Raw genomic sequence first — 423722 nt, 5'->3', positions numbered from 1 at the left:
GGGGGGGGCGCAACCCGATACTCTCCTCCTCGGGGAGGCGGTAAAAGCCAAGAGATACTCATGGCTGTGGGTGGCTAACGAAATCCCATTTGCATCCAGTTATGAGAAAGCAAAGCCAAGATCCGAAAAGCTGGGATTGAAAAAAAATCTGCTTGCAAGCTACTCGGCTCTCTCAACGCCTGGCGCTGCAGCACGAAAAAAGCCAACCCACTCAGCGAGGAGTCGGTGTAGAGCGAGAGCGGCGGGAGGAGGAGGAGAAGAGGAGGAGGAGGAAGCGAGGGGAGTGGGAGAGCGGAGGACTTAGCAGACGCTCCAACGTGGATCAGCTGCAAGCTTTCTAAGACATTCCTGCCTGGCCAGGGCGACACTTCCTGCAAGAGCTCTCCACCGACTTGTTGCAAAACGATCTGTCTTAGAAAGCAGCGAAAAGCAACCCACTGGGTTCCTCGTCTCCTTCCCGCGCCTCCCCCTCCCCAGCCCCGATCGCCTCCCCCTTCCCGGCTCCAGCGACGTCCTCCTAGTAGTAGGTCGGATCCGGACCCTTTTCTGAAGGAGGTCGAGGCAATTTGATGGAGACTTCAAGCAGCCTGGCGTTTGGGGGGCGATCGCGGGGGGATTTTGGAGGGGACTGAAGAAGGGAAAAGGGAGGTGGCAGTGCAGACATGCAGAGAGCCAGCGTGATGGGGATGCCTAGTCCGGAACCCAGTGGATCATATTCCCAGCAATTCAAAGCCATGAGGTTCTCCTATCACATCGAAGGGGGAGCGACTACTTCGCCCCAAATCCGAGCTGGTAAGCGCCAGAGGACTCTGGCGGAAAGGGTGTTTCTTGGGGCGAGGGGCTTACGGGCTTCGGGGTAACAAATAAAAGCAGCACTTGCTCCGAGTGAAGACGGGGACAGCCGTACCGTAAAATAAAGGCTGGGTTTCGATAGTCACCTTTAGCAAAGGGAACTGATGCCTAATGGTTAAAGGCGGCAGCGCCTGCATCCGAGAAGGATCTCGGATTTTCTTCTGCAGTTGGGGGAGCGGTTGCCCCACTTTAGAGCAATGAATTGGGGGGGGGGAAAGGACATTGTTTTATTGGGAAAAAGAGAAATACGTGGAATCTGGCGAAGATTTATTCGGGCGCCTGTAAACGCGAAAGCTAAAGATGGAATTTCATTTTCGTAATTTGTAGCAGCTTCGTTTTAAAATAGATTTTTTTAAAAAAATGATGCGGGGAGGGGAGATTTTTTCCCCCCCCCCCCCACTTTTGCCGGAGAGGGAGCAAAAGCAATGCTGTACTTAATATAATTCTATCGTTGTAATAGGTAGTAGGGTTAAAAAACCGAGACATTCCGTTTTGGGCTCCTGCCCCAAAGTGCTTACAATAGGAGTGTGGCTCCTCTGCTTCTCCTGTGTCCTATTTTCCATCTCCTCTTAGGGGAGTGAGCTTGGTCTTTCATTCTTAAAAGTTTCCCCCTCCTGTTTTTTTTTTAACAATCCTGCCATTTTGCTTTTCAAATCCCTAAAACTACAGGCAGCTTTCGGAACAAAGAGACACGGCAGTTAAATTGAAATGGAGGAGGTTCCGAAAAGATGTTTGCAGGAATATTAGCTTCAAGCACTCTCTAATCCCAGGATATATTTTTTTTTTTACACTGCTGAGGAAAACAGAACTGCTTTGATTTCAAATGCAATGCATTTATCTCCTCTGGTCCACCCTTTCACAGGCAGTTAGCTATCACTTCCATAGCCAGGCAATTGAACTTAGTGCTATTGGATGATCTCGGAGACAACTTGTTGCCAAAGTTTCTATGTCTGAAATATTTATAGCGGGGTTATGTGAATTGCATCAATGGAACTCCTTGCCACTTTGTTCTCTGGCTGTGTTCATATGACATGCTGAAAGGCAGAAAGCCATTTATAGTGTAATGAAAGCATTGTGACAAGACAACTGTATGGCTAATTTGTGGTTTATCCATATGAATGCAGAAAACTTGGTTAAACGATTAAACCATGGATTAGCATCCATGCAAACAGATGCAGAAAAATTCAGAGCTTTTAACCAGCTTACAGAAGGAATTAATCATATGTCCTGTACTGTACCGTATTTAGCCTAATGGGATTTTTAGCCTGTATCTTCTGGGTCAGGTGCCAAACTGCTTCCAATCAAGGTGCAAATGTGCAGGTTGGTGTCTCTTTTCTCCCTACACCTCCATGGAGGTGAAGAATCTCACAGGAGACATTGTCACATTTGAGTCACCCTTGCAAGTCTGGTATTCTTAGAAGCATTTTGCGGCCTGCAAAAAGCTGTGAAGCACACATAGGCATATCTCAGGTACAGAAAATGTGACTTGAGAATAAGGTATCTTCTCTCTCTCTCTCTCTCCACTTCATAATAATTGGGAAAGGGAACCTACACCAGCCTTGTATTAAAGCAATTCTTGATTATGATACCAGGCATCGGGCCTTAACAGTGTTTCCTCCTGGCTGGAACTGAATTGAGGCCTACAGAGTTGGCTTCAGAGCATAACTCTAAGGGTGTGTGTGGGAGATGAAACGGGATACACAGTGGAGCCTTTTGGGCCCTGTTTTTTTTCCTCCTGAGAGGGGGCAAACCTTTTCCATCTCCGGCCCCTTTGTTGATTCAGACCAGAATAAGCTTTGTGTCTTTCTCCCCCCTTCTCCCTCAGCTAACACCTGGCAAGACTGAAAAGACATGGGCTGGGCCCTGCCACTGTGGAGAGAAACCATACAAATCCAACAAGTTTTTTATCTATTAAAGCCAACATGGCTTGGATTAAGGCCTTGGTTTGTTCCTTCCAATGTCTCCAATACTGCAACAACAGCAGCTAGTGTATTCTTTCTTAGTTGCCTCTTTTCTTTTTAATCTTTCCAGATCATGATTTAGCTACTAGGCCCGTGATGGGGAACCTATCGCACGGGTGCCACATGGAGCCATATCTGCTGGCACACAAACCGTTGCCCTAGCTCAGCTCCAATGCGCAGGTGTGTGCCAGCCAGCTGATTTTTGTCTCACGCAGAAGCTCTGGGAGGGCATTTTCAGCTTCCAGAGAGCCTCCAGGGGGATGTGGGAGGGCATTTTTACACTCCCCTGGCTCCAGGGAAGCCTTTGGAGCCTGGGGAGGACAAAACACACGCGGCTACTGGGCCCACCAGAAGTTGGGAAACAGGCCGTTTCTGGCCTCCAGAGGGCCTCTGCAGGGACGGGGAAGGCTTTTTTGCCCTCCCCAGTCATTGCTATAGGTGTGGGCACTCGCACATGCATGATAGCGCACACGCATGGTCTTTTGGCACCCGAGGAAAAAAAGGTTCGCCATCACTATACCAGGTTCTTCTTTGTTTTTTTGGACTGAGGGGGAAAAAAACAACCCAGGAATCTTGGCTTTCTGCATTCTGAACTTTGAAATTGTAGAGCTTTTTTTCCTTCAGCAACCAGAGGGCTGAAGACATAAAGCTGCCTCAAATAATACTGTGGTGTCAGTTGCCCTCAGTGATCTAGGCCCAAATTGATGGGTGGCAGTGTAGTGCCATAAGATCTACATGGTTGCAAAGAGAAGGGTCTTTCAATCTGGGGTCGGCTGGTGTGCTTCTGTCCCTCACTCTCACCCTTCAGGCTGTTGACTCCAGGTATTCTCCACTGTTTTAGGAAGTCTAAATCAGTGTTTCCCAACCTTGGCAACTTGAAAATATTTGGACTTCAACTCCCAGAATTCCCCAGCCAGCAAATGCTGGCTGGGGAATTCTGGGAGTTGAAGTCCAGATATCTTCAAGTTGCCAAGGTTGGGAAACGCGGGTCTAAATGATGATACTGGTTAAAGAGATCTTAAGCAGTTCTGTTTACTTCAGCTGGAACCCAGCTTAAAGATTCTGCCTATGTGTGCATCAGTTCCTTTTTGCAGTCCAGGTTTTCAGCCACAAAGAAAGCCTCGGTTTGTTGCTTCTACAAGGGGGTGGCTGACTGGCATGGCTTGGATGCAGAATGTCTTGCTTAACAGGAAGTGTGTTGAAAATCCTGAACTAGCCCAGATTGTCTCAATTTGGCACCCTCCAGATGTGTTTGCTCTCCCAGACCCGGCGGCTGCATTGATTGGAGTGTGAAGTGCTGTAAATACATGTAGAGCAGCTTGGGAGATGATCAACTCTGCCAAAAAAGAAAGAAAATCAGGAATGTTGTGAGAGAGGCAGGACATTTGTTGTATGGAACTGGCAAATGAAGTTGTAGGGAGACCATTTACAATGGGGAAGGGCCAGCTGCATAAGTAATGATTGCTAATTTTTATTTTTTTATTTTATTTTTTTTGCATTCCTGCAGGAGCAACTGGCATGCTGTTTGATTAGGTGCTAACCATCTTTGTCTCATGATTCCTCCATTCCAGTATCAGTAGCTGCATTTCTGATCTCCTCCCTTATCCTCTTTTCCCTACAAAGCTTTGAGGAACTGCTTGGTTGACATAAAAACAAAGCCACATCCTGGCTCCAAGCAAAGCCGCAGGGGAATTAACTGGGGGCCAGAGCCTGGCTGGAGGATGAGGCCAAAAGGCCCAGGCCTTCTAGCTTCTGCTGTGGAGATGCATGTGGTATGAAGAACTTGACGTTGTCCGGCTCAGAGGAAGGGACATATCCAAGGAGCTTTCTAAGGAGGAAGGCGAGAAAAGATGCTTACCTTATTGCTCACCTCTAACGTTTTCTCTGATCCTCAAGCAGATTAAAACAAAAATCAATGGGAAAAGAAAGTCAGCTCAAAAAAGTCTCATCTTTATTTAAAAATGCATAGTTTGGTGAAGAGAACACGCCAGAGTTCTAAACTTAAATAAGTGTGTTTTAACAGTTCAGGAACTGGGAACTGAGGTGTATCAAGAAATGTGGGATTAAATTTTAATTGAATAACGTTGAGGTAGAAATCTTGTAGTTACCTGTGAAGAGTATAAGTTAAAGAGGGCTTGCTTCTGAAGAGCGAGAAGTAAGTTCGTGATGCAGTGCTATTGTTTTAACCTTGGTTGAGTTCACATAACGTATGAAAACAAAGGTTGACTTAAAGTGTTGTATGAACCTTGCCGGTACTCGTTTATTCAGGGAACAATTTTTAAACGAACAGTGGCTTTGTGTTTTTATGACTTGAATCATATTTATTCTTGTGTGGCATTATAATTATTTGCCTCGCTATAAACAACCAGTACCATTTAGTCCCAGAGATTAACTAAGTGTTTGCTCAATTGTAAACCCATATTAAATATTGCACTCACATTAGGGGACGTGGTGATCCAATAGTTCCTTGGTTTTATTGAAGCATTGAGAATCTAACTGGCGCTTTAATGAAGCTTTATGACCTATTGTGTAGGCTGAACCAAAAAGCCTGCATTCCAGATCTGGAAATAGTACCACTAATGTAGTTTCATCTTTGCTTCATATGCTGTGAGAAACTTGCTACTTCTGGAATGATGAACAACATACCATTAGACAAATCATGATTTGATGTGATATTTAAATCCAGGCTGTAAGATAGGCAAATCCAGTCTGGTTTGGAGATGCCTAGAGGGGTTTGAGGTACAATTGAGTAAGCAGACATAATGGACCACATCTTATTTATAGAGTTTTCTTGATATTAATGGGAGCTTCTGTCATTTTCCGTGGGGAATGTACAAGAGAATTCCTGTTGATCTTTGCTTTGATTGATTGGTGTGATGTGTTGTTTTTTTACCTTAAGAAGCCAAAGCACTTGAGCTCGTCCAGATGGGTGCCGAGGGGCATTAAGGAACTCTCGAGTAGAAAATCGAGGGTACCTCTGAGAACTGCTGCTGTCTTTCTGTGCCTACAGTGTGATCTGGCTGGCCCCACCATTTTTTCCATGCATCTGGGTGAGAAGTGCTATTTTTAGAAAGAGGCCGGGCTGGGGAACTCGGGGCCTGTAGTTCACTGTGTCAACGGCAGCTGCCAGGTTCAGGGGGGGGGGGATTCGCTCCGAGACTTGAGAAAAGTTTCCTAGGCTGAAAGGGGAAGATTGTTGAGGAACAGTACACCTTGTTTGTTAACAACCTAGTCCCAAAGATTGACGGGTCAGCAAATTAAATGTACCAATCCTGATGCCCAGGATGTGTCATTGTGACATCCCACTGGCACTACAGCTATGCTGAAACCGTTATCCCACCTCTTAATGTGGTTGCAAGAATTTGGGAGTAACTCTGCCTGAGCTTTCCAGTTTCAAATTGTATGATGTCAGGAGATTAGGAATTGGCAGAAGAAATACTATTCAGGAGAAGCATTTTTAAATTGTGCCACTGACAAATCATGTTCAGAAGAAGCCACTGTCTCAGACGGTTGTATGGAGAGTCCTTATCAAAGGTTGCTGTCCTCACTTGGAAGACCTTTGGTCAATTCCTGGACAAGACTTTTGTGTTTAATAAGAATTAATAAGCTAACTACAAGCTATACAAAAATACACTGCTCAAAAAAATAAAGGGAACACTTAAACAACACAATATACAGGTAACGCCAAGTAAATTCTGTGAGATCAAACTGTCCACTTAGGAAGCAACACTGATTGACAATCAATTTCAAATGCTGTTTTGCACATTCACATACAAAGTATTCAATGAGAATATTTCATTCATTCAGATCTACGATGTGTTATTTGAGTGTTCCCTTTATTTTTTTGAGCAGTATTATACCGTACAATCTATAGTTCTATATACTGTAAAGGATATAAGATTGTACCTGGATTGTATGTAGATGAGGTGAAAAAAGGGAAGATAATGGTAGGAAATAATAACTGTTGTTTCCATATAATTGTTTCCAGGATCCAACTTGAAAATAATTCCAATATTTTGAGGGAAAGACTAGACGAATGGAAGAAATGCAAGATGTAGAGCTGAAGATAAGGAAGTCAGGGTTTTGGCAAAGGTAAAACTCCCATACAGAATAAAGAAAGTTGTTTAGGACAGGATAGGGTACCAACCATACGTAACAGAATTTGACACAGCATCCTCAGTTGGTTCATGTAAGGATCGCAGACTGCAAATAAACTGTGCCCAAGAGAGGCTAGCGTATACCAATCTGAGTTACCAAATGTTACATTGTGCACACCTATAACCACCCTCAGGAATTATTGGTAGATTTTATCCATCATGCTAAGCCCTATGTGGTTTGTTTGCTTTTGGCTTAATATGCTGGGCAAACATAGCCAACTGTGGTTCAGTTCACTATGGTTAAGCAAATCTTTGTTGAGAGTGATTAGTTTCTCTGACCACTACCCATTATCCGAATTTGACATTCACCTTCCTGAATAATTGCTCATCTACATCAGCCGACTTGGTGTGTGTGAGAAACTTGGGGCTAGAAAAAGAGAGTTCGATGCTACCTATTCTGTCACTCAAATTATGCACTTTATTAGTGTATATCTGGGCTTAATATATGTGAAAGGCAGCAACAGATCCTGTCCTTGGGATGAATAAATGGAGAAGACTTCTTTGTGTACCGCATCACTAGGGTTAGGTGCAGTGATGGGCTACCAAAATTTTTACTACCACACTCTGGGCGTGGCTTATGCATTTTGTTTCAACATCTTTCAGTGCAAATTGGGTGCTCTGAGGTGGAGCTCCTAATTTTGTTACCGGAACTGCGTTCCTAGCCGTTCCCGTAGGAGCCCATCACTGGTTAGGTGGTACGAGAATTAACGGTTAGAGCAGGGGTCCCCAAACTTGGCAAGTTTAAGACTTGTAGACTTCAACTCCCAGAATTCTCTAGCCAGCTATACTGGCTGGAGAATTCTGGGAGTTGAAGTCCACAAGTCTTAAAATTGCCAAGTTTGAACACCTCTGGGTTAGAGTATGGCTCTTTGTTCCACGTTTCACTTTAGTGCCCCACTGTTATTTTAGGGTGGTCATGGCACAGCACAGTGTTTCACCAATGGGGCAGGACTTCTACCAAAGACTACAGCCATTCAGCCACTGGAATTTCAACATACTCTTGTGCTTGACACATACATGTTATCGGCATTAATCTTTTGATAACCTCCTCTCCCCATTGTTTCATTCCCCTCTGTTATTTTATCCTGCCTCGCTTCCCCTCTGCTCTGGTTAGAGTTCAGTAAACTCTACCAATTCACCTTTTTTGGGGCGGGGAGGGGATGCTGATCATTGCAGCACTAAAATAGCATTTCATAGTGTAATCAATAGCTAATGAAATGGGAGTCATTTAGCATCTATTACATTGGTGGCTTTGAAAGAAACAGAATCACAGCCAATCAAACGGGCCAACTGAGATGTCTGCTCTCTAGTGAGCCAGGGAAACCGGAATCCCCGCTGTTTCTAATAATTGCTTATATTTTAAGCCCTGTTTAATTAAACCATTTTTTCCTTCCCTTCTTACTGCATTCCCTGAGCCGCAAAGGGTTAATTCCCCCCTCCAAAAGACACAGAGACACACAAGCAGGGTGAGGGCAGGATACATCCTGCTGCACCACCCACATTTGGCCTCTCCTCCCTCCTTCCAACTTTTTCCCTCCCTCCTTTTGCAGAACTCTTAATGCGTTCCATATGGGCCCATCCTGTGTACAGAAGCTTCCGATATAGGCCCGGGGCTACGGTTGTTGGTGGGATGGTCAGGCAAGGAATCCTGCCTGGCCTCAACCAGCACCCACTCCAGCCTCCTTAAAACTGCTTTCACAGCATTTCTTGCTTTTTTTGCATTGTAACTCCAGCCAGGAAGGGGGAACGGAGGGGGGCAGACTGCAGTGCAAACTGATAATATGGATTGTGACTGTGGCTTGCCCCCATTAAGTAGTGTACTTTACAGGATTATTTTTATATGCTCAGGATTTTAGCTATGTAGCTAATCTGTGAGTGGAACCCCTGGGTCGGCAGGGGTTTTAAATTCTCTTCTTGGATGGGAACCGTCTGCATAGCCGTGAAGAATTAACTGATTTCTGTGCCTTCCGATGCTGGTGACCTATCTGGCTCTTAGCTGAATTGGGGTTGCATGGCTTTCTTCTTTCCAAGATCTAAGAGCTCCCATGTGTTTCCTGGCTAAGTAGAATTTAGAAAGCCAGATTGCCATCTTGTCTCTTGTTCCTGTTTGGAATCGCTGCTCTATAATTTTTGGAAGCAGGCCTTTAATTTTCTGCAAGCTGGACATGGTTGGAGAGAAAATGAGAAAGGGAGGCTTTTAGGGTGGAGTTAGGAGGTAGCCTGCAACCAGTTCAGATTTTTAAGTGAAAGGAGAGATTGCCAAGGACTGATGCCCAGTTCTGAATTGTCTCTCTTGAAAATGAGCTCTCTTGAAGGAGTAAGAAAAGCCTCCAAATCTGTTTTCTTAAATCAGCTCAGTCTTCGGACCCAGATTTGCATCGCCTCCATTTTGGCAGAATGATGCCTTACAACCGCTGTGATTTGTGAATTTTTATTGCCCAAATACATGGAGCGGTCCATTTGCAAAATGTTTTCTGCCCTCATTGTGTGTCTGTTTTGGCTATACACCATCCATTAATATGCAAAACTGTAGGAATTTCTATTGCATCTTTCACTTAAGGAGATGGTCTAACAGTCTTAAAAAGTGTGTTCACAATACAGTAATACCTCGTCTTACGAACCTAATTGGTTCCGGATGTAGGTTCATAAGGCGAAAAGTTCCTAAGACAAAACATTGTTTCCCATAGGAAACAATGTAAAAGTGATTAATCCGTGCAAAAAAAATAATAAATCGCAAAATGGCACGCCGCTGGGCGTGATACGAACCGCTCGTGATACGAACCGCTCGTGATACGAACCCGGGGTTCGGAAATTTTTTGCCTCTTACGAACTTTTTTCGGCTTACGAACCCACCGGAGATTGCAAAATGGCGCTCCGCTGGGCGCTGCCGCCCGGCTGTCACCTTTTAAAACAGCTGGGGGGCTTCTCGGCATTCTCCCAAACCCGAACTTCCGGGTTCGGTGTTTGGGAGAACGCCAAGAAGCCCCCCGGCTGTTTCAGAAGGTGACAGCCAGGCGGCGGCGCTTCTCAGCGGTCTCCCGAACCCAAACCCGAAAAGTTCGGGTTCGGGTTCAGGAGAATGCCGAGAAGCCCCCCGGCTGTTTTAAAAGGTGACAGCCGGGCAGCGGCGCCCAGCGGCGTGCCATTTTGCGATTTATTATTTTTTTTGCACGGATTAATCACTTTTACATTGTTTCCTATGGGAAACAATGTTTTGTCTTAGGAACTTTTCGCCTTATGAACCTACATCCGGAACCAATTAGGTTCGTAAGACGAGGTATTACTGTATTGTGAACACACTTTTTAAGACTGTTAGACCATCTCCTTAAGTGAAAGATGCAATAGAAATTCCTACAGTTTTGCATATTAATGGATGGTGTCTACTCCATCCATGGAGTAGTAATAATCTACTCCATATCCCGCTATATAGAATGCTGGTGAGACCACATTTGGAATACTGTGTTCAGTTCTGGAGACCTCACCTACAAAAAGATATTGACAAAATTGAATGGGTTCAAAGACGGGCTACAAGAATGGTGGAAGGTCTTAAGCATAAAACGTATCAGGAAAGACTTAATGAACTCAATCTGTATAGTCTGGAGGACAGAAGGAAAAGGGGGGACATGATCGAAACATTTAAATATATTAAAGGGTTAAATAAGGTCCAGGAGGGAAGTGTTTTTAATAGGAAAGTGAACACAAGAACAAGGGGACACAATCTGAAGTTAGTTGGGGGAAAGATCAAAAGCAACATGAGAAAATATTATTTTACTGAAAGAGTAGTAGATCCTTGGAACAAACTTCCAGCAGACGTGGTAGATAAATCCACAGTAACTGAATTTAAACATGCCTGGGATAAACATATATCCATCCTAAGATAAAATACAGAAAATAGTATAAGGGCAGACTAGATGGACCATGAGGTCTTTTTCTGCCGTCAGACTTCTATGTTTCTATTTGTGGTAGTGTAGATGAAGCACGAAGGGTTGATTATGTTCCCCATTAACAGAGTGGGGAAGAAGACAGCAACACATCCTTGGCGGTGGGCTTTCCTCCCACCCTGAAGACAGAAAGAAGGCAGGAAATAACTGCCTGACAGTAGTCCTTTTGTTGTGTCTCGAGGATGAGGCCAGCAATATTGTTGTCCTCCCATCGAGCAAGGGACCAGCTTCTGCTGCTGCAGCAGGGGAATAAGCACTGAGAAAGGGGATTCTTCCTTTTCTCAGCTTGCCCGCTCCCTCCCGCTCATGTCCCAAGTGTGGGTCTCTTGCCACCATAACCAATCTCCGCTCTCACTTCATATTGTCTCCCACCAGAGAAGGAGCAATATCTTCTCTTTCATCATATTGCTGCTGTCCATAGGGCCATCAGTGGCATCCTCAAGCAGGCGTGGAGGTAAGAGTAGTTTACAGAGGTAGCCGCAGCAGCTGTTAGGAATGTTGATCTCAAGGGAAGGATTACATCCAATTGATATCCCTATCAGAATCCAGAAACAAGAAAATATTGGCAAACTAGGAAAGATTTTTATTTTCTCCAGCTGCCAAACAAGGTTCAGGGCCCTCCAGCTGGATGCCCTGCAGGTTACCAACCGCCCCGAGGCTCCTCGCGCATCTAGAAAGTTAGCACAGGGCAGGATTTGTTGTGCTTTTTAAAGAGGGAAACACAACGTCTTGCCAAATCACCTTGATTTGGCTTCCTCCTGCTTCATTGTCAGGGTAGTCCTGAGACGGAGGCTCCAATGTCATCCGATGATTCTCTGTGGCGACCCCGGCCCTCTGGAATCAACTCCCGGGACCGTCTTCTGCCGCATGAATCCCAGCGACCGGTTAGGTCCCACAGAGTTGGCCTTCTCCGGGTCCCATCGACTAAACAATGTCATTTGGCAGGACCCAGGGGAAGAGCCTTCTCTGTGGTGGCCCCGACCCTCTGGAACCAACTCCCCCCGGATATCAGGGTTGCCCCCACCCTCCTTGCCTTTCGTAAGCTCCTTAAAACCCACCTCTGTCGTCAGGCATGGGGGAATTGAGATATTCCCTTCCCCCTAGGCTTATAAAATTTATGAATGGTATGTCTGTTTGTATGATTGGTCTCTTAAATTGGGGTTTTAAAAATTACTTTTTATATTAGATTTGTTATATTTGTCTTTTTTACTGCTGTTAGCCGCCCCGAGCCTGCGGAGAGGGGCGGCATACAAATCTAATAAATAAATAAATCCCCCCCCCCCCCCCGGAGATTTGAACTGCCCCTACCCTCATCTTCCATAAAATGTTGAAGACTCACCTTTGCTGCCAGGCATGGGGGGATTAATCTCCCCCCCTTCCTTTTTTCTCTGACCTTTATTATGTTTATGTTCAGTTGGACTGAGTGTGTTTGATTGTGTAGCAGATAAGTTTTTTATAACAATGCATTTTTAAATTAGTTTTTTAAATTTTTTTAACATTAGATTTGTATTTATATTGTATTGCTGTTATGTTGTGAGCCGCCCCGAGTCTTCAGAGAAGGGTGGCATACAAATCTAATAAATTATTATTATTGTTAAGCAAATTCAGGCTCGTATTTGACAATTTAATAATTTATTAATTTATTATTATTATTATTATTATTATTATTATTATTATTATTATCATCATTATATGATGTGCCATTGCCTTGAGGCTCTGGATGGGAGACAACAGGCTCAGATTTAACCCAGACAAGACCCCAAGTAGCTGTGGATATTGCCTCCTAAAGATTATGTCAACTGTCCATCTTTGATTCTTGGAGTGGGGGAGAAATTGTCCCCCTCTGAACGGGGTGGCAATTTGGGTATCCTTTGAGACTCACAGCTGAAATTAGATCAACACTTGACAGCTGTAGCTAGGCGGACGTTTGCACAGATTCGTCTGGTGTACCAACTGCGACCTTACCTGGATCTAGAGGCTCTCCTCACAGTCAATCATGCTCTTGTCACCTCACGGTTAGATTATTGCAGTCTAATTGTGATTATATCCTTGAAGAGTGTTTGGAGACTACAATTGGTCTTAGAATGTTTAAAGCCCTTTGTGGCCCAGGACCGGGTTATCTTCAATACCACCTTCTGCCACATAATTCCCAGCGACCAGTGAGATCCCGTAGAGTTGGTCTCCTCTAGGTCCTACCATCTAAACCAGGGGTAGGCAATTAATTTTATCAGGGGGCCGCATGAGAAATTGGGATGGTTTTAGAGGGCCGGACTAATATAATTAACTCAGTTCTACCCAATACTGTATATTATTGGGTAGAACTGAGTTAATTGTATTATAATTATAAATTATAATTATATTATATTATATATTATATATATATAATTATATATTATAATATATTATATATTTCTCCTTCCTTCCTTCCTCCATTTCTCCTCCCTTCCTCCCTCTATCCTTCCTCCCTTCCTCCCTCCCTCTATTCTTCCTTCCTTCCTTCTTCCCTCCATTTCTCCTTCCTTCTTTCTTTCCTTCCTCTCCACTTCTCTTTCCCTCCCTCCCTTTCCCTTTTCTTTCTTTCTCTTTCTCTCCCCGCCGCGAATGCCCAAAGGTTAAGTCAGCTTACACGAAAGGTGGAGAGGGTGAGGCGAGAGCTCCAGTGCAGGCAGTCAGCCGACATGACTGCCTTTTTCCCCTCGCGGGTGGCGAGGCCGTCCAACTCCACTGTGCGGCGTTTTGAAACGGCGTGCGGTGTATAGATATTGCCTGAATTTTTGCACGTGCACGTGGTGTTTTGGACCGCGCACATTGGACCGGCCTCCGTGGGCCGGTCACAGACAGCAGGCAGGCTGCCACTTGCCCAAGTCTGATCTAAACAGGGCCCATTGGCGGGCCCATGGGGGAGGGCCTTCTCTGTGGCTGCCCCAACTCTCTGGAACCAGTTACCTCCAGAGATCCGGACTGCCCCCACTCTGTTGGCCTTCCGAAAATTAGTAAAGACCTGGTTTTTACGGCAGGCTTGGGACCGCTGATTTTGCAGGTGCAATTGGTGAGCTCCGACTATGAAATGATATGAAGGGGTTTAACCCTGCTGTTCTGTTTCGGGTCTATTTGACCCGAAGCCAAGTTTGAGTCCCTGTAAAAATTTTTCCCTGCATATCTGAAACTTGAAATTTCATGACTATTCATCATTTCAGGGGTTCTCTCTATGAGAATTTTTTGGGGGGGTGGGGGGCTTAGTTTTTGCTGGGCAAAAAAAGTTACAAATCTTCTGTTCCCGGGTCACCCTGACCCGGACCGAAAACTCTTCATTTGCAGTGCTTATGTTTGGTCTTTTTGAAAGCTTTTTTCACTTGGAAAGTAGTCTGAACATTTCTGCACACAATGATATGAAAATTGAAATGAAAAACGTAAATCTTATTGGTTTATTTTGCTGATATAATGCGCCCCCCCCCGTTTTTGTGAAAGTATTTTCAATTTATGGATAGTTTTGCTTGCAAAATGCATTCTATTTTACTGAAGTTGGTATGGGATTGGTAGCTTGAACATTTCTGAATATAAGAAAAATATAAAGGAACTGAAAAAAATGATTCTTACTGGTTTTTTAACATCAGAAATAAGGCCTCCCCCCCCCCTCAGCTGCTTGCAACCATTTTCACTTTTTATTTTTTTATGCTCCAAATCCAAAATATTCTTTAAAATCTTAGGCATTCATTTACTCAATTTAACAATGCTGATCATCAAAAAAATATTTGTGGGAGTGGGGGGAAATTTTTTTTTCTGGGCAAAAAAAAAGTCACGTTTAGTCTGTTCGGGTCATATAGACCCGGACCAAAATGATTTTTTTTAGGTACTTGAATTTGGTCTTTTTGAAAACTTTTTCAACTGGAAAACTAGTTTGAACATTTATGAACATAATGATATGAAAATTGAACTGGAAAAATTGAGACTTATATTTTTATTTTGATCAAAAAGCCCCTCCCCCCCATCCTTTCTGAATTTCGTGTCAATTTCTATTTTTTAAGGCTACAAATCCCCAAGGAATTTCCCCCCAAAAGGTTTGATATACTAAATTGAACATTTATGAATATAAGAAAAATATAAATGAACTGGAAAAAATGGTTCTTATTGGTTTATTTTTGCCACAAAAGGGCCACACACACCCCTCGGCCTTGCTGTGTGCCATTATTGTCACTTTTTATACATATTTGGCTAGAAATATTTGGAATATCCTTTTGAAAATCAACCACATTGTAGCCAGAGAACTAATTTTATGAAACAAATCCATTTTACTAAAAAAAAGTATGTAAGTTTGAAATTAACAGCATAATTTTTATATAAATTGAAATAATTGAACATGGGGGGAGGCATACATTTATGTGCAAAATAAACCAATATGCATCAATTTTTCCAGTTCAATTTTCATATCATTATGTTCAGAAATGTTCAAGCTACCAATCCCACACCAACTTTAGTAAAATAGAATGTATTTTGCTAGCAAAACTATCCATAAAGTGAAGACTATTTAAAAAAAACGGGGGGCCTGCATTTCATCAACAAAATAAACCAATATGCATCAATTTTTTCAGTTCAATTTTCATATCATTATGTTCAGAAATGTTCAAGCTACCAATCCCACACCAACTTTAGTAAAATAGAATGTATTTTGCAGGCATAATTATCAATAAACCCCCAAAAAATTCACAAAAATGGGGGGGGGAGGCATATTTATGTGCAAAATAAACCAATAAGGATTAATTTCTTCAGTTCAATTTTCATATCATTGTGTGCAGAAATGTTCAGACTACTTTCCAAGTGAAAAAAGTATTCAAATTGACCAAACATAAGCACTGCAAATGAAGAGTTTTCGGTCCGGGTCAGGGTGACCCGGGAACAGAAGATTTGTAACTTTTTAAAAACAGAACAGCAGGGTTAAAATTGTTTTTAATGCTTAATGTGATATCTATAAGGTTCAGGATGGTACAATGCGTGTTTTAAGATGTTTTTAATGTTTTTTGTCTGTTAGCTGCCCAGAGTACTTCGGGATCTGGGCGACATATAAATACAATTAATGTGAGAATATGTCTTTGGTGTTTGTTAGGCAGGCATGGGTTTCTGTGGATGACCTGTCAGGGAAGGCTCCAAAGGATGAGTACATTTCAATTACTACAAAGCTCAGAGTAATTCAAGCAGTGGGTCTTTCCAGTATATGTATTGGACTACGGAAGATCAGTGTAATTCAACCAGTGGGTTTGGCAGCTGTGTATTGGAGTGACAGCTGTGCACCGAGGAAGAAGACAAAAGGCAGATACCATCTGGATTTGGAGACCAACCAACTAATATGCCCTGGACCAAATAAAGGTGGACAATTTCCTTGAGGTAATGATCAGCAAGCAGAATCTTGGGTGTTTGATTTATTTGTTACAGACAAGAAAAGGCTCCTGTGTTTGGCAAGACTGAGCAGGAGTAGGACAAAAAGACAGTCAGTGGGCAAGATGGATGAGTGAAATTAAAGCGAGAACTGGACTGTGGCATTAGGAGCTATATGGCGCGACTGGGGACAGGTCAGGATTGTGAACGTTTCTCCATACAATTACCAAGGACAGATCCATTTTCTGTGAACATGGTGATTTTGAAAAAGAATAATCTGGGGACTGTGATGGCAAACCTATGGCGTGTGTGCCACAGATGGCAAGCAGAGCTACATCTGCTGGCATACAAGCTGTTGCCCCAGCTCAGCTCCAGCACCGGCCAGCTGATTTTCGGTTCACGCAGAGGCTCTAAGAGGGCATTTTCAGCCTCTGGGGGTCAGGGGAGCGTGTTTTCGTCCTCCCCAGGCTCCAGGGAACTCTCTGGAGCATGGGGAAGGGGAAAAATGGGTCTACTGGGCCCACTGGAAGTTGGGAAATGAGGGAGCATGGGGGGGGTCATGTGCGCATACACAGAGGGCTGGGGCACATGGGGCATTGAATTATGAATGTGGGCACGCATGCGAGTGCAATAGTGCTCATGCACATGGTTTTGGCATCTAAGGAATAAAAGGTTCATCACTGATCTAGGAGAAAAATTTACAAGGAATTCCTCCCAAGTCAAGAAAATAATTGGTGATTTTAGGCAGTGTGTGGGGGAAGCGCTGAAGCTATTTTTCATTTGATATGGTGGATCAGTGAAAGATTGCTAAGGTGCTCCCTTCCATAGCGATTTTGAAGATGCATGCGCAGCTGTGCGCTCCTGACTCATGTACGTGCGCCCTGGCATGAGATTTCACATTTGCGCATGTGCAGCTATTGAAATCTTGTGTGAAGACGCTTGTGCAAGTATGATTTCAGCGATTTTTGCCTTTTTTTTTTGCTTCTGTGCATAAGCAAAAATATCGGCAAAAATTCCTGAAGTCTCGCACAGAATTTCGCTTGCTGCACATGCGCAGAAGCGAAATCTCGTGCCGATGGGTGTGCGTGCGCCCGCGATGGCATTGGAGGGTACACTGGTAGCACTGAAGACGGCAGGCCTTCCCTGGGGTGGCATGTGCTCAGAAGCGCTTCCAGTCCCACAATTAAATCCTAGGGAGCTAAGTGCCAATCCTCTGGAATTAAATCTCATTTTCCCCTTTCCCTTAACTCTGTTAATTAAATGCATCCAAATGGAGTGGAAGCCTCAGTAGAACTAATGGGGTTTACTAAAGGTATTTGCATGCATTGGTGGAACAAACTAAATAAGCCCCACAAATGTCAGGAGGAGGCCAGAGCTGATAAATGAGATGCCTGCTCTTCAAATATGTCTATTGATGTGGGTCAGGTGTGTGTTTCATTTTAGTTGTGTGCAGGAACTAATTGCTAGAACAATAAAATCTTGGCTTTCATTCATTTTCTGCTCTACCTGGAGCGTCCCCGATATGGATGGCCAGGTGTTTTCCATATCCTTCCCCTCCTCCTATCTTAATAGTTAATAGTTAATAGCCTTAGGTAGGTGACTCCTGCGCAGATTTGACACAAATATCACTAGACAATTGGTGCCTTGATTGTCAGGAGAGTGCCTGCTTGTGAGATCTCTTGCAACCTTATCAGTCCTTGGCAGGCCTTTCTTTTCCTGCCCCCACTGGCAAATACTATTTACCATATTTTTTAGAGTATAAGACACACCTCCCCCCCCCCCTTAAAAGAGGGTGGAATATATCTATGCAACTTATACACCGAATGCAGCCCTTTTTTGCTGTCCCGAAGCCACGCACACCCTGGCCTGCAGAGCTCTTGGGTGCTGGGGGATGGCAAAAATGTCCTGTTTTTGCCAAAAATGGGTTGTTTCTTGCCCATTTTTTTGCAAAAATGGGGTGGGCAAAGAGTCTGGGGAGTCTGTAGAGAGCTCCTGGGGACTCAATTTGTATGCAAAAATGGGTGGAAAATGGCCTGTTTTTCACAAAATGGGAGTATTTCTACCATTCCCCAACACCCAGGAGCTCCCTGCAGGCTTCCCAGACCCTTTGCCCACCCCATTTTGTGGGGGGGGGGGAAATGAGTGAAAAACTCGATTTTTTTGCAAAAATGGGGCTGTTTTTGCCTTCTAATTACCCCATGTAGCATGACTGGAGGAGGAATTCTGGGAGTTGAAGTCCACAAGTCTTAAAGCCGTCAGGTTTGAAGTTTGTAAAAAGTGTACAGGTTGTAAAAAGTATTCTGCTACATTGGTAAATTAAATAATTTATTAGAATACTTTTTTCCTTGTTTTCCACCTCTAAAAATCTGTGTGTGCTTTATACTCGACTGCGTCTTATACTCCGAAAAATACAGCAAGAGTCAGAGCCTAAGTGGACAATGGACTCTGTTCTTCTCTCCCTCCTTTTCTACTGGCAAAGGATACCTGTTAAATATATTATGGAAATGTTTATTTTTCCGTACTTGATTGGTGTGTTGCATAGGGGGATTCCAGAGACCTAGCCTCAGGTTTAGTTAATGTAAAATGGAATTCAGCTGTGTACTAAACATCTTTTCTCTCTCTCTTTCTCTCTCTCTCTCTCTTTCTTTCTCTCTCTCTCTCTCTCTTTCTCATCTGGAAGATTGGGGATGGGAGGCTTGCTAATCAGCAGTGGGGGCTATGCAGTCTTCTTGTAACCCCCCCCCCCTTTCTATGATCCATCTCCTCCTGTCATCTTATTCCTGCTGATGTCTAATCCCAGCTTTGAGACTCATTAATCTGCTTGAGTCAGTATGGCTTGTGTTATGGGAGTGGGCTGCTTACGAATTGGGGGGGAAGAAGAAATTTTTAAAGAGCTCTGCAAGAAAAGGGTAAGGGGGCCTTAGGCTGTGGCAGCAGTGGGGGATGGTGTGCAAAAGGGCCAAGGCCCTGGGGGATAAGGACCCCTCCCCCTACCACCCCCACCATCTGTTCCTTTTGGCCCTTAATGCAAATGGTATCAACTTTCTGGAACAGGTAGCCTGCTGGGGGGTTTTGTCTTTTAAATCAGCCTGCCTAGTAGAATTGTAAGGAGTGCATAGATTGGGCATTGCCATTTGATTCTACCCTCCACCCCCACTTTTACCCAGATATAAGGAGACTCAATCTTTTTCCTTAATTCCCCCATTGGTGTGTTTGTCCTTCTGTCCCATCGCCACGCATGCCACCACTTTACATAGTGAGATAAGGCTCCTTATCTGCCTGCAAGAAGTCTAGTGCCTTTAATTTTCAAAGTGGGGGGAGAAAAGAAAGGGAGGAGGTGGTAGGTGACAAAAGGATTTATCCAACATTTTCAATAATCTTTCCAGACCAGCAGTGAAAGCAAAGAGAGGTGAGGATTAACCCCCAAGCCTGTCTGAATTTCCCTCCCAGAAATGGGGAGTCGGTTGTGGTTAATCATCTATCAAAGGGAAGCAATCACCTTTCCATGTACCAGGATTCAGTGAAGCGGAGGGTTGGCAGGAAGCTCTCTCCAGCTTCGGAAACTCTGGTTCAGTTGTGCCCTGCCCCTCCCAGAGAGAACAAGGAGCAGCCTCCAGGCTCACTCCTGACACCGGGCGCGGCCACGGAAGTGCAGCAGGCGTGCCCTTGCTGGCAGGGCTGTTTCTCCTACAGGTGAGGTCACTGGCAGGGTTAAGGTGGAACCAGGATTCTCAGGAGTGGCGGGGTGGTGGTGGTGGATGGTTCCCTTTTTTTTGCCTCTGTCTTGTATGTTTCTGCTGTCTTGTATGTTTCCACTGGGCCATGCGATATGGAACTCGTTGGTATGAATTGTCAAAAATACGGAAAATACATTTAGGCTCTCTAGCTTTCAGGTCTGCAGAAAAGGGAGGTCCTCTTGGAGAAAGTTGCTTTGGGGAACATCTGGTGTTTGAGAGGGTGGGCCGGTCTTAAAGTAAAGAAAATATTAAAAGGGTATATTAGGACCCCTTTTCATACCAAATTGACAAAGGCGTACATAAGTGCACTAGTGTGCCTTTTGTCCCCTGTCCAATTGTCTCTCCTTATCTCATATATCATATATCTTTTCTCCCTTTCATATATCTTCTCTATTTTTATATCTTTTCTTTATATATAATATTTCATGTCTATTCTCCTCAATATGTATTATGTATTGGACTAAATAAATAAGTAAGTAAGTAAGTAAGTAAATAAATAATAAATGGTTCCATGAAACAGTTTGGATTCACTGGGTAATTTTATTCAACATCATCCCTTTTCTGGAAAGCGCAGAAGAAAGCCTGAAGCCGTTACCAGACCCCATGGCTAGATAACCCAAACTTAGTTGTTAGCAACATCTGTATTTTCAGCCTATAGCTAAAGCTCCAATCTCCTAAGGTCTGTGTTATTCTGGGGGCCTTTTCCCACACTGCATATATCTCATTGTGGTTGGCACAAAGAGAAATAAGAGAAATGTCTGCCAGAGACTGAGTTGACTGTATAAATAGAAATATTCCCCAGTGGGAATGCAATATCTAGCTTTCTTTCTCCTCGCTATTGGACTTACGGCTCCCAGAACTCCCAGATATTGTGGGTACCCGGGTAGGGAATGCTGTTGCTTGAACAAAATATGTGAGATGATTGCAAATGTTATTTCTCCACCTCCAACTAACATCACTGATCGTCATGGAGAAAAGTGCTCCGCATCATTACATTGTCTTCTATATCTGTGTTAAAAACTTTATAAGGTAAGGGTTCGGAGCAGCGCCTTCTCCAACTCCTAAAGGTTAAACTAAAGTCTATATTAGAAAAATAATGTTCCGTCATTTTAAATACATTCCTTTTTTTAAAAAAATGGAATATTTGTGTGGTTTTTGATTGCTTATGAATTTGGGGTTCATAGAAATGAACATGAAGGTAATTTAATAGACAAATCATTTAGACCAATAAAACCTTTATACATTTTAAACTATACTGCTCAAAAAAATAAAGGGAACACTCAAAGAATACAATATAACTCCAAGTAAATCAAACTTCTGTGAAATCAAACTGTCCACTTAGTAAGCAACACTGATTGGCAATCAATTTCACATGTTGTTAGCACATTCAACTTTGTACAGTATTCAATGAGAATATTTCATTCATTCAAATCTAGGATGTGTTCTTCAAGCGTTCCCTTAATTTTTTTGAGCAGTGTATTTATTGCAGTGAAACAAATCTCTGACCAATTTAACGTGAATATGGTCATATAAATATATGGACTGATTGGAAGACCTAGATTACATTACTTGGTTCTTGCACTTGGAAATGATTGTTTCAGTTTTAGGTCATGGCCAGTGTCTTGAAATCAGGAAAAAAAAAACCTATTCAACCAGGTGATTTTACTACCTTAAAGGGGCAAGTAGGTTCCTGTTTGGGCAGCGCTGTTCAAAACTATTTGACCTGGTGGTTGCTAGGATCAGAGCCAAGAGGAGGAATTTTGACTTCTTCCCCATATTTTCCAGGACACAAAGAGGCTTGAGAATGGGGTGGCTGGAGAATAAGGAAGTCCTTGCGTAGTTTTTCTTAGAGGTGAGTGACCAATAGGTTTTGGGGGTCTCAGCAATGGAGGAGAATGAAAATAACTCATGGATAAGAATAATACTTTGGCTGTTATTTAGTATGGTGGTGCTGGATCCAGAAAGATCAGACTCAAAGGGTCAGATCTGCCTGGGGTTTTGACTCCCCTTTTCAACAAATATGGGGATTGCAAAAAATCTTGTTCCTTCAGGGCAAACTCTGCAAGGGATTTAATCATTGCAGGCCTTTTTTTCTGTTCCGTGTCATGCATCATAAATGCCTCGGGCTGTATATTTTTTAAAAGTCACCTATACTAGATCTGTTTCCCCACTCTTGGGGGTGAGCATTTGTAGATAGGGTGCAGGGTGGAGTGGGCCATAATGGGAAACAGTAAGAGTATTATTTCTCACGGTTGTTCTTGAATCTAGCTTTCATTGTTATGTAAGTTATTCATGATTTACTTACTTAGGAACAATAAGTTGTCAAATGGTCTGTCTGTTTATCTAATAATTCTGAACTTTAAGTCTTTTTGCTGCTTGGGAATTAAAATCCATAACCTTTTAAAAAATACGAACAATAATTATTTGAACAAGAGCTCCTTGAAGATTACAACAGTGTGCAACCCCCTGGTGGTAAAAGGAAGTTACTTTATGCACATTTAAAGGATCAAATCTTGAATTCAAGCAGGAAAAAACTTAATTTGAATTCTCATTGAAGTTAATAGGGAAAAAATTAAATCTGATTTATTTTAATATCAGATTTCATTGAAACTTATTGTTCTAAATGTTGCTAATTGATTTTGGATTTACCGGTAGTTTGAATACCCTTCTATATATCTAGTTATGGGGATTAATATCTAATTATGGGTTCTCCGTACTGAAGGAGCGGGTCCAGCAGTCACATGGGTTGCTCATGTCCAATCCGGTGGAACTGAGCCTAGTATTAAAAAAGCTTGCCGGATCCGCCCCTTCCCCAGAATTCGCTCAGTTCGCATATCCTGCGGTTGTATTGTGATAGCTCGTTCAACATTCTAACACCTTCCCTTCGATCCTTTTCTTCAAAAGTAGTAAGATTTGTTTTATCATTATTATTTACTTGCACTAATAGCGCCAGCCGTTTGCGGCTCGGCTTTTTTCCTTTGGAGAAGTTGCGGTTTCGTTTTCCCCCGGCGGTTTTGCCGGTTACGATTCCTGCGGCCGCTTGTGGATTCTTCTAATCCTTTGGCCTGGAGGTCCTGGTGCAAGTATTAATCTATCGAATTATTGATTATTTATTGTATACAATATATTTAAGGGCTTAAGAAATACCTCCTGCGGAGTGAGACGCCTTCTAGTCTCCTGGACTTAGTCGATCGCTTTCCCCTTTAAGAAATTTACGGAGCGATTTTTTCGGCGCGAAGGCCTTCGCGCCCTTTTTAAATCTAGGCCTCTCGTGTTGGCCTCCTGCCAGCCGCGTAGGCCTCAGTCCACCGCGTGGATCCCGGAGCGGGCCTTGGGGGTCCCAGGCTAAATTCTCCACCGGCTAAGCCTCCAACCAGAGTGCCTTGGTTTACTTAATTATAAAGTTTAGGGAGGCTGGCCCCGCTGGATTTGGGGGCACGAACTCTGGGTTTGCCCAGATTGTCCTCAAGTTTCAGCAGCTTCGAGGCCTCGAAGCAGGATCCATTCCTCTTGGGAAGTCCTTGAAATTCTTCTCCTTATTATTCAGTTATTGGCTCAGCCTTGTCTTCTGTTAATTGTCAGACTATGGCTACTTTTCCCAAGAGAGGCACAACTAAAGGTCCCAGAGAGGCCAGGCCTACAGGCGATGAGATTACTAGTATCCCCCAGGCCTCTTCCTCCTCTTCTCCAGGGGCCCGCCCCTCGACCAAGGTCACCAGGGCCGAGAAGAGAAGGGACCTAGCCCTACAAAAAATCCATGACAAATCAGCAAAACGTTTGAAAGTGCAGGCCCAAGTAATCAGTAGTCAAGACCCACCAGAGGCTTCTAGTCTTCCTCCTTCTGGGGTCCCTGTGTTATCTCTGGATGAGCCAAACCTAGACAGACCCCAACCTAACCTATGGGGCATAGGTCCAGAGGAACCAGATATTATTGAAGATTCCCCCCAGCCAGGATCCTCCCAGGCCTTTAGGGATTCTTCTGCCATTTCTGCTGATATTTCCAGCTTACCTCCTGAGTTCCAGTCTATTTTTGCTGTGTTGTCCAAAGCCATTGATGCCAAACTCTCCACCATCAATGAGCTTCCCTTACCTCTTCCTCCTTCTCGCTCCTCCCGCCCCTTGGGTTCTCCCCCAGCGGTCAGAGCTCCTATGCAGGATGATTCAGATTCCTCCCAGGATGAATATGAGGATATAGAGGATGATGAGGATCCTTTTCAAGGCTTATCAGATGATGAGGAATCCCAAATAAAGGTTCCTCCTCCAATTACTATTTTTCCTTCTCAATTATTCAAATCTCTCCTCCTCAAAGCTAGAATTTCTACGGGATTAGCGGCCCAGGAGAAACAAGCCTCCACTTCCACTGATCCCCCGGAGGAGAATTTACCTTACTTCACAGAGGAACAGGAGGATAACGAGGTAATTCCTATGCCTAAGTTGTTTAAAGATGCTTTACTCAAACAGTGGGAATTTCCAGCCTCTGGCCTTAATCCCTCCACCAAGGACAGAAAGTTGTACAAACTTTCCTCTTCCTATGAAGAGCTTCTATCCTTTCCCAAACCGGATGAACCTGTCAAGATTCTTCACTCGGCAGCGGCTGTGCCAGGCGAGGCGGAGGAAGTCCTCCGCCCAGAGGACAAGCGCATTGAGCAAATGCTCAAAAGAGGATTCACCGCTGATTCCTGGGCCACTAAAAGCTCTGCAGCGGCTTCCTTTTTCTCCAGAGCCATGCTGCTGTGGCTTCGCCAACTTCAACAGCATATTCCTCCCGATGACTTGAGAGGTCAACAAGACTTCAACAAGGTCTTCGCAGCTGCCCAGTACGTGGCTGATGCCACCTTGCAATCTACTAGATTTTCTGCTAAGTCTATTGCAGCTTCTACTACGGCAAGAAGACTCCTATGGATTCGCCCTTGGCAAGCGGGAGTTCGCCAAAAGTGGCAGTTATCCCAGGGTCCCTTAAAGCGCGACCTTCTCTTCGGTGATCTTCTGGATCCACTCCTCACGGAAACCACGGACAAGAAGAAAGTTTTGGGTCCAACCACAAAAAAGGCTACCAAAACGCAGTCCTTTCGTCGCCCAGGGCGCCAGCAAGATCAAGCGGCTTCCTACCAGAGATCTCCAGGTCAGTATTCCCCCCGCTTTCGTTCCCAAGGTAGGAACTCCAGGGGTAGAGGGTTTCGCTTCCAAAGGGGAGCTTCCTCTAACAGGGCTTCAAAAAAACCTAGATGGTAATCTTACCTCTATTCCCATAGGGGGTCGCCTAGCTCATTTCGCCTCTAATTGGCGTCTCACCTCCAAGGACCCTTGGGTCATTGACACTGTTCAAACAGGCCTTCTTTTAGAATTTATTTCTCCTCCCCCTAAACGTTTTATTTCCTGCCCTTCTCCCAGGTCATCCTCAGATTGTAACCGTATGGAGGAGGCCATTTCTCATCTATTGTCCATCAGAGCCATTCAACCGGTCCCTTCCGGTCAGAAGGGCCTAGGTTTTTACTCCATCCTATTTATGGTTCCAAAGTCCTCCGGAGGTTGGAGAGCTATTTTGGATTTAAAGAAACTAAATCTATTCATCAAATATAGGAAGTTTAAGATGCACTCCTTGTCTTCTATTTTGGCCGCCATTCACTCGGGAGATTTCATGGTCTCCTTAGACCTCACTGAGGCCTACCTTCACATTCCTATAGCCAAATGCCACAGAAAATTTTTACGTTTTTCCTTTCAAGGCAGGCATTTCCAGTATAGGGCGATGCCATTTGGCCTTTCCTCGGCCCCTCAGGTCTTTACAAAGCTCTTGGGGTCCCTGGCGGCCTATATCCGGGCGTTTCCCATCCACATTTTATGTTATCTTGATGATATTTTGATTCATGGGAACTCCCTAGAGAAAGTGAAAACAGACCTTTCTGTCACCATGTCAGTCCTTCAGGACCATGGATTTTCCATCAACTTTGATAAAAGCCACCTCCAACCTTCCACATCCATTTCTCACCTGGGATCCATTATTGATTCAGAATCCTCCCAGGTTTTTCTCTCTCCCGAGAGAAAACTCAGTATAGTGGAGTTAATTTCTAACATTTTATCTAATTCTTCAGTTTCCATAGTTACTCTATCTTCCCTTTTGGGGAAGATGGTGTCATGCATAGGCATCATTCCCTGGGCTCGCCTTCATGCTAGGGAACTCCAGTGGCTCCTGTTACCTTTTCAGAGATCAGGGCACAGCAACTCAAATCGACGCATTGTCATCCCACTGAGTGTTCGCAGATCCTTCAAGTGGTGGAAGTCTCCGGCCATGGACAGAGGATCCCCGTTCAGGTGCCCGGATCAATTTGTCATCACCACAGATGCCAGTCTATCGGGATGGGGCGCCCACGCCCAGGGGATGATAGCCCAGGGCACGTGGTCCCCGGAGGAAGCTTCCAGGCCAATCAATTGGCTAGAGTTAAGAGCCGTTTCCCTGGCTCTGAAGCATTTCTCTCCTCGCATTCCCAACCGGCACGTTCTCATTCTCACCGACAACATTGCCACGAAAAGCCATATTTGCAGACAGGGGGGCACGAGATCCAAGGCTCTCATGAGGGAGGCCCTCAAGTTGGGCCTTTGGGCGGAAAAACATCTCCAGTCGCTCCTAGCCGATCACATCTCGGGGAGTCTCAACGTCCAGGCGGATTGGCTATCCCGGGCAACGATAGACCCAGGAGAGTGGAACCTCCATCAAGACCTGTTCCATCAAATCACCCTCAGATTCGGCCTACCAATCCTGGATCTCTTCGCGACCAATGCGAACGCCCAACTCCCTCGCTTCTATTCCAGATTTCCATCCCCGGGAGCGGAAGCAATCAATGCCCTCCGGAGTCCATGGCCTCCAGGCCTACTCTACGCATTTCCTCCAATTCCAATCCTCCCGGACGTGATTCACAAGGTCCTCACCGAGAGGGCCCGAGTAATCCTAATCGCCCCTCACTGGCCCCGCCGGCCCTGGTTCGCGGATCTCCAACAGCTGTCCGTCCAGGACCCTTGGCGACTCCCCCGTTTCGGGGGATATGCTGCGGCAGGGGGCCTCTTTCCATCCAGACCCGGAGTGGTTCCACCTCACCGCCTGGCTGTTATCAGGAGAGATTTAGAACTGCGTGGTCATTCAGTGGAGGTCATTTTAAAGGCCAGAAGGGGTTCGACCAATCGAATCTACGACCACACGTGGTCCAAGTTTCACCAGTGGTGTCTACAGGAAGGTCTCTCCCCTCTGTGCATCCCCATACACAGAATATTTTCCTTCCTTATGCAAGGCTTCCATAAAGGACTTTCCACCAGCACCCTCCGGCGTCATCTGGCAGCCATTTCATCTGTCCTAGGGGGTCCCCGCAGACAGCCTCTCCGATCCTTCCCTGAAGTTCAGGAATTCCTCAAGGGCATAGCCAACCTCAGACCTTCCAAGGTCCACAGGTACCCATCCTGGGATTTGCCACGGGTTCTCCATTCCCTCACGCAGGCACCATACGAACCCCTAAAATCGGCGTCCCTCAGGTACCTATCCTTTAAGGTAGCATTCCTGGTGGCTATTACCTCTGCCCGACGCATTTCGGAGCTGGCTGCCCTCTCAATCAGGCAGGACCTTTGTCAATTCCATCAGGACAAGGTAGTCTTGCGACTGGACCCCACCTTCTTACCCAAGGTCAGTTCCATGTTCCACAGATCTCAGGATATTGTCCTACCTTCCTTCTGCCTCCAACGAGACCATCCCTTGGCAATTAGATGGCACACCCTGGATCTCACCAGAGCGCTGAGAATCTATATCCAACGCACAGGACCCTTTCGGAGGTCAGAAGCACTTTTTGTAGCCTATCATCCCAGACTCATGGGGGCCAAAGTGTCTTCAACAGTAATAGGCCGTTGGATCAGAGGGACTATATCTAAGGCCTATGAGTCGGCCTCCCTCTCAGTTCCAAGGAACATCACAGCGCATTCCACCAGGAGCGCAGCCACCTCGGCCGCTTGGGCGACTCAAGCCCCGTTGGAGGAGGTCTGCAAAGCAGCCACTTGGGCCTCGCCAAATTCCTTCATCAGGCACTACAAGATTGATTCTTACGCTTCAGCGGACGCTGCCTTCGGCAGAAGGGTACTCCAATCCGTTATCTCACACGATAGCAAGCTAATCCCACCCTAGGGACCATCTATTGGGTATGTCCCATGTGACTGCTGGACCCGCTCCTTCAGTACGGAGAATAGGCGTTGATTGCTTACCTGAACGCCTCTTCTCGTACGGTGAGCGGGTACAGCAGTCACTTCCCGCCCTTGTATGTGTCTTCTTTACCTTTCTATATCTTTCTTCCTCTAACAATGAGAGTTGAACACTACAGAGCTTCACAACTGAGCCTAGTCTATGGATTCGCGAATTCTGGGGAAGGGGCGGATCCGGCAAGCTTTTTTAATACTAGGCTCAGTTCCACCGGATTGGACATGAGCAACCCATGTGACTGCTGTACCCGCTCACCGTACGAGAAGAGGCGTTCAGGTAAGCAATCAACGCCTATTTGCTTCAGTCCATAGTTAAAGTATTGTTTTGACTCTTACAGTCTTAACAAAGCTTGGGAGTTGGAGTTTGAAAGACTCCATTTGATCCTTGTATTGTTTCTTTGAAACATATCTTTGAAGATGTTTATTGTCAGTGATAAGGTGAAAATAATGAAAATGGTTTTGTCTAGCCTTTTCTATAGTGATGTCATAGCCTTTCAAATACAGTACTTTTCCAGCTTTAGCGGACAGAAAAGCATCCATTGCTGACATTAAGATGTCCCTCAAAACTTTGTGAAGGCCTTTGGTGATCTATATTCCATTTTTATTTTTTCTGGCACTTTTAATTGTAAGATTTGCTTTATTGGCTTGGATTATCTTTTAATAATGCTGTGAACTGTATCCTTTGGCAGAGCAGCCAGATATAAAATAATTGAAGAGGGTTTTTTATTATTAACTCAAATTAGAAGAGTCTGCTTGGACTTGGTCCATGTCCAATTCTCCCTTTCTGGTTGAGGCCGCAGGAGCTGTGCAGTAGCTGAGGTGGCATTATTACTGTGAGTTTTCATCTCTCCTTCTCTTACTTTCTCATATATTCCTGGAAGGACCATTTAGGAATATCTTTTATTTTCCAAACCAGTCCAGTGTGAAACGTGTTCCCTTTCTGCATATTGAAGTGGTTATCTTTCCTTTTACAAAGCAGATGTTTAAGTGGGTTGGTATAACAATCATGGAATAGTGTGTGTGTGTAGAAGTGTGTGTTTTGTGTGTGTATGTGTTGAGTAGTTCCATGTTCAAGGGCTGCTCCAACCGGTGCTAACAGACATCTGTAGTTAGCTCTGCGTGCAGCCTCTCTAACTCCTTAAATCCTTGAAATCCGTGTGCACCAACCAACTTGATGTCCTCCAGATGGGTTTGAACGCTACAGCAATGCAGCAGCATTTTGCAGTTGCTTCAGACTCAGAGCTTACCAATGTGGAAATCGTGCTGAGCACAGATATATAATATGGAATTTGTTGGAGGAAGGAAATAGTGAATTGTCCTTAAAAAAAAAGTTCACTCCAAATTATCAGGTTTCTCTAGGGCTAGAAGCTGGCACGAAAAGACTTCCAAGGACACAAGCTCTGATAAGCAGAGGAATTGTGGAAAAGCTAATGAAGCTATTAGAAGATAAATCCAGCCTGCATGTAAATACCGTCCCTATTTAGAGTGAAATCAAGAACCAGATTCATTGGCTTGATTCTCCCATTTAGGCAGTGTATACAAAGCTCTTGATTTAACAACCACAATTGAGTCCAAAATTTATGTCGTTGAGTGGGACATTTGCTAAGTAAGTTTTGCCCCGTTTTACGACCCTTCTTGCCACCGTTGTTAAAGTGAATCACTGCAATTGATAAGTGAGTAACTGGTTGTCAAGTGAATCCGGCTTCCCCAATTAACTTTGCTTGTCAGGAGGTCAGAAAAAGTGGTCACGTGACCCTGGAATGCCGCAACCATCGTGTGAACCTGTTGCCAAGTACAGTGAACCCTCGAGTTTCGCGTCCTCAAGGATCGCGAAAGGGCTATTTCGCTAGTTTGCAACCCGGAAGTAAACTCCACCATCTGCGCATGCGTGCCCTTCCACGCATGCGTAGATGGTGGAGTTTCCCCGCCGGGCAGAGGCTTCCCTGGGTCTTCCCCCTCTTGCCCCGGTAAGACCCCAGCGGCGGTGGGCTGGAGCGCGAGCTTGGGGCACCCTAGCTCCGCTTCCCAGCTGGGAAGCGGAGCCGGCAACAGCGTGGGCGGGCGGGCGGGCGGCGCGCGCGAGCTTGGGGCAGCCTAGCTCCGCTCCCCAGCTGGGAAGCGGATCTAGGGAGTCCCCACCGCGCGCGCGTTGCTGGGGAAAGCGCACGCGCTTGGGAACATCCCAGCTTCGCTCCCCAGCTGGGAAGCGGATCTAGGGAGTCCCCACCGCGCGCGCGTTGCTGGGGAAAGCGCGCGCGCTTGGGAACATCCCAGCTTCGCTCCCCAGCTGGGAAGCGGATCTAGGGAGTCCCCACCGCGCGCGCGTGAGCTGCGATGTTCCCAAGCGCGCGTGCTTTCCCCAGCAACGCGCGCGCGGTGGGGACTCCCTAGATCCACTTCCCAGCTGGGGAGCGGAGCTGGGATGTTCTCAAGCGACCGGGCACCCAGGGAAGCCGTTGCGCGAGCAACGGGGTGGGCGGGCGAAGGGCGGGCGGCAGTAGAAGCAAAAACACCATCTGCGCACGCGCAGATGGTGTTTTTACTTCCGCACCGCTACTTCGCTAAAAATCGATCATCGCGTGGGGTCCTGGAACGGAACCCTCGCGATGATCGAGGGTTCACTGTATTCTGAATTTTGATCACGTGAGCATGGGGGTGTTTCAGAGGTCGTAACTCTGAAAAGTGGTCATGCGTCCCTTTTTTTCAGGGCTGTTTCAACTTTGAACTGTCACTAAGTGAACTGTTGTAAATTGAGGACTACATGTAATAGGGTTGAAACCATTCTGTTTGGGATGGGAGGGATTGATTCGCATTGTCTTGTTACTTTGGTAATGCACTAGAATTAGAGCCGGGGTGGCGCAGTGGTTAGAGTGCTGCACTGCAGGATACTTCAACTAACTGCTAGCTGTAGTTCAGCAGTTCAGTTCTCACCACCGACTCAAGGTTGACTCAGCCTTCCATCCTTCCGAGGTGGGTAAAATGAGGAGCCAGATTGTTGGGGGCAATAGACTGATTCTGTAAACCGCTTTGAGATGGTTGTAAAAGCACTGTGAAGAGATACAGTGGTACCTCTATCTCCAACACCTCTACTTATGAACTTTTCTAGATAAGAACCAGAAGTCCAAGATTTTTTTGCCTCTTCTCAAGAACCATTTTCCACTTACAAACCCGAGCCTCCGAAACTGTAACTGGGAAAGGCAGGGAGAAGCCTCCATGGGGCCTCTCTAGGAATCTCTTGGGAGGAAACAGGGCAGGAAAAGACAGGGAGAAGCTTCCGTGGGGCCTATCTAGGAATCTCCTGGGAGGAAACAGATCAGGAAAAGACGGGGAGAAGTCTCCGTGGGGCCTCTCTAGGAATCTCCTGGGAGGAAACAGGGCCTCCACCCTCCCTGTGGTTTCCCCAATCGCACACATTACAGTGATCCCCCGATCATTGCGAGGGTTCCGTTCCAGGACCCCCCGCAACGAGCGGGTTTTCGCGAAGTAGCGCTGCGGAAGTAAAAACACCATCTGCACATGCGCAGATGGTGTTTTTACTCCCGCAGCGCTAGCGAGGAGCCGAAGATTGGGGTTCCTGTTTTAAAACGTCGCCGCCGGCATGGGCGGCTTCCTAGCAGCCCCCCAAACCCGGGTTGGGGGACCGGGGGGTGCTGGCAAGCCGCCCATGCCGGCGGCGATGTTGCTGCCGGCTTGGCTTCCCTCGCCAGCGCAGCCAACGCGCGCTACGATCTTCCGGGCGAGCCAGGCTCAGTGACGGAAGGCAGCCGCTTGGCCCGGGATGCTGGGCCGAGAGGAGCCGGGCTTGATCCGCTGAGCCTGGCCGGCTTGGCTTCCCTCACCGGCGCAGGCAACACGCGCTGCCATCTTCCGGGCCAGCCAGGCTCAGCGGATCAAGCCCGGCTCCTCTCGGCCCAGCATCCCGGGCCAAGCGGCTGCCTTCCGTCACTGAGCCTGGCTCGCCCGGAAGATCGTAGCGCGCGTTGGCTGCAGCGGCGGCGACATTGCTGCCGGCTTGGCTTCCCTCGCCACTGCAGCCAACGCGCGCTACGATCTTCCGGGCGAGCCAGGCTCAGTGACGGAAGGCAGCCGCTTGGCCTGGGATGCTGGGCCGAGAGGAGCCGGGCTTGATCCGCTGAGCCTGGCTGGCCCGGAAGATGGCAGCGCGTGTTGCCTGCGCCGGTGAGGGAAGCCAAGCCGGCCAGGCTCAGCGGATCAAGCCCGGCTCCTCTCGGCCCAGCATCCCAGGCCAAGCGGCTGCCTTCCGTCACTGAGCCTGGCTCGCCCGGAAGATCGTAGCGCACGTTGGCTGCGCTGGCGAGGGAAGCCAAGCCGGCAGCAACGTCGCCGGCGCTGCAGCCAACGCGCGCTACGATCTTCCGGGCGAGCCAGGCTCAGTCACGGAAGGCAGCTGCTTGGCCCGGGATGCTGGGCCGAAAGGAGCCGGGCTTGAAGATCGCAGCGCGCGTTGGCTGCGGTGGCGAGGGCTTGTGATGGAGGGTGGAGGAAGCGGCCATGGGAGGGCGAGCTGCCTCAGGGAGGAGGATCGGGCGGGACCAGGTGGGGGCTGGAATTTCTCCGCTGGGAAGAAGCGGCGATGGATCATCCATCTACCTCTGTTGGCTGCTCCGGGCCAGGGCGAAGGGCGGGCGAGCGGCGAAGGGCGGGCGAGCGGGTGCTGGGGAGGGCTTCTCGCCCTCCCGCCAGCAAGAGGGGGAGCGAACGGCGTGGGCGGGCGAAGGGCGGGTGAGCGGCAGCGAGGAGTTTGCGTGGGCGGTGGGGAAACTCCTCGCTGATGCCAGCAAGACAGGGAAGACCCAGGGAAGCCGCCCAGCAGCTGATCTGTCGGGCGCCATCTACGCATGCGTGCCCATAGGAAAAAAAAAAAGGCACGCATGCGCAGATGGTGTTTTGACTTCCGGGTTGAAAAATCGCAAATTACCCTGTTCGCAGTGGTCGGGAACGCAATAACCGGGGATCACTGTATTTGCTTTTACATTGATTCCTATGAGAAAAATGGCTTCTTATAAACTTTTCTACTTAAGAACCTGGTCATGGAACGAATTAAGTTCGTAAGTAGAGGTACAAGTCTAAATGCTAAATGCTATAGAATGGTTCAGGCTATAACAATAAATAAATACATGTCACCATGGCAAAAAAAATGGAGCTATGGTTTCGATCTACCCATCAGCATCTTCTCCTAGCTACCCTATTCTGCTCAGCCTGAGGTTAAAAAAAACCTTCTGGTTGTACCTAAATGACATTTCCTTAAAGGAACCAAAGTTCAGTTTTGGGGCTTTGTTTGACTCAGTGAGATAGGAACAGATTTCAAGATTACATATCTAATAAATATACTGTATAGTTTATATTTGTCAAATTCTGTCTTTGTAGCCTGGTCTGTCTGGGAGTACAGGATGTCCTCAACTTATTTAGTGACCGTTTGAAGTTACAACATCCTTGGAAAAAAAGAGACTGCCCATTTTTCACACTTAACCACCATTGCAGTGTCCCCATAGTCACACGATCAAAATTCAGATGCTTTGCAACTGATTCATTTATGAGGGTTGGAATGCCCCTGGGGTTATGCAATCCCCTTGTGCAATCTTCTGACAAGCAAAGTCAATGGAGAACTCAGATTCACTTAACAACTGGGTTAGTAACTTATCAACTACAGCAATTCGTTTAACAACTGTGGCAAGAAATGTGGCAAAACTCACCTAACAAATTCTAAGAAATTTTGTGCTCGGTTATGGTCATAAATTGAGGACTACTTGTAGTTAATCCAAGGAGAAGAATGTTTAAGAGCTTTGATGAATAATATCTTTGATTGATAATATTTTGGAAGGATTAAAGAGTCTTCAGAGAGGGGCGGCATACAAATCTAATAAATCTAAATATTTCAATTCAGGCCATTGGGACAACCAAACATTTGTTTGTTTGCTTGCTTGCTTGCTTGTTTGCGTGTTTGTTTGTATGCCACCCAGGACTTGGGGCGGCTCACAACATGTCAAAAACAATATACTATATATATATCTAAAAATCCAATTAATATACTAAAGAACTCTAAAGAACTCTAATAAGCTTTAAAATCATTCATTACCATTCACACAGCAAGACATACTACACTTGTCGGCCAGGGGTTAGGGTCTAATGGCCCCAAGCCTGGTGGTATAAATACATCTTTAAGCTTTTACGGAAGGTGAGGAGGGTGGGGGCGGTGCGAATCTCCAGAGGGAGCTGATTCTAGAGGGTCGCCCCCCACACAGAGAAGGCTCTTCCCCTAGGTCCCACGAAATGACATCGTCTAGTTGACAACCTGGAGAAGGCCGACTCTGTGGGACCTGACCAGTCGCTGGGACTCATGCGGCAGAAGGCGGTCCCGGAGGTAATCTGGTTCATCTTCTCTTGATTTTGATGTAACAAGCTGGTTAGCTTGCCTCATTTGTAAAGGTGGATGATATATCATATATCTTCATTTGCAAAGGTGAATCATTTTGAAAACCATCTTTCTTTTGGTCAAATTGAGAAGTAGCTTTCATCACTTTAATAGAATCTTTAAAATTCAAAACTGGAGTTTAAGGGGGCGCAGCAAAATATACAACAATGCAGGGGTGGGCTGCTAGCTAAGCGTTCTGGCTAGCAGCCCACCCCTGCAACGATGGCTGGTATGATGGCATCATTTGCCTACGGTAGAAGGGATAGCCCTGTGTAAATATAGATATTTCTAAATTGTTATATATCATCAAAATTTAGAAAAAAAGGGAGTGCCATTTATTGCTTCCAACAATAGAGGCTTACAGAGTCAAAATATTTCTCCAGCTCTAATCTCCCTGTTTAAATAATCCCTTTAAAGACTATTTCTCTTATACACTACCTCTCCGGGCATATATGTTTTTTGCCAGCCTTCAATTGTAATTTCCTATCCTTACTTTTTAGCTTCTATCCTGTGACACATCATGTGCCTTTGGTATGTATCTAGTCTACAAGTTCCCAAATTCTTTGGCCAAGTGGTAATTCAAGAGAGCTGAAGGGCCTCAATGGAAAAGCTCCCTTCAGTCCAGCCCATGATGTTCTAATAATTAATTAATTAATTAATAATAATAATAATAATAATAATGTTTGTCCTCTTCTTAGAAGTATTTTAGCTTTGCCCAATATGCTTTATTCATGGCCTGTGTCTGCTGAGGCAGTGAAGATTTTTCTCAGTAACTAACTACATCTTTGTTTGGATTTAAAAAGAAATCTAGGCCTACTCCCTTCTCTTCATATTGATGGAAAATGTTTTTGGTTTCCTTGGTTTTTGGTAGAGCCACTTGTGGACTGTTATCGCCATTTATCTCCTGCTTGCCTTCAGTTTGCTTAGCCTTTGCTCGTCCTTATAAGTCTTGTATTTGTACCATTTTATTATCTTTGTTGATGTTGTCTGCTCTTGATTTTTTTTCCAAAGAAAAACCCAATGGTATGACTCAGTTGAGGCCTAATCCATCCAAAATGTATATGTGTTTAGTGCCAATTCCATTTTATTCGCTATAGGAGCTTTGCTGCATAAACAGAAGCTTTGTTTGGTAACCAGTTACCATACATGGCCATGACTGATGTTGTACAATACAGTATAAGCAGCTGTCTGTAGAATTCATGGACAGAAATGGCTTTGTATTATTTTATCTAGGAAGGTTTGTGCGGCTGATCCATTATCTCCGAATGGCATTTTCTATTATCTTCTTTCGATGGTTTGAAATACAGGAATGGTGTCTCTCAGCTACAGATGCGTTTGATTGCCTGAGATATGTTCTTTTTCAAATTGAGTCATTCCTGCAGAATGTCAAGTTCTGTATCCTGGTTTAAATTATCCCCTTCAAGACAGGAAAGATTTCTGAGGGTCCATTTGTACAGTCAATGGAATCAAATTACTGTATACATTCTTCCTTGATTGTGCTTCTGCAGGAAACCGGGAAGAATTACTTCTTTGAATGCCCACCCTTCCCATTAGGAAATACTCTGGCCACAACTAGCAATCAGAGAGAGTTTAAACCTAATGTTTTCCTGAGTTTGGATGGGGGAAGGGTGTTGTATCTACACTGCTCAAAAAAATAAAGGGAACACTCAAAGAACACATCCTAGATCTGAATGAATGAAATATTCTCATTGAATACAGTACTTTGTTCTGTACAAAGCTCAATGTGCTGACAACATGTGAAATTGATTGTCAATCAGTGTTGCTTCCTAAGTGGACAGTTTGGTTTCACATAAGTTTGATCTACTTGGAGTTATATTGTATTGTTTAAGTGTTCCCTTTATTTTCCTGAGCAGTATATTTAATGTTTTACTAGCAGACTGAAGATATCTGCTGAGAATGGGGTTTCTCAAACTCAGGAACTTTTAAGTGTGGCCTTCATTTCCAGAATTCCCTAGCCACCTGGTCTAGAGAAAAGTGTTATTGGTAGTAAAATTACAGTATATCAAACATATTTGTCTTATGTTGGAGGAAGCTTGAGTATTTTTCATTTAACAGCATACCCTACACACCATCTTGGCACATTTGCAATGTTTTAAAAAAGTGAATCTTCAGTAGTTCCTTCCACTGTAAATGTGTATCATATTTGCAGTTTTACAGACTTGCTAGTGAATATTTTGTTTCTTTGAAATCCAATAGTTCCTCTTCATAAAAAAATCCTATTGCATATTTCTTTTTACCTGTTTAGATTCGTCTCCTTCTTCTTCACTATAATGCTTTATTTGGCAGGAACTAGAGGTAGCAAGTTAGAATCAAAAGCAGCTGTACCATTCAAGTACGCTGCAAAATAGGAGACTTTGGTTGAGTGAAAAGGGAGGGGTGAGCATTCAGCAAAAATAGCTTCAAAGGGCTGAGAAAAACAAATGGAGAAAAATGGTCCCGAGTACTGATGGGATTGAGTAACAATGTGGGAAATTCATAGTCTACTAATGGCAAATCTTCAGTAGCAGGAGGGCTGAACTACCCAGTTGAGGTTTATTTAACAGTCTGGGCCATGATTTATCAGAAAGTCTGAAGCCCATCACTGTATTGGGAATCACACAATTTTTTAAAAATTATTTAAATAGAAGAGAGCATATTTTGCCAAGTTTTTCATTTTGGCCTAAACATTCATTCATTCTCCGGCATCTAAAAAAATTGTTCTAGAATCTAGATCAACGCAGACCGAGAACTAGCTTTAAATTTTGTGTGCTGTATAGTTGGGTCAGATTGCCATGTGGCTGCCAGTGCTAGTACCAATTTGAATCCCAAGGTTGTGTCATCAATCTGATAATATAAATACCACTCATTCTACTTAAAAACTGTTAAGTTGCTCTGGAACCATGAACTCCATTCATAACTGTTCTGTAATTTGCAGTTCTCCGTACTGAAGGAGCGGGTCCAGCAGTCACATGGGTTGCTCACGTCCAATCCGATGGAACTGAGCCTAGTATTAAAAAAGCTTGCCGGATCCGCCCCTTCCCCAGAATTCGCTCAGTTCGCATATCCTGCGGTTGTATTGTGATAGCTCGTTCAACATTCTAACACCTTCCCTTCGATCTTTCCTTCAGAAAATAGTAAGATTTATTGTCTTTATTTATTACTTGCACCATTGCGCCAGCCGTTTAAAGGAAAAAAGAAAAAAAAAGCGGCTCGGCTTTGTCCCTTAGGAGAAGTTGCGGTTTCGTTTTCCCCCGGCGGTTTTGCCGGTTACGATTCCTGCGGCCGCTAGTGGATTCTTCTAATCCCTTGGCCCGGAGGTCCTGGTGCAAGTATTTATCGATTACATTATTGATTATTTATCGTATAAATATATTTAAGGGCTTAAAAAATACCTCCTGCGGAGTGAGACGCCTTCCAGTCTCCTGGACTTAGTCGATCGCTTTTCCCTTAAGAAATTCTACGGAGCGATCTTTTCGGCGCGAAGGCCTTCGCGCCCTTTTTTAAATCTAGGCCTCTCGTGTTGGCCTCCTGCCAGCCGCGTAGGCCTCAGTCCACCGCGTGGATCCCGGAGCGGGCCTTGGGGGTCCCAGGCTAAATTCTCCACCGGCTAAGCCTCCAACCAGAGTGCCTTGGTTTACTTAATTATAAAGTTTAGGGAGGCTGGCCCCGCTGGATTTGGGGGCACGAACTCTGGGTTTGCCCAGATTGTCCTCACTCTTCAGCAGCTTCGAGGCCTCGAAGCAGGATCCATTCCTCTTGGGAAGTCCTTGAAATTCTTCTCCTTATTATTTAATTATTGGCTCAGCCTTGTCTTCTGTTAATTGTCAGACTATGGCTTCTTTTCCCAAGAGAGGCACAACTAAAGGTCCCAGAGAGGCCAGGCCTACTGGCGATGAGATTACTAGCATCCCCCAGGCCTCTTCCTCCTCTTCTCCAGGGGCCCGCCCCCCGACCAAGGTCACCAGGGCCGAGAAGAGAAGGGACCTAGCCCTACAAAAAATTCATGACAAATCAGCAAAACGTTTGAAAGTGCAGGCCCAAGTAATCAGTAGTCAAGACCCCCCAGAGGCCTCTAGCCTGCCTCCTTCTGGGGTCCCTGTGTTATCTCTGGATGAGCCAAACCTAGACAGACCCCAACCTAACCTATGGGGCATAGGTCCAGAGGAACCAGATATTATTGAAGATTCCCCCCAGCCAGGATCCTCCCAGGCCTTTAGGGATTCTTCTGCCATTTCTGCTGATATTTCCAATTTACCTCCTGAGTTCCAGTCTATTTTTGCTGTGTTGTCCAAAGCCATTGATGCCAAACTCTCCACCATCAATGCGCTTCCTCTACCTCTTCCTCCTTCTCGTCCCTCCCGCCCCTTGGGTTCTTCCCCAGCGGTCAGAGCTCCTATTCAGGATGATTCAGATTCCTCCCAGGATGAATACGAGGAGATGGAGGATGATGAGGACCCTTTCCAGGGATTATCTGATGATGAGGAATCCCAAATAAAGGTTCCCCCTCCAATTACTATTTTCCCCTCTCAATTATTCAAATCTCTTCTCCTCAAAGCTAGAATTTCTACGGGATTAGCGGCCCAGGAGAAACAAGCCTCCACTTCCACTGATCCCCCGGAGGAGAATTTACCTTACTTCACAGAGGAACAGGAGGATAACGAGGTAATTCCTATGCCTAAATTGTTTAAAGATGCCTTACTCAAACAGTGGGAATTTCCAGCCTCTGGCCTTAATCCCTCCACCAAGGACAGAAAGTTGTACAAACTTTCCTCTTCCTATGAGGAACTTCTATCCTTTCCTAAACCGGATGAACCTGTCAAGATTCTTCACTCGGCAGCGGCTGTGCCAGGAGAGGCGGAGGAAGTCCTCCGCCCAGAGGACAAGCGCATTGAGCAAATGCTCAAAAGGGGATTCACCTCTGATTCCTGGGCCATTAAAAGTTCTGCAGCGGCTTCCTTTTTTTCCAGAGCCATGCTGCTGTGGCTTCGCCAACTGCAACAGCATATTCCTCCCGATGACTTGAGAGGTCAACAAGACTTCAACAAGGTCTTTGCAGCTGCCCAGTACGTGGCTGATGCCACATTGCAATCTACTAGATTTTCTGCTAAGTCTATTGCAGCTTCTACAACGGCAAGAAGACTCCTTTGGATTCGCCCTTGGCAAGCGGGAGTTCGCCAAAAGTGGCAGTTATCCCAGGGCCCCTTGAAGCGCGACCTGCTCTTCGGTGATCTTCTGGATCCACTCCTCACGGAAACCACGGACAAGAAGAAAGTTTTGGGTCCAACCACTAAAAAGGCTACCAAAACGCAGTCCTTTCGTCGCCCAGGGCGCCAGCAAGACCAAGCGGCGTCCTATCAGAGGTCTCCAGGTCAGTATTCCCCCCGCTTTCGTTCCCAAGGTAGGAACTCCAGGGGTAGAGGGTTTCGCTTCCAAAGGGGAGCTTCATCTAACAGGGCTTCAAAGAAACCTAGATGGTAACCTTTCCTCTATTCCCATAGGGGGTCGCCTAGCTCATTTCGCCTCTAATTGGCGTTTCACCTCCAAAGACCCTTGGGTCATTGACACTGTTCAAACAGGTCTTCTTTTAGAATTTGTTTCTCCTCCCCCAAGACGTTTTATTTCCTGCCCTTCTCCCAGGTCATCCTCTGATTGTAACCGTATGGAGGAGGCCATTTCTCATCTATTGTCCATCAGAGCCATTCAACCGGTCCCTTCCGATCAGAGGGGCCTAGGTTTTTACTCCATTTTATTTATGGTTCCAAAGTCCTCCGGAGGTTGGAGAGCTATTTTGGATTTAAAGAAACTAAACCTATTCATCAAATATAGGAAGTTTAAGATGCACTCCTTGCCTTCTATTTTGGCCGCCATCCACTCGGGAGATTTCATGACTTCCTTGGACCTCACTGAGGCCTACCTTCACATTCCTATAGCCAAATGCCACAGAAAATTTTTACGTTTTTCTTTTCAAGGCAGGCACTTCCAGTATAGGGCGATGCCTTTTGGCCTCTCCTCGGCCCCTCGGGTCTTTACAAAACTCTTGGGGTCCCTGGCGGCCTATATCCGGGCGTTTCCCATTCACATTTTATGTTATCTTGATGATATTTTGATTCATGGGAACTCCCTAGAGAAAGTGAAAACAGACCTTTCTGTTACCATGTCAGTCCTTCAGGACCATGGATTTTCCATCAATTTTGATAAAAGTCATCTCCAACCTTCCACATCCATTGCTCACCTGGGATCCATTATTGATTCAGAATCCTCCCAGGTGTTTCTCTCTCCCGAGAGAAAACTCAGTATAGTGGAGTTAATTTCTAACATTTTATCTAATTCTTCAGTATCCATAGTCACTCTATCTTCCCTTTTGGGGAAGATGGTGTCATGCATAGGCATCATTCCCTGGGCTCGCCTTCATGCTAGGGAACTCCAGTGGCTCCTGTTACCTTTTCAGAGATCGGGGCACAGCAACTCAAATCGACGCATTGTCATCCCACTGAGTGTTCGCAGATCCTTCAAGTGGTGGAAGTCTCCGGCCATGGACAAAGGATCCCCGTTCAGGTGCCCGGATCAATTTGTCATCACCACAGATGCCAGTCTATCGGGATGGGGCGCCCACGCCCAGGGGATGATAGCCCAGGGCACGTGGTCCCCGGAGGAAGCTTCCAGGCCAATCAATTGGCTAGAGTTAAGAGCCGTTTCCCTGGCGCTGAAGCATTTCTCTCCTCGCATTCCCAACCGGCACGTTCTCATTCTCACCGACAACATTGCCACAAAAAGCCATATCTGCAGACAGGGGGGCACGAGATCCAAGGCTCTCATGAGGGAGGCCCTCAAGTTGGGCCTTTGGGCGGAAAAACATCTCCAGTCGCTCCTAGCCGATCACATCTCCGGGAGTCTCAACGTCCAGGCGGATTGGCTATCCCGAGCAACGATAGACCCAGGAGAGTGGAACCTCCATCAAGACCTGTTCCATCAAATCACCCTCAGATTCGGCCTACCAGTCCTGGATCTCTTCGCGACCAATGCGAACGCCCAACTCCCTCGCTTCTATGCCAGATTTCCATCCCCGGGAGCGGAAGCAATCAATGCCCTCCGGAGTCCATGGCCTCCAGGCCTACTCTACGCATTTCCTCCAATTCCAATCCTCCCGGACGTGATTCACAAGGTCCTCACCGAGAGGGCCCGAGTAATCTTAATCGCCCCTCATTGGCCCCGCCGGCCCTGGTTCGCGGATCTCCAACAGCTGTCCGTCCAGGACCCTTGGCGACTCCCCGTTTCGGGGGATATGCTGCGGCAGGGGGCCTCTTTCCATCCAGACCCGGAGTGGTTCCACCTCACCGCCTGGCTGTTATCAGGAGAGATTTAGAACTGCGTGGCCATGACCCCGATTCAGTGGAGGTCATCTTAAAGGCCAGAAGGGGCTCGACCAATCGAATCTATGACCACACGTGGTCCAAGTTTCACCAGTGGTGTCTACAGGAAGGTTTCTCCCCTCTGTGCATCCCCATACACAGAATTATTTCCTTCCTTATGCAAGGCTTCCATAAAGGGCTTTCCACCAGCACCCTCCGGCGTCATCTGGCAGCCATCTCATCTGTCCTGGGGGGCCCCCGCAGACAGCCTCTCCGATCCTTCCCTGAAGTTCAGGAATTCCTCAAGGGCATAGCCAACCTCAGACCTTCCAAGGTCCACAGGTATCCATCCTGGGATTTGCCACGGGTTCTCCATTCCCTCACGCAGGCTCCATACGAACCCCTAAAATCGGCATCCCTCAGGTACCTATCCTTTAAGGTAGCTTTCCTGGTGGCTATTACCTCTGCCCGACGCATTTCGGAGCTGGCTGCCCTCTCAATCAGGCAGGACCTTTGTCAATTCCATCAGGACAAGGTAGTTTTGCGACTGGACCCCACCTTCTTACCCAAGGTCAGTTCCATGTTCCACAGATCTCAGGATATTGTCCTACCTTCCTTCTGCCTCCAACGAGACCATCCCTTGGCAATTAGATGGCACACCCTGGATCTCATCAGAGCGCTGAGAATATATATCCAACGCACAGGACCCTTTCGAAGGTCAGAAGCACTTTTTGTAGCCTATCATCCCAGAGTCATGGGGGCCAAAGTGTCTTCAACAGTACTGGGCCGTTGGATCAGAGGGACTATATCTAAGGCCTATGAGTCGGCCTCCCTCTCCGTTCCAAGGAACATCACAGCGCATTCCACCAGGAGCGCAGCCACCTCGGCCGCTTGGGCGACTCAAGCCCCGTTGGAGGAGGTCTGCAAAGCAGCCACTTGGGCCTCGCCCAAATTCCTTCATCAGGCACTACAAGATTGATTCTTACGCTTCAGCGGACGCTGCCTTCGGCAGAAGGGTACTCCAATCCGTTATCTCACACGATAGCAATCTAATCCCACCCTAGGGACCATCTATTGGGTATGTCCCATGTGACTGCTGGACCCGCTCCTTCAGTACGGAGAATAGGCGTTGATTGCTTACCTGAACGCCTCTTCTCGTACGGTGAGCGGGTACAGCAGTCACTTCCCGCCCTTGTATGTGTCTTCTTTACCTTTCTATACTTTTCTTCCTCTAACAATGAGAGTTGAACACTACAGAGCTTCACAACTGAGCCTAGTCTATGGATTCGCGAATTCTGGGGAAGGGGCGGATCCGGCAAGCTTTTTTAATACTAGGCTCAGTTCCATCGGATTGGACGTGAGCAACCCATGTGACTGCTGTACCCGCTCACCGTACGAGAAGAGGCGTTCAGGTAAGCAATCAACGCCTATTTTGAGCCAATAGTACTCTGTATCAGTTCCGTCCTATTTGAATAGGAGAACCTTGTGCAGGATCTTGTCAAAGTCTTAGTGAATTTGAAAAGAGTGAAGAAATAGCATCCCCTTCTTTCCTTCTTTTTAAAAATAATCTTTATTAAATTTCTACATATAAAAACAATCAAAACAAGCAAGACATACAAAGGAAAAAAAGAAAGAGAAATGAAAGAAAATAAACAGACAAATCAGCTCGATATACACATAGTTATTTGCTTATCATCAGTTAATACTTTCTTTCACTATATACATATATTTATTTGTTGCATAAAAGACATAATTTGTCAACCATATTGTTGACTATCACTATCAAGCAACCTAATATTAAGTATTTGTATCTAGTATGTGGAATTGTGTGTTTATTTTCTTCAGTTCTGTATACCATATTGTATTCATTTTGGATATTTCTGAGGAAGGTACAAATTCATTTTTAGGGGTTTTATGTTCCATCGATTTATGGTGCAGTGTTTCTATATTTTCATTTTATTTGGGTACAAAAGGAAGGATTGTCTAGTTTTACTTTTCCTTTAGGTTTTTAATGTATTTTTTTCTGTTTGAGCCATTAGCGTGCCCTTCTTTCCTTATTCACCAAATAGAGTTCATTTCTTCCCTTAATTGTTAAGCCAGCCAATGTTAAAAAAAAATTGGTTGTGGTGGTGGTTATGGAACAGTATTTTAAAATTTAAATGTGTGTCAATATTTTGCTATGATTAATAATGTTAAAGTGCTAGTGCTGTTACTATTTTGCAACCTTCTGACAAGTAAAGTCAACAAAGAAGCCAGTTTCAATTAACAACCAGGTTACTAACTTCTCAATTGCAGTGATTCACTTAATAATTGAAGCAAGAAAGGTCGTAAAATTGGGAAAAACTCACTTAACAAATGTCTTGCTTAACGACAGAAATTTTGGCTCAGTTGTGGTCGTACATCGAAGATTCCCTTTATGTGTCATCTTACGGATTTTGGCACCCTCCCAACACAGCTGTCAGAATATTTATTTTTGGTTCCATTGTGTTAAAAGGAGGAAGTAAGGGTGACAATTTTGTAATACAAAGCCATGATGCACCTAGTGTAATTGCAAACAGATGTTTTCCCAGCAGATACTGGGGGAAATCCATAAAACAACCTAACAAAGTTGCCAGTAAAAATACATATTTGCTAATTGGGATTATAGGATTAGGGTTTGTGTATCATTCACTGTTCTTGATTCTCAGCAGTGGAGCATTTAAGGCAAAAGAGCATAAGAAAGAAATGGTTTAGGCTTGAGCCATTTTGGGTTCAAATGTTTATTGTATTCATTGTGGATATTTCTGAGGAAGGTACAAATTCATTTTTAGGGGTTTTATGTTCCATGAACATTTTGGGTTCAAATGTCAAACTCATATAATGGGTCCTCAGAGAGGGGGAGTATATAAATCCGATAGATAGATAGATAGATAGATAGATAGATAGATAGATAGATAGATAGATAGATAGATAGATAGATAGAGTAGATGATAGACAGACAGATAGATAGATAGATAGATAGATAGATAGATGATAGACAGACAGATAGATAGATAGATAGATAGATAGATAGATAGATAGATGATAGACAGACAGATAGATGATAGATAGATAGATAGATAGATAGATAGTGTAGATGATAGACAGACAGATAGATAGATAGATGATAGATAGATAGATAGATGATAGACAGATAGATAGATAGATAGATGATAGACAGATAGATAGATAGATAGATGATAGACAGACAGACAGATAGATGATAGATAGATAGATGATAGACAGATAGATAGATAGATAGATAGATAGATAGATAGATGATAGACAGACAGACAGACAGACAGATGATAGATAGATAGATAGATAGATAGATAGATAGATAGATAGATAGATAAAAAAGAAATTTCTACATATATTGCCCATTTTACCAAAAGCAACTCTGAATAGCACAACAATGAGATAAAGGCAACAATGTAAAAAACCCACAGGTATAAAATGTAAAAATCAATATTAATAAGTATAATACAACAAAAAAGAAAGAAAATTAGGAACAGCCTGCATGACAAATATAAATAGGCAACAGCATCATTTTAGGCTTTTTCTTAACAATTTCCTCTTGGACTCTTTCAATTCTCTGTCATTTTGACAAAGGGCAGATCCACTGAGCTTCCTTGGCTTGGCATGAAGAAAGCCTACTAGGTGCTTCCTGTGTATTCCATGTCTGTCTGTCTGTTTGTATTTGAGAGAGACTGAGGGTGGCTTCAGGTGCTACACTGTGGAATGGGTGCTTTCCCCCTTATGCCCCCAGGCCATGCTGTGGCAGGATGCCTTTCTGTGCATAGGGGAGTGCTTGAGATCATGGGCTCCGTACTAGCAATCTTAAGGCTCCGAGTCTGAATCTGTTTTTTTCCTGTTGGATTTCAATCTGGTCTCTGACATCTTTACCTTCCCCTCAGTCCTCTTTTTGATGGAAAGGTGACCAAAACCTCCCATACTTATTCCTGTGCTTTTTAAATTGATTGATTGCGTGGTCAATCCAGGGTTGACTGGGACATTTTTGCTTAACTCTCATGAAACTGAAAGTGGAACTGATGGGATTCTGTTGACGCTACAACAGTTGTAATTGTGAGAACCGGTCATGGGTCACTTTTTTCAGTGCTGTTGTAACTTTGAGTGGTCATTAAGTGAACTATTGATGGTTTTTAAAATTATTATTATTTAGGGAATTTGTATTGTTGCCTATTTGCACATGGCGACTCAAGGCAGCTTACAGAATGTAAAACCTCCTACAAAAACAATAAAATGAACAAAAGAAGAGTCATATAATAAATCAATACAATAATCCCCTATCCTCCGCCCCGGCAACAGCACCTCACACAAGCCATTTAAGGGGCTCCATCCCACTTTGGGTTCCCCAGGCCCGCTGGCATAACCAGGTCTTCAGCACCTTCCAGAAGAATATTAGAGCGGGGGCCATTCTAATCTCTGGGGGATGATGTTACAAGGAGAGGGGGCCACCATGGAGAAGGCCCTTCTGGGTCCCTCTAGATGTATCTCCCTAGGACCGTGATGGCAAACCTCTGGCACGCATGCCACAGATGGCATGCAGAGCCGTATCTGACAGCACACAAGCCGTTGCCCTGGCTCAGCTCCAGCACTGATTTCCGGCTTGCATGGAGGCTCTGGGAGGATGTTTCCGGTCTCCAGAGGGCCTCCAGGAGGGACAGAGAAAGCCATTTTCGCCCTCTCCAGGCAAGCCTCTGGAGCCTGGGGAAGGCAAAAAAATGGGCCTATTGGGCCACCAGAAGTTGGGGAACGGGGCATGTGCGCATGTTTGGGGGTGGGACAGCACAGGGGGGTCACTTGTGCATGCACAAGGGGAAGGGCATATAGGGCAGCATTGAATTATGGGTGTGTGCACACACGTGGGCACGATAGCATGTGTGTGTGTGCTTTTGGCACCGGAGGAAAAAAGGTTCACCATCACTGCCCTAGGACTAGGGTAGGGGACGGGACCTGCAACATTCCCTGCCAAATTAACATTAACTCTACAATATATTTTATATGTGGCTGAAGAAAATTCCTCTTCACTCAATGTAGCCCAGGCAAGCCAGAAGTTTGTTTGTTTATTTGTTTAATGGATTTCCATGCCGTCCCTCTCCGAAGACTCGGGGCGGCTTACAACACATAAAAAACAGTAAATTACTATAGCAATTAAATTAAAAATTAAATAGCTACCTAAAATCCCAAATATTAAAATCAGGTTGGACAACTATGTTTTAAAAGCAGTCCGAATTGGCTTTCACTAGTTTATTCTAGATTGAGCAAATGCCCCCAGAGTGAGTTGCAGTTGGTTTGATGAGGAGTTGAGCTGCCGGGGAAGGGAGGCCTGCTCTGATAGTGGAGCCCAATGGACATGCAGAGTTCCGTCCGTCACAGGGAGGGTGGACATAGATGGGCAATCCACCAGAGCACAGATTCAGGCAAAAGAGATGAGACAATAGCAGGGAGGCAAGAATGGCTTACAACAACCCAGGAATCAAGCAGGAGAGAGTTCCCTAAGCCAGCTGACTGGGGAATTCTGGGAGTTGAAGTCCAAATATCTTCAAGTTGCTAAGGTTGGGAAACACTGCCCTAAGCCATTGTGATGATGTAGCCAGAAGACAAAGAGGAGAGCAGGAAACTAAGTTGTAGGAACAAAGATCCAACACTGGAGACTTCTTTCTAATGTCTTTGGTGGCAGCTGTAAAGTAGCCTTAGCTCAATTTATGGAGAAGTTCTGGCTTTTTGAGGAGGCTAGCTGATTGCTTTTACTCTCTTTTCTGAAGCTGTTTACACAATTTCAGGCTAGGCACCCTGCCAGGATCTGAGTCTACTCATATTATGAGTGGTGATAAGTTTACCTTTTACCTGCAGGCCTGGCCACCCTCAGATGATTGATTGCCTATTGGCTCCCAAGCTTCACTTCTCCTGCCTGCACATCCCAGAGAGTTTTTGCTTCTGCGCATGCACATGAGGGGACGCTCGGGTGCACGTGAGTTCAGCGATTTTTTTGCCTCCGTGCATGTGCAGAAGCAAAAAAATGCCCAAAATCTCACACACATGCGCATCCTCTCACAAAATTTTGCTCTCTGCGCATGCACAGAAGCAAAAACATGCAGGAAAGGAGAAGTGAAGCTGTGCGCCGGTAGCAGTGAGAATGTGAATCCGCCCCTGCTCCCAAGGCTGGCAACGTAATGAGGCACTTCACCCTCAGTTCTTGAGAAGTATGAGTAGGCCACATGATTCATCACTTAGTCACATGGCAGAAGAGTCTAAACTGCAGTGCAAAGGACTAAATTGTTTGTCTTGCACCTTCACTATTGGATATTGTATTTTAATCCTATGAAAAAAACCTCCTATTATCACCATCTTCCCACCACCACCACCACATCATGCATATATACTGCTCAAAAAAAATAAAGGGAACACTCAAAGAACACATTCTAAATCTGAATGAATGAAATATACTCATTGAATACTTTGTTCTGTACAAAGTTGGATGTGCTGACAACATGTGAAATTGATTGTCAATCAGTGTTGCTTCCTAAGTGGACAGTTTGATTTCACAGAAGTTTGATTGACTTGAAGTCATATTGTGTTGTTTAAGTGTTCCCTTTATTTTTTGAGTAGTGTATTTAAATACCTCTACCATGTCCTATCCATTTCTCCCTTTCCTTAAGCTAGTAGGCTTTAAATTTTCTTCCCAAGGAAAGACCTGTGGTGTTTGAGCACAGCTTTAAAATTGTGCACAATTTTCCAAGGGTTTGACTGCTCAGTGATTAGTATAAAGGAATCCAATGAAGGTAGTTTGAGCCCAAGTATTTTCTTGTAATCTCTGGCATGGAATTTGCTCCATTTGCAGCTGTTGTACCCTGGTTGAATAGTTTCGTTGAGCTACCCCCATTAATGCAGTATCCCTCCCCTGTTTGTACCAGGTCACTACTTTATCATAATCTTGGAAGTCACAGAGGTGACTTGATTTGCTTTGTCTTTTTGATTAAGCAATACTTGTCGCCCCCTTAGATTTAATCTTTAAAAGTACATATTTGCAAACCTTGTCAAATCTTCTTTGTATCTTCCTTTCTAATAGTAACGTGTACCTAATGGCAATGTTTTGTTTGCTTATTTGATATCTATCTCAGATCCCCAAGATGGTCTACATAAAATAAAACAATACAATGACATGGGGGCTCTTCTGACTTCTTCTGACATGTGGCATTGTTCTCCTTTGCCCTAAAAATGTAAATCTTTTTACTGTCCAAGGGTGTGTGTGTGTGTGTATATGTCTGTACGTATATGTACCTTTGTTCAGCAGCTGCCAAGGAAACTGGGATCTTCTCTTGCTCCAAACAACTTTCTTTTCTAGGGTAAGAAGAAATCTTAATTTAGTCCAGTTTCTATTTCTGGTAGTATTCAGCCCAACATCTGTAGTTATAAAGACCTTTGAAAGGGTAGTGCTATCCCATCTGAAAACCATCACAGCTGTAAGACCCCTTGCAATTTGCCTACCGAGCAAATAAATCGATAGTTGATGCTGTTATTATGACTCTGCACTACATCCTACAATATCTTAAATCTCCAAAGACTTACGCAAGGGTCCTCTTTATAAACTTCATCTCAGCATTCAATACTATCATTCTGGATATTCTTCTAACTGAACTAAATCAGCTAGCTGTATATGATCACACTTGTAAATGGATCATAAGTTTCCTAACAGACAGGAAGCAGTGGGTGAAACTAGGCAAAATCACATCAGATACCTGTACAATTAGCACAGGGCCCCCCCAGGGCTATGTGCTCTCTCCTCTCTATACACCAATGACTGCATCTCAAAAGATCCCTCTGTTAAACTACTGAAGTTTGCAGATGATACAACAGTGATTGGTCTCATTTGAGACAATGATGAATCTGCATATAGACAGGAGGCTGAGCAACTAGCCTTGTGGTGCAGTTAGAAGAATCTTGAACTAAATACAGTGTTCCCTCGGATTTTCGCGGGTTCGAACTTTGCAAATATCCTATACCACGGTTTTTCAAAAAATATTAATTTAAAAATACTTTGCGGTTTTTTTCCTATACCACGGTTTTTCCTGCCCGATGACGTAATTCGTCATCGCCAAACTAATAATTTTTGCAAATAAATTACAAAAAAAATAATTATTGTTAATAAATAATTATGTTTATAAATATCAGGATTACTAAGTGTCTTATTCAATGGTGAATACCAGTAATAATGGTGAGTAAATGGTTGTTAAGGGAATGGGAAATGGTAATTTAGGGGTTCAAAGTGTTAAGGGAAGGCTTGTGATACTGTCCATAGCCAAAAATTGTGTATTTACTTCCGCATCTCTACTTCGTGGAAATTCAACTTTCGCGGGCAGTCTCGGAACGCATCCCCTGCGGAAATCGAGGGAACACTGTACACTCAAAACTGTAGAAATGGCGGTAGATTTCAGGATAAACCCTCCTATAGTACCACCTCTTACAATACTAGACAGTTCTGTACTAATAGTACAGACCTTCAAGTTTCTAGGTTCTATCCTATCTCAAGACCTAAAATGGACACCTAACATCAAAAACATCATCAAAAAACCCACAACAAAGAATATTTTTTCTGCACCAACTCAGAAAACTCAAACTTCCCAAGGAGCTGCTGATTCAGTTCTATAGAGGAATTATTGAGTCTGTCATCTGCATCTCTCAATTGTCTGGTTTAGCTCTGCAGCTAAACAAGACAGACGCAGACTTCAGAGGATAATCAGAACTGCAGAAAAAAACAATTGCTACCAACCTGCCTTCCATTGAGGACCTGTATACTGCATGGGTCAAAAAGAGGGTTGGGAAAATATCTACAGGCCCCTCACATCCTGGACATAAATTGTTTCAACTAATCCCCTCAAAACGACACCATAGGGAACTGCACACCAAGACAACTAGACACAAGAGCAGTTTTTCTACTGAATGTCATTAATCTGCTAAACAACTAATTCCCACAACACTGTCAAATTATTTTCTGTATTACTATCACTCTTCTCATCTTTCCTAGTACCTAACTCTTCTCACTTATGACTATAACCATGTTGCTTTTATCTTTACAGTTTATATTGTTTTATTTGCTTCCTAGTATAATTTGACTGATAATTAGTAACCTACGACTATCACTGTTATATCTGATAATTCTTGATGAATGTATCTTTTTCTTTTATGTACACTGAGAGCATATACAGGTAGTCCCCGACTTACGACGGGGATCTGCTCCCACGGCCCGTCGTAAGCCAAGTTTGGTGTAAGTCGGAATATTCCGATTTACATGAATATTTATTTATTTTATTTATTTATTATTTAGATTTGTATGCCGCCCCTCTCCGAAGACTTACACGGCGGCGACTTATTCCGACTTACACGGCGGCGGCTTCTTCAAGGGACGAACAGCTGCTCCTTCTCGGTGCTGCGTTGCTGCAGCCTCCGAGGCTGCCGCCGCCGCTGTCACCTCTGTTCGGGCGAGGGGATCTCCGTGGTGGGCAGCCATGGAGGCTACAGCAACGTAGCACTGAGAAGAAGCGGCTGTTGGTTCCTTGAAGCCGCCGCCGTTCGGGCGAGGGGATCTCCACAGGGTCTCCGAAGCCGCTGCCCACCGCAGAGATCCCTTTGCGTGAATGGCGGTGGTGGTGGCAGTGGTGGCTTCGAAACTTTCCCCGGGTTGTCATAACAACGAAAAGTGGTATGTCGGGGACGACGTAACCCAGGGACTACCTGTACACCAAAGAAAAATTACTTGTGTGTCCAATCTCACTTGGCCAATAAAGAATTCTATTCTATTCTATTTCTGTATGGATTCCCAATTGCCTGAATGGCTTTTCAATGGTAAAAAACATAAGGAAACCACACGTATACATCATTTTGGACTGTTTGTCTGGTTTCCTCCCTAATTTTGAGTAGCTGGACAGCTGGAGATTGTGCCCAAAAGTTCTATTGCCAAGGAAGATAGTTCTTAATTGAATTTTGCTGCATTTTATGCAGCCATAGTTGCATAGTTGCTTTTTTTTGGCCATAGTTATGTAAACCACTGCAGGAGTTAAGTGAATCTTGTGTCAGAAGGTTGCAAAGGGTGATCACATGCTCTCAGGAAACTGCAACTGTCATAGACGTGAGCCAGTTGCCAAGCATCCAAATTATGATCATATGCCCCCCACCCCCCGGGTTGTGGCAACAATTTTAAGTGAAAAATTGTCAGAAATCACTTTTTTCAGTGGTGTTAACAACTTTGAACAGTCACTAAATGAATAGTTGTAACTCGAGGGCGACCTATACAGCTTTTGAATGGCAATGGTTTTGATTTATAGGTAGCCATAATAAATGAACTGCATATAGTTAATATAATTTCAGGCCTCATTAAAAGTGACAGATCTAGTAGTTATGGGGAAGACTGCAAGGATTTCGTAGAGCAGAATTTGTTATCATTTCTGTGTATCCTGCCTTCAAAAAACTGGAGTAAGCCTGTCTAGTTCCCATTTTATCCGTACACGAATCCTGAGAAGAAGATTAGACTGAGAATTATTTTGGATCCAATATTATTTTGTGGCTTGGGGTGACCCCGTAGGGAATTGGAGTGCCACCTTTGGTAGTCCTGGACCACGTCTATTACTTCGGTACTCCATTACCTCTCCTAAATTGTTTGGCAAATTCCTTATCCCTGTTAAGATCTGCCTCTCCTCCCAGTTATTGTAGCTGGTGGGCTTGATAAAGTTAATATTAGGGATAAGGCAACACTTGGAAAATATATAACCACCATTAAGGGCTTTCTTTTGCCATCCCGGCCTAGAACATACAGTTTTGGCCTATAGAGGAATCATGGGTTTAAGGAGCCATCATGAATCTCCCTTCCTGTTTCATCTCTCTGTTTGCAAACACCACCAAAAAACCCCAGATTAATTTTCCTTGTTCCAGGTTAAAGGCAAATTGGGAATCTTAAAATCTGCAAGTCTTAAAGCATCTCTTTTTTCCCTCAAATTGAAAAGCATGGAGGGTTTTCAAGGAAGAAAATAGATGTCTTAAGACTTCCAGATTTTAAGATTTTTCAATTTGAGGCACTCCAGTTATGATATAACATTGTCGGTCATGTGCCAATCTTTCCACACATGTTCACACATAACAAACAAACATGCACATATATTTAATACATCTATTGCCACAAGAAAATAATTACTCGTGTAAGAGGTAAGGGGAGAAGACATTGTTCTGGACCTTATGCTTAATCATTATTTTCTGAACATTTTTTAAATGGGTTGATGTATTTTTTTAATCCTTAAGAATGGTGGTTTACTTTAATTGTTTTGCAAGATTTGAATGTGATACTTTTCTCCTTTGACTCAGTATTTGTAAGATACAGTACTGCATTAACCTTCATTTTTGTTTTTCATGGTAGTACAGTGGTACCTCTACCTAAGAATGCCTGTACTTAAGAATTTTTCTAGATAAGAACCGGGTGTTCAAGATTTTTTTGCCTCTTAAGAACCATTTTCTACTTACAAACCCGAGCCTCCGAAACTGTAACCGGAAAAGGGGCCTCTCTAGGAATCTCCTGGGAGGAAACAGGGCCAGAAAAGGCAGGGAGAAGCCTCCGTGGGGCCTCTCTAGGAATCTCCTGGGAGGAAACAGGGCTGGAAAAGGTGGGGAGAAGCTTCTGTGGGGCCTCTCTAGGAATCTCTTTGGAGGAAACAAGGCAGGAAAAGACGGGGAGAAGCCTCTGTGGGGCCTCTCTAGGAATCTCCTGGGAGGAAACAGGGCCTCCACCCTCCCTATGTTTTCTCCAATTGCACACAGTATTTGCTTTTACATTGATTCCTGTTCTGTCTGGGTTCCCCCAGACCTCAACACCAACTGGAAAAAACAGCCAGACACTCTGGTAAAAGCAAAAGTACTTTATAGCTGGAAAAAATAAACACAGAGGAAAAACTGTTCTTCCCAACAGACAGGCTATAATACTTTACAACAGAGTCCTGATGTCCAGACAATACAGCAAGCTTCTTGCTGGCACACCCACCCCAAGGTTTCAGTAGTCAAAGGCACAAACCAGGATTCCAAGACGCCAAAGTTCACAGCCAGGTCCCAAGACTCTCAAAGATAAAACTCCACAAGCCAGGAAGGGTGGGTCTGCCTTTTAGCCTTTCCAAAGAGCACCACACCCAAACCCAGCTGTTGCCTCTTTAATGCTGAAAGTACCTAGCCAATTGGTCCCTTCGCTGTGTAGCTCTTCTCTGTCGCAGATCAATTATGGCTTGTGCATTTTCCTCTAAGGAATCCAGGCTGCTTGCTGGGGAGAGCTCCCTCTGGGGGGACTCTGGCTGTCCTCCCTCTTCTTCAGCCTGGGATTCCTCCTCCTCGTCTGCCTGCACCTCCTGTTCCTAATCCTCTCCCTCTGAGCTGGAAACCGACAGAAGATCAGCCATTCCCTGAGGGGCCTCAGACGGAACCACAACAATTCCTATGGGGAAAATTGCTTCTTCTTACAAACTTTTCTACTTAAGAACCTGGTCACGGAACGAATTTAGTTCGCAAGTAGAGGTACCACTGTAAAATCTATGCCGGTGATGGTGAACCTATGGCATGCGGAGCCATATCTGATTTTTGACCTTTTTTTCATCTGTTTTTGCTCTACCCAGGCTTCAGGAAAGCCTTCCCCAGGGTTCAGGGAAGCTTCCTGAACCCTGGGGATGGTGGAAAATGGACCAATGGGGCAACCGGACATTCAGAAACAAACTTCTGGTTGGATCGTTTTTCACCATCCCCAGGCTTCAAGAGGCTTCCCTGAACCCTGGGGACGCCTAAAAACGGGGCAACCAGAAGTTTGGAATCTAACTTCTGGTTGGCCTGTTGGGCTCTTTTTTGCCATCCCCAGGCTTCGGGGGTCCAGAGGCTTCAGTGAGGCCTGTGCATGTGCAAGGGGCAGTGCAAAGGGGGGGGGGAGGTTGTGCGCATGCATATGGAGGCAGAGCGGGGGTTGTGTGCATGCATGGGGGGAGGTCATGGGTGTGTGTGCGCACATGCACACTCTTTTGACACACATAAAAAAAGATTCGGCATCACTGATCTATGCAAATAAAAGAATTCACAGTGTCTGATATGCTAATTTTCAAAGAATATAATAGAGCAGTTGTCTGGGTAGGGTTTGATGTTGTTAAGTTATTTACACATTTATTGAACAGAATAACAAATACCTGTACACATTACATGCCCTTTATATGGATTGCTTCTCTTTAAGAAGAAATGAAGCTTCCATTGTTAAGAAATCAAAGGTTTTTTCAGAAGAAGCTTTTTTTGTACAATTCTGTTTTACATAAATATCTTGGAAAAAAACCCACCAAGTTTGTCTATTTGCAGCCTTCATGTTTTCCCCCCTTTTCTCTTTTTTTTATCTCTCTCTCACACACAGACAAAAATCAGCAAAGAATTTCTTCTATCAGTGACCTTTGATAGAAAGCAGTAGGAACAGATTGTCTGGAAGCATTCAAAGAACTTCCAGCATTCCTCGCTCCAAAGGTGGCTGGCTGGGAAAGGCCGATAAGTGACAGCAGAGGACTGTTTCTCCTTCTCTAGACTGGGAGCTTTCCAAAGTGGACTTAGAGGTCCTCTGAGGCTTGCTTCAGCTAATATAGTAGTTGTGGGTCTTACTGAGTTACAAGGGTGTGGACTAGAATACCTTCCCTTAGTCTCTGGGGCAAAGGTGTCAAACTCATATCATCCATGACATATTGGGGTAGAGGTAGTGATTTCTGACAATCTCAAAATGGGTGAACAGGGCGGTAGGGAAAGCAAGTAGGATGCTTGGCTGCATAGCTAGAGGTATAACAAGCAGGAAGAGGGAGATTGTGATCCCACTATATAGAGCGCTGGTGAGACCACATTTGGAATACTGTGTTTAGTTCTGGAGACGTCACCTACAAAAAGATATTGACAAAATTGAACGGGTCCAAAGACGGGCTACAAGAATGGTGGAAGGTCTTAAGCATAAAACGTATCAGGAAAGACTTCATGAACTCAATCTGTATACTGTAATCTGGAGGACAGAAGGAAAAGGGGGGAAATGATCAAAACATTTAAATATGTTAAAGGGTTAAATAAGGTTCAGGAGGGAAGTGTTTTTAATAGGAAGGTGAACACAAGAACCAAGGGGGCACAATCGGAAGTTAGTTGGGGTAAAGATCAGAAGCAACGTGAGAAAATATTATTTTACTGAAAGAGTAGTAGATCCTTGGAACAAACTTCGAGCAGATGTTGTTGATAAATCCACAGTAACTGAATGTAAACATGCCTGGGATAAACATATATCCATCCTAAGATAAAATACAGGAAATAGTATGAGGTCTTTTTCTGCCGTCAATCTTCTATGTTTCTATCGTGCCTTTTCTTATTTGCTAAAATGTGGGTGGGCGTGGCCAGCATGTGATGCATCTGGCCTGTGGACCGCGAGTTTAACACCCCTGCTCTAAGGTCCTGTAAGAGACAAATATCATTATGAGAAGCCTTTCCTTTGTATATTTCTTTTGAGAGGGGACATTTATTTAAGCATGCTTTCAGTTCCTCGTTCTTTAGGATCCAATCAAGCCTCTGCAATGGCTTGATTGGGACTCTTAAGACTGCACTGATGAAGATTGAATTGTATTGGAAATGTTCTTGCAAGCGAAAATTGGCCAAATTTATAGGACTGACTGCAATGTGGCCTCTAGCTCAAGTAGGCTCAAACTGCAGGTAGGCCCCACAAATTGAATTACTGTAAACTTCAGGATTGGTTCCTTTTGGGGATTATCACATTGTGCGAAGCTCACTATTTGGAGCTGTGTATGTACATTGTACATGGATTAATGTTTGTTTGCTTGCTTGCTTGCTTGCTTGCTTACTTACTCAAACTACTATATCTCTAAGTACCTAAGTCCCAGCCACAATGCTTCATCCCATCTTTGTTTTCTTATTCATTATTCTCCTTTCCTTTAATTTAATTTAATTTAATTTATTAGATTTGCATGCCGCCCCTCTCTGGAGACTCGGAGCAGCTCACAATAACAACAATGTAAACAAATCTAATACATTAAAAAAAAAAACATCTAAAAACCCATTATTAAAACCATACAACACATACCATACATAAATAATATAAACCCAGGAGCTCAATTTCCCCATGCCTGACGACATAGGTGGGTCTTCAATAACTTACGAAAGACAAGGAGGGTGGGGGCGGTTCTGATCTCTGGGGGGAGTTGATTCCAGAGGACCGGGGCCACCACATAGAAGGCTCTTCCCCTGGGGCCCGCCAGACGACATTTTCTTCCCCCCTCTCACCTCTTCTCCTAACTAAAAACCCTTATCCACTAAAAGTTCCATATTCACCTATATTTACTTTAAAACATCAAATTATGATTTTTTTAAAAGATATTTCAAATTAATGTCACTAATAGGGAAGAGAGAGTAAAATTATTCCAATTCAAATTACAAGGTTTCCATGTTCAACAATCTATATTTACATCCAATTTATACTTGCTGACTTTTAGAGGGACCAGGCTGATCTTATGGACTGAGATGGTGTGAGAACCTTAGCAGTCTGTCTTCTCCAACAGGTTTGCTTTTTAATGACTGGGGTTCTTTTATTTATTTCTTTTCTGATGCTTCAAATCCTTTTGCAAGCTCTTCACACACACCCACATTGCTTAGTGAATGGGAGCCCTTAGAAATCACTGTTTACTCATTAAATTAATAGCGGTCGTGGAAAATAAACTACAGCTTAATACACCAGGATGTGCATCTATGTTGAGCGCTGTGTTTTGTTTAAATGGACAAAAGCTGAGCAGAGTGTGCCGTCATGTAAACTTGTTCATCAATGTGCATAGGAGTTGAATGCCATTTTATTTTTATTTATTTTTTACTTTGGGTCGCACCTTAGCCTGGAGACAGAAAACCTACCCAGTCTTTCTCAAACCTAGACAATAGGGTTAGGCATCAACCCAAAGAGTAATGCGGAGCTGGCATGGGTGTGCAAACTCTACACCTCTAGAGAGTGTAGAGTTAAAGAGGGTTTTTTTTCAAGCTTGTAGGAAAATAGGCATTTTGAGTTAAAGAGCTACTGATTGGGTCATCAGCAGGTGTGTTCTGAAAGAGCTTTTCAGCTTTGGATCCAAAGCTATACTCATTTCTAGAAGGTAAGTCTTTTGTTGCTTCTAAGAACCACTGGACAGGAATTATTATTATTTATTAGATTTGTATGCTGCCCCTCTCCGAAGACTCATATCTACCGTATTATATTATATTATATTATATTATATTATATTATACAGTATTATATTATACAGTACTGTATTATATTACAGTATATTATATTATATTATATTATTTATTGGATTTCCATGCCGCCCTTCTCTGTGGACTCAGGGTGGCTTACAAAATGAGAACAATACAAAAAGGACATGTGAGAAACCCAAGGTTAAAACTAATCTAAAATTAATCTAAACCCCCAATTATTAAAAACAATCATTCACATTCATTCCATTACACTCAGATATATATATATAGTTGAACAGAATATCAATGCTCAGCAGCCCCAAGCCTGCTGGCAGAGATGAGTTTTTAAAGCCTTACAAAAGTCTATTACTATAACTCTTTTATATCACTCATACCTGTGAATTTAACAGTTCTTTTTGACTACAACTTCAAGACCTTCCAACCAACCGAGCCTCAATGCAAAACACCCTTAAAATGTGGAAAATACAGTGGTACCTCTACTTAAGAACTTAATTCATTCCGTGACGAGGTTCTTAAGTAGAAAAGTTTGTAAGTACATAGAAGCAATTTTTCCCATAGGAATGAATGTACAGTGATCCCTCGATTTTCGCGATCTCGATCTTCGCGAAACGGCTACACCACGATTTTTCAAAAAATATTAATTAAAAAATACTCCACGGTTTTTTTGCTATACCGCGGTTTTTCCCACCCGATGATGTCACTCTCTTCCTTCCTTTCTCATCTTTCTTTCTCTCTCTCTTTCTCTATCTTGCTTCTTCCTCTCTCACACTCTCTTCCTCCCTCTCTCATCTCTTTCTTTCCTTCTCTCTCTTTCTCTATCTCTCCCCCTTTTGCTCTCAAGCGGCGGGCGGCGGGCGGGCGGGCGAGCGGCGGCGGGCAGCAGCGAGGAGCCGAAGATCGGGGTTTCCCCTTTGCGTGGGCGGCGGGGAAGACCCAGGGAAGGTTTCTTCGGCCGCCCAGCAGCTGATCTGCTCGGCAGCGCGGCAGCAGCGAGGAGCCGAAGATCGGGGTTTCCCCTTTGCGTGGGCGGCGGGGAAGACCCAGGGAAGGTTTCTTCGGCCGCCCAGCAGCTGATCTGCTCGGCAGCGCTGCTGCAGGAGGACCTGTGTCCGAAAGCCGGTGAGAGGGGTGGATCGGGCGGGCCGGCGAGCGGCGGGCGGGCGGTAGCGGCGAGGGCGCCGGACGCGCTGGGGGGGCGGGGGCAGCCGACATTCAAAGCAATCTTTGTCGGCTTCCGCACTTTCATCGCTCCCCGGCTCCACCATCTGCGCATGTGCGGCCATGGAAAAAGGCGCGCATGCGCAGATGGTGTTTTTACTTCCGCACCACTATATCGCGAAAAATCGATTATCGCGAGAGGTCTTGGAACGTAACCCTCGCGATACTCGAGGGATCACTGTAAAAGCAAATAATGCATGCAAACCCTCGAAATTTGGGTGGGAGGAGGAGGAAGAAGAGGGACAGTCGCTGCTGAAGGAAGAAGGTAAGGTGAGGGGAATTTTTAAAAATCCAAAATTTGAAGGCTTAAAAAAAAAAGAGGGACTTTGAGGCGGTGAGGAAGAGTACACGCTTCCATACACCTGGCACGAGGCTGCCTCCCGTACACTGCGCCAGAGAGAGAAACCCAGGGGGAATGGCAGGAAACTGGCTGGGTCTTCGTGCTCCTCTCAAATTTCCTGGGAAATTTTTCTGGGCAAAAAAAATCTTGAACACCCAGTTCTTATCTAGAAAATTTCTTAAGTAGAGGCATTCTTAGGTAGAGGTACCACTGTACTTTGCTTTGCATACTGGAGCTAAATGTAATAAACCATGGTCTTTCCACCCCAAAATCTGCTCTGAATTACCTTAATGTTTCTTAGTGGGAGTATGGAGGTGAGAAATTGTTTGCCATTGTTTTTTGTTAATTACTGTACCTGGGATTTAGAAATCCCTGCGGCACAGAGAGATCCTTTTACAAGTCCCATAAAGCTTAGTTGGCCCAGACATCTTCAGATAGTCTATATATACCCTCCCACTCTTTTCTTTCTCCTGCCAGGTTGAGGGCAGAGGGGTTTTTTCCCTTTTCTTCCTGGAAATACATTCCACCGTGCTTCATATTTTCCTATGTTTATCTTAGGAAAGTATATACTGTTTGCTTTCTTACAAAACATGATAAAACAATGAAAACAGGCAGCCTTCATTTTCAACTCTCTGAACCCCTCCCCCCAGCTTTCATTCTTTTATTAACTAATTACAGAAAATGAAGGGGGGGGGAGATAATAAAAGAAAAGTTTTTTAAAAACCACCAGGCGCATACTTTAAGTGCATATGTAAAGTTGTTCATTACACATTTTGGTGAATAGAAACCCTAATTCTAATGGTTGGTGGATAATCTACATTGATAAGTTATTGACACATAAATTGCTGGTGACATCAATTCTTCAGGCCACTGATTTATTGGAGCCACATGTTTGTATTTTCTGTCCTGAACAGGAAGTCATTTAGCTGTAAGTAAACTACAGAAAATCTACTTTCTTTGTCCAGATGTCAATGTCCATGCAATAGGAATAAACTCCCCCAAAATATGAATATCTGAAAATACTAAATCTTAAAAGTTGACTTAATGCATGTAATTATTTCTACCCTAAATGGAGCCATTATTGGATATCATAGAAATATGTATTTAAACAAAGTATTAATTTCATTTCATTTCCAGCGTCATAAGCATTTACTCTAGGTTTTTTCTTACGGTACACAAAGAACCAAATTGGTATGACGGTTAACACACCAAGATAGAAAGTGATCTTGGACTAGCCACTTTCTCTCAGTCCTTAGGAAAGAGATAATGGCAAACCGGTTTCAAAATCATGTCTAGGCATGAGTTGACAAATCCTCAAAGGCATAAAAAATGTTATAATAATAAAGTCATTTCCGAAATACTATTTCTTGTTGGAAAATATGTAGCCTAAAATATATTGAAATTATTTGGTTGTTCTAGTGTTTAAAAAAATCAGCTGTTGTGTGTTAGGATTACCGAGTGCTGTATAGCATTGTAGAGTAGTATACTGTATAAGTCTTAAGTGGTATCACTACTGCTATTAAACAAGGGGCAGGTTAAAAGGTGGGAATGGATTTAATCTTGCAAGTTTGTTGTGATGGTAATGAAAGTTTGAGAAACCAAACAGGTTCTAAGCATACTGGAAACATCAGGATGGTAGTTTAGACTGGGAAACAAAATAAAATATTAAAAATCCTAGAGGAAGGTAGTGGCAAATAGCTTCCCTACTTTTCCCAAGAAAGCAATAGGGATATGTCTGTGAAGTCAGCAGGAGCTGAGGTTGACTTAAAGCAGCTTTTTATCTGATAGGTAAGGACAATTTTAGGAATTATATACGCTGCTCTAAAGAATAAAGAGAACACTTAAACAACACAGTGTAAATCACATGCTGTTGTGCACATTCAACTTTGTACAGAACCAAGTATTCAATTAGAATATTTATTTCATTCAGATCTAGGATGTATTATTTGAGTGTTCCCTTTATTTTTTTGAGCAGTATATAGAGGGAGTAGGAAGATAATAATAATAATAATAATAATAATAATAATTATTATTATTATTATTATTATTATTATTATTATTATTAGATTTGTATGCTGCCCCTCTCCGAAGACCTAACCCTTGACCTAGACCTAAGATCTAACCCTTTGGCTGCATTCACAGACCAGGTTAAGTCATAACATGATTTGCTTTTCTTTAATGTGTCAATCATATCAAGCTGTTATGGATTATTCTATATTAAATCATGAGTTAACATGATAGAGAAATTAGATCTTTTCTCTGTTAGGCCCAAGAAAAAATATGCCTCATAGAATCTTTCCTCCGAATTCTGTGAGGCACTCCCATTGGCTTTCATTCATTTTTACTTCACAGGGGACAATACTTTCAGAACATCTTTTTCTCTGGAAGAGGGATGGGCAGAGTTCATGCATTCAATCAGGCCATCATCTGTATTCTTTGGGATTAATATTTTATGTGAATGTAGACATTGCAAATTGCAAAGCAGTTGGGGGTCATTGGCAATATGCTCAAACCATGGTGAGTGAGTAACAGCTTAGCATATGGTGCGAAATTAGCTGGAGAGTTAAATTTCTTCTTCCTTCTTCTGTCACCCACAGTGCCCAAATTTCTCCACCTACTCCTACTTACTAAAAAGTGCAAATATAACCAGGACTCATAAGAATGAGCAGTGAAGTGTGTAGCTAAGAAGAAATCAACATCTTGTGAGCTGGAAAATTGTAGCATGCGGTTCAACCCAATTGTCACCCAGTAGCTTCTTCCTGGGCGATAGTCTTGCCTACTTCTGTGTTTGTTTCGCCACCCCAATCAGCTTCTGAACTGGGTGGAGTGAGAAATGTTCTGTGTGACTCATGGCCAGAGGGTTAGTGTGATGGGATATTGCCTGCACTGCCTCTAGTTTGTTGATCTTTAACAGAAGTAGTGCTCTGAAAACCCTGGGATGGAACTCTATTACAGCCCTTCCAAAGCTGGCTGTGTTTAGCAGGGATTTGAAAGGTACTTGTGCTTTGTGTTTAGGGAATGGTACAGAACCATTTCCCTTGAGAGTTTTCCCAGCCTTCACCTTTCTTGGAATTTTTCTGGAAAACAAAGACTTTCTGGCCAAAATAAGGTATCTTTTTTAACTTTACTTAGATGTCGTTCTGATTTGGCTTTGTTAAATTGTTTTGCCCTTTAAGGATCCTACATTTTCTTCATGCATTTGGCTTTAAAACAGATTTTTTTAAAAAAGTCATGCTTTTGTTCTGGTTTGATTCTGGTGCCTTGTGATTTATATTTGGCTCTAAATCATTTGCAGTGTCTCTATGAGAAGTATGGCAATTGCTGGCTAATTCAATGATAGAGTTGAGCTGGGAAACCTCAAGAGGCCCATCATATCAGTCTTTATGATCCACTGATATTTCAGTTGTGCAAGCTAACATTATAAAGTCATTAATGTGCTTTTCAATTTAGAAAGTTAACCATCTAGAGAATTTTATTTCTATACTCCCCCACCCCCTTATTTTGGCTTAATTCCAGGCTTTTCCTCTTTGAATGTATAAGAACAGACTATGCGAGAGTTGGTTTTGATTAAACTGTCTCTGCAATTCTGTTTCCTTTCCAGGTTCCGTTCAGCCCCACCGAGTCTTGGTCAAAAGCCTCTCTTCAGAACCCAGCCCTGAACATCGCTCACCAGAAGCCCCCCAACGGCTCGTCTCGGATCCAGGGCCTGACCACAACGAAGAGGAAATTGCCAAACTCCGACCACTCAAGCGTCCCCCAGGACCAAAACCACAAGGTATAAATGGGGTTTCCCCAATCGGTTCTCAGACGTCTGTTTCCTTTGGCATGCTAGCTTTGAATTATGGGAGCTGAGATCAAATGCATCCAAAACATATTGGGGTTGAGATGGTTTCCCTACTTCCTCCTCGAGCCCAAGATTAAGATGTGTCTTATGGCATTTGCCGTCAATGCTGCTGGAGAAGAAAGCTGGCTGTTGATGATGATGATGATGATGATCATCATCATCATCATTATTATTATTATTATTATTATTATTATTATTATTATTATGTCAGTACAACACAGCAAACGAGATCACAATGCTGGATTTCGTATTTCATCACCAGTCGGGCGCTTCCAAAGCACCTAGGACTGCGTGATGTAGCAGCGAATTATGTTTGCCGATCCCAGTAAAGTGGCCTTTTGCAATTGACAGATGGAGATTTTGTCAATTCCGATGGTTTTCAAATATCCGCTGAGATCCTTTGGTACTGCGCCCAGCGTGCCAAGTACCACTGGGACCACTTTCACTGGCTTATGCCAGAGTCGTTGCAGCTCGATTTTTAGATCTTCGTATTTCACTAATTTCTCTAGCTGCTTCTCCTCAATTCTGTTGTCTCCTGGGATTATTATTATTATTATTAATTAGATTTGTATGCCACCACTCTCAGTAGACTCAGGGCGGCTAACAAAAGTAATAAAAAACAGCATATAACAAATGTAATATTGAAATTACTAAAAGCCCTTATTAAAAACCAAACATACACACAAACATACCATGCATAAATTGTATAGGCCTAGGGGGAAGGTATATGCCTTTCTAGTCGCTGACTTTAGAGCCCAGAGTATAATTCAAGATTCTGAGGCTGTAGGCCAGTGATGGCGAACCTTTTATTCCTCGGGTGCCGAAAGAGTGTGGGCATGCACAAACACAAGTGCCCACACCCATAATTCAATGCCTGGGGAGGGCGAAAACAGCTTCCCCCACCCCTCAGAAGCCCTCTGGAGGCCGGAAACAGCCTGTTTCCAAAATTCCTGGTAGGTGCAGTAGGCTTGTGCTTTGCCCTCCCCAGGCTCCAAACGCTTCCCTAGAGCCGGGGGAGGGTAAAAACGCCCTCTCCCATCCCCCTGGAGTCTCTCTGGAAGCCAAAAACACCCACCCAGAGCCTCTGTGCAAGCCAAAAATCAGCTGGCCGGCATAAACATTGAAGCTGAGCTAGAGCAACGGCTCACGTGTCAGCAGATATGGCTCCGCGTGCCACCTGTGGCACCCGCGCCCTAGGTTCGCCATCACTGCTGTAGTCCATCGCTCTTGCAAGGCTTTGCCCAGGCCTGCAAGATATTATGTTGGTTATTACCTATAAAGCCCTTCATGGCATCGGACCAGAATATCTCCGGGACCGCCTTCTGCCGCACGAATCCCAGCGACCAGTTAGGTCCCACAGAGTTGGCCCTCTCTGGGTCCCGTCAACTAAACAGTGCCGTTTGGTGGGACCCAGGGGAAGAGCCTTCTCTGTGGCGGCCCCGACCCTCTGGAACCAGCTCCCCCCAGAGATCAGCATTGCCCCCACCCTCCTCGCCTTTCATAAGCTCCTTAAAACCCACCTCTGGCATGTCGTCAGGCATGGGGGTATTGAGATATTCCTTCCCCCTAGGCCTATACAATTTATGCATGGTATGTTTGTGTGTATGTTCGGTTTTTTAATAAGGGTTTTTTAATTATTTTAAATATTAGTTTTGTCATATGTTGTTTCATTGTTATTGTTAGCCGCCCCGAGTACGGAGAGGGGCGGCATACAAATCTAATAAATAAACAAACAAACAAATAAATAAATGTCTTAAGAGTTTCTTCTAAAGAGTAACTAACATGATGAGCAAGAGGAAAATTAATTACAAGACTTAGGAGGACAAATTTTCATAGTTGCATTGAACAAATTTATTTTAATCAAAATTATACATAAATTAATTTAGATCATATTGAATGTTTACTCTGATTCCATTCCACCCAGCCTCAGTGGCGCAGTGGTTAGAGTGCAGTACTGCAAGCTACTTCTGCTGATCACAGGCTGCCAGCAGTTTGGCAGATCGAATCTCAGTAAGCTCAAGGTTGACTCAGCCTCCCATCCTTCCAAGGTCGGTAAAATGAGGACCCAGATTGTTGGGGGCAATATGCTTTCTCTCTTAAACCACTTAGAGAGGGCTGTAAAGCACTGTGAAGCGGTATATGAGTCTAAATGCTATTGCTATTTTTTCTCCTGGACTTACTTTCTTTTTGGAATGCAGTCCCTGGTATCCCAATTAAAAGGCACTGGTGGAGCCCTTGACTTGAAAACAGTTGGCATATCCTTGTAGGGAAATGGGCAGTTGTCAAATAAATGCAATGCTTTTCCAACCAGCATTGACATAAAAAACTGCTTAGGCTAAAGCGTAACTTGGAGTACCTGCTGGACCTTTTCAATATAACGGAGTCCGGAGTCCAGGCTCTTTGCTGTGGAACAGGCGAGTTAGGAGTGTCAATGCTGGGGTGGGGGATGGGCAGCGTGGGTCAGATGATAAAAATGCAAACTTATGGAAGCAGTCCTTCTATGGGTGGCATCCGTTAAATAAAATGTATTGAGTCTGTTTTTAAAAGAACAATCCCACTTTCTTTTCCAGTTCCTCCCAAGCCAGCCTACCTGCAGAATAGCCAGCCCCCACGGCCTCCGGAATCCATCCCCCCACCCCCATCACGGCCCCTCCCAGCCGACCCCCGCCTGGGCCGCAGCCCTCTGCCGAAAGATGGAGGGGCCTCCTCGTCTGCCGTCTCCTGCCTCATTGAGAAGTTTGAAAGGTACGAGCTCAACTAGCACGGAAGACCCTCTTTCTGGCTCCTGTAGCTGAGTTGGAGGACACACACACACACACACACGAAGCATGATTTGTACTCTTGAAGTAAAGTAGTACTGCTTGGCATCATTAATTAACGGGAGATTTCTACCGACTTGGGAGATATTGAAATGATAACTAGCACAAAGGCCTTTGTTAAGTGACAAAGAAAACAATGAGGATTAATTCTACTCATGATTGGTTAGATAGAATACCCATATTGAATACACTTGCACATTCATGCAGCCTTGGAGGTTTTACAATTGAATTCTGATATAATTCAGAAAAGGGTTTTAAACTTCTGTGCTCTTTCCCCAGTCTTGAATAGATTTGACATCCATGTATTCAAATGCTTCTTTGTGTGGTTTTCTTTCTTTCTTTCTTTCTTTCTTTCTTTCTTTCTTTCTTTCTTTCTTTCTTTCCTCCCTCCCTCCCTCCCTCTCTCCCTCTTTTCTTTCTTTCTTTCCTCCCTCCCTCCCTCTCTCCCCTCTTTCTTTCTTTCTTTCTTTCTTTCCTTCCTTCCTTCCTTCCTTCCTTCCTCCCTCTCTGCCTCTTTTCTTTCTTTCTTTCTTTCTTTCTTTCTTTCTTTATTTATTTTTCATCTACCAATTATTTTATGGTGGATTGTGTGAGCAGATCCCGCTCTCCTTGGCATTATGCAAAGAACCAGATTCTTGCTGAGATAATTTGGGGTGGATGGGAGGTTGCATTAGCAGCCACCACATTTGAGGTGTTCTGAGTTTATGTAAGAAAGATCTGGAGGAGGATGATCTTACTTTAGGTTGGATTGTTATGGATGATACAATGGTGCCATACATGTTAGGTTTTGGTCTGTGTCGGAAGATTTTTGAAAAAGGTAGATGAATAGTTGGCCTAATCATGTGTGCAAATAAGTACTATATTTTTTGGAGTATAAGATGCACTTTTTGTAGAAACAGGAATGTAAAGGTGAATTTATATTAAGCTTGTTGACCTCGTTGTTTTTATGTTTTCTGTATTTGTGTTTTGTGTTTTCAATAATAATTTTTAAAAAGACGCACCTTTTCCTCTCCCAAGAGACTGAAAATTTGGGTGTGTTTTATACTCTGAATGAAGCTTTTTTCCCAGCCCTAAAAAGGTGCTAATGATCTTCCCAGCTGCTACTCCCTCTGAAAAATGTTTTTTTTCCAGCCCTAATGAGGTGCTAATGATCTCTCCAGCTTGCAGGATTTTTTCATTCCTACTCTCTCAGAAGAAGTTTTTTCCCAGCCCTAAGTCTCTGCAGGCTTGTTTTCATTGCTACTCCCTAAGAAAAAGGTTTTTTCAGCTCTAACCAGGGGATAAAATAATATGCTGAAGCTAACCTGACTAAGGACGCTAGCCTGATGAATACGTGGTAGGTAGATTTTCCCTCTATTTTCCTCCCCCAAAACTAAAGTGCGTCTTATACTACAGTGCATTTTATACTCCGAAAAATATGGTATATTATTTTTTAAACCAAAGCTATTAGTACAGGTAGTCCTCGACTTACAACTGTTCATTTAGTGACTGTTCAAAGTTATAAGGGTTCTGAAAAAAAGTGACTTATGACCCTTTTTCACATTTACAACTGTTGCAACATCCCCATGGTCACATGATCAAAATTCCGCCACTTGGCAAGTGATTCACATTTATGACAATTGCAGAGTTCTGGGGTCACGTCATCCCCTTTTGCGACCTTCTGACAAGCAAAGTCAATGGCGGGAAAACCAGATTCACTTAACAACTGTGTAACTAACTTAACAACTGCAGTTTTTCACTTAACTGTGGCAAGAAAGTTCGTAAAATGGGGGAGAACTCACATTTTGAGTTCAACTATGGTCGGTAGTGGGTTGCATCCGGTATGGTCCAATATGGCATCCCAGTAGCGAAAATAGAACTGCGCATGCAGCTCCAACTTACCAGCGGGTGGGCGCACATATCGGCGCGAGATTTGGCTTCTGTGCACACACTGAAAGCCAAATCTCATGTGAGGACGGGCGTGTGAGATTTTGCCAATTTTCACCAATTTTTTTGCTTCCATGCATGCACGGAAACAAAAATATCGGCAAAAATTGCCAAAATTTCACTCTCGTGTGCGTCCTCACACAAGATTTGGCTTCCAGCGCATGCTCAAAAGCCGAATCACATGCCGAAGTGCCCGCCCACCCACTGGATGTGTGCACGCCTGCGCCGGTCACCGGGAGCACTCTGGTAGTGCCGGTGAAGAGGAATCCCCGCCTGACAATGGTCATAGCTCAAAGACTACGTGTAGCGTTGGGCATGAACCCACTGGAAGATTCTACTTACTTTTCTAGGAGAGGTGGAGCCCTAGCAAACCTTGCCTCCTTAATCCAGGGTCTGCTCTTCATTTCCTCCACCCTAACCTTGGCTTTCCTAACTGGGTTGTTTGTGTTCCTTTCAGGGAACCTATAATCCTGACGTCAGAACACACTCCCTCGCCGTGTCCCAGCCCAGACCTCCAGGCCCTAGAGATAAATTCTATGGAACCCTCCCTAGATCGCCCGGCTTCATTGGAATCGGCAGAACTGTCTCACAAGCTCCTGGACCTCCTGGCCTTGGAAGGCGGGCACGCGTCTGTCGGAAATGCTGTCTGCTTGCCGCCTCATGATGGTGGGAAACTGGCGAACCGGGACAGCGGCATTGACAGCATCAGTTCACCGTCTAACAGTGAGGAGATTTGCTTCGGGCCTGAGGAAGGTTCAGGGGAAGGTGCTGGGCCTCTGGCGCCTCCGGCCCTCATCAAGCGCAGCTCGACTCGTGATTCTGAGGGGGACAGTGACATGGATGATGGCAGTGGGGACGAGGCTGAGCTGCTCTCTGACCTTCCACCTCCACAGAGCGAGAAGCAGGATTCTGATGAGGTAAAGGGCTCAGATTCCTATCCCGGGTTTACTACGATTGCCTTTTCGCCATTGTTCCCTCTCCCCGAGCCTGTATTTTTCTTTCAACAACAACAACAACAACAACAATAACAACAACAACAACAAAACAACAAAATATTATTATTATTATTATTATTATTAGTAGTAGTAGTAGTAGTAGTAGTAGTAGTAGTAGTAGTTAGATTTGTATGCCGCCCCTCTCCGGAGACTATGTTGTTAAACATAAATATGTTGTTATTTATTTTTTATTTTTTATTTATTTGGTCAGATTTCTAGGCCGCCCTTCTCCGGAGACTCAGGGCGGCTTACAATAATGTAGACAAAATACAATACATATAAAAAGTGAAACCTAACCTAACACTAAAACGAATAATTAAAACCCCAATAATGTAAAAAAACCCCTATAATTAAAATCCTTGTAATATAAAACAACAAGAATCACGCAGTCACATCTGCGGCCAGAGCAAGATGTTAAGCTCAATTATGCATTGGTATTAGATCTTAGTAAAGAAAAAAATAATGGAGGCAGAAGGACACCTGTTAACAAAATAATACAACTCTGTTCCATGTTGTAGGCACTTGTGTAACTTTTCGATTATGTAGGCCAAAGGTGGGTTCCAACTTATTTTGCTGCCAGTTCGCTTTCTCACGAGCCGCATGGCTTCGCGTGCATTGTGCTTCACATAGGGGTGCTTTGCTTGGGTGCACATGCACAGTGCCGAAAACTTAGCTTCTGCACATGCGCAGAAGCCAAAAAACAGGAAAAAAACAGCTTCTGCGCATGTGCAGAAGCAAAAGACAAAATGGCGGCAACCACAGACCAGCAACAATGGAACTGCCTCTGTGACATCACCATCAGTTTGCTACCAGTTCTATCGAACTGATCTGAACCGCGAGGAACCCAATCTGATGTAGCCTCAGTTCCTAATAGCAGCCGCTGATGGCCCAAAATATATTTAAAGGCATCAGTAGATGTCAGGCTCCAAGAATGAAAAGAAAAACCCTAATGATTCTTCCAAGCAGATTTTTGTTCTGTTTTACAACTATAGACAGAGTCTTGCCAAACTGAAGCAAACTATTACCTTTTTGAAGCATATACTCTGGGAACTATTAGGGAGGGGATTTTTCCTCCTCTTTATATCCTATAAACTCTCTGAACTGAGTTGTCTCTTGCTCCTCTGGAATATCCCCCTTCCTAGAATCAACTCCTCCCCCGGAGATTAGGACTTCCCCCACCCTCCTCGCCTTTCATAAACTCTTGAAAACCCCCCTATGTCTCCAGGCATGGAAGAATTGATATATCCCTTAGCTGTCTTGGTTTATGTATGGTTTGTTTGGGTTGTATGATTGTTTTTTAATAAGGGTTTTTAAAACTGTTTTAATATTGGATTTGTATATGATGCTTTTACTTGTGAGCCGCTCCGAGTCCTCGGAGAGGGGCGGCATACAAATCTAATAAATTATTATTAAATTATTATTATTATTCCCTCCTGGGATTCTGGCTAATTACATTCCCTCACATTAGGTCCACAGAACATCATCTGTTCCTCATCATGTTTCCTGCCCCATCTCTTAATTCTTTCAAAAATGTTCTCGTAATCAAAAACTAATTAAATGGCATGCTGAAAATTCCTCTAGCATCTTAATGCACAACAACGCTTCAGGCCTCATGTAAACCCCACAGGTATTCTTAGGAAACAGAAATGGAAAAGTGATGGATTGTTACAACTTCATCATTTTTTTAAGTGTCCCCTTTTCCAAATTATTTATTTATTTTATTTATTTACTTATTGGATTTGTATGCCGCCCATCTCCGCAGACTCGGGGCGGCTAACAACAGCAATAAAACAGCATATAATAATAATCCAATACTAAAACAATTAAAAACCCTTGTTATAAAACCAAACATACATACAGACATACCATGCATAAAATTGTAATGGCCTAGTGGGAAAGAGTATCTCAGTTCCCCCATGAAATAAAGGAAACTGGTCATAGTTAAAATTCTGGGAGTGGGGCATAGTGGTAAGAATGAATGGTGAAGTGCAACCTCACCAATTTGTCTTCTGATGTATGAAGCCTTTCTAGGAATAGGCAGGTCCTCCCAGCAGCCATTTTTAGAAGTGTGCCCACAACCTGCTCTCACAATTCCCATGGCATCCTTTGCCTCAAGAGATTGCCTGCTATTGGTTTATATTCACTCACAGAATATAAAAGTGTGTATAATCCATTTTGCTGACAGTGAGAACTGAATAAAAGGATGAGTATAACATATTTTTGTACAAACATTGCTCATTTGTAATCATTGGAATTCTGCTTGAATGCCAGGGGCAGAGAAATGGCTTTTGCTGAGAAAGAGACAAAATCCTGGGGTTGGTTTTCATAGCACATCCTGATATATGGGGAAAGGGGAGAGAATTTGGTGCATTCCAGACAGCCGAGTGGCTTTCAATTGATTTTTTATCTCTCTTTCTCTCTCAACAGATGACGGTTCCACAAAAAGTCTTCCGAATTGCCAATGAGCTTCTCCAAACAGAAAAGGCATACGTGTCTCGCCTGTACCTACTGGACCAGGTAATAAAGAGGGATGCCTAGCAGGCAGAACTACTAGAACACGTGGAGCTTTTAAATGGAAACGTGAGGCAAGCATAGCGTCATTTCTGCAAGTCATGCCAGCTGAAGAAATTAGCAGGACAGTTAGATAGATATTGCCAGAACTCTAGGATGTACCTTTCTGTCTCCATCAGACAATAGATTCCATCTTATAATAGAATAGAATAGAATAGAATAGAATTTTTATTGGCTAAGTGTGATTGGACACACAAGGAATTTGTCTTGGTGCATATGCTCTCAGCATACATAAAATAAAATATACATTTGTCAAGAATCATGTGGTACGACACTTAATGATTGTCATAGGGGTCAAATAAGCAATGAAGAAGCAATATTAATAAAAATCTTAGTATAAAATAAAATAAAATAAAAATAAGTGGATGATAAGGATTATACACTGCTCAAAAAAATAAAGGGAACGCTTAAACAACACAATGTAACTCCAAGTAAATCAAACTTCTGTGAAATGAAACTGTCCACTTAGGAAGCAACACTGACTGACAGTCAATTTCACATGCTGTTGTGCACATTCAACTTTGTACAGAACAAGGCATTCAATGAGAATATTTCATTCATTCAGATCTAGGATTATGTTATTTGAGTGTTCCCTTTATTTTTGGGAGCAGTATATAATAGATATTTAGAAGATAAAGCATGAGATAGGGTTTGGGTAGTTCTCTGCCATTCATTGATTATACAGAAAGACTCCAAGAGAGGCGATGGGAATAAGTGTGCCCTGTTTCACAGGTCTTCTGTGCCCGTCTGATGGAGGAAGCCCGCTGCCGAAACTCTTTCCCAGCTGACGTGGTGATGGGCATTTTTTCCAACATCTGTTCCATCTACTGCTTCCACCAGCAGTTCCTGCTCCCAGAATTAGAGAAACGGATGGAGGAATGGTGAGGAAAATGGATTTGGGCTCTAGCACGGGAAAGGGTACAGCAGTGCCGTTCTGATTTTCTTCATATGTTTATATTGATTTGTTTTTTCATAACATGCACTAGACGTAAAAATGTTACATGCTTTAAAAGAATTCCAGCAGTTTGTCAAGAGAGGTGTTGCATTATATTTGGGGGGGGGGGGGGAGGCATGTCTGTAAGTAGGGGGTGTTTTCTTCAGTTGTTTGAGTGATCTTAGACTGCTAATATGAAATATCCTATACAGTGATGGCAAACCTTTTTTGGTTCGTTGCCAAAAGGGTGTGTGTGCTTGCTAGCACACGCGCATGTGCTCATTCCTTCCCCGCCCCCCCGCCCCCATGCTACAAAAATGGTGGAAGGTCTTAAGCATAAAACCGATCAAGAAAGACTTAATGAACACAATCTGTATGGTCTGGACTGGAGGACAGAAGGAAAAGGGGGGGACATGATCGAAACTTTTAAATAGGTTAAAGGGTTAAATAAGAAGCGTAGACATCAGAGAGTTCTTGTTAATGGCGAGTATTCTGAGCAGGGACAGGTTACAAGCGGTGTGCCACAAGGGTCTGTTTTGGGTCCTATTCTTTTTAATACGTTTGTGAGTGACATAGGGGAAGGTTTGGTAGGGAAGGTTTGCCTGTTTGCCAATGACTCTAAAGTGTGCAATAGGGTTGATATTCCTGGAGGCGTCTGTAATATGGTAAATGATTTAGCTTTACTAGATAAATGGTCAAAGCAATGGAAACTGCAGTTTAATGTTTCCAAATGTAAAATAATGCAGTTGGGGAAAAGGAATCCTCAATCTGAGTATTGTATTGGCAGTTCTGTGTTAGCAAAAACTTCAGAAGAGAAGGATTATGGGGTAGTGATTTCTCAAAATGGGTCGGGCGGTAGGAAAAGCAAGTAGGATTCTTGGCTGCATAGCTAGAGGTATAACAAGCAGGAAGAGGGAGATTGTGATCCTGCTATATAGAGTGCTGGTGAAACCACATTTGGAACACTGTGTTCAGTTCTGGAGACCTCACCTACAAAAAGATATTGACAAAATTGAACAGGTCCAAAGACAGGCTACAAGAATGGTGGAAGGTCTTAAGCATAAAACGTATCAGGAAAGACTAGTAATAGTATAAGGCAAGGATCGACAAACCCAGGCGCCTGGTCGCCAGTGGCGCCTAGAAAATGTTGTCTGGCGCCTAGAACAGTGTTTTTCAACCGGTGGAGACATGGCCAGGTGTGCCGCGAGGTGGCTCCTGCAAGTGGGAGCTCCAGGGCTGAGGCTTCAGCCCTGGAGCTCCCACTTGCAGAAGCCGCCCCCCCCGGCTATTGCCCGTCGCCGCCACCGCCGCTACCCGCGCACCCCAAAATACCCCCCCTGCGTGCCCTTTTCCATGGGCGCGCAGTCCCCATTCCCCTGCCTGCCCGGGGTGGGGGGGTGGGGGCGGGGAGGCGCCGGCAGTAGAAGGCACTGCCCCCGCCCGCCCAATCCGCTCCCTCTCCTCCTCTTCCGCTGAAAGAAACGCGCGGAAGCTGCCTGCTTGAGCCTCGCGTTGCTCCACCCTGCTTCGTCCTGCTTGTCATCCTCCGTTGCCAGGAAAGCCGGGTTTGTTTTCCGTGAAAGCAGCGCGCCTTTTAACACGCTGCTTTCCTGCACCAGCGACGTTTGGCTGCCGGGGGGGGGGGGCGGGGAGGAGAAAATCCTCCCCCCCCCCAGGAGCAGCAAAAGCCTAAGCGGCGGGGTGCGCCGTTTGCTTTTCGCCTCAGTCGCAGAGGCTTTTGCTGCTTGTGGAGGGGGGGTTGGCGGTGCCGATGCCAAATGCTTTCCCTCTGCGGTGGGGGGTGCAGGGCAGGCGCAGTCAGCCCCAGGAGACAAAGATGGAATGAGAGAAAGGAAAGAGAGAGAAAGGGAGGGAGAGAAGGAAAGAGTGAGAGATAGAAAGGATAGAGAGAAAGAGGGAATGAGAGAAAGGAAAGAGATAGAAAGGATAGAGAGAAAGAGGGAATGAGAGAAAGGAAAGAGAGAGAGAAAGGGAGGGAGAGAAGGAAAGAGTGAGAGATAGAAAGGATAGAGAGAAAGAGGGAATGAGAGAAAAGAAAGAGATAGAAAGGATAGAGAGAAAGAGGGAATGAGAGAAAGGAAAGAGAGAGAGAAAGGGAGGGAGAGAAGGAAAGAGTGAGAGATAGAAAGGATAGAGAGAAAGAGGGAATGAGAGAAAAGAAAGAGATAGAAAAGATAGAGAGAAAGAGGGAATGAGAGAAAGGAAAGAGAGAGAGAAAGGGAGGAAGAGAAGGAAAGAGTGAGAGATAGAAAGGATAGAGAGAAAGAGGGAATGAGAGAAAGGAAAGAGATAGAAAGGATAGAGAGAAAGAGGGAATGAGAGAAAAGAAAGAGATAGAAAGGATAGAGAGAAAGAGGGAATGAGAGAAAGGAAAGAGAGAAAGGGAGGGAGAGAAGGAAAGAGTGAGAGATAGAAAGGATAGAGAGAAAGAGGGAATGAGAGAAAGGAAAGAGAGAGAGAGAGAAAATAAGAGAGAGAGCAACAGAGAGAGAAAGAACAAGAGAGAGAAAGCATGAGAGAGAAAGAACGAGAGAGAGAGAGAAAAAATAAGAGAACAAGAGAGAAAAAAAGATAGCAAGAGAGAGAGAAAGCAAGACAGATAGGGAGAGGAAAGGAGAGTGAGAGAAATGAGAACAAAAAGGGGAGAAAAAAGGAGAAATGAGAAAATGATTGAGGCAGAGAATGAGAGGAGAGTGAAACAAAAGAGAGAGAGAGGTGATTCTTGAAGCATATGGTAAAAAGCATCCAAATAATAAGAAAAAAACCCCCAGCCCACACCTGTTTTTGAAAAGAATAAAAGAGAAAAAAACCCCAGCCCTCAACTGGTTTTGGAAATGGTTGGAGTGTGTATACATACACACACATAAGGGGGGGAGAGAGAGAGGGATGGAAAAAGAGAAGTGAGAGGGAGAAGGAATGAGGGAAAAAGGGAGGAAGAGAGAGAAATGAGAAACATGAGAGAGAAAAGGGGGAAAGACAGGAGAAGTACCCAGAAATGAGACAGTGGTATAAATTTCAGGAGGGATGATTGATGATTGACTGTATTTATAAGGGGATGTTACATGGGATTGTATGTATGTATGTATGTATGTATGTATGTATGTATGTATGTATTTATTAATTTATTTATTAGATTTGTGTCATTTTGGTTGGTGGTGTGCCCCAGGATTTTGTAAATGTAAAAAATGTGCCGCGGCTCAAAAAAGGTTGAAAATCACTGGCCTAGAAAATGTTGCCTGCTGTACTGTATGTATACAGTATATTTTTCCCGCCTTGTGTTTACGCCCAGAAATGGTACATCTTGGCTTCCGTAGCTCCGCCCATCAACCTCGGAGCGAGCTGCTTTCCCAGCGTCCCCTGCGCTTGCGTGCGTCTCTCCCTCCCCCCCTTGCCTCCATTCCGCCTCCTACTCGAACCCCTTCACTCCCCCCCACCGCACACAGACGCTCCGATCTTGGCCGCTCACCCGCCTTCAGAGAGAAGCGGAAGCCCCTCCCCTCCCGGCGTGAGGTTTTGTTCATTCCTCCTCCGGCTGCGTGCGCGGTGACTTCCGACCAGTAACCCCTCCTCCCCCCTCCCCCCCTCACCCGCGTCCCCGGCCCGGTCTCCCTTTCCTTCTTCTCTGTTTCGGTTTCTGACTAACGGTCTCCCCTCGGATCCCGACGGGAGTACAGCAGAGCCGGCTCGGCGGAGCCAGGCCTGCGCCGGGGGGGAGGGGGTGAAAGCGATGTCAGGTGGAGACTCGGCAAAAAACCAAGTTTGCTTAAAAAAAATTCTGGCTCCTAAATTTTTTGGCTGGCTCCTAGATTCTGAACAACTTTGTCGACCCCTGGTATAAGGGCAGACTAGATGGACCATGAGGTCTTTTTCTGCTGTCAATCTTCTATGTTTCTATGCACGCATGCACACACACACACACACACACACACAATGTCCCCTGCGCATGCGCACAACCCCCATCCATTTGCATAGGCCTCACTGAAGCCTGAAACAGTGAAAAAAACGTCCAAATGGGCAAACTGGAAGTTCTGAAAAACAGACTTCTGTTGTGCTCGTTGTGCTGGTTTTTTTGCACTCAGGAGGCTTCAGGGAAGCTTCCTGAAGCCCCTGAGGGCGAAACAGCCTTCCTCAAGGCCAAAAATTAGCCAGCCAGCAGGTGCATGCATGTTGGAACTGACATAGGGCAACATCTGACGTGCCCTCCAATATGGCTTCACATGTCACCTGTGCTATAGGTTCACCATCACTGTCCTATATGATTCAATATCTCCTTCTATATGAGGACTGTGTGCCAGCTCCACACTTCTGTGAACCTGCTGTGTCAGCTGTTTTCAAGAACTTGGCCATTTATTTCTGGCTCAAGTGTGGTGGATTCAAAGCCAACGTAAAACTTGTCTTTCTTTGAAATGAGGTAGCTCTGTGAGCAGTCTTGGCTTTCATAACAAACCTCCTCCTGGTTGGCATTATAAATCCAGTTGAGAAGGATAGTCTCTTGATCATCTTCAAACTACTTTTGAGCGGAGATTCTAGAAATGTGTAAGTTCCTGTATATGTAAAAATAAAAACTTCAGAGATAATTTAATCCATCTTCTTGCTCAGTGCAGAATCTGTAATATAAGACCCCTGAAATGACTATTTAGGCACAGCAGAAAAGAGTTCACCATCTCCCAAGACAAGTTGTTCCAGATATTTCAATTTGGATCCTTTGTTTCATTGTTGTATAGTGAGGCTTTCAAGTACCGTATTCCCTTGTCTCCTGCCCCTCAGTTGCCAGATCAGAACTGCATTGTCATTTTCTAAGGTATTAAATTGTTGACTTTGATGCTTCCTGACTTTGTCTTCTTTTTAAATGTTTCTGCTTCACCTCCTTTGCCTTTTGTGACAATTCCTGCTCTGTCTAAGTAGTTTCATCTTTTAGTATCCCCCAACAATTTCCAAAATAACCTGCCGACATATAATCCATGGTCAATCTTTTTGTATCGCAGGGAGGGGTTCTGAACTACTGTATTCCCCCCAAAATAAGACCTATCCCCAAAATAAACCCTGGCTTGATTTTTGCACATGTGTCTTACTCCCCAAAATAAGCCCTACCCCCAAAATAAGCCCTACTTAAGGAACACCCCCCCCCCCTTGAACTCCATTGCACCTGGTTGCATTAGTCTGGAGGACAGAAGGAAAAGGGGGGACATGATCGAAACATTTAAATATGTTAAAGGGTTAAATAAGGTTCAGGAGGGAAGTGTTTTTAATAGGAAAGTGAACACAAGAACAAGGGGGCGCAATCTGAGGTTAGTTGGGGGAAAGATCAGAAGCAACGTGATAAAATGTTATTTTACTGAAAGAGTAGTAGATGATTGAAACAAACTTCCAGCAGACGTGGTTGGTAAATCCACAGTAACTGAATGTAAACATGCCTGGGATAAACATATATCCATCCTAAGATAAAATACAGGAAATAGTATAAGGGCAGACTAGATGGACCATGAGGTCTTTTTCTGCTGTCAGTCATCTATGTTTCTATGAAGTGGGCGAGACAAACGGATAAAATTGAAGCTAGCGTGTGGATGGGGAGTGGAGCTGCCTCATGTGCCCCACACCTACCTACCTCAGGACAGTTGCAGCCAGGCCTCCCATACACCAACTTCTGGCTCTCCTTGCTGTCCCAATTCTTCTGTAGCCATTTGCCACTGCTTCCACGTGTCACCCCTGGCCTACATTTCACCATCAGAGGCCTTTCCAAAGGCTTCTGAAAGCAAAATGGAGACCGGGAGGCAGCACCAACCGCATCAATCTGGAGTTTATTTCAGGCCTTTCCTGAAGGCCTCTGATGGTGAAACAAGCGGGGGCACTGCGCTCAAGTGGCGGCAAGCAGCCACAGAAAAAATGGGCTGGCAGTGGCCACACGGGCTCCTGCTGGGTGAGGTTGTTGAAACTGCCGCTGCGAGATGAGACAGTGGAAGACGTCCCCTGAAAATAAGACCGAATGCGTCTTTTGGAGTTTAAAAAAAAAGTCTTGGTCGTATTTTCGCTGAAACATGGCAAATACAGTAATGTTGTAGGTACTGTGGCAGTATTACAGCAGAGGAAATAAAAGCTGTTTGACAATATACTTGTATGAGGTTTGGAGCAAAGGCACCTGAGGCCATAAAAGGATTTGTCCCCTGATTCATATAAATAAAAGTACGGTATATAAGAAATAACACAATTTGTTATATCTGTCGAATTCTGGGATCTTGATTAGTGACTCCTTTCAGGAAAGGGCTTAACGTTGGGCATTTTTAAGTCTTGGGTTTTTAGGGTGGAATGTACAATTTTATCTGTATTTTGTATTGTTTTTATGTTGTAAGCCGTCCTTTTGAGAAGGGCAGTTTAGAAATTTGATAAATAAATTTGATAAATAAAACAGGATTATAATTTTAACTCAAAATAAAAAGTAAACCAAACGGAAACTGTTTTTTGATCCTGAAGAAATAAGTTGGGGGGGACCAGACAAGGTAATAGATTAAAGGAACCATTTCTGGTTAGCTTTGCTTCCTGTTCTAGTGGGAACAAATGTCTTCCAAATGGCTCTCTTTTTCTTAAATATTTCCCAGGGAGTCCTGGTTTTCTGTAATGTTCATTTTATGCTTCTTATTTTTGTGATGTGTCTGCCGTGGTCCCAATGCTTTGAAGGACTTCCTCCTTCAAGGTACTCACCTGTTTCCCTTTTAGCATTTTGTGGAGCTGTAAAAAGATCTTTATCTCATCATGCTTTTAGCCTCAATTAATTGTGTAAAATTATCTACAGTATAGTTGTTCTCCCTTTTTAAAATAATTTGTTTAACTGTGGGGCAGGTGACAAAATAATTTCAAAAGGCTTTCATCTTTATTTTTGGAGATCAGAAGGTTTGAGAATTATGAAACTCCCTAATGTTAGTGTTCTTGAGTTCTAATGAACAATTATTTACTGTGATTTGCCTTCCAGTTAAAATTTGTAGTGAAATTTTCCCTTTGATGGGAAAATACTGAACAAAGTCATTTGTAGAGTTCTACACAATACACTAAACTGTGCTTTCACAGTGATTTAATTTGTTACACCGCACAATAAAAAATCAGCATATTTTAGCTGGCATTTTATGTGCACGTAACCTGTGAATGAAGAATCTCCTGTTCCCCTGTGCACTTCTTGGAGTGTCCAATGATGGTTTACCTTCTTACTACCGTCTGTTAGTCAGGGACTGAGTAAGAAATATCCGGCTACGCCTCCTTGTCAGCCCCCACTGAGCCAGTTGTTTTACTCTGTGGAACCAAGAGGGACGCAAAATATATTTTACTATTCAGTTTTTGGATGACAGATTAAAAAATTCATTGAACTTCCAATATTTCAAGGTTTTACCATTTGTATTTATCTGGGAATGGGTGTGTGCATGGGAAGCCCCCCTGCTGCCCTGAGGCTTGTGTTACTGCAGAGAGGAAGATAAGTCTTTTATTATATATTTAACTGCCTCCATTTCGTGGGCTTGGTTTGGGATTTTCATTGTGTATAGGAGAACTTGTCCAGGGTCCCGGCAAGGTCCTGTTTCTGTTTAGTGAGATGGCCAATGGTGAGTTGGAGTTCCCACTCCCAGGTCTTGTTGGTGTGGCACTAATTTCAAATTGCTAAGAGGTGTTTGTCCAGAGATTTGGCAAGGCTCTGATGGCTTTGAAGACTGATTTGTTCCGATCAACTGTGCGTCTGTCTCCCAATCACTGGCTATTTGGTCTCAGATTGTATTAATACAGCCTTCTAAGGAGTGCTTGTCTGAAGCCCTGGCAAGCCTCCGGGATTACTGGCAAGAGATGATCATCTATGAGTCGGATCTCACGCTCATGTGGCTTTGGCACACTATTTTACTTTGCTACTTAGGGAGAAGATTACTGGAGTTCTTGTCCGGTCTCTCAGTGAGGGTCCAGAGTAAAGCAGTTGACTGAAGTCTTTGGAAGATTCTGCTGCCAAAGGGAGGAGGGCCTCCCTTTGGCAGCAGAATTCTCAGAGGGCGAAACACTGCAACTCCAAGATGACGGTACATATCACACTCTCTGTCCAGGACGTCCACTCTCTCTCTTGGATGTCCACCCTCTGGAGAAAAGGTTCTATTTTCAGAGCCCCCACCCGCATCATGATCACAACAGATGCCAGCCTCTTCAGATGGGGGGGGGGCCCTCATGCCTAGAAGCTCAAGAGCGTTGGAGCGCGTTGGACTTGGCAAAGAACACTAATTGGTTAGAACTGAAAGTGATTCATCTCGCTCTACGTCACTTCAAACATCTAGTGGTGGATCAGCACATCATAATTCTAACCAACAATATGGCCACCCGGGTTCACATCAATCACCAGGGGGACACTTGGTCCAAGAATCTTATGCAGGAGGCACAACAGCTGACCCTTTGGATGGAACGCCATATCAGATCCATCAAGGCAGTACACATCTCCCGGAGAGCGAATCTTCAGGCGGATTGGCTCAGCAGGACCATGATAGATCACTCAGAGCGGCAATTGCACCTGGATCTGTTCGAAGAGGTTTGGTCAACTGATGGTGGACCTGTTCATCCATCCATCAAACACTCACCTTCCCAGGTTCTTCTCTAGGTTTGCAGTGCCAAGGACCGAAGGGGTCAATGCTATTTGTAGCCTGTGGCCGCAGGGGCTATTGTATCCTGATCATTCGGAGAGTAATAGGGAAGTTGCTGGCAGAGAGGGCAGAGGTTCTCCTCATTCCACATTGTTCCCACTGCCTTGGCCTCGCCTCCCTTGTACCCGGATCTGGTCAGCCTGTCAGTTTCCAATCCCTGGAGGATCTCCGTCCACAGGGTATCATCCAGGGGGCCGTGCTGCATCCAGATCCCCAACTCACTGTATGGCACTTGAAAGGGACATCCTCAGTTTATGGAAGAAGTGATCAGTACCATTCAGGCCTCCAAGAGGGCATCCATCAATCAGCTATATGACGCAATCTGGTCGGCATTTTCTTGTTTCTGCAATGCTGATGATACCATTTCAACTGTGATGTCAATACCACAGATGTTGAGTTTTCTACAGGAGGGGTTGAACAGGGCCTAGCACCCAACACTCTTCATAGGCAGGCAGCTGCATTGTCTACTGTTTTGGTCTTTGAAGGTCTTCAATCCTTGTGTCTTCATCCTTGGCTTCGTAGTTTCCTCAAGGGGGCAGCTAATTTGAAACTGCAAATGGTACACCATTATCCATCCTAGGACCTCACTCTGGTCTTACATTTGAGCCATTACTGACCTTTAAGATAGTCTTTCTAAGGGATATCATTTCTACCAGGAGGATTTCGGAGGTAGTGGCACTATTGATTCATTCTGATTTGTGCATCTTTCATTCTGATAATGCTATTTGAGATTGGATCCGTCCTTTCTCCCGAAAGTTAATCCCTTATTTCATAGGACTCAATAACTTATTCTTCCAGATTTCTGCTCAAATCTGGCCCATCCTAGGGAGAAGCTGTGGTATACCTTAGATGTCAGGAAGGCTCACCGTAGATATATCAAACGGACGTCCACTTTTCTCAGAGGTGAATCCTTATTCGTGACATTTCAGCCAACATCGATGGGCCAGAATGTCTCACCTTCTGCTGTCAGCCGCTGGCTGAAGGGATCTATCGCAAAGGCTTAGAGATCAAAGCTATTCCTTTGCCGGGCCACATTACTGCTCATTCTACACAAATTTATGGCCACTATTTTAGCATGGGCCATGCAAACATCCACTGAGGACATTTGCAGGACAGTGACCTGGACAACTCCATCACCGTTTATTACTCATTATAAACTTGATTCGTTTGCTTTGGCAGAAGCTTTGTTTGGGAGGAGAGTTCTAAAGAGCATTTATTCCACCTCTGGAGCCCTGGACCAGATCCCTTCCCACTTGAGACTTATGTTTGGGTACATCCCATGCTTGGACACTCCAGGCAGTGCACCGAAGAATGAACGTTGTCTTACCTGAACATTCTTTCTATGTGCACTGCAGGAGTGTCCAATCCAGCTGTGGCCGTTTTGGTCCAGGGTAAGGACATTGGATTTCCATTTGGCTACCTACAAGTCTACGTCCTCATAAAACAACTGGTTCAGTGGGGGCTGAGAAGGAGGCATGGCCGGATATTTCTTACTCAGTCCCTAGCTAACAGACAAGAAGTTAACCCATGCTTGGCACACATAGAAGGAAAGTTCAGGTAAACAATGTTCATTAGCCTTGTTTCTGTATTTTTTTCCCCCTTTTATATCTCATTCATTCTATTTTTCCCAGGGACCAACACCCACGAATTGGGGATATCCTGCAAAAGCTGGCTCCCTTTCTCAAGATGTATGGCGAGTATGTGAAGAACTTTGACCGTGCTATGGAACTGGTAAACACCTGGATGGAGCGCTCAACGCAGTTCAAGGGCATTATCCATGAAATACAGGTTGGTCACCTGTGCTTTCGTTTAGTCTATTTAGACTTTGTGGCAACAATGTGCCTCTCCTTCCTCCCCAAACTCCCCCCCCAGCCCCCCCCAAACAAACAGCATAATTTAATAGCTGAAACAATCTAGGGAATGGGCACAATCCTGTTTCCATTTTAACATTTAACCAGCATGTCTCCTCCTGAATAGTGAAAGAATATTATATGCCAAGGAGTAACTTTGGTTGATTTATACACCCCCAAATAAAAGAACCAAAATTGGCAGATGGGTAGATGATTATTTCACTATATCCATCTTCCTGCAAGCATTGTAGAGCGGACTGTTGGAAGATGTGTTGGGAAGCCATTGCTTAGCAATGGGGATTCTGTGGTACACTCCCGGTTTCACTTTGTGGCCCAAGATCCAAACAGAATCTGTGCATTTGGAAGGATTTATTGGAAAAGAGCAAATCCTTACGGATCTCCTGGGATGTTTGACTCACCCTTGTGAATTCTGCCTTAGGTTCCCTGGTCTTAGTTCCCTGCAAGGGCAGGCATTTTGCCCTTGGAGAGCTGCCAGGCAGACAGTTCTCTTGAGATCCCTCTCTGTTGCAGCGGGAAGAGATATGTGGGAACCTGACCCTGCAGCATCATATGCTGGAACCGGTCCAGAGAATCCCTCGCTACGAGCTGCTTCTGAAGGACTATCTCCTGAAACTGCCCCCGGACTCGCCTGACTGCAAGGATGCCCAAAGTGAGTGCAGCTGTCAAGGGATGCTAGTAAGGAGAAGGATAGGGCACTGGGTGAGACAGTATCCTAGTCCACAGCAAGCACGGGAGGGGAAATAGAGTGGGACATAATGTATTACGGGTTTTTTTTTTTAATGAGGGGGTTTCAGATGTTTTTTAATATTAGATTTGTTTACATTGTCACACTGTTTTATTATTGTTGTGAGTTGCCCTGAGTCTTCGGAGAGGGGCGGCATACAAATCTAATACATTATTATTATTATTATTATTATTATTATTATTATTATTATTATTATTATTATTATTATTATTAGCTCCTGGGTCATTAGAAGATATTTCTGCCCCGCCGTAGCTATTTGAATCTCTGAGTCAGTCAGTAACATCTGAAAAATTGAAAGAAGTGGCAGACCAAGGCAGGGTTCCAAATTCATTATACAGTGTTCCCTTGACTTTCGCAGTGGATGCGTTCCAAGACCACCCGCGAAAGTCAAATTTCCGCGAAGTAGAGATGCGGAAGTAATTACACTATTTTTGGCTGTGAACAGTATCGCAGGACATCCCCTAACACTTCAAACCCCTAAATTACAATTTTCCATTCCCTTAACAACCTTTAGATTATTATTCACCATTATTACTGGTACTCACCATTGAAGAAGATACTTAATGATCCTGATATTTATTAACATAATTATTTATTAACAATAATTTGGCGATGACGTATGATGTCACAGGCGGGAAAAACCGTGGTATAGAAAAAAACCGGAAGTATTTTTTAATTAATTTTTTTTTTTTAAAAGCATGGTGTAGACTTTTTGCGAATGTTGGACCCGCGAAAGTCAAGGGAACACTGTACACCCAGTGATCGCTCACAATGTTGGCTAGTCATAATACAGCTCTCCACTCCATTGGGACTCTGCAGTGTGGTGAGCATCAGGCTGCTTTTATAAGAGGCACTCCTTCTTTCTCTTCTTCCAATGAAATTAAAGATCAATCAAGAAATTTTACAACGTTTCCAACGTTTGGGCTTTTTATTTTTAATGGAGATTCTTGGGGCTGGAAAAGATGGCTGAAACCTGTCATATGCATGGGTTGCTTCTGATTCACCCCCTGGGAGTTAGGGATTGCTTCCTAGGAATAGGAGTGGCTTGGCTTCTAGCTACTATCCTATCCATCCATCCTAGCAGTCAGCAGATTTGAAAGGAATCCATCAGGCCTCACTATGCATGAAAATGGTTGTAAACTGGGGTACGCCCTGTGTTTAATTCTCTATGGAGTAAGACCAATAAAATAATATAGATTTTGTTTTTATTATTATTTTTTTTACTCCTCCTCTTACATAGAATCCCTGGAACTTATTGCAACTGCTGCAGAACACTCCAATGCAGCCATCCGCAAAATGGTAAGAGTGGGTAGACTGATAGTTATCAAAGACCAGCTGTCTGGATTTTCTTTTCCTTAGAAGTAGGAGTGTTTGGGACTGGATTCAAACTGATTGAGCTCCTTGTGTCCTTACATGCATTTTTCTCTATTCGTACTCCAGAAAGTGGAATAAAGTTCAGAATCACAGCCACATTTTTAAGCCATGTTATTCTTCCCCAAACTATGTGTCCAAGTTAGTGTCTGTTATAGCTTATAGCTTGAAAGTTTACCATCTCAATTTCAAAACTAATAACACAACCAGAATTGAATATAAATATTCAGCTTGCTACCAAATGTCCCTTACCTTTTGCTCCCAATGGACAATTTTTAAATTGTAAGATCCTTCAGCACAGAAGCTGCTTTTTCTTGCACTTATGAATGTAAAATGTTTTAGGGTTTTTTTGTTTTAATTTTGACTTTTATTGTTTAAAATGTACTTATTCTGCTTAATTGTTTGAATCAGGATGGGTGATCTGGGCCTTCAATTAGACAGGCAGAAAGTATGAAAAGTTTCTTCCGTACAAGTAAAATAAAACTTGACAGCTGCAGGCAGTGTTGAATTACTTTTCTCCTTGGTCAAGATAGTTATTATTTTTAGAAGACTGTGAGGAATAAGATATGATGAACAAAAGAGTGAACCCAGGTTTGTTTAACTAAAAGAAACCCTTATAATTCAGACAAACATCAAGTCAGATGGATACCATGTCAATTATAATTAATAAAAATAATTTAGTTGAAAAACACAAGATGTTTTCTATGGGGTTTTTTATGGGTTCTTACCTATTGGGACTTGTCTTTAATTTGTCAGTTGACAGCTCAGGTTCAAGACCTGAGCATAGCGCAAGTGGAGCGAACTCCTGTTTCCTGTCCATCTTGCAATTTGAAAGCATGTAAATGCGAGCAGATTAAAAGATATCACTTTGATGGCAAGCTAATAGCATTGGGTATGGCTTTGGCATATAGCCATACTGAGCACATCACCAGGGAAATTGTCTTTAGCAATGCTTATTCTCCTGGCCAAGGAAAAGAGTCTATGGAGAGGGGCGGCATACAAATCTAATGAATGAATGAATGAATGAATGAATGAATGACATGAGCACTATGCTATCAATTGGAGCATGGCTGACAGGGAAACCTTTACCTACCTTTAGCTCAACCTGTTGCCTATTACCTCCAGATCACCCATTCGCCACAATGACCAAGTTCTGTTTTGGATTTCCTACCCAAGTTACATAGTACATATTTTTCGGAGTATAAGTCACACCGGTGTATAAGATGGACCTTATTTTTGGGGGAGGAAAATAGGAAAAAAATCTACCTACCATTCACTAATCTGGCTAGCCTCCTTTTTTTTTTAAATCTTTTTTTTTATTAGTTTTCATTACAATATAAGACTCATACAACATAAAACAAGTGTTTTGTGAATTGTGTCCACCACCAGACAAACATTCATACCCCACCACCAATCAGGGGTGTTTCTTTTATAAACCATTTTAACCCAAGAGCAAAATATCTATTTACATATTATAAAGTGATTCCAATTTGTTTCTTGTAGCTTGGTCTCGGATTCTACTCGACATGTATCGTCTTACCTTGTCCCAAGGTCCCATCAGTTGTCACAAATCAGTTTCATTAACCAAATTCATCCTTTTATCCATAATCTCAAATTGAATGTGGTCCACCATGTACTGGTACCAATTTTGCCTTGTCCATTTTGTCGCATACTCCCAACTCTGGCTAGCCTCCTTAGTCTGATGAGTCTCAACACATTATTTTATCCCCTGGTGGTTCTGTCGGGCTCTCTGGTAGAATCGTCCCAAAAATTCACAGGTACAAATTTCAGACACACACACATTTGAAAATTCAAAACAATGTTCTTTATAATGAAAATTCACTTAAACTAAGCCCTCTTTTGGTATAGCAAAGAGCACTGGTCTTCAAACAAACTGGTAATTTATACAAGTCCCTTATCAGTTCTGTGATACTTAGCTTACAGCTGTGAGGCAATTCACAGTCCTTCTTTCACAAAGTGAAACACACTTTGCTCTGGTTTAGTTTCAAAGCGGGGAAAAATCAGCACACAAAAAGTCAAAGTCAGTAAAGCAGTCACGAAACACAACGATCAGATAATCCTCCACAATGGCCAAACCCACAGACTGCTATATATAGCAGCCTCACTAATTACCACAGCCCCACCCAACCACAGGTGGCCTCATTTTCTTTGATAATAATCTCTCAGTTGTTGTTGCCTATGCATCACTCTCCTCATGCGTGGCTGTATCATTAACTCTTTTTCTAAATCCAAGGAGGAGCTAGATAATTGATCTCCTTCTGAGCTGTCTGCCACACTCCTCCTCCCTGTCACTCATGTCTTCTTGGTCAGAGGAGCCTTCATCAGCAGATTCCACCGGGGGCAAAACAGGCCTGCAGCATTTGGATGTCTCCCCCACATCCACAGTCCTTGGGGCAGGAGCAGGGCCAGAGCTAACCACAACACTGGTTAGGGCTGGAAAAACCTTTTTTGGAGGGAGTAGCAATGAAAACAAGCTTGCAAAGACCACGGGCTGGAAAAAAACTTCCGAGGGAGTAGGAATGAAAAAATCCTGCAAGCCTGGAAGATCGTTACATCGCGTTAGGGCTGAAGAACCTTTTTCAGAGGGAGAAGCAATTAAAACAAGCCTGCAAGCCAGGAAGAGCAAGGATGATTGTTAGCACCTCGTCAGGGCCGGGGGAAAAAACCTTTGAAAAAGCTACATTAGAATTATAAGACGCATCCAAATTTTCACCCTTTTTTAGAGGGGAAAAGATACGTCTTATACTCTGAAAAATATGGTATATCACAGGTGGGGAAATGTTGGTCCTCCAGGTGATATCAGAATTATAACACTCAATGGACCACAATTGTTCATTACTGAGGTGAGTCTGGAAGGGAATCCCAAAATATCTGAAACTGTTGTTCATACTATATTATTATATCTTTCAACACGATAGAGTTGTGTAGCAGTTACGAAGACATGTTTTACTCTAACTTTTCTTCTAGGAAAGAATGCACTCCCTGTTGAAAGTGTATGAGCTGCTCGGAGGTGAGGAAGACATAGTCAACCCCACCAATGAACTCATCAAGGAAGGACACATCCTGAAGCTTTCAGCTAAGAATGGCACCACCCAAGACCGCTACCTGATCTTGGTGAGAGACAGACAGGATGGGAATCTCCGCCCACTATCATTTTGGTTTACGTTTTCTAGCTATCAAGACTTGGAGAATTTGTCAGGAAAGATCTGTGCTTCTTACTGTTGTGTCTTTTTTCTTTTTTTGGTCCAGTTCAATGACCGATTGCTTTACTGTGTGCCAAAACTACGACTCATAGGCCAGAAATTTGGAGTCCGTGCTCGCATAGATGTGGAAGGAATGGAGGTAATGCAAGAAGAAGCCGTGGGAGAATTACCGTATTTTTTCGGTATAAGATGCACCAGAGTATAAGATGCACCTTAGTTTGGTGGGAGGAAAATAGGGAAAAAATAACCTGCCTATCAGGTATTCATCTGGCTAGTCATTAGTCTGGTCACATTAGTTTTCTGGTTTTGAGCTCCCATGCTTGGTTTTCATCCCATGGTTGGGGATAAAAAACAGTTTCTAAAACACTTGACTTCTCTTTATCTTCAGAGAGAGAAACAATGAGAAAATCAGGCACAGGGAGGATCGGCTTCACTAGCAAAGCAGGGAAGATTGCTTCACTCGTTAGCACCCCATTAGGTCTGAAAAAAAGCTCAGCTGATTGTTGGAGGGAGCAGCAATGAAAGAAGCAGGCAAAGGGAAGGTCACTTAGCTAGTAAAGCACAGAAGATTGCATCAGCACCTCGTTGGGGCTTAAAAAAAGCTTAATAAAAGCTACATTCGATGTATAAGAAACACCCAAATTTTCAGCCTCTTTTAGGTGGGAAAGGGGTGCATCTTATACTCCAAAAAGTACAGTAGATAAATATTCACAACAAGTAAACTGATTCACATCCGCCCTTTTGGAATAAGATTGGGGAACTATTTTAGCGCATGCAATGCAGAGAGAGAGAGAGACAGAGAGTTGGATTCACTACTACTTTTTAGTTCTACTAGGTGGGATGGAATGGAAAAGAAATACAGCCTCTTAAAAAAAAAGTGTTAACTTACTAGACAGTAATAAAACACAAAATGATATAAAATGGGTCAGAATAACTCGGGTACATTTTTATTTTATTTTCCGATTCAAATCATGAGACTGTATTCTAAATTAGTATTCAAAGGAAATCTGAATGGTTTTTAAAACATTGTGATTTAGTCAGTGCAGCCAGTGATTAAAGGGTTGGGCTGAAACTCAACCTCATGGAGAGCTCCATGGGGAACCTGGTCAGTCTCTATCCTTTAAGTTACTTTTCTGAGACTAAAAGTACCTTACATACAGTAGTCCTCAATTTAACAATGGTTCATATAGTGACCATTCAAAATTACAGCTGAAAAAAGTGACTTACCATCATTTTTTCAACACTTGCAACCGCTGCAACATCATCGTGATCATGTGATCAGACGCTTGGCAACTAATTCATATTTATGACGGTTGTGGCATCCAAGGGTCATGTGATCATCTTTTGCAGCCTTCTGACCACAAAGTCAAATTATTTTCTTTATTATTTATTTGTTTATTCAATTTTTATGCCGCCCTTCTCCTTAGACTCAGGGCGGCTTACAACATGTTAGCAATAGCACTTTTTAACAGAGCCAGCCTATTGCCCCCACAATCTGGGTCCTCATTTTACCCACCTCGGAAGGATGGAAGGCTGAGTCAACCTTGAGCCGGTGGTGAGATTTGAACAGCTGACCTGCAGATCTACAGTCAGCTTCAATGGCCTGCAGTACAGCACTCTACCTGCTGCGCCACCACGGCTCATATTTGAAAGCCAGATTCTCTTAACAACCATGTTAGCAGCTTTAACCATTTCAGTCATTAACTTAATAACCGTGGTGAGAAAAGTCATGCAAAAACTGGGCAAAATTCACTAAGCCACTGTCTGTCTTAGCAACAGAAATTTTGAGCTCCATTGGGGTCGTAAGTTGAGGACTACCTGTACATTTTCCCCAAGTTCTTTAGGGGAAAAGCAGGTTAGGCAGAAGGACAAATAAATGAGTTGAGAGGGAAATATTGGGATTGGGGAAACTGTTTCCCCCCCCCCCAAAGCGGGACCACAAAGTTAGCTATATGGTATGCAAATTTTCATTTTGGAATGGGAGTTGCCCTCGGCAAGGCAGCCTAGGGAAGGTCCACTAGGTCTACTTGCCTGTGTGTGAACCAGCCTTGTGCCTCTTTTCTTCTATGTAGTTAAAAGAGACCAGCAGCCTCAATGTGCCTCGGACCTTCCTTGTATCAGGGAAGCAGCGATCCCTAGAGCTTCAGGCCAGGTACGGATGGGACGCTTTCTCTGTCCTCTTTTCTTTTTCTCAAAGTAAGCTGATTGCCTTCTGTCGTGCAACTCATCTTTGTGACTCAGTGATGCTCATTTTCCTTTGGATCTCATTCGTAGGGAGTCTGTTAGCCTCACGTCTTGGTTGTTCTTGCTCTGCCTTCATCAAATTCCAAACCAGACTAATTGAGCAATCCTCCCATTAACACAGGACAAAATAAACACACACACACACACTCACCACTACCCCCAATGCACTCTTTTTTGGGGGGAGGGATGAGCCCTGTTATACTGCAGCTATCCCAATAAAACAACCATCTTTCTTTTTTTAGGACTGAAGAAGAGAAGCGAGACTGGATCCAGGTAAATCAGTATTGGTGCTCAAGCTATATATTTATTGCCGTGTTTGTTATTTATTAAACGGGTTTTTATAGCTACCCAATTTACACATAGTGACTTATTTGTATGGGCCAGTAAGAAAACAAAGGAAGAGTTCAGGTATTGTTACAACTGTATCCCCTTTCTTGCAATCCATGGTCTTTTAAAAAAAAAAATTAAAAGAAGGGGAGGGAGAGAGATTTCTCTTAATTAGCAAATGACTGGTATCATTCTAGATCAGTGATGATGAACCTGTTTTCCCTTGGGTGCTGAAAGAGCATGTGCCCACACCCATAATTCAATGCCTGGGGAGGGCAAAAACAGCTTTCCCCATCCCCCAAAGGCCCTCTGGAGACTGGAAACGGCCTGTTTCCCAACTTCTGGTGGGCCCAGTAGGCTCGTGTTTCACCCTACCCAGGTTCCAAAGGCTTCCCTGGAGCCGGGGGAGGGTAAAAATGCCCTCCCCCATCCCCCTGGAGGCTCTCCGGAAGCCAAAAACACCCTCCCAGAGGCTCTGTGTGAGCCAAAAATCAGCTGGCAGGCACACACAAGCACGTTGGAGCTGAGCTAGGGCAATGGCTCGCATGCCAGAAGATGTGTCTCCGTGTGCCACCTGTGGCACCCATGGCATAGGTTCGCCATCACTGTTCTAGATAAAGATCTTCTAGAGAAAGTGGATCTAGATTATATTAGAGTGGATGAGTTTCTGACGTCCAGCAGAGGGAGGGATCTTAGATCAAAATGTGTGTTGGGGGGGATAATCCTGTCTCAAATTACCATTTTGAAAGTCTGTGTTGGCACTGTACAGACTACTTTCAAACAATGCAGATCCAGAGCATTGGGCATGTATCCATGAAGATCATGTAGTGTGCACTGTGACAGACCTTACACTTTTGCACCTACCTCTGTTCCCTATCTTACAACAAGAAGGCAGAATTAGAGACAAGACATGTTTGTTGCTTTCACCATAAACCATGATGTGCCAGACAGACTCTGGGTAGAGCACTGTGTACACAGGAACTCATTAAGCCAGGTTTTACCTTTGCTTCACCGAAAAGGCGGGCCTTGTTTCTTTTCTCAGGTCTGGTCTTTCTTCCTGTGTCCATTTTGTAATCAAAGATATATCATTAAATCCATAGGCGATACAGGCTACAATTCAGAAACACGAACAGACGCTGGAAATGTTCAAGCAGCTTGCCAGCGAAGATGAAACACCGCCTAATTCACCCGTGAGTCACAGTTTTGTGTGTGTCAGGGAGAGCTAGAATAAAAGAGAGAATGGGTGAGACCGGCAAAAATGTACTGGTGCAATGTATCAATGTGTATGTCAGTGTGCCTCAGTTGAGAGATGTTTATAGGATTGGCTGTAGCCTGTATTTGAATTAATGAAAAGGCAAAAAAACTGCAGCAGCTCATTACAGTTACGTTAAAATAAAAACGATATTGTGCTGTCTGGGTACCTTTCTGCTGATCAGCACAATTTCTCACAATTTTGCTTAGCTAGTTATAACTTTTCTTGATTATTCATGGCACCGGACCAGGGTATCTACGAGACCGCCTTCTGCCGCACGAATCCCAGCAACCGGTTAGGTCCCACAGAGTTGGTCTCCTTCGGGTCCCGTCAACTAAACAATGTCGTTTGGCGGGACCCAGGGGAAGAGCCTTCTCTGTGGTGGCTCCGACCCTCTGGAATCAGCTCCCTCCAGAGATTAGAACTGCCCCCACCCTCCTTGCCTTTTGTAAACTCCTTAAAACCCATCTCTGCCGTCAAGTGTGGGGGAACTGAAACATCTCCCCCTGCCTATGTAGTTTTTGTGTATGATGACTGTATATATGTTTTTATATATTGGGGTTTCTTGTTTTTTAGACTTTTTAAAATGTATTACTGTTATTTTAGATTCCATCTATTAGATTTGTTGCTATATACAGTATTGTTTTTATCATTGCTGTGAGCCGCCCCGAGTCTACGGAGAGGGGCGGCATACAAATCTAATAAATAATAATAATTCCTCTGGGGATGTTTTCCAACCTTGGCAATTTTCAGGCGTGTGAACTTCAACTCGGTTTTCTTCAATGGGCAGGCTGGCTGTGGAATTCTGGAACTTGAAGGCTAAACAATGGAAATTTCCAAGGTTGGGCAACAGTGCTGTAGAGTTCAGTTCCTCATACTCAGCAATTTTTAAGATGAGTGCACTTCAACTCCCAGAATTCTCCAGGAAAGGGAGTCTACATATCTCAGAATTGCTGAGCATGAGAAACACTGCTATAGAGTATACACTTTTACCAGGTATTACTTCTATAAATTCTTTCAGTCAGATTTATGCCACTGCTAGACATTGCAAGTTTGTTTTTTTTAAACACAGTCTCCAGAGAATTTGGATTAGTCTCTGAGCCACAAATAATTGCTTGTGTTACATCTCCTCCCCCTTTGTGACTTCAAATATATTAGCCGTTTGCCTGAGCACTGAAATATGCATCGAGGTTCTTGATGTGAATAGGTTTGTTTTAATCCTACCCCTCCCTCCCTCTGCTCCATACTGCAGGGCTGTGAGTTGGGCCGGAGGGCACCCACGCCAATCCGGGAAAAAGAGGTGACCTTGTGTATGCAGTGCAAAGAGCCCTTCAACGCTCTCACCAAACGGAGACATCATTGTCGGGCCTGTGGCCATGTGAGTGGTTTCCCCCTCTATATTCTAAATCCCCTCTTCCCAGTTTCCTTGGTGGAGGGGGGCAAGGTACAGCTCTCAGCTTTGCAATTAGGTTGTGCTCATAAGGAGCCACTTTGGTCTTGTCTTCCGCGAAGCCTTTCTGTCTTGATTTGTCTGCTCTGGGATGTGAGCATCAGGGGGCATGCATTTCAGCCGGAGTACAGGAGGCCTAGATCCAGCCACTTTCCCGAAGTTCAAGTTTATTATACAGGATTATTATTCTGGGGTAAAATTGAAGAGAGTGTTGGCACAAATGTTACCTTGAGTTCTTCAGCAACCTGGTAAATTTGGAGTGTTCTGAGCTCTTTAAGAACTTATCCAATTCTGTAATAACATGAAGCATTGCCTTGCTCTTTACCTCATTCCCTGGAGCCTCCAGGTCCTCCCACTTCTCCATGTGTTCACCTGCTTAAACCAGGTGAGCAGAAAAAGGGGGAGCAGAAAGTTTTTATGTTTTGTTTTTTTCCCAGAGAGGACCCTCCAAGATTCATTCATTCATTCATTCATTCATTCATTCATTCATCTATCTGCCACGATCCCTGCAGACTACTAAGATACACACAACAACAAAAAATAAAATAAAAACAACCTAACCAACGTCTAAACTAAAGCACTGGTGTACTGCTGAATGTGTGTCTTATCTGTTTCAATCAGTGTACCACAACAAGGGTGGACACTCTCTTCTATATGGATCAAACCCCTGGTACGTCACTGCCCATGCAATTTAAGACTGTCCAATGGTCTTGAGGAAAGGCCAAATGGACATGTTCAAAAGCATCAAATATTCAGCATAGATCTATAAAAGCACAAGCAGAGATCGCCAAGGGCTACTCATTGCAAGGAAATTAAGTAGAAAAGGTTCAATACAGTAATCAGTACAGATTTAAAGAAAAATAATACATTTAATTCTAAAAGATTAACCAAAGATTAAAACAATATCCTATCAATAAAAAAGTATAATAGATTTGACCTTCATTGTCATTTAGAATATGCTGACATTATACATCAGTGTTTCCCAAGCTTGGCCACTTGAAGATATCTGGACTTCAACTCCCAGAATTCCCCAGCCAGCATTCGCTGGCTGGGGTATTCTGGGAGTTGAAGTCCAGATATCTTCAAGTGGCCAAGCTTGGGAAACACTGTTATACATGATATGAGTTTTCTTATCTGATGAAAGGAAGACAGTGAGAATGTTCTCACTTTGTCCTACAGGAGAAATAGGGATTAGCTGGTAATCAGGGCAAAGAGCAGATGGTCTCAGTAACACCTTCACTGCAAGACCAAGTTCTTTTTAGATTGGGGGACTATGGTAAATCTCTCAGTAATACCTGTAGAGGGCAATCCACCCGGGAGACTGATCCAGCTCCTGGCCTGGTGCATGGTAAGAAGAGAAGAAGCAGCTGGAAATTTGGTGGCCTGCTTCAAGTAGCCGTCTTAACCATTGTCTAGAACAGTGGTTCTCAACCTCTGGGGTCAGGACCCCTTTGGGGATCGAATGACCATTTCACAGGGGTTGCCTAATTTCCCATGGTGTTAGGAACTAAGGTTTTTATTCTGGCGCCTTGGAACATAGTTTTACAATCCGACCAATCAGGCCTTTACAGTGGGGGTGTCCCTCTGACCTTCCCTGCCAATCAGCTTAAAGCTCTGTTGGGAGAATTGGTGCTAGACTTATGGCTGGGGGTCATCACAACATGAGGAGCTGAATTAATGGGTTGCAGCATTAGAAAAGTTGAGACCTGCTTCCCAGCATTGTTCCAAGGTTGGAGAACAGACTGAAATCCTTTCTGGCCAGCCTGCTTGAGTATGGGAGAGAAGAGCAGTTGAAGGGTCCAGTGTGAAAGAGCCCTAAAACTTCCTCTAGATCAGGGGTCTCCAACCGTGTCAACTTTAAGCCTGGCAACTCCCAAAATTCCCCAGCCACTGCCAAGGTTGGAGACCCATGATCTTGGGTGCCTACCACTACTGATGGCCACTTGTCCTCCTGCAGGTTGTCTGTGGAAAATGTTCAGAGTTCCGGGCCCGCTTGGTGTACGACAACAACCGGACAAACCGTGTGTGCACTGACTGTTACACCACGCTTCATGGCTCCCCTGCCAGCCCTGTGCCCCACCCCAACACTCCCCAACGTCGAAAATCCATTCTGGAGGTAAGAGTAGTATTTCTGTCTAAGGCTGCCTTTACTGTATTTGTGCTATGATTGCTTATCTTCCTGTTTTTATTGAGACTTCCTTCTAAGTCTCCTGTCACACATTTAATTTCAAACAGGATTCTTACTCTTCAGCGAACACCCGTTTTCCTTTTAGGCTTGTACAACAAAAATAGTCAAGTTTTGTAACTTGAGTAGAATTCTAATGAAAGTTTGTGGGTGGAAGAGAGAATATATGCAGAGTTTTCTTCGGACCAGCTGCCTGCTGGCTTTCTTTGATAGGACACTTTGGAAGGAGTTTTCATTCTTTAAATCTATTTCTTGCAGCTCTTTATGCATATTTTCTTATGCACTAATGCCAGCTACTGAATAATAATATTGAAGGTTTTTTTTGTCTCTGCTGCCTGAGATGTTTTTGAAGGATTCTAAAAAGTAACCTTGAACTTGGTTTTTTATGGACAGTTCCAGCAGGAGCAAATGGCAACAGAGTAGAGAGAACTTGGGAGAATCTTACAATAGCATTTAGACTTATATACCACTTCATAGTGCTTTTACAGCCCTCTCTAAGCGGTTTACAGAATCAGCCTATTGCCCCCAACAATCTGGGTCCTCATTTTACCCACCTCAGAAGAATGGGAGGCTGAGTCAACCTTGTGCCGGTGGTGAGATTTGAACTGCTGAACTACAGCTAGCAGTTACCTAAAGTAGCCTACAATGCTGCACCCTAACTACAGTGCCACCCCGGCTCTTACAGTGTCTCTTTGAAATGCCTTCGCTTCCCGATCCCTCATTTTCTCTTCCATTTGCCTGTCTCTCATCAGCTTGTCCTGTTTCTTACTCTTTCCAATTAGAACCTTCTACTTGAACTGTGTGTTATTTTATTGTCTTGCCTTTGAATGACCAATTAGAATAGATATAAGCCGCTTCTGCATTTACAAAATGCTATTTGATTACTTGAAGAAGTTTTGAAAGTGCCAGTCTGTCTGTTTCGTCTCTATGTATGGCAGATTAGGTTGGTAAGATCTGTGGTTGAGTGAAATCTGACCCTTGGTTGTCTACCATTCGAGCCAAGTGATGAGGAACCTGTGACTTCCTGGTATTGATGAACTACAACCCCAAGAAGCTCTACAGGCATGGTCAATACTACGGGAGCTGTTAATATAGCAGCAATAGCAGATGAGGAAGAAAAATCAGATTCCCTCATCTGTACACTTAATCCAGGGAAGGGAAGCTACAGTATGATCCCTTTATGAATTGTGAGAGTGGAAGTTCCAGATTATTAATCTAGGTAATTATTAGTTATTATCTAATTAATAAGTCCACAAGTCATAAAGGGGCCGTAGTTCCCCACCCCTGCTCCAATTGCTAGATTTCATGCGTTTGTGGTGTAGCACATGTAGCAGAGATCTTGGTGGATAATATCTAGTAATGTATGTTTGCATGAAACGTGGATGATTGGTTTCGTAAATGAATTGGAGTTTTAGAAAATGATGTTTGCCAGATTTTCTTGCGTGATTTTAGACTGATGTTTTTCAGTATTTTAAATGTTAAGATTTCTTGCCTATTTTTGTATTTGCTATGTTGTAAGCCGCTCTGAGTCTCAGGAGAAGGGTGGCATAGAAATCTAGTAAATAAAATAAAATATTGCAGAAATATATGAATATTTATTTCTGATGAAAGGAATTCTTCATAAGGACTTATGGAACTGTATAATTTCTTATGAATCCAATGACCTGTGAATCAAAAACAATTTCTTATATAACTGTGTAATTATAGTTTTGGCACTTTGTCATGTTTTATTGTTGTTTGTAACATAAAATTTGAAAATAAAAATTATTTTAAAAAATTAAAAAATATCTACTTTCCTGCTCTTCCTACAGAAACAAGCCTCCGTGGTAGCAGAGAATAGTGTGATCTGCAGTTTCTTGCACTACATGGAGAAAGGAGGGAAAGCTTGGCACAAAGGCTGGTTTGTCATCCCTGAAAATGAACCTCTAGTGTTATACATCTATGGAGCTCCTCAGGTAGGGAAGGGCCTCTCTGCCCTTCTGCCATTTACTTTTGGCCCCTTGCTTTAACCTAACCTGGAAGACAGCAAGGTGGCTTCTTTTGTGTAAAGAATGCCAACCCCGTTCCAGGGTGTAGAGTCGGGGGCGGGTAATAACTTACCTTGCTGCTGGTCGCCGCATGGGTGTGCCTCATAGGCTGGCATATGCGTACTGTTGAAAAAATCGTATTATTTTTTTAAATTAAAGCCGAAAACAAGATGATGACACTTGGCTTCTGCGCATTCTTAGAAGATAGACGGATAGACAGATTAGATACAGACAGACAGACAGACAGACAGACAGACAGACAGATATAGATAGATTAGATAGATAGATAGATAGATAGATAGATAGATAGATAGATAGATAGATAGATAGATAGATAGATAAGATAGATATGATAGATAGATAGATAGATAGATAGATAGATTAGATAGATAGATAGATAGATAGATAGATAGATAGATAGATAGATAGATAGATAGATAGATAGATAGATTAGAGAGAGAGAGAGAGATGGTGGTGCCCACCAACTGAACCGGGTTGGTGATGTTGTCATGACATCAGCAGTGGTTCGCTACCAGTTCAAGCAAACCGATCCAAACAGGAAGAACCCACCCCTGGTTTAGAGTAAGAACCCTACTCATACATTTTAAGATGATGGTTGGCAACACTCATAGATTGCACTTTCTTTTTAATAGCACTAAGTGAACAGCAGTGACATGGAGTGTGAGTTTAGTTGGGGATGCATGATAAGCATCAAAAAGGCCCAGTGCACCTATTTTGCTCATAGCTTATTTGAGTGTTGCCTCTTGGAATTATGGGACTGAAAGGCTTTTGGATGAGAATAGGGCTCTGAGGCTTCAGGAAAAAAGGGCTGGATGGCTGCATTCAGACCACCAGTTGTCTTCTGTTGACCTCAAGGGTGCCTCATGTCACCTTCTCCCCAAAAACCAATGGGCTCACCTGATGCAAATGCTCAGTTAGTTTTGAATCCCTTTGGCAAAAGAGAAGTCTAAAGCTTTCACAAAGTCTTAAAAACACACCTGTTCCAACAGGCTTGGGGTCATTGAATTTTAACAGCTACCCTGGCCTATGAGTGAATGGAATGTGGATGATTGGTTTTTAAATGAATTAGAGGGTTTAGAACATAATTTTGTGTTAGATTTTTAATATAATGATGTTTTTAGTATTTAAATGTTAAGATTTCTTATATACTGTATTTCATATTTCCCCTGTTGTAAGCTGCCCTGAGTCTCAGGACAGGGGCAGCATAGAAATATATACAGTGATACCTTGTCTTACAAACTTAATTGGTTCCGGGATGAGGTTCTTAAGGTGAAAAGTTTGTAAGATGAAACAATGTTTCCCATAGGAATCAATGGAAAAGCGATTAATGCGTGCAAGCCCTAAATTCACCCCTTTTGCCATACGAAGCACCCGTTTTTGCACTGCTGGGATTCCCCTGAGGCCCCCCTCCATGGGAAACCCCACCTCTGGACTTCTATGTTTTTGCAATGCTGCAGGGGAATCTCAGCAGGGGAATCCCAGCATCACAAATATGAGCGCTTCGCTGGCAACGGAAGTCCAGAGGTGGGGTTTCCCAGCGAAGGGAGCATCAGAAAAACACCGAAGTCCTCAAAATCCCACCTCTGGACCTCTATGTTTTTGCGATGCTGCGATTTCACTGAGGATCCCCTTGCTGGGAGGGGAAAAACGGGTGCTTCGCTGGCAATGGAAGTCCAGAGACGGGGCATCCCAGCGGTGGCGGTGGGTTTGTAAGGTGAAAATAGTTTGTAAGAAGAGGCAAAAAAATCTTAAACCCCAGGTTTGTATCTCGAAAAGTTTGTATGACGAGGCGTTTGTAACATGAGGCATCACTGTATATGTGTGTGTGTGTGTATGGATAACATATTTTTGCTGATAATGAAAAGGGAGATTACTATAGATCTATTTTGGGCTTATTCACACCCGTACTGGGATTTGGGACTCTGCCTTTTTTTTTAGTATTTGAATGTTTAGTATTTAAAAGTCTAGGCTACAGGCTCATCTCCTGTATCAGCTTGGACCAGGGAAGGGTTATGTGAGATTTTTTGCTGAGTCACCCTGGTATATGGAAGGAGCATCAAAAAGGCAAAAAGGAAGCTGTGATGCCCCAGGGTGACTCGACACAAAATCACTCAGATACACAGATACACACACACACACAGATATATATCACTCAAAAAATAAAGGGAACACTCAAAGAACACATCCTAGATCTGAACGAATGAAATATTCTCATTGAATACTTTGTTCTGTACAAAGTTTGAATGTGCTGACAACATGTGAAATTGATTGTCAATCAGTGTTGCTTCCTAAGTGGACAGTTTGATTTCACAGAAGTTGGATTTACTTGGAGTTATACAGTATTGTGTTGTTTAAGCGTTCCCTTTATTTTTTGAGCAGTGTTTATCACACACACACACAATGAATAAATAAGTGAATGAATTAAAAAACTCAGCTCATAGTCAGTTTAGGGGGGCTGTCTATCACTCATTGTGTCTCTTGCTCTGTCATCCTGCAGGATGTGAAAGCCCTGCGCTCGATGCCTCTGATTGGGTTTGAAGTCAACCTTCCCGAGCCCAGTGAACGGGTGGACCGGCGCCATGCCTTCCGGATCAGCCAGAGCCACCTGTGTTGGTATTTCAGCCCTGAGACTGAGGAGCTGCGGCAGCGGTGGATGGAAGTGTTGAGCAGGGCAGGCCGCGGAGAAGAGGCGAAGACGCCGCCTTCCATTTTGGAGGCCGATGAGGATACAGAAGCAGAGAGGACCTGAGGCGTGGGCCTGAGGAACTGGGGAAAATGGACTCTGCCCACATGGGGACCTTGCTCACTATTCTCTGACCCAGTGTTTCCCAACCTTGACCACTTGAAGATATCTGGACTTCAACTCCCAGAATTCCCCAGCCAGCGAATGCTGGCTGGGGAATTCGGGGAGTTGAAGTCCAGATATCTTCAAGTGGCCAAGGTTGGGAAACACTGCTCTGACCAGTATACTTGAAACTATTTTTCCTCCTCCTTCCTCTTTCTCTCCAGCACTTTCTCGGTTCTTTTTGTCAGCATCCACCATAGCCGTCTGACCTGCCCTCAGCCATGATGTTCTTCTCAGCCATAACCCATAGGGACAAAGCACATACACTGAGATTTGCTCCAGGCCAGTCCTTCCCACCCCATAGCATGCAGTAAACCCACACGCCCCCCCCGAATTTAAGTTTCTTTTCATGTTCTCTTCTATGCATGGAAAAAAACTGATTTGAGAAAGTGACTTCTTCTTCTTCCCCCTTGGACCAAGATCCGTTCTTCCAATTCCCCCACTGCTTATTTAGCACTTACTGAACTCCAGTGATTTGGGAAGACAAAAATGGGGGGCAGTGTCCTTTCTCAAGTTATCTGTTTGCCTCTTTGTTTGATAACTTATTCCTCTATTTCCCCTTGGTGTTTCAGTCCATTGCAGATTTTGATATAGGTAGACAATTTTCCATTGTAACTTGAAGCCATTCTACCAGTCTTGATTTTTTGTGCCAAATGGGAGTAAAACTGGGTTGGGTTAGATTGAGAGAAGAAGGAAAAAAGGTGGTCTTTACAGCTGCACAGGTCTGTACAGCTTCGCTCTTTAGGGTAAGTTCTTCATCGCAAGACCTCATGAGTTGGCTACATCCCCTTATTAATTCTCTGCTACAACTCTGTGGAATCCTAAGAATTATTTCAGTTCCAGGGAATTCAAGATATAAAATCCTCCAGGAGCCATTTGGATAATATCCACTCTTCTAATTTGGCCCTTTTTTTTCCAATTAAATTGAATGACAAAATAGAGCTACTATTAATGGACCATCAGGTGGGTGCTTTTGTGTATTGTTGGACCGGATCTCCTATCATTGTTTCATCACTTGGCCACATTGGCAAGAACTGATGGAAGTTGAGAGTCCTGCAACCTCTGGAGGGTCATATCTCACCCACTACTAAAAATGCATATATAAAATGTCATATTTCTGAGGATCGTGGAGCATAGACAGGCTAAGGGAGAAAGTTTGTACAGTGAACAGTAGGATGCTAGAGACTACATGCATTAAGTGGGAATTCGACTAAGAGTTTACAAGAGTTCAGAGACTTTAAATCTCTTACAAGAGTCCACAGAGATTCATTTCAGTGTCAGCATTTCATTCCAACTTATTTAATAATGGGTCTATGCCGCCAGTGACTTGTGAACTGTCAATAATGGAGCTGGGGAGATTAGACTTCTTGGGTCAAAGCAAAAGATGCCGAATGAAATTCTCAAATTTATCAGCAACTTCCAGTTTAAGTGGCCTATGGGAGAGAAGGAGGAAGAGTTGAGAATATACACTGCTCAAAAAAGTAAAGGGAACACTTAACACAATATAATCCCCAAGTAAATCAAACCTGTGAAATCAAACTCTCCACTTAGGAAGCAAAACTGATTGACAATCAATTTCATTTTGTTGTCTGCATATTCAACTTTGTACAGAACAAAGTGTTCAATGAGAATATTTCATTCATTCAGATCTAGGATGTGTTATTTGAGTGTGTCCCTTTATTTTTTTGAGCAGTATATTTTGCCTTGGGATTCTTTTTAAGAGTTGGTGAAATGCAGACCGGGGTCAAATTGATGAACAGACTGCCAAAGTCTTGGCTCAAGAGCCACAAATATTAGAATATGGTGCTAGTGCAATATTAATTTCTCCATTAACACATACTGTGGTCTTTGCCTTATGACCACAGTTGAGCCAGATTGCCAAGTGAAAGTTAAATGCTTTTGCCCCGTTTTAGGATCTTTCTTGCCACACAGTTGTTAAGTGAATTGTTGCAGTTTTGTAGTTAAGTGAACCTGGTTTCTCTGGTCACAAAATATGACCCCGGGATACTGCAACTATCATAAATATGAGTCAATTGCCAAGCATATGAATTTTGATCACACAACCATGGGGATGCTGCAATGGTTGTTAAGTGTGAGAAACTGTCATATTTCACTTTTTCAGTGCCATTGTAACTTCAAACATCCACTAAATGAACTGTTGTAAGTTGAGAACTACCTATATAAGCAAAAGCAGCCTTTTTCAATGACCAAATTCAGAGCTCACGGAGTTGTTTACAGCCATGGTGGTAGCACAGTGGTGTAGAATGCAGTATTGCAGGCTCTTAACTGCCAACTGCCAGTAGTTCAATCCTGACCGACTCAAAGTTGATCCAGCCTTTTCCGTTCTACCAAGTTCGGTAAAATAAGGTCCCCGATTGTTGGGGAGCAATATGCTGACTCTGTTAGAACAGTGTTTCCCAACCTTGGCAACTTGAAGGTATCTGGACTTCAACTCCCAGAAATCCCCAGCCAGCATTCGCTGGCTGGGGAATTCTGGGAGTTGAAGTCCAATTATCTTCAAGTTGCCAAGGTTGGGAAACACTGTGTTAGAGGACTGTGAAGCAGTATAGAAGTCTAAGTGTTATTTGGTTTTCATAACACTGCTCAAAAAAAAAAAAGGAAAAATATTAGCGAGATGTGTATTGATTTGCAATTTTAGAAACACTTCATGCTGTTTTTTAAGAGCCAGTCTCCAGCACCAAATACCCAGGAAAATACTGTCGCTGACGGAAATGAAGGCATTCCATTGACAAATAATGTGAAGTTCCCAGCTATGTGTGTGTGAGATTCCACACATTGTGATTATTACAAAAATCAATGAAGTCTTTCCTTGAAACTAAATGCAATTGCTTCCTCTCCTTGACACAATGCACTTAAAATGGTTAACATTTTAGAGCTCTCTTTTGAGCCTTACTGGACTGTCTTGGAAGTTCTTAAAATTCCCTGAGGTATCCCTCTCCTCCCTTTTTTGCTGGTACTGTTTCAACACACAAATGAGTGGAGATTGTGTGTGTGTATATGTGGGATTTTAAAAAGAAACAAAAAAAATCCTTGCCTTATTTTATGTAGGTTTGCTGGTGTTGCTGTTGGTACCCATGGTATTCTTTTTATCTTCGCCCTCCTGTGGTGTAGAACTAGTGCATGTAACTTTTATATTAAAAAAAAAAAAGGCCTCAGTATTAAGGGATATACAAAATCTTACCAAAATAATATTTTATTATTGTTCTTATATAAGTGGCTGGCCACTGCAAAGGTTAGGGGAAGGGAAGCTTTGATTGACCAAAACTTCCTGTGTCCTACCATCATGATTTGTGTATTTTCCATTTTACTTTTTGTTTCATTGTTGTATTTTGTTTTTCATTGTTTTTTTTTAAATACAAGATTTTTTTTTCTGTTACACTCTTCTTTTTTCCCCCTTTGAGTAAGAGTGAATGCAGTCCTTTCTTTGCGTAGTAAGGATGGTTAGTTTTTGTCTTCCTGGAACGAGGTTGCCTCCTTTCCAATGACTTGAACAAGGTGATCAAAGAACAAGACATAATAGGAGAATTGTCTCTTTCCAAAGAACCTACACTGTTGTTCAATGCGCCTTTCAAACTCCAGGAAGGTTAGATCCATCTTCTGATTTTGAAGGGGAAGAAACTTTAAAGATTAAAAATATTTTATGCCAAGTGGAATTCCATTCAGCCTCTGTTGAAGTCAGGAGCAATGGTACAGTCAACAATGTGCTTCCAATGTGCTCAGGCTTTAGTGGGAACCTATAGAAAAATTCAAGGCTTGGCAGAGCACAGACCATTCACTACTGCATCTGTCCAGGTCTGCCGTAGTCCCCGTCCCCCCGCCCCCCATCATTTCTTTTTCCTGGTCACCAACATCCATCCATCTTCAGTGGTCCTATCTGACAGTGGAGACGGGTTGCTTTGTATTCCATTCATGCTGGAACCAGCACTGCAGTCCATGGCCTGGAGGAGGGAGAAACAACAAAGATGATAAATCTGTTCCTTTTTCATGGTTTTTTTGAATAAACTAATTGGCTCTTGCCATTTGACGTAGCCGTTTGCTCAAAACAAACATGTAGTGCTTAACATAAGAGCTTAAATTTTTTTAAATTTTCAATACCAAGTGAACTAAACCTTATACCAGCCTCACAGAACCCTAATCCAGGCAAATTTAACATTCTCACAATCCCATAACGCAACTTTGAGAATTAGCTGGCTTCAGAATTAGTTTATAATTATTCCATGTCAAATGCATTCTGCAGAACATATCCCAAAGCCCTTCAGATTTTGTTCAGATTTATAAAGTCCCTTTGTATGCAGCTTGCTCTATAGCAGCGGTTCTCAACCTTTCTAAAGCCGCGACCCCTTGATACAGTTCGTCATGTTGTGGTGACCCCCAACCATAAGTCTAGCGCCAATTCTCCCAACAGAGCTTTAAGCTGATTGGCAGAAAGGTCAGAGGGACACCCCCATAGTAAACACCTGATTGGTTGGATTGTAAAAATATGTTCCAAGGTGCCGGAATAGAAGCTTAACACATGGAAAATTTGTCTTAGGCGACCCCTGTGAAATGGTCTTTCGACACCTCCCCAAAGGGGTCCTGACCCCAGATTGCGAACCACTGCTCTATAGGTTCGATCTTAATTTTCAGAAGAATTTATTCAATACCACCTCTTCCGTTTCTTCTTCTTCTTCACTGCTGCTTTCTGCAGCTGCCTGAGATTTAGCAACTGCTCTCCTAGCTTCTTGTTTCTTCTGTGCCAGGTGGCTAATGGCATCGCGCATTGCTGCTGTATCTCCCTGACGGCTCTGTCTGAAAAACAGGCACAGTTGCTGGCTTACCTATAGGGTGGGAAGAAGGAAAGATTGCTCATTACCTTGGAAGATCCAACAGTTGCTCCAGAAACTGGTCTATCCCACCATCCCTTGCCTCACCCAACTCAGCATTGGTACATGATAGAAAAGACTGCTCAATAAATAAATCAAAGGTTTTGACCAGTGAAGAAAAGTGTGTCCAAAGCAGCTTTCCTCTATGTCTTTTCTCCATCCACCAGAAATGTATGTCTACTGATTCTTTTACCATCAAAGACTGAACATGTACAATTATTGGATACAATTATGGCTAGTTTTAACTATTCTTCCCTAGTAATGGATTTATAAATTTGAGCTAAAATCACACTCTCCGAATGAGCAACATCTAAGAAGAGTGTTAGTTACAAAGGAAACTGCTTCAAACCACTAAAATAAGATGGGTTCACATGTGGTACCAGCCAGGGCTTTCGGACAACAATGGCCTAATTCACTCACTATGCTATGCTAAAACAATGGAATTCTTGGTGTTTACATATATACTCATATATCCAGCTTTGAATCTACAATGTAGCAAATGCTTCTCGGACTATATTTACACAACAGGTTAACCCAAGTGTGTTAAATTTAAATGGCTTTGGTTTTACGTGCCACCTGTACAACTGACTAACTGCATTGGCTGTAATTCATGCAACTCACTGAGCCAAAAACTCACTTAATCACTAGGCAAGCAAACAGTACAATGCTTCGATTAGTTAAAACAACTTTCCAAGTCAAGGCTAATTTTAATCCTTCAGGGCCAGAGGAACATCTGGAATTGTTTTGCTATTTTTGCAATTAATGCATTTTAGCAAGTCTCATCAGCATTAAATATATCTCGAATGATCCAAAAATACCAACACTTAAAATACTGCTATGCTCCCCTTTTCATTCTAGCTCATCTCCCCCTGGTCTCCCAGATAATTGTTAGCTCATAAAGTTAATTCTGGAATAGAGAATGGCCCGGAGCTTGGCTTTTCTCCAAAACAATGCCTTCTAGACAAATGAGAGAGTTAAAATAAATCATCAGTTTACTTGAGTAGGCCAAAATGGAGCAATTTTTCAAATCATGTAAAACCACATTATGGTTTAGAGCAGGGGTGTAAAACTATTTCTTTTCTTTTTTAAAATCTTTATTACGGTAAGTTTCTATATATAAAAACAATTTAAACAAACAGAACATACAAAGAAAAAAAAGAAAGAAAATGGACAGATATAACAACTTATAAACTTAAACAATATATAAGGTGTTCGGTTTCAGTGGTGTTCGATATATGCACATAGATATTTGCTTATCATCAATTAATATTTTCTTTCACTATTTCATTGAGAACTGCATCAGGGTTAGGCTTGACCTCACGGGGGGGGCAAAGTAGGTGTGGCCAGCTCAACTGTCACTCATTGAGGCTCCATTTTAAGCCCACTTGGTGTTCTGTTTTCAGCCATGACAGCCTCCTGCAGCCCTCTTGTCAGTTAAAAGGGAGCTTTGGGAGATGGCATATGGCCCTCCGTAACTCCCTTTTCACTGGCAGATGTACCGTGGGCTAGTCCTTCACTGTTTCTAGGGTGGGCCCACAGGCCAGGTATAAGCTGGATCTGGCCTATGGGCCTTTGAGTTTGACATCCTGGTTTAGAGCAATGCATGACCAGTGCGTGGCTCTGTACACAACATGCTAAGCCGTGTGTTTTTTTATTATTTATTTATTATTAATTATGCTTACATGCTGCCCAACTCCAGAAGGACTCTGGGTTTCTTCCAATAAGTCAAAATTTAGAACAATATAAAAGCATTAATTAGAAACCTCAGTAAAACATATATTCTCACAATCATTGAATAAATGACTAATATGTTGAATAAAATACAATGGCCATACAGAGTTCGTACTGTACATGGTGCCATCGCATGAATGCTATTGTCCTTGTATTCTGCTCTAGCCTCAAGAATTTAGTGGTCTTAGCAATAGTTATTTCCTCCATAATACTTGCAACATAGGAGGTCCTCTTATCCACATTGTTGCTAATACAGTGGTATCTCTACTTACAAACTTAATTCATTCAGTGACCGGGTTCTTAAATAGAACAGTTTGTAAGAAGCAGCAATTTTTCCCATAGGAATCAATGTAAAAGCAAATAATGTGTGCGATTGGGGAAACCACAGGGAGGGTGGAGGTCCTGTTTCAATCCCAGGAGATTCCTAGAGAGGCCCCACGGAGGCTTCTCCCTGCCTTTTCCGGCCCCGTTTCCTCCCAGGAGATTCCTAGAGAGGCCCGACGGAAGCTTTTCCCTACCTTTTCCAGCCCCATTTCCTCCCAGGAGATTCCTAGAGAGGCCCCATGGAGGCTTCTCCCCACCTTTTCCAGCCCCGTTTCCTCCCAGGAGATTCCTAGAGAGGCCCCACGGAGGCTTCTCCCTGCTTTTTCCAGTCACAGTTTCGAAGGCTTGGGTTTATAAGTGGAAAATGGTTCTTGAGAAGAAGCAAAAAAAATCTTGAACACCCGGTTCTTATCTAGAAAAGTTTGTAAGTAGAGGCGTTCTTAGGTAGAGGTACTACTGTATATATGTCCAAGAGCAATAAGAACCAACAAGATCATTCACATGACATATTGTTTTCCTTTCCATTTTTCTTTCATTTCACAGCTCTGATCATCAGTATTTCTCAGGGTAATCAGTAATCTCTCTTTTTTTTAAGGTTTAATGTACACATCAATATCTTCACTTACTGGGCACAGCCTCTTTTGTTTGTAGCTGTTTTTAATTAGGACCTTTTTTTAGTGCCTGAGCTTTTCCTTCACCAGTTCAGTGATAAGCATTTTTAGTGTTATTTGCAGAAGTTCTACAAGGAGGTGGCTATTACTTTAAAGACCTAATTTTAAACCAGAAATTCTCCCTTTGTGATATTACTGGATGAAAACTGTCTTAGTTTTTTTTCTAGCAAACTTCACATCCTTTTAATAATCTGTGTTCAAATTGTAATCTCCAGGGAGTGTGTTTGAAGCTCACACTTATCAGTTGTGGCAATAATCTTCAAGTACAGCTAGGCTGATTTGTGGAGGTAGCTCATTTGCAGAGCTTTCCATTTCATTGATTCTGAGCAACCCAAGATAATTAGCTTTGGAGCAGTAGTTCTCAACCTGGGGGTCGGGACCCCTTTGGGGGTCCAACAACTATTTCACAGGGGTCGCCTAAGATCATGGGAAAAGACAAATTTCCAATGGTGTTCGCAACTAAAGCTTCTATTCTGGCATCTTGGAACATATTTTTACAATCCAACCAATCAGCATTTACAGGGGGGTGTCCCTCTGACCTCTTGCCAATCAGCTTAAAGATCTGTTGGAAGAATTGGCGCTAGACTTATGGTTGGGGTCACCACAAGATGAGGGGTCGTGGCATTAGAAAGGTTGAGAACCACTGCTTTAGAGATTATGGTCCAAAAGAGACTAAATATAATTTAAGACACAGTCATAAGCTCATATAAACTCTATCTTTCTCCCTCCACATCCCCCGAAACCATTACAAAAATAAACCATAAATAGTTCAGAAGCCACAATCGCTGTGTATGCACGTTATGCAAAAAATCTGCTTAGTGGATTCTCTGTGCATCCATAAAATATTTTGCTAAGAATCTTCTCCAGGAGACAGTCATCTAAAGTGCAAAAACTATGACCTAGCATTTTTGCAAGCACTTGGCTCCTCAACTGGCCTTTTCTCCTCCGTAACTGCAATGCTTCCTTATGGAGCAATAGTGCCCCGCTGTGGTCAGCTGGCCAGCTGGAGAAGCAAGCACCATTTTAAATCCTAAGCATTAGTTTGGCTAGGCTAGGATATACCGTATTTTTCAGAGTGTAAGACACACCTTCCCCAACACCCCCAAAAGAGGATGAAAATTTGGTGGTCCTATACTCAGAATGTAGCTTTTTCAAAGCTTTTTTCCCCAGCCCTAACGCCCTAAAAAGATGCTAACAATCTTCCCGGTTTGCAGGCTTGTTTTCATTGCTACTCCCTCCGAAGAAGTTTTTTTTACCAGCTCTAAGTCTTTGCATGCTTGATTTCATTGCTACTCCCTCTAAAAAAGTTTTTTTCAGCCCTAACCAGGGGATAAACTGGTGTGATGAAACTGACTACACTAAGGACACTAGCCAGATGAATACTTGGTAGGTAGATTCCCCCCCCCCCTATTTTCCTCCCACAAAATTAAGATGTGTCTCATGCTCTGGTGCGTTTTAGATTGAAAAATATGGTAGGTAGTCCTGGACTTAGGGCCGTAATGGAGCCTGCTCATTACAATTGTAAGTTGTAAAGTTATAAAGCAGGTCATCATAGAATGGGACCCATTTTTACTATCTTTTTTTGCAGAAGTCACAAAATGAACCCATTGTTTGCTACAGGTGAACAATGTTTTTGCTGAAAACATGGAAGTAAATGCCATTTTTGGTGCAAAAAACCCACTGTAAAACACGTTTATACAACTACAAATTCCTGTATATGACTTAGGTGAACCATTGTAACTTTGGGACCGGGTTCTAAATATCTTTGAGGGGTATGTAAGTGACCAGTTATAAGTCAAGGACTGTGCTGTGTGGGATTTAGCATGATGGAATCGTCCAACTAACTACAGCTCAGTCAGCAACTTGTATCTTAACGCAACGCGTGAATCTAGACACTTCGTTGTAGTGTCTCTGAGCTTGGTTGTAATCTTTGTAGATGTTTCATTACTCAACTAGATATCAATGTTAGTGACTGAATACCAGACAACATCAACAAATATCAGACAACATCAATGTTAGTGATTGAATGCCAGACAACTTTATCAAAATGTGCCTAATCTTTCATCACAGTTTATTGTTTATCCTGTGAAAAGGAGAACACTGCCATCCATCAAAAACCTCTCAGAAAAAAAATCAACATGCTGTTATAGTGTGTTGTGACATCACTAGAGTACACAAACTAAAATCCTCCAAAATATCAAAAGATCCAGCAGCCGAAGAAAATAAAACTTACAGAACTATCTAAGAAAGACAGGCAGAAGACTAGCATAGTGCAGTGATTTTCAACCTTTTTTGAACCGCGGCACATTTTTTACATTTACAAAATCCTGGGCACACCACCAACCAAAATGACACAAAATGACACTCTAAGACACTCTCCTCTCTTTTTCCATCCCTGTCTCCTCCCCCTCTTGTGTGTGTGTGTGTGTGTATACATACTCTTGAACCATTTCCAAAAACAGGTGAGGGCTGGGGGTTTTCTCTCTTATTTTTTGGGTGCTTTTTATCATATGCTTTAAATCAAGAGTCACTTCTCTCTCTCTCTCTTTTGTCTCTCTTTCCTCTCATTCTCTGTCTCAATCGTTTTCTCATTTCTCTTTTTTCCTCCCCTTTTTGCTCATTTCTCTCTCTCTCCCTTCCTCTCCTTTTCTCTCTCTCTCTCTCTTGCTTTCTATCTCTTTCTCTCTCTCTTGCTTGCTTTCTCTTTCTCTCTCTTGCTTTCTCTCTCTCTCTTTCTCTCTCTCTCTCTCACTTGCTTTCTCTCTCTCACTCTTTCTCTCTTTCTCTCACTCTTTCTCTCTCTCTCTCTCTCAGCAAAAAGTTGTGGGACCAGAACCTGAGCTTCCTTCTTCGTGGCACACCTGACCATGTCTCACAACACACTAGTGTGCCACGGCACACTGGTTGAAAAACACTGGCATAGTGTGTCCACGAACATCAAAGACAAGATGAAAACTCAATCTCACCACACATAGACAATTTAAACTGGAAAATTATAAGCAACCCAGGTCAAGCCAAATCTAAAAATACTATGGAATTCCTGGAAGTTTAGCATTTAGACAAATCAGCCATCAACAGACACATCAAAATAAATCATGTTTACAGATAATCCAAGAGAGATAATAAACAGAAGGAAACAAAGACTAGTACACATCCCCTGCACAACATATAGATTAACACCAGACGATCATACAGAAAACAGTACCCTCATCAAGGAACTACCAAGGAGAAAACCACACCATCACCAACATTGGCAGGACAACCTACTGTGTATAAGCAGGGAGCAAACCCCACAGTCAATAGCACCAGTGAAGGGCTACCAAAATTTTGACTACCACACTCTGGGCATGGCATTTTCTTTCAATATCTTTCAGTGCAAATTGGGTGCTCTGGGATGGAGCTCCATTTTCGCTACCCCACTGCGTTCCACCCCCTGTCTGGGCAGCAGCCCACCCCTGAATAGCACCGATATTATGTAGTTGGGTAATGAACTCTCAGTGAGCAAACCAAGGTCAGAGAGCATCAAAGATTTTGCCACAGTTCAACAGAATATATTGTTTAATTGGGATAAAGTTGGCTGCTGCTAGGCAATTGATGTGCACTCAGATGGATTAATTGTTTCACACAGTAATTTCACAGATGTTTATTAGCAGCCTTGTTAGATCGCACAGGCCATAATAAAATAAGCATCTTGTTGCTGAATCCAGGTACGTAAGTGTTTAAAAATAACCAAGGCTGTCATGTTCTGTCACTATCACCTTAACTCCAAATGTACTTTGCTGAAACTGCACAGCTGAGCAAGCGCTGGGAAAAGCACAGCTTCTCTAAGGTGGAACTGACAGGCATAGCTAATCCTCCCCTTCTCCCAAGCACCTTTTCAACAACAAGAAGCACAATCTTACTTAAAACATTTCCCGAAGAAAAAGAGACATGAGAGAAAGGCACCAGTATAACTTTTCTACCATTTTGCAAATAACAATATTCAGTTGCAATAAGGCTGCAGTCTGGGGACACCTCATCCCTGTTGAAGACTTAAAAAAAAATGAATATAAGTCCTCGAGTTACGATCACTACTTAGCCCAAAATGTATGTTGTTAAGTGAGTTCGGCCCATTTTACGACTTGCCGGAGCTGTTAAGTGAATCATAGCATTTGTTAGGTTAGTCACATGGTTGTTAAGAGAATCTGGATTCCCCATTTAATTTTGCTTGCCAGAAGGTTGCAAAAGCTGATCGCATGATCCTGGGACACTGCAGCTGTCAAAAATAAGAACCACTTGTCCAAACATCTGAATTCTGATCATGTGATCATGGGGATGCAGCAATGGTTGTAAGTGTGAAAAACGGCCATAAATCTCATTTTTCAGTGCTGCTGTGTCTTTAAACGGTCACTAAATGAACTGTTGTAAGCCGTGGACTGACTATGTATGTGTGTGTGTGTGTGTGTATGTATGTATGTATGTATGTATGTATGTATGTATGTATGTAGGGATGGGATGGATGGATGTTCCCTGTTTCTCCCAAAATAAGACATGCTGTGAGCCGCCCCGAGTCTACGGAGAGGGGCGGCATACAAATCTAATAAATAATAATAATAATAATCCCCTGATAATAAGCCCAATCGGGATTTGATTGCCTGGCAATAAGGTCAAGCGCTTATTTCCGGGCTCAAAAAAATATACTACTCAAAAAAATAAAGGGAACACTCAAAGAACACATCCTAGATCTGAATGCTAATGAAAAACAGAATACTTTGTTCTGTACAAAGTTGAATGTGCACAACAGCATGTGAAATTGATTGTCAATCAGTGTTGCTTCCTAAGTGGACAGTTTGATTTCACAGAAGTTTGATTTACTTGGAGTTATGTTGTGTTGTTTAAGTGTTCCCTTTATTTTTTTTTTGAGCAGTGTATAAGACTTATATTTGGGAAAACACTGTATGTATATATGTATGTACGTGTGTATGTACGTATGCATGTATGTATGCCAACTTATAAGGAGTTTTATGAAGCATTTCATCAGGTGCATCAATTAATGTTGGAAAAAAGCTCTTGATCTGTCTGAAAACTTTCAGAGACAGAATGAGTGAGAAATGATCTACGTATAGGGCCGTTAAACCCCCATATGACTCCTCTAATTGCACATTACCCATGAAAAGCACAGACCCTTATGTGTGAGGAGAGGAGAGGAAGGGAGGAAAACAGCACTGTTCTTTCCTTTAGAGCAGTGTTTCCCAACCTTGGCAACTTGAAGATATTTGGACTTCAACTCCCAGAATTCCCCAGCCAGCATTCGCTGGCTGGGGAATTCTGGGAGTTGAAGTCCAGATATCTTCAAGTTGCCAAGGTTGGGAAACACTGCTTTAGAGAGTAACAAACAAACCTGAGCCAAGCTACCATCTTCTATTATAGTGTTAAATTCATTGTTCATCAATTCAGCAAGGAAGTCCTCGATCTCCTCTGGTTCAAGTTCAGCTGCAGAGAGATTGGACACAGAGTCAAATAACAGAATTGCACAGGACATTTTCAATGGCTAGGGTTAAACAGGTTCTAGACTACTGGCTATTGTTCCACCCAATGTAACCTTCCAAGTTTCCATGAAGAAAGCATACAAGCCAGTTCCAGGCCTTTTAATTGTACTTACTAATCTTTACTAACTTAATTTAATTTAAATTTAATTTATTTGATTTATATGCTGCCCAATCCTATGGGACTCAGGGCAGTTAAAATAAGTAACCTACGATGGGGTTTCTGATCCTAGAGCAGTAATGGTGAACTACAGGTGGCACGCGAAGCCATATCTGCTGGCACAGAAGCTGTTGCCCTAGCTCAGCTCCAACGTGTATGTGTGTGCTGGCCAGCTGATTTTTTGCTTGCACAGAGCCTCCGGGGGGATGGGGGAGGGCATTTTTACGCTCTCCTGCCTCCGGGGAAGCCTTTGGAGCCTGGGTAGGGCAAAATACAAGCCTACTGGGCTCACCAGAAGTTGGCAGGCCATTTCCTGCCTCCAGAGCATAGTTCCCTCTAAGCTGAGCAGTGAGCAATCGCTCACTTAAAAATCATCATCAACTCAGAGTTTTCCAAACCTGCCCAGAAACCGAGAGGGAAATTTTATTATTATTTCTGTGCCGCCCAGTCCTGAAGGGACTGCCGCTCAGACACTATACTTTTCTGCCCACCCCCCAAAAAAATTAGAGACAACACTGCTCCAGAGGGCCTCAGGAGGCGGGGGAAGCTGTTTTTGCCCTCCCCAGACATTGAATTATAGATGTGGGCACTCACGCAAATGCGATAGCGCACTCCCACGCTCTTTCGGCACCCGTGGGAAGAATGGTTCACCATCACTGTCCTGGAGCCTCTAGCAATGTTGATCCAGGGAGAGTAGGTGGTCGTTATTATATAGCGATAGCCCAGTTCATATAATAAATTTGAAGGGTTATCTTAGTTTTTAAATGTCACGTGGCAGGGAGGATTCTAACTCCCAAGGGCGTCATATAAAATTCAAGATCCACCATTCTGTGCCATGCAAGACAAGTTTCAGGTTCTTCATCTAGCCATGAACACCTAAATGATCAGGATATTCTACCATCGTTATTCTAGGGGCATCACGGGCCATCTATCATTCAGGCAACAGGACAGAATCTCACCATTGCTTTCAAAGTATTGCTCCACAGCCTCCACCATCCATTCAGCTTTCTCTTGGCTATGTGCCCCTCCAAAGCCATTTTCAACTGCTATCTGCAATTGGAAAAAAAGACACGGAAATGTTCATAAACAGCAACTGGCCACAGGCGCAGCAAAGGGTTGCCTAGGGTGATAATTGGCACAATTTAGATCATGAATAAATAATAGTACAGAATTATCAAAGCTAATCTGGCGTCCATGTTGCTTGTTTGGATTCAGGAGTCAAATTAGGGGAAAGCCACATTTATCCTTCAATGTGGGTTTCAATAAAGGTCAATTGGCATTAGGAAAACACACGTATCCTTCTTTTCATAAATATAGGATTAAGTAAATTCATATGAACATGTGTCATTGGCTTTATAGCCAATCTAACAATAAAAGGAAAGGAGCATAATTGATCTTTTATTACATTTATTCAAATTTTTACCTTCTATATAGGCTTTCCTTTTGGTCATGGTCAGTCTGATTTTATTAAATCACTATAGTTTCCAATTCTATTACGTATGAGAGGTGGCTACAGATGATTTCTACATCAGGGTTCCCCAAGCTTTTGGATCTCAGGGACCACCAAATTTATAATTTTAAATCCCATGGACCCTAATCCATAAATCTTAAATCCCGCAGACTAATATGAATATTTAAAAAAAAGATAAATACATTTGTAAGATCAGAGAACTTCCATTTTTTAAATATGAAATGCACCTATTTAACAAAAGAAAATTATAAAAGGCTTATTTCATTATAACAAAATATTTAAAGGTTGTTTAATTGTAACAAAATTATTAAAGGTAGTGTAATTATTACAAAATAATTGAGGCATATTTGATAATGTCTTTTTGATGTTGTTGGGAAAGTCAGTCCCATATTCCAGAGCTGGAGCTGTAGTCCCTTCCCTCTCCTCCCTCCCTCCTTCCTTTCCTCTCTCTCTTTTCTTCCCTTCCCTTCCTTTCCTTTCTTTTTCCTGGACTGGATTAACTGCTCTTGGCCATATCTGGCCCAGAGGCCAAGATTTCTCTACAGACCACCAACATTTTCTCATGGACCACAGGTTAGTGTCCTGTGTTTCTAAATGATTTCTTCAAGTAGACCATGCTAGCTAACTGCCCTTCCTCACTAATTAGCTGTGCACAAGCTGGGTCCTTTACTACAGAGCTTAGCTCCTTTGCTATGGTTTCAGACTAACAGAAAATTACCATATATGGAGCATATTTGTATAGTGTAGTAACACATGTACAGAATTCAGATAGCTAAAAAGTGAAAAGCATCTGAGTATGAGTTGTATCTTGAAGTTGAAAGTTTGCTTTTTGAATAGATTGATGTTATTAGTTTACATAATAATGTAAGATCATTTGTTTACCGAAATGCTTTTATTCTTGACCAGACTGGAGCAAGGTTTACATAACTGCACTGAATCAAAGTTATTAGTGAAGAGTGGTTCAATTTCTTCTAAGTTCATTCCCTGGATAAATAATTTAACATTTTACTGTCATCCCCTCAACAGAATAGGTATTTCTTCTCTCCTAGTTTTTGTCCAGACAACATATTTTATATGTTTTTGTATGGGAGGTGTTTATATTCTATCTCTCGTTTGCTCAGTTGATTGAAATATTTATCATCTTGTTATATGAAGAGATTGGCTAGGTTTGCAAGCCATAATATATTATTAGCTAGCCAACCAACCCATAGTTTAGCCCAGAGGCCTTCAAACATGGCAACTTTAAGACTTGTGGACTTCAACTCCCAGAATTCTCCAGCCAGTTATGCTGGTTTAGCCTATCACAATGTGTTCCTTTCAAGTCCTGCTGTGCTGCCTCAGTGGGGCTTGGTGGGTTGTTGTTCCTGGAAGGAAAGAGGGGAGAACACTAGGGGTGTCTGTCAAGAATACAAAGCTCATCCCAGCTGCCCAGCTAAAATAAGCAGGTACCTATCTACACTGGGCAGCAACAATATATAGCAGTGATGGCAAACGGAAGCATATCTGAGGACATGCAAGGCATTGCCCAATGTCAGCTCCAGCGCATGTCAGCTGTTTTTTGCCCTCAACTGGACATTCACTTGTGTGCTCACCTCCAGCCTCCGTTTCACTGTCAAAGAAGCCTTCAGGAACTTCTTTGCAATAGTACTAATATTAAAGTATTATCCTTTTATATAGTACGTATTATTAGTTTAAGTATTTTATATTCTATAGACAAGAAAATTAATTAAAGTTATATAAACTATAACCTATAAACAACAGAATTAAATTTAATAAGAATATAGTGTGTGAGTGTTATATCTCTGAATTGATCTGACTATAGTTAGGCATTTTTTTAATGTATTAGTTAGACTTCTATGATAAGCGGAGCAATGGTAGCTCCTTGAATGTTTAATGTTGTTTGTCTTTGTATGTCTAATAAAAAACTAATAAAAAAAATTTTTTTTTTTAAAAAGGAACTTCTTTGGACAGTTGCAGCCAGGTCTCCCACACCTCGGCCCATCTCATTTGCAGCTGGCAAGGCTTTTTTGAAGGCCGCTGCAGCCGATAACAGAGCTCCGGATTGATCCAGAACTCTGTTATCGGCTACAGAAGCCTTCAGGAAAGCCTTCCTGGTTGCAGAAGAAGTGGGCCAAGGTGTGCGAGACCTGGTTGCAACTATCTGAGGGTAAGTAGTAGGGCAGCTCCACTTCTGTTTCATTTCTGAATTTCCAATTGGCCCACTGGGCCATTTTTTTGCCGTCCCCAGGCTTCAGGAGGCTTTCCTGAACCCTGAGGAGAATGAAAAATAGCCCAACAGGCCTACTGAAAGTCAGGAGGTTTCAGTGAGGCCTGTACACATGCGTGGGACATTGTATTACGGGTATGGGCACACACGCGCACACTATAGCGTGTTCATGCACCCTTTGGGCACCGGAGCTGGGAAAGGATTGCCATCACTGATATATAGGATCCAATATATAGGATCACTTTAATGACCAGGGCAAAAGCATCATTTTATGCTGCACAGAAAAAGCCAACAGTAAACTACAGGCAGTCCTTGACCTGCAACCATTTGTTTAATTACAAATTTGTTTGAAACAGAACTGAAAAAAGTGGCTAATGTCCGATTTTCGCACCTATGACCATTACAGCATCCCCACAAATTATGTGATCAGAATTCAGATGTTTGGCAACTGGCATTTATTTAGGATTGCACTGTTCTAGGGTCATGTGATCACCATTGCAACCTTCCCCAAGGTTGTGGTCAAAGGTCAAGGACTACCCACCCTTTTGCATTTTACCTAGAAAACCACGGGGCTAGACAAAAACTGATTAACACTCTAGTAGTGCATAGCTGACCCTACAGTACCATGTCAAATGTCACTCAACACACTATTGAGGAAAAGCTGAAGATCCTTTTGGAGTACTTACGGGATTTATAAAGTGGCTAGATTAAAATCTCTAGGATGGTTAATTCTGATATTGCATGCAAGAACAAAAATAATTGAAAGCTGAAAATAAAAATTATGGTGGGAACACGGAAATTAAGAAACATGAACATGGGAAGGCTCAACACAGTAAAACCTGAAATGAATCAATTAGACAGTGATATATTTGGTGTCAATATCTTGCAATGGACTGGAATTGGACACTTTTAGGCCAATGATCAATTTCCTACCCAGGAAACAAAACAAAGGCTTAACAGAGTATACAGCTATCACACAATTTCCTGTATTAGCAAAATAGCTTTTAGGAACATTAATTTAGAACAGACGTATACACAGGACAGGAAATACCAAATGGTTTTAGAAAAGATGCAGAACAGGACTCATTATTGCTGCTGCACACAAAACAAACCAGCAAAAACAGTCAGTATGTGTTCCATAAATTACAGAGAAGCCTTCAATTATGTTGACCATGTCAAGCTGAGAAATGTGCTTAGAAAAATGGAAATCTGGAAACACTACAAAACTATGCAAGATTGGGAAGTCTCAGTGTGAAGCTTAATAAACAAACTGATTCCAGGATGACAAGATGTGAGATAACTCTTCTCTTAACTATTCAACTTATATGCAGATTACTGTATACAGTCAAGGAAGATGGACTGGAAGACATGCATTGCTTTGAAAATGGAGGAAGAAGCATCAAATGCCTAGTGATGCTACTCTGACAGCTGAAAATGCAGAAGATTTGCAAGCTATGGTAATGAACATCAAAAAGCAATGGTTGCCGGATAATGCTCGTCTAGATGGCCCAGGTTTAGGGGCCCTAATATGCTGGCAATGTAAAAAATCACAGATTTACTGGAGTAAAATTGGACTTTGGATACAGGAAATGTTAAATTTGAAAATAGATAAAACCCCGGAATGCTTCCTTTCAGGTACCCTAAGACAAAATCTACCCAAAAACCAAGCACATTTAATTATTCATATAACCACTGCAGCCAGACCCCAAGACGACTTAATTATAGGGAAAATTAAATACTGTGCAGAGATGACCAAGTTAACTATGGCAGTTAGAAACGAAACTGAGTCTTCATTTAATAATTGCTGGCATCCTTTCTACTGTTGGTTAAAAAAAAAGGGAACAACTCGCTTAACAAATGATATGTACAGTATTGTATATATTTGAACAGATACAAATCTGGTATAAAACTTTTCCCTTTCTTTTCAATAGTTGTAAGAGATATTGATATTTATCTTAAAAATGGAATGAACTTTTTGTTTTCAAAACCTCTTTACCGTGATTTATTCAACGCTTGCTTTTACTTATCTATATTACCAAAAATTTGATGTAAGGAAACGAGCTGCTGAAATTAAAACTAGTTCATATTCTTAACACAGTTCTACTGTACACCCGCCCATTCCTTACTTCTTTTCTTTTTTCTTCTTCTTCCCTTTTTTCTCTCTTTTCTTTATAAATTTGTGTGTCCATTGATTGTTTTGTCTTTATATCTTGGCTTATCGTCTAAACACACGATTATTGTTTATGTAATTTGCCATGTTTTAACTGTCAACTGTCATTATATGTTTTTTATGTATTTATTGTATATTTGTAAATAAAAAAATTTTTTTTTAAAAGAGTATTTGTATCCCACCTATGATTTGATACATAACTCAAGTTTGGGAACCTGTAGAACACATCTTCCTCCTACAATGTTCCCTGCAGAAATTGTCAGAAATAAGCAAGGAGGAAAAAGAAAGCCCCTTTATGTAGTGATTAGAGTGCCAAACTAGAAATTGAATTGTGTCCTGCTTTTAGCATGAAGCCAGTTGGCTAACTATGGCCCTAGGAAGAAGGCAATGGCATACCACTTCTGAAAATCTTGCCAAGAAAACTGCAGGGACTTTTCAAAGCAGTCTGAAAGAATCAGGATTTAGAGGCACGCACAATAATAGTGGGAGGATCAATATATGCAAGACTAGTATAACACAATTCCAATGGGCATGTTTATTCAGGATTAAACTAGACCAAACTATGACAGTGTAAAACATAAACTAACTTACACACAATATATTAGGCTAACATTTGTGACGCAGATGCTGTGGGTACATAACACATCTCTTTTGCAGTAAAATTTCTAAAGAAAAATATATATGGATGTTATTTTCAGTTCCATAAATAAACAAAAAAGTAAATTAAGTTAGCAGCAAGGTGGATGGATTCAGTTACAATGCCCATTTGTGCATCACTGGAAGTCCTGAAAAAAACAAGCCATCGTGAGGAAAATAGGAGGTTGCAAGGAGTCTAAGTTGCAAGCAGTCAAAAAATGACTTGGTGCCACATAATCCATTAATAAATTCAGCTTGATTTCTGAAACAGCCTTAAGTTTCCAGCAACCATAGAAAAGATCTGGTTCTCCCTGCACACCAATCTAAAAGCAACCTCATACTGTACAGTATATCATTTCAATATAGACATTAACACCAACCAAATCCAACATCTTCATACTTCAACGTTTAGGGGGCATTGTTTTATGCCACACAGTAATCTAAGATTTTTAAAATATCACCACTGGGGACTACCACTATCTGAGGCTGCAAAAATCCTGACAATCACTAAGCAGCAGTAAAGGCATAAACATATTTCTCTATTTTTCTGCCTCCCTGTGTCCGCGTTTTATAGGCAGACGCAGTAGCCTACCACACCTGACTGCCATTGCTGTAATCCACTAAAAGCAGTGTTTCCCAACCTTGGCAACTTGAAGATATTTGGACTTCAACTCCCAGAATTCCCCAGCCAGCAAATGCACTAAAGCAGGGGTAGGCAAAGTTGGCTCTTCTACCGGTATGGCATTTGGACTTCAACTCCCAGAATTCCTGAGCTAGCATGATTGGCTCAGGAATTCTGGGAGTTAAAGTCCACAAGTCATAGAAGAGCCGACTATGCCTACCCCTGCACTAAAGCAAAAACGTTTTAAAAAATCACATTTGCCTTGTTTTGCTTGCCAAGTTGGGGTGAGGCTGAGGAGTCGTCCCTTCAAACAAGTTCTCTGCCTTTCCCAATACTGTACAATACTCACTGCTGCCGTCATGTACCTGCAAGCTAAAAAAATACAGTTTATTCTGCATTCGACAGCTCTTCCTCCCTCCACCCACCCACCTATCACGCCGTTTCTCGTTACCGGGAAAGACTCCTAACCTGCAACACGGGCCAGCCGTCCAAGACCGCTTGCACGCCCTGCCTGAAGAGGCCACGTGCCTCCTCCTTCGGCGTCGCCATGTCAGGCGGCAGGCGGACGGGAGTCGATTCCAGAATGATCGATCAACTCGTCCGGAAGAGAAAAGCAGACCTAAATAAACGCCTGCAGAGTCAACGGGGTTTCTCCTCTCCTCGAGTGACCACCGATCGAACAGTTCGAATTTTTACTTTTGTACCTACCTGTTTATACATGTAACGTAATATATACACTGCTCAAAAAAATAAATAAAGGAAATACCTAAAACAATAACATATAACTTCAAGTCAATTAAACTTCTGTGAAATCAAACTGTCCAACACTGTTGTGCAAGTGGAATAGTTGTGCAAATGAAATATTCAATCAGAATATTTCATCCATTCAGATCTAGGATGTGTTAGTTGAGCGTTCCCTTTAGAATAGAATAGAATAGAATAGAATTCTTTATTGGCCAAGTGTGATTGGACACACATGGAATTTGTCTTGGTGCATAAGCTCTCAGCTTACATAAAAGAAAAAAAATACGTTTGTCAAGAATATGTGGTACAACACTTAATGATTGTCATAGGAGTCAAATAAGCAATGAAGAAACAACCAATAATAATAAAAATCTTAGGATACAAGTAACAGGTTACAGTCATACAGTCCTAAGTTTATTTTTATGAGCAGTATATTTCATGAGGGATTTCAATGAGCTCAAGTGCCAAAGTCTCTCTACTGAAATACTCATCCAATGTCCAATAGTTGAAATTAAAAGAAGGGTTTTGAACCTTGTTTGAGAATTAATAAAGTTGGAAGCGACCTCTTGGGTCATCTAGTTCCCACCCAAGCAGGAGACCTGCCTACACCATTTATAACAAATGGCAGCCCAGTCTCTTGTAGAAGGCCTCCACTGAGGAAGCTTTCACAACTTCTGGAGGCAACTTCTGTTCCATTAGTTGATTGTTCTCACATATTTGCCTACAGTAGATCGATCAGGGACTGGAGTCTTGTTTCTTAGCCTGAACACTTGTGAGTGAATGGCTTCAGAAATTCACTGGATTAAGGAATCAAAGAGAAGTTATATCCCAAGAGAGAGTAAGAATCATACATTGTTTTTGCACCTAAAATGTGGTTGCCCAGTTTGTGACTATGTTAATGTGGTGTACAGCTATGCAATTACATGGGATGGACACACATAGGCAGCTATGTGAATTTTTTTTTAAACCAGTTCAGTGGCTGGTTCCTCTTACCGGCATACCGGTGCACTGCACATGCATCCTCATGATTCGGGCACCCCACACACATGCATCCATACGTGGCCCCTTGTGTAATTTAGCTTCCGTGCATGCGCAGGAAGCAAATAAGTGCCCAAACTTCACATACACAAGCATCACCTCACAAGATTTTGCTTCTGTGCATGCGCAGGAAGCAAAAAAGGCCATAAATTCTAAAAAAAAAGATGGCACTCTGCAACATACAGCAGGCAGGATGGGGCGAAATGTAGTTCCACCGGCGGAAATGAAGATGTGTGCGCAGCTCCAGCTGATTGGCGGCTATCACTTCCTGGATTACTGGTCTCGGCTTGGCTCTCCTTTTTTCCCATGCTGCTGCGTCTGCACTCCTTGCTTTTTTCCTCTTTCCTCCTTCCTGGCCTCGGAAGAGCTTCCCTCTCTCCTGCCCGGCTCCCCTCCAGCCTCACCTCTCACCTGAGGTGCAAGCAGAAGGTGTTGGTGGAAGCGGCACTGGCAGCATTTATGCTTCTGGCAGCACCCATTCACCTAGCTACCCACCTTGGGACAGGGTTGTGTGTGTGACCCAGGAAGAAGAGCAAATTCTCCCCCCAGCGAGCGACACTGGTAAGGTTGTAACAGTTTACTTGAATGATGATGATCATTCAAGCCACTCCCACCCAGTCACATGACCATTAAGCCACACCCACTATTTGGCAGTAAAAAAATTGGCTGCCCATTACTGTGTGCAACAGACCAGCAAATATGGCATGGGAGCCAATGCACACAAATTGCACAATTGATGGACCACTGCCAGAACAGCACACCCTAGCGCACCGGCAGGAACCCACCACTGGTTCAGTTGTTGTTAACAGTGCTATGCAAACTTAGCCAGACTTCACTTTACTGAAGAATAGTTAAATTGATTCCTGAACAAACATGCATACAAGTTTTGACTTTTTCCCCTTAATGATTGTACTGTATTTACATAGAACAGTGTTTCCCAACCTTGGCAACTTGAAGATATCTGGACTTCAACTCCCAGAATTCCCCAGCCAGCAAATGCTGGCTGGGGAATTCTGGGAGTTGAAGTCCAGATATCTTCAAGTTGCCAAGGTTGGGAAACACTGACATAGAACATCTAACCACATGCTACATTTTAGTCTAAAATGTTGCGCCTAGGTTATGGAATCACTGCAAGCAATTCCATACAGGTATTAAGCATACCCAGACAATTTGGTTTAGTCGGCCAAACACATCATAATATCACAGTAGATAAAACATATAACCTTGAAAGACATAACTTGGAAACTATTTTGTAACAAATTTTACTATGTTGAAAATGAATAAAATTGCATTAAAATTATAATGAGAATGATAATACTTTTACAACTATCAGCACAGCAATCAGTAATAAAAAGTTAAGTCTGCACCAACTAATTAAATTGTAACTATTGCCCTCCAGATATGCTATAACCACATTCCTATCATGCTGGCAGAGGATAATGGGAACTAGACTACAACAAATCAGAAGAGACTGAATATTAAAGATCTGTACTATAGGTAGTCTTCAAAGAAGACACATTGTTGTGCAGTTCATCTGTGGACATGGATGTGGCTATACAATCCAAGTCTGGAAGTGCAGAGTCTAGCACATTGAGGGAACTGGAAGTTCATTGTTATAATAGCTGTGTGTGTTATATTGTGACACTGCTCACAGTTTTCTATCCATTTTTGGTTGGGCCTGTCTTCAAAGCCAGTGAAGACTTCATAGCACGATTTGACCCTAGTTTTTGTCAGCAGCCACAGCTTCTAGTTCCTTTGGCTAGATGTCATGACGATGTTGGTTTTTCTTCATTGTATCTTTGTAGCAGTAGCATTGATGACCTTGAGGGCTCTTCCCAATTTCCAGTAGAGAGCAACTGAATAGGTGGTAGTCATCCATTCTGATGATGTGTCCCATCATCTGGACCTTTATAATCAGGGACTCAATGGTGGGGGACTGCATATGATCCAAGATCTCTGGGTGGGTGATATGGTCTCACCAACAAATGGCAAGGATGGAATGGAATTCAAAAGCACACCATTGTGCCTACCATCCCTGTCTTACTGTCCTATTGTCCTTATTTGTTTGTTTGTTTGTTTGTTTGTTTATTTATTAGATTTGTATGCCGCACCTCTCTGTAGACTCTGTACTTACTTTGCTTATGTTTATGTTTATACCTATGCCTGCTATCTTGTACATGTTTGACAAATAAACAAACAATTAAATAAATTGTTTATTGTTTATTGTTTATTTGTTTATAATTGTTTATAAATATTCACCCCGAGTCTACGGAGAGGGGCGGCATACAAATCTAATAAATAAAATAAAATAAATAAATATATAAAATTAAAATAGTGTGCATGTGAAATTTATCTATTGTTTGGTATGTTGCTGACAGTAGAATCCAGAACTCATATCCACACAGGAGAGAAAGGATAATCCCAGCTTTATAGATTTTCACCTTTGTGGATTTAGGGATGACTGTGTTGGCTGAACACTCTACTGATGCACAGCTAAGTATTTGAAAATGTTTACATTTGTTAGTTGGATGTCATCACGAGTGATTTTTGGTTCTTTGGGGTTATTATATGGCATGGGCTAGTAAAAAACTTCAGTCTTGTTTAGGCATATAATCAGGCTGAAGAGCATAGCAGTGCCTGAGAATTAGTTAAGCGGCAACTGTAGATCTCTTGGTGCCAGGAGTGCACTCATCAGCAAGAGTTTCTTGAATGATTGTATGAAGGCACTTCATCCATGCATTCAAGTGGTGAAGATCAGAGTTGTCCAATCAGTTTCTACTGTAGGGTACATTCCCTCCTTTAAACTCTGGACAGCATATGACAATAGACAAGTGAAGAACAGATTTAACAAGACTGGGGCTAGCACACAGCCCTGCTTAACACCATTAGAAATGGCAAATGCAGCTGACATCAGCATTATAAAGAACTATTCTGTCATTCCCTTGTGGAGTAATTGAATTAACTCCATGAATTAATTTCCATGGTATCCATGTCTCAAGATGATCCAAAGAGCCTCCTGGTTTAAACTGTCAGATATCTTTGTTCATTTAGATTGCTACCTTATTGATGTATTTGATCTCATTACACTGTATTTGGATTCATATAATATGCTGAAACATAGGCTACTGGGCCACAAATCTATTACCTACTTCATGTGTGGTTAGTTTACAGTTCAAAAAGGGGATGAATTGAATAAATTATGATTATTTAAACACTACTATGGGGTGGGGTGGGAAATTAGATATTAACTAAAACTCTGCTTCTAGATTTACACACACACACACAAACAGGTATCATAGTGTAATTTAAATCAACCATCCCACACTTGGGAGGAAGCTCCATTGAATTCTATAGGATTAATTCTAATTAAACATATATATGATTACTTTGCATTTAAGAGGAAAAAGGTTATATAGTACATGAATTCTTCAAGGATAGGAGGATGCCTTCTAGTTGACCTGGACTATAATTATGATTGCATTCCAAATCACTATGGCAACTGGAAATTAGTGGAGTTCTGTCCAATATATAGCCAGGTTATGAAAGGCTGAATAGAGTTTTGCAGGTGTAAGCATATACTTTTCTTCTTAGCTTTTCTTGCAAGTTCAGGGTCTGCTTTTTTCTGCTCGATTAACTGTTGATCCATTTGCTTGTGACAGGAATTGACCAAGCAGTTTGACGACTGAGCCTGACATCCTGGGCTAAGAGAATGACTGTCTCAAAGTCATCTAGCCAGCTTTCATGTCTAAAGTGGGACTAGCACTTTGTATAGCCGCCCCGAGTCTACGGAGAGGGGCGGCATACAAATCTAATAAATAATAATAATAATAATAATAATAATAATAATAATAATAATAATAGCACTCACAATCTCCTAGGTTTATGCCTGATGATTTAACTACTATTCTAGATTGACTCTTAGGTGGAAAGATAACGGTCTGTTTTAAATTTTCTCCTAACATTAATTGGATTGGTCATAAATATGATAACATCATATTCTTAATCATATACATACAGTAATGTGGACATTTTCACACTGCCACTGTGATAATACTGAACACCTATCATTGTTAGAGGTATAGGAACATGGCACTGGCTGGAATATGGTACAGATCATTGTATGAATTATAATAAAGGCACTGTACATTTATTTATTTATTTAACTGGATTTGTATGCCGCCCCTCTCCGAGGACTGGGGGCGGCTCACAACATATCAAAAGAACATAGCAAATACATATAAAAATAAAATTAATGTGATTTAAAAGACTTTAAAAACTCCAATATAGTTTAAAAGCATTCATCCCTAGACATTAGATAAAACTAAGGAAACTAAGGGTGAATTTAACATGAATTTAAAATTCCATCCATTATCTTAAACACATTTATACTAAACAATGAATAGCAACAGGCTTGATACAAAATTAATTTGCTTTTCTGCGTTTTACTTTCTTACATACAAGAATAAAATCCTGGGATTTCAATGCCTAACCATTCCTCCTATATAATTAATATAATGATATGTACCATATTGCCCTGCTTTATCTTTGGTCATATCTGAATTACCCTTTCAAGATCATCTCAAGTCTCAATTAAGTGATCATGAATTATCCAGACTGACTGTTTTTCCTGGTTTAAAAAACTAAAGCCTATTTTATATAATAATGATAATAATAATAATATTTATTAGACTCTGAAGACTCGGGGCAGCATACGAGTTTTTATATTTGTATTCTCTGTGGGAAAAAACCCTGTGGTTTATAATGCATGAACTCAGCAAGGCACAGATTCATCCTGCAATGCCTAGTTAAAAATAATAGAATCCTACAGGGGTCCGGGAGGTGTATGCGGGGGGTGGGGTGGAATCGCACTGAATTCAAAAGGAGGTAGGCCCAGTTCATCCTCGCAACGATTTTAATATGTTGCTTTCGTGCAATATACGTATTACATGTTTTTAATTTGGGCTGCACTCGGGCCATCATATTCAATCCTATATAACACACGCAATTTTCAATTAAGCAAAACCCAACAAAATGGCCGATATTCAGTTCCGACCACCATATGGCTTCTCCGCGCAAATAAAACACACGAGACTACCATTCCCAAGAAACTCTGCGCGAACGAAGCCCAATGGAGTTAGAGCGAAGGCAACCAGCGAAGCAAATCGAATCGACGGTCGCGGGCGGGGGCGAGGAGGGGAGGAGATTTCATACACGCAAGTCACGCACGCGCGCTAGCGTTTCCCTTCGCTCCTTTCTTCTTTTTTTTTGGCACGCGCTGTGCTTGGCCCGACGCGCGCCATTTGTCCTCTCCCCCTCCCTTCCCCTCCCCGCGGGGTGGGAGTTAGTTGGGATTGGAAATAGCATGAGTCTCAAAGTGAGGGGGACTCATTTACCCATAGAGAAGAAAGGTTAGTAAGCTAAAATGGAGACGCCTCTCTATTAAAAGGACGATTTGGAAGAATTGAACATGATTCATATATAAGGGCCAAGGAACTCAAATCGGGACATTTTTGTAAGGAAGGGGAAAAAAAGGTTTTAAACACTGCTTTTCCAGAGAAACTTAAAAACAAAAACAAAAAACGCCGGTGTAATTTTCACTCCATTATTCCTGCAGCCAACCTGTGAGGTAGACCGAATTTGAGAAATGAACACGTCATTCTGAGAACTTCTTTGCGGTCGCTTCAGGCCTTGCCTGACAGAACAGCCAATTTACGGTATTTTATAAGTTGCCTATAAGTTACCGTAGAGAAAATAATTAGGATGAAGCCCAAACGATACAAAACGAACAAGTACTACTAACTACTATGTTAGGATTAGATAGGAGATAGCTCGGTATTTTGTGGTGGATCTGTAGTTACTTGTAGAGGATGTGTCAAACATTTAGGTTTCCAGTTATTTGCCTCAAGAAAATGAAGTAGTTTCTTCACTACTTTTATACTTATTGACATAAAACTGAAAGCTAGGTTTTCTCATGGTTGCATTCATTGCTCTCTAATATGAGAACAAATCATTCTCTGCCTTTTTATCCCTCCCAATAATCAATCTCAACAACTCCCCCCCCCTTCCACACACACACCCTTTGTTTCACCAGATGAAGCAGGAGAAAAAAGAAAGAGAATAGGGACTTCCTCATTTCTTCTCTCTCCCCCCCCCCTCTCCCAAAGGCAGACTGCTAAGCCTCTTTCTCCCTTTGGCATGATGGAACAGCTGTCAAAAAGGCAAATAACTGGTAGTTAAATAGTCGTGGGCTAGGGCATGTACACCTACTAGCCCTGAGTCTGCGGAGAGGGGCGGCATACAAATCCAATAAAATAATAATAATAATAATAATAATAATAATAGTAGTAGTAGTAGTAGTAGTAGTAGTATCAGATAAATAACATAAGGGCAGATCTCTGCCCCTAAACTTACCCTGAAATTATTTGCTATGGACTGACCAGCATGGTTTGGGACAGTAGAAACTGGGAAAAAGAAAAAGATAGCAAAGCTTACCTTCATGGGTACACATCAAGAATATCATGTACTGTATTCAAGTTTGGGGCAGTCTTCAGTTTGAGGCAAGCAGCATGGCTGAAAGACTTAGCTATGGATTTATATGGAACGGCTGTACTGCAGTTTATCAGTTCTGTTCAGTTTTGGTACATAAAACAAAACTTAAATTTTTTGCGGTACTGTATATGCTCCAGTCTTTAGTGGTTGGCTCTAAGGAATAAAACAACAACAATGTTGACCATGAAAGCTGAGGTTTACCTCTTTGGAACTACGGTATGAAATGGTGTGAGTGGGTGAACTGAAAGGATTTAACTTTTACCTTAGAGAGCAATTAAAGAATACCGGTTTATATCTTGGCAGCAGCCGGTTACTCCCTGCTTTCCTTTTTGGAGTGGCTTTTATGTCTAGGTATTTCTACTACATCCATTTATTATTTACAATGTTATGTTTGCTGTTCAATAATGGGATTTATTGCTTTGATATTTTTTTTAAAAAGACTTGCAAGAAGGGTGTTTTGAAAAAAAATCTCAACATGCCTCATTAGCATGTTGTGTGTTTTTAAAAAAAAATAATGTCCCAGCATAACAGAAATAAAAATGTTTGGCATATTCTTTGTAGAATTGCGCATTAAAAGATGTGCGATACAGTATTGCCTTAGATATTCAGACACCGCAAAGGTTTCTCCCCAATGAATAATCACATATTATAAAATATAAAATCAGCAATAATTTGGTTTGCACAACATGTCAACACATGAGAAATTAGTCCATAGTTTATTGACCTAATTGCCTGAGTTATACAGTACATTGAAACTTAATGATGTTTTATTTGGCTCAATTTTCTGGATTAGCGTAACACAAAACCATCAACTAACCATTCAGGCTGGAATTTGTACAGCATATCAGGATAAACTATAGTTGGCTATTTCCATATCACATTCATTTTCATATCCATTTTATTTTCATTTCATGCCTTTAGGAATATGTGGTACTAACCTACTGTTTGCATACATTTCTCATCTTATTTTCTTGTCCTCAATGTTTAAGAATTTTTCATACATGTCGTCAAATGCTTCGAGATAATTCAGACAAAACTATGAGTGCTAATATAATTGTGAGGTTACAGTAATTGGAATTTTGCAAGTCTGAAAGGACATCTCTCCTTGTTGCTTTTATTTTCCACAGAACTAGGGAAGGTCCTTCTGAGATACATACCATGCTCCCATTTTTATTCATGGGCTGAAATGTCTCTTATTTGACTGTTGCCCTGGCTGAAGCTCTTCATCCTCTTGCTTCTCAAGAACATTCCCACAAACCATTACAAGAGAATCTTCCTATAAGCCAATCAATGCACACTGACTACTAAGGTCATCCATAGCAGTGTTTCCAAACACTGGCATGCGTCTCACATAGAGCACATAGGTAACCTGTATGGAAGATAAGTTATCTTCCCAAATTAGGCAAGAGAGAAAGGAAAACACTGTAGAAAAGGAAGAACAAACTCTCTAAATAAAGCAAAAAGGATTTGCAGATTTCTAAAGTCCAGAAATTGAATAGCTTCTTAAAAGCTCTGAATTTAGTGATCAAAATATAACATTCTGCACATTCTCTTTTTAAAAAAATTGGCTTGGAGTGGCTTTTTACAGTGGCAGACATATGTTTAGTCATGTGCTCACTTATTATTTTAGTATTAAAGAAGAAAAATATATTTGTCAGTACTAATATTGTAATTTTTACACCCTAAAACCTATTGGGTTTGATCAATGTAATAACATGTTTGTAATAGTCTTATCAGAAAATGCTAGCTTTTGGTTTCTATCTTGGGTCTGTTAAAGTGTGACCAGTAAGATTTAAAAGATTTATTTATTTAATATATGTAGCCACCCATCTTTCAAAATGTGACTGGGCAGCATACAATTATAACCATAAATCAGGCAAACATAAAAAATGAAGAATGCCAAGGTTTAAGGGCTTTCCAAAGACAAATGGATGGGGCCAAATTCACTGGAAAGATAATAATTAATGCTAATACCAAAATAATGATAATATTACTGCAACTAGCTTTAAAACTGACAATGAAGATATTGAAGTGGTGGTTAGCTTATATCCTTTTGGATCAACAACCAACAATAAAGAAGCCAGCAATCCATCCACAGACTACCACTTGAGTAGCAGCAAAAGTCCTGGAATGGATTTTCAGATGCTTGGATAGATCTATATATTTGTACAATGGGTAGCTATATAAATCTGATAAACTTTTATAGGGAAGCTGTTCTTTTTACTAGTATCTTAAGATGACAACTGTACTTTTTTGTAAGTTCTTGTGCATTTTTATAGTGTTGTGTATTTTTGCATTTTGTTCCTTTTTTCACTATCCAAAATGTTAAAGTGAAAGCACCTAGTGATCAGAGTGCTCTGATACATTTCTATTTTTATCTTACATTATCAGATTAATTCCCCCTTTTAATTACTAGGTTCTGTGCATAACCATATTGACTAATATTCAAACAACTGACCAAGAACTAAAAATTGTTTGTGCATGACCAGCAAGAGAAAATAGTATGGGAGAGAGAAAGAAATTACAAGGAACGAATTCTGGCCCATATATGCTGCTTCAAACATCTTAGCAATAAAAAATAGATGATCTAATAGAATTTTTTTAAAAAGGCATCTGAAAACTAAAATGTAAGTGATGACACCAACATTACTTACAGTCTTGGCAAAGTCAAAACCAGGAATCAAATGCACAAATGATGGAATCCAAGAAGAGGGACAAGAGAAACAGTGAACTTTAATCCAGACTTTCAAGCACAGCCAAATAAAGATAATAGAGCTGAGATTTTGAAAAGTTGTTCATAATGTTTTCTCTCAGGGATTGAGGACACTAAGCCATGCTGAGCTTCCATTGATATGCAGGGCTGAGGCACATTGCTCATTAGAGTCTACTCTCCTGCTGGCTGGTTTACTTGCAGAGCTGACGCCCTCTGCTGCATCTTCAAAGCAAGATTGTACCTAGTTGTCCTCTTTCCTTCTACCTTTTACCAGCATTAGAACCATCTCCAGAGAGTTAGGAGTCAAAAATAACTTGCCCAACCGTGTAATATGTAGTACTCCCAAGTCTGATTCTAAATATCATCTCCCAATTTATTACATAGTAATTTTCCAGTACCAATTACTTTCTTCAATGCTAAAACATGCCAATCTTAAACCATACGAAACCAATATGGCAAGCAATGCTAAATAGATTTCATTTTGTCACAATATGTACTGTGAGAACAAGTTATCGTATTAAAATAGATGGGCTGTTGTACCATAACTCCTTTGTCTGCTCTGTAGATTTTCTATTAAAGACCATTTTAAACTGATTTCCTAATCTGAAGTATTTTAATATTTTATTGACAGAATAAGAGTTTTGAAAAAAATATTAATTATGGTATAAAAGTAAATATATTAATTTTCAGATATAGTTACAATAGGCATAATTTCTAGAATTTTTCCATTTCATTAAAAGGAGGAATCAGTTTTATAAATACTAAATAAATACATACATACATACTATAAAAATAATTTTAAAATAATCTGTTCCACCATTTGTTTAATTGCTCATGAGCGTATTGAACTAGTATAAAATGTAAAATAAAATATAACATAGATATAAATCTATGTGGTTGCTAGGAGTAAAAAATGACTTGATGGCATACAATTCTTAACTAGGAATTTGAACCTTAGAATTCATATAAGAGCATTTACCTTTATTCTTGGAAGTGCTTTGAGCTAGGACTTAAGGAATATGTTGTATGATTTAATAATTTTCACTTCAGTAATATTTTGTTTACCTAGAAAATAAATAGATTTGCAAATCTTAATTTTCTAGACCCCCTTTTGAAAACTGTGATTGAGTTAGCTATATTCCAGTGTACATAATCTAGAAATAATTTATCAAGCAAAGATTGTAAAAAAAAATACTTTGCTGGAAAGATGCTACTACGGATTTAAAAAGCCTCCAGTGAAAACATTTGTTCACTTTCCATCTTTGATTGTTTATTGATGTAATGGCATGGTTTGGAGTGAAAATGGAATATTCCAGACTTTTTTAAAGATGTATTTTGTTCCTGGATAAATTCACATACTGCAATTGCTCCTTTTATATAAAGATGTTAGTATTTAAGATTATGTTTGTACATGCATGCAAATTTTTCCTGAACTTGTGGTAGTCAAATATTTCTACAGTATTAATTAATCTTTAATCACACTACATTAATTAAATATATGTGTACAAATGACCTACTATACTGCCATCATACCCACAGTGATGCATTGTACTGTAATATATTTCTTTGACATCCGGCTAATAATATATCTGTCTTCCTCTCTAACAGATTAGATGGTTTATCCCAGTAGTTTGATTCATTAACACTTTGTTCCTATTTCAAGCTTTCCAAAGGGCTTGCTCTGCTTCCACCCTCTCCTCCCCCATTCTCTGTTTGTGTGTGTGTGTGTGAGAGAGAGAGAGAGAGAGAAAGAGGGAGGGAGGGAGGGAGATGCAATAGTACAGCCCATGGTAGAGGTGGAAGGGAGAGGATTGTTCTTCACCTGCTTATAAGGTTCACCATCACCCGGAAGTTCTTTCTTATAAGGAGGTGGGGGTCTTTTCTCCCTTGAATGCAGTGAGCATCCTCCAGCTCCTCTTTGCCGCGTCCATGGGGTTTATTTGAGAGGAATCCACAGAGATGGAGAGATGCATTCCCCTTGGCATTGACCCAAACCTTAAACATTTTGGTAAGAAGAAATAAGTATAAAGATTTTTTCTCTCTTAAAAAGCGGGTGGGTAGTAATGAGGGAGAGCGGAAGAAGAAGGAGAGGAGGGGTGCTTGGGCGGCTTTTGTGCATGTGATTACAGAATGTCTGGATGGATTGCCATGCTGAACGCTGCTTAGAATGCTGGTTGTTAAAGCAGAAAATGGATTCACCTTGGGATTTATATTATAATCTTAAATACCAGTAATTTATGGATATAGTCCTTCAGAGGTATGTGTAGATTTTGATTTAACAAGGATTTTTTGGAGTGGGGGGGAGTTGGTTAGTTGGGGAGTTGGAACAAAAAGCTCTAGAATTTCAATTATGAATGGTGTTTGCTGTTGGGAAGACAGGTGTGTGTGTAAGTCAGGGTGGATGGAATTTCTTTGTAGAGTGAATCGTGTTCAGAGATGATGAGGTAGGAAGACAGAACGAGCTAGTGTTGTATTTACCATACATGAAGGAAATGTGTATAAAGCTGTGTAGAGATTTGTGTGGGCTAAACAGAAAAGAAGGAAACTTTCCTTTTAAAAAATTATTTGTACTTTTGCTACATATTTACCTTTCCTTTATACCTTTGTATATGATTTATAATATTGATTGCACACATCCTGCCCTGACGTGGTTTTAATCCTATGCTGCAGGTTTTTTTAATTGTTGTTAAATACCTCGTGACTGTATTTCTTTAACCCCTAGAAATTTTGCAGACTAGATTCATCAGTGGGATTCTTTTCCCACGGAGCAGAGCGTTGTATGTTTAAATGATCTTTATTTTTAGAATAACTGTGCCTAAGTTACTAGGAAATAAGCTGTACTGAAGCCAGTGAGTTTTGTGATTAAGAAAATTTAAGAGTATGTTTAGTATATTTAATTTTTATTTTTATTTTTAGCAAATAAAGGATGGTCTCTTTTGCCTGGGGAAACTCTCTCTGGCTGATCTCTAAAATGAAGTATTGAGTTAATTTGACATTTAATTTTTTTATTTAGAACTATTCCATGTAATTCTTTATCAAATTATAATTTTAATTGCACCCCTGGTAGATTGATAAATCCTTTGGGCTGTAGATAAATTCAGTGGGTAATTTAATGTCAAATGATTCAATCAGACAGATCCACATTTCTTAGTTTTGAGGTATGCCTTGAGATTGTACAAAGAGAATTTAAAGAATTGAGGGATATATGCTACATATATCGCGTTCCAAAATGTTTCTTTCGCTGCTGCTGAAATTATTTGTGAACTCAGCTATAGATGTTGGTATCTGGGTCGGGTCACTATGGTAGATAAATCTGGCTACTTGTATTTTTGCTTTAGAAAGGTACAATGCATAAATCAGTAATTCATAAAACTCTGGTACCTTTAGCAGTATAGAAGAATGTCTAGCAGAGTTTGAAATCACCAGTAGGGGTGGCTATGGTGTCCCTTAGAAAAGAAAGGAAAACAATTGTTTCTTCATAGCAGAATTTAACATGATGGGTAAAATGTGATGCAGTGTCACAGATGATGCTAGTATCATTCTATAGAGTTCTAGTTATATTGTATGTTTCAAAATAATGATTTTACGCCAGCCATTCAAAGGAAATTTATCCCCTCTGCCCTGAATAGCTTCTCTGTTACTTTGTAAATAGCAAGGCATATATAATGCAGTACTGTATCGAATAGGAACTAAACAGAATCATTCCAATTATTTTAGGCTGTTGTTGACATATATGGGTTAAATAAAACTCATCAGAGGTCCATGTATCTTTTTAAAGTCAGCTGTTCTATGTGTGCCTCCATTAGCAGTAGACCAGAAAAATTTGACTTGTAGCTGAACCCAAATGCTGCTTTTGGCCAAAGGCCAGGATTTCTTAAGGAGACAGGATCTTTTACTGAATAACATTAAACACCAGAGCTGGGCATGTTTTGGAACTATTAATCCCCATCTCTATTATTTAGTTCTAAGTATCAGTAGCTAATGAGAATATCCACAAAAATTTATCTTTAGTTTTGTAATTAATAAAGATCTTTACCATATGTTTTATCATCTATATTTGGTTGCAGCTTTAATTATTTCTAAACAAGTGCAATGTATTGTTGCTTGAATCCAGTACAGTATTTACAGATTTAAATTTATAGCTCAATTAAATAATAATCTGCCTAGCATGCTGTGTGAATGCAGCTTGTATAGTTAGTTGATGCTTATATGAAACCAGAACATTTAGTAAATGGATTATTTAACCATAGGTAAACATTCCATGTGGAAACATACTATATCTTTCAAAGTGAGAATTGCATACATCTCAGCAAATGTGAACAATTACGGTTATATCAAGGACTATAGAAAGGAATTAAAATTCATTCCTAATGTTTATTTTCAGATAATCAAAATACTTTTAAAAATTTTCTGTAGATGCTTGTCTACATTTAGTGTCTTGCATCTACTCTTTTATTTTGATATAAGTGACTTTGGGCCTTAATAAGTATCAGTAGATATTTATTTAATATCATTATTAAATAAAGAAAATGGTGGCTTTTAGGTTGTATGAATTCTCTACCATTTAAATATGGTTAAATATGTAATAAAATTATAATGGCCAACAACAGTCTACCTTATAATCCTACTCCACTCATTTTGCTGAAAAACATTTATCCAATTTTAAGGTAAGAAAAGGGAGCATAGTATTCTGCTAAGTGGTAGTTATAAATAGAAGCTGTTTTATCCTCTAGGACAGGGGTGTCAAACTTGTGTTATCACAGCATCATCATGTGACATATCGGGACTTTTTTCTCCTTGGCTAAACTGAGCATTGCTAGCATGTGGTACAGCCCTCCTCTAGGAGTATTACATACTTTATTAGTTTGTAAATAGTGATGAGGCATGAGATATTATTTTGATACATCTGAAGTGTAATTTTGCAAGGGATTTTATATTATGGCAGATGGTAAATGTCATAATTTCTGCTTGAACTATTGCACTGTCCAAGAATGAACTCTTGGAAACATTGGACTTTCTTTTTTTATACAGAAAGCATACTGAGTAAAATATTTGCTATTTTACAAAATAAAGTTTTCTCGGAAGTAAATTAAAAAATTAACAATTTCCATATTTTTATCCCACCCTAAAATAATATTTGGCATTTATATTTATTATTTATTTATTTATTTATTAGATTTGTATGCCGCCCCTCTCCAAAGACTCGGAGCGGTTCCTGAATGCTCAGATACATGTGTATCACCATATGTAATTGGTATTACCATATGTAATAAACACAGTGAAAAAATACCAAAACTTTTACTACCACACTATGGGCGTGGCTTATGCATGACACCCTGCATTCTTTTTCAACATATTTCAGCGCAAATTGGGTGCTCTGGGGTGGAGCTCCATTTTCACTACCCCACTGCTTTCCCCCCCATCCGGGCAGTAGCCCACCCCTGAATATACAGTACATCATTCTTATATTAAAGATGACATTGAAAGAATGTGGTTTGTTAATAACTAAGTAGCAAACAAGTAGCACAGACAGAATTTGAACTAGAGATTTCTTGATTTTAAATAGGCAGCTTTAATTCACCACAGCAATTTTGAACTTTTTATTTAAAATTTAGAAGTATTATAAGATCCAGTTACTTTTTGACTAATGAGAAATAATTTTGTTAACTAAATGTGTTCATGGTTTATGATTATTCATGGAATATTATCTAAATGTTTTGAACCAGATATTTTTAGATCAGAAGGGTTTAGGTGCACTATTTGTTAATGGAGTTCTTTGTTTGCCCATAGAGCTACTGCTTCTTCCACCTAAAAATACAAATTGGGAACTAATTTCAACTTCAACAATGGAATATTGAATAATTATTGATAAAGCAGGCTGCTGTTTTCTCATCAGGGACTTCTTTAAGGTATGTTAGAAGGAATCTGTTTTAAAGTACATGTGTGAGTACTACATTGTTTCCAAAAGTTCTGGGAGCAACCAACAATTGTAGTCTTGTCAATATTAATGGAGAATATCATCCAGAATGACAGCGTATCTAGCAATAGACAATACAATATTTAAAGTAAAAGTTATGATTAGAATTTTACTAAATTACTAAAAATAACATTTTTCATATTGTATTAACTGTGCCTTTGGGGTTTAAACTGGTCTAGATCAGTGATGGCGGACCTTTTTTCCCTCAGGTACCAAATGTGCTCAAGCCCACACCCATGGTTCAATACCCCCAAATATCTCCTGTCCCGCCAACTGTGCAGGTGTGCGTGACACTCCCGTACTGCCCCGCCCCCTGTGAATGCATGCACAAACCCCCCACTTCCCCAGGCATGTGCGCAGATCTCCCCTGCGCCCCATTTTGGACCTAGCTGGTCTCCCTGAAGCCTCCAGAGGCTGGAAACTGCCAATTTTCAGACTTCTGGAAGGACCATTTTTGACCTTCCGCAGGCTCAGAGGCTTTCCTGGAGCTTGGGGATGGTGAAAATGGCCTCCCCTGTCCCCTGGAGGCTGGAAATGGCCCATTTCCTGATTTCATGTGGGTCCAGTAGGCCCATTTTTCACCTTCCCCAGGCTCCAGAGACTTTTTTGGTACCTGGGGAAAGCAAAAAGGGCCTATCCCATCCCCTGGAGGCCCTACAGAGGCCAAAAACCCCAACCCAGAGGCTCCCCGTGAACCCTGTTCTTACCTGGCATCCTAAAAAGGCCATGTGAAGACTCCTGGAAGGGGAAGAGGAAGGGGCATGGGCGGGGCCAGCTGAAAATGCGTGCGGCAGAGCTGAGCAAGGGCAAGGGCTCATTTGCCCACAGATATAGCTCCACGTGCCACTTGTGGCACGCATGCCATATGTTTGCCATTACAGGTCTATATAGTCAAGCTTCATATGTTGTTTGAATCCAGCCAGCTGCAATTTTTCAATAAACCATGATTAAATAAGCAAGATATTGTACTGTAGCTCTTCATGTCTTTCTAAAAAAATGAGTTAAGTAATAGAACCAAATAAAATAATCCTGATGTCCAGGCAATCTCAGCGAATGGCTGATAGCTGATCTGATGAATGGAGTGGAAGATTTATGCATGATTTAGGCTACAGTGATCTCATACTGTATTATCATGTAGCTGTCCTTTAAATCTCAAATGAAATTTTCTTGCATAGCAAATGTCTATCCCTTTAAGTATGTCAGTCAAATGTGTGTTAATATTTCTGTTGCATCACTCCCTCTGACATGCTATTTTGGATACAGTATTTCCTCAAGATATCAAAGATAACTTGAAGCAATACTCAGAAATACCTATGTACATTATTTAGATTATAGATCTTAATTTCATATTTAATTCTAATTATTGTGATATTAAAGAAGGAAGATTATATGAGCCTCATAAAGATAGGAGCTGTAGGTGGCAGCGGCTCAAACTCCTGCCCCGCCTCTCCCTTCCCCCGCGGGCTTCTGGCAGGAGGGGGCAGTGGGGGATGGATGGCCGGGGCTCCCAGGGACACATTTTGGCAGCAATATGGGGGTAATCCCTTTTCACCCGCCGCTTCCTTGGCTCGCCGCTTTTTAAAAAAAAAAAGTCTTAAAGTTTTGGATTTTCCTAATGGGTTTGCACTCATTATTTGCTTTTATATTGATTCCTATGGGGAAAATTGCTTCTTCTTACAAACCTTTCTACTTACGAACCTGGTCACGGAACGAATAAAGTTCATAAGTAGAGGTACCATTGTAATTTTATTTTAGATAAATATTTAATATACATATTTAATATATGAGAACCAAGTTGGTGTAGTGGTTAAAGCATGTCTAGAAATCAGAAGACCATGTGATTTAGGTAAAAATCCATAAATAAATAAATAAATAAATAATAAGAAAGTTAAAAAATAATAAGGTAAGCAAAGAATAGAAATACTTATCTTCTTCATTGAGGTTGTCCATAAAATAATTGTTCAACTGATTCAGTAATTCATTCAGGGTTGTACATAATATGACAATAAATAATTGATTTTATATAGGTTAGAGCAGTGTTTCCCAACCTTTTTTGAGCCGCGGCACATTATTCGTATTTTCAAAATCCTGGGGAACACTGAAGGGGGGGGGGGCGGGCTAAAGAAAAGTTTGGACAAAAAAACCCTCTCTCTTCCTCCCTTTCGCTCTATTTCTCCCTCTTTCTCTCTTTTCCTTCCTTCCCTTCATTCTCTCTCTCCATCCCTCTTTCTTTCTTTCTTCCTCTCTTTTTTGCTCTCTTTCTCTCTCCCTCCTTCCCTTCCTCTATGTCTTTCTCTCTCCCTTGCTCTCTCTCTCTGTCTCTCTTGCTATCTCTTTCTTGCTTTTTTCTCTCTCTCTTGCTCTCTCTCTCTCTTTCACTGTCTTGCTATATGTCTCTTTCTTTCTCTTTGCCTCTCTTGCTATCTCTCTTTCTCTCTCTGTCTCTCTTGCTATGTCTCTCTTTCTTTCTCTTTCTCTCTCTCTCTGTGCCTCTCTTGCTAAGTCTCTCCTTTTCTCTTGCTATGTCTCTCTTTCTTTTTCTCTCTCTCTGCCTCTCTTGCTATGTCTCTCTTTCTCTCTCTCTTTCTCTATCTCTCTTTCTCTGCCTCTCTTGCTGTCTCTCTTTCTTGCTCTGTCTCTCTTTCTCTGCCTCTCTTGCTATGTCTCTCTTTCTTTCTCTCTCTCTCTGCCTCTTATATGTCTCTCTTTCTCTCTCTCTCTCAGCTGACTGCAAGCGGGAGCCCTGACGGCGGCAGCTGGACGTGGTGCTGGACACCGTATATGCCAAGCACGCAGCGCCAGCATGTACGACGTCCAGCAGCACGTCCAACCGCCACCGTCAGGGCTCCCACTTGCAGTCAGCTGAGAGAGAGAGAGAGAGCGATCCCTCTCGCCGCCGCCATCTCCCCCGACTGCCTGCGGCCGCTGCGGCCACCCACCCCCCCGCTCCCATCGGACACTTGCCGTCGAGAGAGAGAGAGAGAGAGCGATCCCTCTCGCCTCCGCCATCTCCCCCGACTGCCTGCGGCCGCTGCGGCCACCCCCCCCCGCTCCCATCGGACACTTGCCGTCGAGAGAGAGAGCGATCCCTCTCGCTGCCGCCATCTCCCCCGACTGCCTGCGGCCGCTGCCCCCCCCCGCTCCCATCGGACACTTGCCGTTGAGAGAGAGAGAGAGAGAGCGATCCCTCTCGCTGCCGCCATCTCCCCCGACTGCCTGCGGCCGCTGCGCCCCCCCCCCGCTCCCATCGGACACTTGCCGTCGAGAGAGAGAGAGAGAGAGCGATCCCTCTCGCTGCCGCCATCTCCCCCGACTGCCTGCGGCCGCTGCGCCCCCCCCCGCTCCCATCGGACACTTGCCGTCGAGAGAGAGAGAGAGAGAGCGATCCCTCTCGCCGCCGCCATCTCCCCCGACTGCCTGCGGCCGCTGCGGCCCCCCCCCCCCGCTCCCATCGGACACTTGCCGTTGACGCCAGAGGAGCTCCAGCTGGGCGGGGCGCTGCCGGTACTTCCGTCCTGGGGCTCCCGCTCGCAGCTGTCCCCCGCCTCCTGCTCGATGCCGCGGTTTTCGGCGCTCTCCTGCTGGGCCCCAAAGAAAGAAGGCGGGAAAAAGGTGCGAAGAACGGAGCTCTCCTTCTTCCTGCCTTCCTTCTTTGGGGCCCAGCAGGAGAGCGCCGAAAACCGCGGCATCGAGCAGGAGGCGGGGGACAGCTGCGAGCGGGAGCCCCAGGACGGAAGTACCGGCAGCGCCCCGCCCAGCTGAAGCTTGGCGGCACACCTGGCCATGTCTCGCGGCACACCAGTGTGCCGCGGCACACCGGTTGGGAAACGCTGGGTTAGAGTGTTTTCTGTATCAACTTGCTGGTCTGACTTTTAAAACTTATTTTTAATTTATTTAATTTCTGTAGCCACCCAGCAATTTCAACAAGTGACTCTGGACATGCTAATACATACAATTAAAAAATTAAAATCATTAAAACAGTACAAAATAAATATATGGAACCAAATAAAGCTATTATTACTATGTATGTTAATACAGCCAGGAAATGAGCCTCTTTTTGAAGTACTGTATTAATCATGGGAAGAGGAACAGAATGCCTCTGGGAAGTAAATTACAATACTCCTATGCTTAACATGAGGGCCTGGAAAATCCTACAAATAAGCAGAAATTATGGTACTGAAATTTAGGAGGAAAATACTGTAGCTGATTTCTGTATAATCATGTGATTTTTTAACTCTTTTTTCAGAAATTTCTTTGGGGAAATGTATAACTGAAATGAGACTACAGTATTTGCCACCAAATTTTGGCAGTGTAGTTCAGAATATTGTGGAGGCCACATGTTTTGTGGAATATTGGTTGGCCAGTTTTGGTTTAACATTTGAAATTATATTTTCACACAATAGATCTACCAAAACAGTATTGAGTATTGTTTATTTAATCCAAATGTTTGCTTCAGAAATCATAAATTAAACACATGGGTTGGATTTGCAGAAGCTAAGTGTGTTAGTTCGTGACATATTGTATTAATAACAAAACACAGTTATTGTCTATTATTGATAAACATTTAAATTGCAGTCCATTACAGTATAATTTTTGAACTTTTCAAGCCTAAATATACTAGTACCTCCCAGCGGTAGATTGCTCCTGGTTCTTAGAACTGGTATGCGCCGGTGACGGGAAGCTCCCCCACCCACCTGGAATACTTCTGCTCATGTGCAGGAGTTTTGTGACCGTGTGCGTGAACCGATATTAAAGGATTTTAGAACCCACTACTGGTACTTTGTTTGGTACCTAGTTTCTTTGCCTTTGTTTCTCTTCCCAGATAGTATTTTTTGCCTTTGATTTATTTCTTATAAAAGTGGTAGAGCGGTTTCCTTAGCTTTGTTTATCTGTTACATTATTTCAGTTTGGATAGTTTCCTAAAATAGTGCATTGTGCATTGTTAAATAACTAGAATCTCTAGGATTGGATTTAATAAATACAATAACCCAAAATATGTATATGAATAACTTCTAACATTTTAAAGCTTTAGCGATAATTTTATTGTGCAATATAGTATGCAAATAATTTTTTTTAAAAAAAATATTGCTTATGTATACAAGTGGGAAGTACTTTGATTTTAAAAGTCAGTACTGTATGTCATAGGCTTATTTGGCTTTTGGCCTCAAAGATGAATTGTCGCTAGTTTGTTGCATGTTTGTTCCAGTTAGCATATGCTCTGGATTCCATTTTATGTAGCCTTAGCAAAAGAGCTGCACCTGTGAATTTACATTTTCCCTTTTGGAGCAGTTGGGAGGGGGGACGAATTGCTGGACCAGACTATTAATAATATTTCGTTACAAAGTGGGCGAGTTGTTAAAATTAATTTTATTAGCATGCTTCATTTGCTAATTTATTTTGATTTTACAGTGTAAAGGTGGAAGAACTAGGTAACACAAGCATTGATAGAATTTAATGGAGTTCTTTAATATCATTTTCTTTCATTTTATATCTTAAAAATAGAGAATCATATTCACAGGGAATAAGAATGCATGATTTTAGAACATTTCAAGCTTTAGAACAGTTTAACTATAGCTATGTTGTTATTATATGGATTAATATATTTATATTTATTTTGTTTTATTACTTATGCCTTTGAATGCCTGGCAACTGCCTGGATTGGCTCCTGTAGATTTTTTTGGCAAGGTTTGCCACTTTTGATGAATGATTTCTAAATTTGCTGATTGAAAAATGGTCTGAATACGGAATAGTAGAAATCTTTATAATATAATCTTAAAGAGGGAGGATGAATAATTAGTTTGTAATCACTACTAAAAAGGTCGGAAGTCACTTCTCTAATTATCTTTTCTACTTTTTCCTATTTTTTTCCTTTTTAATTCTTTTTAACTTTATTTTCATGTTTATCTTTTATTTACGTACGAATCTTCAAGAAAATTATATCTTAAAAAAGGAAATGATTTGCCATTGCCTCTTTTCTGGGGCTAAAAGAGAGTGATTGGCCCAAGATCATCAACCCACACTTGTTCCTAAGGCAGGACTAGAACTCAGATGGCAGGTCTATAGTCTGATACTTTAACCATTACTTCCAACTGGCTCTCTTAATATATTCTAAACTAGAATAATTCAGGTGCCTCAGATGGGCTTACAGAATGTGTGCAAAATTCAAGACTCTTGACTCCCAAGGAATAAAATTTTGAAAAGTTCTGACTGCTTCAGTGCTACTGGCTTCTGTTTGCTACTGCGTTGCTGCTACTGTCATGTCATCTTCATTTTCAGTGTTTTGAGACAGATTCTTAGCCAGCCGCACAACCCCTTCCCTCCTCCCTCATCCAGCGGCAACCACTTACCTTCCTGCTGGGGAGGGAAGGGAGATATTTATTTGTATCCTGCCTTTACTGTTTTTAGAAATAACTAAGGTAGTGAATATATCCAACAGACCGTCCTCCTTCCATTTTCCCCACGACAGTCCTGTGAGATGGATTGGACTGAGAGTGTGTGACTGGCCCAGTCACATAGTTGGTTTCATGCCTAAAGCGGGACTAGAACTTACAATCTCCCACTTTCTGGCCTGGTGCCTTAATCACTAGATCAAACTGGCTCTCCGATATTCAGTGTTCCCTGCCAGATTCTCACAAGGAAACTCAATGGGAAAGCAGCAGAAAGTTAGAAGTTGCTCTTGCTTTTTTGCCTGCCTTTCTTTGGTCATTCTGTTTCTGTGTTTTAAGTAGGGAAATGTCCCCATAATTTTGTTCTGCATTTAATGATCCCCATCCTATTATCCAATTCATATTAAAGGATATTTCTACCAAGTCTCCCTTCTATTTGTAATCTCTCCATTGTGTCCTACATATTTTTCTAAAAGGCCTTGACGACATGGCTGTTCCAATTAGATTGGGGCCACAATAGAGGTGAAGTAGGTTGGAGGTGGGTATTGGAGTACAGACAGGGATGGGTTCCAACTTACCTCGCTGCAAGTGCACTCCCTCCCACACCACCTGAGTGCCCCTCATGGGCGTGCATGTACAGTAATGTTTTTCTATTTGTGAATAAAAACTTTATTTTTTTTAAAAAAGAAAAATAACAAACAAACAAAGCCGGAAAAAAGATGGCGATCACATGCACAGTGCCGGAATTCTGCTTCTGCGCATGCTCAGAAGGATTTTATTTTCATTTTTAAAAAAAAAGATGGTGGTGTCCACAGACCAGCACTGACCGATCTGGTTCAGTGACGTCATTGTGATGTCACCAGCGGGTATTATTGAACTGGGAGGAACCCACCCCTGAATAGAGAACACCTCACCTGCTTCTTGTACACATTTTGTTCCCCTCTCTCTCCATCCTGGTTAGTTTTATTTTACTTGAATTTTATTGTTTCAATGTTTCATAGTGCATTTTAATCAAATGTTTATAAGCCACTTAGAGTCATCTCCTGTGAGATGAATGGCATATTATCACAAGACTCCTTGTTGGAGTGTAAAAGACAGAGGATGGAGATGGTAAAGACTAATTCTATCTAATTAATTATACCCTTTCATGTACTGTATAGGAATGGCACCAAAATGGCATTGGCACTTTCTACAGTACAGAGCCAATTCAGAAATTAATGGATTCAATTAGTCAATTGCCTCTAAAGGAAATGCTGAAAGATAGTTGTGTAGCATTTTCTTTGTAGCTGTAGGGCAGTTCCCGGTCTCATTTTGCTTCTTTGTTCATGAGATGTTTCTTTGCTTCCCAGACTATAGATATTATGATGCTTTATTGCTGTTCCCCCATTATATTCAGGCTACTTAGCAGAGGGACTTTGCTGCATTCCAACAGAGTAGCAGCTGGGCTTGGGATGAAGGCTATTTGTTTCTTGCTATAAAACTAAAATGTAGCAAGGGAGGAACAAGGAGGAGGATGGAGTGTTTTGCTATTTTTAGTGTTTCCCCATTGGCTAGTTAGAGGAGTACTGGTTCAAGAATAGGTGGAAACGTTTGCTGAGTGTACCACAAAATGGTGAAAATTCTGCTAATGTTGAGATGGTGAAGCTGAGAATTGTGTGGAGAGGAATCTTCTGTTTCTTTCACAGAAAAAAGGCTGATTGCTTGCCATGAAAATAATACCCTCTCAGTGAATGATATTCTGTTGCTTCATTTCCAAAGAATGTGTCATAAATATTCTCTTTATGGAACAAATTTTAAATGTAGTGATATAGGATATCTTAATTTTTTCCCCAATATCAAGAACAGTATTTACCCGCTTTTATTCTCCTTTACAGCATATATTACACTAGTTTTTTCCCCTTTAATTCACTCAGATTCTGCATACCCCTACTGTATCTTATGAAGTTGTAGAATTCTAAAATGCATTCACAAAGAATGTCTAGTTTAACTGAAGAACTACAGTATGTTGGTTTTCTCATGGATGTTCTTTTTCTTGCTCTTTTTAAAATTGGTGTCTCAGTTCCTGTTAAAATATATTAAAAGCTTGACAAAGTAACATGAATTTGGATTGTTTTATGAAACCATTACAAATGTTAATTGATTTAACTGAAATGCGTAGTACAGTAAAAATTTTGGCTTATGCATTGATGCTGAGTAGTTAAGTCTTTGCTGCAACACATTGCTTTCAGCATTTGTAAATAAACTTGACATGTGAGTATAAATATCTAGAGGGATTTGAATAGATTCCATTAACTCCATTTGCTTGAAGATGTGTTACAGAGGCTGGCTGATTAAATGAACTCCCATTGAGGCATGGATTTTTCTTTTTTTATATTTGAAAGCTTGCTTTTAAAAAACACCTCAGCCTCAAACCAATCTCAAGCACTTTGGACAGTGCTCTATCATAATACAGCATACTAGCAGGAAATACCAGTTTACCTGGATTTAATTATTAAGCATCTACAATACCCATTCAGAACATAAGAATAAAAATGCCTCTTTCATTTAATTTATAAGGAGCAATTGTGATCAGAGCAAAACACAAAAGGAGTAGTTTCTGAAAAAAAAGTTACTAAGTAATTTCTGTTTTTTCAAGCAATATACTGTAGGTAGAAGCATTACTGTATAAGCAGAGTTTTTAGTCATTAGACTATATTATATGTTGATCTCTTATTGTTATGTGACTTTCAAGAATCAGTGCTACATTTGTGTTCATTTTCTTTTTTTTCTGTAATAGGAAGCTTTATATATGGAGAAATAATTCAAATTACAAGGTTCCAAGCTTGGCAGGGTTCTTGAAAACCCAAAAAAGGGAATTTTGTTAAGCATACAGTGTGCAGTGTAACACAGATAATGTAGGAGACAATGAAGTATATAAGTTCCTAAGCATGCATGAACTCTGAGAACTAATTCATCGGATAAATTATCAAACAATTACTGAATTTAAGAAGTTGGAAAGAGGAAATATTTAGGTCAACAAACTCCACTCATATGTCAAACTGCCAAGGGATCTGTTTACAGTAACATCATGTGATGTTAAACTCTTGAAGCCAACAACCTAAAGTGATCTATATAGTACATTGTTCAGCTTACACGGGCTCAGCGGTAAAAATGTCTTTAAACAAAAAACTAGTTTTTTGTTGCTGGGATAAAGAAGGTAGACTAATTAACTGAACACTGCAGTTTTGGTGCCTGCTTCATATTTCACCTTTTAAAATGAACCTTTACCCCCCCCCCCTTCCTTCTTGTTACAGGTTGCTATGGGAATCTTATGATAATCTGAGAGGAAGTAAGTCCTGATAATATTGCAGTTATTCATGATGTGCCTGGAGTGAAGAGGAAGGGAAACACTTCATATATCTAAGTGCCAAGGCTCTGCTGTGTCATGGCTACAGACTCTGGTGAATCAGCCAGCACAGAAGAATCAGAGAAACCTGATGGAGTTTCTTTGGAATGTATGAATCCTCCTGTTGATGCTACTTTGACCATGGAGGCCAGGACCAAAGAGGGGCTTAGCACACCTGCCTCTGGGGCAATTGTAGAAAGGAAAAGGTTTTTTCGAAAAAGTGTGGAGATAATGGAGGATGAAAAGGACTTGGAACTTACTCGACGGAATGAGCAAGAACAATTTATCTTGGGTGATCAGGGGATGATCCATCTTTCTGCCAGTATACTTGTGGTTGAGCAGGAAGCCAGAAATGAGCAAAACTCAAAGGTGATTATGGAAGCCACAAAGGAAAGGATGAAGAAGGAGATAGAAGAGGAGGCAGAGATGAAGGCTGTGGCTACATCCCCTGGTGGAAGATTTCTGAAATTTGACATCGAGTTGGGAAGAGGAGCTTTCAAAACTGTCTTCAAGGGTCTGGACACAGAAACCTGGGTAGAAGTTGCTTGGTGTGAACTGCAGGTGAGTGTGGATGAGCTCCATCAGTCAGTGAGCTAATAATTGTATGCTCTGATATAACCACTGAGATGTAGATGTGCTGAACTTTATGGATGCCTTGATCATATTATACAAGGTATGTCAATGCTCCTAATATAATATATACCAGGTTTTTGTATTGTAATAATTATTAGCAAAGTAGGACTTTTAAAAAAAAGTTGTTATGGTTTTACCTAATTATGGTGGAAATTTCAATAAATGCCTAGAAGGCAGAGAGAAATTGTAATTTGGCGGGTGAAGTCCTGATCTCACAACCAGTTCTGTTAGCTATTTTGTATTTTCATATTTCTTCTTTCATTCACTGGGAAAACCAAAGTGAGCAAATCTTGCTCTTCCTCAATGAGAACAAAATCCTAGCTAAATTGTACAGCAACTGAAATCTCAATTATGTATACTCATGAACGTTTTGAAAAGTTTTATGTGATTTCCAAGATTGCAGTTTATTGTAGTTCGAAGTAATTTTGAACATCAAATGACTGGATTTATTTTCCATTTTAGGAACTCTCCTGAGTTGAAATTCTTTCATATAAACTTTGATAATGTTTTTCTTTTTTCATAAGTTTACAAATCAAATAATTGAATGAAATAATTGAATGTGGGTTGTTGTCGTTTTTAAAATAGACACTGCAAATAAGTTCCAAAATGATGTAAGCATAGATCTACAACATGTAGACAACATTTAGGTTCTTTAACGTGCAAATGTGGATTTCTGATTTGTTAATAGTTTGTGATATAGTGGCTGACTAGAATATGTAACCATGGCTTGTGGGTGGTCTCGTCCTGGCTTCTACCCTACGGAAAAGGTTAGAAGAAATGGCCATTACATGAAAATTAATATCTTGCTGGTGCTTTTATGTGTAACCACAATACAAAGTATTGGGAATTGGGTCAGACCAATATGAGATTGCAATTAAGAAAATTAAAATTAAAAACCAAGAAGCAATTTAAATTTGGAAGTTGGTCCTTCTTGGTTTGGTCAGTCAAATTAAGTATTTGGAAGAACAGCTGCTTACATGTTATAGCTGTATTGGCAGTTTCTATCAAAGGGTTTAGTATCACTCAGGAAAATACACTGCTCAAAAAATAAAGGGAACACTTAAACAACACAATATGACTCCAAGTAAATCAAACTTCCGTGAAATCAAACTGTCCACTTAGGAAGCAACACTGATTGACAATCAATTTCACATGCTGTTGTGCACATTCAACTTTTTACCGAACAAAGTATTCAATGAGAATATTTAATTCATTCAGATCTAGGATGTGTTATTTGAGTGTTCCTTTTGTTTTTTTTGAGCAGTATATAAAGTAGGAAAGTGTTAAACTATACAAGAGGAAAAAACCATGAGGCCTGAGGTTTTTTTGGTCAGGATTAAGGCAGCAGAATATGGTTAAAGATAAATCTGCCCTACATAAGCATGTAACACTTAACCTGAATGAAATATCTTATGGCAGGATCCAATCTGGGTCAGGCAGGCACTGGGAGCAGAGAATTTAGTTTTAGGACTCATACTGGAGCCCATCCTCAGGGAATTGTAGGATGGCCTCCAGCACCAGTCTTAAAGCTTGGAAGACTAAACATCTGGTCCTGGTGACCTATGCAGATTGAATCTTAAAACATTATTCTGGGACAGTATACAGTATTTGCATTCATTCATCAAAGTATCTTGTATATGTTGTAGTCATAAGAGAAAGCAAGGCTAATAATGCTGAACAAGGGATGAGTTTATATGTGAAGTTTTTTTTATCAGTAGAGATTTGGGGATTTTTCTGCCTTTTGTCTTTTCCCCTCTGTCTGTGCTTCTCTTTGTGTATTCTTATTTGTTCCCAAGTTTCCATCCTATTATCTTTAAAATCCTTTTCAAGTCCTCTGTCCCTGTGGCCATCTTGGAAGTAGCCTACTAAATGTTGCATTAATGCAAATTATTATATAACTATTATCTGAAGACTGAAGAAATCTTTGCATAACGAAGAAAGACTCTTTATTTGAAGAAACACCCCCATTTCTTTAGATTTTGTATAATTTCCTGATTTTTATTTTTTCCATTACAAAAGGAAAATTGTTAAAAGGGTCATTTGAAACATTCATTTCAACTTGCCTCTCATTTTCTCTGTTTCTTATAGTATTTCTATGATTTATAGGAGAACCTGTTAGAAGGAAAGAAAATGTTCCTGGGTTTTTAAAATTTTGTCTAGAAAAAACATTGCAAGATGTAGGATGAGAAGAAGTCACAATAGTTGATGATACAAAAATAGTATTTTTCTTTACACCTTGCTACTCTTTCCATCTGTGCTGGCAAAATATTATGGAGGATAAAGAGGGAAACAATTTTTTTTGAATGGTGTAGTATTAAAAAGTGATTAGATATTGTAATGCTTGATAAGTCTGCTGTTAGCTGTAATACTTTAAAGAAACCTACAGGTTTAAAGCCAGTTGCTTGGGTTCACCAGCTTGAGAATTTCCTGGAGGCAAATGACTGGCTGCTTCTTCATTTCTGGGCAATATATATTCATGCTGGCTAGGAATATTGATAGTGTTAGTCCCAGTGCATTTGGAAGACACTACTGTTGAAAATTCTGTTGCTTAATGCAGTGTGATTCTTTTGATCTTATAAACAACAATAATTTTTTATCTTTCTCCAAAGCCGCTATCACTTTTTAATTTTTTTATTATTGTTATTGTTTTGCAATACTAATTAAATTTATGATTAAATTTATATTTCATTCTTCTCTTCAGAGTAGACAATCTTGATAGATTGCCTACTATTCCTATTAAGAATTAGTCTTGAGAAATGACACTGTAAACCTCTTAGAGAGGGCTATAAAACACCATGGGGTGGTATATAAGTCTAAATGCTATTGCTATGCTACTCCAGGTATAATAAAGAGAAGGTGAAAATATGGGATTTGGGAAGGGGAGGGTGGAGGGAATGGATCATTTAAATAAGCTAACTCATTGCTTGCGTTTTATTTCTGTTTTTGTTTTTGTCATAGAAAATTGACTTGAGCAGCTGTGATTAAAAATAAAACAGTATGTACTTGTTTTTCCCTATATACCTATCAGTGGGTAGAGGAATAACTACCGTATGCTTCATAATTGGTTTAATTTCTTCCACAGCTAATTCAGCCTAACCTTGTCAGAATTTTCCATGCAATGTTTCTAAATATCAGAGCTTATATTACAATGCCTCATCACTTAGAATGCTCAGACTTATACTCTTGTCACATTATGAGTTACAGTGCTCATTGATTAAACACCATAATCAATATCCTTAGTTGTACTAAGCCATTTAGCAAGGTTGTTTATTTGAAGGATCTTATATGTGAATTTGGGTTAGAATTTTAGTTACTGAGTTACTAAAACCAAGTTTAAGGCTCCTGACCTCCCGGGGGTCAGGAGGGAACAGGGTTTTATTCAATTCTTTTCCTAGTTTCCAAGAGTTTGAGGGTGTTGGAAGGGCATACTAGACCTCAAGAAGTTCAATTGCCATGTCACATACTGGCGTTTCAAGATGCAATCCCTACAATCCATCTTGTGCAGCATTCTAGAGGGAGACTTTTTGCCATCAGTGGACCTCAAAGAGCCCTACCTCCATGTTCCCATCCTCCCTGATCACAGGAGGTACCTGAGGTTTGCTGGGCGCCATTATCAATATAAGGCCATGCCTTTTGACCTCTCGTTGGACCTGAAGACATTCACCAAATTCCTAGCAGTGATAGCAGTGTCCATCAGAGCATTTCCCGTCAGGATGCAATGCTACTTAGATGATATTTTAATCCAGTTGTCCTCCCCACTCCAGGGGACAGTGATCTGTTGGGTGGGGTGCACCTTCAAGGAGCCTCAATGCACAATGATGATGTCAGATGCCAGCCTGTTGGGCTGGGGTGCCCACCTTTGATATAAGGTAGTCCAGGAAAGATGGTCCCCACTGGACCTATTGAACAGTATAAACTGGCTGGAGTTACGGGCTGTCCAAATGACATTGTACCATTTCTGGGAGAAGGTCAAGGACCCCCATGTACTAATTTTGATGGACAACGTGGCTGCAAAGGCCCACATAAATTGGGAGGGGAGCACTTACTCCAGACCTCTTACGATCAAAGCAGAGAAGCTGGTAAGTTGGGTGAAGAGGAACCCAACAAATTTCTGGAATGTCAAACCTGCAGGCGGACTGGTTGAGCAGAACAACAATCACCCAGTCCAAGTGGTGCCTGTGTCCGGATATCTTCGAAGACATCTGTTAGATATTTGGCTGACTACTCATGGATTTATTTGCTCACCTGTCAAATGCCCAGCTTCCCAGAACTGGGGTCAGAGCAGGTCAATGCTCTTTGCAGCCCTTGGCTTCTGGGGTGCTCACAATGTTTGCAGTTGACCATCTGGCACTTGAGAAGGGGCCTCCTGAGGAAGGACAACTTCTCCAACAAAGTGATCAAAACCATTCAGGCCTCCAGACAGCCTTTGACTACCTGGATTTATGACGCCACTTGATTGTCTTTTTCCCCGATGGTGTGCTGAGAAATGCATTGAGCCTGTGGTGTCATCAATCCTGGTGGTCCTGGATTTTTTGCAGGAGGAGTTGACAAAGGGTTATCACCTAACACCCTTCGCAGCCAGGTGAAGCCTTGTGCTGGCAGCTGATGGTTGGCAACCCCTCAGTCATCCTAGGATTCAAAGTTTCCTTAAAGGGGCGGTGAATCTTAAACCACCTTTTGTGCACTTCTATCCCACCTGGAACTTTACATTGGTTCTTCAGGCCCTCAAAGCCTCCCCCTTTGAGCCTCTGAGGACCATTAGTCTTAGGCTGCTGACTCTTAAGGTTGCTTTTCTTGTGCCTATTACCTCAGCTGGGAGGACTTCTGAATTAGCTGCCCTGTCAATGCGGGAAGACCATTGTATCTTTCATGCAGACAGGGTTGTTCTGTGGCTGGACCCCTCCTTTCTGCCCAAGGTGATTCCATAGGGCCCAGGAGATCATTCTGCCTGATTTCTGCCCGGAGTCTATCCAGCCCCAGGAGAAATTATGTCCAGGAGGACCCCCTGCAAGTACATTAAATGAACAGTGTCATTCGGAAGGTCAGAAGCCTTGTTTTTTTTTTTTCATCCCTCTTTCATGGGTAGAAAAGTGATCCCCTCATCTATTGGATATTGGCTGAAAGCATCTATTGTAACGGCATACTAACTTAAGTGCGCTCTCCTACCAGGGCGTATTAAAGCTCACTGCACTAGGAGTGCGGCCGCATTGGGAACGCACTTTTGGGCCAGCCTGGCTGGCGGGTGGGTGAATAGGAAGCCCACTTTGCACCTGCTTCTCTGCCATTGCCAATGGGCCTGGACCATGCCTTGAGTGCCACCAGCTGATGCAAATGTACCAAGATGAAGGCCCCCCAGAATGGATAGCAAAAAGGCAAGTTGTGCTTCGCTCCTGCACACTTAGGCTTTGGCATTCGCTACCTGCCCGCACCATTCCCACTTGCCACCACAGCACCATTAGGCAATCTGGCTAGGCGATGTGGGAGGCAGCTAGGCCAGGATTCAGGATTTGCTGCTTGCAGGCTCACCTGGGCTAATATGGGTGCTTATCTGAGTCTCACAGAGAGTGCTGCGTGAGCACAGAAGGCAGACAAGCTAGTTGGGCCATGTGGGAGGCAGTTAGGCCAGGATTGGGACCTTACTGCTTGCAGTCACTCACCCAGGCAGATCTAGGCAGCTCAGCTGGGCCAGGTGGAGAGCGCTATGTGGGATTCAGACGAAGGCAGGCAAGCTGGCTGGCCCTCAGAGACCATAGGTTGAGGCAAGTGAGGGAGTCAGACAGAGAGCAGCAGCAGTTATGCCAGGCGTGCGGGCAAGATGAAGAGTGACTAGCTGGGGCGGGGCCAGTCAGAATTTTAACAGCTGGTTCACCCAAACTGGCCCAAACCAGCTGAATCCCACACTGCTTTTAACCTTGGTCAAATAAATCTACTTTGTATTCTTTCTCTTTTCTTTTAACAGTCTTGCTCTTTAATCTCTTTAAATAGTGTCCCACAACTTGATTTGTTTTCATTGTCTCTTTCTGTTTTCTCTTTTGTAAATCCAAAATAAGAAAGTTATCAAAGTCACTTTTCTGGTTTGTTATTTGTATATCTCTTTTAATTACGACAGCCAGTCTCATTTTTAAATCCACTGTCCCATCTTTTTCCGTATCATTCCTGTAATCTGTCATTTTAAATCCCTATTCAAATAGCCTCAGTCTGTTTTGTCGAGTAAAACCTGCTTCTTTTATATAACCTCTTTTAATTCTGTTTTTATAATTGCAGAAAATGTTAAGAATTATTTATGAGTGCATTGTTCCCAAATATTTTTGAATTCTTCCGACATTAAAAATGTTTTTGCTCCATTCTGTATTAGTGAGCCTGTTTTCCTTTAATTATAATATTTATTCTTTTTCTAGTTTCCTCCAGTGTCCAGCCTTTATCTTATCATATTTTATCTAATCAATAGCATTTTCCCTTAGGAAGTTTTTTGGATATTTAATTTCAAATTCTACATTTGAAAAAAAATAACAATTCTAAAAACTTACAGGAAGGATCTTTGTGTAGCCTTCAAGTTAAGAATATCTGATTTAAGGATAATACTTATTGGTACGAATTGGTTGCCTATTACTTAAAATGATAGATAGGATATTCCCCTCCCCCATTTTTTTTTTGAGATAATGAATCACTGAAGCCATGTAACGTTTTCAGGAAACGTTTTAATACACAGCCACTCTTACCACTCAGAGTTGCTCTTTGGGATTGATGGGCACTCTCTAAAATAAATGTGCTTCAACTTTTTAAAATGCTATCCTAGGGTGGATTTCTAGGTCTCTGAGCATTAGATAGTTCATATGCAGTAATTAGCAGCCTAATTAAAGCTTCTGAAAGTTGTTTAAGAACCCATATGAATGACTAGTATGTGTGTTATTGAATTGTTTTTTTAGGTTTTAATTGGGATTTTTGATATTGCTCATCTTTTCCTTGACTTGTTTTTATTGCTGTTGCTATTGTTATTGTAATTTTGTACTGTTGTGAGCCACCCTGAGTCCTTTGGGATTGGACAGCATAGAAGTCAAATTAAATAGATAGATAGATAGATAGATAGATAGATAGATAGATAGATAGATAGATAGATAGAAAGAATCAAATAGGATATAACTGAAGCATGGATAACTTTTGCTAGATTTGTCCTACTCAGAAACAATTGCAGGTGGTATGTTTGATATAACTCTGCAAAAGTAGAGGAGGAGGAGCCAATAATAATAATAATAATAATAATAATAATAATAATAATAATAATAATTTATTAGATTTGTATGCTGCCCCTCTCCAAGGACTCAATGGAGGACAGACAGCACTGGCTCTAAAGAGCTCCTCCAAAAGTAAATAGGCTTTCTTTTTAACTAATTTATATTGTATTTTTAATTTATTTTTAAATTTTAACTCTATTTTTACATTTTAACATTTTAACAAAATATTGTATACTTTAACTCAGGAAATGAGTCTCTTCAAAAAGAGGCTGAAACCCAGTTCCACAGATATTTGATTGTTTCCCAACACCTAGCCTGTCTGGATTTTATCCCAGCCTGTTCACCCCATATAGCCCAATACTGAACTTGGATATCATCAATGGAATCAACTATTTTCTTGGAGTTTAGGGACAGGGACCAGTGCAACTAAATCAACATCTAAATTAAAAGCTCTGGATAAGCTTTCTCAGTACCTTTATGTAGAAATTGACCAACTTAAGGAATAAGATGTAACTCTACAGCACATGATAGGATTGTGGCCTGTGTGCCAAACAGGAGATTTAATTTTAATTTAATTCAAATGCCAAGCATATTTTGAAACCATAAAAGCTTATAAAATGGAATTTCTTCAGAGGATGGCAGACCCTTTTTTTTTTACTGGAGGTGTTTAAACAGATACTGGGAAAAAAAGATATTGGATTATCTGTCAGATAAATAGCAGTAGCAAGTTATGGAATTTGCAAGTCCTTCCATAATCCTTTATAGAGTGATGTGATAAATTTCAGTTTAGTGGCAATTTCATTACTTGCTATCCACATTTCCAAATGAGATAAACATTTTGCCTTGGCACCCCTTAATTCTATAAGTACTGTACTTGTAATTAGGCAAAAGGCTATATGTTTTATTTCTGGGAATTATTTTTATTGCTGAGCAACTTTATTTGAAGCAATAATGAACATAATAAAATGCTCCAAATCAAATATTTATTATGGTCATAGACCAACATAACAAGGCTTAAATGCAATGAATAATTTTAAAACTTGAAAAAAAATCTAAAATACATTGTTAATTTTTTTAAAAAACCTAAAAGTTATATATAAAATTGACAGTCTAAAAATCCCTCTGTAGCAAATAAAGCCATAAAAATCCATCATAATACAAAATATTCTAAGCAAACAAATATATTTATCTTGTATAACAAAAAAGTACACAAATAGACCAACCCAGGCTGCCCCAGTTCCTGAACAATTGCCATCAGCATTAAATGACGGTATATTAAAAACAGTTATTCAGTGTTATATTTCAGCATACCTTTTACTTTTCATCAAAGGGAATAAATTACTAGTTGGTTGCAAAGTAAACCAAAAATTGCACAGGAGCAACATGAATTTATAGTTTCTTGAGGGTTTTGGTTGGTGGCACTAAAGTGCAAAAAAATTAAAGTCATTTGTGGTACAGCTTTGCACATGATCACTTATGCATGTCAAATCATACTAGGCATGTAATTTATCATATCTATTGCTAAATTTACTCTCTGATATTAGGAGGAGATAGGTAGGTCAATGGACAGGTAAAATATTGTTTCAGATTATTCATTTCTGAATGATGGGATGTTTTACATAATATGTTTTCTATTGAAGAAAACATTCCAAAATATAAGGGCAAAAGGTTAGCCACTCTGAGAGAGAGAAATAGAAGGTTATAATGATGAAGAACTGTTTGATGATTGCAGCACTGTTTTGTTTATTACTTTATCTACTCAGTCGTTTTGTCCAAGTGACACACTCTTTTGACACCAAACTTCATTGAAAAGAAGGTCATCTTAGTAGACATATTGTGGGAAGGTAATTTAGTGGAATTGTATGTGTGTGTGTTACTCAGCCATGTTTATATGAGATTGGAGGAAATGTATAATACGTTGATCTATCCCCAATATCGATAGTTTTGTTTTTAGCTATCTTTTGTACCGATTTATTTGTTGACAGAAACGACCCATTTCACAATGAAAAGAATGCAAAACTACAAACAAAGAAAGTTCTAATGTAAATATCATTAATTGTTCAGGTTCTCAGAGAAGGTAGTGGACTCTAATGAAAGGGAAAACTATTTAAATAATTTTGCAAAGCAGAACAAATTGGTTTCATACTTTGGACTATGGATAGGCTTATCTGCAGGCTCTCTCCCAGGAAATTAGACCTACCTTGCTGTAGCAGTTCCTTTTTATCCCAGCCGGATGGAAACGCTTACTAGATGAATAATATATTCCAGCTGCTAACAATTCCCATAGTAGGAATCTCAGAATTTCTAGGAGTGTAGTAGAGTGGGAATGAAGTAGATCAAGTTTTCTACCTCTGAAGATTCTTGCAAACATTTCTGAATTGCTGGGATGCAGAGAATTAGCAGTTTTGCTCAGAATAAGTAAATAGAAGCGGAATTAAGTTCACTTTCCCTCCCAGTGAATTGACCTGGGCTGCTGTGAGATATGGAAGTCTCCTACCTTCTCTTTTTCTTTCACTGACTCAACAATTATAAGTATGGTTCTTAGAAAGATTCTAAATGATTGTGTATAGAAATGGGTAGATTTGTACAGGGCCCGTTTAACCAACCAGAGTCAAAATGGTTTAGTCCCCACTGTCATTAAAAACAAGATCAAATGCAAGGCCCAGTATATCAATTCCCAACAATTCTGCAGCCTAATGGCACAGATCCATTAGACTCTTATATTGAAACTATGCCAAGGAAGGTGATTCATTTTCATTTATTCTCAGCTATGTCAGGAAAGGCAGGAAACACATTTCATTTTTAGTAGGGTTGTCAAAAAATATGTTACATATTTTTTTAATCCAGTGACATGACAGAAAAGAGCACATTAATTCACAATCTATACATATGTCTCAATATTTACCAACTCAAAATTATGAATAAAAATCTGTAGATCGGAATGACACATAAAAATGAATGGGTTTTTTTCTACAAAACATTTATATAATAGCTGAATTAAGTAATTAGTGAACATACATCATGCTCTGATAAAAAAGAAATGGTTTTATAGATTCCCAGCTCAATTTTGTTCCATAGTGTCCCCATTTATTTTCTCACATGTTAGCCTCTGAATGATTAGTGTTAATTTCCGGAGAAAGAAGTGTAAATGCTGCACTTCAGACTAATTCAGGCCTCTCTTCTTAGTGGGGTGGTGCAGCTTCCAGTGGAGGTAATCTTAGGGAATGCAATGCTTCTATTGCCTCTATGAGGCTTTTTTCAGTAAACAAACTGTATACAGTGGAACCCCGACATAAGAGCTGCTCTACTTAAGAGCAACTCGAGATAAGAGCTGGGAGGGGAGAGATATTTTTGTTCTACTTACAAGCCCAAATTCGAGATACAAGCGCCAAGGAGCTGTCTCCTGAAGCCAAACGCTAACTTCCGCGTTCGGCTTCAGGAGACAGCTGCGAAGCGGCGCGCGTGTTTTAAAAGGTTGCAGCCGGCCTGGGGGGCTCGGGGGGGTGCTTGCAGCTTTCTTTCTTGCTCTTTTTCTTTCTCTCTTTTACCTTCCCTTCCTCTATTTCTTCTTTTCTTTCTCCTTCCCACCTTCTTCCCTCCCTCCCTCCCTTCACTCATTCCTCTCTTACTCTCCCCTTTCATAAGTTTCCTTGCTTCCTTCCTCTGTTCCTGTCCCTTCCCCCTTTCTTTCTTTCTTTCTTTCTTTCTTTCTTTCTTTCCTTCTTTCTTTCTTTCTTTCTTTCTTGCTTTCTTTCTTGCTCTTTTTCTTTCTCTTTTACCTTCCCTTCCTCTATTTCTTCTTTTCTTTCTCCTTCCCACCTTCTTCCCTCCCTCCCTCCCTTCACTCATTCCTCTCTTACTCTCCCCTTTCATAAGTTTCCTTGCTTCCTTCCTCTGTTCCTGTCCCTTCCCTCTTTCCTTCCTTCCCACCCTCCATCCATTCATTCACCCATTCCTCTCTTGATCGCTTAAAGCCGGTCCCTGGTGCAAAAAGGGTTGGGGACCTCTGTCCTACAGGATTGGGTGGCAGAGAAGTTGAACATATTTAAAAGTTTAAGAAGTTGAACAAATTTAAAAGTTTAAGAAAGTTTACAAGTTAAGTGAAAGAAACTTCATTATTCATTTATATGTACATGTACATTTCTTCATTAAAAACATGTCTTTCTGCATAATTTAGACTAACTTTGTGAGTTTTTTGAGGGCTGGAACCAATTAAAATTATTTACATTAATTCCTATGGGGAAAAGTCGTTCGAGATAAGAGCTGCTCGACTTAAGAGCCCAGGTCCAGAACGAATTAAACTCGTATCTCGAGGTACCACTGTATATCCATGTAAACAGTCCTGCAGTAACAATGACAGGGAATGAGCTTGAAGATCTATCATTAGATGCTAAATTTGTGAGCTTTTATTTACCATAATCTGGAATACTGCTTTATAATGGTAATATATTCATTTCTTGTGTGCTGATTTGCTGATTATATGTTGTCACTAAGCTTTTGTGAAAACAAATGTTGTAGGCTGACTTACAACATAAAAGTTACTGGGAAGAAAACAGTAAGCATGCTAGAACTTTCCATTACCCATCCAAGCGCTGAAATTTCATTCCGATCCCTCTTTAGGATTCTGCCTCATCTCCACCACTGCCCACCCCAAAAATAATGGGCTTTCACTCAAATAAACTTTTTTATAAATTTTCCTCTCTTATATAATTATTAATGCAATATACCATCCATTTTTTTTACAATAAAAGGAAGTATCAGGTTAGTAATATATAGTCACAAACAATTCTAAATTCATGTTTATTTGATTTGGTACGCATCATTTTCCCTGTTGCCAAGTCTAATTTTGTCATCCAGATAAACCAATTATCTTATATTTTAATTTAATCATTAGTAATCCTTCAAGTAGTTAATACAAACAATGTCTGTAACACTTTAAATGCTAAGCTGTGGTGCTTCCTTCCTCTCTATACATTTTTCTTAAAAACTAAAAACCCTTATATAATCTATCTATTATTAAAATCTAAAGAAACCAATAGTAAAATGAAAAAAAGACCATACAACTATCATTAATACTTATCAGTATATCAATTTCTATCTCCTCAATCTCATTAATAAATTTCAATTCTAATACACATACATATATATATTTAAAAAAATAAAAACTAACCACCAAACTTAATGCCACTGCTAGAACTAAACACAAATTCAAAACTATTTATAATGGAAAGTTATTATTAAAGAAAAACAAAGACCAACTACCCCTTTTCAAACTGCTGATCCCCTTGATTAAAATCAAAAATTTTCTTTATCTTTTTGTACCACCTCTTTATTTGCTTTTTCTTTTTCTTCTTTCTCTTTCTTCTAATTAATTAGCCAATCTTTTCGCTCTCAATTCTAATTTCTTCCCTAATCTGCCAAATTCTGTGCTTCTGCTCACAGCTTCTCCATTTCTTAGTACTAGTGTCAATATACTCATAGTGTACCATGTGACCATCAGCCCATTCATCAACCAGGCCATTTTTCAATTCTTTTATTATTTTACCCCCCTCAATTTTCTCTTCAGTATCACCACTAAGGAATCTGCATAAATCATAGCATGTTCTTTAATCTGTCCATTTTCAATCTTAGCATTGTTTCCCTCTTCGTAGCTTCTTGCATTATTCACTGTCTGTTGATTATATGCTAATGCAACATTTTTTTCTATTCTATGTTTAGCCATTTTGTTGTTATCATCACTGATAATTTCCTTTACATGCACTTCTTCTTGTCCATTAACTCCAGTTGTAAATTCAATAGAATCAATTAAGTTAAAAGTTATATTCTTTAATCTTTCTGCGGATATCATTGCATAAATCCCTTATTTCCTGCATTTTCAATTCTTCACTTCAATATCAACTGCAGCAAGCTTTCCCCCCCAGCTGTCTGAGGAATTTTTTTTAACACCTGAAAAAAAACCATTCAACTGCAAGATCACTTTTTTCTTTCAAAGTTCATTTAGAGTTCAAACTTAAAAGTCATAATATTTTATTCTTGTTTCTTCTTTATCTCATTTTGCTAACTTCTTTATTCAAGGTCATATCAACTTTCCAAGCAAGAGTCAATTCACTTCCGAAAACAAATTCTCCACCAGTAGATGACACCAGCAGATGGCAACCCCAAGTTCATTTTATGTTTATTTTAAACACCCCCCCTCGAAAGTTTTTTTAGCTTCATTTCATTTTATTTTTAATTTCTTTTTATATCCAAATTGTTAATCCAAAATCAATCAATCAATCACTATCCAGCAACCTGGGTTTTAGCTGTAATTTTCTAAGTCAATTTAATAACAATTGAACTCTTCAGTTGTTAATTAGCCCCTCCCCCCTCTTCTCTTTATCTTTACCTCCAAAGTCCAAAGCAACAGTTCTTAAAAAAGTTTTTTCCCTCTGACAAAATAGCTCACCATATCTTAAGTGCTCTCTTTCTCTTCAGCCTCCAGCACAAAACTTACAGTTCTTTTCTTTCCGGATGATTTCCAACTTTCATTTCAACTCTTTTTGATATGTAGCCACTGAGACTAATGTGACTGAAGCCACTTTGTGGCATTGCCGATGGAGGATGCAGGCAGACTCTCCATGGGGTATGCCGACCCCAAAATGGATTGCCCATCAAGTCCCCTTCTTCACCTCCCCTTCTGGGAGGATCTGGCTGATTCAAAAGAATCAGCACCCCCAAAAGACGGGGATTCTGAAGTTCCCCCGCAGGAGCACACTGTTTCATCTCGGAGGTGGACCACGCCCCTCTCCTGTAAGGGGCTTTCACAGGGCAATTTTTTTAGGGAGTGGGGGGAATTTGTATTATTTTACCAGGTTTTTTTTAATGCCTTTTATGCAATGAATATGGGATCTTAAAACATTTGTTGTGATGATATGATCATGACATGAATTGTCAAAATGGAACAACCCCCCCCCATAAATAATGGAATTGGGGAATAAATGAAAACTGTGATTAAGTGTAAAATAGGCATAGTACAATTAAAACAAATTAACCCTCCAAAATTTAAGCCTCAGCAAACACTAATGATAACTAATTGTAAGTCTTTGTAGAATAATTTCTATTTGCTTATGTTATTTTAATTCATCCTGAAGTATTCACAATGGTATTAAGTTTTTGGAATTTCTACAGGTAGTTCTCAACTTATGACAACAATTGAGCCTAAAATTTATGTTGTTAAGTGAGACATTTGTTAAGTGGGGTTTGCCCCATTTTATGACCTTCCTTGACATAGTTGCTAAGTGACAAGGAATCACTGTAGTTGATAAGTTAGTATCCTGGTTGTTAAATGAATCTGGCTTCTCCATTGCGTATCAGATGTTCGCAAGGGTAATCATACAATTTTCCACCAAGTCTGGGACAAGTGGTACAATTGGTTAAGGAAAAGAAATTTTTTGCAAATAATTCAAAAGGAAGACAATCCAACAAATTAACTTCTTAATGAACTTCTTAATAAAATTTAAAATTCTATCTTATTTATCATATTATAAAGGATGTACCTTACATGCAACATTGGACGATCATATTTATCTACTCCCAAACAAATCAAGTATAAACCTCCAAAGTAACAAGATGGGGAATAATACAGCAAGTACATTTTCTAAATTTATGTCGTATTGATCCGTTATACCAGCCAACTTGCTGTTTCCACTCTATTTCTTATCTATACCCTCTCTCTTTACTCTATTTCTTCCCAACACTATTTCCTTTCTCTCTGTTTTTCTCTTTTTATTTCTTCCCTTTTCTCTATTTTTTTCTTATATCTGTAATATTTCTAGTATTATGTGATGTTTATAGGATATGTGCCAAATGTACTGATTTATAACCAAATTACTGTTGACTTATTTCAACTTATCTTTTCTATTTTTATTTCTGTAAAACTAAATAAAAATAATTTTCAAAAAAAAAATAATCATGTGTGATCTTGGAATGTAACAGTGGAGCAGTTGTCAAAAAGCTGAATTTTGATCACATGACCATGGGGATGCTGCAAAGGTCATAAGTCACTTTTTTCCATGCCATTGTAATTTTCAATGGTCACTAAATGAATTGTTGTAAGTCGAGGACTACCTGTATTATGTAGCATCTTGAGATATCTAGATTATATCCAAATAGGCTTCTGTTTTGTATTGTTACGGTGGGAAATGAGTAACTTTGCATTTGGTACTGGGGACCAAAGCAAACAATTGTAGGTTATTTAAGCTAGTATTTTATACACTTCCTGAATTCTCTATGGTTTTCTTATGTGTTTTAGCATTGCACATATTAATCTGAATAATTGAGGACCCATATGTTCCACTGAAAGAGCAGGGACAAGAAACATGCTAGAGTTCTGACTTCTCAACAGAAAAGCAAACCAGACTTCCTAATGCGTATATCATGATTTAAAAAAACATTAGTGGCGTTGTCTGGAGTTTGTTAACTGTGCCATAAGCAGAAGAAACCAACTGAGATTGATTGAATTGTATGCACTGGCATGTTGCTTATAACCAGGCGAACCAGGAATCTTTCTTATTATCATTGCGTGCAAAGAAGGCCAAAATTAGGGTTTCCTAAAATGAGGTGCACAAGATTTTAACCGCAACATGGTTAAAATGGGTAGTTTTATTTATGCGAATAAATATGTGATTAGTCAGAATGTTATTAAAATTGCATTAGTGATGAGATTAATTAAAGGTCTTTTTCTTGTTGTGATTTTAAAACATTATTATTATTATTATTATTATTATTATTATTATTATTATTATTATTATTATTTATTAGATTTGTATGCCGCCCCTCTCCGTAGACATGAATTAGGTTAGACTAGGTTAATAGTAGAATATTTTCAAGAAATCTGTGCAAGAAAAATAATGCTATAGTGTTACATTAAAGTCATAACTATAAAAAATAGGTTTTATACAAATTTTTACTCAAAAGTTGGATTATATGAATAAACTGCATTCTTCAATGTTTCTATTATGTGTTCATTGCCCTTGTATATTTTATTGTTATAAAGGATTTAAGTATTTGCTGTTCTGGCTTATACCAACCTAGCTATCAGGTCATCTGCATGCCATTTAGATGACTGTTTATTTTGGCTTAATAAAGGGTAAGTGATTATATTGGAAATCAGGTGATCTGCAAAGAGGAAACAGAGAAACTAGTCACGGAAATTGGCTTCCTTACTAGATGGAAAGCATTTAAATGAAAACAATTCTTTGTCTTCTAAAACTATTGGGAAATTTTGACTTTAGAGTAGCAGTTTTTTGTACTGTTTTTTTTAATATGCTGTGAGCCAACCTGAGTCTTCAGAGAAGGACGGCATATAAGTCAAACAAACAAACAAACAAACAAACAAATAATAAGCAAGCAAGCAAGCAAGCAAGCAAGCAAGCAAGCAAGCAAGCAAGCACGCACGCACGCACGCACGCACGCACGCAAGCAAGCAATGATTCAAAATTTTCTGTGGTACAAGTCTGATACAATTTTACTCTTGACCTTATAGCAGAATGGTAAAAACCTTGTGTTTATTAAATACAGTATATTTAAAATGTATCATACTCTTCTTTGTTTTGGGGAAGTTGAAAATTGTTAAGAAAATCCAGTACAGATACAGTACTCAGTTGAGAAAAGTGCTTTATGACAATTTTTCACATTTTCAACTATTGCAGCATTCCCATGGACACATGATCAAAATTTGGATGCCTGGAAACTAGCTGATATTTGTGATGGTTGCAAGGTCATGTGATCACCTTTTGTGACCTAGCAAAGTCATTGGGGAAGCCACATTCACTTAACAACCTTGTTACTAATTTAATAATCGCACTGATTCACTTACCGTAATCACTGTGGCAGGAAATGTTGTAAACCAGGGTAAAACTTTCTTAGCTATCTCAGAAAGTTTGGGCTCAATTGTGGTTGTAAGTTAAGGACTATCTGTATTCATTCAAAAACCTTATGGAGGATAAGACTATCAGTGACTAGTAGCCTGAATTATTATATTTACCCCCATTATATGAAGCTCTGTGCCTATTTATATCAATTGTTGCAGGACATGTTTTGTTCTGATTGTGAATTTCTCATGGCTGATTGGCAGCTATGGGAATAGAGTCTGTGGGCTACTTAGCTCTTTGCTTTGATCTATCATGTATTTGCATTTTCTTAATGATGGGAATTTAAAATCTTTTAAATTCTCATAGTATTTCTTAGGCCCATCTTCTAAGAGGTGGTGGCGCAATGATTAAAACTCTGTATATTTTGGGAGCAACTTCAGGGCTGCCACAACCAGGCCGGTTGAAGCTATGGGAATGTGAGAGGGGAAATATAATAATACCGTGTTTCCCCGATAGTAAGACCCCCCCGATTGTAAGACATATGGGGGGTTTCAGGGGGGTCGGCTAATATTAGCCATACCCCGAAAGTAAGACATATGTCTTACTTTCGGGGAAACACGGTATTGCGGGGGGGGGGGAGCCCGATGACCCGCCGAGCAGGTGGGAGAGCTCGGCCGCAAGGCACAAAGGATTTCCCTCGAGAGAGAGAGAGTGGGGGATAGTCGTCGTCGGAGCGCTAAAGACCAGGGCAGAGAAAGCGCGAGCTGCATGCGGGAGAAGCGGAGGAGGAATCAGGCAAGCCGAATGGGAGCCTTTTCTGTGTGAGTCCGGTCCGGGTTTTGCTTACAGCCCCGGGCATTAGCAATAGCAGCGGCGGCAGGAGAGGCAGCCCTTTGCAATGTGGTCCGCCTGTCTCGGCACTTGCAGAGCGAGGATGTAGAGGTGGGTTTGCGGAGGAGTTGCTGGCGGGGAATGGAGCGAGGGAGGGCAGGGGAGGGATTCCCATTCGGCTTGCCTGATTCCTCCTCTGCTTCTCCCGCATGCAGCTCTCGCTTTCTCTGCCCTGGTCTTTAGCGCTCCGACGACAACTATCCCCCACTCTCTCTCTCTCTCTCTCAAAGAAAAGCCTTAATTTCGTAGCCATCGGCCTTCCGAGGCTGGAGTTCATCCTTTTGGGGGATTACGATCGCTTAATCCAAACCACCGCCGCTATCCCCCCCCCCACGCGATTCCTTGCACCTTCTTCCCAACGTTATATCTGCGGTTCAGCCTCCTTCCCCGTCGAGAGAATTCCGATAGCAATACTAAGTTCTTTCCCTTTAAACACAAGCATAAGCACGCGACCCAAAGTAGAGATGCAAAACTTTTTCCAATGTAAGACATACCCCGATAGTAAGACATAGGGGGGCTTTTGGGGGTAAAAAGAAAGTAAGACATGGTCTTACTATCGGGGAAACACGGTATAATAATAACATTATTTCCCTTGGGAGCCAAGGACACTCCACCAGGTGTTGGAGGGGCGTGGACAAGAGCCAACTGGAGCTTAGGCTAAGACTTGATTGGGCCATGTGATGGACTTGTGAGCTGGAGTCAATAACCTGGGGTTTTGATTTGGGTGGGGAAAACTCCATGTCCTTCACAGTCTGTTTTTTTACCAACTGTGTCAATATGGCCTTCCTAATAAATTCATACTTAAAGGAAACTCTAGGCCTCAGAATTTTGATTGCTTTGGGTCTGTTACTTGAAACCCTGACATTCAGTATTGCAGGCTAACTCTGCTCACACACTGGAGTTTGATCCTGATGTGGTTTGAGATTGACTGAGTCTTCCTTCCTTCCAGGGCTGGTAAAATGAGGACCCAGATTAGTGGGATCAATATGCTCACATTGTAAACCTCCCAGAGAGTTCTGAAAAGCAGACACCCCCATGAGCTGTTCAAAGCTGGGCTGCTTAAAGCAGCGGGTGAGTGTGTGAATGCGCATGCTCCATTTGTGTGAGCGGCAGGTGCCCACCCGCCACTTTCACAACATTCCCCCCCCCCCCGTCACCTCTCCACAAAGAAAGGTTGGGGAACTCTGCTTTAAAGCACCATGGGGTGATATAAAAATCTGATTGCTAAGACCCAAATAGGACGACCCATGATCACTTAGATTCTGGTGGTCCACTTTTTTCCAAACCATTGTGGGGTAAATGGAAATACTGGAAAAAATGGATAGGTATCTACCTATTTTAGCAAAACATTTTAAGGGAAAACAATATCAGTTGGTGTCCAGAGGCTGAGGGAAATCCACTGGTCCTCTTGTTTTTCTTAAGGAAGATACTTACAATGGCAACATCATTCAAGGACACAGGGATCAGGACCACACATACACATAAAGCAGTAATATGATCTGGAAGGGAAGGTCTTGGGTTCTCATGCCTTCTAATCATCTTGAGAAATCAGCTCTTGTTTATGTAGATAAAAGATAAAACTACTTGAGGCATGTTTCTCCTTTGTTTTGATGAAAACAGGTTCGACTTAATTTTGCAGCAGGAAGAAAGGGGTGTTGAGTGGAAGAAACAATTCTTGATTGATGTTTGTAGTAATTTTCCCTGCAGGAGAATCTGTGTTTATCAGATTACCATTGTGGGATTGAGACCTAAAATAAAATCATCGGTGAACATTCGGGGTGGGTGAAGCCTCCATGTTAATTTGCATAAATTCTTTTACTATTTGCAAAAATTTTGTTTTTATTAAAATATGTATAAGAACTGAAAAAAAATTCGTATGACTGCTGTAATGCTTTCATTGTCTGAAAGTAGGATTTTTGTATAATGAGAATTTAAAGAGCATGCTATCATTTATTCTGCAGTGGTACCTAAAGATAACTTCAGGTTAACTATTGTAGGTAGTAGTGCAGTTTATATCTCAATGAGTTTGCTTGTGCTTTTTAAAGACCTGTTTATTGTCATTATTTAACTCTAGGAAGTTAAACTTCAGGATAAAATTTAGATTTAAAATCCAGTATAAAATGGCAATTTTGGGAGAAGAGAAATAAATCATAATAACCATTATGTAATTAACAGATAGTCCTTAAAATTGGCACTCTGAAAAGATACGGCAATCAATTTGCTACCTGATTTTAGATGCAAAAACTTTTCCCTATTCAATTATTAATGACTTTTTGCTGAACCAATTAACTATTTTCATTTATTTGGGAGTAGGTGGGTAATATTGCTTGCTTGTAGTGCTGTAGGAAAGTTTTCTTTTAATGTGGCATTTTAGCTGCAATATGATATGTGATCCATCACATTACCTCCATATGAAGTATCTACTGTTACTAAAAATATATATGGGTATTACCTGAGAAAAATTTGCTTTGGCCATCCCTGTCACTATTCTTTGGTATTAAAATGGTTTTTTTCTGATAATGAATAAATTGAACCAGGACATTCAAACTAGGAAGCACTGTTCTAAATTTAAAAATATTTCTATCAGATATCTGTTTTCTAAAAGAAGGAGATTATATTTCAGGAGATAATTATTACTGGAGTTGGGAAACAAATTTTAATGTTCTACTTACATTTAATGATAAGCCAAATTTTCCAGTTATCCGTATTTTCTGTATACAGTGTGCCAGTACATATAGCTCATTAACTCCACTATTATGTGAACAAATGAATCAAACAGAAATAATTGTTAGTTACAAATAAACCAAGGTTCTGTTTCAGGAATAAATAAATTTTGTTTGTTGGTTTACAATCCCAGTTAATTTGTGAATAACTATACAAGATTCTTGGCTTCAGTTTCACACAAATTTTTTCTTTTTTTTTCTTTTTTTTCTTTTTTTTGAAAATATACTTTATTAATAAATATAATGAAAAGGGAAAAGGAAATAAGGGAAGGAAAGGGGAGAAAGGAAATCTGGGGTAGGGCGGAAGAGAGAAAAGGGAGAGGGTACAAAGTCAAACAATTAAAGTGAAAAGTATAGTTATACATTGTGGTACGTATAGATTATAATACTGTACATATATTTCTTAGAAGGAGTACTATATTTCTTAATCGTTGTGTGCATACATTAAGTCAACTTTTTAACAGGAATATTATATTTCCTAAACATTATAAATACACAGTGAATAGCAAGTAAATAAGGAAAATGAAAAGTTTTCTAAAGTTAAATGTTATACTTCTTTTGATATGGATTAACTAATAACAAGTTATTAGAAATATTTCTAGGTCAAAGGGATAAAAAGAGAGATAGGGAAAGAAAGAAAGAAGAAAAGAAAGGAAAAAAAAAAGAAAAAAAAAGGGGGGAGGAAAGGAGAAGAAAAGAAAAATTTGCGTTTAGCAGATGTTTTTAGGGACGACTTTTGTCTGGAAGTAGTATGGGGAGTATATAAGTAGTATGATAAATATGTTATAAGAATTAGTTTTGTTGATGGAAGTTGTTAATGTTATAATGTGTATTGAGTTGGTTGAAAGACAGATAAAAAGAGATATGGTATGAATTTTATTGCAAATTTTATTGGTTTTTGGTGCTCAATTTTTAAATTGGTTTGAAGTTGATTTAACTGTTTGAAGGTACATTTGGTAGTTTGAGAAATAGTAGTTTTACAATAAGTAATTTTGATATTTTTTTTGAGAAACCCATTTACAGTATACCAATTTTCCCATATTTCATAATATTCTGAATCTTTTTTATTTTGTGTTTCCATTGCTGTTTTTGACATTTCAGCGCACTCTATGATTTTTGTGATTATTACAAATAAAGAAGGTATTTGATCACGTTTCCAAAAGAAGGCGTACGATATTCTAGCTGCTGTTATAATTTGTAGAATGACATATTTTTGTGATTTAGTAAGGTTTTGTCTAAATATACCTAAAAGGTAAAGCTCAGGTTTAAGTGGCAATTTAATTGACATGACTTGGTCAATTAGGTTTTGGATTGTTGTCCAATATTTTTGCGCAAGTGGGCATGTCCACCATGTGTGGTAATATGTTCCCGGTTTAATTTTACATTTCCAACAGGTAGGTGAAAGGTTGGGGAACATTTTGGATAGTCTTGCTGGGGGCAAATGCCATCGATAAAACATTTTTATTTGGTTCTCTTTATAAGACATTGCTGTTGTCATTTTGTAGTTTAGTGTCCAGGTTTTCTCCCACTCGATTAAGTTGATCGTATACCCAAAATTCTGAGCCCAGGCTATCATGCAGCCTTTCACTTGTTCTTCAGGATTTTCTTGTGTTAGTAAGTAATTATATAGTTTTGAAATCATTTTAGTGGGGCCCCCGAAAAGAATCGTATCTATCACATTGTCATTTTGGAATCCAAATTGTTTTTTGTGTTGCTTGTATTTTAATTTAATTTGTAAGTATGTTAGCCAATCTATGTTAGTTCCTTGATCGTTCAATTGTTGTTTAGATATAAGAGCATCTGATTTATCAAGTAATTGTTGGTATCTCAGAATTTTGGTGTGGGAGAAAAGGTTAGGAAAAATTAGTAATTCGTTGGGAGATATCCATTTTGGTATTGAAGTATAGTAATTTTTTTTTATAGTAAACCAAATTGTTATTAGAGTTTTACGCAAATAATGATTTTTAAAGTATTTAGGTATTTTGTGGTAATCTGTTGTTAAAAAAGCGTGCCACCCAGCAAGAAGATCGAAACCTTCTAAAGTTAGGAGTCTTGTATTTTTGAGAGTGATCCAATCTTTTATCATTGTTAGAATTGTGGCTTGATAGTAAATGTAGAAATCCGGGAGTCCAAGTCCGCCCTTGGCTCTATGATCTTGAAGATTTTTCAGTTTTATTCTGGCCTTTTTCTTTGTCCAAATGAATTTCTTTATTTGTTTGTGCAGAGTGTTAAAGAAAGATTTCTTCAAATTTATTGGGGCAACTTGAAATAGATAGAGAAACCTTGGAAGAATGTTCGATTTTATAGCAAATATTTTCCCCATAATGGATAGATTTAGTTTCAACCATCTATTGAAATCTTGTTGTATTTCTTTAAGAAGTCGTTCATAATTATCCTTTTTAATCGTAGTATAATTTGAGGTCATCCAAATTCCTAAATATTTAATTTTTTTTGTGGTTTTAATTCTAATTAGTTCTTCCAAGGAAAGTATATCTTTTGGTATCATATTTTTTGTCAAAATTTGAGTTTTATTCTTGTTAATTTGCAGACCGGATATTTCACCAAATTTATGTATTTCATCAAATAGAATGTGTGCTGTTTGTATGGGATCTTGTAAGATAAATACAATGTCGTCCGCAAAGGCCTGTAGTTTGTAATGTTCTTTCTTGATCGTGATACCCTGAATTTGTGGATTGTTTCTTATAGTTTTCAGGAATGTTTCTATAGCCAGAATAAAAATGAGTGGGGCCAAAGGGCATCCTTGGCGCACGCCTTTGGTTATAGAGATTGTGTCTGTAATATCGTTATTGAAAAGGATTTTAACCGATTGAGTAGTATAAATGGTTTTAATTAAATTGAGAAATTTGGAGCCGAAATTCATATATTCAATTTGATTTATAAGGTAGTGCCATTGAAGACTGTCGAAAGCTTTTTTTAGATCCATGAATATTAGTGCAATTGTTTTATCATAGTTTTTATCGTAATATTCCATAGTATTCAGTATGATTCTTGTATTTGTAGAGATGTTTCTTGCTGGTAAGAATCCGTTTTGGTCAGGGTGAATAATTTTGTTTAATATATTTTTTAGCCTGTCCGCAATTATAGATGTGAATATTTTATAGTCGGTATTGAGTAGTGTGATTGGTCTATAATTCTCCAGAAGGTGTCTATTTTCGGTATCCTTGGGGATAAGAGTTATGTAGGCTTCAGACTAGGACATAGGTAATTTTGCATGTAAGAGTGCGTTATTATAAATGTCTAAAAGTATAGGTGCCATTGTATCAATGTGGTATTTGTAAAATTCGGATGGGATTCCGTCTGGTCCTGGCGTTTTATTGTTTTTTGTTTATTTATTGCAGCCTCAATATCTGAGATGGAGATTGACTTGTTTAGGAGTGTTCTTTGATCATCTGTTATCATGTTTTTTTGTTCATTTGTTTGTAAATATTTCAATAGTAAATCGGCATCCAGATTTGAGGCTTTATAAAGTTGTTGGTAAAATTTTTGGATAACTTGTTTTTTGTCAGGGTTAGTCGTTTTTAAGTGTCCGGAGTAGTCAGCTAAGGCATCTATATTTCTATCAGATTTTTGGTGGGCTAGCTTGAGTGATAGCCAGCGGCCTGGTTTATTAGCGAATTTGAAGTATGTTTGTTTTGCGTTCTTAATTTTTTGGGCGATGTGTTGTTGTGTTATTAAATTTATTTCGTGTTTGATCATTTTTGTTTCTAGTAGAATTATATTATTTTTGGGGTCGTTGTGGAGTGCTTTTTCGGCTTCTTGGAGAGATATATTTAATTTGTGAAGTTGAGCATGTTTTTCTTTATTCTTGTTTGCGGTGTAGGAAATGTAAATGCCGCGTATATAGGCTTTAGTGGCATCCCATGCTATTTCGTTAGGTATCTCGCCATTGAAGTTGATTTTAATAAAATGGGGGATATCATTTTGTATTTTGTGTTGGAATTGTTTTTGATTAATAACCGTTGGATACATCGACCATCTATGAGGAGTGTTGTGAGTATTGTCTCTTATTGTCAGTAGTAGGGGATTGTGGTCTGCCCAAGTTGCGTTAAGTATTTGAATGTCAATAATTTGATTTATGGTTTCTATGTTAGACCAAGCCATGTCAATACGTGAACAGGTTCGGTGGGGAGGAGAAAAGAAAGTATACTGTGTGGATTCAGGGTAAAAATATCTCCAGATATCTTTTAAAGCAAATTCATAAATTATTTGTTTGAAGGTTGAAGGAATGATATTACGAGTACGGTGCTTGGAATTGCCTTTGTAGTCTTTGTTTATGTTTACTATTGCATCAAAGTCTCCAATTATTACAAAATTACTTAAATCTAATTCTAATATTTTTTTGTGCAGATTCTTAAAGTAAGTAGATTGCTTAACGGATGGTGCATATATTGTTATTATATTTATTGTTTTCTTGTTTTGTAGGGTTATTTGAACAATTAGTAGTTGGCCGTTGTCGTCAGTGTGTATTAATTTTGGAGAGTAGGTTTTTTTAACGTATAAGACTATGCCTCTCTTTTTTTCAGCAACGGAAGCACAAAAGAATTCAAATTTGGGGATGGCTAATAGAGTAATCTCTTCGTTTTTAATATGGGTTTCTTGCAATGAAATTATGTCATAATTATTTTCAAACAGTTTGTAGAATATTTTTTGTCTCTTTTTATGTGAATTCAGACCATTTATATTGGTTGAGAATAATGTAATTTTAGTTTGTTTATTATTATTGCAGTATTATGCGAGAGAAAGAAGAAAGTAAGATGCAACTAGAAGTTGCTGATTCCCAGAAAATAATTTGGTTTATTGTTATAAGCAAATATTTCCTTATAGTTCATTCTACTCAGTTACATTCCTTTTATTTCATTTCTAAATAGACTGAACAAATTCCTGCTTAGTGACATGCATTTGAAACTTAAATAATCTCCCCCCCCCCCATGTATCTTCAGATTTGTAATTAGCTCTTTGAAAATGTCCTCATGGTTGTGTTTTTTAGATTATTCATTTTTGCAATTAAATGTAATTTTATTCTGGAACAGATTACTGCAGATGAAATTTTGTTAGCATTAGTAGAAATTTTTCCCCGGTATGGGCGGAAAAGTATAGTGTCTGAGCGGCAGTCCCCCTGGGACTGGGCGGCATAGAAATAAATAAATAAATAAATAAGGAAAAAATCCCTTCTTTTTTATTAAAAGAAATTAATAATTTAAAAAAACCCAAAATCCATTACAGTACTATTAAAATTAAAACAACCAGAAAAATCAAAAACATAACTATTAATAAAAACAGGTGAGGGCTGGGGTTTTTTTTTGTCTGTTATTATTTAAGTGCTTTTACCATATGCTTTAAATCAAGAGTCACTTCTCTCTCTATTTCTCTCTCTTTCCTGTCATTCTCTGCCTCAATCATTTTCTCATTTCTCTTTTTTCTCCCAATTTTTCTATCATTTCTCTCTCTCTCTTCCTTCCACTCTTCTCTCTCTCTTGCTTTCTCTGTCTCTCTCTTGCTTTCTTCCTCTCTCTCACTCTCTTTCTTCCTCTCTCATCTCTCTCTCTTTCTTTCTTTCTCTCTCTTCCCCCCCCTCTTGCTCTCTCTCTCTCTTTTCCTCACTTTATCTCTTGTTTTCTTTCTCTCTCTCTCTTGCTTTCTCTCTCTCTCACTCTTTCTCTCTTGTTTTCTTTCTCTCACTCTTTCTCTCTCTTGTTCTCTCTCTCTTGCTATCTCTTTCTCCCCCCCTCTTTCTCTCACTCTCTCTTTCTCACCTTCTCTCTATCTTGCTCTGTCTGTTGCTCTCACTCTCTCTTGTTCTCTCTCCGTTCTTCTCACAGCGGAGGCTGGCGAAGGTGATTTTCAATGTCGGGTGTGCGGGTGCGCACACTCCCCATCTCCCTGCCAGCCCGCCCGGAACATTCAAAATAAGAAAAACCTTTGCCGGCGAAGGTTTTTCTTATTTCGAATGTTCCGAGCAGGCTGGCAGGGGGGGTGGGGAGCGCGCGCACCCACGCACCCGACATTGAAAATCACCTTCACCGGCCTCTGCTGTGAGAACACCTGCCCTGTCTCTCCTGCAGCCCCCTCGCTGACAGCCCAGGACGAAAGCGCTCTCGGCAAAGGGACTGCGAGAAGGGTGGGGCAGGTATTCCCGCTGCGGGAGGAGCCACGCCCCAAGGCGGGAAGCGGAGGAGGAGAAAGAAAGGTGGATCGGGCGGACGGGCGGGGTGCAGCGACGAGAAGCCAGGGGCGTGAGGGGGCCGGAGGCGCAGAGGGGTGGGGGCGGTCGCGGCTCCTTGTGTGCCCTTGAAAAAGGGTATGCGGGGGGTGTTTTGGGGTGCGCGCGCGCAGATGTGCGCAGCTTAGAGGGAACAGAGATCAACTGTGGAAATTTTCTCAGCAGAAACTATACCAATAGTTAGCATATTGTATGTTAAAAGTACTGGAAACATTCAAGCATAAATTAACCTGTGGAGCTTAGGGAATTGTGCATGCTGCCAATTCAAATTATATCAAACAATACATATAAATATTGAATTTACATACAAGAATGATTGATGACATAGTATGGGACAATAGGCTGCTCAAGGTGATTGGCACTTAACATATTACTGTGAAAAAGGTAAAGTAATAATGATGTTTATTATGTAGCTAAATTTAAATCTTCTGATGTCTAATTGCTAATACAGTAATACCTCGTCTTACGAACTTAATTGGTTCTGGGACGAGATTCGTAAGGTGAAAAGTTCGTAAGATGAAACAATGTTTCCCATAGGAATCAATGGAAAAGCAAATAGTGCGTGCAAGCCCATTAGGAAAATCCAAAACATTAAGGCTTTTCTTTTTTTAAAAAAAGCAGCAGGCAGATGAAGCTGAGACGAACGGAGTGGGGGGAGGGACAGCGAGAAATGGCAAGAGGTGGCAGTCCCAACGCAGCAAGGCAAAAAGAGCCTCTCTTGAGCTCCGTGAGTACCTGCCTCCCGTTTTTGTCTCCCCCCACTCTGCTCATCTCCCCCACACCTTTCTCCTCTCTGGAGCTCTGTGAGTCCCTGCCTCCCGTTTTTGTCCTCCCCACTCTGTTCATCTCCCCCACACCTTTCTCCTCTCTGGAGCTCTGTGAGTCTTTGCCTCCCGTTTTGGTCCCCCCCACTCTGTTCATCTCCCCCACACCTTTCTCCTCTCTGGAGCTCTGTGAGTCTTTGCCTCCCGTTTTGGTCCCCCCCACTCTGTTCATCTCCCCCACACCTTTCTCCTCTCTGGAGCTCTGTGAGTCTTTGCCTCCCGTTTTGATCCCCCCCACTCTGCTCATCTGCCCCACAATTTTCTCCTTTCTTGAGCTCCATGAATCTTTGCCTTCCATTTTTGTCCACCCCACTATGCTCATTTCCCCCATGCAGTTTGGAAGGGGGGAGTTTGTTGCTTGGATTCAAACAGCGCTGGGAAAAATGAAAGGAATCCCAGCGAGGGGAGCCTCAGAGAAATCCCAGCAATGTAAGAACAGGCGCTTTGGCTGGCAACGGAATTTCGAAGGCGGGGATTCCCAGGGAAATCCCAGCGCTTTGGGGCATCCCAGTGGTGGCGGCTCGGGTTCATAAGGTGAAAATAGTTCAGAAGAAGAGGCAAAAAAATCTTAGACACGGGGTTTGCATCACGAAAATTTCGTATGAATAGGGGTTCGTAAGACGAGGTATCACTGTACTGCTATACAGGAAACATAAAAATCAAATTGACTATTGTGCTGAATCTGAGAGAGAAACTAGTTTCTCCCTAAGGTTTGACCTATAGATTGGTCTGCCCTAGGTGATTAATGGATCCAGTTGAATTTGTGTATTTGGGGGTTGTTCCTGAGGTGCATAGTCTTAAAAACGTTCTGGTGGCCGCCTGGAATTGATGTCTTTTAAAGGCTCAAGGCTCCTGTTTGAGGAGCAAGTAACAGTCATGACTAATAAATTCTTTGCACAACTACAGATTATGTCAGTTGTGCCCATTTCTAAATTAGAAGGTCCTGTTCAGATTAATTAATGGCCTCCTAGTGGAACTGATGCAGTGTGCCCTTGAAGACCATTTAGAAGCTTCACCTAGCACAGGATGTCCATCTTAAAATCTTACATGGAAAAAGATATACCAGATGTCCAAGCTGGCTTCATGCCAAGAAATATGAGACACTATTGATGATGCATGCTACATAATTGGGAACCCAAACAATTAAATAAAATTAGTATGTGCTTTATTTATTTATTTTATTTTTATGCCGCCCTTCTCCTTGGACTCAGGACGGCTTACAACATGTAAGCAATAGCACTTTTTAACAGAGCAGGTTTTCTTATATATCACAAGCATTTGGTCTTGTCTGTGTTTAAAACAGATTGAAGTCGTTATATGGCCTGCTTCTAAATGCTGCAATAATATTGATAAAATATTAGTAGCTGAAGGGTTACTATAGCTGCAAATAACTTAATGATTATGGTACACCTTTTCACATTTTTAGGATAGGAAGCTGACCAAAGCAGAACAGCAAAGGTTTAAAGAAGAAGCTGAAATGTTGAAGGGGCTACAACACCCCAACATTGTCCGATTTTATGATTCTTGGGAATCAACGGTTAAAGGAAAGAAGTGTATTGTATTGGTAACTGAACTGATGACATCTGGAACACTGAAAACGTATGTATTTCCTGATTTTCTCATTAACAGAATAAATATTTGCAGAATTTTATTTTGAATGTTATTCTCAATTGCTAGTAGTGCTTTGGTCACTAACCATATTGTTGTTGAATTATCAGTTATCCAGCTCAGTATCTACAACATGCAGCAAACAATTAAGTCACTTTATGGTTCTTCTAAAATTTATAAAGTATCCAGCTGACTGAATTGTAGTTGCTTGCTATCTAGTTTATAAAATCTGTTTCATGGAAGTATAGTGAGTTAAAAAGTGTTAAGTTTAAATACAGTATGAGTCAGTCAATAATCATTTCCAATAAATTGTAAATAAAACAATAATGGAGTGTGATAAATTGTGAGCTAACACTACAATTTTATGATTGATTCAGTTAACAAGACTGGAGGGATGGATGAAAGCATTAGAAAAAAAAGCAGAGAAATCACTTGAACAGTATTTCATGGAAGTGTTGAAGATGAAATATATATACAGTGATCCCCCGGGTATTGCGATCCCGATCATTGCGAAATGGCTATATGGCGATTTTGCAACCCGGAAGTAAAAACACCATCTGCGCATGCGGGCCCTTTTTTTCTATGGGCACGCATGCGTAGATGGCGCCGGGCAGATCAGCTGCTGGGCGGCTTCCCTAGGTCTTCCCCCTCTTGCTGGCGGGAGGGCGAGCGGCGGGCATCAGCGAGGAGTTTCCCCACCACCCACGCAAACTCCTCGCTGCCGCCCGCCCGCCCTTCGCCCGCCCACGCCGTTCATTCTCGCCGCTTCCCAGCTGAGTCTTGAAGCGAATTGGCTTCAGGACTCAGCTCGGAAGCGGTGCGAGCGAACGGCTTGTCCGCCGCCTGCCTGCCCGCGCGCCCGCCCGCCCTTCGCCCGCCCACGCCGTTCATTCTCGCCGCTTCCCAGCTGAGTCCTGAAGCGAATTGGCTTCAGGACTCAGCTGGGAAGCGGCGCGAGCGAACGGCGTGGGCGGGCGAAGGGCGGGCGAGCGGCAGCGAGGAGTTTGCGTGGGCGGTGGGGAAACGCCAATCTTCGGCTCCTCGCTGCTGCGGAAGTAAAAACACCATCTGCGCATGCGCAGATGGTGTTTTTACTTCCGCAGCGCTACTTCGCGAAAAACCGGTCATTGCAAGGGGTCCCTGAACGGAACCCTCGCAATACCCGGGGGATCACTGTATATATATTTAAATTCTTTGCTGTTTCTAGAATTACTGTTTTCAAGCTGATTTATGTCTTAACATGTTTTTAATTTGCTGTGTCATGCTTATATTCACCGCATCTAAATGATTCATAAGTGATTTCAATGGATTGGTTATAGTCAAGAAAGGATTAAGATATACAGTATTAGGATGATTATATTGCAAGTGCAGAAGCCTATTAAGTAAGTAATAATTCTTTATAAAAGAATGTTGCAAATTATATGAAATTTATGCCATGAAATTTTGTCTGTTTCTTGATTTTTCTTCCTTTTATCCAAATATTAGTAAAAATGAATTGATAACTTCCTGAATATAAGAATATTCAGTAAGATAAATAAAAAATATCAAAAGGTCAAGTGCTTTCATTCCTGCATTTGGTGTACCTAGATTATCTACTAGCTCTATTGGCTTTCTTTGTGAAGAAGATATATTTATGAGTACTGTAGGAGAATTGTCACGATCAAGCATTAAGTTGTGAATTGGGTAGTTCCTATGAACTGCATAGCTCATGACAAAGTTTTTGTATGAAGCAGATAATTCAGGGGTTGGCAACCTTAAAAACTCAACATTTGGACCCGTTTCCCAGAGAAAACAAAACACGCAGAGCCACGAATTTTGGGTGGGCGTGGCCAACTCACTTGCACTGAGTCACATGATCCCCTAGCTACGCCTACCTAAATTTTGTGGCTCTGTTTTCTTTTCTTTGATAAAAAGGTATCTGTCTCTCTTTTCCCTCACTCTCTTTCACCACCTCCTTCTCCTATCTCCCTGCCTCTCATCTTTCTTTCTCTTTCCCTTTCCCCATTTTTCCCTCCCTCCCTCCCTCCCTTTTCCTCCCTAATCTCTCTCTTTCTCCCTCTCTCTCCCCTTCTGTCTCTCTGTTGAAGAACAATCACCACCTCTTTGGGTGAACCTCCTCCCCCTCTTGTGACTCCCTGGCTGGCTGTGGCACGTACAGGGAGAGCCTCCTCAAGCGATTGCCAAATCACAGCAAAGGTGCATGCGGAGAGTGGGCAGAGGGCGACTACTCGCTTAAGGAGGGTCTTTGGATGCGGCTTCTCTCCTGTCATAAGGATCCGGCCATTGCCTTGCTGTGTCCCATCTTGTTCCCCCCTCCCTGCAACTCTAAGGCCAAGTGGGGAGGGCGTGAGCTCCAGCCTGAAGCAGCAGGAAGTGAAGGCTGCCTTATGTGCAAATGTGGCGTGAAGGCAGCTTGAGCTCTTCTGCCTTAAAGATCTGGCCATCGCCTTGCCGTCCCCCCCCCCCCCCCCCCCCCGGCATGAGAGGAGAAGGATAGGGAGGAAGGTCGCCCAAAGGGAAGCCTTGGCCAGAGGTGTCTTCTCCTTCATTGCCACTTCATTTCCACCATTGCCTTACTTTCTCAGGCCAAGAAAGGGAAGGGGGGGGGCAAGGCCAGCCAGTGATTGGACAGGGAGCCAGAGCAGGGGCCCCAAAGAGCCTCATGCATCTAAAGCTCTGCCAGCTTCTCACAAGGAAAGCCGATAGGGAAGCCAACAGGAAGTCGGAAGTAACTCTGCTTCCCACTGTTTTTTTGCTCACCCATGGTCATTCAGTTTCTCTGTTTAGCTTAGAGAAGCTAAACTAGTGTAATAAACATGATACGTTTGGAATACAACTCAGGACTGTGAAGTTCCTGAGATAAGAACCTCTGAAGGTTTTATGGAACCTCTGAGGGTTGATCATGGTACACGAAATCTTAAAACTATGTCGGTATTGATTTAGCGCATATAGGTTTTTTGGCTTTCTTCAATCATACTCATTTCTTTACAGGTATTTAAAGCGTTTCAAACTCATGAAGCCAAAGGTGTTGAGGAGCTGGTGCCGACAGATTTTAAAAGGGCTACATTTTCTGCACACAAGGACTCCTCCTATCATCCATCGTGATTTGAAATGCGACAACATCTTCATCACAGGACCTACTGGTTCAGTGAAGATAGGGGACTTGGGACTTGCCACCTTAATGCGCACTTCATTTGCCAAGAGTGTTATTGGTGAATATACCGTAAATGTGTTTGGCATTTCTATGGGGCCACTGCTTAGACCCTCTGTGGCGCAGTGGTTAGAGTGCAGTACTGCAAGCTACTTCTGCTGATCACTGGCTGCCAGCAGTTTGGCAGATCAAATCTCACTAGGCTCAAGGTTGACTCAGCCTTCCATCCTTCCAAGGTCGGTAAAATGAGGACCCAGATTGTTGGGGGCAATATGCTTACTCTCTATAAACTGCTTAGAGAGGTCTGTAAAGCACTTTGAAGCAGCATATAAGTCTAAATGTTATTGCTATTGCTGTTGCTTGTGCCATGTCTTTGTCATCTATAAAGACAGGAATCTGCAATGCCATAAGTCAAAGTTGCTTTACACTATATAGTTATTAAAATATTCCACAGTTAAAAAAAAGACATCAAGCAGCGGGAAATATAGTGATAGTTCCTTTAACCTGCAGTCACAACATAAAGTATATAAAGAATTTTTTCAAAGAAAATTTTTTTCTCCTCCCTGTCTAATAGTAGATTAGCAGTGTAACGACTAGGCACACCCAATCTTAATTGGACAGTTCAGATTTTTTCCTCTAAAATTCTTTTCCTTAAAACATAGATAGATGAGAGGAAGGGAGAGGGGGAAGGGAAGAGGAAAGGAGGGAGAGAGAGAGGGAGAGGGAGAGAGAGAGAGAGAGAGAGAGAGAGAGAGAGAGAGAGAGAGAGAGAGAGACTGTTTCAAGAAGTGCTACTTCCTGTTTGCTTTTAGGTAAGAATCCATGCTTGGAAAATGAATTCATTATTAATATATTGAATATTACATCATAGAAATAAGCAGCTCTTGTGAACTATTCATTGAGTGACCACAATCTAAGGTGACTGTAATAATGCATTAGTTTTTCTCATCTTTTATTTCAGGAACTCCTGAATTCATGGCTCCTGAGATGTATGAAGAACATTATGATGAATCGGTGGATGTCTATGCTTTTGGAATGTGCATGTTAGAGATGGCAACTTCTGAATACCCATATTCTGAATGTCAGAATGCAGCACAGATCTACAGAAAAGTAACCAGTGTAGGTGCACAATTAACTTCTTCAAGAGGACAAACGTGTATAAGATGGGTCTAAAGCAGTGGTTCTCAACCTTTCTAATGCCGTGACCCCTTAATACAGTTGTGGTGACCCCCAACCATAAGTATAGTGCCAATTCTCACAACAGAGCTTTGACCTGATTGGCAGGAAGGTCAGAGGGAGACCCCCACTGTAAACACCTGATTGGTTGGATTGTAAAAATATGTTCCAAGGTGCCAGAATAGAAGCTTAAGTTCCTAACACCATGGGAAATTTGTTTTTTTCCCCATAGTCTTAGGCGACCCCTGTGAAAGAGCCATTCGACCCCCAAAGGGGTCCCGACCACTGGTCAAAAGCAAATAAGCTTATTGGGCTAAATCTGTGTTGGTCCTATTGTCATACAAAGCAACTACCAGACTTATTCTAGTATTTTCAAGATTTTTCTAGATTTTGTTAGTTTGTTGTAGTAGATAATCTTTTCCATTGTTTCATTCCCTGAAAAGATACAAATTGCTATTTGATGCTCAAATGGCAGAATGCACAAGTTTGTATTTTTTAAATTTGCTATCTTAAGCCAAAATGGAACAGAAGCAAACCACATTTCTAACCAGCTTTTGCCTGTGCACAAATTGTTGTTGCTTCCTTTTCTGAAAGTTTACCAACAGCCTTCCTAAAGTCACAATTGAATCAGCAACTAACCCATCAGTTCTCTGCTTGTTTTCCTGCCAGCTGGCACCAAATCTTTCATACAGAGATCTTGAGTAATAACCAAGGGCTTTGTTTCAGGCTTCATAGTCTTTTCTTCTCTGACTATTGTGTACATCTTATTTTGCTGGTATAGTAATCAAAATGTACAAAATAGAGTTATGAAACTGTACAAGGCAGTTATTATTAAAACCAGTAGGATTCTGCCTATTTTTGCTGAAGTTGTTCCTCTATGTTGGTTTTATTTATCTTGTTATGATATTTCCCAGCTGGGTTTCTAAAGGAAACACTTTCTGGAAAATTCTATTAACAGACATTGTCTTGTACACTTTGGTGAGACAGTCTCCTATACAGGTTGCATTGTCCTGCAATAATTTATTTCAGTGTGACCTACAAAAAAAAAAAATCAGCTGGTAGATTGTATCCCACAGGTTAGAATACTTATTTCCTAACTGTTAAACACTTTTGAATTCTTTTGAAACAGATGCCTTGCTTTATTTCATGGTAGGGCTACTATTACCTTGTCTTATTGTGCACTTTATGAATATTTAGTTCTGATTATATTTTATGTATGTGAGAAGTACATATGTAATTATTTCAAAAAAGGGATGATCATATTATACCAGGGGTCCCCAATCCCTGAGAGTGGACTGGTACAGTGGTGAGCAAGCAAAGCTTTATCTGTACATGCGCCTGATTTAGGTTGCATGCAAAACCATCCCACCCCAATCCATGGAGGACAATTTTTTTTTCAAACCAGTCCCTGGTGCCAGAAAGGTTGTATTATACCATTACACTGGAATAATTACTCATCAGTACAATGGACTTTTTTTTTTACATTTTCAAGATTTCACAAGCAAAGACAATGTACTCTCAAATCATAATGCATATTTATCTCTTCTGAAAAGGCCATGTGTGTGTGCATACATATCCCCCACTCCCATGCAGAGTTAAATACAGTTTTAGAAACCAAATATATAAGAATTTTTCAGAAGGAATTAGTAAAAGCCATCAACTTAGAAAATAAGGAAAACCATTTCATATTAACAAAGATTCATCTTCAAAAAAATTCAGAGCACTGCATTTATTTGGATGGCTTTTCAATCAGATCTGATTTTAGAAATAGTACCTGACATTTAAAGGAAGGGTTCAAGACAGACTGAAATGTTTTGTTTTAATTTATATACGGTATGTATGTGCGTGTGTGTGTGATAGCTAATGCTATTTCTGCAATATTGGCTGTTTAAAGGGCTTGTATTTGGGAAATTTCCATAATTCTGAACAACAGTAGAAGAGAAATCTCCTGTGTAATTTTGTAAACGACTATGTTCCTTTTCTTCTAGGGCATTAAACCTGCTAGTTTTAATAAGGTGACAGACCCAGAAGTAAAAGAGATCATTGAAGGTTGCATTCAGCAGAACAAGTCTGAAAGGTGAGCAGATCTATTTTGTGTCTCTCCTTCCTTGCTTTGAATTGTGCAAATTAAGAGATAGTATTTGAGTGGTAATAGCAATTTGTTGGTACAGGAAAAAAATCTGATTAAGCAAAACATTTGTGCTTTAAACACCTGCATAAGTCCCTTTGAAGTCAAAAGTAATGAAGCTCATTTAGCCATATAGCGAATGGGATTTGCCTGACTCATTTCCCAAAAGTATGATTGTAAACACATATACAGTGGTACCTCTACCTATGAATGCCTCTACTTACAAACTTTTCTAGATAAGTCTGGGTGTTCAAGATTTTTTTGCCTTTACTCAAGAACCATTTTCCACTTACAAACCTGAGCCTCTGAAACTGTAACCTGAAAAGGCAGGGAGAAGCCTGCGTGGGACGTCTCTCGGAATCTCCTGGGAGGAAACAGGGCTGGAAAAGGTGGAGAAAAGCCTCCGTGGAGCCTCTCTAGGAATCTCCTGGAAGGAAACAGAGCTGGAAAAGGCAGGGAGAAGCCTCCATGGGGCCTCTCTAGGAATCTCCTAGGAGGAAACAGGGCCTCCATCCTCCCTGTGGTTTTCCCAATTGCACGCATTATTTGCTTCTACATTGATTCCTATGGGAAAAACTGCTTCTTCTTTCAAACCTTTCTATTTAAGAACCTGGTCATGAAACAAATTAAGTTTGTAAGTAGAGGTACCACTGTATAAAGAAAGTATTGTAGAAACATGGAATCAAAATGAAGATTCTTGATTTTGTCTAGTTTTTATACAGTGAAAAAATGATGGGTTTCTACATTTCTCAAATTAATGCAAAAAGAAGTAAGGTTAGAAGAGTAGATACTATGTTCTTATCCATTTATCTTTTCCCTGTAGCACAGAAAAATGCAGTGCCTGCTTGAATCACTCCAAAAAGGACTGTAACATTGGAGACCTGTTGCTTTAATTTATAAAGTCTTAATTATAGAGAAGGAGATGCAGGAAACATTAGCCTATCTTTCCTCTCCTCAGTAACTTGATCTCACTTCTCATTCCTCTACCTAGCCTCACTTGTGGTCAGTAGCTCTCTTTCAACTTGATCAGATGATGATACATTTATAGAAAGATTCTGCAGCAGTTTGAAAGCAGTCCCAAATGCCTATGATGTTCCCACAGTATCCACTATCTTTGAAAGCTAAGTCTGTATACTTCTGGCTCAGCTTCAGTGTATCTGAAGCTTCAGTAAATTCTTTACAAAAAAAAGAAAAGAAAAGAAATTCAGTAGAATTATGTTTCTCCCTTTACAGGAATTTCTGCTCAACCATCCATCCTGAGCATCTAAGATGTTAAGGGGGATGATATCTTCATTGTTTTTCCAGGTCCTTTTCAAAAAAAGGGAAAAGAAAGAAAAAAAGAGAGCGCTAATATTTGATCAGAAATTCATACATCATAGAATAAGGGATGGGTGAAGGAGGAGAATGGATGGGTGACTATTTCTTCACTATTATTTGTCCACAGTGTGGTGCTTGGCAGTCCTGTTTAAGGTCACCTGGTCCTGGCCTAAGGAAGAAGTGCTTGGATGAACATTTACAGGGCCATGTAGCAGAGTTTGTTGAGCACCTGATGCATAAAAATCAATTGGTTCTCACTTGGAGCAAGTGTATTAGAGAGGGAACATATCTATCCAGTTATCTGGGAGCAGTTTGACTTTGTTGGATATGAGGAAATGGTCAAAGTCTTTGAGGCTGTTAGTGCCATTACTTGTTTATTAGATCCTTCCCTATCCTGGTTGGTAAAAGCCTTGAGAAGTATGACTTGTAGGTGGATCCAGGCTATAATTAATACATTGCTGCTGCAGGAAATGTTCCTGGTACTATTTAAGGAAACCTTGATCTGTCCCCATCTTGAGAAACCTTCACTGGATCCCACTTGTTTGGACAATTTCCCTCCATTCCCTCTGTTTAGGGAAGCTGGTGGAAAAGGTGATTGCACTAAAGCTTCAAAGGGTCCTGGGTGAAACAGAGTATTATTTGGACCCCTTTCAGTCAAGTTTCAGGCTTGATTATGGGACAGAGATGGCATGGGTTGCAGTTGGGGAGTGGAATGAGTCTACTGCATCCATCCCTGCTTTTTTCGATCGTTCGGCAGCTTTCAGTACCATCAACCGTACTATCCTTTTGGGCCAGCTGCAGGAGCTTGGGCTGAGTGAGCAGTGCAGTATTTTGCTGGTTCAGTTCCTTTCTTCAAGCTGGTTCCAAACAGTGTTGATAGGGAATGAGAGGCCCAGACCATGACTGTTCCTTTGCAGTGTACTATAAGGCTCAGTGCTCTTTCTACATCTTTTTAACATCTACATAATACCACTGGGTGAGATCATCCAATACAATAGGGCAGGGATAGCAAACTTTTTTTCCCTGGGATGCTGAAAGCATGCATGTTAATGCATGTGTGCTCATGCCCACACCCATAATTCAGTGCCCCCACATGCCACCCTGCGCATCTCTGCATGCCCCATTTTGGGCCTAGAAGATATCCCTGAAGCCTGGAAAGAGCAAAAACGGTCTTCCCCGCACTGCTGGAGCCCCTCTGGGAGTCAGAAATGACCCATTTCCCAACTTCCAGTAGGCTCATTTTTCATCCTCCCCAGGTTCCAGAGGCTTTCTTGGAATCTGGGGAGAGTGAAAACACCTCCCCCGGAGGCCCATTGGAGGCCAAAAATGGCCTCCCAGAACCTCCATACAAGCCATGGCATCCAAAACAGGCAGTGATGAGACTCCTGGGAGTGGAGGAGTGGCTGGGAGGGGCCAGCCAAAAACCAACTGGCTGGCTGGTGCACGCATGCATGCTGGTGCTGAACTGGGGTAAAAGGTTGTGTGCCCGCAGATATGGTTCCATGCGCCAACTCTGGCACAAGTGCCATAGGTTCGCCATCACGGCTATAGGGGGAGAGATCATCACTATGCAGATGATATCCAACTTTATATTCCTCATCTCTGGAGACCCAGGTTTTATGTATTGTGGCTGCCCCCTTGCAGTACCTGGAGGGTGTGGGGTTTCGAGCTTCAATTGAAAATGTTAAGACGAAGTAACTGTGGGTTCAAGAGTGCTGAACCAGGGTAATACTGCACTGCTCAGCCCAACCTCCTGGGATCTTGATGGGTTTGCACCACCCCAGGCAGACCAATATGTAATCTGGGATTCTCCCACTAGACTTGTGATTCTTTCTCTATGAATAGATGACAGTTGAGCATAGAAAAGCCTTTTGCAACTTCATGTTGTGTGCTAGTTGCACCCTTTCCTGGATTATGAGGCCCTGTCTGCAGTCATTCATGTCCTGATCATCTCTCAGTTGGATTACTGCAAAACACTCTATATAAGCTATCCTTGAAGAGCATTCAGAAGCTACAAGTGGTACAGAATGCAGCAGCATAAACACATCTGGAGGCACATGTGACACCCCTGTTACATGAGTTGCACAGGCTGCTGTTTGTTTCTGGGTCCAATCCAAAGTCACGATTTTTAAAGCCTTGTATAGCATGGGCCCAGAGTATCTGAGGAGCCGTCTCACTTTAATGGGATTCACTTGTCCTACTCATCCCAGGAGAAAAGGCCTACCTTGCATCCAGTCTGCCAAAGAGAAAAGTATAATTATTTTGAAAAGAAATGCTCAGCAATTACTGTACAGTAATGCACGTTTGGGATACCAAAGGCACAGTCAGTCATCTTTCCTAACTGTCTCACGTTAAATATATTCTATTTCAGGCTCTCCATCAAAGACCTCTTGAACCATGCTTTCTTCGCGGAAGACACGGGACTTAGGGTGGAGCTGGCAGAGGAGGAGGAGGATGGGCTACTTTCCTCTTTGGCTTTGAGGCTTTGGGTCGAAGATCCCAAGAAGCTGAAAGGGAAGCACAAAGACAACGAAGCAATAGAATTCAGTTTCAATATGGAAACAGATAACCCAGAGGAAGTGGCCTGCGAAATGGTGGGTGTTTATGGTCACTGCTTTGCTTCTTCCTCCAGCAGCTTCTTTTGCCTTATGGTATATACATCATTTTTGGGTGGGGGTGAGGGAAGTATCTATAAGTGTTACTCTCAAAATTGAGAAATCTCCATTTTATAAAAGAAAACTGCTCCTAAAAACTGATGTAAAAGAGGGAAATGGAATTTGGATAAAAGTCATGGTGCAGACAGGGAAGGAAACCTACTTATCCTTGCTGCTTCCCTGACTTAATAGCTTTCTTCTTTTTGTCAAGACTATTATTTTAGTTGAGCTGTAATTTTCTGTTTGCACATGGGGGAAGCAGGAAATATCCCATTTTCTCCCCCTTTCTTTTTTTTTGCAGACTGGAAGAATTATAAATAATTAAATTGATCAATTTTTATATTTTTTCTGCTTTTTGCAGTTTTATTATCTTTTAGCTTAGGGTTATAAGCGATCTTGTTAATTATTATGGAAGGTAGGTTATAAATTATGGATAAATGAATAAATTAATTTAGATTCACAAAGATTTTTCATGCTGAGGCTGCTAATTGTATTGTAATTTCTAGAATACAAGTGCTGCACCCAATCTCCTATATACTGATGCTTTGAGCTTTATTTACAAAGCATGATTTTTTTAAGGATACCTCATAGATGAAGAAATGCTATAGGGGCAGGTGGAAACTTCTATTACAACTTTTAAACAAGAAGATAAAAGCTAACTCAAACTTAAAAAGTATAAAAGAAAAAAAATTGAAATAAATAAATACAAGAAAATATAAAATGCAAAAAAATTAAAAATGAAGAAAAATAGAGGGAAAAAGAAAATAAAAGTGGCGTCTGGTATTTGTCATAGCAGTTATAAGTTTAAAATATTTTGATCCCTCTATTTGAAGTTAGGTCATAATGCTCTTCTTTCTATAATAATCAAAACCATTATCATATTCATTTTGCTGATTTTTACACAAAAAGCCTGTAAAGGGGTTCCAGTGAGCAATAAATATAATAATGTCTTTTCTCTAATCAAATAAATTAATTAATCCATCTGTCAACTTCACTAACCATTTATCGATAATAGGCCTTTTAATCACTGCGCAGCCCATCTGTATTGTTCTGTCTGACAGATCAATATGTGATTAGAAAGCAAACCCACACACTGGAAACATGGATCAAAGTAAAGGGATATATTTTATAAAGTTTTTCAAGAAATCATTCAAGTCTAAAGCATTTTCAAGCTGTCAGAGTCCAACTATGGGGCATAGATAAAGCTCTATGCCAAACTAAAGCATAAATCTTCACTAATTAGTAATGTCTGGTTTTCTTTTTACTTCACTCACTGTTCAGAGTTAAAAGATCTGTAAAAACAGGAACAGTGATCCAGGAATTTTGGAGCATTCTCTCGAAGCACCATCTTCAAAAACATTGCTTGCCATGCCTCTTTTCCCAGCAGCCTGTTATAAATATACTGCCAGGGGTTGCCAAATGTCCCATAGAGATATTCAATGTCTAAACCTCTGTCTATAGAGATATTCATGTCTGTCTCTCATTCTACTGACTCTAGCATCTAATATAGGGTTCTCAATGTCCCCCTCATCCTCTGACTAACTGGAGGAGGTTCTACAGTCTCTGGTGATTCCCCAGGCTTCAACTCTCCTTCACTCTCAGATTCAGATGGCAAGAACACTGGTCTACAATGCCAGTATTCCTCTGCCTCCTGGTCCTCGAAATCTGTGACCAGCTGAATCGGATGTGCACCACTCGCAACATGTATTATGTATTTTTTCTGTTTTAATCTTATTATTATTATAGGCCCATTCAAAATTTGTCTGTGATAGTTAATCTGTTAGTACATTTTTTTTGAAACTTTAATATCACTTCCTTTTTATTTTCAGTTTGTGTGCCAACTATGTCCTCAGTTTATGTGGAAATTTAAAATGTATTAGTTTTGCATAGTTCATCTTTATTTCTGTCTCTCTCAACTCTTAACATAGATAATTGTCTCTGCAAAAGCTTAATTTAATTAGTGATAATCCCTGGAGATTGAAAAAAATTCACCCATTTTTGTCTCATCCAGAATAATTTGCATTTTCTTTTGCCTTTCCTTTTTAAGTTGCACTATTTCATTGTAAAATAATTACTTGCATCCCAGTCATCCTTCCTTCTCTACCTTTATTAAGATTATTCTCAAAACTTTATGCAATCTTCCTCCATCATATCTTTTAGCAATAACATTTCATTCATTCTCCACCTAAGAGACTCATCTGATTCTCCTTGGTGAATAAATATTTTCCTCACCATGGCACTGAATCCAAGCTAAGCTTTAGTCAAATCTTGGTTACAATGATTTGAGGCTAAAATAAGCAAGATACTGCATTACTATGAACAGACTGTACTTTCCTCCTTTTATTTTGTTTCTTTTTATCATCCTGTGCTTAAGAAAAGAAAAAAATGTGTTTAGACTGTAGATTCTTCATTTTGCCTCATTGTTGCCTTGGTTTTGTTTTTATAAAACATTTGGCCACAGAGGAATTTGACAAATGACAGCTGATGTTACTGAAAGGAGACATGGCAATGCATCTGTTCATTTTATATAAAATAGATGCAGGCAGAAGGCTACTGCTTAAGCATCACCCACCAGCAGCCAACTGTGAAGTTTTTAAAATGGCCCCATGATCCCTTGTCTTATGGAATGAATCTTTACTGCATTTGTGGATGCCTTTTCTGATTTTCTTTTTCTTTGGGTGGGGGGTAGATTGGGTTTACAGACCTTGTTCAGCAGATGACAGTTAAGACTCTCTCTTCCAGTACTGTAGTTCCATTTAATATAAGAGCAGTGCTTGAATGCTTTATTTGATCAGTGTTTTCATGTTTAAGCCATTGTGCCCTAGTTTGCATGTGAAACAAACCTGTAAATAATGGATTTGCAGTAAGCTAAGAATAAACAAATGAATAACATAAGAAATTGCAAATGGAGCATACTATTATGTAGGATCTCCTGGTCAGTATGTCCCAGAAGTGCCTTAGTAATATTTCAAGTAATGTTTGGCATGATGCAGATTTTTTTGTGATATGTTAGGAGGGTCTATTCATTACGTATACTTTTGTGGTGGTTGTAGAATGTATTGTGTTCTGTTTAATAAGTTTTAAGTAATTACAAATGAATGACTGATCTACCACAGGTGGTCCACAACTTAACAACCACAATTGAGCCCAACATTTCTGTTGCTAGGTGATATGGTTGTTAAGTGAATTTTGCCCCATTTTATGACCTTTCTTGCCACAGTTGTTAAGTGAATCACTGCAGTTGTTAAGTTAGTAACACGATTGTTAAGTGAATTTGCCTTCCCTACTGACTTTGCTTGTCAGAAGGTTGCAGAAGATGATCATGTGATCCCAGAAAACTGCAACCATTATAAATATAAATCAATTGCCAAGCCTCTGAATTTTGATCACTTGACTATGAAGATGCTACAGTAGTTGAAAGTGTGAAAAACAGTCATAAGTTACTTTTTCAGTGTTGTTATAACTTTGAATAGTCACTAAATGAACTTTATAGGTCAAGGATTACCTGTAATTGTTCTAAGAAAACCGAACTTTAAAAAAAGTAAACTTTTATGGAATAAATATTTAGTGATGATGATGGAAAAAAAGAGAGATTATTATAATGTAATAATAACCCATTTCCAGTAGTGAAAACCAGAAAGTAGTTTTTTGCTACCAGATCAGCTCTCAACCTAATTGGCAAAAGCCGGATCTTTGCTAGGAAAACAGGACAAAGAAACAGCTAAATAACAGAGGTGAACAAAACTGGAAAATATTTTTTTACTACAAATCTAGACCACCGGAAATGGGATTTTAAATATATTCTAAATTATCAAACAGAAATTCCCAGAATGAATGATTACATAAGAAGTGTTAATGGATCCGCATGATGTGACTATGAAAAGCAAGATTTTTTTTTATACTGAGTTGAATGGATCGCAAACAATAACTGGGTGTTAACTGTACAAGCTGAAATTACAGATGCTGTGAACTCTGGACAACTAATAGTGAATGAAGTTATGAAAACCACAATAATATAATATAATTCTGATCTTGGGAAATAGAAATGTTACAGCTCACCAATTGGCATATCAATTGGCTAAGAAAATAAAAAGTCAAATGATCCATAAAGAATATTCCTAACATTAAAGCAAATAACTGTTTGCTTTCTTTACACTCTTTGTTTTGCCTGCTTATTTGTCTAAAATTAACTAGTATTTGTTTTACAAAAGTTTAGAAGCTAGTCGAGAAAAAATAAGTACCTTCAAATCCATATAACGAAAAAAATAAATATGTACTAGAAAATGTATGGAAAACAATGTAGTAAAAGAACATTTTTTAAAAGCACAATAGATTAACAGAACTGGAAAAGCATTTGTTAGGTAAACAATATCTTCTATGTTTCTATGTTTCAATAGAAAATGTACTGAGAACAAAATAAATGGTTCAGATACAAATTAGAAAGATTGAAAATTGGAAGGCTCCCCCCAAAAGATGAACTACATGATTTTTGACTCAAAAGTCAAGTTTGACAAGTCTTTACTCCAGGCTAGCACACAGCTGAATGATCTGCAAACAATAAAGAATGAATGACATCTAGAAGAAATTTCTTGCATAGAAAAGCAGGGGGTGGGAACCTATTCCTGACAGCTCCAAGCCTATGTTTTGCCTGCTTATAACACTCAAATTGTTTATTGAAATTATTCCAAGCTATTCCAAGTAAATACGATAATTTGAAAAGACGATAATTTAAAAGAAATTGCAATCGTCTCAGTGGAACACAAGGGGACCTTTTATCATTCACGTGGTCCAAAAATCAGCTAATGATTGACAAAATGAAGGGAAAAAACTTTTTATGGCCTGGTATAGAAAGGTGTTTGACACATTCTTTCATTGCTGGGTTAAATAAATACTTGAATTTCTTTAGAACAAACAGAAATATTAAAAGATTGCCAAAAAGTATCAGTGAGTTCTTGAATGTCTTGGGGAAAAGAAGATCAATTATCACCATTATTCTTTGTTCTGACAATGTTCCTCTCACAAACAATGGCAACAACATCAATTGTGGATACCAAGTTAAAGAACAAAGGCCAAAAATAAACCATTTGCTTTATATAGACGATCCAAAACTATAAGGTAAATCAAAAGTTGAAATCAAATCAACTTTGTCCACATATTCAGTGAAAACATAGGAATAAAATTTGACTTGGACCTGGCAATTAGAAAAGGCAAAATTATTCAAGAAGAAAGGCTACCACAATGAGTGGAACCATTATTAGACAGCTGACACCTAAAGAAAAAGAAAAATACTAGGATTAATGGAACCTTCTGATTTGTTGCATTATTTAAAAAAATTAAATTAACTTTTTAAAAAATCCTCTACACCAGGGGTCTCCAACCCTGGCAACTTTAAGACTTGTGGACTTCATTTCCCAGAATTCCTCAGCCGGCAGAGCTTTGGTTTAGGATTGGCAAAGCTGGCTGAGGAATTCTGACAGTGGAAATCTACAAGTCAAATCCATGCTGTAAACTGAAATTATATCACTGAGCAGGGCAAGAGGCTCAGAAGAGTCTCTGGCTACTTTTTTGGGCTATATAGGAGACATTGTGGTAGAGAATAGTATTTTCTTATTTTAAGATTGAAGTCAGCCTTGCAGGTAAACCAAATAGAAATCACAACCAGATGAGCTAATTCTACTTTATCATAAAACTACATTGACATAATCTTGCAAGTCTGAAAGTATAATTCTTCCCCCCTCCCCCTCCCAATCTCCTATACAGACGGAGATATTGTAGAGAGACTCTTCTGAGCCTCTTGCCCCATCCATTATCCAGCTGTAGGCTATACTATCTCTTATTTAGTAATTCCCTTGACAGTCTCTCTTTAACATATACTTTTACAATAAAACAACTATGGAAGAAAAAGAACAGACTGTGAATGATTATGTCAGAAAATGTAGAGAGTTCTCACAAATAAAGGCAAAGAGTTTTCCTTTCAGAGAATAGGCTCTTGAAAACAACAAAAAACTTTTTTCAATTGCATTGAAAACTAGAAAAGCAAACCACTCCATGGCTAGTGCATGATACTGAAGGAAAAGTTGATCAAAAACTGTTTGTGCCTGAAATCTAGAACATTTAAAAAAGAAACAGAAGGAATAATCATGGCAACTCAAGAACAAGATCTGCATATCAATGCCATCAAAGAAAAAAAAATGGAATATATTACCAAAATGCCAGATGGCAATTATTTAAAATTAAGAATAATACTCTAGATTGGCTAAAACCTGAATCATTGCAATCCCTGCAAAATCAATTGGAAAGATAGATATGAATAATATTTGAATAGCCTCCTGGTTGCTAGCTAGCTAGATAATCCCAAACCAAAAGGAATTTTATATCTACCTGTCTGTACATTACAGTACTTATTATTCATCTGGAACTCTGAGCAATGAGTCCAGGTCCAATTTGGAATGCATTCAGGGTAAGGTCTGTTGCCAAGGGATTCTGATGTGCAAATACATATTCATTTTAATTGCTAAATCTTGAAGGACTAAAATGATAGTTAACAGAACTGACTTTACCTGAATTTTTGTTTTTGTTGATTTCTAGGTGAAGTCGGGATTCTTCCATGAAAGCGATTCCAAAGCTGTGGCTAAATCCATTCGTGATCGTGTCACCCTAATCAAGAAGACTCGGGAGCAAAGGCAAGTGGGCAACCTGGAGGAAAGGAGGGACTCTCAAAGTCAGCTTCCGAGTGGACTGCCATTACTTCAGCCACAAGGCTCATCATTCACCCCACCTTCTCAGCAAAGTAAGACCGAATGTGAGGAAACAGAGGTTGATCAACATGCCAGGCAACACATCCTTCAACAACAAATGCAGCACAGTTTTTCCCTCACTGGTAAGGAGCAATCATAGGCACTTAATACACTCTGAGATGTCTGAGCTTTTGGTTCCTTTTTGTTGGCTTATTGAAAGCCCTTTAGCATATTAACTGGTTGCTTTCTGTAGAATTTAATCTTGGCTGGATTGTTAGCTAATATATTATGGGGAGCTGAAGCTATGTTAATAAAACCATCATAATAATGAATACGTTCATATGTGAGTTTAATGCATGTACATTTTTGAACAGCGATAATAGCTATCCAGAGTAGCTTTTCAACTGCTCATTTAGAAACTTTCTATCCTTTCACAAATTACTTGAAATTTTGTTGAGAGGGAGCTTATTTTCAGAACTTCAAAATGCAACTGTACCTTTCTTTCACAAGAGATAGCCAATTGTGATTGCTGATAATTGCTGCTTCTTTCAGTTGGTCTCTACTTTTTATTTGTCAGATGGCAAAACCTGAACGAGCCATCTTTTCAGACTTTCTGGTCCTTCCTTCTGTTCAATACCAGCAATACAAAGTCATTTTAACTGCTAAGAAGAGTCAGTTGATCTAGTGTTGAAGGCATTAGGTAGAAACCAGGAGACTGTGAGTTCTAGTTGTGCCTTAAGCTTGAAAGCCAGCTGGGTGACCTTGGGCCAGTCACTATCTCTCAGTCCAGCCCATCTCACAGGATTGTTGTGGAGAAAATAAGAAAAGAAAGAGGCATTAGGTAGATTTGCTGATGAATTATTTATAAAAATGATAAATATTGATAAAAATGTATTTAAATAAAATAAACGAGAACTTAGCAGAGAGAACTCCCCCCCAATAGAAGCTTTAGAAGAGAACTCCATAGCAATGAATTGGAGCAGTGAGCTGGTGTCGTTGTTAAAGCTGAATTCACTGAAAAAAACATTTGCTTGTTTTTCATCATGTTCCCCACTGCAAGGGTAAGGACCAGAACATCTTGCTCCCTGGAAGCTGTTGGATCCTGTGGATTTCATGCTGTTCTGAGGAGTGTTTTACTCAAACCTGAAACCCCATTTGTGTTTTGGTTAAGATGTGGAATAATGTACTTTCAGCACTTAATATGAAGGCTCCTAAATTCCCCCTGTCATGCATTAGTGCCTTGAATGTTCCACAGTTCATATAGCAATCTGCATGCTATGAAATGTGCAGGTCCCAAATGAATCCATCAGACAAGCTGCATGCTTATATAGAGAGCCTTTGTCACAGCAATTAGGCTGATAAAAGTAGTAATTTATTTTCAGATTGATTACATCCATCATGGAATTAATAATCCAAGAAAACTCTGATGGTCCAACTATCAATAACTGTGGCCAGTGTTCTCATACAACCTGATAGTCACTATGAAACACTTACACAACAAGTTTCAGATTTGAGTTGGGTTTTCCTTCATGTTAGGCAGTGTCATACCTAGAATTCTTCTGTAACATTGTCCATTTTGTTGCTTGATCCCTTATAAATAACTGAATCCTCAGTTCAATTTGTACTGTTACTTGTTTGATCCCTTCCTAGCTTGGCTTCCAAGGGTTTTGAAGGATTCTGTCCTGCCATGATCTTTTAGATTATTTTAAAAAGGATGATGAAGCAACTACTTGAGAAGTTTTTTTTAGGCATTGCTGATTTTAACAACTATGAGCTAGTATCCAGTATTCCATATCTAGCCAGCCCAGTAGAGAAAGCATTAAAGCCTCTGAAGATTTAGATATAATGGGTCATCTTGAGACTGAATTTAGACCTGTGTGTCATAGAGATGGCTTTGGTCACTCTCAAATAAATAGTTTTTGATACTGTACTTATTTAAACAGATTGGTTGTGTTAGCTAGAATAACTTGTGACAGTGAATCACTTGTGAGAATTGTTGTGGCAATTTTTAAAGGAAAGATTTGACTATTCCTTGATTTCTTTTTCTAGGGAGAAGCTTTTATTTTGTTGTATTCTTTCTGAAGTAAATATTCCATCTATATGTAAAACTGCATTTCCTGACAACCTAAGTGTTTGCCTGATTGAGGCAGAAGAAAGGGAAGTGGTTTTGATTTATTCTGAAATAATGAACATTCTGCCTTTTCTGTCTTTTCACACTGACACAGCTGACAACTTGTCTGAGACAGGAGCAGGAGCAGTTAAACTGTCAGATTCATCTAGCCAACATAATCTGGCATTTTCCACAGAACACATGATGGGCACTCAACAAGTCCCTAATCTCTCACAAGCTGAAAACAGTGTTCAAGGGCACATATATACTTCTCAACAGCTGATGGGGCATTATCAGTCCAATGCAGGGGTAAGAGGCTTATTGTATTCCTTAAAACACAGTAATTATGATTGTTGTATTAAGAAAATATCTTTACCTATAGGAGAAGGTGGCAGAACCTGGGGATGGGGGCAAAAGAGGAATCTCTATGTAGCCACAAACAGACTTAAGTCCCCCCTCCCTGCCAACCCTGATCTAGCGCAAAATCTCTAGTCTAGTAGATTCCTAACATAGGCATGAACAATAAATAGTCTAATTGGAACTTCATATGTCCTCATCTTTCATGGCTTGCATTATCCGATAGAGTCATGTATGGTGTCTCAGTATAACCTTTTTTGGCTCCAGGAAACGAATAAAGGTGGTAGCATTGAGTAGAGGGGGGCTTTTGCTCAGATTCATCTTGTGAACCAATTTCACCCTTTGCTGGACTAGAAGCCCTGTTCATGGTGCCTCATGCCTCAGTCACTTCCCATTTAGATTACTGCAATTTGTTTTACATAGGGTTGCCCTTGAATGTAATGGGATGTGCAGCAATGGGGCCCCTTAGTTTTATTCAGGTTATACCATATTGTGCAAGTATCTGCCAGTGTCCTTCCAGGTGCAATTCAAGGAACTGATTATTACCTATAAAACCCTACTGTATTATGATACAGGACTAGGTTATCCGCAGGTTTGCTCTCCCTAAGGACATCTGTCCATCCTACCACCAGAACAGGGTTGGTGCACTCCTATTCCCCTCCCTTAAATGTTGCCATCTTATGGTATTTAGGAAATGTGCCTTTTCCTCCCAATTCCTGCCATTCCCCCTGAAATTTGTTAGACTCCCACCCAACCCCACCCCATTCTTTTAACTTTCCAGACAGCACTTAAGACCTAGCTTTTCCCCTCAAGTGCTGGCAAGGGTGAGACAGGTGAGATGAATTTGTTGTGGGCTTCTTGTCAAAATGTAACTATGGTGTAAAATTGTTTCTTTTTTAGTATCTATGGTCTTCATTTTTTTTAATTATAAATAGATTTTTTAAAAATCTATTGGCTTCCTGGACTTTGGTACAAATGGGTGGTTATATAAGTGTTCTAAAGGAAGAAAGGCCTAAGAACATATTTTGCTTATTAATTCTGCATCCTAGGAAAATATCCTTTTTTCCCCTAGGGAATGTGTGAGAAAAGGCTACAAATAGGGCAGATGAGACCAGGGGAATTGAAGCACAGACAATTGTTTTGTTTTTCTAAGTGAGATCTGTTGATTATTCTTTATACAGGTGCAGCCGGTGTTGCCAACAAATATGGCCCACCCTGGTGTTTTACCATTAATCCAGACTCAGCCTTCTAGTCTACCTACTCACAATTTGGCACCTCCTGCAACTCTCCAAGCCCAAACCTCTCCTCTTGCAGCTCAACAATTTCCATCAAGGATGGTAAGGTTTTTCACTAATAAACTGCATAACCCAGCAGATTTTTCAAAACATCACTAAATGTGTCCCATAAGTTTATTTGAACCACGTTGTACCTTAAAAAGGGGAAAGCAACCACAATTGAATCCAACATTTCTGTTGCTAAGTGAGACATTTGTTAAGTGAATTTTGACCCATTTTATGACTTTCCCTGTCACAGTTGTTAAGTGATACTGTGGTTGTTAAGGTAGTAACTGGTTGTTGAGTGAATCTGGCTTCCCCAATTGACTTAGCTGGTCAGAAGGTCACAAAAAAGGACCATGTGTTTGAATTTTGATCATGTGGCCATGGGAATACTCATAAGTGTGAAAAATGGTCATAAGTCACTTTTTTCAGTACTGTTGTAACTTTGGTCACTAAATGAACGGTTGTAAATTGAGGACTACCTGCAGTGGATTATTGCTTCTCATTTAAAGCCAAGCCACATAGTCCCATTTAATTGATACGTTTTGCCTGATGGCATTTCTCAATTGATGGCAATTTGTAGTAGCAGGGTGAAGGGGCATATTTAATTCTCGCTTTTTTTCTCTCTGCAAAAACTCCAAGCTGTAGTTACAGAATTAAAGCAGCCTGTTTTCACCCTCTGGAGGGGGTAGGGAAGGCTCATTTTTTTGCTCTCCCCAAGCTTCACAGGGTGAAAATGCCCCCCCCCCCCCGGCCGTCTAGAGACCAGAAATGGCCCGTTTCCCAACTTCTTCAAATTGGGAAACGGGCCATTTCTGGCCTCCAGTGGGCCTCCAGGGGGGGAGGGGGGGTTAGGCCATTTTCACCCTCCTCAGGCTCCTAAAAAGGCTCTGAAGCCAGGGAGAGTAAAAAATTGAACTTCCAGAATATTTCCAGCCTCTAAGGGGGTGGGGAAGGCCGTTTTTGTCTTCCCCAAGCTCCTACAAAGGCTCTGAAGCTTGGGCAGAGCAAAAAAACAGGCCTTCCGGTTCAACCCGAACTTGGCAAATGGCCCATTTTCTGCCTCTGGGGGGATGGGGAAGGCCATTTTCACTCTTCCTAGGCTCCTAGAAAGGCTATGAAGCCTGGGGAGAGCAAAAAACGGGTGTGCCATCGTGTGCCGGGAGCGGGCTGTTTATGTCACACACACATGTGCGGGGGACGCATGAAATTATGGGTGTGGCACGCATGCACGGCCCCACAAACCCCACTTTTGGCACATGAAAAAGTTTGCCATCACTGCCGTATTACACATTACTCATGTTATAGCTACCCAGAATTTGGGGGCCAAAAATTAATTTAAGAAATAATCAGATAATAATGAAACATTAGTCTCAATACAGATATTTAAGAAACCTTTTACAGTTATTTGGGAAACAACCATCTGTTCAGATTATTTATTGTAAATTTATTGTAAATTTATTTACAATTACAAATTTAAATGTATTTATTTAGATAATCTTGAATTTTGAGATTTGTATTTCCCTTCTAAGATTTAAAGCTGGCAAAGAATGATGAGATGTGCATTCAATTCAGAGTTAAGTCTACTTTAGGGAGACTTGTTTATATTGGTCAAGTCATACTTATTTCACTTGTTGTATGCCAAGTAAAAATAGCCTAATTTTCATCCATTAAAACTTCATAAATTTATATAATCCCACATTAAGTACCAAATTATGGATTATATGTAAATAAGTATTTTTTAAAAATAAAAGTATGCTTCCATCCGAAGAACTTAATTATTTCCTTGCCTTTTTTTCTGAACATTTTTGTTCCTAAAAGCTTTTCCACTCTCACTTATAAATCTAAAGACTTGTGAAAAGGCTTGTATTTCTGGATGCTATAGGGACTGCTGTCTCACTACAATGCATATTGCCGGATGGGACTAACATTCACAAATAGCACTTTTTGCTCAGACATCTCAAGTATAAAAATGTGAAAAACCTTCAGCATTTCCATTTACTTTTTTTAGAGCGCAGCCAATTGTCCAGTTCCTATAGTTAAAGTAATTCTTTTAAAACATTGAATAAGTGTTGCCAAGGTGATGGAATTTTACATCTGATATTTTTAACTTGTGCAATACATTCTATATGTTGCTGCTCTTTATATATCCAGTTCTGTCTAAAATGATGTCCAGAAGATTATTTTTATGACAACATTTTATCCTATGTGTTATGTTCTGCATGTTGCTACTTTGCATACACCAAGTTCTCTGTGAAATGATACTTAAAAGATTATTTTTCTGACAACATTTTACAAGGTAAGGTCTTGATACAAAACCCATCACTTTATCAACAACTAAAATACTTTTATTTTTTTACTAGCCTCCAGATTCACAGGTATCTTACAGTACAGAAAGTCAATCTTTGGATGGATCCATCATGGGAGTTCCTCAGCAGATGTTGACAATAACGTCTCCTCAGAATATACCTGCCTCACAGTTGGGGAATCAACATATGTCACCAAGCATGCAGCTAACCTCTGCTGCTAGACTTGGTAGTCAGGTTACAGCTGCGGTGGGATCGGTGGAATTAGAGACTGCTTCTGCCAATTTGGTATCTGCCAGTCAGTCGCCTGTGCTACATGGGCAGGCTTCGGTTCAATTCGTCAACAACATACAAGTTCTCCAGTCAGTTCCACAAGGAGTAAGACTTATTCAACAACCCCAGCAAGTTTCCCAGCAAGTGCCATCAACACAGCAACCACAGCAAGTTCCTCAACAGGTGGCATCTATGCAGCCAAGCCAGCAAATGGTTCCACAAGTGACATCATCTTCACAGCAGGTTTCCCAGCAAATTGCAGCTATGCAGCAGATTCCCCAGAAACTAATGGCTATGCAGCAGCCTCAGCAGGTAGCATCTATGCAGCCACCTCAACAAGGGGCGTCCTTGCAGCAACCACAGCAAATTCACCAGCAAGGGATGCCCGTGCAGCAGTCTCAGCAAGTTCCTCAACAAGTGATATCTATACAGCAAAGCCAAACTGTTCCACATGTAGCTTCACTTCATCAGATTCTAGAGCAGCCTCAGAACGTTTCCCAACAGGCAGCATCCATACACCAGCCTCCTCCGCAGGTTCCCCAGCAAATTCTCCAACAAGTGGCATCATCGCCGCAGCCTCAGCAGAATCCTCAACAAGTGACATCCACACCGCAGCCCCATCTTATTCCTCAGCAGAATCCTCAACAAGTAACATCCACAACGCAGCCCCATCTTATTCCTCAGCAGGTTCCACAACAAATAACATCCACACAGCAGCCACACCTTATCCCTCAGCAAGTCCAACAGCAGGTGACACCTTTGCAGCAATCACAACAAAGTTCTCAACAGGCAGCAGCCATGCAACAACAACCTCAACAGGTTCCACAGCAGGTGGCTCCCATGCAACAGCAGCACATTATACAGCAGGTGACACCCATGCAGCAGCCACAGCAAGGCTCTTCACAGGCAGCATCTATACAGCAGCCACAGAATATTCTTCATCAAGTTCCCCAGCAGATGACATCAGTACAGCAACAGCAGCAGCAACAACAAGGTCCTCAACAGGAGGGATCTCTACAACAGCCACAGCATATTTTTCAGCACGTTTCACAACAGATGACACCCATACAGCAGCCACAACAAGGTCCTCAGCAAGCAGCATCCATACAGCAACTGCAGCATATTCCCCAGCAGGTGGCGCCCATCCAGCAGCCCCAACAAAGTCCTCAACAGCTTCCACAGCAGCTGATTCCTATGCAGCAACCACAACAAGGATCTCAGCAGGCCGTATCCATACAGCAGCCACAGCACATTCCTCAGGAGGCTCAACAGCAGATGGCACCCACACAGCAACCACCAGGATCTCAGCAGGCAGCATCCACACAGCAATTACAGCATATTCCTCAGCATGCCCCTCAGCAGGTGACATCCATGCAGCAGCCACAACATATTCCCCAACAGGTGACACCTATGCAGCAACCACAACATGCCCCTCAGCAGGTGACACCTATGCAGCAACCACAACATATTCCCCAACAGGTGACACCTATGCAGCAACCACAACAAAGCCCTCAGCAGGTGGCCTCCATACAACAGCCACAACATATTCTTCATATTCCGCCGCAGATGACACCCATTCAGCAGCCACAGCAGGTTCTTCATATTCCACAGCAGGTGACATCCACCCAGCAGGTTCCTCAACAGGCAACAGTCATGCAGCAGTCACAGCAAATGGCAACTGTTCAGGCACAACAAGTGTCATCTATACAGCAGCCCCAGCAAGGACACGCACAAGTCCTACAACAGGTGGCACCCATGGCTCAGTCCCAGCCTTCTCCTCAGCAAGTTCTCCAGCAGGGGACATCAATGCAAATGGCACCAGGGCTGCAATCTCAGCAAGTGGCCAATCAGCAGGTTGGATCCCTGCAGATTCCACAGCAGGTAGCTTCCATGCAGCAAATTACACAGCAAGGGGCCTCCTCTCAGCAATCGCAGCTGGTTCCCCAACAGATGGCATATGGGCAGCAAACTTCACAATCTCAACATACTGTACCTGTTCATCAGGTCTCTGCTGTACCACAACAAGTGACACTGATGCAGCAGATCTCACAGTGCCCAGAAATACCCCTAGATACTTTGGGACCTCAACAAGAGCAGCAAATGGCTCAGATGCACCATTCTACAAATCAGCATCCTTGTGTAATGCAACATACATTGTTTCATGTGCCTCCACAGCAGAAAGAAGAGCAGTTTGTTCTCCCTTCTAACCCCAAAGATCAGTTGCCAGCTGTCTCCCAGCAAGACATGGAAAAGCATCAGCAATCTGAATTCTCAGGTTCAACTTCAGAAAAGGTGGCTTATCCGATACAGACCCAATATCAACGGCAAATCCAGGAACAGATGATGTACCCAGCACAATCCCCACACAATCGACCAGTTTCAGAGCAGCTGCAACACCAGCTAGAGTCGACTAATCAGCTGCAGGGTACAGAGCAAGCCACTTGTCAAATGCATGTCACTTATGCAGCACAGGGTTCAAATCAGGCACCTTGCCCAGAGCCATTGGTTTATGCAGCTTCTGGAGTATATTCAGGACATTCTTTGGACCAGTCAGCATATGTTTATCAAGGGCAGGCATATATAACTCAACCAACATATATGGCTCAACCTCCAGAGATTCAACAAGCTCATTTAGCAGTACGGAATACTGATCAGCCAAGTTTTGCTGTGCATTCACCTGACCAGTCATTACAGCTGTCAAAGGATGGAGATGGTGGCAACATGGAATTGCAGATCTGTTCAACCCAATCCACAAAACCCCATGCTTACCCTTCTGAGCCACATCTGCCTGAGCCAGCAATATATCTTATCCAGCAAGATTCTGGCATGGGGCACCAGCAGCTGCACCCACCACATGGGGCACAAAAAATTGCAGAAGGACAACAGTCAGGGCCACAGGCACCTTTTGCCTCATCTCAGCCATCTGTCACACCACAAATGCAACCACAACCTCCTTATCAAGAGTTTAGCCAACAACCTATTACTCAGCCCCACAAAGCCACAATCCCCCAGTCTGCCCTTGATACATTACATACTGTAACATCTGTATCAGAACAGCCAGAACAAGCTTATACAATGCAACAGTCTTTGGATGTGTCGGGATTGTTGAATCATGCTCCTCACCTCCAGCAGTCTCAGACATTTCAACCAATTGACAATAACCAACAGTTTATTCCTCCACTAGTGCAACCAGCATACATTCAACAGCAGCCAGTATGTCAGAACTCAGTTTTATCTGCAGAATTGATTGTCCAGGAGCAGATGCCTTTTAAGAATTCTATGGCAGCTTCTTTGAACCAGCAAACAGCATTTTCTGCTGTGAGTGAACCAAACCAAGAGTATCATCAAGGACAAAACATTCCACAGGTATGCCAGTTGTTATATCTAACACCCCCCCCCCCCAAATATACTTTATTGGCTACCTAATCCCAGAGAAGAAGGGCAAAAGAGAAAATGTTTATTATAAGAGAACCATTTAAGTTTTTAAAAAATCCTAATGTTTCACTTTTAAATTTTATTTCATTAAATAACAGTCATTTGCATTAAGGGGAAAGGATAATGGTGATATTGGAAGTAGACCTTTCCACTTGCTAATTTCTCTAATAGGAAAAATTATCAACCTATATAGAAATAATCTAGATCAGTGGTAGGCAAAGTTGGCTCTTCTATGATATGTGAATTTCAATTCCCAGAATTCCTGATCTAGCATGATGGGCTCAGGAATTCTGGGAATTGAAGTCCACAATCATAGAAGAGCCAACTTTGCCTACTACAGTAGTCCCTCACCTATCGCGGGTGTTATGTTCCAGACCCGGCCGCGATAGGTGAAATCCGCGATGGGGAATTTATCGACTGATAGTACTTTAGGGGGGACGCTACCTTTCTCCTTCCCACCAGCTCCAGATGCCTGGAGGCGAGCAACGGCCGGCTAACCTTTGCCCCCCACTACTACTTACTCTGCGCCTGAGGAAAAGAAGGGGAGGGGGGCAAAAGAATCGTCGCCCCCAAGCATTTCCGACCCACTGCTGTTCTTTGCAGCAGTTCGGCCAAACATTGTCTTTTTTGCCTTGCCCCGGCTGGAAAGTCCCTGGTGAGCTGCCCCGGCTGGTTCTTTTTCTCTCTCTCTCTCTCTTTTCTTTTCTTTTTTCCCCCTCTCCACCCGCCCAGCACTTCCTTTCCCGCCCTCGAGCCCAGTCTGGAAATCCCCGCCGCGTCGCGTTCCTTTCTTTGCTCACGCTCGCTTGTTCGCGTGCTGCCGGGAGCTCTTTCTACAACCCCAAGCACACCGCCGCCGCCGCCAACCACTAAGCGCGCCTCCAAAGACTGCCTTCTCGGCACTGGCGAGGCGGGTTGAACGAGGGAACGGGCCTCCGTCGGAGCTCAGTCCCCGCCCCGCTCATCATTCGCCCAGCCGCAGGCTGGTTGGCTTGTCCTGCCCTTCCAAACTTCTAAGCACCGTATCTGTGCCAACGCTGACTTCAAAACCCACAATGAAGTGAAGCCGTGGTAGGTGAAGCGCGATATAGCGAGGGACTACTGTAGCTGTACAAAGGAAGATAACTATACAGAACTCCCCTATTCCTTGATAGCTGTGCAGGGTTCATCCTATGCTGCTAGGGTAATAGGCTTGTGAGTGTAGACCAGTGTTTCTCAACCTCAGCGGTTTGAAGATGTGTGCACTTTAACTCCCAGAATTCCCCAGCCAGCGTTGCCCTGTGCCAATATAGCAGTAATCTATATAACTTTATCTTGTCAAAAAGATGATGATTTACAGAAGACTATAAAATAATAATAAGAAACTCACTACAATATCACACTTTAAATAGCTAAGAGGAAAAAAAGCCAACACAATACTTGTGCTGGTTTATCTTTGATACCTTAGTAAAGCATGAGTGTGTGCTATATCAAACACATAAGCAATTTGCCCGTTCTGGAGTTAATTCTTTTCTAAAAGATTTACTCTATTCAGTGGAAATTAACAAATGGTACACATCAGTTTATCCCCTCTCTCCTCACAGGTTTCCATCTCAGTATCAGATGAACATGAGCAGCAGCCAGCAGTTCAAAAACAAGAGTCTATTCAAGGGTGAGTTTGCTCTAAGATTAATTCACTTGGCTGTCACAGCAATAAAAGGGATTGGATTTCAGCTCACATTATCCAAGAGTCAATATAGCAAAACTGGAGACTCCTGAGTGGGGGAAAGGTAGCTTAGAATATTATGCTCAAACTTTATTCATAAGTGAAGAACTGAGAGGACTGTGAATGCTCCCAGAAACAGAAGATGAATTGAGAAGGTAAAAATTATCAAAGAATGTGACAAGAAAAGTGAAATGTTTAGGTGGTTCTTTTAATCAAACGAAATGTTAAAAAAACCTGTGGATTAAGCATTTTTAAGAATGTGTGTCTTTAACACACTCTTAAGTTATTACAAATGGTTTTTTGCTGCATCCTTCAGTTTCAACCCTTGGCCACTTCTCTGATTCCTTGTGGCCTACATTGTTTTCTACATACTATTTCATCAGAACATAACAGCAATGGGCAAAACTCAAGCTACAACATCGCATTTGTAAAGATCTGTATAGCTATCCCTTTCCTGTCCTATATAGATATGTGCAACCTACCCTCATGTCCATTTTCCTTTGTTAGAGCACAGCATAGTTGGAATGTAGTGGAAGTGGGAGGATGGGTGGATATGTCCAAATTTGTTTTATATTTGAGTGAAATTGTATGCCTGTGGTTTTAGCCTTGGCATCACTCATATGGCCCTCAGTCCCTCTATCCCAAGATTGTAACCTATACCTCATTTGTTCATTATTACAATGAGGAGTTTGTGACTCAGAGTAATATAGATTAAGGACAATATGTCTCGACCCGATTTTAACCTAAATCACATATTCTTTAAAGTTGTAAGTACAAAATATCCCCAAAAGAATGATTTAGATTAATCTGAGAGCAATTACACTTTTCTGCAGAATAGGATCAGTGCTTCTAACAGATCCACTTTGCTGGATCCAGCTTCTTTTGTACTGGCAAGAACATTCCCTGAGTGTGCTCAGAAAGTTGCCACTGTTGAAGTAAGAGGACAAAATCTGTTTTATAATACAAATAAAGAAGCAATTTGGCAGTTTTTCAAATGCAATAATTTATACTATTTCCTTGTCAAAAGCATTTTAGTCCAGTAGATATACGTGTTTAGCATGAGCAGTGAGGGATATTTTTAATAATTTTTAAGTTATTGAACAAGAAATGCCTGCCATAGTCTATATTTTATCTTTTCTGAGTTTATTGTTTTGGCTTTTATTTAAGCTATTGGTATACAGTGATCCCCCGGTTATTGCGTCCCCGACCATTGCAAACAGGGTAATTTGCGATTTTTGAACCCGGAAGTCAAAACACCATCTACGCATGCGTGCCCTTTTTTCTATGGGCACGCATGCGTAGATGGCGCCGGGCAGATCAGCTGCTGGGCGGCTTCCCTGGGTCTTCCCCCTCTTGCTGGCGGGAGGGCGAAGCCCCCCCCCCCAGCACCCACTCGCCCGCCCTTCGCCCTTCGCCCGGGAAGTTCGCCAGGAGTTAGGCGCGCCGTTCTCCGCTGACTCCTAAAGCGGGGAAGTTCGCCAGGAGTCAGCGGAGAACGGCGCGCCTGTTTTAAAACGATCGGAGCTTTCCAATGAGTCCCGAAGACAAATGTCAAACTTCCGTGTTTGTCTTCGGGACTCATTGGAAAGCTGCGCGGGTGTTTTAAAACGTCGCCGCCGACATGGGGGGCTTGCTAGCACCCCCCCAACCCGGGTTGGGGGTTCGGGGGGGTGCTAGCGAGCCCCCCATGTCGGCGGCGACGTTTTAAAACAGCCGCGCCGCCCCCCAATCTTCGGCTCCTCGCTAGCGCTGCGGAAGTTAAAAACACCATCTGCACATGCGCAGATGGTGTTTTTACTTCCGCAGCGCTACTTCGCAAAAACCCGCTCGTTGCGGGGGGTCCTGGAACGGAACCCTCGCAACGAGCGGGGGATCACTGTATTGGAAATTAGGTTTTATATTTACTAATGTTTAGAAAGTTTAGGACAGTGTTTCTCAATGTTGGCAACTTTAAGCTGTGTGGATTTCAACTCCCAGAATTCCCCAGCCAGCTAAGCTGGCTGAGGAATTCTGGGAGTTGAAGTCCATGCATCTTAAAACTGATGAGGTTGAGAAACCCTGGTTTAGGAGGTAAGGATATGCCTCTCTCCTTTTGTTTAGCTTGGTACAGGACCTTCCAAAGGACAGTGTGACTGGCTGTGACCTTCCATGTGGAAATGGTAAACCAGACAAGAGCAAACAGAGAAGGACCTCCTGTGCCCGACCAGAGAAGGGAACCAAATTTCAACTCACGGTGCTGCAGGTTTGTATATTTTTTTAATTAGAGGCTTTTAAATAGGGGGTATATGACAAAATCGCTGGCCAGGTTTCCTGCCTTTTCTGACTTTATTTATTTATTTTTAAACAAATAATTTACTAAGGTTAGCACATTGTGAAGCAAAACATCATCAAGTAGCATCACTTTCCTTAGGGAAAATGCCACTGGCCTTCACATAGCAGTTACAGGAATACTTAATACATTTAAAAAGCAATAAGCAATTGCACCCCAGTACCTTGCTTGCAATGTGCTTAGAATAGCAGTCAAATGTAACTTTGGAGAAGTAGGAAGTAAGCTTATCTGATAAGTAATTGTTTTATGATTGGCCATTTTATAGGCCCAATTTATATGTGGGCAAAATCCTTCTATAATCACCATTTTCTGACAGTTCTCAAGATATACTTTCAAAATTACAAATAATTCACCAACCCCAAAATACTTGCATAATCCTAGAGAACAGGATGTAGAAGAGGAACAGGATTACATAAGAGCACATCTTCAGATCTTGTAACAACATCAATAAAGAGATTGTTTACCTGAGCTTAAGTTAATGTTTTTACAATTCTGGTTATTGCTTGCAGTTAAAACAGTGATTTAATGTTGCCATGCATTCAATAAAGTGGGTTCTACATATTGACTTGTTTGAAACAGTGACCAATTTTAATGGACTTATAATTGGTGGAGTTTGTACATTACACTTACGTGTAGGTCATATTTTGTAAATTACAGTGCTTGAATTCACCCATAACTAAGCAAAAACAAGACAAACCACATTAATTCTTATTGCAGGTGGAGAATTATTTTCTCTCTTTCTGTTAAGAACTAATACTTTGGCTCAATCTCTAATTCACAGGCAATATTTCAGATACTGTATGTGTGAACATTTATATTGCAGGATGCAGAAAGAACTGGACCAACTAGTTTTGCTCTACTGACACAATGTTTCAATCATTAGAAGATGAAGTAGTGATTCCTAATTCTTTCCTCCTTGTGATGATATAGTATGTGACCTGTAACATTTACATTGAAACAAATAATATTGACAAAGTTGAGCCTTGCCATAGTTAGGACAATCGTAATAGTGCTTTGTTGTTGGTCATGCGATTTTATGGAACTGGTGGCAAAGTATAACTTACCTTAGATGTTAAAGACAGGGGGGGAAAGATGTATTCTGCCTCTGTCTAATAATACAATGTCTTTTTTTGTTGCTGTTCAATCAGGTATCAACATCTGGAGACAATACTGTTGAGTGCCAACTTGAAACGCATAACAACAAGATGGTTACATTTAAATTTGATGTTGATGGAGATGCCCCAGAGGACATAGCTGATTACATGGCAAGTTACATATGCCTTGCTTCAAAGTAGATAATTCCTTACTAATGGCATTTAAACTTTTAAAAAAACATTTAGATGCTATATAGTTCAAATGCAAGTTCCCTAGTTCTTGATGATATTTCACAAGTTATATAGAGCCAGCTCTTAATTTTGCAGTTCATATGCCTACATTTTATTTATTTGAGAATTAATTTTGATACTGGTTTTGGAGCAAGACTATAAAAATGAAGAGGTTTGGGGGCTATTTGAGGAATGTCTGAGAATAAAGGATAAAAATATATGACTGCACTTTACTTTACTTGGAGACATCACATTTGGAATCTCTGAAAGTTATTAGCTTCCTTTAGACTGGTAATATAATTCATATTTTAGTTCTAAATATTTTATTATTTGTTAAATGTATTCATCACTCATCCCGCCATGGGGCCATTCTGGTGTGTGTATATGTGAACTTACAACAGTGAACATGAGATTTTTAAAAATTAAACAGCAATAGCAAAGTAGTGAAATAATAAAATAAATAAGGAAACTAGAATAAAATGATTTTTTAAAAAGGAGGATAAGCAGGAAGCATGTGGGGGATATGAACTCAGTTAATTAGTCTAGCAGCCAACTCTAGTTGAAATACTCCTCCAATGGGTCTCCAAGCCAACTGGCAAGACCAGATCTTCAGGTGCTTGGCGGAAGGAGGGTGAAGGCAAACCTGATCCCGTGGGGGGGGGGGGGATTTGTTCCCCATCAGCACTACAGCACAGAAAGCCTTTCTCCTGGATCCTGCTAATGGAAGTTTTAAGTTCTGCTAATGACCTACTGGCATGAATACATGGGAGTATATTAACTGGGGGTAGGGGACAGGAGGAGAAGAGAAACATTAGAAAAAAATTTCAGAGTGGTCTACGTTCAAATTAGCAGAAGGACATTTTGAAAGCATATACATATTGTCACATCTGAAAGCTAATTTTGCATCATGGACCTTATTCATTTTATTAGAAACTACTTCATCACATGGGATGTACTTTTGTACATAGGATTATATCCTTCACATCACACTATAAAATTATTATACCAAACTTACTCATCTTCTGTGAGGAAATAGTATAGGGGTATTGCTTTAAAGTAAGTATGCTCTATGATCAATCGATTAATGAGCTCATTTAAAATTTTGAAAACACTGTGTGTCTCAAATTTGCTCACAATTCACAAAATTGGCAACATTGGTGGGCAAGGCTAATGACAAACCACGCATTCATCTGGAGACATGTTGCTGCTTACCATAATTCCAATCCCCACCCTCAAAGGTATTTGTAAAAATAAAATGTCAGAGATTAGTACAGTATTGTGCTTTGTAAGAAAAAAGTAAAAACAAGAAGATGGATATGAAGCCAGATAATAATATTTCAAAAACTGAGGCATTTCTACTAGTACAAAATATAATAGAAGAACTGGACACTGGCATCATGTGAGAAGAATTGACATTTCATAAAGAAACACGAATGTGGATTATTTGGAAATAAAGCTTCAGTAAGTTTTTTTAGAATACTTTTTGAAGATTAATGTTCTTTTCAACATGTTTTGTAATAACTCTGAATATTTGGAATATGAATATTTATGAGTGAGATCTAATTTTCTACAGCCTATTGGAATGGGTGATAGCCAGAATTTGAAGAGCAAAATAAGGTTTGTATCCATATCTTCTATCCTGTTTCTCCCACCCCTCTTTCCTTTCCCACTTACTAGGTTGAAGATAATTTTGTATTGGAAAATGAGAAGGATAAATTTGTTGATGAACTGAAAGCTATTGTTTGCCAGGCTCAAGACATCATTTCTAGTCTTCCTATTGAAGAACGAGCCGCTGGCACGGAATCTGCTTCTTCTGATCCAAACAACTGTCAAGTAAGTTTAGTTTCTTTAGTAATGCCAGTTTTCTGGAAAGATGTGTTCTTATATTGGGAAATTCCCTTTTTATATTTATCTATTCATTTTTAATTCAGACAGGATCTTCTGAACAAGTTCAGATAAATCCAGCATCTACTCAAAGTGGCAGTAAGTAACTATTTAAAACATTTAATCCTGCAGGACCAAAGCAACACTCACAAGACTAAAGCCATCCTTATTTAAAAATAAATCTCTGGAACATAGTGGATCTATTTTCAGCTCTTTTCCCTTTTGTCCTTTCAATCCCCTTACCAATAGTTTACCTTTGGTTCTCTGGACTTCTGCAGAGAGTCAATAGTTGACTCTCTGCCATAGTCCTGTTGATTTTAGTGGAATATTCTAAACATTATCATAGACTGAAGAATGGTAAATAATGAGCTCCTAATGAATGTTGCTAAATTTAGCATTATTTCTGGAGTTGGCTTGGTGGACCTTTGAAAAAAAATAGAAATATTAGGAGTCCATTTGGTAAAAGCTATGCCTCATAACGTAAGTTGTATTCACTACCAACTCCTTAAGATTATCCCTGCATTGAAAAAAAGAGACTTATGACTATTTTTCACACTTGCAGCATCCCCATGATCATATGACTAAAATTTGGATGCTTGGCAATTGACTCATATTTATGACGGTTGCAGTGTCCCCGGGGTCATTTGATCTCCTTTTGCAACTTTTTGACAAGCAAAATCAATGGGGAAGTCAGATTCACTTATCTGCGTGTTACTAACTTAAGAACTACAGTGATTCATTTAACAACCATGGCAAGAAAAGTCATAAAATGGGGCAAAACTCAACAAATATCTCACTTAGCAACAGAAATTTCAGGCTCACTTGTGATCGTACGTTTGAGGACTACCTATATTAATTAGTGAAAATGTACACCAAAGCAGCAAAGACATTGAGTGCTACATATGCATTAAGGATAAAAATGGATGGCAGGGCAAGGTTAATCTTGGAAGGCTAGCAGCAGTACTCTGATGAAATCTCTGGTTTCAGATTTCCACACTTGCAAATCCCTGTTGGCTCCTCAAATATAGGCCCGGGCCTACACATGGTTAACACGTGCATTTCAAGAAGTTATCAAACAACATGAATTTTAAGTACGTGACTTATGATGTGCCTGAGGTACTCATAAAATGGGTCATAATGCCAGCATTATACCAATACCAGCAGCTGAGTAAAAATGTGCTGCCAGCCTTTTGACAACTTTCCTGTGAAAGTTTGGCATTATTGCGATTGCTGATAATTCACATCATGGATATCACCATGCAAAACCTGTGCCATAGTTTCTCCTAGGCCTTGCTCCAGGACAATGATGTCCTGATCGCAACTACTACAGGGAGCAGCATCGCAGTACTGTGTCCAACCATGGAATGATCATTTTAGCCTATTTAGTTTGCATTTTAACATCCAGAAGACAGCAAAGAAGGAAGGAAAAAAATTGAATTTGGATTGATTTGACTTCTATGCCGCCAAGTCTCGTAGGACTCAAGAGGGGAGGGAGGGAGGGTTCTAATATTCCTTGCCAGTTCGCCCAAGAAAACTTAATGGAGAAGCCAACAAGAAGTCCAAAGTCAGATGCTTGGCACTGCTTTTTTGTCCACCCCTGCTCATTCTGGTTGTCTCTAATAAAATATCTCTGAAACGAGGACCCAATGGATTATGGGTGGTCTAGAGCAGTGATTTTCAACCTTTTTTCAGCCATGGCGCATTTTTTACATTTACAAAACCCTGGGGCACATTGAGTTGGGGGGGGGGGGGGCTAAAAAAAGTTTGGACAATTTTTCTCTCTCTCTTAATCCCTTTCGCTCTATTTCTCTCTCCCTTCTTTTCTCTCTCTCTCCATCCCTTTCTCTCTCTCTCTCTTCCTTCCTCGTTTTTGCTCTCTTTCTCCCTCCCTCCCTCTGTCTTTCTCTCTCCCACCTTCCCTCCCTTTCTCTCTTTCTTGCTCTCTCTCTTGCTCTCTCTCTTGCTTGCTTTCTCTCTCTTTCTCTCTTGTTTTCTTTTTCTCTCTCTTTCTTTCTCTCTCTTTCTTTCTCTCTCTGAGCTTCGTGGCACACCTGACCATGTCTCACGGCACACTAGTGTGCCACGGCACACTGGTTGAAAAACACTGGTCTAGAGTGAACTATTTATTGTGATCCTTTATATGATACAAAATCAGTCCATTTCAAACATAGCTGATTTCATAATTTGTTTTAATAATTGCATTAATAGAGCAATAACACTTTTATTATTGTTCTCAAACTAGGTACCTGTTTTTTGATTTAGTAATTTTACATAATTCTGTCGTGCGTGTCTTTTAGGTCCCCAGAGGACAGGAATGTTTATGATTCTGGGCATAATCCAAAATTCCATAATTCAAACATTATCATAGTTCGTCCCAACTGTTTTTCTGTTTGGCAACATCTACAGTATTTTTGGGTTGAGTTTGCCAAAAAGCTACTACATAAATATCAGGATACAATTTGCAGAATTTCCAGCTATTGTGCTGATTGGCAGTTTTGGGAATTAGAAGTAGCAGGTTGGGAAAGGCTGAGTTGAGTGATAATTAGTTGTGTTTATAAAGCAGAAATCTTTCTTATAGTATGTAAAGACATTAGTAAAACATATGGAGCTTTCAAAAGCAAATTATAATTGTAACTTGGTTTATTTAAACCTTGGTGGAGCTTGATACAGCTCTTTGGATTATCCACCACACATCTGTGGTGTGAGTAAAAGTTATGGATCTTTTTCGGGGTTAAGTGATTAATCATACAATCAATGTAAATTTTGATAAAATAGAAGTATGTTATGCAAGCCAAATGTGTATCAGAACACCTTCTCTTGAGAAAGAATAAAACTCTAGATTAAAAGGAGATTTGTTGAATTCACCAATAATCTTTTAGATATATTTTTCCTTTGTTGATTTGAGTTTTGTTCCATGGAGATTAAACTCCTGGTTACTGTCTAATATTTCAGTGATGCTATTGATTGATTCAGTTAAAATTAGCTAATAGTACAAATAAATAAAATTAATTAATACAGAATGGTTCTATTGAAGAAGGATCAATATGTCATGTACCAATACATTTAATAAAGACAAGCAAAGGACAGGTGTGTCACATAATGCAAATTTCATAGGTGTGTATGCAATTTATGATAAATATGGTGGAAATATGGCCTGAGAAGCATTGTTTTTACTAATAAACATCTTTGAATTTAGGCTTTGGGATAGGGTGGTATTAAGCATCTGTAGAATTTTATCAGATTGTTCTTCCAGATATTCACAACCTTTGATCTCATTGTTGTATTATTTTCTTGCAGTTAATGTTGTAAATCACCCAGAATGAATTTCTCATGAAGTTAGATAGTCTCTAAATTGAATTAATTAATACATTAACAATGAATAAACAAATGTGTATTTATTGTTAGAAGATGGATAATTTTGAATAATAGATTTATACAGAAAAGAAAGAGGAAAGAAAGGCTTTTATGTTTCATTAGTAGCTTCTAAAGTAACAGTACTTTTATAATCAAAATGCATTTAAATAATGTTTTTAAAAAACCAAGAAGGAAGAAAGTCCACCCTTCACACAGTGTAAGAATTTGTATTTACTCTGATGTACACACTTTAGTGTTCCCTTATGTCTATTAACCCTAATATTAAGGATTATCACAGGCATCCTAATTAGTTAGATTACAGTGATTCAGCCTTGGGGGGATTATTTGTAGTTTACATCAATGTACACATTGGACATTTTAACTCTTTAAATAGAACACAACTTTTCTTAGGCTCTTGGAACATCAATCATGAAAATCCAAGAAAAATAAAACTTTCCATGTGCTGCTATCCACAAGTGTGATATGAGCACCACGCATATTGCAAAATCAGGTTTTCCCCTTCAAATCCAGATATCTGGATAACCCTACGGATTGTCATATCATTTTACTTCTATTTGTTTTGGTTTTTTTGCAACAGCAATGCTGTTTTAGTAATTATCTAAACCATGAAGTAATTTCTTCTATTTGCTTCTCTCTCTCCCTTTTAGGTGATGCTGCTCCTCAGTCATCCCCTGTTGGCCGCTGGAGGTTTTGCATCAACCAAACAATAAAGAACAGAGAAACCCAGGCGCCTTGTACCCCAGTACAGTCAATGAAAACTGTTCAAGAATGTCAGACAAAAGGTGAATACATGGGGGTTGTTTTTTGTTTTTGGGTTTTTTTGGAGGGAGGGAATAGATTTTTCTTTTGGGGTAGTATAATATCTGGATGATTTGGGAATTGGGCTCCGCTTAAATAAGAATGGCAGGTGAAGAACAGAAGACTGTTTGAGAATCTCTTCCTTTTCCAATGCGCTGCTGTGGAGAGTCCAACATGGGTAATACTTCATCCTTATTGGCAGGGATTGAGTTAAAATTAGCATAATAAATAGGTTCTCCACTGCATCTGGAAGGAGAGTCCAACATGGGTAATTTACCAATCTTATTGGTAGAGACTGAGTTAATTTAAATATTTAAATATGAGGTAGTCACCGCCCCTTAGCAGCCCCCAATACCTCAGTTTTAAAAACTCAGTCTTAGTGTAGAGACTGTTGAGTTTTCTTCTGTGTGAAGTACTAATAATAATACTAATAATAATAATGATAATAAAATTATTAATTTTTCTGTTTTTCTCCCCTTTCTATTTTGCAGGTGCTGTGTATCAAGAAAGGGATTTCAAGGGGTCTCTGCCCTCCGCGGGCAGAATCACCCCCACCGTAACTCTCCTCGAGCTTCCCTTCCCTCAGTGGGTACCATGCTTAACGAGGAGCACCTCAGCCTAGGGTCCCCGGCCTCAGTGGTCATACCCGGCTGTCAGCTGAAGGTGAGGGGGTCCGCCCCCCTCACTGGGAAGCTTGAAATGCAGGATTTCGACAAAAAAATGAAGGTGGCTTGATTTGGCGCCGGGCCAGCGCCTCTCAGCTGTTCGGCGGCTATTGATTGAAGCTGCCACGGCTGCTGCCGCAAAGCCGTTCGCTGAGTCGGAAAGCCGCCGGGATCGGCTACATCAAGGAGGCGAATCGTGGGGGGGCATGGCCCTTACAGGGAAGCGCCCCGAGGTGGCGAAGGCAGCAAAAAGATCGGGAATCGCCATTTTGGGGCGACTGATTCCCGCGCCCGCCATGTTTGGGTGGGCGAATGGTTGCTCTCCGCCCAATCACTGGGCGCGATCAACCTGTACGGCGCAGGAGTAGGCTCTGAGGTGCCTAAACGCCATTTTGCAGATATTTGGTCAGTGACAGCAGTGCCTGTCAACGCGTCTATTCACTTTCTGTCAAAATAACAACTGTTAACTGTGAGTAATGGAGGAAAAAACCTTAGAGAAAACATCTCCCACTGTAATGCCTCAGGATAAAGGCAAGGAGAAGTCCAAGGAAAAATCTAAGGCTCCAGCCTCTTCTTCTATCAAGGAGGCAGAGAGGCGCATTAAAGCGTTAGAACAGAGACTGGAGGCAGCCCTCTTAACTCCAAGAACCGTCTCTCCCTTATTGCAGGCCAGGGATCCACCTGCCCAATCTGTTTTGAGACCATCAGAAACTTTATCAGAGAGAGATTGGTCTCCAGAGAGGCAGCACCCTTTTATGCCTCAGGTTGTTCCTCCATCTGGGTCTCAGCAACAGAGACCAGGGTCTGCCAGCCACTCATTGAGGAGTGCCCCATCTGCCACCTTTACGCCCACTGCGGCTGGGCTGCGTGTGCAACCGGATACCTGGCAGCAGATGTCCCCTGCATTACAGGGACTCATCTCTGATGCTTACTCAGAAGGGATGGCTGTGGGGGTGCAACAGAATGTCCAACACCCCCGCCCAACACAGCCCAGGAACCTATGGGCTGCACCGCCCCCCTCGGGTATGGGGTCCTGGATGGAGGAGCCGTCACCTCTAGAGGACACCGAAAAAGAATATGACTTTTCGGATGAGGAGACAGCTCCTGATCCTCCTGTGACAGCTGGGCTCTTTAAGGCTCCCCTTTTCAAGATTCTGCTACATAAAGCTAAGCAGGTGGCAGACTTACCGGGTCCAACCAAGGCTACTGAGGCCTCAGATGACCCTAAGCCATCGGCAGTACTATTCAAGGAGCCCCAGCCCGAGACTGATCATGTGCATCCTCGGAGATATTCAGACAGAGCATCAAGCGCCCATGGCAGCAGCCTGCAGCAGCACAAGGCCCTTCGGTCATTGAAAGGAAGTTTTATACTTTGGATGATGACTTGGAGAAGCTGCTGGAATTTCCGCCCATCGATCAGCCGGTAATGACTTTGATTTCAAAGGCCTTGGTACCATCTGAAACCGGCGATAGCTTGAAACCAGAGGATAGGAAGGCGGAAATTTTACTAAGGAAATCACATCAAATGGCAAGCTGGGTGTTTAGGGCAGCGACCGCAGCTTCATTTTTCAATCGGGCTTCAATAATGTGGCTACAGGAGGTACAAGCTCGCCTAGGTCCAGAAGAAGGTCGCTTACGTCAGGACCTAAGTAAATTGTTGGCCGATGCGGAGTTCTCAGCGGATGCTACCCTCCATGCCGCTAAATTTTCGGCTAGAGGGATGGCGGCGTCACTTGCATCCAGACGCCTCCTTTGGCTGAGGAGCTGGCCAGCGGACCTGAAGTCCAAGTGGAACCTGGCATCATCTCCATACCAAGGGGAAAAGCTCTTTGGAGAAGCTTTGGACCCTGTCCTCATTGAGGATAAGGACAAATGGAAGACCCTTCCCAGAGCCTACCGACGCCAAGAGCGTAGGCCCAATCCCTACGCTCGCCGTCAGCCATTTCGGTGGGACCCCTCTTCCTCGGCTGGACAGAATAATAGGTCATACACTCAAAGTCAGTATGGCCAACCCACCTTTAGAGGAGACCGCGCGGCCTTTCAGGGTAGGCCCAGAGGGTACCAGCAGTCTCGGCGTCCTTTCAGAGGAAACCAAAGGGGCTTCAGGCGCACAAAATGACTTGGCTTCATTACAGCCCATAGGAGGCAAACTCCAACGTTTCAGTGCCTCCTGGAGGAATACCTCCTCCGACAAATGGGCAATAGCCACAATATCGCGAGGACTGCGCCTGGAGTTCCTGCAGCCCCCGCCAAACCGGTTTGTCACTTGTCTGCTAACGCGAGACCTACTCAAAAGACGTCATCTACAACTGGAGATAACTCATCTTCTCAACATACAAGCGATAGAGACGGTGCCCGAGCATGCCAAGGGCACGGGATTCTATTCCATTGTGTTCCTAGTGCCGAAGTCATCGGGGGGGTTCAGGATGATCCTAAACCTGAAACTCCTGAATACCTTCATTCGGTATCGCAGATTTCGCATGCACTCCCTACAATCGATCTTGGCCTCTGTTCGGCACAACAATTTCCTCACCTCTATCAATCTCAAAGAGGCTTACCTGCATGTTCCAGTTTGGCCAGCTCATCGTCGATTCCTCAGGTTTTGTCTCAACGGTGTCCACTACCAGTACCGTGCCATGCCGTTCGGCCTGTCTTCGGCACCCCGTACGTTTACGAAGCTGATGGACATCCTGACAGCACATCTCAGGGCCCCTTCCGTACGGGTCATGGCATACTTGGACGACATCATCGTTCTGTCCAAGTCTATGGCCCAAGCGCAGCACGATCTGGCGCTCACAAGGCAAACTCTGGAATGGCATGGGTATACGGTCAACGAGGAGAAGAGTCATCTTCATCCTACCACAAGGATCCAACATCTGGGTTCCATCATAGACACCGCAAAAGACACTGTTTCCCTGACACCAGAGAGGTTACTCAATATCCGGAGATTGGTATCCAGCCTTCGACTACAACGGCAGATACCGTTGGCAACGTTATCCAAGGTGCTAGGGACTATGGTCTCATCCATAGGGATTGTTCCATGGGCTCGTCATCACATAAGGGGCCTCCAGTGGTTCCTCCTTCCGGCCCAGAGGGACAAGGCGAGTCACTCACACTGGAAGGTGAGACTTCCTGCATCAGTCAAACAGTCGCTGGCATGGTGGTTGTCCCCGGCGTTGCTCCAAGGTTCTCCTCTTCACAGCCACGAGCACGTGATTATCACAACAGACGCGAGCCTGTCTGGCTGGGGCGCTCATATGGGTCCTCATATGGCTCAGGGCCTATGGTCTCAGGAGGACTTAACCCAGGTCAATATCAACGTTCTCGAACTCAGAGCGGTTTTCTTAGCTCTTCAGGCCTTCGTTCCCTGGGTTCAGGACGGACACGTCCTGATTTTAACAGACAATGTGGCCACGAAAGCCCACCTGAACCACCAAGGGGGTACGAGGTCACACCGTCTCATGATTCAAGCCGCGGATCTTTTCGATTGGGCCGAGTCTCATCTGGCCTCTTTAACAGCGGAACATATTGCGGGGACCAGCAATGTGCAAGCGGACTGGCTGAACAGGGCCACTCTGGATCCTTCAGAGTGGCAACTGGACCCGGCGCTCTTCAAGCAGATAGTGCTGCGATTTGGTCTTCCACTGGTGGACCTCTTCGCAACCCCGGCGAACACCCAATTGGAGAGGTTTTACTCCCGGTTCCCAGCGCCAGGGGCGGAGGGGGTCAATGCCCTATGGTCCACGTGGCCCCAAGGTCTACTGTACGCTTTCCCCCCGACGTGTCTCATTCAAAGAATACTAGACAAGACAATTCGGGAGGGGGCAGAGGTGATAATGGTAGCTCCCCATTGGCCGAGATGTCCTTGGTTTGCAGACCTAGTAGCCCTGTCGGTGTCTTCCCCGTGGAGGATTCCGGATCACGAAGTAGGGTTAATTCAGGGGTCAGTTTGTCATCCGAACCCTCAGTGGTTCAAACTGACCGCCTGGCACTTGAAAGGGCGGGTCTGAAACATCAATTTTTGCCAGACGAGGTTATATCCACCATGCAGGCAGCTCGTCGCCCATCGACAGTGAGGATCTACCAGGCCACATGGGCGGCCTTTTGTAGGTTTTGTTCGAACCACCACCTTAATCCGGGGGAGGCTTCGGTAGTTTCAATCTTGCAATTCCTACAGTCCGGGGTCGAGAGAGGGTTAGCCCCAAATACCTTGAAAAGACACTTAGCTGCCCTGGCAACCATCATTCGATTACCTCACGCTCGCTCTCTAGCACAACATCCTTGGATTAGGGATTTTATTAAAGGCGCAATTAACACCCACGCGCCTCCAGTACACAGATTCCCGACATGGGACCTTTCCATAGTACTCCGGGCGCTTACAGCCCCTCCTTTCGAGCCGATGAGGACGATTCCAATACGATTGCTCTCCCTAAAGACAGCCTTTTTAGTGGCAATTACGTCAGCACGCCGATTGTCGGAACTGTCGGCTCTGTCTACGCATGCGGATTTGTGTGTATTCCACCCAGATAGGGTTGTATTGAGGTTAGACCCATCATTTATTCCCAAGGTTAATTCTGGGTTCCACAGGACTCAAGAATTAGTGTTGCCGGACTTTTGCACACATGGGCAGCACCCTCTCGAGTTGAGGTGGCACAAGGTAGATGTTCGGAGGGCCTTGAAGATATACATCAGACGGACTGGACATTTCAGGAAATCTGAAAGATTATTCGTGTCCTTTGGCCAACGATCAATGGGTCTTGCAGTATCATCAAGATCCATCAGTTGCTGGCTAAGGGATTGTATTGAGGAGGCCTACAAAGCTCGGTCTCAATTACCACCGACCGGGGTGACAGCGCATTCCACTAGAAGTGCAGCCACGTCGGCTGCTTGGAGTACTCAGGCGTCCATTGAGGACATTTGCAGGGCGGCTACGTGGGCGTCTCCTACAACCTTCATACGCCATTACAAACTGGACTCAGTAGCTTCGGCGGAAGCTTCATTTGGGAGACGGGTTTTGCAGCAAGTGTGTTCAACTCCTGCGACCGTAGCTCAGCCTTTTCCCTCCCATGGGCCGTAATCTTTGGTATATCCCATGTTGGACTCTCCTTCCAGATGCAGTGGAGAAGAACCGTTGTACATACCTGAACGGTCTTCTCGATGCACTGGAAGGAGAGTCCAAACCCACCCGGCATGGTTGTTTCGCCAGGTCGCCGGAGTCTTGGGGTTACAAGTTGAATAGTTATGAGGTTATATGGTTATTGTTCAATAAACAGGTTATCCTTAAACTGGCTTCGTTTTTAAAACTGAGGTATTGGGGGCTGCTAAGGGGCGGTGACTACCTCATATTTAAATATTTAAATTAACTCAGTCTCTACCAATAAGATTGGTAAATTACCCATGTTGGACTCTCCTTCCAGTGCATTGAGAAGACTGTTCAGGTATGTACAACGGTTCTTCCGCCCAGTGCCTACCCCAGTAGGTCAGTCTTAAAAACTCAGTCGTAGTGAAGGGACTAGAGTTTTGCCTTTACAATGATAATGATAATGATAATTAATGATAATGATAACAATAATAATAATAATAGTGTTAATAATAAGAATAGCAATGTATAATTCTTTTCTCCTTTCCTTGTTTTAGGTGAAGAAATCTAAGGAGGGAGATTCGGGCCTCTGCCCTCCGTGGGCAAGGCTTGCAACATGGCTACCCCTCAGGGCCGCTGCTGTCCGAGAGCATTGTCCAGGGGATAGGGGGTTCCTAGGCTGGGTCCCTGACCTCTGAGGTCATACCCCTCCCCACAACCTACAGACAAGAACACTTGGGGGCAATCTGGAGTCCACCCCCCATCCCCCCCGAGGTCTTCGTAACCGGCTTGCCTGCCTCGCTGCAGCTTTCTGAAGGATCAAATGAGGCCTAATTAGACAGGGGAGAGAGCGGCGAGGAGCGTCCCTGAGGTACGCCTGCCGATTCCCAGCTGATGAGGGGAACCTCGGTTTGAAGAGACGGGCGCTATCTTGGAGGGGGCGCGGCTGTCATTAGGAACCCAAGAACGTGGCGCACGCCATTTTGACGTGTGGGGGGGGGGAGCAGGCTGGCAGTGATGCTGGCAGCTTCATAAGGACATCTCCCTGCCTCCCCTGTTGCTAAGAAGGGCATGGCAGAGGCAAACAGTGATAGCCAATGAACAGAGAGGTTTAGTTGTTAGGGGTGTCCAGATCAAACATACACCTCCATTTTATGGTACATTCCATTTGCCTCAAAGTGGTATACAGATATCCTGGCTATTCACTTGCACTGAACCTAGCGTTTAGGCATTGCTTTATTGTTGATTACATTTTTCTCGTGAACAGACAGAACTGTAAGTAAGAATGTCTGAACACCCCTCAGAGACATCCTCTGGCACTGGCCCAAATGCCCCTGGGGTTCCCAAACCTCAAGACAAGGGAAACTCTTCTAAAACAAAGAATAAGAGCTCTCAATCCTCTACTGCCCTAAAGGATGCAAAGCACCACATTAAGGCCTTGGAGGCTCAATTGGAAGCTGCCAAGAAGCAGGCTTCAGTTCAATTTCCTCAGCCTCAGGCCTCTATAACTTACCCAACTCTGGCTCCTCTGCCTTATACATCCCCAAGGGCACTTTCAGAGTTGGTACCCTCTGTCAACAGCAGAGATTTATCACCAGATCAAGCAGGTATTCCAACTGACACTATGGCCAGACCTGAAATACCCATGCCCGTCATACAACCATGGTCACAGCCGGGCCAAGGGCTTCAAGGTTTTCAGTACCCCCCAGCCACGTTCACACCGTCTACGTGCGCCTCAAGACCCCTGGCAGTCAATGTCCCCAGCATTGCAGGACATGGTGGCAAATGCTTATTCACAAGGGATGGCTGCAGGGGCTCAGCAAACAGTAGGCCATGTCTCTGGCAGATCATCTCGAAGGGACCTTTGGGCCGCTTCAATGCCAACACCATCTGTACAGGATTCCTTTGACAAGGAAGGGGACCCTGACAGTGAACAAGAGATAGAGCTGTCAGAGGATGAGGCTGTTCAATCGGAGCAACCAGCTTCGAGTGCGCTTTTTAAACCGGCCTTATTCGAGACACTTTTGCGAAAGGCCAAGATAATAACTCATTGGAAGTAACAAGGCTTCATAGGCATCAGCCGGGCTGCAACCTGCGGCCCGGTTGTTTTCTGAACCACAAAAGGAGTCAAGCCACATTCCTTCTTCGCAGCTATTTATGGACACTGAAACATCCGTGGCAGCAGCCAGCTGCCGTACAAGGTCCATCATCATTGAAGCAAAAATTTTACACGTTTGATCCAGAAATTGAGGACTTGCTGAATTTTCCATCTGTGGATTCCCCCGTAGCAAGTTTGGTGTCTAATGCCATTGTCCCATCAGAATTAGCTGATGGTTTAAAACCAGAGGACAAGAGGGCAGAAAACCTCATACGTAAAACACACCAAATGGCTCCTTGGGCCTTGAGGTCATCGTCTGCGGCTTCCTTTTTTAATAGGGCCTGTATACTATGGTTACAGGATATGCAGGCCAAACTGGGCCCAGAAGAGGGGAGACTCAGGCAAGATATCAGTAAATTGATTGTGGCTTCCAAGTTCTCAGCGGATGCAACCCTCAATGCTGCAAAGTTTGCTTCCAGAGCCATGGCCACCACATTATCATCCTGTCGGCTTCTATGGCTGCATACCTGGCAAGCTGACATGAAATCCAAGAGGCAATTGGCATCTGCCCCCTTTCAAGGCACTAAACTATTCAGAGAATCTTTAGATTCGGTCCTCATTGAGGACAAGGACAAACGTAAGGTCCTGCCTAGGTCATCCATACATCCGGACAGGCGCCAAGCTCCCTATTTTCGATGCCAGCATTTCAGCACGACTCCTTGGCGGCACCTCCGGCCTCTAGGGCATATATGCAGGGAGGATATGGTGGAGGAGCCTTCCGGTCCTATAGGGATGGATACAAGGATCGTTCCAGACAATTTAACCAGTCTAGGAAACCTTTCCAGGGGTGCAATCAAAAAGGACAAACCTAATTCCCATAGGTGGATGCCTGCAATCTTTTGCCGCCTCTTGGGAATGTACCTCATCAGACACCTGGGCATGCAGCACCGTGTCTCAAAGACTTCACATAAACTTCCTAGGCACACCTCCACACCGTTTCCTCCAGTGTCCTTTGACCCGCTGTCCATAGAAGTGTGCCCTCCTATTTCAGGCGGTCACTAACTTGATGGACATTGGGGCGATCAAGAAGGTCCCCCGACATCAACAGGGCCTGGGGTACTATTCTATAGTCTTAGTACCCAAGGCTTCGGGGGGCCACCGGTTGATACTCAATCTGAAACAGCTGAACATCCATGTAAAGTATCAATGATTCAAAATGCACTCCTTGCAGACCATTTTGGCTTCGATCAGGCACGGGGACTGGCTTACGTTTCTCAACCTCAAAGAGGCTTACCTCCATGTCCCGGTACATCCGGATCATCGGAGGTATCTCAGATTTTGCCTGGAAGAACAACATTTCCAATATCGTGCAATGCCATTCGGCCTGTCATCTGCGCCGAGAATCTTCACGAAGCTGTGGATGTACTGACCGCCAATCTGAGAACTCGTTCAATACGCCTCATGGCATATTTGGATGATGTACTCCTTTCCCAATTGCTGGGGACATTCGTCTCTTGTATAAACATTGTGCCCTGGGCCTGTCTCCACACCAGACCACTGCAGTGGTTCCTTCTGCCATTCTTGAAACAACAGACAAGCCACTCTACTCGGCTCATTACACCGTCGGGGAAGGTCAGACACTCCCTCAAGTGGTGGAGTTTGGCAGTGGTGCTTCAGGGTTCTCCCTTTTTGAGGCAACAGGAGAGCATCATCACCACGGATGTGAGCCTACATGGTTGGAGTGCCCACTCAAATTCACAGGTAGCCCAAGGCCTGTGGACCCCCAAGGACCTCACAGGCGTGAATATCAATTTCCTGGAGCTAAGAGCAGTGTTCCTGGCACTACAAACATTCCGGAACCAGGTGCGGGGAGAACACGTACTCATCCTGATGGACAATATGGCTACACGATCTGACATAAACCATCAGGGTGAGACGAGGTCCGGCAGGTTGATGCAACAAGCAGAAGCCCTGATCACCTGGGCGGAAGCAAACCTACTTTCTCTCCGCACCGAACATATCTCCAGGGTTTCCAATGTCCAAGTGCATTGGTTGAGCAGGTCAACGCTCGATCCATCAGAATGGTGTCTCAATACAGTGATATTCCAGAACATCACTCACAGGTTCGGCACACCATTGATAGACTTGTTCGCGACACATCTGAACACGCAGCTCCCACGCTATTTCTCCTGTTTTCCATCACCGGGAGCAGAGGACACCAATGCTCTCTGAGCTTGCTGGCGGAAGGTCTGTTGTATGCCTTCCTTCCCACATGTCTAATTCTGAAGGTAATAAAAAAAATGATCTCAGAAAGAGTGGAGGTCATCTTGATGACCCCCTATTGGCCTTGGCGCCCATGGTTCGGGGACCTCATGGACTTGATGGTCTCCTCCCTGTGGCGTATCCCGAGCCATCGTGTCTCCCTCAGCCAGGGGTCGGTGTTACACTCGGACCCCCAGTGGTTGAACCTAGCCGTCTGGCATTTGAGGGGGATCACATGAGACAGGCTGCTATTCTGGACATGGCAATCTCCACAATTCAGGCTGCACGTCATCTGGCCACCACCAGAATTTATCAGACCACTTGGACAGCTTATTGTAAATTCTGTAACACCATACAAGCAGATCGACGCGCTCCATCTGTAGTGAATCTTCTGTCTTTCTTGCAAATGGGTCTTGACAAAGGGCTTGCTCCCAACACGTTATGGAGGCATGTAGCAGCTCTTTCCACTGTACTCAAATGGGACCCATGGAGGTCTATGTTACAACATCCGTGGGTCAGAGACTTCCTTAGAGGGGCATCCAACCTTTGCCCACCAGTGCAACACAGATATCCAACGTGGGATCTTCCACTGGTGTTACAGGCGCTAACCGCATCCCCATTTGAGTCATTAAGACACATTCCTCTGAGACTCATTACCTTTAAGATGGTCTTCTTGGTGGCCATTACGTCCACCAGGAGGATGTCCGAGCGGTCGGCATTGTCTGTTCGTCCGGATCTCTGTATCTTTCAACCAGACAGAGTAGTGTTACGTCTGGATCCGGCCTTTCTGCCGAAGGTCAACTCTGTTTTCCATTGATCCCAAGATCCGATCCTTCCGGACTTTTGCGCACATGGTTCCCATCTGCTGGAGCTACGCTGGCATAAACTCGATGTCAGATGAGCTCTAAAGATGTTACATACGCAGGACTGCACATTGACGCAAAACTGAAGCCCTTTTCATTTCCTTTCTACCATCATCCATGGGGGCTAAAGTATCACCTCAAACAATTAGTAGATGGGTGAGGTCCTGCATAACCCTAGTGTATGAGACTCAATCCCTGCCTGTCCCATCTGGAATCACGGCTCACTCCACGAGGAGTGCGGCGACATTTGCAGCATGGGCTACGCAGGCCTCTCTAGAGGACATTTGCGGGCGGCTACCTGGGCTGTCCCAGATACCGTCATCAAACATTACCGATTGGACTTGTTTAGGTCTGCAGAAGCGGCTTTCGGTCAAAGAGTGCTGCAACGGGTGTGAGAAACTCATGCGCCCCTGGTCCAGCCTGTTCCCGCCCTGTCTTCATAGCTTGGGTTTACCCCATGTTGGACTCTCCACAGCAGTGCATTGGAGAAGGACCGCTGAACTTACCTGAGTGGTTTTCTCGATGCACTGCAAGGAGAGTCCAAGCCCACCTGGCCATTTGGCCCAGGGGCACAATTTCTTGGTTGTTAAGTTGTTAAATAAAGAGTTATTTGTATTTTCACTACTCCTTCGTTTTTTTCTTTGACTGACCTACTGGGGTAGGCACTGGGCGGGACCTATTTATTATGTTAATTTTAACTCAGTCCCTGCCAATAAGGATGAAGTATTACCCATGTTGGACTCTCCTTGCAGTGCATCAAGAAGACCGTTCAGGTAAATTCAACCGTCCTTTTCAATATTATTGCATTTACTTGAAAGGAAAGCAATCTGAATTTGAAACCATGCCCACTTCCCTCAGAAGATTAAACAAATTTACAAACTTATTTGCCCTGTGAGTGCATTCCCATTTTGAAAGCAAATTAGCTTGGGGGGTTAGTAATAAAGTATTTCCCTATGAAGATATATTCCTGTGAATCTCCTCATAGGAAAATGCTTCATTACTTTAGAGATAGCCAATCCAGTTAATAGCAGCTTGATCTTTGAGATCTCAGCTTCTTAACACTGTGCTAAAGTGATTACGTTCCTATTTTGTGTGAATGACTTGTTTTCTTTCCCTCCCCATCCCATCCTTTCAGTTTTTACTGCACTGTCTTTTTTATTTCTAATCAAATTGTCTTAATGAGACGTAGCTTAAAAATTGATAAACATTTTAAAAGGAAAAAAAAATAAAGACTATATCACCTCACACCAAGTTTTTTTATTTCAGTGTTTCTCTCTGGGCTCTTTCTGTGATATATTTATGCCCACACTTTCCCAAAGTTGGGACTGCAGTGTCATGAGCCATGCTAACTGAGAATTCTGGGAATGTTGGTTTTCAACATGTTTCCAGGATTCCAATTCTGATGAGGATCTTATGTTTCAGTTTCATAGGACTTAATTTCCCAAGCAAGTCTGAAAATACTGACATCTGAATTTTTTAAACCATCTCCACCTTGGCCATAATAATAATAATAATAACTTTTACTGTAATAAAATAATAACAATAATAACTTTTAGGGCCTGGATTGTTGAGGGCAATTTGCTGACTCTGAGAACCGCTTAGAAAGTGCTGTGAAGCTTTATGAAGCAGTATATAAATCTAAGTGTGACTGCTTCATAAAGAGGCAATAATAGTAACCAAGATGGAGATCGGCTTTTAAAACTTTATTAATAATATTCTTTTTCTCTTTTTTTTGGAGTTTTGTCAGCCACAATTGTTCATCTGTTTTGTTACAGATTGCATAAAAGAAAGTACAAAAGAAGAGACACCAGAAGATTGTTCACAACCCGTGGACGATCTTAGTAGCCAACATAAGCCTAGCCCTTCTTTCAGTTCAGAGGATTTGACAAGTGACAGTGTGATATCTGAATCCCAAATTTTGGAACCTGAACATTCAACCCTTTCTCATGAAGCAGAAGGCAGCACGGATAAACTACCATCTGCCTCTACAGGTGACCATACTGATGTTACTACTTATGATTCAGAGGCTTGGCTGGACCATTTGCCCGCAGAGAGTCAGTCTAATGGAGTTCCTCTATCTCCATATGCACCTCATGCAGCATCTGTTGGGAATGAGTTGAATTTGTCCACAGAAGCCTTTGAATCCACACCAATGTCTTGTCAGACTTCAATCACTGATGAAGCAGAACATGTAACAAATACTGAGCAAGCAGCTGCTTTGGCGCAGACTCCAAGTCAGGAAGGAATTCCCTCCACATCCATTCTGGAATCAGACAGTGAGGGCCCCCCTAAGATAGATTTTGTTGACAACAACATCAAAACTCTGGATGAAAAGCTGCGGACACTTCTGTATCAGGAGCACAGCTTGTCAGGCACTTCTCCTGAGAGCCAAAAAGACACACAGAGTGCAGTGGAGTCTCCATTTTCATCCTCTGCTGAAGATACTTTTCCCTGCCCGGGACCTGAAACACAAGACACTAATTCCCCACAAGAGACCGATCCCCAAGCTGCACTCATTCCATCTGGAAATCATCCTGAAAGCTTGCCGGTGATGAGGCAAGAGGCCAGAGTTATTACCTCTGCTCCCAGGGATTTCTGCAGACATGTGAGTATTGACAGGGTTGGTAGGGGCTAAAGATTGTTTTGCCCACTAAAGTAATTTAGAATACTGCTGAACGCCTGCATAAACTCACCTCCCTCATTGATCCTGGCAAACGAAAGGTACGCATTGACTCCACACAGATGGTCCCAATTTTATTTTCCCCCATCGATTTTGTAACGTGTGGGTTTTGAAATCTGTGTCTGAAATCAGGAAATCATGGGGGAGCACAAATATGCTTCTATGTAAAATTAAACAGGAAATTGATTTAATGAATGTATTAAATGGGTTTTTAATTGGTTTTTAAGCATTCCTCATATTTCCCACTTAACCAAGTAAGATTCTCAGGAATTTGACGTTCAGATTTGGTTAGAGACTTGCTGGTGTAACAGTTACGTAAGGAGGCAATCTTTAATGCACCTGAGGCTCAAGTGGTATGTGAAGTATCCTCATCCTTATTCAGATATTGTTTCTTTTCTACTTGCTTCCCTGTTCTCCTTGTTTTGTTCAGGAGATGTCCTTGGAGGCTTCATTTCCTGAGAACCCTGTGGCTTGTCCTGCTTCAGAATCAAGTGGTGGAGCTGTGCACCTGCATGCAGGAGGTGGATATTTTGGCCTAAGCTTTACTTGCCCTAGTCTCAAAAACCCTATTAGCAAGAAATCCTGGACTCGCAAATTGAAAAGCTGGGCATACAGGCTACGGCAGACCAGCTTTTTCAAGAGATCAAAAGTCCGGCAAGGTAGTGTGCTTACAGTCAGGGATCTAGACTAGGTAACATCTGTTTTGATTTCTTTAAGTATGTTTCTCTTTCCTCCCCCTCTTCCTTCTCTTCTTCCTTTAAAAAAAAATATGGGCATTTCCAGCAAATCCATATATACCTGTGTAACATTTCATCTGTCACCACTTTGTTTTCCAGTTTGATTAACCGGTTTTTTCATTCCACATAGAAGGATAGGTCTTGGGATAATAAAAAAAGCCTATATGTATACTAGAATCTTATTTTATAATGTTTGTTAGTGTTCACATGGTCACAGATTTACCTGACCTGTTTTGTTTTTCCTTTGTGTTTGTCCCCCACCCCCCATCTGCTTTCCCCCCCTTTTTAAAAAACCGCAACAGAGATGACTGCTGATGATGCTTCTGACTGGATTTCCCTTTCTGAGCAAGCAACCAGAGAGAATAAAACATTTAGTCATTCTAAATCTGAAGCTGGATCATTCCAGCGAGGCAGATTTCAGGTAAATATAATTTAATTCATTCATTCCTACCCAAATATGTCCCATCCAACAATAATTTATTGTTGGGAATAAAAAATAATTTTTTATTGATATGTTGAATAAATGTTCCATACCAACATAATTTGTTATGTTTAGTATGTTCTGTAACAATTCTTGTTGGCTTTTTAGCAAGTGCATAACTGTAATAATTACTGGAGGTATTGAGTTAGGTCCACAATTGGTTTATCTCCTAAAGTGTTGACTTCAACTCTCATATTTGACGATTCTGAGAATTGAAAAACATACACTTGGAAATTGCTAAAGTTGGGAAGCGCTGTTCTAGATGGCATATATTTTAAGTCACTATCTTTCACTTGGACAAAAAGTAAAATAACTGAGGCTTAGGTTTTTGGTTGTAGCTTTATTGAACAAATGGGTAACTGGTTTATAGTTTTTTTGATGTATTAATTATGAGAAGCAGATTAGTGTCATTTAATGCATGTTTCCTTGCTAGCTCTTCTGTATTACTACAGAATTTGAGATGCAGTGTTTGAATCAGGTTTACATAGTAACAGACTTGTAGCATTAAGCTACAAGGTTGCATATGGAACATTAATTCAAATTCGGGGGGGCTGTTTCTTGAAATAATTGTTTCAAACTCAAAACAGGGCTCTTCAAATCAGTGTTCCCTCTAATTTTTTTTGGGGGTGGGCGGAAAAGTATAGTGTCTGAGCGGCAGTCCCTTCGGGACTGGGCGGCACAGAAATAATAAATAAATAAATAAACAAACAAACAAACAAACAAAAAACCCACCCTGTTTTGCCTCAGAGAATTTCAAAATAAAATACTGTACTGTGTGTCTATAACAGTGAGCTCATAATAGGGCAACTCTATCAATATCAAAATGCCACTTAAATAGTTGAGCTAGTTTCAAACTAGATTTTGATTTTCTTTCTCTCTTCTTACTCCCATTCTTTTTTCTTTTTCTTTTCCTTCCTCTCTTTTTTCTATCTGTTTCTCTCTCTTCCTCTCTTCCTCTCTCTCTCCTTCCCTCTCACTCTTTCCCTCTCGGCTTCTGGGCAGGTTTGGAAAACTCTGAGTTGATGATGATTTTTAAGTGAGCGATTGCTCACTGCTCAGCTTAGAGGGAACTATGCTTCAAATTCAAATTCAGGATTGTCTGAAAAAATAATATATTGTTACTGTATTACATATCTATTATAAGCCAATTGATTAAAATAAAAACAAAGCGAACTTCCCAAAACATAATCTGATTTGGTTTTAAGTACAACCCAGACAAAGTAATCAAACTTTTCTGATAAACATGGATTCAGCATATGTTTTATTGAAAGTTGATTCTTGCAATTCATTATTCATATTTTCCGGTATTTCTACCTCCCTCCTTGCCTCCTCTCCCCATTTTCTCTATCACCGCTTCTCATTTGCCATTTTGAAGAAAATTTCCTAGCTTGGTAATTAGGCTTAGAAAAAGGTCCCATTGCATCCAAGGGAGACTTCTTCCCCCCTCATAATTGCTGCAGTTAGGAGATGATTCTCATCAGTGTCACAGGATGCAGGAATATTTAAATTACCCCCTCCCCCACCCACATACCATGAATTGCATCTACAATTGGGTTTAGGAAAAGAACAGCAGTTATCTTTGTTTTGTTTTTTTAAAAGAGATCACAGAAGAAGAAAGTAGGTCAAGAAGATGAAGCTATAGTTCATATTTGAATCTACTGCAGAGTGGAACTTTCCTATTTTTGGCATCGCCTATCAGAAAATGGGAAGCCTCAAATAGAAGGAACAAATTTTGAGAATTATACATTTATGCCTTAGGATAGATTAATCCTCAGTTTGTCTTTTTAAATTTAAATAAAAGATGTTTATCCAGTTGTCACCAAGGACAGCGATGCTGGTTCTGGCATGTCTGTCAGTGTAGATATGATTCCATAACAATAGGATGAAAGAACACTGTTATAAGTTAAAGCAGAATCTATATATATAACATCCGTAAAATAATCCTATTACATAGGATCCTATTATATAGGATTTTGTATAGGAATTTATATTATGCCAAGTCAACTATATCACTGTCTTGTATGGTACTTTGTGACCTATTATGGCTCTTTTGCCTCTTTAGCAGAGATTTTTCACAGTGTAAACACATAATACTGCTTATCTTTTATTTGGAGATGATAGATGAAGTTAGATTTTTGGCACATCTACTTCTCAACTATAACTCCTTCCCTATCAGTCTGCGGAGAGGGGCAGCATACAAATCTAATTAATAATAATAATAATAATAATAATAATAATAATAATAATAATCAGTGCCAATACAGTGGTACCTCATGATACGAACCCCTTGTAATACGAACACTTGGAGATACGAACCCGTGGTTCAGAAAATTTTTGCCTCTTCTTACGAACTTTTTTCACCTTACAAACCCACCGCAGATCGCAAAATGGCGCTCTGCTGGGCGCCGCCGCCCGGCTGTCACCTTTTAAAACAGTCGGGGGGCTTCTCGGTGTTCTCCCGAACCCAAACCCGAACTTTTCGGGTTCGGGTTCGGGAGGCCGCCGAGAAGCACCGCTGCCCGCCTGTCACCTTCTTAAACAGCAGGGGGGCTTCTCGGTGTTCTCCCGAACCTGAACCCGGAAGTTCGGGTTCAGGTTCCGGAGGCCGCCGAGAAATGCCTGGCTGTTTCAGAAGGTTACAGCTGGGCGCTGCCGCTCAGCGGAGCGCCGTTTTTGCGATCGGCAGCAGTGTTTTCGGTCAATCTGGAGGCTGGAAAGGAGGTGGGGAATCCCAATAGGGAATTCCATGGGCGGAGCTTTGACGTCACGAAGACGTCCTTCCTGGAGGCCACATTTCGGCCAGCCAGGAAGGACGTCTCCATGATGTCAAAGCTCCGCCCATGGAATTCCCTATTGGGATTCCTCACCTCCGTTTGAGCCTCCTGACCGGCCGACAGCTCCGCGGCTCTTTTGCAAAGCTGACAGCCGGGTGGTGGGGCTTCTCGGTGTCCTCCCGAACGCTGAACCCGAACTTTTGCAGAACTTCCGGGTTCGGCATTTGGGAGAACGCCGAGAAGCCCCCCGGCTGTTTCAAAAGGCAGGGCTTCTCGGCGGCCTCCCGAATGCCGAACCCAGAAGTTCGGCAAAAGTTCAGGTTTGGTGTTTGGGTTTGGGAGGACGCCGAGAAGCCCCCCCGGCTGTTTCAAAAGGCGACAGCCAGGCGGCGGGGCTTCTCGGCGGCCACCCGAACCCAAACTTTTGCCGAACTTCTGGGTTCGGTGTTCAGGCAGCGGGTTTGTAAGGTGGAAAAAGTTCGTAAGAAGAGGCAAAAAATTTCCGAACCCCGGGTTCGTATTTTGGAAAGTTCGTATGACAAGGGGTTCGTATCACGAGGTACTACTGTAGCATAAAGTTGGAGACAAGTAATTCTTTAAATGTGCATAATGAAATGCAAATATTATTTATGCCCTGTGAGTCTCAAATCCTTTTCAATAGTGTAGCAGCTCATTTTAAGCTTCATTTTTGTAGAACTCTACTGAATTAAATGTACCTTTCTTCTCTATCTCCCCCACCCCCCTCAGGTCATCACAGTTCCGCAACAGTTGTCCTCAGGTGTTTCAGAAAGTGAGTTTTCTGAGATGTCTCCTTCCTTGGAGCTTAGAACAGATGAAAGCTGTCCCAGAGGAACAGAAATTGCTGTCTTGCCCAGTGCCATGGGTGAAACAGAGGCATGTTGCTCCACCTCTGAGCAACAGGAAGAGACCTCTGCTACTGCAAGCAGTGTGCAGTCGTGCTCAGAGCCATGGTCTAAAGGTGATGTGATCCAGAAGCAGCCTAGCTCTGACAGTGAACTTTCTGCACCCATGGGTGGTGGCAGCCTCGAAGGCTGGGAGTCAAACCAGCAGTCTCAAGAGGAAAGGGGCGGTACTCACCCAAAGAGGCGTAGTTCTCTTTTTTACTCTGCATCTTCTCCAATGAGTAGTGATGATGAATCTGAAATTGAAGATGAGGACCTGAAATTGGAGCTACAGCGTCTGAGAGAGAAGTAAGGGCACTAAGATTGAGTCTTAAACTATAAAGATTTGCATTGTATCTCATCCCAGTGAACTATCCTACTAGGTTGTGAAAAGAATGGGATAGGGGACAATTATTATTTTTTCTTTATTAAGCTATTACTTGTGGTATCTGTTTTGGGGATAGACTTTGTCAGACAAAACTTCATTTTGTTTGTCTAAAACTATTCTTTCTGTTCTCTATTGTCATTTATTATTAATTACCTGTTAGCATGGAGCTGTCTGCCTTTAATGGTCAATTGTAAGTTATATGTCAATTACTCAACTGAATTTACATACGTTTGCTCATAAATGAATCAGTACGTTTAAAAAGAAAAACACTGTTTTAAAATGGTACCTGTGCAACAAGGCAAGTATGTCTTTAGAAGTATAATTTCCTTCTGTCTCAAAGAAACAACAGTTACTTTTCTATGAGGGAGCAGGTCATCCATAGAGTATTTCTTACAACTAATTTTAATCAAACTGGAAAGGTCTCATCCCATGCTGTCATATGCCATGAAACAGGTCTCCCTTGCATCTTGAGGAAACCCAAGCAGGCTGAGAGTAAAGAGGCCGTTGGCCTGAGCTACATCATTTCAAGCTCCCTGCTTTCCAGTGGGAGGTGACTATTGAAGTGAAAGAGTAATTGAGAACATGCCAAGATTTTCTTCTTTTCCTGTTTCCATGAAGGCACATCCAGGAAGTAGTCAGCCTGCAAGCTCAACAGAACAGGGAGTTGCAGGAGCTATATGATCGTCTTCGCTCCATCAAAGATAGCAGGTCAGAATCCTCTGACCTCTCCCTGCAACTGTCATCCCCACGGCGGCCTAAATCTTTCAAAAGCAAGCTGCGCAGCCGGCCACAATCTCACTCTCATGTCGACAATGGCATTGTTGCTGCTGGTAAGAAAATGCAAGTGGGAACCATACACAAAGCTTAGGGGCCTTTTTGAGGATTGGCCAGGGGTTTCCTAATTCAGAACAAAAAAGTTGAATTCACTAGTCTGTGGATGAATCCCTAGGATTTCATATTGTTTGACAAGGTTATGTCTGCCAACTCAAAACTCTTTAAGACTTTCCTGTTTGCCACCTGGCTTTCTTCCCTTTTCCGCCAGTGAGGTTAGACTGTTTTCAACCTAATTTTTCTAAACAGATTTAGGCATATTGATCCTGAATGCAATCCATGCCGTCATTATCATCCCCACGCCCAGCCTACCGCATATGCTATTTTAGTTGCTTCTGATTGTTTGTTTCTGCCTTCTCTGCCACCCAGAATGCTGTTGTGCAACCACTGCTGCCTCTGTGATTGACTATCAGTTGAGCATTCAAGCCCATTTGCTGCATCAAAGCTGTTCACAAGCAGAAACTAACCAAGGTATTTGCAAATGCGCAAGGGCAATTCAGATGCTGCACTTGCTTTCTTATTGTCATTTCTCTCATCCTCCTCACATAGAAATATAGAATGGAGTGGAGTGAGTGTAGAGTAGAGTAGAGTAGAGTAGAATAGAATAGAATAGAATAGAATAGAATAGAATAGAATTCTTTATTGGCCAAGTGTGATTGGGCACACAAGGAATTGTCTTTGGTGCATATGCTCTCAGTATACATAAAAGAAAACATATATATGTCACAATATTTGCATATTTTAGTAGATACATTGTTCTGCTTCTTCTAGTTTGTAAGTTATTTAAAGTTCCCATTGTGAATGAGGCAGCCTAAGTCATAATGATTAAACAAGAATGGATACATGGATAGGGGAAATCTGCATATAGGTCATCATGCCATATTATGTAGCTGAAATTGATGGGCAAAGTGGCTGATTTTTGCTTTTATCATATTCTCCTTCTTTGGGAGATTTGAAGAATGTTTTAAGGTTGGAAGGTTTTAAGTTTGGAAGTTTTGAGAAGATTAAATGCTCTCATTCCCTCCCTTAAAACCACCCAGTCTTTCACATATCTTTACATATGCCAGGGATGTAAAACTGGCAAAAGGAAAAAATGTGATACATCGCATGATGGCAATGTGACACGGCGAGTTTGACACTCATGACATACAAGGTTTAAAATTTGTGATGTATTAGATTCATCTTTCTCAATCTGGTACCTTCCAGATTTGCTGGGTTTGTAACTTCCCAAATAAAATTTAAAAATGGGCAAATGTTCAGCCCCACCTCTTTGAATTATAGCATGATACAGGGAGATCTTTTAGATAGATAGAAGATAGATAGAATTCTTCATGGACCAAGTGTGATTGGACACACAAGGAAATTGTCTTGGTGCATAGGCTTTCAGTGTACATAAAAGAAAAGATACATTTGTCAAGAATCATATGGTACAACACTTAATGATTGTCATAAGGGTCAAATAAGCAATGAGGAAACAATATTAATAAAAATCTTAAGGATACAAGTAACAATTTACAGTCATACAGTCCTTACTGGGATGAAATGGATGATAGGAATGATGAGAAAAAACTAGTAGTAATAGTAATGCAGACTTAGTGAATAGTTTGACAGTGTTGAGGGAATTATATTTTCCCGACCACAGATAGGGCTAGAAGAGGTTTGCAAGACTCGGAAGTTGCTTGTCACCCAGGTTCAATGTTTTGGTATAACTATTTGAAGAATACCCTCTAAATACCCTTGCTCCTCTTTAGAACAACTCTGCATCGTGAGTAGCACTGCCTCTTGTCAGCAGACAACCGCTAGTAAAAAAGGAATGTTCACAGATGATTTGCATAAACTGGTGGATGATTGGACTAAAGAAAAGGTGGGAAACTCCCTCATCAAGCCAAGCCTCAATCAAATCAAACAGAACAAGCACAGGCTGGATACTGACAGCTGGAGCAAAGTATATGAGGTAAGAGGTCTTTACCATATACCAGGGATGTCAAACTGGCAAAAGGAAAAAATGTGATATGCCACATGATGGCAATGTGACACGGTGAGTTTGACACTTGTGACATACAAAGTTTAAAATTTGTAATGTATTAGATTCATCTTTCTCAATCTGGTACCTTCCAGATTTGCTGGGTTTGTAACTTCCCAAATTCTCAACCGCTACCGTCAAAGGGAAATCCTGAAATCACAATTATCCATCCCTAATTCAAAGGAGCCTGTTGATGGCCTACAGTGTAATTTGATCTTTATCTAATAGTAGATTAACTTCATTTATAACTAGAATTAGGAACTGACAAGTAAAATCTACCACAGAACAATAAATGTTTTAGAGTAGCCAAAACAGTTTGTGAACTTTTGTGGCATGATCTGAAACAAGTTGTTCAGCTTTCAAATATAGTGGTACCTCTACTTAAGAACTATATTTGTTCCATGACCAGGTTCTTCAGTAGAAAAGTTTGTAGGTAGAAGCAATTTTTCCCATAGGAATCAATGTAGAAGCAAATAATGGGTGCAAGCACCCAGAGAAAGGAAAACGCTCCGTTCGCTCTGGGCTGCCCAGAGCAAAGGGAGCGTTTATTTTCTTTGGGCGCTGGCAGAGGTTTATTCTCTCTCCAAGTGCCCAGAGAAAGGAAATGCTTTGTTTGCTCTGGACTGCCAAAGCCTCCTTAAATGCCACCGAAAGGCTCCTTTGGCAGCCCAGGAAAGCCCGAGATGTCCAGGATTAAAGGGGGAATGGCAGGAAACTGGTTGGGCCTTTGTGCCACTCTGAAATTTCCTAGGAAATTTTTCCAGGCTTGGGTTCTTAAGTAGAAAATGGTTCTTAAGAAGAGGCAAAAAAATCTTGAACACTAAGTTTTTATCTAGAAAAGATCTTAAGTAGAGGCGTTAGGTACCACTGTACCTTCAATTAAATGTGCAAAATTGATCAAGATACACAGAAAACATTTGTTTGAAATCAATAATATACAAAGTACCACCAGTTAGTAAATGGAAAACACACATTTTCCCAGGGAAAATGTTGCTTCAAGGTAAAACTTTTAACACTCTTTTTGTATGTGGTCTATTTAACTAGAATAGAATAGAATGCAATACAATACAATAGAATAGAATAGAAATCTTTATGGCCAAGTGTGATTGGACACACAAGGAATTTGTCTTTGGTTCTCTCAGTGTACATAAAAGAAAAAGATACATTTGTCAACCAAAATCTATTAATAGGTAGATGAATCTTGGGTCACATTATTATAAGATTATGTTTAATTCTAACGGGTTCAAAAAAAATTTCCCTGATCATTCTAAGGTAAGCCAAAATCATTGTCCTGATGCGGTATTTTTAGATTGTTCACATATCCCTCTGATTAAACTATTTTCACCATCTGTATTTCCTGAAGTTTTCTCATAAATGGCAGACAATCCATTCTAAGCATTAAGACTAGCTTGCTATTTTTCACCAGTTTACACTGGAGTCTTCAAAGATATTTGATAAGTTCAAACCTATATATCCCCTAGATTGCTAGGCTATATATTCTTCACAATTTCACACCTGATATACTTTGGTGGCAGGGAGACATAAAGGACTTTCAATTTTAAAAAAAACCCTAGTAGATCTTGTGTGGGGAAATGCTGGAATAGCTCTGATTCTGTCATTTGCTGGATAAATCATAACCAGTAAGAGATTATTATGTTTTTTTCTGAGTATATGGTTTCTGTTTAAAGGTCTAGGTGCTCTATATGAATGGTATTGGAAAGGAATGGTGTTGCACACAGCCTTATGTTATGGATAGCTCTGAAAATGGTGAGCTGGGAGTAGGTACTTAGAAAGGAAATAGTGTTTCTATGATATTAAAAGTTGAAAGTGAAAATCTCCACTACGTAGTAATGTTCATTCAAATGTATGCACCTTCCACTGCATCTTTGGCTCTCTTCCATGCTCTCCTGTTACTGTACTATTTAAAACCACAAAGATGCTCCACAGACAGCTGTTGAGTATGTTTTCTTGCATTTAAAATAGTTTCTGTTTTCCCTTGTGTTTAAGACAACGACATCTACTGTGGGCTACACCTCCACATGGATTTCCTCACTTTCCCAGATCCGCGGGACTGTACCAGCTGCTTTGCCCCAAGGACTTCCCCTGTCACCCTTTTCTGGCACACTATCGCCATATGGAATACCACATTTGTGCCAGTATAACACCATCGCAGGAACAACTTACCCAGTGCAATGGATGGGCATTTCTGGGACAACTCAACAATCTGTCGTGGTCCCTGCCCAGACAGTGGGACCCTTTCAACCAGGGATCAGCATGCCAGCATTTCCAGCATCACCCGTGCAAAACCCAACTCCCATCCCCCCAAGTCCCAAGTGAAGATGGATAGCAAAACAATGCTAGATATGGGGACTGTGCCTATCTCTCATGACTCCATTTCTCTGCCTTGCATTCTGCTGCCTGGATTTGGGGGGTGCATTTCCCAGTGCAGTGATATGGGAATGGTAGGAGATTGCCTTTGCATTCTCCTCTTTGAATACTTGATTTCATTTTCTTTAGGGGATTTTTTTAAGTACTTGAGAGAGCTTTGGCCTGTACATCTCTTTGTTCCTGAGATGGACAACACGCCATGTGCTGCTTATTAATAAGCCTTCCTTGTCATTCCTGCCCCATATCTCTTGTTTGCTTTTGTGGCAACTGTTTTTTGAAGTTGGTAGTAACTCTTCTTGGATTATACACTTACTAGCATTTGAATTAATGTACGGAATGGAAGGGATCAGCAGAGAAGAGTGACATTTATATTCACATTATTGTTATTTTTTTTCATTTAGTTTCATCGGCAGCTCAAACTACAGGCTAACTATAGGGTAAAAAAAAATGATTGTAGTTTGTTTAGTTTAATTCTATCGTAAATTTTTCCTTCTTCTGTCCCGGAGATAGGCCTTTTGGAAGTGAAGCACTGCTGAAAGAAGAGGCATACAGTTGCTGCCTTCTCTGATTTGGGAAAGCTGTCCTGGACAATTCAGAACTATTTGTAGAATGCAGCTAGATGTCCTAACACCCACTGTATTCTGTAGATACCTTGGAATGTTGGCCTGGTTTATTGTACTTGTGTTGGGAATCTTGAGGGGTTTTTTTTAAAGCTTATTTTGCAGCTGATACAAATCTTATATTATGGAATGGGTGGGGGGAGGAGGTAGCATTGGAAAGGGTGGGAACTAGGGCTGGGAGACTATTGTGAGCCTTTTTTAAAACTTGTCCCATCTTGGTCATTTTTCACATCATTTGTGGTCCATATTCAACATTTATTTGGTTGTTGGAAAAAGATTATAAATTGAAACAGGGTCTAGTGCACATAGTTTTTGCATTTAATGGATTGCCTTACAGCAGATTAGTGAAATACAGTCTCCTAGTTTAGATGCCTAGTGTTGTTTCTCAAAGCATTAAAGGTTTTAGTATCTACTGAATTAGATTGTCAAGGTGAAAGTCTATCTTTACATTTACAAATTATATTCTACCTGAATATATGGCAGTAAGGGTATGGTGCTGGAATTCCATTTGGCAGGCTTTCTGTTTTTTAATTATAACTAATGCTGCTAGTTTGATGTCCTGTTTAAAAAAAGTCTAAAATTTACCAATTCTAAATCCTTAAAAAATATTAAAAAATGCTAAATAAAGAGGCATCATCCCTTGGAGGTATATATCTCATATAGCCACTAATTTTATCAACTGCATTTCAGCTGCCATGTGAAGATTACTGCTATGATTTCACCTTGATAGAGAATTAGTTTAGTTTAATGGTACATGTTTAACTTCATTGGCTGTGAACTATGAGGGAGGTCATAATTCACTGGAGCTAACATTTCTTGTTTTCTCTAATACATAATCAGTTTATACCTTTCTTGTTGGAAATAGTATTCTTATGTGCACTCAGAAGTTGCTTCCTTTGTTGCAAGTCTTTCAAGCACTTGCTGAAATAACATCAAGCTTACTTTCCTCCTTCATTAAAATCTGGAATGAAAATTGCCACCCTATACTTTAAGTTCAGACTTAAATTATTGTGTTTTGGATTTTTTAAGATAGCTGTCATTTTTCCAGCTGTCTAATATTTTTAGCAAGCCATGGAAGGAGGCTTACGATAATTTCATTAAAGCTTTAATTAGTTGAATTTTATCTAAAAGACCACATTTAAATCTGAAATTAATGTACCATTGGTTTAATAGTACTGTGGCCAGGAATATCTGAGTTGCTGGAGATTATTTTATTTAAATCAGTTTCAGACACCATTTACTTGTTTTTTGTTTTGTTTTATAAAACAGCATCGGTAGTCTTAGTGATATATTATATTTCTCCCCTCTGCATTCTGGGCAAAGATTCTGCTTCCATTTAATGCAGCCTCTTTGTTCTGCCTGCAAAGATTTGCAGTGCCTTGTTGTAATGGATAATCTTAGTATCTTTTCAGATTTTTCCTGGAAAGTTGAAAAAAAATAGCTAGAGCCTTTTGATGCTTGAAAAGTACATTGCTGATTTGCAGCAGTAAAATCATATATACTTTAAAGAAAGTTTCAGTTTGAAGAACTTAGGTAAGAACAGTGTTATTTTTTTTTTAAAGACATACATATGATTTGTGGGGAAATCAGTAGTGCATTTCCATGAGCAGAAACAGTTTCCACTCACAGAGCACTGGATAAATTATTATGCCTCTTCCTACAGCCCCATCCGTGCCTTTATAATCTGCTCCATAAGGAAGAGGGGGGGGGCACAAAGTGAGCAGACAGATGATCACATCATATTTGCTTTCAATGTTTTTCTCTGCTTTAAAGTCTTTAAAATAAACTCTTTGTCAGCAATTCACTTGTTAGGAAAGCATAAAATTCTAGTTTCTGTAACTTAATGTTCATAAAAATGCAAGCTGCTAGGAAGTACCTGTGATGGTCTTAAAAGTTGATTTATCTATATTAAGGATCCCTGGCCCATTCAACTCTCTCAGGCACACAAATATATGAATTGTGTTTCTGATATGGAAATGTGGTGTAACACTGGCGCATTTGTGCAAGCCTGATTATTGAGTAAACTGTAGAGTGTACTTCAGTGTTGGAGGGAAACCAGTATAACTATAGCAGTATCAGGGTTACATTGCTGTTGATTTTCTGTAGAGAACAGGGTCAGTTTGAAGTGCTGTGTATTCATTGAATTTCTACCTTCCCTATTTCATAAAATAGCCTCTCCTTGCGGCTTATCTCTTGATGGGATTTTGAAACCAGGGTATTCCTATTTGCAAAAAGCAATTTTGAAGAAAAAAATTGTATACCTCTTGCCTTGTCCATGCTGTTTCTAATTCAATCCCCAATTTTCATGTTAAACTGGCATGACCCATAATCTGATGTAGTTTGTCTCGGTTGAGAATTACAAAATACAGTACAGTATATTGCTTCTTTATTTAGAAAAATGTAGACATCGCGAGCACAGACATAAGGCTTTGTTTTATTGTGTAAAAAAAAAAAACCCTTCATTTATAACAAAACAGAATACCCCTAAAAATACCTCTTTAGGTCAAATTAAGCTACACAAAAACATTAAAATTCTGCTTATACTATAGTATGGAGCCTGGGACTTCTTAAGATCAGGAAGGCGTACAACTGAACAACAGTAGGCAAGGGAAAAGCAACCTTAATACATGCGGATTAACTGTCAGATTTACATAACCCCTTTCCTTCTTGGGTGGAATTCAGAAATAACTTGGTATTGAAATTAAACAGCAATTTGGCATAACACCCATTTTGCAAACAGTGAGAATAGACCTGATTCCTATTTTCTGTATGTGGGCAGCAAAGGTTGAGTGAAGGTAATGCCTCTTAAGTAAAACTTAGATACAAATTTCTTCTTTTTCCTTTTGCTTTAATTATAACTCCCTCAAAGAATCCACTGTTTTACAGTTGACGGGGAAAAAGGCTCTCTTTGAAGCCTTGAGGAGTTGGGAAATCCTTATGTGGCTTATCTTTCTACTGAAAAGAGAATTAAAGTGATATTCATGAAGTAACTTGTTTGACAGTTTGACACCAGATCTATTCAAACCAGTACCACTTGTACCTGGGATTTCAGTTTAAGCTGGAATTAGATGCTAAGTGGTTGCCGCTGATAAGATCCATATTTTCCCCTGCTTATTATTTTTTTGAAAAGCCTCATCAATATAGAACACATGATCTAACATAATTATGTGCTGAGTTTCTTCATTTCAAATGGAAAAGCATAATGAGATTTTGTCATGCTAGGGAGGTGGGGGGTGTAGAAGAGATGTGAAGTAGCATCCTTTTATAAAGTTTACTTCCTGTCTTCAGTGGCCAGAGTTCAGAGAATGTGACATGGCCAATGTATTAACTGTGGTGTGGATAGTAAATTACTCTGCCCCCAAAAGTTTCAAAATGCTTTGATTTCATAGATTTTTTAAACACTACAAAAATACGTAAACTCAGGCAATATTATTGTTACTATATCTTTAGGTTTGGGGAAAAGATGAGAAACAGATTCTTTCTAGTTGGATTGCCCCCTTTTTTGAAGCTATGTAAAGGCACCAGCAATGGAGGAAACATACATACTTACTTACTATGTTTATGCATTTTTGAGTTTCTGCATTTAATATGAAACATTTACTGTCCAGTTTTTCTTCTCTTAGCTGTTGCTTTTTCATTGTTTTCTCTTTGAAGCATGCACCCTCTTTAAAATAAATCAAACTGTGAATTTGGTGTTGGGGATATTTTGGAAGGCACTTTTCTGCTGTGAAGCTCGAGGCTGAGCTTGTAATTTTGTGAATTTTTAGTAGTGTTCAAACTGAATTGTTTTCTTTGTTGAAATTTCATGTTTCTTACCTACCTCATTTGTTAGTGCTGTTTAAGTCTAGGCTGTGGCATAAACAATGTGTTATACTGTTTCTGTCTGTTTAAATTGGATACAGTGTTTTGACACATGCTTTTTCCTTTCACCCCCCCCCCCCTTTTTTGTTTGTAACTTGGCACAAGAGCTCATTCTATTTACTGTTTTTAAGGAGAATGTTTAATGTTCACAAAGATTTCATAAGTATATCCATCAACCTGAGTATAACATAATGACAGATGAATAAAAAGAACAGCTCCATGCATTTTTTTCCTAGTTATATTCCAACTGGTTACAGCAACTTAGCAAGGAGTGTGACCAACTGCCTCATCCGTCTTCCATTACCCAAGGCACCACCACCTAAGTGGGAAAAACAAGATTTTCTTTAGAAAAGAATTTCTCATGGCAATTGCTTGGAAGGATTGTAGACAAATTTGTTAGCTTAACCCAAGTTGATGGATCAATGGGAAAGAGACAGTACAAGGTTGTAGGTTTAGTCTAAAAAGTTCCACTACTAATTCATTTTATCCTTCCTTTCTGCTAAGCGTATTGTATTTTCTGTTTACATTCATCCTAGATTCAAGTAAGATTTAATGCTAAAAACATATGTTGCTGTTCTACCCTTGATACATGCTGTTACAATTTGTGTTGACATTAATACTCGCATAAGGAGCATGTGTGTAAGAGGGAGAATACCAAACATGGATTTCATGTCTTTGCAAAGTGTAAAGGATCAGATGTGTTTGACTGGCAAAGAGATTTTACACAGTGAATTTAGGAGACAAAACATGAAACCACATTCAGGCAATACTGTAAACTCATATGTTCCTTTTTAATTTTCAGATTCAAAAACATTACTCGTAATATTCTATTCATGTTTCCAGACTACATTTTCAAGATAAACCAGTTGATTTAAGTAGTAGTTTTCAGTTTATTAGTCCAGTTGAACATTTCACTTTCAAAACTGATACAACTAAAGGGTAAAAAGACAAACTTGCTTTAGGAGATCAAACAAATTTTTATTATTTTCCTTAAAAAAAAGAATTGTGCTAATTTTGAACAGCATAATTAACTCTCAGAACCAAATACCATATTGCATTTGTACACTTGTTCCCAATATATACATGTTATTATTCTACTACGGTACTAGTTTCCTTAGAATTAAACTGCAATGAACAAGTGTCTCAGCATACATGTTTTAACCAACTACTTTGTGCACATAAAAAATGTCTCCTTGAAGTTAATGGAACTGAGCCAATTTAAATTAGTAGTGGTTATGGCATTTAGCATGCTGAAAGAATGCGATCACTTAATAGTTTTGTTCCTTCCATTACAATAATTATATGACACATTACCTAAAGTGTTCATGTCATTATTTCCTTGATCGATAGAGTAATAAAGTATTGTTTGGGAAGCCAATTCTCACAGGAATACAGATATAACAAGTACCATATATTTTACAACATGGCAGACAGTTTTTCTATAGTTAAATGATCAACATACCAAATACTGAGCAGCCCTCAGTGATAGCCCCTGGGTGGAAGTCTGAATGTGTTTTAGACCTCCAGCAGATCCCTTGAGGCTATCTGTCCAGCATTTGATTAAGCTATTTTCTCTCTCTCTCATTTCGATTAACAAAAGATGGTAAGTGCAGGAAAACAGCAAGTGGGAAGAAAAATAGTATCTTTGAGAGTTGTAGAAATGTACATCCAGGTACTGTTATAAAGTTACGTATATGAAAAGGGATAGTAGAGCAAACAGCTACGAATCTTACTGTCTCTTGCGCCTAGTTGCTGAAGAGTTAATTTACTTCCAGGTATCAGCTTTTGTTCCACCTTTTAAAGCATCCAAAGCAGGATGATGTTTGTGGCTCATTGTTATGGTTAATTTAGGCCACACAGTATCACTTACTGGTTGGTTTGGTGGTCACATTGGAGGTGCTGTGCTTCTAAAAATTCTAATACAACACAGGACTTCTCTATTTTTTTAAAAAAAGTAACATATTTGAAGAGAGGCCTGTTTGTCACACACACACACACACACACACACACACACACACACACCTTATTCTTAGCTAGAAATAACTGAGGAGCATGTGGGTCTAATGTATGACAATATGATTAGGTATATCCTGTGAATAAATGTCTCCACATTGGCAATGTTTCACTTTCAGAAATAGGAACTTTCTTACCTCTCTGTGAATTATACCTTAATGTAACATCATAGGACTTATTTTCAACCCATCAACTTGGCATTAAAGCTGAGATGTTTCTGATTGAACATAGAATGTGGGTGACCTGTTCATTATAACATGGATGAAGCATCCCATTCAGTGTTTTTTTTTTAAAAACATAGCCCTAAATCTTTATGGCAGAAAATGAATGTCTTTTATCAGCAGTTATTTCATGTGTTTTTTAATTATTTTTGCAAGCTGTGAGTTGACTTCATTTGTACACAACCATTAACAAATATTTTTTTAAATTGTTACAAAGGAAAATAAAGGCTGTGTTGGGAAAAAAATTGCCTAGTCTTTATTGCTAAAATAGGAAAGATTGTTGTTAAGGTGCTGCAAAGCCTTCATTGCTTTTGTAAACTCGATTTTTAAATGGCTATTATTCTAGAATTTATTTACACAACAGTAAAAAAATGCATACTTGCTCCACTCATCACGCTAATCAGTTATGGTTTGCAGTGTGTTTGTGCTACATGCTAAGTCAAAAAAAAAATATGGAGACTCCAGTAACACAGGCTAGATCAGTGATGGCAATCCTTTTTCCCCTCAGGTGCCGAAAATGCACATACACAGCGCAAGTGCCTACACCCATAAGTCAATGCCTGGGAAGGGCGAAAATTGCCTCTCCTGCCCCCCCAGGCTAGAAACAGCCAATTTCCCAACTTCTGGTGGGCACGGTAGGCCCATTTTTTTCACCCTACCTACCAGAAGCTTCCCCATTCCCTCAAGGCCCTCCAGAAGCAAAATATACCTTCCCAGAGGTTCTGTGTGAGCCAAAAATCAGCTGGCCAGTGTGCACATGTGCGCTGCAGCTGAGCTAGGGTAACAGCTCATGTGCCAGCAGATATGACTCTGCATGCCACCTGTGGCACCCATGCCATAGGTTTTCCATCACTGGGCTAGATTCTTGGTGAAGTTAAGGAATCCAGGAGAAAACCAGATAGGAAGTTTTGAATTTACTTCTGATTGGGTGACTTGGGCAAGTTACTCACTCGCAGCCCAACCCACCTTACAGGGTGGTTGTTATGGGGAAGAGGATTGTATTCACCAGGAGTTATTCATTAAAAAATAAACGTGGGATAAAAATCTAATAAATTGAAAGTTGATGTAAAAACTGGAGGAACATGACAACACAGACCGAAGCAGGCATATTTAAAGTAAAATTGAAGTTCGAAAGAATGAGAACAATCTACAATAATCGGCGGGTCTTGGCAATTCTGCCCTGATTTTGAATAAAAAATTCTCATACTGGTGAAGCTTTGGACTCTTGGGCAGCCTTCATAATTAAAAGGTCATGAAAGGTTATGAAAACAGAGTGAAAGAGCTGTATAAGCCTTGAAACATCCGCATTTAGCCAGAGAGCATCCTGCTGCTTCTGATCTCAGCTGTTTTTATTTCGAATAACGCCAGCGCCGCCCCCTGTTTCATTCGCTGGAACAGTTTAAAACGAAATGAGATTCATTCCCAAGGTCGTCTGGTACGGAGGAGCCGGGTGGGGGGCAGGGGAGAACATATACAGCCGAGACGTGGCTGGTTGTGCCGCCGGATCAAATGGCCTTCTGCGACATGGGGGTCGCGACGACTGTCTTGGCTCAGGGGCGCTGCTGGTTATCGGCGGCGGGGGTGTGTGTGCTTGCTCCGCGCGACCAGGTGGCGCCAGCTTCGTTTCCCGCGTTGCCAAAATGTGGCAAACGGCGCGAAGCTGAGGGAAAAAAGCCAGGCCGCTCCGCCGCCTTCTCCTCCTGGGAAGCGGAGGGGTTATTTACATCCGAGTAAATTAGGGTGCGAAAGAGAATAGGTAGGCCCGGCGAGTTTTTAAGAAAAAGAGGAGGGGCTGAAAACCATGTCACTCTTCCTTTCAACATGGCGCCTGGGACCCGTCTGAAACCCGGGGGGGACGACACAGACTACATCTCCCGGCATGCCAAGCACGCTAATATGGCGGAGGCGCAGTTCTATTCAATCTTGCCGTTCTTTTTCCCTTCTTAGGTGTCTGTCTCTCTCATCCCGAGTTGCAGGACTACGCCGTGCTCCCTAGGAGCGGTAGAGGGCACCTACGTGGCAGAGGCCAAAAAAAAAAATGAGGACGGATTTACGTGAATGCGCAGGGATTGCTGGAAGTTGTAGTATTTTCAACGCCATGTTTGCAATCATATTTTTTTTAACTTCTGCACCTACCATGTGGCCCTATAACGTCACGAAAGACGGGTTCTTTAAAAAAACATGGCGGACGTCTGAAGTCCTCGGGAGTTGTAGTTTTGATCTACTTTTTCCACCGCTTATGTCGATATGAACGGAGGGGCTCTTTTCTTTAATGGGACTACAAGCCCCATAAACCTATGCGACGCCAGGCTACCGCGAAGAAAACTTTGTAACATGGCGGGTCTTGCGTTCTTTCGGGATTTGTAGTCCCGCTCTGCACTGACTAATAGGACAGCGGATAAAAAGCAAAACTACAACTCCCGGTGAGCTGCCGTCTACACTGAAGAGAGGGAGGAGGCAAGAGGAGGAGGAGAAGAAGAAAGCTACAACATGGCGGTTGCATCCATTCCTGAGATCTGGGAACTGTAAAAGAAGCCAAGCCCAGCCCGGGGGCTGGAGCAGCTTGGACTGTGTCAGATCCTGGTTTCAGGGTGCCAGCCCCCTCAGCCTTCCCTGCTCGGCCCCAGTGGAAGTGGGCCGAATCCCCACCGCGGTGCACACAGCATGGGGGTGCAAGGCTTCCAAGAGTTCGTGGAAAAGCGATGCCCGGGGGCAGTGGTGCCCGTGGACCTCCTGAAACTGGCACGGGCTGTCGGGGGCCGCGGGGGCCCTGCCTACTGTGCCACCTTCCACCCACCGGCCGGCTATCCCCATCCCGCTGGGGCTGTGCCGGGGCTGGCCCCCATGGTTGGGGGTTACCCACACGCCCAGCATGCAGGAGGGTTTCCCCCCCCGGCGCCCTGCCCAGCTCGGCTTCTGGTGGATGCTGATTCTGCTTTGCAGCGTCTGTATGGGGGCTACCAGACCGACTGGGTGTGCGGGGGCCAGTGGAATGCCATGGTGGGTTACCTGGCTGCCCTCTCACAGGCTTGCCTCTACCAAGGTGGCCTGGAGCTAGCTGTCATCTTCAATGGAGGTCTTGGAAAAGAGAGGCTGCCCGAGTGGGCCAGGAAGGCCCAGGCTGAGAGGCAGACAGCTCAGCTAATTGCAGGGCATGTGGGCAACAAAGGTACCCCGCCACCCCGAGTCTGGTTTCTTCCACCTGCCTGCTTGGGGCATTGTGTCCGTCTGGCCATGATTCGATTCCGGGTGAAGGTAAGGGTTCCAATGGTAATCTTGAACACTTTTTTAGTATCAATATAGGATTCTTGTTTCTTCTGACCATCTGTTTTGGATCTTGCCTTACTATATTGCTCCAATGAGATTTAATTTTATCCATATTTCCAGGGAAGTATTGTTTCTTTGAAACCGCATTAATTTGCAAGCTTTGTTCCATTTCAAATTTATTTTGTTTGCTTTTCCCAACTGGCATTTCTGAAAAGCATTCCTACTAATGTTTAATTTCCTCCCTTGAATAAAATTATTTTTAATTTAAAAAGTTATTGTGTTTAAAATAGAAAAGGAATAAAAACAGGCACAAAAAGACAAAAATATAGTATCAAATACTTTAAATTATTTCAAACAGCAGAAAAAATATAAAGTAGACTTAGAATAACTTTATTGTCACTTTAAATGTAAACTAATTGGCATACATTAAAATGAAATTAAGTATAATGTTGCAATAAAATACAGTTCTGTATACAATCATCTAATGTAAATACAGACACACACAAATTTATATTCATTTATAATACATTTTTATAGATACTGTATGGTGTTTTTTAAACTTACTATAGTTTTGTACAAATGAGTCCCATATTTCGACTAAATTTATCCATACAAATTTTATGTCTATGTGCAATCTGTTCACAGCAGCAAGTGTAATTAAATCTTCATTCCTTATTTATGTTGCTAAAATCTCTGATGTCTGATTTTCAGTTGTCCTTCAGGCTATTTTCCAGTTCTGTTGTGAGAAAAATAGCATCTGAATCAAGGTGCATATAAGAAATAAATATTTCATTTCTCTGAATGTGGTACATTCAGTTTAGCCTTGTAAAGGAATCTGTATAGTTTGATTTTGCTGTCTTGTCCATACAACACATCTTATTTTTTACCATTTCAGCCTTTTGTCGCTCTTAAATAATAATACGCTTTTGAGAGTGAAGGTTCCTTCTCTGTTGATTTCTGAACATTTCATTACCAGGCCTAGATAACATCTTCAGCAGAGTTTAGGGGATGTCAGTGTCAGTTTTCTTCTGTTATAAGGGCTTGAGGTGTGGGTGTGTCAAATGAGGTTCTTGTGATGGGTGTAGTAATATGTTGTCAAGCCACTCGTAAACAGCTGTTTATCAAATTTATATCATTACTTTCTGAGTCATATGTTTAGAATCTATACTTTAGAGGTATAAGCCTGCAATAGTGTATCTCTTCTCCATGACATACTAATAACAAAACTGCCCCTTAATTTTTAAGGTGTAAGATTATTCTTTCCCTCAGAATGAGTGTTAATGTTTTTGAAGCTGCAGTGATTGGTATACATTCATTTGAAAGAAACATGTATTAATTCAAAGCTGTGCAGAGCAGACCTCAGCATAAGAATCTTCTATTGTAGTAATACATACATTTGTCACTTTTTGGCCCAAAATAATGACAAGACTGCATCATATGTTTAAATATATCCTGAACAATTAGGAGCTTAAGAAAAGCAAAATATCTTAGCTTATATCTTTGTGTAATTTTGTAATTTTTTCTTCCAACTGAACTAAAATGGTTCTTTTTGTTTTCTTAGTCAGAATATCTTGAAATATTCATGTTTTGAATAAAAATACTAGTATATAATTATAAGATCCATTAATATTCCATTGTGGGGAAAAATATGTTCTACAGTAACTGGTAATCATGAGGATTAATATCCACACTTTTTGACTTAACACAATTCTGATGTAAAATAATTGTTACATTATACAGCTTCATCAAATATTTTGTTATACAGAATGGGGAATTTATTTCTACCTCTTCTTTAGAAAAGTTATATTCTCCCCACTTCTGAATTATTCTGATCAGCTTACTATACAAATACTTAAAAAAAACCAGGACAAGTTTTTTTTTAACTCTTAGGAGGCTATGTTAAAAGAATAGGTTTTAAATCAACTTCTGTAGTATAATTGGAAGGGATTTAACTTCAACAGGTTTATTCCCCACCATGCAAACATATGTTTTTCCTGTTGTTGTCAGATATATTAATGGTGGGATTTGAAGAAAGATTTGTTTATAAAAGCCTGTCAGTATAAAAAGTACTGTAGCCAATCCTGTCAGAAACATAAACCAATGCCTTATGAGGCTTTGTATGTCAGAAAGCTTTTGGATTATCATAGTTTCCTCTTCTCCCTCCTGCTCTTTTCCTCCAGCATGGGATATAATGGCAACACACTAAAAAAAAAAAAGGAAAGAATGACAGATTGCTTTACATCTTAGTATAATTTTAATATTGTGCATGTACATGCTGACTATACATCTTTAGTAAATTGGGAAGAGTCATTGATATTCTCTGGGATAATCTGTTGTTTCTGGTAAACTGTACAAGAATAAGAGATTTGATTGAAGGGAGAGCTGAGATGCTATTATCCAGGGTGTGCTGTAGGGAAAAAATAGAATAGAAAGTTAGCATCAAGTGTGGCCTAGGGAATTTGGTGGAGCATAAGCACAGTATGAGAGGGAGCAGGCTAATCCTTGCCCCTCAGCCATCACTCAGTTGATGATCACAAGCAGGTGAGGATCCTGCTTCTGCTTTTCAACAATTCAGCAATGTTAGAAGATGACAAAATATATCATTTTGAAGGACAGGTGTATCATAAAAGACAAGAAGTTTCTTAAATCATGAAAATTCCATTTTTTTCTTGCATAATAACACACCTTAAAATTTCAATGCAAAGCAAGTAAAGGCAAGCTTAAAATCAGTGTATATCCAACATTTAGGCATTACATGTTCTTATATGTTATCAGGCCTTTGTAAGGGCTGATCCAGCAAGTTTTTTCACATTTAAAGAATACCGGTGCTGCAGAATCGCATGCCCATGGGGAGTTGGAGTTTCACTGTCTTCACAAATTAAATCCAGACACATTGTAAATCCTATCATTTATGTGATAGGATATTGTTGACTTATACTTTCAGTGACTACATCATCCTAATTAGTTTCTGTCATATAGTTATCTATAACCTACTTGAGACCTAGTGTGAATTTGCAGGCAAAAGCCTGAAAATTAGCTGAGGTTGAAGAAGCATTAGAAACAGCTGACCTGAAATATAAGGAACTTAAATACTTATGATATGATCAGTTGTTTGCATGTCTCTGTTTACAGTGTCACTTTGAGCATCTTTAGAAAAGCATTTTAAAAGATTGGGTATAATCTGGTTAATTGAATCACATTTTACTGAACTGTGTACTTGAATTTTTGAAATCAGGAGGAATTAAATATACTCAACTTGAATATATTCAAGAAGGGAACAAACTGATTTGTTTTAGATTCTGATAATGTTAGCTAGAGCATATTTCATTAAGAGTTTATATTTCGTTTTTTTTCTAGAGTACCAGTTCTACATGTACAAATAATTTCTTGCTTTGTGTTAATAGTAAAGTCCATATGATATAGATTTGGTACAGATAGCCCTTAACTTACAACCACAATAAAGCCCAAATTTTCTGTTGCCAAGCAAGAAGGTTGTTAAGTGAATTTTGCTCCATTTTACGACCTTTCGTACCAGAGTTGTTAAGGGAATGATTGCAGTTGTTAATTTAGTAACACATTTGTTCAATGAAACTTGCTTCCCCATTGACTTTGGTTGTCAGGGGATCGGAAAAGGTGATCACATGACCCTGGGACATAGCAACCATCAGAAATAGATGCCAGTTGCCAAGCATTCAAGTTTTGATCATGGAGAATGCTGCAGTGATCATAACGATGAAAAATGGTCAGTCACTAAACAAAGGTCTGTAAGCTGAGGGCTACTTGTACTAGAAAGAATGGACCTTCAAAGCACATGGTTATACTGTACTATGGTGTCTACTTTTAAGCTGGGGAATGTGGGAAAGGAATTAAGGGAAATCAGAATATCCATTGGATACATTCATGTCTTAAATAACTCTGAAGCAATTCTTTTGACTTGGATTTCTGTATTTAGAGATGTGTAGAAAAATGAAAGGAATTTGAGTTTTTACAAATTTGTCTTTACTTGTGTATTTATTTATTTGAAATTTTGTCTCTAAGAAATCCTGAACCAGGTATTGTGGTTTGGATTCAAAAACTAATTACAAAGTCTTTCATTGGATTTGCATATTACATCTTAATTGTCCTGTATGTAAATACAAAGTGCTAGAAATCGAAATATGCACTATGAAATTTAGACACTTGCTAAACTAGTCACTGAGATGTTATACTATTGAAAACCTTTGGAATAAATGTCTCCTTTGGGTCCTTTAAATCTTTTTTTTAAGTCCTTGAAGAAACAGTTTGTGTTTTTTGAGCTGAGGCATAGACTTATTCTGTAACATTTAGTTTTATTATGGCCTTAAAGACTTTAAGATCCACAGTCTTCTGCTCTCTTGTAATTTCATTTTTAGTATTCTCATGAAATTCTGATGTTCTACCTTTTTTCCAGCTAGGACTATAATTTGACTGTAACAGACCTTACAACCAAGGTTGTGCTATATTTTGAATGGTATTTTCAATGGCTGTATCCCCGCTATCAGCCAAGGAAGAAAATAGTACGGTAATTCTAAAACGTGGTAGAATAAAAATAATATATATCAGTGTTTCAGTTGCTTATTTTTGATGGTTCCACTATTTTTCAACCCCACCAAACATCCATCATACAAATACTGTAGTCTGCTACAAACAAAAAGTTCTAAACACACAAATAGCAGTACTTGTTTAGCATCCAGGACAGCATATTCACAACAAGAAGAATGCAGATTTCTTCAAGCTTACTGGGCTCAGAGACCAATTTACCTCAATCATTTAATCTTCATAGGCTGTATGTTTCTTACATACTTGCTTACTAGGATTCATAACTTTGGAAAAACCTCCCTCCATTAATTTGTTCAGCTTTTTAAAAAAAAACCAATGCTATCTGATCATAAAGAATTGAACAATATCTATATAGGTTTATAGTTGATTGGATTAACAGAGGTATATATTATTCTATTTTGAATAGCCTGATTTGAAACACAATATATAAATAATCAGGGGATGCGGTGGCTCAGTAGCTAAGACATTGAGCTTATCAATCAGCAGGTCAGCAGTTCGAATCCCTAGCACCGTGTAAGAAGATGAGCTCCCGTTACTTGTCCCAGCTTCTCCCAACCTAGCAGTTTGAAAGCACATAAAAATAGAGTAGAAAAATAGGTAATAAAATACCACTTTTGATGGTAAGGTAACAGTGCTCCATGAGCCTTCGGCATTGAGTAATGCCATCCACATGACCACAAAGGTGTCTTCGGATAACACTGGCTCTTCGCTTTAGAAACAGAGATGAACACTGTCCCCTAGAATCAGGAACAACTAGCACGCATGCGCGGGGGAACCTTTACCCTTACCTATATAAATAATCACAATTTCCTATTAATTCCCCTTGAACAGGAACACCTGTTTTGTTTCTGTTTGGCTTTTTTGTATAATTTCTGTCATACAGTACCTAGGTTTCTCCCCCTTATTCCCTCTCTTATCCACAGGGAAAAAACATGCCAAAGAAAATATCTAATTCTATATTTATTTTCTAATATTATCTTGGCTTCTAATATGGAGTGAAATTTGGATATTATTTGAAACTCTGGAATTTCATTTAATGGAGACCTATTGCCCAATATCATAACCTTAAGTAGTCTCACATTCTTTGATTTTTTAACATATCCTGATTCAGAAATTCTGTCTCCTTTTTTATTTATTTGCTTCTTCCAATTATAAGCCGCCCTTTTCCTAACGGACTCAGTATTTCTCCTAGCATTTCAATTCATCTGGTTTTAGTCCTATGTCTGGTCTGAATTAACAAGAGACTCTACAGAATCCCACTTCATCCACAGTTTGCAAAGTAGCACACAACCAAAGTATTTCCATGACCCCCCCCCCAAGTATTTTCCTGTAAAGACCTTTGGGGTGTTCCCATGCCATGCTCCCCATCTTCCATCTTCTGAAGGGTGGTTTGGGAAGCAGGAAAAGAAGATAAAATCAATGAACAAATTATATCAAAGCAAGTACTTGATTACATGTTAAGGCAAAGAAATGTGCCCTTGTAATTTGTCCTCATCTTTGTCCTTTCACTCATTTCAGGTGTTCCAGAGCCTGGAGGACCATCATCAGGAAGTAGTGTCTTTTTTCCGGGAGAATGGCTTTCATGGACTAATTGCCCATGACTCGGAATACGCTCTCTGCAACATCCCCTCTTACTATAGTTCCCATGCCCTGAAGCTGAGCTGGAATGGCAAAAACCTCACCACTAACCAGTTCCTCATGCAGGAGGTGGCCAAGCAGCTGGGTCTCAAGCTGAGCAGTTTTCCTATATTTGCTGCCTTGCTGGGTAAATTGAAACTGGTTAACCTTACATATAGATCGTACTGTGTTTCTCAAAAAATAAGACCAAGTTTTATTTTCTTTTAGACTTGAAAATAAGCACTTGGGCTTATTTTCGAGGTGGTCTTATGGGTTTTTTTTGGAAGTGCAGCAGGGCAGACTCGGTGACCTGGATGCGCTGTGGACAAGCCTTCAAAATGGAGGCTTTTGGGCGAACGGGAGGAAAATGGGGAGGGGGCTTTTTCTGCCTGCCATCCATCCTTCAGTCTGTGCTGAGCTTGAGGAATGGATGACAGGTAGGAAAATCCCCCGCGCGCCCCCCCCCCCAAATTTCCTCCCATTTGCCAAAAGCCTCAGTTTCAACCAAAACAACATAATTCAATTACTTTGCTGTACTTAGGAGTTCAATATTAAGAGTACAGATTTTGTGTTTGCACAGTTTTAGATTTGGGATTCTCACTATACTGTACATTTCAAGATCTTTCTCTTCTTGCGAAACATAATTTGCTAAATCTTTAACTTTAAATTCTATAACACTTTCTGCTTATTTTCATTTTGGGTGAAGTGAGGGGGCTTGAATTCCCTTGTTGCTGATTGTATATTACTGTGCCTTTCCCCCCTCAGGGAACCACATTCTTCCAGATGAGGACTTGGCTGCCTTCCATTGGAGTCTTCTTGGACCGGACCACCCACTTGCTTCACTTAAGGTGACACATGCCCCTCCTTGTCCTCTTTTGAAGGGCAACAAGGCAGGAATTGAAAGAAGAGTTATTTCCCAAAGAACTAGTCAAGTGTTGTCTGGATTCTAAGCTATCTCTGGAGTTCCAATATGACATCCTAATGGGAGGAGAGAGAAAAAGCACCCCTAAACTTTGCAGCCAGTTCTAAAAAACAAATTGCCTTTTTATATTGTGTTTACCTGAAGAAACTATGGGTTTTCCCCAAATAATGTTACTTTGAAATGGAAGGATCACTTTAAATACAACAAAAGATGATAATGGAACAGTGTGTGTGTTTGTGTGTATTGTGTAATTGAAGTGTCACAATTGCCAATTCTGAAAAGAAATGGAAGGCTTCATCTTAATAGGAAGAAATAGAGCTAAAATAGACTTGATTTAAGAAGTAGAATCAATTGGGCATTTTATTTCATAGAGCTTGTCTAACAGGACCGGAAAACCAGAGATTTTTGTTGCCTTTTCTCTGTATTATAGTTATAGTTTTGTGCAGCTCTACAGCTTTTCCTGAGAAACAGCTGTAACCACAGATAGAGCAGGAATAAACAGGTCACATTTCTGGCATGAATTATTGCAGTCTTCTCAACCTGATGCTCTTTCGTGTGACATGTGCTGGAGACTAATAGAGTTATGCAGGTAGTCCTTGATTTACAACAATTCATTTAATGGCCGTCCAAAATTACAACGACACTGTAAAAAGTGACTCATGGCCACTTTTCAGACTTAACAACCATTGCAGCATCCCCTTGGTCACAGGATCAAAATTCAGATGCTTGGCAGTTGGTTCGTATTTATGACAGTTTCTCTGTCCAATGTGTTCAGCTTTGGTGAGCTTCTGACAAGCAAAGCCCATGAGGAAATCCAAATTCACTTAACAACTGTGTGACAAGAGGTCATGAAATGAGGCAAAACGCTCTGAACAAATGTTTTACATTTTTAAAATAAATTTTGGGCTCAGTTCTGGTTGTAAGTCGAGGACTATCTATAGTTATTGCAGGGAAAGTTGCAAAAGATGGAGTCACTGAATTGTTCAGGGTGTCTGACCTCCTCCAGTTTACACAGATAGTCCTTGAGTTACAGGCACAATTGGAACCAGAATTTCCATTGCTTAAATAAAGTGGTTGTTTTTTACCTGGGTTGTTAAATCACCACTGTTGTTAAGCAGATGACATGGTGGCTAAGCAAATCCAGCTGATGTTTACTTGGCTTGTCAGAAGCTTAGCTGGGGAGGTGGCAAATGGCGGTCACATGATCCCAGAATCCTGCGACCTTCGTAAATTATTATTATTTTTTATTATTATTATTTATTGGATTTGTATGCCGCCCCTCTCCGCAGACTCGGGGCGGCTAACAACAGTGGTAAAACAACATGAACAATGCAATTAATAAAAACAACTAAAAATCCCTTATTATAAAAAACCAAACATACACACAAACATACCATGCATAACTTGTAGTAGCCTAGGGGGAAAGGATAACTTAACTCCACCATGCCTGGCGACAACGGTGGGTCTTAAGTAATTTGCGAAAGACAAGGGGGGTAGGGGCCGTTCTAATCTGTGGGGGGGAGTTGGTTCCAGAGGGCCGGGGCCACCACAGAGAAGGCTCTTCTCCTGGGGCCCGCCAAACGACATTGTTTGGTCGACGGGACCCGGAGAAGGCCAACTCTGTGGGACCTTATCGGCTGCTGGGATTCGTGCGGTAGAAGGCGGTTCCGGATGTATTCTGGCCCAATGCCATGTAGGGCTTTAAAGGTCATTACCAACACTTTGAATTGTGACCGGAAACCGATCGGCAGCCAGTGCAGGCTGCGGAGTGTTGCAGAAACGTGGGCGAATCTAGGAAGCTCTCGCGGCCACATTCTGCACGATCTGAAGTTTCCGAACACTTTTCAAAGGTAGCCCCATGTAAATACATGCCGGTTGCAAAGTGCTCGAATTTTGATCACATGACAGAGGGGATGTTTTGACAGTCATAACTGTAAGGTCACTTCCCCCCACCCCAGCTTAATTGTAACTTGAAAGGGTCACAAAATGAATGGTTATAAGTTAAGGGCTACCTACATTGGTCACTGAGAATGAATTTAAAAACCGGCCAATTCATGTCTGATGCTGCTAGCATCCTAATGCATCCCCCGTATGACTATTAACTGCACTGTCTTTCCTCGTTTAAAAATACCGTAGTTAACATCATTTTTTATTGCGAAGATTTGATTATAATGGTTACAGTATAAATATACAGAGGATTTAAAGCAATTTAAAGAATTACAACAATAAAATCAAAATACATGGCTGATGTTTGATTTGAGAGAAAGGCATTAGCCGGATTATTTTGGTTAGAAAAGGAAGGGTTCCTGACAGCTCTTGGTTTGAAAAGAGGAAGCTGTCACTGGGGAGACTCGTTCTGCAACCCTAAAGAAATTAGGCTGGCATTGGGAGAATGCTTTTTGTTATGTTTTTACAGTTTCTAAATCAACATTTTAACATTTCATTAATAAGCAAGATTACTGTATCTCATTGAGAGAGTTCTCTTCTGGAAAATTGCATGTTTACATAAATGCCTTGAAACCCTGAAGTGAAATCCTGACTCCTAATGAGGAGTTAAGCTGAGGTTCCAGTATAAGCCAACAGACATAAGGAATTCATAGAGAGAGTTAGTCTGTGATGCCAATATTTCCTGATCATCCACCAATGAGACAGGGGGATTTTCCTATTCTATTCTTCACACTAATTAGACTAATGGTAGTCGTTCAGGTCATTAGACCATAGAGGTGCTACTGTGTCACCTTTTGTCTTCATTGAAACTTTTGTCTAGGTGTGTGCTTCTTGTTGGTTCTAGGTGCGTGCCCACCAGTTGGTCCTCCCGCCCTGTGATGTGGTCATCAAGGCTGTATCTGAATATGTCGGCGCCATCAAAAGTCCCTCTGGCCTGGATGTAATAGGGAGAGATGTCTTTAAACACTCCCAGGTGAGATGGGGATCATGGAGATGGGCCTGGACTAGTATCAGGCTTAATAATATTTATATAGTATAAAAGTTGCAAAAAGAAAGAAAATAGAAACCGATGTGATGCCAGACAACTTCAGTGTTTTTGCTTTTTATAGAATCTAATGAGTTTCAAGTTTCCTGAGGCTCTTTCCTTCTGCTCTATAATTAATATAAATCTAATTATGTGATTTCATTAGGAATAGAGGCGGTAGTGTACAGTATATATGCTGCTCAAAAAAAATAAAGGGAACACTTAAACAACAGAATATAACTGTAAGTAAATCAAACGTCTGTGAAATCAAACTGTCCACTTAGAAAGCAACACTGATTGACAATCAATTTCATTTTGTTGTCAACACATTCAACTTTGTACAGAACATTAAATGAGAACATTTCATTCATTCAGATCTAGGATGTGTTATTTAAGTGTTCCCTTTATTTTTTTGAGCATTGTAGCTAACTATAGTAGGATTTCCGCGCTGAATCCTAGGCTGTTGTTGCTGCACACTTTTTTTCCTGTCATTTCCATCGTTTCTTTCTCATTCCTCCCCAGTCCAGGACTGAAGATAAAATAGAACGTTTCAAGAAAGCAGTAGAATATTATTCAGTGGCCATGAAAGCACCTCCTACACCAGCCGGCCAGTCCCCCTATGTTCGTGAGTATCCAGGCGACGCTGGTCAACTTCACCTCTCTCTCAAGCGTGTTTTCTCCCGCTGGCCAAGAAGGTGAGGCCCTGCCTGATACCTTACAGCATCCTCTGCTGGGAGAGGTCAGGTCGGGATTTAACTCTGAAATTACCTTCTCTTGGCCCGAAGAGAGCTTTCGTGCCTTTTAATAACTGCAGGGCTGGAAGATGTTTTTTTCTTCAAAACAATGCCATAACGAGTTGGAAGTTCTGTTTGTTCTTTGTCTCATGGTTTACTGAAAGGCACAAAAGCACCTTTCCAAGCCAGATGCTGGTAATCTTACTGGGCCTCTCCTGGATCCTGCATTCAGAGATCATAGTACACTATTCTTAATAGTTGTCCTAACTGTCCTTACTATTATGTGTTTAATTTTACAATGCAAAAAGATTGTACAAAGGACATATTTAAGCAATTAAGATACAATTGGCCCAAATGCCCCGTGATCCAGTATTCTTTATAATGACCCCAGTATCTTAAAGAATTCAGTCATCTATTAAAAATCAGCAAGGAGTTTATGCTCCTTTAGATATAAACTGTTGGAAGTTGCCTTTTTAGTCCATATTGTTGCCCTTTGTCTGGCTTCTGTCCTGTTTCTGACACCGTCCTTTGCTAAGAAACTTGGTCAAGTGTGTTGAAAGCCACTCTCCTAAAACAGTTCCCAAATAATGTTCTAATCCTGCACTTCCAAACTCCTCAAAGGTTTGTTTCAGAGATAAATGGTAATGGTGGACAAAAACACCCTTCACTCTAATTTCAGTTTCATGTAGAACAGCCAGTAGAATTGTGTCCTGCTGTTACTCTCTGTGACTTAAGGTTTTCCTCTACTCTATCCCAAGAATCTGAAGCTCAGACTTTTGGGGATAACGTTGCCCAACGTTGCCCATGGGCACCAACTCTAAAAAACAGAAAATGGAAAAAAGGCAAGACTGATTATGCTTCAGACAATGAAGATATGATTTCCCATGCATAACTTCTGTCTGGAGTGTTTTATTTTTTTAAATCTATACACCAATTTAATTGAATTCTGCATTGTCAGAGGTCTCCACTCAGGGAATCCTGATAGTAATGTTGGGCTATTTTTTTTAAAGTATAACAAGGTTCCAATTCTTTGTTTCAGTCCCAGCATTTGGGCCTAACCACTTTGGAGGGCCACCACCTCTGAATCGCAATCCAATGGTATCACTTCCTTCTGGGAAGGCTATGGTAAGTGCTCGGAATGTTAAATTCAGTGTGAGATTTCCATCCATGTTCATTGGGTTAGAGAAAGCCCTGTTGATCCTTGCAGGCCTAAGCTACAACAGGGAAATTGAATATATGCTACACAAACTGAGATCCTTGAACTTGGCTTGCATCCTACAGACAGCAGGCATGTGGGAAAAATCATTTCTGAATGTTCTTTTTGTTTATAAGGCCCACTGCACAGAAGATATTAATGCATCGAGAAGCTTGGGTTAAACTATTCCCTCTAGCTTGTGTCATATAAGCTACAAATATGAAGAATCATTCAGAAAATTGCATCCCCCTTGCTGTTGAGTCTGAAGAGAGATTTAAAAGGCTACTACATCAATTTGCCTCATTCATGGGACACAAGCCTATATAACTCGGCTAAGGAGAACTGCATTATCTGAATGTAGTGAGCAAATTAGTGAATTGTTGTGCATCTGTACATAACTTCTTTTGCTAACATTTTCCAAACAATCCCCTGTGCCTGTCCAACTACAGTGTTCCCTCGATTTTTGCGGGGGATGTGTTCCAAGACCGCCCGCGAAACTCGAATTTCCGCGAAGTAGAGATGCGGAAGTAAATACACTATTTTGGGCTATGAACAGTATCACAAGCCTTCCCTTAACACTTTAAACCCCGAAACTGCAATTTCTCATTCCCTTAGCAACCATTTAGATTATTACTCACCATGTTTATTTATTAAAGTTTATAAAAAAAAATATTTATTAAAGGTGGACGAAAGTTTGGTGATTACATATGACGTCATCGGGCAGGAAAAACCGTGGTATAGGGAATTAATAATAATAATAATAATAAATAATTAATTTTAATTAATATTTTTGAAAAACCGTGGTATAGCTGTTTTGCGAAGTTCAAACCTGCGAAAATCAAGGGACCACTGTATACCATAGCTGTGCCTGTGGCAGTGGTGTATAATAAACACATGATATTTGAAAAACATGACTTGAACTTTCAGGTTTTTCCTTTCCTTGGGGAGGGGGTACATTTTTCTGTCCGGTTCTGATATGAGGTAAGCATTTGCATATTTGTAAATGTTCTTAGGAGTAAAAACATGTAATAGGATCTCTAGTACAGAATAATTTCAGAATCACAGATAGCATTCAGCTAATGACCACTCATTCAGTGACCGTTCAGAATTATGATGGTGCTGAATGAATGGTGGTTACAGCCAATCTTCCAATGGCTGGTCATTTCAGCTCCCCTCCCCACCCCATTGTCATGTGACTGGGATGTGGATACTTGACAACCAACTTGCACGTGTGATGATTCCAGTGTCGTGCGGTCATGTGATTGCAGTTTGTGATTTTTCTCTGCCAACTTGCTACAAGTAAATGGAAGAGCTGGAAGGGATGTTTGCATAATACTCTAATAAATCCCTCTGCCCCTGGTCTGCATATTCTCCTCTAGAGGTTTTGGATTGTTCTTGATAAATGATATGGTCACATGAGATCACATATTACAATCCCATCACTTAGCAATGGAAATGCTGGTCCCATTTGCCATTGTAACCAAGGCCTATCTGTCAATTGGAGGCTTTTTTGCCTTGGTTTAGTCTGGCACTTAACTGTTGTGGTTCACAGCAGTTATGCAAGGCTTCAGACAGATAATTTGCTCTTGTCTGCTCTTTGTTCCTGTTTTAATTACAAATGCCAGAGGATTAATCCAAAACCTTCTGATTACTAGGGGTCTTTGCTTAGTTTCTCTGCTACTGGGCTCCCTAGATATGAATAAATAGTTTTGGTTGCAGCCATTCCTTTTCCCCTCCTCTTTGCTCCCATCTCCAGTTTGCACCCCAAATGGGGCCAAAGATGCAGTACCAGCCACCTGGTCCACATGGTGGCATTGCCGCCTCCTCATCTTTCCTTCCGGGTCCTGGGTCCAGTTTTCTCTTCTCGCCTCATGGCTTGGCGGACGCAATGCCCTTCCACGAAGATCCTGCCTTGAAGACTGGTCACTACAACAACTGGCCTGTATCCTATGATAACTGTCCTGCCAAGTTTCCTAACCATCATCTGGGTTCCAAACCTTCCCCGTCGTCTGGGCCTGGATCTTCACCCTCTTCCTCTTCCGATGGAGAAGAGCACAATGGAGCCAATTCCAAGTGAGTGGAATAGTTTATGGGGGAAAGTGAGAAGAACTAGCAGGTCTCAGACATGTTTCTTTGTCCTGGGAAAGGAGAGACTCTTGAATAGTTGTGCTGTCATGCAATTGGAAGAAACAAAATTCCTTGATTTTAATCCCATTCAAAGATTGACAGTACAGTGGTACCTCTACCTAAGAACGCCTCTACTTACGAACTTTTCTAGATAAGAACCTGGTGTTCAAGATTTTTTTGCCTCTTCTCAAGAACCATTTTCCACTTACAAACCTGAGCCTCCAAAACTGTGACCGGAAAAGGCAGGGAGAAGCCTTCATGGGGTCTCTAGGAATCTCCTGGAGGAAACAGGGCTGGAAAAGGCGGGGAGAAGCCTCCATGGGGCCTCTCTAGGAATAGCCTGGGAGGAAACAGAGCTGGAAAAGGCAGGGAGAAGCCTCCATGGGGTCTCTAGGAATCTCCTGGAGGAAACAGGGCTGGAAAAGGCGGGGAGAAGCCTCCATGGGGCCTCTCTAGAAATAGCCTGGGAGGAAACAGAGCTGGAAAAGGCAGGGAGAAGCCTCCATGGGGTCTCTCTAGGAATGTCCTAGAGGAAACATGGCTGGAAAAGGCAGGGAGAAGCCTCTGTGGGGCCTCTCTAGGAATCTCCTGGGAGGAAACGGAGCCTCCACCCTCCCTGTGGTTTCCCCAATCACACGGATTATTTGCTTTTACGTTGATTCCTATGGGAAAAATTGCTTCTACTTAAGAACTTTTCTACTTAAGAACCTGGTCACGGAACGAACTAAGTTCATAAGTAGAGGTACCATTGTATTTCCTTTTCTTCCTCCAGCCACGTTTCTGAAACTGTGTCTCGCAAGTCTGGCTGGGAGGAACCTGCGGGTGAAAAGATAATGAATCAAGGCTGGGGACAATCACCTGGGAACGCCAGCAACTCAGAAAGGGCCATGAGTGGACCTGAAGCCCACATCCCTTCATTGCTCTCTATGGCAACCCGCAACCACATGGACATAACCACCCCGCCTTTGCCACCTATTGCTCCAGAAGTACTTCGAGTGGCTGAACATAGGCATCGACGGGGGCTTATGTACCCTTTCATCTACCACGTCCTTACCAAGGTGAGGTGGGCTGTGAGCCTTTGCAGTTCTATTCATTGGTTTGCTCGCAGGGGACCTAGGTAGTTTTGAGAACAGTCGGGTGGTTGAGAATTAGTGATCCAGGAATCTCTTTTCGTTCCAGGGTGAGATCAAAATCCCTGTGTGCATTGAAGATGAATGTAACACTGAACTGCCGCCAGCAGTTGTCCTTTTTCGGGCCTCGAGGCAGTATGTATACGGTGTCCTCTTCAGTGTGGCTGAGACACAACGGCGGATGGAACGCCTGGCCGTGCGCAAGCGCATTCCCGTGGAAAGTAGGTAACTTCTCCAGACTTTTGTACATGTGTATATTTTCAAAGTTCTCATTTAGGGCTAAATCACAGTAATGTCACTTAGACACAGTTTATTTTATTTATTTATTTATTATTTATTAAATTATTATTTATTAATCAGATTTGTATGCCGCCCCTCTCCGCAGGCTCGGGGCGGCTAACAACAATAAAAAGACAATGTAAACAAATCTAATATTAAAAATAATCTAAAAAACCCCGATTTAAAGAACCACTCATACATACAAACATACCATGTATAAACTCTATAAGCCTACGGGGGGGAGGGAAAATTTCAATTCCCCCATGCCTGACGACAGAGATGGGTTTTGAGGAGCTTACGAAAGGCAAGGAGGGTGGGGGCAACTCTGATATCCGGGGGGAGTTGGTTCCAGAGGGTCGGGGCCGCCACAGAGAAGGCTCTTCCCCTGGGTCCCGCCAACCGACATTGTTTGGTCGACGGGACCTGGAGAAGGCCAACTCTGTGGGACCTAATCGGTCGCTGGGATTCATGCGGCAGAAGGCGATCCCGGAGATATTCTGGTCCGATGCCATGAAGGGCTTTATAGGTCATAACCAACACTTTGAATTGTGACCGGAAACTGATCGGCAACCAGTGCAGACTGCTGAGTGTTGGAGTAACATGGGCAAATTTAGGAAAGCCTACTCCTTGGCATACTGGATCAGGATTGATATAATGCAAAGAAAAGCTGTATGTTCTACTACATTGAAATGTACAATTGAATCTTAGCACTGTTTGACATTTTGAGCTTGAAATATATTTTTTGCTGTAAGTATACATTTGTTGAAATATACCTGGCCTAAAATTTTGTTTCTCTTTATACAAATTGGGGAAATGGTTTATTCTAATCATATATCCATCCCTACACAGCTCATCCTGTTATCGTGAAGGAATGGTCAGCATACAAAGGGAAGTCACCCCAGACTCCAGAGTTGGTCTCAGCTCTTGCTTTCCGGGAGTGGACCTGTCCCAACCTCAAGAAGCTCTGGTTGGGCAAAGCGGTGGAAGACAAGAACCGACGTATGAGAGCATTTCTGGCTTGTATGAAATCAGACACCCCTGGCATGCTCAACCCTGCCAATGTACCGACACACCTACTGCTCATGTGTTGTGTATTACGGTGAGTGGAGCATATCTGAAGAGAAAAATCAAAAGAGTGGCAAATAACACTGTGTGCTGGGGTTGGCACCACCGGAATATGGCTATGAAGAAGAGCTGTGAGAGATCTATGCTATTGAAAGATCCAGGAATTGGTTGTGGATTGAAGGTAGTAGGTAAGAATGAGATGACAATATCTGAAAATATAAAGGAGAGTAAGCATTATGCAGAGATCCAGTTGAATTGGCAGTGGAAGAATCCATGTTCCAAGTGTCAGCAACCTGCGGCTCATTGGGCCCTCTGCTGCGGCTCCCTATCCCATCACTGACTGGTCTCTCCCTCCCCTCCCAATCACTTCTCATCCGGCCTGAAAAGGTAAGGGTGGCAGTGGGGGATGGAGAAGCAGCTGGGGCTGATTCTCCGGGGCTTCACTAATGCTGGAGCTTCTTCTGGCCCTTGCTAATGCTGGGCACGCCTCAGTTGCTTGGGGAGATGTGCAATCTGCTCTCTGCCCCGAGACACTGGCCCACACCAGCTGGGATGGGCATGGGATCTGGGAGGAGGGGACGATGGAAAGTGGGATGGGCCTGCAGCGCCCAGCCAGGGCTTTACCAAAGTCAGGGCAGCAGGAACAGGGGGCTTGCCCCGCCAAACCTTGCATACTCACCCCGGGGGTCAGGGTCAGAGAAAGCCGGAGAGCCCTCACCAAAGACACTCATCCTTCAGCTGGTGTCCCTCTGTGTGTGTCTCTCTGTCTGTCTGTATCTCTTGCTCTTTGTCTTTATGTCTCTTCTCACTCTCTTGGAAAGCCCAGTGAGCTCTCCTTTTCTTTCTTCTTTTTGGAAATCCAGGCTGGCTAAGGAACGAGCGCGAACCATGGCAGAGGTTTCCCTCCTCCCCCTCCTTCTCTCATGTGTACCCTCCCAGCCTCGCCACAACCAGCCAGTGGATCGTGAAAGGTGGAGGAGGGAAGCCTCTGCCATGGCTTACACTTTTTCCTCCGCCAGCCTGGATTTCCAAAAAGAAGAAAGAAAAGGAGTAGCAAAAAGCCCCAAGGAGAGTTTGCTGGGCTTTCAGAGGTGGGTGGGGGACAGTTAGAGGGGGAGAGACACAGAGAGAGATATACAGAAAGGGGAAGAGAGACACACACAGAGATATGAGGGGGAAATGGAGAGTGGGAGAGAGACACAAAGAGAGGGGGAGAAAGATACATAGTGGGGAGGAAAGACACAGATATTGGGGGAGAGAGAGAGACAGAGGGAGGAGATGGAGGGAGACAGAGACAGAGAGAAGGAGAGAGACACGGTGTTTTTAAAAAAAGATTCTCTGGGTAGGCGTGGCTGGGGGAGTGTCTTGTGACTGGATGGGAATGAGTGACATTGAGTTGGCCATGCCCATCATATTTCAGGCAGCGGCATGCCGAACTGTGTACCAGCGAATCTGGTAAAACCCCAAGCACCCTCTGAAAGCCCTCTGGGTTCATCAAGTGCCTCGGGCAGAACCATTAATAGGTCCTGCCTCCCTGCCGGGGAGGATTGGAGCCTTAAAATCAAGCCGTAGCAGAAAATGATCTGACCATGACAAAGGCATAGTATCTAAGCCCTTAATTTCAGATCATTGCTCAACTGCCCTGAGAGGAATACCATGTTGGAAGTGTGCCTCCCCCTCGTGAGTCAGACCCTGAATTACTTGGGTCAGGTACTTGGTTGCCATAATGGCCATGAACTCCTGCGCTAACTCAGAGGATTCACCGAGCGACGGTAGATTCAGGTACCCCAAGACAATAAGCCTGGGGAACTCCACTGCCAGCCCGGATACCTCCTCGAGTAGCACAGGCAGGGCTGTTGATACGCACTGGGAGGCTGGTATGTAAGCAACAAGCCCACCTGAACCCTTAGATCAAGCTTCACAAAGAAGGACTCACAACCCGCTATCAGGGGCAGCGAGCCTGCGTAGGCTGATGGTCTTCTTGGCTATAATAGCCACTCCTCACCCCCCCTCCTTTCCCTGGGATTGTGGCTGGTGCCACACCTGAAACCCGGCTGGGCACATTTCAGAGAGAGGAACCCCCCTCTCTGGGCCCAGCCAAGTCTCATTCACACATGCCAGGTCAGCCTCCTCATGCAGGAGTAAATCCTGGATGAGGGGAGCTTTATTTACACCCGACCTGGCATTAAGTAGCAACAGCCTGATCCCAGGGTCCGGATTTCACTTGTCACCAGCAACCCAGGCAGAGCTCATGGGGCTGAAACAAGGGATGGCTTTCAAGCAGTGAGCTCTTGTTCTCCAAGAGCGGCCTGCCCCATGTCTCCTGCCATATCTGCCTCTCCCCACAGAATATTCCAGCCCTCTACCACCCCAGAGATAGGCTCCCCCACACCTCCTGCCTCCAGATATCCCAAATACTGGGATATAGATCTATCAGATAAATTTATTAGGGCAAATGAAACCTTATTGTTATATTTATATTGGCTTAATGATCTCCTGCTGTATGTTAGTTGAAGATAAAACTCAAATCTTACAGGTCAATCTAAAATCATTTCTTGATTTTAAACATGGCGACAAATAATGTCCAGACTATTTACTGAGATACACGTTTGGGATATTTGTTCTGCAAATGGTGATCATTGAAGTATGAAACTTCATTCAGTTCTTTAGCTTTAAAGCTCATTTAAGTGAATCTGTCTACTCACAGTTTATTTTTTGGTCAAACTACAAGTACTAGATTTCAAAATTAAAAAATATATATATATAATTTTCTTCAAGGCCTAGTAATATCCAAAAGTATAAAATATTTTAATTTTGATTCTTGTTTAATATTGTATTTCATACTTTTATTTGAATTATTCTTTTTTCAAGATACATGATACAGTGGCCTGGAGGCCGGATCCTCCACAGACATGAATTGGATGCTTTCTTGGCCCAGGCTGTGTCTGCTCAGCTATATGAACCAGATCAGCTTCAAGAATTGAAGGTTGGTGTTATTTATCACTCCTGTATTAGTTCTCGCAGTGAGAATAAGAAAGAGGAGAGAAGATGAGGTTAGAGCTAGAGGGTCGAGAATAGAAGAGTCCCAGGTTTTGTTCTTGGTAATGAAAGGTAAATTTCACTTACATTTTCACAGGCATAGAATTAGCTGTTTGTTCATGCATCTCTGCTGTCTCTTGCTCATTGTGGCTACCACACTGCTTTGATATCTCAACCCTCCCAGGTTCCTATTCAAACTTCATCTTACTAATCTAGTTGTTCTGATAAAGAGCAGGTAAATTTGCATAAATGGGTGTTGATACGATGAAATGCTTTTCTATAAAGAATAGTTCCTCGCACATAGAGAACCAAGGTGTGGGGGACAAGGGAGAGGTTGTACTAGAATGCAGCTGCGAGAGCAATCATGGCCTTCCCAAGGTATGCCCATGTTACACCAACTCTCCGCAGTCTGCATTGGTTGCCGATCAATTTCCGGTCACAATTCAAAGTGTTGGTTATGACCTATAAAGCCCTTCATGGCATCGGACCAGAATATCTCCGAGACCGTCTTCTGCTGCACGAATCCCAGCGACCAGTTAGGTCCCACTGAGTTGGCCTTCTCCGGGTCCCGTCGACTAAACAACCAGCTCCACCCTGAGATTAGAACTGCCCCCACCCTCCCTGCCTTTTGTAAACTGCTTAAAACCCACCTCTGCCGTGAATAACGTTTTTTTAAAATGTTTTTAAATTATTAGATTTGTCTTGAATTGTTTTATTGTTGTTGTGAGCCGCCCCGAGTCTACGGAGAGGGGCGGCATACAAATCTAATGAATGAATGAATGAATGAATGAATGAATGAATGAATGAATGCACTAGATCTCCTCTATTGCAGGGTACTTTTTTTAAATCAGGGAACTGAATTACAAATCTGCATAAATTATATTGGAATGCTTACATTTGAAGCCTGGACCCAAAGAGCTGTAGCAAGAACAGTATTTTGAGATGTTACAGGACAAATCCTGTAACATTTTTAGTGGAAGTAAAAAACATTCCTCGGCCCTTTCTTTTTTTGACTGTCGCCAGTCCTGCTTTCTTTAAAAGTTCTGTTTGAAGGTCAGTAGTGTGCCATTGGTCCTGGAAGAAAACCTACTCCTTAATTCTAAGATAAAGATTGTAAGGGACTCCTTGAAACTGGAAGATCCCTTGTACATATTTTAAACAGGTGCATTAGATCACTTTCTCTCTCCAAATGGGGCATTGCCTCATTAGAGGTGGGTAGAAAGAGGAGTTAGACGAATTTTAAAGAACAAGGCCAGAAGTACTAAGATGAAAGTATTTCCAAAGTACATGCTGAGCAGAAAGTAACTAAATGGCCCCACGTATTGTCTGGGAGATGCTGAAAGAGTAGGAATATTGAACAGATGTGACCTCTGCCTTAGGAGGCTTTTTCTTGAAGTAAATGCAAGTGAGTAGTGTAACCCAAAGCCACTGTAGTGTATTGTAATTTGTCTTCCTTATGACATGAATACTTAGTGTCTCTAGGAAGGATGTCGGACATTATAGACAAATCTGCTTATGTGAAATAAAAGTTCAATTGGAAGTTTATATACTTTTCTGTTTTAACAATATAGCAGTAGCGTTTAGACTTATGTACTGCTTTACAGCCCACTATAAGTGGTTTAAAGAGTTAGCATATTCCCCCAACAATCTGGGTCCACATTTTGCCCACCTTAGAAGGATGGAAGGCTGAGTCACCCTTAGCCTGATGAGATTCAAACTGCCAAATTGCAGGAAGTAGCCTGCAGTACTGGACTCTAACCACTGCACTACCATGGCTCAATATGATTATAGGGAACAGAGACATGGATTGTGCTGCCCCTAATACTGCTGTCTTTGATACAGAAATAGTAGTACTGTGTATCCTGTCTAAGACAGGACAAGACACTTAAGCCGGATCGTGGTCATGAAGGCCAAAAGACAGAGGAGGAGAAGGAGTAAAGGAATGTTGCTTTCCTTGCAGATTGAGAAACTGGATCCCCGAGGAGTTCAGTTGGCTGCTCTGTTTATGAGTGGAGTGGACACGGCCCTTTTTGCCAATGATGCTTGCGGGCAGCCTGTGCCCTGGGAGCATTGCTGCCCGTGGATCTACTTTGATGGGAAACTCTTTCAAAGCAAACTGATTAAAGCTGTGCGAGAAAAAGCACCTCTGATAGACCTCTGCGATGGCCAGGTAAGCATCCTGTAGCAAGCAGTTGCTTCTGCTCCTGACTTACAAAATTGTGGCAGCATTTGTTTCTGGTTTTCATTCATAAGGTCCCAGTGCTGCCTACATGTTCTTCTCTCTTAGAAATCAACAGCAAAGCCATTTGAGAGGTTGATTTCAAATTCTTTATAAAATGATTTAAAAACAAAAACAAAAACACCCAACCAACAGCTTTACAAAATGCTGATATTCCAGATAATTTTGTCTTTCAGTTTTGTCTCCTTCATCATAGCTGAATGTGCGCTTTGAGTTTATTAGACTGCACACAAAGACAACAGGAGAAGTGCAGTGCTGTCATTCCCCTTGGCTTACAAAATAAGCCTTGGAGTAAATTGATAGCCCAGCTTTGTGACTTACCTTGTGCTTTAGAGAGTGTATTGTATAGGATGATCAAACTAACCCGTGGCTGGCAGAGAGGGCCTGCCGAGGATCCTGTCAGTCAAGGAACTCTGACTCACAAGATCCAGAAGAAGAGCCTTCTAGTGCAGTAGCACTAGCCCTCTGAAATTTCCTCTCCCCTGGGCTGTCCCAGCCTCAAGAACTGGCTCTGCTAGTTTGGGTATGTGTGTGTGTGTCCCAATGGTGGGTGATGTAAATCCCTGGAGGTGGTTACTAGATTAACCCCACCTCCCCTACTGCACTTCCTGCTTTCCCTCCACCCATGTTTTTCATTTCATATTCTCTACTTCCATTATTTTTATTGTTTCATTCCTTTACTTGTTGTTGCTCTTACATTTTTATCACCTTTTTTTCTTTTATTGTTGTAGGCTGCCAAGAGCAGCTCCGTATTTGCCAAGATGGGTGGCAAATCAATTTAATAAATAAATAAAGTGAACCTTGTTCATCTCTTGTTGATTTCAGTGAGAGCCGCAGGGTCTGATATTATCTGGATATATCCTTATTCCAATTAGTGTCAATTTATGGTGTGGTTTTTATTTTGTTTTGCTGTTGGCACTTGGCCCAAGTTGTGCCAAAGGAATATGCCTTAGATTTCTCATCAGTTGCGCTTCCTTGACTTTGGGGGATATTAGATAAGACTGCAAGAATACGGAGATCTTCCCAGAATTCCACTGGATACCTATTCTGTATGTTCTGTTTCTATTTGGTCTTGGTCAGACCGAGCAGGTGTCTAAAGTAGAGAAGATGAGGCAGAGTATTCTGGAAGGCATCAACTTCAACCGCCAGGCTCCTCCACCTCTTCTCCCACCTCCACCCTTTGTGCCCTCTATGGCAGCACCTTTTTATCCAATGCCTCTTTACCCTCGCACTATTGGATCAATGCAACAAGCAGCTCCTGGGAGGACTAGAGGCTTCACAGGTGAGTGACCGAGATCCAGGTGCTTTTACCAGACCTTTCATTCATATTTCTATGATTCTTGTATTTTGAGTGTAGAGTTCTAAACCACAAACTTAATAGTAAGTCTTCATTAGTGCAGTGTCACCTTGGCATGGAATTCTTGGGAATATTAAATGCTACCTTAATTCTCTTGTGACTTCCAGCTCAGTTGTATTTTTAATGTTGAAAGGATGCAATGTAATATAGTTAACCAAAGCAAACACGTGTGCACATGCTTTCCTCCTTCCCTGTCTCTTCCAACAATAAATTTGATTTACGGGCCCTAGATCTGAGGATAAAGCTAATCCCTTGTCCCCCTGTCCTTTCTTACTTTTCCTCTTGCTGACTGTGCCTTTCTTCTCCAGGACTCCATCCAATCCCACCACAAGGAGGCAAATTGGAAATTGCTGGGATGGTGGTGGGGCAGTGGGCTGGGAGCAAACCTTCTCGGGGACAGGGCTCCTTTGGCATGCAGGTGGTGTCAGTTGGAGGCCCAGGGAAAGGGTAAGTAGCACTAGACGATGGCTTTGATTAGTTGCTGCCAGCTTCTCCCTTCGTTCCTTACAACCTGTAGAAATGCCAGGGCACCTTAACTGCAGGCTACAAGTGCTTGCTTGGATACTTTGCTCTGGGATTATTACTATTTCAACAGAGCTAAAAGGAGAAAGATGGGAAAGGAAAACAGCAAATTAAAGCATTATTTCTTAAAGAAACATTTTTCTTATAGTGACCAGATTTGATGGAAACAATTCAAGGTAGGCTAAATGGCAATTTCAACTTTCAGTTGACTCTGTTTCCCATCCGATGGATGATGGAAAGGGGGAAAAGAAATAAATACAGCTGTTCATGTTCAATATTTGTATGTAGTATCAGTCTTCTGAGACTCTGACAAATATACCATGCACATAAAGGACCATGATCTTCACAAACTTTTTATCTATATCTCAATTGTTTCCTGAAAGTTGTTTAATGTGAAAAGCATCTTTATCTGACCATAATTCATATATATCCTGCATGAAAGACACTTTAGACGTCACTGTGTTTTTAGCTCAGAAAATGTATTTATTGTGAAGAGATAAATTATCCTAAATTCTGTGGGATGTTTTAATTATTTTGATCTTGTTCACAAAATGCTAATTGATAAAACAGCATACATCAATCAATCAAACAAACAAAGAATAAATAAATAAATCTCTTCTATTTGTGAACTTAAACTTTCAGCTTTTTCTTTTCCTCTTCTGCAGCCGTGGCCGTGATTGCTCTGGAAAAATCCCCAAAGTAAACAAGAAAGTAAACAAGCAAGTATGTCTCCCTAAGCATTGTGGACATTCATTTTATTGTAAATTTTATTGTAAAGAGTTTTCCTTCTTTTGCTCCTTGTTCTGCTACTGAGTTCGGTCCATCTCATCCACTATGCAGCAGACCCTTAAAAGGAGAAATGACTTTTGAAAACGTACAAATGCATTACAACAAAGGTCAGCTGCACAGCGATTGCCGACACCAGGGCAATCGGGAGTCTCTTCAGAACTACGATGTTAAGGTGTAACAAATACAATCCACCAAAATAATGCAAGATTGCAAATCTCTTGAAATACATACAGTATTGTAAGCTGCCTGAAACTATTTAGAAATGGATGACATACAAAAAAAACCAACAATCTAATGACCTTTGGCGATTTCAGTTCTTCCAGCTGTGTTTTTAGTCTTTTATGGCAGGCTTTGAGTCTTCTGCTCCCTGATCTTTTCCTAAAGCTATCCCTTGTGTTCGACAGAGCTTGACCGACGGAACTGCAAAGATGTCCGAGTTCAGCAGCAACGATGGCAGCAGCTGCAGCCGACCCCAGTCCCAGTTTAATGGGGATGGAGGCCCCCAATCCAGAACCAACGAAGATCCCACTGTTGGAGCATGCCCTTCAGCCGCATCACCTTGTGCCTTAGCAAGAGACACTGACTCATGCAATAACAAAAGCCCCTTTTTCGGGACGCTGGGTGGGGACTCTGAACGATGCCCGGAGAACAAACTTCCCTTCCCAGCTCTGCAGAAAGAGGAGTGAATAGATGCCGCTGAGGATCCAATTGGCTGGCAAATGGGAGGGGGGGGGGGGGTTTGTGGTGGGATGACAAGGTCTTGACCTGCCCAGGATAGGATGGGGAAATTCAGCCCTTCGACACATTGGCTAGAATGTAAATGCAATCAAGTGCTGGAATGGAATTATTAGCTAGGTAGGGCAGGGGCAGGAAGATGGCTGTCTTGATGGCTCACAATACAACATTGGGCTAATTAATCGAATTGTTCCACTACAGCAGAAGATCGAGTATTGTGAGGGGAAGCAGCCTACTGGGACTCTTGCCCCTGCTTTGGAGGAGAACATCCGCTTTTTTGCATTCCGCTCCTCAAATTTGCCACTGTGCCAATCGGATCCATAAAGGCGGCATTTTTTTTAAGTTTATTTGAATTTATTTTTGTTTTTTAATTTTATAGGGGGAAGACTTTTTAGGGGGCAAGAATTATGAATTCTGGATTTTGGGAAGGGGGATATTTTTAAAGGAAGAAAAAGCCAGGAAGGTTTTACTTTAAAAATGGGGCAGATTTTTCCTGCCTGCCTTGTTTAATTCCTTGCCAACTCCCCCACCATCAGGCCAAATTAGCAGTATTGCTTTGAGGGATGGTGATGTTGGTATGAATTAAGGGGTGTGTATGAGAGACAATGATTTTTAAGAGAGAAAGAGTAGTACCACCGCTGCAAATTGTACGCAAGATGCATATAGCAGTTGGTGTGTGCTTTTTATTATATATGAGAGAGAGAGAGAGAGATTATATTTATATATAACATGAATAGAGCTATATATAAATATGAATGCTACAAACCCGGAAGGGGTAAAAATGTTCCCGGGAGACAACTTGCGTTCCAAAGCGCTACATGTTTAAATGAATTAAAGGTCTGCTTTGCCAGTTGCCAGCAATTGGGTCCCATCCTCAGGTTGCGGCAGTAGATGAGGCAGGCCTCCTGATACCAGACAGAACACTTCTTATCCTTAAACAGACAAGCACTTACTGTTACAATTCCAGGACTGTGAGCAAATGGCTGAAGGTAGCTGGGGCTGTTAAGATGTGGATAGCCATCCAACCTGCAGAGATATCAATCCTAACCCAGAAACAGGGTGGGATTCTAGCTGCTCGTCATTAAAAGGGTGACATTGGGGGTATGGGGGGGTGTTGATTGCAGTTGCTCAGCTGGTGATTCTTTATTCATCTTTTCCAAGGGAATCCTACAATTTCAGTACATGATCTGGAATCTAGGATGAATCGGGCCTTTTAGAAATCACCCTGCCCATCCCCTAGGCATCGCACAATCTGCTATCAATTCTTATGCTGCTGATAATGGGGAAAAATTTCCAAGACTTTCTGAAAACAGTTGGTGGAGGTTTTCAGTAGTGTAACTAAACTCCATTATATACCCAAGTTTCTTTCCCATTTCCCTTATCCTTTGGGGTTGCCTAATTTGAATTGCACCTATCCTTTGCAGATGATCTTGTAGAATCCAAAAGCCTTGAATTTTGGAAACTTGGTAAATGCATTACAAATGTTGCATACTGAAGCAGATTTCAAATGCAGAATGTTTATATAGAGCAGGCAGTTCAAAGTTTTTGGTTTTTAAAAAAATCACATAATTTGGGGTAAGAAATAGAGCACTCTTTCAGTTGGGAAGAATTTTTAAATCAGTTTTTCAGCAAACATACGCGCACGTTCTGCAGTGCATGTTTCTGTCTAGTTTTGTACAACTTCTATGGCACGTACCTCAGATGACTTGAGTAATCTAAAATGCGTTTTGATTTTTAATTCTGCTATCAGTATCCCGCACTCTGAATGTTTCCCTTTCTGCTTCCTCCAGCAGAGGGGCACATGATCAAACCACTTCCTGGAACAATGGCTGGTTCCACTTCAAACCAAAATCAGAAAAGTATTCTTATATAGGTCAGAGTAATTATATGAAATTAATTGCCACAAGATAAATGTTGGTAGCTACGACCATAGATCCTTTTAGTGAGTGATTATTGGGCAACAAGTCATGATAACTAAATTGAATTTATATGTTCATATGAAATATTTTCTTAAATGTTAATTACTGCAGAAGTAAAATAGAATTGTGTTAAAAAGTGAGAGTGTATTATCCAGATTTTAAACAAATTTATTTGCCGTACTTTCTGCAAATGTATAAAAGGGTTGTTAAAATGGGTTTAAAACCTGAAACAGGGCAGGGTATCTTATTTCTACTGCAGGCTCCATTCCCCTTGAGTAAGTTATTCACCTACCAGAACCCAAAGTAGGACGCTCTGATCTGCCTCCACCCACTTAAGCTGCCAGATCATTCTCATCAAAAGATTTAAACTGTTTGCTTCACACAATTTTTGGAATCTATCTGTAACCAATTGGCTATTTTTGCTCTGCAGCTGTTGACTCACTCATTAAGATGAGAAATTTCTTATATTGCTCTAAGAGCAAGACCTTTGGAAATGATCCATGGTTGCCAGAAGGGAGGTAGCACCTGAAAACAATTATCCCTTATAGGCAAGAACTTGACAAGAGCCAAAGGAAAGAGTTGCTTTCACCTTTGGGGAAATAGCTAGAGCTGTCTAAAGGATGGGAGAGCATCTTTGTTTGAAAACTCATAGTAGTAGCCGGGGAATATGGGAAGTAGATTCTATTTTAGAAAACAAAGAGCTGCTATTTAAAGTAGTTTGTGATACAGAGTTTGAGTATTAAGAATAACTTGATTTATAAAAAATATTCCTGGTAGGTAAACTTTGGAAATATCAGATTTTTAAGAAATAATCAAAGCAGCACACTCTTCAGCTGCAAAAACTAATAATTCTGATTGGGTTGACACTCTAAACATTGAAAAGAGTTTTTGTTCTGCTGAATAAGTTGTGAAGAACTCGCAATTTGATGTCTTTCCTATTCTGAAGTACTTGTTCGAAAGTTAACAAAGAGAAACCATCTTTTCCTTTAAAAAAAAGTATATATATATATACACACACACACACACACACACACACACATATACAAATATATATATATATGTTTTCATAGATTTTCACGGGTATATGTATGTAGATTGTTCTGAGTTCGGGTTTTGCCCCGTGTAATATTTTGAATGTCTATGCGACGTTGCGGTGAAATCACATTCACCATCATCAGGCTGAAGTTGTAAGCTTCGTGCTGCTGTAAATATAATTAAATATAGTTAAAACTATATTTACAGCAGCACGAAGCTTACAACTAGACATTCAAAATATTACACGGGGCAAAACCCGAACTCAGAACAATCTATATATATTTGCAGAATTAATGGAACTAGCAATCAAGTCTTTTACAATCTTATTTTCTTTCTAATCTTTGCTGATAATTTAAAGCTAGTTGTCCAATGCAAAAATTGCCTTGAAGATTCAAGGCCAACTTTCATTCAGGAACAACTGGCATTCGATCAGTGGATTCCATTGAGTACTAATAATCTAGATTGCCTGGATAATTTTTTTTATATTTGAGGGATTTGTTTTTTTAATCAGTTATCCCTTCTTTTCCATTTCTCTTGGTTTTTTCATATTGTGAATTGTTGCTGTCCCTCAATTACATCTTAAATGTTCTACTTTTTTTTGCAAGAAAGTTCAAAATAAAACTCAGTTCTCTAGTAAGCAAAATGAATAAATAAATAAATCCCAATATACCATTTAGAATACAGTTCTTTTAGCCTAGGTATATAGGTAGCATCCTATATCTAGAGTTATAACAGCACATATTAATCCTAAGGTTATGAACTTACAGCATTGGATAGCATTTGGAGGGGAGATGTACATCTCTACTTCTTCAATGGAAGTTCCATCATAAATTTAGTTGGCAGCTATTATCTTTTGCTAAATGTGAAATCCAGATCTGAATTTTTCTACAATGGCCCTAAGATTCATGCTTTTATGATAGCAGAACAAGGCAGAAGTGTAAATCACACATCAAAGATTGGAGGAATCTGCTTCTTCTGGTGATATCCCAGCCCTGGTCTCAGTTGAAACAACTAAATTTGTAGAGACTGTGCCTCTCCATTGTGAAATGTGCTTTAATCTGGGCCTAACAAGGAAGTACCATTCTATTCCCATGATAAAGGATGGGAAAGATAAATACTTCGATTTAACCATCACATTATTTCATGATGCAGGTTGATTGTTTGATTTGGAATGGAACTCCCAAGTGAACTTTGATGAATAGCTTGACATCTTCCTTTGTGTCAACTTTAGTTTGACAGTATTCACAGAGGCAAGATTCTGTCCTAAAAGCAGCAAATGTCTGTGCAGCCAAATCTTTGCCAGTTCTGATGTCTAATTTCAGAACTACAGATCTACTTGCTTGTTAGTCGATTATGCAGGGAACTCTTGAGAATGGGATCAGTGTTTGATTGACTATATTGCAAAGTTAAAAAAAATAACCATTCTGGTCCAATCCCCATTTCTGAAGCCCTGTAGAATTCATGTGGTTTTATGGTCTGTTTGGGTTGCAGAAATTAATGAGTTTCAGGTGTAAACTAGTTCATTTTACAAGTAATATAAAAATATCACAGAGTTCTGTACTGTACTTCTATAGTGGGATGGAATATACGGTAAGTCATTTTGATTTTAAAAAAAATCCTAATTGTTCATATTAGCAGAGATTCTATAAAATGTAGGGGCCTGGATGAAATTTCAGATCTTGAAAATGATGCCTATATTTAACTTGAGACAGATTTTTTTTTAACATTTTAGAAAATGGTTGTGGAGATATGCATTTGACCATTTTATATCCATAACAAAATTCAATGTTTGAAGATTAAATTTCATTTAGTTTTGATCTGGAGTATGCAGACTTAAGTTAGTAGATAATGAGGTTTGAAATACTGTAATGTTATTCAATTTCCCTTGATAAACATCCTGGATAATTTTAAAGATGTAGATGATTGAAGCATGATTTATTTTGAGTTGCTTACTGTCTGCTGATCTAAAACAATAGACAGTATCACGCAGCTTTAAAATAGTCAGTAAAAAGTGCAAAGTGCTTCTCTAGGGACTGTAAGAGGGATAATGAAAACATGCAGTTCAAAGTCGTGTTGTGTCAGAGCCAAAGAGATGGATAAAAATACTGATTTTATTTCTCCCTTCTGGATCCAAAGAATCACCCCTTTCTCCATTGATATATTTAGATTTCTGAATGTAATTTTATTTTCACCTGTTGGTCAAGGCGTCTTTCACTTGCATAAGTTTATGCTTTCACTTACATGACCATTTATTAAAAAGCGTCTGATTCAATGTCCATTGCTCCACAATATGAGCCAGATGACGCAACCTTTTAAAATCCACAGCAAAAAGCAATAATTTGGTGAATTTTTAAAGCAACAGTGGATTTGAATGTGTTAAATTTTACTGTTTTAATTACTGCAGTTTCCCAAATTGGGTCAACCTAATATGGCTCCTGTCTGCAGACTTAAAATAGGAATCATATTGGAGGATGAAGTCATTCAAACTGGAGAAAGGTTTTGTAATTAAGCCTTTCTTTGAGAGAATTAAACTAATTTTAAGCCTAAATTTTAAGATAGAGCTGATTAATATCATTTGAGGTTCTATTTTTGCAAAATAAGTCTTTCTCCTAGGGACCCTCTTCTCTTTTGATCAGAATAGCCTGCCCCAGTCCACTGGCTAGGAAATTGGGAGATCTCAAGTCCAGCACATATCTTGGGAGGGAACCAGATTGAAAAAGGTTTGATTAGAATTACAGTAGGAGTATCGTGCTTGATTGGGTTGTGCTTTGAAAAACAGGTAAGGTCTTCATATTGTTGTCTTTATTTGGGGGCAAAAGAATGCAACTTCCCCATCTTTCTCTAAACTAATAGATGTATTTACAATAGTTACTAAATTTTTTGACGGATCAGAAATCAAATGTTAATACAGGTTACACTATGCCTTAAATAGTAATGTTAAAATTAATTTGAATTGAAATCCTGAAATGACAAACCGGTGTTTTTAATGAACTTTGAGGTCCGCTTGTGAAATCAGAAATCTGAAGTATTGCTTTGGAGTTGAGGCTTCAGATTTTAAAGATGCTGAACAGGTAGCCCTCAAACCCTTGTATCCAAATTTAAAAATCTCGTAGTGTTTCATTTCAAATGTCACTGCGGGTGAGTGTTTATCACTGCTGATCATTTGGTAAAAAAAAGATATTGTAACTTTAGCTTGTAAGTGAGCCTCCAGAAATCTGAATATACAAAGCATCTATTTTCTCTATACTTGCACTTCTAGAAAGCTGGAAACTTAATGAAATATAACCTGTGAAACTTAAAAGTTTTAAAATAGTCATTATGGATAATATGAAAGTATATGAAAAGGGAGGATTTTTTGTTTGTTTTGCATTTGTAAAAAAAAACTATGGATCACTGGAAACAAAACTTGCAATCAATTGCAAATGTCCAGTTCTTTGCAGTTGATTTCTAGGGAAATGTAACTGACCCAAAGGTTTTCTCAAGTATTTGTGAATCTTGGCCATTCCTTTTCATTTATTTCTGTAACCCTTTTGCCTGGTAGCCCCCATTTTGATGCCTTCCATTTGAGATGGACTTCAACTCCCATAATCCTTAAAGTAGAGATTACGGAAATCGAACTTCATCAGTTTTGGAGTGTTCCTTGCCATGGGATCCTAGTCTAGATTCCCTCTAGAACGGGATCTTTGGTATAGATTATGAAGTATTCTAGTGAATTAAGGCCCATTTACTCCATCTGTGTTGTCATGTGTATTAATTGCTGAGTTAGCATAATGTTGAACATTCATGGAAATAATCCGATTCTTCCCTACCCATCATCCAGTGAATCTTAAATTACCAATGTGACTAAGTGTTTTTCTGAGTTCAGATTGCAGCCTTTAAAATATAGGAAGACATCTCTTAAGCAGAAATATAAAATGAATCTTTTTGTGGCATTCAGTTGTAGTTCTGAACTTCTAAAGCCTATTTCCTGGAGTTCAACAACCTTTGTAAGGATTTGACCCATCAAATCATAGACATGGGGTTTTAGCATGCTTCCTTCATAATTTTGTCACCAGGGAGGGAGGGAAAGTTTAAAACCAACCTGTTGACCAAGATTACTTGCCTTTCTCTTAGGAGTCATTCATCCCATTCTGAGGCAGTACTGAAAACTGTGACTGTGGCTAGCAATTCCTAAGCTTTTGCTACCAGTTAACTTGGCTGGAACTCTTAAGAAAATGGAATATTCCAAATATACTTTCAATATAATATATACTTGAAAAGACTAGGGAGCCTTTTCAGGGAGGGAGAGCTTTTAGCTTTTTCTGGTGGGGTTTAGAATTCCACTTTCTTGGATTCAGAACCAAACGAGTGAACCCTTGGATCCCTGGGGGAAAGTGACAGACAAACATTATTACAACAGGGACATGATTCTTGTGGAGGGGAATGGGGGTATCCCAATCCACAAATTATACATAGATACACTTGAGCCTGTGAAGAGGACACAGTGCCACTAACTAGCCATTTGGGCCAGAGAACCACCATTTTCCCCCCATCACTCAACTTCAAATATAACTTAGTGCAAACCTTAACTGTAGCTACTTGGATGAAAAGCCCATTAAACTATGGTCTCTTCTTCTAAGTAAGCATGGTTAAGATTAGGCCACACAAGTCCTACACAAACTACAATGTGTTCTTTTTTATTTTTAACGTAGTTAGCAGAATTTTACTACCAAGGTTGAATCATTATAGTAGCTAACTTACAACATGTAATTTGCTAAATATGCATGTACTTCTATTTTTTATTCTTCCCATTCTCTCCCCTCCCAAAAACCTCTTCTGCTTTTTGGTTTTACCTGTGCGGATTTCTGTTTTAAGGTCCACCTTTAATGTTTAAAGGAAACCTAATGAACACACCTGTTACGAATCTTACCATTTTTAACTGCTATTTACTGGTCATTGCTTAAAGTCAGGCACTGTTGCTCATTTTCTAGTTATTTTTCAGATTAGATTTTTGTCCTCAATATTGAAAAATCAACCCTTTCTTCCCACAAGCACCATATCTGTCTATAATATTACCCTTTCAGATGGGATGTACACCTTTTCTGATTATAACCATTGCTCTTGTATTTTGGTAGATGCTTTGTTGATAGTAACTAAATGCCTAGTGAGATTTTTAAAAGTAAAAACAAACTCGGTTGTTATTTTAAGCCAGTCTTTTCCCTCATACTTTCCTTGAGTAACTTTGACATTGCATTTTTACCAAATATATATCTCTCCACAATTGCCTTTTCAAAATGTTTAGCCTAAGATTTTAGCTTAAAAAAATACAAATCAATAATTTTGCTGAACAGAGTAAATCTGATTTTTCTTGTTAGTGAGCCCGTCAATTGCAAGTTTCATGCTTTATTTATATGGGAAGTTAATGATCAATACATTATTCCCTTCTACCTTTTAAAAATATTTCTTTTTATGCTAATTAACACCTGTTCTTAGTGGATGGATAAATGTTATCTTTACTGTCCCCACCCCAATCTTGATAATCAAATTCCCATCTCCCCAATCCTTGCACCCCACAACATACTCCATAGGTTGTTGGGTTTTTTAATCAGTGTAAGTTTGGACAGGTTGCTCTAAATCAGGGGAAATTTGCAGTAGGTTTGTGATCAGAAAGCTTGGGTGTCTTTTGGGAATGTTTTTTGCTGGTGGAATCTTGGTGCGTTGTTCATCTGTTGATGATGGAGAAAGACTTACAATGCTTAATAAAGTCTATTCTTTTAGTAAAGAAAAAGTGGTATCTCTTTTGTTTTAGGTTCTGCTTTGAGGCCACCATTTCAAATCACTACTAGGTATGAGCTGCAATTCTGCAGAAGCTGCTGGAGGGGAAATTGTAAAATGCAAAGAAATCCATTTCATAAAAAAATAATAATTAAGAATGCCAGTAGTCAAATTTCAGTAGATATTACTTCTCTCAATCATAGAACATTATAGTTTGTATTCTGTGAACTACATAGAATTATATTAGGAAGAGAACCAGCATAATACAGTGCTGTCCATATCCACCCCTGAAGCCCATCCAGAAAACAATTGTTTTCCCTCAAAGGTATTGAAAGTTGCTAAGAAATAAAAAAAAGAGCAAGGATGGAAAAACTACCTCTTCCCCATCCAAATGTGTGCCCCCAATGCCATTTTGGTCCTGTAACCAGGCCTGAATCCAGACTGAAAAATATCCCCAGTATACTTAATTGAGGATTTCCTGAAGCTGCTTCCCTGAAAAAAAAAAGGTTGGAGACCATAAAATAAAATAAAAAAATTACAAGCATTTTTACTCCCAAATTGCACAAAATCCTACATTTAATTTTTGTGCTGTCCATCAACCCCATTCTGCCTTTTACCCTAAAATAATTATAACACAGAGCCACTTTGGTTTAGGCACCAGGCTCCCAAGAAACTACAGAGACTGGATTTGAGGCCAATGTTTCTCCTCAGCCCTAGAAGAACAAAAGGCCAATGACAAACCATTTTAGGAAATGTTGCCAAGAAAACTGTAGGAACCAGTTTAGGCAGTCATGTGAACATTCAGATGGACCAAAACAAAAAACCCTGCAGCAGATTCCTAAACCTCTTGCACACACCAAGCTCCATCTCATGCTCTATTTCAGTTTCTACAGGTAGTGTTCAACTTACAGTGGAGCAGCAGAACCTTTCTGTTGCTAAGTGAAACATTTATGAAGTGAATTCGCCCCATTTTACCAGCTTTCTTGCCAAGGCCATTAACTGAATCACTGCAGTCTTAAGTCAACATCATGGTCGTGAAGCAAATCTGGCTTCCTTGTTGACTTCTCTCAGAAAAGTCACAAAAGGGGATCAGGTGACACACACACACACACACGGAACCGTCATAACTTATGAATCAGTCACCAAACTTCTGAATTTTGGATCCTATGGGCCTAGGGATGTTGCAACGGGAGCGTGAAAACGGTCCCGAGTCGCTTCCCCCCCCCCCACTGCGGTTGCAATTACAACGAAGCGTTGTAAGTCGAGGACTACCTGTACTGCAGAGGCAGTTTCATACACGCATATTATGTTCAGCACAGTCGTAAACCCCACGAAATAAACTCGCCATTTCTCCACAAACAGAAAAAGGCTGAATTTTGAAAATATAAGGCGGACAGTGCAGACGGCGAGGCGGGGAGTCTCTTATGGCACGAAACGAGCTCCGGGAGGGACAATTTGCCTCAGCGCTACGCTAAAACCCGATCTCCCGTCACTTCCGGCGTCATCCGCCGTGTCAGAGATAACCCCAAATGTTCCGCCTTCTTTCATGGAGACTGAGGGCGCTCCATCACCGCTCCGTTCGTCTCTGTGGTGGAACGCTCTCCCTTGACCCTGCTTCCCTAAATGGCTGCCGCAATCGTCGTTGGACGTTGCCTGCCTGGCGGGCCCCGCGACGCTCCCAAGATGGCTCCCCCGCGCGCCCGTGCCTTGCCTCTCCTAAGATGGCCGCCAGCCCCTCCTCTATTCGCTTCCTCTCCCTTCCCTTGTTTTGAATAAAAACTTTATTGGGAGCCTGTAAAGAAAAGAAAAGCCCGGGACCCTTAGACCTCGCGGGAGGGCCTTTTCAGCGGCCGAAAAGCCTAGAAGGAAGTGCTTGGCTTCGGGGAAGGCCTCGATCCCCGGCCTAGCGTGGTCGCTTCCGCCGGGGAAAAGGGGCCCGGATCTGGCGTGCAGAGCAATCGGCAGAGTCTCGGCTCCGGGGCAAGAAGGAAGGGGGGGAGGGGAAGATTTAAAAGAGGGAAAGCCCCCTCCCCTTACAAGACAAGGTCGTGGGGAGGTACGGGGGAACTCGGATGGGCATCGGGGGAGGGGGATGAGAGGAAGGGAGGGAAACAATGATTTCGCTCTTTCGGAGAGAAGGGAATACGGAGGTCGTCCTTGGAGAGCGAGGAGCCGCAGCGCGCTTTGTTGGGCTTGAAGGAAGAGCTGTGAGGGTCTCTTCACCCCCCCCCCCCCGGGGACCATCGGGAGAAGAAAGGGGGGCAAGCGGGCTCTGCCGATCGCACGGAGAGACTCCTCTTGAATTCAGGAGGAAAATCGGGGACCCTCGGAAGAGAAAAAGGAGCCTGCAAACTTCTGGACGGAGCGAGGAGGAGAGGCGCTGCGAGCTTTTTTTGGGGGGGGGGGGACGTTTCGGAGGATTTTCGGACTCTTGGGGAAAAGCCCCTGAAGAAGAAAAAAAAAACCCGTGAGGTTTGTCCGAAAACGGCTTCGGAAAGGCGATCTGCGGAGGGTTAAAACCAGTCGCTTTCCTTGCTGGTTTTGTTTTGTTTCGGAGAGAAGAAAAAAGCCGGCCGGACTTCAGGCTCACAACTGCATTTTTTTTTCTTTTTGCACAAAAAGTTGGTGCCTGGGATGTGGGTGCGTTGCGCGTGAATGCATTTTTTCCCACCCTCGCTTCTTAACCCCAGCCGGGACAGGACTTTTTCCTTCAGGCCTCGGCATGAGGAGCCTCTCCGGCTTGCCCTAGCGGACGGCTGGATATCATTTGATCTCCTGAGGAGGGGGGGGTCTTCCTTGGCTTGAACTTGGAGCGGCCCCTTCCTCCACCATGGCCTCGGTCCCGGTGTATTGTCTCTGTCGCCTGCCTTACGATGTCACCCGCTTCATGATCGAGTGTGATGCTTGCCAGGACTGGTTCCACGGCAGGGTGAGAAACCAAAACGCGGAGTGGAAATGGCTGGTTTGCAGGTCTCCGTCATGCTGAACTGCCTCAGCCTGTTTTTTTTTCTCTTTTGGGTGCTAATGTAAATGGACGTTTTCCAGGGCCATGGGCCAACAATATAGCAGCACTAAGCGGGTGGTTGCTTTCAGGATTGTTTAGCTGGGTCAGGCTAAGATTTGTGCAGTTGAAATTCACCTTGCAAAGAATTCAGTGAGGCTTTATTTTTTTGAAAAACCACTCTTGTCCCTGGTAAGTAATTGTATCCTATCTGCATGGGATGCTTGTAATAGTCTGAGGCAACAATATTGAGTCCAAGGATTAATCTGTACAAAGGTGTTCATGGCATGCTTCATATAGATGGGGGGGTGGGGGGTGTCATTGGCAAGAGAAGTTGGGTACTAACTAAGATGAGGGAAACCAAAGGTAAGGGGATGAAGTTGGATTCCCAATGGTAAAGAATTTCATTGTAAAGAATCCAGAAATAAGGGAACCATATCCCATCATTCTGAAAGGATGGTGTTTGTTATCCTTGCCTTAAGCCCTGCACTGAAATAAGTTTGCATTGCCCCTTGTCCTCCCGCAATCGAAGTGTTTCAAGTTGGGTGCGCCAAGAAATGGTGAAATAAATAAATTCCCTCAGGTATAAACAGACGGTCATTGTGTTTGAATCACCTGCTCAAGGATAAGCAGGATCTGAACTTAAAGTACACTGTAGCTCTCAGTCTATTTTTGTTGTGTTTTTAACTCCACACCACTTCCTGTTCCTTTTTACTCAGACAAATTTGGGTAACAATTTTACGTGAAGACTTTTTGTTGAAGTTATTACTGAATGGATAGCATTTACTCTGTAGATTTTGAAATAAAGTGGATTTGGATAGTAATTAAGCTTTATAGTCCAAAAATATGGCTATTGAATTATACTGGTTAGAACATGGAAAGTTTCTTGGACTAGATCAGAGATAGATCCCCTATCAAGCAAAGTGTGGATCATTTCCTCCAGTATCTTCCTCAGCTCTTAGGCCTGTAGAATCAACATTTAGAATTCACTTACACCGCCTGTGATTCAGAGATGTGATAGCTTCCTGGATCTTCCAGGCTAGAGAAAGGACATTTGGGTCTTAACTTTTTAAAGTCAGTGTTGAGGCAAAACAAGCCATTTTCTTTCTCTCTTCAAGTTGTGTTGGAGTAGAAGAGGATGCGGCAGCCAACATTGACTTGTATCACTGTCCCAACTGTGAACTGCTTCACGGACCATCTGTCAGTAAGTTATTGTCCCTTTATATTTTACACTTCCAAGAAGATAAATTAATACAATGTAAACACATATATTAATGATTGCATGGTTACTATTTTATCACCAATGCCAAAATATACATATGTATTGTAAACATTCTTGTGAATAATAACTTCAAAAAACCATTTGTAATGGACAAGTTCTGCCAGCTAAAGGAAACTAAAGAGAATATTTTGTCAACTTTGCACAGCTTTTCCTGCATGCCTAGCCCAGTTTCCTTACCTTTATGGGCTGCTGTTCTACTCTTTATTTTATGATGAGTGACAGGTTCAGGACTTTTATAATGAGTAATAGCTATAGAGTTTTACTTATATCTACAGCTATTACAATTCTGTTCAGCCATTTCTATCTCAGATAGGCACATTGAACAAATGTGTGTCATTTGGCTCTAGGTCTAGGTGCATAATTTGTGTGCTTATTATTCTAATTATATAATCAAATAAATAATAAACATACATTGCACAATCTGTTTTTAAAAGCCTTCATTGATCTAGGCAACCTTTTAGTTCAGCCCCAATATGTAAAAATTTTCAACAACCCATTTTTTGTCTTCTAAAATTAGAGATTGATGGCATTTTTCAAGCTTGTGATTTGCACTCATCAAAATCACATTATTTTTAATGAGTTGTTTGTATTTATCTATAAATCATATTTTGGCATTCTGAAATATGATTATTGATATTGGGCAGGCTTACTTCATCATTAGTCTTGTTAGATCCTTCATAAGAGGAAGGAACATTATGTTGGCTGCCTTGAGTTGAGCAAAATAGAGATGGGATATCCTCTTCCTCTGCACTGCTGTTATTAAATTGTCTATATGCTTTTCTGTAATTTTGATTTCTTCCCTTCCTCCCTCAAGTGAAACGGCGCAGAGGAAATCCAAAACAGTCTGAATCTTCTGTGAACAAAGAGGTTGGCAAGACAGTGAAGACCGGCAGCAGTCAATTCATCAAAGAACTTCGCAGCAGGACATTTCCTAGGTGAGATGATGCTTGAGAGATGTTTTAGCCATTACAGAAAAAAAGAAAAAATGCCATTTCAAATAGCCATATTGTGGAATGACGATTGATTTCTATCTAAATCAAAGCCTTTCTTTCAGTTCCTCTGGGCAATTTTATTGTAAAACTTGTTCAAAAAGAATTTCTCTGCTCATGAATGGGCAATATTTAATGAACTACAACTTCCAGGAGCTTTTCCTATTAGCTCTCTTTTAGAAGGATGCTGGGAACTATAGTTCGGCAACTTCCGAAATGCCTTGCCAAGATTTACTGATCTGTGGTCTTTCGGATAGCAGCAGTTGGGCAGGATGGAATTAAGAAACTTGCCCAGCGATAATATCAAGACTGCTTTAACTTTAATGAAGCAATTAAATACTTATATTTCTTCAGCCCATTTTGTTTTTTTTCAAGGTTTAGTGCTGCTTCTTTATATTAAGGTATTTATTTTAAAAAGGTCCAGGAGTAGTGTTTTTTTTAATTTGAGGGGAAAATATTTAAACAATAGTTTTGGATAATAGCCCATTTTGATAGAATCTGGAGAGCAGGTTGCTTTTTGGTAAAATCCCCTTCTTTCCTGTCTGGATTGCACTACTATTTATTTTCACAGTTTCCTTCAGCACCAGAATAGCTGTCTCTATAGGGAGACTCTTTGCAGCTGCCCCACCTTACAAGCAGCTGCACAGAGGTCTCCAAAGACATAGCCAAACAGCTGCTGAAGGAAAAGGAATCAAATAATTATGTTTCTTCCTCCGTGCAAATGGCCAGTTTAAATTTAAATTTAAAAGGAAAGGCAGTTCGTAAAGGATGTTGAATGTTTTGATGTGTTCTGAATGCTGCTCCAAGACCTCAAATAATGGAGCATAGCTTTAAATAATGTTTTAAATAAAGGTATGTATGTAGGTATGTATGTAATGTATGTATGTAATGTATGTGTGTATATATACATAAATAAATGTTTAAATAAATAAATGTTTAGATAAATAAACATTTAAATAAATCTTCAAATAAATAAATACATGTTTAGATAAACTAATGTTTAAATAAATAATACTTTAAATAAAAAATATATAACTGCACTGGAACCTAGAGCCTTAGGAGATTAGATATAAAATAAAAATAAAAATTGAGTCAAACTTTATAACAGTCATGAAGTACAAGGCAGCCAAAGTTTATCAGGTTTATTGTGTTACAAGTGTAACATACAGGGTATGTTTGTATTACACAAAACCATTGCAGAGGACAACTGTCCCAATGCTGTACCTCTGTCCCCCCCATTGCTTTGGATGTTTCTTTCAACTTATACCATTTTGACCAGGGAATTCTGGGAGTTGTAGTTTTAATGTATTTGGAGGCTACCAAATTGGGAAAGTATGCTACAGAAAACAGCTGTGTGTGGCCTTGGTTTGACTGTCCCCCCCTGCTTCCTCAGTGCGGATGATGTGATCCTAAAGCCAAGTGGAACACAACTGACTGTGGAGTTCCTGGAAGAGAACAGCTTCAGCGTGCCTCTCCTGGTCCTGAAGAAGGATGGCCTAGGCATGACTCTTCCTCCACCATCATTCACTGTCCGTGATGTGGAGCATTATGTTGGTGAGTGCTAGGAGAGTGGGTTTGATTGGCAGGCAAACATCCATTGGTGACCTGAGGGAGAACTCTCTTGCAAGGGCCAGCTAAGTTGAGAGAATTGAAATCCAAAATATCTGCCTCCCACTATTTTGCAGGATATAGCTAGTGCCATAGGCTGCCGAGAAAGCAAAAGGCCAATTTTTGCTAAAGGGATGTATTTTTTTTAAAAAATGTATAAATTAGTATTTGTCGTTCACTTCTATCAAATGACCTTTAATCAGAGATTGATGAAACAAAGCCACACTGTTTGTCATCACGGGCTGCTTAGATTAAGGTCATCCCTCAATTTCCAGCATTAATGAGGAATGTATCCACTTGAACTATGGCCAAGGATGTGGTTCTTCTCAGTCACTGCACCTCAATCTGGCAAAGTACTAGCACCTCTCCAAGCAAAGAGCCCATATAGCATTTTCTCTATAGGATTTATTGAGTCCATAATTGTAACTTGGAGTTAGAGTGGAGAACTTACAACTGTCCAGATACTGTAGAAATAAGTACTTCCAGCATTAATGAGGAATGCATTAATGAGGAATTTCCAGCATTAATGAGGAATGTATCCACTTGAACTATGGCCAAGGATGTGGTTCTTCTCAATCACTGCACCTCAGCAAAGATTCTTCAGTTTACAGAAAAACTAAAGCTTAAGGGAAGGGAGACAACTGTATGTTTGATTGAACCACCGTTTGTTGCAATCCTACCATTGGCTTTGCAAGCACATCTGTCCATCATAGATGATAACAGTTGTTAAACTGAATTAAGAACACATTCTTTATAGCTTCCATGCTTCACTTTTGCACAGGAATTTGTGGCTTGTGATGTTTAAAGTGCAAAAAAGACAAAAGACCCAATTAAATAGCTTCTTGTATTTATTTGTTTTGGGCTGCTGTTGACTAACAGTAATCCTCAAAATTCAGGCATTTGATATTTATAACTACTGAGCTGGTTCTCAAGTTTAATTCCCACAGTGCTAATCACTAATAAGGATGCTGGAAGTACTTATTTCTACAGTATCTGGACAGTTGTAAGTTCTCCACTCTAACTCCAAGTTATAATTATGGACTCAATAAATCCTATAGAGAAAATGCTATATGGGCTCTTTGCTTGGAGAGGTGCTAGTACTTTGCCAGATTGGTTACCCATGCTTTGCTCAAAGAAAGCAGATATCCGTTAGCCTTGCTTGACCTGCTAATTCCTAATGCTATTTAATTTTTTTCTCTATCATAAAAGACAAATAAGAGATTTCCAATCAATAGCAGTTATTGTATAGCTGTAGGCTAAGGTCTCCTTGAACCTGGGCAGAATTTTTTTACAATCCCACATTGGCTTAGTTCAGACATTACCCTGAGTCATACTTCGTTCTAATGATAGCTTGTTGGATAAACTATAGTGCTTGGGTTTACACAGCTGCTACTTCAAAACCAGACAAAACACATTACTTCTGAGGTTTCTCCACAAGTTAATTCACTTACTATCTTCTTCTGGAGCATACGTTATCCAAAATTGTTGGGAATATTTCCTGAGCTTCCTTGGTCTGATGCAGAGCATCAAAAAAGTATGCAAGGCATCATTATTTCTCAGTTACTCCTCAAACCTGGTACGATTTATGGTAGATTAAGGCAATTTAGTGACCTCCAGATACTTTGGACTTCAACTTTTATCAAAGGGCAAAGGGCAAGCAAGTGTGAGAGTTATAATTCAGAGAATGATAGATGACATCAGCTTGCCTGCCTTCCCTAAAGGAGATTCAGAGGATAGCATATTCTTAAATGCAAAAGGCAACCCATCTTCCATTGTTGCAAGTTGAAATGCTATTATTCAAAATGAATGTAGCTTCTATTGTTGCTTTTGTGGGTTGGCTAGAATGGATTGCTAATAAGCAATTCACATGCAACACCCTAGGTTCTAATATAGAACTAGGGCATTTGTATGAATGCAGAGTTTGGAAAGGGAAAATCCTTAGCTGGATGTTGAAAGTAAGAGTAGATTTGTATGTGTGTAGTAACTAGCCTAGCAGCCTTTGGCAGAAATGGCATTATGGCCCTTGGGTATAAGTAGCAGTTGCTGATCAAGGTACTGGAGGAAAGGACAACTAGAGGGGAAGATGCTTGCATCACTAAGCTTATGAATTCGCTGCCTGCTCCACAGTGAACTTTAGGGTGTAACTCAGGGAAACATGGCTGCTGCTGCTGCTGCTGCTTCCTCCCAGCTGACATGCTCAACGTAAGGTGCATCTCTTTCTTATCAGGTGCAGACAAGGAGATTGATGTCATTGACGTGGCACGCCAAGCTGACCTCAAGATGCGCCTGGGTGACTTTGTCAGCTACTACTGCAGCAGCCGTCGAGAGAAAGTGCTCAATGTCATCAGTCTGGAATTCTCAGAAACCAGGTAAAAAACTGCAGGGAGGTTGTAAGAAAGGGTGCATGAGACTGCAAAAGCAGTCCAGTTATTTTTGTTCTGTGCTCCAGTTCCCCTCCCCCTCCCATTTTGGGAGAACCTGGATCTACAAGATCTACAATATTATTTCCCTGCCCCCCCAAATGGTTTTATTTAGCCTGAAGGGGCTACAAAGAAGTCCTCCATTTTGTTCCATCCTTCAAATGGGGCTGGGGTGGCGGGACGGCTAATATGGGCTGAATATTCTGAGAAATCAATCACAAATAGTCCCTGGTTTACAAATGGCCACTTAACGACTGTTCAAAGTTATAACTTGCCTGAAAAAAGAGGACTTGTGACCTAAATCCGAAATTCTGATGGTCAGGAACCCCTCCCCCTGAAGGTCACATGACTGCAGTTTGGATGCTCAGTCCAACAGTTCAAACTGTGGCATAGTAAATAATGGGTTTGCTGAACCACTGCAGCATTCACACGGCCAACCACTAGGTTCGCTTAAGCACCACTTCAAAAGAGCATACAATTAGATTAGTTGTGTGACTGACCCATTTTACAAATGTTACAATTTACAAAATAATAAGCAGGCCCTATTACAGTTACAACTCAAATACTACTATTATTATTTGGAAGATAAGTTGTGACTATTCCCTTTCTCACAAAGTAGGATGAAGATGTTTCTTCCTGTCATATTTTCCTAGAGGCAATGGGGCGGGGGACAGGGGGGAACAGACGATGGATTTAAGCATCGGTAGGGAGTCTCTCCACCAGCCATCCAAAAGCATTCTCGGGTCATTTGGAAGGAGAACTAAACATTTAAATATGTTAAAGGGTTAAATAAGGTTCAGGAGAGAAGTGTTTTTAATAGGAAAGTGAACACAAGAACAAGGGGGCACAATCTGAGGTTAGTTAGAGGAAAGATCAGAAGCAATGTGAGAAAATATTATTTTACTGAAAGAGTAGTAGATCCTTGGAACAAACTCCCAGCAGACGTGGTTGGTCAATCCACAGTAACTGAATTGAAACATGCCTGGGATAAACATATATCCATCCTAGGATAAAATACAGGAAATAGTATAAGGGCAGACTAGATGGACCATGAGATATTTTTCTGCCGTCAATCTTCTATGTTTCTATAAGATGACCTTGTTTGTTTACCTTTACAATTTTTCAGGCTATCTAATTTGGTGGAGACCCCAAAGATTGTACGCAAGTTGTCCTGGGTGGAGAACCTGTGGCCAGGAGAGTCAGTCTTTGAGCGTCCCAGCGTACAAAAGTATTGCCTGATGGGAGTGCGGGACAGCTACACGGACTTCCACATTGACTTTGGGGGCACCTCTGTCTGGTACCATGTCCTACGGGTAAGAATCTGGTATATGGGAAAGAAGGAGGATCCTTACGCATAGCTTCAGAACTGGCAGAATGCCTGGGTGATGTTTGAATGGTCTTATTATTATTATTATTATTTATTATTATTTATTCGATTTGTATGCCGCCCCTCTCCGACGACTCGGGGCGGCTCACAACATGTAACAACAAATCATAAATAATCTAACAATTTTTAAAATGTTTAAAGATTTAAAAGACCCCATATACTAACAGACATACACACACGCATACCATATATAAATTAAACATGCCCAGGGGGAGATGTTGCCTGACGACAAAGGTGGGTTTTAAGGAGTTTACGGAAGGCAGGAAGAGTAGGGGCAATCCTAATCTCCGGGGGGAGTTGGTTCCAGAGGGCCGGTGCCGCCACAGAGAAGGCTCTTCCCCTGGGGCCCGCCAACCGACATTGTTTAGTTGACGGGACCCGGAGAAGGCCCACTCTGTGGGACCTAATCGGTCGCTGGGATTCGTGCGGCAGTAGGCGGTCTCGGAGATATTCTGGTCCAGTGCCATGAAGGGCTTTAAAGGTCATAACCAACACTTTGAATTGTGACCGGAAATTGATCGGCAGCCAATGCAGACTGCGGAGTGATGGAGAAACATGGGCATACCTAGGTAAGCCCATGACTGCTCTCGCAGCTGCATTCTGCACGATCTGAAGTTTCCGAACACTTTTCAAGGGTAGCCCCATGTAGAGAGCATTACAGTAGTCGAACCACTGCATCTTTGTTTTCAAGGTTTTCTTGTACTGATGTAACTGAAGTAGGAAAGTAATACAGGTAGTCCCCGGGTTACGTCGTCCCCAACAGACGTTTCATCGTTACGACGATCTGGGCACAGCTTCGAAGCCACCGCTGCCGCCTCCGTTCGGGCAAAGGGTTCTCCGCGGTGGGCAGTGGCTTCGGAGACCCCGTGGAGACCCACTCGCCCGAACGGAGGCAGCGGTGGCTTCAAGGGACCAACAGCTGGTCCTTCTCAGTGCTGCGTTGCTGCAGCCTCCGAGGCTGCCGCAGCCGCCACCTCCATTCGGGCGAGGGGATCTCTGCTGTGGGCGGCCTCGGAGCCACCGCTGCCACCCACCGCGGAGATCCCTTCGCCCGAACGGTGGCGGCAGTGGTGGTGGGTGAGGGGATCTGTGCGGTGGGCGGCTTCGGAGACTGCAGCAACGCAGCGCCGAGAAGGACCGGCTGTTGGTCCCTTGAAGAAGACGCCACTGATGCCGCCTCCATTCGTGTAAATCGGAATACAGTATTCCGAGTTACACGGAAATTCGGCTTACGACACCCCATAGGAATGGATCGATGTTGTAAGTCGGGGACTACCTGTAGTAGTTTGGAGTAGCAGCGTAAAAATAAGACACAAAGTTACATTCTGATGTGGTATAGTCCAGTAACTGATATAGTCAGATCAGTTAGTGAATTTCCCTAGGGCAACTGAGAACTAGGCAAATTGCATTCATCCTTGCCACAGGTGGTCCAAGTTGTTGGGATGCAGCTGTCTTTCATGGCTTCATAGTGACAGGCAGTATTATTATTGTTGTTGTTGTTATTGTCATTCGTTTCTGACAAGGATTTTTGTTAAAAGAGTTCAGAGGCATTTTGTGAAGGTGTCGTTATGAAGACAATATACTGAATCCATAGAAGAAAGGATGTAATGGTTTTAATTTTATCCATTTCTCCTGTTTTAATATGAGAGCCCAGTTGGTGTAGTGGTTAAAGCATCAGACTACAAATTGAGAAGTGATGAGTTCAGACCTGTCTTAGGCACAAAGCCATCTGAGTGCTTTGGGCCAGCCACTCTCTCTTGGCCCTAAGAAGAAAGCATGGACAAGGCATTTCTGAAATCTTGGCAAATAAAAAAAAAAATATCAGGGACTAGTTTAGACAATCACCAGGAATCAACACTGACTTGAAAGCACATGTATATTTTAAGAAAGGTTTCTGGGGATGATGGTAGCTTGAAATCCAGCACAGAAAGCACAGTTTGGGGAAGAGTGGATGAGTTATTTTTGGACTCTATTTGGAATAGGCCATGAAATGTTGGTTTACAATTGCAAAGATGTGTTTATGCCACAAAAAGACACATTTGGATGATAATTGCAGAATTCAGCACCTGGAAAATCTCCGCTGTCATTTGCAAACTAGTCCTTATGGCCTGGGAAATTTGCAGCTGTAGCCAGCAACAAAGCAAAGGTTTTCAGCAGCCAGAAAACGGGAACTTCAGCACACTGTATATCTTCATGTCCCTCATTATAAACTGTACAAAATATGGAAAGTTATGCAGATGGTGTTACTTAGCACACCTCTTCTTTAGAATTCAATTGTTCTTGGCCCAGACCATCTGTTACCTTGCCATGCACTGTGGTCTTTGATTTCCTTCATGTATAAAAGACATCTGGTCCTGAAAGATATAATGTAAAGAAGAAAAAAAAGCTGTGCCAATGTTTGTAATAAAAAAGAAAGAATCATGCAGGGGAAGCTTGGTAAAATTATTGGGCAAGATTATCTGTGGGACAGTGCAAGCTGACTCACACAAGGAAGGTGTTTGTAATTCTGTTACACTTCAAATGCTACCTCTGAAATGTGAGGCTAACAGCATTTTTCCTGGCCTTGGAACAGTCTACTGTATCTTTTTGATATAAGATGCACCAGAGCAGTGTTTCCCAACCTTGGCAACTTGAAGATATCTGGACTTCAACTCCCAGAATTCCCCAGCCAGCATTCGCTGGCTGGGGAATTCTGGGAGTTGAAGTCCAAATATCTTCAAGTTGCCAAGGTTGGGAAACACTGCACCAGAGTATAAGACACACCTTAGTTTTGGGGGAGGAAAAGAAGGGGGAAAAATTCTGCCTCTGCCTACAGTGTCCTAGTCAGCTTTGGCACATTAGTTTAATGATTGTGAGCGCATGCATTGGAGAGAGCTCCAGTGAGTAAAGTGGGTGAGGTGGGGGGGATTGCCAAAGCATATCGCCACTGATTGCCACCCAAAAACGTGACACAACAGAGGCCAAAAATGGGGTGTGCGGAGGCCTAGAATGCAATGCACGGAGGCAGCAATGTGCTTTGGCAATCCCCGCAGCCTTGGACAGCTCTTAGACAGAGTGTTTGGAGGCTCAAAGCGTCAGGCACTGAGCCCAAAAATGTAAGCCATTGTCTATGGCAATCTCTACAGCCAGGAAGAGGATGCACGGAGACCGCAGGGTGGGGGCTGGTGGGTGGGTAGGGCTACATTTGGAGTATAAGACGCACCCAAAATTTCAACCACTTTTTGGGGGTGTGTGAGTCTTATACTTGGAAAAATACGATAATTGTGCATGAGACATCAACAAATGTAAAGATTAGTGCAGAAATACCCAATGTCTCTGTGCTTTATTGCATCAATCTTTCCCTTATATATATGTGCACCTTGTTTTTTCAATACTTTATCGTTTTGGGGGGGGAAAAGGGAGGAGACTTAGTGTGGCAATTTATTCTGTATTGTTCCCATCAGGGAGAGAAGATCTTCTACCTGGTACGTCCCACTCCAGCCAACCTGACACTCTTTGAGGCATGGAGCAGCTCCTCCAATCAGAATGAAATGTTCTTTGGAGACCAAGTGGATAGGTGCTATCGCTGTCCTGTCCGCCAGGGCCAGACCCTCTTCATACCAACAGGTAGGAGCCCCCAAAAGCCAGGTTGACCATATATCATTCCCAGTTGGCATCATTCCTCATGTTGTGGTTCTTGGGCATTTGATTTTCTCTTTTCTGGGCTGCTTCTTTTCCTGTAGCTTCCGTTTTGTGTGACAATTTGTAGATCACTTTGGGAAAGGGCTATTTATATGTAAGCGTTGAATTGAATAGACTAGACTAGAGTAGAATAGAATAGAATAGAATTCTTTATTGGCCAAGTGTGATTGGACACACAAGGAATTTGCCATTGGTGCATATGCTCTCAGTGTACATAAAAGAAAAGATACATTTGTCAAGAATCATGAAGTACATTTAATGATTGTCATAGGGGTCAAATAAGCAATCAGGAAACAATATTAATAACAATCTTAAGGTTACAAGCAACAAATTACAGTCATAGATCATAAATAAACAAACCAACATACAGTGTTGGTTTGTTTATTTCTTTGAGTTTTACAGGCCAACTGACTCCAAAATTACTATGGTTTGAAGCAATTTGGGGGGGAGGGGAGAATAAAAGAGTTTGCGCATCTGCACAAACCCACTCCCTCTAACAAAAGCATCATCCATCAAACTCCATATTGCAAGGCCTGGAAGGGAGAGACATGGATCTCAGCAAGGATATCCTTCCAGGGGGTAAGACACATGACCAAGAAATCTTGCTGTCTGATTGGCATTGGATGGCATTGCTTGAGGAGATCCAAACTACACTGACTGCCCAGTATTACCAGATGAGTAGAAACCATGGAAGATAATAGCTGGGTCGTGTAGACTAATAAATGCCTTAAGTCCTTTTTCCCCCTTTGGCATTTCAGGTCAGAAACAACTGTTTCACTTCTTTCCCAGTCAGTCAATGTTCTTGAGAAGCTGTTTACCATCTTACTACCTCTTGTCTTTTCAGGGTGGATCCATGCTGTGCTGACCCCTGTGGACTGCCTGGCCTTTGGAGGCAATTTTCTACACAGTCTCAACATTGAGATGCAGCTCAAGTAAGCTTGGCTGGGAGCGATTGGCCCCCATTCAGCATCTTGGGAAACTACCAAGGGAAAAGCCAAGGCTCGGAAGTAGAGGGTGGAGGTTCCAAATTCATTTTTCAATTTCCCTGAGATAGTCTGGGAAAATTTTGTTCTGTGAAAAACCTTGAGTTATCGCTTATTAATGTGGATGACACTTAAGCAGAGAATGCAGTGATCTGCCCTGGCATAGCATCATTTCTTTAGAGCAGGGGTCCCCAAACTTTTTACACAGGGGGCCAGTTCATTGTCCCTCGAACTGTTGTAGGGCCGGACTATAAAAAAACCCCTATGAACAAATCCTTATGCACACTGCACATACCTTATTTTAAAGTAAAAAACAAAATGGAAACATACTAGTTAGAGGGAGGGAAGAAATCTGAAATTCATATATGTTTATGTTTTGTTTTTAATTTTCTTTTGTTAACATCTGATTGGCTATACAAGGTTTTCTTGGTTTATAGAAAAATGTATAAAGAAAGAAGGAAGCACTTTGGCATAATGATTAATACGTTAGAAATATAATTGTGTTGTACTTTTTGAAGGAACATTAAGGAGAGAATTTAATTAAAAGAAAAGTATGTACCTGTGTTCCTGTCACTCACCCGTGGGCCGGATAAATGGCCTTAGTGGGCCGCATGCAGCCCGCAGCCGTAGTTTGGGGACCACTGCTTTAGAGGATCCTGGATGTAGGAGTAGAAATACCTGGAAGCATACCAAACTTAATATTGGTTGAAGAATTAAATAGACCTAGCCCTCGACTTACAACTATTTGTTTAATGGCCACGCAAAGTTACGATGGCACTGAAAACAGTGACGTATGACTGGTTTTTACACTTATGACCATTGCTGCATCCCCATGGTCATTTGATAAGAATTTGGGCGCTTAACAATTGGTATGTATTTATGACAGTCACTGTGTACCAGAGTCATGTCATCATCTTGGGCAACCTTCCCACCTAGCTTCTGAGAAACAAAGTTAACAGGAAAGCCAGATTCAGTTCATGATGATGACTCCATGATTCATTTAACAACTGCCACAATTTGCTTAACAACTAGCAAACAAAGTCATAAAATGGAGCAAAACTCACTTGACAACTGCCTTGCTTAGCATTGGAAATTTTGGGCTCAGTTGTCTTAGGTGAAGGATTACCTATACTGTATTTGAATTGGATTTCTTTTTAATGCTTATGTATCTAGTCCTTAGGAAATGCCTCATGAAATCTTAGTTGCCTAATGCAGTGCTGACTAGAACTGAGGAGTAAGTCAGAGGAATGAGTGTTCAGTGCCTAGATAGCTTCTTATGGCTCTGATTGGCAGCTGTTGACCAAACCATCTGAGGACAGTAGTCCAGCAAAATAGCATGGCACAATGTCCTCTTTATGGAAGATATTATATCCCTTCCTTCCTTCCTTCCTTCCTTCCTTCCTTCCTTCCTTCTTTCCTTCTTAGGGCGTACGAGATTGAAAAGCGCCTCAGCACAGCTGATCTCTTCAAATTCCCCAACTTTGAAACTATCTGCTGGTACGTTGGCAAACATCTCCTGGATATCTTCCGAGGTGAGTATTAAGTTTGCCTGTTTTAAGTATCCTCCTTTCTCCCTGCAGTTCATGAGAATGGCCACCACTGATGTACTCTCCCCTCTCTTTCTTTCTCTCTCTCTCTCTCTCTTTCTCCTGGCAGGCCTTCGAGAAAACCGCAGGCACCCAGCTGCCTATTTGGCTCATGGTGCCAAAGCTCTCAATACCGCATTTCGCTCCTGGACTAAAAAGGAGGTAAATGACTGAGACCAAAACTTTTTGATATTTGGGCTGGGTAGCAATCAGGACCCAGAAGGTTCTGGAAAAGGGGACTTACAACTTGGATCTGAAGTTCTAACAGTTTCTTTCCCCTATCCCAATTATGTGACAGTACTTCGGGTGCTCGGAAACATGGCCATATTTATGGCCATTTGCAGTGTCCCATGGTCACCGACTATGCCAAAACCTGGCTTTTTTGTTTGGCTAAACAGTGGGTTTATTTAACAACTGTGGCGCTCACACTTATGACCGATACATTCATTTAACAACCACCACAGAAAATGTAGAATTGGGTCATTCATGTGACCAACGTCTCTTACAACCGTTATGACTTATAACTCCATTACGATCATAACTCAATGACTATCTGTAAGACTTATCTTGGAATGGAAGGCTGATTTAGCGGAGAATGTTCTGACTCAGGAGCAGTCCAGAGTGGCTCAGTTATAGGCTGACGACCTCAGTTATCCAGCCAGGGAATTCTAAGAGTCATAGTTCAGCATACCTAGAAAGCAGTAGATTGGCGAAAGCCTTTGTGCTCTTCTGCGATGTTTCAATTTGGCAGTGAAAAGTAGCCTAGATATTATTCTTCCCAGGCCTTGACTGAGCATGAAGAAGAAATTCCTGGGACAGTACGTCCAGCGCAACTCATCAAAGACCTGGCCAAAGAGATCCGACTGGTGGAAGTGAGTATCAAGAGGCACGTTGGTTTTCCTACCCTTCAGTTGAAAGCACCTCTGTGGGAAGCAAAGTGCTGAAACATATCTGGTGCACATCTTAAAGCTAAGCCTAAGAAGATCCTGCTTTCGGTTTTGTGGAGAGATTGGTGCTTTGCTTAAAAGACTATTGGCCAAGAATATTGTATCCTGTAGTTCTGATGCTTAAAACCACTCGTTTTCTACCAAGAAAGTTTACTTGTATGGCTCTGTTGCTTAATAATGCAAAGTTGAACGTTTATGAGGATATTTTGTAGGCTGTTTATCAATCCCACTTTGTCCTTTGACATTAAAAATTGTATCCTTCTATGAATGGCCAGCTTCCTGGCAGGCAGGAATCCCTTCTGCAAGGCCATTCCCAAACTGCACCCAGGCAAGGGATGGCAGTCAAGGACATACCTTGGGAAATGCTTAGTTCAGGTTTTGCTTATCTGCATGTTAAATGTCCTGTAGGAAATAGGGACATCTCACATTAGCCTAAGGCACAGTAGTTTAAAGTGTTACTGGCTTTAGGGTCCCCGGTGTGCTCAGAGCAGCTACGGCATAGTCTGTAGCCTAGCTGTTTATACCACACCGCAGAATACATATTCTGGTCCTTCAGTGTGTCTGAGAGGGATTGCAAGTTTGCTCTCTCTGTCCCAAAGTGGCACCAGACATCCTCAGCATTTGTTTTTTAAACAGTTACCCTGCTTACCCTAAATGACATGCAAGTCCGTGCAGAGGAATCCACTGAGAGTCTAGTAACACGTTTTGGGAAATTCTGAGCTTGCCTAGGTGATACTCTGTGACGGGCTTGAGAACAGAGTGTATGTTTTAGCTCCATAAAGTTGCGGGTTCCTTGTAGAAAAACCCAATGCAAGCTGGAAGTATTTCATCATTGTGTCTGGGGAGGAGGTGGACTCTATCTTAGCAAGCCTTGCCCCTCCCCCCCAGGAAAATTGCAGCTGTGTTTCTGCGGCGCTGAGCCCAGCAGGGGTGGTTGCCTCCAAGGGTGGTTGCCTCCAATCCAAATGAGGGGTTTGTGATGCTTCCTTGGGGGCGTTTGTGCTCTCCCTCCTCCAGGATATATTCCAGCAAAACATTGGGAAGACTGGCAGCCCGTTTGGCCTGCAGAGAGTCGCCCAGCCTGGTGCAGCAGCTGCCAAAAAGGGAGATCAGAGTCCTAAGGAGCCGAGCAGGAAAGGCAGCCGAAAGGATGCTGCCTCTGTCAAAGCCCTGGAACTACAGTTGCTGCGCAAGTACAAGAGGCAGCAGAGCTTGAAACGTGCAGAGAGTCCTGGCCAGGAGGAGGTGAGGTGCCGCTGGCTTTGCTGTGCCCGCTAAGTGGGGGAAAGGGTGGAGTGGAGGTGATCCCATAGGAGGGATTTGGGACCCGGTTGGGCAGCACCTGGGCTTGTTTAGTGGCTTACGGTCTGTTCCTGCCTCTCGTGATCTCAGCATATACTGACCAATACTCTTTTGTTTTCTTTGCCCAGCTTGACTTGCCAAGTTCCAGCCTGGATGATACAGATGGAGAACCTGATCTGACAGAGGAAGAGCTGTCCATGGTGGTGGCCAACGGTCGAGGCACCAGGTTAGCCTCTGAAGATGGGATTGTTTGGGCGGGATGTGTAGGGTGTGTGTGTGTGTGTATGACTGAAAGAAAGTAGGTGACATAGATTGGCAAACTGATACTTCGGTAATGCTGACTTGTTCAGATTCCTAGCCACCCGAGAGCCTTATTTTTCAGCATGAATCAGACAGGCAGACTATCCACTGAATCGGCCCTCAGCAGTTCTCCAGAATAGCCCTCCAGTGTGTGCACACTCTGGGTCAGTAGGGTGTGACATAGGCATTGGGCAAGATGGAGCTTTCCATTTCTGCCATGTTGGGGAGCAGATGACCATGGTGAGGAGAAAGAACGGTGCCAAAACCTCCTTTGCTGTGAGCAGGTGGAAGAGTGGGGGTTAAGACCAGGATTTGAGAAGCTAGAAGTGAGCAGATTGGCAGGTGGTTACAGCCCAAGTTTGTTGCAAAGAGACTGGCCACATTTAAATATGAGTTGCTGGTATGAATAATACAGAGTAGCAAAACGTTGCACTTAACTAAGGTTAAACCTCCTGCTTCCACATTACCCTTTTTTTGTTGCCTTGAGTCTATTTATGTTGTTACATTCTTCCCTTCCTTCAAGGAGATCAAGGCAGTGAAGCTGATGCTGCTTTTTCTCCCCCCTCCTACTGCCTGCCCCTCCAGTTTATAACCCACAACCCTTCAGAGCTGAGAGAAAGGCGACAAGAAAGGCAGAACAGAGATTTGTATTCCCCATGTATAGACTAACCCAAAAATCATAGCTTCAGTAAAGATGACACTTAACTTACCAAGAAAACATCTCAATATTTAAGAAAAATAATAATCCTTTTCCCTACCTTTGTAGGGCTGATCCAAAAAGGGGAACAGAGAATATATTATGGGCTGCATAGTAGCCTCCATTGATTAAATCATCAGATCGGGTCAGCCTTGTCAGTTTTGATGTTTCTCCTCCTCCCATTTCCCCTCCCCCCATCCCTGGACAGGAAAATCAAAGCCTCGGAGCGCACCCGGAGCCACAAAGGAGCACAAATGAGAGCCCCACCCAGCCCCTCTGATGCAGAAGCCCCAGATATAGATTCCGAGGAGGATCTGCAGATCGACGAAACCCCACACAGGGAAAGGAGGAATCTGCTGCTGCACAAGAAGCTTTCCAGTATGTGGCACCTTCCATCTATGCTTGGTGGCTCCCTATGGTGGATGCATTTCTCTTGGGTTGGGCAGATACCTCTTCCAGGTTCACTCATGCTAACTCTGGTCATTCGTTTAGCTGCTTGCTTCATCTCTTTTCCAGGCCACCCTTCAAAATGTCTTTTGGAGTAAAGCTCAGAATTAGGTTTCATTGTACATGTACTTGAGGCTGGCTTGGAAAAAAGAAAAGAACCCAGATTCTTCTACAATCTGAATCAAATAGGCAGATGGACACATTTCATTCCCTGCCCACACTTTCTTTGCCACAACAAAACTCCATCATTTGTCTCATTAAGAGCTATTGGCCTCTTTTTACTACGAGTTGCTTATGTGCTTTCAGGCACATCATTGTAATGGCAGCAACTTAAAAATAAATAACCGCCAACACACTTATTGTTCTGTAGTTAATACTATCACCAATCCATGGAATTTATTTAATAAAATCTGAAGCTGTATAGTCTGGAGGACAGAAGGGAAAGGGGGGGACATGATCGAAACATTTAAATATGTTAATATGTTAAAGGAGGGAAGTGTTTTTAACAGGAAAGTGAACACAACAAAAAGGTGGCACAATCTGAGGTTAGTTGGGGAAAGATAAGAAGCAACGTGAGAAAATATTATTTTACTGAAAGAGTGGTAGATGCTTGGAACAAACTTCCAGCAGACATGGTGGGTAAATCCACAGTAATTGAATTTAAACATACCTGGGATAAACATATATCCATCCTAAGATAAAATACAGGAAATAGTATAAGGGCAGACTAGAGGGTCTATGAGGTCTTATTCTGCTATCATTCTTCTATGTTTCTAAAGCTGGTGTTTTAGAGAAACCAAATTCTGTGCTCCCTGCTATGGTCTTGGTTTCAAAACATATTTTGGGAGTGTGATTACAGTTTAAAATTGACTTTGTTGTTCTGTTCTCTTTTATGAATATCCTTTCTTATCTTCAACTTCAGTAGTGGTTGCCTAAATTCCATTCTCTTATTTCATCTTTGATCTTCTACTTTCATTGAAAGAAGTTCCATAGTTTCCACAACTGCTTTAGATGGTTATGAGGCCACTTGTTGATTTCCAAAGCTTAGGTTGCATCCCTAATTGTTTATCATTATTATGTATTTATTAAATGGCAAGTGAGTCCTATATATGCTTTCTTGGCAGAAAGCCTCGCCATAATTTACAAGGCAGATTCCTATGTAGGTTAGTGTGTAGGGTAACTGTTGTGTAAACCACAGTTTTCAAGACTGATTCCTAGGCAGATTGGTGAATATACAGATATCACCCTTATCTGAGCTACCAGACCCACACATGTCTCTCTTTTGAGAATTAATACATTTCTGTTTGATTTACAGCCTATGTGATTTGCCAGCCTTTCCTCGGTTTCCAGCGCCATATTTTAACATTTATGTTCTTCCAATTCCAGAATTTCCTCGGAAACTGCCACGAGCCAAACCCTGTTCCGACCCAAATAAAGTGCGAGAGCCAGGGGAAGTAGAATTTGACATTGAAGTAAGTCTGGTACACAAGATCAGGATTGTAGAGTTATGACAACTGGATAGAATCACCCTCTAGGAGTGGGAGTTAATTGTGACGTGAGGCACTTCCAGGGGTTTGGGTTCAGGATCCATTTTTAAAAGCTTGAAAAGTTTATCAGGCACTGAACATCTTCCCTGCATCCTGGAATCATTTTTTTCAGCCCAAAAACCCTTGTGATAAGAGCTCACCAGTCAGTCTTAAGGGCAGAGTTATTACTTTGTTGGAATCAGTCAAACAGTACTATACTTTCTGTGGTGCTCAGATGACTACGTCCCACCTCACAAGATTTTTGTGGGGAAATAGGAGGCACAAGTAGTAGGTACGTTCATCACTTTGAGCTATACACAAACAAGGATGGAAAACAATGATGATGATGATGATGATGATGATGATGATGATGATGATGATACCCATGCTATTTCCTTGGCAGCAATATGGACATAGTTTACCATTGCTGCCTCCTGGAATATCCTTTTGGCTTACACCCATTTGAGGACATCTGGGCAGTTTCATAGTCAAAGACAGTCAAATATAGATGTGATGCAAACAAGATCAACCAGGTCCTGTTCCCTGATAAGACTTAGAATGATAATCTAGAATAATCACAAGAGCTGGCTAAGTGAAACCAATTCGAGTAGAAATGGTAAAGGCATTTTAAGAAACGTTTGTTTTGTTGGTCATATAGGAAAAGCTGCAGCTTTCCCTGAGGAATAATCATGTAATTCCTGAGGAATAATCAATAAACTTGGCACTCATCCTCTGCCTAAGGAGTAACTGTAGTAAGGAATTGTAGGTCCAAAAGAAATGTTGGTGCTTTTGAGCCTTAGCTGCACATTTTCTGCTAGCCTTTGAACTGTTGTGCTGCTGGAGCAGATAGGTAGGATACCTATAAGCCTAGTGAATTGGCCTCCTGTTAAAACTGGATGTATTTTGTCTGCAGGAGGACTACACCACCGAAGAGGAGGAGGATGCTTCTGGTGATGACCAGTTGGAAGGTAGCAGTAGTGCTGGTGGGATCCTGGACCTGCTGAAAGCCAGTCGGCAGGTTGGCGGTGCTGACTATGATGAACTGAGGTGAGACGGCGCCTGAGGAGATGTGGGGGGAGGGTGGCTTAGAATCTTTCAAAGGCCATTGTTTCTGTTTCCTGGAATGGCTGCGTGTGGCTGACCAGACTACGGGATCTCTTGGAACTCTGCTATTTCCAGCAAACCCCAAAGCCTTGCCTGTTTTGTTTGGCCTACTGTGAAGGAGGCACTGGAGCCATGTACAGCACAGCTAGATTTTAACAATTAGTAGCTAACCATTTTGTTTTTATCCCCCTGATTTTTAATACTCAAAATAACAATATTTTAACATTTCAAGTAGGCTCTTTCTCCCTCATCAGGAAATGAAATTTTTGGTGTTTGAGGGAGTAACCGAGTCTTCTGTTTTTGCTATAAAGCAAGGAGCTGAAGAGTTCCCTTCCAACAGTTCTCAAACTGTTTAGGTTTTACCTCAGACAGGTGCAGGATATACACCTTATAGGCAGTGGGTTTCAAAGGTTTTACCCTCCGTCAAACTCGAGGGCAGAAGCAAGGAAGGAGCTGCACAATGTGACTCTTTTTGACCATCAGTTACAAATTGACAGATCTGCTGCGACATCAAACATCATCCTCAACAATTTGCCATATATTGAAACCAAGATGGAACCCTTTCATGTTTTTCTGTTCATTATACTTGAGACGGCTTTGATGACTTTGGGATTTAGAATAAACGAGTTTCAGATTTTTTTCTTTCTTTAAACCGCATTATGTCTGTTTAAATAGATTTCCCCTTCTACCATCCAGATTGGTTAGATCACAATTCCTCTTTTTTTTAGCCTCTATGGCAGTGAGGGTGAACCTTTTTTGGTTTGCGTGCCCCAAATGTGTATGTGCATCAGCTCCAGCACGTGCCCAAACCTGCTTCCTCCCTCCCCACACATGTGCACATGCCCCTATGCATGCGCACAATCTCCCCTCCCCATCCCTGCACATGTGCAAAGGCCTCACTGAAGCCTGAGTTGGTGAAAAAACAACCAAATGGGCAAACCAGAAGTTTGGAAAAATGGATTTTTGATTTGCCTGTTGTGCTGTTTTTTGCATGTGGAGCCTTCAGGGAAGCTTCCTGAAGCCCTGGAATATGAAAAAAAGCAGAATGGGAAAACTGGAAGTCCATTTTCCGAACTTCTGGTTTAGCAGTTAGGTCTTTTTTTGCACTCTGGGGGTTTCTGAAGTCTCTGGATGGCGAAAAAGCTTTCACAAGGCCCAAAATAGCTGGCTAGTGCACGTGTGTGCGTCCTAGAGCTGACATAGGGCAACGCCTCATGTGCCCTCCAATATGGCTCCGCGTGCCACAGGTTTGCCAATATGAAGCACTAATATGAATATCCAGGTGCCAAGATAAATTATGAAAACATATTTTGAGGTAATATTTGAGCCGTGATGGTATAGTGGTTAGAATACAGTATTGTAGGCTAGCTCTGTCCACCCCCAGAAATTCAATCCTGACAGAGCTCGAGGCTGGCTCAGCCGTCCATCCTCCCAGGGTCAGTAAAATGAAGACCCAGATTGTTGGGGGAATATGCTGACTCCCTAAACTGCTTAGAGAGGGCTGTAAAAGCACTATGAAGCGGCGTATAAATCTAAGTGCTATTGCTAGTGTTGTTTTGTCAGTGCAGTGAGTATACTTAGGACCTGTCTAAGGCTATGGAAGGTGTTGTTCAGAGGTTTGCTGGATAAAACCATGTTGTATGTTGTGTCCCAGTGCCGATATAAATAAGGACTCCATTTCTATTGTCTTCCCAGTGATGCACCTGCATCTCCCAGTACTCAGGAAGCCATCCAAGGCATGTTGTGCATGGCCAACCTCCAGTCGTCATCCTCAGGAGGGGCCACTAGCCTACAGGCCTGGTTGGCTGCTGGGCATGAACGTGGCTCTGCGGGAGCCTCCGGCACACAGCGCTCAGGGAAGAGGCCCATCAAACGGCCGGCTCATCACAGCACAGACAGTGAGGAAGAGGCCAGCATGGATGAGCAGGAGAGCCTGGGAGCCTGTTTTAAGGATGCTGAATACAGTAAGGAATGAAAAGAGATTTACTCCTCTGTTGGAAGGCTCGACAAGAAAAATAGGGGTTTTTTGTTCCTTTCTGGGCAGAAAAGTTAAAAGGCTACTTGAAATCTATTTGCCTGCAAGAGTGCTGTGCGTTGCAAAGTATGGATCTTAATACACCCTTACACCACCTGTACAACACTTGCAAAGATGGATCTCTGTTCCCTATATAAGTCCTTCCATGTAAAAATCCACTGACCTCAGTAAACACATCATTTTTGGTTTAGAGGTCTCTGGAGGTGTGGGGCTAGCACAATTCAAGTGGAAACTTCATCACATCTGAAGGACATCAGATTGGGGAAAGCTGGAGAATTGACCTGCAGTGGTTAGATCATGCAGAGCATCTCCCAACCAGCTTCCCATCTCTCAGTGCCAAACTGAGACAAACTTTCTACTGGTTAACTTGCTCCTACCACAGCAGTGTATTTTGCCCCTGACCTGGATATATGACATTTAATCACTAGCAACTGGTTTAGGAACATAACAGTTTTTGTAGGGCTATTTTGACTTATCTAGCTGGAAACTGCTGTAGTTGTGCTGAGTTTCCTTTCCCAAGCAGGGAAAAATACAAACGAGTGGACATTTTTGGTCTTGTCAGTAATCCTGATGGCTTTTAGAGCTGGGCAAGAAGTTGAATGGACAGGCAGAGTGTCTAGAACAGTTGTTCCCAACCTAAGCATCTCTAAAATCCTGATCCCCCTCCCTCCGGTGAAATATAATTCTTAGTGTTCAAAAAGTGAACTCCTACTCATGTGGAGGAAGCCTAAAAGGCCATTAACTTGGTTTAAACAAGGTTCCAATTGCCGCCATTAAAAATCAAATTGCCCACCCTCACCTGTTGGGAACCACTGGTCTAGAACGGGGAGCAGACCATCTTGTAAACTTTTGGAGGTGGTTACTCTGGCTCAGAATTCAAGACCTTGCATAGAATTTGGTCTTGTTTGACTTCTGGACTTCCTCTTGCAGGGAGGAATCTGCAAGGGGAGAAGCTGCTTTGCCCAGCTTAATTCACCCTCCGGTCTTTACAAACTTTGCTGCTCACAATTATATGCATCCTTTTGTTTTTTTGCAAGTATCAAACGTGTCCCCTTGTCTTGATTTTAAAATTATTGCATCAGAAAGATTCATGTTTTGTGAAAAGGAGCTATACATGGAAAGATATCCCATTGATAGAAATTGAGAAGAGGACTTATCGGGTTATAGTAATAAAGCATTTGTCTTGAGACAAATCTAGCTTCCCTTCATGTGTTCCATTGCAATCACAGTTTCTTGTTTGCCCCTCCCATATGTTCAGAACTGAAAAATTTACAATTCATGCCTAACTGCGTCCCCACTTTGTGTAGTTTACCCGTCCTTGGAATCAGATGAGGATGACCCAGCCTTGAAGTCACTGCCAAAGAAGAAAAAATGCACGGATGATGCTCCATGGAGTCCTAAAGGTAACTATCCATCATCACCTGTAACACATGATGTGTATCTAATGTGAGACTAGACAAAAGGATACAAAAACACAATTCCCTGGGAATAGATCTTTTACAAAGCAAATTTCTAACCCTTTTGCACCTGAAAATATACCTGAAAGTGTTTGGGGTGAAAAATGTAAAGAAGATTCTAATGCCAGCAGAATTGCTGAAGACTTTTATACTGTACTTGAGGATGGGATTTTGTTGTGCAAGTGCTGATCGTTGATTATCCCGGGAACCAGCAATTTATAGAGTGTATCGTGTTGTAATTCTTGGAAACACACAAAGCACAAAGGTATGGCCATAGAAGGCAAAGGAGGTCCAGGCAGAAGAAGAACCTGTCTTCAAAATCTAAGGGGCTTTTTCATGCGGCTGTTGATATAAATAGGATCACCAACATGATTGCCAACGTCCAATGATGGATATGGCACAAGAAGAAGAATGGTCATTATCTTATCTTTTGTTTCTGTGAGGTATGGAACGACTATAGGTTAGAGCAGTGGGGTTTCTCTGCTTAAACCAAAAACTGCACTGAGCATAGACAATCTGTATTGCAGCTTTGCCTTATTACAGTTTGTACAAATGCCTGGAAGGCCACAATTCTGAATGTGGAGATCTTTCTGGGACGCTTGATATCTGAAACGGAAGTGGGAAGGGTGGGTTTTCATTGTAATAGTAATGATTTGAGGCAAATCTGCTTGAGTATATTGAAAAAGGATTTTATTTAAAAAACCCACAAAACTGAGCTCTGCAACCTAGCTTTGCTAATTTTGATACACCTGCCCTCAGTTGGCTCCGAAGTATATCCTGCTTAGCTCAATTCACAAATGCTAATCGTTTTTCTTTTTTCTTTTTCATTTTTCTTTTTTCTTTGTGTTTTAGCTGTGAGAAGTAAGCATTTCAGAGGGGGGCTCTGAGGCTTTGTGAGGACTCTGAGGCTTTAATTATAGATGTTATGGATTTCCAATAAATGAAGCTTCCATTATCTTACTCTTGAGTTTATGGATTTGTAGGGCAAAGGATATGTTTTATATGTACCAAGTGGGAGCAAGTAGAGCAGCCTCTCCTAATCGTGGGGTGCTTCAGATCTCAAGACTGCAGAATTCTTCAGCCCAAGTGGCAACCTGGGCATTGCCATTCCACATAAGTTGAAATCATCAAGATTGGGGAAATGCGGAATAGAAAAATTCTTCACGTGAACTTTCCCTCTTCACAGCCCGGGTGACCCCAACACTACCCAAGCAAGACCGCCCTGTCCGTGAAGGGACCAGAGTGGCATCTGTCGAAACTGGTTTGGCAGCTGCAGCAGCTAAACTAGCTCAGCAGGTAAATGGCCAGGTTGGTTTATTGCAGTGTTTCTCAATTATTTTCTGTTACCACCCAACCCCCCAGAAGAAGTAAACATTTTGCGCACGCCCCAACTCTCCACTGGGACAATTGTTTACAACATTCAGTATGTTTTCGCTGGAAAACCTCAAGCGGCTTATCAGTGTGATTGGGGTGTAATGTGTTTAAATGATGCTGCCAACATTTTTAGACACAGTAAACATACCGGTCTTTCCTCGTCTCCCACCGTAGTCCCAGTGAAGCCAAACACTATACAAGCTTCATCATATTGCCTCATCTTAGCTTTTGGGAGACTTATATTTGTCTCATTATCTCTGTCTCTCTCCTCCTTTCTTTTCATCCCTCTTAAATATTTTTCCATTGTGTTTCTTAAGGTTTGTTATATGCACTTCATATCTCCTGTTCTGTGCTGTATGTTATTGTTTGGTGCAAAAAACCCCTACTCGTTGCGGCAAAAAAAAAGCACGTTCCTCCGGGTCATGCCCCCCCCCCTGGCATCACTCCACATCCCCCTAGGGGGCCCTGCCCCACTATTTGAGAAACACTGGTTTATTGAGAGAAGCATATTTCAAGGCCCATACAGATTCTTCCTTGGATGGGTGGCCTTCTCCTTCAGTAGAACATTTGCTTCATCAGGGGGGAAAGCTTGGGGTGTTTCAAAAAGATAGAATTGCTGTTCAATAGAAAGCATACTCGTTGTTAAAGTTAGTGTGCTGCCTTCTCTATATTGTTTTTTTTTCAGTACATTTCTCACCACACTCAGTGTGGTTGACTGATTGTTTATATATTTATTCCCCTTCTATGACATCACACTCAAAAGACTGAATGGTACATAGCACAGTTCAACATATGCAGGAACTATAAAAAGCCACCCGGGATAGGCAATCAATACACAATGAACAGAAATATAACAAAATTTATTCTAAAAAAGCCAGAGCAATGTATTTCATAGGATAGCATCATTACATAAGTTGGTAAAGCCATACATTCAGATGTGTGTGTGGGTGGGTGTTGAATTTAGGATAGCTAGTTCATTTGGTGTTCTCAAGTGGGAATTCAGATGTGTAAGAATCCTTTCAAGACATTTCCAGGTACCATTAATGGATCCAGCCAGGTAGGAGCAACAGGAATCCCTAGCAGTAAGAAATGCATTGTTATTAGTATGGACTAAAATAAAAGAACATTATTTGAAAATATCAATCTGGCTTTCCACTATGGAGGCTTTAGAACATCCTAATGTTATTAACATGGAAAAAATTGTAAGATATAAGGACATATTGAATGACAGGAATTAAAAAGAAAACAGGAACTTAGAAGTCAGGGGATAGATATAGCATGGTGGCCTCATATGCAGATACAATCTGGTTATGAGAAAGACGCTAAACTGTATGGTTTTAACAAAGAGCTAACAGAACTAGATCAGATATTGACTGGAACAGATGAAAACGTGACAAAGAAATTATATTGTTACTTATTAAGTACAGTATTAAACTCAAAAAGTGAACAAGTAAAGGAGACAATGATTGCTTGGGCCCTAAATTTTGGATACACAATAGAATTGGACAAGTGGCAGAAATTGTGGGATAGAAATATTAAATTGAGGATGTCAATTGCATATAAGGAAAACTTGTCTAAAATGTTTTATAGATGACATTTTGCCCTGGCAAGACCAGCAAAAATGTTTAAAGATAGATTGGATAAATGTTGGAAGTATAATCAAACATCTGGTCCATATTGCCACATGTGGACATGCCCAAGAGCAAGAAAATATTGGACAAAAATACACACATGGCTGGGGGGGGGGGAAGATAAACCTACATATAGATTTGAAATCAGAGATATTTTTGTTGGGCATTCTACCAGAAAAAATATGATAAAAAGGCTGCATATTTGATTCTGCGTATATTAACAGCAACTCGAATTGTATTTGCGCAACAAAGGAAAAGGGATGAGATCCTGCCTGAGAAGAATATAATTTTAAAAATATTAGATTGTGCAGCAATGGATAGATTAAAGGATAAAGAATAAACTGAATATTTTTTTGATACGGGACACATTTTATCAATGGCTACATAACAGAAACAGAAGTTAGAAAGAAGGAGGTATAAAGAGAGGAAATGGTATGGTGGAGAGTCATTAAAGAAGATGATGTTAAATGTTAAGTATTAAGGTTATTACAATGTTATTATTAATACGATGGTAATGACTAAATATAATGAAGATGTATAAATATGACTATCTAAACATGATTGTTTCCAGAATACACTGTTTGATGAAAATTGAATGTTAAAACCTGGTGGTGGTGGGGAGTCCCTAGCAGTGCGGCCCATGCCCAGCTGGTCTTACTGCAGCTCTGCATAAAGGGTTTTGCCTTTTTTTCTCTTCCTATTAAGCAACATCAGAAGTTGCAGCGGCGGAAATCCGTGGTAAAAAAGAAGCCGCCATCTCCGAAAGCTCCTAGTCCAGAACCGGATCCGGAGCCAGAACCGGAACCAGAACTAGAGCCAGAACTGATAGAAGCGGAAGTGGAGCCAGATGTGCCACCCCCACCTCCCGTCCCCCAGGAACCAGATCCTGAGCTGGAGGCCCCTGTGCCCACCCCTCCACCGGAAACGAAACAGGAGCAATTTGCCGGCAGCCTGGTGGATCATGAATACACCGCTCGGCCTAATGTGTTTGGAATGGCCCAGGTGAACCGAGGCTCCACGCCTATGGCCCCAGGAGTCTTCTTGTCCCAGAGGCGCCCCTCAGCTGGCTCACCAGGTCCTCAAGCAGCACAGGGTAAGCTTGTATATGTGGGCTTCAAAAGGGAAGGGACAATCCTATTGATGTTGTTTAGGGAAGAGTTCCAATTGTCTAAGATCTGCCGCAAAATATGGTTTTGCCAGAGGAAGAGAGGGATTGTAGTTGGTGGAAAAGTATGGCTTGGACTTGTCATTCATAGGATGCATTCATTCGAGGCAATCAAATACTGAATATATTTTAGTGGTATTATCTATTATCAGCTATGCTGCCTTCAAAAGAAGTTATCAGTTCAAATAATATCTCACCTTGAGCATTTCACTTGAGATAATACTACTGCATTGTGTAGCATTTTTGAAGTTGTCATTAATTAGATAGCTTTGTGAACATTTTGGACTTCCATATAAGAATAAAGTACCGTATGAGTAAGGAAACTGAGGCAGGTGCGAATCGAGGCAGGTAGGAACCACTGGATCCTGGCAAGATCCCGATTCATTTATTCTGTGTGATCCATAACATCACACAGATGGAGTTCCTGCTTCCCCAGTCTGCTGGCCATTGTAAGAGAAGGTGAGATTCTTGTTCCCTTGTGGGAAGCAAGCAGCTGAAAGAAACAAGATGCCATTTTTAATGTCTCGGATTCATTCTGTAGCCGGAGAGCACTTTGAGTTTCAACCTCCACATCAGCAGAGACTTTTTTTCAGAAGGAAAATAAACTGATTTTGCAACTCGAGTAAATCTCTATACTTCTAAAGTTCTTGTCTCTGTATCCCTTAACTACACTAAACAGTTGCCTCACGGGAAAAAACGTTTGAACCAAGATACCTCAAATTGACTATTTTACAGAATGCATCCAAAATCTACAACCTGCGATTCCTGTGGAATGGAAATTCGGCAAATTTTATAAAAACATTTTATGACACACAAAATGTCATAAAATATTTCTGGTGGTCAGTTCCTGATGTTTTACTGTGCTATGCAGCAGAGATCCCCAACCTTTACTTCTTGGTGGCCTGTCAAGAGAGGAAGGGGCAACCAGCCCCCGCAAGCAAGGTTGTGCATGCTGGCCTGTCACTCGCACAAGTTGAGCTGCACACATGTCCGCATGCATTAGCCCATTACTCCTGCGGCCTGGTTCCAGACAGGCCATGACCTGGTAGTGGGCCATGGCCCAGGAGTTGACGGCCCTTGCTATACGGTTCAACATAGGCTACTTTCAAGGCAGATACATCTCTGAATATTTCACTGCATATTTTAAAGAACTTTTCAAGTACATTAAAAGTTCTGTCACGGTTGAAGCCACTAAGAAATCTGGTAAGGAAATACAGTGGTACAAATGCCTACAAATGCCTCTACTTACGAACATTTCTAGATAAAAAACGGGTGTTCAAGATTTTTTTGCCTCTTCTTAAGAACCATTTTCTATTTACAAACCTGAGCCTCCGAAACTGTAACCGGAAAAGGCAGGGAGAAGCCTCCGTGGGGTCTTTCTAGGAATCTCCTGGGAGGAAATAGGGCTGGAAAAGGCGGGGAGAAGCCTCCGTGGGGCCTCTCTAGGAATCTCCTGGGAGGAAACAGGGCCTCCACCCTCCCTGTGGTTTCCCCAATCACACACATTATTTGCTTTTACATTGATTCCTATGGGAAAAATTGCTGCTTCTTACAAACTTCTCTACTTAAGAACCTGGTCATGGAACGAATTAAGTTCGTAAGTAGAGGTACCACTGTATCTCTAAAATGGTTGTCTAGTTAAAATGATAACTCTTCCCCCCCCCCTTCTTTTTCCCCTTTAGGAAAACGCCCCAAGAAGGGCTTAGCAACAGCAAAGCAGCGACTGGGACGCATCCTGAAAATCCATCGCAATGGCAAGCTACTCCTCTGAGTGCATCCCCATGTCAGCTCCAGACCACATGTCCAGCTCTTGGGCAGCAGAAGTTGGGTGAGGCACAGAGACCCACTTGGAGGCACCGCTTGGTGTCTTTGGAGGGCCGACAGGACCTTAGGCGTGTGGACAAGGCCCGTGCTACTCTACCTCTCCTTCCCTCACATGGATCAGAGCCAAGTCTGAGCTGCCTGTGCTGCTGCTGGATGCTTTGAACTCGATTGGCAGCACCTGAACCCAGAGGGAACCACACTGGTTTCCCTGAAGAGACAGACAACGTAGGAGGCGGGGGGTTCGTTGTGCCCACTGAATCTCCATCCCTACCTCGACCCACTGCACTTCCTTTTTTGTTCTGGGGCTGATACCTCTTTCGAATGCTCCCTTCCCTCTGTCAGGTCACACCTCTACAGATGTTGGCTTTATCTTTTCCTCCTAGCAGCTTCAAATGCCCTTTGTATCTTTCGTTGCTGTTGGCAGACCCTGGCGTGCCAAGGAGTCTTTCTTTTCTTTCTTTTCATTACTTTTTTAAACGTGTCCGTCCCCCCCTGCAGAAAGTAGCTGCTTGTTGGTTGTTTTTACGCAAGCAGAAGGATTCCTTCGCAGTCTTCCAGAACAGCGTTTCCCAACTTCAATGATTTTGAGATGAGTGGACTTTCAACTTCCAGGCATTCTCTGGCTGGCACTACTTTTGGCTGGAGAATTCTTGGAAGTTCACCCATCTTAAAACTGCTCCACTGGAGATACGCTGTCCTGGAGAGATTTTTACAAAGCCTGGAAAGGCAGGAGAGGAACCACTTGTTTTACAAAGGGAACTGGATGCTGTTTTTCAGCAGTCAGGGATTTGTGGATGGAGTAGGCAGACACTGGAAATAACTCCCTCTCCCGTCGAGAGAATTTTGAAACTTCCAGTCATTTGGCAGCAGGGAAATCCTTCGCTTACCATACCTTACGTGATCCATCCAAAATAGAAGATTGAGGGCCTCACACGAGATCTGTGTCTCCACAATGCAAAAGAGAGGAGCGGTCTAATGCGCTATTTAAAAAAATTTGCAGCATGTACAGGGAGGCAGTCGAGGTGGAAGGCTAAGTGAACTGCCCCCTCCCTACTTTGCATATCTGTACATGTAAAGGGACTTCTGTTGCTTTTGAGTGTTTGCATCTTAAATCGGTGAAAACCCCAGCTCTCTCCAGTCGGTAATTGGAAACTGTTCAGGCCCCCATTGCTTGCCAACCGGAAGATGCCATGTGGAATATCAGGAGCAGATTCTTCCTGCTTCTGATGTGAAGTTTTCCAGGAGGCTTCACAGCTGTTCCTGTTACAGATCTCTCCTTGTGTTAATTCCAGGGCTTTTTTCCTTTTTTTTTACATTCTTGGCATAAGGCAGTCTGTCCTCCCTTCTCCTTCTCCTTCTTCTATGGCGGCAGGGAGGGCATCGTGCCCCCTAAGTAAGACTTAAAAGATGTTTCTACCCATCAGCACAGCTCGGCGAATACAGCTGTGTATCATATTTTTACACCAGACTCCAGCAAGCTTTGTGTAAATGTTTGAATTCTATTTTATAGGCCTCGCTCTAGAAATGTGTGTTTAAGGGGGAGGAAATTATATATATATAATTTATATAAAATTATATAACATTATATATATAATTTTTTCCAGGGGTTAGAATAAAAGAAAACCTTCAGTTTATTGTAGCATATGCCTGAGATATATTTTTCTGATTCTGTTCTTCTAGGGACAAATGCTTTCACTGGGATCTGGGAGAACTTGCCCACAAAATTTGTGTTCTGGAGAGTCTGATACCAAAATGCAGATATAGCAGTTTCTTGCACAAGAGTTACTATAGGGGGTGCAGCTCCCAGACCAAGGCATACATTCTACATATAGTTTTTAATGGTGGGGGCATTATTATGCTCAACTTTTTGTTTTAAAGAGGGCTGTTGTAAAAGGATTCAACACTGGGAGAATTATTTTAGGAATGCTATCCAAACCTTCAGGAGGGGGGGATTTTTTTTTTTTTTTTTTTTGCCAATTGGGAAAGAAAAGATTATCTAAATTGCTATAGCATCAAATAACCAAATTGAATGTTTGCCCATTTAATTATTTTATACTGACGCTTCTTGGTACTATTCTTGAAGTGTGCCTCACATGGATCTCACGTTGAATTTCTCCCTGAAAAGTGTCACAAGTCACCTTTTATTCAGAATTGGCATTATTAATGGTCTCTTGGGTTTTTGATGCACAAAAATTCATACCCCAAAGTTATTTATCAAGCAAAGCTGAAAGGCTCGTTCTCCCACCTAAGGGTCATTGCCTTTTTACTTTTCCTTAAATTAGTCTCCTATATTTGCTTCAGCTGCAGGTTTACAATAATATCTCGGGCGGCAATTTTTGTTTTTTATTGTAAGAATTGTAAAATACACATTAATACATGAAAAGAGAGTCTTGATCCCGCAATAATTACAAGGATAATATCTTGAGTGCTGTGGAGCCCCAAGAAGTTGGGTTGGGGGATGGCTCTTGGCTGCAAAACCGAGGGGTTTTTCTTACTGCAGACAAGCAAAACAGGTAAAAGAAATATACATATAACGCAGGAGCATCACAAAGAGCACTATCCAACCTTCTGCCAGGAGAAATAGAGCCTGTCTGCTCTCAGCTATAATGTAAGATTCATTCTGTATAGATGACAAGGGCTGAAAATCCTTGGACAGAGGCTAGGTTCATATCCATCAGATTATTGGTGTTATTTACTTGACTCTGCCTCTCGATTTGCAACCATGCTCAAAATTTTGCAACCATGCTCAACCATGCTCAAAATTCAGTGCAAAAAACATTTGACAGGTGCATGACAATAGGAGCTTTTATTCCCATTTTTTAAAAAGAGCACTATCTCTGCATAGGACATTAGGTGAGGAACTTGAGTTTCCTTATTGATTGGAGATTTCCAATCAATAAGGGATCAATGAGCCAAATTGTGAAAGACTCCCAAGTCGTCGCATAAAGGAACAGGATGCAGCAAGTCCCACTGCCAACCCTCCCATTTCTGCTTTGAGTCTCCAAAATGTTAAGAATTTTGACTACATGAGGGCCTGATTAAATCTTAAGCATAAAACTTAAGCATAAAACTTATCAGGAAAGACTTAATGAACTCAATCTGTATAGTCTGGAGGACAGAAGGAAAAGGGGGGACATGATCGAAACATTTAAATATGGTAAAGGGTTCAATAAGGTTCAGGAGGGAAGTGTTTTTAATAAGAAAGTGAACACAAGAACAAGGGGGCACAATCTGAGGTTAGTTGGGGGAAAGATCAGAAGCAACGTGAGAAAATATTATTTTATTGAAAGAGTAGTAGATGCTTGGAACAAACGTCCAGCAGATGTGGTTGGTAAATCCACAGTAACTGAATTTAAAACATGCCTGGGATAAACTTATATCCATCCTAAGATAAAATACAAGAAATAGTATAAGGCCAGACTAGATGGACTATGAGGTTTTTTTCTGCCATCAATCTTCTATGTTTCTATGTTTTTAAATCTACAAATGAAATAGTTGGGCGGGGGGGGGAGGGACTCTGAAATTATAAAAAGCAACCCACCCACAATTTTTCCTCTATCCAACTGAGCAAGCTGGTCATTTTCCTCTATTGGCGATGGAAGTATTTTGAATAGGCTGCTCGTCCCAGATGTTCAGGAAAAACCTGCCACAAGGAAGATGACTGCTCAATCTTCATCGTATTGTTCACCTGTCCAAAGCCAAAACACTCCGAAGGAAAAGGCTAATAATGGCATAAACCGGATGGTTAAATAATTAAAAACATGTCCAGAATATAATAAGCCAGGTTGAAAAATGGCACTCAGAGCAATGCCTTGTAACATCTGCTTTTGGAAGATGTTTGCAGGGCTACTGCTCTTTCTATTGTTGAGGCAGCAAATCAGATGCCTAAATCATTTTTTCCCTTCTGTTGTATCTTTGAGCAGCGCTTTGTCTCACACCCATTTGGTCCCCTTGATTTGAGCTGAAATCCTGCAGTGTGACACTGGTTGGGATGTATTCCTCCATTGATTGAAAAGGGCACATTGGCCTTTGCCTCTATGACTTTTCAACATGGAGCATAGCTAGTCGAGGACAGTATGGAAGGGTCGGAGTGGATCCCACACAGCCTCTCAGTCCAGCATTTGAGGCCCACAGAAAACCTCACCCTTTCTTTGTCCTTAATAATTCCAATTAACGCTGTGAATTTTGGGGGCAGGGGGGATCCGTTGTGCTAATTCCAAAAAGCCAAGGTAAGGATCTCTTGACCTGAAAGTGAAAAGAATATAAACACATTCCATGATCCCTCCATCTGTTGCCCAGAAGACGTATTTGCCGCTAAGCATAATGTCCTTTTCTGCATTATATCAGCACAGTACAGCATAGGGATAGATTGAGCCTACAGCATAGGGAGAAATTGGTCTCTCTTTGATTATAGCCCAATGTCTGTTCTGTTTCCAAGGACTTACTGCAAAGGTCCAAAAGGAGAACTTTTAATTTCTCTTCACATCATGGGCAACCAAAATGGTAGAGAAACAGGAAAATGGTCCCATATTCTGGTAACCTGCTGGTCCAGTTTTTCTAGACGGAGTGGAAGAGGGCCGCTCATATTTCCAACAGGTTGGAGGCAAGGTAGGAGTGGTAGGAGGCTCCCAACAACGCTTCCACATCCCTGCGTTTCACCAGCCAGCACTTGGCTTCGTGAGCTCTCTGGACGGAATCCTTCAGCACTTTGGAGACTTCAGTGAGCAGCACTTCCTTCGCACCGCTTTGCATCCAGGCAACTTTGCCCCCTTGAGAGAGATCTGGGGAAAGGCTGACGTTGCTGTTCTGGAACTGGCCTGGGAAAGAGAAAATGGGCATTGGGAAAACTGCGACATTCATTGAACAAAGGAGTCGTTTTGTCTCTTATTCGTACCTCCGAAGACCCCGACAAGTTCAAGATTTATTAAGATTACAATACCCAGAGTGTACTGTAATAACAGCACGTTATTGTAATTATGAATATCATCAGTGAGTTGCCAGCTCTCTCAGGCAAACAAAGCACGGACTGTAATATGTAGGACCGGCTGGCATTTTGGGTTTATTTTCTTTAGAATGACTTGGGTGGTTCTTAAGAATACTTTACATTTACAGTACTGTGGAAAGTGTCAAGGAGGAAACTCAGGGCAGTACGTTAATAGATGAATAGGCTGATGTATCATGAACGCATGAAAGCCGCCCTCGTCATAAAATAGCTTACCTAGCAAGCCACCTGCAGATGCTGATAGGCCTTGGCCCTTCACAATGTAGAAGCCAAGGTGATCCAACTGCAGGACTGTGGGATGACTATAGTGATGGAGCAGAACAAGAAATTCAACCGTGGAACCAATCTGGACAGTGACGTTGGCCTCGGGCCAGGTGGAAATGGCCAGAGGGGGTTTCCTGATTGTGGCCCGCTGAGTTAAGGGCAAGACCAGCACTTCCTCTCCATAGAGCGTCACGCCCTTCTGGGTTATATTAACCACATAGCTGGCCTGTGGGTGCTCCACTACTATGGTGATGACATCCAAATAGGTGCGGGGACGTTCTTCCTGGCCTGGCCTTGAAGGGGCTCCCATTAAGTGCCCATTAACGAACAAACCTAAAGGCAAAGAAAGGCAACCATCAGTCTCTTCCTTTCCCCCCTCGGCCCCTCAACACAATGGACACAGAGCCGCCGTTGCTGTTTTCCCACCCTCTGCTGAACATCCCCTTCTGGGCCTCTCCAGTCTCAGAAACCACCTCTTTTCCCCCTGTAGGTGCCTTCAACCCAACTGCCGTTATTAAAGTCGCTTCATTTTAGAGAGGAGCAATGCTCAGAAGCACTTGGTCCTTTTAAATGGAGAGTTTTCCTGATAGAACTATTAATAAGCGGAAAAAACCTGCCTCCAGAAGGTGTGGCGTGCCAACAATGGAGATTTTTAAGGAGATTGGACAACCATTTATCCAAAATGTTATGGAGTTGCCTGCTGGAACAGGCAGTTGGAGCAGAAGACCTTCCAAGATCCCTGCCAACTCCGTTGTTCTGTTATTTAGTTCTGTTATTCGGATATATTTTACACTCTATTTTGTTGTTTGATTTGGGAATAGCATTTCTGCATAGGATCACAAGCACCAGACATTTTCTCCGCAGAGGGGCGGCATATAAATCTAATAAATAATAATAATTGTTCCCGAAAACAAGTTTATGGTCCCACCCAGGGGCAGATTGCAATTACCGCCGCTACTGGTGTGCTGCGTGCGCAGCTTCAGTTTTATTGTGCGCGGGTGTGTGTGCCCCAGTGTGTTTTTGCTTCTGCGTGTGCGCAGAAAGCAAAATATCACAAGGGGACACACATGCACATGAGATTTCTGCATGCGCAGAAGCAAAAAATCGCTGAAATCTTGCATGCATGCACGTCCCCTCATAAGATTTTGCTCCCTGTGCATCTTGCAGAAGCAAAAACACACTGGAACACACGCACACACAGGCAAGAGAACCAAAGCTGTGCCCGCAGCTCACTGTTTGCTACCGGTGTGCCATCCTCTACTGTAATGGTAGCAACCCACTACTGGTCCCGCCTGTCTTCACCTTTAGCCCTCTGGGATGGCCTGGGGCAGGTTCTAATCCCAGCCCTTACCTGTGGCAGGGTCGCTCACCAGCCGCAGGATATCGCCCGAGCGTCCGTCCAGAGTGAAGCACAGATTCCCCAGGGCACGTGGCAACTTTATTACAAAGTGAGGATCTCCATCCACTGCAAGGAAGAAGCAGAAGGTGTCCATTAACAAGGCACTTTAAAACATGGGGACCCTGTGAATATTTCATAACTAGGAATGGCTTGTTACCCCAAGAGGAGAAAGTGAACAGGCCAGACTTGGACGATGCTCTCAGGGAGTCTGAAAAGATATAAAGATAAAATCCACTGAGCATTAGAGAAATATTTCAATGTACAGTGGTACCTCTACCTATGAATGCCTCTACTTATGTACTTTTCTAGATAAGAACTGGGTGTTCAAGATTTTTTTGCCTCTTCTAAAGAACCATTTTCCACTTACAAACCCAAGCCGCCCCGAGTCTTCGGAGAGGGGCGGCATACAAATCTAATAAATAAATAAATAAATAAATAAATAAATAAATAAATAAATAAATAAATAAATAAATAAATAAATAAATAAATAAATAAATAAATAAATAAATAAATAAATAAATAAATAAATAAATAAATAAATAAATAAATAAATAAATAAACAAACAAACAAACAAACAAACAAACAAACAAACAAAAATAAAATAAAATAAAATAAAATAAATAAAATAAAATAAAATAAAATAAAATAAAATAAAATAAAAATAAGCCTCCCAAACTGTAACTGGAAAAGGCAGGAAGAATCTTCCGTGAGGCTCCTCTAGAATCTCCTGGAAAGAAAAAGGGCTGGAAAAGGTGGGGAGAAGCCTCCGTGGGGCCTCTCTAGGAATCTCCTGGGAGGAAACAGGGCTGGAAAAGGTGGGGAGAAGCCTCCGTGGGGCCTCTCTAGGAATCTCCTGGGAGGAAACAGGGCTGGAAAAGGTGGGGAGAAGCCTCCGTGGGGCTCCTCTAGGAATCTCCTGGAAAGAAACAGGGCTGGAAAAGGTGGGGAGAAGCCTCCGTGGGGCTCCTCTAGGAATCTCCTGGAAAGAAATGGGCGGAAAAGGTGGGGAGAAGCCTCTGTGGGGCCTCTCAAGGAATCTCCTGGGAGGAAATAGGGCTGGAAAAGGTGGGGAGAAGTCTCCGTGGGGCCTCTCTAGAAATCTCCCGGGAGGAAACAGGGCCTCCACCCTCCCTGTGTTTTCCCCCAACCGCATGCATTATTTGCCTTTACCTTGATTCTTATGGAAAAAATTGCTTCTTCTTACAAACATTTCTACTTAAGAACCTGGTCACGGAACAAATTAAGTTTTTACGTAGAGGTACCACTGTATGTGTACACCAAGTCCCATTCCATTACCTGCCAATCAATCTCAATTCAGTCTCAGTTTCAATCTCTTCTATTTCCAATATGCTTTATCTTTTGAAAAGTTATCTAATGAGTTTTAACACAAGCCAGTGAGAGACACACATGCCAATGATTACAATTAATCATAATTAATGATTTATCAATAATCTCAGTTACAGACCAGTGGTACTCACTCCTATCATCATGAAGTGCTTTGAGAAATTTATCTGCTGGTACATCATTTCTGGTCTTCTACATGTATTTGCTAAACACCAGTTTACATACAGAAGAAATAGATCTACAGAGGATGCTAATAGCTGTCACTTCACACTGCTCTGATTCATTTGGAACAGCGCAGTGGTGGGGGCTATGTGAGGATGCTTTGTGTAGATTTTAGCTCTGCGTATCACACAATAATTCCACAGAGACTAGTGGGTTTAAATTTATGGCTCTTGGCCTTTCTTATTCAATCTGCCTTTGGATTATGGATTTCGTGTCTCATCGCTCTCAGATGGTCAATTAGATAATCATATATCTTCTTCCACCAATTATGCACTAAAATGCATTGACTTAGATATAGGATATGACTTTTAATCCACCCCCCCTAGCTTAGCAGGTTGGAAAGAAATGATGTAAAGGGATTTCAAGACTGGCCCATCAACAAGAAAGCTTTTTGAGAACTGGACAGAATGGGATCAAAATTGGCTCAGGAGGAAGAAGCTGGCAAAATAGTTATCAACTTCAAAACTGAGCTGAATCTGGCTGAGGACTGACCCACCCCCACCAAAAAATCTAAAAGTTTTTCTCCAGTGCATTTGAAGGTGAGCAATGCATTTGAATGAGGGTGGCTCAGTAGTGGGGCTGCTATTGGTGTGGCAGGCGACTCTGCGACGTTAGCGGCTGCCAGATTGCGCAATTTGAGTGCAACTAGTCCTAGTCCGAGCGCCGCCATCTTTTTTCTTGAATTTTTGATCTTTTTTGGTTCCTGCGCATGTGCAGTAGCAAAATCTTGCGAGGGGATGCTCGTGCAGAGAGATTTTGGCTATTTCTTTGCTTTCACGTCTGCGCCAAAGCAAAATATTGCCAAAATCTTGAGTGCGAGAGCATCCCCCCGTGAGATTTCAGCGCATTTTTTCTTCCTGTGCATATACAGAAGCAAAATCATGCTGGGGGTATGTGCATGAATGCATGCTTAGCGTGTGCACACATGCAAGAATTTTCATGCAGCGCGTGCACCGCATCAGTAGCACTAAATAAGAGGAATGGCTGCTCTATTCTAAGCCCCCTGCTCCTGGTCACGTGATTCAGATAAGAGCATAAACTCGGCTTCCCAGCACAGATACCCAGCTGAACACATGAGGTAAGAAATATACAAATGCATCACTCCAGGTAATGGGAGAGAGGAAATATTTTGGAAGACCTGCCTTGCACCTGTTTGCTTACTTCGTGCTTCTAAAAGCGCAAACCTTCCTCAATTCACCCTCCTGGGAACTGTTTGAAAAGTGCTAATTGTCTAGGAAAGTACCTGATTCACTGTCCGATTCTTCAAAAAAATCTGCAGAAAAAAAAGAGGGTTCATTTTCAGAGTATTTTCCTACTCACAAGATTCTCTCAGGAGCAATCCTGCATTGCCCACCACCATGTCTACTTCATGGCAGATTAGATTAGATTGGATTGGATTAAGTTGGATTGGATTGGATTAGGTTAGGTTAGATTATTAGAGTTGGAAGGGATCTTATAGGTCATCTAGTCCAACCCCTGCTAGAGCAGGAATCCCTACACCAAGAGTTGGGGTGGCACAGCAGGTAGAGTGCAGTACTGCAGGACACTAAAAGCTGACTGTAGGTCAGCGGTTCAAATCTCATCACCGGTTCAAGGTTAACGGCGAGTATTCTGAGCAGAGTCAGGTTACAAGCAGTGTGCCACAAGGGTCTGTTCTGGGTCCTATTCTTTTTAATATGTTTGTGAGTGACATAGGGGAAGGTTTGGTAGGGAAGATGAAAGTTAATTTTCTTCTTCTTCTGAGCATGCTCAGAAGCCAAATTCCCAGCGCTGTGCATGAGGTCGCCATCTTGTTTTTGGCTTTTTAAATTTTAATTTAAAAAAAAAATCGGCACTGCATATGCACAAGTGCACAAAGTGCGTGCACGCCCATGTGGTGCAGGAGGAAGCAAATCGGCAGCAAGGTAAGTTAGAACCCACCTCTGCTCCTTGTGTACCTAAATTGGCTTCACCTCCACACGTGTTGGGATCAGTAGGCTCAAGGGAATCCCAGAGGCTGTAAAAATAAAGTCTTTGGGAGAGGAGAAGAAAGCATTCTAAGGGAGGAGACACAATATGCCATCACACGGTTAAGAATGTGGCCGGAACTAATACCATAGTGTTAGTGTTTGTTTGTTTGTTTGTTTATTTATATGCCGCCCCTCTCTGGAGACTCGGGGCGGCTAACAGCAACAATAAAGCAATGTACAATAGTAGTCTGATGTTAGAAATAATTAAAACCCATTAATATAAAAAAACCAAACATACATACATACATACCATGCATAGAATTGTAAAGGCCTAGGGGAAAAGGGTATCTCAATTCCCCCATGCCTGGCGGCAGAGGTGGGTTTTAAGCAGCTTACGAAAGGCAAGGAGGGTGGGGGCAATTCTAATCTTTCGGGGGAGTTGGTTCCAGAGGGCCGGGGTCACCAGAGAGAAGGCTCTTCCCCTGGGTCCCGCCAAGCGACATTCTTTAGTTGACGGGACCGGGATAAGATCCTATTATGACTACTCAGGGCCATGAAGGAAATGAAAAACCGCATGAGAAAGGAATAGAACAAGTCAGAAATCGGAACTGGAACACATTCTATACATTGCAGTATATGTGTGGTTTAATGTGGGCTTAATAAATAAATGTGCTCTCCAAGATGAACATCTGGGAAGGTCTTTAAAGATAGGAAATAGCATGAGCTCACTAGGCCATGTCCCCAAAGTCAGTCTTTGTGGTGGAAGAGTTACCTGGATAGTCTCCATAATCCACGTTTTCTGAGAAGGAGAGAAATAAGAATTGAACACATGGACAACACAACATCCAGTCATCAAAGAGGATCTAGAGCAGTGGTTGGGACCCCTTTAGGGGTCAAACGACCGTTTCACAGAGGTCTCCTAAGACAAATTTCCCATGGTGTTAGGAACTAAAGCTTCAATTCTGGCGCCTTGGAACATATTTTTACAATCCGACCAATTGGGCGTTTACAATGGGGGTGTCCCTCTGACCTTCCTGCCAATCAGCTTCAAGCTCTGCTGGGAGAATTGGGGCTAGACTTAGGGTTGGGGGTCACCACGACATGAGGTACTGTGTTAAGGGGTCGTGGCGTTAGAAAGGTTGAGAACCACTGATCTAGAGCAATTCCAGAGCGTTACGTACATGGCCGGGGGTGGGGTGGGGGGCATAAAATACACATATTAATGGGAAGAGAGGGGAGAGGGAAGTTGATCTTGGGAATAAGGAGGCAGGGCTGGAGTACCACACCAGGAGTAAAAGGGAGCATGATTTAGGATCCTCCACTAGCAGAACTGGAGATTCATCCAATTTATGGATGAGTTCTTAATCTGCTAGGCACAATTCACCTTTGTTGCAGTTCTCTCGTCGCTTGGAGATCAGCAGCAGCAGCAACAACAGCAGGGGAACAAAAACCCATGCAGTCAAACCACTCTCCCCAGATGTAAGCAAAGAGAGAGTCGTGGCCTAGGAGGAAAAGACCCCAAACAAACTCCAGCGCTGCCCCCGGGCTCCTTGCACTTACCTCCAAGTCCTTTGGGTATCAAAAAGCTGTATAAGGCTGGTGGATTCAAGGACTCCTCATATTCTGTGTTTTGGATGGTGGTTGAGTGTAATTCAGACTCCCTGGGCAGCAGGAGGAGGCTGATGTCAGAGGAAGGTGTGGAGGTGCCAGGAACCGGACTGGCTCCCTTTAACTCTGCTGCCTGAGTCGGGAGGGGTGTGGCCCAAGAGACTGTGCTCTTTTCCTGGGGCCTAACTGTGTGCAACTTTGAGGTTACCCCGCCCTTGCTGTCTGTCTTGCTCCTGGGAAGTTTCCCTGTCTCCGTCCTGGCAGTACTCGCTTGCCACTTGGTATATGGGGGGTACTTGGTGACTGGCCATGGGGCCATCTTGGGCTGTTCCCAATGACTGGAGTTGCTCTCTAGAATCTTTGGGCTGGCAGAAGGAGAGAAAGCAGTTGGTGCCTTGGGGACCTTTGCCACAGCCTTTGTCGTGGCTGTTCCTCTGGTCTCCAGCGCAGAATGTGGCTGTGCAGTGGGTTTAAGTCTCACTACTCTGTTGGGACTGGCCTTGGGGAGAGTTACAGGTGACCTGGTTGACTTAAGAATGGTGGTAGCTCTTGGGGGTTTAGTAGATCTAATGCTCGCTAAGGGAATCCAAGAGATGGTCGTCCTCCCCAGAATCGTTGGGACTTTGGCTGATTTGGGGTGGCCGGTGGCAGTAGGTACTATGGTGGGATAGACGGGTGGAGTGATGATGGTGGACATGGTGGTAGCTGGTGAAGAGGTGAGCCTAGGTGCTGTCACTGGAACAGTTCTCACACCGGTCATTTCCTTGGAAGCTTTTGTTATCGCAGGGGCAGCATCACTAACTCCAAGAACAGATTTAGTGGCCTTAGAAAGTCTTGGCAAAACAGATACAGCCAATGTTTGAGGGGAGGCTTTTAGTGATCTCGTCACCCCTGGAGGAAGGGTGGTTTTCACAGGCTGGCTTCTATCTCTGGCTTCTTCTGGCCTCACCACCACCAAGGAGGTGACAGGGGTGACAAAATTGTATTTGATGGACAAATTGGTAGCTTTTTCTGTCAGGAGACGCCGGGCAGTGGTGTCATTGGCTCGGAACCGGGCTTGTAGCAGATCCTGAATGGTGAAGTAGGCCCAGAGCCTTTGGACAAAATGGCCGATCTTGCTGGTCTCACCCAGGCAGCCAAAGGGAGCGGCATCAGTGGTATTGGTTGAAATGTCGTTTTCCAGGTTCAGCGGGCCCTCCTGACCTTGCCCTGTGGTGCGCACCTGCAGTTTTGATGCTCCCGGCTTCACTCGCCCGACCACAACCAACTCAGAACCCTGGAAATAGTTGGGGAAGAGGTTCCGCGTGAGGTCTTCTGCAACCCCATCGAGATAGGACAGCTCCACATCGTACAGCAGAGGGCTGGCAATTTCATCATAGAAACCCTTGAGCTGCAAAGTAGCGTCGGCGTCCTCATAGATACGCCGGGCCACGCCACGGTTCTCTAATGAGAGTCGCCTCAGCAGCCCATAATCAGCGTCATCTCCAAAGGCCAGGCCAAAGAGTGAGACGGTGCCCTTAAGAGCCTGCTGGGCATTGGTCAGAATGCGGCTGCCGGCTGTCACTCCTGAAGTGGGTTCCCCATCGGTCAGGAAGATGATCAGTGGGATCCTTGGCTTCTTCTCCACCTTTCCATCCCCTGAAGAACTCTGGTTGAAGATGGAGGCAGCTGCAAGCAAGGCTGCATTGATGTCGGTCCCTAAGAGTAGGAAATGAGAGACTCAGAAACAAAGACACCGCCAAAGAAAGGTTTTGGCCCTATCACGATGGGCACTTCCTCAGTTTCTTCAAACACTTTTGAATTGCAACCGTCAGGCAGTCTCTTATTGATCAGGTTGATATACCTAGAGCAATGTTAGCAATATCAGCTAAGCAATGCAGGTTGGCGGGACCACAGGAGAGGGCCTTCTCTGTTGCTGCCCCGGCTCTATGGAATCATTCTCCCCCCCCCCCCAGTGTCCATACTGCTTTTCCGTAAGGCCATGAAGACCTGGCTATGCCGGCAGGCCTTGGGGCTCCTAAATCAACAACTAGCTTGACCACGTGTATGAATCTGTATGAATGGCAAGTACGTGTGTTGTTGAGTTGTTCTATGATGAGTTTTAATTAGGGTTTTAGAACTTAGATTGTATTTTTGACTTCTTTTTATTGTTGTTTGTGATTTATATCGTTGTAAACCGCCCTGACTCCTTCAGGATTGGGCGGTATAGAAGTCAAATAAATAATAAATAAATATCTAGACTCGTGACAGCAAACCTATGGCACACATGCCACAGATGGCACGCAGAGCCATATCAGAAGGCACGCAAGACATGTCAGCTCCAGTGTGCATGTGTGCACTGGCCAGGTGATTTTTGGCCTTAGGAAAGGCTGTTTTGCCCTCTGGATGCTTCAGAGAAGCTTCCTGAAAGCCCCGGAATGCAAAAAACAGCACAATGGGCAAATCAGAAGTTCAGAAAACGCACTTCCGGTTTGTCCATTGTGCTGTTTTTTGCACTCCGAAAGGTTTAGAGAAGCTTCCTGGAATCCCCGGAGTGCAAAAAACAGCACAATGGGCAAATCAAAAGCCTATTTTTCCAAACTTCTTGTTTGCTTGTTTGGCCTTTTTTCATGCCCCAGGCTTCAGTGAGTCTGTGCGCATGTGCAAGGGCGGCAGGATTGTGCGCATGGGACAGTGCAGGGGGAGTGCACATGCTTGGGGGGGAGGGGTGTGGACACATGCACACAAGCTAGCACACCCACACTCCCACTTTTGGCACGTGAACCAAAAAGAGGTTTGCCATCAGTGATCTAGACACACACAGGTCTATCTGTGCCCCCCAACATCCTTAAACTGAATGCACGGATTGTTCCAGATAGCTACAAACAGAAGTTCCATGGTCTGACCTTCATGGAGAAAATTTCAATTTTAGAAAAGGATTTTTAGCATCAACCTTTAATGATGGACTCGAGGTGGTAACATTTTGATAATTTTTCCAGATGAACGAATGGCTCTTCTTGCGATTATTTTGAGGATGCCTTCTATGTCTCTCTCCTGCCCTGTCTTTCACAGTTCTCCAAGCCAACACTTACATCCGTCTGCTTCCATTTTGCTGACATAATCTTTGGCCCTCCCAATATTTGGAGAAGTGGCTTGGATGGATTGACCTGGCTTCCACACATTCACCGTGTCAGAAAATGTAACAATGCTGAAATTATCGTCTTGATGAAGATCACTTAGTATGACATGCATAGCTTTCTTGATCTGTAAAACAAAATTTAAAAAAATTAGAGGTGGAGTTGGATGATCTTATTAGCAGAAATCTGTCCTTTGAATCAAATCAATCGATGCCCAATATTGAGCAAATTGAAATGTGCATTCTCCACACATTTTTAATTTAGGTGTTTACAAATAGGTATGCCCATGTCACACCAACACTCCGCAGTCTGCATTGGTTGCCAATCAATTTCCGGTCACAATTCAAAGTGTTGGTTATGACCTATAAAGCCCTTCATGGCATCGGACCAGAATATCTCCGGGACCGCCTTCTGCCGCATGAATCCCAGCGACCGATTAGGTCCCACAGAGTTGGCCTTCTCCAGGTCCCGTCGACTAAACAATGTCGTCTGGCGGGTCCCAGGGGAAGAGCCTTCTCTGTGGCGGCCCCAACTCTCTGGAACCAGCTCCCCCCGGAGATTAGAAATGCCCCCATCCTCCTTACCTCCTTAAAACTCACCTCTGCCATCAGGCATGGGAGAATTGAGGCATTCCCCCCTCCCCCGGGCCTATACAATTTATGTATGGTATGTCTGTGTGTATGTTTAATAATGGGGTTTTTAAAAAAAAAAAAATTATTAGATTTGTTGTGAATTGTTTTATTGTATGTTGTGAGCCGCCCCGAGTCTACAGAGAGGGGCGGCATACAAATCTAATAAATAAATAAATATATAAATAAATGAATGAATGAATGAATGAATGAAATGATATTTCAATAAATGTAAAATAACATAGTTAATCTAAGCTTCCTGAGTATAATCGTTGTCAAACCTGAGTCCTGCGTTCTAGATAGTGACTGGTGGACAAATATGCTGGGTAGATTCTAAATAAGAAATTATATTTTGCATAAAACGATATGAGCACCCTTGGATTCAGATTGCATTTATCAGAAATCAGAAGGAGTCTGGTAGCACTTTTCCAATTAACAAATATTTAAAATACAGTATTTTAAAACATCAGATTTGTTACCTGAAACTTACTTCATCTGATTGGGATGGTCTTTGTCATTAGGAAAAAAATGAAATGAAATGAAAATAGTATTCTGCTAATTTAGTCTGTACTTTCTCTTCAATGACCTATTTCATTTCATGTTTCCACCAAGAATCCCTCTTCATAATTTCACGCACTTCTATGACACCTGGATTGCACTCATTCAGCATGTTGCTTAATCAATCATGCTTCCATTTTCATCATTTAAAATGGCTGCCTAACATAAAAAACATCATCAAAAAAGCACAACAAAGAATGTTTTTTCTGCGCCAGCTCAGGAAGCTCAAACTGCCCAAGGAGCTGCTGATACAGTTCTACAGAGGAATCATTGAGTCTGTCATCTGCACCTCTATCACTGTCTGGTTTGGTGCTGCAACCCAACGGGACCGACACAAACTTCAGAGGACAATCAGAACTGCAGAAAAAACAATTGCTGCCAACCTGCCTTCCATGAGGACCTGTATACTGCACGAGTCAAAAAGAGGGCGGGGAAAATATTTACTGACCCCTCACATCCTGGACACAAACTGTTTCAACTCCTACCCTCAAAACGTCGCTACAGAGCACTACACACCAAGACAACTAGAAACAAGAACAGTTTTTTTCCGAACGCCATCACTCTACTAAACAAATAATTCCCTCAACATTGTCAACCTATTTACTAAGTCTGTCCTAATATTACTACTAGTTTTTCTCATCATTCCTATCACCCATTTCCTCCCATGTTGACTGTATGACTGTAACTTGTTGCTTGTATCCTAAGATTTTTATTAATATTGCTTCTTCATTGCTTATTTGACCCCCATGACAATCATTAAGTGTTGTACTACAGGATTCTTGACAAATGTATATTTTATTTTATGTACACTGAGAGCATATGCACCAAGACAAATTCCTTGTGTGTCCAATCACACTTGGCCAATAAAGAATTCTATTCTATTCTATTCTATTCTGTTTATTGGAGCTTAAATACACTATATTATAAATGTATCTGTTGTGGCCCGTTCGTGTCCTGTGCAATTAGTAATGGAGCCAGGGGACTCAAAGACACAGAAGGCATGGTACCTGCCAGGAACACCTGTATCATGTGTTCCTGGCACCCGAGACTGACAGTGAACAGCACATGGTGTCAGAGGCCGAAGAGCAACCAGGGCCCTCTGCACCTCCTGTGATGAGTGACTTGGGAGAAGAGGAGGAACCTCTACTTCATGCTAGGATTCAAAGGGCCTATAGGAGACATGAGTGGCTACTCAGGAGTAGACTTTCTCGTGAGTAGCACTGTTGGCTATTGGACCACACCCTCAGGCTATTTAAGGGGGAGTCACGTGATGCTTCAACACAGAGAACAACACAGTTTGTTTCAGGAATCTTGTTGCAGCTTATGTCTTCGCCTTGTGTGTCAAAGAATCACATTCTTGGCTGCAGTAAAAAGCTCTGGGCTTCCAGCCAACTTCTGTAACTCTATGCTATTGAATCTCACTTCAACTTGGTAATTACTGTTGTGTTTACTTCTTCTTGGGACTCTGGCCAGCTGATAATACTTTATAATCAGTGCGGTAAATCCTTTGCTACCTTCTTTTTGAAAAGACTCAAACTGCATAGGACTTTTGTAAATAATAAAACTTTTAGTAGCTCATTCGGTGGTGTCCATTTTATTTTGGGGGGCTCGGCGCTGGGACAGAACTGTATCCATCAATTGCATTGAGGGATCCTTGGTGCCCTCTGAGCTTGCTTATTTTCTAGCAGACGTTTCATTAAGGACTAGCACTGATGATGTTACCTAGTTTGGTAATGAAATGTCTGCTAGAAAACAATCAAGCTGAGAGTGCACCAAGGACCTCTCATTTCAACCCTCAGCTACGAACAGTCTCTTTTATCTACATGCTCTTCATAAGATCAGACCACCTTCATTCAGATCCTTTCTCCTGCTCCTAGTTCTTCAAACATGCAATATATTTAATTTTCTTTATATTATTGATTCATTTTCTTCACCCTTCATTGCTCTTACATGTCAAGTTACAATTTCCCCACACCATGGATGTCGCCATTGCAACCTGATTGGTCACTGAAAAACCAATTGTAACTAGAGGACCCCTTGTATCTACTCCCTCTTTCTCAATCCTCTCTCTATTTTCTCCCCACCCTTCATTTCCCAGCCTCTGGGCCTTCCCTTCTGCAACTGGAGGCTGCTCACCTGTTTCAGTTTGGTGCCATACATGGAGCCACTGATGTCAATAACAAAGACCACGTCCTTCTGCAAAAGGGGCATCCCCCTCGGGGCAAAGTAGTGAGCAAAGTAGCCATTGTAGATCTGCGAGAGAAAGAAACCAAAGTGTAGAAATGATGGGGGAAACGTCCTTGTTGATGGGTTGGCAATGGACAGGACAGGCAGGATTTGCTGAAACAAAGGAACATCTTCAACCACTAAATTAGGCAAAATTGGGTCCTCCTCAGTGGTGAAATCCAATTTTTAAAATTACCGGTTCTATGGGTGTGGCTTGGTGGGCATGGGGGGCGTGGCAGGGTAAGGATACTGCAAAATCTCTATTCCCAACCCTCTCTGGAGCCAGCCGGAGGTGGTATTTGCTGGCTCACTGAAAATTCTCTCTACAAGTTCTCCAGAACCTGTCAAAACCTGCTGGATTTCACCCCTGGTCCTCCTCATGTATTGGAGATTACAGGAATTGGAGACGCCATAACTGGAAAAACTGTTTTAAGGGGCATAATTTTTGTCAATCCACATTTGGGTATAAAGTAAAACATCAATTTCTCTTATATGTCTCTCTGTTCAGTTGTTATTCATTTATTTGACCGGCCTTTCTCATATATACACGGCTCCAGTTCTCTCCAGTGAGTCTTCAACATTGTTCTCAATTCTCTATATGCAATAACTAAATTATAGATTTCCTTATATGCAGTTCGGCATTAATCACAATATTACACTGTGAATGTCCACAACTGCAGATACGCACTTTTACATATATAACTACAGACTCTGGCATCCATTCGAGTGTTTCAAGAATGTAATCTTTTAAGGTGGGGGGAATGAAAATCAGGTTTCTAATCCTCACAGCTAACTCGTTTGATCCTTCCTCTGCCTCTCCTTCAATTGTGCCAAAAATAAATCAGAGCACCAATATTCAGTGATTTTTGTTGCCGGAGTTCAGTTATTTGATGTTGGTGAGTACCAGGGGCAGAGAAGAGTTTCAGAGTCTACCTGCAGATCTCAGGTTCTCCATCCAGATTTATGCAGAGATGGTGAATTTGCCTAATTTCTACAGATTGCAGTTTTCTCCTTTCATTGGAAAAGAACTTTATTCTGCCTACCTCTGAGCTTACAGGGCTATCTGATTCTTGAACATTGGCCTAAATCAGTGATGGCGAAACTTTTTTCCCCTCAGGAAAATGTGCACATGCTATCACACACGCTATCAGACATGCGTGTGCACATGCGATCACACACATGCATGTAATTCAATGCCCCCCACGCACACCAACATTCTGTGCATGCGCAGGCGCCCCCTGTGTGCTGCCCTGCCTTCTGTGCATGCTCCTGTGACCCGCCTCACTCCCCCATTTCCTGACTTCCCGTAAGGCCCATTTTTTGCCCTCCCCAGGCTCCAGAGGCTTCCCTGGAACCTGGGAAGGGCAAAGACGCCCTCCCAGAACCTCTGTGTGAGTCAAAAATAAACCAGCTGGTGCGCACATGCACACTGGAGCTGAGCTAGGGCAATGGCTCACAAACCAGCAGATATGGCTCTGTGTGCCACCTGTGGCACATGTGCCATAAGTTCACCATCACGGGCCTAAATGGACACAGAATTTGCTCCAGTGGGGCTTATGACGTCAGACTTGGCGTCACTAGACCCCCAGCCTTTGCCCAACAAATGTATTCGATGTGATAGTATGCATGTGACTGTTTGATTGTAAATGTTTAGTTTTTAAGATAATTTTTAAATTAACTATTCTATTAATTAGCTTAGAAATGTTTTATATATTGTATCTTTTTAATCAAAATGTTGTAAGCTGTCCCAAGTCCACGGAGAGGGGGCGGCATATAAGTCCAATCAATCAATATAAATATAAATATAAATATAAATATAAATATAAATATAAATATAAATATAAATATAAATATAAATATAAATATAAATATAAATATAAATATAAATATAAATATAAATATAAATATAAATATAAATATAAATAGTAATATAAATATAAATAGTAATATAAATATAAATAGTAATATAAATAGTAATATAAATAGTAATATAAATAGTAATATAAATAGTAATATAAATAGTAATATAAATAGTAATATAAGTAATATAAAAATAAAATAAAATAAAATAAAATAAAATAAAATAAAATAAAATAAAATAAAATAAAATAAATACAGTAATTTATTAGATTTGTATGCAGCCCCTCTCTGAGGACTTGGAGCGGCTCACAACAAGTAAATGAATGAATGAATGAATAAAATAAATGTTCCCACAACTTCTCGGATTGCTCTATGTCTGTGACGGACAATCTATGGCACGTGTACCAGAGATGGCGCACAGATCCCTCTCTGCTGGCAGGTCAGCTCTCCATGGCATTTCTTTTGTGAGTTTCTGTTTCCCTGCAAATGACGAAACAGAAGCTCACGAAAGATAAAGATCTTACCTCTTGTTGCGCCACCAGTGTTCGGATGCCCTGTCTCCCGTCGGCCAACTGGTCTTCAAGTCTCTGCTGTGCATGCATACGTATGTGTGCACGCATGTCTGTGCATGCACACATTTGTAAGCACACACACACTTTTCAGTTTGGGCACTCGGTGTCTAAAAGGTTCGCCATCCCTACTTTATGTCATCCTACCTTGCTTCCACTTTTTAAAACAACCCTGCTCCCTTTATTCTGTTTATTATATAATTATATAATTTTCCATGGATTATATTCTCGTGGAGCCTCTCCCCTAACCTGGATGTCTCCCGCAACATCTGGCATGGCCACATCATACTGCACCACGAAATCACCCACGATCCCTGAGCTGGAGAAGGCTTCCTGTTCTTGGAGGGTTGGGCTGAAGACGATCCAAGCGCAGTGCCGCCCTTTCTCGACTCGAGTTGATGGCGGCATATCGGCTTCCCCTGAGAAGACAGAACCGCAGATTTATCAATGGGGGGGGGGGGGGCAAGGCTTGCCTTAGATCATGCGGGAGTCCATTGAGGTGACTTGGCCTGCCTTGGTTTCTATTTCACTTCAAGGCTTTTCACTCAAATCACTTCGGACAGTAATGGGCAGCCAAAATTTTTACAGCCACACTGTGGGGTGTGGCTTATCTTGTGGGTGTAGCTTGATGGTAATGTGACTGGGTAGGAGTAGCTTGCCAGCCATGTGACCAGGTGGGAGTGGCTTGAACAATCATCATAATTCAAGTGAACTGTTAAATCCTCGACTTACAACCTCACCAGTGTCGCTCTCTGGGGTGACAATTTGAGAAAAGAGGGGGGAGGAAAACGGCCCCCTGCAATTCCTCCCGGTGCTGGTCTCCCTGCCACTTTCCAAGGAGAAGGAGGAGGATGGGAGGGGCGATAGTCAGCTGGAGGTGGGCACACAGCTTCATTTCCGCCGGTGGAACTGCGTTCCACCCCGTCCTGCCTGCTGCACACCCCTGACTTCAGACCTTCTACAGCTGCTCACTGAATCAATAGAGAAGCCAAGCAAGGCAGGAGCATCTGTGGATGATTCCCTAAGTCTTGGAATGGATGGGACAGCAGCCAGAATTACACCACCATCCCCTTCTCATGACACTTGAGCAGAACGTAGGCTCCCAACGATGCCTGCCCACTTCCTGAGAACCTTCCAAATGAGGAGATGGGGATATAAAAGCTTAAGCCACACAGAGGAGGTTCAAATGTTGCAACTAAAGTCAATGCTGCAATCATCATGAATGGGGTCAGGAAGGCTTGCAAGCTGGTAGGTAGTCAAATCTTTATCTGTAGGTATCCGTAAGAGGAGGGACTACACTCTGTAATGGGTTGCAGCCAATACGGGCCACTCAATAGAGTGATAGTAAAAATAATAATAATATTAATAATAATTTATTAGATTTGTATGACGCCCCTCTCCAAGGACTCAAGATGCATGCGCAGCTATGTGTGACTGGCGGGTGCATGAACACACCTGCGTGAGATTTGGCTTCTGCACATGCGCAGGAAGTCAGATCTTGCACAGGGACCCACACGCGTGCAAGATTTGACCAATTTTCGACAAATGCGGAAGCAAAGAAATCGCTGATAATTGGCAAAATCTTGTGCACGCGAGCATCCTCATGTGAGATTGCCTTCTGTGCATGCAAAGGAAGCCGAATCTCACGTGGATGCACAAGCCCCTGCCCGCCAGACGCACACACACCATGCCAGTCTCCGGGAGCGCCGGAGACGAGGAACTCCCGCCTAACTACACTGAGCCACAGCAAAGTCATTGAAAGTGCAACATTAAGCTAAGAGAGATGACTATATGGACAACCGCCCCACATAACTTTCTTTGCAATAATACACAATAGCTGGCCACTCTTTCCCTTCTTCAGGATAATTTTTTTAACTTTTCTTAGTTTAACCAATAAGCCTGGGATTTTCCTGATGGTCCAGATCCAAAGCTGCTTAGCTTTTCAAGGACCACCTGTGGTGAAACTTTGCTGCTCTTCGGAGTTGAAATGCAAGCATAATTCTTTGTTATTCTGGACCACAACCACAGATTCCATTTATCTGAGGAGAAGGATGAACTCATACAGTACCTTGAAGGGTATTGGTCATCAGTCGACTTGTGCGAAGGGGCAAGACCCGGACATGATCGATGCCAGTTCTCTCAGAGATACTCAATTCTACGGTGAGGTTCCTCACCAACTGCTGGGGACGGATGCTGATAGCATGCTGATACTTCCCCAAATGTCGCTGGAGCAATTCCTCATAGGTCAACTCAAAGGCCACCTTTCCTCCTGCTTCCACGCTGGTGGACACTCTGAATTTTTCTATTTCTCGATCCCTAGGAAATAGAGATATATGTTGTTCAGTGTGATGCTGTTTACCAGTTTGCCAGAGCAACTTGTTATGTATGGACTTACGTAGGAATATTTGCATGATGGCCGCTGATTGGCTAATCAGGTGGCGGGAGTTTTAAACCACTGTCAGTGGCTGGCTGGCTGCAAACAAGCCCTTAAAAGCGGCTTCCCTGTAGCCTGCCAGCATTCCATATTAGCTACAGCTAGGAGAAAAGTAAAGTGCCGAACTGTTGCTGTGAATCGCCTCTTCCTTTATGTGTGAATCTAACACTTGCGATGAAGGTGTTTGAAGAAGATCCACAGAACAAAGGCACCTCATGGCACCCCCGGCCAATCTAACACAACTCATTCCACACCATCCTTCTGCCTGTGACAAAGCTGCCAATCTTCCTGTTCATAGGATTTTCCCTCCACCCCATTTTTGTGGCTATCTTTGGAGGAAGGTCTGAGACAAGAAGAGGCTGAATTCTTCGGGAAGCTCTTACTTGGTGCCAACATGAGCTGCTGTCCTTCCCTGCCGGCGGGCTTCCTCATACATCTTCTTAGCTTGGTGCTTTTCCTTCACTTCAGCCACATAGACCTTCTCATTCATGGTTCTAGTGCATTGGAACAGAACAAGAAAAATCTGCCGTCAAATCTCCTCTCCACTATGGCCCTCAGCACAGAGAACATCACAAAGAATGGTCTGAAAAAGTTATTGCTTTTTTAATTATGACTACAGCCAGGATGCCCACATTGCTGTTGCCTTCTGTCTCTGCTTGCTCTAGTTTCTTTAAAAAATGCCCCCCTCTGGCATCCATTTTTAGCTTAAGAGACCAGCCCTGGTCCACAGGGCTTTAAAGAGCAGAGAGGTAATGCCATTTTCAGCTTGGGAGAGGAAACAAAGGCAGGAAGGGTTATTTTGGAAGCAGAGAAAATGAGTTTCACGGCAAATGTTCCTGGATATCTTCAAGATTCAACCGCAAAGCCCAAATGCATTGCCGGAGCACATGTTTTTATAATGATGAGACAGAGGTGGGTGTATGTACAAAATAGTCACATGGACTAGAATCTGCAATACTTAGGGCAGATTTACTGCTGGTATGCTAGTCACCCTTCCTCTCCCCAAATAGCACCCCAACTTTGAGAAATTTTGTTTCAGTTTGCAATAAAAATAACACTGTTTCCCATATGTTAGCATGAAGGATATGGATTTTGAGATCATAAAATGGTATTTAGCACCTCGTAGTCATCTGCATTTTGTAGCCCAATCCCAGCAGCCCCTCTTCCACCCTTCCCTTCTCCCCTTCACTGGAACAAATCCATCCATTGTGATTAGAAATTAATCTTGCTTGCCATATGTTGTGGTCTGTTCGCGTCCTGCGCAATTAGCAATGGATCCAGAGGACTCAGAGACAGTGCAGGCACGATTGACTGGAAGAGCAGGAATTCAATATATGTATTATTTGGACCCAGATTGTTGGGGGCAATATGCTGATTCTATAAACCACTTAAAGAGGGCTGTGAAGTAGTATATAAACCTAAGAGCCATTGTTATTGCTGTTTGCAATAGAGATTATTTTGTCTGCAGATTATGTTCTGTACAGAACATAAAATGCCCAATGAATAGGCCTTGGCTGAGTCTATTTAACGTATGAAGATGGTTTACTACTTGTTCATCTAACATGGCATTTCCTTCTCCTGAATGGTAAAAGTTGTCAAGGAATTCAAACAAAGAGTCTTCTCTATTGTTTGTTACCAGATAATTTACTTTGAATAGTTACATAGAAACATAGAAGATTGACGGCAGAAAAAGACTTCATGGTCCATCTTGTCTGCCCTTATACTACTTCCTGTATTTTATATTAGGATGGATATATGTTTATCCCAGGCATATTTAAATTCAGTTACTGTGGATTTACCAACCACGTCTGCTGGAAGTTTGTTCCAAGCATCTACTACTCTTTCAGTAAAATAATATTTTCTCACGTTGCTTTTGATCTTTCCCCCAACTAACCTCAGATTGTGCCCCCTTGTTCTTGTGTTCACTTTCTTATTAAAAAATACTTTCCTCCTGAACATATTTAACCCTTTAACATATTTCAATGTTTCGATCATGTTCCCCATTTCCCTTCTGTCCTCCAGACTATACAGATTGAGTTCATTATGTCTTTCCTGATAAGTTTTATGCTTAAGACCTTCCACCATTTTTGTAGCCCGTCTTTGGACCGGTTCAATTTTATTAATTTCTTTTTGTAGGTGAGGTCTCCGGAACTGAACCCAGTGTTCCAGATGTGGTCTCACCAGCGCTCTATACAGCGGGATCACAATCTCCCTCTTCCTGCTTGTTATACCTTTAGCTATGCAGTCAAGCATTCTACTTGCTTTCCCTAATGCCTGACTGCACTGTTCTCCCATTTTGAGACTGTCAGAAATCACTACCCCTAAATCCTTCTTTTCTGAAGTTTTTGCTAACACAGAACAGTTAGATGTAAAGCCTGGCTTTTTCTGTTTTCAAAGCAGATGCTTTCCTACTGGGCTGGTGCTTTTGTTATTTCACAGAATGAGGAAGACAGCATCTCTGTTCAAAGAATATAGGGATGTCTTTCCCTGGCCTAGACTCACATGGTGAAGTTGGAGATGAAGGCAGAATGGGGAAGATCCAGGTCAAAGATGGCTTCTTTGGCCTCAGGATGTGGGTTGCTCATGGAAATCCAGACTCGAGTCGAGGCATAGCGGGACACAATCGTCGAGCGCACCAAGAAGCTGGAAATTATGAACTGAGGAGCGAAACCACAAAGATAGTCAGAAAGAGCTGGGGTGGCGCAGCAGGTAGAGTGCTGTACTACAGGCCACTGAAGCTGTCTGTAGATCTGTAGGTCAGCGGTTCAAATCTCACCACCGGCTCAAGGTTGACTTAGCCTTCCATCCTTCCGAGGTGGGTAAAATGAGGACACGGATCGTGGGGGCAATAGGCTGGCTCTGCTAAAAAGTGCTATTGCTAACATGTTGTAAGCTGCCCTGAGTCTAAGGAGAAGGGCGGCATAAAAAGGGCGGCATAAAAATCGAATGAATAAATAAAATAAATAAATAAAATGGTCCCAAGCATCTATGCAGCCTTTTATTTATTTATTTAATTGGATTTGTATGCTGCCCTTCTCTGAGGACTCGGGGCAGCTCACAGCATATACAAAAACAGAACAATAGTATGAATCCAATTAATACTGCATTAAAAAAACAATCATTAAATTCAATTAAAAAAGGAAAACCTATCAAACCAATCATTCAGCAATCATACTTAAAACATTCATTGGTCAGGGGGAAAGATCTAAAAGTCCCAAGCCTGGCGGCAAAGATGAGTTTTTAAGCTCTTTCGGAAGGCGAGGAAGGTGGGGGCAGTGTGAATCTTTGGGGGGGGGGAGCTGATTCCAGAGTGTCGGGGCTCCCACAGAGAAGGCTCTTCCCCTGGGTCCCGCCAGCTGCCACTGTTTGGTCGACGGGAGCCTAAGGAGGCCAACTCTGTGGGACCTCACTGGTCACTGGGATTTGTGCAGCAGAAGGCGATCTTGGAGATAGCATGAAATTTGAGAGCAATTATCTAAATCATTGCAAGACTAGGTGGAGAATCACAGAAGCAACTCTAAGGCCCCTCAGCTTGTTTATATGCAGAGTCCCAGTTCTACTGAATACAGCAGTATCCTGAAATACCAGGTTACCTGTGGAATCACCTTTCTCTAAGGACACCCACCCAGTTATACAGGGGTCGGTTCCTCTTTTCTTCACTGCCGGTTCACTCCATTACGCACTGCACAGGGGCACGTACATGCACAGTGCTTAATAACCAGGTTCTACGCATGCACAGATGCAAAAAACAAGATGACGCCTCCTATGGTGCCGGTGAGAGAGCCAGTTCGGGGGTGTAGCAGGCCTGTATCGCTGCTGTTTCTAGCGACTCAGGCCGCCATGTTACTACCGATTCTGAACCATGAGAAACCCAGCTCTGCAATACCACCAGATTAGACAGGAATCACGCTTCTAGTCCTGTCCCTTAAATATTGCCACCTTATGGAAGCTAGAAAGTATGCCTTTTCTGTAGCCGTCTCTGCCCTGTGAAACACTCTTGCCCCTTGAACAGGCCTCTACTTTCCTAGCTTTCTGAAAAGCCCTGAAGCCCTGGTTTGAAGCCCAGGTGCTAGGATAGGTTGAGGTGACAGCATGCTAGGAGCATAACTTGTTTTTTGTTTTTAATGTTTATGGTTTGAATAGTTCTAATGTGGTTTTATATCGTTTTATTACAATTGTTTTAATTCTTGATTGGAAGACATTCCAGAGTTTGGTATAAAATGTAGTGTGGATGAAGAATTGTTACATTGTGCAGAGATGGACAGGATGTCGAAAAAATTAGAAGATTCAGAATATTATAAGATATGGGGAAATTTTTATTACTGGCTACAGCAGTGTTTCCCAACCTTGGCCACTTGAAGATATTTGGACTTCAACTCCCAGAATTCCCCAGCCAGTGAATGCTAGCTGGGGAATTCTGGGAATCGAAGTCCAGATATCTTCAAGTTGCCAAGGTTGGGAAACACTGGGCTAGAGGAAAGGACAGCGATAAAATAAAAAAATTATAAATTTTCATAAGACAATTTTTTTTTTAAAAAAGGGAAAAAGTAACGCAAAGCAATACGTTAACAAAAGAATAACAAGTTATGAGGAAAAATTCTCCGATTGAACATTCTAAAAGAGTGGGGAAACTATTTTCCCCAAATGTTTTATTTATAGGTTTTGTTTTGTTCACTGTTATGTTTATTTGTTTATCTGTTCATTTGTTTTTATTTACTTGTACTTATTTTGGTTGTAATGTCTTTGTGTGTATAAAAAAAAATTAAAAAGTAAAAAAAAGAAGAATTGTTTAAACTGAATTTAAACATGCCTGGGATAAACATATATCCATTCTAAGATAAAATACAGGAAATAGTATAAGGGCAGACTAGATGGACCATGAGGTCTTTTTCTGCTGTCAGTCTTCTATGTTTATATATTGTGAAAATAGACTGATTGCCATATGAATTGATTACTGATGATCCAGTTCACTTTCAAAATTGGATACTCACATATTGAGCAGTTAAGTCTTGCCACAAACATGGAGGGAAAGATTACTTTAAAGATCCCCATTTTTCTTTATTCTTTCTTATCCCCTTCAGAAATCCACTTAAACAAAGGGAACATTCCCACCCATATGCTCTGCTCCCACAACGTGCTTAATTGGGTCAATGACAGCAATGCTTGGGACAGAGTGACACAGATTTAAAGTTACCTTGCTTAGTTGTATGAAGATAATCTGTGTAATTGCAGTCAGTTAAGGTGTTTTGCCTATTTAGATCCTCCAAGAAAAAGAGCTAGAGAAAGAATAATGGAAAAAGAAAACCTTTCTCTTTTAGAATTCACTGCCCAGGCCAGTGTTCCCTCTAATTTTTTTGGGGGGTGGGCTGAAAAGTATAGTGTCTGAGCAGCAGTCCCTTTGGGACTGGGCGGCACAGAAATAATAAATAAATAAATAAATGAACGAACGAACGAACAAACAAACAAACAAACAAACAAACAAACAAAAAACCCACCCTGTTTTGCCTCAGAGAATTTCAAAATAAAATACTGTACTGTGTGTCTATAACAGTGAGCTCATAATAGGGCAACTCTATCAATATCAAAATGCCACTTAAATAGTTGAGCTAGTTTCAAACTAGATTTTGATTTTCTTTCTCTCTTCCTTACTACCATTCTTTTTCTTTCTCTTTTCCTTCCTTTCTTTTTTCTATCTGTTTCTCTCTCTTTCTCTCTTCCTCTCTCTCTCCTTCCCTCTCACTCTTTCCCTCTCGGCTTCTGGGCAGGTTTGGAAAACTCTGAGTTGATGATGATTTTTAAGTGAGCGATTGCTCACTGCTCAGCTTAGAGGGAATTATGGCCCAGGCTGTGCAGCATAGAGGGTAACTTCTAAATCTGATTAGTTGTAGATACCAGGCCAAACATCTGACTGCCCACCAGCTTGACTAGGGCAGAAAAAATAATATGGAAGGAAGCCTTGTGTTCTATGGCTCTAATCTTGGCAACTTTAAGACTTGTGGACTTCAACTCCCAGAGTTCCTCAGCCAGCAAAGCTCTGGGAATTGAAATCCACAAGTCTTAAAGTTGTCAAGATTCGAGACCTGATGAAACACTGGGCTCTTTCTGAGGGAATGTGTACCCTGTCTTCCCAGAATAACCCAGTTAGTGTGATTTTGGTTGTTGTAACCTGTCTATTGTTCATCAATTATTTTGTGGGAACAGCAGGTATGTACCATATTTTTTGGAGTATAAATGCACCTTTCCCCCCGCCCCTAAAAAAGGGTGGAAATGTCAGTGTGTCTTATACACCAAATGCAGCCATTTTTTTTGCTGTCCCGAAGCCCCGCCTCCTGCCTGCAGAGAGCTCTTGGGTGCTGGGGAAATGGCAAAAATCCCCCTGTTTTTGCCAAAAATGAGCTGTTTTTCGCCCATTTTTTCATAAAAATGGAGTGGGCAAAGGGTCTGGGGAGTCTGCAGGCAACTCCTGGGGACTGGGAGAAGGCAAAAATGCCTTCATTTTTGTGAAAAAACGTGCAAAACTCGGCATTTTTGCTATTCCCCAATACCCAGGAACTCCCTACAGGCTTTCCAGACCCTTTGCTCGCCCAATTTTTGCAAAAAAACCCACCAAAAACCTGGCGAAAGGCCCATTTTTCACAAAAATGGGGCTGTTTTTGCCTTCTAATTATCCCATCTAGCATGACTGGAGAAGGAATTGTGGGAATTGAAGTCCGCAAGTCTTAAAGCTGTCAAGGTTGTAAAAAGTGTATGTGATTGTAAAAAATATTCGGCAACACTGGTATTTTATTAAATAATATATTACTCCACCATTTGGTTCAGAATACCTTTTTCTTGTTTTCCACCTCTAAAATCTAGGTGCATTTTATATTCCAGTGAGTCTTATACTCCAAAAGATACAGTGTATTCTGCATATGGCCTAGGTATGGGTTTAATTAATTGAACTTGAGATTAAAAAAATGTTTTTGAATGTTAGCACTGGTTTTTGCTAATTCTATTCCCCTCATAAAAAGTCCTTGTTACTTTGGATTCTGTGTAATATCCAGCTGATATTCATGCTACCGGTCTACAGTGGATGAGGAAGCTGGGCAACAAGCCCCACTAAGTATCTCAACAGGATAGTTAAGGAATATATATAGAATTGCTCTGTAAAGTTCCAACTTTACCCTGTTTATAAGCACAAGCTAAAGGACTCTCCCTAGATTTTGATGAAACAGCAGTAAAATCTCCCCTACCAGATTAGTGATGAAAAAATGTTAATAAAATCAACTGGTAAATCAGCAGATTGCTTACCTTGCTTTGAGGAGCTTTCACCTGACGTATAGACCTCTGCAGAAGAAAACAAAATAGTGGTTTTCTTTCACATAATGTGGCTTTGAAATATTCCAGATGGAGGGATATTGCTGAGTGATTTCCAGAGGCCAAAGTTGGTAATACATGGCCTTTTGTTTTTCTTCTTAGTTCTCTCTTGATACTTCCTACCATACCCAGCATCCATCCTTCCTTCCTTCCTATCTTCCTTCCTTCCTATCTTCCTTCCTTCCTTCCCTTCCTCCCTCCCTTTGTCAGTATGGAATCCAGGAAGTGATCACCTTGGCATCCTTAGCAACCTGCCGGTGACGTCAAAGCTCCACCCCAGAATCTCTTCGTGGGAGGGATTCCCCGTTCGGGTTCGAGTTCGGGTTCGGTTCAGATTCGGCTGAATTTTGCGTAAAGTTCATCCGAACTTGCCGAACCCGAACACCGTTGGGTTTGCCCATCACTATAGGTAACTATAGAAATCAAATGATTATATATATATATATATTTAACATATATATATATATATATATATATATATACAGTGATCCCTCGATTAGCACGGTCTCGATTAGCGCGAAACGCTGCAACGCGGTTTTTCAAAAAATATTAATTAAAAAATAATTAATAATAAAATAATCAAAATAATAATCAGTCTTCTATGTTTCTATGTTTCTATGTTTCTATAAGTCCGCGCTAGTTCTCTCTCTCTTTCTCTCCCTGTTGCCGGCGTGGTATATGAGAGAGAAAGAGAGAGGCAGAGGTCGGGCGCATTACCGGGAGGTGGAGGCGGCGTGGGGACGCTGGGTGCCGGGGACACCGAGGAGGGGGTGGACGTGGCCTCTCAGCTGCAGAGCCAAACAAGGGCGGAGGCAACGGCGGAGTCCGGCGCTGGGGCCATGCGGGGCCGCTCATCCAGGGGGGCGTGGACTGGCAAGTCGCCCTCCTTTCTCTTTCTTTCTCTCTCTTATACCACACCGGTAACAGGGAGAGAAAGAGAGAGAGCGGAGGGCACCTTGCCGGTCCACGCCCCCCTAGATGAGCGGCTCCTCATGGCCCCAGCGCCGCCCAGGCAAAGGGGAAACCCCAAGATCGCTTGCCGCTTGCCGTATTGCAGCGAAGGAGGCGAAGCAAGGCTCCAAGCTGCAATACGGCAAGCGGCAAGCGGCAAGCGATCTTGGGGTTTCCCCTTTGCCTGGGCGGCGGGAAGACCAAGGGAAGGTTCCTTCAGCCGCCCAACACCTGATCCGCTCCGCAGCGCGGCAGCAGCGAGGAGCCGAAGATGGGGTTTCCCCTTTGCCTTTACCCCATCTTCGGCTCCTCGCTGCTTCCGCGCTGCGGAGCAGATCAGCTGTTGGGCGGCTGAAGGAACCTTCCCTTGGTCTTCCCCGCCGCCCACACGCAAACTCCACCATCTGCGCATGTGCGGCCATGAAAAAAAATGGCGCGCATGCGTAGATGGTGTTTTTTACTTCCGCACCACTATAACGCGGAAATCGATTAGCGCGGGAGGTCTTGGAACGTAACCCCCGCGCTAATCGAGAGATCACTGTATATATATATATATGTTTTCGTAGGTTTTCACGGGTATATGTATGTAGATTGTTCTGAGTTCGGGTTTTGCCCCGTGTAATATTTTAAGTGTCTATGCGACGTTTCGGTGAAATCACATTCACCATCATCAGGCTGAAGTTTTAAGGTTCGTGCTGTTGTAAATATGGAAATATTTACAACAGCATGAAGCTTAAAACTTCAGCCTGATGATGGTGAATGTGATTTCACCGAAACGTCGCATAGACACTCAAAATATTACATGGGGCAAAACCCGAACTCAGAGAGAGAGAGAGAGAGAGACATAGAAGATTGACAGCAGAAAAAGACCTCATGGTTCATCTAGTCTGCCCTTATACTATTTCCTGTATTTTATCTTAGTATGGATATATGCTTATCCCAGGCATGTTTAAATTCAGTTACTGTGGATTTTTGGAAGTTTGTTCCAAGCATCTACTACTCTTTCAGTAAAATAATATTTTCTCACATAGCTTCTGATCTTTCCCCCAATTAACCTCAGATTGTGCCCCCTTGTTCTTGTGTTTTCTTTCCTATTAAAAACACTTCCCTCCTGAACTTTATTTAACCCTTTAACATAGATAGATAGATAGATAGATAGATAGATAGATAGATAGATAGATAGATAGATAGATAGATAGATAGATACAAACATACATACATACATACATACATACATACATACATACATACATACATACATACATACATACAGTGGATAATAAATTTCTTTCTTTTCCTGGAGGGAGAAATTCAAAAATTGACCATGTGCTTTCATGCTTCCCACAGAATTATTACACCTGTGTTGAATATTAGTACGTGACCTTTTTTTCAATACTATATTATTCTGTTTCATGATATCCTTTGCCTTTTATTGTTCAAATGGTTTTACAGTAGTACCAGATATTGCTATTCATAGACTGCACCTGCTGTGGGCTTGGGTCCCTTAAACCTTGGATGTCAGTGAGCTGCAGCTGCCATAGATTGGAACCGAACCAAGCCATCACAGCAGCGACTGCTTGGAACTCAGCAAAATTGGGTCTCTCTGCCCTATTGACAACCATGAAGATCCAGTTTAATAAGGAATGGTCCAAGCAGCCCCTAATAAACTGCTTCTATGGCTGGTATTGTTCCATTGAAGTAAGCGGGCCACATCTTCAACAATCTATATCTTACCTCTAGTGTAATTTCACAGGAAATACACTGCTCAAAAAAATAAAGGGAACACTTAAACAACACAATATAACTCCAAGTAAATCAAACTTCTGTGAAATCAAACTGTCCATTTAGGATTAGGAAGCAACACTGATTGACAATCAATTTCACATGCTGTTGTGCGCATTCAACTTTCTACAGAACAAAGTATTCAATGAGAATATTTCATTCATTCAGATCTAGGATGTGTTATTTGGGTGTTCCTTTTATTTTTTTGTGCAGTATATAATTCCTGGGTGGAATGGAGATCTAAAATGATAGGCTTCCCAGCAGAAGAAATAGAACAGAAGCAAAAACACCTCTGAAACTATGGAAATGGCTTTATTAAAAGTGGCATTTAAAAAAAAAAATCCTGTTAAATAAGTCAAGGATTTATTTGCTTCTGAGGGTTAAAAAAATGTTTTGAAGTAATTCAGAATACTCTATCCAGATGAATCAAAAGGCTCTTATTATTCCTATATCATGCCTAACTACCCTCAATTTGCTGAGGGGCTGTCTGTCCTTCCCTTGTGCTCATGAAGCATTCTCTATAACTCCTCTGTGCTTCGCCCTCTGAGTTCTGCAAAGACACATCCACCTGCTATTTTCCATCAATGCTTTTACTGTAGAATCCTTGGCAAGTTATTGCAGAACACGGCTAGATTTCTCCTTTCTCCAGCCATTCGTTCCCATCGCTTTCTACAAAAGTTAGGAGCAAAACTCAGGATTTCACGGTGGTTGAAGAACCACTGAGCATTGCTGCCTCCGGTGACCTTATTTCTCCCACCACCATTTGCACTTGCTAAACAAACAAACAAAAAGGATGGGGTGGTGGTGGGGGAAATGCTACAAAAACAGCACAGCAATATCAAGGCATCCTTTGGGGCTTAACATTTGTTCACCCCTTTGCCTGGACTTACCTCATGGGAAGGTACCTGTATTGGAGGAGGATGTCCTACAATGCTTAAAGGTGCTAGAATCTGAAGGAGAAAGACGAGAGATCTCCGGAGCTGGTCCATGGCTGGCAGGAAAGTTTTGCTTCGTCTTTGCGGAAAGCGGTCCAGATGAGAACGCCTCCTTGGCATCTCTTTCCTTCCTACTTTTGAACCTCAGGTTTCTTCTTGGGGTTTTTTTTTTTCAAGGGATCTATAAATGTAGCATTCATCCTGATACAAGCCTTGATTGTCCATGCATGCAAGACTGGAGGGTGGCCAGTTTCGCTTGCTACTCCATAAGATGAAATGAAAACAAAATCTTCTGAAGAGCCTGTGTCTGTCCTGTTTTCCACACTTGGTGAGGACTTCACAAATCCACAAATATGTTGCATAAATAGACCCAGATAGGCAAGGAGACAGGAGAAGGTCATTGCAAAGTTATCACCGTTGGTTCCAAAGTGTACCTGCTCCACAGTCCTTTGACAGGAGAAGCCAGAAATATGCCAAGGACTGGTTCGAGAACAGAAAAGTCCCTAGTTCAGTGTGTATGTGTATGTTTGTTTGCACAAACCAGAAAAGGAGACATTTCCTGAGTTGTGGGATCTTAGTGAACTTACCCAGTTTAAGCTTCTTTAGGTCCTGGTTTAATCCTCCTACTTCTCAAAAAAGACACCTCCTTCACAGTGGTAAAAGAAAAATATTTCTCTTTCTACTACCCAAACTGTAGGATAAACAAGCACATTGGCTTGCAAATATCAAGAATTCAAATCCTCTCCTGGATTTCTCCCCCTCTAAAAGCTACTTATTTCTTACAAATGATTCCTTCACTTCAGTCCTGATGCCTCATTAATATTCTTCTGCCGGTGTTTGTAAAATTCTCATGGACTGCTTTAAACATATCCTTGCTTGGTACGGTATTTGGTTTAGGCTGTTTATTTATTTATTAAATTTATTGACCACCCATCTTACCACAGGATAATTCAGGGCAGCTTACAAACGCAGTCCTTAGCTGCTTTGTAAACTATGATCTGTACTCCTGTACTATCACTTAGTAAACAAACTTATATTAACTAGCAATCTCAGCCACAGTACAGTATGTCATAAATTAAGCCCTCTCACATTCATTCTTTCTCCCTTTACAAATACAGCATAGGTTGCTAAACATAGATAGTGGCGTTGACCGTGAGAGCAAAAAACCCCTATTCTTTAATTAGACCAACAAAAATTGTACAGATTTGCTACAAATACATAATGGGTATTTATTCCCAGGATATTTTCAAAAGAACTAATAGCAAACTAACTCTATTCTGGTACAGAAATGGTTCCTGTCCAGGCACATTCTCTTGCCTCCATTTTCTAACCAATTTGTAAACCGGTTTGCAGCCTTTTTTTTCAATTCCCTTTGAGCAGGTTTATTACCTTGGGAAAAAAGTGTTCCGTTATAATTGATCTTCAGCATCTTAACTGTTTTAGAAGTAAGCCTTCTTTGGTACTGTGTCCTCTTTTAGTTTTGCAGTTTCCCTCCAAACTGCCAGCTACAAAAGGTCTCCCAGTTGTGTGTTTATGTAGTTTATTGACAGGGAATTTTTCCAAGAAATATTTTCATACCAGTGGGAAGTTCATTATGTGTTTCAATTTCCACATACTTGTCTTGACCACTTCAAAGCTTCACCCACATCCACCCCAGAAAGTAATCATTCCCTGTTTGTGCTCTGCTGGTTGTTTTGCACACACAAATGCTTAAAGAAAATCAAAATTCTGAATACCAGATCTCTTACTGAATCTTCCTACTACATATTCATGTATTTCCTGACAATTAAAAAAGCTGTTGTCTGCAATGAAACTTTCATAATAGGATTCAGGAACAGAGCTCAAGTAAAGAAATTAGTACAACCATAGCAAGAGATGAGTGGTTTTGTCCTCTATACCAAAAAGATGATGGATAGTTAGGCTGCAAAAAATTTGAGGAGTTGAAAATGTCATTCACTATTTCTTTATTTTCTGATTGTCTGGAATTGGGAAGCTCAGGTATAGTAGTCTTGAATTTGGAATCCTATGTATAAAAAACTTGTGATCATTCATTTGGGTACAACTGTTCTGTGACCTGAATGAGAGCTGTGCAATGTTATTTATTTATTTATTTATTTATTTATTTATTTTTTCTTTCTTTCTTTCTTTCTTTCATTGGACTTATATGCTGCCCCTCTCCAAAGACTCGGAGACTCAGATTTCCTGCTGGATTTGGTATCATGTGAATTTTGCAGGATGACAATTTCCCCCCCTCTCCGGCTAAGAATATATAATTAGCTGACTATTCTATGAATTATATAGCAATTTAAAAAACATTTAATAGAAGAATTTTCATTGCATGAAATACTTCAAGATCAAAAATTACACCAGCAATTTGCACCGAATACACCTGAAACTCATGGGGAATTCAGCAAAATGTGGGCCCAGATATTTGGTGGGAAAAGAAAGATTTATTTAGGTTGTTGTTGTTGTGAAGTTGTGTCCGACCCATTGCAACTCCATGCACAACGTCGCTGCAGGACTAAAGCTTATTTCTTATAATAGCTGACTACGTTTCTACTCAAATGTCTGCTGTACTTCCTTTTGAAGTAATTGTGCCAAATCTTAAAACCAGATGAGAGCCACAAACATCCCATCCCAATTGTGCACAAGCAGATTATATATAAATGCCCTGTACCTTTCAAGGACATATAATATATAGTTTTTATTTGAAAGAAAAATCCTATTCAGGATGATGTGACATTTAGCTCAGAAAAAAAAGACTTGCCTTCCATTTTCCTCCCATATGCATGTGTGCCTGTAAAATTTAAAAAATAATAAAAATCAACCCTCTTTGATTCCCAAGGCAAGGAGATTTATTATTGACATAGCAATAGCACTTAGACTTATATACCGCTTTTGCAGCAGAAATTTACAGAGTCAGCATATTTCCCCCAGCAATCTGGGTCACCATTTTACCAATCTCAGGTGGATTGATTGCTGAATCAACCTTGAGCTGGTCAGGATTGAGTTGTTGACCTTTTTTTTTTTTTATCACCGGAATAATTTTGAAAAATCTCACTTTCAAGAGCAACAATGCAGATGGATGATAGGAAAGAAAAATCTAAGTGCTTTAGCTTTTTAAACTCAGAATACCTTGGCAAGATGTTGTAAGCCTCCCTGAGTCTCCGGAGAAGGGCAGCCTAGTAATCAAAATAACAAATAATAAATATAATAAATAAGGGATAAAGAGTTAGTGTAGGGTCTGTGGAGAAACTGGGTAACATTCAGAGGGACTGCATTCATATCATTCTTGGAAATACAAATTACTGCACTAAGCTGGCACAGAAGTCATGTTATATTTTATAGTGTTGCTGCAGCATATAAGAAACTAATTGTTGAACTAAATGGTGGGAAATCTTGCTCTCTCTCTCTCTCTCTACTCTCCACCTTTCAATTACTTCCTCACTAATGGTATTTTCTGTTTCAGGACATGGATCTTCCTTAGCCATCTGAAAATAGAGCTTATGGTGATTCAGTAGCATTAAGCAAGCAATCCATAGATTTATTCCAGTAATCCATTTTATTTATTTATTTATTTATTTATTTGTCCAATACACAAATACATAGGAAGAAAAATAGACATGTAGTAATATATATAAGGGTAAAGTGAACTTAGAGGAGAGGATATATGAAAGGAAGAGAATATATATGATAAGTGAGAGAAAGGAAAGACAATTGGACAGGGGATGAAAGGCCCCTGATGTACGCCCCTTTAAATGTTGGAAGGATACTCATATCTTTATACATACCACTTGCCCCATTCAAGCGGTGTGCTGGATCTCTTTTGTGTGTCTAGGGATAAAATCAACCCCTTCTCGGAGGTCACAGTACACTTTAGTGATGATAGCGATCATCAGCCTGTAAGCGTGACGTTGCGAGGCCGCTCAGATTTGAGACCATATAAAATGGCTGACAGATGGCTCACCAAAAAGGTAGAGTTGACTCAAAATAAAAGGCTTCTAGTAAAGGACCATTACACTTATACAACCATGCGGTCCATGCCTGACTGGCTTCTGCATCTTTTCATATTGAGAGATATGGCACTGAGAAAGATATTCTCTCCAATATTTATTCTGCCTGCTATGGCAATCTGTATTTGCTGCATGTGTGTCTTTTTGTGCAACTTCAATATATTCTGAGTATGTATTTGCTCTCAAAAATAACTGAGTATTATTCAATTTTGTTAGTACTCAGCATGCTTCCAGTGAATTCATGTATCTAGTTTAGAGTAAGCCACTCAGTCCAGTTAGCAAAAATATAACTTGCTGGGTTGTTTTTTTTAATGGTTTGTGTTGGAAGGAACCCTGTGGGTCTTCTAGTCCAACCTTTTGCTGGTGCAGGGGACTCTATACCAGCCCAGACATATGGCAGTCCGGTCTTCTCTTGAAGGTGTCCAGTGTTGGGGTGTTCACAACCTTTGCGGGCAGGCCATTCCACTGGTTGATCGCACTCACCATCATAAATTTCTTCCTTATTTCCAGGTTAAATCTTTCCTTGGTCAGCTTCCGTCCATTGCTTCTGGTCAGGCCCTCTGATATCCTGGAAAACAGTATGATCCCCTCTTCTACATGGCAACCCCTCAAGTACCTGTATACTGCTATCATGTCTCCCTAGCTCTCCTCTTCACTAGACTATCCATGCCCAGTTCCTACAATCTTTCCTCATATATTTTAGTTTCCAGTTCCTTTATCATTCTGGTTGCTCTCTTCTGTACTTTTTCCAGAGTTTCAATGTCTTTTTTGCAGTGTGGAGCCTAAAATTGAATACAGTACTCCAGGTGTGGTCTGACTTGGGCATTGTAGAGTGGCATTATTACCTCCTTAGTCTTAGATTGTGTTCTGCCTGGCCTTGAGCCACCCAAGAAAAAAGTAATTAATCAAAGTTTTTCTTACCTAGGTGTAGGATTTTACTTTTCTCTAGGTTGAACTTCATTTTTTGAGACCACTGTACAAGTCTTTCAAGAACTTTCTGTATTCTTAGCCTATCCTCTGAGGTATTGGCCACTCCCGCCAGCTTGGTATTGTTTGCGAATTTAATTAATTCCTCCTCTATTCCCTCATCTAGGTCGTTGATTAATATGTTAAAGAGTAGTGGGCCTATGACTGATCCTTGTGGTACCCCACTGCTTACCTCTTTAAATATAAGCAAACATCATAAACAGTTAACTGTCAAAATGGGGTTAAAAGCAGTCAAAACAGGAATAGAACAACAATCAGCAGGGGGGGAAAATCAATTTGCTTAAAAGTAATTTATAGAATGAAAAATGAACAGAGCAACTGTAGCAATTATTACCCTTTTAAGGCTGATTGGTTGGTTTGTTAAACTGCCATTTCCTTTAAACTATTCTGGTTTCCATACCTCAAACAGTGATTTCTTTCATTCTTTTTTTTTCCAGAGAGTCACTAGCCTCTAATCTTTCTGCCAAAGGCCACATCCTTCACTGTTCTGCCAATGCTGGCCCTGGAAACCAAGTAGGACTAGATAACATCTTAATATACAATACCGAGCCCGAGGTTTTTAAATGAAAACCATATCCATCATGGTCTGTTTCTGTGTTGTTAGGTTGCCATAGTACTTTTTAAATATGTGCAGAAATCGGTAGTTGAACAGTATCACAACTCTTATCAACATAAAAACCAGTAGTTTCTAGCTCCTACCAGGTGATGGCAAAAGCCCTGCTTAAATGGGAGAATTATCTCCAGCCACAATAGCAATTTCTGCATTCTTCATAACTTAGCAATAGGTTAGCAGGAGGGTTACAAGTCAAAAGGAAGGTATTCATAAAACTCAGATTTTCCTTAGTAAAAGAAAGTCTTGCTTAAATGAAGAGAATTTGGTCCAAGTTCCAGAACGTTGCTGTGGTGGAGGCAGAACAACAATATCTGTCCTAGGACATGTTATTTTAAAATTTTGTGTTCCAGTACAGGAAAATGAAAATAAGTCAAAATCAAGTTTCACTTTATCTTCTTTTTTTTAAAGCGAAAACACGTAGCACTTCAGTGTTTTGTGATTGGCTGATCATTTTTGTCAACCATTTTTTGGATTTTTGGATTTTTAAGGTTGCTGACATACCATGTTAAGGTTGCAGTTTATTTTTATTTATATTTATATGCAACTATTTGCAACAAGTTTCCCATTACGAGGCAATAACTATGGGAAGCTAGTGCTTTTTATGTGGAAAATAAACTATGATTCTTTTCCATGTATTTATTTATTATTTGTTTGTTTATTTATTTATTCATTCATTCATTCTACTTCTATGCCACCTAACCGCAATGGGACTCAGGGCAGCTTACTAAATATAAAAATACATTACAATAATAAAATAAGTCAAATATTAAATATTAAAACAACAAAAACCCTGATGATAAAACCCACAGGACAAGCAGTTCAATCAACACATATGCATGCCACTCAAACACAGCACCTTTCTTTATTCCTAACCATGGTGCTGGGGGTGTGATTGAAACAATGTTCGATGGATCTGATTAATTTCTTGAAATCCACCCTATGTTCATGCTAGAATAAAATTATGATGTCCTAATGCTGGGAAAGATGGAGGGCAAAAGAAGGAGGGGGCAACAGAGAACGAAGTGGATGGATGGAGTCACTTAAGGCAATAGGCGTGAGCTTAAATGGACTCCGGGGGATGGCAGAGGACAGGAAGGCCTGGAGAAACATTGTCCATGGGGTCACGATGGGTCGGACACGATCTCTGATGGCTGGAAGAAATAGGAGCATTTTCTCTACAACGAACTACAACTCCCAGAATTCCCGATCTGCAATAATGGGGAAGCCTAAATCTTGCAGTCTTCAAATAAACCAAAGACAGGGCCGCCCTATTCAGGCTGCAAATATCACGCCAACCCTAGACAGCAGCAAAGATGTCGCGGTTTCTATTATCTCTTTGTTGGCAGCTCCCGATGGCCTCCCTCCCTCCTCCGCAAGCAGCCCCCCCCCCCACGTGTCATTGGAGAAGGTTGAACCGAACAACACTGGCTACCCGTCAGCGTTGCTAAGCGGCGCTCAAGGAGAACACTCCGCCAAGTGGAGAAAGGAGTTCACAATGACGCGCCTGCGCCGTAGCAAAGTTCTACCGGCCGGGCGGAAAGAGAAGCGCATGTGCAGTGAGGCCGCGGGCGGAACCTTTTTCTAACAAGAGGGAAAAAGGCGGACTGAGTAAGTGTGTCGAGAATTAAACTTGGTGCCTGGAGGTGTTGCTGGTGCGCGCAGAACCGAGTCGTCTTTTTGGGTTGGAAAGCCAAGAGTGGCACTTTAATAAGTACAGTACTTATTGCTACCTGCTGCGTGTCGGCTAAAGGCGTAAGTCAACGTAAAAACTGGGACTATGGGAGCCATGAGAATATGGGGACTATTTGGATTGGCACAGAACTGTCCCTGGGTAGAAATTTAGTCCAGTGCTCACCAGAATAAACATGTTGGAGTTTAATTGTTGGATACTGGGAAGAGACCCTCTTGTGGAGCTGCTAGTTTTAGGATCTTGGAAACCTTCCTTTTATTTACAATTAGAAGAGGCTACTTGCTGGTCACCTGTATATAGACAATTGCTGCATCTTCAGAGGCTGGATATGAGCTATAATAATTTTATTTTCTTGTTCCATTCAGGTCTCCTTTCAAAGCTATGTCTCAACCCAGGCGTAGTGGCGGTGGCAGCAGAGGAGCTGGCTCTTCAAGGGTATGCCAGTAAGGGTAGGATACCCCTCTTGGGAAAGGCTAGCTTATAACTAACGTTCAGAATTGGTGATTTCCCCCCGTTATTATTAAAAAAGGGAACAGGACACATAATGTGATATTTCAAAAATAGCTAATTTTACTATCATCTTTCCCATACCTGGATGTGATTAGAATAGCACAAAATGTTTGTGACACCTTGAATTGCATAAATATACACTGCGCAAAAAAAATAAAGGGAACACTTAAACAACACAATGTAACTCCAAATAAATCAAACTTCTGTGAAATCAAACTGTCCACTTAGGAAGCAACGCTGATTGACAATCAATTTCACATGCTGTTGTGCACATTCAACTTTGTACAGAAGAAAGTATTTCATTCATTCATATCTAGAATGTGTTATTTGAGTGTTCCCTTTATTTTTTTGAGCAGTGTATGTTCTTAAACCTTTATTTTATTAATATAAACAGCCATGCCTTTTTTCACATGTTGTGATAGGAATCTGTGGTCTGCCATGCCCGTATCAAATGAAATATGAGGGAAATATAATAAATTCATGTTGTTGTTTTGCCATTTTTTTCATGCAATAAGACAAAAGGTGCAGTGGTGCTTGAAGGAGCTTCTGAAGGAAGTTCTTGGCAAATCTGGCTTAGACTGGTCTGTTTACTATTTTATACTTATCATTATTAAATCTCCCCTTGTGAAACTATCTACTTCATTTCCACCTTGTGCATATTTATCTAGAAGTAAATTCTACTGTTTTCCGTGAGATTTACTTACAGACAAATATACATAGGAACATGGGTTTAGCATGGAAATGCAAAGCCCCAGAAACAGAACTAATCTTTCACGAATCACCCATTTGCTTTTGTCTAGGTACGGCATATGGAAGTTGATGAAGAAGTAACTTTCAGTCAGACTGAGACGCTAAGTCAGGCGCAGCGTAATTTGGAGCAACATTCCCCTTCTGAAGTGGAACATAAAGTGAGTCACTTTTTATGCATTTTTGAGGGCTTCTTGTTATGACTGGCTTTAACCAAAGATGTATGCTATGTTTTAAAATAAATAAGTACACATTTTATCATCTGTAATAGTTATTTACATTGTTGCAGCTTTCCTGACCTAGAGATTTTTTTAAAGTTATCGAATGTTTAGGGACACTGAAGCATGCCCCAGCACCATGAAGACAATATTTATAGGAAACTTAGATTAGTTCTGTACTGATGGAACTGTACCACATGCACAAATCTTCCTGCAACATTTTTAATATTTTCTGCATAGGTAAATGAACTAGTGCAATTCCTTTTGATCAAAGATCAGAAGAAAATTCCTATTAAACGCACAGGTAAGCATGGATTTTTTTTTTTATTTCATCCAGGGGATTTGGATTCATTTTCCAGGGTTGGAATATGGATATTTGCATGTGCTCTGTTTTCAATCATTTCTGTTCTAAGATTGAGTTTTTCCAAGAATGGGAGGATTTTTATTACTGATATTTTGGTGAGCCTCTTTCCCCCAACTTTAATGCAGTTTTTTGGAAAGGTCTTTTGAGAGCCACCAAGCATGACGGTAAATATATGACAATTAGTAATGCTAAGTAAAGAGCATCTATCGGTACTAGAAATTATTTGGGTTTTTTAAAAATTTCTGTCAGAATGTATGCCATAAAAACCTCATTGTTATTTGTGTTTATTTTGACTAGGTTCAACATTACACAGAATGTTGTATGTATAAGTAGCATTCATCAAAAGAACATAAGAAAGTGCATCTAGTCCAAAATTCTAGTTGCCAACTAGAAGCCCATGAAATCCCAGAAATTAGATCAGCCTCTTCCCATTCCAGTTCTCTAGGAACTGATAGATCAACATTATTTGTCTTTTTTTACAGATATTCTAAAATATGTCATCAAAGACTACAAAGATCTCTTTCCTGAGGTCCTCAGACGAGCCAACCAGACTCTTCAACAAGTGAGGAATCCATTGACAATTTGAGCATATTTGATCAAACTATAAATCTTACTTTCTGAATGAAGAAGCTAATAGAGAAATTTAGCAATTAAATTTTTTTTAGAGTGGGAATCCTGCAGCACAAAAATTATTGTCTATCCTAAAGACTCACTATTGCATTGACTATGATCCATGAAAACTTATATTTCAATTTTCAAGATGCTGCAAGAGTATGTAGAAAAGGTCATTGTAGGATATAATGAAACCAAAATACTCCATTGACCATAAACAATGAGAAATCTCACCTCATAATTTGGGGAATTATTTGCCCTTGTCATCCAAATGACTGGTATTTCTGGCTTCAACTGAATGAATGGAGAAATTTCAATAGATTACGTATACTATATTTCTACTTTTTAAATTTTGGTTAATCTAGGCTTACAGTTGAGGATACTAATTCAGGCTGAACTCTTCGTCAACAATCTAGAGTTAAAAAATTTATTATGAACAAGATAACTTATAAAACTCATGAAAATGATAATTTTATTAATTATTTATTAAACGTATAAATTTGTTATACTTGCATATGAGCTTTCTCTCATTTAGAAAGAACAGACAATAATAGAGAACAAGAAAGAGAGTTCTAATCTGATTTATCTTTTTTGTTTTCTCAGGTATTTGGATTGGGAGTTGTGGAAATTGACCCAAAGTTACATTCCTACATCCTGATCAGTAAATTTCCTCCTTTGGAAGAGGAGATTGTGAATGAGTAAGGAAAAGGGGGAATGTAACACCTGTGTTTGTCTACTTCTGTGTTGACTAAATTTTGTATAAAAATATCTTCATTCATTTTGAAATGAGCAATAGTATTGCTTTTTTCTCATAACAAGGTTTCTGTATTCCTGCATTTTGAGATACTAATGTAGAGAGCAAAAACCTTTTTCTGGGCCACTTAGTTTTTAAGCGGTCTAAATTTCATTTTGTTTATATTTAAGTATACATTGAATTAAGTGTACTAAATTAATTAAATTATGATTATCAGTCAACCATTCTCCCTTTCTGACATATTGAAAAGAGTCTCGAATTGTAATAACTGAATTTCACAGTGTCTCATCAAACATTTGGGGAAGTGCATCCTCCAATGAGATTTCAGCTAGTGGCCTCATGTATTCTGTATTCTTTGGGAAATGGAGTTCTTCTGTATTATCCCCATGCTTGGGGCCAGTGATGGCGAAACTATGGCATGGGTGCCATAGGTGGCACGTGGAGCCATGTCTGCTGACACATGAGCTGTTGCCCTAGCTCATCTCCAATGTGCATGTGTGTGCTGGCCATCTGATTTTTTTGGCTGGCACAGAGGCTCTGGGAGGGCATTTTTGGCTTCCAGAGAACCTCCAGGGAGATGGGAGAAGTCGGTTTTACCCTCCCCCGGCTCCAGGGAAGCCTCTGGAGCCTGGGAAGGGCGAAACATGAGCTTACTGGGCCCACCAGAAATTGGGAAACAAGCCGTTTCCAGCCTCCAGAGGGCCTCTGGGGGGTGGGGGAAGCTGTTTTTGCCCTCCCCATCCATTGAATTATAGATGTGGGCACTCACCCATGTGGATAGCCCAGGCCCACACTCTTTCGGCACCCAAGGAAAAAAAGGTTCGCCATCACTGCTTTGGGAAGTCCACAGATCTTCTTTCATTAGTTCTTGGGCTGAAATGTTAAAAGTTTGGCTTTAAAAAATTGTTTTTCACTTGGTATCGCAGGTTTTTTTTTACATTGCAAATCTTCACTTCCAGATTAAGAAGCAGAATCTCTTTTTTTTTTTTGCAGTGATGAGAACACTCCCAAGATGGGCCTTCTTATAGTAATACTTAGTCTTATCTTCATGAAAGGCAATGTGATTAAAGAATGTAAGTTTCACTCCTCCTTAAATTACCCCGTTTCTTAGATAGTTCCACATGCTTACTGTTCTCTTTTGTCTTCATGCAGCTGCTGTTTGGGAAATGCTGAGGAGATTACATATTGACTGTTGTGGGTAATACTGGCTGCTCTAAGGCAGCCCTGAGAGATAAATTCAAATATTCCGGTGTGGTTGGCTGAATCGGGGAAGAAAATCTCCTTTGTCAGCAGATTTGGGACAATAACATAATTTTTTTCCTCCAGGGGAAAACACAAAGTATTTGGAGATGTGAAAAAGCTGGTGACAGAGGAATTTGTGAGGCAAAAGTGAGTTGGGGGGTTGCAAAACCTTTGCTATCTTACTGGAAGAGAAATTAATCATATCGGTTTCAGGGAACGACAGATGGGAATTCAGAACATTTTGCTTGTCTTTTAATGGCTAACACCTGTCTCTTTTAAGAAAGGGGTTTGGGGTAGTATTATTAATTAGAATACAGGTTAGTGGGAAATCTCAAACTATTTTTTTCCAAAAGGCAGGAATGATATCTTTGAGCTGAAGCAGTTATTCTACTAAATAATCTGGATTTTTTTTCACCAATCACATAATTCTCACTTCTTAGATATCTGGAATATACACGTCTCCCACACACAGATCCTCCTGAGTTTGAGTTCAGGTGGGGACCACGAGCTTTTAAAGAGACTTCCAAGAAGCAGATCCTACAGTTTGTTGCTAAGGTACTGACTAGAAAGGGGAAAAGCTTGGGCTTGGTGACATTTGATTTAACGATTAAAGAACCAGATTAGAAACCGGGAGATTATGAATTCTACTCCTATCTTAGCCATGAAAATTACCTGGCTGACCTTGGATTAGCCACTCTCTCAGTCCAACTTACTTCACCAGGGTGGTGGTTATAGGAAAAATAGGAGGAAATCGTGTTGGATATGTTCACTACCTTAAGTTATTTGTTAAAAAAATAATAAAGGTGGGATACAAGTAAATATTCAACTTCTGCATTAAGGATAACTGAGTTTGTGGAATTCAAATATGTTGGATCAAGAAATGGGTTTGTACAGTTGTACATTTTAACATGGAACTGTCCTTTTCCTCCTCTTTTAATATTTTATCAGAAGCAGGATCAAAGCACTGTATGATGGAAGTTATGGATTTTGCAGGAAATTGGCAATTTTCTAAGTACAGTGATACCTCATCTTACAAACGCTTTGTCATACAACCTTTTCGAGATACAAACCCAGGGTTTAAGATTTTTTTGCCTCTTCTTACAAACTATTTTCACCTTACAAATCCACCACCGCTGCTGGGATGCCCCACCTCCGTAATTCCATTGCCAGCGAAGCACCCGTTTTTGCACTGCTGGAATTCTCCTGAGGCTTCTCTCTATGGGAAACCCCATTTCCAGACTTCCGTGTTTTTGTGATGTTGCAGGGGAATCCCAGCAGCGCAAAAACGGGCACTTCACTGGCAATGGAATTACGGAGGTGGGGTTTCCCAGCGAGGGGAGCCTCAGTGAAATTGCAGCATCACAAAAACACAGAGGTCTGGAGGTGGGGTTTCAAGAACTTCGGTGTTTTTGCGATGCTACGATTTCACTGATGCTCCCTTCGCTAAGAAACCCCACCTCTGGACTTCCATTGCCAGTGAAGCGCTTGTTTTTGCGATGCTGGGATTCCCCTGCAGCATCGCAAAAACATAGAAGTCCGGAGGTGGGGTTTCCCATGGTGGGGAGCCTTGGGAATCTCAGCAGCGCAAAAACGGGCGCTTCGGCTGGCAAAAGGGGTGAATTTTGGGCTTGCACGCATTAATCGCTTTTCCATTGATTCCTATGGGAAACATTGTTTCGTCTTACAAACTTTTCACCTTAAGAACCTCGTCCCGGAACCAATTAAGTTTGTAAGACAAAGTATCACTGTACTTTTAACACCTAAGATTTCCTTTCTGAATATACAGTGGTACCTCAAGATACGAACCCCTCGTCTTACGAACAACTCGTGATACGAACCCGGGGTTCAGAAAAATTTTGCCTCTTCTTATGAACTTTTTTCGAGCTACGAACCGGCGTTCAGAGACAGCTGGGAAGCTGCGCGGCTGTTTTAAAAGGTGACAGCCGGGCGGCGGGGCTTCCCAGTAGCCTCCCGAACGCCGGTTCGTAACTCGAAAAAAGTTCGTAAGAAGAGACAAAATTTTTCTGAACCCCGGGTTCGGTTCGGGAGGTTGCTGGGAAGCCCCCCAGCCCGGCTGTGACCTTTTAAAACAGCCGCGCCGCTTCCCAGCTGTCTCCGAACGGCTTTGACGTTTGACTTCGGGAGACAGCTGGGAAGCCGCGCGGCTGTTTTAAAAGGTCACAGCCGCGCTGGGGTGCTTCCCCCCCCCCGAACTTTTGCCAAACTTCGGGGTTCGGGGGTGGGTGGGAAGCCCCCCAGCGTGGCTGTGACCTTTTAAAACAGCCGCACCGCTTCCCAGCTGTCTCCGAACGGCTTTGACGTTCGACTTCGGGAGACAGCTGGGAAGCCGCGTGGCTGTTTTAAAAGGTCACAGCCGCGCTGGGGGGCTTCCCCCCCCGAACTTTTGCCGAACTTCCGGGTTCGGGGTTCGGGGGTGGGTGGGAAGCCCCCCAGCGTGGCTGTGACCTTTTAAAACAGCCGCACCGCTTCCCAGCTGTCTCCGAACGGCTTTGACGTTCGACTTCGGGAGACAGCTGGGAAGCCGCGTGGCTGTTTTAAAAGGTCACAGCCGCGCTGGGGGGCTTCCCCCCCCGAACTTTTGCCGAACTTCCGGGTTCAGGGTTCGGGGGGGGGTGGGAAGCCCCCCAGCGCGGCTGTGACCTTTTAAAACAGCCGCGCCGCTTCCCAGCTGTCTCCGAACGCCGAACGCGGAAGTTTGGCTTTGGCGTTTGGCTTCGGGAGACAGCTGGGAAGCCGCGCGGCTGTTTTAAAAGGTCACAGCCGCACTGGGGGGCTTCCCACCCACCCCGAACCCCGAACTTTTGCCGAACTTCCGGGTTTGGGGTTGGGGGGGGAAGCCCCCCCAGCGCGGCTGTGACCTTTTAAAACAGCCACGCCGCTTCCCAGCTGTCGCCGAACGCGGAAGTTCGGCTTTGGCGTTCGGCTTCGGGAGACAGCTGGGAAGCCGCACGGCTGTTTTAAAAGGTCACAGCCGCGCTGGGGGGCTTCCCACCCCCAACCCCAAACCCGGAAGTTCGGCAAAAGTTCGGGGTTGGGGGGGGTGCTGGGAAGCCCCGCCGCCCGGCTGTCACCTTTTAAAACAAGGTGACAGCCGGGCGGCAGCGGGGGTTTTTTTTGGTTGCATGGATTAATTGACTTTACATTGTTTCCTATGGGAAACAATGTTTCGTCTTACGAACCTTTCGTCTTACGAACCTCCCCCTGGAACCAATTAGGTTCGTAAGACGAGATTTGACTGTACTCGGCTTTCAGTTGGCAGTCATGCTTGCTTGAAACAAGTCTTAGGGCATTAAAATGTCTAACTTTTAACAGATCCTGTAGTGTTCTGATAAGAGCCAATGTAGTTCCGTGGTTAAAATGTGGACCTTGGAGATCTGAGATTAAGTTCCTTCTTGATCTTATTCTCTTTCAATCTTGCCCAGCTCACACAATTGTTGCTAATGTTGGTAACATTAGAAGAGAACCCCAATATCTACCACCTTTTACTTTCTGAGAAAAGGTTATACATAAAATAAACAGCAGGAAAATCTGTACAGCCTAAATCATGTCCATACAGTTTCTTTTTCCTTAGTAAGAATGATAGCTTCAGGGAGGGTATTGCAGAGAATCTGGTATATCTTTTTGTTCTGTTTTCCTAATTGGACTCCTTTGATTTTCCTTGATTAGATACAAAATCAGAATCCTAAATCTTGGATGAGCCAGTACAATGAAGCGGAAGCGGAGGCTAATGCGATGGAAACGACATAAATATTGTGGTGTTGAATTTTAAGAAACTGTCAAAAACTCCAGGACTGCTAGAACCACTGCCCGTTTGCTGTTACTATTCTTGATAGGATTACAAAAGCCTCATTTCATGTAAAGTGCTCTGTGCTTAACAAGTTCCCTGTTTGTGAAGGAAAGATTCCAGAATAAACTGGACCATTTTTTTGGTGATGAAGATAAAATTCTTCTCTAAAACTGGATAATTATTCAAGCACTAGCAGTAGCATTTCCTGGAAATAAGATGATACCACTGGAAATAAAAATATTTTTGCAATCATTTTTCTTTGCTACTTTTTCTGCATTATTTTCCATTTTTTTCAGTTGACATATATTTTAGAGTCCTGTATTCATTAATCAGAATAAAAATAAGTGGTATCTCTACTTAAGAACTTTTCTAGATAAGAACCGGGTGTTCAAGATTTTTTTGCCTCTACTTTGAACCATTTTCTACTTAAGAATCCGAGTCCGGAAAAATTTCCCAGGAAATTTGAGAGCGGCATAAAGGCCCGGCCAGTTTCCTGCCATTTCTCTCTCTGGTGCAGTGTGTGGAAGGCAGCCTTGCGCCGGGTATATGGGACGCGTGTGCTCCTCCTCATTGCCTCAGAGCAGTGTTCCCTCTAATTTTTTGGGGGGGTGAGCGGAAAAGTATAGTGTCTGAGCGGCAGACCCTTCGGGACTGGGTGGCACAGAAATAATAAATAAATAAATAAATAAATACTGTGTGTCTATAACAGTGAGCTCATAATAGGGCAACTCTATCAATATCAAAATGCCACTTAAATAGTTGAGCTAGTTTCAAACTAGATTTTGATTTTCTTTCTCTCTTCCTTACTCCCATTCTTTTTCTTTCTCGTTTCCTTCCTCTCTTTTTTTGTATCTGTTTCTCTCTCTTCCTCTCTTCCTCTCTCTCTCCTTCCCTATCACTCTTTCCCTCTCGGCTTCTGGGCAGGTTTGGAAAACTCTGAGTTGATGATGATTTTTAAGTGAGCGATTGCTCACTGCTCAGCTTAGAGGGAACTATGCCTCAGAGTCCCTCTTTTTTTTTGGAAGCCTTAAAATCTTGGATTTTTTTGATTCACCTCACCTTCCTTCGGCAGCGACTGTCCTCCTCTTCTTCCTCCTCCTCCTTCCACCCAAATTCTGAGCTTTCATTTCTTTCCTAATGGGTTTGCATGCATTATTTGCTTTTATATTGATTCCTATGGGAAAAATTGCTTCTACTTAAGAACGTTTCTACTTAAGAACCTGGTCATGGAACGAATTAAGTTCTTAAGTAGAGGTACCACTATATATAATCTTGGCAAAGTTTCCATTGTGTCCTCTACTGAACATAAGTACTTATTTAAATTTCCCTAAAGAAATGGAGCTTTAAAGGTTGCCAGGATTATGCTCTCTGGCTTTTTTTAAGAAGCATTGTTTGTATTTGCTTCTTTGTTTAAAGAATTTGATGGATGGGACTCAAATATAATCTTAGATTGGCAGATCTATACCTTGAGTTCAAGGGTGGGGTCCAACTTACCTCACTGCCTGTTCACTTCCTCCCGTGACATATGGCCATGCCTCTTGGACATGTATGCGTTTTGCACGCGAGCATGCACAGTACAACCCCCCCACCCCCCCTGAAGAAATTCAGAAAAAAAGAACTGAAAACAAAATGGCAACTGCATGCATAGTGACGGAAACTCAGCTTATGCGCAGAAGAAGAAAAACAATTCAAAAAAATAAAAAAGATGGCGGTACCCACGAACCGGCACTGACTGATCCGATTTGGTGACATCATTGTGACATCACCAGCAGGTCGCTACCAGTTTGCATGAACCAATCCGAAACGGGAGGAACCCACCCCTGCTTCAGTTGCGTTTGGAGGAGATCCCAGAGGTGATTTTTTTCAAGAGGAAACTGGACTGTTTGGATTTTCTCTGAAGATGTTTGGCTTCTCCTCCAAGAACCTTCTTCAGCGCTGATTGTATGGTAGAGAATGGATTTATACTTGCAGACAGCTGGTCATCCTGTAGTCTGTAATTTTTCTGGAAATCTGTTCATATTCCCACACCATTCAAAGGGTATTCATCCCAAAGTGCACCACTAAGCATCTATGGAGATTCTCAACCATCCAGGTCATGGTTGTCCCTAAGGTTTTTTTTCAAGAGGCAACTGGATTTTTTGGTTTTTCTTTGAATGGTGCAGGAGTATTTATTTATTTATTTGATTTTTTAATGCCACCCTTCTTAGACTCAGGACGGCTTACAATGTTAGCAATAGCACTTTTTAACAGAGCCAGCATATCGCCCCCACAATCCGGGTCCTCATTTTACCCACCTCGGAAGGATAGAAGGCTGAGTCAACCTTGAGCCGAGGATGAGATTTGAACCGCTGACCTGTAGATCTACAGTCAGCTTTAGTAGCCTGCAGTACTGCACTCTACCTGATGCGCCACCTCGGCTCATTGTATGAACGGATTTCCAGAAAAATTGCAGACTACAGGGTGACCAGCTGTCTTCTGCAAGGTGTATAAATCCTTCCATTCCCACCCATGCAGTTAGAGCTGAAGAAGCTTCTTGGATGAGAGGTGAAACATTTTCAAAGAAAAATCAGAAAGCCCAACTGCCTCTTGAAAAAAACAAAATACAAATACAGGGAAAAATTTCTTCACCCAGAGGGTCATTGGTTTATGGAATTCACTTCCAGGAGAGGTCGTGACAGCTGTCAGCCTGGATAGCTTCAAGGCAGGATTAGACAGATTCATGGATGCCAAGTGTATCAGTGGTTATTGAAATGGATGTCCATATGCCGCCTCTATGTTGCTTGAGGCAGGCAGGATTCCCTTGCGTATCATTTGTTGGGGGTCGGGAAAGGGAGGGTTTTGCCTTCTCCTTTCTGCTCACGATCCCCATGGACAATTGGTGGACCATTGTGTCACACAGAATGCTGGACTCGATGGGCTTTGGCCTGATTCAGCATGTCTCTTTAAACACCTTTGGGACAACCATGAGAATTCCAAAAGACATTTGAATGAGATACGTCCACATGTATAAAGTACAGTGGTACCTCTACCTAAGAAAGCCTCTACTTAAGAACTTTTCTAGATAAGAACCGGGTGTTCAAGATTTTTTTGCCACTTCTTAAGAACCATTTTCTACTTAAAATCCTGAGCCCAGAAAAATTTCCCAGGAAATTTGAGAGCGGCACGAAGGCCTGGTCAGTTTCCTGCCATTCCCCCTGGGTTTTTCTCTCTGGCGCAGTGAATGGGAGGCAGCCTCATGCCGGGTGTTTGGGAGGCGCATGCTCCTCCTCGCTGCCTCAGAGTCACTTTTTTTAAGCCTTAAAGTTTGGGATTTTTTTGATTCCCCTCCCCTCCCCTTCTTCCTTCGGCAGTGACTGTCCTCCTCTTCTTCCTCCTCCTCCCAGCCAAGTTCCGAGCTTTTATTTCTTTCCTAATGGGTTTGCACGCATTATTTGCTTTTACATTGATTCCTATGGGAAAAATTGCTTCTACTTAAGAACTTTCCTACTTAAGAACCTGGTCACGGAACGAATTAAGTTCGTAAGTAGAGGTACCACTGTATTATAAAGTAGTTCAGAACTTGCATTCCAGTCATGTTTCTCTAGATGGCACTGTATATTCAGTAATAGAACCTCTTAAATAAAGTACGTTTATTTTTGTTTTTAGCGTTCAAGTTTAATAATGGTCTGGCACGGTGTCTAGGGCTTCCATAGGCTCTCGTGACACATCAACGTTCTGCAAGAAGACAAAGGAAAGACTTTAAAGCAGCACTATGACCTAAAAAGGAAATACAGTGAAGAACCGAAGCCTATCTACCGCCATTTATGTTAGTAATTTCAAGTATCCAGAGTGTTAGAATTATAACCAGTGTATCTTGGCTCAGTTTCTCAACTCTGCCCTTGGGCAGAGAAGAGTAGTCCTTCCACCTTCTTTCAGTATAGATCCATTGCATAGAATATTGGACAAGCTCTTGTCATCTACCCATGATTCTCTTGTGAATAATTTGGCACCGTGAAAATCGTGTCTTTGGGCTTCGAAGGAATTCCTCAAGGGCAGGTTAGTAAAAGCATTGAGATAGCACAGCAAAGCACAGTGATTCAAGTCCGATGTGGCAGAATTAGGTTAGGGAGTTAGGTGAAGAGAAGATACTGTTACCTGAGGGTCAAACTGGCAAGAGGGAGGAGCGCGCCCCAGGTCTTTCCAGCAGGGTTGTTTGGTGGGCTCAGGGCTAGCCATTGGCACAGCGCGGTAGTGCCGATACAAGGGGGCCTGGCTAGCTTTGTAGGAAAAATGCTAAGGGTGTTTTGGGGGGCGGGGAGTGAAAATAAGAGGAAAATATTACATGGAGAGAGAGATGCAGCTCTGAAGACAATGCTCTTTAACAGGAGCACCTGTCAAGTCAATAACCAGGAATACACACGACAGGACTGAAAAGCTTCAGGTCATACAAGCTCTTTGCCAATCGCAGCTTCATTCACAACCTCTTTCCAGAGGTCTTCATATAAAATCTCCCATGTGACAGGCATCCTTACCGTAGGGCGTTCCCGATGTGTATTCACAGCCTCAATATTGAGAAAAATGGATTCCACCTCGCAACCTGTCCCCAAAAGAATGAACCCCAATTAGTGATGGCAGATGGGAGTTCCAAACTCTCATTCACTACTAGTGGCTTTATCGGCTTCAGGATGATATTATTCTAGGACTGCATGAACTCCCTTCTCTGAAAAGAATTATGACTTGCCTTGGTTGGCATGAATGACTGATTTGGAACCACCTGGTTTTTTCCCTTTTAATCAAGCAGAATTAAAACGGCTGGAACTCCAGTATGGCGGTTGTTGCCAATAGGCTGGTGATTGTTCACAGAAGCACAATGTTGTGCAATGTGAAGAGATGAATAGAGAAGCGGAGATGTGTAGTTTGGTTCAGGTAGATGTTTAATGATTGTGGTCCAGCTAGGTGGCAACACACAATTGACTTAGTTCAGGGATGTCAAACTCAATGGAAATATTAAAGGACCAGCCTGCAGTGCCTCTGCTGGACAAAACTGTTTTCAGCCTCCACGGCCTCCTGTAGAACTTTGCCAGCCAAAAACAGGGTGTGGGCCTGTTCGGGCCCATCTTTGGCCAACCGGGGAGGCCAAAAATGGAGTGTACAGGGGTCTCCATGTGGCCCAGTTTTGGCCAGCAGAGTGCCCCATGGAGGGCAAAAACTTGGTACGTGCACAGCCCCTCCCACCGTGCCCCATTTTGACTTGTAAAAGTGTTGCAGGAGGCCATTCAGGCAGAAAATGGGGAAGAGGGGGTCGCAGCTAAAATGCTGGTTCTGCTCTCAAAGAAACCCAGTTTGACACTCCTTCCTTAGCTGATCTTAGAGAAGCTAAGGAGGATTGGATTTGTTCTAGTAGGACAGCCAAAAGTACTAGGACTGTAACTTACAGTAGACAGAGAAGAAGTCAAAAAAATCAAGAACACAGCAATGGCAAACCATATTAGAATCAATAAATTGGAAAAGACCGTACAGGCCAGCAATTCTTGCTTTTTCTCACTGCTTGTTCTGCAGAATTCATACAAGCAGGGGTGGGCAGCAGGCAGGACGCTGTGAAAAGCAGTTCCACCAGTGGAAATTTATTTATTTATTGGATTTGTATGCCGCCCCTCTACGAGGACTCGGGGCAGCTCACAACATAAATGAAGCTGTGTGCCCAGCTCCAGCTGACCATCCCACACTCCCATCCAACTCCTCCTCCTCGGAAAAAGGCAGGGAGACCAGCACCATCAGGAGTTGCATGGGACCCATTTCCTCCCCCATCTTTTCTCAACAGCTGATTGGCACTCGTTCGCTACCCAGCCTGAGGCAGGGGGTGACCCAGAAAGGAGAGCGCTGGAAACACGAAGCAAATTGTCACCCCAGAGAACAACACTGGTGAGGTTGTAAGTCGAGGATTTAACAGTTCACTTGAACAATGATGATCGTTCAAGCCACTCCCACCTGGTCACATGGCCAGCAAGCCACTCCTGCCCAGTCATATGACCATCAAGCCACGCCTACAAAATAAGCCACACCCACAGTGTGGCAATAAATATTTTAGCTGCTCATTACTGCATACAAGTACAGGTAGGCGAAGTCCCTGAGGGAATGTATCAGTGACTGCACTGGTACATAGCCACAAAATGGGAGGAAGCTTATTAGCATTAGATAAACATTTATTCCTCACTACCATTGGATAACCATGCTTTAGGTAGCAATACGAGTATATCGGAGAGGGGCGGCATACAAATCCAATTAAAAAAATAAATAATAATAATAATAATAATAATAATAATAATAATAATAATAATAACATATTTTGTTTTGCAGTCAATTCATCTCCGGGGCCTAATCGCTGGCTACCCCTAAAACAGACTTCTGATCTTTGCCGTCCAAATGGATCTTTGCCCTGGAGGAAGGGACTTACCGTAGGCCACAGGGGTGAGCTTGAGGACAGTGTGCAGTGGGCACTTGAGGTATGGCAGTTCCTCTGAAAAAGAATGGCAAAGGAAACCAGAGTAATCTCCAGAACTACAGAGAGTCCAAGGAAGAGGAAGGACTGGTGCATGAAGGACAATCCATCCCATTTGCAGATTGCAGCCTTACAATCTAAAAGAGGAAATTAATTCCCCACCACCACTGGCAAGTATTAACAGGGAAGAGAACATGGCGTATATACAGGTAGAATCGAAGAGGGTTTTCGCCACCATCAGCCTCCCAGGCTCTTGAGTTAAGGAAACTAAACCAGGAAGGGGGGGGAGGAAAGTCTTGCCATGTGGAAAAATGGAAGTACCTGCACTTTTGTCCAGGAAGTAGGCAAGGAGGCAGCGCATGACAGCTTGGTGGCAGATCACCAGCACGTTCTCTTGCCGTTCCAGCTCCATGATGACCGGCTCCAGGCGTTGCACCAAATCTTCATAGGACTGAAGGAAGAAATTTGGAAAGGCCTCTCTGTTGGTGTTGATTTATAATTTTTGTCCGGCTTTTGGTTAGAACCTTAAGGCTGGACTCCAATTTTAGCTGTTTTTCTTTGATTAGTGATTCCCCATCCTCCTCTGGGCATGTCAGATTTGCCCATTTCCCCCTTCTTTTGTCACATGCTACCTAAATCCGCCCGTCTTCCAGATTGCACAGTTCTTACTTCTCCTTTGGGATAACGGTAGCGGTATTTGTCCTGATCTCGCAGGGCAAACTCTTGTGGAAAACCGTCCTGGATTTCTTCATAAGTCATCTCCTCACAGACACCCTGAAACAAATGTAGGATTTAGAATTAAGTTCTGGACACTGAGAAGAAAAGTTTATGAAGAAGCAAGGTTCTTCGGGTTTTTTATTTTACGCATTCTGCACGAGGCAGCAAAGGAAGGAACTCTGGTCTTAAGAGTTAGGACTCTCCTGGTCATAGAAGGCAATTTGCGGTAACAGAGAGAGAGGGAGAGAGAGAGAAAGAGAGGGAGAGAGAAAGAGAGAGAGAAGGAGGGAGAGAGAGAGGGAGGGAGGGAGAGATAGAAAGAGAGAGGGGGAAGGAGAGAGAGGGGGAGAGAGAGAGAGAGAAGGAAGGAGAGAGAGGGAGGGAGAGATAGAAAGAGAGAGGGGGAAGGAGAGAGAGGGGAGAGAGAGAGAGAGAAGGAAGGAGAGAGAGGGAGGGAGAGATAGAAAGAGAGAGGGGGAAGGAGAGAGAGGGGGAGAGAGAGAGAAGGAAGGAGAGAGAGGGAGGGAGAGATAGAAAGAGAGAGGGGGAAGGAGAGAGAGGGGGAGAGAGAGAGAGGAGAAGGAAGGAGAGAGAGGGAGGGAGAGATAGAAAGATGAGAGGGGAAGGAGAGAGAGGGGGAGAGAGAGAGAGAAGGAAGGAGAGAGAGGGAGGGAGAGATAGAAAGAGAGAAAGGGGAAGGAGAATGAGGGAGAGAGAGAGAAAGCGAGAGAGAAAGAGAGAGAGAAGGAAGGAGAGAGAGGGAGGGAGAGCATAGAAAGAGAGAGAGGGGAAGGAGAGAGAAGAGAGAAGGAGAGAGAGGGAAGGAGAGGCGAGAGAGAGAGAGAGAAAGAGAGGGAGGGGGAGAAAGAGAGAGGGAGAGAGAGAGAAAGAGATGGAGGGAGGGAGAGGAGGGAGAAGAGTTAGAGAAAGAGGGAGAGGGAGAGAAAGAGAGGGAGAGAGAGAAAGAGAAAGAGGGAGAGAGAGAGAGAGAGTGGGAGAGAGAAAGAGAGAGAAAGAGAGGAGGGAGTGGGGAGAGAGAAAGAGAGAGGGGGGAGGTAGAAGAGAGAGAGGGGGAGAGAAATGGTGCAATCCTAAGGGCTACCTCCCAATTTAAGAACCAGGATGTGTCAAGGATAGCTTCTCACCGCATCGATCTCATTCAATGCTTTCCACTGTTCATAGGGCACATGCAATGCTTCTGCTGTTTGGATTGTGCGTTTCATGTGGCTTGTCCAGACCTTGAGGTCACGGATATACTGGGAACGGATGAAGTTGGCCAAAGCACAGGCATACTGACAAAGAAAGGGAGGGTGGGGGAAAATATGGGGAAAAAGTTAGGATATAAATCACCCAAGGGACTAAGCCAAAAACAAGACACCCAGCTCCTGCCCTTCCTTTCTAAGAACCCACACTTTGCATTTGAAAGTAGGAACACAAGCATTTCATTCAAACTATGAGCTTAATGTGGAGCTCTTGGATCTAAGCATTTCAAATAGACACCTGGGTGGAAAATCTTACCAGGATAACCTGCTTTAAATATCACAGCTGTCATCCAATAAACATCAGCCAAAACATACAAAACAGCCAGTCTCCTTCATGGATACCAGTTCATAATTCTCTTTTAAAAGCTGCAGCAACTTCTAGAAACTCCATGAAAAGCAGATAAAAGGGGTGTAAGAGGACTTTAGATTTGTGAGGAATTGAGTGCTTTGAGACTAAAGCCTCCAGTTTTATAATTGTTAATAGTGGTTTACAACCAGGTTGTTTTTAATGGTTCATCATTTATGTAATCCTAATAAAAGAACCAGTGATTGAATTTTGGAGATATGGTTTATTCCAAAGAATCCGTATGTGGCCACTCCCTAAATATTTTAGAGGGATTTAACAAACACATTTTATTCTGCTGAATTTTATGTGCCTTCAAGCCAGATTTGACTCCTTGTTCTTGTGGTTCAGGAGATGTTAGAGACCCGTTGGACACATACTCCTTAGATGTTCTTCTTATAGAGATAGTAAAAAAACCCACCATATCCTAACAATAATTGATAGGCATCCTAGCCGTTCCAACACTGCTTATCTCCAGTAGCTGCTTAAGGATGAACAGACTTTAACTATAGCACAGGTGGGTAGATTCTGTGCAACAGCACTGGGGATTCATTGAAAATGTGATTAATCCAACTTACCGTAGTTATTTTACACAACTAATGTGGAAACCCTTTGGGATTACTATTTCTTTGCATTTTAGTATTTAATGACCATGAGCCTCCATTCACATTAATTATAGTATAGTTAGGCCATGTGTAAGTGAAAGACTGGATGCCAAATTGTGATTATAATATAGATTTTATCTGTTATTTATTACTTTTATTCTATAATTTTTAATTGGATATTCATTGAGTGTTTTTATTTGTTCTGAGCTCTGGTCTTTGACTGTAATAAACTTGATTTATGTATATGACTTGGAAAGAAATATTTTCGTAACAATTTGAAATTTTTATTTGTTTTTCCACTTTCTATTTGCTATAAATTTAAAAAAAAACTTGATTTGGTTTGATTTGACTCCAGGCAACTGCCTGGACTAGTCCTTATAGTTTTCCTCGTACGATTTTCAGAAGTGTTTTGCCTTTGCCATCTTCCTAGAAGTGGAAGAGAGTAACTGATCCAAAGTCACACAGATGGCTTTATACGCCTAAGGAATAAATGGAACCCACAGGGTCTTTCTATGAATCCTAGCCTGGTGCTTTGATCACTGCATCTAACTGCTGAATTTATCCACTGCTAATGCTTTTATGCTGCTTTGCCTGACTTCAAACAGTTTATCTTATTTTTCGGAGTATAAGACAGTCCTTAGTTTTTGGGGGGAGGGGAACAAGGGGGGAGGGAAATCTGCCTCTGCCTCCCAGCAAACAGCAAAAACTACAGATTAAATACACAGTTTGCTGTGTATTTCTGTGCATGTGTACCTGACCCATAGAAATAGCAAAGAACTGGAGAAATGTACATTATGGCAGTATATTAATGCCAGAAAGTTTTTTTAAATGTAGTCACACTAACTCCTCCCAATTATTTAAATAGATCTACTCCAAACATGACTAAGTCAGGATTTAACTCAGCTGCCTTATCTTAATATTAAAAGGACTCTGCTACATTTTGGATTATACTTGTACAGATGCTGTTAAAATTGATGTGGCTTTCGGGAAGTATACATTATTCTCTGCTATTTAAAAGAAGATGCAATAGCACTGGGCCTCTTCAGATTAAGCATTTATTTTAACAAGCTGCTTCAAGTTGTCTAGAACAATAATAAAGCAGTCTTTAAAAAACAAGTCTCATGATTTGAACATTCTACAGACATTTATAGTTATTGACTTACCTCCTTTCATCCAGTTTCAGCAGTCTGATTAGCACAAGAAAATAAAATTCTACCTCTACTTTCCATCAATTTGCCTCCTTGCAGCTAGTATCACTTTCAGTTTTAGCATGTGGCCTGCCTGCAGCCTCAATCAGCTGTGGGTTGGGAGGCCAATAATCAGTTGCTTGTGCTAATCATCCTCTGCACTGTTTGCTGCAAGGAGGTAAATTGCTGGGAGGCAGAGGCCACAGGGTGGGAGTGGCTGGGTGGGGCTACATTCAGTGTATAAGATGCACCCAAGTTTTCATCCCCTTTTTGAGGATAAAAAGGTGCATCTTATACTCCGAAAAATACGGCACATGCAACAACATACTAAGATATAACAATGTGATAAGCATACCTGTTTGCCACGCTCGGATAGCCCAGAGTCACCCCCAATGCGCCCTCGGAGGTTAAGCTCACTCTCCCCGTGCCGACTGAGGTAGATGGAGCGGGGTGTCACGTGGATATTCATCAGGTAATAAACAGTGCGACTCTGTATGTGGTCCTGAACCCTGTTCACCAGGTACCGACTGCCAACATTGAAGATCTTAATGTAGGACAGGGAACTACAGTAAGAAAAATAACCAAGTCACATTTGAGGAGCCATTCTTTTGGATGGATCGGTAGAAGCTAATCCATTCGTTAGTTATAAGCAGGACTGCGAAAACTCTGGCTTTTCCTAGATGCTTGAATGAGGACTCTCTATCATTTTACCATCTATCACAGGCTTTCTGGGAGTTTAGCTCTACAGCTTTGTGGGGTATCCAATTCACCACACTCATGGATCAAGCACTCAATGTTCTTTTCTTTAAATATTGGGTTTTTAAAAAAATGTGGCATTTTTAACCAGCGTAACTCGATTCTGATTATTTCCTAACATCTAATATTTTACCACCAATTTTCAGTACTGGTATTAAACCTTCGCCAAAATTATACCTGCTTTCCCTAACCCTCTCTAAATGTGTTGGGCTTAGAATTTTGTGAAATGTAGTCACGTGGCATTAGATTGGAAAAGACCAGAATACAGGTAGTCCTTGATTTACAACTGTTCGCTTCTTGACCATTTGAAGTTACAATGGCACTGAAAAAATGACTTGTGACCGTTTTTCACATTTAACAACTGTTGCAGCATCCCCATTGTCACACTGATTTATATTCAGATGCTTGACAATTGGTCCATGTTTATGATGGTCCTGGGGTCATGTGATTCCCTTTTCGTCATCTTCAGACAAGCAAAATCAATGGGGAATCAAGATTCGCTTAACAAAGGTGTTACTAATTTAACAATTGCAGTGATTCATTTAACAATTGTGGCGAGAAAATGGGGCAAAACTCAATGGATTTCTCACTTAGCAACATAAATTTTGGGCTCAATTGTGGTTGTAACTATTTGTAAAATACAAGATGGCGTCCATTTATCATAGAATAGAACAGAACAGAATAGCAGAGTATGAAGGGACCTTGGAGGTCTTCTAGTCTAACCCCCTGCTTAGGCAGGAAACCCTACAGCACTTCAGACAAATGGTTATCCAACATTTTCTTAAAAACTTCCAGTGTTGGGAGCATTCACAACTTCTGGACACTGATTAATGGTTCTAACTGTCAGGAAATTTCTCCTCAGTTCTAGGTTGCTTCCCTTCTTCATTAGTTTCCACCCATTGCTTCTTGTTGTACCCTCAGGTGCTTTGGAGAATTAAGTGCTTTTTTAAAGAATGACTCCTATAGCTTATTTTCATATAATTTTTATCTTTTGATTAAGAAGAATGGAGAAATTCATCACAAAATTAAACAAGCGAAAATACATTTTGGAATATTATATACCATAGACTGTAGCTCTCGTATATTACGAGTACTAGATATACGAATAAAATAGAATTATAGAGATGAATTCTAACCTGTGATGCAATTATCAGACAGCTAGCAAGCACTGTGAAAATGCTGTGCTTTGCTAACAGATTAACAACTGGCAACATGGATATTGTTTTATTTGAAAGCTCACTTCAAGGTGGGTGGGTTAAATATAAAAGATAAAGTACAGTACTTGTTTTGTATCCCTTAGGACAGTGTTTCCCAACCTTGGCAACTTGAAGATATCTGGACTTCAACTCCCAGAATTCTCCAGCCAGCATCCGCTGGCTGGGGAATTCTGGGAGTTGAAGTCCAAATATCTTCAAGTTGCCAAGGTTGGGAAACACTGCCTTAGTAGAAAAAATGGCATTCTTTCACCTCCGGCCTCTAGCTAGCGGCATGTTGACTCTAGGTGGAGAACTGCATAATTTATTTCTGACTGTGGTTCAATTTATTGGAACTGTTGAATAATTACAATTTTTCTAAAAAGTTAATTTAGTTTCAGGTAGAAACTCATGCCTCAACTTGCCTTCCAGCTCTTTAGTCTCCATACTTTCTCTTCCCCACCCTTTCTCCATTATTTTCTTCTCCCCACCCTTCATAAAAAGTTCCAGATCTGTTCCAAATCCTGCCTTTTCCCGTATGCCTCGTTTAGATCCTTATTATTCTCTCCCTACTAACTCAGTTGCTGTTTCAACACGCAAAACACACTCACAGCTGTTTTGGAAAAAGTGCTTAGTTGTAAAAAGGTCAAACTGCTATTGTTTCAGCTTTGTAACTGACAGGGATTTTTAAATGTGATGGAGAAATGGTGGCCAGATAACCTTGAATGGATCTCAAGGTGCTTGTTTACATATATATACTGACAAAGTTGCAAAATACTGGAAATTACTTTTTTTAAAACTGGGAGGAGAAGGAACACATGTAACTGTACAAGTGATGGTAGTTCAGAGCAGAAGCATCTATAGACTAGCAATTTTGTCAAAATGACAAAACACCATATGTGTGTGTGTGTGTGTGTGAGAGAGAGAGAGAGAGAGAGAGATGCTACAACATGCCTCAAAAAGGGGTGAAGGTTGCAACATGATGGAACACAAGTTTAATTATGTATGTCTTCCCTTCCTCAGATTCTTCTGATAATAGGTAATGGATTAAGTAACATAATTTGTTATCTGGAAAAAAGAAGATATAATGTACCGGTGTATATATATATATATCTGTGATGTTCCTTCAATATACCAGGGTGATTCAACACAAAAAAATATGTAACCCTTCCCTGGTACAGAGCTGAAGGGATTGGATACTGTAACCTAGAGATTAATTCTCTGCCTTACAAAGCAAAGGTTACAAGTTCAAGACCCAGTGAGGGTATGGCTAGCTGATGAGGCCAAAATAAGGCCGAAATAGATCTATCCTAGTCACTCTTAAGTTTCAAATTCAGTAAAAACATGTGACATATATATATATATATATGTAGATTGTTCTGAGTTCGGGTTTTGCCCTGTGTAATATTTTGCATGTCTATGCGACGTTTCGGCGAAATCACATTCACCATCATCAGGCTGAAGTTCCAATCTTTGTGTTGTTGTAAATGGAATGTTAGCAACTGTCATTTCTTCCTAGTATATAGTGTGGGGGTGGAGATTTGTTTTGAATGTAGCAAATAGATTGGGTGATTATGTTTCAGTGATCTGATTGGTTGGTGTAATCATAATTATTAGAAGGATATATATCACATATTTTTGCTGAATATTTAAAATTAAGATACATACAAAACATAGTTTGTTGGCTATGAATAAATTAACTGCCTTGAAATGGCCCTGGGTTGGGCCTAGAGGCAAAAAGGAGCTGTGACGTTCCTTCACTATACCAGGTGATCTAACAGAAAAAAAACATATACATACATACATACATACATACATACATACATACATATATAAACACACACACACACACACAAACATATATAAACATATAAACATCACAAAACAGATCACAATCAGAAACAGTCTGTACTCAAAGTGGCTCATGGTGTTCTCTGTGTATCATGGGAGGCAAAAGTGAAAGTGATTGTGGACTGTTTCTGATTGTGATCTGTTTTGTGACAGATCTGGTGGTTGAAATGATGCCGCCAGTGTGGAAGTCCCTACGATCATTACCTAACATATATATTTTACCCATTTCCACAAATACAAAAGATAAAACCGACCATTAAAATCTGGTGCCAGTTACAGAATATATTTATTTTCATTACGTGCAAATCCATTGTTAGATTTGGAATTGTGTATGAATATTGTTGAAAAGGAATAGCGGATATCTCCATTTCCCAGCTGTTATATTTTCACTCCGGCCCCTAAACAAGTTCTTGTGTGGGTGTCTTGTTGAAATTAGGGATGCTCAAAATTGAACTGGCAACACAATTCTTGGCAGTCCACTTGTTTTAGTTTAGTTGAAGGCATAAAGTTTTCCCCAAACCTTATGTCTGTCTGTTAGATTTCTATGCTACCCTATTCCTCGGACTCAGGGCAGCTCACAACAAAATGCTACCATGAGCACCGCAAGCTTTATTTTGTGAGTGGGTGGGTGGGTGGGGAACTTTTTAAGCATGAATCCCAGCAACCAGTTAGGTCCCACAGAGTTGGCCTTCTCCGGGTCCCGTCGACTAAGCAATGTCGTTTGGCGGGACCCAGGAGAAGAGCCTTCTCTGTGGTGGCCCCAACCCTCTGGAACCAGCTCCCCCCAGATATCAGAGTTGCCCCCACCCTCCTTGCCTTTCGCAAGCTCCTTAAAACCCACCTCTGTTGTCAGGCATGGGGGAATTGAAATTTCCCTTCCCCCTAGGCTTATAGAATTTATACATGGTATGCTTGTATGTATGAGTGGTTCTTTAAATTGGGGTTTTTTAGATTATTTTTAATATTAGATTTGTTTACATTGTCTTTTTATATTGTTGTTAGCCACCCCGAGTCTTCGGAGGGGGGCGGCATACAAATCTAATAAACAAATAAATAAATAAATAAATGATATCTTTCTGATGCTGTATTTTGCAAGCCACTGAAAATTCAAATGCCCTGCAATGCAGATGGCCTTGGGTGTACCTGCTCCATCCTAACACAGTAGCAGAGTCATTTCTCTCCTTACCTGTCCAACTCATCATCTAATGGCTGGTAGGTTTTCTGGTAACAGTCAATCCTCTTGAGGAAATCTTCCACCACTTCATCCCGGTTACAGTCCTTATAATCAGGGCTGGTTAGCTTCACTTGCTGTGGGTGGGTAAGAAAAGAACATAGGATGGGGAGAGAGAACACGATGGAGAGGGAGGGAGAGACACCCAATCAGCCTGGTGATCTTTGTTATTATTCAGATTAGTATGAGTCTAGAAACCAGGGAGGATGGAGGCATCCTCAGCTTTACCGCTCTACCCCAGACTGTGTTAGGAAATATGCCAAGGCACTGATCCAATTTGGGAAACTAACTGGATCTGGATGGGAGAGACACAAATTTTGGCTCAATGCTTACAAAATCAAGTGGGTGTGGCTGTTGGGTCCTCCTGGGTTGGGGACATTCACATCTTTGTCTTGGATGGGAATGGATTTCCCCATCAACAACAACACAACACAACAACACAAGAGCACACAACAGATTTAAACTTAATATTAACCGCTCCAAACTTGACTGTAAAAAATATGACTTCAGTAACGGAGTTGTCGAAGCGTGGAACCCCCAACACTTTACCCTTAGATTATCTACGGTTGACCTATCCAGATTCCTAAGAGGTCAGTAAGGGGCGAGTACAAGTGCACTAGAGTGCCTTCCGTCCCCTGTCCTATTGCTCTCTTATATCTCCTATAGCTTTCTTCTATTCCTATATCTCTTTTTCTATTCTTTCATTGATATGTTCTATTACTATATCTTCTTTTCTATTCTAGAGTGCCTTCTGTCCCCTGTCCTATTGCTCTCCTATATCTCTTATACCTTTCTTCTCTTCCTTTATCTCTTCTACATGGCATTGGACCAGAGTACCTCCGGAACCGCCTGCTACCGCACGAATCCCAGCAGCCGATAAGGTCCCACAGAGTTGGCCTTCTCCGGGTCCCGTCGACTAAACAATGTCGTCTGGTGGGCCCCAGGGGAAGAGCCTTCTCTGTGGCGGCCCCGGCCCTCTGGAATCAACTCCCCCCGGAGATTAGAACTGCTCCCACCCTACTTAAGACCCACCTATACCGCCAGGCATGGGGGATTTGAGACATCTTTCCCCCAGGCTCATTATAATTTATGTTTGGTATGTATGTGCTGTTTGGTTTTTAATTATGATAGGGTTTTAAGGTTTTTTTTAATATTAGATTTGTGCCAGTATAATATTGTTTTTATCGTTGTTGTGAGCCGCCCCGAGTCTTCGGAAAGGGGCAGCATACAAATAATAAATTATTATTATTATTATTATTATTATTCTATTCTTTCATTGATATGTTCTATTACTATATCTTCTTTTCTATTATTTCTTAGATATATTTTACTATGAGTATCTCCTCTATAACCTTCATCATGTATTTTACTATGTGTATATAGATATATACCCACTAAAACCCTCATTGTGTATTGGACAAAATAAATAAATAAATAAATAAATCAAGACCTCTGTACAACTTGAGGGAGTCCTCCTGGACTCACAGCTGCTGCTCAAAGAGCAGAATGGCAGCCATGGCCAGGAAGGTTTTTCCACAGGTATATCATGTGTTAATAATAATAATAATAATAATAATTTATTAGACTTGTATGCCACCCCTCTCCGAAGACTCGGAGCGGCTCACAACAAATAATACAGAAATACAAATCTAATATTAAAAACAATTATAAAAAAACCATTATAAAAGTCATACAATCCAAACAAACCATACATGAAATGGAACAGCTAGGGATATGTCAATTTCCCCAAGCCTGGGGACATAGGTGGGTTTTCAGAAGTTTGCAAAAGGCAAGGAGGGTGGGGGCAGTTCTAATTTCTGGGGGGAGTTGATTCCAGAGGGCTGGGGCTGCCACAGAGAAGGCTCTTCCCCTGGGTCCCGCCAGATGGCATTGTTTTCTCGACAGGACCCGGAGAAGGCCAAATCTGTGGGACCTAATTGGTCGCTGGGATTCATGTGGCAGAAGGCAGTCCCGAAGGTATTCTAGTCTGATGCCATTTAGGGCTTTACAGGTCATAACCATCACTTTGAATTGTGACCGGAAACTGATCGGCAACCAATGCAGGCTGCGGAGTGTTGATGAGACATGGGCATATTCATTGCTTTCTTCAACCAGGGGCCCCTGCAGACTGGACTACTTTCAATGTGTTCTATAGGGCTGCCCTTGAAGGCCATTCGGAAGCAGCAAGCTGCTTCGAAATGCAGCAGCATGAGCAGTAACTTCTCATTGTGGCCACATTTGTCACCACTGTACTGCCTGCCAGTTGGTTTCTGGGTTCTATTCAAGGTGCTGGTTGTTACCTTTAAAGCCCTTCATGTCACAGGGCTTGGTTACCCAAGGGACCACCTCCCTCCCATTGTCTCTGCCTTCCCAAGACATTTGGGCAGAGTGGGTGCACTCCAGGTCCCTTATATTAAATGCTGCTAACTTGTGCGACCTAGGAAGTGTCCCCTTTCCCTCACAGTCACACCCTCTGGATCAGCAGTTCCTCAGAGATTTGGATAGTGCTCACTGTCCTAGGGTTTCAAAGTGTCCTTAAAACTTGGCTTAGGTCCGAGACCTGGACTTAATATTTGGGGGAAGGAGGATGTGGCTGTTGTACTATTTTCCATGGCTGTTGGGTTGTTTATGCTTTCAATTGTTTTTTATTTATTTATTTATTAGTTTGTATGCCGCCCCTCTCCGTCGATTCGGGGCAGCTAACAACAATAATAAAACAGCGTATAACAAATCTAATATTTAAAATAATTAAAAACCCTATTTTGTTCTTGATTTTGTCAGCCACTCAGAATCTGTTGGGAGTGGGCAGCTAGAATGAATGAATGAATGAATGAATGAATGAATGAATGAATGAATGAATGAATGAATGAATGAATGAATGCAGTTATTCACTATCTAGCTTTCTCTTGTGGTGTTTCACAACTCTCTTCTCCGTAGAATTTTCAGCTGTTGTTTCAAGCTGCTTTTTACTGCCAATTTAACACATTTCTGGAGTACAGTACTATTATTTCATAATAGCGCCATTCCAGTAGCACTGAACCCCTGTCCCATTATCAGGCATTAATAGATGGTTGTCAGTTTACTTTTGCATGCCACACAAAACATTTGCACCAAAGCTGAATAAATTTTAAGATGGTCAAGTCCCATCCCTTTGAACTATGCAAATGAATGCCCCAGAACACGGAGAGATATAAATTTTATATCTGGCTTTAGCACTCTTCCAGACTTTAAATATTATCAAAATATCAAACAGAAGGCACAGAAAGGGGTTTTTTACCTTGATATTTTCCTGAATGATGTCTGGATCATCACAGATGGATTCGATGAAGAAAACCTCCAGTGGGAGATACAGGGGTTCAAGGAAAGAGAAAAAAAGAGATTATACAGACAGATGCCAATCAGCCATTACAACTGGTGAAAACAATTAATTTCAGAGCGGAAAGGATATGAAATCGCCATAATTGGATATGAAATCGAATATCTCCAGGACCGCCTTCTGCCGCACGAATCCCAGCGACCAGTTAGGTCCCACAGAGTTGGCCTTCTCCGGGTCCCGTCGACTAAACAATGTTATTTGGCGGGACCCAAGGGAAGAGCCTTCTCTGTGGTGGCCCCGACCCTCTGGAATCAGCTCCCCCAGAGATTAGAACTGCCCCCACCCTCCTTGCCTTTCGTAAACTTCTTAAAACCCACCTCTGCTGTCAGGCGTGGGGGAATTGAGACATCTCCCCAGGGCCTATACAGTTTATACATGGTATGTTTGTGTGTATGTTTGCTTTTAATAATGGGGTTCTTAGTGTTTTTTAAATTATTAGATTTGTTTTACATTGTTTTATTGTTGCTGTGAGCCACCCCGAGTCTACAGAGAGGGATGGCATACAAATCTAAATAAATAAATGAATGAATAAATAAATAAATAAATAAATAAATGATGGCATGCAAATCTAGATAGATAGATAGATAGATAGATAGATAGATAGATAGATAGATAGATAGATAGATAGATAGATAGATAATATATATATATATATATATATTGTTCTGAGTTCGGGTTTTGCCCTGTGTAATATTTTGCATGTTTATGCGACGTTTCGGTGAAATCACATTCACCATCATCAGGCTGAAGTTTCCAAGCTTCGTGCTGTTGTAAAATGGAATGTTTGCAACTGTCATTTCTTCCTAGTATATAGTGTGGGGGTGGAGATTTGGTTTGAATGTAGCAAATAGATTGGGTGATTATGTTTCAGTGATCTGATTGGTTGGTGTAATCATAATTATTAGAAGGATTGACATGTCAATCCTTCTAATCCTTCTAATAATTATGATTACACCAACCAATCAGATCACTGAAACATAATCACCCAATCTATTTGCTACATTCAAACCAAATCTCCACCCCCACACTATATACTAGGAAGAAATGACAGTTGCAAACATTCCATTTACAACAGCACGAAGCTTGGAAACTTCAGCCTGATGATGGTGAATGTGATTTCACCGAAACGTCGCATAAACATGCAAAATATTACACAGGGCAAAACCCGAACTCAGAACAATGGCATCTTAACATAATCTATGATAAAGGGTCAGGTTATTTTTATAATTCCGAGATTCTAGGGCAACAGGCAAACCAAAGTATCTAGGATCTCATATTGACGGCCTCAGAGGGCGTACTGCCGGTAGTGCAGAAGATGAGCAGCACTTCACTGACCATAACCTACTACTAGATAAAGTAGAAAACAGTGAGTTAGACAGCAACACCAGCAGATGGATTCAAAACTGGCTAACCAACCGCACTCAACGTGTAGTGCTCAATGGAACTGAGGGAAGTATGCAGTGGAATACCCCAAGGCTCTGTTCTAGGCTCAAGTACTCTTCAACATCTTCATCAATGACTTGGACGAGGGGATAGATGGGGAACACATCAAATTTGCAGATGACACCAAACTGGCAGGAATGGCCAACACTCAAGAAGATAGGCTCAGGATACAGAAGGATCTTGACATCACTACGCACTGTTTTATGTTGTGTGATGTTAAATTGTTAAAAATCAATAAAAAAAATTTTTTTTAAAAAAAAAAGAAGGATCTTGACAAACTTGAACACTGGGTGCTATCTAACAAAATGAAATTTAGTGGTGAAAAGTAAGAACCTTTCTTGCATTTCTCTGCTTTCTTAATAGTAAGGTTCTACATTTAGGCAAGAAAAACAAAATGTGCAGGTACAGTATACAGTGATACCTTGTCTTACAAACTTAATTGGTTCGGGGACGAGGTTCTTAAGGTGAAAAGTTTAATAATTTCTGTTTTAGGCCAAGTGAATGTACCTATTGTGTTTAAGAATGTTAAATGTACCCTGCCTATGATTGTTGTTACAGGGGCTAAACATTCTCTTCTGGGGTTGGCTTGGATGGAACCTTTGGGAATTGAAATTTCTGGTATTTGTACTGTTGACTCTGATAGCATGCCTAACTTTTTACAAGAATTCCCAGAAGTGTTTAGCCCCACCTTGGGATCGTATAAAGGGCCCCCTATCTCGTTTTCTATTGACCCCAAGGTCCCGCCTGTACGGCTCAAACCTCGCAGGGTACCCCTTCCGCTCCTCCCCAAACTTGACCTACAGCTGGATAAGCTCATAAGCCAAGGCATTTTAGTTCCTGTAGAACAGGGGCCATGGGAAACACCCATAGTCACGCCTCTGAAACCAGATGGCTCCTTAAGGGTTTGCGCTGACTATAAATCTACGCTCAACAAAGCCCTCCAACATCACCCTTACCCCATTCCTGTGGTACAACAGCTCCTTCACTCCCTGGGGGAAGGGAAAAGGTTCGCAAAAATCGATTTAGCGCAAGCTTACCAGCAACTCCCTGTCGATGAACCGACAGCACGCGCACAGACAATTGTAACCCACAGGGGTGCCTTTAAATGTACCAGATTACAGTTTGGAGTAAGCATAGCCCCAGGGATATTTCAAAGCATAATGGAACGGTTGTTATCAGGGATTAAAGGGGCCATTCCCTATTTTGATGACATCTTAATTGCAGGGGAAAACCAAGAGCAGCTCAACAAAAGAATAAGGGAAGTACTTCAGAGACTACAGGACAAAGGGCTAAGAATCAAACCTGACAAATGTGTGTGGGGAACCAACAGTGTAGAATTTCTAGGATATAAAATCGATGGGGAAGGTATCCACCCCACTACTGAAAAATTGAGAGCCATTAGGGAAGCCCCAGAACCACAAAATAAGACAGAATTGCAAGCTTTTTTAGGCCTTCTTAACTTTTACTCCGTCTTTTTAAAACAGAAGGCAACAGCAGCAGAGCCTCTACACCGTTTGCTCCACAAAGAAACCCCTTGGACATGGGGGAGAACTGAACACGAAGCCTTTGTACAAATAAAACAGTTGCTAACGTCTAAAAGTGTGGTAGTCCAGTATAGTACTTCGCTACCCATCAGGCTTACGTGCGATGCTTCCCCATATGGCGTGGGAGGGGTCTTGGCACACGTTTTGCCTAACAAAACAGAGGCCCCAATTGCTTTCTTTTCCAGAACTATGACCAATACTGAGAGAAATTACAGCCAACTAGATAAGGAGGCTCTAGCTTTAGTGGCTGGGGTGAAGAAGTTTCATAATTACCTTTTTGGCAGGAGTTTCGAATTGGTTACCGACCACAAGCCTTTACTAGGCCTCTTAGCCCCCAACAAACCTACTCCCCCATTTATGTCCCCAAGGTTAATCAGATGGGCCCTTTTCCTCTCAGGATACCAGTACGAGCTCACTCATAAAGGGGGTAAAACCATCAACCACGCAGATGGTCTCAGTAGGTGCCCCATGGCAGAGTTAGTAGAGGACCCTGCCCCGTCTGCTGATGTCCTAATGATAGAACTCGAAGACAACCCACTAACCACTGCAAGGGAGGTGGCTGCACACACGCAGCAAGACCCAATCCTAAAAAAGGTGATAAACTGTGTACTTAAGGGGTGGCAGAACGACTCTGTGGAACCTGAATTGTGTGATTTCAAAACCAAAAGACTAGAATTATCTTATGTAAAAGGTTGCCTGTTGTGGGGTGATAGAGTAATCATTCCTGAAAGTCTAAAGACCAAAGTACTCGAAATGTTACATGTGGGCCATCCTGGGATTGTCAGGATGAAGGGCCTAGCTAGGGGGCACTTATGGTGGCCAGGTTTGGATACTGATATTGAAAACTGGGTAGCCAAATGTGATCCATGCCAAGAGTCACGGCCTAACCCCCCCAAAACATCTCCAGCAGAGTGGGAACAACCTGCAGGGCCGTGGTCCAGGGTCCATATTGATTTTGCAGGGCCAGTGGGGTCACAATACTTTTTAATAGTAGTTGATGCATTTTCCAAGTGGGTGGAAATCATAGCAATGAACAATATAACTACAAGTGCCACCATTAAGGTTCTGCACCGTTTGTTTGCCACCCATGGTTGCCCTGATATCTTAGTGTCTGACAATGGGCCCCAATTGACAGCCAGGCAATTTGAATTGTTCTTAGATAATTTAGGAATCAGACATGCGCTCATCTCACCTTACTCGCCCTGGGCTAATGGTTTGGCAGAACGTTACGTTCGGGTGGCAAAGGAGGCATTGCGCAGATCAGGCCCTGGAGATGTACAACAAAATTTGGACCAGTTTTGTTAACCCAGCATATTACCCCAAACTCTCACACGCACATAAGCCCTGCTGAGATACTGATGGGAAGGAAACTGAGGTCCCCCCTGGATAGGTTACACCCAAGGTTTTGTACCCAAAATCCTATGTATGTGAACCCTGAGAGACAAATGTATTTGGGCCAAAGTGTTTTTGTAAAGAATTTTGATGGGGGTGTAAATTGGATGAAAGGGACAATTGTACAACAGACCGCTCCAAAAACATACATTGTTAAGTTAGAGGATGGTCGAATGTGGAAGCGGCACATTGACCATGTACATAAGCGCATGGGAAACTCATCGGAACAAACCGCTGAAACAGACTCTCCCACTTTAACAGAATGTAACGCGCAACCCGATTTAATAGACTTGCAAATGGACTTATCGGGTCAGGAAGGATCCTCCAGCGACGCCGAACCATCTTCATCCTCCGAGGTCGGTGTAGGGCCGGCCAGATCAACCCAGCAGGCCGGAGCCCAAACCAGGCCCCAGCCGCACCGGGAAAGCACAAACGAACCGACCTCCACCGTCGGCAGCGAGGACTCAATTGAACTGCGCAGGTCGGAGCGAGCCTCGCGAAGACCCAGCAGATTGGAGGACTTCGTCACGTGGCTTTCGTGATTGATGTATCCTGACTAAGGAGGGAGGGGTGTTGTATCCTTGTAAATAGTTTGGTTCCGTGTGGAAACGCTGTCTGAGCGAGAATCAGGAAGTCGCTCCTGATTGGCTCAGACGCGGCTGCTCTCTCTCTGGCGGGAACCGCAAATGTATAAAAGGAGCGGTTTCTCCCAGGTAGAGCAGACGGTATCCGCTGAATGTCACTTACCTTTCTGAGCTGAATAAAGGAACCGTCTTTTCACCTAACCCTGTCTCTGGGTCTACTTCAAAGACGAAACAATGTTTCCCATAGGAATCAGTGGAAAAGCGATTAATGCGCGCAAGCCCAAAATTCACCCCTTTTGCCAGCTGAAGCGCCCGTTTTTGCGCTGCTGGGATTCCCCTGATTGCAGCATCGCAAAAACACAGAGGTCCGGAGGTGGGGTTTTGAGGACTTTGGTGTTTTTGCGATGCTGCGATTTCACTGATGCTCCCTTCACTGGGAAACCCCACCTCTGGACTTCCGTTGCCAGCAAAGTACCCATTTTTGCACTGCTGGGATTCCCCTGCTGGGATTCTCCTGCAGCATCACAAAAACACGGAAGTCCAGAAGTGGGGTTTCCCATGGAAGGGAGCCTCAGAGGAATCCCAGCACTGAAAAAACGGGTGCTTTGCTGGCAACGGAAGTCCGGAGGCGGGGCATCCCAGCGGTGGCGGTGGGTTTGTAAGGTGAAAATAGTTTGTAAGAAGAGGCAAAAAAATCTTAAACCCTGGGTTTGTATCTCGAAAAGTTTGTATGATGAGGCGTTTGTAAGACGAGGTATCACTGTATATGGTACTGTGAGAGGAACCTTGGAGTCCTAGTGGACAACCATTTAAATATGAGCCAGCAAGGTGCAGTAGCTGCCCAAAAAGCCAACACAGTTCTAGACTACATAAACAGAGTGATAGAATCAAGATCACATGAAGTGTTAATGCTACTTTATAATGCCTTGGTAAGGCCACACTTGGAATACTGTGTTCAGTTTTGGTTGCCATGATTAAAAAGGATGTTGAGACTCTAGAAAGAGTGCAGAGAAAAGCAACAAAGATGATTAAGGGATTGAAGGCTAAAACATATGAAGAAGAGTTGCAGGAATTGGGTATGACTATAAAAGAAGGACCAGGAGAGACATGATAGCAATGTTCCAATATCTCAGGGGTTGCCACAAAGAAGAAGGAGTCAGGCTATTCTCCAAAGCACCTGAAAGTAGAACAAGAAGCAATGGGTGGAAACTAATCGAAGAGAGAAGCAACTTAGAACTAAGGAGAAATTTCCTGACAGTTAGAACATTTAATCAGTGGAAGAGCTTGCCTCTAGAAGTTGTGAATGTTCCCAACACTGGATGTTTTAAAGAAGATGTTGGATAACCATATGTCTGAAGTGGTGTAAGGTTTCCTGCCTAAGCAGGGGGTTGGACTAGAAGACCTTCAAGGTCCCTTCCAACTCTGTTATTTTATTCTATTCTAAGTAGCCCTCAAGGTGGGGAAAAGAAAATCTGAAGAGAGAGTAAATCATCAGATAACATCTGAATGAATTAAAGATCAAGATTCCTAAAAGCAAATGGAAGGAGCACAAAGAAATGTTTCTATAAAATTCTCGAAACCTTTTATGGACTTTGGCTGGGACCACTGAAATGTTAATGATTTATGGATTTGTGCCTATATAGGGGAGGGATAATGGGAAAAAGAGATACTTGAATGTAATCTTATAGGGAATGAAGAATAAATGGTATTTGTATTTATTGTAATGAAGATCAGAAGTCACCTCTTGAAATATTTCTTTTCTTCTTATTATTTTTTCCTTTCTTTTTTTTTACACTTTTTATTCTTTTTCTTTTTCCTTTCTGAGTTTAGTTTGCATTGTCTTGTTTCTTTAAAAACAACTTTGAATAAAATTATTTTTAAAATATCGTCCTCATCTAATCACAGCTAGAACTGTGACTCAAGTCTCACCTAACTGACAATTAAGACTGATTAATTTGCTTTAAGAACGGAACTGCACTGTCTTAGTAGGTAGTCTAGACTAAAACATTAGTGGTGTTACTTGTTTTTGAATATTTTAATGGCTTGCAATGGTTGATGAATGTAACAAAAAAGATTTTGAGCTTTGCTTCTTCCGCATTGCAAGTGAAAGTAGGAAGCAAGTTAAATAAAGTTAAGTAAACAAAAAAAAAAACCCCAACCCAGTTTGCTTAATTCAGTCTGTGTTTTAAAATCTGAATTTGCCTTGTGTCAAAGAGTGCAGAAATGGGCAGAGATCCAGCCTTGCAGCTGAATAGGAGGACAAAGTCCAGACGTCAAAACTACAAGGTGACATCAGGACAAGAACTAACATTGATCTCCCATTTTCTAAGAGATCAGTAAGGGGCGTGCATAAGTGCACCAGCGTGCCTTCCGTCCCCTGTCCTAATGTTTCTCTCTTACTAGTATCACGTATATAGATATTGTTATATCTACAGTGATCCCTCGATTTTCGCGGGGGTTATGTTCCAAGACCTCCCGCGAAAATCGATTATCCGTGGTATAGTGGTGCAGAAGTAAAAACACCATCTGCGCATGCGCACCTTTTTTCCCATGGCCGCGCATGCGCAGATGGTGGAGGCGGGGAGCGACGAGAGTGCGGAAGCCGACAGATTGCTTTGAATGCTGGCTGCCCCCGCCCCCCCAGCACCTGCCCGCCCGCCGTTTGCCGCTCGCCCGCCCGCCCGCTCGCTCGCTCGCCGCTCTCCCGTTCACCCGCCCGTTCACCCGCCCGCTCGCTCACCCGTTCACCCGCCCGCCCGGCCGCCGTTTGCCGCTCGCCTGTTCACCCACCCGCCCGGCTGCCGTTTGCCGCTCGCCTGTTCACCCGGCCGCCGTGCCACCGTTTGCCGCTCGCCTGTTCACCTGCCCGCCTGGCCGCCATTTGCCGCTCGCCTGTTCACCCGCCCGCCCGGCCGCCGTTTGCCGCTCGAGAGCAAGAGGGGGAGAGATAGAGAAAGAGAGAGAAGGAAAGAAAGAGATGAGAGAGGGAGGAAGAGAGTGTGAGAGAGGAAGAAGCAAGATAGAGAAAGAGAGAGAGAAAGAAAGATGAGAAAGGAAGGAAGACAGTGAGAGAGAGGAAGAAAGAGAGAGAGAGAAGAGTGGAAGGAAGAGAGGGAGAAAAAAAGAGAAATGAGAAAATGATTGAAGCAGAGAATGACAGGAAAGAAAGAGAAAGAGACAGAGAAGTGACTCTTGGTGATGACGTATGACGTCATCGGGTGGGAAAAACCGTGGTATAGCAAAAAAACCGTGGAGTATTTTTTAATTAATATTTTTTGAAAAACCGTGGTATAGCGTTTCGCGATAATCGAGACCGCGAAAATCGAGGGATCACTGTATACCAATACGTACTTGACAAAACAAACAAACAAACAAACAAACAAAATAAATAAATGATTTGATGAAACGTTAATTTGATTACTTTCCAGTTCACATACTTAATTTCTTCCTTCTATAGTTTTAAAAAATTACAACTTTGAGGATCTCTAAGGGTTTGGCACTCAAGGTTTTGCAAATTTGCACATAGCTCTAGATCAGTGTTTCCCAACCTTGGCAACTTAAAGGTATCTGGACTTCAACTCCCAGAATTCCCCAGCCAGCATTCGCTGGCTGTGGAATTCTGGGAGTTGAAGTCCAAATATCTTCAAGTTGCCAAGGTTGGGAAATACTGCTCTAGATCACACCCCATTGTTCTTATGGGCTCTTTCTTCCCCCCTCTCCCACTTACTTTGTATCCATTCTCCTTGGCAAACTGCAAGATAAGAGCACGGCGTTCCTGGGTAGTGTTAGTGGCATCAAAAACCTAGGTAATGGAGAAGACAAGGCAACTGAATTGGCATGTAGCCTGAAATAGGTGACAACAGAATTAGATCCACGTGGGCTTTTGCTGTCTTACCGCCACTTGTCCCTCTTCCATGCTCAGATAGAATTGGACGTCCCCAAGAGCTGCTAATGCACACTGTCTAAAAGAGATAGCAAGAAAGACATCACACACTATGATCCATTGTTGTGGTAGCACCAAAATAAATGAATAACAACCAATCACCGTATAAGCAAACGAACAAATGTATTATTATTATTATTATTATTATTATTATTATTATTATTTTATTTTTATTTTTATTTTTATTTTTATTATTATTTTTATTTATTGGATTTGTATGCCGCCCCTCTCCGCAGACTCGGGGCAGCTAACAACAATGATAAAAAACAACATGTAACTATCCAATTTAATAAAACAACTAAAAACCCTTATTATAAAAACCAAACATACACACAAACATACCATACAGAACTTGTAATGGCCTAGGGGAAGGAATAGCCTAACTCCCCCATGGAAGAGGCAAAGTGCCTTTCTAGCTAAAGTTTGTGCCTTGAAGTTTGTGGAGAATTAGTGGTATTGGAGAAGAAAATGCTTAATAATCAACACCAACTCAATGGCACATCATCAGTCGATCAAATTATGTTTCTCATGTTAAATCTTTGAAACATTATTTTTGTATTAATAGCTATGGGTTTAAAAAAAATTAAATTCAAGAGGTAGTGGGAATGCTGACTTTTCCTCTAGAGCCTCCCCTTTTCAGCATCTTTATTATGAAATAGCAACAATGAGTTTTTCAGTAGCACATTAAGCTGTGTGGAAGGGTTCGTGTGCATTATTAGAGCTGTGATGGCACAGTGGTTAGAATGCAGTACTGCAAACTACTTCTCCTGACTGCCGGCTGCCTACATTTTGGCAGTTTGAATCTCACCATGCTCAAGGTTGACTCTACCTTCCATCCTTCCAAGGTCAGTAAAATGAGGACCCAGATTGTTGGGGGCAATATGCTTACTCTCTGTAAACCACTCAGAGAGGGCTGTAAAGCACTGTGAAGCAGTATATTCGCCTGGTGCACCAGTTGCACCCCTATTTGGACCGGGAGTCACTGCTCACAGTCACTCATGCCCTCATCAGCTCGAGGCTCGACTACTGCAACGCTCTCTACATGGGGCTACCTTTGAAAAGTGTTCGGAAACTTCAGATCGTGCAGAATGCAGCTGCGAGAGCAATCATGGGCTTCCCTAAATATGCCCATGTCACACCAACACTCCGCAGTCTGCATTGGTTGCCGATCAGTTTCCGGTCACAATTCAAAGTGTTGGTTATGACCTATAAAGCCCTTCATGGCACCGGGCCAGGTTACCTCTGGGACTGCCTTCTACCGCACGAATCCCAGCGACCAATTAGGTCCCACAGAGTGGGCCTTCTCCGGGTCCCGTCAACTAAACAATGTCGGTTGGTGGGCCCCAGGGGAAGAGCCTTCTCTGTGGAGGCCCCGGCCCTCTGGAACCAACTTCCTCCAGAGGTTAGAATAGCCCCCACCCTTCTTGCCTTTCGCAAGCTTCTTAAAACCCACCTCTGTCATCAGGCATGGGGGAATTAAGATATTCTTTCCCCCTAGACTTCCACAATTTATGTATGGTACGTTCGTATGTATGATTGGTTTTAAAATAAGGGTTTTTAGTTTCTTTAGTATTGGATTGTCGCATGTTGTTTTTACTACTGTTGTTAGCCGCCCCGAGTCTACGGAGAGGGGCGGCATACAAATCCAATAAAATGAAATGAAATGAAATATAAGTCTAAGTACTATTATTTCAGCCATTTTTACAAAAAACAAAAACGTGGTCTTGCCAAGACCCATATCTCCTGGTCCCCAAAGGTCAGCAGGGGGCCAATGTGAGGTGACAACTCAATTGGGCACCAGACTCTATGGTTTCAATATGACTGTTTTAAATGCTCTATTTTTTTTTACAAGAACATTAAATGGGAAGATAGAATATTAGAAAACAAAATGCTACATTCAAGCATAATGGTTATTTCCAAGAATGCTCCTGGATTCCATATATGCCACAGAAACATCTTCAGAAAACAAAAATTAAGGATTGTACAGTGATACCTCATCATACGAACTTATTTGGTTCCAGGAGGAGGTTCATAAGGTGAAAAGTTCGTAAGATGAAACAATGTTTCCCATAGGAATCAATGTAAAAGCAAATAATGCGTGCAAATCCTTCAGGAAAATCCCAAACTTTAGAAGGGAGGCGAACAGAGGGCAGGGAGGAGCAGCTAGAGGAGGCAGGTGGAAGAAGCAAGGCTAGGCTAAAGGGTGAGTGGGAAGGAAGAAAGGCAAGGGGGGTGCCCCTCCCCTTTCTTTCTTCAAAAGACACCGTTTCAGTGCCTTTGCAAGCATGCAAAATCTTTACTCCTCCAAGCTGCCCCTCCCTTTTCTTTCTTCAAAAGACACCGTTTCAGTGCCTTTGCAAGCATGCAAAATCTTTACTCCTCCAAGCTGCCCCTCCCTTTTCTTTCTTAAAAAGACACCGTTTCAGTGCCTTTGCAAGCATGCAAAATCTTTACTCCTCCAAGCTGCCCCTCCCTTTTCTTTCTTAAAAAGACACCGTTTCAGTGCCTTTGCAAGCATGCAAAATCTTTACTCCTCCAAGCTGCCCCTCCCTTTTCTTTCTTCAAAAAAGGGGGGGAAAAGAAACCCCTTCATCCCAGCAGCAGCTGCTTGGGTTCGTAAGGTGAAAATAGTTCAGAAAAGAGGCAAAAAAATCTTAAACACCAGGTTCGTATCTTGAAAAGTTCGTTCGAAGAGGCATTCGTAAGATGAGGTACCACTGTATTTCAAAGTTCATTTGCTGCCCCTCTGCCCAAGTTAAGTCAAACTAGGACGCGAGAGGGCATCTTGCCAGACTACGGTGGGCATTGTGGTAGGAAACAACCTCCTCCCTCTTCTCCACTCTACCAATCAGATCTGAATAAGCGCCTCACCTTCGGATCTGCATAGCTTCCTCATTGTCTGGACGGAAGAACTCATAATTCTTGTACGTCTGGACGGCTTCACGGCGATACTGTCCAACATTGAACACTAGGGAGATGGAGACTCGGATGGTTCTGTATTTTTAAGTAAGTCCTTCTCTGCTGGCTTAAGAGGTCCTCCCTCCGCCCTTTTGATTCCATTCCCCTTGAATGAATCAATTATTCCCCTCCGTACCTTTAGTGGGGATCCCAATCCAGTTGAGGTAGCGAGTGAGCTTTTTAGAGATGTACGTTTTCCCCCGTGCTGGCAATCCTACCATAATCACCATAGTTGGTGAATTGGTGAACTGTGGCACTGAGGCTGGAAAAAAATGGAAAAAGGAGTAGAGACTCAGCCTAATTTTGTGATGAGATCCAGGAACTCAGAAATCCAGAAACGGAGAGGAATAGTGTTCTGTCTAATACAGTGTTTCCCAACCTTGGCAACTTGAAGATATTTGGACTTCAACTCCCAGAATTCCACAGCCAGGAAAATGCTGGCTGGGGAATTCTGGGAGTTGAAGTCCAAATATCTTCAAGTTGCCAAGGTTGGGAAACACAGGTCTAATACACCCAAACCTTTTCTGGTGTAGCGTTAGAACTCTGAATCCTAAAGCAACCAACAGAGTCTTTCAGTAAAACCTACAGCGCAGCAGATTATTGTGGGATAGGAAACAGTTAATTCAGACCTGTTCCACCTTGGTGGTCACTGGATTCATAGTCATTAATTTGCAGGATTTTCTGGCCATTATTGTGAATTCTGGAAGTTGGAAGTCCAGACTATAGCAGTGATGACAAACCTTTGTTTCCTTTGGGTGCCAAAAGAGTGTGGGTACGCGCTTGAAAATGTCCAAAGATATTTCGCCAGAAGAGCCCTTCACTCCTCCACTCGAAACAGAATATCCTACGAAAATAGACTAACAATCCTGGGCCTAGAAAGCCTAGAACTACGGCGCCTAAAACACGATTTGAGTATTGCCCACAAGATCATATGCTGCAACGTCCTACCGGTCAATGACTACTTCAGCTTCAACCGCAACAACACAAGAGCACACAACAGATTCAAACTTAATATTAACCGCTCCAAACTTGACTGTAAAAAATATGATTTCAACAATCGAGTTATCGAAGCGTGGAACTCATTACCGGACTCAATTGTGTCAACCCCTAACCCCCAACATTTCTCCCTTAGACTCTCCACGATTGACCTCTCCAGGTTCCTGAGGCCAGTAAGGGGCGTACATAAGTGCACTGGTGTGCCTTTCGTCCCCTGTCCAATTGTCTTTCCTTTCTCTCACTTATCATATATATTTTCTTTCTTTCATATATCCTCTCCTCTAAGTTCACTTTTACCCTTATATATATTACTATATGTCTATTTTTCTTCCTATGTATTTGTGTATTAGACAAATGAATGAATGAATGAATGAATGAATAAATAAATAATTCAATGGACGAAACCAGCTTCCCCCATCCCCCAGAGACCCTCTGGAGGCCGGAAATGGACTGTTTCCCAACTTCTGGTGGGCCCAGTAGGCTCATGTTTCACCATTCCCAGGCTCCAAAGGCTTCCCTGGAGCCGGCGGTGGATAAAAATGCCCTCCCCCACCCATTGGAGGCTCTCTGAAAGCCAAAAACACCCTCCCAGAGCCTCTGTGTAAGCCAAAAATCATCTGGCTGGCACACACAAGCACATTGGAGCTCAGCTAGGGCAATGATGGCGAATCTTTTTTTCCTCAGGTGCCGAAAGAGCATGCGTGTGCCCACACTCATAATTCAATGCCTAGGAAGAGCGAAAACACTTCCCCCATCCCCCGGAGGCCCTCTGGAGGCCGAAAACGGCCTGCTTCCCAACTTTTGGTGGGCCCAGTCAGCTCGTGTTTCGCCCTCCCCAGGCTTCCTGGAGCCAGGGGGGGACACCATCCCCCTTCCCCCCGGAGATTCTCTAGAAGCCAAAAACACCCTCCTGGAGTCTCTGCATGCCAAAAATCAGCTGGCCAGCCCACATATGCATGTTGGAGCTGAGCTAGGGCAATGGCTTGAGTGCCAGCAGGTATGGCTCTGCGTGCCACCTGTGGCACCCGTGCCATAGGTTTGCCATCAGTGACCTATAGGGAAGATTAGTTTTTTTTCGCTCTCTCTCTGTCTCTCTGTCTCTCTCTCTCAGGAAGCTTGAGCTCAGAGACCAACCTTGAAGATATTCAAATGTAATGAGCTTCCCTCATTGTAAATGATTATTGCCTGAGCAAGTTGGGCCTTATCGAGTACTTGTGGCTCCTTAGGATTGCACACAGCCCTCTAGTTCAGTGTTTCCCAACCTTGGCAACTTGAAGATATTTGGACTTCAACTCCCAGAATTCCCCAGCCAGCGGAGTTGAAGTCCAAATATCTTCAAGTTGCCAAGGTTGGGAAACACTGCCCTAGTTAATTTCAAAACTCCTCTACAAGAGATCAGGATTCCTGTTTGGGAGAGAGAGAGGGGAGGGAAGAATATTAGAAAGAGAAATAAAAAAAGTGGTGTCTGAAGCAGAGTGACGTCCTTCACACTTCCGCCTTGGCACTGGCCACTGATTGCTTTAGCCCTCATCTTCACATAGCTCCCATATATTATCCCTGGAAAAAAACCCAGCTTCAGAAGATTTCGTTTGGCCCTGCCTTGCCCTTCCCTTTTGTAACCTCCTACCACCCGTAAAGAGAGCTTCGCTTTTCCTCAGGGGGAAAGAGCTGACCCACTTTTTCGTCCCCACTCACATCCCCTGCGTTGCTGCAGACGCCTGCTGGTGCGGGGGATCCATACTTTCTGGAGGGGAGTTTGTGTGAGCTCCCCAAACTCTCCAGACATCCTGACAACCGTCTTCCTAGCTTGCAGAACTGGACCGTCTGGCTCTTCCTGAAGGCTGAGTTATGGCTGATCCAGTGTTTGCATATGCATGAAAGGTAGGTTTGGTGTGGGACGAGAGGTCGTTGAACTCCCACCTTTGTATACACTACAGATAACCTGAAGCTCACTTCTGGGCAAATAAACTTTGTTATTAGGGAGAGAAAGGTCCCGGTATCATTTAGAATCACCACTGCAGAAAGTGATGACACAGAGACATTGAAAAAGACACCCTGTTTCATTTCTTAGCCTTTGTAATCCAGGTTTATTTTTTTCAAGTGACATCAAGTGGGTCTTTCTTTCAACATCAGGGACACCGGGTCTTGTTTCTTACTTCCAGTTCTCTAGAACAGTGTTTTTCAACCAGTGTGCCGTGGCACACTAGTGTGCCGCGAGACATGGTCAGGTGTGCCGCGAAGCTCAGAGAGAGAAAGAAAACAAGAGAGAGAGAAAGAAAGAAAGAGAGAGAAAGAGAAAGAGAGAGAGAAAGCAAGAGAGAGAAAGAGAAAGAGAAAGAGAGAGAGAAAGCAAGCAAGAGAGAGAAAGAAAACAAGAGAGAAAGAAAGACAGAGAAAGAAAGCAAGAGAGAGAGAAAGAAAACAAGAGAGAAAGACAGAGAAAGAAAGCAAGAGAGAGAGAAAGCAAGAGAGAGAGAAAGAGAATAAGAGAGACAGAAAGAAAGAGAGAGCAAGAAAGAAAGAAAGAAAGAGAGAGAGATAGAAAGAGAGGGAGGGAAGGTGGGAGAGAGAAAGACATAGAGGGAGGTAGGGAGGGAGAGAGAAATAGAGCAAAAAAGAGGAAAGAAGGAAGAGAAAAAGAAAGAGGGATGGAGAGAGAGAGAGAAAAAAAGAGGAAGGGAGAGAAAGAGGGAGGGAGAAATAGAGCGAAAGGAAGAGATAATTTTTTGTCCAAACTTTTTTTAGCCCCCCCCCCCTCAATGTGTCCCAAGGTTTTGTAAATGTAAAAAATGTGCCACGGCTCAAAAAAGGTTGAAAATCACTGCTCTAGAACGTTCAGTTTCTTTAAATTAAATCCTGCAGTTGAGTTTAGTTGTGATAGTGTGTCCATATGCACCATTATTTATTTATTTGACATACTGTATGCAAACGTTACATTTATTTATTTATTTATTCACTCACTCACTCACTCACTCACTCACTTATTTATTTATTTATTGGAAGGCAGGATTAAGCGTATCATCTGTTTGGAATCATTGCACATCCGCCAGAGACCCATGTCCAGTCCAGAAGTGGGTTCCTCCCAGTTCGGACTGATTCTATGGAACCGGTAGTAGCTTGGCGGCCTGGGTTGCTGGAACCAGCAGCGACCCAGGCCTGCCATGCCCCCGAGCCAGCTGTCTTGGTGGTACCTTAGGCGCCACCATCTTCTTTTTTTATTTTATTTTATTTATTTATTCATTCATTCAATTTTTATGCCGCCCTTCTCCTTAGACTCAGGGTGGCTTACAACATGTTAGCAATAGCACTTTTGAACAGAGGCAGCGTATTGCCCCCACAATCCGGGTCCTCATTTTACCCACCTCAGAAGGATGGAAGGCTGAGTCAACCTTGAGCCGGTGATGAGATTTGAACCGCTGACCTTCAGATCTACAGATCTACCCATATATTTTAAGTAAGAAGTTAAGTGAATCAGAATCAGAAATTTCTAAGTTCTATCCTATCTCAAGACCTAAAATGGACACCTAACATCAAAAACCTCATCAAAAAAGGCACAACAAATAATGTTCTTTCTGTGAAAACTCAGGAAGCTCAAACTGCCCAAGGAGCTGCTGGTACAGTTCTACAGAGGAATTACAGTGTCTGTCATCTGCACCTCTATCACTGTCTGGTTTGGTTCTGCAACCCAAGAAGACAGAAACAGACTTCAGAGGATAATCAGAACTGCAGAAAAAAACAATTACTGCCAGTCTGCCTTCCATTGAGGACCTGTATACTGCACAAGACAAAAAGAGGGCGGTGAAAATATTTACAGAGCCTTGGCATCCTGGGCATAAATTGTTTTAACTTCCACCCTCAAAACGTCACTATAGAGCACTGTACACCAAATCAGCTAGACACAAGAACAGTTTTTCCCTGAACGTCATCACTCTGCTAAACAAATAATTCCCTCAACACTGTCAAACTATTCACTAACTCTGCTTTACTATTAATCTTTTCATCATTTCTATCCCCATCTCCTCCTACTTACGACTGCATGATTGTAAGCTTGTTGCTTGTATCCTCCTGATTTATATTGATATTGCTTCCTACTATGATTTGATTGCTTATTTGTATCCTATGACTATCATTAAGTGTTGTACCTCGTGATTCTTGACAAATGTATCTTGTTTTTTGATGTACACTGAGAGCACCAAAGACAAATTTCTTGCGTGTCCAATCACACTGTCCCAATAAAGAATTATTCTATCCTATCCTATCCTATCCTATCCTATCCTAAACAGGGGTAGAGACAGAGGCTTGGATGATGTTTAATTTTAAATGAAGAAAGCCAATTCTTCCCACCTATAAAGCGAAATCTTCTCAGTATTCTCAATATTTGTTGTCATTTTTCTTGATTTTTCTTGTCTTTTGTCTTTACAGCCACCTGAGCTAGAACTTTGCATTTCTAATAAATGAAAGCAGAAAATTCAAGATTTTGCACAGGTTTCAGCTCTCTGTAACATGGTTTACTACCATGGAGAGTTCCAAAGCCCCATTATTTTGTTTTCAGTGGAAGCCACTGGTTCACTTTACTTTCAAATCACCATTTGTTTGTTCTATGGCTTCAAGACCAAGGGACCATTGGCCACCTGATGGCCGGCGGCGTTTGCAGTGGTGGCGGGAGCACATAGGACTCACCACCACTGGTGGTCGGGTCAGAGAGGAGAGGGATGTTGGCCCCCTCCCCAGCATATGCTGCAACGTCCTGCCTGTCGGCGACTACTTCAGCTTCAACCACAACAACACAAGAGCACACAACAGATTTAAACTTAATATTAACCGCTCCAAACTTGACTGTAAAAAATATGACTTCAGTAACCGAGTTGTTGAAGCGTGGAACTCATTACCGGACTCCATAGTGTCATCCCCAAACCCCCAACACTTTACCCTTAGATTATCTATGGTTGATCTATCCAGATTCCTAAGAGGTCAGTAAGGGGCGAGTACAAGTGCACTAGAGTGCCTTCTGTCCCCTGTCCTATTGCTCTCTTATATCTCCTATACCTTTCTTCTATTCCTATATCTCTTTTTCTATTCTTTCATTGATACGTTCTATTACTATATCTTCTTTTCTATTCTTTCTTAGATATATTTTACTATGAGTATCTCCTCTATAACATTCATCATGTATTTTACTATATGTATATTGATATATACCCACTAAAACCCTCATTGTGTATTGGACAAAATAAACAAACAAAATAACAAACAAACAAACAAATAAAAATGCCCTGCGCAGTCGCAGGGTAAGACGAGCTTCTGAGGGGACAAGCGGCAACCCTCCATATAAGGGCTCGCATGCCACTCGCTGCTCCTTTTCGAAAGACCGCCGGCCTGGCTTGTAGGCACCCACCAGCCCTTCCCTTAGCCGCAGTGTTTTGGTCGTCACCTGCGGGGGCCGAGTAGGAATTTTTGATGGTCATAGCACCATTAGATTACGGCTGTTTTTTTGCCTACTCCACACTGGTAGCTGGGAAGGGAGATGGTTAGGGGGTGTCTGGCATCTAATCTCAATATGTCTAGGGTAATTCGGCCTGAATTTTGGAAAGTTCATTCATTCTCTCATCCCTTTGGGGGTAAGGGGCGGAAATAATTAGAACAGCAGCAACTGTGTGATCTCCTTTGGGCACCTATTGGAAGGTGATGGGCCGCTCCTCGCCATGATTACAAGGCTAGGCCGGCCCAGGTTATGGAGGCGAGATGCCCCTGGGGCTCATCCACCACATGCCCAGAGATGATAACTAGGTGGTTGAGCCACCCCACACGCGTGGGCATGGCAAGGAGCAAGGGAGGGTCAAGTTCAAGTCCAAGTTCAAGGTTAAGGGGACCCTCCTTTGCTCAGCAAGGGGCTTTCACCCATAGATGCCCAGGAATGTTCCGGAAACAGCAGTTCCGCCCTCTTTCTTTTTACCTCGGCAAGTCCTTGGTTTAATTAGTAAAGTGACCCATAACTCCCAGTTCTGTGTCTGTGTGTTCACGTCCACCGCAAGTGCAGAGCTTGCCAGAGATCATGGCTGGAAGAAATGATCCTGAACTACTACTGAAACTGGTGTCAAAGAGCCCAACCTGCCCTGGATATAGCTTTGATCCATAATAGTTCACGAGCCAAACAAAATATTGGCGTTACTGGTGATTACTAATGAATTAGCCCACAAACTAGAATTCCTGAAGAAAACAGAGCTTCAGACTAGCATTGGAGCTAAGAATTCTAAACGGCGATATTCCAAATGTAAGTGTTTTATGGGATAACTATAACTTTCAGATTACCTTATAGCACAGACAGTTTAAACTACCACTATGAGGTTTGTGATGGTTTGCTGGCATTTCCTGGGCAACATTGAAGAAGATAAACAAGCAAGAGCCGAGATCAAAGAGATCAAAGTCCCTCATCCTCCAAGATAATATTAAACAGCACTGAAACAGCAGGCATTTTTTTTGGGGGGGGGGGGAGGAGAATCCACCTCCCAAAATAATAAAATTCAAACCCCGAATCTAACAATAGGGGAGCCTGATTGTGGGAGCAATGTGCTGGCTCTGTTAAAAAGTGCTATTGCTAACATGTTGTAAGCTGCCCTGAGTCTAAGGAGAAGGGCGGCATAAAAAATAGATAGATAGATAGATAGATAGATAGATAGATAGATAGATAGATAGATAGATAGATAGATAGATAAATAGTGCAATGATGTTATTCTTTTTCAGTTTAAGAATATGATCTGAAATGAGCCAAGTTTTTAAATGTTATTCGATTAAAGCCAACTTTTTCCTCATCAGAAGGTGCTTGGGCAAGTACTGTAGATCACAAAATAATATTTCTCAAAACAAAGAAAATGGCTCAGTGGAAAGTGATACTTTATTAATCTGATACAAAGGACTGTAACTTGGAAATAAGACTTTCCAGGATGATTATATCTTGAACCTGGTTGATAATTCAGATTTCTGGTTCTGATTAAAACCTGATTACCTAAAGAACCAATTCACCATTTGCCTTGAGTTTTTTCTGCCTGTGATCAGTTTGTAAACTTCTTTGCCATTATGATACAAATCTGGAAATTTAGCATTTAAAATCTTGATGAAATCTGGATACTCATACGTCCTTTCTTTGAGCATGAGGCAATAGCTAGCACCAGTTGATCACTATCAAATGAAAACAACTGTCTTCTATTAACATTTTTACATAAATATTTAATAAACTGTTTGAATATACATTAGAAGAGTCTTACACTAAAGTAAGCACAATCCAATGCATTTTTTAAAAAGTCATATTTTTATATGTTGATATGTTTATATTTATTCTCTATGACTGCCCTGGGACTGATGAATGATAGGAGATAATAAAAAAAAATCCATTGACTATAACACAAAATCAAAAGTTATAATTCAATAATAACTACTGTACCCATTTTATAAGAAGGAAAAATAACATCATCCTGCAGATCTTTAAAGACAAATTACATTAGAAGACCATTGACTACATTAGATGACTCACAATGGGATAGTCTTTAAGTCATAGAGTTGGGATCAGAAAGTCACATTCATATCCATTCTCAGCTACTGGATGACTTTGGGCCTATCACTTTCTTTCAGTCCAACCTACCTTGTAGAGCTGTTGTGAGAAAGAAGGAGGAGGGATTTTATATATACCACTGTAAAATCCTGGAAGAAATCTGGCATATAAACCTGATTATTAAACAAGGGAAAACATGCCAAATTAAAATGGACTTTTATTACAGAGACATCACATGGAGATAAGATAACAAAGTTAGGCAAGTTTAGTTGACATGGAATAAATTAGGTAAAAAATCCTTTTAAAGATAAAAATGAATAAAACTCCGTTCACTATACTATTTGGCTATGTATTTGTATGCTTTCTTTTGCAAGTAGATTAGCTTTGCAGCAAGTTGCTCAATATGTACTCAGCTTCTACCCTCATTTAACAGTGACAGCCCTTTCACACACAATTTTAACCCAATCTGTATATTCCAGAGCAAATCTTGGACATCAATGCCTCTACCTTTAAGCTGCCAACATTCTAGGCCAGGAAGTATAATATAAGCTGGGAAGGCTTTTATTGGGCTAAGATGATGGAGGGGGTGGAAGGGTGCTATTCTGTGCAACACAGTATTGGGTATTTCCCAGCAGGAATCATAAACCTACATCCAGACAAGGTGACAGCAGCTATGTCATTCCACGTTTGCCACAAATCAAATGGTATTGAGTATTGGATTCTAAGATGGCATCCTGCCCGTTCCTTAACTCCTTAAAATACCAGCCCTATCATTTTTTTTAAAAAAAAAACCCTACCTGGGATTTTGACAGGTTTTTCCTCCATAGCTGATCAATCCTGTTTGTTTTCTAGAAGCCATGGCATTGGAAGGATTGCCTTGTCATTACTGCAAGAACTTTCTTTAGGGGTCAGGTTTCCAGTCATGGTGTCATTAATAATTGTAGCTGAGCTGGAGGCAAAACAATCCAGAGAGTCTTTAAAAAAAAATAAAAAGGCCTTGCAGAAAAGGTCAGTACTAATATTAGCCTTAATGCTGGAAGGAGGAGACAGCAGCCAACAGATCGTAGGGTAAAGTTGTTGTCTAACCCAGGAGGGCAGGAGCACAGAAGACGATCTTTTGATCCAAATCCCATTAAAATCATTACAATTTTTAGGTGAGTGTGTGGGGGACACTATAATAAGATAGATAGATAGATAGATAGATAGATAGATAGATAGATAGATAGATAGATAGATAGATAGATAGATAGAATAAATAAGCAAGCAAGCAAGCAAGCAAACAAATAAATAAATGGGATTATTTGTCCTGGTGAAATGCATAGCCAACTCTGGGACCTCTTGGGTTTCCAAACATCCACAGGTAAAAAATGAAAGTCAACTTAAAAAAATAAATGCTTGGTGGTAAACATTTTTAGCAAGTATAATTGATTTCACAATAATGTCACAGGTTTATAAAGTGTATTCTAAATCTTGAATCCTCTCTTATAGATATTACCCCTTTAAACAAAAAACCCCCGAGTGCATTATCTGTTCGAAATAGCACATCCATCTTTGCACTGTTCCCCTACATCAGGGGTCTGGCTGAGGAATTCTGGGAGTTGAAGTCCACAAGTTTTAAAGCGGCCCAGGTTGGAGACCCCTGCACTACATCACCCACCCACCCCTCCGACCCGCAGATTACTAATTCTAAATATAACCGGAAGTGAACGCCCATTTTATTTTAAAAAAGAATCCTCTCTTGCTTGGCGGCAGGAAGTGACGTTCAGTGGAGGGTTTCCCTTCTCTGCCTGGCTTGGAGCCGTCCCGCTTAGCTGGGATGAGGCTGGTGACTTGGAACGTGAACGGGCTCCGGGCAGGAGCGGGATCGGCGGGATTGAGGCAGCTCCTGGATTCTTTGGGAGCGGATGTTATTTGCTTGCAGGAGACTAAGATAACCCGTGAGTCTCAGCATCTCCCATGTGCATCAATGCGAGGCAGAGCTCGACAAGGGTTAAAATGTAAAACCGGGATTGAAGCTGGCAACCCCGGTTGTGTTTCTCCGTATTTTTTAAAGATTTTTTTTTAAAAAAAATTGCAGCTTTTACCACTTGCTCTCTGGCGGGATGGGTCTGCGGGGCAAGTAACTCCCCTATCCAAAATTGAAGTTATAAGAATCTGAACAGACAATCCAGCAGTGGAACAGGTTGCCTTCAAAAGGTCCCTTGTCTGAAAAGTTATAGGTTCTCCTGCTTGAGCAGGGGGCTGGACTAGAAGATCTCCAAGGTCCCTCTTCAGCTTCTAAGGAGAGACTGGCCCAAATGAGTCAGCTTCAGACATCCTGGCCAGTACAGGTAGTCCTCCACTGACAACAGTTTGTTAGTGACCGCTTGAAGTTATAACAGCACAGAAAAAATGGACTCATGACCATTGTTCACACTTATGACTGTTGCAACATCCCCATGGTCATGTGGTTTACGTTCAGATGCTCACTGACTCACATTTATGATGGTGTCCCGGGGTTTGTGTGATCCCCTTTTGCAACCTTCTGACAAGCAAAGGCAATGTTGGGGAGGGAAGCCACATTCGTTTAACAACCTTGTATATTAATTTAATAACTGTAGTGTGATCAGGATATCTTAATCTGATTATGAGAGTAATAGAATGAATTGTTAAAAATGTCAATATTTCTGGATGCATAAAGTTGGAGAGGATGAAAAGAAAATTTAAAAGTGGATTCTAGCAACAACGTGAACTTGATTATAACAGCAATGAGTCACCACTGAAAAACATAAAAGGCCAGGTTGAGGGCATATCATCTTGGAGAAAATCTATTTTGTCATTCAAAGTTAACACTGTATTTCATCATCATCTGGCTCCTTTTATCTATAAATGAGAGTAAAAGGAGTCACATATTTCAAGGTGATTATTTGCATATATATAATACATTTACTGCAGTTAATTTCTCCTTGGAAAAGTGTGAAATTTACCCTAAGACTAAAGCAGATGAACATGAGGGCAAAATGGAGCTGCTGTTGTTTTCTCACATTATCTCAGTGGTTTTTTAAAAAATAAACTTTATTTAAACACACAAAATACAAACAATAAAACTCACACAGAGAAAGGAAAAAAAACATTAAAAGAAAAGTTGGACAATTTGTGATGTGCCTGTAGTACAAATCTAATGGTGCTTATTTACTATTACATGAATTGTATTTACACATATACATCGAGTTTTGGCAAAGATCTTATTCTGGTATATCTTTCGGTTTTCCTTTTGTGACCGATTCTCTGACATTTACTTCCCATATTATCTAATATTTAATATTAACTCTCTGATTTTACTTTTTTCCATCCAGCGATAAAATCTACTCCAACAGTTAGTGTACTCTTGCTCATCTACATTTTTTATTTCTTTAGTTAAACTATCCATTTCTGCACACATTGTGATTTTTTCAATTACATCTTCCTTTCTGTTTTTCCAATGTTGTGCAAGCACTATTCTCTCTGCTGTCGTTATATAGAGGATTAGAAACAATTGATTTTTTCCAAATTTTCACGAGCTATACCTAACAAAAAAAAAATCAGATTACTTTTCTTTTTCTTCTCTAATATTTCTTCTAACCATGTTTGAATATTCCCCCAGTATTTTTTAACTTTGTCACAACTCCACCACATGTGATAATATTATCCGAATTCTTTGTTGCATCTCCAACATCTAGGTGAACGCTTTTTGTCTATTTTAGCTAATAGTACCTCAGTGTTGATTGAACTTTTTAGATAAAAGAAAACCCCTAGCAACCGCAATATTGAAAGGGAATTTTAAAAAATCTAGTTTTAGTCAAGTAGCTTGATGTACATCTCATCTACCTGTTTGCTGAACATGCGAATGTGTGCCTGTGTTTCAGTGAGGCAAACCAGTCATTTTAAGTCCTTAAACTGTAATGAGTCCCTGGGATTTCAGACAATGAGAAATTTTGCACAATTGAACATTAGATGCTTTAAAAACACTTTTTCCCCACGTTGAGCCTTAAGCCATAATCTAGCTGACCATACACTCCATTAATCTAGGATTCTTTTTAGCATGCTGGTAATATTCCCTCTTTAAAAACTGGGAAAGAAACGAGGTGTGTATGTGTGTATTATACAGTAGTTTGTCTCTAAAGCTTGCTGGCTGGAGGGGAAGTTCAACTGTGCTGGGAACACCAAGCTGGGAAAAGCTGCCCCAGGCTGATCTTTTTTCTCACTAAAATTCTGCTTTGTTCTCAGGTGACCTGTTGGAGGAACCCTTGGCTATAGTGGAGGGCTATAACTCCTACTTCAGTTTCAGTCGCACTCGTAGTGGCTATTCAGGTATGGATGGTTTAGAATCAACAAGTCCGGTTGATTCCTGGATTAATAGTTTCTCAATTGATTCCTGATGCTATGTCTTAAACAGTGCCATTCTCTGAATAAAGAAATAAGTATGATGCAAAGGTATGATTGAAAGTATCTCATGTTTCTAAAGCCAGCTTGAACACATGACCTATTTTTTTCAAAGTACTGTAATGTTCTAATTTCTTCTATGTTGTTTTGTTGGCATGTGAAATTGTATTGTGGTTTGCACCCTTTCTTACGTACACTGCCCATTAGGATGCTTGGCTGCATAGCTAGGGGTATAACAAGCAGGAAGAGGGAGATTGTGATCCTGCTATATAGAGCACTGGTGAGACCACATTTGGAATACTATGTTCAGTTCTGGAGACCTCACCTACAAAAAGATATTGACAAAATTGAACGGGTCCAAAGACGGGCTACAAGAATGGTGGAAGGTCTTAAACATAAAACGTATCAGGAAAGACTTAATGAACTCAATCTGTATAGTCTGGAGGACAGAAGGAAAAGGGGGGACATAATCGAAACATTTAAATATGTTAAAGGGTTAAATAAGGTCCAGGAGGGGAGTGTTTTTAATAGGAAAGTGAACAGAAGAACAAGGGGACACAATCTGAAGTTAGTTGGGGGAAAGATCAAAAGCAACATGAGAAAATATTATTTTACTGAAAGAGTAGTAGATGCTTGGAACAAACTTCCAGCAGACATGGTTGGTAAATCCACAGTAACTGAATTTAAACATGGCTGGGATAAATATAGATCCGTCCTAAGATAAAATACAAAAAATAGTATAAGGGCAGACTAGATGGATCATGAGGTCTTTTTCTGCCGTCAGACTTCTATGTTTCCATGTTTCTTGTAAATAGAGAGTATCTTCTAAATCTAAGCTAAGGTATCTTGGATGTTGACATCTCTACTGTACAATATTTTAGTATATTCTTTCTTTCATCTTTCAGCTACTGTTTGTTCATTGACATCCTTTATCATACCAATTTATGGTGAAAATCTAAGCTTAGAGATCTTTGTTTTATTTTCATTCAGTTTTCAATTTACTGTGTCAGGATATAATAGGATTGTTATATGCTTGTCTTCCATTTTGGTGGGTTGATAAGACTTGCTCATCATGGCAATTAAAGGATTGATGTAATAACTAAATAATGATGGTGCCAGAATAAATCCATGCTGAGCTCTTCTCTTAGCAGGAATCTCTTTGGTTTTAAAGTCCCTGGGGGCTGTACCTTGTCCTTACCATATTATAAGTAATAGATAAACAGAAGAGGCTTCTTTTTATAAAGAAGTTTGAAGCTTATGCCAAAGATTACGCTGGGAAATTAAATCAAAGGCCACTCTAAAATCTGGGAAGGCTGTATTTTATTTAAAAAATGCATTAAACCTTTTTGTTAAAAAAAGATTTTTACAATCTTCTTATTTGACAATTATCCCATATTATTTTACATCCATTTCACATTTATTTGTTCCTTTTTTCAATTTACAATGAAATATATATCTAAATCCATTCTTACATAGTTCAGTTCAGTTCTAATCATAATTAGTAGTATTTCTAGCGTCAGGATATATAACAGGAGCTAGAGGATATCCTTTTCTCACTCCATAATATTAAAGTTTCCGGTAGTATCTCCATTTATTATAATCCTTGCTGTTTTGGTTTTTTAGATCATTCTTATAAATTTTTTTCTAAAGTTCATTTTTTCCAATTGTAAGATTATACATTTTGAATTTAAGTTGTCAAAGGCCTTCTGCACTTCAAGAAAAATTAGGGCTGTTTGCTTTCTAGGGTGGCTTCATAATATTCTAATGTATCAATTATAATTCTTATATTATTTTTTATATTCCTTTTTGGGAGAAAAACATTTTGGTCTGCATGTATTATATCATTTAGAACTTTCCGAAATAATAGCTGCAAATATTTTATAGTCTATGTTGAGAAGCAAGATAGGCCTGTAATTTCTAATTTGTGTTATGTCTGTATCTTCCTGGGGAATAAGTGAGATAAGGGCTTCTGTCCAAGATTGTGGTATATTTGTATTCATTAGTGCATCACTAAAAATTTCCAACATTAGGTATCTAGCAGTCCTTGTAGAATTTTGCCGGTATTCCATCAGGACCTGGGGATTTGTTATTCTTTTGTTTCTTTCTCGCCTCTACCAGCTCCGTCATTGCTATTTTCTTGTTAAGAAATTCCTTCATTGATTCCACAATTTCAATCAGGCTTGTTCCATCTAGGTATTGTTTAATATTAACCTCCATTATATTTTCCTGTCGATATAAATTTTGAAAGAAGTCATGTAATAATTTCCTTTTCTCCTCATTCTTGTAATGCTTGTTTTCCTCTTTGCTTTGTAATTGGGTTATTGTTTTATCTTTTTATTTTTTAAAACTTATAGGCTAACCCAGTGTTTCCCAACCTTGGCAACTTGAAGATATCTGGACTTCAACTCCCAGAATTCCCCAGCCAGCATTCGCTGGCCGGGGAATTCTGGGAGTTGAAGTCCAAATATCTTGAAGTTGCCAAGGTTGGGAAACACTGGGCTAACCATTGCCTGGGTTTGTTTGGTTGTTTGGAATAATTTGGTTTTACCATTTTCAGATTTTGCACAAATTCTAGCATTATAAGATTAGATTTATGTTTAATTATGTGCCTTCTTCTCTTAATTTTTTTTCGTTTTGAGGGTTGCTCTGGAAATCTGATTCAGCTTTTTAAAGTTCTTGTATTAATTCTTGTTATAGTTTTCTTGTTTCTTTTGGCTGTGTATGCTATAGTCAGGCCTTGAATATAAGCTTTAGTGGTGTCCCACAGGTTTTGCAATGATGTTTCTCCTTTTACACTTATTTCAAAAAACATTTTTAGTTCCTTCTCCATCATTTGTGTGAATTCCTTCTCTTCTCTTCGTTGTCCATCACCTTTTTATTTTATGACCTTTCCATATTACCTTGATTGGATTGTGGCTGCATTATAGCTTTGCGCATATAGGTTGCTGTTCAGGATTTCTGCAGCTAGTGAAAATGTTGGGCCTGTGATTAAGTAGATAGCCTTTTTGCCCTTTCAGATGAAAGATGACCTTTTCAATCTCCTGCGTTTCTAGGTGTTGCAACCTTCTGTAAGGCAAGTGCCACCCCAGAAGCAGCTGAGGAGGGCTTGTCTGGGCTGTTTACCAAGCACAGTGGAGCCGTCGGTTGTTATGGAAACACAGAGGACTTCACAGTTGATGAGCTCAAGGCCCTGGACAGTGAAGGCCGGGCAGTGATAACCCGTCACCGCATATGGTAAAGATAGCAATCACAAAGGCGGGAGAAGGAATGCCTTGTTGTTGATGTTGAGTTAGCAAATTTCCTGGCAGCTTACAACTCATATAATATGGAGATGAACAGAGAAGTAATTAATAAGGCGGTGTTGTGATCTGGATTCGAAGGGGAAAAGAAGCGCTGGAGCGCGTAGGAGCATTCCTGTGGCATCTGTAGGTAACTGCTTTAAAAGGCTAACTTGTTCTGACCTCACACAACAAGACTACAGGGGAATCCCCCAAAAAAGATTTGATACAAGGAAGTGCCGACAGAAATGATGTACGCTCATGCATATTCTGAATCCCCCCCCCCCAATGTTTAATTTGGATCACTGCATAGCCCTTAATGGTAAACCAGGCATTTGGGACTTAATTCGAGAGCATAAACAGCCTGCACAAATTCAGATAGCCGCTAGATGGTAGCAAAGAGCCAGTTGGAAGTATCCAATCTAGGTATAGTATGTCTGGTTAATCGAGGGGTGAAATGCTACTGGTTCGCCCGAACCGCTAATAAAAAAATGCTTTAAAAAAGTTTTTAAAAGGTTCCAACAATCAGCTGTGCCATGTGATTCTCAGAAGGTTTTCTTTTTTTTTACTTTTTAAAAGCATTTTTACTACCAGTTCTGTGGAATAGGTAGTAAAATGCTTTAATTTTTTTAAAAAAAGGTCCTGACAATCAGCTGTGCCGCGTGATTGTCAGAATCTTTTAAAAACTTTTAAAAGCATTTTTTTTACTACTGTTTCTGATGAATAGGTAGTTAAAAAATGCTTTAAAAAGAAAAAAAAAGGTTCCGACAATCAGCTGTGCCATGCAATCATCGGAACCTTTCTCCCTCACCATTTTTAAAGCATTTTTATCTACCAGTTCTGGTGAATAGATAGTAAAAAAATGCTTTAAAAAGTAAATTTTTAAAACAATTCTGAGGATCAGGCACAGCTGATTGCCACAGCTGATTGTCAGAACTTTAAAAAAACCTTTTCAGTATTTTTAAATACTGGTTCGGGAGAACCGATAGTTAAAAATGCTTCAAAAAGTTTTTTAAAAAGTTGGCCATGCCCACGCAGTCACATGGACCCCCCCGACCAAGCCATGCCCACAGAACCTATAGGGAATAATTTTGAATTTCGCCACTGGGTAAATCCCAGTATTTAACAGGATTTACAGATAAATGTGGCAGCCCCACAAAATGTGAACATGAACTCAGAAACTCTTCACGCCAGTCTAAACTCAACAATACATGTGTAAAGTAAATGGTTGTCATCTCTCCAGATATGATTTGGTTAATACTGCTAAATTCTTTTATATGGGCATTGAAGGCACAGAGAAGCAAATCTGCCTTGCCAGAACTATAATTAACCCATTGGAATGAGCCTATATGTTGCTCATGGTGGAAGAATTAGAGATATATTCGTGGAGATTAAGGCTGTTCCAGCTACTGTAATTACAGTATAATAACATTTTACCTTCAGTTTCAAAGGCAACTTGATTTGCAATACTTTTTGCTGGGGAGTGCCAGTGGAAAGAAGTTGTTGCAATGACATCATTTATAATAATAGTGATAATAATATTTATTTACTTACTTGCTTCAACTTTCCTGCCACTTGAGTTCAGGCTGATTGAGTAGCTCACAAAAGAAAGAGTGTAAATTTGATGAAATACATAGAAATACATTAATTAATTAAATTAATTTATTTAATTCAATTTGTATGATGCCAACTCCCTAAGGACTCCATTACGGGAAATAAATAACAAATCCAGACAAATACATCAATATTCATATGACATATGACAAACATATTTTTTATTTTGCTTATGTCCTGCCTTTATTATTTTTATAAACAACTCGGGGGTGAACACACACAACATTCCTCCCCCCTCCTATTTTCCCTCCAATAACAACCCTGTGTGGTGACTTGGACTGAGAGAGAATGACTGGGTTTCCTGCCTAAGGCAGGACTGAACGTCACAGTCTCCTGGTGCCTTAGCTACTAGACTAAACTGGCTGAAACATATCTAACATTATCACCATAATTATTCCATTGACAGGGTCAACTAATTAGAGTAAATGCTTCTTAGCTAAAAACAAAAGTAGAAGTGGACCAATACAATCATTGCAGTGTGTTGGGGTCCTTTTTTCTGAGGACTTCTCAGTCGATCATTTGTAAACAGAATGATAGAGTAAATGTGTTGGGGACTGGATCAGCAGGATGCTTGTATTTAAGATGTGAAGCTGAGTGAAGGAGGCATATAAATGCTAAATACAGTGGTACCTCTACCTACAAATGCCCATATTTATGAACTTTTCTAGATATGAACCACGTGTTCAAGATTTTTTTGTCTCTTCTCATGAACCATTTTCCACAGTTACTCCGAAACTGTAACCGGAAATGGCAGGGAGAAGCCTCCGTGGGGCTTCTCTAGGAATCTCCTGGGAGGAAACAGAGCTGGAAAAGGCGAGGAGAAGCCTCCGTGGGGCTTCTCTAGGAATCTCCTGGGAGGAAACAGGGCCAGAAAAGGCAGGGAGAAGCCTCCATGGGGCCTCTCTAGGAATCTCCTGGGAGGAAACAGGGCCTCCACCCTCTCTGTGGTTTCCCCAATCACATGCATTATTTGCTTTTACATTGATTCCTATGGGAAAAAATTGTTTCTTCTTACGAACTTTTCTACTTAAGAACCCAGTCATGGAACGAATTAAGTTCATAAGTAGAGGTACCACTGTATTAGAATATCCTCCAATAGGAGAAAGTGGGGTTCGAATATGGGCTAGAAATGGTTAGATCAGTGATGGCCAAACCTTTTTGGTTTGCCTACGAAAAGGGTGTGTGTATGTATGCTAGCGCGCACACGTGCCCACACCCATTCCCTCCCCACTACCGATGTGCGCCTCCACTGCCCTGTCCCCCATTCCTGTGCATGCACCACAGGCCTCACTGAAGCCTGAGATGGTGAAAAAATGGCCAAACACACAAACCGGAAGTTTTGAAAAACAGACTTCCGGTTTGCCCGTTGTGCTGTTTTTCGCACTCTAGAGCTTTCAGGGAAGCTTCCTGAAGCACCGGAGTGCGAAAAACGGCACAATAGGCAAACCAGGAGTTGGTTCCGGTGGGCAAAGCGGCCTTCCCTAAAGCCAAAAATCAGGCAGCTAGCGTGCACGTGTGCGCTGGAGCTGACATAGGGCAACGCCTCGCGGGCCTTCCAATATGGCTCCGTGTGCCACTGTGCCGTAGGCTCGCCATCATGGGGTTCGATTCTTCATAATACGTGCGGTTGGCTGAGCATTATTGAATGGCAGGGGGATTGAACTCTACACTTTCTCTGTGTTGTAGCACTTCAGAACAGCAGGAAACTGTGCTGACTGTCATCAATGTGTATTGCCCTCGCGCTGACCCTGAAAAGCCAGAACGTGGAGACTTCAAGTTGCAATTCTACCGCCTCTTGCAAGTCCGGGCTGAAGCTCTTCTTAGAGCTGGAGGGTAGGTATGCTGTGAAACCCTTGATTCAGCTGTTATTATTACTGCGTTGAGCTAGGCTAAGCAATATTCTTTCTACAGTGAGAGGAAAACTGTTGAACTATCTTGCAGAGAAACTGTAAAGTTTGCTAAAACTAAGAGACTCAGATACGTATGTGCTCCTATTTGTAAGACCTGTAGTATTCCTTTGACGTCTTTCTTTTTAAAAGTAGGATTCAAGCTGCTTTTTAAAAAATTGAATAAATTGATTAAAATACATATTATCTTTAATTTAATTTATTAGATTTATTTATTAGATTTATTTATCTATCTATCTATCTATTTATCTATCTATCTATTTATCTATCTATTTATTTATCTATCTATTTATTTATCTATTTATCTATTTATTTATTTATTTATTGGATTTGTATGCCGCCCCTCTCCGGAGACTCGGAGCGGCTAACAGCAACAATAAAACAGTGTACAATAGTAATCTAATACTAAAAACGATTAAAAAACCTATTATTATAAAAACCAAACATACATACAGACATACCATGCATAGAATTGTAAAGGCCTAGGGGGAAAGAGGATCTCAATTCCCCCATGCCTGACGGCAGAGGTGGGTTTTAAGTAGCTTACGAAAGGCAAGGAGGGTGGGGCAATTCTAATCTCTGGGGGGAGTTGGTTCCAGAGGGCCGGGGCTGCCACAGAGAAGGCTCTTCCCCTGAGTCTCGCCAAGCAACATTGTTTAGTTGACGGGACCCGGAGAAGATCCACTCTGTGGGACTTAACTGGTCGCTGGGATTCGTGCAGCAGAAGGCGGTCCCGGAGATAATCTGGTCCGGTTTGTATGCCGCCCCTCTCCGTAGACTCGGTGCGTGCATATTATATGAATATTATATGAAATATTATATGCATATTATATGAAATTCAAGACAAAGCCTATTTATCCCAGATAAATTTAATAAATAAATGTATCTGTCCTGAATTTTATGCAACTCACTTAATGGGATTGGTGCATTACAGATTGTTCGGATTTGTAGATCCTGAGATTTCAGTGGTGTGAGCAAATCACCTACTTTTAAAGGAAATTATGGAGCAAAAACTAGTTGTGTGTGTTGCACGCTGAGCATCATCATGTGTTTGTGAAGGAAAGTTGGTGGCTAGGTGGAACAAAATTATGGGGAGGTTTGCTTGGAGTGTTTTGTTAAGAACTTGGGAAACATGTTGGAGCTCTTTCCGATATATTTGTTTGCTTGTTTGTCCTGATGTGGTTTTTGGTCAAGGTGATGGATGGAGGTCATGGCATGCTTTATAAAAGAAAATTTCCATGTTTAGTTTTTTATCTTCAGCAACAGAAATGCCAGGTGAAAAATTGTAGAAAACGGATGTATTTGAAGCGTTGTAAAACCATTGCTAATCTGACTCTTTCTGACACAGGCCAAAGATGTCACTTGGTTTAAGTCACTGCTTCTCAAATAGTGGGGTGAGTCCCCGGGGGGTGCAATAGACCAATGCCGGAGGGGAGCCACAATTTGGGTATAGTAGGTTGGGCATAATAGAAAGTAATTGAGAAGCACTGTGAATGTTCAGTCTTTTACTCCAAAGTAAGCTTGTACTTGGAACCAAATTTCGCCTTGCTGATACTTCTTAGTCCTGCTTCGGAGACATCAGCTGCAATTTATATGTGTACTAGCAGTCTCTAAAATTTCGATCTTGAAGATTTGTGCCCGTTTCCTCTCTTCCTCTAGCCATGTAATCATCCTGGGAGACATCAATACCGCACACAGGCCCATCGATCACTGTGATCCAGGAGACTTGGTGAGTTGAAGGTCATGAGTTTGGGTCCCACCTTGGACATGAAAGCCAGCTCGGCGATTTTGGACCAGTTGCTTTCTCAACCCAACTCACCATGGGCTGGTTGTTGTGGAGAAAATAGGAACATATTTACCACGTTGAGTTATTTTAAAAAGTAATAGAACTGGGATGAACAGTAAATCAATAATATAATACAGGGTTGTTACAAAACAGGGGAGGGCAAACTATAGCACCAGGCTCACATTGGGCTTTCCAGGACCTTTTTTTGGAACCCTTGAGACTCCTGTAGTTATAATTACTGAAATCCAACAGCACAGTTTCCTGCCACATTTACTTCAGAAGGAGATGGAAACTCTGGTCTTGTAAACCTTAAACTATGACCGCATTTGCGGCCAGGGCCACTGTATGTGAGACATGGTTCTACCTATTTTGAGGTCCAGGTATCAATACAGTGGTAACTCTACCTAAGAACACCTCTACTTACGAACTTTTCTAGATAAGAACTGGGTGTTCAAGATGTTTTTGCCTCTTCTCAAGAACCATTTTCCACTTACAAACCCGAGCCTCTGTAACTAACCAGAAAAGGCGGGGAGAAGCCTCCGTGGGGCCACTCTAGGAATCTCCGGTGAGGAAACAGGGCCGGAAAAGGCGGGGAGAAGCCTCTGTGGGGCCACTCTAGGAATCTCCTGGGAGGAAACAGGGCCGGAAAAGGCGGGGAGAAGCCTCCGTGGGGCCTCTCTAGGAATCTCCTGGGAGGAAACAGGGCCTCCACCCTCCCTGTGGTTTCCCCAATCGCACGCATTATTTGCTTTTACATTGATTCCTATGGGAAAAACTGCTTCTTCTTACAAACTTCTCTACTTAAGAACCTGGTCACGGAACGAATTAAATTCTTAAGTAGAGGTACCACTGTATCTTACACCCATTTGGTGATACTTGGAAAGCACTTTAATCTCATAAAACTAGCCTGATGGTCCAACAATGTCTCCCTCGTGCTTCTTTATTACTTTATTCATTTATTTATTTGACTCCAATGCCGCCCAATCCCTCAGGACTTCTTTTCCGACTGCAGGAATCCTTCCAGGAGCATCCTGGACGCCGCTGGCTGGACGGTTTCCTCTGGGAGCCTGCGGGAGATTCTGAGAATGGGAACCTCTTTGTGGACACTTTCCGCTTTTTGAACCCGAGTCAGGATGAAGCCTACACTTGCTGGTGTAACGTCACAGGATCCCGGCATCTGAACTACGGCACCCGCATTGACTACATCCTGGCTGACCGTGCTCTGGCATTGTTGGAACTGACCGATGCCCAGATCATGCCGGAGGTGATGGGCTCGGACCACTGTCCCGTCCAGGCGGTGCTGAAAAGTACCTGCTTAGCTGCCCTGCGGTGTCCCCCGCTCTGCACCCGGTTCCTGCCTGAGTTTGCTGGCACCCAACAGAAGCTCAGCCGGTTTCTGGTAAAAGTGGAAGAGGCCAAACTGCCTGAGAAGGGGCAGAAACGGAGCAAAGGGGAGAGGTCTGCCTTGGGGGATTTGAAGAAAAGGCGGACCGGACCGGCACAGAAAGGGCAAGGGGATCTGCGTAGCTTTTTCAAAGCGGGGAACTTGGGTGGTGGAAGGGGCCAGTCCGTTTTGAATGTGGTCCGGAGGGGGTCAGCAGAGGATTCTGGGAAACGGCCTCCTATGGAGAGCGCTGAAAGGATAGCTGATAAATGTGGGGTAGAGGAAGTCTCGGGGGTGACGCGGACACTGGTGGAGAGTCCAAAGAAGACACCCTCTAAAGGTGTGACCAGCAAGGCAGCTAGGAATTGTGAGAAAAACGCACTTCCCTCCACGCAAAATCAGTCTGTGTTGTGGAAATCGCTGCTACCTGGCCCCGCGCACCCACCTTGCTGCAAGGCCCACAAGGAGCCCTGTGTGTTGCGGACAGTGAAGAAACAAGGGCCGAATTGTGGACGGCGCTTCTTTGTCTGTGCCCGGCCTCTGGGGAAGCCCTCAGACCCCCGTGCACGGTGTGACTACTTCCTGTGGGCCAGCTAGGGCACTTCCTGAGTAAAGCAATGGAGAGGCTGAATCTGATTTGTGCTTTGGGGGCTATGCACTCCATTTGAATTGCCCAGGTAGGGCACTCTGGCTTGGGATGAGTAATTCCCAAGTGGCTGACACGGGTTCAAGGATGCATATTTTTCCCCGTGCTCAACATGCCTCTTTTATATCATAGGAATTTCTACAGGGACTCGGGTAACCTTTGATCTCAGTAGTCCTCTTTTCGCTGTTGCCCCATACAAAAACTGAAATCTTTGTCATTTCTGGAAAATGACTCTCCTCTGTAGAAAATACCTTTTTAAAAAAAACACACACATTGGTTTAAAATAAAGATATTTGGTCAAAACAAAAAAACAAACCCCCTTCTGTATTTTCTCTGTAAATTGGGGATATTCTTTCCTGAAGAGAGAGGAGGCGAGGGTAGGAAATTCTACGGCTGTAGTTGGAGCTTGTTTGAATGCTTTTAAATCCCTCATCTGCTGTGGCTGGAGGATTTTAAACAGAAGGGCCAGGAGTGAAATGCTCCTGGTTCACTCATGCTTGTAAGTCATCAGAGAGCCGGTTGCGAAGGGAGTGTGAGGCTCCATCCACCTGCCTCTATTTATTTATTTTATTTATTTATTAGATTTGTATGCCGCCCCTCTCCGTAGACTCGGGGCGGCTCACAGCAACAATAAAACAATGTACAACAAATCTAATAATTTAAAAAACACTAAAAAACCCATTATTAAAAGCAAACATACACACAAACATACCATGCATAAACTGTATAGGCCCGGGGGAGATATCTCAATTCCCCCATGCTTGACGGTAGAGATGGGTTTTAAGGAGTTTGCGAAAGGCAAGGAGGGGGGGGCAGTTCTAATCTCCGGGATGAGCTGCTTCCAGAGGGTTGGGGCCGCCACAGAGAAGGCTCTTCCCCTGGGTCCTGCCAAACAACATTGTTTAGTCGACGGGACCCGGAGAAGGCCAACTCTGTGGGACCTAACTCTATGGCACCGTTTGGGTTCTTTTACCCTCTGCACATGCACAAAGTGTTCTGTGCATGTACGGAGGATAAAAGAACCCAAATGGCGGTGTCCAGACAGGTGGGCGGAGCCTCAAACTCCCTTCGCACCGGGCTCTCCGACGACCGACAGGCACGAGCAAACCGGGAGCATTTCACTCCTGAGAAGGGGCCAACAGGGAATAAGTCATGGTCAATGCTCAGGAGGGTCTATTTTAGTTTTTAAAACAAAGTTCTGCCTACTTTCACAGATCATTGAAAAAATTCCACTAGAATTCCCTTTTATGTTTTATCCAGAGCTAGTTATCTGCTGATTCTGTGTAGGCCTTTTAATTAATAGGATGTTCCTATTAATTGGCAGCCCAGTAAATTTAATCATGTCGAAAATAAAGAGTGTAATTTGTGTGAGTCTTTGTACCTTGGAAAAATGAATTACAACTTAGTAAGTTGTTTATAATCACCCAGCTATGACTTACACTCTGCCAGGGGTTGATTCAGTGATGGGCTGCTGGTTACACGGTCTGGTAGGAAATTCTGGGGTGCGCACGCAGCTGTGTCACCCTGATGCACGCACGCACCTGTATGAGATTTGGCTTCTGCGCATGCGCAACAAACAAAACGTTGTGTGGGGACACTCGCGCGAGCAAGATTTCAGTGCTTTTTGCAGTTTTTTGCCTTCTGGAAGCAAAAGTATCAGCAAAAATTGCTGAGATCTCGCTCTTGTGCGTGTCCTCATGCACAATTTTGCTTGCGCATGTGCAGAAGCCAAATCTCACGCCAATGGATGCATGCACACCTGCAACGGCCTTGGAGTGTACACCGGTAGCATCGAAGATGAGCAGCCCTTCACTGGCTTGATGTAGAAACATAGAAGATTGACGGCAGAAAAAGACCT

General features: G+C 41.8%; 9 protein-coding genes across 23 annotated transcripts; 6 read left to right on the top strand and 3 right to left on the bottom strand.

The window, feature by feature from the left end:
• The first annotated feature begins 276 nt into the window (after positions 1 to 276).
• FGD1 (FYVE, RhoGEF and PH domain containing 1) lies at positions 277 to 102183 on the top strand. Of its 2 annotated transcripts, none has more exons than XM_070741290.1 (18): positions 277 to 792; positions 63500 to 63673; positions 66313 to 66487; positions 68945 to 69404; positions 71910 to 71999; positions 72786 to 72934; positions 83291 to 83447; positions 84041 to 84179; positions 85516 to 85574; positions 88635 to 88781; positions 88917 to 89009; positions 90943 to 91022; positions 91357 to 91387; positions 92542 to 92631; positions 93946 to 94071; positions 96101 to 96259; positions 98140 to 98283; positions 100874 to 102183. In XM_070741290.1, exons 1-18 carry the CDS (start codon positions 663 to 665, stop codon positions 101123 to 101125), a joined length of 2655 nt encoding a protein of 884 aa, XP_070597391.1. In that variant the 5' UTR covers positions 277 to 662; the 3' UTR covers positions 101126 to 102183. The 2 variants fall into 2 exon arrangements, with proteins under 2 accessions (XP_070597391.1, XP_070597392.1); XM_070741291.1 differs by lacking the exon at positions 277 to 792 and adding an exon at positions 21739 to 21870.
• A 2236-nt stretch (positions 102184 to 104419) lies between these two features.
• TSR2 (TSR2 ribosome maturation factor) lies at positions 104420 to 122238 on the bottom strand. The gene is made up of 5 exons (XM_070741292.1): positions 122110 to 122238; positions 115475 to 115565; positions 114211 to 114302; positions 105889 to 106059; positions 104420 to 105180 (listed from the first exon to the last, which is right to left on the bottom strand). Exons 1-5 carry the CDS (start codon positions 122188 to 122190, stop codon positions 105067 to 105069), a joined length of 549 nt encoding a protein of 182 aa, XP_070597393.1. The 5' UTR covers positions 122191 to 122238; the 3' UTR covers positions 104420 to 105066.
• Positions 122239 to 128772: 6534 nt separating this feature from the next.
• On the top strand, positions 128773 to 247905 carry WNK3 (WNK lysine deficient protein kinase 3). 6 transcript variants are annotated; one of them, XM_070741287.1, is made up of 27 exons: positions 134517 to 134693; positions 138476 to 138594; positions 148342 to 148994; positions 178255 to 178427; positions 181428 to 181648; positions 182549 to 182706; positions 184752 to 184840; positions 188580 to 188802; positions 195451 to 195742; positions 197825 to 198018; positions 199248 to 199403; positions 201707 to 203515; positions 203555 to 205288; positions 206941 to 207008; positions 209163 to 209304; positions 210540 to 210656; positions 212394 to 212549; positions 212648 to 212699; positions 216623 to 216757; positions 229517 to 230346; positions 230852 to 231080; positions 231461 to 231579; positions 235161 to 235624; positions 236322 to 236533; positions 236904 to 237005; positions 238286 to 238488; positions 240565 to 247905. In XM_070741287.1, exons 3-27 carry the CDS (start codon positions 148473 to 148475, stop codon positions 240892 to 240894), a joined length of 8730 nt encoding a protein of 2909 aa, XP_070597388.1. In that variant the 5' UTR covers positions 134517 to 134693; positions 138476 to 138594; positions 148342 to 148472; the 3' UTR covers positions 240895 to 247905. The 6 variants fall into 6 exon arrangements, with proteins under 6 accessions (XP_070597385.1, XP_070597388.1, XP_070597389.1 ...); XM_070741284.1 differs by lacking the exon at positions 134517 to 134693 and adding an exon at positions 128773 to 128831 and having other exon boundaries at positions 201707 to 205288; XM_070741288.1 differs by having other exon boundaries at positions 201707 to 205288; positions 230852 to 230942.
• Positions 247906 to 250099: 2194 nt separating this feature from the next.
• On the top strand, positions 250100 to 278281 carry FAM120C (family with sequence similarity 120 member C). The gene is made up of 16 exons (XM_070741282.1): positions 250100 to 250915; positions 257024 to 257270; positions 257888 to 257970; positions 260836 to 260964; positions 261538 to 261640; positions 262789 to 262874; positions 264701 to 265017; positions 265844 to 266129; positions 266251 to 266422; positions 267330 to 267579; positions 270417 to 270531; positions 272545 to 272754; positions 273904 to 274105; positions 274489 to 274627; positions 275368 to 275425; positions 275896 to 278281. Exons 1-16 carry the CDS (start codon positions 250325 to 250327, stop codon positions 276175 to 276177), a joined length of 3270 nt encoding a protein of 1089 aa, XP_070597383.1. The 5' UTR covers positions 250100 to 250324; the 3' UTR covers positions 276178 to 278281.
• Positions 278282 to 287706: 9425 nt separating this feature from the next.
• On the top strand, positions 287707 to 320764 carry PHF8 (PHD finger protein 8). Of its 3 annotated transcripts, none has more exons than XM_070741281.1 (21): positions 287707 to 287862; positions 289054 to 289139; positions 290032 to 290152; positions 291600 to 291760; positions 294042 to 294183; positions 295361 to 295547; positions 299065 to 299227; positions 300147 to 300234; positions 301711 to 301817; positions 301942 to 302033; positions 302654 to 302743; positions 303836 to 304063; positions 304249 to 304346; positions 305326 to 305495; positions 306951 to 307036; positions 308004 to 308137; positions 309890 to 310158; positions 311537 to 311632; positions 312873 to 312982; positions 315406 to 315784; positions 317539 to 320764. In XM_070741281.1, the coding sequence occupies exons 1-21, from the start codon at positions 287765 to 287767 to the stop codon at positions 317625 to 317627; spliced, it is 2994 nt and encodes a 997-aa protein (XP_070597382.1). In that variant the 5' UTR covers positions 287707 to 287764; the 3' UTR covers positions 317628 to 320764. The 3 variants fall into 3 exon arrangements, with proteins under 3 accessions (XP_070597382.1, XP_070597381.1, XP_070597380.1); XM_070741280.1 differs by having other exon boundaries at positions 315397 to 315784; XM_070741279.1 differs by having other exon boundaries at positions 312873 to 312994.
• A 1485-nt stretch (positions 320765 to 322249) lies between these two features.
• ITIH6 (inter-alpha-trypsin inhibitor heavy chain family member 6) lies at positions 322250 to 351939 on the bottom strand. The gene is made up of 15 exons (XM_070736810.1): positions 351841 to 351939; positions 348152 to 348187; positions 343364 to 343518; positions 341245 to 341355; positions 340496 to 340743; positions 338677 to 338846; positions 335909 to 336025; positions 332541 to 332712; positions 329422 to 331167; positions 328634 to 328660; positions 327156 to 327185; positions 324503 to 324553; positions 324298 to 324411; positions 322899 to 323279; positions 322250 to 322497 (listed from the first exon to the last, which is right to left on the bottom strand). The coding sequence occupies exons 1-15, from the start codon at positions 351937 to 351939 to the stop codon at positions 322262 to 322264; spliced, it is 3693 nt and encodes a 1230-aa protein (XP_070592911.1). The 3' UTR covers positions 322250 to 322261.
• Positions 351940 to 359020: 7081 nt separating this feature from the next.
• LOC139161741 (non-structural maintenance of chromosomes element 3 homolog) lies at positions 359021 to 367695 on the top strand. Of its 3 annotated transcripts, none has more exons than XM_070741275.1 (11): positions 359021 to 359106; positions 359554 to 359623; positions 360499 to 360606; positions 360904 to 360967; positions 361510 to 361589; positions 362243 to 362337; positions 363387 to 363466; positions 363546 to 363591; positions 363720 to 363782; positions 364076 to 364190; positions 367323 to 367695. In XM_070741275.1, the coding sequence occupies exons 2-11, from the start codon at positions 359570 to 359572 to the stop codon at positions 367401 to 367403; spliced, it is 786 nt and encodes a 261-aa protein (XP_070597376.1). In that variant the 5' UTR covers positions 359021 to 359106; positions 359554 to 359569; the 3' UTR covers positions 367404 to 367695. The 3 variants fall into 3 exon arrangements, with proteins under 3 accessions (XP_070597376.1, XP_070597379.1, XP_070597378.1); XM_070741278.1 differs by having other exon boundaries at positions 359039 to 359106; positions 359554 to 359637; XM_070741277.1 differs by having other exon boundaries at positions 359065 to 359250.
• Positions 367696 to 371057: 3362 nt separating this feature from the next.
• Positions 371058 to 407742, bottom strand: PFKFB1 (6-phosphofructo-2-kinase/fructose-2,6-biphosphatase 1). Of its 5 annotated transcripts, none has more exons than XM_070741272.1 (15): positions 407646 to 407741; positions 398443 to 398568; positions 398220 to 398316; positions 395301 to 395367; positions 395133 to 395207; positions 386344 to 386400; positions 383022 to 383143; positions 378391 to 378598; positions 375784 to 375930; positions 374591 to 374695; positions 374243 to 374372; positions 373877 to 373939; positions 371955 to 372019; positions 371578 to 371715; positions 371058 to 371157 (listed from the first exon to the last, which is right to left on the bottom strand). In XM_070741272.1, the coding sequence occupies exons 1-15, from the start codon at positions 407671 to 407673 to the stop codon at positions 371098 to 371100; spliced, it is 1488 nt and encodes a 495-aa protein (XP_070597373.1). In that variant the 5' UTR covers positions 407674 to 407741; the 3' UTR covers positions 371058 to 371097. The 5 variants fall into 5 exon arrangements, with proteins under 5 accessions (XP_070597373.1, XP_070597370.1, XP_070597371.1 ...); XM_070741269.1 differs by lacking the exon at positions 407646 to 407741 and adding an exon at positions 400998 to 401161; XM_070741270.1 differs by lacking the exon at positions 407646 to 407741 and adding an exon at positions 400998 to 401161 and having other exon boundaries at positions 395133 to 395156.
• An 814-nt stretch (positions 407743 to 408556) lies between these two features.
• APEX2 (apurinic/apyrimidinic endodeoxyribonuclease 2) lies at positions 408557 to 422179 on the top strand. The gene is made up of 6 exons (XM_070741255.1): positions 408557 to 408785; positions 411094 to 411177; positions 414303 to 414483; positions 417828 to 417974; positions 419708 to 419777; positions 420847 to 422179. Exons 1-6 carry the CDS (start codon positions 408665 to 408667, stop codon positions 421813 to 421815), a joined length of 1572 nt encoding a protein of 523 aa, XP_070597356.1. The 5' UTR covers positions 408557 to 408664; the 3' UTR covers positions 421816 to 422179.
• Positions 422180 to 423722: the final 1543 nt, after the last annotated feature.

Source organism: Erythrolamprus reginae, chromosome 2 (assembly GCF_031021105.1).
Source record: "Erythrolamprus reginae isolate rEryReg1 chromosome 2, rEryReg1.hap1, whole genome shotgun sequence".
NCBI classification, from domain to species: Eukaryota; Metazoa; Chordata; class Lepidosauria; order Squamata; family Dipsadidae; genus Erythrolamprus; species Erythrolamprus reginae.
This window is presented reverse-complemented; position numbering and strand designations above follow the sequence as displayed.

Bases quoted from the DNA above. Each gene is read 5' to 3' on its own strand.
- FGD1 (XM_070741290.1), top strand. From the start codon at position 663: ATGCAGAGAGCCAGCGTGATGGGGATGCCTAGTCCGGAACCCAGTGGA. The intron at 793-63,499 runs GTAAGCGCCAGA...TTTCCTTTCCAG, and splicing joins TTCGCCCCAAATCCGAGCTG to GTTCCGTTCAGCCCCACCGA. The intron at 66,488-68,944 runs GTACGAGCTCAA...TGTTCCTTTCAG, and splicing joins CTCATTGAGAAGTTTGAAAG to GGAACCTATAATCCTGACGT.
- TSR2 (XM_070741292.1), bottom strand. From the start codon at position 122,190: ATGGCGACGCCGAAGGAGGAGGCACGTGGCCTCTTCAGGCAGGGCGTG. The intron at 114,303-115,474 runs GTGAGATTCTGT...ATCTCTCTGCAG, and splicing joins GCAATACTTTGAAAGCAATG to CTGAACTTGAACCAGAGGAG. The intron at 106,060-114,210 runs GTTTGTTTGTTA...CCCACCCTATAG, and splicing joins AAGATGGTAGCTTGGCTCAG to GTAAGCCAGCAACTGTGCCT.
- WNK3 (XM_070741284.1), top strand. From the start codon at position 148,473: ATGGCTACAGACTCTGGTGAATCAGCCAGCACAGAAGAATCAGAGAAA. The intron at 198,019-199,247 runs GTAAGAGGCTTA...TTCTTTATACAG, and splicing joins ATTATCAGTCCAATGCAGGG to GTGCAGCCGGTGTTGCCAAC. The intron at 212,700-216,622 runs GTAAGTAACTAT...TCTCCCTTTTAG, and splicing joins AGCATCTACTCAAAGTGGCA to GTGATGCTGCTCCTCAGTCA.
- FAM120C (XM_070741282.1), top strand. From the start codon at position 250,325: ATGGGGGTGCAAGGCTTCCAAGAGTTCGTGGAAAAGCGATGCCCGGGG. The intron at 262,875-264,700 runs GTAAGTGCTCGG...TCCCATCTCCAG, and splicing joins TTCCTTCTGGGAAGGCTATG to TTTGCACCCCAAATGGGGCC. The intron at 266,423-267,329 runs GTAGGTAACTTC...ATCCCTACACAG, and splicing joins CAAGCGCATTCCCGTGGAAA to CTCATCCTGTTATCGTGAAG.
- PHF8 (XM_070741279.1), top strand. From the start codon at position 287,765: ATGGCCTCGGTCCCGGTGTATTGTCTCTGTCGCCTGCCTTACGATGTC. The intron at 304,064-304,248 runs GTGAGGTGCCGC...TTCTTTGCCCAG, and splicing joins AGAGTCCTGGCCAGGAGGAG to CTTGACTTGCCAAGTTCCAG. The intron at 308,138-309,889 runs GTGAGACGGCGC...TTGTCTTCCCAG, and splicing joins GCTGACTATGATGAACTGAG to TGATGCACCTGCATCTCCCA.
- ITIH6 (XM_070736810.1), bottom strand. From the start codon at position 351,939: ATGGACCAGCTCCGGAGATCTCTCGTCTTTCTCCTTCAGATTCTAGCA. The intron at 341,356-343,363 runs GTGAGTCTAGGC...CCAATGCACTAG, and splicing joins TTCATCTCCAACTTCACCAT to AACCATGAATGAGAAGGTCT. The intron at 331,168-332,540 runs GTAAGTGTTGGC...TCCTACTCTTAG, and splicing joins CAAAATGGAAGCAGACGGAT to GGACCGACATCAATGCAGCC.
- LOC139161741 (XM_070741275.1), top strand. From the start codon at position 359,570: ATGTCTCAACCCAGGCGTAGTGGCGGTGGCAGCAGAGGAGCTGGCTCT. The intron at 362,338-363,386 runs GTAAGGAAAAGG...TTTTTTTTGCAG, and splicing joins GAAGAGGAGATTGTGAATGA to TGATGAGAACACTCCCAAGA. The intron at 363,467-363,545 runs GTAAGTTTCACT...GTCTTCATGCAG, and splicing joins AGGCAATGTGATTAAAGAAT to CTGCTGTTTGGGAAATGCTG.
- PFKFB1 (XM_070741269.1), bottom strand. From the start codon at position 401,088: ATGTCTGGAGAGTTTGGGGAGCTCACACAAACTCCCCTCCAGAAAGTA. The intron at 398,569-400,997 runs GTGAGTGGGGAC...ATTTTTTTCCAG, and splicing joins TCTGCAGCAACGCAGGGGAT to CCTCAGTGCCACAGTTCACC. The intron at 372,020-373,876 runs GTAAGTCCCTTC...TTTTGGGGACAG, and splicing joins GCTCACCCCTGTGGCCTACG to GTTGCGAGGTGGAATCCATT.
- APEX2 (XM_070741255.1), top strand. From the start codon at position 408,665: ATGAGGCTGGTGACTTGGAACGTGAACGGGCTCCGGGCAGGAGCGGGA. The intron at 408,786-411,093 runs GTGAGTCTCAGC...CTTTGTTCTCAG, and splicing joins GCAGGAGACTAAGATAACCC to GTGACCTGTTGGAGGAACCC. The intron at 414,484-417,827 runs GTAAAGATAGCA...TCTGTGTTGTAG, and splicing joins ATAACCCGTCACCGCATATG to CACTTCAGAACAGCAGGAAA.